This window comes from Heteronotia binoei, chromosome 13 (genome assembly GCF_032191835.1).
Source record: "Heteronotia binoei isolate CCM8104 ecotype False Entrance Well chromosome 13, APGP_CSIRO_Hbin_v1, whole genome shotgun sequence".
NCBI classification, from domain to species: Eukaryota; Metazoa; Chordata; class Lepidosauria; order Squamata; family Gekkonidae; genus Heteronotia; species Heteronotia binoei.
In genome coordinates, this window is record NC_083235.1 from 43766182 (window position 1) to 44342897 (window position 576716).

The 576716-nt window shown below is 42.5% G+C and overlaps 8 protein-coding genes across 23 annotated transcripts; 5 read left to right on the forward strand and 3 right to left on the reverse strand.

Annotated features, from left to right (window-relative positions):
• The first annotated feature begins 5112 nt into the window (after positions 1-5112).
• On the forward strand, positions 5113-14421 carry LOC132581234 (N6-adenosine-methyltransferase TMT1A-like). Its single transcript, XM_060252394.1, has 2 exons — positions 5113-5678; positions 14149-14421. The coding sequence occupies exons 1-2, from the start codon at positions 5175-5177 to the stop codon at positions 14383-14385; spliced, it is 741 nt and encodes a 246-aa protein (XP_060108377.1). The 5' UTR covers positions 5113-5174; the 3' UTR covers positions 14386-14421.
• A 5305-nt stretch (positions 14422-19726) lies between these two features.
• TMT1A (thiol methyltransferase 1A) lies at positions 19727-24513 on the forward strand. Its single transcript, XM_060252395.1, has 2 exons — positions 19727-20882; positions 23893-24513. The coding sequence occupies exons 1-2, from the start codon at positions 20379-20381 to the stop codon at positions 24127-24129; spliced, it is 741 nt and encodes a 246-aa protein (XP_060108378.1). The 5' UTR covers positions 19727-20378; the 3' UTR covers positions 24130-24513.
• Positions 24514-40184: 15671 nt separating this feature from the next.
• Positions 40185-56256, forward strand: TMPRSS12 (transmembrane serine protease 12). The gene is made up of 5 exons (XM_060252471.1): positions 40185-40311; positions 44807-45008; positions 46990-47255; positions 48633-48775; positions 55204-56256. Exons 1-5 carry the CDS (start codon positions 40209-40211, stop codon positions 55447-55449), a joined length of 960 nt encoding a protein of 319 aa, XP_060108454.1. The 5' UTR covers positions 40185-40208; the 3' UTR covers positions 55450-56256.
• A 3420-nt stretch (positions 56257-59676) lies between these two features.
• Positions 59677-105467, reverse strand: ATF1 (activating transcription factor 1). Of its 3 annotated transcripts, none has more exons than XM_060252474.1 (8): positions 105241-105467; positions 95690-95763; positions 86704-86826; positions 79570-79667; positions 79092-79225; positions 74507-74671; positions 72331-72490; positions 59677-59871 (listed from the first exon to the last, which is right to left on the reverse strand). In XM_060252474.1, the coding sequence occupies exons 3-8, from the start codon at positions 86824-86826 to the stop codon at positions 59727-59729; spliced, it is 825 nt and encodes a 274-aa protein (XP_060108457.1). In that variant the 5' UTR covers positions 95690-95763; positions 105241-105467; the 3' UTR covers positions 59677-59726. The 3 variants fall into 3 exon arrangements, with proteins under 3 accessions (XP_060108457.1, XP_060108455.1, XP_060108458.1); XM_060252472.1 differs by having other exon boundaries at positions 95646-95763; positions 105241-105439; XM_060252475.1 differs by lacking the exon at positions 105241-105467 and having other exon boundaries at positions 95602-95720.
• Positions 105468-110844: 5377 nt separating this feature from the next.
• DIP2B (disco interacting protein 2 homolog B) lies at positions 110845-315906 on the reverse strand. Of its 4 annotated transcripts, none has more exons than XM_060253187.1 (38): positions 315508-315906; positions 227890-227961; positions 188399-188527; positions 184916-185041; positions 169925-170137; positions 166613-166762; positions 164427-164546; positions 162279-162476; positions 160485-160576; positions 160113-160223; positions 156253-156376; positions 155324-155433; positions 153908-154010; positions 152545-152609; positions 151375-151468; positions 150099-150218; positions 147653-147767; positions 146634-146773; positions 145514-145650; positions 142944-143024; positions 141870-141997; positions 140742-140856; positions 139648-139849; positions 138636-138745; positions 137816-137896; positions 137332-137455; positions 130997-131118; positions 127801-127912; positions 124684-124793; positions 122945-123075; positions 121940-122108; positions 120299-120469; positions 119648-119709; positions 118119-118176; positions 117426-117500; positions 116803-116980; positions 116224-116347; positions 110845-114503 (listed from the first exon to the last, which is right to left on the reverse strand). In XM_060253187.1, exons 1-38 carry the CDS (start codon positions 315608-315610, stop codon positions 114251-114253), a joined length of 4728 nt encoding a protein of 1575 aa, XP_060109170.1. In that variant the 5' UTR covers positions 315611-315906; the 3' UTR covers positions 110845-114250. The 4 variants fall into 4 exon arrangements, with proteins under 4 accessions (XP_060109170.1, XP_060109173.1, XP_060109174.1 ...); XM_060253190.1 differs by lacking the exon at positions 315508-315906 and adding an exon at positions 295769-295867; XM_060253191.1 differs by lacking the exon at positions 169925-170137.
• A 6467-nt stretch (positions 315907-322373) lies between these two features.
• LARP4 (La ribonucleoprotein 4) lies at positions 322374-367216 on the reverse strand. Of its 8 annotated transcripts, none has more exons than XM_060253091.1 (17): positions 367022-367159; positions 362139-362244; positions 360056-360200; positions 348802-348954; positions 347070-347145; positions 346203-346339; positions 345437-345540; positions 344024-344134; positions 341759-341812; positions 340380-340589; positions 339432-339535; positions 333812-334036; positions 333436-333484; positions 332428-332595; positions 331378-331496; positions 327356-327524; positions 322374-327114 (listed from the first exon to the last, which is right to left on the reverse strand). In XM_060253091.1, the coding sequence occupies exons 2-17, from the start codon at positions 362217-362219 to the stop codon at positions 326773-326775; spliced, it is 2247 nt and encodes a 748-aa protein (XP_060109074.1). In that variant the 5' UTR covers positions 362220-362244; positions 367022-367159; the 3' UTR covers positions 322374-326772. The 8 variants fall into 8 exon arrangements, with proteins under 8 accessions (XP_060109074.1, XP_060109073.1, XP_060109075.1 ...); XM_060253090.1 differs by having other exon boundaries at positions 360056-360203; XM_060253092.1 differs by having other exon boundaries at positions 332437-332595; positions 360056-360203; positions 367022-367158.
• A 46057-nt stretch (positions 367217-413273) lies between these two features.
• FAM186A (family with sequence similarity 186 member A) lies at positions 413274-421384 on the forward strand. Its single transcript, XM_060253160.1, has 3 exons — positions 413274-413417; positions 416016-416204; positions 421260-421384. The coding sequence occupies exons 1-3, from the start codon at positions 413383-413385 to the stop codon at positions 421312-421314; spliced, it is 279 nt and encodes a 92-aa protein (XP_060109143.1). The 5' UTR covers positions 413274-413382; the 3' UTR covers positions 421315-421384.
• A 47382-nt stretch (positions 421385-468766) lies between these two features.
• LIMA1 (LIM domain and actin binding 1) lies at positions 468767-554477 on the forward strand. 4 transcript variants are annotated; one of them, XM_060251953.1, is made up of 11 exons: positions 468767-468859; positions 487634-487770; positions 500825-500870; positions 511440-511901; positions 525766-525874; positions 527660-527805; positions 537346-537453; positions 541919-541967; positions 545005-545117; positions 549601-549734; positions 552132-554477. In XM_060251953.1, exons 1-11 carry the CDS (start codon positions 468782-468784, stop codon positions 553153-553155), a joined length of 2406 nt encoding a protein of 801 aa, XP_060107936.1. In that variant the 5' UTR covers positions 468767-468781; the 3' UTR covers positions 553156-554477. The 4 variants fall into 4 exon arrangements, with proteins under 4 accessions (XP_060107936.1, XP_060107937.1, XP_060107939.1 ...); XM_060251954.1 differs by lacking the exon at positions 468767-468859 and adding an exon at positions 470682-470704; XM_060251956.1 differs by lacking the exon at positions 468767-468859 and adding an exon at positions 470768-470827.
• The last annotated feature ends 22239 nt before the right edge of the window (positions 554478-576716 follow it).

Here is a 576716-nt window from a genome sequence, read left to right on the forward strand (position 1 = left end):
AGACGTTAAAGAATTCTTTCAGTTCAATACGGACTGTGGTGTCTCCCAACACGTAGTTTGGGACTCTTTTAAGGCTGTCATTTGTGGCAGATTTTTTGGCTATTGCCTCTTCGTATAAAAAAGAAAAGGAACAGATTAGATCTAATTGGGTTGCCAACGTTACTAAACTGGAGGAAAAAATTAAGAAATTCGGTAGCAAAAAAGTTTATTCAAAATTTATTGAAAGGAAAAAATTAGACTCCATTGAAGTCTTCAATATTCAAAAACAAATGGCATTTGTCAAGTAAAAATACTGGTTTCGAACTCCTTAATCCCTTAAACTCCTCTCGTGGAAGGTAAAAAAAAGAATATTCTCAATCACTGTACCTTCTATTCGTTCCAAATCTGGTTTATTGAAGCACTCAACTAAAGACATAGTAAGAGTCTTTAAAAAGTATTACTTGACCCTTTATACTTCTCGGCACCCATCATCAGATCTTATATCGTCTTTTCTAGACTCCCATTCAAGACTTAAACCTATCTCTCCTGAGATTAAATCCTTTTTGGACCTTTTACTGCACTTGAAATGCAGGAGACTATTAAATCTTTGAAATCTAATAAATCTCCAGGCCGGGATGGCTTTATCTCAGAATTTTATAAATTTTTTAATGTCTTGCTAGCCCCATCTTGGCTGATGCCTGTAATCAGTTTGTACAGTCTGGCTCTTTTCCTGACACCTGGTCACAGGCAAAAATTATAGTCCCTCCAAAGAAAGGTAAGGACTTGTTGGATCCTGGTTCTTACAGACTGATATCGCTCCTTAATTGTGATTATAAGATTTTCACAGCAGCGTTGGTGTCTAGGCTTAATACTTTTATCATTCAATAGTGCAGGAAATTCAATATAGAATCTTCTTTTATCCATTGATTTTGAAAAAGCCTTTGACTCAGTTGAAGTTCCTTACCTTATCACTTTATTACAGAAAATGGATTTTGGGCTGAATTTCATCAAGATAATTTAATCCTTGTACGAGTCACCTTCAGCTATTCTGAATATTAATAACTTAGATTCAGAAGAATTTTATCTCTCCAGAGGGGCTAGGCAAGGTTGCCCCTTGTCTCCTCTGCTTTTTGCGATTGCAATTGAACTTCTTGCAAACACTATTCGTAATACTACTACTATTGCAGGCATCCCTATTAAAAAGAAGTTCATTAAGTTGTCTTTGTTTGCTGATGACTTAACGCTTTTTGTAACGAAACCACTTTCTCACTTCCTAGATATTTCTTGGTTTCAGCCCAGGTTTTTATATAAGTCTTTTCCAATTTGGAAACAATCCAATTTATGTCGGTTTGTAGACATTTTGTCCAATGGAAATATGCTTGATAAGAAATCCTTGGAGGACAAAATTGGTGGAAAAGCAATCCCATGGTTTGAATATATGCAAACTAATAATTTAGTGACATCACTTTCAAAGAAATATAATTTCAATCATCCTCTCACTTTTTTTGAACATTTGTTATTCTCACCTTCTTTAAAGCGAAGAAATTGATTTCATTTATTTATAAAGGACTGCTTGAAATTGATACCATTGATTCGCTTTCTTACCAGGCAATTTGGCAATGGGATGGCTTAATCAATTTTAAAGAGGAGGTTTGGCAACAAATCTGGTCTTCCCCCTTTGTACACTTCAAATTCATTGAATATTCAATTGCAAACACAAAATTTTTTGTTTAGGTGGTACCTAACACCCCAGAGATTGAGTCACATTGCGATAAATCAATCTTCCAAATGTTGGAAAGATTGTGGAGATGAGGGCATGTTCATTCATTGTTGGTGGTCGTGCCCGGTGGTGCATTCTTTTTGGGTAATGATTGTAGCAGAAATCAAAGATATCACGGGCTACAATTTACCCTTAAGATCGGAACTCATATTGTTAGACTGCTGGAAAGGTATTCCTATCACGTCAATCAACAAATCCCTGATATCTCTCTTACTAACTGCTGCTAAAATGGTGTTGGCTCAATTTTGGAAATCTCCCAATATTCCTTCAATTAAAATCTGGTATGCAAAAATCTGGGAGGTTTATGCAATGGACAAGATAGCTGATGGCTTACGTTGTACAAGTGACCCAGAAGACAACAATTCCCTGATGTACAAGTGGCTTCCGTTTCTTGAGTTCTGTTTTGGCCCAGTAGATCAAGTGCGTTCGCATATACCTTGTAGATACTATGATATTATCAATCTGATGTAATCTGGATATGATCAAAATAATTATCTATTAATTCAGCTGCCAATTATATATTTGTTTGTTTTGTTTTTATTTTGTGTATATTATCATTTTATTGTTTTTGCTTATTCGCAAAGATTGGTGATACAGTCATTGATATGCCTTGTATATGCTTTTATTAAGCTCAATAAAATGTTTTTGAAAATTAAAAAAAATAATAATTTAAAAGGCTAGTACGCAGGTCCCAATCTAGGCTGCAACCAGGGCTTTTTTTTTAAAGCAGGAATGCACAGGAACACAGTTCCAGCTGGCTTGGTGTCAGGAGGTGTGGCTTAATAAGTAAATGAATTCCTGCTAGACTTTTTCTACAAAAAGCCCTATGTGAAACAATGGTGACACCAGGGGATATGGCCTAATATGCAATTGAGTTCCTGCTGGGCTTTTTCTATCAAAAAGGCCCTGGCTGCAACCATGTCAGGGTTTGAGACACCCTCCCCATGATTTTCCTGGCCCTAAATTCTCCCACAGAAGTGCCGTTTGCCTTGGTGAGGTCAACATATAGGTCCCCTTATATATTTGCCCCAACACAGCAAAAATAGCATTTCAGCTGTACCGGTTGACTCACAGAGGAGAGAAGCTTAACCTGATTTGGATGCCACAGTCCCTATTCAAACCAAGGTCTTGTGCACCAGTTTTTGAAAGAGAGGGGCTTAGGAATTTGTTCATTTAAACCCTCAGTATCACATCTGGTTTAGTCCTAAGACTCATTATGGACATGATTCTTCTTCTCCATGAGGAGAAAATCAGTTTAGGTAGGTTATTTTGAACGGGAAAATGTCTGGTAGGAAAACAATTATGTACACCAAGCCATCCCTCCACCAAACTCACAGCCTTCTAAGCCTACTTCTTGGTTTTAAAAGTCAAGAGTTAAAATACACACGTATGACATTTGCAAGGGTCATTTTGTAGAAAAATAGGTGGTGGAGCTCATCTAGGGATTGTTATGCAGCTGCACATACTGTTCAATGGACAAGGAGATGGAACTCTCAGAAGGAGAAGGTGGAACTCTCAGAAAGGTTTAGGGTTGCCAATCCCCAGGTGGGGGCAGGGGATCCCCCGGTTTGGAGGCCCTCCCCCTGCTTCAGGGTTGTCAGAAAGCAAAGGGAGGGGAGGGAAATGTCTGCTGGGAACTCTATTATTCCCTATGGAGATTTATTCCCATAGAAAATCATGGAGAATTGAACCGCAGGTATCTGGGGCTCTGGGGGGGCTGTTTTTTGGGGTAGGGGCACCGAATTTTCAGTATAGCATCTAGTGCCTCTCCCCAAAATACCCCCCAAGTTTCAAAAAGATTGGACCAGGGGGTACAATTCTATGAGCCCCAAAAGAAGGTGCCCCTATCCTTCATTATTTCCTATGGAAGGAAGGAATTGAAAAGGTGTGCCATCCCTTTAAATGTGATGGCCAGAACTCCCTTTGGAGTTCAATTATGCTTGTCACAGCCTTGATCTTGGCTCCACCCCTAATGTCTCCTGGCTCCACCCCCAAAGTCCCTAGATATTTCTTGAATTGGACTTGGCAACCCTAGAAAGGTTCAGGAGCTGCACTCCTGTGAGCTCCCACTGAATCTGAGGCCTGGACATTTGGCTCTGAAACACTGAGTTTCTGGTTGGGAAAGCTGAGACAATTTGGAGAATGAACCTTTACCAAAATTCACATCAAGTACATTTGAGATCAGTGAAAACAGATCTGCGAAAACATATTTAAAGTTCCAACAATAGAGGTTTTCTCCCTCGATTTAAAAAGAAAGTTCTCTCTGAAAAAAAACAGCGCCACTAGTGTGAGTTGATCTTTCATATGCTGACATTTGTTGTCCTTACTGACCTTTTCCTCATGACAGTCTCCCTTTCCATTTTAACTTTATGGGAATCAGAGCCTCAAATTTAGCTCCATAGCTAGGAAGGAACAGCAGTTGTATCATTCATTCTTTTTCTTTCTTGTGTTTTTTTAGGGCGCTGTTTTCTTAGATGGGGAGTGTAGAGAAAGAAAAATAAATAAATACCACACCACTTCTACAGCAATTGTATTGGTCTGCCTTTTAGGTTTTTTGTTTTTGATCTGTTAACCATTTTAATCATAGATCACCCAAGTCATGTCCGGCATGACCCTATTCAAAAAGGGAAATAATAATCAATATAGTAGGGCTGCCAAGTCCAATTCAAGAAATATCTGGGGACTTTGGGGGTGGAGTCAGGAGACATTAGGGGTGGAGCCAAGATCAAGGCTGTGACAAGCATAATTGAACTCCAAGGGAGTTCTGGCCATCACATTTAAAGGGACAGCACACCTTTTCAATTCCTTCCTTCCACAGGAAATAATGAAGGATAGGGGCACCTTCTTTTGGGGCTCATAAAATTGTACCCCCTGGTCCAATCTTTTTGAAACTTGGGGGGTATTTTGGGGAGAGGCACTAGATGCTATACTGAAAACTTGGTGCCTCTACCCCAAAACACAGCCCCCCAGAGCCCCAGATACCCGTGGATCAATTCTCCATGATTTTCTATGGGAATAAATCTCCATAGAAAATAATAGAGTTCCCAGCAGACATTTCCCTTCCCTCCCCCCTCTTTCTGACGACCCTGAAGCGGGGGGAAGACCTCCAAACCGGGGGATCCCCTGCCCCCACCTGGGGATTGGCAACCTTACAATACAGTGATGTTTCCTGTAAGTCAAGATTGGATGATCTAACATGAGAGACTCCTGCAACACCGAGCTCAGAGTCAACTGCTTTAATGTAATAAGCAAGGCTATTCCTGTATCAAGCTATTCCAGTCATGTGCTTTCATTTTCCTTGGCTGCTAGTCAATGAGTAACAACAGTGGATAAAGCAAACTCCTCCCCCAAGCCTTGAAAAAGCATTTTCTTCTAACTCAGTCTTGCTTTTCTTGTTCTTCACTCTTCACTTAACATGGAAGCAAGCTGGTTGGTCATCCTGCTTAGGACAGGGGTCCAGATCTTGGCCTTCCCTATATACTTGCTGTGGTATCTGGGCTTGTGGGACCCCTTCTGCAAGAAGGCATTCCCACACCTCATGGCCCGGATAGCTGTTTTTTATAATAAGATGATGTTTGCCAAGAAAAAGGAACTTTTTAGCAACCTGAAGGACTTTGCAGGTCCCTCAGGGGTGCTCACGCTATTGGAGATCGGTGCAGGAAGTGGATCTAACTTTGAATTCTACCCAGCAAGGTGCCAACTCATCTGCAACGATAACAATGACAACTTCAGCAAATTTCTTGTCAAGACTCTGTCTCAGCATCCGCATCTGCAGCTGGAGCGTCACGTGATAGCACCAGCTGAAGACATGCCGCAAATACCAAATTCATCTGTTGATGTTGTGGTTTGCACCTTAGTGCTGTGCAGTGTTGAGAGCACAGAAAGAGTCTTAAAGGAAGCTCTACGAGTGCTACGACCAGTAAGTAATTCAGATTGCAGGGGGGAGGAACAGGGTCAGCCCTGTCACTAGGCAAACCAGGTAATTGTCTTAGGGTGCCAGCCTTCTGGGGGCGCCAAATTGGGTGCCCCATGTGACTCAGTGATGTTATCAGTGCAGGCGGTGGGGTTTGCCAGAGGTTAGCCTTGCCTAGGGTGCCTGACAGCAGAGAACATGGTAAGCCAGATCTGGACAAGACAGAATGGCACTGACAGGGAAGTCTGATGCCCTATACAGGCTCACCTACTTGCATGGTGTGAAGTTATCTTTGGCCAAATTATCCCCAGTAGAAATCTAGGGATCTTGTTTGACACCCCCTTGTTCTTACAAAAACAAGCTGCAGGGATGGCCAAGATGAACTTTTTCCATCTATGCCAGAGGCTGAACAGGAGTGATCTTGCAGTGCTGCTCTATGTTTCTGTAATGTCTAGGCTGCAACAGGCTTCACATGGGGCTATCCTTGAAGGCCAATGGGACACTTCAACTAGTTCAAAATGTGACCATTCAGCTGTTAACAAGAAAGAGCAGCTTCCATTATCTCACATTGCTATTAGAACAGTTCAACTAATTACCCATTTGTTTCTGGTTTCAACTCAGTGCTGGTTCTTACTTCTAAAGCCCTTGACAGCTCAGGGAACATATATCTGAAGAACCATCTTTTCTTGTATAAGCCCTCATACCATCTCTGCTCCTCAGATTACATGTTAGCTGTGCCTTCCTTGAAGGTAGCATACTTGGCCACTACCATCTTTCTGTTCAGCATCTTTCACACAATAACACACATCTGTGTATGTATTATTGTCATACTTTCCAACATAGAGTTGGGTTTCTTACAACTTATTAATTGACTGGACTTCTCCTGAGTACCAGATGGTCTTTGTCCTTTTTGTCCATGTTGTAGAACATGGACAATTTGCCTTACCATGAAAGAATCTGCCCATGCAATAGTAGGGAACCAAAGTCGATAGCTCATATTTTGCTTCAATGTGAATTTATGTCTTAAACACAGGATAAGTAGCCCTGTTTTGCATAACAGGCATAGCCTCCCAGAAGTGAGGCTTGTTTCCCTTATTTTATCGGATCAGTGTTCCTGTACCACCCTCTCAGTAGCAAGGTTTCTTCTGATTGCTATGAGACTCAGGGAATATAAGATTAAAGTTCTGGAGAGATGATTTGATTGTACTCGGTATATTTAAATACTGGCATTTAAAAAAAATAAATTTATGCCAATAAAGGTACTGACTGACTGAATTTAACTTATGGTCCACCTTTACCCCAAGATCTTGTTCACACACACTGCTACCCAGAAGTGTACCCCCATACAGTATGTGCATTTTTCATTTCTGTTACCGAGATGCAGAACTCGGCATTTATCCTTGTTATGTTGCACTTTGATTGCATCCACCCACTTTTCCAGCATGTTCAGATCGAATTGAATTCTATCTTCCAGTGTATTCACCGCTCCTCCCAATTCGGTGTCATATGCAAATTTAATTAGTAGCCCCTCCACACCCTCATCCAGATCATTGATAAAAAGTATTGAAAAGTACAGGACCCCAAACTGAGCCCTGTGGCACCCCACTGGATACCTCCCTCCATTCAGATGTAATGCCACTGACAACTACTCTTTGAGTGTGCACTTCTTTCCCATGCCACACATCACGCAGCAACTCCAGAGGCTGAGGCTGAAAACAACTACATAGTGCACTGTTTGTCTTCTGGTAGGATATCTGGGTTCAGTTGCTGCTGGTAGCTGAGTAGGCATGGGCATTAGTGACTGACACTGCATATTCCAGTCTTCTCCATCCCAAAAGCTTGCCTTACACAGAGCCTCCATCAACAGTTCCACTGTACACTCTAGCCTGTTCCCCCCCTTCAACCTTTTTCTTCCTCCTAGCAATCACTAGACAGCCATGGCTCAGATCAGAGGTGGCCAAACTTTGGCTCAGGAGCCACGTGGCCCTTTCACATATACTGTGTGGCTCTCAAAGCCCCCCCTGCCCTGTTGACCGGCTTGGAGAAGGCATTTCTCATGACTATTATCTGGGAGAACTGGGTTTGATTCCCCACTCCTCCACTTGCACCTGCTGGAATGGCCTTGGGTCAGCCATAGCTCTGGCAGAGGTTGTCCTTGAAAGGGCAGCTGCTGTGAGAGCCCTCTCCAGCCCCACCCACCTCACAGGGTGTCTGTTGTGGGGGGGGGGGAAGGTAAAGGAGATTGTGAGCTGCTCTGAGACTCTTCGGAGTGGAGGGCGGGATATAAATCCAATATCTTCTTCTTCTTCTTCTTCTTCTCTCTTCAAATCACTTATCCAAGCCACGCCAGCCAATGGCTTGGAGAATGCTTTTAAAGTTAAAGGTCCTTTCTTTCCACCTCTACCTCCCTCCTGCCCCCATCTATTTGCCTTCCTCCCTTCCTTTCTGCCTTGCATCTCTCAAACATCTGATATTTATTCTATGTTGACTCTTACGTTTAGCAAGTTTGGCCACCCCTGGCTCAGGTGATCTCTCCTTCTATGCCCTCTAAACCACCCCACTCCCACCAAAGCAAGGTGTTTAGGATTAATGTTTAATACCAGAAACCCTGCTACTGCACTTGCAGCTCTGGTCAGAACACACATTGGAATGTACAATTCTATCCTGTAATACACACCATGCAACAGTTGACTCCAGAGGCCCAGTGAAAAAGACACTCTGTACCAATTTCTTTGTGAAATTTGTTCTAGGTTAGGGGTTATATAAATGGTTGATCATTCACTGTGCTCTGGATTCTCTCCTATTCCAGAAGCTTGCATAACATGTTGCAAATCCATTTTGCTCCTATTCTTTATTAAATTACACATAAAAGATTAAGTTATTGCCAACATAATTCAAAGTGTTTATTTTGCCTTCCACTTGTTTGCTTATGGGTGATCAAATTATCCTGCAGATTGACCATGCCTGAAACAGGAATGACAAAACAAAAGTCTGGAGGCACCAGGCATTTTATTTATAGATTTATTATTTGGACTTTTTAGGCCACCCTTCCCTGCAAGCAGGGCTCAGGGTGGCTTACATCAGAATAAAACATGGTAAACTAGGTTAAATTAAGTTAAATTAGCATTGAAACACAGTTCAATATAAAAAACAGATCCAGGGTGGCGACTAATTTGAATTGAAATTGAAGCTCCCCAGAACCTCTAATGGGTAGGGGTAAAGGGGAGTCGGGGACAGGCCATGGAGGGGGCTGTGGAGGTCCTGTCCCCAACTTCTGGACTGGACCCCTAACTCGGGGGCCCTCACCATTTAGCGCTACTGCCACTGCTGCCACTTGAGTGCCATGGCCAGTGTTCCCTCAAAGCTGACTTAGTGTGAGCTAGCTATTTATTTATTTATTACTTCAGTCTTATATTCTGCCCTCTCCGCAAGCAGACTCAGGGCGGCTGACAGTCAATTCCAAAAACATTTACAATTGTAATGTAAAATGATAAAATAACGATTTAAAATACATTTTAAGGTGCTGTTCAACTTCAGTATAGGCGGGATTCTCTCTCTTCTGGCAGTGACCCTATGATGATCGTTGTTCCTCAGCAGTGTAAGGTGGCAGTGTAGGGTAGCCTCCAGCTCACACATTTTTGTCTTAGCTCAGGATGGATGACCCCAGAGAACACTAATTTATGCAGTAGCTCACAACTTTAGTGCCAGTGGCTCACAAAGTAAAAATTTTGCTCACAAGACCCTTCAGCTTAAAGGGAACATTGGCCATGGCAGTTCCCAGACCACAGCCTTCCCTTTCTGCTCTTTCAGCCACTACCTCCTTCCTCCCCTCTCTTCCCCATGATAAAGTGTCCAACGATCAGCTGATCAGCGGGGCCTTTAAATAGTTCAGGAGGCCAGCGGCTGCTCATCTGGGCAGAGGGAAGGGGTCCTCAGCAGCAGAGAGAGTGCTTCTGGGGACAGGCGGCAGAGTCACTGCAGGAACCAAGGCACAGAACGAAGCTGCCGCTGCAAAACCGAGGATGAGGATGAGGTAGTGAACCACTGGGCTCTGCTACCTGCTCCCCCTCTTTTCAATTTAGCTGATCTAACGGTCTCCTCTTTGGCTCAGCTCTCGACAGGGAGTCTGTCCATGGCTGTGCTTGAGAGCCACGGCCACAGCCACTGCCACTGCCACCGCCTCCTCCCTCCCCCTTATGTTTGTCTCCTTCTGGTGTTCGTCTCCTGCTGGCATCCCCCTCCTCCTTCAGAGCTGATGCTGCAGCCTGAATCTCGGCACACAGGCTTGGGGGGAGGGGAACAAGAGGTTTCCATTCTGGCAAGCATGGCAAGCCCACAACACAGCTGGGAGAGGGGCAGGAGAGGTCACTGCCCCCTCCAAAAAATTAGCCCCCCTCAACTTTTAAAATCCTGGCTATGGACCCAGTGGGGGGCCTGAGAGCGGTAGACTGCTTGCTGTCCTGTTGCTGTCCTCAGCCAAAGTCCTGGCGAAACATTTCTGCCTTGCAGGCCCTGCAAAAAGGTAATAAATCCTCCAGGGCCCAGATGCTACACCAGGCAGGGGCCAGGGCCAAGAAGGCCCCACCCCTGGACGAGAACAGCCAGATCTCTCTTGGGCTGAGGACTACCAGAAAATTGTGAAATTGTGAAGGATAAACTAACATGCTGAGAACCAACATGATATAGTGGTTAGGGTCAAGGATACTCAGAATTTTCATACAAACAGAATCACCAGACTGATCAAACTCCTTGTTTGCCCACAAGGTAAATGCCTGATCAGATTGCTTTGATGTTAGCTCTTAAGCATCATGATAAAGCAGCTTTGTACTGGTGCACTTGTATACAGGGTGAGAACCAGACTGTCCCTTGATAAATAAGTGACAAAGCAGCTTGTAGTCTCTTTTGTATTTGTACAATACTCCAATTAATCTTCTTAGTCACTGGAGACATGTATTCTCCTGAGTGATGGCCAGATAATTCTAGTGATCTAATATAAAGCAAAGTCAAAGTTTGTCCCTTCTTCACATATGTGCTGCTGGATGCCTCTTTAAATGATTTTGATCTCAATGTGCTGCCTACATAGTAGCAACAGATGTCATGAAATGAACACAAGAACTGATCAGAAGATTGATCACCTAGGTTCATGGACAGTCAGTTACAAGACAGAAGACGCCAAAGTAGTACCTCTCATCTCAATGTTCTCCGCCCCCTCAACTATACACCTTTCAACAAATGGAGGTGGTGGCAGCAAGCAGGTGGCAGGGCCAAGCAACAGCTGTGAGAAAGCTGTATACTGTTGTGCAAATAGATACCTCAGGATAGTTCAGATGCAGTCTGTCAATGACAGGTGAGCATGAACCTAATCATGACAGGTGAGCATGATGTCCGCTGAACCAGCAGGTGATCCACCATCCCTCATCAGAGTGGCTGATTCCACTCAGGGAGATTTCCAATGGCACAGGGTAATCTTTTTTTTTTTTAACCGTTGTTTTTAATTTATATATTTATTTAACAATTTATATCCTTTTTTCCATGTGGTTCAAGGCAGTTTACAATAATAGCTAATAATATCTGGCTTAGAAATTAAGATAGAGAGGGGAGAAAGTGGGGAGATATGTAAATGACAAGAATGTTTACCAGTCAGTAGTTAAGACACTAATCCTATACATGTAACCCCTCCACACACTGGCTGAATGCATGCAGCAGGAGGCAGAGTTATAACTATGTATTATGTATCTAGAGAAGGTGGGATAAATCATGTGTGCTCTGTTACCGTAAGCCAAGAAGATGATGTGCAATTTAATTTAATGTGGAAGGATATGATTTTACACTTTGAAAAATATCCATGGCACAAGGGACAGCCAGTTTATCTTATATTAGATATTTGAAATAGAATGTTATTCTAATTGGAAGAAGTTTACAACATATCTAATTTCAAACAAAGCACACTAAAGGTTATAGATTATTATGCAGTTTTCATACTTTACATCTGAGATAAGTTTTTAACTCACACCAGTCTCTGATTTGGTAACATGTTCAAAAGCTTACTCACAAGCGAACGCAAACGTCAATGTCAACAATGTTGAAAAAAATCTTATCTCTTGACTGATAAAAATTGCACAGAAAGTGGTGAAAGGTTATTGCAGATGGATGGAGTAACCTTCTACAGCACAGCCTGATTTGTAATTTCCTCTGCAGTTTTGTGAGGGGGTGTCACACAGCAGGGGACCAGGCTTTTTACTGGCTGCCACCACTCTGGGTCTGTATGGGAGGGCCCAGTGCACCCATCCACCCTTGTCTACCTTATAGGGTTGCCAATCCCCAGGTGGGGGCAGGGGATCCCCCGGTTTGGAGGCCCTCCCCCCCCCCCGCTTCAGGGTCGTCAGAAAGCGGAGTGAAGGGAAGGGAAATGTCTTCTGGGAACTCTATTATTCCCTATGGAGATTTAGTCCCATAGAAAATCATGGAGAATTGATCCGCAGGTATCTGGGGCTCTGGGGGGGCTGTTTTTTGGGGTAGAGGCACCGAATTTTCAGTATAGCATCTAGTGCCTCTCTCCAAAATATCCCCCAAGTTTCAAAATATTGGACCAGGGGGTCCAATTCTGTAGGCCCCAAAAGAAGGTGCCCATTATTTCGTATGGAAGAAAGGCATTGAAAAGGTGTGCCATCCCTTTAAATGTGATGGCCAGAACTCCCTTTGGAGTTCAATTATGCTTGTCACAGCCTTGATCTTGGCTCCATCCCTAATGTCTCCTGGCTCCGCCCCCAAAGTCCCCAGATATTTCTTGAATTGGACTTGGCAACCCTACTACCTTATCAGCAAACTCCTTCTATCTGTGACCGAAGAGACATGAGGACCCGGGCAGTTTAACAATAACATCAGGTTTATTATGTACTTAAAAAAAAAAAAAAAGTGGCTTGTAGAAACTTTTTAGTGCAACAGTGAATATAGAAAAACAGTAAAGGTTTGTACAAAGAAATAAAAGCCCTGATGCAACTAACTAGATGTTCCCTTCTTCCAACTTCAAACCAACTCACCCTGCTTTGATGAGGGATCCCTCTCCGACTGCAACCTGCCTCCAGCCTGCAGAGAAAACAACCCTGTCTACAGCTTGGTCTTTTTATGCTTTCCTCCCACTGGTGCTTGCACAGGGGACCTTTCCTTTCCTCCCATGTCTTACCTCCTCTGGGCAAATTTTCTCTCCAAAACTGCTTTCCCCCAATCAGAAGGGAACCTGGGAAAAGTAGGCCCACTAGCAAATCCTCCCTGCCCTCTAGGCCTCACTAGGCCTAAGGTCATGACGAGTGCAAGGGCCTCTCACAGGAAATTCTCAGCACCCTTCACCAAACTACATTTCCCAGATTTTTTTGGAGAATACTATAAGAATAGAACTGGTATATTTTGTCTGGAGCAGTCTGTGAGCAAGTTTTGTCACTTAATAGTATGACATTAGAACAGTACACAGAACCTTCAGCTAACCATGATACTCACCAACATATTACAATGTGATATGGGCCTTTTGGCACGGTGGTACCCTTTTAACACCCTGCTGCAGGGGTAGGAATAATATCTGTTTTAAACAGAAAAGGATCCTGCTTTGACAGATGCTGTACCAAGCAGTGACTTTGGGCTGAAATATAAACACATAGAGTTTTGAAACGTTTACCTAGGCAACTGAGTGCATTAAATGTGTCAGTTTCTTTTATGCCTTTGGGATTACTTTTGAGGTGCCCCTTAGGGTTCCCATCCCAGCCCCCAGGGGGGTTCCCCCACTTTTGAGGACTTGCCTGTGCCACTAACCAGCTGGCTGATGGGGGAAACCCCATATTCCAACAGGGCATCACCGTGTTTTTGAGCCAGCTCTATGGTTTTGGAAGCAAAAACCAGAGTTTTGCCCAGCTGCCTGGTAGGATCTGGCAACCCTAGTGCCCCTACGCTAGCAGGCTGTTTGCCTCTGTCTGTCTCCCAATTTCAACAAATTCTGAATATTACAGCAGTATGGACATTATAATATAGTGGGTTCCATGCATGGCAGAGTCTTGGCGTAATGATAACAAGCTCTTTATTAGGAATCACATAGTAAAGGGTTACAATACAAGACTGAGGATGGGGCCTGCAGGCCCAACTTATATACATCTCTAGGTTCCCACACTAGCACATCATTGGATCATTCAAACTGGTGGGGGCTTGTGGTTGGTCTAGGTGGTCTAGGATCCTGCAGCCCTTTGTTCCCACGTCCCCAAGCTCCGTCTGCCTGGCTCCAATGAGCCAGCTGGAATATCCAAGTCTTCTCTTGAGTCCACATACATAACAGACATCCTCAAAAGTATAATCAGTAAGAGAATCTAGTCAAACCACTTCAGATTCCATCATTTTGTAAACAGTGATTGTCATGGATGAGATACACTTCCACAGGGTACTCTTCCACAGAAAATGATGAGTAACAAATGCACTTGGTGTCTTGTTTCTCCAGGGTGGTGCTTTTTACTTCATGGAACACGTTGCTGCTGCTCCTTTCAGCTGGGATCTCTTCTGGCAGCAAATCTATGATCCTGTTTGGCAGATATTGTTTGATGGTTGCCACCTGGCTAGAGAGACCTGGAGAGACCTGGAAAAAGCTGGATTCTCAGAACTGAAGCTATGGCATACACGTGCACCTTTAAAATGGCATCCCACGCAGCCTCATATCATAGGCTATGCTGTAAAGTAACTAAATAATAAAGACAATTGTGCAGGATTTTATAAACACCTGTGTATGCAGATGACTGTTATCTGTAATAATGTCCCTAATACAAGAATATACAAATAGCATGTGGACCTGTATCATATGGCAGGTATTCTCCATCAATGCACTGGGTCTATAGGAAGGTTTGAATTTCAGCCAATACAGCCTCATAGGTGTCTGGGAATCCTACTTTGCTATATTTCCTGCAGCGCCTAGTACTGTGACCCATTTATCGGTCCTGAAGTATAAATGCCTTTGAATTCATCATTAGCATTATAATAATTATTTTTATTACCATCACAAAAGAACAGTGAAATAAATTACAGTTATTTCCTAAAAATGCAAAACTGATATAACATTCAATTAATATCCACTCATTTAAAAGCAGTTTTCTTTTCCCTTCTAGTTTCTGAATATATGTCCCCAAACCAGAAGCTGTTTGTAGGAAAGTTAAGAAAGGGTCAGCAACTATTCATGTTATCTTTTTTAGCTCAGCAGAAAAAAAATCTGCTATTGAGAAGAGAACCTCAAAATCCTATTTAAAAACCTGCATATGAAACAGTAAAATATGAACCCTGCAAATGGAACACTAGACAAATCAAAATTATATCTGCACCTGGGATGACCAGTACTACTACCTTTGAATGAACAAAGGATAGGGTTGCCAATCCCCAGGTGGGGACAGGGGATCCCCCGGTTTGGAGGCCCTCCCCCCTCTTCAGGGTCATCAGAAAGCGGGGGGAGGGGAGGGAAATGTCTTCTGGGAACTCTATTATTCCCTATGGAGATTTATTCGGCCACACTGTATTCAGGAAACCCACACACACTGACCGCTATCTAAATAAGAATTCCAATCATCATCCTCGCCAAAAACATACAGTTGTAAAAACCCTCATCCACCGTGCATCACACATCTGTGAACCAAGCCAACTCCAACAGGAACTACACCACCTCAAACAGTCACTGCAGGCCAATGGATACTCCCAACAAGAAATTAGAAGAGCCCTCCATCCCAGGAGACCATCCACACCAAATCCCGAGCCACACACAAATGTGGGTACAGCCTTCCTACCCTACATAAAATCTGTCACCAACCGCATTGGCAAAATTCTCAAACGTCACAATGTTGACATAATCTTCAAGCCCACACAACAGATCCGCCACATGCTGCGCTCGGCCAAAGATATGAGAGATCCACTTTCAACCCCTGGAGTCTACAAAATACCCTGCTCCTGTGGTGCAGTCTACATTGGCACTACCCAACGCAGTATCAACACCCGTCTCACCGAACACAAGAGACACTGTCGCTTGTTTCAGCCAGAAAAATCAGCTGTAGCTGAACATGCACTTCAAGAAGGAGACCACGTCATCCACTTTGAAAGAACTGAAGTCCTTTCTACGGTCTCACATTATCATACCCGCCTGAACAGAGAATCTATTGAGATTTACAAACACCAGCACAATTTTAACAGAAAGGAAGAAGGCATTTTCATCCACCAATCTTGGTACCCTGCTCTGCAAAACACCCTACAGACTATAAATTGCAGAAAGTCACAGAACAACCAGCACATTCCACAGAACAATCAGCACAGTCAACAACCATCTTCCTTATCTTCACACCCCTTCCAACCCTCCCAGCAATTAACACAGAACAATGGTCACATTCAACAGCCAGTTTCCTTATCACTACCCTTCCAGGAAGCCCCACCAAACAATGGGCACATCCACAAACCTATTGCCCTTTCATCACAGCCCCTCCAGCCTATAAATAGCAGCTCTCCAGCAGCCCTGGCTCCACTCAATGCACAGCAGCCAAGAAGGTCAGAGCGCCTGCTCCGGCTGCAATGCCACTGAGGATGTTCTCCGCAGCTGAGAACGAAACGTCTGGAAGGAAAACTTTCTCCAGTAGAACACGGCACTTGAGCTCGAAAGATTCTACAAACCCTAATGATGTTACCAGCCATGAAAACCTGAAATCTTTGAGATTTATTCCCATAGAAAATCATGGACAATTGATCTGCGGATATCTGGGGCTCTGGGGGGGCTGTTTTTTGGGGTAGAGGCACCAAATTTTCAGTAGAGCATCTAGTGCCTCTCCCCAAAATACCCCCCATGTTTCAAAAGGATTGGACCAGGGGATCCAATTCTATGAGCCCCAAAAGAAGGTGCCCCTATCCTTTACTATTTCCTATGGAAGGAAGGCATTGAAAAGGTGTGCCGTCCCTTTAAATGTGATGGCCAGAACTCCCTTTGGATTTCAATAATGCTTGTCACAGCCTTGATCTTGGCTCCACCCCTAATGTCTCCTGGCTCCACCCCCAAAGTCCCCAGATATTTCTTGAATTGGACTTAGCAGCCCTAACAAAAGATCAGATCATTTCAGTCACTGAACCCCTGTTCATGTGTGATTATAATCCGTTTGTATGTACTGGGATAAATTCAGGGTTTCAATCACATGTTGTGTGTGTGTTGAAAGTGACATGAGAATGTAACATGAGAAAAATCAAGTATACACTGGACACAGATTGTATGTACAGACCCAAAAATAATTTTAGCTGTACACACGCTGCAGGTAGGCAACCTTTTCAGTTTACATCTATTGCTACAGCAGGTAGAAATTCAATTTATTTGAGCAGGAATGCACAGGAACGCAGTTCCAGCTGGCTTGGTATCAGGGGGTGTGAACTAATATGCAAATGAGCTCCTGCTCTATGTGAAACAATGGTGATGTCAAGGGTGTGTGACCTAATATACAAATTAGTTCCTGCTGGGCTTTTTCTACAAAAAAAAGCCCTGACTAAAAAAAATTATCAATGAGAAACTGTTCTAGATATCTGCATCTTACCACTTTTTAAGATCACTTCAACAAACAGTGGGGTTAAAACGCCAGTATATTCTCCCCACAAATGCAAAATCACATATGAAATGGAAAATTACTAGAATAGCCTAGGCTTGCCAATCCCCAGGTCCCAGCAGGGGTTCTCCCGGTTTCCCAGGCTCCTTCCTGCTCCCAGTCAGCTGGCCGGTGGGGGGAAGCCCCGCCCCCAAAGCCGCCATGTGCCTTTCCACCTCCGGAGGCTTCAGACTTCACTTGGAAAGGCTTCCTCTTGGGATGGTGTGTCTGTGTCTTTAAGGCTGAATGGGGGTGGGGAGCAGAACAACATGGCTGCTCCCAGTGGCTGTGAAAGCAGCCCAAACCTTCCACTGGTTGCACAATCTTTTCAGAGGTCGTTTGCATAGGAAAGGTAAACTTGAACCTTTGATTACTCTGTGTTACTTTGAAGAAGTTGGAAGTTCAGCAACTCATGAGTAGAGATGCCAATCCCCCGCTTCAGAGTCGTCAGAAATGGGGGGAGGGAAATATCTGTTGGGCATGTCATTATTCCCTATGGAGATTGATTCCCACAGGAAATAATGGAGAATTGATCTGGGAGTATCTGGGGCTCTGGAGCAGCTGTTTTTGAGATGGGAGCACCAAATTTTCAGCATATCATCTGACGACTCTCCCCAAAATGCTCTCCAAGTTCCAAAAAGATTGGACAAGGGGGTCCAATTCGATGAGCCCCAAAAGAAGGTGCCCCTATCCTTCTTTATTTCTAATGTAGGGAGGGCATTTAAAAGGTGTGCAGTTCCTTTAAATGTGATGGCCAGAACTCCCTTTGGAGTTCAATTGTGCTTGTCACAACTTTGCTTATGACTCCACCCCCCAAGTCTCCTGGCTCCACCTCCAAAGTCCCCAGATATTTCTTGAATTGGACTTGGCAACCCTAGAATAGCCACAAAAGTATCACTGACAAGCTGTGTAACAGACGGCAGCATCAAAGGAGAGCTAGGAAACAGAACTGATTCATTGATTTATTGAAAACATTTATATGCCTGTCCTCTCAAGCAACTCAAAGACTCAAAATGGGTAAGCAATATTTTAAAAGCAAAACAATTAAAGGAACAAATATAAAATGCACTAAAACCACAATGAGAGTGCGATTCAATGAGCACTTTACTGGGAGTAAGCCCCACTGAATAAAATTAGACTTACCTCTAGTACAGGGGTGGCCAACGGTAGCTCTCCAGATGTTTTTTTGCCTACAACTCCCATCAGCCCCAGCAAGCATGGCCAATGGCTGGGGCGGATGGGAGTTGTAGACAAAAAAACTTCTGGAGAGCTACCATTGGCCACCCATGCTCTAGTAGATTTTCTTAGGATTGCGCCCCAAAGCATTAATCTAAAAATATATTTTGCTTCACTAGCAGGCTATTCTCTCTGTGCCCAGACTCACAACCACCTTAAATGCACGGTCTGTGATACAGTTCTGCTTTACAGCCTTGCCAGAAGGCCAAGATAGTTACAGCACACACACACACACACACACACACACATCAGCAAGGGACAGCCACTGAAAAGTACAAGAGCCATTATATAAAATGCCTGAGACAAGGGAGGAAATCGGAAATAAAACTTACTGAGAAGAACAAATTTGCTGCATGGGAACACATAGGGAGAGGCAATGCTTCAAGTTTGTGGATTTCTGGTCATGAAGAACTTGAAAAGTAATCACCAGAACCTAGGGTTGCCAGGTCTGACTCAAGAAATATCTGGGGACTTTGGGGGTGCAGCCCAGAGACTTTGGCGGTGGAGCCAGGAGCAAGGGTGTGACAAGCACAGTTAAACTCAGAAGGGAGTTCTGGCCATCACATATAAAGGAACCATGTTCCTTTTAAATGCCTTCCTTCCATTGGAAATACTGAGGCACTTTCTTTGGGGGCTCATAGAATTGGACCCGCTGGTCCAATCTTTTTGAAACTCAGGAGGTATTTTGAGGAGAAGCACCAGATGCTATGCTGAAACTTTGGCATCATTATCTCAAAAAAACAGCCCCCTAGAGCCCCAGATACCCACAGATCAATTCTCCATTATACTCTATGGGAATCCATCTCCATAGGGTATTATGGAGTGTCCAGCAGACATCCCCTTTCTGCTTTCTGCTAACCCTGAAGTGGGGGGAGGGCCTCCAAACCAGGAGATCCCCTACCCCCACCTGGGGATTGGCAACCCTACCAGAACCTTGAATTGAACCAGGAAACAAATGAACAGCCTCTAAAGTAGGAATGCTAATTGCTGGGGGGGGGGGGGGGGTTCTATGCCCTTAATAGGTACTTAATGTGGATGTTATGTACCAGATGATGTTGTTTCCTTCCATCTCATGAAAAGCTTCAGCAGCTCATTAAGCTTCTATTAAAAAGACAGGACACTTTTTTCCAGCCCTGCTGGCATCCCAGTCTAAAGGGCTGTCCGAATCCGAGTCCAAAGGGCTTTCATTAACATGGTAATTGCAGCTAGCTTCTGAGAAGAAACAGGCTGCCACATTTGGCACCATCTGAAGGTTTTGGCTGAAGTGAAAATGAAGGAGCTCAGAAGTACAACCTGAAAACCTTGGTGATGTTGTCCTGGAAGGAGGAGGGAAGCTCCATGTGATAAAAAATCAACTTGTATAGGGCAATTGTGAGCAGAAAGACAACCAGAAAGAGTTGAACAGCATAGCACACACTATCCTTCTCCCACTCAGATGCAGCCACCTTTTTGTTTTGTTTGTTAAAGGAAGGTATATGTGATAAATCAACTTGGGCAGGGCAATTTTTAGCTGGAAACAAATGGAAGGGAAATAGTTAAGCATTCTCTCCCACCCACCCCCATCCTTCTTCCACTCAGATGCAACCAGTTTAGCAGTCTCCGTTGTTTCCACAGAATCAGGAAGTCAGTGCAGTTTGAGACTGTGAAGCTGGTAAGTTGCGACATGATTAGTGTTTTATTGTTTGCCTGAGATCTTTATTGGAAGTGATTAATAAAACAAATTTGAATACTAAACTTTTTGCAGAATCCTAAATAAGAACTTCAAAGTTATTTCAGCAGCTTCTCTATTGTGACCTAAATTTCAAGGAAAACCTAAAATAAAGAGTGCTGATTCTGCATCTAAGTAAGAATGGCAGAGGTAGTGGTCTTGTTTCTCACTCTCTGCGTCCAGTTGCTAGCCCTGCCTCTATATATACTATCATTTTTGGGAATATGGCAGCCCTTCTGCAAAAAGATTTTCTTTCCCTTTTTTCTGGAGAAATTTACTGCTGACTACAATCAGAAAATGTTACAACGGAAACAGGACTTGTTCCATAACATGATGGACTTTTCAGATCCCTCAGGGAAACTGACAGTGCTGGAGATAGGCACTGGGACTGGCTCCAACTTCCAGTTCTTTCCGCCCAACTGCAGAGTCATATGTACGGATCCCAACCCCCACTTTCAGGAGCGTCTAGCTAAAAGCATGGCCCGAAACAAGCATCTTGAATATGGCCAGTTCATAACAACTTCAGGAGAGGACTTGAGCCAGGTACCTGATGCCTCTGTGGATGTCGTAGTTTCTACTTTGGTCTTGTGCTCTGTGAAGAACATGAAAGCCGTTTTGAGAGAAGTCTGCAGAGTGCTCAAGTCGGTACGTATTTGAAGAGAGATGGGTCAGGCAGCAAAAAAAGCCATGTGTAGCTTTTTTGACTAGTGATTTGATAGTTGTTTTTTAAAAAAACTCAGTTCACATCAAATCACAGCTGGAAGGGCTTAACTATGTTTTGGTGTGACATCTAAATCAATAAACCAGGGGTTGTGATTGGCCAGCAAACCAGAATCAGAAGCTATGGGCTGAAGTGAGTTTGTAAACTATGGTTTGGTGTGATGTCTGAATTGGCAAGCCATGGTTATCACTGGACATCTGCCTCCAGAAGGCCCTGCACTATAGAAGTTTGAATAATAAGTAGGTGGGGAAAATAAACAGCCACTGTAAATCCTGATTTACTAGTTTTTATGGAAGCTCAAAGCAAGATTTCGTTTCTAAATTGTGGTTAACATTATAGGAATGGAATCCTTATGCACACCTCTCTTTTGCCTCTTTATAGAACTGCTGAAGGAGTCAGGCTAGGGGAACAGTCCTAGTGGTGCAAGGAGCTGAACAAGATGCTCTGGTGTGTAGATGCAACTTAGAAGCCCCTTAGTGAGGGAAGGGGTTAAATTGGCTTCCTACAGTCATTCTCTCTTGGCTCAACCTACCTCACAGAATTATTATGTTGGTAAAAGTATATGGTTTTACATATAAAAGTATATGTTCTCCACTCCTCCATTTTTTCACAATAGCCCTGTAAGGTACACCAGACTGAGAGTTTATGATGGGTCCAAGGTCACCAAGTAAGCTTCCATTATAGAGTTGGGGATTCAAACCTGGGTCTCCCAGGATGCTAGTCTGACATTCCATCCACAATGCCATGCTGGCTCTCAAGATGTTGCCCTGGAAGGGTAGGATGTGAGGAATGAAATGGGGATGTATAGTGCACATGGAGACAACCAATTATTATCTCATTTCATGCAAAGAACAAATCACATGATTTGAATAATGACGACCCCACAGGGTTTTCAAGGCAAGAGACATTCAGAGCTAGCTTGCCATTACCTGCCTCCATGTCAGCCCTGCTTAGCTTCTGAGATCTGACAAGAACAAGCTAGGCTGGGGCTATCTAGGTCAGGGCCCCTCCACAATAAGACAGAATTATTTTCAATAATAATCATGGAATAAAACAAATAATAATAATAATGGCCAGAAAAGAAACGCAGACAATGAATTTTTTCTTTTGTTTAACTTTGTATATATAATAATGCTAGTTTAAAAAAAAATCAAATTCCAACATGCTGTTCCATCACAAAAGCCAGTGTGGTACGGTGGTTAAAGTGTCGAACTAGGATCTGATAAATCCAGGTTCAAATCCTCACTCATGCCAGGGAAGCTTACTGGGTGACCTTGGGCTAGTCCCAATACTCTCAGCCTAGTCCTGACCCAGATAGCCCCAGGACAGCCTGATCAGATCCAGAAGCTAATCAGGGTCAACATGGAAGTAGGCAAGAGCAAAACACCTCCAAATGTATCTTACCTTAAAAACCCTACAAGGTTGCCATAAGTCAGTTGAGACGTGCCAGCAAAAAACAAAACAAAAAATCCATCACACCATTTGTGTTCTGAGCAGGCCTTGAGAGGGCTTCTGTTCTCCATTTTGAAATCCAAGAGCTGACTATCTCAAACATTTGCAAAGGCATTTTTGAGAGCTAGGAGTCTGCCTTTGTGCTACTAATACTAGCCAAAGCATCACAAAATAGTGATCACAAGCTTCAACAGACTGGATGTTAAGAAACATACCATCTCCCAAAGGTGACCCATCTTCCATTGCTTCCAAAGGATTAATGTCAAACCAGAGAATCTCTGCAGTAGAAACTGAAGGGGAAGCATTTTGCTAGCCCAGCAGAACCAGTGCAATGTGCAGAGTATCTAGCAGTTTATCAGTGCAATCACAGGGTGCCCAGCAGAACCCATTGCCATTGTGCCAACAGTACTGATGTTAAACAAAGAATCATAATCCAAACAAGGGAGGACTGGAAGCCCAACAGAACCAGTGCAATGTACAGTGCCCAGCAAACTCAGTGCCTTCTGTTCATAATATTAACAAAGGTTTGCTACTATACTACTCTTAAATACATTCTATCACCAAGCAGGATAGGGATGAAAAGGTTTTGAGACCAAGAAGTGAAAATAAAGGTGTGGGAAAGACATGGAAAATTAGGTAAAAGGAGACAGAAATGAATGAGAAACGTGTGGAGAAGAGGGAGATAAATTAAGAGGGAAAAGTTGTTTTATCTTGCTGCAACACCCTAACTACTGCTTTGCAAGATCTGGGCACAAGGAAAGGGAGAGAGAAAGGCTAGTCTATTGGAGAAAATGAACCGCAGGCTGGCAATTACTGTAGCAGCTACCAGTGTGCTGGCTCAGTTGTTGTTAAGCAAGTTTCCTCAGTTCACATAATAGTCTTTGGTAATCTTGGAGCAAGGAAAGTTTAGCAAATCTAAGTGCTTTTTGTTATGTTCAGTCTCAGACTTCCCTGTGCCCCTGGTGGCTGCAGCCAGAACTGCCTTTTCAAAATAAAAAGCTTCCAGAGCCTTCCTCAAGCTTTGCCTGGGGTGGACCACCACCACCCCGTCCCACTCTCTGTACGCCACTAGTGCCACCCTTGTGGCTTTAATGCTCCTTATTTTCCACTTCATGTGCATAATCCCTCTTGACTCTAGGCTCTGTGTGAGGTATTTTCACCCTCAGACCAGCAGGCTTCCCATTTCTCTCAAAACTATCTTAACCGTCAACATGTTTCGTAACTGTCCTGCTCCTTCAGTTTGTGATCATTCCAGGCACTCAGCCAGTAATGGCCGGAAGGGTGTTTGCTAGTGAAAGGCAGCCAGATACATACTGGCAAACAGGAGCAGTTAATATTTATGGTATTTATTCAAGGGGGGAAGGCTTCTGAGGGAACAGAAATGTCTCATAAGCACAGTTTGTTAGCACACCTAGTAATGATTATATAATGCATAGAATACCCTGTGCTATTTTGGTTCAAAAATTCTGTTGATTTCCTCAGGGTGGAGCTTATTATTTCCTGGAGCATGTCACTGCAGATCATTCAAGCTGGACCTTCTTTTGGCAACAAGTGTACTCTCCAACATGGAGACTTCTGTTTGATGGCTGCAACCTAACAAGAGAGACCTGGGCTGACATTGAAAAGGCCAACTTCTCAGAAATAAAGTTACAACACATACAAGTCCCATTATGTTGGACAGTCATTCAACCACATATAATTGGTTATGCTGTGAAATAACTATCAGTGTATGTATTTACTAGAAGTAAGTCTCACTAGATCTGAAGAAGACTGCTGTCTTAAGCACTCTTACCTGGCAGTAAGTAACTCCATTTATTTTAGTGGGGGATTACTTTCAAATAAACATGAACATCATCGCTGTCTAGGCCACCAATCTTAAAAACATTTTGAGGTAGCAAGTTCCACTGAACTCTGTGAGATTTTACTTTTGAGTAAATGTGTTTATGGTTGCACTTTTTAGAGATGCCATTCTAAAGAAAGGTGGTTACTTCTCTGAAAATGAATCCAGCCAGTTACACTGAACCAAGTGTAAGCTAGTACAAACCATAGCTCATTTCAATTGTTTTATTGCAAATAAAAGCATGGATAAATATAATCATAAAATTCTGATTTATGAATTGCTTTAAGGATTCCTGCATTTTTCTAAAATGTGGATATATATCACTGAATAGGGTTGCCAACGCCAGGCAAAACACAGCCCAGCTTGGCCTGTCCTGCAATTAAACAGATTGGATATGAAAACAATCAGCTCATTCAGACCGATTTCACACTCATCTTATGCCGCTCTCACGTTTGTCTTCTCAGCATGGCTTCCTTCCAATTTCACACTATCTGCCCAGGGGCTGCAGCAAGCGTCGACGTTTTCACGCAGCAAACAGAAACTGTTGTTTATTGGTTTCTGTTTGCTGCATGAAAACACCAATGCTTGCTGCAGCCCTGGGGCAGATAGTGTGAAATTAAAAGAAAGACAAATGTGAGAGCAGCATAAGGTGCAAAATTGGTCTCAGTTTTTCAAGACATTAAGTTAAGCATCCTTCCCTGCTCCTGACCAAACTGCTATTAAAGGAACATCTACTCAATATGAAAGTTTGTAACACTATCCCTGAAGTACTTCAATACACCTGGATAAGGGGTCACACCTGGGGTCCCTGGAATGACAGCTCATCTCCAGACTGCAGAGATCAATTCCCCTGGAGAAAATGGCTGCTTTGGAGGGTAGGGACTGTGTCCCACTGAGTTCCATGTTCTCTCCAAATCTCCAGAAGTTTCCCAACCTGGACCTGGCAACCTTACCCCCACCCCTGCCAGTGGCCAGGGAGAACCTAGAAGCCCTATACTTGAAAGATAGGAGTGGTGCCAGCATATGTTGATGTGGGGCAAGTTGCTGGGCCCAGAATTTCTGGTAGGGCTGCCATCCCCTCTGTATCCGCTCACACATTTGCAAGCCTCTCCACAATCCATGCTCCTGGCCACTCATGCTATGCAGCTCTGCTGGGCGAAGGGCATGCATGTGGTATATCCAAGTGATCTTAGAAGCCCATTCTTATGGCCCTGATAAAATGGCTATAGTGTAAAATGGCTTCCAGCTGTGCTTGAATTACACACTGGGGAGGAGATTTAGGTTGTTACAGCAAGTAACAAAATTGGGTTGGCGGAGCAAGGAACAAAATGTGAAGCAGATGCAAAACCGTGCAATGTGGGATATCCTGTACCTTTAATACCTACATACAAAAGGATATTTCAGCAGATGTAGCATTTTTCATCCCTGCATAGCATCAAAATATCCCATGCTGTACATCTGTACATCTTTTTAAAGCCCCAGGAGCCTATATTCCATTCTGTCTGTTCACCCTAGCAGGGCAAATGATACGAATTGTAAGATACATGGGACGTATTTTATTTTTAAAATGTTTCTAACGGAAAAATTTTTATTTCAAGATTCTGTCTCTCAAGATTGATAAACTACCCTTTTTATCGCTGACATAAAAAAGGATTTTTTTTACTCTCATATGCCAATAAATAATCACTGCATGCTCTAAATTGTAGTTTTTCTGGGTTTTATCAAGATTAAGATATAATTTAGGACTAAAAGTAAAATGCACTTGTTTCATTTTGTTGTAAGTTTGTACCATAATTTACATGAAGCTGTATTCAGACTTTTTCTATTGATAATGTAAGATAGGAATCATATACAGAGGGTACATGATTATATGAAGAAGTTTAATCTTTTGCTTCTCAAAAAATGAACACTTTAATAATACAACTGCTCTTATGTTTTTCTTATAATAGTTTTCCTTTATTTAGCCATTTTTACCCCGCTTTTCTTGAGTATGGGCACTCAAAGCAGCTTACAAAATAAAAGCAAACATACAATTTAAGCAAACAAAAATAAATACAATGCAATACAGTGTTCCACCATCCGGAATGTGGTAAAACCAACCATGCAGACATCTTTTTTTTTGCACAAGTGTTGGGGAATTTGCTTAGCTGTCTCCAGTCTCAAGCTGGTAGCCCTAAAGGAGGATTTCACCTCTCCAACCTATTCCAGGAAAAGACAGGAAAGGTTCCCTGTGCAAGCACCAGTCATTTCCAACTCTGGGGTGATGTTGCTTTCACAACGTTTTCACGGCAGACTTTTTTACAGGGTGGTTTGCCATTGCCTTTCCCAGTCATCTACGCTTCCCCCCCAGCAAGCTGGATACTCATTTTACCGATCTTGGAATATTGGAAGACTGAGTCAACCTCGAGCCAGCTACCTGAAAACCCAGCTAGCGCCAGGAATCCAACTCAGGTCGTGAGAAGAGTTTAGGATTGCAGTACTGCAGCTTTAACAATCTGCGTCTTGGGGCTCCTGTGAACCTATTCCAATCCTTGCACAATCAGGATTTACTCACTGCTCCCACCACCAGACCAATATTAGAGATACATCAGTGTGAAAACTGGGATACCAGACTTCCTCTGTTCAAATCCCCTCCTTCTTTCAGCTGCCTTAGAAGTAGAGGGGAAATTTTAGAAATTATTCCCAAGAAGGCAGGCTCTCTTTATTTGTCTTAAGCATGAACAAAGTTTTAGATTTTGTCTTTAGTTGAACTAACTAAATAAAGCCAATTTTAGGTGGAAATTATCTCTAATATGAAGAGCAATCATTGGTTTATAAGGTAAAAGTAGTCCCTGTGCAAGCACCAGTTTGGGGTGACGTCGCATCATGACGTTTTCACAGCAGACTTTTTACAGGGTGGTTTGCCATTGCCTTCCCCAGTCATTTACACTCTCCCCTCAGCAAGCTGGGTACTCATTTTACTGACCTCGGAAGGATGGAAGGCTGAGTTAACCTTGAGCCCGCTATCTGAACCCAGCTTCCTCCGGGATTGAACTCAGGTCGATCATTGGTTATAAATAACAAAAACATACAATTGAACAGCAAAATACTGCAGCAATTGAGCATAGCAATTAGCAAAAATAACTGTAGATACAATATTATTTTTCTAGACCCAGATCCTGTTGCTATGATATTAAAGGGATAGACAGAAATATCTTGATGGGTCCAGATTTGTTGTTTGGGCTCAGATTGTTTAGATCTGTTTTACTCCATATTTCTCTGCCTCTCTCTTCAGTTCATGTGCCTATGTGCATCTCCTTCAGAGTTTCCAAGATGTCTCCCTGTGGCAGATACAAAAAAGTCTGCCCCCACCTTAAAAAGGAGAGCTTTCCAAATTCTACACACTCCCTCCCACTGGAAATTCACCAGGCAGAGAAGAGGAAAGAAACCTAGGCAGTTCTGGGTCAGCCCCTGGGGCTTAAGTGCTCTCTTGATCTACCTGCCCTGGGTCTTCTTTGTGTTTTTACCATATACTTGGGCCCATAGTAAAAACACGAAGTGGTGAGGTGTTGTGAGCTCCCCACTGCCCCTGAGCAACTGTGGAAGGGGACTGGGAAGACAAGTTGAACCCCTCACACCTGCAGAAGTGGGGGATCAATGGCCCAGACATGAGGCCACCTGCACAGCAGGACCCAGGCCAAGGAAAGCCCAAGATGCCTGCGTGGCAGCAGCTGCCTAGCCAAAGCTGCCAGGTGATCCATGATGGGACAATGCTGGGGGTTCAAGCAAAAGATCATTGGAATCTGTGCCACCCCAATGTGGCAGCAGCTGCCCAGGCCAAAGGCTACTCAATCATCTGGTGGGGAAGTGGACACCGCATGAACAAGGCCGTGCTTGCAGCAGAGGCCCCAGGTCACCCAGTGACCAGTATAGCTGGAGATTGCTGGCACCACCCTCCCACAAGGCAGCAGCACCTATAGCCAAAGGCTGCCAGGTGTTCCATCATGGGACAAGGAGACCCACCACCGAGTAACATGCTTGGTGGCCGGACTAGGCTCCCAATATGTGGAAGAAACTGAAAAAATGCCCCATGGACCAAAACACAGCTGCTGCATGGGAGTGTGAATATGTCAATGGTGATGGCCACCATCAGTCCCCAGGAGAGGATTGCTGCGGTGGTGCATGTAAGAAAGTGCTGGCGCCAGCCAGAAGTGGTGGGGCCAGCTAATTTCAACTGGGGTGAGGGTGGAGGGGCCCGTCCCTTCCCCTGGGCCCCAGTATAGTTACAGGACTGGAAGCCAATACCGGGGATGGAAGAGGTACCGTTAAAGTGTGGTGCTGGTTTCCTGAGAAATCTATTGTTATAAAATATACATTCCCTTTAAGCAGGGGAGAGTTATTTGCAATTTAGTCCCTGGGTTCACTTCCAGGTAGCTTCCCAGGTTGGTATTCAGCTTGGAATTCCCAGGCAGTGTGTTCTGGATTTAATATCTACCTGGAGTGATAGTAATATGAAGGATGCATGGGGCTTACTTTGTCTCTGGATGACAACTACCCAAATTTAGGAGAGAGCTGACTTCTAACAAAAGTGGCTCTGTCCACTACCCCCCAAACAGCCTTCTGTTCCCTCCATCACACCAGCTGCTCACAGGATGGTTAAGAACCCTGGATGGGCCGCTTCCATCTCCCAGGCCTAATATTTGACACCACTACCCTAGCAGATGACCTCTGGCCTCCCAATGAGTCTCTTGGTTCTGAACCAGTGGTTCAAGGCAGTGGTCATGTGGCTATGGTAGAACAAGCCAAAGTTTAATCCAAACAAGACAGGAAGGCTGACATTTTAGAGGAACTAGATCCACCTGCCCTGGATGGAGTGGAACTGTTTTTTGCAACATAGGATAAGAACTTCAGTGATGCTCAAGACCCAGCCTTGCTGTTTGAAAAGCAGGCTGGCTGGCACAGTGGCCAAGATCACTTTTCTAGCAGTTGCATCTGGTTCACCAACTGTCTACTTACTTAGAGCCAAACTACAAGATTTTTAAAAACATCAGGTCTGGGTTCTTCATTTTAAAAATGTGTTGTGTCATTTTGCCTTCAAACTCAGCAGATCTAGCCATGCTGACCCACAGTTTTGTAACTTCACAGCTGAATTACCAGCCTCTGTGTTTGACTGCCCTTGAAGACAACCCCAAAGTTGATTCAGAATGCAGCAGTTGATCCAGAATGCAGCAGTTTGGGAGGCTTCCGGTTTGAGCAGAAGACAGAGCTGCTGCCCTTTGAATAAGGGGGATTTTTTCCCCTTTGTTTAGGGCAGAAAAGACCCTTTTGGGGGTCCCTGCCCACTAATCTCAGTCAGAGATTAGACAAAGATGACATCAAATACCTTTAGTCGTTTATTTCGGCTGACATCAGGCAACTGAAGTTGCCTTTTTGAAGCCTTGAGATCCGACGCTTGAGAGGGTGCGTCTTCCATCATCTACAAAGGATTAAAAGCCACTAAATTGGCAAAAAACACGTTGTTACTAGGATTATATGCACCCAATGGAGCGAAAGACAAGTTTTTTAAAGACATTAATCGGCAGTTGGATGAAATGTCGTATGACCAGATTTTGATGATGGGAGATTTCAATGGGACAGTACAAAATAATATTGACAGATCAAGCCAAAAGAAGAAAGACAAGGAAGGAAAATTACCAAATTCTTTTTTTGAATTGGTTAAACAAGAAAATTTGGAGGACATTTGGAGAAAATTTAATCCTGAAGTAAGAGACTATACCTTCTTTTCAGCGAGACATAATTCTTTTTCCAGAATAGATATGTTATGGGGCTCCAAAAGTTTGGGCCTCATAACTAAAAAAGTAGAGATTCTACCAAAGGTTTGTGCAGATCATAATCCAATATGTTGGACTACTAAATTGCAAAGGAAAATAAGAAGATGGAGAATTAATGAGGACTTATTACAAGATAAAGACATTGTGACATTTTTAGAAAAGGAAACTGCAGCATTCTTCCAAACAAATGAAACTGATGACGTGGAATTTCAAACAGTTTGGGATACTTACAAAGCAGTAATGAGAGGATTATTAATCACATTAAACAATAAAGATAAGTGGCCAAAGAAGAACAGTTGCTAGTTCTACAAAATGAAATAAAGAAAAAAGAAGGGGAACTGAAAAAAAGGACAGGGAAGAAGAAGTTAATAAATGAAATTACAATATTACAATCCCAAGTAAGACATTTGCTGAATAAAGAATTATAATGGAATTTAAAAAGTTTGAAACAGAAATCATTTGAAGGTGCAAATAAACCTGGGAAGTATTTGGCCTGGCAATTGAAGAAAAAGAAAGAAAATAAAACCATTAATAAAATTATGGCAAATGGAAAAGAAATAGTAGATCAAGATGGAATTAAAAGAGAATTTTTTAAATACTATGCAAATTTATTTAAAGGTGTGAAAATTAGAAAAGAAAACATGGAAGAGTATCTACGAAATATTCAAATAGCACCCCTGACTGAATATATGAAAAAGATCTTAAATGACCCTATAGAAAAAATTGAAATTGAAGCAGCAATAAAAGCAACGAAGGAAGGTAAAGCTCCTGGGCCAGATGGATTTACATCTAAATTTTATAAAACCCTTAAAGACGAGATAACACCCAAACTGCAGAAACTGTTGAATACGATAAGGGAAAATTCCAAATACTTGGAAAGAAGCTGTAATTTCATTGATTCCTAAAGAAGATAAAGATGTCACAAACGTAAAGAACTATAGACCAATTTCATTATTAAATAATGACTATAAGATTTATACAAGAATTCTGGCAGAAAGATTGAAACCATATCTGATAAATTTTATAAAAGAAGATCAAGCTGGATTTCTTCCTAAAAGGCAAATATGAGATAATGTAAGAGCTGTTATTAATGTTGTGGAATACTATGAGAAGCATCCAGAAAAAGAAGCAAAATTGTGTGTAAATGCAGATCTCACAAAAGAATTGAAGGTAAGCAAAGGTACAAGACAAGGATGCCCGCTATCACCATTGTTGTTCATAATGACTCTTGAAATTTTATTACAACAAGTACAAAACGACAAAGAAATAGAAGGATTAAAAATCAGAGGATTCTCTTATAAATATAAAGCATTTGCAGACGATATTGTGTTCATAATAGAGAATCCGATTCAAGTAACACCATTGTTATTAGCCAAGATAAAAGAATATGGAGAGTTAGCAGGACTATATATAAACAAAGAGAAGTCGAAATTTTTGTGTAAAAATATGCAACCAAATAGACAGAAAGAACTGCAGGCTTTGACAGGATGTGAAGTTACCTCTAAAGTTAAGTATCTCGGCTTAGAAATAACTATGAAGAATATTGACTTGTTTAAAAATAATTATGAAAAGCTATGGTGTAAGATGGACAAAGATTTGATGAAATGGAACAGACTTAATTTGTCTTTGCTGGGCAGGATTGCAGCAATTAAGATGAATATTTGCCAAGAATAATGTATTTGTTCCAAACTATCCCGATTGTGAAAGATAGCAAACAATTCAATAAATGGCAAAGGAAGATCTCTGATTTTGTATGGGCCGGAAAGAAACCAAGGATCAAGATGAAGATTTTAACAGATGCTAAAGAGAAAGGAGGCTTTCAGCTCCCGGACTTAAGACTGTATCATGATGCAGTTTGCTTGACATGGATTAAAGATTGGATAATGCTGTTAGATAAAAAAACCTTTACGATTAGAAGCTCATGGGAATAAATTCGGCTGGCACGCGTATTTGTATTATGAGAAAAATAAGATGGATGGTCTTTTTTCTCACCACTATATTGGAAACAGTTTACTAAATACTTGGATAAAATATAAGAAATATGGTGATGAGAGGAAGCTGCTCTGGATAGTCCCAGCAGAATAAAAATAGCAGCTGAATCTGAGGAAGAAAGAGCGTTGTCATACAATCAATTGCTAAAGATTCAAGGTGAGAAAGTCGAATTAAAGTCTGCAGAAGAGCTAAGTAATAAATATGACTGGTTTCAAATGCAACAAATAAAAAGTCTGATGGAAAAAGATATTAAGTCTGATGGAATTAAACGTGAGCAAACAGAACTGGAAAGGGTTCTGCTTGGAGACAATGAAAAATTAATATCAAAAATATATAAATTATTATTGAAATGGTCTACAGAAGAGGAAGTAGTAAAATCTCAAATGGTCAAATGGGCAATCAATGTGAACAGAGAAATTCAAATGGATACTTGGGAGTACCTTTGGAAGAACTCGATGAAGATATCAACGTCAGAATATCAAGGAGAACTGTTTTAAAATGATGTATATGACTCCGAAGGTGGTATATGACTCCGAAGAAATTGGCAAAGATGAGTAAAAAGATGTCGGATAGATGTTGGAAATGTAAACATCATGAGGGTTCTTTTTTTCATATATGGTGGACTTGCGAAAAAGCGAAAAGGTTCTGGTGGATGATACAACAAGAAATCTCTAAAATTTTGGGCTATGACTTTAAGAAAGTTGCAGAGACTTTTCTGCTAGGATTACAAATAGAAAAATTTCCAAAGGAAGACAGGACTTTAATTTGGTATTTGCTCTCAGCTGCTAGGATATTGTATGCGCAGTTGTGGAAGCAAGAAAAAATACCAGAGAAATGGGACTGGATTGTGAAAGTTTTATCGTGGAGTGAGATGGATAAATTAACAAGAACTTTAAGAGACGTTGATTTGGATGTGTTTAAAAATGAGTGGAAGAAATTTAAAAGATATATAGAGCAAGAGTGGAACGTAAAAAGACATTGGACAATTTTTTAACAAGAATGAGAAGAAAAAGACACTGAACTTTGATTGGTTAGGGGTACCTTTATAATTGAATTTAAATATATAACTTCGGGGGAAGTCTAGTAATGGAGGGAGGGGGGATAGAAAATATCATATGGGTTAGAGATAGTAAGAATATAATTAAATATTGTAACCATATGTTATTAATAAATTGTTAAAACTCAGAATGCAGCAGTTTGATTATAGTCAGGGGCTGGCCAATGGGAACATAAATTGCCCATTTTGAAACAGCTACGTTTGCTGCCAGTTGTTTTTGAATTCCATTCAAGGTACTGTTTATGGCCTTTAAAGTTCTTCACAGCACGGTGCTCAAATACCTGAAGGACCATCTATTTCCATACATTCCCAAGTGCCAGGTCTTTAGGCTGCCATGTGCTCACTGTTCCCTCCCTTAGGATGTCTTGCCTGGCATCAATCCAGGGCTGGTGCGTGGGCATCGGCGAACTAGGCAACGACCTGGGGCGCTGGCTCCCACAGGGGCAAGGGCGGGCACCCCCTCCCCATCCCTGCTCACATCATCCCTGAGCCTTTCTCAGCTCTGAGGGGTTGGAGAAGCTCCCCCGATCCCTCAGAGCCAAGAAAGAATGTGGCTTCCCCTGCCTGTTAATTGTTCTTGCTACAAGTTTAGGTAAAACAAAAGGACATGTATTTCCTAGTGATGTTCTTGCCCACCTAATTTACTTTTTAACATATTCTTAAATTGTATTTTATTCTTTTTTGATGTTTTTAAATTCATTTTAGCTTTTATTTTAAACAGTTTTTAAAACACTTTCTGTTTGTATCTATATTCTGCTTACTTATTAAAGAAGCTTCTGGACTGGATGGAATCAGAAACCACACTGGGGCATGAACAGACAGGATTTAGGCGGGGTTCCTTGACATATGACCATTGTCTAGCTGTCTATCACTCAACTGAGAAATATTCATCTTTTAAGGGGGGAAGATTATATGCAGCTTTTATTCACCTCGAGGGGGCCTTTGACTCCACAATCGCCCTAGATTGTAGAACAAATTTAACCAAACTACCATGGACAAAAGTCTGCTAGGATTTATTCAATGCTTATACTCATATTTGACTGCCCAAGTACAATGTGGGTAAATGGGAATTTAACAAATCCACTTAATTTGGAATAGGGGGTTTTGTCAGGGATGCTTGTTGGCACCTTTCTTAATTTATACTTAAATGACATAGCATCAATTTTTGATGATTACTGCCAGCCACCAAAATAAGCTGAGATTAGTGAACCTATTTTGCTTTGCGCAGATAATGCCATGATTTTGTCCCAATCCAGGGTTGGACTAAAAAGGGCCTTGTAATCTTTCTCCAGTTATTGTTGTTGGGAAAGACTGGTGATTAACTACACAAAATCTAAGATCCTAGTCTTCGCCAAAACCCAAAAATGGAACCAATCTCAATGGTCTATCAATGACTCCAATATTAAGCAGGTCAAGACCTTCTTCTATTTGGGGATTCTGTTCTCATCAGACCTATCTTAGACCCCCAAATTTAGAATAGTGCTTAATAAAGCGAAACTTTGTGCAAATGCCATAAATAGAGTTTTCCATAATAAAGGGGGGAAGTATATTCCTGGAACAGTATAAGCCTTTAATTTGAAAGTGATTCCCATCATTGTTTATGGTTCAGCAATTTGGATTAAAGTTATTTCTGATATTATCGACCAACCACTAGCCCAGTTCTTAAGGAACATATTGAATATTCCCTGCTGTGTGTCAAACATAGCAGAATTTGGATAGATATCCTTGGAAGCAAGAGCATAGCTTTTTGTCTTCAAACTGAGGTTAAAACAGCTCTTTGCTGAAGATGGTTAGCTGTTTAAATCAGAATACCCCCAGATCAACCTAGATGAGAAACTGATGAAAGTTAGAATGCCAGTTGATGATATTTTTGATTTGGGCAAAACCAAAGCATTTTCTCTGATCAAAAAGTGAGTCCTCAAAACTTATCATGATAGTTTGAATCATGAGAGCCCACAGAGTATGCTCACCCCAATTTTTTGGTCTTTCTTACTCCATATCCTTACCCCTCTATATGTACTATTTTATCATTCCATGTTATTGCAAGACTGAGCGTTATACCTACAATGGGTTTGCAAGAGACCCTACACTGATAGAATCTGTCCTTGTGGCTTTAACAGGATTGATACATCCTTTTATGTTCTGCTAGAATGCAGATTTATTTATTTATTTTTATTATGAGGGATTACTATATTAAACCTTTATTCAACCAACTGTCTCCCCATACACCGGAAACCCTGGCTCTTTTGCTCAGTGATAACGATTCTAAGATCGCTCTAGCAATTGAGAAATTTGTCTAAATCCTTTTAGCCCTTGCATCAAAAAAATAAGGAGTAAGTGACTTCTGCTGCTCCAGATTTGTGAATCAATGACCTCTAAGGGTACAAAGGGAAGGAAGAAAAGGAGATCTTGAGGAGGCACTGCAACCCCTACTGTTACCTTTGGAGGACCTGCTTTGGGTGCCCTTTGACAGATGACAACTTGGAACAGGGCCTTCTCAGCTGTGGCACCAAAACTGCGGAACTCCCCAGGGAGATTTGCTTGTCCCCTTCTGTTGCTTTCACTAGATAATGAAAAGTTGTTTGTTTTGGCTAGTGTTCCCTCAATGATCCCTTCTCCCTGCCCTATGTTCAGGGTTGCCAGGTCTGTGTTGGAAAATACCTGGAGACTTTGGGGGTGGTCCAGAAGGGCGGGTTTAGGGAGAGGAGGGACCTCAGCATGGTATAATGCCATACAGTCCACCCTTCAAGCAGCCATTTTCTCCAGGAGAGCTGAGTTCTGTCAGCTGGAGATCAGTTGTAAAAGTGAGAGATCTCTAGGCCACACCTATGACAACCCTGTTATAATTTATGTATGTGTATTTTATTGTACCACTGGTGTCTTTTAGTTTGGTTTTTAAGTATTTTTCTTATGTTTTTGTTTTGCTTCAATTGCTTCATAAACTGCGTAAATAGGGGGGGGGGGGATAGGGTTGCCAAGTCCAATTCAAGAAATATCTGGGGACTTTGGGGGTGGAGCCAGGAGACTTTGGGGGTGGAGCCAGGAGACATTAGGGGTGGAGCCAAGATCAAGGCTGTGACGACCCTGAAGGGGGGGAGGGCCTCCAAACCAGGGGATCCCCTGCCCCCACCTGGGGATTGGCAACCCTACCGGCCAGCAGGGAAGGCGAGGAGGCAGCCAGGCCAATCTTTCCCAATCTCCTCGCCTCAAACAGCAGCCCCCAACACATTCGATTCCCTCCCTCGCAAGGGGCGTTGCCAAGCAACCCCCTGAGGAGGGCAGGTGAAGAGGGGAGGAGTTGAGGCGTACCAGGGCGGAGAGGAGGGGTCGCTGCTGCTCTCTCGGGTTTACCCTGGCTCTGAGGGCTGGTGACTGGGCAGCTTGGCTCTGGGGGTGGTGGGTGGCGGCGGCGCGACGTCTCCCCTTCTTCTTCCGGGCGGGGCCTCCCCGCGGGCTCACGCCTCGGTTTAGCGAAGGCGGCGGCGATTCCACTACTGCTGCGCGCGCACACCACGACGACAGCAGCCTCCTCCTTTTTCTTCCCCCTCCTTTTGCCTTTCTCAACACCGCCCCTCCCCTTCCTTCTGCCTCCTCCTCCTCCCGCCACGGCTCAGTTCAGCGCCGCCGCCTCCTCCGGCGGAGAAGCGAAGCGCGTCCCCCTTGCTCCTCAGGGTCCTAGAAGGACCCAGATTCGGGGCTTGCCACGCTTCTCCATAGCTGCTCCTCAGGCTGAGCCCATCTCGGAGGAGCAGCTACGGAGAAGAGGCGGCAGCAGCGCAGCGGCGTCGCCCACTCCTTGGCGCCGTTTCCCACCCTTCCCCCGCTTCCATTTGGGGGGGGGCGGGGGAAGAGGCTGGAAAAACTGGGGTCCCCCGCCAGAACGGGAGGGTTTGGACCCCTAGGGGGGGAGGTGAAAACACATAGGTTGAGTTATTGGGATAAGTTCCAGGGTGGAGGGCATTTCTCCAGAGAGGAAGTGTTATTTACTTCCTGTTTTGCTAGTGTAATCCAGCAGAACCCTAACTATATAAAACCCCTCTACAAAATGCTTCCCAAGGGAAAAATGGGAGTGTTTCAACTCCAGAAATGACTGTATCCCTTGTGGCTTGTCAGGCAACTATGAAGTAATTTTAAGAAAAAACATCACAAATTGATGGTTGTCGAGATAATTTCTATACAATATACTTGACGGATGACAACAACAGGCATGTAGGTTTCCCCATGACTACTGAGGCTGCCAATCCAACTCACCAGTTAAGATCCTTTCCTCAAGCCCTGCTCTGTGCCCTGGCAGGCAGCAACCATATAACACAGTGAAGCAGTAAGAAAGTTTTCATGTAGGAGGCTCCCCTACAGTTTCTCTCCCTGCCTCAGTCCCTTGGCAGCAGCTACCCTCCCACACGCATGCCACCCAGAGCTTTTCAGGTTTTTTTAAAGTCAGAAATAGAAATGGAATATCATAATTTATAACATTTGATGTATCAGGTTCTCTGAATTCTCAACTTTCATTTTTTTAACAAATCTCTAGCCCCTCTTATTGCAGATGTATGTTTTTCCTTTTATATCTCTGCAACGAAATGGGCTAAAAAAATTGTTTATAAAAGCTAGAAATTCAGAGAACTTGACTCAGATGGTTTTAACAATATTTATTGCCAATTTGTTTTAAAAGTCTCTGGTGACAAGAAGGAAATGGCATCCACCTGAACAGGGGCAGAGAAAATGGCTGACAGGTGGCTGAGATCCCTGAATCCAAACTGTCCCACTCAAGACTTCTTTTCTGGGGGAATGCAATGGAATGGAATTCCAGAACCTGTTTGTGGAACCAAAATTCTCACAAAATGTTTAAAAGTTCATGAGGAGCATCCGCATGTTTCTCCTTCATTTCCCTCTTGAGAGTTCCAGTACCCCTTTTTCCAGAAAAAAGCCCTGGTTCCACTCATACACCAGCCTCATCCAGGCCTTGCAGTGATGTTTCCCAAACCTTTCCAGCAAAGCATATTTGGGAAAGATTGCAGAAAAACTGGAGGAAACCTGGAACGTGCATGAATAAACCACAGTTCTGCAGACAAGCAGGGGAAAACCCACTATTCAGCAGAACTGAACCTGGGTAGGGTTGCCAAGTCCCCCGTGGCCTCCGGCCTATTGCACCATAGATTTTTTCCCCTCCCAAATTGCTAGAGTGTCCAGGAAAACCATAGAGTTTTCCCAGAAACACCTAGAGCGGCTGGCGCACGGCATCGCCGGTCCAATGCCACCATTTCCAGGTGATGTCATCACACTGGCGACATCAGGGGAGGTTCCCCCTGCCAGCCCAATGTGGGCCAGTGAGTTGGGAACCTCCAGGGTGGGGGAACCCCCGCCCAGCCTGGGGGCTTGGCAGCCCTAAACCTAGGGCAGTAAATAATCTATGAGGAGACAGCCCCATATATACTGAAAACTAAGTGCTGTGAAGATAGCACTCTTTGTAAATACACATTCTTCAGTCCACTTCAGAAAGAATACTGATGCCCAATAAAACAAAGGAAAGTCCAAAGTACTCACATGCAGGGCCTACTCTTTCCCTTGAACACTCTGCAGTTCCTCCTCCTGTTGCCACTAAGCTTACTGATATCTCTTTTGCTTGGGCCTGCCTTGGAAAGAAATTTGTATTATACTTTCCCCACATCTGTCTCCAGATCCTCTCACCTCTCTGCTGGCCAGACTGATTCTGGCTGAAGAGTTAAACACCAACGTCCAAGTACAGTCTAGAGATCTCATAGAACTATAACTGATCTCTGGACTACAGATATCAATTCCCCTAGAGAGAAAAAATGCCTTCTTTGGTGAGTGGACTCTATGGTACTATACAGTGATGAAGTCCCTCCCCTCCCCCAAATTATGTCTTCTGCAGCCTCCATCAACTCCCAGTCTCCAGGTATTTGTCAACCCAGAGTTAGCAACCCGAATTAACTACTAGACAGACAACAACCTTAAAGTCCTTTCTTTCCAATATATTCTAAAAGGGAAATTCTAATTTGCATGTCTGTCTTAGCCCAGCACTAAGGCTGCCAAACTCCAGGAGGTGGCTGGAGATCTCCTGGGATTACAACCGATCTCCATCATGCAACAAGATCAGTTCACCTGGAGAAAATGGCCACTTTGAAAGGTGGGCTATATAGGATTATACCCCATTGAAGTCCTGCCTGTTCCTAAGCCCCACCCTCCTATGGCTCCACCCTCAAATATCCAGCTAGTTCCTTACCTAGAGCTGGCAACCTTGTCCACCACATGCCCTTAAGAAAATTAGTAGTTCCTTTCCCTTAAATGAAACCCCAGGCCTTCTCTCTTCAGCCTGGCTGGACTTGGGGGGGGGGGGGGCTTGCAGTTGATAATATAGGAGCTACTGTTCACTCTCCTTGACAACGTGTGCCCTGGATACAGACTGAATTCTAAACTTAAACAAGTTGAATTAAAACAAGCCTTAAAGGGGAAAAATTGCAGGTTACATGAACTTTCTGTTTGCACAGGAAGTGAGGGGAGGCTGTCTGTTTCACATCCATTATCACTATTTTAGTGGCTTTTAAGCTATGTTTGCCTGCTTCTAGCATTATCTGTGGAGGCATAGCTAATAAATAACTGAAATAAAAAGATTCTATCCATTTTGTTCACTGACCAGTCCTGCCTCACTGACAGATGAATGACTCTTGCGGTTCTTAAAAATTAAAAATTGTATTCTAGCCATGCAGAAATAAAATTTTGTGAGTCTTTAAGAACCCACAAGACTCCCATTTATATTTGTTGCAAAGATTAACACAGCTGCCTTGCTGTCAAACTGTCTTGCTTATCTACATTTTGCACTGCTCCTGATCCAAGGTGAACAGAGCGAAGTCATAGCAACCTATGTCAATAAATAAAGGGTGGAAGAAAGTGGTCATACACAATGTTCCCGTGGTTAAGAATATCAAAAGAGCCCAGCTGGATCAGATTGGTTGTCCATCTAGTTCAGCATACTGTTTGGTTCTCCTCCTTCTCCCCATTCCCTTCATCACATGGTTCCCTCAACATTCCACTGGCTGAGGGAGGAAACCTGCTGGCTGCCATTTTGTTTCCTCTTAGGAATATGAGGCGGAGTTGTTGTCCTGTAGTTACTTCTTTCAAAGTGCTGCTTTTGCTGCTTTGTGAAGTCCCTCCCACAGACCTATCGGCTGTCATCCCTAAAGATGGTGAGGCTCATTTTCTCTTCCCCAGGGGACAAAACGTCAAACAAATACTCTGGGCTGTAAAAACAGACTGTGTGGCCAAAACAGTCCTGGGAAAAGGTCCCTCCCCCTCACCTAATGCAGGGCCAGCCTGATCATGCAAGACTATGGAAGTCAGCTTCCTTAAGTTTATCATGGCCCAACAGGTCCCATTCAGTGATTGACTGTACTGGGATAGTGCAGACCGGGTATTGCGGTCAGGCAGCCAAGGATGAGCTGGCAGCATCAGGCCTAGGCAGGAGGTACTAAGGTCGGGCACCGTAATACCTGCCTCTGCCAAGTGGCATCCTCACCAGCCTGACCATCTCCTTTCCAGCTTGACAGCAATGGGTTCAGGTAGGTTGCAGCAAGCAGGGAAAGCCTGGAGATTTGAGGGTGGAGCCTGGGAGAGTGGGGTTTAGGGAGGTGAGGGAACCTAGTAGGGTATGGAGTCCACCTTTCAAAGCAGCTGTTTTCTCAAGAAGTAGAATAAATGTTTAAATAAATAAATAAACAAGTAATTTATGTAGTCTGGAGTTCAATTGTAATTCTGGGAGATGTCTAGCACCTACCTGGAGGTTGGCACTGCTACTTTTGCCAAACCGATTGGCCTGCTCCGGTCCCTGGCTAGGCAAGAACTGCGGAGAGGCAGCTCACCTGGATTTTTTCTAGTGGCCATAATTTCCAATCTGCCCTTGCCCTAAAGGACCCTGACAGGCATGTGGGGAAAAGGGGTTGTTTGGAACTTTAAAGTATCCTCTACTTTGAAAGATCTCCCAGTCTCTGGAAACTTGGAAGCTGAGGGTTGCTTCATATATGACATTTTCCCTGGGTTTTTTTTTTTTGGGGGGGGGGGCAGGAAATAAAAACTGTACAGTATCTAACTTACTGTAATTAAGTGATTCCTTTATCTATTGCTCTAATGTCAGTTTGATTTGCTGCAATTACCAGATGAAGGACTGCTTCTAACACAGGCTTCACCATTGCCTTTAGGACAGTAGGCCAGACTAAGCCTGCACATACTGATTAAAGAAGCATGCCTCGCTTTCATATAACTGAAAATCAATAAAATATTAAAAATTAACCAAAGGAAAAGAAAATATGAGCTCTAGCTACTGGTGCAATTGGGCACTAATGAAGGGAGGACATTCCATAATCAAAAGAGCCAAAACTTAAAAAGACCTTTCTCTTGTTACTGCGTATCTCACCTCCAATAAGAGAGAGAGATGGAACAGAACTTTGGATTAAGATCTTAAGTGACACGCAAAGAGGGGTGCTAGGTTCCCGATGCTGGCAGGGAAACCCCCACTAGCACTCCCTGTCCTCCCACTAGTGCTCTGTGAAGCAGCAGGGGGGAAACAGTATCGTACAATGCCACAAATCACTTCAGGCTTGGAACCCAAAACACATTGTGCAATGCTCTAGGAATATTGATCTTTACTGTTTTTAGTGTAGCGTTTTGGAGAAACCCTATAATGTCTTGTGATGCAGTACTATGGTTGCCAAGTCCGACTCAAGAAATATCTGGGGATTTTGGGGGTGGAGTCATAAGCAAAGTTGTGACAAGCATAATTGAACTCCACAGGGGGCTCTGGCCATCACATTTAAAGGGACCACATTCCATTTAAATGCCTTCCCTCCATTTGGAATAATGAAGGACAGGGGCACTTTCTTTGGAGGCTCATAGAATTGGACCCTCCAGTCCAATATTTTTGAAACTTGGGGATTATTTTGAGGAGAGTCACTAGAACTATGCTGAAAATTTGGTGTATCTACCTTAAAAACAACTCTCCTTGAGTCCCAGATACCTTTGGATCAATTCTCCATTATACTCTATGGGAATCGATCTCCATAGGAATAAGGAGTGCCTAGCAGACATAAGAACATAAGAGAAGCCATGTTGCATCAGGCCAATGGCCCATCCAGTCCAACACTCTGTGTCACACAGTGGCCAAAAAAATCTATCTATCTATCTATCTATCTATCTATCTATCTATCTATCTATCTATCTATCTATCTATCTATCTATACACACACACTGTGGCTAATAGCTACTGATGGACCTCTGCTCCATATTTTTATCCAATCCCCTCTTGAAGCTGGCTATGCTTGTAGCCGCCGCCACCTCCTGTGGCAGTGAATTCCACATGTTAATCACCCTTGGGTGAAGAAGTACTTCCTTTTATCCATTCTAACCTGACTGCTCAGCAATTTAATCGAATGCCCACGAGTTCTTGTATTGTGAGAAAGGGAGAAAAGTACTTCTTTCTCTACTTTCTCCATCCCATGCATTATCTTGTAAACCTCTATCATGTCACCCCACAGGCGACGTTTCTCCAAGCTAAAGAGGCCCAAGCATTTCAGCCTTTCTTCATAGCGAAAGTGTTCCAACCCTTTAATAATTCTAGTTGCCCTTTTCTGGACTTTCTCCAATGCTATAATATCCTTTTTGAGGTGCGGTGACCATAACTGCACACAGTACTCCAAATGAGACTGCACCATCGATTTATACAGGGGCATTATGATACTGGCTGATTTGTTATCAATTCCCTTCCTAATAATTCCCAGCATGGCATTGGCCTTTTTTATTGCAATCACACACTGTCTTGACATTTTCAGTGAGTTATCTACCACGACACCACGATCTCTCTCTTGGTCAGTCTCTGCCAGTTCACACCCCGTCAACTTGTATTTGTAGCTGGGATTCTTGGCCCCAATGTGCATTACTTTGCACTTGGCCACACTGAACCTCATCTGCCACGTTGACGCCCACTCACCCAGCCTCAACAGATCCCTTTGGAGTGCCTCACAATCCTCTCTGGTTCTCACCACCCTGAACAATTTAGTGTCATCTGCAAACTTGGCCACTTCACTGCTCACTCCCAACTCCAAATCGTTTATGAACAAGTTAAAGAGCATGGGACCCAGTACTGAGCCCTGCGGCACCCCACTGCTTACCGTCCTCCACTGTGAAGACTGCCCATTTATACTCACTCTCTGCTTCCTATTAATCAGTCAGTTTTTGATCCACAAGAGGACCTGTTCTTTTACTCCATGACTCTCAAGCTTTCTAAGGAGCCTTTGATGAGGAACTTTATCAAAAGCTTTCTGGAAGTCAAAAGACATTTCCTCCCCATGCTTTCTGATGACCCTGAAGCAGGGGGAGGGCCTCTAAACTGGGGGATCCCCTGCCCCCACCTGGGGATTGGCAACCTTATGCAGTATTGTCCCTACTTGTTACACAGCCAGAAGTTACATCATGAAATCATGCAATACTATTTCACCAGGTTTCCACTCTGAGTTGAGAAATTCCTGGGGATTTGAGGGCAGAGCCTAGGGAGAATGGAGATTGGGGAAGGGAAAGAGCTCAGCTGGGATGTGATTCCATTAACCCTATCCTCCAGATTTTCACCAGGGGAAGTGGCATCTTCAGACTGGAGAACAGTTGTACTATCAGGAAAATTCCATGGTCCACCTGGAGGATGGCAACCTTATCTGACCCTCTAGTCTTCTGTCAGCTGATAGCACTGAGCTGGCCCTTGTGGTTAAAAGACCCTGCAGGTCCCTTTATTTACTTTGGGTCATGATGGATTTACTCAGCTGGCTCAGAACTCAAGCTGCTAGATAGCAAGGAGGAATTCACCTCTCCCATTTTATCTCACCCATTCTTTTTCAGAAGTAGTCATTATCCACTGCCAACAGTAGGCCATTAGATAAACTGCAGTCTGACCTTCTCTGGTTGGATTCTATGTTTCATATCCAAAATGTTTTCATTATTCCATGTCGCATCTGGAAACAAGAAAATCTTAGAAATCGCACACATGAGATATTGATCCACGGGTATCTGGGGCTCGGGGGGGGGATCCACGGGTATCTGGGGCTCGGCTGTTTTTTGAGATAGAGGCACCAAATTTGCAGCATAGCATCTGGTGCCTCTCCTCAAATTAAGCCGCCAAGTTTCAAAAAGATTGGACTAGGGGGCCCAATTCTATGAGCTCCAAAAGAAGGTTCTCCTATCTTTCATTATTTCCAATGCAGGGAAGGCATTTGAAAGGTGTGTGGTCACCCTTTGGAGTTAAATTACACTTGTCACAATTTTGTTCCTGGCTCCACCCCAATGTCTCCTGGCTCCACCGCCAAAGTCTCCTGGCTCTACCGCCAAAGTCCCCAGATATTTCTTGAATTGGACCTGGCAGACCTAGGTCTGTAAATTCCTCAGACTGAACAAGGATACAAAGAAATGTGATAACATACAATCTTCTAAATGTGTGCATCCTAAGTTAGGATACCCTACTTATTCTTAAGAGTTGCAAGCATTTAGAAATCATTCATTACCTTGACAGTGTTTGGGGCATCTCCCCTTTGTTTAGCAATAGGTGCTCAAGATGGAGTGAAACCTGCTTCAAAAGGCTTACAGTAAAATGGATAAAGAAATTAAAAATACCACATCTCACTGATATAACTGTATTTTTGTTTTTAGAATGTGGAACAAGGCCTTTGGTGGATGAGATAACAACAGGGACTCGGATTATAGGTGGACATGATGCTCAGATTGGAGCCTGGCCGTGGCAAGTTAGTCTTCAAGTTTACCGATTTGGTTTGGGATACAGCCATGTATGTGGTGGATCTTTAATAAATCACAACACAGTACTGACAGCAGCACACTGCATTCGAAAATGGGTGTATGTATTCTTCAGTTCTAATGTTTTTTCCTGCCTATTTTTGATGCAAATCAAGTGTATTGATAAAATACACTGGTGGATGTGGAAATTTATATGTGTAAAATATTCCATATATGTCATTTTTTCAGGGGTGGAGCCCGACAGAGGTTGGCCCTTACCCAAATGATGTTTTGTGATGCTGCAAAGCCAATTCTGACTACATAACCAGAAGTACCATTATCACATTGTGGGACACTCCAGAGTTCACTCATAATTCTTTGGAAAAACCATTGAGTTTTGGATGAATCCTAGAGTATCCTGCAATGTGGTGACATCTCTTCTGGTTACACAGCTGGAAGTGGCTTGCAGTGTTATAGGATGTCATTTCACCCTTCCAATCCCCCTCCCACTCTATCGAACAGCAGTGGTGAACAAAGACTGATGGCATTATGGCCAGCCTGCATTCTTTATGTGAATATATCTTCTCCTCCCTAACCATTTTGCCAGGCCATGTCAGACCAAGCCAGAGAGGTACTACTTGAAAGCCTACCAACCTTCAAAGTAACAGCTGCCTCCAGCATTCACTGGGAGAACAAGCCACAGAGAATGCTGTGATTTCAGAACTCAACCAAGTAATTTCATCCTTCAGTTCACACCCACATTAATCATTATGACTCTACAAAGAGGCTAAAAAAGGTAAAGGTTGTCCCCTGTGCAAGCACCAGTCGTTTCCGACTCTGGGGTGACGCCACATCATGACATTTTCACAGCAGACTTTTTATGGGGTGGGAATTGAACTCAGGTCATGAGCAGAGAGCTTGGACTGCAGCACTGCAGCTTTACTACTCTATGCCATATGTAGGTATCCTAGGAAATGAGATGTGAAGGAAACAGCAACAAAGGAAAGGAAAACAAGAGCAAGTGCTGGGAAGGTAGGGTCAAAGAACAGGAATGATGGCGTAAGCTGCCTATGGAATAAAGGAGGTTAGGCAGTGGACAGGACCAAGCAGGTAAAATAATAAGCAACTGACAGTACTGCCAACAAGTCAGGAGAAAAAAAATGTCCTGATCCTTTAATACATGGATAATGTGTGGAAATTGGTCGCTGCTGAATTTGTTCATGATATGGACTGGAGGACAGGAGGGTATGCATTTCCAAGCCTACCTGCCTGCATCCATGCCATTTACCCTCCATATCCTATCACACCTGCTATTCCCTCTCATGTACACCAGGATTCAGAATTTTGGGAATATTCTAGCCACAGAGACTTCCTTCCCCCAGGGCCACAATTTGGACAAGATAATTCAATATGCAGAAAACCACCACAATTTAACAGCGATAAGATCCTCTGGATTTTCATCCTTGCTTCAAGTTTTGTAACACTCTTTTCCTTGATTGGATTTGAATTTCATATAAAATTTGAATTATGTGTAGTTGTATTTCACTCCATACCACCTACATTTCATGACTGCTTGACCCTACTGTTTGTTTTTTCACACTTTCTGTGTGAAAAATCTGCTTGGTCAGGATTTGCTTATTTAATCTCATGAAGTGAACTATATTCCACAAAAGTTTTTGCTGGAATAAATGTATGTTAGTCTTTAGGGTGCATATGAAGGGTTAAATCAGTGAATAGTAATATTGGACACTGTCTCCAATCTTTCAAAAATAATTATTGTTCCTGATTCTAAATAGAATTTCTATCTAATTGCCATCAGAAAACTGATGAATGGCAAAGATAAGAATGCTGCTCATAATGCTGATTATTTGCTGACGAATGCGGCTTGCCAAGGTTCCAAGTGTGTTTGGGCAGAATTATTGGAATTAGCATGATCTGTTTATTTAGCTTGCTTTGCTAAATTTCTGGTTTATATTACATATATAATCTGGAGCAAACTACCATCCACTCACCATTTCTCTGGCCTATTGTCTATTGCTTTTACTTAAGTTGTCAAGTAGCTATTGTGACTATACAAAGATTTTATTCTAATTTATTTCTAGGGATCCAGAATTTTGGAGGGCTGTGATAGGTATGCACCATCTTTTTAGACATCATGCTCATACTATAAAGAGCCGGGTTAGGGCTATCATTGTCCATGCTGACTTCAACAAGGTGACCTTTGAAAGAGACATTGCCTTATTTAAACTAATGACCTCTATCAAATTTAATAAATTTATTCAGCCCATCTGCTTACCTGATCGTCCTCTTGTAATAACTACAGAGACTCCCTGTTACATAAGTGGATGGGGAAATACAAAAGAAAAAGGTAAATATTTACATTTTACTATTTAAGACAATCTGTTCTTTAAAATAAAATTACATCCAGCTATTTCAGAAAGCATCTTTATTAGAGATATATTCCAGTGGTAGAATCAGGAAAAAATAATTCAAAGGAGAATACACATTTGGCTTCTGACAGATAACAAAATGCACTAACATAATCACTCTAAGTATATTTATTTTCGCTGATGGATAAACTGAGAGAAAGCATATGTGCATAAGAACTGTAGAAGTTGTTTTGTGATTCTCGTCATTCTCATCTTGTGATTTTTGCCATTCTGCAAAACTATTAACAGTTGCAGTTTTGGATGTCAGAATTGTTTCCATATAAGACTCAAGTTTATATATATACTAAATTTATATAAGCATAATTATACTATCAAGCATTATATTAAAATGACCCTCCAGGAAATTAAACCAATTTTTCAAATTCTCAACATGGCCTCATTTGTGGATATTGAAATCTAGAAACTGGAGCCTTTTAAAAAGCCCCAAATTTGCATAAAAACTAAAATATTTAATCTTTGGGGATTAAACCTTTCCGAAATAACAGATGCAGTGCTTGTATCATTAAAAATGAATGTTCCCTGAGATCCCAGTGCCTACTGTGTCTCAACAATATTGCCAGCCTTCAAACCTTAATTTCTGTCAGTAAAAAGCTTACCCATCCCCCCCCGCTTCCCTCCTTCCTGCCGTAGAGGGAGGATTCATCAGATCTAGAAGCCCTGACCTGGATAGCCCAGGCTAGCCTGTTCTCATCAGATCTTGGAGGGGCCTCAGCATGGTAGAATGCCATAGATTCCACCCTTAAAAGCAGCCATTTTTTCCAGGGGAGCTGATCTCTGCCTAGGCCTTGATGTCAGGGCCTTGAAAGGCAGCCTGTTCGATTGTGCTACCTTCCAGAGAGACAGATTATAATTCACAAGCCACTCACTATCTGAAAAGTGCCTTTCATTCAAGAAAACTCAGAATGCAGCCACAGGAGTCAACTAAATATACATGCTACTTGCTTCTGGGGCACTTTCCTCCCATTCTATGGTATACTTGTGAAGGCCATTTTATATATTTTGCAGGGGGACACTCACAATGCTCAGCAGAGAGTTCCTGCCAGTCATAGTGCTCTGAGTTGTGTGGCACCATTCGTTGTGCAGCTGGACTTGGGCCAGGTTACAAACAGAATTTACTAAAGCTCTAAACTTTGAAATGACTCTTAGATCTTATATTGCAGTTTATTTGATTTCTCCAGCTTGGGATGGAATATGTACTGGCTAAAGAGCACCCAGAATTTTTGCATGTTGGCCTGGATATTTTGGAATGTTATAAACAAGCATCATTGTAACAATATTTTGTATTTTAATTACAGGTAGGCCAAGAGCTATATTACAAGAAGCTCAAGTAGACATTATTGAACAAACAAAATGTAATAGCCTGGACTGGTATGCAGGGGCAGTATATGGCGATATGGTTTGTGCTGGCTTCGAAACTGGTGGTGTTGACTCTTGCCAGGTAAAAAGGAGACAATTCCATTTTAAAACATATTGATAAAACATCCTGTCATGTGTATGCTATACCAGCACGTCTCTAACCTTAGCAGCCTAAGGACCCCTGCTTTAGTTAACATTTTTACAGCCTCTGAATCTTTCCCCTTCTCCCTCACTAGCACATACTACACACCAAACAAGCACTTTTCAAAGCAGACATGGCAAGCTGAATATGCCCCATTCAGTCTTCCATCCTCTCATGTCCTCCAAAGAGTACAGTGAAATCTTTGTCAGCTACACTTTGATAACAAGTTTAGGAAAAAATGTTTTGATTATCCGTACTTGGTCTACAAGGTCACATCTCAGTGCACAACTGTTTCTATAGGACCATAACCAAAATATACCTACCTAAGTTAATGTCACCTCTTGATTGAAGGAGAGGTAACAAACAAACCACAGGAGACAGAAAAAAATGGTACTGTTTAATAATTTGTAGATAGACGGCAGGTGAATAGGGCTGAGGGAAAGCCTGTTGCCTATAGAAACTAAAAAAGACCAGCATCACATAAAATTTGAACTATTGGTATTCAGCTGAAAACTCATTTGCTGTAATGTCTATAGATGCTGAGTGAAGTGACTACCAGTTCAGTTTTCTACTACAAGTAATTGTGATGACTGTGTTAGGACAATACCTCCTTGGTGTCACTCAGCCTATTCCTAGGGCTGATCTACTGGTTTTCTACCAGTCATACCAGCATATTTTCTGGCTAGTGCTCAGATAGCTAGGTGATTGGGAGTGATGGCAGCTCTATACGTGCTTGTCCTTCAAAAGAAGGGGAAGCTGATTCCATCCTCTTCCTCCAAGATAGAAATTCACTGCCCCCTATTTTTAAAAACCTTACAAATTTCTCATACAAGCATAGGGATCTCTGCGCCCATATTTGAGAACACTGCACTAGTGTTATCTGGTAACTTGTCACTATGCAAAACTGAGTTATCCCATAACGCATCACAAAATACCAAAACAACTGGTAACTAGAACACTGCTGCATCCTTCATCAAAATTATATTGTATTTCTAGTACAACTTTGTACACAACATGTATAATTCAGCCATTGCATGGAAATTAGTTAAGCACTTTACATGGTAAAAAGATTTCACAGTAGAATTCAATTGAAAATTAATATTTATAATGCAGATTTAATGGCATATATAAACAAATATACATTGTATGGCAACTTAAGTTGAAAACATAACAGTGCTTATTTCAATACCCTTTTTGCTGAAAGAAGACATCAGCTTTAATCTCAAGGAGCCTTACAAAAAAAGACAAGCGAAGTAAATGGTTACTTGCAATTGTTGTTCCTTGACTGGTCATCCACATATATACTGATGAATTTTGTGCCTGTGCAGAGCCACAGTTGATAGAGTTTACAGCTAGCTTTTAGGCCTGAAAACTTCCTCACATATAGCTAGGACTCTACATGCCCAGAGGGGAAGAGTTGTGCCTTCCTGCTCAGTTTCTTTCGGCTGAAACATACATTGTAGTAAGTTAAAGACACCTGTTACAGGAACAGTCAGCAGCTCAATTGCACAGAAATCGAAAAAGCAATACTTACAGGTGAACAAAAATGGTTTGCTTTTTTATGGTCTCTGTGCATCACTGTGATGGGTATAGGCTCGTAAGTTGATGTACCTGAATTAGAGTTGCCAGGTCTGTATCAGAAAATACCTGGAGACTTTGGGGGGTGGATCCAGAAGTGGGTGGGGTTTGGGGAGGGGAAGGGCCTCAGCATAGTACAATGCCATAGAGTCTACTCTTAAAAGCAGCCATTTTCTCCAGGGGAGATGAACTCTGACAGATGGAGATCAGTTGTAAAAGAGGGAGATCTCCAGGCCCCACCTGGAGGCTGGCAACCTTAACCTGAATGTGGGTAACAGGGAAACGAGGAGGTGAGGACTCATCTCCCATTGCTTCTGACTCAGGCATCTAGGGCACAGTGCCTCACTAAGGTAGAAGTCTGGGCTAAGGTAGCTACTCTGCATAATTCCAGAAAGATTTCAGTACTGAAGGCTGAAGAGTTAGCCACAGCCCTGATGGAATCAGATTTGAGTTTCTATGGAAGTGGCTTTTCAGCCTGTAAGGTGGGAGAGCAATATTTTAAATAAAAAAATCAGTACCTCACAGCTGAATGCTCTGAGAAATCCAGGGGCTAAATTGCAGAGAAGAGACACAGCGCCCCTTAGGTTGTCCCCGTCAGGACTACTCTCAGGATTCTCAGGCTACAACAGACTTCTAAACATCTGGACCACCTCTAGCATGAACCTAAGGTGTTTTTATATAGAACACCTAGCTGGAACAGCAGAATAATAACACTTAATATAAAACAGAATAGACAGCTATCCATTTTATCAGATAACCATCTAAAGATCAATAGCACTTGAAATGTTTTAATATTTTTACAATTTTATGTTTTTATGTCTTAATGTATTTTTATATTTCATGAATATACATTAACATGTAAGCCGCTCTGAGCCTGCTTTGATGGGGAGGGCAGGATATAAATAGAAACAAACAAACAAATGATAGAGGACACTATAGAGCCTGCTTGAAGGTCTATGAGGTGGTGATGACAATGGTAAAGAGTGCTTTTGTCTTTGGTGCCACCGCATTAGCTGAACTGCATCCAGGAAAAGTATTGAGAGTGGCTTGGTCTCTTATGCCTCCAAGGATGGTGTTTCAAACTGCTAATGCATTGTCTTTGAGTTGTAACAATTTTGCATGTTTCTTTGCTTAGAAACATTCTGTTCAGGGGTCCTATTTATAAGGTAGTAGAGGTGTCAAATATCAAACACCACGTATTTCATGGATTCCTTTTGCCAAGTCTCCTCAATCACCCAAGATTCTGGGTGTTGTAAAAAAAACCCATCACATGTGGGTGCCTCCTGGCTGATGGGAGAAAGTGGGGAGTTCACTGGGTAAGATTATGAATCTTTGACTTTGATGGAGTGTGATTTCCCAGTGCTCTGAAAGAGGCAATGATTCATCTAATAATTAAAAAGCCTTCATTGGACAAAGGAATCTATCCAATTAAGGTTCAGTTTCTAATCTGCCTTTGGTAGGGAAAATAATTGAACGTATGGTGGCAGAATAGCTTGAAGGGTTTTGAATGACTCCTCTGCCCTTAACCCTTTTTTTAGTTTGGCTTCAGGCCTGGCTATAGAACAGAGGCAGGTTTAGTTGCTCTGGTTGATGCTCTCCATCTTCAAGTAGACAAGGGCAATGCTTGTTAGTCCTGCTTGATTAATTAGATGTTTTTGATATAGCAGACCACACTATTCTCCTGAGATGCCTGGAATCTGGCTTTGGTATTAGAGGTGTAGCATTAAAATCCTTTTGGCTTTTACCTGAATGTATGCAGAAAATGGTTATTGATTATGTAACTTCTGCAGCATGAGAGCACACACAAGCTCTGCAGAGCTCAGTATTGTTACTAATGTTACTTGACATCTGTGTAAGACCACTCACTATCACTGACCAAAGTGGATTGGAGTGGGTTATCATCAGTATGTTGATGACCCTGCACTGTATAGCTCACTACGTTTCCGAAAGCAGATGTCTCTGTGTTAGGGCAATGTCTGTAGACAAGTGTCTGAGGAAGAACATGCTAAAGCATAGTCCTGATAAAATGAAGGTGATGCTGCTTAGAAAGACTGAGATTCTGGAGGGAGTTATGCTACCTTCTTTGTAGTATACCTTCTTTATCATTTAAGAGCTTTTTGCTGGAAAAAGCAGGTAACCTTGGTGGTAAAAGTGCCTGTTACCAACTTCTAAGGCGTGAAAATTACCCCCTTTCTTTGGACCTAACCATACCAATCCACATTACATAACCTCAACACTGTACATGAGGCTGCCCTTCAAGACAACACAGAAGCTAGACAGTGCAGAATGCTGCAGTTAGAATGTTGGATAGTGTTGAGTTTTTAATGTCACTTTAAAATGATTATACTGTTTGCCAATTTGCTCAAGCCCATCATGACACATTTACATCTTTGAAAATGCCTCCACCTATATGTACAGGTGGAAAATATCAGTGTGATCAATATAGAAACATAAGGCCTCTCTAATGTCCAGAAGAAAAGCCCGCTCTGCATTCAAAAAAAGGGCAGAAGAAAAAGGTAGGACAAGATCCTGTTTGAGCTGGAGTCTTGGCTTCACCTTGGGAGAACAGTTTGCCCTTTGGAACCTAAAAACAGGCCCCACTACAATCCAACACATACTAGGAAACCACCATAAACAGATACAGGTGATAGGTAGCTAGTGATTTGAAGGTTTTGTCAGTGGGGTTGGATAAGAACAGACTGCAGCTGGTGGTTTAATAGATGAACACAATCCCAGAAAAACTGTTTCTATAGAGGCTGGGTTAACAGTGAATGTTCTTATATCAATGGTCAAGATTTAGCTGCCAGATTGACTTTAAGACAACTAGGTACAAGCTGTCAGTGTGAATTCTGCTACAGTGCTGCAACAGAGGATCCAGTACCCTAAGCAAGGTGCTGAGATAACTACAGAACCTTTGTAATCCACAACTAAGGTGGCTATTAAGGTCTGACAAGATGTAGACCATGCCATCCTTCACTATCTTCCTTAGGACTTTGGTTACAAGGAGATTAGGGAAGAAGGCATAAAACAGGCACAGCCAAGTTTGGAGAAACTTGCCCTGAAGGAGAAGAGGAAACACTTGGTAGCAAAAGATAGTAGGCTATTAATGAGGCCCAGGAGCCAATAAATTTACATAATTATATGCCCTCTCAGTCGCTGAATCCAGGTGCCTTTGTGAATTTCAGGTTCCTGGAAGAACAGGGAGTGACTTATCTTAGTTTACTTGGAAGGCCCACTGAGACTAGGATGTGCACAGTAGTTCTCACATTACAAAGGAGGGGAAGATGAGAGGTTGCTGGCAGAAGCCTACTGTCAATGTAAAGATGGTGATTCTTTGATACCAAATATATATGCCACAACTACTGCCATGTACTTAGGGAAAACTCTCACAGGAGAGGCTGAAAAGCAACACCTCAGCTAGTGGCCATTTCTCACAGCAGAGAAAGTGGCAATGTTGTGACAGAATCAGGATGTGGAACTGGGTGCCCTTCAGGTTGATAGGTGCAAACCAGGTTCCTGATGTAAGGAAGAGCAGCATGGATGCTATACTGAAGCACCAATCAGGATTTCTTTCTCTCAGCGTAGTTATTACACCCTTGACAATGCAGATGGAATGAAGGTCTGTCTTTCTCTGGGATGATGAAGTACCTGGAGTGGATCCCTATGTCCCTTCAGGAATGTAATACTTTTTATACCACCTTTCTGTGGAGGGAATCAAGTTGAGAGAGATGGATGGGGAAAATGAAGAAAGCTCTATAGTATATACCAGCTTGATCGCCTAATGGTCTGATGATATGGACTTCTAGGCTGAAAGCTGTTAATGGAATTGGGAGGTGGAGAAAAGCCACACAAACCCACAAACAGCTTGTTTGAAACCAAAGGAATGTTGGACTGATTATCAGAAAACCAACATATAGAGCATCAGGAGGAAGACTTCTATGTGAAATGGCCTTCTAATGAAGAACATTCTGATGGAGCATGACAAGGAGGGCTGTCTTCTGGGAGTCATGTTCCAGAACCGCCATTTCTGTTGTTTAAGAGCAAAGGCAGATATGAACTTTTTTGCTAAAGAGGCCCTCCCTTTTAAAGAGCAAATCTTCCATCAGTGACCTAGGCTCTTGTTGCAGCAAAGTGGAACTGAGCCCAGGCTTGCAGGCGGACAGTAATAGCAGCAGCCATGGCCTTTACTCCACAATCAGTGACATGTTTCAAGGTCACTAACTGCTGTTGGGATAAATCATCCATTAAAAGTGCCTCCTTCCCTCTGGGTATGCACATTCCAAACTATATTTTAATGGCAGGAGGTTTTCATACTCAAGAGTTAGCTCTAGAAGTTTGTGATCTGTGATTTTGTGCAGGCTCTGAAAGAAACATCGGGGTGACACACACAGAATATAAAGCAGTAAGTGTATTTCTTTCCATTCAGAACAGCTGAACCATTTGGTTTCCATTCAAAACAAACAACTGGAAATAAAGGATGAGTTGAGAACTGATAGCTGACACAGTTCTTAACACCTATGTACATATTGCATGTTTATAATAGCTATTTATTAGACACTATAGCATGATTTTCAAAGTTGTTTTGGAATGCTTATTGGGACAGAGAAATTTCTAAAACATCCATGATATGGCAATACAAATCCAATCAAAGCAACCTTTATATATCCGTTTAGATACATGTGACATACCAATCAGTATTTTCTTTTGACAATTAATAAGAGGTGTAACTAATTGGATCATTAACCCATGTATCTTAGAACTTCAGAATATTTTTATTTTTCACATTCCAGGGAGACAGTGGTGGACCACTGATGTGCTATTTCCCAGACTACACCAGATATTATCTGGTAGGAATCACCAGCTTTGGCTTTGGCTGCGGTAAACCAAAATTCCCTGGAATCTATATACGTACAGTAACTTATAAAACATGGATAAGTACAAATGGGATTCTATATGACAAAACCACCACTGTGAGCATTCCATGTGTCCTGATCTTTTTGAGTGTGGGTTGGGCAACTTTGCATCTTGTTCTGTGAAGAGGCAAATGCTCCATTATACTCAAGTGACCATAGATGGATTTTCAAACTTATTACTTTTTCCTGTTAGCATAATTAAATATTTTGAATAATAATACTTTGCAATGACAAGGTGAGATCCTATAGTTGCACGAGTGGAAGGTTTTATAATAGCTTTTATTCCCTATCCTTCCCTTCCAACAATTCTCTGCAACTTCCACAAAGGCATAGAATCCTCCTTGCTTGTATGTGAACAGATCCCTTGCCTCCAGTGTAATTCCTCTGCCAACTTTTCTTTTGGCATGAGTAAGGCAATTTCGCTCAATTCACCTGCCTTAATTCAGCCACCTGTATACAGTGGATTTTTTTAAATACTTTTTTTTTTACACCATGACAGTTCATGACCCCAGCAATGCTTTTTCGAGTCTCACAGATTCCCTCCTACTGGTACAACAACAGGATTCAGCCTATCTACTCAAATTTATGTCTAGCAGACTCATATACATAATTGCCTATAACTTAAAAATGTAAATTCAAAGAGCACTTATTTAGTTACATATGTATGTTTAATAGGCTATACATTATATGATGACAACATTCTTTTGAACAGTGCAAAGGCTTGTCATGTTTTAAAATGTGCAATAAAACAGTTTTCTAGCATACTTTATTCCTTCATCATAATAGGATTGATAAATTTATGAAACCCAAACTGTACTATCAAAAATATCAAAGTCTGCATTCAAGGATATACTGAAGTAATGTGTATGTCAGGTGGAAAAGTTGCCATATTAACTACAGTATTTTAAGAATAAAACATATTTTGCAATTGAATAAGGATAGCATGATTCCTGTGTGACATTTCTTCATTCCAAACAGATTATGAAGATTTATAATTTAGTTTTTGAGTCATCTTATTAGAGCAGCAAACATTTCACACAAGTAGCTCCAGGGTCTGAAGAATTGGGATTATAAGTATTAGAAAGTTCTGCCTTCATTGCTCCCTCTGCTGGTCCTCTTACAGCAAAACAAAATCAATGTATTTTTCTTGTTTGTACAGGAGTTAATGTTTAAAAAATCCTGCTGAAAGTTAAAACAAAATGAAGTGTGTGGTCTCCTAGTATTTTTAAAACTGACCAAATAACACCAGCACCATAATGCCCTTGCAGTCTGAATGAATGAGTCAGTTTGAAATTATATTTTGGATTCTTTATTACTGAGGTCGAAAAGTGCAACCAACTGGTTATTTAAAAATATTTACAAATCTTTAAACTAAGCTGCTAACCTTGAAGACAAATTATGGTAACTAGGGCTACATTGTCTATGTTCCAGTTTTATAATTGTTAAAAATGACTGCAAAAGAAATCGACTTTATAATACTTCTGTGATGACATACCCATGCATATTACTTCTGTCAACAAGTATCAACCAATTCAATGCATTTTCTCTGAAAAATAAACAAACAAAAATTTAAGATTTCAGGTTTTCACGGCTGGTAACATCATTAGGGTTTGTAGAATCTTTCGGGCTCAAGTGCCGTGTTCCACTGGAGAAAGTTTTCCTTCCCGACGTTTCGTTCTCAGCTGCGGAGAACATCCTCAGTGGCGTTGCAGCCGGAGCAGGCGCTCTGACCTTCTTGGCTGCTGCCACTGAGGATGTTCTCTGCAGCTGAGAACGAAACGTCTGGAAGGAAAACTTTCTCCAGTGGAACACGGCACTTGAGCCCGAAAGATTCTACAAACCCTAATAAAAACAAAAATCTTCTGAATTCACCCAATTTTAACGCCCTTTCAACATCAATTATTTTGAATTCATTAATTTTCCTTGAAACAATGCCAGTTTTAAAATGTCAACAGATATATGGGTAAACAGAAACGAAATATGACACAGCTACAAGGTCAATTTAGAGTTTTACAGCATCTTAAAAAGTTCAGACTTGAAGTTGGGATTCTCAGTGGAAACTCATTCACAGAAAATTAATGATTTTACATTACAAGATTATACCACATATTCATTTTACGCAATAAAATCGATTTGTTGTGATGATGTAGAGGAAGATGCATATCCACCAAACAGCTCTTATCTGTGTTTTCTATAAAGCACTTCCACCCAACTTATATCACAAACCATTTTTGAAATACTTTCAAAGCCAGTTTATACATAAGGCTGTAGTAAGAAACATAACACAGAAAGCCAGCTGCACATTCACAAGCTTTCCCATGAGTATAAAGTGTTTTGCTGGACTGGACCTGTTGCTTGTTTCAGTTATGGCCCATTTCTTTACTGGGTTTATACCCTCTAATGCCTCACCAATTTACACAGTGCTGCTTTAGACACTGTAGTTAAAAACAGCAACAATGGGGAAGCAAAAAAAAGGAGGGTGACCTGGGGAGGCATAGAACCTTAAAGGGCTGCATTGGCAGCCCCTGCCTTGTAGCCCTCATTGGCCTTTCCAACAGGCCCAGTGGGGGCCAGGGCAGGCTACAGTTTCCTGTGCTCGAGGTGGTCCACCCCGAGCCAGATACAGCCACCACTACCATCTTTTCAGCCCTCCCTCCCACCCCCACAGGGTGACAAACAGGACCTGTAGTGAGTCCAGGCCCTGGCTTATACCCACCAATGCCTCACCAATTTACACAGTACTGCTTTAGACAATGCAGTTTTTTTTAAAAGTCCTTAACAGGATTTGGGTTTTTAATGATAACTACTATATAATTATAATAGTTCAATGGAATAGAATTTTCTGTAGAATGAGCTACCATGATAATCTCAAAACTGCCCAATATTTCTTAAATAGGCTTGCACTGCTAAAGTAAGTGTACATACCCTTGGCTTCATCATCTTGTCATAATTAACAGCAACACTTCAAGCAGCACTATTGGAATGCTTCAGACTTAACTAGGATAAGGCTCTGTTTGTTGATTTAATGTTTAATAAGTACACAAGAATTCAGTTCATATAAAAAAATCTTTTTCTTTGAAAAGAAAGCAGAATGATGCATATTATGATCCCTGACAGCATCTCTAATTAATTCAAAAACATGTGCAATTATTAAGAACAGTACTTTTTTTTTCAAAAATATTCTTGACATTTTTGTTAAATTAAATTTTGCCTAAAGAAATAGATAGAAAGAATAGCATCTGATTTAATCTCATAAAAATATAAACTTGATCATCTGAGGGAAAATTCTCTTTTTAGTGGAAGTGTATAAACATTTAAAATATCCATAGAAACTCAATCATAGAATTTGTAAAGGTAATAATTCAACTACAAAAATATACTAAGCATCTGTTTCAACAAGAGTACTTTCTTTTTAAAAAATTAGACAAATTACTGCTTAGTTTATAAACTGAATGTTGTCATTGTGCAATTTAATCTCTTTCTCATACAGAATTTTACTTTGGCATGAAACTTTTGCTTCACTTTGTTTTAAACTTGGGCAGTGCTAAGGGGAATTGAAAACTATTCAACCTAAGCAAATAAAACAGGATCTTCAAACAGAATGTGTGATGCCTGTTCATTTCAGTTTTATCTTGAGATAATTTTCTACTAAGCAAATAAGAAACAATGCTGGAAAAAGCCCTCTGGAAACTTTCTCTTATCACCTTTAGTTTTGATGTATAAAACATATAGTCACATTGGTATCATCAAGGACATGGCATCTCTTTGCAACTGTATCCACGTACCTAGCATATCTTTGTTTTCAAACAGCCCCCTTTACCAAAAGTGTTAAAACGCAGGATGCATTAGAAAAAAATAAATTGCCTGCCTGTTAAAAGCAAATATTACTTACACTTTCTAGCAAGTTAGTGGCTTCTCTATCTTCTAAAAATACAGATTAGAATTTACATTTGGAAGCAACGATATTTACATACAAATAACTGAAAGAAAGCTATTAGGTAAGAAATTAAACTCAATGCTGGTTATATAGACAGAACTTTTCAGCTAAGGCAAAGACTTAGTTCTTCCACATTTAACTACAATCAAATATTGCAAGCATTTCAAAATTCAACTGTAGCTCAGAAAATTACTGTATCTTGATTGACAGAGTATGCATGTCTCTCTTCTGATTTAATGAAGATTCCAGTTGTGCCAGTAGAACTCCTCATGAGATTTTTGTGTTTCCTTTTTGTACTCTTGTCACCAAATAAGTTCTAAAGAAAATCTTAACAGTCTTTGTGAAAGCTGGATTGAAAAGATTCATTCTTGACCTTTCATTTGAATTTTTAAAAAACTAACATTAAAAAATTCCCTCTGAAATTCTGATGTTCACAAAAAAGGCTTGCTTTCCTCCTTTTTTCCTACACATTTTTGTTGCAGTAAAGATCTTTCAAAGTTTTTAGCTCTTCAATTAGAGTTTTATTCTGGTTTTCAAGGACAGCAACTCTATTTTCAAGACATTTTACATATTCTTTCTTCTTTCTACGGCATTCTCGGGCTGCTTCTCTGAAATTCAAGACAAATTTTGTAATATGTCACTCTAGTTTGGAATCACTGCTTTACTTCACAGCTGATGCACGTCTAACCTTCCTTTACCTTTTTCTTTTAAACTCATGTGGCAATTACTGCCCAGTAACACAAACAAAACGAGAACTTAAGCTTTTGGGCATAAAAAATCTTTTTTAAAAAGACATGGATCAGCAGTTTCGGCTGAATCATGTAACTTTTAAAGGCTTTTTAAGCAATCAGAACTATCTACTTATTAGCGACAAGGAGCATTTTTAACATCCGTTTGGGAATTAGCAGGCAGATGATGATGATGATTAATAATAACTGTGTGTTCAGTTCAGTTTATTATTACGGTCACTGACCACAACATTTTAGTCAACTAGAATAACCTTAAAAGTACCTTATAAAAAGTCCCGCAAAGAATCTGCGTGTTAAAATTTGATGACTTGATGGTTATAACAGTAAAAAAGAATTTAAAAGCTTATTCTTTAACCCTTTAAACCATTTTAAACAGTCACTTTAAAATTTGTTAAAAGATTTACAGTTTGGCCTATTTGTCTCGGTTTTTGCTTTCTTTATAAACCTGGGAACGGAACCTAGCCACCTGTCTTGTTGTTTGGTGGTTCCTATCTGACAGAAGAAAATCTAATTTGAGTCTATTTGATTTGCCAGGGAACCTTTTCAACAGTAGGCTAATAATTTCCCTTTGGCTCGCCATATGAAAAGAACAATTAAAAATATATGCTCCAGAGAATCTATTTTAGGCTGGGAACAGGAACAGAGCCTAAATGCATAAGGAGTCCCTTTATACCTCTCCTCTACTACCGCAGATGGCAGGGACATATTCCTAGCTAAAGTAAAGGCCCTTCTAGTGTTGTGAGATTCAAGAACCTATAGGTAGGTGGTGGGAGCAACTATGTATCTACTGTTTGCAGAAGAGAAATAGTCTGGGGAACTTAATAATTATGTGTATAATGCACTTTTCTCATTGAGACTCAAGCAGATTTCTAAATATGATAACAAATTCAATCAAACAGCACTGATCTCTTAATATGCAAAACAATACAGAGGACTAGGATTGAAGAGCTGGGAAACAATGCTGGCAAATTAATTTTAAAAACTTGTCTACAAAGGCAACAAAACCATCAACAAAAGCAAAGAACTAAGACAAGAAAAGTTTCCAACGTTGGTAAAGACAGGTTGCTTACCTGTAACTGTAAATCTTCGAGTGGTCATCTGTGCATTCACACTCATGGGATAGAGCACCTGCGCCGATCCCCGAATCGGTACCTAAAAAGCCCGGGATTTTTTCGTGCTTGGCACCAATGGGCATGTGCAGGCGTCCCAGTGCGCCGGCACCAGCACGAGGATCCCACCAGTTCCTTCCTGACCACTGGAAGCCCCTACTGGAGGGAGACTGTCAGCAGTGGGGAAGGAGGGCGGGTAGTGTGAATGCACAGATGACCAGTCGAAGATCTACAGTTACAGGTAAGCAACCTGTCTATTTTCTTCGTGGTCTCTGTGCTTCACACTCATGGGAGATTAGCAAGCAAGACATACCTGGAGGCGGAAGGACGGTCAACCAGAAGAAATAGCTTGCAGCACCGCAGCTCCCAGAGGAGTCCTCTGCTGAGCATGCACATCCAGCGCATAGTGCTTCATAAAGGCATGTGGAGAGGATCAGGTGGCAGCCTTACAAACGTCCATCAGGGAAATGCCTTTCAGGAACGCCACCAATGTCGCCATCACTCTTGTAGAGTGTCTGCGAATAGGCCTAGGTAATGGCTTCTTTGCCAACAAATAACACAGCCATTTTGAAAGCCGCTGAGATGAGATTCTGGAACCTAACTTAGGAGCAGCATAAGAAACAAAAAGATGCTGGTCCTTACGAAAACTCTTGGAGCGACTCAAATAAAGCAGTAAGGCACGCTTAACATCTAAAGCATGCAGCCTACATTCTTCATCCAAGGAAGGTGTAGGATAAAACATGGGCAGCCAAACCTCTAAATTAAGGTGAAACTGAGAAACCACCTTGGGGAGAAAGGAAATATCAGGATATAACGACACTCCAGACTCCTGAAAAGCTAGATATGGGTAGTCACAACGCATAGCCATGAGCTCCCCTGCACGGCGTGCTGATATGATGGCTACCAAAAAAGCAGTCTTCCAAGATAGAAGCTGTAACAAGCATGTGGCCATCAGCTCAAAAGGACGGCGAGTCAGCCTGTCCAACCCAAGAGTCAAATCCCACAACTGTGGGGGTGATCTCGAAGGAGGATGAAGCCTAAACAAACCCTTCAAAAATCTCTTAAAATGAAGGTGTGCAAAAACTAAATGCCCCTCCACTGGTTCATGGAATGCAGATATTGCCGCCAGATAAACTTTAATGGAGGAAAAAACAAGGCTAGCATCCACCAGAGATAACAAAAACTCAAAAATAACCGGCAGTCCCACCCTCTGGGGTGAAACTGTAGGATCAACTAAAAACTGAAGAAACTTCCGCCACTTCCTATCATAGGAAGCGCGGGTAGACAGCTTCCTGCTTTTCAGGAAAACGTGTTGGACTCTGCTGGAGAACTCACAGGGTCAATGAACCAAGCTGTCAGCTTCAGGTGGGGCACGTTGTGATGGAATACATGACCGTCCTGAGCTGACAGAAGATCCGATTTCGCCAGAAAATGGCAGAAGACCCCCCTCGCCAGTTGGAGCAAGATCGGGAACCAGTTCTGCCGAGGCCACCACGGAGTCACCAGGATGCAGCATGGTCTCTCTCTTGCGATCTTGTTGACCACCCTTGTCAATAGTGGCAGAGGTGGGAACAGATATAGGAACCGACCTTCCCACGGGAACAGCAGACTCTGGATCCGAGCCCCCTCTGGAGCAAAACAGAGGATACTTCCGGTTTTCGGCTGTGGCAAAGACGTCCACCTGAAGATACCCCCAGAGCTGAAACACGGGTTGAAGGAAGCACCACTGAATCTCCCACTTGTGCGGGGAAGCCGCACACCTGCTGAGAGAGTCTGCTTGCAGGTTGAGCATATCTGGGAGATGCGCAGCCTTCACGAAGATGTCACGGTCCAGGCACTCTGACCACAGTTCCAGTGCCAGTGCACAGAGCCATCGAGAAACTGTCCCTCCTTGTCTGTAACACAGGGCAGTGGTATTGTCCGTTAGCAGAGCAACAACCTTCCCCGCCACCATGGGGCGGAAGGATCAAAGAGCAAAATGAACTGCCAGCAGTTCCAAGTAATTTATATGGCAATGTGTCAATTTCAAAGGCCAAGGGCCCCCCACACACAGAGCGTCCATGTGAGCCCCCCAACCCCATAAAGACACATCTGTTGTGATCGTTACTGTTGGTACAGGTAGGTGGAAGGGAGCTCCCAGACAAATGTTGTCCTTTGATTTCCACCACTGCAGTGTTTGAAGTGTCACAGGTGGAATTACAAACCTCTTTCGAGGTGAGTCCCTTAATGGTCGAAACTGACAAAGAAACCAAAGTTGTAGGCCTCTCATCCTCAGCTTCGCAAAGAGCAGCACGCTTGTAGTCGCCGCCATCAGCCCCAGCATCCGCTGCAGCTGCTGCGCCGTGCCCCACTTTCGACTCTGCAGAAGTTCGACAAGGTTGATAATGTCCATCGCTCTCTGCTGAGGCAGAAAAGCGCAATGAAGGTTCATATCCAGCAAAGCCCCTATGAACTGAACTGTCCGTGATGGAGTAAGGTGTGATTTCACCAAATTGACCTGCAGATCCAAGGTGTGAAGAAGACGAAGAGTGGTGGCAATATGGTTTGACAAACTCTCCTTCGACTCCGCCACAAGGAGCCAATTGTCGATGTACGGAAAGATGACTATCCCTTGAAGCCGGAGGTGGGCAGCCACAATGCTCATCATCTTCGTGAACACCCGAGGTGCAGTGGACAGACCGAACGGAAGGGCCTTGAACTGGAAGTGTTGAGAACCTACTGCAAACCGAAAGAAACGTCTGAACGCAGGATGGATGCTGATGTGGAAGTAGGCATCCTTGAGGTCCAGCGTTACCATTCAGTCGCCTTGGTCGATAAGGGGCAGAATTGTTTGCAGAGTGGATATTCTGAACTTCTGGTACAGAATAACTTGTTCAGATTCCAAAGGTCCATGACTGGCCTCAAAACCCCATCCCACTTGGGAACCAGGAAGTAACAAGAGTAGAAGCCTCCCGTCCTGGCCTCCACTGGAACCCGTTCTATGGCATGTTTCTGTAGGAGGTTGCTCACCTCCGCCAGCAGAGGTGGGGAAGGGGGTGTGGTGATTACCACAGATTGATTTGGAATCTGAGCAAAATCTATTTTGTAGCCTTCCGCGATGATGGAAAGCGCCCACCTGTCTGTAGAGATGGACTCCCAGGCTGACAGGAATGGGCGGAGGCAGATAGACGAAGAAGAAGTGGGGACGATGACACGTGCTACCAGAAAGTCAAAGGCCCTGCTTTTGAGGGCGAGTGCCCTTGGACTTGCCAGTGGTCTGTGCAGAAGCGTAGTGGTTTCTGTTGTTCCCCCTGTATTGGGACCTACTCTCAGGTTGGGCAGAGTGAGGTCTCCACTGCTGTTCCGGGGAGAACTTTTGATATGGCTTCTTTGACCAAGGTTTGTTCCACTGTTTTGGTTTTGCAGCTCTGGAAGACGCCAGGACACCCAGGTTCCTGGAAGTTTTTATGCTTTTATCCATTTCCTGGAGAGCACTGTCGGTGGTCGAGCTGAAGAGGCCTTCGCCCTCGAAGGGCAGATCTTCAACGAAGGCCCTGGTGTCTTGCTAGAGGGCCGTTGACCTGAGCCAGGAGTGGCAGTGGAGGCAGACAGCAGACGTGATGGTTCTGGCTGAGACGTCCACCATATGTTTTGCTGCAGCCAGTTGTTGTTTGGCTACAGCAAAGCCTTCCTTCTGCAACTTCTTTGCAGCAGACCTCTTTTCCTCACTCAGGGAAGACAAGAGGGGGGTAAGTTGTTCCCACACTGAGTATTGGTATCTAGCCATGCACGTAGCATAGTTAGATACCTTTACTCCTAGCACCCCAGCAAAGTAAAACTTCCTCCCAACGTTGTCCAGCTTCTTTCCCTCCTTGTCTGGTGGAGAGGAGTGCATCTTGTGGGCCTTTGACGAGGAGGATATGATCACCAAATTGGGCTTTGGATGTGTGAAGAGAAATTCAGCACCAGCCTCTTGGACGCGGTACATGTGGTCCAACCTTCTTGATGACACAGGTGTAGAAGCAGGCTTCGCCCAGGTCTCCTTCACCGCCTGTAAGATGACCTTCGTAACAGGCAGGGCAACCGCTGTAGACGTATCCCGCTGCATGATGTCGAATATGGTGTCGTCTACAATGGGTTGCGGTTGTGTCACCGGGAGAGAGAGGGAGAGTGCCATTCTCTTCACCAGGTCCCCATACGATTTTAGATCCTCCAATGGTGAAATGGGAAGATCCTCAGCTGTATGAGACACTGGCGAATGTTCCAAAGCCCTGACCGGATCATCGGTACCGACCTCGGAGTCCGACGATGAAGACTCTCTCCTCAAAGAATGTTCTGAGAGCACTGGCGTTGACTCTCTCTCTCTTTTTTTGGGGGGGGGGAGGGTGGTGGTGTTAACTTTTTATTACATTTAACCAAAAAAAAATATACAAAACATCAACTTAGGGATGTAGACCGCGGGATGCATTATATATTTATATCATTAGAATACAAAATCCTTTGTTCTAACCTAATCCAAATCATACATTCTACAGTTAACCCCTTTTTACACTATATTCTTATTATCTTTCCCCCATAACCATTCATACAATAAGTTCCATTTCCCTTCTATCTATTTGTCTATTTGTTAATTTCTTCTCTTAATACCTCCATCAGAGTATCTACCTCAGCTCAGTCTAGAACCACGGCGTTGACTCTCTGACGGGTGACCGGATCAACACCGACGACCTAAGCTGGACTTCCTCCACCACCACGCCGCGTCTTTCGGGCGGGACGGACATGGATGCCGAGGGACGCCATCTAGAGTGCTGGGAAAGCCTCGACATATGGGATGCCTTGGATTGCAGGTCCCAGTCTGCAAACTCACGAGGGGGGTACCATTGGTACGGCGGGTATGGATAGGCGTAGGGAGGCCACTGGCGCTGCTCCCACGGTGGAAGTGGCGAGCTACGGTAGTTGGTTCCAGCTCTCTCTGACCTCTTGCCTGATCCAGCGGTGCCAACGGCTCCATCGGTGCCGACACCTCCACCTCCGAGACAGAGTCGCTCTCACTGTGACGCCTCGACCCTGAAAAATGGAAGCGCTGAGTTAGGTCGATCTCTTGCTCCGATGCCAAAAGACGCAACTCCTGCAAAGGACTGCCTCTCGACACCAAAGGGCTACGAAGTTGGGACGCCAAGATCTTCCTCGGTGGAGCGGTCGACATCGATGTCGAAGTATCATGAGAAGGGGAAGGAGTGCGGGACGATCTCTTCTTCTGCTTCTCCTTAGATTTCACCTTCGGTGCAGATGATCGGGTCCCCGAGTCATCCCGACGCTTCTTAGCTGGGGAGTCCACTGACCCTTCAGAAGGTCGCTTTGTGGAACGCCCGCACTCGACTGGCATCTTTGTTTTATGAAATTGATTGTTTTTATGATATTGTAAGCCGCCCTGAGTCCGCTTGCGGAGAGGGCGGGATATAAATATAAAGTAATAAATAAATAAATAAATAAATAAATCTTGGTCCTGATCGGCGATGTATCGGACGATGTGACCGTCGGGGCCGCGGCCTCTCCCATCGGTACCGACGGGCACGATGCCATCTTTTGAGGACGAAGTGCCGACTCAACCAACGCAGCCGAAAGCCTTGCCATTTGATTCTTGCGAGTTTGTTTGGAAAAACTCAGGCAGTGCAAGCAAGAATCCACGCGATGTCCCTCACCCAAACAAAGGAGACAGAGGGAATGGCCGTCGGGGGGGGGGGGCAATCTTCTTCCCACAGGAGCGGCACCTCTTAAAAAAAACCCAACGTCTTTCCATAGACGCCAAGGAAAAAACCCACCCAGGAAAGTCTCTGAGGGGAAAAACTGGGCCCCGAAGGGCAAGTCCAACAATTTTTTTTACAACACTAACTATCTAACAACTAACTAACTACACTAAGAAAATAACAAACGGGCTATATATGACAAGAAAGACAATCCTAAGATTACTTTACCGACTGGGGACACGAAAGGAGATCCTCTCAGCGCAGTGGTCAGAAAGGAACTGGTGGGATCCTCGCGCTGGCACCGGCAAGCATGCACACTGGGACGCCTGCGCATGCTCGTTGGTGCTGAGTGCGAAAAAATCCCGGGCTTTTTAGGTACCGATTTGGGGATCGGCGCAAGTGCTCTATCCCATGAATGTGAAGCACAGAGACCATGAAGAAGATTAATTACTTTTCCAATCTGCCCAATGCACATTTTTCCAAAAGACAAAATTGAAATAGGGAAGTGAATGCACACTGTATTTCAGTAATGCAATGGCTGCTGGCTAAAGAGAAATTAACAGAAAGCTTATACGTTATACATTTGAGGAAATATGAACACAGGAGCAGCACTGCAAGGTACAATTGATTCATGATCTTAAAGAGCAGAATGTGTTTGTTGTTCCTCTCAGTAGACCCCCTACAATGAGTAATTTGAGCCACATCTTCTCTGCAGCTTGAATTACTGTCTCAATAGTTCCATGGTTTGCTAGAAACAACATTTACGGCTGTATAACCTATTGTTGTCAGGCTTGGATCCTGACAATTTCTGCTAACAGACAGAGAGGGAGTTCACTGATTCCCCTCTCCCACTGGAGACCTCAATGTACCCCATATGCTGCTCCTGGGGGTCTCCAGTCCCTGAACAGCAGCATTTCAGGGAGCTCAATGGGCAGTAGTGGGAGAGGGAAGTTCTATTCTGCTAACAGAAGTGTTTTCCATTTGTAGATGTTATCATAGGGATCCAACCCTAAATACTTTAAAGAGTCTACCGGTGTAGTCATCAGCAGAAACCAGTCATTAGTAGGCAGATGATGATTATAACAATAATTGTGTGTATAATGCACTTTTCTCACTGAGACTCAAACAGATTACTAAATATGATAACAAATTCAATCAAACAGCACTGATCTCTTAATAAGCAAAACAATGCAGAGGGCTAGGACTGAAGAGCTGGGAAACAATGCTGGCAAATTAATTTTAAAAATCTGTCTACATAGGCCACAAAACTGTCAATATAGGCAAAGAACTAAGGCAAGAAAAGTTTCTAACGTTGGTAATAACTAATTTTCCAATCTGCCCAACGCACATTTTTCTAAAAGACAAAATTGAAATAGGGAAGTGAACGCACACTGTATTTCAGTAATGCAATGACTCTTGGGAAAAGAGAAATTAACAGAAAGCTTATGCATTATGTATTTGAGGAAATGTGAACACAGGAGCAGCATTGCAAAGTACAACTGATTCATGATCTTAAAGAGCAGAATGTGTTTGCTGTTCCTCTCAGTAGACCTCCTACAATGAGTAATTTCATCCACATCTTCTCCGCAGCTTGAATTACTGTCCCAATAGTTCCATGGTTTGCTAGAAACAACATTTACAGCTGTATAACCTACTATTATCAGACTTGGATCCTGACAATTTCTGCTAAAAGAGAGGGGGTTCACTAATTTCCTCTCCCACTGGAAACCCCAACGTACCCCATATGCTGCTCCTGGGGGTCTCCCTTCCCTCAACAGCAGTATTTCAGGGAGGCCAGTGGTGGGAGAGGGAAGTTCTATTCTGCTAACAAAAGTGTCTTCCATTCGTAGATGTTATCACTGGGATCCAACCCTAAATACTTGAAGGAGTCTACCAGTGTAGTCATCATCAGAAACTATAAATATATTTCTGACAGATGTCCAGTGCAAAGCGATACCCACTCTCTCCCGCAAGTTTGCTGTACAATGCAGAGAAGTGGATGGAGGAGGGGGGCCATATTTGTTTGTTGCGACAAAATGGTGATAAGGAGAACAATGTAAACCACTTTGGTTCCCCAGTGCGAAGAATGGTGGGGTATAAATGAAATAAATAAACAAATATGTCCTGAGGATGTATGTAAGTCAAAGGCTGTCAGTGAGTAGTGGAGATGAAGAAGAGAATCTGGGAAGGACCAGCTATAGCTCTGATGAAGTGAGAAGTGGGTAATCCCAGGTGGGTAATTCCATTTTACTCCTAACTATTTGCATAGCTGGGATAGGATGGCTCTTTAATGAAAGAATATATTTTAATAGATGAAAACAAGGTGATCTAACCATTACTGAAGGAAAATAGTGTGGGTAGAATGGAGGACCTAACATAGTGGGAGCTGCCATGGCACACTTCTTCCTGTGCTGTAGAAGCCCTGATGTCAGAAAGCCCACACTGTGGCTCCTTCTCAGGCCAGATTTGCCTCAGTTTCCGAGAGGGAAAAAATGTATGGGGAGAAACCAACTGTTGCCTCCATATTGGTGGCTTGGGGAGCCTCCCATGTTATCTAAGCAATGTGTAAAGGAGCTCTGCAGCAGTATACTGAATTGCAGTAGTGTGGGCTGAAGAGAAATGGAGGAGGACAAAAGGGAGGAGAAGATAAGGTCATGAGTCAGCAGGTCAAGACTTTCAATAGGAAGAACCTATGTACACAAAACATATAAGAAAGGCATCACAAGGACAATGCAAGGGGTTACACCAACCTAGTGACTGAAGAGAAAGGTAAATTTAGCAGACACATTTTGACCAAACATGTAATAAGGGAAAGCCAGCAAATGGCTAGTTAAAAGAAGAAGTGACCAAATTATGAATAAACAGTCAATATAGAGAATGGAACTTAGGAGTTGCTGAAAGAAGGAACAGTGGAGATTTGATGACTGCTTGGATATGAGGAAAATAAAGCCAGGGAAGGTCTGGGTACGAATGTTAGATGTTAGGAGAGACCAGCACAAAAGGTATAGGATTAAAGAAGGTAAGAGGACAAAATGCAAGCAGAAAGCCCACACTGTGCCAGGCAGGAGTGGAAAGTAGCAAATACCATACAAAAGAGGTCCAGAGGGGTCCAGGGAATTACATGCCAGTTAAAGTAAGATCTGCTCTAAGCAAACCGGTAGAAACTGTTCTTAAAAGAGGAAATGTGAAGCACATCAAGGAACAAAGTCCACTGAGACAAAATGAGCATGGCTTCTGCAGAGGGAAGCCTTGCCTCACCAAACTTTTAGAGTTCTTTGAGAAAGTGAACAAACATGTAGATAAAGGTGATCTGTGGTGAAAGCCAAGGCAGATTGTGAAAAGTTACAGGATAACAGCAACAATGTAGCAAATGAAGTTCATTGTTGATAAGCATAAAGTGCTCCAGGTTAGAACAAAACCACCCAACTTTAAGTGTGTTGTTGGGTTTTGAACTGGCTGAGACCAAAATTGAAAGTTATATTGAGGTTACACTGGAAAGCTTAATAAAAATGTTAGCTCATTTTACAGAAGTGGTGAAAAAGACAAACTTCATGCTGGGGATTATTAAGAGACTGAGAATAAAATGGCAAATATTGTAATACCCTCATAGAGAGCCACGATATGGTCTTGTTTGGAATACTGTATACAGCTCCAGCTGCCCTATCTCAAGAAGGATATTGCAGAGCTGGGAAAAAGTACAGAAGAGGACAATTAAGATAATTTGAAAGGTTGGAGCAGAAATACTTGTTTACTCAATCAGTAATTAAATGTTTACTCAATGAATTAATTAAATTGTGGAATTGACTGCCAGTTGAGGCTGTGATGGCTCTGAGCACAGATGGCTTTAAAAAGGGTTTAAGCAGATTGATTGAAGAGAGGTCCATTAATGGCTGCTAGTTATGGTGACTGAAGGAAGCCACTAGTCAGAGGCAGCAATCCTCTGAATACCAGTGCAGGGAGACAACAACAGAGAAAAGCCTTGGTCTCCATGCTTAGCTTGCCCAGTAACTGCTTGGCTGCTGAGTGAAACAGGACGTTGAACACTGATCTGATCCTGCGAAGCTCTTCTTATGTTCTCACTCATGCACGCAGACAATGTTTGAGGGAGGAGGGATGCATCAATTTGGCTGTCTTCCAGAGACCACATGATTTAATTTTTTCTTTGATTTTACAAATATATTTGCCTTTGTAAGAGCTTCTCTTCTGTTCCTTGTTGTTCAAAAACTCCCTAAACCCTCCCAAAGAATCGGGAATATTTTTGATTCTAGAGTATGGGGAAAAATTGTTTTATCTATTGAAAGCTTTCTACAGGCACCAACCTCCTCTTATGCGTTCTCCTAAGTGAACTGCAGTGCCCTGAAATCCCACTCTCCCCTCCCCACCACCTTTCTTTTTTTAATTTTTAGTTTCATCAAAAAGGAAAAATGGGGTCAATCTGGCCTCCAATAGACTTGGCTTGAAAATGAAGCACTATGCATAATTGTAATCTGAGGTTCCATTGGTTCCAAAAATATTGAAACGAAATTAGCACTGTTCCCATGGAGAAATAGATGGACTAACACTTAATCTCCATTTTATTGAAAAGTGGAGCAAACAGTGAAAACTGTTTTTTCCTCAAAATTTATATCTATAGATTTTTTGGCTTTAAGGCTTTACAACACTTTTGGAATGGGGAGTTGCAATGATCCCAAGGGAAAGTAGTCTTTGCAACCTGAATTGTTGTGTATATAGCAGGAGCAGGTAAAAGCCCTGTGTTTGTGTCAAAGCTTCCCTCATGCCCACAGGCTCATGGAAAGGCTCAAATTGAACTGTACTGCGCTTTTGGCAATGGGGTCATTCCATACCCCATTGCAAGACAAGCCAGGAGATGTCTGCAGGGATCCTCTGAACCTCACATTTTCCAGACTCGAAGGAGCCATGAAGCCTGGAACACTAAGATGATCCCTGACCCCCTGTTTTTCTGAGCTAATTGCTTCCCTTTGTCCTTCAAATTTTGCAAACCTCAAGAGTTATCTTCTCTTTACAAATCTGGATCCTAGCCACGTGTCCACTGAGCTGATTGGTTCCCTTTATCCTTCAAATTTTCCAAACCTCTGATTTGATCATCTCAACTTTACAGGGAGAAGTTATTCTAGATGACCCACAGCCACCTGTGCACTGACTGTTCACCTTCAAATTTTCCAAATCTCTGAGTCACCTTCTCAACTTTACATATTTGGGGAGTGGGTATGTGTGAAAGGTTACAATTATTATTTTCCTTAAAAATAAACCACTGTATAGATTCCCAACTGCGTCTTCTGCTTTAAAAATGGTAGGTCAATGTGACTCCATTTATGTTTTGATGTTTTCAATAAGTGGTATTTTTGACCCCGATTCCAAATTTTACTCTCCTCTGAATATCCAAGTCACAAATATCTGTAACAGAGAATGATTTTCAAAGTGACATTAGGAAAATGCCTAATAGTAATTGGGAAACCTAATACCTGTTCTTCATTAGCCGTATTTCTCTTTTCAACTGTGGATCATCTGTCTTGGTTGACTGAGATGTCAAGGAGACCGGAGTTGTCATCACAACCGTCTGTGGGAGGGAAGCAGTGGTTGGTGTACTGCGTATCTGGTATGTTTGCATATCTCCTGAAGCAGCTGCCAAAAAACCAAAGTAAGGAATCATTATAAAGGAAAGAATTTAAATACCAGGTTTTGCTTTATTTTGTACATACTAGGAATAAAACCCATTGTGAGGGGAAATACAACAGGCTTTAGAAAGAGACTCTGGGTGAGTGCCCCCCTACCCTTGCTGTCTTTCCACCCACCCAAATGAAGGCATTCAACCCACCACCACCACCTCTGGGGAACTAATGTCTGTCATCTGGAGAGCACTTGTAATTCTGAGCGATCTCCAGCCCTCACCTGGAGATTAGCAACAATGGTTCCCTCAGATGAAATTGCTGGTTTGGAGGGTCGAGTCTATGGCACTGTACCTGTCTGAGGTCCCACCCCTCCTCAAACCCCACCCTCTCCAGGCTCCACTCCTTAAATCTCCTTGAACTGGCAACTGCTAAGTCACATTGGCTGTCATGGGGGGCTGCTGCTGAACAGAAGCACTGTAGAAAAAAAGGGGGCTCCCTGAGTTAAAGCAAAACTATAATGGAAAAAACTTCAGGGTGAAACTATAAACACTATTCTATCAAACATTTATTACAAGAAAATAATGGGGTGATAAGAAAAATCCTGTACCCTCTACTTCTAAGTAGCCTCTAATTCTAAGTCTATAATGAGAAATATAAGTGTGCACATAGGCACTTTAACATTTCAAAGCCTCTATCTTGAAACAGACTGCAATAAAATACACAATGCACGTAGGCACTTTAATATAACCTCTTTTTCCAAACAGTCTGCACTTAAAGGAATCCAAACAGTCTGCAGTGGAATAAATCAGAGTGCACACAGGCACTTTTTAAAAGTTAAGAGTTTGCATGTGACTCATAAACCAAAACATTAGAAAACAGTCTGTTGTTTGTTTGTTTATTTATTTATTATGTTAAGCTTATATCCCGCCCTCTCCGCAAGCGGACACAGGGCGGCTCACAACATCACATTACTTCCATTAAAAACCAATAAAACATATAAAACATAATTACATATTTAAATTATTTAAAATATTTCATGGTGCTGTATTAATACAGTACAGTATAGCGGTTCTGAAAGTTCGATGGTGACTATCGGTACTCTGCATGGAGCTCTATATGATGAATAGGCACTTTTTCAAAAACAAATATTCCACTTCACAATTATGCACACTCAGTCCACTATTGTTTCAATGAGGTGCTGGGATAAAGAATAGGTTTATCCACATAAAGCCAGTACACATTAGCCGGTGTCAAACATTTTGTTGCCTTTATCATGACTGATGGCTTTTAAGTGAAACCCAAAAATCCTATCACTTCCTCACAAGGCTCTAGCTCATTCTTGACTCAGACCTGGGCTGTGGCAACAACAACAGGTGTAGACCCATCCTATACCCCACTGCCATAGCCACAGCAGTACTGCCAGCACTGAAAGAGCCTCTTGGCTCAGCCTGTTCTTGGCTTTCCCGGGCCTCCTAGGTGTTATTCCCCATCCTTCCTAATCCACACTGGTGCATCCTTCAGTTTCCCATTTCAGCTGGGGAGTCCACTGATATCTGCCTGATCTGCTTATGGAACAGGGTCAGCTCTACTCCCAGCAGTTGATACATACTGTCAACTTGACAGGGCAAGAGCACAGCAATCCTGTACTGATCCTATGCCTGAAAAGATAAGAGTAGTCTTTGATAATATTTCATATAAGAATTATGTTTTAACTTTAAGATCTATATAGCTAATACTCATCTGAATCTCTGGATTTGTGCCAATGGAATAAAAATGTCTGAATTAAATGCATTGGTTCTGATAAATAAGCATGAGCATAAACATAGAACTGACTAGATACAATTATAAAATAAGCCTGAAATGGAAATTAGAATTTGATGTGAAACTTTTCCATTATGAAAAAAACTATATTTATACTAAATATAGTGGAGCACCCAGGTTTTACAAGTAAAGTTAGAATCAGTTCCTAGAACGATACTAAGCAGCAGGAAGAAGCCACCAATTCTGAATTTTCAAAGGCAGTACTTACTCTGTACTACTACTTGGTTGCTGGGCACAAGTATCTGTTGACCATCAGATGTCTGCACATACTGTAATAGTGGAGTTCCACCAGTATTTGTAAATGTCTGCAAACCCTGCACATTTTCTGCAACAGGATTGCTTAGCTGTAGTGGTCCATTTGGTGCAATGGCAACTTAAGCATTAAAACAAAAATGAAACAGAAAAGACAATGATTATGAAAATGAACCAGCGAATCAACTGATAATAGCCAAAAGTGTGCAACAGCTAATATATCCTCTTTGGTGCAGTTGCAACAGAAATCTTTCACTGAATACAATTGCTTGTCTGTGACCAATTAGCTCACAGATTTGCTAAAAACATTTTCACTGTTTTGCATACTAATTCACAGATTAAACCTGCTAAAAACATATCCACTATTTTGCATACTAATTCACTGTCCACTCTCTATACATGTAGGACTGATAATTCCATCCCATATTATTGTCTGATGAAATGAGCTTTTAGCACACAAAAACTTGGATTTTCAATAAAAATCTGTTGGTCTTAAAGGTGTTACTCTGTTCTATTGCTTCAAACTCTGTTCTATTACTCCAACTCTGTTCTATTGCTTCAGACCAACATGGCTGTCCATCTGGATCTAACCTTTAAGAGAACAATTTGTGGGTTTGGATTTGGTGTTATCAACATGACTCTTGAAAGCTTACACCCTGAAAATCTTGTTGGTCTCTAAGGTACTACTGAACTTGAATCGATATGTCAATGACAACCAGCTCTGTATTTCTTTGTCCAGCTGCCCAGCACTGCTGTAGAGGTCCTGAGCCCAGTGCCTAGCTGTTGTGGTTAAATGGCTAAAAGTGAAGTGAATCCTGACACGATAGAGGTTATGCTGGTTGGGAAGGCTAAGTTCCTGAAACAGGGCTTCCCAGATCTGATGGCATCTAGCTGGCTCGTGCTGACTTAATTAGGTTCATACTAGATCCAGCTTTATTGCTGGATAAGCAAGTTAATTCAACAGCTTTCTACTATCTTTATTTAGTCTGGAAGTTGGTTCCTTTCTCGATCACACTGATCTGGCCATGTTGATCCATGCCAGAGTCATCTCAAAGCTAGGGTATTATAAGGCCCTCTGCATGGATCTGCCTCAAAGACAAGCCCCAAAACTCCAGCTGGTACAGAACATCACAGCTCAATTTTTATCAGAATTAGGCAACATATGAATATTACATCTGTTCTGCAGCCACTTCACAGGTTACCAATTAATTCCTGGGTTCAATTCAAGCTACTGGCTTCCTAGTCCTTTATAGCCTCAGCCCCACATATCTGAAAGACCACCTCTTCCAATATGTCCCACTGCCACCACTGTGCTAAGACAAGCCAGATCTGCTGAAGTGCCACCCTGGAAATGAGTAAAATCAGCAACTGTCTGTGGAATGGCCTGCCTGACAAGGTCAGGAATGCTCCCACACTTCTGTCATTCTGATGAATGTGTAAAACAAGATTGTTCAGAAGGGCATTTTTCAAAGGGGACAGGAATGTAATTACATGGAATTGTTCAGGAAGACACTTTTACTAAAGGAAAGGAAAGGTCCCCTGTGCAAGCACCAGTCGTTCCGACTCTGGGGTGACATTGTTTTCACGGCAGACTTTTTCAAAGGTGGTTTGCCATTGCCTTCCCCAGTCATCTACACTTTCCCCCCAGCAAGCTGGGTACTCATTTTACCGACCTCAGAAGGATGGAAGGCTGAGTCAACCTGGAGTCGGCTACCTGAACCCAGCTTCCGCCAGAATCGAACTCAGGTCGTGAGCAGAGTTTAGGACTGCAGTACTGCACTTTAACACTCTGTGCCATGGGGCTCTTTTTACCAAAGGACAAGGGGGTTAATTTTAAAATTAATTTTATGACACTCTTTACTGTATCCATGTCTTGTCTTTATTCTATTATTTTCTCATCTCTGTATTCCAGTTTTTGCATTTCTTATGCCAAGTCTTATTTCCAACTTTGTATTCCATTCTTATGATCTTTATTATATTTCTTACACTGTTTCTATTGCATTGCTAAATTTTGAAATCTGCTTGGATCTCAATAAGAAAGATGGGATATAAGTAAAGTAAACAAGCAAACAAAATTTTATTATCAAGCCCTGTGTGGAGGGAGGACTGAAAGGAGCATGTGAGCCAGAGAATCTCTGAAGCATCTTCATGTAAAGATGTTGCTACATCTGAACCACGCCACTTGCAAATTCTGATTTACTAACAGATAAACATTTCCAGAAAAACAGCTATTTCAGAACGTATCTCTGGATATTGGTTCAGTTCAGATATAATCATGGCTTAATTAAACAAATCACAGTTAATTTATAGGTGGATACACCTAACTATGGTTCATTCAGCTTCCTCAAACTACAATCTAAAAACAGATTATGGAGCTGGATTAATCAAAGTTAGTTGTGATTATGCAAATACAGTAGTTAGCTTAATCCTGGTTTGTTTGCTGCTGATGGCTCATGCATACCCACCTGGCAAAAGTGGCTCAGTCACAAAACTTCTCTTGCCAGTGACCAGACTTCCCCAACCCCTGTTCTTGACACTGAGTCTATAGGGCAAGAAACAACTTTCTCCATCCCTGCTTCCACTCTCTTAAGAACACAGCACTGTGGTACACTCCTTCTATGCACCTCTAAGTGGTAATACCAGAGGAACCCTGGATGTTTTAACTGCCTATGCTCCCACAACAAAGTGGACTACACAAGCATCCTACTCACATTTATTTTACTGAGACTACTGAAAGACAGCAGCTCCCTACCTCTGAGTTTCTCATATCAGCATTTCCCCCTTTTATAGATATATATATATATAATTTTATTTTATAATAAACAAGGCTAACAGAAGTGATTGAAAATATTAAAAATTATATAACCTATTAATCTGATAGTAATATCTGTAGCATTGCATCCTATATTAGATCATGTAATGCAACATGTATTATGCTGACCTTTACAATATATCTGAATTATCACAATTGTAGCATATTAACTATATCTGGTACTTCCATCTGAACTTCTAAATATTCTAATATTGGTAACCATATGGACTGGCTATCATTATAATTTATTTGTTTTTCTCCCCCCACCCTTATATCTAATCTATGTTAGCATTTGCAGCTGATATTGTTGGGCACTTGCTTGCTCTCTGTTCAGTCATAAGAACATAAGAGAAGCCATGTTGCATCAGGCCAATGGCTCATCCAGTCCAATACTGTATCACACAGTGGCCAAAAAAAGGAGGTTCACAAGTGGGGCTAGAAGCCCTTCCACTTTGCCCCCCCACCCCCACCCCAAGCACCAAGAATACAGAGCATCACTGCCCCAGACAGTTCCAATAATATGCTGTGGCTAATAGCCATGGACCTCTGCTCCATATTTTTATCCAAACTCCTCTTGAAGCTGGCTATGCTTGTAGCCGCCACCATGTCCTGTGGCAGTGAATTCCACATGTTAATCACCTTTGGGTGAAGAAGTACTTCCTTTTATCCATTCTAACCCGACTGCTCAGCAATTTCATTGAATGCCCACAAGTTCTTGTATTGTGAGAAAGGGAGAAAAGTACTTTGTTCTCTACTTTCTCCATCCCAAGTGCATTTAACGTGATTCATGAATGCTGAGGGTAAAATGGAGGAGGGGAGAATGTTGTTAAGTCACTTTGGATTCCCACTGGGGAGAAAGATGGGATATAATGGAGTAAATAACTAAAAATAAAATACTGTATGAATGAAAACAGGTGCTCTTCAGGGTGCTTTTGACATTGGAGTAAGTCAGGTCTGTGTATGTGTGCAAATGAACAGTATTCACATCAAGCATCTTGTACACCCTGGAGGCGAGCCAGGATGCATGGGAGAGGGTGTGGTTGAGCTGTATGTGCAAATAGCACTGAAGATGCTAGCATCCTGGATGATATGAATGTTGAGGATAAAATGCTGAGGCTGTCTTCCGAGGGAGGTGGAGGTTTCTCCCAACAGCTGCTGTTTTTAGCTGAATATTACTGAGATAAGCTCCTTCACCCTCGTGCTGCTAGCAGCCAACAACAGACCCCACCAAAACAGAACAAAGCAACGGAGCTCAAACAAAAAAATTAAGCAACTTATTTATTTAATTAAAATATTTATATTGCACTTTTCACAATGACTGAGGAGTTAGTGGATGTGGTTTGTGTTTTCCATTTGTTGGATAGAGGGGCAGGCTGAGATACCAGGTGGGTGGATGGAGAGGTGGATGAAAAGTGACAGCACTGAAGCCAGGATTGGCTGAGACAAGTTGGGATTCAGCAATCATCTTGGAGTGAATTGTGGTCTCACAAATTAGCCAGATTTAAAATCACCCATGGCTTTGTGTTATATCTGAACTGACCCATAGGGTTGGATACAGAGTTGCAGCTTGGTTCACAGAGGCATCGTCCGTTCACAGAACAATTCCTTCCAGAAATGGAAGAGTCCTCCATGAATCAAAGAGCACCTCTGGATTCAAATTATTAACATGAATAGCAAATTAACTTTAAATTACATCCTTGTTAATCTAGTGCAGATTAATAATACATACTGTATTGTCCGGTGCTGGTTTGGTAAACAGGTGTAGGAACAGACATTGATGTGATAGTAGAGACACCAGGATGTACTTCATCTCCTTTCCTATCCCGTGTGTCTTCAGAAGAAGAAAGATCATTCAAGATTTTTCTGTTAAAAATAGTATTAGTACACAAAAGATTTCAGGCACATTTTTCAGAAAATCTTCACAAAAAAGTAGTACAATATCTACTTTGTGGTATATTTCTAAGCGCTATGAAGACAAAACCAAAATCCACTTAGAAAAGGTAAACAGCAATACTTTATGGCCTAATATATACCTTAAAATCAGTTATCAATAGGTCTTGTGAGGGTATAACTCAAGTACCTATGTTTCAGAGATCCCAAAGTGTGTTTCAAAATCAGGTTACTGGCTTGAAGCCTCAAACCTGGATTTCCCATAGAGTCTGTGCTGAAGTTAGTATCTGAATATTACTTTTATATAAAGCACTGACCTGTAAGATGGACGGCGTGCAAGGATACCTCTGGCTTTCTGTGAAGAGCCTATGCTATCTGAAGAATCTTGAGAATCCTCACTTTCCGACAAAGACACCTGAAGGACGTACACTATGTCATATTATACAATAGCAAATGAGCAAGTAAGATGCAACTTCTTGGTAAATGCAACCTGATTTTAAAAAAGCCAACAGGAGGTCTCTAAAAACTTGTAAACAGGTTTACTCCCAATTAGGTTTCTTTAAATGAAGAACATGCTAAATAACATGTTAGTTATTAATTTTAAACCTGATCCCATATACAAAGATCAGAGTTCTAAGCTATTACATTGTGAAGTGAAAAACAAATATTGAAAAATACATATGAACTACAAACACTATGCTCTGAACATGATAAAATGGTGGGCCAAAGTTTTTAGGCATAACAAGATGACATTTGTACCCACGGTGTCAGCATTAACAAAGCATGATTAGCAGTCTTCTACTTATAACTAGCTGGGAAGGAGTAAGAATTGCAGTGAATCAGTGAAAATAAGTACTGATTTACAAATCTCTAATTTTGTGCTCTCTCCCCCCCCCATAAAAAAGAAACACACACACCTTTAGATAAAGCAAAATATTATGCAGCAAGAGTATAAAGGAGAAAATCTTCAGCCTTCTCAAGGACTCAAGGTTTTTTACTGCATGTGCATCCTTTGCAATATGGCAAATGCACAAAACATTTCTGGTGTATTCCAAGAAATGCACTTTAACAAAGCTCTTTTATTTAAAGTGAACTGAGAAGTAGCTACATAAGATCTACATGGAGACATAGTTTGTGGGAAAGTATGCTATTCAAGTTTTTTAAAAAAGAGAGTGCTGCTGTTCCTATACAAAAATAGTACTAAGTTTCTAAGTTATCTCTCACCCAGAAGCTGCATCTTACAGAAATAACAGGAGTTGGGTTATCTACATCACAAACAAAACAACCATTTATAGATCTTATATATCCTTTTTCTATAATAAAAGCCCTGTGGTGAGTCCAAATCTGGCTCTCCCATTGGCTCAGGGGTGCGCTACATCAGTGATTGGCCCATTGCTTGGGCCATCAGTCAATTGCTCTCCATGGCATTGGCTGCCTTTCTCACCTCAGGCCATCTAACTCCCCAAGACAATGGCACTGGGCTGGTATGTGCTCTCTTCCCCTTCTGCTGCGATCCCGCTGGGCCTTGGACCACCAGGGATGCCATCCCTCCCTCCCCTCTATGGTTCCATGCCCATCTGGGTGAGAGTCTCCTCAACCTGCCTTCCACCATCCCTCACATGTCACTGTCCTCTGCCTCTGTCGCCTCAGGGTGGCCACCTGGAGGCCTCAGCCTGCCTTTAAGCTCCTCTGCCTCTCTCAGGGCAGCTTACTCAACTACAGCTTTCAGGACAGGCCAGACTGGAGGGCCCAGCTCGCCTATATCACCCTCACTATCTCCTCTGCCTGGCTTGCTCGATGAGAGGACAGTGCCGTCCTGAGACATCCCAGACAGCCTGGACTGCACTGCCAGCAGCACTCCTGGCACGCCTTGCCCACTGAGGACTGCAGCTTCCACAGTGACTTCCTCTCCACCCCTTCTGCACAAATCGCAACAGGACCTGGCTTGTCAGGTATGCCCTCCCTTACCCCTGCTCCCTCCCCCCCCCCACACCTCCTTTACAGGCCATTTTCTGTTGGCAACCTGCTTGGCCCAATGTTCTCCTCTCCCTCCCTCCCACTGCCCATTTCATATTGCCCTCCTCTGCCTCTCTTGCCTCAGGGAGGCACCAGCCCAGTGGCATCCCAAGGCTGGAGAAAGACCCAGGGAGCCACCGCTGCTCTCCTGTGCCATCCAAGGAGGCCTCACCAAGTGCTCTGATTGAGGCCACAGCACAGACCCAGCAGCAGCAGCGCCTATCAGGTAACCAAAGATGGGGTGAGAATTAATGGTACATGTGGGTGGGAGGAGAGTGAGGAAGGGGGGTTATGCCACATGTTCAGGGGAGTGGAAAGGCCTTGCCATTCTTCCCCTGCCCCCACAACTCACTACGGCACTCACACACGCCCTCTTTCTAGTTCCTGTGGTATTTTCGGGCACAACAGGCCTTCCTCATAGTACTATATATAAACAATACAATATTCAAGTAGCCAAACACTACCAATTAGATGTACGCTATCTCAAAACAGAAACAATGTATCTACTTGTTCAAACAAAACATGCTGGTACATTTCACTCAGATGTAAGGACAAAATGGAAGCTGAGGGGAATTTTTCTGTATGGTAATATATGGATATGTGAATATTTTTATTTGTATTATTATTTTTAACCCCAGGAAGTTTATGTGGAGTTCTTGAAGAGGGGGCATCATTATGATGTCGGGGGTGGGCGGTGGGGGGGAAATTTCTGTTTCATTCAAACTACCTACCCACCAACACGAACAGAGCAGCTACCAGATGAACACGACTGCAGATTTATACCCCGCCCTTCTCTCTGAATCAGAGGCTCAGAGCAGCTTACAATCTCCTATATCTTCTCCCCCCGCAACAGATACCCTGTGAGGTGGGTGGGGCTGAGAGGGCTCTCACAGCAGCTGCCCTTTCAAGGACAACTCCTGCGATAGCTATGGCTAACCCAAGGTCATTCCAGCAGCTGTAAGTGGTGGAGTGGGGAATCAAACCTGGTTCTCTCAGATAAGAGTCTGCACACCTAACCACTACACCAAACTGGCTCTCTTCCAAACTGGCTCTCTGACTATATGCACAAGCTGGGAATTCATTTTATGGAAATCCCTTCTGTGGCAGTGCTCTGGTCCTCTCACAGATCCTTAGAAAGGTAATCTTAAGCACAGCAGAATTAAAAACTAATCAGCTAACCACACTTCAAGGGCTCATCCAGTGCACCACATGCACTAGACAGATAGATTCACAACTGGCGATTATCAGTTAGCACTTAAGTCACCTTGACATGAATAATGGCAAAACACTTGGCTGGAGAGCTAGGAGCTTTCGACTCCCAAGCATTTGGACTCCCCTTAAGTGTTAACTTCTCTTCTGATGTACAGTCCACATTGTCAGGTTTCAATTAGCTATGTACAGTCCACATTGTCAGGTTTCAATTAGCTATCTCCAAGATTTATGACAACATCCACACTGCATATATACCTCTCTCTATATACAGGCATGCATAAATCTTTCTCATGCAGCTTTTCTAAGTTTCACACACATGGAGTACTTTCCTCCCACAAAAGTAATAGTACAATGGCAACTTTGGGATTGACTATTTTTCCCTCACACACATACCCAGTCTGCATCTAAAACAGGAAAAGCAGCTGCACCTAGCCAGTTTGGTGTAGTGGTTAAGTGCGCGGACTTTTATCTTGGAGAACCGAGTTTGATTTCCCACTCCTCCACTTGCACCTGCTGGAATGGCCTTGGGTCAGTCATAGCTCTCGTAGGAGTTGTCCTTGAAAAGGCAGCAGCTGCAATAGCTCTCTCAGCCCCACCCACCTCACAGGGTGTCTGGTGTGGGGGGGGGGGGAGGTAAAGGAGATTGTGACCGCTCTGAGATTCAGAGTATAGGGTGGAATATAAATCCAATATCATCATCACCTAAGTTCTTGAAAACAAGTTCCATGGAAATGACAGGAGCAGACATGAGCATACTTAGCCTGAGAATTGTAGTCTATCCAGCAATTTTAGAGTTATGGGGACTTGGGCTGCTTCTGATATGGTACAATAATAAAGAATATCTGCACATTTTTGAACTCTCCCATGTTTTGAACTTCCTAAGCCTACTCACAGTACAAAGCACTTGAGCCTGAAGTTCAATTTCTCACTCCTCAAGATGTCAGGTTCCCCAATGTATCTAAGCATATTTCACAGGTTGGGAGTTCTGGTTCTGAACATGCATTATAGATTCATTATCTGCTTTTATTAGCTTATAGTTGAGGCAGTGGGCATTCAAGTTCTTCCAACTCTTGGCCTCCCCTACCTGGCCTTGTGGTCAGCTGCCAACCACCATCAGCACCACTGAGAAGGGTACATCATAGCATCACTACCAAGGCAATGCCTCATGTTGGTTTTTCATTACCACTTCAATTTTAATTTTCTGATTTTATATGATAAATGTGGTACTGTTTTTTTGTTATGATTTATGTGACCTTGTAACCTGCCCAGAGCTTGCTGGCAGGGAGGGCAGGATATACATTGAGTAAGAAATTTTTAAAAACAAAAAGTTATACTGGAAGTGGCACCGGAAGTGATGCTTTGCCACAGGAAATACACTGGTGTGTCACAGGGCAATTATTGCAGGAAATTATTCACTTCATGGTGAATACTTCCAGTAGGAGAATAAATAGTCTTAAATAGGATGTTGCTAAATGCCCTTCAGTTACAGAAACTTCCTTATTATGCTTTTCCTCAGTTGCTATAATGGATGGATATAAAGCTGAAGTTTTACAACAATTACTAAATATAGATTTCAATGGAAAAGGTCATGCAGAGCCCAAGAAGCTGCTGCCACACTTGTACAAAAGATGCCACCAATTTAGGAGATATGACAGATGCAGCATTTGTCATCTGAGTTACCTTCTTTTACATAAACTGCTGACCAAAGCTGGGAGAGCCTCACTGGCCCATTGTTGCAGGAGTAGGAAAGCTGCCTCGGGGATTGTTTGCACTTGCACAAACCATGACCTCACTGAAGGCTGAGCACATTTTATGTTGCCTGCAGAGATCTGTTAGGCACACCCACTTCCTTAGAAGATGAACAAAAATAACAGCTAAATCCAGATGATTTTGCATCATTAGCTTGCCATGAACTAGCATTAGTCATCATGGGCCATGCTCCCATTTTGAAGTGTTAGACTGCTGCTTGGTATTTCACAGATTCAAACTATTCATTTATTACTGCACTTACCAAGTAACACATGAATAAATAATTCAGATTATCTTTTAATCTTATTACATAAAAATGTATTTGATTATATATAACTATTCCTTATCCTTTTGTGTCCTATTTTGTTAAACATGTAAACCACTGGTAGGGACTTGTTTTTGTTTTTAAACTAAACATCTAATATGATTCTCTGCCAAGATCTGCCAGCCACAGTTGATACAGCACAGGAACTGGAAGCCCATTGTTCATCTTCTGGCCCTATTTTGGGCCACTTCAGCTGACTTTCCTGGGAAGATGTTGGCAGGATTTTGGCCGCAGTAAAGCAGAAGACCACTTGTCCTCTGGACCCATGTCCATCATGGCTTGTAAAAGCATGTGGAGATGGTATTTGGGGCTCTTTGGCTGATATTATCAACTTATCCCTGACTTCAGGGATATTTCCAGCCAAGCTCAAAGAGGCAGTGGTCCTAGCCAATTACTGCCCAGTCTCAAGTCTTCTGTTTCTGGGCAAGGTAACTGAGAAAGCGATGGCGAAGCAGCTTCAAGTCTCCCTGGAGGACATATCTATTCTTGATCCCTTCCAGTCCAGCTTTCGCCCTGGTCATGGGACAGAGATTGTTTTGGTCATCCTCACAGATGACCTCAGAAGGCATCTGGATCAAGGCAGGTCAGTGCTGCTGCTACTTTTAAATCTATCAGCAGCGTTTGACATAGTTCATTATGACCTAATGACCACTGCCTTAGCAACACTGGAGTTCAGGGGGTTGCCTTACAGGGGTTTTCCTCCTTTCTCTGTGGTCAGGGACAAAGGGTGGCATTTGGCAAACAGAACTCCCTGTGGCAGCTTGAATGTAGTTTCCCCCAGGGAGCTATTATTTTGCCAATGATGTTTAACAGCTATATACGCCCCCTTGCCCAGGTTTTGAGCTGGGCTGTCACCAATACGCTGATGACACCTAGCTCTATCTGTTGATGGACGGCCTTCCAGACTCTGCCCTGGGTCATCTGATCTTGGCTTTAGAAGCTGTGGCTGGATGGTTACAACAAAGTCGCCTGAAGCTTAATCCAGCTAAGACGGAAGTCCTGTGTGTGGGCTGGGGGGGATTAGGGTCGGGCATCCAGTTCCCAACTCTGGACAGTGGATCTCTTGTGCTGGCCCAGAAGGTGAAGATCCTGGGAGTGACACTGGATGCCTCATTTTCAATGGTGGCACAGGTCACAGTGGTTGCTCAGTCTGCCTTTTATCATCTTCAGCAGGCCAGGCAGTTAGCCCCCTACTATCCCCCCAAGACCTGGCTACAGTGATCCATGCAACGGTCACTTCCAGATTGGATTACTGTAACTCACTCTACCCTTAAGGCTGATCTGGAAGCTCCAGTGGGTGCAGAATGCAGCGAATTGGCTGCTGATAACAGTACCTATCTGGGCACACTTCTGGCCAACACGGTGGCAACTGCACTGGCTGCCAAGTGAGCACTGGATCTGTTCAAGGCCTTATTCTGACATTTAAAGCCTTATGTGGCCTGGGACCAACATATTTATGGGACTGCCTTTTCCCACATGTGCCCCAATGATCATTAAGATCTAGTTCACAACACCTACTGACTGTACCTGGCCCAAAGGACTTGCCCCAACCACGGCCAGGGCCTTTTTGGCCTCGGCCCCGACCTGGTAGAATCAGCTCCCTATGGAGATCTGGGCCCTCACTGAATTACTACCTTTTCTAAGGGCCTGCAAAATGGAGCTATTCCACCAGGCCTTCGGTTGAGGCAAAAGGTGCTCTACTCCATCGACTGGCATCTATGCTATGGCATCATTTCTGCTATGCTACCATCATCTATTTCAACTATAGTTACAGACCAAAGCATGCTGCAAATGTATCCAACCATGCCACCATCTACATTGTGATTTATAAGCTATGTTTAGCTTACTATACTATATATATTTGTTTAACTGTACAACTCAAACTGTTAATATGATGTTATCCGCCCTGAGCCCATTTTTGGGAAAGGGCAGAATACAAATTAGCTAAATAAAAATAAATAAATATTTCAATCACAAAAACAGATCCCAAACAATTTACAGAGTTTGTGCTAGCCTGAGTTCTCATTTCTATCACCAGCCCTTGAAAATATATCACCATTTCACTTGCAGTGCCAAGCTAGCTAAAATGCACTTAGGCAGAATTCAGTCAGAGCTAAAAATAAGGTTTTCAAAGACAGTTAGTGGTTACCTGTGTTGATTGCGCTTGTGGTGAGTGAATTACAGAGGAGCTCTGGACTGTATGAATTACTCCCTGGACCTGATCCCCAGGAAGCTGTACCACTGTCACTGGAGCTGGACCTCTAAGAGACATCTAAAATAAATCAACAGCTTTTTAGCCAAATCATAAAACGTGCCATACAAACAATAAGAACAAGTGCCCACAGATAAGGTACTATGGAGCCTGGATTACAGAACTATACTGACCATGGGGTTAGACTGCTCAGACTGAGCATCACTTTTAAAAAGTGGTTCAGTTTCAACACAAATAATTTTGAGGCTTCTGGGAAGTTAACTGCTATATGCATTTTACAAGAGTCCACACAAGATGACTTCAAGGATCATCTCTGGCAGTTAAACCAACCATGACTTTTGGGACTGTTAAGCTTAATTTGCCAAATTTAAAAGGGTAGCTGAGTATCTCTCTTGGAAAACAAAACAAAAACCTATGCAAAAACGCACAGAAGCTTCTCAGGAAAAATACAGGAAAATCAGGATGCCGCTATACAGGGGTGGCCAACGGTAGCTCTCCAGATTTTTTTTGCCTACAACTCCCATCAGCCCCAGCCAGCATGGCCAATGGCTGGGGCTAATGGGAGTTGTAGGCAAAAACATCTGGAGAGCTACCGTTGGCCACCCCTGCACTATTAAGATCTGAAGTTTCTGAAATCTGCATCAGGATCTAAAGTAAATCCAGGTGGGCAGCTATGTTGGTCTGAAGCAGTACAACAAATTTTGAGTCCAGTGGCACCTTCAAGACCAACAAAAGTTTATTCAAGGTATGAGCTTTCGTGTGCAGGCACACTCAAAATTTGTTCTTCAGGATCTAAAGGTACACATTACAAATTACACATCTAACAATTACAGTCTCAACACAACTGACTGCATAGCATCAAAATAACTATTTTATTGGAGTTTCCGGTTCCTGGCGGAGCGAGGCGGCGGCGTTTCTGAGGAGCTCTCGGAGACAAAGCCGGACAAAGGCGAAAAGGGGGGCTAAAAAGCTCGCATATGCCCAGTAGAGGAGTATATGCACAAAAGGTGCCGAGAGGCGACCGACGGCGCGGCGCGGTTGCTTTCATTACCTTTGTCCCGAGCCAGCGACGTCTGAAGACGACTCAGCTCCAGCCTGCCGGACAGCGGGTGAATGTAGACGCTGGGGTAGGAGGGAAAGAGGCTTTGGTGGTTCTCCCGAGCTGGTAATCTCCCCTGCTGAACTGGTTAAGACTGTATGAATGCGTGGGGAGAGGCGCTGAGAGGATAGGAAAAATCTGAAATAAGATGCGAAGCGTTGAAGAGCGGGACGGTGGGGCGACGCCCCAAGAGTGGAGCGCCGACGCCTAAAAGGTTGCTCTCCGACGTCATTTTGATGAGACCGCTATTGAAGGCTTCTACCGTCGCTGTTTATTTGTTTTGGTATTCGTGACTGTTTATTTATTTTGGTCTCCGTGACTGTTCTACGGCTTAAGAGCCTGCTCCTATTAGCGCCTTAGTTCTGTTAAGACAGCGCTCATTTCGTGGGGGTGAAAGAAGAGGCTGAAGCTGGTGTTAGGAGAAGGCTGCAACCCTAGGGAAGGCAAAAGGAGATACAAGGAAGGAAAGCGACCCCTGCTGGCGGTTAGAAGGTGAACTTGATGCAGGACTTTAAGGAGATCAGACTTGGGGCGGAAGAAACTTTGTTGATTGACGATTATTGATGTTTATTACAAAGACCAAGGGAAGCTACACGGGATTATAGAAGAGCACTGAAGGGAATCTTTCAAGAGAAAAGGAGAAGGGAAGACAAGAGAAGAAGAAGGGAAGATAAGAAGAAGAGAAGAAAAGAAGAAGAGAGGAGAGAAAGGAGAGAAAGGAGGGAAAAGTAAAAGGGATTGACAATATATTCTTTATCTTGCTTGTTTCCATATTTGTTTTACTTTGGTATATTTGGTCTATTGTTTTGTTTTTGTTCTACTTTGAGCTAACACTTGTTACTAATGAATAGAATGGGGATGAATGGTGATGTGAACCAATTTATGTTAGAATAGATGTAAAGTGAATCAAGCGATCCCTGTGGCTGACTGTAAGCCTATTCTAATTTATATTGTTGTGATTTGACTTGGTCTAGTTCCTTTCGTATGTATTTTTATTTTTGTGAGGAAATAGTGTAGTTAACAGCAGTGCGGCTACTTCGCTCATTTATTACTTGTTACTAACCTATAATTGATAGAGACGAAGTGAATAGTTAATAAGATGTCACAACTCCCTAAAACTAAATTTTCACCTGGTCAGCCCAAAGCTGTGGGGAATATATTATCCCAAGATGCTCTGAAGGAGTTACAACAATCTTTTATGGAAGCACTGGGTCAAGTACAAAAAACTATAAGTGGTCAGATAGAGGGAATAGACGGTAAATTGACAGGATTAGAAAAACAATCTAAAGAAACTAAAAGTGAAATTATGGAGTTGCTTCAAGTTACGAAATCTATAGAAAATAACCAGAAAGTGATAGACTCCAGGGTTCAGGCGGTGGAGACGAAACAGACAGAGTTAGATAGGAAGTTGGCAATACTAGAGATGGAGAAAGCAGAATATATTTTGAGACTTATGAATATTCCGGAGGAAAGGAATGAGAGTCTTTTTGATAACGTGGCAGAAGCGTTAGCTGATATACTAGATATGGATAAGCAAGAAGTCGAATCGGAACTGGATCAAGTATATAGAGTTAATTCGCTTTATGCAAAAAAAAACGATTTACCTAGGGAAACGCATATTAAATTTGTGAGAAAAAGAATTAAAGAAAAGGTTTGGATGATTGCTCGCGATCACCCAATTATAATTAAAGATACTAAGATAAAGATTTTGCGAGAGGTTCCTTGGGTGATAAGGAATAAAAGAAGAGAATACAAAAAGCTAGTGACAACCCTTCAAGAAAAAGGCATAACATATAGATGGTTGAATCCAGAGGGACTACTCTTTAACATTATGAATACAAGATACAGGATAGATTCCATTATTAAAATGGAAGAATTTCTCAAAAATCAAATGAAGGGAACAGAAAGTAGAGAATTTAGGGATTCGGAAAACAAATCGATACAACCAGAACGTCTGGGAAGAGGTCTAAGCGCCCGAGAGGAAGGGGAACTTTATTCAGGAAGTGACCTAGGACCAAGAGAGACTAGACAACAAAGAAAAAAAAGAACACAATCAGCAGAAGCACAGGAATGGTGAATACAACTATGTTCTCTCAATTAAAAATAGTATCATTAAATGTCAACGGACTTAATTCTCCCCAGAAAAGGAAAAGAGTTTCGCTTCAATTGAAAAAAATGAAGGCGGATATTATCTGCCTTCAGGAAACGCACATAAAGAAAAAGGACGAAGCTCTGATTTGCAATATGAAGATCGGCAAGGCAATAATTTCTTCAGAAATAGATAAGAAAAAAAGAGGATTGGTAACATATGTGAAAGAGGATATTAAGGCAGAGTTGATTTTTGAAGCTGTGGACGCGAGATTTCAAGGAATACTAGTTTCTAAAGGACAAATGAAATTTTTACTGGTCAATATTTATGCTCCTAATAACAAACAGGAGAACTTTTATAAAGAACTACAGAGAATGGTAGATAATTATAAGCCAGATAACATGTGTATAATAGGAGACTTCAATGCGGTGACTTGCCCCAAATTAGATAAGAGATTTGAAAAAGAAAAGAAGGGAAAAAAACGTACAAAATGTAAAACTCTCCCTGATACATTTTTTCAAATAGCAAGTGAATATGTGTTAGTGGATACATGGAGAACTTTAAATCCAGACAAGAAGGACTTCACATTTTACTCGAATAGACACTCCTCATGGTCACGAATTGATATGTGCTGGGCGTCAGCTACATTAATGAAAGAGGTTGAAGGGGTGGAAATACAGCCCAGAACAGTGGCAGATCATAGCCCACTTATAATAAACATTAAGGGGGAAAGAAAAAGATGGAACTGGAGAATGAATCCTAGGTTAATGAATAATAAGAAATTTGTAAAACACATAGAGGAGGAAATGAGAGATTTTTTTTATTGGAACACACGAGAAGATATGTCAGCCAGAACGGTTTGGGAAACCAGTAAGGCCTTTTTCCGTGGTTTAGTTATAAAATTTAACGCACAGAAGAAAAGGGAAGATAATAAGAAATTAAATGGGCTGATGGAGACAATTAAAGACAGAGAAAAGCGAATGAAGGAAAATCCAGGGATACAAGGAGTAAAAAATGAAATAAAAATTCTTCAACACGAGATACATCTATATTTTTTGGATGAAATGGAAAAAAAGATACGTTTCGCCAGACAGAATTTCTTTGAAAACGCTAATAAACCAGGAAGATGGCTTGCGTACAAAATTAGGAAAGAACAAAATAGTAAAATAATTAGAACATTGAGAGATGGAACGGGGAATCATGTGCATACTCAATCAGGAATGCAGAAAATAGTTATGGACTTTTACACACAGCTCTATGAGGAAAAAAAACTGGATGAAACAAGACAAGAAGCTTATTTGGCAAACAAGTTAATGACAAAATTAACACAAGAACAGAAGGAAGGATTGAATAAGCCTATAGCAATGTACGAAATTGAGGAGGTGTGGAATAACCTGAAAAAAGGCAAAGCGGCGGGACCAGACGGAATTCCGCCGGAATACTATATTATATTTAAAGAGATATTAATTAATCACTTTAAAAATGTCTTGGAGGAGGTTTGGACCAAAGCAGAGATAATGGACTCATGGAGACAAGCGAATATAGTGCTTATTCCCAAAACAACACAAGGATCAGAGGAGATAAGGGATTATAGACCAATCTCGTTACTTAATACAGATTATAAGATTTATTCAGCGATTCTGGCTAACAGATTAAAGAAGGTGTTAAATAGAATAATTCATACAGATCAAACGGGATTTCTGCCTAAACGTCATATGAGCCATAATTTAAGAACTATATTTAATGTATTAGAATATTATGAGATTAGCGGAAAGAAACAGCTGGCGCTATTCTTTTTAGACGCAGAGAAGGCGTTCGATAATTTAAACTGGGATTTTTTATTTTGTCAACTAAAGATGATGGATTTTGGGGAAAATTTTATTGAGAATATCAAGGCTATTTACAAAGATCAAAGAGCCAAAATAATCGTGAATGGACAACTAACCGAAGAAATCAAGTTGAAGAAAGGCACCAGACAAGGCTGTCCACTCTCCCCACTCCTTTTCGTATTGTCACTAGAAGTTCTATTGGAATCCTTAAGAAATAATCCCAAAATAAAAGGTTTACGGATAAGGGATGAAATATATAAAGTGCTCGCGTACGCTGACGATATAGTATTAATTGTACAAGATCCTCTAGAGTCAATTGAAGAAATACAGGAGGAGTTAAAGCAATATGGGTTAGTGGCAGGACTAAAAGTAAATTACAATAAATCAAAGATAATAACCAAAAATATCTCAATCGCGGATAATCGTTTGATAGAGGAAAGAACAGGCTTTCAAAGGGAGACAAAAGTAAGATACTTAGGAATAATTTTGAGCAACAGATGTAGTAAGATATATGAGCTTAATTATGAACCGCTCTTAAAAGAATTAGAAATTAAGTTAAAGAAATGGCGTAGTCTGCAACTTTCATTTATGGGTAGAGTAGCGGTGGTTAAGATGTATGTTTTACCTAAGGTCCTATTCTTATTTCAGATGGTTAATTTTGCTTCTAAGAAAGCTTTCATTGTAAAACTAGAACAAATGGTTAGAGCTTATATTTGGCTAGACAAAAAACCGAGAATAAAATGGAAAATACTAACAGATGTTAAGGAAAACGGAGGGTTAGGTTTACCTGACTGGGGAAATTATCACCTGGCATGTGGAGTGAGCTGGTTACGAGACTGGATTAGACTGGAATCCAAGAGAATATTAACGTTAGAAGGGTTTGACCTTCAGAAGGGTTGGCATTTTAATCTATGGTATGCTGAAAAACCGCAAAAATATTTCACCAATCATCTGATTCGTAAAGGAATTAATAATGTTTGGATAAAACTTAAAAAGAAGATATATAATAGAGTACCAAGATGGTTGTCACCTATTGAAGCTTCAATTCAGCCACAACTATGGGATTACTCTAACGTAGTCAGATACCAAGATCTTTTAGACGAAAAAGATAAGATTCAGGGAAAAGTGATACTGGAGGGGAAAGGTCTAAAAATAGATTGGTGGATTATGACTATGACAGTGGCTAAATTTAACAAGGATAGACTAACTGGATTTAGCAGAGCTAACTTTGACTTTGATAAAATCTTAGTACACAACGTTGAGAAAACAATAAAAAAAACCTACAATTACATGTTGCAGATGAATTTGGAAGACGAGGTAGTTAAGGAAGTAATGCTGAAATGGTCAAAAAACTTCTCAAAGAATGTAGATTTAGAAACATGGTCATCATTCTGGAAAAAGAATTACAGTATTGTTAAGCCGATCAATTTCAGAGAAAATTTTTTTAAATTATATCATAGATGGCATATTACTCCAATACAATTAAATAAAATTAATTCAGACTCCTCCCCAAAGTGCTGGAAGTGTGGGATCAAAACAGGTTCATTTTTTCATATGTGGTGGACGTGTAAATGGGCAAAAAGATTTTGGGTGCAAATTCATGAGATGGTGAAGTTAATGCTTGATATAAATTGGCAGCTTAAACCGGAGATTATGTTACTCTCCATGGTGAGGAAGGAAATTCCACAAGAGGACGAATACCTGACAACTTATGTTCTAACGGCGGCGAGAATCGTATATGCTACTTATTGGAGGCAGAAAGAGTGCCCAAAATTAGGGGAAGTGATAGATAAAATTTTTCAAGCAGCGGAGATGGATATTCTATCTAAGATGTTAAAAGGATTGTCCAAAGAGGATGCAGTAGAAAAATGGAGAAAGTTTTATAACTGGTTACAGAAAAGTAAAGATGAAAGTTATATATCTAGTAATATAATGGTATAAGATAATTAAAAGTTAATTTGTCTAATAATAAGGACTATAGTTTGAGTCTACATTCACCTCATTTTAGAAAAATAAGGATAAGGATAAGATTTAGCCAGGTTACATACATACGTGTAGATATCAGGATATTTTTGTCTGTACGATTTCTCGTTTAATAGGAAGTTTATGTATTGGAGGTATATGTATGAGAATTATGTATGATGGTTGGATACATTTTGGATACATATCTTATCTTTGTTAAATGTGAAATAGAAATAAACTTTGGAAGTATAAAAAAAAAAAAAAAAAAAATAACTATTTTATTTATTTATTTCTGTTGATTTATACCCTGTCCCTCCTGCAAATAGCTTGGGGTGGCTTCCAACAATCAAGATGCTGCTTTTCCAGGGAGAGCTCCGATACCCTATCCGGGATATCGTAAACAGATCTCTCTTGGAAGGGCTTTTTCCAACGTCTCTTAAAGAGGCAGTGGTCCGCCCTCTCCTAAAAAAGTCCAGACCCGGCTGAATTGGCACACTATCGACCGGTCTCGAATTTATCCTTTTTGGGGAAAATTATTGAGAGGGCAGTAGCATTAGAGTTACGTAGTTTTCTGGAGGATGCATCCGTCCTAGACTCCCACCAGTCTGGCTTCCGGCCTGGTCATGGGAAAGAGACAGTTCTGGTCGCCCTAGTGGATGACCTCCAGCGGCATCTGGATCTAGGTGGCTCAGCAGTACTGATGTTGTTAAGATCTATCGGCTGCATTCGATACGGTCGACCATAAGTTGCTAGCCCACCGTCTCACCAATGCAGGGATTCAGGGGCTAGCCCTTCAGTGGCTTTCCTCTTTCCTATGTGGTCGGGAACAAAGGGTGTCAATTGGGGGAGAATTGTCCCAGAGACATCGCTTACTTGTGGTGTGCCTCAAGGGGCGGTTCTATCCCCAATGCTGTTTAACATTTACATGAGACCCTTTGCCCAGATTGCCCAGAGGTATGAGCTGGGATGCCATCAGTATGCTGATGACACCCAGCTCTATCTACTGTTGGACAACTGACCTAGTGCTGTCAAAGAAAACCTGGATCAGGCATTGAGAGCCGTGGCTGGTTGACTTAAGCTGAGCCGACTGAAGCTGAATCCGACAAAGACAGAGGTCCTTTGCCTGAGTCGCGGTGGCCTGGGCAGGGAAATCCCCCAACCAGCTTTTGACAGGGTGCCACTGTCAACGGTGCCCAAGGTCAGAAGCTTGGAGCTGCTGCTGGAAGCCACCCTGACGATGGAGGCCCAAATAGCAGCAACTGTGAAATCTGCCTTTTTTCATCTTTTAAAAGTTTTTAAAAAGTTTTAGCATAGCTGTTCTGCTTCTGTGATTATAAGACAACTGTTTAAAAGTACTCTGATTTGACAACTCTTATATTAAATACCACAGAGGGCCTCAGCAATATATAAAAAAAAAATCCTCCCACTTCATTATTGAGCAAATTTGCCTAGATTGTTGGAACAAAGTCTGAGTCCAGTGGCACCTTTAGACCCACAAATTTTTATTCGGGTATAAACTTTCATGGGCACACACACTTCCAAAGTGTGAATGCACACAATATCTGATACCCTGAATAAACTTTGTTGGTCTTAAAGATGCCACTGATTTCAAACTTTGCACTACTGCTTCAGACCAACACAGCTGCCCACCGGGATCTGCCTAAATTATTGCTGAAGATGATATAAAACCAAACAGAGAATATGTATTTGGATTTTATGGGGTATGCCAATAGCTAGTGTATCTGGATGCAACTCACAAAGACTAAATTTAAATAAAAATCCTCGTAATTACATAAACATTCTTAATGCATTGATTAAAAAAGCAACCTTGCACAGGAAAACTGCAATTAACCTACTTAAAAGATTCCTCAGAAGACCTGGCCTGTGTAGCTTTCTTTACCTGTTGAGAAACACGAGAAAGCTGAGCTGCTTGTAGAGCGGTACCTTGTAAAGATGGTGCTTGTGGGGATGTTGCTGAATTGCTACTGCTGGTTTTGTGCACTTCTTCCATAGTCAGCCTGCAGGAAGCCAAAAATAAAGCAAAATGCACAATGTCATAGAGAATCTCACATCTTAACCAAAATATACTGATATTTTCCAAGGAGAGTCAGAAGACATAATGTGTTAGAATTAGTGTCTTGCCAGCAAGTCCTGTTCCTTATTGTCTCCAATTAGGGCTCCTGTCTACCTGAAGGAAAAAAATGCTTTCCCTTTAATAAAAGCTAAGTGAAATATCATTTACTAGGTGATATTACTTCCCATGCCGTGAAAAGCATCAGCTGCCTACTCCCACATACTAAGCCTCTGTTAAAGGGACAGAATATGTTTCCAGGAGTGACTAGTAATGCCTGCTACCCAACTGTAACAAGGACACCTTCCTGGCAGCTGGATATGAATATGTGCACTTTAGCCCTGCTGAAACCAACAGAACTCATTTTAACTAATTTCTCTTCTACTTGTCTTTTGGATTTAACAGGATAGGATTCTTCTCTTGTCCCACCCAAGTAGATATTTTCCTCCAAAGTGGGAGGGTGGCAAAGAACTTTCTGAATCAATTTCATTGTGGTGCCTAGTATTAACCAGGATGTTACTGCAGCCTCTCAGCAATTCTCAGAGAAATTACAAAGCTGACTTATTATTTTGCATCAGAATATGTTTTACTGTCTGGCATAAATAACCTAACAGGATATGAGCCTTCTCTTCTACCCCTCCCAAACAGATCTTTTCCTATAGAGGGAAAATGAAGGGGGAAGAAGTTGAGGTCTTTGCTTTCCTTCAGAACCTGAAACAAAAATAACTGTAACTCACAAAAACAATTGTCATTGTTTATATGCAGACTTTCCTTTACATAATTCAAAGGGGGGGAGATTAATTCATTTCTTAATCAGCTGCTCACAATATTAGTTCCAATACTGAATTAAATTGAGTTCTTTAAAAATGATAATGAAGCTGGATTAGGGCTAATATTTAGCTTTTTATTGTGCTGATAACAACTACGATCACCTCCATATTTATTTATATGCTGCCATGTTTTGTCTTAGCATTGATAAAAGTATGAGACACTGAAGAGAAGTTAGGATTGTATTTTGTGGTAGCAATAGTTAGAAAATGTCATTAAAATACAAAATTCCTCAGGATGAAAAATATATCTGGCTCCTAGGTTTGGGCTGGCTCCCAGAGTCAAAGAAAATTTGTCAGGACCCATGGGACAGTAATGCATTTTATTGTACCTGCAGCACTATTACATACTTCCTTGTCAATAGCAGCATTGTCAGGGCTCCAAGAGTGCCAATAAAAATACCCCCAAGGCATTAAAAGATGATCAGCTAGTTCTGAACATGCTGTTACAAAACATCTGAAATAGTTGCAAGGGCTGTTGCTGAGAAACTGGAAGTTATATTTCTCTCAATGGAAATATGAGTCATTGATTTTTCCCTGCTGAGATCAACCACAGGAGCTCAGTTCTGAAACCTGAAATACGCTCACACTATAAAAGTCAAGATAATGGAAAAGACTAAAGTGCTGCTTCAGTCCTTTCATTCTTAATCAGAATAGCCATGCAAAATATGTCATACAGATTTTTTGTTGTTGTTCAGATGCAACACTAAACCATAGTTTGATGCTATATAAAGAGCATTGAAGAAACTGCAGGACTTGCTGAAGTAAGCTAACTGGATACTTCTGCAACCAGCCCAATATTTTCCTATTTTTCACAACTTCAAATCAAGGCTTTAAAAGACTGGCAAGGGTCATGGTCTAGAACAAGGGCGGGGAACATTCTTTCTGCCAAGCGCCATATGGATATTTATAACGTCATTTGTGGGCCATAAAAAATTATCAACTTAAAAAACAGTGCTCCACCAAGGAAGAATGATTCAGGCCAGCAAAATTAATGCAAATAATTGTTTTTCTATTTGAAGTGATATGGGGAGAGCCTAATCTGGCACGCACACACACCTGGCCCGCCGCCCTAGGCAAATGCATAGGTCCAGGGCTTTTTTGTAGAAAAAGCCCAGCAGGAACTTAGTATCATATTAGACCACATTCCCTAATATTAGCGTATTAGGTCACACACTCATTAGCATATTAGGCCACACCATCTGGGATAATCAAATGCAAATTGAACTGTGACAGTAACTTTTCGAGGTCCTGCAGCAATTCTGGTCGGCCAACCAGGCCCCAGGGAGGCTACTGCACAGTCGGTTCAGTCCAGCAATCCCCGAGGGCCACACCAAGTGACCTCGAGGGCCGTATACAGCCCTCGGGACAGAGGTTCCCCACCCCTGGTCTAGAAAGACCTCCTTCATCTGAGGCAGTCACAAACATGACTTTCCTCTAGAAATGAGACATAAAGGTCATCTTAAAAGTGTGGCAAGACAACATAACCATAGCTAAACATGTAAATTTTCTATTTTAAAATGAGTTTATGGTGACTGTATTTATGAATACTCATATTGTATTTGTTTTATATTAAAAAGCAGGGCTTCTTTTGAGCAGGAACGCAAAGGAAGACAGTTCCGGCTGGCTTGGCATCTGATACGCAAATGAGTTCCAGCTGGGCTTTTTCTACAAAAATCCTATGTGAAACAATTGTGATGTCAGGGAATGTAGCCTAATATGCAAATGAGTTCCTGATCGGCTTTTTCTACAAAAAAAAAGCCCTGTTAAAAAAGACCAAGTCAGAATAAGCTTTACAATAACATGCTACATTCACACTTCTGTTGGGGTTCACAAAAGGAAGTACAAGTGTTCACACCATATTCTTTCTCCTCAGCAGGTATTTTTCTAGTGGAAAGAAAATCCAGCCATCTTAAGATAAAAATAAAATTATAATGTTACAAAAAGCCTGTTGCTCGCACACACCTCTCAATTCTAGATGTTTTCCAATTCTAGATTTTTTTTTCATTGTTTTTTTTTTTCATTGGTTTACTCCCTTCCTTGAAGTAACTGGAACGAGACTCACAAAGGTTTTTGCCATAATCAGTTTAATCTTTCAGAGTGGCACCAGATATTCTTTGGAGAAAGCAAAGCAGATACACAAAAGGCAAATACCCTTCCTTAACTGATTAAAAAAACAACACTTTTATACAGAATGTCCAATTTTTATGTACCAGTCATCACACTGGTGACACACATCCGTTCTGACACACAGAAGTTGTTTTATATGTGCAAGGGATTCACAATTGAATTTATGAAAATTAATACCTTCAGTTAAGAGCTCTGTATGACTTAGGCTTCCCAATCCCCAGGTCCCAGAGGGGGATCCCCCGGTTTTACAGGCTTCCTCCCTCCCCCAGCTACCTGGCCAGAGGGGGAAGCCCCGCCCCCAGAGCCATCATGCACCTCGATGAACGATTCCCATAGGGAATGATGGGGAATTGATCCGCGGGTATTGGGGGCTCTGGGGGGGGCTGTTTTTTTAGATAGAGGCACCAAATTTTCAGTATAGCATCTAGTGCCTCTCCCCCAAATACCTCCCAAATTTCAAAAAGATTGGACCAGGGGGTCCAATGCTATGAGCCCCAAAAGAAGGTGCCCCTATCCTTCATTATTTCCTATGGAAGGAAGGCATTTAAAAATTTGTGCAGTCCCTTTAAATGTGATGGTCAGAACTCCCTTGAAGTTCAATTATGCTTGTCACACCCTTGCTCTTGGCTCCGCCCCAATGCCTCCTGTCTCCACCCCCAAAGTCTCCTGGCTCCACCCCCAAAGTCCCCAGATATTTCTTAAATTGGACTTGGCAACCCTAATATGACTAGAAAACATCATACTCTTTATCATAAAAACTGAGAATAAAATATATAATTCAGCTATTTTGTATATAGTATGCTTCCAAATTCTCTGGCAGTTCTTATTGTCCCACTATTATCTAGTAATTTTTTTGCTTATATTTTAAATATAATTGAAGTTTAACTAAATAAGAGGCACAACCAAAAACAGATTTGTCACAACCATCTATCTTCTGAATCAAAACTATTTAACCGATTACCAAAACTGATAGCATTTACTGTAAATTATCATACATCTTTGTTTTGTATTAAAATTGCTGAACAATGCAAAACAACAGATATTCATCCCGATAGTAAGCGAGTTTTATAAACTATCTAATCACCATTCTTTCAAAGGAAAAAAATGGTAACCAATCACTAATTGTTAAGCATTGGCTTAACTAGCAAGGTAAAAACTTAGTTGTTATAATCTACTAAACAAAGTTTTACAAACCAATAGTTGGTTACTGATCTTCTCCGCTGACATATAGTGCCTTCTCTGAATTATGTTGTTTGGGTATATAATATAAAAGATGAACCACTGACTCTTCATATGCCCAATTTTTCTAATTTTAAACGTTCTGTTTCAACGGTGTCCTCTGGAATATCAACATCTCAGCAGTATAAGTTTATTTAGACAATATGGTATTTTTCTACATTTTTGCTAATACCTATGAGCAGTCCCTTTTCTCCAAGTTAACCCTAGAAAGGCAATACAGAATTATCTTATATTTATCTTCAAGAATAAGAAAAACAGACAACACAACACATTTTAATTATTCTTATATGCCAAGAGAGCATTTCTATTATGATTTAATATGGTTGCCAGTCCTTTGGTATTTTGGAAGAGCTATATTGTAGGAAGAGAGTAACTAATCTGTCCTGGGGCCTGTTTTGTTCAACATCTTTATAAAAGATTTGGATGAAGGAACAGAGGGAATGTTTATTAAATTTGCAGATGATAATAAATTTGGAGGGGCTACAAATACAGTAGAAGACAGAAACAGTATACAGGATGATCCTGACAGGCTGGAAAACTGGGCTAAATTTAATTTTAATTTTAAAATTAATTTTAGCAGGGATAAATGTAAAGTTCTGTATTTAGGTAGAAAAATCAAACACATGGTTATAGGATGGGGGAAACTTGTTTTAGCAGAACTATGTGCAAAAAGAATCTAGAGGTCTTAGAGGACCATACACAGAACATGAGACATCAGTATGATGCAGTAACTAAAAAGGCAAATGCAATTTTCGGCTGTATTAACAAAAGTATAGTGTCCAGATCACGTGAAGTGATGGTATCGCTTTACTGTGCTCTGGTAAGACTTTACCTGGAGTATTGTGTTCAGTTCGGGGCCCCACATTTTAAGAAGGATATAGATAACCTGGAATGGGTCCAGAGGAGGGAAAGGAAGATGGGGAGGGGTCTGGAGACCAAGTCCTGTGGAAAAAGGTTGAGGGAGCTGGGTATGTTTAGCCTGGAGAAGAGGCGGCTGAGAGATTATATGATCACCATCTTCAAGTACTTGAAGAGCTGTCATATAGAGGATGGTGTGGAATTGTTTTCTGTGTCCCCAGAGGGTAGGACCAGAACCAATGGGTTAAAATTAAATCAGAAGAGTTTCCGGCTCAACATTAGGAAGAACTTCCTGACAGAGCGGTTCCTCAGTGGAACAGGCTTCCTCAGGAGGTGGTAGGCTCTCCTTCCTTGGAGGTTTTTAAACAGAGGCTAGATGGCCATCTGACAGCAATGCTGATCCTGTGAATTTAGGGAGAGATGTTTGAGAATTTCCTGCATTGTGCAGGGGGTTAGACAAGATGACCCTGGGGGTCCCTTCCAACTCTATTATTGTATTCCAGTTACTCACTTTAGTTGCTAAGAGAATTCTGAAGTCAACTGGAAAAAACACATGTCAACTTTAGCTTTTGACCCACAAATATTTAACTCAAGCCAAAGTTTTCATGGCATGAGAACTCAGGAAACAGACAATCATAGCTTCAACTAGCCAAAGAAGCTTGGGTTTCTACAAAAATAGACCTCTCTGTTTCTACAGTACTTGGATCATTTTAAAGAACAGTTAAACTTTTACCAACTGTTATCCAGACTCCAATCAAGGCTGAAAAAATCCCAAGCGCTTGGTCATGTAAAAATGTCATGTTGCCACATGGAAATCTGTAACGTTGTTTATATCCCTGGTTTAAGTGTAAAGGTAAATGAAAATGTTCTAATGATGAGCTACATAAAGAGCTAAAACCCAACTCCAAAAGTGGAATTGGGTATGTCCTAAAAGGTTACAAGCATACATTAAAAGAGATTAAACAAAATATACCTTTAATATTACACTGTACTCAAATAGTTTCTTAAAAACAAAATAGGCCTTCCGGCCATACAGATCACACACTGTGTAGTACACATTACATACAATGGAGTATACTCTTAGTAGCACACTTTGAAGTACATATTACATGTAAGGCAATATACTCTTAGTAGCACTGATTGGAACCATTAAACCAATGAAATCGGATCACACATCTGTTGGCCACAAAGACCTTCTTCGGTAGTCCCAATCAAATACCCCATACACTCTATATGAAGGAATCTGTATCATATTTAGCCATGATGTGAGGTACTGTGAGGGCATTTCAAAATATATGTTGTGGCACATAAGTACTCCATGGGAGTATTACATCCTGATCTTTATAACCACAACAAAAGGAATGAGAGATGTTATAATCATACTGAATATAGAGTTCCTTCACCCACAGAATTTACTGATGCAGCACATATATGCACACTGTGAGTGAAGGAACTGCTGTATTTAGTGTGATTCCCTTTATTTTATTTTGATAATTATGATGTTTTGCTTTCTGGTCATCTTTCTTCACCTGTTTCAGCGTTGAATCAAGTATTGTAATTTGCACTTCAACCAAGACAAGCAGCCAACTGGCAAACTGCCCCTGCCCCATACTGAGCCTTATCCTCCCCTCCACCCACTTCTGGAGAGGCTGAGCCACACATGTGCTCAAGGTAACAGGTAGAAGTTATTATGGCCACCATTTCCGAACCACAAAGGTCCAGCATCACCACTGGGCAACCACTTTGTTAACTGATTGTCTGCAATAACCTACCTAGTGGCAAGAAAATTTTATTACATATCTGCTAACGAACACAAGCCCACCTTACTATGTGAATATATGTCGACTACAGTATACTTCAAAAACAGCTATCAGCATTCAACCCTTTCTTGTAATTCAGAAGCCTATGCTTCCCCCCCCCCCTTGTGCTGCTCAAGACTTGTTTTGCTCCAGCTTCTCTCCAAGTTTGGAATGCTCTTTCTAAATATATTCATTGCTCCTATTCTTTTAGGAAGTATTCAAAATTATCCCAGCCCTTATATCTTTATTTCCCTTTACTCTTCACCTATCAATATCTTATGGATTATGTAAAAGCATCTAAATTTAAATAGCAATCAAATTTATCATCCTAGATTTGAGCTCATCATTATTTGCATATTCCACAGGGGCAGCTATATCACTGTTGCAGAAAACACAAAGGAGTCTTCTAACAACTTAAAAATTAAACTGACATATTATGGCATTAACCTTCATGGACCACAGCCAGCTTCCTCAGTACGTTCTTCAAGTGTCTTATAAAAGTGGGCTCCAGATCATGAACATTTATGCCATACTTCCATTACTCTCCAAGATGAAACAAAACTCCATTCCATTATTTGCATGTTCTTTTCCCCTACTTCTTTCCTTCCCCATGCTTAGTAATTCTAATAATATTATTTATTTAAACAGCACCATCCACGTAGATAGACGTAACTGTTTTGGAGGGCTTTCCCTGTTATTTTAGGTTATGAGGTTAGTGCTTCCTATTTGATTACGGCATTGTTTTGTCGCTATGAGCTGTTTTATTGTAATATGAACTACCTTATCCACATGTATGCATCAAGATGTTGCCCAGACATTCCACATAAATAAATTTTACAGAATAACGTAAGCAAAAGAGATGGTCCCTGCCCCAAGGAACTTACAACCAAATTTTCGACAGTGGAAGACAACAAATATAGGGAAAGAATGAGAAAGGTAAAGGTAGGAAGGGATGAAGGTGAGTAAATCCAGTTTCACATGCATAGGCTTCATTGCAGTCGTGGATAAGAACTAGTGGCAGGGCCAGATCTAGGTGGGACAGAGGGGGGTGCTTCCCCCGGGTGTCGATGGGGGGTGTGTGCTAAATTGTAGTATGGAGTCCATAAGATAGAATGGCCCATAAGGGGGCATCATTTTTTAATTTTGCCCTCCCTCAAAAAACATGTAGATCCAGTCCTGACTAGTTGATTTGTAGGAGGAACATGAAGGAAAAGTGGCATAATTGTGATAGATGAAAAACGAAATGAACAGAAATAAGCTTATATATTTGTAGTACCAGATATAAATATTTGAATAAATAGCAACTATGGTTAAACTGAAGCATCAAGCATGAATTTTGTCTTTTCCATGTATTTTACATGTATACCTTGTCTGAATTCAGATCACACAATCTCAACTATGTCTCCTTCAAAACAACAGTCATATTCAGAATTAGATTGGTCTAAAAAAATCTGTCTCCCAGTTCTGCACTTACAATCACACACTCCATGTAGAGAACCATGCCATACTTTACAATTTTAAAAAATATACCCGTAAAATGTTTCATAACCATGCATACAAATACACATTTGGCTGCATGCTGGTTTTATTCTGGCTCTTTTAGTATTTAGGTGAGATTCTAATTATTTATTTTATCTGGAATTCTTATGGTTGAGCTTTCATTATTTATTTAGAAGATCTGTATGTGCTGCCTTCTTCAGAAACCCGCTTCAAAGAGTTCATGCAATAAAATACTAAACATAATTCCAAATGGAAACCCACGCCAGTCCACTAGAGCAAAATAAAACAGCAGTCTAGAGTCTCATTAAAAGCAACATTTATTCCATCATTAGCTTTCTTAAGTCAACGCTTCCGATGGCAACATAAGAATTATCCATGTAAAAAAAACACAAGCCATAAAAAGCAAACTAGGGGCATAAAAACGCCTAAGGAAGACGTACAGAAGCATGCAGAAATTCAGATACATACAAAAAAACGGCTTAGGAAGTATACAAACACACAAAACCCCCTTCGAATTGGAAAAACATATAGGGCCATTAAGAAAAGCTACATTTTACTTAAAAGGGGGTGGGGGGTGGGAATGTGTTTCTGTGTGAAGCCTTCAGACCAAACGACAAGAGGAGGAACTTGAACGAGGGAGACCCCTGAGGAGCAAGCGCTGAAGGGAGCTTATGTGGGTTGCAAATCTCTAGCAGGCTGACCCAAGAAGGGAAGGAGGAGGCTGGAAGTGGACGACTCCAGCGCGGCCGGACGGAGGCCGGTGCTTGTGCAACAGGCTGGAGACTACGACAAAGTTCCGAGCGCCACTGAGGCAAGGAGCGCGCCAGAGCCTCGCCTCGCGCCAAGCCCCTTCCAGTTCGCCACTGGATCGCGCCCTTTCAACCCGCGCGTGCCCTCCTCCTCCTCCTCCAGCTGTTTCTCCGAAGCGCCGCGTCGTCTCCCTCCAGGAGCTCGCCCTACCCTGCCCCCCCCCTTCCCTCCCTTCCTCTCCCCACTCGCGCTCGTTGATTCGGTCGCGTCCGCTTCGCCTCGCGCCCTGATTGAGTCGCTGTCGGTCGCGCCCGCTTTTACCTCAGAGGCTTCGTCTCAGCTTCGCGTGGCACCCGAAGGCGATCGAAGGAGACGGCGCCACCCCTCAGCGCCTCAGGAAAGCGGAGCCGCCGAGGCCGTCAACATTCTCAACACCAGGCCCCGCCAGGGCCACACTCTCGCTCGTGGGGTGGGCGGGTTGCGACTATAGAGTTTGCCGGAGGCCAGGGCTAGAGCAAGAGGCCGCCTAGGACGATAGAGTTCGCCAGTGAGCCTAGAGTAGCCCCCCCCACCCTTGGGAAGCATAGAGTGGTACGGCCTAGAGCGAAAGGTTAGTGGCGGCCGTGCACGTGGTTCGTCGTTGGCCTCTGGAGACGGAGTGAGCGGGATCCGGCATGTCGCAGTTACCTCTGCAGCCGGATCCTGCGGCGGTTTAGTAGGAAGTAAGTCCGACTGAGCAGAATGGGACTCATGCAGTGAATAAACATGCCTGGGATTGCTGCCTGCTCCAAGCCATGCTTGCTCGGACGTCACCGTAAGCCCCAGATTGCTATTGAGGGCGCTGTGTATCAGCAGCTTGACAGGGGTGTTGCATTGTTATGCTTTAAAAACAATAAAGCGTAACAAAATGTTCATCGCTTTGAAGAAGATTGAAGCAGACCACAGCCCGTTCCGCGGGCTAAAAAGTGCAATATCAACACGTATTGAACGTGCCTTTCCTCCAGGCAACTCAAGGCAAACCCGTATAGTCCTTTCCCCCACTTATTATGGTCTGGCTACCCTAAGACATTAGGCAGTGGAAGCATATGAAAGTGGCCAGTTCAGATCTTTTATCACCCTGTGAGTTTCAAGGCTGAGCACTGGGTTCCTTGGCCTGGGTTGTACTCACTATACAAGCTCTGTTGTGTTCGTAATTAATTACACTAGCTGAGCTGTAGGAAACGTATCATCTAGTAGTAGAAGAGGAGTTGTGTTGGTCCTGCACAGATGCCACCGTTCTTGCGCATTAAGTTTATTATAAATACCTTTTAAGGCACCCTTTCAAAAGCCAGCTGCAGCACCTAGAATAAAATGTGCATTATGTACCATCAAGTTGCTTCTGATTTACAGTAGTCCTATGAATTAAAGAGCTCCAAAACACCCTATCATTAACAGCCTTGTTCAGGTCTTGCAATTGGATTGGTGCGGGGAGGAGGAAATCCCACCTTTATAACAATCATATTGTGTCTCCCTAATAGAAAACAATCACAATGATCCAACTCTAAATCCTAGTGCTGTTGGATTAGTACTAAAGATGCTGTTTTCAAGTCTTCTACAATCTTGTACCAATTAATATCACATCCTAAACTTGTTCACAAGGTTGTAGGAAGGGGTGGGGGTGACCCATATATTCTACCCAGACCTCATTGAATGAAGGGGGAGATAAAGATAATCAACCATTTAAAAGTCCGAATGCAAATTATATTTCATACATACTCTAGTCCAGGGGTGTCGAACTCATTTGTTATGAGGACTGGATCTGACATAAATGAGACCTTCTTGGGCCATGCCATGTGTGTACCTATTTAAGACTAGGTAGCAGAAACTGCCAGTTTCCTTATCACTATCCTTCCAGGAAGCCCCACCAGGGCATATCCACAAACCAATTGCCCTTTCATCACACCCCCTCCAGCCTAGAAATAGCAGCTCTCCAGCAGCCCTGGCCCCACTCAACGCACAGCAGCCAAGAAGGTCAGAGCGCCTGCTCCGGCTGCAACGCCACTGAGGATGTTCTCCGCAGCTGAGAACGAAACGTCTGGAAGGAAAACTTTCTCCAGTAGAACACGGCACTTGAGCCCGAAAGATTCTACAAACCCTAATGATTTTAGGAATGTTTGTAATCTACCTTGAATGGAAATTTTAATTAGCATGTGAAACCTTAGTCAGAGGAGACTATTTACTGTTGAACTCTGATTTTGCAAGTAAGCAAGAACTTGAGCCTCCCAACCCACAAAACAATCTGGATTTTCACTGCTGTACATAATGCACCATACAGACTGTAGACAGTAGCAACAGTGATACGAGTCAGAGGCTGTACATTCAAATCATCAGCCTAAGCATACACAGGGAGAAAAGTTAGGGCTCTTATAGTTGCAGATCTGATATTTGACATTTTTGTTGCTCAGCTGCTGATTCTACATGTCTTTATATCTTGACCACTGTAAAGGAGTATTCTGGTTGAAATTATTTCTATTTAGATGTTCTGTTTTGATATGAAATATTTACATCCTGCCTTTCAATTTACTAAGTATCCCGTGCATCTTACATGAGAGCTATTATAAAATAAACAAAAAACACCACATTACTAAAACCAACCAACCAAATTAGGAAGCAGTGCAGGAAACATATCACTCCATTCAATTTCATGGAACGAGTGTGTTTTGACAAGAGGGCCAAAATGGAGGCAAGCAAATACCTGGGGACTTCAACAGCAAAGACCCTGAATAACTTCACTTTTGATAAGGGAAGCAGATCACCACTGGGTGATCTCTGGTCCTTGGTAGGCTCATATGAGTACAGTGATCTTTCAGGTATCTTGGTGTCAACGTATTTAGGGCTTTAAGACCAAAAGCAGCACTTGGGAGTTGGGCAAGTTAGGAGGTGAGCACAACTAACAACTGACATAACACTGAATATGTTCAAGGCAAGGCATGACCCAGTTATAAGAAGAATTGCAGATTTATACCCCACCCTTCTCTCTGAATCAGAGACTCAGAACGGCTTACAATCTCCTATATCTTCTCCCCCCACAACAAACACCCTGTGAGATGGGTGGAGATGAAAGGGCTCTTACAGCAGCTGGCCTTTCAAGGACAACTCCTGCGAGAGCTATGGCTGACCCAAGGCCATTCCAGCAGGTGCAAGTGGAGGAGTGGGGAATCAAACCCGGTTCTCCCAGATAAGAGTCCACGCACTTAATTACTACACCAAACTGGCTCTCTAGGACCCTAGCTGCTGCACATTTAACTAAGCTTCCTGATATTTTTTGAAATGCATCCCCAAGTACATGGTCTAATTCTAGTGTTCACATATTTGTGTAGCTCGGCTGATCTGCTGCCTTTGAACAGTTACAGCTGATAAATTTTGCCTAAGCTGATGAAAGCATTCCTGCCTACTTCTGCAGTCTGCTTAAGTGGGATGCAAAGGAAAGGAAAGGTCCCGTGCAAGCACCAGTCATTTCTGACTCTGGGGTGACATTGCTTTTACAATGTTTTCACAGCAGACTTTTTACGGGGTGGTTTGCCATTGCCTTCCCCCAGTCATCTACACTTCCCCCTCAGCAAACTGGGTACTCATTTTACCAACCTCGGAAGGATGGAAGGCTGGGTCAACCTCAAGCCAGCTACCTAAAAACCCAGCTTCCACTGGGGATCGAACTCAGGTCGTGAGCAGAGCTTAGAACTGCAGTACTGCAGCATTAACTCACTGCACCACAGGGATGCAAAGGCCACCTCCAAATTGCATGCCTAGTTTTCAAACCCTTCCACAGCAAGTTACGCACCTTTATTTGTGATTCACAGCATGTCTATCTTGTTTGGATTAAGTTCAGTTGCCTCCAACCTTTAAATGACTTCACACACTAATTCAGGATATTCATTGTCCCCCTGAGGGGTTAAATGGAGCATTAGATATCATCAGCATATTGATAATACGGCACTCTAAATCTCTGGCTGAACTCACTGGTTCTATGTAGATCAGGGGTGGGGAACCTCTATCCTGAGGGCCGTATTATCCGAGGGGAATTGCGGAGCCGAACCGAGCCATGTGGCAGCCTCTCTGGGGCCTGGCTGGCCAGCGAGGATGTGAAGCAGCCTCCCCAGGCCCAGGCAGGGATCACAGGGCCCAGATGTACTGTGCAGCAGCCTCCCTGGGGCCTGGCTGGCCGGCCAGAATTGCTGTAGGGCCTGAAAAAGTTACTTTCACAGTTGTTTGCACTTGATTATCCAGATGGTGCGACCTAATATGCTACTGAGTTCCTGCTGGGCCTTTTCTACAAAAAAGTCCTGGACCTATGCATTTGCCTAGGGTGTGTGTGGGCCAGATGTGTGTGCAGGCCGTGTGTGTGTGTGCCAATTAGGCTCTCCCCACATGACTTCAAATAGAAAAACAATTGCTTGCATTAATTTTGCTGGCTTGAATCATTCTCCCTTGGTGGAGCACTGTTTTTTAAGTTCATAATTTCAAAGTATACCATGGTTTAGGACAGGGGTGGCCAAACTGTGGCTCAGGAGCCACATGCGGCTCTTTCACACGCATTATGTGGCTCTTGAAGTCCCCACTGCCGTTAGCAAGCTTGTCTCTGGAAATCACTTCTCCAATCCAAGCTAGCTGGCATCTTGGAGAATACATTTAAAGTTGTTTTCTTTCCACCTCTCCTATATCCCCCTCTCCCATCTATTTGCCTTCCTTGCTTCCAGCTTTCAAACATCTGACAATGTCTTGTAGCTCCCAAACATTTGCCATTCTATGTGGTTCTTACATTAAGCAAGTTGGCTACCCCTGGTTTACGAGAACCAGCATGAATTTATTTCTGTCATGTAACTGATGTAGATAATCCAGCAAAGTGACCAAGAAAGTTTCCATTCCATATCTAGACTAGAACCTAAGATTGAAATCTATCATCCAGAAACTCCTGGTGTTCAGGCACCCTCATTCGCGTTGCAAATCTTGAACAAGAAATGTCCTTGGATGCCCTACTGGAAGTTAACTTTCCCACAATTAGAAAAGATTATCTCACCTACTTCTATTTTGACATTTATTGCATGAAATGTTGTTTCCCCTTAATTAGATCCATACACTGTTGACCCTGTGCATTTTGCTCATTGTCCCTGCTTTGTTTCAAAATGTCTACATCATGTTATATGCTAATTCATTTTTTTCAACCCTGTATAGAAATTTGAATGCTTTTCTCCCATTTCGTTGTATCTGAAGAAGTGCGGGTGTAACACATGAAAGCATATACCTTGAAAAAAACTTTGGTCTTAAAGATGCTAGTGGACTCTTATTTTATTCTGGTAGTTTATCTAGTATGCAAATGGGATTTGTTCTGATAGCTTTAATTGTAGCTTTTTAGTCCATAATCATGAACACCCACACAGGCAGCTAACAAGGCACTAATGATCCATTCATCTCTTGAACCAGACCTCTAGCAGCTTTAACTAGAAGACGACTGCAGATTTATACCCTGCCCTTCTCTCCAATCAGAGACTTAGAGCGGCTTACAATCTCCTATATATTCTCCCCCCACAACAGACACCCTGTGAGGTGGGTGGGGCTGAGAGGGCTCTCACAGCAGCTGCCCTACAAGGACAACTCCTGTGATAGCTATAGCTAACCCAAGGCCACTCCAGCAGGTGGAAGTGGAGGAGTGGGGAATCAAACCCAGTTCTCCCAGATAAGAGTCCACATTCTTAACCACTACACCAAACTGGCTCTCTAGTGTGGATAGCCATGATTCAGTATCTAAAATAGATGCAAATGGACCTTTGGGAAGCATTAAAATAGCAGATCTGGAAAAAATGCACTTTCAAGACCCATATATTCTCCAAATCTAGGAGATTCTTACCTCTCCCCTTTGGGAGAAGGGATGAAGAATCAAGGAAACAGTCAGGCATCATTATTTATTAACACGAGACAAAGGAGACACAATCAATGCGTTAATGGAACACTGTCCAGCCAGATGTTAAATTTTTAAAAAAGTATATCTAAAACCTAATTTCAAATAAATAAAAAAAAACTTTATACATAATTACACTGCTGTAATTTGAATCTGACAATGGTAAACGTATTGACATTAATGAAAGGGAAGGAATGCCTTCAGGGCTAAATAAATTTATCTTTTTTTTTTTACAACCACATCTCCAGCATAGTTAAGCATGACTCATCATTCTTGACTATACAGTTGACTAAATCAGTAAATAACAGGACTGGTGTAATAGGTACAATAATAAACATACTGAACAAGAGCGGGAATTCTGTGAAAATAAGATGTGAAAGACATTTTTGTTGAACATTCATGGCAAATGGATTCACAGGCTAACAGATGCTCCCAACTGTTTCATAACAATACACACTCTTGAAAATCTAGTACACTTCGGTTCAGCATCACCTGAGCCAATACAGAAATCCCCAAAAAAACTGGGCTTGAGAACTGACTTTGCCCCTTTGGATTCATTAAAAGAACCACCAGTTTGCTTGGTTATATGGGAAATGGAAGGGCCAGCTATTTCCAGACAGGTCCCAGAGCAAAACCTACTCACTTTCCCTGAATTCATTTCAAAAGCTGCAATATCTCATATGCTGATGGAGAACATGAAACAACATATCCAAAACCACACAGAGCAAATCAGCATCATAGGTCAAGGAAAAAATGACACCGATTTCACAGTCATTCCTTTGGAATCTCAGCCATTTTGTATAAGCTACCTGAAGGCAAACAACTGCAGCACTGAGGAGGTCCCAAGCTGAAAGTGTACAATTAAAATCCCTAGAGTATTAATTACCAAGGAAAGATAACGCTCTGCATTCAAAGTCACACACTAACCTGGGAAGGCAAGTAATTCTTAACAACTGAATCAAGGGGGGAAGTTGCATGTAGTAGCATTCCCCCCTCCCCCCCAAACAGAACACAAGTCTTCCAGATTGAAATGTCACAAATGTCATTTGAGGAAGTCTCTCTGACTTGTACCCAAGAAGTTCTGTCAGACTACATCTAGAGAGATGTGTAAAGGGGTGTAAGGTCAGGAAGGGGTCACAGAGGTGGGGGCCTGTATCTTGGCAGAGGGGGATGCATTTATGTTCCATTCAGTAGAAAGATGCTAAAGTGGTTTATTATAAAAAGCTGATAATAGCTCAAACTGCAGTTAAAAATCAGGGCTGAGTGCTCAGGACATTTGTATGCTGAGGTCCTTGGTACTATGCTCTTCACATGCTGAATTCCAGCAACTGCTATATATTTTGTTCTCCTAACCAGTGCAGATGACACCTTAAAACTATCAGCATGGAAGGGTTTTCACCTAGGTAGCAGCACCGCACTATGGAAATACTGATAATACAAAATATTAAAAGTCTCCTCTAAAAGAACCAGTAGTTAATATTCCAACAGTTCAAAGCAAAGGGACGTCCTTACACCCCATTTTAGTTTTGCTGTAACTCTTCGTTCCATGATATATTTCATCACTGTTATGTATAACCAAAAAAGATTACCTTAAATATATTTGCTAACTTATTTAAATGTTTTCTGTCAAAGTATCAATATGTCAGGCCATTAAAAATAACTGTTTGGAATTTGTACAGAAAAGTTTTCAAGTATACATATGGGATTTGTTTAAGGGGAAGCTGTCAGCGCTGCACTTAATATAGCTGCTGTAGTTCAGGATTTAATCCAAGTTTATATTTATATCTCTTTTAAAAATGTCTAAAAACATTGACTTTGTTACAGAGTGGGTGCAAACAGATATTATTAAAATATCCTAACTATTTACACAATAGACCACAAATGGCCCAAGTAGAATTGTTACCATTTCTGGCATCCACTTTCAGTGTTTTCTTAAACAATGTAAAGGGAAAGGAGAGAGAGAATCTAAGGGTATAATAAGGGGGGGGGGGGGAGTGATCTAAACAAAAGAATGAAATCTTTCTACACCTGGGGACAAGAGGCTACAAAACATTTTCAGACAATGGTTGTTTCTGCATATTTTAAGGCATCTGCTTTTTTTCTCTCCCCATCAATACTTTGAAGACTGGAAACTGATCGGCTGCTTTTTAACCACATTTGGAGAGGTATTTCCCCATGCTTTCAACAGAATTGCCCTGCCTCTGTAACTGTTCTCACTTTGAAGTAACAAGTTCTATCCAGAAACCAGGGAAGGCATCAAGGAAAGAGCAGGGCTTTTTCCAGTTTAAATTGAAGTCTCTCTGTTCATTTGCATCTATTAGTGGGCATAAAGCATTGTGAAAGGAAAGATAAGCAGGGAATCCTGACTCAGACAATGAATTCAGTGGTTCTGGTTAAATGGTGTCCTGCCTACACACCATTTTATGACAAGGGTAAGCCGAGGCTGTACAGGTTACATTAAACATTCCAGAGCTGCAACTGTTTTTCCATTGTTATTTTGATAATGCTTTAAAAGCTAATGAATTTCAGCCTCTTTTAGAAACATGTGCATTGAAAATATAGGCTTCTACATGCTATGACATACTCTTGCCCGCAATAAGACATAACGGAGTGGACAACCTATTTTAAGTTCTGCATTTCTTACATTATAATTGCCTAACAAAAACCCCCAAAATTTGTTTAAGGGCTTTAATCAAGCTCCTAAATGGCATCTACTGCACGTCACCATCATCTGAGCCAATCTTCTAAATAAGTGAATTATGCATATTAATATTTACATATTTAAAATATAGGCAAAATCCTTTCTTTTAAAATTTAAGAAATATCTATATGAATAAGTAGTTCTTCCATTCAGTGGGTTATCAGATTTGGTCATGGCACAATTTTAAGTATGTGGTGTGATCCCATAGTAACGATACATTACAGAATGAAACTAACACACAGCTGCAAAGCACACTGTTTGCTGGGGAATGAGCAGGATTCATGTGACCGCTTTCTTAACAATTTGCTATCTTAACTAAATAATACCCCCCTTGTAGAATCCTAAAACAGTATTAGAAAAAATACAAATATATACAACAGATTGAAAAAAAAGTTTAACACTACAGTAAAGGCTTTAGTAATGCATTGTTTTCTCATGCAGGTCAAACTTTCCACCGGGTAAAGCTAATGTCCTGCAATACCAACAGAAACTTTCTTTGCCAGGCTGCCATATTTTCCTCTTCTATCAGTTTGCCTCACTTTCAATCCAGGAAGTGACAGTGGAAAGAAACGGGATAGCACAGTCCAGCTTCTCAACAATCTTTGCTAATTTTCCAACCAGTTTTCGTTTTGTTTCCAAAGCTGTCACCAGTCCCTTGAAGTCTGTAATCAGTGCTGTGACCTGGAGGCCCAAGATTACATGTTGTATGCTACATAGATGGGGTCCAGCTGGTCAGCCAAGAAGCTGTCACGGAGATGCATGCGTTGCTTCTCTCCTCTGGAATTGATGGGAATCACCCCAGGATCAACCACCACCACAACTCCCACGATCAGATAATGTTCTTCCAGAACCACATTGGTTACCAGAGGGACCAGATCAAGAGCCTCTTGCTCGCAGCCACATAGTTCCACAACCACCACAAGTAAGTTTGTCCACGTGAAGACAGCACTGGAAAAAGAATCATAGAGATTAAATGATACAACCAAACTCTCTTTTTTCATATATAGCCTATCTATGTTCTCTTCTGTGATATACGCCCAGTTTTTTGCTACTTCCCATGATCCTCTGATAATGTGTGGAACTAGATGCCCATAAGGGAAGGACCGATCATGTGGTTCCTTTCCATGCAAGCAGTACCTGTTTACTGACCTCCACAACGGCAATGATTCTACAGATTCAAATGTTAAGAGAGTATTATGCGACAGAGCCACAAAGGAAGTGGCAAGAATACCACACGTGGAAGAGAAGAACAGGCTAATAGTATCTTGTACAGCCCTGGGGAATTCATGCACATTTTTCTCTTACTGATCTATTTATCCTCCCTGCTACCCCACCAGCTCCATTGATTGGGCAGTGCTTAGAATGGAAGATGTGTGCTGTCACCTCCTTCCTAGGGAAGCATAAAGAATGATGGCTTCTTTGTTCAGTTTGCTGCTCCTGTTTCCTGAAGCTGATTAAACATAGAGAGCTGGAATAACCATGGTGAGATTTGCCTGCATTTGCTAGCTGCCTTATATACTTAAAATCAGGTATTGTCCACATTATCTTAGAAATACTCTTTGGAATATACCAGTCCAAAAAGGTAGAACCCAAAAGACAGGTGCTAGGGAAGAGGAAACAAAGGGGCCAAATGCAAAGTGAGGTAGGCCAGATTTTGCATAAAATTTCCCATCCTTGAATGGCTATGAAAGGTATTCCCATCTGTGTATGGAGTCAACACAATGTAGCTGCACGTAAACATTAGAATGTGTGACTTTTTAATGTTTAGAACTTCTTCCTAAGTCAAGCTCTTTAAGTCTCCAATACTCTCACTAGAATGATATTTATGTATCATGTAGCTTTAATGTGAATGGCTTCTAGTTTGTTAGTTTTGTTTGAATCTTGAGATCCAAACTTCCAAGCATTTACGAATCAGGAACAGAGGCTGTCTAGCCTCACTTGGTAGGATGAATTCCAAATCTCAGGGCCACCTCACATATAAAATAAACAAAATTCTTGCTAGCTGACAAATATCCCTCAATCACTGAGCAGGTGGCGGCTCTAGCAGTGAAAGAGATAGGAATCAAAAGTGGTAGGGGTATCAGATAAGGGACAACTTTGCTTTATCTTTCTGATTAAGACTTGGCTGTAACTATGTTCTTTAAGTTGTTTGTACTAGAAAATGCATGAGGACTGTTTACCTCTATCTTGGCCTGTATTTCTCTCTCTCCCCCCTCCCCTCCAGTTATGCCAATAAAGGTTGTCTTTAAAGTAAGTAATATAAACTATTCTAGATGTGTATCTACAAAGATAAAGCTTGAATGTATAAAACAGCTGTTTAAAACACACATGTTTTATTCATGCATGCTCATGATAGCTAGAAATGATTGCTGCTCTTTACTGACTATATACCTGGCTGTAAATATAGGATTGTCACCGTATAATATGTGAAATGGCCTTAACTACTTTCTAGATAGTTGCACATCAATAATGAATGTCTCTTAGGTTCTCTACAAACATTAGCCTTAGAACCAATACTTCCTCTTCATTCAGATGGAAAAACCCACAACTAGATTACTCTGCTCATATAACCAAGAGCTACAACCCTATTTTGAGTGCTAACACTTTAGCTTAGCACTACTGTAGTTTCATTGCAAGGGGAAACTAATACATTTAATTGTTTTCATACCATTCAGCAATGCTTCTGTGTGTCCGAGAAACTGACGTCTCAATGTCAATTGGATGGTAACGCAACCCTCTTAGTTCCAGAGTCTCATCCAGTGCTCCTACGATATATAATGCATCATGGCGTTCTGGAGAGGAAAATTGGAGGTTACATGTACCAGTTCTTCAAACTGAAGTGTCTAAATGGCAGTGAGGGAAGCAGAAATGCCCTTGTTCTGAAAGCTCAATAAATATAAATGAGACTCTCCTTTTTTGTTAGATAAATTAACAATAAATCAATCCATTATTGCTATTGTTATTGTAATCATTACTGTCCATTATTGCTTGGCTCTAAATGTTCCTGGATAGGAAAGATCTTTATCACATTATTTTGTTATACTTGAGAATCACTCCTTCAGTTCCCTCCACAATAAAATAAAAAAAGATCCTTGCTTACTGTCTTTTTAGTCCATAAAGCACACATCATTATTATGCACAGTTCAGAGCTTTTGTCCTGAAGTTACCTGCACATGTAACATGCTTATTAGATGTTACAAACCCTCCCTACTGAAAGGAAAAAGCATGTTTTATTGTTCTGACTTACCTCCACTGGCAGCTGTGAGTTCTGTTCGGCGTACAAAGCCGAGGTACCCTGTTCGTGCCCACAGAGTATGGGCAGCATCACCAAAACTCAGGCGGGTGTTGAAATGATCTGCTTGGAGGGTTTCATTGTCATAGATAGTGTAGTAACCACTGGCAGTGTGGGGACTATTCACCCAGACCTGTGAAGGTAATAAACACAGGCTTTATTAACAATGCAATAGTTGTTTCTCGTTTTTAAGTGAGACCAATCATGGGTGTCTTGCAATAAAAAAGTTCAGATGAAACCAAGAAAGCTTAATTATAGTATACATGTAAATCAGATACATTTTTTAGAATTCCAACTTGCTAATAAAAACAAAAAGGTGTAGTCTTTAAGAAGCATCTTCATTTAGGATGGATGCATTTTCCTGAAATGTATTCATTTGGTGCACTATGTGCCATCTCAACATGTGGAATGAGAGATGGACCATCAGAACTGCTGTGGAAATCAGTACATCTTTCCAGCATCCACACCGTGAAATAATTAGGCACAGGAACTGAGAAATCCCCCAGTGTAGAACTCTATGAAACAACAGAAACAAGCCAGATCTACCCATGTAAAACAGAAGCAACAGCAACATGTACCTCTCCCAGGTGAGAATCCCCAACCGGTCCTTTAGTCTCAGGATTAACAATGATCACTTTGACCCCAGGCAGTATCTAAAAGAGGAGGAAGTAGAGTTGAAAGACCATTCTTATGCTGGCAAACCCAATATAAACACTAGGGCATTTTAACAGCAAGATCACATTTATATCAGCCAAATCTGATTTCATGGGTTTCAATTTAGCTCAAGAAACTTCCACAATCAAAAATCACTTTATTTTGAGCTTTGTGTGCCTGCACATTAAATTTATAGTGACAACTAAGCCTTCATCTCTGATACTAGCTCACTAAAGTGCAAAATATGTACGCAAGATCTTTATTTATTTAGATTTATATCCTGCCCTTCCCACAAACGGGCTTAAACTTAGCAACACCACTTCACAGAGGATTGTGTTACTGTAATGGCAATCCCACACACACTGTAGCAGTCAACCTAGCTTTGCCACAAAGCATAGTGTCCATAATGAGTTGGGGGGGATTTTGATGAATTGTGGCTGCATAATTGGGGGGGGGGGGGGGAGCTAAGTCACCAGGCTACTGCCATGTGGCAGCAATACAAGGGCCCCAAGAAGATGACCAATGATTCTAGTCCCTATTACTGGCCTTGTTTCTTCTCAATGACAGAAAGTTGTTTGGTTGTACACCAGATGTTTCGTCAATAGATGTAACTTTACCTTGCCTGACTCAGAAAGCAGCAGGCTCTGGGGAGCACCTCTTTCAACTAGCCGGACTCTGGAGAAAGAGACGCATATGATGAAAAATAAAACAAAAGAAGTACTTGTACTTTCAGAATGATTATTAAAGTATAATTTTTTAAAAAAAGCCACATCCAATATTCTGAAACACCTAAACAACTAATCTTTATATTTCAGTACTTTTTTAAAAAGTTGTTTAAGCTGTTCCTTCAGTTCGTTAAATTCTGCTTCTTCCCTCCGAAACACAGAGAGAGAGAGAGACAGACAGACAGACAGACAGACAAAGAGTCCTCACAGCTGACTCTTCAAGACTTCAATCAGCAAGAGGTCTTTCTACACAGTTCCTTTAGCTAGTATATGAAAAATGACTAATTGGTAAAATAGCAACACTGGCTGTCTTGTTAGTAACAATCAGGACCCCTGGATTGTACAAAGGCAAAGAAATTTCATTGGTTCTTTTTGTCTGTTTGTATTATTAGACAATGGTTATAGTTCTTTGGCAGTCGAGGAGCATCTTCTTCTGATCTGTGATATTACAATATTAGGCCCATGTAACTTCCAGGAAGGAAGGATCTGGTGACTGCTTGGCTCAAGGAGGAGAATGCTAAAAATAGCATCAAAGTCAGTGAAGGAATTTTTCTTATTCTTCCAGCTTTGTGACATGTCCCACCAATGCCTTGTCAAACCCCTCACTTCCCAGGCACCACTTGGCATCACATTAGATATGACATAATTGTACAAGAAGCTACATATTTACTAGGTGGGATACACAGGCTCATTCATTCAGACAAATCAGATTAGATAATCTGATTTGGTGACCCAAATAGCTGCACCCCAATAAAGGCCAATATTATTTGGCTTTTATTCAGGTGCTGCTAGAAGGTATTTAAAGAGACCACAGTCTTTTAAAATGCTTTCTGAGTTCACTCACTGAGTTAGCAGCATGATTTGATGAGTGAACTTGGCGAGTGAACTCAGGCATTTAAACAGCTTCTGAATTCCATTATACCCTATGGGGACCATCCCCATAGGGTATAATGGGGCCAAATAAATTCTGGTTTCCCAAATATTTACCCAAATCCCAATACAATACTGATATTAGGATTTGATAATATTGATATTTTTCAAGTCCAATAGACCCAAATCAGATTTTTAAAAACCTCAATTCCTTTTTGCAAACCCCTAAATATTTACTTGACCAGCCCAGTTAGATTTTGGCAAATTATTGTGAACAAATTGATCACATCAGATTGAATTATCCTTGCAGGACTCTCCCTTTCCTCACCAGCCTGCAGAACCTCTGCCCAATTTATTCTTGGTGGACCTACATGGACCTCATGCAAGCAAAGTGAGGTATACACTGGGAGACGGCAATCGGTGGACATTGCCACTCTCTCTTCTGAGGACTTAAAATGTCATTTTTGGAGCTGCACAACTGGATGGATGCCAACATATTTTGTTCACAGACTTCAAATAGCAAAGATAAATAACAATAAAAACAGCTGTACCTGTCGTGTCTTAAGGACTTCAGATCCACATATACTGTGGTGGGATCAGGCCCTGAGGTTCCCTAAAAACATTAAACAGACATTTTAAAGTGTGTTTTTTTTGCTTCTACTGAGATAAGTGGCAGATAGTTGAAGGCCTTGAGGGAGGGAAATGCAAGCTAGATTATCAAGTGTCTAGTAACACAGAAAACAGCTCAATGAAAAGGCGCATATTAAGGGAATTATTTCTGTTCAATCACAAGAATGCTTATGTACATGCTCTCTTAGGAGTGTTTACACCATGCCTGGCTAGGAACATTTCTTTCTCAGCCCACAGGGGGACAAACAAAAGTGAGTCAGGGACCCTTCTCAGAATTGTATTTGTAGTGGTTTCTTGAAGAATTAAAAATGGAGGCTGGAAGGAGGAGGGGATTAAACAGCAGAGCTCTGCTGATGGAAGGAGAAGAGTGGACAATCCCAATGCAGCCCACTGTCTTTTGTGGTTATTATTTTTCATGGGTTCTGTGACCCACATCAACTAGTTCTCTCCGGAGCATCCTGGAGATCAGCATTCAAAAACCTTCAAGGTCATAAAACCAGCTAGATGTAGGTTCAAAATAGGTTAGAGACACACCTAGGTTAGGTTAGGGACCAATAAGGCCTTTATGTTACCTGTAAACAGATTGCTACATTGACTCTTGACCCAAAGGTGGTGCTGACTGCACGAGATGACAAGCCAATGTCCTTGAAGAGCTTGGAGAAGGAGTGAGTAAGAGCCACCCGTGGACGCTCCTCTGCCACCACTACGCAGGTCCGGACACCTGACAGATTAATGCCTCTTGCCTGCCAATGCACAGAAATCAATGATGTGGGGGGGGGGGGCGGGAGGAGAGAGAGAACTTGTGTTTTAACAGGCAGCAGACAAAGAGAACATTGGTAAATCCTCCATTCAGGCTCAAGGAGCACTATTTTGTCCTGCAAAGCCTTACTAGGTATTTTGTTATGCTAGCATTTCCCCAATTCACTTAGGGTATTACCGCATGGACACACCAGTTCAGCATCTGTCATTACACATGGCCAAGCAGAAAGAGAAAAGCATCAATCATCTTTCTGTATCATCTATAGTACTTGGGGTCCTTAATGAAAGACTGAAGTGTTATCAGCCCCTTTATGACGGAGGAAATATTGTGAAATGTTAAAAGGACAAAGACTGCATCCAAAAGTCAGATCAGTACGTACACCAGAGCTGTTGAGTAATCATTAAAACAATATATATATGTTTGTGCGAACAGCAAGATATTAATCTGGTCACACTGACCCAGCCAAAGAAAGAATTTTAACAATGGAACCCAGTGACTCATCCTTCCCATCTCTCACCTAACAAAACCTATGTTGACATCAAAGAGCCTCAGGCTGATTTTCATAACACAAAGTTATGCTAGCAACCTAATAATTTGTTGCTATGATTTTGTCACCCCCTACCCTGCATCTTAGTAGCTTTGCTTAGTGAACTGAATGGCCAGAATAGATATCAATCTCATACCAGGGTTAATGTGCTGGCAACATCCATTACTTTCAAACAGCAAGCCACTCTGTGGCACTGCTGTGAAATCTGTGGCACTGCTTGTACTTTCTGAGAAGCTGTGTTTAAAATTCTCCCCTTAACCTTCCTTAGTGGGTTAAAAAGAGCTTGTAAAATCAATGGACTGGATCCTACCAGTTTGTTCTGCTGGTGTTGGTGTGTTCCATTGACGCAAAAGGCTCCTCTGCTAGCAGAAGATCCTGTTGCATCAGAAGAAGCTTCCTCCCACTGTGAAGGAACACAGTGACACCAGCAGAACCGACTGGAAGGATCCAATCAAACCAGGGGGTGGGGGGAGAAGAGAGAGGGAGATCTGCTTATTGACTACAAAGTTCTTTAGCTTGAAAAACAAAAGCTCAGTTTCAGTTAATAGAATATACAGTGTCTTTTGAAGAGATTAATCATCCCTCATTAAAATAATTACGATGGGGAGAAAATTTCAAACATAGCTGAATATCTGTGAGTTCAAAAGTTTTTGCTATTTGTTTAACTCTAATTTAAACTAGACCTAAGAATAAGATACACATGAAGCACTTGTAGAGCCCCCAGCCCATCATTTCAAAGGGTGTATGCAGAAGTTTAAGGTAGTCAGCAAAAATATTTTAAAGGGGAAATTTCCATAGGAAAGGTAGGATAAAAAGCAAGGAAATGCAATTCCATCCTGAAAGCCTGAATATTAAAACGTATTTTCTAATCCCCCCTGCAGTACAAAATAAGCCTCAGCTTCTTACCTTTAATACATCAACTTGGTTCCCCAGCCCCTTTGTACACATGTCCATGACTGAATAGGAACAAAAAGTGTCCCGTATTTTGTACTGGCTAACAGTGGAGAGCCACAGGAAAAGGTTGGTTTCCAACTCCATAGGAGGAATTAAGATGGACTGGTGACCAGAATATACACTGTCAGAGAACATCAGACAGACAGACAAGGCATTAATTCTTGAAACTGGATGGTTTCACTAATTCTGCACAACCTAAAGATTATCTGAAATCCTTCTTTTGTCACAGTGACTCACCTCCCCACTCATCCCTGCATACTGAGACAAACTGAGCAAACGCTAGGTATTCCGGCAATCCAAATCATCATATAATCCAATAGCAGTTAAAATTGCCACCAACACTGCTCCATTCTCAGCATGAAGCTGGTGCAACTGCTCCAGCCAAGCAGCAGTTGCATGTTGTATTTCTGAGGGGCGTTTTATCCCATCAAATGGCTCCATGGTGCCCTGTGGGCCATATTTGCCCTCCATCTTGGTTATGCAGTGGGCCAGCAGTTGTATGCTGGTGCAGAAGAATAGCTGTTGCACCAATGCATCTGGTTTGTGAACTGTGAACAGTGCTCTTTGGGGGCACATCAGGCACAAAATGTAGGTCTCCAAGTAAGAAATCTATTTAAAATGAATACAGATGGATACAAAGCTTATAATACCTTTCCCCAAGGAGAAAGAATCAGATGCATACCACTTTTGACTGTGTGCAGATATGAAGTTTCTGATGTTCTTAACAAGTGAGAGCAAAAGGGAAACACAAGCTATCTGAACGATGAAACTGGCATTGTTCTTAGGTAGACCATGGGTCCTTAGGCCACATAAACTGGAATGACTTCACTTGTGTAGAAAGGCTCCAACACTAGCCACTGCAATTAGGCCTCCCCTTTGATGCTATCCTAATTTAAACCAGTCAGGGTCTATCTTTTAACGGCCCAGCACTTCTTCTAATAACATCCTGGCTCTTACCTGCAAAGGCACCAAAGTGCAAAGCCCAGACCACAATAGGGATCTAAACAGATGGCAATCTGCCGTGAGGAGTATAGTTCACACTGCAGCTTTATAGCTCTACAGAGGGCACTGACTGCTGCATGGGACATCTGCAGAGAGAGTGGGAGAGAGACAGAGCACTGATTCTCAGAAGCAAAAATGGCAGAGCAGATTTACACCCACTCTACAACCCCTCCAAGTAAGTCATGTTGCCATATAAATCATGTAATGTCTTTGCTGGATGTCAGGGCTACTCCAGAATGAATCCTGAAATAGACATCTGTTATCAAGTAGTTATCAAGACTCTCAAGGCTTTTTGCCATCTTCATCCTCACAATCTCTTGGTCATATAAGGATTGCTAATTTCTCTGTTACCTGCAGCTACACAGGAAAATGGAGCGCAGGGCAATCAAGGAAGATCATCCAGCCCCAAGTCCTCTGACGTTCCAGCCATGTGCCCAAACCACTGAACTACTGCTGCTTCTCTACACATGATCTAGAATCTTAAGCCCTTTTGCCTAGCTTAGTGGCAACATAGGTTATAGATGTGTGCCACCAGTGTAGTCCATTGTATGAGATACTGTCATTCTAGGGTGAACTACATAAAGTACAACACAAGAAATTCAAATTCAAGAACTTTTAAAATGGGATTCCTGTAATTTAAGAATTAAGCAAAGAATTTAGCAACTACACATGTAATCTTAGAATTTTTATCAGATAAAAACCAGTGAAGCCTACGGTGCACTGCAATTCATATGCAATCCCTTTAAAGCCCTATATGGCCGAGGACCTGCCTACCTTAGGGACCGCCTCTCTCCATATGTTCCCCAGAGAGCACTGAGATCCAGCTCCCAAAGTCTCCTAAAAATCCCTGGACCAAAGGAGGCCAAACTGAAAGTAACAAGGGAGCAGGCCTTCTCAATAATGGCTCCCCACTGGTGGAATCAGCTACCGGAGGAAGTGCGAGCCCTGCGGGACTTTAACCAGTTCCGCAGGGCTTGCAAAACTACCCTCTTTCAACAAGCCTGTAAGGTTGAACTCTGAAAGTGACATCTAGCCATCTGGATATATATCTCACTGAAATGTAGCACCCCTAATTTATTGTAGTTTTTAAAAATTTTATGTAACTATTTTAACTGTATTTATTAATTGTATTTTATCATATCAATTATATTATAATCATGGTACACACCATGTCTTGTTAGCCGCCCTGAGCCTGCCTCGGCGGGGAGGGCGGGATATAAATAAAACATTATTATTATTATTAATCCCTGCCCAAGGCACAGAATGAGAAGAGACAAACCTATGCAACAACTTATCACAGGTCCTCCTGCTACTGTGTACACACTCCTACAAGGATACCAGTATTGTAAGTAGCTTGACTATAGGCTGATTTCGGTTAAGATACTGGGAACACCTTGAAGATTACTCTAATCATTCCCTTGAGGAATGGTGTTGCATATTTTTGCCATTACAGCAGCAAAATGTGGAAATCTCTTCTGAATACAAAGCTCCATATACAGCAAGGTCATTTTGCTCTCTGAACAATATGCTCACAGGCATTACTGCCAGTATGCAGTATTAAGAAAGCCAGTGTTTATCTGTACAGGCTAAAAGCAATCTGGCACATTTTCATTTGGAAGCAAAAACCAAGACTTAATTCTGTCCTACAAAATGGAGGATCCTAAGCACACTGGCTCAGTGAGATGTTACCATACCTTTACTCCTGTAAGCATCCCTGTTGTGGAAACACTGAAATCCAGGTATGCCAACATTTCTGGGGTTGGTGGCTTGTAGACCTGAGGTAGCCGCTTCCTAGGCAAATCATCTGGAACAGGTAAGAGTGAGGTAATTTATTCTTTTAATGTGATGCTGAAAAAATGATTTTCTCTAAAAAATAAAGCTAACAGGTGAAGTTGGAATACAATGGAACTATAAGCTGGGTCCTATAACTCCCTTCCACTAAGTCTTCCTTCAACAGAGAAACGCTTCCTTTCCTCCAATGGTGGTAGATTCAGGTGGGCAGTCATGTTGGTCTGAAGCAGCAGAACAAAGTCTGAGCCTGGTGGCACCTTTAAGAGCAACAAAATTTTATTTGAGATATAAGCCTTTGTGTACAAGACCAACAAAATTTTAATAAAAATTTTTGAATAAAATTTTGTTGGTCTTAAAGGTGCCACTGGACTCAAACTTTATTCTAATGCAGGTATTTCACCGTTGAAAGAAAACTAGGAAGAAGAACATAAGAACATAAGAGAAGCCATGTTGGATCAGGCCAACGGCCCATCAAGTCCAACACTCTGTGTCACACAGTGGCAAAAAAATTTATATATACACACACACTGTGGCTAATAGCCACTGATGGACCTCTGCTCCATATTTTTATCTAAACCCCTCTTGAAGGGGTTGCCACCACCTCCTGTGGCAGTGAATTCCACATGTTAATCACCCTTTGGGTGAAGAAGTACTTTCTTTTATCCGTTTTAACCTGTCTGCTCAGCAATTTCATCGAATGCCCACGAGTTCTTGTATTGTGAGAAAGGGAGAAAAGTACTTCTTTCTCTACTTTCTCCATCCCATGCATTATCTTGTAAACCTCTATCATGTCACCCCGCAGTTCACGTTTCTCCAAGCTAAAGAGCCCCAAGCTTTTCAACCTTTCTTCATAGGGAAAGTGCTCCAGCCCTTTAATCATTCTAGTTGCCCTTTTGTGGACTTTCTCCAATGCTACAATATCTTTTTTGAGGTGCGGCGACCAGAACTGCACACAGTACTCCAGATGAGACCGCACCATCGATTTATACAGGGGCATTATGATACTGGCTGATTTGTTTTCATTTCCCTTCCTAATAATTCCCAGCATGGCGTTGGCCTTTTTTATTGCAAACGCACACTGTCTTGACATTTTCAGCGAGTTATCTACCACGACCCCAAGATCTCTCTCTTGGTCAGTCTCTGCCAGTTCACACCCCATCAACTTGTATTTGTAGCTGGGATTCTTGGCCCCAATGTGCATTACTTTGCACTTGGCCACATTGAACCACATCTGCCACGTTGACGCCCACTCACCCAGCCTCAACAGATCCCTTTGGAGTTCCTCACAAACCTCTCTGATTCTCACCACCCTGAACAATTTAGTGTCATCCGCAAACTTGGCCACTTCACTGCTCACTCCAAACTCTAAATCATTTATGATTTATTTATCATTTATGATTCATGAGAGTTATAGGGCCCCACTTTAGTAGAAGGGAGCTGTTGCACAGAAGCCCCCACCCCCTCAAATGATTCACCTTGGAGTCCTGTACCGTCCAGTGTAATGGACAAGGGAAAAGAATCACTAGCTCGGCCTCCCTTCTTGAAGTACGTTCTCTGCCACTTAAAGGGTTAAGATGAACTATACCATACAGCCCTGAAGAGCCTTGTTAGGGCCCCATCTTGGATGTCTGATAATTTCATAAGCTCCACCTGACCGCCATGCCTGTGAATGCTGCACTCCCCCTCCCAGATCAATTTCACCCCAAAGGAAAGCAGGTATCCTGACCTGGCCCTTACCTGGATAGCCCAGGCAAGCCTAATCCCATCTGATCTCAGAAGCTAAGGTTGGCCTTGGTGAGTACTTGGATGGGGAACCACTAACAAATACCAGGGTCATGACATAGAGGCAGGCAATGGCAAAACACCTCTGAACGTCTCTTGGCTTAAAACCCTTCAGGGTTGCCATAAGTCAGCTGCAATTTGACAGCACTTTCCACCCCCCACTTCCCTGGAAAGCAGGACTTTAATGATGTCAATCCAGTCACTGCCCAAGCTAGTCTTTTGTCCATTTAAGTCAACCAACACCCAGCCAGACTCTTTGCAGCCCTGGTACCTTTATGAAAAACTGTTTTTCCAGCCCAAATTCAAACCACAATGGCTCACAAGTCCAATAAGATAAAAATGGCTCTTTTGCTTAGCAATTCAGATTTGGGCACATCTGGGAACCAAGAGTGGACACAATGTCTTCCCTAAGGATGGCCTTTCCCCTACAAGCTTTAAGGGACCTCAGAACATATGACACCCCTCCCCTGTCAGACAGGCAAAAGTATGTTTTATATTTTCTCTTTGTCTCCTCTTCCAGTTTGGTGTAGTGGTTAAGTGCTTGGACTCTTATCTGGGAGAACCAGGTTTGATTCCCCACTCCTCCACTTCCACCTTCTGGAATGGCCTTGGGTCAGCCATAGCTCTGGCAGAGGTTGTCCTTGAAAGGGCAGCTGCTGTGAGAGCCCTCTCAGCCCCACCCACCTCACAGGGGTCTGTTGTGGGGGAGGAAGATAAAGAAGATTGTGAGCCACTATGAGACTCTGAGATTTGGAGTGGAGGGCAGGATATAAATCCAATATCATCTTCTTCTTAGACTGCAATAACTTTTCCTTCCTGAAAGTGTCTTTACACAGGACTAGATGGTGCAGCAGCCTCCTCTGGATGCACAAGATACCTTGCTGGGACAATTGCTTAGTTTTTTTGAGTTAGCTCTATCCCACTATTTTTATTCACACTGTCCAATTTGCTCTAAATGAAAGTGTATGATCTAAATGTCCTTTGCTGCTTTCCATTTCTGGAAAGAACGATGGCAAGCTTGACCCACGTGTACATAGCCTTCAAGTTCTTGAATGGACACGTCCATAAGTGCATGTCAGAAGGCTGTATCCATGCACTGAGAGCACATTGTGTCATACAATTCAAACCTATACATTGCCAGACAGTAATAATACTTTCCAGACAAAATGTCACCGCTGGTTCTCAGCTGCATCTTTTCCAAAACTAGTATGTCTTGAGAACAAGGTCAGTTCTGTTACCTGTGTCAATGATGGTTGGCCAGGTTTTCACATCGACAGCAGTTGCTGCTTCTCTGGATCTCAGTAGCCTCATCAAGGTCTGACTGGTGAGAATACAGGCAGCTTTGCTGACCTAAAACATGTTCAAAAAGTGACTGTTGTCAACAAATGAACAAGGAAGAACAACATAAACACAACAATGTCAAAGTAATATGAAGCTAAGAGCGCATGGACAAAGGAAGCTGGGCACATTTGTTCATGGTGCTTTCTAAGTGCTCTGAGTAATTCACATACATGAGAACATAAGAGAAGCCATGTTGGATCAGGCCAATGGCCCATCCAGTCCAACACTCTGTGTCACACAGTGGCCAAAAAAATTATTTTTATATATATACACACACACTGTGGCTAATAGCCACTGATGGACCTCTGCTCCATATTTTTATCTAACCCCCTCTTGAAGCTGTCTATGCTTGTAGCCTCCACCACCTCCTGTGGCAGTAAATTCCACATGTTAATCACCCTTTGGGTGAAGAAGTACCGCCTTTTATCCGTTCTAACACGACTGCTCAGCAATTTCATTAAATGCCCACGAGTTTTTGTATTGTGAGAAAGGGAGAAAAGTACTTCTTTCTCTACCTTCTCCATCCCATGCATAATCTTGTAAACCTCTCTCATGTCACCCCGCAGTTGACGTTTCTCCAAGCTAAAGAGCCCCAAGCGTTTTAACCTTTCTTCATAGAGAAAGTGCTCCAAACCTTTAATCATTCTAGTTGCCCTTTTCTGCACTTCTTCCAATGCTATAATATCTTTTTTGAGGTGCGGTGACCAGAATTGCACACAGTATTCCAAATGAGACCGCACCATCGATTTATACAGGGGCATTATGATACTGGCTGATTTGTTTTCAATTCCCTTCCTAATAATTCCCAGCATGGCATTGGCCTTTTTTATTGCAATCGCACACTGTCTTGACATTTTCAGCGAGTTATCTACCACGACCCCAAGATCTCTCTCTTGGTCAGTCTCTGCCAGTTCACACCCCATCAACTTGTATTTGTAGCTGGGATTCTTGGCCCCAATGTGCATTACTTTGCACTTGGCCACATTGAACTGCATCTGCCACGTTGATGCCCACTCACCCAGCCTCAACAGATCCCTTTGGAGTTCCTCACAATACTCTGGTTCTCACCACCCTGAACAATTTAGTGTCATTTGCAAACTTGGCCACTTTACTGCTTACTCTCAACTCCAAATCATTTATGAACGTTAAAGAGCATGGGACCCAGTACTGAGCCCTGCAGCACTCCACTGTGAAGACTGCCCATTTATATTCACTCTCTGCTTCCTATTAATTAGCCAGTTTTTGATCCACAAGAGGACCTGTCTTTTTATTCCATGACTCTCGAGCTTACTAAGGAGCCTTTGATGAGGAACTTATCAAAAGCTTTCTGGAAGTCAAGGTAAATAATATCTATTGGGTCTCCTTTGTCCACATGCTTGTTCACCCCCTCAAAGAAATGTAACAGGTTAGTGAGGCAAGATCTTCCCTTACAGAACCCATGCTGAGTCTTCCTCAATAACTCGTGTTCATCAATGTGCCTACTCATTCCGTCCTTGATAATGGTTTCTACCAACTTTCCTGGTATTGAAGTCAGACTGACTGGCCTGTAGTTTCCTGGATCTCCTCTGGAACCCTTTTTAATGATGGGGGTGACATTTGCTACCTTCCAGTCCTCAGGAATGGAGGCAGATTTCAATGAAAGATTACATATTTTTGTCAGAAGATCCACAAGTTCAACTTTGAGTTCTTTCAGAACTCTTGGATGTATGCCATCCAGACCTGGTGACTTATTAGTTTTTAATTCGTCTATCAGTTGTAGGACCTCCCCTCTTGTCACCTCCATCTGACTCAGGTCTTTCAACACCCCTTCCAATATAAGTGGTTCTGGAGCAGGCAAACACTTCTCATCTTCCACAGTGAAGACGGAGGCAAAAAATGCATTCAGCTTCTCAGCTGAATTATTTGTTTACATTATTTGTTTCAGAACAACATAACCCTTCAAATGAGTCCAGCACTACCATCTCTGTTTTACTGAGGGGGCCAGGGCCAAAAGACAGCAATCTGCCTAATGCCATCTTGTGAATTCATGGTCTAAGTGGAATACTCCAGACACAACTCATGCTCTTCATTGTCTATTTAGGGCCATGTTTATTGTGAGCTCCTTTTCTTGCACACCCAACTCTGTATAGTGAAGGTTTCAAAATTACATGTTCAGTTTACACTTTAACCTGCAACATATTTTAACCCACGTGCTGCTCTCATGAATGACAGTCTTCACACCTTCAGCCACAGAAGAGGCTGTGCTTCAGAGGGGAATGAAACCATTTTTCCTATTAATTGTTGAACTGAAGCACACAGCAGTCTCAGAACTAGCTGTGGCACTGCTACACAAAAGTAAGACAAACATGCAAGCCAGATCTTGAAGGCATCAAGGCAACTGGTTGGTATAAAGAAATCTGTTTTCATTTTCTTTAGTATTCTATGCATCATTAGAAAGCACTGGTATATTTTGACCATGTTTTATTACCGTATTGATCAGGACAATACTGCATAATGCAATGTTGATAATGTATGGGATAGAGAAGGTAGAGAAAGAAGTACTTTTCTCCCTTTCTCACAATACAAGAACTCGTGGACATTCAATGAAATTGTTGAGCAGTTGGGTTAGAACTGATAAAAGGAAGTACTTCCTCACCCAAAGGGTGATTAACACATGAAATTCACTGCCACAGGAGGTGATGGCGGCTGCAAACATAGACAGCTTCAAAAGGGGATTGGATAAACATATGGAGCAGAGGTCCATCAGAGGCTATTAGCCACAGTTTATCATTAGAACTCTCTGTCTGGGGCAGTGATGCTCTGTATTCTTGGTGCTTGGGTGGGGAGGCACAGTGGGAGGGCTTCTAGTGTCCTGGCCTCACTGATGGACCTCCTGATGGCACTTGTTTGGGGTTTTTTGCCACTGTGTGACACAGAGTGTTGGACTAGATGGGCCACTGGCTTGATCCAACATGGCATTCTTATGTTCTGCTTATTAACACACTCACATTGTATAAGCTGACACTTGAGAAAAAGCTATGCTGTTACACTGAAACAACAGGGCAAACACAAAACCATCCACTGACAGGTTGCCCTCAGTTCTCTACTACTCACATCTACAATCATCCGCACGGTGGGCAGAGTAGCAGTGAGGTTCTGAGCGTGTGGAGGCCGGACGGTAACTGGAATGCAGCCTGCATACAAGCAGCCATAGAATGCTGCAATGAGCTCAATGCCTGTAAAGACCAAAGATGATACAGATTTAAAGCAGCAGCTAAACATCCACATGACATTTGGGGTATTTTTGCATCAAACACCTTAGACATCTGAAGGGAAACAGCTGACCCACAACCCAAGCTGAAAATGCAAGTGAAGACAGATCTCCCATAGCAGGAGCAGTACAGAACAATTAATTTGTTGACCAGGGATGGTCATTGCCTCTTCTGTGGCTGAAGGCGTGAACCCTGTCAGTCCAGCCCAAGGACTTTGTTATGCAGTCAGAATGCTAGCACATCCAAGTCAAGGAGGGCTCCTACCAGCTGGATCGTTCCGGTGAAATAAGGCTGGGATTTTGACAATACTGACCCGAAGGTCCAGGCCTGCCGGCACCTGCATTGTGATGCAGAAATGCTGAAAAGGATCATCAAGAGTCTGCTACCACAAGCCAGTTGCCTACATATGGAAAAAATCAAAATGTCCAGATGACAGAGGTGGCAGCACCAACACTGCCATGCACCTGAAGACCCTTGTGTCTAATGAAAGGCTGAAAAGGACTTCACAGCTGTAGTAAGGGTACCCACAGGGCTTTTTTTCTAGAAAAAAACCAGCAGGAACTCATTTGCATATCAGGCCTGACATCACCATTGTTTCACAAAGAGCTTTTGTAGAACCAGCCCAACAGGAATTCATTTGCATATTAAGCCACACCCACTGCCACCAAGCCAGCTGGAACTGCGATTTTCCATGGAGCAAGCAACAGTTCTTTTCTTCCATAGGCTCATGACATCTGTTTTGGTGCCAAATAATCCTTACTGTCAAAGAGTTCTAAATTTGTCCTGGATGTTAAAAACAGCAGGCCAAAGCTAGGCGTCTTTATATAAGGAAATTCAGTCACAGTAAGCAATTATGTCTAGATGTGTGTATTTTTTGTTGTACAAGCCAAAGGACCTAGTTTTGGAAGATGACAGCAACGTTGTCTTGGGTTTTAATACCAATGTAACCATGAAGCTTGCCAGACGGTTTTATTTACTTATATACTTTACTTATAATCCACCTTTCTCCCCAATGAGATAATAACCCTATGAGGTAGTGTAGGCTGAGAGTTTGTAACTGGCCTAAGGTCACCCAAAATGGGTGCCAGCGTGAGGACTCAAATCTGGGTCTCTAAGATCCTAGCCCAACCTTTACACCACAGTGGCCACTCACATATGTTCAGCCTAAACTTCCTTATATGAGGATAATATGGAGAAGGGAGAAACCTGTGCACCACTCTGAACTCCATGGAAAAAAGATGGAATAAGAACTGAGGTGTGTGTAGAAGCATCCTCTGCCTTAAATGCCAAGTAAGTATGTAGCTTAACTCTAGCAGTTTTTAAATGGTAATCTGTGAAGGCACAGAACTCAGCCCACCTATGGAGACACCCTGAAGAAGAATCACTAAAGTGTTCATTGTTCAGATTGCAACTGATCTTTCCCTAGTGTACAGGAAAGAATCATTCTAGTGAGTATGCTGCAGGCAGCACTTGGAAGAGGAATGTTCTCCAGAGCTGCATTAATGCTTCATGACACATATTTAGCTTTAAGAAAAATTATGTTTTAAAGGTTTCACCCACAAACTGAGATACAAGAGAAAGGCTGGCACATTTCTGAGAGCTCTGAGAGAGAGCAGATAAGAAGTGCTATAAGGGTGAGGTTTGGCTTTCTAAACAGCTGGGGAAGTTGCTGAGAATTTCTGAGTTTGAGTGACTATGTGATTGCTGAAAATTTTGAGTTTGTGGTTGCTGGGGAACTGCTGTTTGTTTGGTTTGAGTGGGCTGAAGGTGATTATTGCTGATTGATTAGGAGTGGCTGTGTTATGGGCAGACTGAGGCTTCATCTTCTTTGCATTATTAAGCTGCACCTTTTGCCAGAGGCACGAGCCTAAGGGCTCTTGGCCTGGGGGCTGTGTAAGGACAAGGAACCCAGATCCCTATTTTCCTTGTGTTCCTAACAGGGTAAGTAGACCCTCCAGAAGGAGAGCCACATAAAAAAAAGGATTTAAAAGGGGACTATATTTTTTTTTTAAAGCTATCATGAAGATAGAATGCCAGCAGGGGGGTGGGGGCTTTCCAGTGTTTTGCACTGAGCTATCTGCCCACAGGACAGAAGTCTTGGGTGTGTGCTTGATGCAAGGTGCTCCTGGTCCTCAGGGAACAAGTTCGTACCCTTGAGGCTGAGGTGACTGACCTGGAGAAGCAGAGACAGTCAGTTTGGCACTCTCGGGGACATATTAGATGAGCCCCTCTCTGAATATGGCAGCCCCGTTGCTGCCAGGGAGCATGAGGGTCGAGAGGGAACAGGGCACCGTGCTGAGGATAAGGGGAATGCACCCTCAGTAGGGACCTCTTCTTCAGTTGGTAAGCGGATATCCTTTCACACCAAGGAACCATTCCTGGGCAGGGAGAGGGGGGTGGGTCTTGGTAGCTGGTGATTCAATCCTTAGGCAAGTAGACAGCTGGGTGGCAAAACCGCATACTGACCGTATGGTGACTTGCCTGCCTGGTGCGAAGGTAGCGAACGTTATGCGTGTTGTAGATAGGCTGAAAGACAGTGCTGGGGAGGAGCCAGTGGTCGTGGTGCATGTTGGCTCCAACGATGTGGGGAAATGCAGTCATGAAATCCTGGAGGAAAAATTTAGGCTGCTAGGCGAGAGACTTAAGGCCAGGACCTCCAAGGTAGCCTTCTCAGAAGTGCTACCTGTTCCACGTGCAGGGCTGGAGAGACAGGCACAAATTAGAAGTCTCAATGTGTGGATGAGACGATGGTGTAGGGAGGAACAGTTTAAGTTTGTTAGACACTGGGATGCTTTCTGGAACAAGTGGAAGCTGTACAAAAGAGATGGTCTCCACTTGTCCCCAGATGGAACCAGGCTGCTGGCGCTTAAAATCAAAAAGATGGCAGAGCAGTTTTTAAACTAAATCTTGGGGGAAAGCCAACAGGAGATGAAATATCTCTGGTTCGAGAGGACTCATCTCAAAGAGATAAAGGGTTAGCTGTTACTTTTTTACCGGGTAATGGATCAGAGTTGTCCACTGAGATGGTGACAAACAGTATGGACTGTCTGCCGAAGTCTAGAGGAAGCAGGAGGAAGGTTGCGGGCCTAACTTGCCTGGGAAATTATAAATGTTTATATACAAATGCTAGAAGTGTTAGAAGTAAAATTGGTAAGCTGGAATGTTTAGTGTTGGGGGAAAACATAGATATTGTGGGAATTTCAGAAACTTGGTGGAATGAAGAGAATCAGTGCGACACAATGATTCCTGGATATAAGTTATATCGGAAGGATAGGGAGGGAAGGGTTGGAGGTGGGGTGGCTCTGTATGTCAGAGAGGGTATACAGTCCAGAAAGACTTAGGTCAGGGAATCAGATTCCTTTCTAGAAATGCTTTGGGTTGAAATAGAGGGCCCAAAAGGAAATTTAACTATGAGAGTTTGTTATCGTCCACCAAATCAAAAGATAGAGGATGATTATAATATGATGGAAGGATTAAAGATAGTGGCTAAACATAAAAACTGTCATAATAGGTGATCTTAACTACCCGCAAATTGATTGGGTCAATATGTGTTCTGGTCGAGAGAAAGAGATTGAGTTTCTAGATGCTCTCAATGACTGTGCAGATGGTCACAGAACCTACCACGGGTGGGGCGATCCTGGATTTGGTCCTAAGTAATGCCCAAGACTTGGTGAGAGATGTAAAAGTGATTGCACCGCTTGGTAGCAGTGACCATAATGTTATTGATTTCACCATTTGTATAAATAGAGAGTTGCCGCAAAAGACCAGCACAACCATGTTTAACTTTAAAAGGGGTAAATTCTCTGAGATGAGGAGGCATGTGAAGAGGAAACTGAAAGGAAAGGTAAATACAGTCAAAACCCTTGGGGAAGCTTGGAGGCTATTTAAAACAACAATCCTAGAAGTTCAGATAAAATATATACCACAACTTAGGAAAGGCACAAACAGGTATAAGAAAAGGCCTGCATGGTTAACAAACAAAGTAATGGAAGCTGTAAAAGGTAAGAAGGATTCCTTTAAGCAGTGGAAAGCTAGTCCAAGTGAGATTAATAAAAGGGAACACAGGCTGTGGCAAATCAAATGCAAGACTGTGATCAGGCAGGCAAAAAGGAACTATGAGGAGTATATTGCAAAAAACGTAAAACCAACAATAAAATTTTCTTCAAATATATTAGAAGCAGGAAACCAGCCAGGAAGGCAGTGGGGCCCTTGGATGACCAAGGGGTAAAAGGATTACTGAAGGAAGATAGGGAAATGGCTGATGAATGTATCTTTTGCGTCTGTCTTCACTGTGGAAGATGAGAAGAGTTTGCCTGCTCCAGAACCACTAATTTTGGAAGGGGTGTTGAAAGACCTGAGTCAGATTGAGGTGACAAGAGAGGAGGTCCTACAACTGATAGACGAATTAAAAACTAATAAGTCTCCAGGTCTGGATGGCATACATCCAAGAGTTCTGAAAGAACTCGGTGACCTTCTGGATCTCCTGACAAAAATATGTAATCTTTCATTGAAATCTGTCTCCGTTCCTGAGGACTGGAAGGTAGCAAATGTCACCCCCATCTTTAAAAAGGGTTCCAGAGGAGATCTGGGAAACTACATGCCGGTCAGTCTGACCTCAATACTGGGAAAGTTGGTAGAAACCATTATCAAGAACAGAATGAGTAGGCACATTGATGAACACGAGTTATTGATGAAGACTCAGCATGGGTTCTGTATGGGAAGATCTTGCCTCACTAACCTGTTACAGTTCTTTGAGGGGGTGAACAAACATGTGGACAAAAGGGACCCAATAGACGTTGTTTTCCTTGACTTCCAGAAAGCTTTTGATAAAGTTCCTCATCAAAGGCTCCTTAGTAAGCTCGAGAGTCATGGAGTAAGAGGACAGGTACTCTTGTGGATCAAAAACTGGCTAATTAATAGGAAGCAGAGAGTGAGTATAAATGGGCAGCCTTCGCAGTGGAGAATGGTAAGCAGTGAGGTGCTGCAGGGCTCGGTACTGGGTCCCATGCTCTTTATTAATAAATTGGAGTTGAGAGTAAGCAATGAAGTGGCCAAGTTTGCAGATGACACTAAATTGTTCAGGGTGGTGAGAACCAGAGTATTGTGAGGAACTCTGTTGTGGCTGGGTGAGTGGGCGTCAACATGGCAGTTGAGGTTCAGTGTGGCCAAGTGCAAAGTAATGCACATTGGGGCCAAAAATCCCAGCTACAAATACAAGTTGATGGGGTGTGAACTGGTAGAGGCTGACCAAGAGAGAGATCCTGGAGTCATCGTAGATAACTCACTGAAAATGTCAAGACAGTGTGTGGTTGCAATAAAAAAGGCCAACACCATGCTGGGAATTATTAGGAAGGGAACTGAAAACAAATCAGCCAGTATCATAATGCCCCTGTATAAATCGATGGTGTGGTATTATAGCTCTGGAAACAGTCCAGGAAAGGGCAACTAGAATGATTAAAGGTTTGGAACACTTTCCCTATGAAGAAAGGTTAAAATGCTTGGGGCTCTTTAGCTTGGAGAAACGTCTACTGCGGGGTGACATGATAGAGGTTTACAAGATTATGCATGGGATGGAGAAGGTAGAGAAAGAAGTACTTTTCTCCCTTTCTCACAATACAAGAACTCATGGCCATTCAATGAAATTGCTGAGCAGTCGGGTTAGAATGGATAAAAGGAAGTACTTCTTCACCCAAAGGGTTATTAACATGTGGAATTCACTGACACAAGAGGTGGTGGCAGCTACAAGCATAGACAGCTTCAAGAGGAGACTGGATAAAACTATGGAGCAGAGATTCATCAGTGGCTATTAGCCACAGTATATTATTGGAACTGTCTGGGGCAGTGATGCTCTTTATTCTTGGTGCTTGGGGGGGCAAAGTGGAAGGTCTTCTAGACCCACTTGTGAACCTTCTGATGGCACTTGGAGGGGGGGGGGGGGTTGACCACTGTGTGACACAGAGTGTTGGACTGGATGGGCCATTGGCCTGATCCAACATGGCTTCTCTTATGTTCTTATGGTAAAAAAATTTTTTTAGTAAAGTGGCCATCAGCTACTCAGCTATCTCTTAAATATTTATTACAGTTCTGCTACGTGATTTGCCCTGACTATGCCCTTCCAGAGACCCCTTGGTTTCCAACAGATACAGTCTTCTACCTCGCACCACCTGCATTCCTTACCAGGAGGATAAAGCAGCACCACATTGTCACCGGCATTGAGGTGTCCCTTTTCAAACAGAATCGATGCGATTCGTTCGGCCCGCTTGTGCAGCTGCAGGCAGGTGGCTGTGCACACTGGGGCTCCCTGAGAGAGAAAGAAGCACATTTTAAACAAGTAAGCAGAGCATGAAGGAAACATGCTGGAAACTTTGCTACTGTATGCCTCTGGAGCACCACTTGCTCACCACCCCAGTTCATTCAAACTGACATAACAGATGTCTTTGGGGAACAATTATTCTCTCTGCATCTTGCCTGATATTGAAATAGCCTTCCATTAGCTTGACTTATCCTGTGTGCCAAGTAACATGGCACACAGCATTTAAGCTACTTCAAAACCTGGAAGAAACAAATTGCCAACTGGGACCTCCCCTCCCTGTTCTATAACACAATGTACAGAAACTTTTGCTAATCACTGCAGTAGAAGATTATGAATCCCTAGCAGTACCTTGGCATTGAGCAGAAGGAAAAGCATGTGCTCCGGTGTTGCTTGAGCTCTCCACTGGAGCACCTCCGACAGGAACTGATGCTGCAAGGAGAAGAAATTGCAAGTTGCAAGAATATCCTTAGGATTTCAAAGGCCACTGCAGGTAGATAGGAAATTGTCATAGGCTTTTTGTTTGTTTGTTTCTGAGGAATGACACCAATGATATGGAAAGGGGGAGGCACAGTAAAGCTACGGGGAGGCAGGATGAAATCCCAAACAGGCTGCATGAGCAAAAGCCTGGTAAGGTGGGGCTCATTTTTACTGGCTGCCCATTAAGTACCTGATGGGAACACAAAGGCAATGTGAACTCTGACATAAAAGCTAATGTGAGTTGTGAAAATTCTGGCCTGCCCTTAGAACAGGAGTTAGACGAAGTGCAGGAGCGACAGGGGCTCAATGCACAAGCATAGGCTGCACCAACCTTATTCCTGCACCTGTGACTCCAACCAGGTTTCCTGCAGTGATGTAAGCTTTACTCCCACATTACAGTGATAGCAGGTGATCAGCAAGAGGATATAATACTTGCTTTGATGTAGACAGTAGACATGCACACAGTTGGAACCTGGATGTGCAGTAGGGTGACACTTTGCTCTCCTAAGGCATAGGGGCTGGGGGAAGCGCACAGCCTGGCAAAGCATCACTGTAGCACTGCTTTCCAGCCTTGGACTCCGATGGTTCATTTTGGAAACTGTTTATTAGGCCTGGGATAATCAAGTAGGTACAGGGAGGCAATGTTTTAACCTATTCTTCCAAGGCTGAATGAAGTGCCGTAGGAACTCACCTTTCTCACTAAGTCATTCTCTTCTATCTGTCCAAGGTCCCTCCCAGAGGCCTGTGCGATGCGTTTCCCGGCAACCAGATTCCCCACCATCACAGAGGCAGGACCGACACCTGTTAGCAGATAGCAGCAGAAAAGAGTTGGTAAAGGAGAAAAATTATATATAGTGTGTGTAAACAGTTGCTAAAGGAAAGGAAATAGGTTCAAAACCACATTCGAGTCTTACAGCCTGCATTTTTGGGACCCCATGAGGCAAATCTGATAGAAGGACAAAGCTCAAGCATTAATGGGCAGAAGGGGAGAACCCATTCTAGGAGTATGCAGATCCTTCAAATGTCACCTCCAAGTTTCCGGGGATCCAGACATGCGGAAAAACGTAAAAGGGATGGGCCAGGATTGTGCAGGTGGCACAGTGAAACAAAAGAAATGAGGACGGGGCAGCTGTTTGAGAAAAGAGCCATGAGGTAAGAAAAAGAAGCCTCCTGTTTTTGAAAATTGTGAGCACATAAATGTATAGGACTTAGAAATGCTTTCTAATGAAGTCAGCTGAACAGCAGTGCTCAAGCAATGAGCTGCTCTTCATGGACAATGTTACTTCAGAGTAGTGTTCCCTCTAAGCTGAGATAGTGTGAGCTAGCTCATAGTTTTTTAGCCTCTGGCTCACACATTTTTGCCTCAGCTCAGGAAGGATGGCCCCAGAACAAACTAATTTATGCAGTAGCCAAATCACTTGCTCACAACTTTAATGCCAGCAGTTCACAAAGTAGAATTTTTGCTCACAAGACTCCACAAGCTTAGAGGGAGCATTGCTTCAGAGTGTTTTGATGATACAGAATGTTTTTCTGATTCCACCCCATCTCCAGTTTACAGTCTGGAATGAAATTCTGTAAGGAAATTCTGGGGGAAATTATAAGGATGTAGTATTTTCAAAAGTTTTAAGAACAACCTTTATAGCCACTGGGCAGGGTTATTCTTCAAGAGGCCTCCCCTTTGGCCCAGCATCAAGGTGCCTCACCTGGTTGTTTTTGCCGAGGTTTTGGAAGGTTGGTTACGCATGTGTGGGGGCACATGAGGATGTTGCATGGGTGGAGTGACCCCTCTAGGAAGTGTTGTTTGGTCTGAGATATATGGATCCCTCCTAGAGGAGTTTTTGGCAAAGTATTGGCTGGAACAAGAGCGAGGCAATATACTCCCACTTGGTGAATGCTGTCAATCGCCTAAGAAAAAGAAAACAGAGGATCATATTCCAAAACAAGAGTCTAGTAGTTAGATCCAGGTGGGTAGCCAGGTTGGTCTAAGTAACAGAACGAAGTTAGAGTCCAGCAGCACCTTTTAAGACCAACGAAGTTTTATTCAAGGTATGAGCTTTCATGTGCACACACCCTAGTTAGCACTTAATTTCTATTTCATCTCCATGAGAGTGCCAGCAGAGAAACAGGCCAATCACCCAAAAACTTTTTGCCATATTGTAAATATAATCACAAGCTGGATAGCCACTGCTATCTTGTGGATAATATACTGAGCTAAGAGACAGGCACGTAATCTACTACAAAGATATCAACATCCACATAAGAAACCTCTCATGCTGAAAGCACGTAGAGAAGCAATTGGGGGGCAAAGTGATGGGATGTGGCCAGGGGGTTGTGCCCTGCTGCTTCTTCCTCTGTACTGGAAGAATCAAGCCAGGGATTTAGTAGTCTGTGCACAGGCATTCAATGAACCGCAGGTCTTGCTTGCACAGGAAACAAGTTCCTCTTCCCTGATACAAGTTCTCAGAAGTCAATCTATTTTCCCAACAAGAAACACCACCCTCATTCTTCTCGCCCTTAGAGTTCTACTTCCTACACTGGTTGCTTTCAAACTATCCGGTTTTATTTTTGCCTACTGTACCTGTTTCCCCCCCAAGCGATACCGTTCCCTTTCTGATTGCAGAGTATCTAAAAACAGTTTGAAAACATTGCTCTTAATTGTCTATTTGTAAGCAGCCTCGAAATAATTTGGAGGTACAATGATCTTAAATTAATAAATGATAATACACTGGCTGCTTCCTAAAAGGGTGCCACCAACCCAACAAAAGACAAGAACCCCCCTGCCCCAGGCTGCTCTCACCTGCAGCACTCGGCTCATCCACTGAAAACTGTCCTCTTCAGAAGCATCAGGCCGCTGTTCGGCAACCACCACAATTCTCTCATCATAGAACACAGTCACAGAAAACACTGCAATCCTTAAGAGGGACAGACAAACATGATATAGCATATCACCTCCCTTAATGAAACCATGCCCATAGATCGAGAATGCAGCATCTGCAATGCCAGAAGAGGGCAGGTTGCAAGAACCCATGTAGGCTGTCAGCTGGGCAACTGAGATTCTTTTTAGGTAAAATAAAAGTCCAGTGGCTCCTTAAAGACTAACAACATACATTCCAGTATGGACTTTCATGAGTCACAGTTCATATCCTCAGATATGTGAGGTCAATCTGTTTAGATAACCACTCATCCAGCATGCATCCTCCACCAATACTGCAAAGTACACAAAAAGAAGCGAGCCAGCATAGTGCAGCATATTAGATAGGGCTGTTTGAGAGACATCAAGGCACAAGACTAAACCTCAGAAAAGAGAACTATTTTTTTTCAAGAACCCCGCCTCTGCACTTTTTTGCCAGCATTCTCCATCCTTCCAAAATGAAATCCATATTTCACCACGGCAAGAAGCTTCAGCATTTCCATAGCTCTTTAGTTTCACAAAATTGGATTGTACATTTTGAAACTTCCTGCAAAATTCAGTCTGCTCTTGCAACAGGAGTAATTTTGTGCAAAATTAATAAGATTTTCTCTGTCTGACGGGGAATCTTCAAAACTTGCAACCCCATAAAATAAATTAATAGCATTTGAGAGGATTCATCTCCCCCACTTTAAGCCATCAGTTCTGCTGCTGTCGACAGAGCACCCCAAGACATACACGTAGTCAAGTAAAAACCTCCACAGTTCCCTCCCACTGTTCAGCCAAGGTCAAGACACAGAGGTCCTTTGTTTACTTACTATTATCTCCAGATTGCTATACAGCAGCATTTTCATGGTGGCTTACGAGAGTTACAGCAATTAAAATAATCATAAATGTTCAAACACACACACAATTGCAAAAGAAAAAGATCTTACAAGCAAATAGCTCAGAGAGATACGAACAAACAGTTTGGCAGGATAATGCATCGTATAATTATCCAGGGAGACACTCACTAACCTTCCTCTGTAAACTGTCTTTATCGATTCAACTGCCAGTCCTGTGGCCACAATGTCATCGGCGTTATGTCTGCGTCCACTAACAACCAGCAGTCCATCTATTTTCCCAACAACAAACACCAGGCTACCCTGTAAGACAAAAGTCATCAGCAAACAAAATCATTCTCTCCTTACCACATGTATACAAATTGTCTTGTCTTATATGCATCACGCATAAGAACATAAGAGAAGCCATGTTGGATCAGGCCAATGGCCCATCCAGTCCAACACTCTGTGTCACACAGTGGCAAAAAATTTTTATATATACACACACACACTGTGGCTAATAGCCACTGATGGACCTCTGCTCCATATTTTTATCTAAACCCCTCTTGAAGGTGGCTATGCTTGTGGCCGCCACCACCTCCTGTGGCAGTGAATTCCACATGTTAATCACCCTTTGGGTGAAGAAGTACTTCCTTTTATCTCTTTTAAGAAGTACTTCCTTTTATCTCAGCAATTTCATCAAATGCCCACGAGTTCTTGTATTGTGAGAAAGGGAGAAAAGCACTTCTTTCTCTACTTTCTCCATACCACGCAAACTCTATTAAGGCTCTCTAACTTATATGCAATACTTATATAATACAATAGAGGCAGATCCTTTTAAAAAAAGGGACAGCTCTACAAGGCCTCAAGACCCACTTTAGGTTTCCAGACTACGGGGCTGAAGACCACTAGCCTAGAAAGCACAATCTCACCCCTGAATGGTTGAGCAGTATTGATTAGCCTGACTCGAAGGTCCAAGGAGGATGCCAACCCATCTATTTGGGAACTGCAAGAGGCGGCAAAAATAAGCGTGCAAAAATAAGTGTTTCTCTGATTTTAAACTGAGGGACAAAACCATACCTCACATATCAAAAGACTGTGAAATGCTGATCTAAGCAATTCAGCTACTGGATTCTTGCACATATTTGCATCCCAGAGGAATTATATCTGGCGTTTTAAAACCATATTTGTCAAGAGGAAACCTGTCTCAGACATTTGTGTTCCACCCATCCCCAGTGGCACAACATGAAATAAAGGCAGCACAACATACAGGTCCGACAAAGCCCAGCAAGCCAGAGCGCACGAATGGTACATCGCCCACAGGAGAGCCAGCTGAATTCACAGGGATGACCTGAAAGAAGAAAAGAAAGGCCATGGGTGACAGAAGGGCAATGCACAGGGAGAGGGATGATGCAGCATGTTCTCAGCATAGCCCTTTCCAGATGCAATTAGCTGGGGGGGAGGTGGCATGGGGGGAATCAATCTTTTCTCTAGGGCGTATTTTGCTTACGTAACCCCACTGCTGACATTAATTGGAACTGAGTGCAAGCACAGACAAAAACAATGACTCTCCATGACCGGCGCAAGAGATTTCTGCTAAACAAAAGCTAGTGAGCTGGGGAAAGCAGGGCATCACCTGCTGCTGTGGTTCTCCCAGGAAGCCAGTTACTTCTTTGCAGTGCAAACTCACTCCTGTTAGGACAGAATGTACATCACCCACCTCTGTCACCCCCCTCAAGTGGCTCGCTTTATTCTGAAAAAAAATTGTACTCAAAGTATCAGGCTTTTAAAAAAGAACAGAAATACGTAATTTTTGCCAAGGATTGGTTTTGCAAATGAGAATAAGAAGAAGGAAGGGCAGTAGGGCCAGAATAAGCAATAGGGAGGGACATTTTTCTCTGATTTGTCCCTGCTGCTCAAGAGCTCTGTTTTGGGGAAATCCCTCAGGAATAGAATTTCTGAGATCATTCTGAGCAGCAATGGTGGGAGATGGTGGTAGCTGGTAGGAAGTCATTTTGCTGTCAGAAATCCTACCTGTGGAGATTTGTCACAGGAACCCAGTGGCTGTGTAAAGAATGGGAAACTTCTCTGCTGTGTATAAAGAGTGAGCGAGTGTGCAAAGATGTGGAGCACGGAAATAAAGTCATACACACACACCATCAACAGAAACCCTGCATAGCTCCATGCTGGTTTCTGCTTCACGGTTACAATGCATTTTCACATTTATCATCTTGCTGTTTTTGAAAGTTACAGCTGAAATTTTTTGCATATTGAAAAATGTAACTCTATGCAGTACAACACACCCCAAAAATGCAAGGCATCAATGTGTCTCTGTTTTCATCCCTTTTGCATATATAGGAGGAATTCAGGGGAAATGTACATATCAAGATGCACAAATGCTTTTCCAGTCCCCCAGATGGAAAACTTTTTAAACTTCAAAAAGCAAGCCAATTCTAAGGTCTCTGACTTTAAAGTGATAACCTAAACAAGTGAGAAAAGTCTGCCTCAATTTGCAGAAAGTTTAAGATTCACAACTCTGACAGAAATCATTCTGCTCTTTTAAGTCTGGCATCTGTTATTTACAATTCCAATATTCATATGCTCCTTCTTGTGATGTTATAAAAATAGCTTTTTACTCTTAAGGAGGCAATCCATGGATGGGCCAAACTTTCAATAAGGATGCTACCAAATAGGGATGGGCATGAACTGGGAAAATGCATCTTGTTTCAATTTGAAGTTTATGGAGTGCCCGGTTCATGAGCCACTTTTAGGTGTCAAATGAACCAGTGAAGTTTGTGATGAGGTAAAATCTGCCCCCCCACCCCATGCTAGAGACATCAAACTTGCAGGGAATCTCTGGCTGACTCTCCTCTACCTGCCCTCCAGGTTTGGTGAGGATTGGCTATACGGGGACCAGGTTATGACCCCACCCCCAAAAGGTGCCCCCAGGAAAGTGCTTGCTGGGGAAGTGAGAAGCACAGGTTCAGGAGTGTATAGAATGGAACCTGCACAAGCCAGAGACATTAAACTCATAGGGGACCTCCCCCTGATGCTCCTGTAAATGCCCTCCAAGTTATGAGAAGATTGGACTTAGGGGGTCTGAGTTATGGCTTCCCAAAGAAGATGCTCCCCGGAAAATTTGGGAGGAAATGTCTGTTGCACATTCAAAAGTGCATAGAATAGATCTCCTGCAAGCTACACACACCAAACACAAAGGAGACCTCTATCTGCCTTTCAAGTCTGGCAAACATTTTGATTGTACGGAGACAATCTGTCTGGAAATGTATCCATTCACAAACCTCTGGAAAGTTCATGCCAATAGACCTACCACAAACTTTCGTTCATGAATCACGAAGTGACTAAAATTAATCATGAACTTTAGCTTATGAGCAAGTTCATGCCCATCCCTACTACCATCCATTGCTAAACTTTAGAGATGCAGGCCTGTTTGCAATTTGCAGACAATACTTAAAATTGAATTGCTATGATCTGTTACAAGAATAAACGATGCACCAAATATCCCCAGTTCAAACCACAGCTAAGCCACAGACTCACCAGTGGCCAGTCTTTCAGCCCAAGCTTCCCACCAAAGTTGCTACATGGGGTTCATTTTAGGGATGTAGCTCACAGGATTGTTGTAAGGATGACTAAGATAATGTACACAAAAGTGCTCTGAACACTTTATGAATACTAACGATTATAAAAGCCTAACAGAAAAAGGTTTCCTTCCCACCCACTTGTTCCACAAGGACGTGAAAGGCTTCAAGATGACCTGTCTTATAACTGGATCAAATGGCATAGCTCCCTCGAAACTAAAAACAGGATGTATAAATTACATACCTCAAATGTGTTTTTAGTTACTCCAGTCAGCCCATAATACATCATCCCTCCCGTTCTGGAGCTGACGCAAATTTCCCCAATTTCATCAGTCTTGCAGAGCTGGGGAGAACCATCAGGCTTCACTATGCACATCATTCCTACAACAAAGGAGAGAAAACTTCACAACCAGTCTTGGGACTTGACATTTTGTGTGTCTTGAAAATACAGGAAACATTTTGAAGATAAAAAATGGGATAAGACTAAGCCTGAGAACGGGATGCATTTGGAGGGCTTCAGCACACACTAGAACGTGTGCTTCAACTGCTTTGTTAAGAAGCAGCTGCTGTTTTCAACTTTGTATTTCAAGTGTTCAAGCTAAACATTAAACTCCATTGTTTTAACACCAGTCTAAGCACTTAAAAACAAACTTGAGACAAGCACATGTACATATGTGTGTGTATACATGCACACTGTTTTCTTTGAGCATCTGCTCCTAAAGACTTATCTGGATCCTGGTTATGGGACTGAAATAGCCTTGGTGGATGCTCTTGTGGATGACTAGTGCCAGAAGAAGCACAGAGTACAATGCTGTCGATTCCCCTGGATCTCTCAATGACTTTTGATATCATTGATCATGGTGTTCCTTTGGACCACCTTTCTGGGCTGAGACTCGGATCCACCAATCTTGCAGTGGTTCCAGTCCTACCCGGAAAGGAGATTTCAGAATGTGTTGCTGGGGAGTGCGGCTCAGACTTTGGCCTGTGGGGTCCTGCACGCCTCCTCTTTCTGCCCTGTGAAACTGCAGGTGAGGTGTCTTATTTTGATGCTATCCGCTGTGAGCCCCACGTTAGTGGAAGAGAGCAGGATATAAATCTAATAAATAAATAAAATGTTTTCTTTTGGGCACAAGATGGCTGAATAAACTAAGTAACTTACAGATAAAAAGGACTGATTGTAACACCCAGAAGGCATTTAGCCCAGTAACAATGAACTGAGGGGCAGCCAAGATGACTTCAGAAATCAAACAGCCTTGGCGCTAAACATCATGCCAGTTATAATCCCATTGCTTCTCATGACAATTTTTAAGTGCTGGAGCAAGACACCACAACCCTCCTGTATTCTCCCACTACTATGACTTCACCTCCTGGCATCACATGACCAACATCCTGCACAGTAAGGGCAGAATTCTTATCTTCAGTATTCACACGGATGACACCATAACTCAACCCGTTCATTGATAGGATGGCTCTTCCAGGCAAGGGTGCTCCAGGAACACCAGGCCTAAGAAGGAAAGGCAGATTTCAAGTACAAGAGAAAAAACATTAGACATTGCCAGCATTATTTTTTTGCACAGATGATATTTCCACCCACTCTCATAATTAGGAAATCTGGTAGAAGTGGGACTTCTGAAACTGCCACAAAACAATGGACATCAGTAGCTTCCAGGCTTTGGATAAATTTCTTGGACCACTTTACATTAAGTTACTCAGAAAAAAACAACTTCTAAGTACTCTGAACATTTATCCAAATCTTGGTTGATATGGAGCACACAGTATGTTGGGGCTCATACACCTCTTGAAGATTAAAGCAAAAGCTATACCAAGAAGAAAATGAGCTGCATGAATCTACCCATGAACACATGAAATTTGTGCTTCTTTCTCATGGATAACCTTATTATTCTAATGGGTGCCCTCCCCCAAAGCCCTGAAACTGACCTTACTATAAAAGACCTTGACAATATAAAATCACTCAGGAGCAAACTTGAAAGGGACTTCCATTTATGAACTAAAATATGGCACATGTCAGATTACAGCAATAAAAAGTTATCTTTTATTGTAACTGGAACAATTATAGCCATCTTTTCTAGTAAATGGAAATCAAAGTTCATTATTCATTAACCACTATAAATCTAGAATGGATGAAGAAAAAATTTTTGGCAGAAAGATCCCTGAAAATGTGTAAATGTCCCATTTATTCCAAGTGAGCAATAGTTCCACCCATGCTGCCACCAGTCTTTGCAGTTACTCTGCAAAACAATGAATATGCCTGCAGAAATTGCAGGGTTTTTTTAAAAAAAAGTCCTTAAACATACATCTCAACTAACAGTCTATCCTTTGAAAAACAAAGAAGTACAGGCGTACAAAGGAGACATGGCTGTACCTCCGAATGGCTACTGTCATGGCTTCAGGAGATGTTGCACAAGGGCATATTGCCTCTGGTTTAAGCCCATGGTTCTGGAACAAGCTCAAGAATGCATCACAAGAGGACACAGACCCTGGAAGGCAAACATTCTCATTTGAAACTGAGCATCAGGGGTTAACAGAACATGGAGACTACGCAGAAAACCACAGCAACTACAATTTATACGACCCCCTACATATAACAAGATCTCCAAAGGATTTAGTGCACTGCAGACAAGCATAAGTGCCCTAATAGAGTGCCTCTTTGTAAAATAAGGCTGCTTCATTTAATTAAGGCACTGTAATATAGTTCTGAAACCTTGAGCATCTTACATCATCATGCGCAGGCCTATCTGAAAAGCAGCTACTCAGGAAAGCTTAATAAAAATGTGATAATTAAACTGCAGCATCAATTTGTACATCACATTTCAGAACTATCCTTTAAAAGGACAGAACCCTTCACAGTCTTTGTGACTCTGAAACCGCTTTGTGGACAAAAGTCACAGATTTCAAAGGTTCCCAATGCACCCTGAAGACTAGTACACATATCCTGGTGCAACTGCCCTCCCTCCCAGTGTCTGATCCAGAAGCCCTAGTGGCAGTCATATCTTGCCTCTCACGGACACCATCTGGTCAGACACCCAATTAGGTCCCATAAGTGGCAGCTACCCCATGCAAATCTGTTGCTCATTTCTCTCAAACACCCTCCAAGTCATCCCTTGTGAGTAATTTAAACATGCATACGCCCCCATGTCTTCTTCACTATTGTGCCATTGGATGGTTTTCTCTTTTTTACTTCCACAGGCAAGTCCTTCTTTAATGAAACAATGCATCCCTCAGTTATTTCACTACAGTTTTGAATGTAAACTGACATCAAGAGACCATGTACTAAACTTTGCTCCCTGTCTTAAAACTTTGTCAATGCCATTAATGCTATCTGCTCTTGGGAAGAGGTAATGTACAAGTGATCTTTCTATGAGAAATCCATTTAGCTAATGACAGTATAAATTACTTTAAGTAGAAAGAGCTAGGAAAAATGCCCTCTGTATATAGACAACTGTTTCTCAATAATAATAATAATAATAAATATAATAAATAATATCTAATGTTCTGAAGCATTTGTGCATGTGAATGGTTAAAGCAGTCCATATAAATTGTCTTGCTGTAATCTTTACAGTAATGCTACAAGGTAAGTTAGAGTTGTCATCTTCAATACTATAGCTGACAAGGTTGAGTCAAAGACAGAAAGCTTACTGCCATGAAAATTACTTGACAGGAAGAGGGGGAACCAGAATTACAACCTCGTATGTACTGAGGCTGTGGACAGCAGACACATTCTGAGCACCAGGAGCATAGTAAAGAACAAGTCTCACGTGACAGACGTTGAGGTATCTTCTCAACTGCTGAGTGTCACTGCCTCACTGCCAACCTCTCTAAGCAAGCATGCAGAGAAATGGGAGGCACGGCACCCTTGTTCTCTCTCTACAAGTACATTAGTAAATCTTCCCAAAAGCAGGAGCAAAATGGGCTTGCAACTCAACAGTGGAGCTCTGCAAACAGCTGAGGGTTCCAAACCTTGGGTTTAAACATCATTGTTCTATAGAATAGAAATTATTTAAGCTGTATGAAAAATATGGCAAATGGCCTGCACATTAAATTGCAAATTGAATAATGCAAGCCAGTTTGTATTTCTTCTCCTCTAAAACACTGCAGTGATGGCAAATGCTTTATGAAAAATGACTGTCTTAAAATTTGCACAAGTCTTCCTCTCTCTATTTCCCCACTTTGAAATGAGATGAACAAAGAATGTAAACCAATTCCCAGCAGGAGCAACAAGCAACACCTCAGAATTGTTCCCTGCACTGCAAAGCTCCTAGCCTACATCTCTGAAAACATTCTGGATTCAAAGTCTCCAGCGCTGCTGGCTTTTGAAGGCAAGATGGAGACACTTAAAAGCAAAGGCATGAACAGCCACATACCACTGTTTCTCTCACTTCAGTCACCAGTGAAGCACAATCCCCTTCTTCAGCACTCAAAGGCATAGCAAGACTGACAGCCAAAACAGAAGAGCATGGTTCTAACAAGTCACTTTCCCTGTTGAGGCAAGGATATGCTCTGGTGCCTTGTCTCGCATGGAACTGTATTACACCTGGCCATGCCCTAAATAAAACTTCAGATTACGCTGCTATCAAGTACACACCATTTCAGAAACACGTGTTCAGCAGGACCACATTTCAAGGAGCATTCTGCATCGTTGTGCATGTCAATGAGCACATCCACAGGCACACATTCTCAAATGTACAAACATCTTCCAGTGGCTTATGCCTAGATGTGCATAGCAAACTCTAAATATGTACACTATTTGTAAAGATCATTAGGAGGAAAAAAACCCCACAGGAATGCTACAGAACAGAAAAGCTACTTACAAGGGTTAGCACCGTCAGTTACAATCAGCATCCGCAGGGAACTTAAGCTGACATCTCTTTGGTCCCGATGGGCCATCATGGCCCAGTGCAAATCTCGACATTTCACCAGAGCTACTCTAGCTGCAACCCAGAGGAATAAGAGAGAAGAAAAGTCAAAGGTCTGAATCCCAAGATCTGTCCATCTCAGATTTTTCTTGCATTCCCCTCCTCTTGCAGTTCCTTCTGACCCCAGGAAAGTTTATTTCTGTGGTTGAAGGGCTCACATGGAGTAATAAGTACATAGGTCAGGAAGGTGCAGAGGGAAGGGGAAAAATCACCCTGTCTCTTCCATGAGTGCAGCTCTGCTGATAGAAAAGGAAAGGTTGATTTCAGCTCCTTCCCCCATGTGACTATTAGAGCACACAGATCCAATGACTCTGAGGATAATCTTTATTGGATTCTGAAAGGATTGCGGGGTTGGGAAGAACATTTTTTCAATCCTCAAGAAGACAACTGCAAATTTATACCCCCCCTTCACTCTGAATCAGAGTCTCAAAGCAGCTTACAAGCTCCTTTCTCTCCTTCCCCCACAACAGACACCCTCTGAGGTGGGTAGGGCTAAGAGAGCTCTCACAGCAGTTGATCTTTCAAGGACAACTCCTATGAGAGCTATGGCTAACCCAGGCCATTCCAGCAGCTGCATGTGGAGGAGTGGGGAATCAAACCCAGTTCTCTCAGATAAGAGCCCATGTACTAACCACTACACCAAACTGGCTCACACACACAGGTTATGGGATCCTTCTCAAAGCATGGGAATGCAGACATGTTTGCTATTTCTTCTGGTGGTGGAAAGTGCCATTGTCATAGATAACTTATGGAGAACCTATAGGGTTTCCAAGGCAGAAGACATTCAGAGGTGGTTTGCTATTGCCTGCCTCTCTGTCACAATCCTGGTATTCCTTTGTGGTCTCCCATCCAAATATGAGCAAGAGACAACTCTGTTTAGCTTCCAATATCTGACAAGATTGGGCTAGCCAGGTCAGAACATTTCTTCTACTACAGTGGTATTAACGAAATGAATGAAAAGCAGACAAGTGAAAAAAGAAGAGGTGGAACAATTGGGAAGCCAGTTCTGCCAGGAATAAAATCTATGGGTTCCTTATCACCTTTCCTGGCATCTTGTCCAGTTCTGTGTGGCACTGGAAAGCCCTATCCACCTCACCCCAAGCAACCACTTTAATCTGAAGGGGGCAAATATGCTACAGAAGGATAGTGTGCTGTTCAATTCTTATGCTACCTTTGTGAGTGTGAACCCTCTGTACCCAAGAAAGAGGACAGGTTTTCATCACAGAATAGGGCACGCTGATAGTGTGCAGCTTGTTCATTACACTCTGAAAGGCAAAAAAGAGAGAGTCAAACTTAAAAAAAAAAAAGCACCCACATGCCAATAAACCACAACAGCAGGAATGGTGTATTTCGAAGTATACAATGAGCAATATTTTTTAAATAAAAACAGCTGAACTCCCTCAACCAGCATGGCAACTGATATTCAAAAACATCCTACATCTTCACAGAAGTGTATACTCAAATATCAGCATATAAAACAAATCTCAGCTCTAAAAGTAAAATATCAGACTCATTATTCCTCAAGGTGGGGTCAAATAACAAAATTTCAGAAAGAAACAAAATCAACAACATGGGTTTAAATGCGTTTCTTAAAAAACCCTCAACAATGTATGAATCTCAATATTAAAACAAAAGAGGTGTCAGAATGCTAAAACGTTTCCCTTTAATGTACACGTTTCATATACCGTAACTGGAACATCTGGAGAAGCCAGCTGCAGCTTAAGCAACCTCATACCACAATTAATTCTTGAGTCATCAGAGTGACACAAGGCTATTGGGTTTTTTTCTTTTAATCAAGGTACCGGGAAACCTATAACCAGAAATTCCTACATGCAACAATCAGAAAATGCAAACTCTAAAAATGGAATTAATTATCCAAATTGGCATTATTTGTATCAATCCTACTGTGAAAGTTGGAATCAGTGACTAAGAAAATAGAATGGTTCAAGGCGATGTATGCTAAGAATGGAAGGGGAAGGAGATACTAGTTTTATATATCAGACTATTAGTCATGGGTTCTGTAGTCTCCATCCACACCGTCTTGCCTGTACTGACTTATTATGCACCTTCATGAGACCCTATTGTCAGACTACTGGAATTTTCCAGATTATGTCCACATTTTATTGGCATACACTGCCACAAACATTTTTTCTTCATAATCATAAGGAATAGAAAACCATTATTCCAGAGGAAGCCACGGATTCTCAGTATGGTGACAGATTTCACATATTTTCCAACTCCACGTTGTCATGCAGCTCTTCTGAACTCCTCTACACAGTACACCTAGGCTGAGGGAAGCTTACCAAAAACAGGTTCCCATCCCCTCAAAATCGTGACTCACTGTTAGCATGCTGTGCCACAAGCCAGCATCCTTCTTGAAATCCAGGACATTCACTATGGTTTCACCTAAAACAAGAAATAGGAAAGGATCTGAAACATCATTCCCAAGCTCCAACTTCCTGTTCTACTGAAAGGCAAGGCCTATGGCTGCTCCAGGTTATGTTGCAAGCTTGGATGTTCCTCTTGTACTATCATACATGAAAAACCAAGGACTCTCCTCTCCCTGCATATACTTCCCATCTAAACAAGAAAGCAAAAGTGGCAATCTACACTACAAATGTTCCATATGCATATCTGAGCAGACTGATATAGGGAAGTGGGGAGGGTAGAAACGGCATCAGAGTGGTTTTGTTCTCTTTTAGTGTAATAATTGCTCTACACTGCTGAACAGCTTGACAGGACTGGGCAAGACAGTCATATTTTTAAGTAAGTTTTACAACTGAAGTATTTTGGCTCCTGTGTATCACTGCCCATTGTTATATTTTGTTTTAACAGAGTCATTTAGCACGTTGGAAAAGAGCAGCCAGGGCCATTGTTCAGGTACACTGACCACATATAGAGATGGAAGCTTAAAAAATGTTTTTCCTTTGTGTACAGAAGTCATGGTTAAGCAAGGTTATGCAAACTCACTGATAAATGAATTTTTTAATGTGAATACCTAATTATGTACAAAAAGGCCAGTGTTAAGCCAGGAGGTGGAATCCCCTCTTAATATCTATTTAAAACATTTTAAAGTCATCCTTTTATCCAATTTTATCCAACCCCAAGACAATGAACAATAAAATATTAAAACAAGATTAAACACACATATAAATATATAAAAACAATTAAAACTAAGCATGTAAACATGTGAATAGGACAAAAGGTCAATCAGAATCCATGAGGGAATGCCAGACAGAGTCTTCATCTGCTAGCGAAAGACAATGATAGAAGGAGACAGACGAGGGAATTCTATAATTTTGGTGCCATGGCCCAGAAGGCCCTTTCTTGGATCGCCACCAATCTAGTCTCAGGTGTCAAAGGCACATGAAGCAGGGCCTTTGAAGATGACTGTAGTGGTCAACTCGGTTCATATGAGAGTAGGTGGTCCATATGACGTGGCTAACAGCACGTTGCACGTGACACCTGGATCATCAGTACCACTCTCCATGAGGTCATGCACCCAAACTCATGATCATGCGGAAGCATTTGATAGTGTGAACTGGCTTGCTAATGATCATTTGGATTTATGGGGTGAAGTCCACAACACCCAAGAAGCACAGACCTTTGCATCATGGCTGAAACTTCTCAGGGGAAAGTGATCTGACAGAATACAATCTGCCCCCTCCCCCGCATGCCAAATGTTCAAGCGGCACAGTACTCACCTTCAGAATAGTTGCAGGCCTGAGACAGAGCCTGGCAATGAGACAACATGGCTATTCGGGACACCGTTACACCCATCACACTCCCTTCTTTGCTTGTCTTGTACTTGGGGAGAAATGTATCCAAGTCAGTGAATTTGTATTTGGCATGCATAACAGGAGTCTATGACGTTAAAGTTACATTAATCCTTCAGAGGCATAAGGATGAAGGCAATGGGTGAGCTGACAGACAGCATGCTAGCTACAATGAAGGAATTAAAAGCCTGAATCTGCTATCCTGCAGCATTCCCTGCTATCTCATAAGTGGGCTTTTTTACACAACCAAGCAAATGCTTTGGGGTTAGGCAGTCATTTTTCTCCACGCCAGTTTGGCCAGGGATCCCGGAGGGGTTTCTTGCCATCTTCTGGGTGTGGAGCAGGTGTCCCTGGAGGTGCTGGGGGGAGGTATTTGTGAATTTCCTGCATTGTGCAGGGAGTTGGACTAGATGGCCCTGAAGGTCTCTTCCAGCTCTATGATTCCATGAAGCCAGTGCAGGAATGGCACACAAACCCATCTCTTCAGGCAAAAAAAGAGAGAATCTTTTCAAAGAGTTCCAGAAAAAACTTCTGAAGTGCTTCCCTAACTAGAACTACAGAAAGGGATGCTGCCCTGAATAAGCAGAAAGATGTACTTCAGAAGAACAGACAACAGCAGCACAAAAGTAGAGTTTTCAGAATAAGTTAGTCCAAATTACCAACCCAGACAAAATAAATCTCATATCAACAGAGTGGTTACAGCACATAATACAAGTTGTCTAAACTGCACAAACCATAAGGAAAGAAGCCAGTGTACTGGAGTTATTGATCTTAAGCCCACTTGACAATTTAAGCATGCTGTGGTGAAATTATGGCAAGGGCTGATTGTTAACTCTCTCTGAGCATTCCAGGGGAAACTATACCTTCAGTTTTTAATTGAATAGATCCACAGCTCAGTGAAGCATGAATGGAGATTTTGAACAATCCTTAAGCGATACTTACAGTATAAAAAATAAAGTACAAGAAGAAGATAAACAGTTTTTTGTGGGATGGAAACTGGATGCTCAGAACAGCCTAGAGACATTACACGGACTCTTATCTGGGAGAACCAGGTTTGATTCCCCACTCCTCCACTTGCAGCTGCTGGAATGGCCTTGGGTCAGCTCTCGTAAAGCTGTCCTTGAAAGGGCAGCTTCTAGGAGAGCTCTCTCAGCCCCACCTACCTCACAGGGTGTCTTGTTCTTGGGGAGGAAGGTAAAGGAGATTTGTAAGCTGCTCTGAGACTCTGAGATTCAGAGTGAAGGATAGTGTATAAATCCAATATCACCATCATCATCTTCTTCTAAAATTTCAACAGCCACATCAGCTGACAACTTTTTTTGTCAACTCCCATTCCCTACATACCTCGATGTAAGCTGGTTCGGTCCCTGCATTTGAAATGTTGGGCTGCCAGTCCTTTGGCGATTTGGAGAGATACTTGGAATCCGTTACCACCCACTTGAGCCTAGGCCAACCTAGAACAAAAGAAAGTCTTATGTCTAATGGGTTATCACAGAATCTGTCTCCCTGAGATGTCAGCTGCAGTCCTTAGAATCCAGATTTTAACTTTTGTTTTAAAAAATGTCACGTTTCTAATCCTCATGAAAAAGAAAAAATCATCTGAAAAGAAAAAGAGGTATGCCCACTAACAGCTTAGGCTAAGGCAACTGGGAACTTCAACAGAGACACACCAAAAGGCTTGATTATTTCAGACAAGATAGTCTTCCTAAACAGAGATGATTTGCCATACTGGAAAAACAATTATGTGATGCTCTGTTTTTACATAACTGTGCAACTGCTGTAAAGATGGCAGAGATTTTGTACATGTGTAAGTTTTTACACTTATGGGTTTTGTACATGTGTAGATGTGAGAAGTGGCCATGTAAAAGCTCAAGAAACATAGGGCTGCACTGTTCAACAGCAGAAATTTGGCTTATGAGCCACTGTGAACCCTACCACTACCAAAATGTTTCCTTTCACACACACACACATATATATATATATATATGTGTGTGTGTGTGTGTATTCTTCTTACAGCGCTTACATGATTTTAACTGCTAATCAGCAACTTAACTTTGATAAAGAATCTTTGACAGCTTTCATCGATTTACAAAACAAGGCAGTTTGCTGCTGAACAACAAGGCAGCGTCCTTCCCATGTCTGTCTCCTTTCCTTCCCTCAGTTCACTGCCACTCTCTTTTTGGAAACTGAGACTGCAAACTCAATCTGTCATATCTTATGTGTTCTGTGGCACAGCATGCAAAGTGAAGGCATCCCGTAAAACAACAACAAACCTTTGAATTGCACAATCTCTCCATTCTGTGTTTTAGGGAGACCCTTCAGGCAAACCTCAGTGGTGAGGGCCAAAGCAATGCCACAACTGCCCAGCAGAAATCCAATCTGTTGGCCTCCAGCATCCTGTGGGAAAAGGAAAGATTCCTCAGTGATTTGCACATGGGTGGGTGACAACCTTTCCAGAAAGACCCCATGCATTAGTAAAGCTTTGGTAATTGGATGTTAACACTATGGTCAAAAAAGACATTCAGATTAACCCATCAATGATTTGAAGTTCAAGTAACTACTATCACAATAAGTATAGCAAAACAGAAAGTTCAGACAATAGAAAGGCAGAGAAGAGAGGGAACTGAGCATAGAATGATGAAAAGATGAGAGAAAATAAAGCATGTGGCAGGAGCTACCTGCCTAGTCTGCAATGAAACAATTTCAAGAATGAAAGCTGTTTAACAGATGGGCACAGCATTCTAGACATCCTAAGTTATACCCATAGTTGCTAAGAAACTTATATTTAACATAAATATATTTATGTTAAATATTTAACTTATATTTAACATAAATAAATGAAGAACTCAGCTTCTCAGGACACTGTATTCTTTCTCTGCACAGAAGTCACAAAGCCCTAAGTTGTCTTCAAACTGCCACATTCATTATCTTGCCTCAGTTGGTTCTCTATCTACTGAAGAGGTTCATGTTCTTTCCTATCTTGTGCACTGCTTGCAATTTGTGTAACTAAGTAACCATATGCCACAGATGAGATTAAGTGGAACACAGACAGTTCAACAGAAAACCAATGGCAGACTGGCTGGTCCATCATATGAGAAATGACATACAAGCAGATCTGCATTAGTGGGATGGGGACCACAGCTAACATTAGCAAGAGCTGAATAAATACCTTTCAGTAACAAAGTTTTTCTTTTGCAATATATTGAAAAATATTCTACTATCAGAATCTAAATATAGTTCATCAATACATTACACATTTTCCCACCCATCCCACCCTCCAAATTGTTACCTCCACCGGTATACAAAACAAATTAAAAACCTTTTAAAAGTAAAAAATTCCCATATATAGAATCTTAACTAAAAGTTATAATTCACTTAACTTTATCTTAACTCCAATATAACTACTATTCTTATTCCTTTACTTAATACTTTCTACTTAATCATCAATATTACACATTTAATCAGATAGCCGTAATCTATTCTCCTTTGCGCTTTAAAAATTCAATTATTACTTGTTAAACATTAAACATAGATTTCGTAGTCATTAAATCATCACTAAAAATTATTCAAATCTTAATCTTATCTTAACTCACATAGACTTACTATATGAACTCAGCTACTTATATTTCATTACTAAAACAATACTCAGTAATCACAGTCCTTTTTCACTTTTAAAAGTTCAGTTAATATTATCAAAAACCACTAGATGGCTCTTCACCTTCCATTGTATCTCTACATAGTTTGGGAATTTATTCCAATCTTCTTTAAATTTCTCCAGGTTACAGTCTTTTAAGATTCTAGTAAGTTTGTCCATTTCACTCCAATTAAGAACCACAACAGCACAGGTCAGCAAGTAAACTCAGAAGGCATTTAAACTTAATTTAAACAGATCAATTTTCATTATACTCTATGGAGACAGTCCCCATAGGGTGTAATGGAGCTGAATAAATTCAAATTTTCTGAGTATTTACCCGAATATCAATACAATACGAATAATGCTATTTGGGAATATCAGTATTTTTCGGGTCGAGCAGACCCAAATTGGGGGGGAGGGAACCCAATTTTTTTTTTTGCACACCCTTATTCAGTAGAGAAGGGGGGGTGGGAGACTTAGGGGAATATGGGCTGGCAACATACTTAAGCTCATTCTCATTCTGGACTTGAGCTGTGGCATTCAAAGGACAGGTCTAAGACACATAACATTACAAAAAAGCCAAGCAGGTAATCAAGCACTTTAGAAAGATTTTAAAACAACTGTCTTCTCTTTCCATAATCACATCAGCCCTGAGCTACACTAAGGAACTTACTAGGGTAAAAAGTAGGGATGGGCAAGAACAGCATTTTTGTGGCTAGGTTCATGGCTGACCCATGCACCACACTGATTGGATAATACAGTGCCCGAACTGAACCATTCATATAGTTCCACGACCTATTTAAAGATTAAAACCCCGCTGTTTTCTCCCTACAAAAGCAGAAAGCAGGGGTTTAAATGGCTCCAAGCCGCAGATAGGTTTAAATGGGTCTGAGCTATTTAAACCCTCCAATTCTGCTCCCCATTGCTTCAAAGTGAGGGTGGGGAGCAAAAACAGACGATTAAATATGGGGTAAAGTGCCAACTTTCAGTTCCCCATGGCTTTCTGCTCCCAGTTGCTCAACTGTTTCTCATATAGAACAGAAAGCCCCCCCCATGTCTGCTCTTCATGAACCATCACAAATTGAGCCAAAATTTGTGGTAGTTTGTCCCAGCTCCTCAGTTCATGGATTTCAGTTTGCAAATCCCAAACAGGCCAAAATTCATAATGAACTTTAGTTCATCAGCTGGTTCATGACCATATCTCATAAAAAGTACTGGAATAAGAAGGTGGTTGAAATTTCTCATCACAGGAGGAAGTTTGCTGTGGACACAAACACTGGAATGGGTAAGTTGCTTACTCAAGCAGGCAGGCAGAAGGTTGGTTGAGCAGTTAAATCTCCTAAAATGGTTGCCACAACAGTTCATGTTGAGGCCACCAATCAAATAGATACGTTACCAGACTAGTTTACCATTTATTTCACCATGTTACTTGGTGCTGTAGTATGACAACATTATACAAATGATGTGACTTGTATGAGACATTGTGAACAAATATAGCTTATTCTCAAAGGTACTCAGCACACGAGATAGTACATATCAGCACTGATTCTCAAGTTACCTTTGACAGACTGGTATATTCTCAGGACTAACATTTATATCAAAAAATTCTTAAACAACGTAAAAGCTGTAAAAAATATGGGAGAGATGTTTGTACTATGAAACTGCTTCTTAACCCAAACTCAATATCCTCTGAAACAGATGACATAAACAGATATAAACAGAGTGTGGTAATCTGAGTGTTAAATTAGGACTGGGGAGACTTGGGGTTCAAATCCCCACATACCCAGGAAACTCTGTGGGGTGATCTTGGGTCAATCATATTCTTTCAATCAAACCTTACCTCCACGGTTGTTTGCAAAGACAAAATAGGAGAGAGAAGGGCCATATATTGCTACTCTGAGGAAGTGTGGGATTAAAATGCATATGTATATTTTGTTTTAGCTAGATTTAAGAGGACTGTTTCATGTCCACTGAAGAAATTTCAGTCTCTTAACTTCTTGAAACAGTAACCTGGAAAAATCCCAACATTTAAGAGAGTCAAGGGAATTTTCAAAAACAAGGCAGTCCCATGAAAATCAACAAGACCACAAAAATAACTCACTCCTACTATTCTTTGTTTTTTTTAAAAAATTCTTTTGGGCAGTGTGAACCAACAAGCAAATACAGATTTCAGTATAGTTACCGAAAGGTATTGGTGCTTAGTCCCTGTAAGAATAAGACCTTGAATACAGAACTTTTTGGGGGAGGGGGCGAGGGAGATGGGGAACTTCCACGTTGCCCATTCTTGTCTACTTCGTGGAAGATACAAGTGGACACTTCATGATGTTTGTCTGCAATGTAATTACCATGAAAGGTAGGACCTTCAGAACTGCTCTTTGGCAAGTCTGGACACCCATCAAAATCTAATCACATCCAGGGCTGACACAGCTTGACTTGGTTTTCACGCCACATCCTCAGCCTCTCACAGCCTATCACCCTTCTAAGTTGCATCAACATTACCTTTCGGGTTAGAGGTACTTCAATTGGCACTGGGATGACTTCTGCCAGCAAACAGCCATAGAACGCCACCATGAACATAACAGGGTCATTGTTGGGGTAAACAAGGGCTACCTGTGGTTCACAGAAATATTCAGTTAGACAATGCAGAAGGAGCAGCATTAAAGCTTGGTCCATTGTGCACCCAAGCCAAGATCAGGTGTGCATCTCAACCAAGGACATATATCAGTTCACTGAGAGATGGCAAGACAGACAATTCAAAAGCTGCAACTTATATTATGACAATTGACACACATACAACCTGTACAAGCATAGACACACACTACAATGCTTTCTTTAAAAAACAGAGGGAGACCAAGTAATAAAGTTTCTTACTCTATCCCCAGGTTTCAGTACAGGTTCATTTTTGGTGCCCAGTTTATTTAGCAACGTGTAGGCCAGCTTCAGGCTTCTGCTCCACAGCTTGCCTGGAATAGAGAGAGATACGATTATGGCTTTGCCATTAGACGGCCACAGGACCATGTACGCAGAGTGACTGTCTGTTCTCCCAATATGCACCACAAAATTGGGACCCATGCTCTTATTAAGTAAGCAGGGATATACCTTGTTCAGGCACAACAGATAAATCAGAAAGGCTGAGGTGTAAGAATCAGATGGAAATCCTGGTTCTGAAGCCCTAATGATAGCTCCCAAGAACAATAGAGGCTTCTAGTGTTTCCCCTCTCTTTCAGAGCCAGGAAGGAAAACTAAAAGGTCATTGGGCTGGCAATAATTCCTCTTTGCTTTAATTCATTAAGGCCCACTCTAATACTTCTAAAACCAAATATTATGACTCTCAGGCCTAAATTCAAACTAGCATCATCATAATTTCCCATTGAGGCAAATCCCAGCAGCAGAAGAACTTCTTTTTAAATCTGAGCAATTAAAAAAAAGAGAGAGAGAGCTGCAACAATCCACATTTTGAGAAAACATCCACAAGTTATCTTCCTGGCACAGGACAACACAGCCTATATTCTTCAGTTCCATGCAACTAGAGAGTTCTGTATCAGGATGAGAATTCAGCCTTCTTAGATTATCTATCTCAAAGTCAGGGTCAGTGGGTGGGTTAAAAAGCAAGTGTCTAGCTCTTACCGCTGCAAAGATCATCTTTAAATGTGTACATACAGTGCCTAGTAAAACATCACAGCCATAGTGTGGGATGGAGGGCTGAATAGGATTTCCAGAGATTACAGGCAAGGTTTACATCACTGCCTACCTCACCAAGATTAGCTGAGGCAGACGGAGTTATTCAAAATATACGCTAACAGAAAAGCTTTTAGCTTCCCTTAGAAGGCAACTTGATTTTTCAAAAAAGCTCAGCATATATACACCTCTCAGAAGAGGCGTATATACGAATCATCTCCTTTTGTGGGTCCCTAGAGAAACACAACAGGGAAGTGACTCATATATGTAACCAATCAACTCAGGTTGAATCTAAAATGGCAACAGCTGCATTTCCCCACAGGGGTTAATGAGAAAAGGTTCAATTCACAGAAGCAATCCCATGCCTAGAAAACAATGACCTTAATGGCTACAGATTGATAAAGATTTCTCCAATTTACTTTGTTACATGTATAATTCACTATGCCCCTACAGGTTCAGGAGGCATACATTTATTTTTATAAAAGCCAGGAAGAGATATAATTAATATTCTAGCTTTGCACATGAAGCAGCGAGGCCAAGACAAACAGTAACTTGCCAAGGATACCCAAGTGAGCACCAAGGAGAGATCTGCAATTTGAAATTGGCTCCCCACAGAACCAAATCCAATATGCTGCACAGCGAACTACAAATTTCTTACTGAATAGGGGCACACATTGGAGAATCAGAATCTAATCAAGGTAGTTTTAGCCAGCTGCTCACATTGCTTGGATTCCCCATTTTCATGCATCTCACCTGCATTGTCTGCCATTCTTTTTAGCTCCTCATCTATTGACATCAACAGCCTATGCTGACTACAGTTACAACTGAAACCTGTTATCAGTGCAGAGGAGAAAACACACGGCAAAATGCTACTCTTCTAAGAAATCAGCTTGTGCACCCAGCTAAGTGAGACAGACGCAAAGCTACACACGACTAAAAATCCCACTGTGGTAAAGCAGATGTAGTTACAGGGAACACGCAACTCACCATACGTCAAGGTGTAGACAGGCTTTCCAGTGACATCCAGGGCTGTCAAACAAGGACATTTGGCCTGTGTGGTTCCCCAGCGTTGCAGAGCTGCTTCCAGGGCAGGAGGCCAATTACATACAACTCCCAGGGGCTCACCCTTCACTGGTGTCATCTGGCGTCCTTCTGGCTTGGGTTGATTTGGGTCCGGCTGTGGAACTGTGAAGAGCATTCCCACATCAAAAAACCCTTCACAAAAGAAACTGGTTCAACATACTGTACTGAACTGTGCAAAATGAAATACAGATCATTGATGCTAAGGAATTTCCCATCGCACTCAGAAATGATTTTAGAAATCAGGGTTAAAATCCATTTTTAAAAGGTCAAGGCAATTGGAACCTATCTACTGCTAAGAAGAGATGCTTCCCAGCAGGAGATGGGATAACTGTAGCCTTGTGAAGACAAAAACTGCAGATGTTAACTCGACTGCATTTGGCAAGAACCTACCATTACTACTACTGTACAATTATGTAGCATCAACTAGGTAAAACACCAAAGAAGTGTCAGTCCGTGACCAGAAAGGCTAAAATCTCAGCCAGCCAGAGAAGACAAAAAGGGTCAAGATACAGCCTGGTTTTAAAAGCATCAGACACAGCATACAGGAAGAGCCTGGGAGCAGGAAAGAGCATAGAAGGCAAGGCCACAGCAGTCCAGAAAAGGACTGGTAGCTTAAGGGGTTTTTGAGGAAGTGAGAGAAGTGGCTTCACAGACAAAAGAGATGCTCTTACATGCATCCAGAGTAGCAGGGCAGATGGTAGGAATAGATGGATGAAACACAGATGACAGAAAGCACAATTATCTTTGTGAGCAGAAGGTCTATTAATGTTTTTTTTAAGGATTTCTTTAAACTGGGGTGGAGAGAGTAGGACAGGACCCAGATGGTTGGAACAATAAGCCATAATACAGCTGGCTAGCATAATCAAAGATTTTGTCACAATCTGGAGATTTGGTGCTAGGTATGTCCAACTGCACAAATAGTCACTAGGGACCACAATGTTCCAACCTGAGGAGCACATTTCCCCCTTTGCTATTTTGCTAAGAAACTGGAACACAACGCTTGGATCATATGAGAGACCCAGTGGGATCATATCAGATACCTACTTGGCAAAAACATCTTGGACCAGCGTTGTGGGGGATGAATCAATTTTGCACACGTGGGAGCAACAAAGCATTTTTGCTTCCTCTCTATGCTCACCTCTATGGCTTGAGCAGGAACCCACCTCTCATATTGGTGGCCCAACTCTATCTCTTTATGTCTAGGACAAAATACCACATACTGCTGGGTGTTAAGGGAGGCAAAAATATTAACAAAGCCAAGTGATGGAAACATATGCTACATCTAAGCTTTGCTCCTCCATCCCTCTTCCAGGAAGTCTGCCACAACTCAGTATCCATTTTCTCAAAATCATGTCAAATTTTAAAGGGAGCAGGCTGGACTCATACTAAGTTGTTTGCTAATGGAGGGGGTGAGGTAATTTTCAGCAATGCTTCCTGTTGCAGATACCTCAGAATTTGCCTCTCATGCTATTCCTATGGGTCTCTAGTTCCCCAGGAACAGCAGTTCAGTCAGATCAGCGGGCTGCAGTGTAGGGTGGGGAGATAGGAATGTTTTGTGCCCCTGAATAGAACTGCCTTGAGTAAGCAGAAAATTTCAACTAGATTCAGCCCAGTGAATGCATTAAAGATGCACCCTATAATAAGAAACAGAAACTCTCATCTCCCTACCCCATCCCACTCCATCCCATCCCCATCTCTGGAACCACTTCATCAAAGAAAAGGCAACCAACCAAGAATAGCTGGGCAAAACTCTTAGGCTCTTCTAGACAAAAAGAAAAATGAGCAATGGAATTACACGTGTTTTGTCCCTATTCCCAGGCCACAATTCCTGGGGCAGGGAGCAGGGGAGAGGTACTGACTTCACAATCCACTTGCAGGCTACCTCAGGGTACTTGGTTGGCTGCTGTAGGAAAGAGGATGCCACACAAGAACAACCTTTGGTCTGATCAAGCAACGGAATTTTCTTATGTTATTTCAGTAATGTATCCTAATGTAATTCAGACCTACACACTAATCTCAGAAAATCTAGTGGCAATTTACACAACCAGATACCTTCAACAATTTCTTCAAAATCATCCACAAAGAATTCCTTCAGGGGTGGCCGCTTGGGTCGCTTTAGAGTATTGAGCAGCTGCTGAATTTTCGTGGAGACTCTGCTACTTACAGGGACACCTGCAGTGTGGGAAATGAGTTCAGTTCATCAAGGGGAAATGTTACCTACAAGGAACAGTGACTTTATATGAAGGACCACTGAAATGACATTGCCCAACACCCCCAATTACTATACAAAGCAGAATTCTTCCAATCAAGGACTATTATAGATGTTTGATTAGAATATTAGAAGACTAAATCAGGTGTGCCAAGAGCTGCTATTGCTAAGTAAACTCTATATCCTCTCATCCCCAAAGCATTTCAATACTGCACAATACAAATTTTGAAAACGCATCATCTCGTTTGATCACACCTGCACAATTAATGACTTTGAGGCAAGTGCAACCTGACATGGCAGCCCACCAACACCTATTTTTAAGCTTCCTGTTTGGGCTGCTTGCCTAGGACTTCAAACACAGGATACTGTCATACACCATACTGGCCATAATACCTGGCTGATGGGCTCCATTTGGCTTGATGCACTGCAAGCTGGCCAAGTTATCTTGCCAGCACTATCATAGGATCTGACCACCAGAGGGTGCTATGAGAACTCCAAGCCTTGGCTGTTTACAGTGAAGGTTATTCTAGCAGCAAAACCTCACAGTCACTACCAGTTGGGTGCTTTCCTGTCTATAGACAGCAAAACTCCAGCCCAGCAGGTATTTTAAAAGTGGCAAGTTCTACCCTTAGTACATTTATAAATCACAGCTTTTCTTTTTTTTACTTCTGAAAACAGTGTTACCAGCAAGTGAAAGAGAAGCCACTCCAATATTAGTGTTGGTGTTTATCAGCAATTCCACAGCCACTAACCATAGCAATTCCTTCTGCAATTCCACAGCCACTATCCATAGTAATGCTGAGGAGGTGGCTCCAAATCAATTCTCAAGCTGCGACTGCTTAAATGTTCCAGAGACCACACACTCACTTCAGAGAGGCCACCACTGGCTCTGGATTGAATAGATCTTTGTAGTCTACCCTGTTTTTCAAGGGAAAACATGCAGAAGCACACAACCTCTGCTGCAAGAAAGATGTGTCCAGAGAAAGCAGGCCACATTCCCACTAATCCACAGATCAGGTTGGTTTAACATGGATGGAACTGCAAGGAATGGTAGGCTCCCCTCCTACTCATACATTAAAAACCAAAGTCCTGCTCTGGGATGGAGACAATATGGCTGCTATGGAAAGGAGAGCAACTGCAGAATCCCAGAGTTGGGCTCAATTTGTTTGTTTGTTTTAAATTACTGAGGAATGGGTTATATGTTCTTTGCTGTACCTCAAATGCTTTTTCATACAATATTTAAAAAAATGTTTCAGACAGTCTTTTTTCTTGTGTGTAGCTAGTTTCCATGCTGGGGAAGATAAAACCACTTATGCCACAGCAGTATGGTGGGGGAAGTAAACACATGTGTCTTTTGTTATAAAATACTATATTTGGATGGCTTTTCAAGATATGTATCAAGAAAGAGACTGACAATTTTCACACATCTTGGGCAGAACACATTCCCTCCCCCTACACAGGGAAAATGGCACCTGTGAAACTTGTCCCAACAAGGCTCAGTTCTTTTGTGACCAACCCAGCGGTACAAAAAGAAACAAACCCACAGCTGAGCACAGAGTCAACGCCAGTGAATAGCAGGCCTGCTCCAAAGCTTAGGCAGGGATTTACGGCTCCAGTTCTAAAAGAGCACATTATTTCCATAAAAGTGGATCTTTGCCTTTTGCACATGAATTACATAGAAGGGGAAGCGAAGCCGAAGGGGCTCCTTTCCTCAAAAATAATCACTCTTTGAAGCAGCCAATCAATCACATATTAGTCATAAAGATTTCAAGTGCTAGTAAAAATACAACCAGGAGCAAGTCTCAGCCTGAATTCCTCCTCCCCCCCACCAACACACCCATCACAAGAAAGCAGAACAGTAACAGTTGTTTTCATGAAATGACTGTCCGCTAGCAGTGACAGTACAGACAGATGTTCAGAACAGATGACATGAGCTTTGTGGCTCAGCATTGCTGTGCTTTATAAGCTACTTTTATTGCTGGTCTATCAGGCTCTCTCTCTCTCCCAAGGTGTGGAAGGGTGGATGTACCATCAGCTGTGTCCATAAGGCTGGACCGGTTAGAGGCTTTGTGCATGCCCTTCACTATTCCTGATGGAGGCAGGTCAACAGCAGATGGGCGTACAGAGGAAGCTGGTGTGGAGGTAGTTGCTGTAACATCTGGGGGGACTGAGAAATTTTCTGGAAAGAGGACGAAGGAAAAAAAATTGAGATTCAGGTTACTTCCCACTACCAAATTGGCTTGAGATGCAGTATTACAGTTATCTATTTGCTTTTTCATCAGATACTATGGCACAGAAATCACTAACCCAGGGGAAAGGAGAAGGACTGTGATTGATAGTTGCATTAGAAAGCTAAGTACTAATCCGTTCTGTAACAACTAGATGGAACCACTGGCTGCTGAAGATTAACTAGATTAACTGTTCTTTATTTGGGATGCTCACCGCAAAACCCAAGAAAAGTAAACTACTGTTTCTTCCCACCGCCATACCAAGACATAATGAAAAAGGAAACACTGCTCTGAACTGCAGCATTCTTAAAGTCTGACTACTGCCTAATATAGTGGACACTGACCAAAAAGTTTGACCTCCGCAAACATTCTGATCTCAGGAAAACCTCCCTGATGATTCAGCAGTTCACTTGCCATTCTGCCAGCAGAAAAATTACCCAGCAAGCTAAAAATGTACTACAGCAATAACCTGAAATGTAACAACGACCTTCTTCCTCATTGGTTTTACAGAACTGCACTGGCCCTGATACTGTAGGCAGAAACTTGTCTATCCGTTCCAGTAAGGCTGTCTATGCCTTTATCAGATACTGGATGTATAACATTCTCCATCCTTTGCTGAACTACAGTGTAAAATAGCATTTCTGCATACATTTCTAGGCAATTCTAAATTCTACAAGCTCTGTTTTTCTGAGATGTAAAAACAATAATTGAATATTTACAACAAAAATTGTTTAGAGTTAATACTACTGGAAAGCATTTTGGAGACAGATGATTTGAGGGAGAATATAGTGATCACGATGGTTTTTCAAAGAGTTAGCAGTGCAATATTCAGTTTCTGCAGGCAGCACATTCTATTATCAGCACTGATGTGGAAAATATCAGCAAACAAGTTCACTTGCATCCACATCAGAAGACAAGACAAATTGGAAATTCACACATGTATTACATGTGTTCAATGATTTTTTTTTTCCTTGCACCAATGCCATTATTGAGTAAATGTGCAACCATTCAGAAGAATGGGGTATTTATGAACAATGAGCTGTTTCCTGGGCTTTCAGTACTTGGTGGTTCTGAATATAAAGATGCACTTTAACTTGGGAAAGGGATTGAAGGGCAGTGAGATCCTCTCCAATGCAACCATGGCAATGCACAGAACAGAAAGGAACCTTCAAACAGAAGGATAAGACCTCCATTACTGTCCATCTTCAAGATCTCTCCAAGTCCTACTCTGGGCGGCTCATCTAACCAACAATGACACAGGCCACAGTTTTGCTCAAGGGCCTGTTCCCTCTTGACAGGAAGCCAGTAGAAAGAGCTCAGGCAATGCCAAGTTATGATTGTGCCAGTTTATGCTGCCATCACCCAGTGAATTCAGCCAAATTGGTCTAGGCTGATGTTACTACATAGTGACTGCATGCACACAACATACAAATTCAACATGGGTGAAACACAACACAGACTGAGCTCCTTCTTGTGACCACCAGTTTTCCAAGCAGTCTCATGACCACCAGGCTTTCAGGTGGTCTCATGCAAAATTCAGATACCAGGACTGTCCCCCATTGGGATCCTGGGCTTAAATGCTGACAACATGGTTGCCTGGTTTAGTTGATTTCCACTCTCCTATTTACTAAAATGTCTTCTTGCCCTGTGTTCACAAACTTTAAACAATGAGGGCTACTGTGCCAAATCTATCCATGGCTATGTTTAAAAAATGTTAAATACTCTTAATATTTCCAGGCAGGCCTTATGATGTTTGTATATGGTGACCAGTGTATCCATCTGTCTCTGTGTTGGAAATGCAATGATACCAATGAAATCACTGCTCCTAATTTAACTGTGTTTATTATTCCCAATGTTTTACTTGTAAGAAAGAGCTACATTTTGTACTGGCAATTTGCCATTAACTGTTCCGCAATGGAAGAGCAGGCAGTTCCAATTTGAGAGCATATTTTCACCATGACTTTGATGAGAATCTCTTTGTTTGAAGAAAGCACGGTTTATGCTGATGGAATTTTAAATAGATAAATCTCCCAAGTTTTCCATTTTAGAAAATGAGTTGCATCCCAGAAAGAGAGACGAAGACACCAGCAACATACAGGTTAAAAGAAATAAAATGAAGCAATTAAAAGACACCAAACATCTACACATTGCTTGCCTGAAACCAATTAAGCCAAAGCAGAGAGCACAGAGACACACAGCTACCCCTCTGGGATGCAGCAATATTCTTCAGAACACATTAACAAGAAAACATGTACAATGGAACAAAACAAACCCTACAAAATTTCATACAGCAGCACCAGCAGCAGGGAGCACCTCAGAGCGTCAAAAAACTGAGCCTGGGGTATCCAGATCTTTAGATACCTCAACAAAGATGTACACTAAGCTGGAGAAATTATCCAGGCCTTAACAAAGTTGTGTAAAATCTACTCTGGGGCTGGAGTAGGATGGGACAATTCCTGATCCGTTAGTGAAATGTTTCTAAAAGCAAGAGGCCAGGTTTCTCAGCCACAACTTGCCAGGGCACCTATAAATACAATCACATTAAAGTGACTGAGTAGGAAAGCTTTGCAGAAGTTGGTTCTCCCTTCCTGTAGGCAGATGGGGGCAGTAAATACAGCTGTGGGCTAGTAGACTTCTGTCGATTTATTTGCATGGCTGCAAGTGGCCATTCAGGCCTTTGCTGGGTAAACAACTTTAAAGCAGCAAAGCCTCCCCTCTGGCTGGCTAAGGGATAAACATCTGCAATGCAACACAGAACAAATACTCTATGGCAACCTCTTTGCTCTTTCCTGCACAACAGCAGCTACAAGCATAAAGCAACACCAATGTGCAAAAATAAAAAGTGCTAGGCTGTGGAGCCCATCCTCCATTGGAACAGTGTCACTAGGATATTCTCCCTCTCTGTGTGGCAAAAGCGTTTTTAGCACCTGGGAGCATCTCTGAAGTGTTTGGGCCACACTTGCTATCTGTAGACTACCACTTAAAGCGATCAAAGATTGGAAATAATTTGGCCTGTCAATTCCCCTTCCACATTGGGAAATTTCAGAACTTTTACATAAAATGAAGACTTGAAGTACTTAGTTTTGCTGTCCACCCCACCCCCCAGCTCCTACCTATTCGAGTATTGGCAAATACATCAGCTAGTGACCCACTGGTCCCTTTGCCTTCTCCATGGGATAGTGTAGAAGATGCTGATGAAGATGTGGATGACCCCTGAATAGATCGGTTGATCCATGACTCAGCATTCTGTAAGCTCTGATGCAATGCAGCAGATAGAGCAGCCTGGCGCCTGAGCGACCCTTCATCTTCGGACGCAGAAGACGTGTCTGTGTGGGATCAGAAAAGGGAAGCACACCGCACTTAACATGCTCTCTTTGCAACCGAGGAAACACTGGCAAAGGCTCCGTAACAACCAATGCAGAGTGTGTTTGGATACAGGCCAACACAGAGGGAAAGCCAGTAGAAAGCCCCCAAACCTTGGACCAGTCTGTTCCTTTGCACAAAGGAAAAGCTGGCAAGAATATTCAATACCCCCAGTCACACAGTTAGCCAACCACTCCTTGGTGAGCAATGCCTTTGCAAGGTCAGTTCCCTGCTCTTTGCATGCTATGGAACCCGGGTGCAGTTTTTCCCCATCATCAGCAATTCTGAAATGGAAAACAAGGCATCAGAATCAAACCCCAAACAGAGTTTTGGGAATAGGTGTTCTGGGAAATTGCCTGTGTACTGCAATTACTGATTTGCAGCAGGAGGACACAGATGAAGGAAAACTTTTTTTTACAATGCCTGAGGCAGTGTGCATGTAAGAACTCCTTTGTCACTTTTTTTTCTTTTAGGAAAAATCAGCATCAGCAGAAAAGAATCCTGCCTATATAAGGGGACTCTAAATATTATGAACGAAGAATGACAGTAACACAGCTTTAGCTATTTACAGTGTCACTGATGTCAAGGGCTTTTCTATTTAAGTGTCTGTTCATATGAGTACGCATGCACGTGTGTGAATGTATATTATGTATCTGTGTGTCTGGACAACACTGCACCATCACTATTTCACAGCCCTGGTGTCAGGCTGCCTATAATGGTAGTTTGCATTAATTTCTCATAAGGCACCATTGGAGGGTAACATTTTCATCTCTCTTTTGTGACTGGATAATACTATGACATCTATTATTAAGGGACACAATGGGATCCCAGCATACCATGGACTTGTAGAAGAGTACACAACTGAAATAAGTGTTAAAACTCATATGGACAACAGGCTTCTGGCTCATCGGAAGGGTAACCATACATCCATGCAAGGCCTCCATGAGAAGTCAAAAAGAGCTTTAAAAAGGAATGTGCCTTGCAAGCTCTATCACTTTGCTCCTCTGATGCCCACCTGACACAAATGAGAAGCAACTGCCCAGACAACCTCAGTTGCCTTACAGTGACATTAAAGGCAATTTCTGAAAGAAAAAGGGTGGTGGTGGGGGGGAACCTGCATTATATTGCTCACTCATGAGATCATAATGCACATCATACTTAGCAGAGAAAGAGGCAATGCCATTTCTTTGCTCCTGCACCAAGAAGCAAAGGAATGTTTCTGATTAGATGCTCATTTAAGTATGAACTCATTCATTGTAAAATGAGAAAATTAGGAAAAGTAAAGCTGAACAGTAAGAAACCAAGGGCCCCAGAAGGCTGACTATAAGCTGCAATTATTTGAGCATGCAACACAGAACACTCTCTTCGGTCTACAGGCGTATTTGGGGGCAAGATATGAATTCAGGAGGAACCTTCACAGTCCACACAACAGAAGTACAATATATGTGCTACAGTGAATGTTCAGAATTTGTTGAATGCCAATATAGACCCATCAATACTGACAATCCAAACGTTGTGAAATATTCAAAAATGCAGAGTTCTGGCAGTAGTGGATGCCAGTTACCTGCTTCAGTAAGGAGCCAAAGGAAGGATTTTTTTAGTGTGTAAAATGAACTGTATCTCAAGGCAGGAGAGCAACATTCATATCTTCAACACATGGCTAAGGAGCACCAAAGCCGCCACCAAAGTCACACAGCCAGGTGGCAGCTGCATATTGCCGCTTCTCAGCAAGAACAGCCAGCCCAAAAGTCAGCTATCAAAAAGAATATACATCTTGAGTGGAACCAACACACAACACTTCACTGAACATAGAAGGGTTCTGCGCCTGCTGAAGTGACAGCAGCAGAGTATATGGCCATGCACTTGACATAGTGTCTCTGCTACGGCTATGATTAGATACAGGAACATGCTGAAATTTAATATAGAAATTATACGTTTTTATCCCACGCTTCCTCTACAAAGCTCAGGCAACATATATGGTGCTCTCTGCTCCTGTTTTATCCAGTGAGATTGAGGTTGTCAGTTTAAAAAACTCAATTAAGTTGCAACAGAACTAGTTTTTCTGCCAGTCACCACAGCCAATGATATCAAGGGGTTTTTTTTCCCTTTAGACTAATAACTATTTCTATTTACATTACTTTATGTTTTCAGCATAAAAGTTTCATAGTGATAATGTCTGGATCTTAGAAGGGTTACTACTGGTACCACATGGAAAGCCAGATTGAATTCCTAGCAGTCTGACTGGCACCTGCTGTCAGTATTGGCAGCAATGTGTCACCAGCACAGCTCTGAGGCTGCTTTGATACTATCCCCTCTTGTAGATTTGTCCCATTTGTAAACAGCCAGGGGACACATGGGAAGAAGGTCCAGCCTGCTGCTTTAACCCCTTTAGGAAGAACAGTTCTAAAAGTCTCTTCCTGTAAGTCCTTCAAAATGACGCACACTAGGTAGGATCAGGGCATAACATAATTTACGAAGTTTCCAGGATATCTTCCAAGATATCACCAAGCAGTAAATATGTATAACCATTAAAAGGAAAGGAACCCCTGGGGATTCCAGAAGAAACACTGTAGCCTTAAACTGAATATAAAACTTGGCAGTAACAACCGGGAAATTGGGGGATTCCTCCTCATCCAAAAACTCCTCATTTATTCACTTCAGGGTTCCTGGGAAACCAAGAGCTATAAGAATGTGGTCATGGCATCCTTAAAGCTCCATCTCTTTGTACTTGCAATGGATTAGACGGCAAAAAGCTTGCTCCCCCACCTCTCTGGTTCAGAGGACATTATGTGGCTTCAGAGGATAAGTGCTAAAAGATACATCAGTCTCTTGAGTCTAAGAATGATGGCTCTGGCCATGAATACACTGAAAGTGCACTGGACTCATATTTGAAGCCAGCTGGCCAAAGAGTGCACCTGTGCACTATTTCTTTGCCATAGATTTTCTTCAGCATTTGCAAGTATTACAAGACAGCAGGGAGCTGTTTGCATCCCCCCCACCACACACACTATTTATGAGCATATGTCAATAGTACATTCCTTATTATCCTAAAATTTCACATGGGCCACGAATAAATGATCAAACATGGTGAGACACTATTATAATATAGTTCTCTTACTTGGATGTGTATCTGGCACATATGTTGTTTAGAGGGAGACTACTGTACATACTGCAGAAGCAGTCTTCTCTTTACATCCTACACTGCATAGAAATACTATAGCAGTGGTTCTCAATCTGGGTGCTGGGGAGTCAAGGAGCCCTGGGAGGGCTGCAGAGTTATTGCAATGGATTTGCAAATCCATGTGTATAGTAAGTTTTGTCTTTTTGATCTTTTTGTCATTGTGTATTTTCTCAGTAAGTGGATATTAACCACTATAACCACTTTGTGTGGGGAGGGGTCTGTGAATTTTTTAAAAATGGGATCCTTATATTAAAAAAGATTGGGAACCACTGTACTATAGGGAAATTGCATGTTATATATGCTGTACCTGAGACCTGGGGTTCAAAAACCAATAAGAATATAAGAGAAGCCATGCTAGATCAGGCCAATGGCCATCCAATCCAACACTGTGTGTCACACAGTGGTCAAAAATCAGGTGCCATCAGGAGGTCCATCAGTGGAGCCAGGACACTAGAAGCCCTCCCACTGTCCCCCCTCCCACCCCAAGCACCAAGAATACAGAGCATCACTGCCCCGACAGAGAGTTCCAACAATACGCTGTGGCTAACAGCAGGTCCAGAAAGTAAATTTGATGACTGGAAAAATAATCACAGCACTGAGACATGGCATTCTACTATTTTTATTATGAATGTGACCGAGCCACCTATTGATACATGTCTCCACTGGGTCATACAGGATATCATTCCTATACATATCAGCAGAACAGCAACAGGAGCTCTCCAAAGAAGGCTTTAGTTGGAAGAGACTCAAGATCTAAAAAGACAGATATCAAAAGGAGAAAGCAGTTGCCTATCAAACTTCACTAAGTCTAACCAGGAGTTATTTGTCATGCTGCAATAGATCAAAGACTGGCTGTATTGCTTTATGAACACAGAAATCTTTTCATACTTGCAATATTATATGGCTAATGCTGAACATGGACCCTGGGATGTGAATCGAAAGTCAATATGCTGGGGCTAAGTGCAGACTGGGAGGAAGTTTGTACAAATATGAGTCAGCCACTAAGTGTACAAATATCAAAGAAAAGAAAAAAGTTGACATTAATTTTTAAAACTTTTTAAAACTTACCATATAGAGGGGGAGGGGTGAGATCCAGAGATGCTACGTTATGAAAGCTTGGCCACCATTTTGAAGATTGCTTAGCAACCCAACAAACAGTGGAAACAAGCTGAAGTGGCTTGAAAGCATCACTGCCAGGTGGTGAAGGAGACACAGACAAGCCACTGCTCCCACGTAAGCCAAGCTGGAAAAGGGATGCTCTGAGCAGGTGGGTGGGCTGGCAAGTGGGTAGGCCAGCAAGCAGATGGGCAGGTGAAGCAGTGTGGAGGGTAAGAGAGGCAACATAACCCAAGGAGGTGGCAACAGCTGGTGGAGGAGCAAAAAGAGAACAAAGAAGGTGAGAAAAGAGAAGCCAGGGGCTTTGGGGGCAGGCAGGAGAAGCAAGAGAAGGCAGCGCGGAGTATAAAAGAGAGAGCCACTAGGGAAACAGAAGAACCAAGACTAAAGGGTGGAATTCCTCTCCTCCTTGTAAGTCTCATAGATTCCCATTTATAATCTTTAACTTTTAAGTTCAAAAAGTCAACCATGGCAACTATGCAAAACACAGCTTGCTGTGCCATCATTACTCACCCAACAAGGCTGCTATTCTAGAATACATTGATCTTTGAAATTTTCCAATATCATTGTACATGCAACTGAATTGATACAAATAAACGTATTACTATCCTGCCAACCAAACTACCTTCAAGCTCTTTGGTGGCACACATACTGTTAAATAGGTTGGGACAAGCAAGCCGAATTGATCTGTTAATACCATCTTTGACGCCCCACCTAATGTGAGCTGTGGCTTAATTGTCTTAATTTTAAACTGTTTTAAATATTTTAAATTGATTTGATTGTTTTATTGTGTTGGAAGCTGCCTGAGCCCACTATGGGAAAGGGCGGCCTATAAATCTATGGAAATAAAATAAATAAATAATGAACAAAATGTATTACAAACAATTCTAAAAGCAAACTAGTTGACAAACGTCAAAACAATACCAATTAACCAGCCTGCCAGCACAGACACTTTTCTAATCAGGAGAGACTTCACCCTCCTCCAAGAAGTCACTAGTAAGGTCAGCCCATCCAAGACAGAGCCCTCTAGGTATTATACCAACACAGAAGGGACACTGCTCCTCAGGAGTAACAGCAGAGCCATCTCTGTCAACCTTACTTATTGAAGTCAGGAATATATCACCTTGGTCCAATATGAATCCTACCCCTTCCCTTCAAAGAGCTCAAGTCTGTGTTCATGAGGGTGTCATATTTTAACCTTAAAATACTGCCAAGGGATTAAGTTAAACTGAGAGACAGTGAGGGGCTCAATGTCATTAACTGAGGGTCATGGCCTCTCTGGTCTAAGTCAAACCACTCTAGCCCTGGGGTGTCAAACACATGGCCCACGGGCCAGATCAGGCCCACAGAGGGCTCCACAGCAACTGGCTGTCATCTGCTTCATTTTCCCTTGCCTGCTTTTTTTGGTCGCCATTTTGTGTTTCTCCCCAGATAAACCACAGCAGCAAAGCAGCCTTTCCCTCTCCCCTCTCCCTTTTCCCAAAGGGAGGAAGAGGGAGGAGCAGCCTGAGCTAATGAGGGAGCTTGGCTTTATAGCTCTGCTGGTTGATTAAGTTTGCCAGGCTCAATTAATCACTCTGCAGAGTTACTGAGATAAGCCTCTCTTCCTTCTAATGAATGGCTGAGGCTCCTCCCCCTCCTTCTGCCCTGGGGAAGGAAAGGAAGAGCCAGAGCTTCCTTTGCCCAGTCCCCATCATCAGCAGAGCTACAAAGCATGCTTTTAAGACTAGCAACATTTTAGTGGTATGAGCTTTTTGCCTTGCTACAGAGAGAGAGAGAGTTTTGTTGGGCTTGTAACTGGGTTTCCCTCCTCATTTTCACTGTACTCATGCCTTCCAGTCTTTCTCAATAGAAAAGCATGTGAACTATTTAGAAGAAAAATATCAGCATTCGGCTGAGAGTGTGTTCTGCCCCAGGTTTACCCAGCAAATTTTCCTTATTTTTTTCTTTCACATTTTCCTTTGATTGGGGGTCTTGAATTTAGACTTTCCAGATAGTAGGCTGACAATGACCACTGTACATGGCTGTCTCTCTGTTCTTGTAGTTGTTTTTTGGGGGGAAGTTGTATTTTTTTTTCAGTTGTAGTCATTTTTCTGGTGGAAATTATATTTTTGTAGACAAGCACATCACCCTCAGTCTGTGCCATGGTGCCTTCACATGTTCTTGACTAGTATGTGAAGCAACTTCTGTACAAAAGCTCACAATGCCCAGCTGCTTCATGTTCCTCTGGGTCTTAAGCTCAAAGCATTGACCATGAGATGTCTGTAATGAATGTCAATGAATCAAAAACAGGTTTGCAACTTACAGATGTGCACCCCTGAGCAGTACATATTCAAGACTGGTACCGCACAGACATTGTCTGCAGTTTTTGATGCAATAATTCATAGCTAGAGGTGACATTTATCAGAGACTGTAAAACAAAATCTTGCAAGCGGGCTAATATTTTAAGCATGTTTTATTTTAAGCAAAAAAAAAAAAATCTTTGTGTGTCTGTGCCCTTTATAAAGTTTATATGTCCACTACCTGACATTACATTTTATGATACACATGGTTCGGTCCAACAAGGTCTCATTTATGTCAAATCCGGCTCTCATAACAAAAGAGTTCGATATCCCTGCTCTAGCCACTAACTTTCACGGGCTAAGGTGATTTTCCAACATAAAGCAGGCTATACCAACAAAAATGTCTCGGGTGCAAGCCCTAGCACTCATCTAAGCCCTACTCAAATGAAATTCTGCCAAGTAGGAATTTGCTGTGGCAGAAAAACTGGCAGCCAACCTTCTTGCCGCTTGTCTACCATGCAGAAACTACATTCCAACAATACATCTTAATTCAACCTGATCCCGGGAAATGTATCTATCTTCTAGAGTGTGTGTGTTGGTATGTGTGTTTTAAAAAAACCCTTCACACATGAAATCCATTGGCTTTCATGACAAATACAGAAGCTTTATGTTCTCTACTGGATTCAGTGTTTAACATCTTGAATGGCAACCAAATAGATATTTTCAACTATTTGATTCAGTACGTTTGTCCAAAGCACCGTTGGCAGAGCAAGAGATTTCCAGTAATTTTACTGCGCAAAAGTGAAGTGATAGGCTTTAAGCTTCCAGGCTGGCAAAAGCCTTTGTAACATTAATTCCATATACAGCTTTCATAGGATTATATAACCTATCCAAGCTACTAAAAAAAGAGGCCACATAAATAATTAAAATGTGAAACAGGCAGTAGTGTAGAGGGAACACAGGGCTGGCAGAGATAATGTACTACTGTACATAAATGTTTACCTCCTTAAAAATGTTTGCCGCTGAGCTATGCAGGACCAAAATGACATAGTTTTAGGAAAATATTTGACTCACTAAAGCATCCGGTGTTGAAACTGGTGTTTAATAGACTCCAAAGCATTCAAATCTCTGGGTGGGGATCATTCCATATCTGCCCTGCATTCTCAGAAAATCTATGGAAAACATGGAAGGGAAAGTCCTAGAGCCTACTGCTGTAAAATAACTCAGTGGGGAAAACATCCACACCCAAACTTGATTTCCAAGACTTTCCGTAAATATCTACATCCCAGCCTCGCCTATTATTTACATGAGCATAAAGGTATCTGATTCAGTATCAGAGTTTTCTGTTTTTATTTTTTGTTTGTAACAAATATTGCTTCATGAAAACTTGCGGCCTGCTAAAAAAAAAAAGGTACCTTGTTTAAACAGGCTTGAAAAGTGGGATGGGTACAGCATACCACTTGGGGGCAACACCTCTGACAGTGCTTCTGCCTGGCAACTGCTTTACACCCCAGATTGGCAGACAAGAAATATCCCTGAGAAAAACAGCTGGTCCTTCTCCCCGGACATACATCCTGCACTGATGGAAGTCAGGCAGCCAGAGCACACAAGAGCCTGTGCCTGTTCCACATTCTTCCCTACAGGCATCACAGATGGAGAGGTGGAAATATGAAAAGTGACAGAGCTCACGGAGACTGGTTCACTTCATAGGACTACCTAATCCGCAAAATCAGCATCCTGTAAGGATGCCTTTAAATCCTGGGAATCCCACATGCATGGTTTAAATCAGAGGGCAGGCACCTCTTTCGCCTGAGGTGAATCACCATGACTGTGTGTGAAGATGTTGGTGTGCCAGGCACACAGAGGACCACACTGAGCTCCAGCACCACTGCCAGAATCTCAGAGGGTTCACCTTGGACACAGGAGCAGTCCTGTGAGCCTAGCAAACTGGTCTGGTGTGTAGTTGTTTGGCACATGTGCAGGGGGAGGGGGATTCCCTACTCTTGGGGTTAAAGATAACTCTTCAGCCCTCTGCAGGGCACCCTTTAAACATTATCATAATGGCATGGGAGCTGCTATAACATGCCCCATTCCTTGTAACACTTCAGTAACACCCAATGCTGCTAAGGTAATGTCAAGACACTCTTACAGTCACAAAGAAAAGAAAGGTAGGGGAGATAAGAATATAGATTTCTTACCTCAAATATGGTTCAAGGGCTGACTTGAACTTTTTCCTCTCCTTATGCAAATTTCTGCTGTATGCTCAATTCCTGTCTATATGTGTCAGGAGTTTGGGACGGGGTGCATGGGAGGCAACTAAATTATGCTACTTTTCATATATTATGATCCTGAGGCACAAGAACTACATTAAAAACACCTGGCCCAGTAAACATAAACCTGCCAGTAAACATAAACTTGTTGTGCCTGTGAATGACGTATTAGAGACAGACCTCTTGGGAGTCAACTGCACATTCTGCAGCAGAGAAATCACCATCCTTGAACTGTCCTATGGAAATCCCACAGTTGAGGATGAAAGAAAAATAGCTTTCCGGCTCTAAACTCAGTGGGAAGCACTCTGCTAAAAACTGCAGGACAGTTATGTTCTATGGCAACCATTTCAACCTACTTCACCAGGAAATCAGGACTTCTCTGGCTGACACAGAGAGCCACACCCTTTGGTTGGCCAAAAATGAGTATCACCTTCCTAGCTTTTAAATTCATGTGCTGCAAGCAATTTTATTCTGAAGTACAATATACATTTTTCAGCATATATACATACAAGCACAGAGGGAACATTTTAATTCTGGCTAGATATGTGGCTGTTTACTGATACACTGGTCCAAAGACCTATCTGAGAGCACAAAGGACCTCTAACAAATGAAGACATGAAGTAATATAACCTCATGACATTAGGGAATGAATTCAGACTCACACAGAGAAATCAGATGGTAGTAATTCAAGCTATCTAAAAGAATCTGAACGTCTACACAATTAGGTCACAGACGAGGAACTTGGGAATGCTCAAACTGGGCTAAATGATGTAAATACCCTCCCCCATCTGTGCAGTCTTCTGCATTTGATCCAAAGAAAGAGACACAACATTAAGGTTCATTAGCCACTCCCAGCAGGGCTTGCAGTGGTTTTTAAAGACATCAAATGTTTATAGGCATAACCATAACCAAAGGCATTTAAGAGATTTGACGGGGGAAATCTCTTCCTTAGGACCAAAATAGAACCACTTCAATAAATCTTTCTCTTCTCTGTGCATTCAGGTAATGTTACGAGGACAAAAGAAGAAATCCAGAGCAATGAGGAACCTCAAGGTGAACAAATATTACATCAACTTTGGGCAGATCCATAGTTTACACAGTGAGTATGCTTGCTCTGGGCCACATTCTACAGCACCCTGCAGCAATCCCAAGAACAGCAAACAATGCATGTGTATGAACATTAAGTGTAAACACCAGCATATACCTATAGGGAAGAATCTACCTAATACCAAGCTTCCCAGTTTTACCTAGGTGGGTATGGATTGTCCATTTTGGGGAAACACTGCTTTAACTCTGGTGTACGCAGAGTAAACTTGTTTGTTGTTTAAAATTCAGAGCTGCACTTAAAGACCAACTAGCTTACTGTGAAAGGAGCTTCCAACAGGTGCTTGTCCTGAGGTTTTAAGAATACAGATACATTTCCCAAACACCACCAAGGTACAAGTACACTGGAGAATAAATCATGGTAACAACACCCCGCCCCCCCAGGCAATCAGATCACCTGGTGGGCTCCTGCTTTAGATGTCATTATTGTCAGGTGTTCAATGAGTGGCAACATACAATAGGGCCTTTTTGGCAGTGGTACCACCAGGATTATGAAGTACCCTCCCACATGAAGCACAGCTGGCACCTTCTTTGGTAGACTTAAAGACAGCAATAAAACTTACCTCTTTCATGGAGTTTTCATTTTGCTTTGGTTGCTTGGTGAGAGATTTGAAATTTATGCCTGGTTGCTCTTTTGTAATTACTCTTGTGGAATTCTTTATCACAGGGGTGGCCAATGGTAACTCTCCAGATGTTTTTTGCCTACAACTCCCATCAGTCCCAGCCAGCCTGGCCAATGGCTGGGGCTGATGGGAGTTGTAGGCAAAAAACATCTGGAGAGCTACCGTTGGCCACCCCTGCTTTATTGCTAAGCCTTTGTTTACGGATTTTTAACTCCTGGTTTGGCTTGGGTGTTGTTGCTTTTTTAACTAAGCCATATATTGGCTTGGATGCTGCTGAAAATACCTACTGCCTGATGTCTGCAGAGAGCAATTATCTCATCTACCCCCTCAGACTGATGCTCATATTGCCCCCCATGCTGCTCCAGGGGACAGTGAATCCTCAGGAACAGCAGGAAGGGATTATCAGAAGTCCTCTGTGGGAAAGGGGTGAAAATCCCACCACCTTTCTGTTTACAGAAATACTTCACAAAATGTAACACATTGTAGTTTTATTGTTTGTATTATGAGTTGTATATTCTGCAAGCTACCTTGAAAAAACTAGATGCTAAACATGCTATAAAAGGATTTGAATAAGTAAATATACTAAAACCTATCACAGCACATGCTTCTAGCATCTGATGTGCTGAATCTGAACAGAAAACAACCAAAGCATAAAACCTGACCGCAACACACAGTCAAACAGGAAGCCATTAACTTTCATAGAGAGGAAACAATCTTAAAATCCAATTGATCAATCGTGTTGTTTTTCACCAGAGATGACTGAGGTTTTTTTTTAAAAGGATGTTTATAAATCAAATCTGTCCCAATTACCCCTTTTCAGGTACCCAACTAAATATGTACCAGCTCTTCATAGGGCTTTATTTTTATCCAGCAGAAACTTTACTACTCAAATTCTGCCTTCACAAGAAAGAACTACCTTAATTTGTCCCTGCTTCTTTTGATCCCTGTTCATCAGCTATTGTGCTCTGGCCAGCTGACTAGCACTGTCAAGGCTGAACAAAGCCATAGGGAGATTCTCCTCTCAGGGGCCTGCTGGCTATCAGCACTGACAACTAACAGCTGATAACATCAGGACCTCCAAATTCCTGTTAATCAGATGACTGACAAAAATGAATGTTCCAGAATCCATGCACATCAGAATTATACTGCATATGCTAGTTGCACTTGTGTTGCATATTACATCTGTAAAGAGGGAGGAAGCACATGGTATTGTGAATAGCTTCTTTTTCCCATTAAAATTTTTGTTTATTGTTTTCCACATAAGGTAAAATAGTAAGTATAACAACTAATTCCCTGGAATGTTACCACCCACCCTCTTCCCCAACATACCACATCAACAACAAAGTAAGAGCTGCAAACACACTCAGCTAGCTAAGATTACAGAATAAGAAAAGGTAAGAATGAGAATGGGGTAGGGGGTGATGAGAGGCAGCAATATGGATCCTGTCATAAGCCCTGACAAAGGAGGAGCTGGAAGAGTTAACAGACCTGGAAGAGTTGCCAGCCAGTTCCTCAGCTGAACAAACAGCAGCTGGCCCATTAATCACAATCAAGGCACCAGTGACGATCAATCTCTTCCAACCTCTCCCCCTCCCATCTCAAGAGTTCAAAGCAGGCTCTGGAAAGAACTTTCAGAGTGAAGACATGAGGCACGCCGATGCTTCAGATCACTCAGCCCTGAGTTCTAGCAGAGTCACTGCCACCCAGGGAGCAGGCTGATTGAGACTCCCATATAGCTCCCACCCAGGACCTGGTAACCTTGTGGAAGCAACAAGTCTATTCTCTGGCTTGCATCCATGCTCCTTCCTGATCCTGACCTGCTTGATTTCCTAGGCACCTGATCTCTTGGCTTTTGGACACTGACTTCTGATTCCGGTTTGTGATTCTGCATTGGTGACTTGGCTCCTGCTTGACTTCCTGGACTTTGACCTTGGACTGGCTTTGGACTCCTACCTGCCTGCTTCCTGAGAACATGACAGATCCAGCTGAAGGAGGAGTGGAGAAGGTGAAGTATAATGGTTCTAAGAGATTCAGGAAATCTTGCCAGATGGAAGTGAAGATCTCCAGAGTTTCTAATCTGTTATATGCAATTGTCTCCCTTGTACAGAGATCTAACATCTCATTGGTCCAATGAACCACAGAGGGAGGAATACAAGATTTCCAGGGCTGCAAGTTAATTTACTTGGCAACCAAGGCTGCCCTTTGAATCCATAGCACTTGATGTTTGGGGCATGCTCACAGAGTTGGCTATACAGCCTAGGATTAGATTATTATCTGTGAGGCATAGTTTGGTAATTAATGTGAGGTTGATTCATGCTATAACATCTTGCCAGAAATGTGTATTTTAAGGGCACCCTTAGCTTCTATTGACTTTTCAATACATGGTAATTTTAGATATATGTTGAGGGGGAGAGGTATAGGAATACAAATTTGTTACTTATTTCCAATGGAAAGTGGGAGTCTAAATGAACTCTTCTTTCAAAGGGTGATTTCCCACACAGCTTACCGAGGAGCGAAGTCCCTCCTCACCACGCAGCGTCTGCTCAGATTTCCCACCAACTGCTCCGCGGAATCAGGAAGTGCCGGACCTTTTGCGTCTCAAATGGAAATCGCTAAAACTCTAGTTTACGTTAGCGACGCAAAAGGTCCGGCACTTCCTGATTTCGCGGAGCAGTTGGTGGGAAATCCAAGCAGACGCTGCGCGGTGAGGAGGGACTTCGCTCCTCGGTAAGCTGTGTGGGAAATCTCTCAAAATCTACTCACACATTTGGCATAGCATGTAAAAAAGCAAATAAGTGATCTTTTCCTGGATCTCAGCAGCACTATAACTTGCAGCTGCCTAGAACTGGTGCCTAAGAATTGTTAGGCAGAGAGGGATGCTGCCTTGTCCACCACCAGCCATACTGGGGTAAAGGAAGCAACTGACAGAGACCAGCTAAGAAAGTAGGCCCCAACCTCTGTAGTGGCTTCCATCTTAGATCTTTCTGCTGCTCTGCACTCTCTCTGGCCAGTTACAGAAGACCCTCAGTTGATCCTCCACTGCCTTTGCCTTGTCCTAGGCATACTGAACAAGAGCTGGATCTGACAGATCTTTGCCATTTGAACATTTAACTTATATTCAGTATCTCAGTGTTCCAGACAGCAAGAGTCCTGCTAAAAGGCAGGACAGCTTGTTCATAATGCCACTGCAATGCAAAGTTTGTTTGATTTGCAAATCAAACCAGTTGGTTTTTTTCCTTTTCTTTTTTTCAGGTGTCAGCACTGAAATTCAACTGAGAAGAACAAAAAAGAATTCATGTAGAAATGTAACATCCAGTAATTAACATCAGCACAAGCTATCTCAGTCTGAGAAACTTCTTTTGTACAACCCATCACTTTACCCATGGTGCAGCCTGAGAAAATGAAAAGTGCATTAGTTAATATTTCATAGCTAACACACTGAGATCTTGTAACATAGCAATCTGATCAGTTTTGTTTACTGAAGATCTAAGCATACAGGGAACACTCTAGGAGATTCTACTTATGGATGAAAACTGCTATATAGCTATGTGATGCCAACCAAAGGAAGAAAGGCCTTAGTTAGATTTTAAGAGACAGGAGCCAAGACCCAAGTCTACCTAGTAGCAAAACCCTGTATATGAAAGCTCTGCAATATAACATGAGATATCTAAACTGACACAACTACATCCAGCTAGCTTTAAAATGTGAGTTGACGAAGGGACTGGACTAGACGGCCTGTAAGACCCCTTTTCTAACTCTAGGATTCTTTGCTTTGATAAGGGTGGGGGTAAGAGAAATCAACTCTGTGACCTAATACATTTAAGCTCTGATGCTGAAATGAACTGATAACTGTCAAATAAATTCTACATTCTCAGCATCCTGTATGCAAGCTTCTACTCCTTTGGAGTTAAATTAGAGATCAAGATGATAAAACAAAGCATAAGCAAACACACACACCCCAACTCACTGAAGCTGAATTGTTCTGTTAAATGTAAGAACCAGTATTAACCACATATTTATGGAGATAAAAGTTTTCAGAAGAGCTGTTATTTCAAAAAGAACCACTGAACATGAGACCTAGACATAATACAGGGAAAAGCTAAAACTTTATCCTAACTTTAACTTTCCAATCATGAAGCCAAACAGATGCTGGTAGAACTCTAACCTGGAGGTGTGCAGGTATCAGCAGGAGACTGCACAAAAGTGGACCGTCTTTTGGTTGGCATGGGCAGGGCCATCTTCTGTTCCTTATGCTTTGCCAATGCTGCTTGCACTGCCTCTGTGTGGATGTCTAACAAATGGAAATAAGGAAAGTATGTCAAAACTGCAGCTCTTAGGAGGATAAATAGCACAACAACAAAGCCCCAATTCAGTTACCCTTCTATAGCTATTATCATAAATGCTGGGCATAAAGCAACTGAGACATCGTGGTGCTAGGTATGTTTGCAAATGTCATAAACTGGCCACAGATGTATCACCCCAGACCCCAAGCTGCTCCTTTGTCATTTTTAAAAGGTACATCCTTCTCATAATGTCAGCCTTTGAAAGCCTTCTGAACACAGTTCTGGCTGGCTTCAGCTTTATGAGTTCAACAGCAGCATGTACAAGTTTGAACAGAGTGATCCAGAAGGCCAATTCCAGCAATCTGATGAGACTAGAGGAATGATCCTGCAAGAGGTCAGGCAAAAAACACACTTCACGCTCTAAGTGCCTCCTACTGAACATGACTCATCTGGATAGTGCAGTGCCACAAATGAAACAAATGCAACATGATTCATTCAATTCAAGAATCACTTCTTTTTCTGGAACATAATAAGAGGGAACATATGGTGGCAGGAGGTTATCTTACCATGGAAAATTAGGCAAATAATCGTATGGAGCATTTCATTCATTTGTGGATGGAAATTAATTCTCCTGAAGAGTCAAACCAACTGGTGACTTTCTATCCCCTACTTCATTTGAAAAAATGTAGGAAAAACTAATTAAAAATTAAAATGGAAAATCTAAATGATTGACTGTATGTAGAACTCTGTGCCAGGAAGAGACAGCCAGAACATCACAGAAAGCCACCTGAAAAGCAAAGATGAGTCACACAAATCACACAAGTCACAGAATAGTAGAAAATTATTTTCCAGTTTCCAGCATGCTCATCATTTAGACTGTGAGTTTAAGGAGAACCCACTTACCAAGCTTTCCCAAGGAAAAACATGGACATATCACTATAATATATAACACCCTATGCCTAACCACAGCAGCCCCTATTGCATGAGCTCTCCCTGAATCTAGAACTTTTTTTATATTTTTAGCATTGCTGAGCTGGATGCTTTGTATAAAGAGCTCAGAAACTTACAGCAAAAATGAAGCAGCTGTAGAAAGCATGAAGGCCCCCAATTACAACAAATCCCACAGAACTTTTAAAAAATAGTCAAGACGACAGCACAATTTGTGAGTGAAGAATGACCACCATATTCATAAACTCTTATTCTGAGCCCTTTGCTGGATTTTCTTCTACCAGCAGTGGGGTCTGACACAGATTCAAGTAGGTGGTTATTTAGAAGAACATATTTGACATAACACAAAAATGCCTCCTCAAATCTGGAAACTCAGTGTGGTTTCTTCCACTGCTAGGTCTCCTGTAAGGAAGGCAGATGGAACATTCTTCCCTGCCAAAATGTACTTTCTCTCTGCACAGAAGGAACACATATCTTGTCACTGAGAGTTTGAACCTATCTCCCTCTATTCTTATTTTACACAAGATCCAGAAATAACAATGGAAGAAGTGTGAGTCAGTTTTGGTGAATAGTCAAATCCATTCATAGGCCTACTGCTTATGTGGAGCACTGAGTCAGATCAAAACCTTATAAAAGCTGCACACAGAAATTTCCGGAATTGAATATTGCTGTTACCAAGAGAAAACTGCAAATAAATAAAGCCCTACAATTCTGCAAAAAGCAAAGGAGGCATACTTTTTATAATACAATGAAGCTTGAGGCGTAACTTGGGTTACCAACAGTCTGGGGGGAAAAAAGTCCTGTACCTTTAATAGAAGTATAATGGATCGTTTATTTCTGGGTGAAGTTTTTACCACTATGCCATGAAAAGCTTTGTCTGCTCCTTTGCACACAATTAAGAACACTAGGCATTGTTGGCAACCCTAAGTGTGACACCATTCCCAAAGTGGAAGACATGCAACAAAGCAAAATTGTATTTACATGCAGTAACATACATGGTTTGGTTTATCCTCACAATAACCCTTATAGTACAGTACAAGGAGTGGCACTAAGTTACCCAGTGGTCCTTTGGGGCTGCACAGGGATTTGAACATGAGTATCTTGCATCCAAACCAAGGTGTCCCCAACTTGTCTGAGCTTATAGGCACCTTTGGAATTTAGCAGCCACAGCCACAAAATGGCTGCCACAGAAGGCAAAGCCATGGCTGCAGCAGCTTATCTTTAGTCACACAGTGAAGTTCCTTGTGCTGTTGTGGCAGCTGCTGGCAAAACAAATTTTTAAAATCTTCACAGTCAATCAAATGTCCCACGGCCCATCAGAAGACCCAGCTGGCCTCACCCACTTTGGTGTAGTGGTTAAGTGTGCGGACTCTTACCTGGGAGAACCGGGTTTGATTCCCCACTCCTTCACTTGCACCTGCTGGAATGGCCTTGGGTCAGCCATAGCTATCGCAGGAGTTGTCCTTAAAAGGGCAGCTGCTGTGAGAGCTCTCTCAGCCCCACCCACCTCACAGGGTGTCTGTTGTGGGGGGAGAAGACACAGGAGATTATAAGCCGCTCTGAGTCTCTGATTCAGGGAGAAGGGCAGGGTATAAATCTGCAATTCTTCTTCTTCTTTCTAAAATCACTTGGATTGTCTGTGGGTGCCATGGCGCCCACTGCCATCACGTTGAGGACATCTGTGTTAGACTCTACACCACACAAACCTGTGATAGTAGCTCTTCTAGAAACTTTATGTACAAAAGCACCTACTTTTATTTTAAAAAGTGATATGTTTTTCATTAAAAAGAGAAAGGAAAAAGTGAGAGCCCTTGTAAAACTTCCTTCTCCCTTGGAACCTGCAACTCAAGAAGGGGCAGCATCAGAGATCTGACTCTATTGCAGTGCTTGGAATGTGGAGCACAGAACCTAGTTCAAATCCCAAATGTGAGTGAGATTACAGAACTGCTAAAAAGAAGAACTGGATAGCAAAAGGCTGAACAGAACTCTGATCATATGTTGAAAGCACTGAAGGCAGGACTGAAGGAGGTGAGCAGGCACATGTGCACACACATACCCCAGCCTCTTCTGCCTATGAAGATACCTTTGGCTTGAAGACTTTTAGAGCAGTATTTATTATTTGATTTGCCTGTTCACCAAAGTGCTCAGGAGCCTTTCTCCATTTAATGCTTACAACCACTACCAGAAGTAAGTTAGACCTGAAACAATGTTGCTGGCCCAAGGTCAGCTGGTAAACTTCAAAGAAAAAGTGAGGATCCAAAACTGGATTTCCCTAGTTCTAGGCAAACACAAACTCCTGTGTCACACTGGCTCTCATTTGTTCTAGATGTCTGAAACCAAATGTATACAGGCCTTTCCTACAACAGCAGCAGCAAAAACCCCACTGCGCTTGTCAAATTAATACGGAGCATCCTTACCAGACCGATAGCGCTCATCTCTGGCTCCCCCAGAGCGTGCCCGGTGATACTTGGAGGAGGATGGTGCTGGAGCTGCAGATGGAGCAGGTGTCTGATTTCGTGGTTCCTTATGCAAACCTGGATCAACCCCTGCAGGAAAATGTAAAAAGTATATATGTATAAACATATGATTTTTTTAAAAAAAAAGTCAAGAAAAATAAGGAGGACCTCTTTTGGTCAGTGACAAGGATTTCTACTGACCACTGCTAATTGCCCATGGCCCTGACCCGGATTGCCCAAGCTAGCCTGATCTCATCAGATCTTGGAAGCCCTGGGTATGGGATACCACCAAGAAAGACTGGGGTTGTTACATGGAGGCAGACAATGGCAAACCACCTCTGCACATCTTTTTGTTGTGGGTCAGTCAGGAGAGAAGGACTCCTCAGGAGGAGTCCTGCTGTAATCAACAGAAGCTGGCAAGCAAAAAAATGAAACTTCTGGTGGTGGTTGCAAGATTGTCAGAGTTCACAACTGACAGCTGATGCAGAGCCACCAACACCTTGCAGCCTCCCAACAGATTAAACCCAGTTAGTCATTACCAGCCCTCCAATTTCACCCATACCCTTTGAGCACAGGAGATGAAGGCTTAGAATGGAGCTCAAGGAGAGAAGCCAGCAGATTGCTGATGATGAGTAGCTACAGGGTTACTCCCAAGGAGTTGGGTACAAGAAATAAAAACCAGTCTGTGGAAGCAACAAGTCACTATCCAGTGAATTCTGCAACCACAGCTCCTGACTCTGCTCTAGTGACCTTCAACCAGATCTAGATGGATCTTGGACCTGCTTGCTCTGGTGTACAACTTTGGACTGAACAACGCTCCCTTGCCAGACTTCTGGAAGCCTGATTTCAGACAGACATTGACGCTGACTCTGGACTCTGATTGTGGCTGTACCTGGCTCTCTACACTCTTTCCTTGAACACCCCTCTGGGATTACCATTAATTGGTTGCAACTTGACAGAAATTTCCACCACCTATTACCCATGAAATAACAAGGATCCTCTGAATGTTACCTGCTGAATTTGGAAGCTGACCTAAATCCTTTAGGCCACACCTTGCATAAGTGGGTCTAGAATGTAGAATTTCCTTCTATAATGGCTTTTAAAACAGTTGAATACATGGACATCTACAGTATGTCTGTAACAGGAATATGAGAAAATGCCCTGGACGCCCACAACCCCAAATGAGTTATAGTATCACCCAGCAATATTATATATGTAATCAGCGTCATTTTGTAGAAAAATAGGTGGTAGAGCTCATTAGCATAACTAATTAGCATATGCCACCCGGCACCAGCCAAAAGCAACCCAAGGCAAGAAAGGAGAGCCCTGGGTGAGGCCTGCTTGGGCTGTCTAGAGATCCAGGCAGCCCAAGCAGGCCTTGCTCACCTGGGGCTCTCCTTGGCTTCCCCCCCGCAAGGTCAAAAGGCCAGCAAGCCACCTACTGCCCAAAATCACATAAGAAGTGAAGAAAGGGTGTCATGGGCTTCTCCAGGGGTTAATGAGGGCTGCTGGGGGTGTGGTACGGCTTTTGGTGGCTGGTTGGCTGTCTGCTCTCCTAATCCAGGGATTGTTATGCAGCTGTACATACTATTCAATGGACAAGGTAAGTGGGGAAGAGGAGGGGGACTCTCAAAAAGTTTCAGGAGCTGTGTGCCTGTGAGCTCCTGCTGAATTCAAGGCCTATACATAATGTTTAGTTCTGTGTCAAGATGACGCCTAAAAATTAGTTGCTGCCACACAGGAATGCACAATATTTTTGAGTGCACAGCAAGGACAGCTAGCTAACTGGCAGCAGTATCACAAAATGATACCTGTACTGATGCTGCAGAAAGTAAACATGCATAGAAGCCACAAGGCTCAATGTGGAGAAGGAGAAAAAGAGAGGGCTGAAAAAGAAGCTGAAGCTAGCTTCCGACCAGCTTTTAAAGGAAATGTCCAATACAAGGATCCACTTCCACAGAACAGACTTTGTGCATACGCAGGCACCATGAAGTCCACACATTCTCTCATGAGTTACACTTGTAATATCACCCCTAACAGCATAACAACATGAAACACAAAGAACACACAGTCATGCAAAGCCCCTACTGTTCTGATGGTGGAATCATACACAAACCAGCTCGGCAAACTAATGAAATGCAGTACAAGAACAGCAAAAGTATTTCAGCAGCACTCCTCCATCTTTAAAAATTGAAAGGGGCAACCTGGATAACCTTGCAATCCTTGTTTCTATGACAGAACTATAGGGGGTTGATGCTTCCTTTTTCCTATTTTCTTTTTCAAGAGCAGAGGGTATGGTGGTAGAGGTTAGAGAAAAGGTAAGTAGCAGAAAAGAAGGGTGATGACTGGAGGAGCAGGCAAAAGGAAGCAATTGGTGCTGAGAAAAAATATGCAGTATTTACAGAAATATTTGCAGCAAGGGTTTTAAGTTGATTCTTGTGTATAATTTACAGGATGTCTGTAGATTCATGTTCCAAGAATAATGGGTGTAGGAAAAGAATGGATAGGGGAAGACAATATACCCGGAGAAGCATTTACTTTTAGCGCCCTCTCTTCTATAAAGAACTTTCTGTCAAATAAGGGTTTTATCAAAGCATGTCAAATATTGACTTCCTGATATTCTTTGACGTTATTGCCTTTGTAAGACTGAAGGGCTAAAGTGTTCAACCATAACAAAATGCAAATTATACTTTTTTTTTTAAAATAGTGGTGTGGCCCTGACCAGATATTTATTACTTTAAAAATCACTAACGTTTTCAACAAACCGCTATATGCCATGCTACTTTAGTATTTAACGTCTGATAGATGGGCAGGGGAGGCTGGACACACAGATTTTGTGACAAACAAAATTGTTCTGATTGCACAAACCTTCTCAGATTGTCAAACAAGACACATAGCATACCTCTAAATCAAATTAAATTTTATAACAAGGAAAACAAACTAATAGTGTATACACTATTTCACACTACTTATGGGGGAAACTGTCACATTTAAATAACTGTATCTCTGAAAATATAGAATACACAGGAATAATTTTAAAATCTTCATACAACTATTTCGAGTGAGTAAAACCTTATCTCATGGCAAAAGGAAAGCATTTTATAGGAGTTTCCCTGCTCCACAGCATCCTTTATTTTTCCATTAGAAAAACTGGACAAAGCTCAGGGAGAGACACAGGTTTTTCAGATCTCTGTATCCCTAACCTTTTCTGCTATTATTGACCTTTACAGAAGGAATTTCTTAAAAAAAAAAAAAATTCAAAGGACTAATGAGAAACCCTCTCAAGAACAGTCAGTCACTGATTTAAGTGAACCAACTCACATTAGGCCCACCGTTCCCCAGTATAGATTCAGTTGGGTAGCCATGTTGGCTTGAAGCAGAAGAACAAAGTTTGAGTCCAGTGGACTCAAGTTTTCTTCCCTAGTGTTACACAGAAGGGGATCAAGAAGGGCCTTCTACTGGCTGCCACCACTCTGGTAAGGGTCTGTCTGGGGAGCCCCAGAGCACCCACCCAACCCCTGTATCTTCGCCATCAGCAAGTACTTTTTAACCATAACTGAAGAGATGTGAGGACTCAGGCAATGTAACAACAATGGGTTAATAATAAGTGCTCAAAAACAAGTGGTTTTATAAACTTTTAGTGTAACAGTGAATATGAAAACAGTAAAAGTTGGTACAAAGAAATAAAAGCACTGACACAACTAGCCAGATGTTCCCTCCCTCTAATGGCCAAAGACTCACCATCCCCTTTGGGTGAGGATCTGTTCCCAGCTGCAGCCTTCGCCAGCCCAGCCTTTTCAAAGCAGACACCTCCCCATCTCTAGCCAGACCTATTTATTCTTTCTTCCCAGGTCCCACTTCTTGGAGCAAGTTTGCCCACTAAAACTTCTGCCCACCCAATCAGAGGGACCAAAGGGATCTTGGGAAATGTAGGCCTTGTAGCTACTCTAACACAGGCTTTTCTGGAGCCTGTAGGCCTCACTAGGCCTAGCATCCTAACACCTAGTATGGCTGCCTTCTTTGGAAATGGCAAAAGAAACTACGATACCAAACCACACAGTTCTCTCAATATTCAATAATGACTTGTAAAAACAAGATTTTTAAAAAGATCCTGGCTGGATCATCACCAAAGATATATAAATGATCATATAATTACCACTAGCAGCTTCGCATGCTTGTAGGGTTGCCAAGTCCAATTAAAGAAAAATCTGGGGACTTTGGGGGCGGAGCCAGGAGACTTTGGGGGTGGAGCCAGGAGACATTGGGGTGGAACCAGGAACAAGGGTGTGACAAGCATAATTGAACTCCAAGGGAGTTCTGGCCACCACATTTAAAGGGACAGCACACCTTTTTAAATGCCTTTCTTCCATAGGAAATAATTAAGGATAGGGGCACCATCTTTTGGGGCTCATAGAATTGGACCCTCTGGTCCAATCGTTTTGAAACTTGGGGGGTATTTTGGGGAGAGGCACTAGATGCTATACTAAAAGTTTGGTGCCTCTACCTCAAAAAATAGCCCCCCCAGAGCCCCCAATACCCACAGATTAATTCCCTATGGGAATCGTTCTCCATAGGGAATAATAGAGTGCCCAGTAGACATTTCCCTCCCCCCCACGCTTTCTAAAGGGGGGGAGGGCCTGCATACCAGGGACTCCCCTGCCCCCTCCCTCTCTCACATGCACAAATACTTACTTGGTTTCCTTCCAGCAGAACTTTGCTCGCTGTGAAAACGAAAGCAGAAGAAAGGGAGGGGCCATTCTCCATGGAAACTGTTACTGACCCTTTCCCATGAAGCCCTTCCTGTTTCCTGTGCAGCCTTAAAGGGGCACACATTTTAAAAACTGTTTGCAGGTTTCTAAACCTGCAGGAGCTCTACAACGATGATGCCTACACGCATGTTCTCTCCCCCCCTTCCGGATTTTTGGAGAGCGGGGGAGGAGGCTGCAAATTTGGGGGTCCCCCGCCAGGGTGGGGGGGGGGTTGGGAAGCCAACATGCTTGGGAGTGATGTAGCTAACATTTAACAGAAGGTGCTGATGACTGTGGATCTTTTCTGTGGACCCTCCCTCAGGAAGTCATTTCTGATCCCAAGGAAGTTTATCCATGGGATTCTGGGACCTGTGTGGATTAACAGCCCCACATGTTTGGAGGCTAAAGTGGGAGAGGAGAGGTGAAATCACCTTGCCTCTTCTGTCAGTGCAGTTCCACTTATGGGAGAGGCAAAGAAGTGTGATTTTGTCCCTCCCAGCCCCATTGAAGTCTGCTGGTCTTAGTGGTAAGGATTGCTTGAAGGAGATGAATACAGGAACGATGACTCCTTGAACCTGCAGGTGGGTGGTTGGATCAAACCCATAAACTACAGGATTTGACTCACTAAACTACTCTTAACCAAAAGGAACCTACCTTACTTTATAACCCCTCTTCTCCCAGCTGGTAGAGGAATGTACCTAGGCGTTGTGCTTTTTTTTTTTAATACCCTTGAAATTCTCAGATACACCAAACCAGACAACTAAGAATTAAAATACAGCTTCTATTTCCACAGACCTGTTGGGGCCTGAATTTCAGTTTCATCCCTTCTCCCAGCAAAATCCTACTACATGCACGCTACATTTTTCAGAATCCCTTCCAACAGGATAAAAGCAAATTAGAATGAAGTCATGTAAAGATTGTTCAGTTTATATCTTTTGCTGAATTCACAGTGTTTTGAGAATCCACCTCTGAGGGCAAAAAAGCAAATCTTCACCTTTACTAATATAAATAATCAAGTATTTGCAGTATGTCAAAATGGCCCTTCAGGGAGAGGAGAACAAAAAGAAGGGCTAGTTGCATTCCATACTTTTTCATCAAGGTACAGAAGATTTATCTCATTTATCGTAAATCTTCCTTCTTGGTGGTCCAAGGGTGGGGCAGTCTCAACTTCTAGGAGAGAAGCTCCTCCCTACAGGCTGGTGGGGTCACCAATCTTCATGCAATTCCTGGAGGGGAGACTTAGTTCTCAGATCCCAATCTGGTCCCAAAGCAGTATAACTTCCTCTCCCAAATATTTATCTAAAAACCAAGAAAGAACCTCCAACTAAAAGTTGAGGAAAAATAACATAATAGTGTGGAAGCACAAACATATTGTAGAAACAACTCCCAGAGAACCTCACCAGGAAGAGGAAGGACAGACGGAGCGTGAAGAAGTCCTAGGTCCAGACAGCATACTCACTCTGTTCCAAGAGCTGGCTCAAGAATTCTAGCTTCTGATTGGAAGAGACTAACCCATCCCTGGACTACCAAGAAGGAAGATTCACGGTAAGTGAGACAAATCTTCTGTTTTCCAATAGTCTAGGATGGGGCAGTCTCAACTTCTGGGACACAGAAAAGCAATACGCTCTATGGAGGTAAGAGACTTGACTTGGAAGGCATACTGTAGGACCCTTCTTCTGAAGGCAGCCTCTGCAGAGACTAATTTATCAATGCTGTAGTGCCTGGTGAAGGAGAAGACAGACCTCCAAGTGTCAGCCTTACACATGACTGCTAAGGAAGGAAAGGATCTGCAGGCTGCAGAGGTTGCTGCCCCTTTGAGAGAGTGTGCTGTAATGCCTGGAAAAAGGTCTAGACCTGCAGACTCATAAGCAAGAAGAATATAGCCTCTAACCTGCTACTAAGCAAGAAGTAGAGACTATGTGCCCTAGGGAAGCGTTCCTGAAAGAAACAAACAAAGAGTCAGTCCTACAAAAGAATTTAGTCCTATCAAGGTAGAAGCTCAGGGCCATCTTAGCATCCTTCTCTGGAGGGTGCTTGGGACTAGGGCAGAAGGAGTGGAGAATCAGATCCGTCAACCTATGAAAGGCAGAATTTACCTTTGGGACAAAAGTCACTTTTGTCAGAGCACTACTCTATTGTTATGAAAGACATAGAGCTCTTTGTCCACAAAGAGAGCTCTATGTTCTGGGGAATGGCTGAGATGATACCAACTAGAAAGATGGTTTTAAAAGTGAGCTCTTCTAGAGGACAAGTGGCCATTGGCTCAAATGTCTGGGAGAGAGGCCTGAACACTACATTCAGGTTCCATGTAGGGAAACAATTTACCTGAGGAGGATTGATCAAGGAAGTGCCCCTTAGAAACCTCCTAACAAGGGAGTACTGGGATAAATTTCTCCATTTCTTAGTTCCCCTGATGGTGGAAACGGCTGCCACCTGCCTTTTCAGTGTAATGGTACTAAGACCTTTGTCCAACCCTTCTTGCAAGAAGGAGATAACATCTCCCACTATAGCTGTAAGGGGCTCTAGCCCATGATTGGAACACCATGACTGGAAGACCTGCCATGAGTTATTACAAACTCTGGAGCCCTTCCTGGAAGCTATCAGAGTGTTAATAACCCTATCTGGATACCCTATTTCTTTGAATTGCAGCCACTTGACCTCCAGGCTGTGAGGCTTAGCAACCTGGGCTGGGAGTCAATAAGACATCCCTGCCAAAGAAGGTCCTTCCTGAATGGGAGACACCAGGGCTCCATGATAGTTTCAGTAGGTCCTGGAACCAGGAACTCTGCGGCTAAAATGGAGCAACTAGTACTATTTCTGCCTTGATATCTGATTTTCTGGATTAACTACATGGGAAGAAAGGAGTACACAGTAGCTAATTTGGCCAGTTGCAGCTTAGGGCATCTGCCCCATGGCTTGCAGAGACCTTGTCCTTGAGAGGAACCACTGAACTTGATAATTTTGCTTTGTCGCAAAAGATCCACTTTTGCTTTTCCAAACTTATATCTACACTGTGCTAGATTTAGAGTCGTCCAACTGAGCTAATGTGTTGTCCTGTCCTGCCATGTAAACAGTCTTCACTGACCTCAGATGGGTTGCATATTCAGCTTTGCCTCCGCATGGAGTAACCTGGATCTGGTACTCCTCCCCCAGTGGCTGACAAAGGATTTGGCTGTCATACTACCCGTGTGAACTAGGATGTGAAGGATTTCCACCTTATTTTGTATTATTGCTATGGCTATTTTATTTGTGTATTTTGCTAATTCAATAAAGATTGACTGACTAGGAGACTTAGAGGAGTCCCTCAAGTTGGGAATAGCCTGAGCATTATCTCCTGAGAAGTCCAGAGTAGGGGTTCCTACCAGATAGGGCCCCTGTTGGGAACCATGTGCAGAGACCTCAGGGTGGGGGAGAGAAGAGCTCAAGATTAGGAGCCAAACTACCCTGAAGCATGAACTTGGAAAGGCCCAGCCAAGCTGCCATTTCCTGCTTTAAAAAAAGTGGGAGAAAGAACAAATAAAAAAACCCACACAAGGAGCTTCTAAGTTAGGACTCCTGCTTATCAGGATTTAAGTTGGTGGAGGGCTGGTTGTAAAGCTATGACTGAGGCTTGCTGTATCCAGCTTCCCCAGTAAGCGTCTGGAGGCTGCATGAAAGGCCTGGACACCCTGATGTGGCAGCTGCCTAGCAAACTTGGTGCTGTGGCGGCAGGGAGATGATGTCCTTACCACTCCCTGGTTGATCTCCCCGTAAAGGAAACAGAGGAGACAATGATACACTGAGAAAATAAACTAAAAAGGAGAACAAGTACTGAAACATACAAATGATGTAGTTTTGTATGTTTACAATGTTCTACTGGCTAGCAGTGAAAGGTGACAGACAGATAAGAATCCGTACTAAGCTTTACAAACTTGTTCCCGCTGGAAATATTCAACACTCCCGAATAAGGGAAGATTTCAGCAAGCATTGCCTCAATACATTCAAGTTTATTTTTGCTACCATAAGGGCTAGAAACCTGCTTGCTTGAATAAATGAAAGCTGAAATTCCCAGGAATGTAAGCTGTGGAGAAATGCCATTTTGCTTAACTGAGTTGGGATGGGGAGGAACTACCAAACTTCAAGTAGGCCTTGGCCTAGTCGTCTCCTCATTGCCCCCTCCCCTCCTGTGTGTAACCAGTGTTGGAGGCAATCTAGAGAGGACAGGAAGTCTGTAGTAAGTCTGTCCCAGAATGCTGCAGGAGGGTGGAGCCAATTCTTGAGTGGGAATTATAGTTTATATTAGTGTTTTTGGGTGGGAACAGTGCAGTTCAGTCATAAGTTGGTGCTTGGAAGGTACAGAGCTGTGCCACTAGGCAAAAGGTGGTGGCCATGTTAGAGAGTATGCGCAGTCATCTCATCCAGATTACCAAGTAAAGTGCCTTCCCTGCATACCATCCAGTTAGGGCATGAGTTTAAACAGAGAGAGAGAGAGATGGAGCATTTTTGCCAACTTTGATTTATGTTTTCTGTTCACTTATAGTTATGCCTGTAAATAGTTATACGTTTTAAATAATTTTTTTTAAATAATTAAAGGATTGAGTCCCTCTTACTACATAGTTTCCCCAACTACTTGGAAACACTAGAAATGGGGCAAGAAATCCCTAGGATGGAGAAAAGTGGCAAAATGGCCAGTTGCCAACTCTTCAGGGAAGCCCCCAAAATATCTGGGAAGCCCCAAGGTGTGTTCCTAGTGACAAAGGAGGGAAGTTAGGAGGCTGTCATGCCTAAACAGAGCCCAGGACAGAGACAGTGGTGGCAGCAATACCCTGAGACAGTGGAGTGGAATAGCCCCTTCAGGTCAGAATCCCAAGAAGGGGTAGGCAGAGCCAGGGCCCAGCAGCTACCACAGGCCCAGTCCGCCACCTAAGCCTATGCCCTGTACCACATTATGTGCTTTTGCAGTGCTTGTGTCGAACCAAATATATATACAGTCATTCCAACATATTCACTTTTCACCCGGGTTATGATCTTTGGTATGTAATTTTCATGTTAAACATGCACTGCTCTCTCTAGTATGCCCACATAATTACTTCAGACCTATCAGTCCATAACCCAACACTGTTAATTATAGTTTTTCTTCTACTGTCATTTTCAGTGCTAATTAGTAGTCACACTGGGTATCGGCTCAATGTTGCATGAAAAGAAGGGGAATTATAAGAAGAGAGCAAACTGTTTTTCGTAGGTAAATAACATGGTTCTAAAATTAGCTGGAAATCCCCCAGAGAATAAAAGACATTTATTTGCAGTATAGCAGTAGTATTTGCTGGGGGTGGAGATTGCCACTGAGCAAGAATGGGAAAATTATAGTAGAGACTACTGAACTCTAGAAGAATAGACAGATTCATAAAAAGCCTGACTTTTTCAATTTCTTTTTTGAAGCTGTGAACTCCTTACAACAGGACAAGTACAACTCGATTCAGAATACAGGGGTTTAATGGAATGTATTTAGAGATGTTGCAACAGACAGCAAGGGAAAATGCTAAACCTCCTTTGATGGCCAATCAAGTGAGATGCACAAGGTTCACTAGGAAATCAAATGCTAGGGCTCTCTTTGTCATCCGAAAAAATGTGACCAACCGTTCTTTTTTATATTTTCTGCTGGAGGCAACCAGTACTTCATCTTCCCAAAAGGCCAAAGGGGCAACTGATACTAACTTGACCCATCGCCAGTTTATCCTTTCAGATCTTTCTGATATTCTATACAGAGGTCTTGGAATCAGGGCCTGACTCCCCGCCCCGCCCCACCCCATTCCTTCCATAATATCTGGCACACGCAGTATTCTTCTGATCTGGCAGGGAGTTTTCTGCACCCTGTTCTGAAATCTACTATGCATCCTACATACAATGCAGAGAGGCCCTAACACAATTGCCCAAAATATGTGTTCCACCCCCCACATCTTTTGGTTTTAGACACCCAGTACAATGAAGAGTTCTGAAGAACCTGAAAGCTTGTACAATGTGGTGTTTTTATTGGTTAAATGGATTATGTTTTTGCTTCAAGAGCGGTTTTCTGAGCTGACTGCTGTTTCTTGCCCACGCCTTTGCAATCCATAAACAGTAAACATATTGCTTTCACAGAAACAGAGAAAGATTAACATTCTCACTCCCTCAAAAGGAAAACTGCCCTGAATTTCTCATAATCTGAAAGGGGAGGGGAGTTGGAATCAAAAATGTAGACACCAGAGATTCCTGTGAGTTTGTATATATGTTTTCATTAGTGCCTTCTGAAAATTTTCTGGTTCCTAATAATTTTACTTCCCTACAAAATCCAGCAGAGAACAGCTTGATTGCTCCATTGGGGCCATTGGCAAATATCTCAACAAACAAAGTGGCAATTTTACTCGGGGATACAGCAATATTCCTTCAAGAAGCAAAGAAAGGCACATTCTTCTGGTGACAGTCTCCAGTAAGACAACAGCCCAGCTAGGTTAGAAGAAACTTTCAGAACAGTGTCCTTCACTCAGAAATATACCTCACACTTATAAATCTCTGTTCTCACTCACAATGTCATGCCCAAACAAAAGACGCTGCTCAAAATCTGGAGTTAGCCTCAATAGCTTTCTACTTAATATGCAAGAAGTCTTTGGGGGGGGGGGGGAGTACATGAAAAAATCTTTCTTGCCGAAGACACTGATAATAGGTGTCACATGTAAACAGGCTATTAAGACTTTAACATGTAGACTTGAAAACTTCAGGAATCACTACTTATTCCACCCAGTGCTTCTCTTGGAGTAACTCCATTCAACAATGGTTTTAGTGTATTCTAGAGAAAATGTAAGCAAATGGATTTCTATTAGCAGTAGTAAACAAAAGGCATACAGGTAATTGTTTTTACTTCCTCAAAAGCAGAGTGCTTGCATACATAAATGGGCATGCACATGAGAGCAACTGCTTCTCTGGAAGCTTTTAAACCAAAGGACAGCAACTAAAACAGGGGTGAGGGTTTGTAGAATCTTTCGGGCTCAAGTGCCGTGTTCTACTGGAGAAAGTTTTTCTTCCAGACGTTTTGTTCTCGGCTGCGGAGAACATCCTCAGTGGCGTTGCAGCCGGAGCAGGCGCTCTGACCTTTCAGCCAAGAAGGTCAGAGCGCCTGCTCCGGCTGCAACGCCACTGAGGATGTTCTCCGCAGCCGAGAACGAAACGTCTGGAAGAAAAACTTTCTCCAGTAGAACACGGCACTTGAGCCCGAAAGATTCTACAAACCCTAATGATGTTACCAGCCGTGAAAACCTGAAATCTTTGATAAAACAGGGGTGTCAAACATATGTCCCGGATCAGGCCCCCGAAGGGCTCCTATCAGGCCCGTGAGCAACTCACTGTTGTTGCTTCCTTCTCCCTCTCTTACTTCCTTCTGCATTACAGCTTGCTTTGCCAGGCTTGCTCAACCAAGCTACAGAGCAAAGCTTCTATTTCAGGGGTATCAAATGTGTGGTCTAAGGGCCGAATCAGGCCCCCGGAGGGGTCCTATTAGACCTGCGAGCAACTCACTGTCATCTGCTTCCTTCTTTCTCTCTTGCTTCCTTCTGCATCACAGCTTGCTTTTCCAGGCTTGCTCAATCACACAGGAGCTACAGAGCCACGCCTCTATTTTCTCCATTGGCTGACCAGCACATGAAGCAACTTATATACAAAAACTCACAATGCCCAGCCATTTCATGTTTTCCCCTGGGTCTTAGGTTCAAAACATTGACCATGAGATTTCTGTAATGAATGTCAATAAATCAACCTTTGCAACTTACAGACACACACCTGAATAACACCTGAACAGCATACTCAAGATTGCTACAGCACATTGTCTCCAGATTTTGATGCAGTAATTCAAAGCAAGAGGCGTCAGTTATCAGAGACTGTTAACTAACCAAAATATTGCAAGAGTGCTAATCTTTTAAGCATGTTTTAAGTTTTTTTTTAAAAAAAATCTTTAATTGTGTTTGTCTGTGTCCTTTATAAAGTTTATATCTCTGCTACCTGGCATTACATTTTATGACACGCATGGCCCGGACCAACAAGGTCTCATTTACGTCAGATCCAACCCTCATAACAAATGAGTTTGACATCCCTGAGCTAAAATGTTGACCCTGATCAACTGTTAAGTGACCCAAGACAAGTCAGAGTAGGGAATGGTGAAGAAAATCAAAACTTAGAACCACTTATGGGTTCAGATTCAACAAGAATTAGCAGAACTCTAATTAAATAGTTTGGGTCTGGAATTCATCCCAAACTGCTTTGTCTGAAAAATAAGAAATCTTGACTCATTTTAATGAAAATTCTGACTTTGGTCTGACTTCTAAATACATCAACGTTGAATTGTATCTTTCAACTACAAACCAGAATATATTCAATCTCATTTTAAGATCTGGAATTGTTTTGGATTTGCAGTATCTAACTCCGGCAAGTTTCACTTCTACTGATAAAGGTAAAACAAATCACTTTCTTTGCCGCTATCATGCTTATCAAAACTGCTATAGGCCCCATTGCCAAGGTACTGCACCATGTTTCAAGAACCAGACATTTTAAAACCTAGAACAAAGATATAAAGCAACAAAATCAGCATTGCCTTCCTTATATTCCTCAAACTACATCCAGTTGGTCCTTGAAAACCTCCTGAATGTAACTGACACCAGCTACCATTGGCATATTATTTTGTGCCAGCTCTCTTTGAAACTAAGAAGCATTTCAAAATACTTTTCTATTTCTCTGGAGGAATTTCAAGCCCCAAATCTTTAGACCATTTGCTCTTATACTAGACTTTCAAATTTACGAACTCGTCAATATTCCATCTGCTAGGCAGACCAGCTTGCGGCAGCAAGTACTTACAGTGATTTAGAACAAGAAGGTCAACAGAGTTAAGGCAGAAATATAATCCTGAACGATTTTATGTATGGTCAGCTCAAGGGCACCTTATACACATCTTTGCCCACAAAACTACAGGGACAGCTTCAGCACTGTTAGAAATGTCAAATCAAATCAGTATTACCAGTTTCCCCAATCCATCCAATAATGACTACTTTCCAGAAGAGTCTACATGCTACATTTGAGGCTAAGGATCACAGGTATTGATTGAAAGAAACATGATAGCTGCAATGATCTTTGTGTAGATATGTTAAAAAGGGTAAGAGCTAGAAAAGGCCACCAGCCAGCACTTAAATTTTGTTTTCATTCAAGCCTGCCTAAGAACTTTTGGCACCTGAGGCAAACAATTCAAATGTGGGAGTGGGTTTGAGGAGATACACCAGATGCTATGTTAAAAATTTGGTGCCTCTACCTCAAAAAACAGCCCCGCAAGAGCCCCAGATACCCATGGATTGATTCTCCATTATAACCTATGAGGAACCAGTCTCTATAGGGTATAATGGAGTGCCCAGCAGACATTTCCTCCTCTTCACCCACTTTCTAATAATAATAATAATAATAATAATAATAATAATAATAATAATAATAATAATAATAATAATGGCAGCTTACATAATGTAAAATACGACATTATAATGGTACAATAATAAAACACCCCAATTATATAACAGTTATTCCTCAATTAAATATACAATTACATTAAAACCCTGAAGTGGGAGAGGGCCTCCAAACCAGGGGATCCCCAGACCCCAACTGGGAATTGGCAACCCCATGCCAACCAGCAGCTGGCAGGGAAACCCAAAGGAGGGCACATGGGGTGGCTCAGATAAAGGCCATAGCATTTCTAAGTATTCCTAGGCTGGGCTGCCATTATTACCTGATTTTCCACGGAAATGATGTCATGCTGTTGCCCAACAGAAATCTTTTCCCATTATTTTCCTCCCGCCAGCCATAGAAGCAGCTGCAGAAAATGGAAGCCAGGGAGTTCCTCACTCCCAGCAGGAAAATGGCAAGCCTGGACACCCCACATACCCGTAATAGTAATGATTGCAAGCTGAACATTAGTCAATTTGCTGAACTTTAAATATCAACAGAGTTAGTAGCCTCACACTATCCAATAGTAAATCCTAGCCATCTAAAACATGTGGGATAGCTCAGTGTTGCATCCTGATTCTAAACAGAAATTTCACAGAAGTCTAGTGTGATGATTATTCCTCCTGAAAGTTAATTTCCAGGCACATTTGTGACTAATTCAAATGTAAGATTATTGCATCCTGATAATCTCCCTCCTACCACACAAACACAATTTGCTATATATGTGAATGCTGACAAAAAGAGAGCTTAAGGCCTAAAACATTTCTAGTCAACAATAATGGTCCATACATTTGCCCATACCCTAGAGCAATGAAATGGCTAAATGCATTCACATTATCTTAGACCAGGGGTCCTCAAGCTTTTTGAGTCTGTGAGCACCTCTGGAATTTTGAAAGGAAGGGATGAGCCACATCTCAAAATAGATGCTGCAGGAAGCAAAGGCAAACTCAAAATGGATTCCATGGGAGATATAGCAAAAGAATAACAGCTGCTTTAGGAAGTAGAGCAAAGCATAATATCTCTTCTCCTTACTTTGCAAGACTAAGAGAAAAGGATTTTTAAAAATAAAACATGAATGAAAGCCTGACGGGAGGGAGAAAGAAGAAAAAATAAAATGAAGGAAATCCTGAAGGGGGGAAAACAACCACAAGCTCAGGTGCTTACTAGTCTTCCCAGTCCTCCAGTGGTGGCAGTTACTGCTATAGCTGTGAAAATCCTCAGTATGGGAGCATAGTAAAGACAGAAACTATAAAACACCTGTGACCGATGCAGGTAAAACTACAGAAGGATTTTCAGGGGTGGGGGGCTCCTCTGCAAGCACCATGGTGGCTTCAACATAAATACAATACAGAATAAGTATAGAATATGTAGTGGAACAGTTCCACTGCCCTGAAGGCCCTGCTCTGTCTTACCCTCTGAAGAGCTTTTCTCTACCTCATTCATTTCACACACTGCCACCACCTGGCCTTTGTTGGAATTATCCACTAAGAGGGCTGTGGCTCCAGCTTCCCCTCCTTTCATTGCTTTTCTAAGGCCCCTTGTTCCCATGTCTCCCGCAACCACAGGCACAGCTTGCTGCACTTGCTCCCACCACTGGGCATTAACAGCCTGCCAACTGACTGATACTCCCCTTCTCCTGGGGTCAACTTAATGTATTTCAACAGAAGAGGTCTAGGTGGTAGCAAGACAGTGTATTTCAACAGAAGAGGTCTAGGTGGTAGCAAGAACAACTATTAGTATTAAAAGTTACAAAACATTTATTAAAAAGAAAATGCTCCCCCACACATACTTCCAGCACAGAAAACAGATTAAGCGGAGGATCCAAAAGAAAAGTGTAATGTGCCATTCCTCATTCTGCACATGCCCCTAGCTGGTACTACTCCAAGACAAACTCCGTAACCTAGAAGTTATAGGTGTTCTAAAATTACCTTGGAGTCGAAGACTTCCAGGGAAGGAAAATGCCAAGCTGAGCTGCTTCTCATAACGGGAGCAGGCTGGAACTTCTGTTTGGGGTAGTGGAAGGCAAATTAATGCCTATTGCCTACTTTTCTCGGTTAGAGATTAGTCCAAGATATGCACAGAAAACTTTGAGGAGATTTACCTTGGCTAAAAGGGAGTTCCGGGGGGGGGGGGGGCTCCTTTGAGGGGTCTCCGGAGAAGTGTTGCATTTTCATCATCTGCAGAAGTTCTCAGAGTCATTTATTTGACATAAACTCAACAGAATCCTAACCTTCTTGGACATTGCTAAACATCCATCTAAAGCTACACAAGACCGGTGTGGATCTGGATAATTGGCAGAAAAGGTACAGATTACTATCTTTCATTCCGGGACTATTTACAGTTAAACAGAATAAATTCAGAAGGTGGGAAATAGAAATCTAGAAAGCTTGGAAGAAGAAGGGAGAAAGAGGTGAAATTTGGACTTTGTAAATTTAAAGGACAGTGCTAAAAAGTGGGAAGGAATTTACTGTTTGGTCTACTTGCGGTTTTGAAAAAAGAGCACCATCGTCACAGACCTGCAGCATATACAATCAACACAGAAAGTACGTCAAGTATTGTGAGATCTCTTTACCAGTGAAAACGAGATTTGGTGGCAAGTAAATCAGGAAGTAGCAGATTAAAAGCTTACTCTAGGACTATAATACCATAGAGAAACATCGGCGGCCATTGCAAGGAGGTTAAAATTAAAATAATATTTTTAAAGTGTTCGGGACATTAAAATTGTTGGAAATAATTGAGGTGATGATAAGAAGTTAAATACTATTGGACATGTTGTTTATAATGGACTTTAGAAGCCTTTAAAAGAAAAAAATTTTTTAGAGAGAAGCAAAAAGTCGCGACTGCCATTTTGAAGGATTTAAAAACTTTAAAAATTAATATCTGGGTCTGGGAAGCTCTGAGGATGGCGAAATTAGGCTTGTTGTAAAAAGCAAGCTCTAATCTTTTGAACTTGATAGTCAAATTTGAAATTGGTGAGATCAAAATTTTCAGTGTTTTTAAATGTCAGAACACAAGCAAACCCATGCAAGGGCTACCTCATTGGAGAAAATGCAGGATCAATTAGAGGCAATGGAGGCCAGAATGATGAGAGGCATGAAAGAGATGATAACTGCATCTAAAAAAGAAATTATAGAAGAGATTAAAAAGACATTGAAGATCTCAGAAATGAGACAGAGGAAACATCTAAGAAAGTTCAGGAGGTAGAAGGGAGAATGAAAGTATATGATTCCACCTTGTTGAAAATACAAGAAAAAGTGGCAATCCATGACTGCAAATTGATGGAGACTCAGATACGTCTGAGAGGAGTACTTGAAAAGGAAGATGGTGATTTGAAAGAATATATAATAAAAATAATTGCAGAATTTTTAGAGGAAGATCCTAAAGAGACTAAAAATATGTATAGAGCGAACTCACTCTATGCCAAAAAAAATAATTTACCAAGAGATGTTGTCATAAGATATATGACAAAAGAAATGATGGGAAAGATCATGAACAAAAACTTTGAAAAGACATTGATAGTGGGAGGCAGCAGAGTAAGAATTATGAAGGAGTTGCCAAGGCAAGTGATAAATGATAGAAGAACATATAAAAAACTGACAGAAAAATTACAGGACAATGAAATGAGGTATAGATGGATAATACCAGAAGGTCTGAGCTTTGAACTTCAAGGGAAAAGAACCACAATTACAAATGCACAGGAACTGCGTAGATTTTATGAAGAACATAAAGAATTTGCACCGTGATGGATTACAAATTATTATCTTGGAATGTAAATGGACTAAATTCACCACAAAATAGAACGGCAATGTTTCATTGAATTAAAAAGCAAAATTGTTATATAGTTTGTTTACAAGAAGTGCATATTAAACAAAAGTATTACAATTTTTTATGGAATAAACAATTGGGACTAGTATTTTATTCATTGGCTGAACAGAAGAAAAGGGGAGTGATTTTTTATATTAAACAAGAATTGGAGCTGAAATTAGTGTTTAAAGATAAAGATGGAAAATTTGTAGCAGTAGAAATAACATTAAATGCAAAAAAACCCGTTGTTATTGGGACTGTATGCACCAAATGGTGCAAAGGATGCTTTTTTTAAAAGACATTATACAACAATTTGACGAACTGACTTATGACCAAGTTTTGATAATGGGGGACTTTAATGGGACAATTAAGAATACACTGGATAAGTCTGGGGGGAAAAAATAATAAAGAAGGAAAATTGCCAAAGTCTTTTTCTGAATTGGTCAAACAAGAAAATTTGGAGGATATATGGAGGAAATTTAATCCTGAAGTGCGGGACTACACCTTTTTTTCAGCAAGACATAAAACTTTTTCCAGAATTGACATGTTGTGGGGCACTAAAGATTTAGGTCTTATAACAAGGAAAATAGAGATTTTACCTAAAATTGGGGCTGACCATAACCCAATAATGTGGATTACAAAATTGTCTAAGAAGCTGAGAAGATGGAGATTGAATGAAGATTTACTACAGAATAAAGAAATAGTGACATCCCTAGAAAATGAAACTAAAGCTTTCTTTCAAATGAATGACAAAGAGGATATAGAATTTCAGACGGTGTGGGATGCTTATAAAGCAGTAATGAGGGGAATATTGATTTCATTGAATAATAAAGACAAGAGGGCAAAAGAAAAACAGATGCTGGACATTCAAAATGAAATAAAGAAAAAAGAAGGGGAACTGAGAAAAAGGCCAGGGAAAAAGAAAATTATGAGGGAGATTACAATATTACAAACGCAAATGAGACATTTGTTAAATAAAGAATTGGAATGGAATCTGAAAAGATTGCAGCAGAAATCTTTTGAGGGTGCAAACAAACCTGGAAAATATTTGGCTTGGCAACTGAAGAAAAAGAGAGAAAATAAAATTATTAATAAAATTGTGGTAGATGGAAGAGAGGTGGTTAGCCAAGAGGGAATAAAAAGAGATTTTTTAAAGTATTATGCCAAGTTGTTTAAAGGTGTTAAAATAAAGAAAGAAAAGATGGATGAGTATTTACAAAAGATAAAAATAGAACCCTTAACAGAAAACTGAAAAAATAGAAATTGAAGCAGCAATTAACGCAATGAAAAATGGAAAGGCACCTGGGCCAGATAAATATACAGCTAAATACTTTAAAATCTTTAAAGAAGAGTTAATACTGAAATTGCATGAAGTTGATGAATATGATAAGAATAAAAGGGAAAATACCAAACACGTGGAAGGAAGCTGTTATTTCATTGATTCCAAAAGAAGATAGAGATGTCACGAATGTAAAAAATTACAGACCAATTTTGCTATTAAATAATGACTATAAAATTTATACAAGAATCTTGGCAGAACAGCTTAAACAACATTTGATAAACTTTATAAAGGAAGATCAAGCGGGGTTTCTTCCCAAAAGGCAAATAAGAGACAATGTTAGCACTGTTGTAAATATTGTAGAATATTATGAAAGACATCCAGAAAAAGAAGTAGCATTATTCTTTGTGAATGCAGAGAAAGCATTTGACAATTTAAACTGGGACTTTATGTTTGCAGTAATGGAGAAAATGGAGTTGGGAGAAAGCTTTATAAGAATGATAAAAGCAATATATACTGAACAACATGCAAGGCTATGTATAAATGCAGATCTTACAGAAGATATAATTAGCAAAGGTACAAGACAAGGCTGTCTGCTTTCCCCATTGTTGTTTATAATGACTCTTGAAATATTATTGATGCAGATTCAAGAAGATAAAGAAATAGAAGGATTTCTAGAAATAGAAGGATTAAAAATAAAAGGATTTACTTACAAATACAGAGCATTTGCAGATACAAATACAGAGCATATATGTTTATAAATGAAAATCCCATACAAGTTACACCTTTGTTGTTAGCTAAAATACAAGAATATGGGGAGTTAGTGGGACTTTGTATTAACAAAGAAAAATCAAAATTTTTATGTAAAAATATGCAAACAAACAAGCAACAGGCCTTGCAGAGACTGACGGGTTGTGAAGTTACCTCCATGGTAAAATATTTGGGTGTGGAGATAACAATGAAGAATATTGATTTGTTCAAAAATAACTATGAGAAGCTATGGCGTAAAATGGATGAAGATATGTTAAAATGGAATAAACTTAATTTGTCATTGCAGGGTAGAATAGCTGCAATTAAAATGAATATTCTACCAAGAATAATGTATTTGTTTCAAACTATTCCTATTGTGAAAGACAGTAAACAATTTGATAAATGGCGAAGAAAAATTTCAGAATTTGTGTGAGCTGGGAAGAAATGAAAATTTTGACAGATGCAAAAGAGAGAGGTGGATTTCAATTACCAAATTTAAAATTATATCAAGAAGCAGTTTGTTTAGTGTGGATAAAGGAATGGATAATGCTGTTAAATAAAAAACTCTTAGCGTTGGAAGGTCATGGAAATAAATTTGGCTGGCACCTGTATTTGTATTACGGAAAAAAGAAGATGGACGGTTTTTTCTCTCACCATTATAAGAAATAATTTGTTAAATACATGGATGAAATATAAGAAATATGGAGATGAGAGAAGACTGCTATGGACAGTGCCAGCTGAAGTAATAAAAATAACAGCTGAGATAGGTGAAGAAAAGTGGTTGTCATATAATCAATTATTAAAAATACAAAGTGGCAAAATAGAATTGAAAACTGCTGAAGAGCTGAATAATAAATATGATTGGTTTCAAATGCAGCAAATAAAGAGTTTGATGGATAATGATATCAAAATTGAAGGAATAAGAAAAGAACAAACAGAAATGGAAAAAGTTCTGCTTGGAGACAATGAAAAATGATTTTCAAAAATATATAAATTACTTTTAAAATGGTCTACGGAGGATGAAGTAGTGAAATCTCAAATGATTAAATGGGCAATTAATGTAAATAAAGAAATACAGATGGAAACTTGGGAATACTTGTGGAAGAATTCTATGAAGCTTTCGACGTGTCATAGTATTAAAGAGAATTGTTTTAAATGATGTATAGATGGTATATGACTCCTAAAAATTGGCAAAGATGAACAACAAGATGCCAGATAGATGTTGGAAATGTAAAAAACATGAAGGTTCTTTCTACCATATGTGGTGGACTTGTGAAAGAACAAAAAAGTATTGGCAGATGATTCAACAAGAAATTTCTAAGATCCTGGGATATGAATTTAAGAAAGTTGCAGAGATTTTTCTGTTGGGATTGCAAATGGAAAAATTTCCAAAAGAAGATAGAACTTTAATCTGGTACTTGCTTTCAGCTGCTAGGACATTATATGCGCAGTTGTGGAAGCAAGAAAAAATACCAGAGAAATGGGATTGGAGTCCACTTGTGGGGAGGGTGGGTTAAAATCAAAAATATAAATAAATATAAACTACTTTACAGCGGTTTAAATCTTCCAAAGCTTGGTTCCCTGCTATGTGTCCACTTTTTAGTCACAAGCTTGAGCCGACCACTACATTATCTCCACCCTGGCCTGCCATTAGCATTTCTAATGCTCCTACTTAATGCTTTCCTCATAATCAAACACCCAAGTTCAAAAAGTGACAGTCGGATATGTCTGTTGCATGGTTCTTGGACAAGACACAATTCTATATCTATTACCTATTCAATGTGCTGGAGTAAAACCAAAAATCAGGCTGCAGCAATTTTGTTTCCCCTGTAAATGGCACACTACCTGGCTGAGAATCATCAAAGCAAATTTGAAATTTAACTTCTAATGCATAGTAACATGCAATGTTTGGGAAAGGAAGACTGAATTTTATATACGAAATCAATGACATGATGCTTCATAAGAACATAAGAGAAGCCTTGTTAGATAAGGCCAATGGCCCATCCAGTCCAACACTCTGTGTCACACAGTGGCAAAAAATTTTTTATATATACACACACACTGTGGCTAATAGTCACTGATGGACCTCTGCTCCATATTTTTATCTAAACCCCTCTTGAAGCTGGCTATGCTTGTGGCCGCCACCACCTCCTGTGGCAGTGAATTCCACATGTTAATCACCCTTTGGGCGAAGAAGTTCTTCCTTTTATCCGTTTTAACCTGTCTGCTCAGCAATTTCATCGAATGCCCACAAGTTCTTGTATTGTGAGAAAGGGAGAAAAGTACTTCTTTCTCTACTTTCTCCATACCATGCATTATGGTATGGTTTACCTCTATCATGTCACCCCACAGTCAACGTTTCTCCAAGCTAAAGAGTCCCAAGCGTTTCAACCTTTCTTCATAGGGAAAGTGCTCCAGCCCTTTAATCATTCTAGTTGCTCTTTTCTGGACTTTCTCCAATGCTATAATATCCTTTTTGAGGTGCGGCGACCAGAACTGCACACAGTACTCCAAATGAGACCGCACAATCGATTTATACAGGGGCATTATGATACTGGCTGATTTGTTTTCAATTCTGCTGACTAAAACAAAAGTAGCCAACACCTCGCTGATGTTTTAGCAGCATTCTGAGATTGACTTCTCTGCCTCCTCCTCTCCTCTCCATCCTGAACCCCAAGATCATGATTGTGCCTGGGCTTGCTTAAGGTGACTCAGTAAACTTTTAAAAGGAATCTGTCATTCCCTATCAAAGCCTGACAGTTGCGTGCCAAGCATGTCAAGCAAGTTAGGTGGACAACCTTGCTGCTAGCACAGCCTCAACAGTGTCTCTCCACCATTAAGAGAAGGCAGAAAACACAAGTGTTTTGATTATATTACACTCTACTTCTGCACAATGCCTGCCTTGTCTTTGAAACATGATGATGTCGATGACTCCCCACCAGCCTAATTTGGTTGCTTCACCACAAGGCAACTGATGCACTTTCCCCTGGAAACCAACTTTTCAAGCATTCTCGAACAGTTCGGGGGGGGGGGGGCAGTGAAAGGCAAACTCCACCTACTTTAACTTTGGGAAGTTAGGTGGCAACAAGCACCTTTATGGATACAGTTACTCTGAAATTGTGGTAAGTGTCACAAAATACAATGTGTACAAACCACATGAGATTATTTACTAAAGCTACTGGGAAACAATATGCGATGAACCTGCAATTACAAAGTAAGATAAACAGCTGTGTCACACAATGACAAACGAAGCTTTGAATGAACCCCAAAAGCCTGCACACACCCCTCCTCCACACACATTAAAACGGAATGTTACTTTCACTTGCAAGCCCCCATTTACCATTACTTTTGAATCAGCAAACTAAGGTTTCCACCTACTGAAACTGCAAACTAGCTTCCAATCATAGTCTATAATCCTGGTTTGAAGGTATTAAGTAGATTTTGTTTTTAAAGGAAAACACAACCATAGTTTTGTGTATTCAGATTTAACAGCAAATTATCTGCTACCTATGATATATAAATAGGAGCCCGGGATAGCCCATGGTCTCAGACATTGGCAAGATCAGTGTAGGGGTGTCTAGATATATGGACTCCATTCTCAGGCCCTGAATCATCAGCATCCCAAGTTTCTTAAGAGACATTAGTTCCTCAGTAGACTACTATCCAATGACACTTTCCCAATAAATGTCTTCTACGTCTTCACAGATACTCAGTCTCTATATCAAGATTCTCCACACAGATGAACTGTAAATCATCTGGATCATTATCCTGATAATAGCACAGAAGTTCTGACTACCAGGCTTCATATACTTGAAATCTGATAGCAATCTATACTTCAGATTAACAGCACTACCATGGACACTTGCATGGCACCACAATATGGAAGTACCTTCATGACTGTTTGAGAGCACCATCTACTCAGCTCCTGCCATTAACCCTGCTCCTGTACCTGAGATTCACTGATGACACTTTAATAACCTGGACACATGGAAAGGAAAGCCACTGAGTGACTCCACCAGTCTTTCAAGAATTTGAACCTCATTATCAACCTGATGATGGATCAGTCCATAACATAAACACATTTTCTGGACACCGTTGTGAAATTATGTGATGAACACATAAGCACCACCTTAAATTTGAAACCCATCAACTACCAAAAACAACTACATGCTTTCACCTACCAGCTGAAGCATCAAAAATTCAGTCTATAACTGAGCACTAAGTCACAATCCTGTGATCCCTCAGATAAGGACTCTCTCCTGGAGGATTTACAAAAAGCATCCTTACATTTATGGTACCCACCTGATGAAGGAAAGAAATAGATCAACAAACTAGACAGTGACCCAGAAACAAACTGTTACAAGATGGACCCAAAGCAGCTAACAGCAGAGCACTACGTATAGCTTTCAGGTCTAACCCAGCCTCCCAACCTAAAATAGCTTCTCATCAACATCAGTGGATCACTCAGCCCAGATGCAAACCCTGCATCAGACCTAGATGCCAACTTTGTCCTCATATACACTCAGGCAGTACTATCATGGGATGCAGTTACACTGGCAATACCATCTCAGGTTCATCCACTTGCACATCATGTGCTAGCACTGCCCTTCCACTACCTACATCAGACAAATGTGTTAGTCCCTATGTGACATGCAAATCTGACATCAAAAATTGCAGTTTTCTGAAACCAGGAGGGGAACATTTTAACCTTCCGAGACATACAGTTGTAGTTCTTAAATTCACTGTTCTACCAACTCCCTCCCCCCACTCTTTAACGCAAGAATCCAATGCAAAACTGCTGCATTAGAATACATCAAAAGATTAAACACTACATCAGGGCTTAAACAGAGAGTTGGTTTTTGTATCACACTATAGCTGGTTACAGTTCAGAACAATCCACCCTTTCAAGATGGTAACAAGTTCTTATTATGTCACAGTCACAATAATACACTGTACACGGTATTCCCTGTCTTATGCTTCGCTGACCCTTCCAGGAAGGGAACTGTTTGTAGACTTTTGCTTTATCTCTCATCCTTGTTTATCTCTCAGTAACTGAACCCTATGAAAGACTGGAACTTCTTGTTGTCAAAGTTAAGCATATCAGTTATCATTCCTGTCCTTTATAGACTCACTCAGAACGATATACTATAAAACTTTATGTGCAACAACTCCTTCTTCCTCCCACCATGGATGTGGCTAGAAAAGTCAGTGTGAAATTTTCATTTCATATTATGCATATGAAGAAGTGAGCACTGTCTCACAAAAGATCAGGTTGAAGTAAACTTGGGTTAATCTTGAAGGTCCCGCTTGACTTCAGTTTTATTTTGATAAGGGAGGAGGGAGCATGGGAGCAAATCATGGCTTGATACTATGTGGGAACTGAGTCATCCTGTTAAGATTTCTGTTGTCAGGAGCCATCTCCTTGGATGTAGCCATATTCATAAAGAAAAAATGGCCCCAAGACTGAAGACATTTTTGTAGCATCAGTTACACTCTAGGGTAGTTAATAATCATCCCTACAGAGGAGGAGGAGGAGGAGGAGGAAGAGGAGAAGAGTTGGTTCTTATATCCTGCTTTTCTCTGCCCTAAGGCATCTCAAATCAGCTTACAATTGCCTTCCCTTCCTCTCCCCATAACAGACACCTTGTGAGGTAGGTGAATTCTGAGAGATCTGAGACTGGCCCAAGGTTACCCAGCAGGCTTCATGTGGAGAAGTGGGGAATCAAACCTGGTTTTTCAGAACACAATCTGTTTAGAGTAGAAACAAGTCACAGCTATTTATTACAATAATAGCTGCTGCCATCTAACAGGTCTGAGAAGTTTACCTGACTCAAGATGGTGCCATTACAACCTGAATTCAGATGTTTTAAATGCCATGTTGACCGAGTGCAAGATATTCCTCCTTGAGGACAGGCCCACACTTGCCAGGACAGACCTCTTCCCTGCTATTCTTACACAGTAAAAATCCGATGTAAAACACATTTAGTGTAGTGTGAACTCGCTATTGCTGTCCCACATTGCACACAACCAGGGCCACTGATGCAGCTAAAAGAACCTTTCCTTAACACATAAGAGCAGATACTAGCCAAGCAGCAGCAGCAGCATGCCTCTAATATAATACCATGTCACTGTTATTGTTTTTTTTAATTCTCTTTAAGATTCACCATATTTATTTACCCAGGGCAGAACTTGCTTAATGCAAGAGCCACACAGAATAAACATCAGATGTTTGAGAGACACAAGACATTAACAAATCTTTCTCACACACCCCTTTATTAAAACTCTTAACACTTTCTTTGCACAGAAATACAAAGTGCACGTGTATGCATTTCACAATACGACCATGCTAAGAGGGTTTTTTTAAAAACAAAAGCTGATAATAACAGTCCCTATAAAACCAGCATAAGGAAAGATTAAGGAATTATTTTTGGCACCAGTGGGAAAAGGAAACACACATGTACCATATAAATCACTGACCATTGTTCGCATCATTATGCATCTCTCTTTGCCTTGACACCAAGGTTAGTGAATACAGCTCCTACAAGAGATATGAAACTAAGGGGAACCCTGTGCCACCCTCTTTAATTCCATCCCTCCTTTCAGTGAGACAGCCTAACAGGAGAGGCACCTGAGAAAAGATGCAAAGTGTTATCACAGGTGAACCAAGGGACACCATGACTTCACTGCCCCTTCTGCAACTGCCCAGAACCTGATAGGAATCTAGTTAACCTGCTTACTTCTAAAGCCCAGCACAAGGGAGGGGCACAGCAGTTCCCCCTGGCTCAGCAGGCCTGCAAACGTGTCAGGGGACAATGGTGCTCAGCTGGCCACAGCCCCCTTGCTACTATGCCTGCAGTGGCCAGCTGAGGGAGAAGGGCAAGCCTCTTTTATTAGAGCTGCGGTTCACACAGCTAGGTCACAGGGCCTGCCATTGGCGATCTCAGTGCACCTTGCAGAAGAGGGGTGAGGACAGCTGTCATCCTCCCCCTAGTCCCACCCCCGTCACTGCTTGTCAAGCCAAGGGCTACCAATACCTCTCATATTCCCTCACTCACTTCTCTTGATCTCATTGTCCTTCTTGGTGGTGGCTGCACTCGGGTCACTTCATCCATCCAGCAAGGAAGGGCAGGAATCCTGAGTACGTGTCCAGCTGGACTGAGTGTGTGTCCAGCTGAACTCAGTGCCACAGCGGGCAGCTTCCCTTCCCTACATGCTTACTTTTCTCCCTCAGTTCTTGCACTCTCTTTCCCCGTTCTAGATCTCCAGGTAACCACTGTGGTAGGGGGCAAGAGCTTGCAAGCCTGCCTATTTCCCCCTCCTGCCCAGATTCACACATAGTGGTAATACTCACCTACCTATGGGTCAGCAGTAAGAGACTGATTGAGGTCCCAATGTTACGCACACTTACTTTAGAATAAGTTTGCATTAAGTTCCTCCTCAACCTCCAGGAGGCACAAAATATGTGTGAAAGAGCTGCATGTGGCTCCCAAACTGCAGTTTAGCCATCCCTTACCTGGTGTGTTTTTTCCTCAGCAACATACATCATTCTTTCTTCCTCATTATATGCACAAAAAAACCCTCTGAGGTAGGCTAAAGTGACAGGCAGAGGCAACCAGACAAAGGTTTCATAGCAGAGAGAGGATATGAATCTAGGTATCCCAACCTCCCTGTTGAACACTAACCACTGGCACTATTAATCTTTAAGTAAGAAAGTAACAATATACAATAAACTCAGATGTCTAATACCCCTTCCTCTATCTTATTCACTGTCCCATCTCCAAACATATTATCTGATGTCACAGTCATAAAACATAAACAAAACTTGCAATTACACTAGCAGTTCTCGCCTATGCTACTCCTTTATTGTGGATTAAAGGTTATGCGTTTATTACCAGCAGCTCCTGGAAAAAGATATGCAAACAATGATAACCACCTATGCCTATGATTGCAAATACATCAAAGTTCTCCATATCACAATCTACTTCCATTACATTCAAGCACTGAGTAAGATCCCGCTTTAGTCTCCAAAGAGTTAAGAGATTCAGATAATGCATTAAAATCTGACACTAAAATTCTCCCATTTGAGCTCCAATTTTAGGTTATTTGCTTGAGGTAGTCAGACCTACTGATGTATGGTGAATCACTGCTTACGACTAATGTTAGTAGTGTTGCCCAATCAGGTTCATCAGGAGAGGAGCTGATGTGTATGTGGGGGGAGGGGGTTTCCTAAATGGTAGCAGAAGTGGGAGGTGGGGGAGGAGAAAGTTGTGCTTGATCATGCTGTTCCTCCCAGCCCCAGGGTTCTGGAGGTCACTTCCCATGTGGGAATAAGTATGGGAGGCAGGAATAAACACCCTTGTCCACAGTCATCAGCAACAATCTCACTAGCATTTATTTTGCTATGGATATATATTTGAAAGCAGCTGGGCAGTTGCTCACCACCATCACCCAACAACAAAAATGTTATCCCTGTGTAAGAAGATTACTGTGTGAAGTGCACAGAAGTGAAAGCTGCAGAAAGCAGGTGTGTCAACAGCATAAAAAACCCCTGCAAGTTCAAGGGGGAGGGAAGAAAAGGGAAGAAAATGTTCACCTTTCCCCACAAACATACAGGTCTTTTTTTTCTTGTGCACTGGCTGCAAGCAGCATATTCAGATGATGTACACTTTTCTCCATAGATTAGTTGAGACATAGGTCTTGCTTCCAAAAGGCAAAATAGTCTCTTTCATTCAATGGCCTAGAAACAAGGGCAATCATTTTCACAGCCAGGCATTAACACACCTGAAAGGATTACAACCAACCAACGGCTTGGCTCGTTCTTTGTTTAAACACTGTTTGCAGATAACAATGCACAGGAGTACCATCCACAGCACAAAGCAACCAAGCACAATGCTAAGACAGAAAGGGGTGGGGGAGGCGGTTTCATATTTAGAGTAAATCACTGGCTGCTGCACTGCTCTTGGACAAAGTACGCTGGAGTCAGCTAAGCCTGGCAGATGTTAGGTGACTGTTCTCTATTCCCTTTAGAATAATCCTGCTTCCTCTGCATTTTCTGCTAGCAGGGCCTTCTACATACACACACACAAAAGCTACAGCAGCATTTTTGCACATGATTTTATGGGCTGCAGAGCTGAACTTTCAAGGGCCATGAAATATTTGCTGAATCATTTGCTCTCCCCTTAGCAGAAGGAAGGGCAACTTATAAATAAAATGGCTGAAGGGAGGACAGGAATAGAATAATGCTACCATAATACACAATGGCAAACTGTAAAGTCAGTGTTCGTATCAGTAATAAAATCAGAAAGATAAATTTGAAATAAGAGAAACATACAAACCTGCACATGGCCATGATACACGCATTCATGCTTAACTGGGACATTTCTGTTCAGCAGTAATCAGCAAAATCATGCAGATAAACAAACCTGCATATATAGTTAAAAATCTGCTTCAAATCCCTAAGACCCAGCATCATCACATATAGTTTCCAGGATCCAAGGTTTAGTCTTTATGCCATGGAAATTTAACAAAGAAAGTGGGGGGGGGGGGGAGGGAAGAGGTGGTTCAGGAACATACACCTTGCAACAATACAGTAGTACTGTACCTGGTTAGGCTTGTGAAAGCTCCTATAAACCAAGACAGATCAAATGGAACACGTCTTGTTTCCAACTGAATGATGAAAGCTTACTACACTTCATATAAGAGGTGGGATGTGTGAGAAATAGCCTTGGTCTCTGATATGAAGGGTGTGGGGAGGAGACAAATAGCTTTGTCTTTTTGTCCAATGCAAATTAGCTGCCTTTTGCCAGCATGCAGGACATTGCTGAACTGATACTGCTAAAGCAAGCCTGAAAGTACCCAATACCCACCCACCCACAAAAAGCTAGTAAAGAATTTGGGGACATAAGAACACTCGGGAACATCTGCTGGATCAAACAAGTTGTCCATCTAATCCAGCATCTGGTCTCACACAGTGGCCAACCACTTCCTCTGGAGGTCCAACAACAGGGCATAGAGGCCAAGGGCTTCCCCTGATGTTGCCTTCTGACACTGGCATTCAGAGGCTGACTGCCTCTGAATGTGGAGGTTCCCTTTAATCACCATGGCTGGTAGCCACTGACAGATCAATACCACAATACTGAACCACTACTGCAAACCAACACTACTTGTTAAGTATGTAGGGTCAGGGGTCTTTTCCCCCTGCGGGAACACAGCAGAATGGAGTTCCAGGACCTCCATGTGGAAACAAAATTCTCAAAAAATGTTTAAAAGTTCATAAAAGGCACCCACCATGTGTTTCTCCATCATTTCCCTCTTTAAAGTTCTGGCACCTCTTTTTTCAGGAAAAAAGCCCTTTGTAGGGTAATTATATTTCTGGAAATAGTCATGCAGAGGTTGAAACAACTGCCTTGGCCAGCAAACTGGTTTCTTTTTGGACTGCTGAAATGATGGTGAATACTAATCAATGACATTGATCCAGTTGCTTTTGAGAAAGGAGGAAATCAGGCTCAGCCTGGATTCTCCTTTTACGTAAAGGGGGTGGGGTGGAGGGGAAGAGCAGAAAAGGTAAATGAATAATGCTTGATTTAATTTATCCAGTATAAGCCACAACTACACTTGAAAAGGGCACGTGTGCACTGCACAGATGCTGTTCCTCATTATTACAGAAGAAAAACCAGTTATTTGACAGTATATTAGAAAACTAATCACTTCTCCAAATAGGGCCAACGCTTTGAATAGAAGCGACAGGAAGCAAATGAAATGCAGCTAAGAGAGCAGTATTGCAGACAAAGCATTGTCAATTTAACAGTAAAGAGCAAGCTGTTTATATCAAGCAAGTGAAACACATTTTCCTCCAGAGCAAACCTTTTTACATCAAGAGGTAGCCTCTTCTATGCATATAGTGAGTTTTGAACCCTCAGGATGGGGAATACTTTACTACAAGAAGTATACTGAAAAATAACCAACAAAAGGAGACTGGGAAGGACAGGCCAGGGCAAGGCACAGGGAAAGACAGAGAGGTACACAAAATAAAATAGCTTTACATCCTGACTGCAGGAGTTCTTGCAGATTCTTCTACTTCTGCTTTGAGGACCAAAATACAAATGTTCCATTTTCTTTAACAGTAAAAAACAATGCATTCAAATCAGGGCTATGCTGCTAGAAAGAAATAATATAAAAACCTCCACCTTGGTACAATTTTCCCAGGAAATTCCCTTCCCTAAGTTATTAGCCGCAATAAGAAAGAAAAACAGATACCATTCATTGTAACTGTCTTTTCCTACCAATCTACTAGGGCTAACAGCAGCCTGTAAGGGAAGAAGCTTTGTATTGGAAACATGGCATAGTGGAAGGGAGGGGGGGGGGTATCAGTACAGCCAGTCCAAGTGCACCTGCTTGTAGCTGGTTTTTACATGCTATCAGGCAACTTTGTAGCAGGAACTTCTTTGCATATTAGGCTACACCCCTATGATGTAGCCAATCCTCCAAGAGCTTACACGGCTTTTAGTACAGGGCCTATTGTAAGTTCTTAGAGGACTGGCTACATTAGGGGTATGTGGCCTAATATGCAAAGGAGTTCCTGCTATAAAAAAAGCCCTGAATGCGATGGAAATATTATGCACTCTAACTGCACAACCCACACATAATCTGTAGTTTGTCTTTGACGCTTAACCACACAACTGATCATACTTTATCACACACACGTACACACACTTCTGTACCACAAAGCTAGAAAATTATTTAAAATTAACCTGGGACTTTCAATTGCAGCATTAAGATGACTTGGAATATAAATTCAAACTCGCAAGTAAAAAAAAAAAAAAGGAACAATAAGGAAAAATCAAATGCCTCAAGTAATGGTTGAAATTCTTAGCAGTTAAGACCAGAATTGATCAGATAGTTGTAACACCATTACTGAGAGTGGTTTAACTATGCTGTCCTTCCAGGAAGCCTCATCTTTCACTACCAATAAATGCTAAGTAGTTCAGGGACTGCCAAATGTTTACTTGTATGTATATGCACTATGCACAATACACAAAGATATGCAATCACTCACATCTGAATGTGACTTTTCTGGAAAATTGGCTGGACATGGTCTTTGTATTCTAAACACACTGATAATAAAAAGATCGCTGCATAAAAACTGCAATTGCCATATTGAAGCTGGATCTATCTGATTTAATCCTAAATGGAGAAATGTCCAACACTGATAAAGAAAGGGCCTGATTCTGTAAATATGATACCGCCTACAGTTAAAGCTGTATTTTCAACCTAAGCATGATGCAGCCACTAGAGGGCACTGCTGCAAATGAAGCACCAGTAAGCCCAAAATGGGCAAAAAAAAAATTCTGAAGAAATAGAATCAGATCCATAGTTTATCATGCTGCAATTAGGAAGTGGATATTTGAAAATGCTCTAGGACAAGAGAAGGCATGAACTCAGCAGGGTTATGGGAGAGGAGGCAGAGAACATGGGTGACTAAGCCAGGGAACCTGAAGTAATTATGAATATTGCTCCACCATCTTGTGAATGGCAGAAAATATATACCTGATGAACATTCTGCAGGAAAGCTAACAGTGCCAGTCAGGCTGCCATCCCCACCCACTCTCAATATAGCTGCTGCTCTGCTGCCAGTGAATGACTTGTCAACCTGAGCTGCCACAGGAATTGAAGCCAAGATGGAATCCCACAATTCAAAGGCAGTTTTCACAGTTGCTATAGTTTGATTGCAGGCATACAAAAACGGAAGCAACAACGCAAAGAAGGCAATTCATATGATTTTTATTTATTATACAGCCTGAAGAGAATGACAATGCTAATCCTTTATACAGAACAGTCAAACATTGATCAAACCAGCTGCAAGGCTCAGTGAATGAAAGTTTGTTTTTGTTTGCAGAAAGTGTGCATAACCATGCACTTTCCCCTCTGCAACAAAAGAACTCTACTTTGTAACACTTCCTCATCTATTTAAGAGCATTCCTTCACACTAACACAACAAATGCAATTTTTTTTCTTGATCTGCCTGTAGTTTAAGCAGAAAAACACAAGCAATAAATATGAATAGGAGGATCAGGGCGTATTAAAGTGAATTCTTGCAGGAGTGACTCCTTAGTGTGTACCGATACCAAAGCTCTACCAATGCAACTCCTGTTTATTTTATGCAGAACCCTCCTGCCCCCCCCCAAAAAAACCCAAACCTCCAAGCAAACCATTGGAAATGGGTCCCAATGTAAAAAAAAATAAAAAAATAAAATAAAATAAAAATAAAATATTATTATTATTTTCAATGTTTATGTGATCATGAAAAACAGAACCAAGTGGTTTATATGCAAGATCTGTTAGTCCAGCAATGGTTATCCCATGGACCAGGACCCACCTGCTGGTTCGCAAGCCCTTATAAAGCCACCTATCGGGACTGTTTTTCATCAGAAGGACCTGCTGCTAGTGTGCATGCATAGAGAGCAAGGGCACTTAACTTTCTGCCTCTCTTTTGCAACCAAGCTCACAGCACTGGCAGGATGGAGAGGGAAGGTAATGCGACAATGGAGAGGATTCCTCATTGCTGTAAACCCTTGTTGTAAACCCTGTTCCTCACTTTAATAGGCCTCTTTGTGCTCAGCTTGTGTTTTCTGTCTACAGCTTTCTTGGTCTGCTGCCCACTGCCCTAGCCTTGGCACTGGTGAGGTCCTAACTCTGGCTTCCCCACTTCCTGTCAAGTGGTTGTGATGTCACATGCTTATTTACTGCCCTTGCTGCCACTGAGGAGTTAAAGGTCATGGAAAGGTCCAAGTTCACTGAACAAACCATCAAATATTTTCACTAATCTGCCTTCATATATCAGTGTCAATCATTTATTGCACATCAAAAGCCTGAAGCGGGTCAGCTTTCTCTATAGAAGCTTCACCATCTGGTCACGTGGAACCAATTCTAACGGCTTCTTACAACTCTGTGAGAAAAATGAAAATATTATATATGTAGGCCAGTCCTGTTCTTACCCCATATATCAGAGTTAGGTTGAAAGGCTATGGTGTGTCTAAGGTCAACATCAGACTGAAACTGGAACATCCAAACTCATACCTCATGCTGTGAACCAGAGAAAGGGGGGGGGGGGGGGAATCACTGCGTAGAACAGGGAGAGGAAATGGAGGCCCTGAAAACATTGCACTAAAGAAGAAGGCTTGTGAAAACGACTGAAAGTGAGGTGGAATAAGGAACACAGAAATGCTTCGAGGCACAAAGGAAGCTAGATGACGTGGTTAACATGGAGAAGAGGAAGTTCGGATGAGTGACAGAGGGAAGTTCTAGGAATGGTGGGCAAGAGGAAGCACAACAGAAAGCACAGACTAATTTATAGAAAAAGGAAAAGGGGGGGGGGTAGAAGGGGAAAGAGCAACTTACAGTCAGAGAGACATAAATCTATAAACAAGGAGCTTAAAGTGAGAAGATGCATTATTGGGCAGGTGTGACTGCCTCAGTGCTCAGTTAAATCTAATTAGCCCCACTGATTTCAACAGGGGGAGAATTCTCTCATATTTGCAAGTTGTTACTATACAAAGGCTTTTGCCAAATGCTCCAAAGACTGGGAAACAGAGAACTGTAACTGCAAAGCATCAGAGATGATACAGAACACTTATCCTTTGTCTGAGTGTGTTAACATGGAAAAAAACTTCCCTTTGTGCACATGCCCCCATAGGTTCTAACCCTTCTCAAGAAGTGTCTAAGTACTAGCCATTGCCAGAAGGCCAAAGATCCAAGTGCCAATCCATTTTGAACACTTCAAGTGTGAAAGAGGAGAGGAAAGGAAAAAAAACCTCCTCCCCTCCTGACCCAGTGCCATCGGCAAATCCACCCCCGCCGTGGCACCTGCCACCCACCTCTGTGGCACTCGCACTTTTCTGCCCCCCAGTGGGCTGCGGGCAAAGCCAGAGGAGGGCACCCAGCCAGCACCCAGTCTGTGGTGCTCAGAGTGCCGAAGAGGCTGCATGCCAGCCAGGCACCCCCCCCCAGCTTTGCAGGCAGCCCATGGGGAGGCAGAAGGCTGCAGGCAGCCAGGTGGGCACCATGGAGGAGGGCAGAGCAGGGCCTTGCCTAGGACACTGTGCGCCCTAGGGCCACTCCTGGATGGGAGAGCACTTTCCACCACCAGCTTAGGTTGGCAACCTTGTCTTCTAGTTTTGTAAGTTATTTTCTGCATTGTTTATGATATATCTTTTCTAATGCTTTTTTTTTGCATTTCCCCTAATTTTTGTGATCCTAGTCCTAATGCATGATCTGTTGGATGGCTCCTGCTATTTAACCGCATTTGTCTTACACTGTGTAATCTGCCCTCAGTCTCAATGAAAAAGGTGGGCTATAAATAAAGTAAGTAAATAAATAACCAGGTTGCTTAAATTCTGCAATAGGAAAGGAAAGAAGATGACGAGCAATACTGAAGATAAGAGGTCTGGGCAGGAAACCAAGACTTGGTGAAATCATTATGTAGTGGGCAGAGGATTCCACGGCTTTAATCTTAGGAATTGATTATATAATGCAATGTTTTGAAGAGTAAGGAAACACATTTAAGCCAAGTATGAGAAACAGCTGCTAAATTTGGCACCAAGGTTATCCTGCATTTATATTTTCAACCAAAGAGCATGAGCTACTTTAAAAGAGAGGATGAACACAAACCTAATGGCTCAAAAAAACCCTGAAAGAAATACCCATCAAGCAATGGGAAAACTGGTAACACGAGAAGTAGAATTTCTACATGTATCCGCACACAGTATCCACATGTTTCCACAGTATCTCTTGCTCAAAATATATTCTGTGTACACTTGGAAGGGCTCTACAATTAATAAGGACAATAACAGAGGAAAGATTCAAATCGAAAAAGACTTCATTGCACCCTTAAATCTGAGCCTCAGGCACATTCAAATCCTTTCCTGTATGTCCTGCCCTCCTTTATCTATAATTTAGATGGCATGCCTGTAGGTAGGGATTGTGGTCTATTCTAGTCCTGCACACCATATGGAAGATTTTAGGTGCTTTAGAAATAAATTAATGTGAAATCCAAAATTGCATGTTGCCACATTACAACAAAGACATCATTTCCTACACGTAAATCATGGGAAACCATAATGTAGGAAGCAGACCACAGTCACATATCTTCTAAGGAAACAAGCTCATTTGCTGTCAACTCTTGACAGAAAAAGTTCAGCAGTTTCCCTTAAGTGAGGCCCTAAAATAGACACAGACAGCCCTCTCTTTTATTGGACCATTCTCAAGGAATTTCTCTGGCACCATGTGGGCCTGGTAGTTTGGTACAGTCTGGAGTTTTAATCATCACAATGACACTCTCATTTCCTTATCTGCACAATGGAAGTACTTCCAATATCAGAAATGAACAGAAACCATTAGTTCATCATGGAAAATGCTTTGAATTATTTTTAAGCCTCAGAGATAAGCATAACTGTAAATCGCCTCTTTTATGTTCACTGGAGGGGAAAAAAAGAAATAACATGCCAACACTAAGCCCTTATTCCTTATGTGCTCTCTGCCCACACTGAAGTGAATTGGATATCTGTTATAAGGCATTACTGTATTCAGTATATTCAAGTATGGCAGCAGTAATTGGTATCTTACCTAGCACCATGGTTTCTGTCTCCATCTTCTACCAGTCAACTGGCTTCTCAGACAATAAAAATAGGAAAAATGTTTGTGGGTGGGTCCTCACTAACACTTTGTTCTTGCCAGTTAAGCAATATTTTGAAAAGCAAAACCAAAAGAGTGCAAGAGGGCAAACTGGCATGTTGACAGTTCAAGAGAGATCCTTGGTAATACTCCAAAATGACATAAAAATATGCATAGTTTGTAAACAAGAGGCATTGAAAAAAGAGATCTATCAGTGTTCATCTGCCATCCACTCATCCACATCACCATGGTGGATTGTGCCCCTAGAGCAAATTCTCAGAGCCACAGAAAAGAACAGATGCAGACTCACTGACTGTAAACCTGTGAACATACATGAAGTTGTCTTATAGGGTGTCAAAGCATTAATCAGCCCATCTCAGCAATACCTCTTCTGGCTGGCAGCAACTTTCCAGGGGCCAGGCAGAGAAACACCTGCTACCTGATATTCTCTAACAGCAGATGGCAGGGACTGAACATAACCACCCTCTATACAAAGGATGTGCTCTACCACTGGGCAACAAGCTAGAAAAGAGAATCCCTGGGGAAAACATTTTAATAATTTCCATTAGATCACTGTACAGCAGCTTTCATAAACCAGCAAGTTTGTCTGCCCTATAACTTTCAACTTGGCTACAAACTGCTAAATACAGTGTCTTCAAGCATAAACCAGAAGAAGAGAGACATGCCCAAGGCCCACTCTAATCAATAAGTCATTTCCAAAACTGGAAATCTTTTATTTAATACAGTCTTCCTTTTTTGCTTCAGGAATTCACTACTCCGGTGAATAAGTTTAACTGCAACATCATATACAATGGCAGTTCACCTTCTGCAGATTTCACAAGGAAGCAAAGTCCACAAAGCAGAGTAAGGAAAGACACATTGAACATCAATCCAAACTTGCTAAAAGGTTTTATTTTAGGATTACCAGGCACTACCTTGCAACCGATGGGAGGGATGGTGGGGGGCAACATCCCAGAAGAGAAATCAAAAATAAAAATGAGGCCTTGCTTAATTATAGGAAGTTCTCATCATAGATTTTTGGGTGATTTCTAGAGCTATCTGGCAAAAGCTAACTGTAGGAATCACTAGAAACTCTACGGTAGAACCAGCTGTTCTTACCATAAAATTTCTGGTGAGTCCCTTTGTCACTTCTGGGGCAGACTAGGAATCTCCATGAACTGGTAAGCAGACAAGGCCTTGTTCTCCTTTGTAATTTTTCTCCTGGTGCTGCTTCCAGGCAACAGGACGGGGGGAGGAGATTCCCTGCCCCCACCAAGGGGCTTAGCAGTCCCTAATCAGTTTCCACTTGTGCATAAAAACTGGAGGCCACAAGGAAATACAGGTGGGAAGAAAAACCTTTCCTCCATCCCAGTTCAGTAAGCTCTCAGGGGCTTGAGCAGGCCAATTTTCCATCTCTTTCTTTCTTTTTCTTTAACCATCATCTATTCACCACCCCATGTTCCTGGGTATACTCAGTCCCCATGCAGCTATTTTTTCTGTTTCTTATTTTGCAAAGTCTGGTTATACTAGAATCCCCAGAGTATAAAGAAACAGTTCCCTTGTCTGAAGGTGGCCCAGTCTTGCTATTAGTGTGATCATATCAAGGGTCAGCCATTTTACTATTAGAAGGAGTGATAAAACAGCTTACCCATGGCTCCTAAAAACCCAGCTGCACTGATCTGCCCAGATTTTCCATATCACTCAGCACACAAAACAAAACGCAGACTGAATTATGACTTGTAAGCCCTTTTCGAAAATGCAGCCCACAGGCATATTACTGTTACATGAAAATTACAAAGTTCTTCTCTTGACAAAACCATCTTGAAGGGACGATCATCATCATCAACCTCAATGCACATTGACAAAGCAGAAACAATTCTGAGGCACTGACATACAATATCCTTTTACTCTTATTCATCTCTGGTATAATTTCATCTGATTGGCAGCTAATTCCAGCAACCATGGAGACCTCTGCACATCCCTACCAATCTATTCCTAATGCACGAGGCCTCTGAAGCATCATTTGGTTAAGTATCAATACTGAAGTTATTGTGCACTAAAAATCCTTCTGTTAATTCTTTGTTCTACCTGGGAGTGAGCATGATAATTGTTATTCCCTAACTCTTGCTGCAAGAACACTCTAAATGGAAGTATCAATATTTGCAAAGTATTCGCAATGAAAACAGAAAATAAAGAACATTTAATATTAATAGGAAACAACCATATGAGAAGCATGGCCATAAAGACAAGCTATAACTCAGCCAGTAGGCTTTCTTTCCCACTTCCATGAGTCCTTCCCTAGCCCTTGTCTACAACCTCCTGTACCCGCCTGTCTCCCTCCTTTCCCAGTCCCTACAACTTTTTCTGACCTGGTATTCCTTCCCTTGGGACCTTTTTTCACCCATTTATTCCAAGGTAACCTGCTTTGCCATCCCTTCTACTTTGGTCACTTTTTTCTCTTTTGTAGATGCAAAAGTCCTTCACATATCCCATCCATCCATCTTACTGTATGATGCCAATACATAGAAGACAAATTGCCTTTCAATGTTTTCTAAAACCAGAAGAGATTCAAAGATTTTATACATACTTTCCACCACCCAGTCTATTTCCAGCAGCAGGAATAGATCAGCTTAAAATAAATTTTTAAAACTCTCAACTTTTCCCTATCACTCCACAGCAATAGTACTTCTTATCCCATATTGTAACACAGGACCTACCTTGAGTCTGTGGGATATATGGAGCCAACAGCTTTGCCCTTTTCTTCTCATATCCCTTCTGGGTAATGTCTCCTAAAAGAAACCAAGGAAGCAGAAGTGAGACTTGTGTTGGCATGAACTTGTGGGAGTGGGGGAGAACCCTGAAAGGTGTTTGCACTCATGTAAATTGGGAGGGGCTATCCGACCCAGGTTCCTGTCTCCCATGGTAACACTATTATACAGGTCATCAGGTGAAGATAGTCAAAAAAATTTCACAGTTAAACCGAAAACACGCAAAGAGTTTGTTGATTCTGACACTAACATCACTATTAACCCATTCATTCAAAGCAGGTGAGATAGCATTAGCTGCCTTTTCAGAATGCCATACAAAGGAAAATGGTAACAATGCTGTAATAAATTTTTCTCAAACAGATCTGCTTGATGTATGGCAAGAACCAGCTGGCTATCTTTCTGGCATTACATCTGCATGGCAAGAAAAAGGCTAGCATGTGAAAGGGTTAAAGGTAAGCAGGAAAAACAGGAAGCCTAAAAACACCTTAGCTCTCTCTGCAGCTCAGCCTAGCTCTCACTTTCACTGATTTGTTGGGGAAAAAGTCTGAGAGTCACCAGATGCAAAGAAGGGAGAAAAGTAGGTATGGGTACCACCCCAAGTGGAAGGGAAGATTATGACCTAGATCTCTTGAAAAGGGGTGGCTCTTTCACACATACTGTGTGGTTCTCGCCCTCACTGTCCTATTGGCTGGCTTGGAGAATGTATTTAAAGTTAAAGCTGCTTTCTTTCCCCCTCCCCCATCTATTTGCCTTCATTCCTTCCTTGCAGCTCTCAAACATGACATTTATTCCATGTGGCTCTTATGTAAAACAAGTTTGGCCACCCCTGGATTTGGTCATTGTAAGTAAGACATGGGAGGAGACCAAGATGCCCTCTATCAACTGAGTCAAGCCCCGAAGTCTCCCTTCCCTATAAAGGCCTGTGGCTCATCTAACTTTGATCTAATATTTTGTACCCTTCCCTCTCAAACTATTAGAAGAAAGGGTGGTTGCACCACTACCCCAGAGAGAAAAAAAGGGGCAAGCAGCTAACATTACAGATATGTCTGCTACTGTATCACCATGACACAGTCAATCCAGAAACTGATGGTAATTCATCATGTTATCGTGTTCAATTTTTGCTTTGTGATTTCTGCTTAGATTGGAAGTTATCCCCTATGCTTCAGCTTTCCACTGTGGGCAAAAGAGGAGGAGGTATGTATGTGGGGGGGGGGGGAGGTTGGTGGGAAGTTCTTATGATTCCTCAGCCCCTTTCAAGCTCTTTCACAATAGATTTCTTTTTAAAGGCTGGGTGGATCAGAACTATTATATTGATACTATAGAAAAGCCAGACATTAAACTTTGCTCAAACCAATCAATGTCCTCATATCAGCACTTTTTGTTCCCCTTCTTCCTCCCTCCACCATGCTTTAACATCCCCCTCTTTTGTAAACCTGTTATTCTTTAAAGGTGTTTCAGTCTTGTCACAGCAATCCTGAGCACTGCAGCCACACCAGCTTTATGCTTGGTCCTCCAGAGTCCATACATAAAGTATGACAGTCGGCCAGATATTCCTAAAATACTGGCAAACCAGCTCCTTGGCAAATGTTCCCAAGTATTTAGGAATGCACCTGCCCTTCATACTTTGCTTGTTTACCACAGGTAACACTGATGTAGCCAAAGCACACACAACTTAAAACATAAAAATGCCAAGAGTTCCAAATTGACTCAGAGTAGAGAAGTGAGCTTTACGATGCCTCAGGGTCTAAAACAAAGTAATCAAACTCAGATGCCGCCAAGCCTCTCCCCCTGTCAAGTTCTGGCAAGCTGAAACAAATCTAATTATGACAACAACAACAAAAATGCTTAAAGGATTACAAAGATTACAGGTAACTGCCTCCCCCCACCCCCCCGCAAAAAACCCCACAACTTCATACCTAAGAATGGCAATAACACATATGGGAACAGCATGTTGTCCATGTACCTATGGAAGCAGTAACAAGGAGATGGGCTGCCTTAAAGCCAAAGGATTCTATTGTGGTTAGAGCAGAACCAAAAGTATCAGCAATGAAAAAAACATGAGACTTCCATCAGATAAAGAACAGCCGTTCTTATGTCAGTTCTATCAATTCACTTGGGTGGTCAGAAAAGGAGGCAGCTGCTTTCCCAGACTTGGACCTGAAGTTCTTCCTAGGCTTATAAGAACATCCTCTGCCTCTGGCAGGGGTTGGGTCAAGGAACCAAGTTCCCAAATTCCAGAGGGGTAGCCATATTAGTCCGCTACCTCAAAATAATGATAATAATAAAAAAGACCTTGTGGAACCTCAAAGACTGAACAGTTTATTGCTACTTAAGCTTGAGCTCACAGACATGTGAATTGCCCAGCTTGTCAATGCTGTTTCAGGCCTTAGAAGAACACACATCAGTGGCCAGAACAGAAGCTAGATGTCATTACAACTGATTACTATAACAGGTTGTAAAATGAGTCTTATGTCTTGCACATCTCGCAGAATCCTGCCCCCACTCCAATAACTGCTTTGTGCAATTGTGATTTTGTTAGTTGCCTCAAACATGTCAGCAGACAGATGAGCTCCAGATCACAACAGCAGACAGGTTGATAAAGGGAAGCCACAAAGAGGATATTGCACCAGTGTGAGCAGCCAAATGTATTCTGGTGAATCTTCCTCCTGCCACCGGAACACATTCTATGTTTCAAAATACTTCAGTTGTCATTGCTAATGACAGAAGCCTTGCACTTCTATCTGTTGCTTCATCAAGCTTACTCCATCTGTGCTTGGCTAATATAGATCCAATTAAAAGGTCCAAAGGTGTAACGCAACCCTTGATCCTGTGCAAAAGCAGCTTTCGCAGCTACAGTGATATAATTTTTCTTTCACAGAAGGACCAGACTTTCCATACACCACATGTTCATAGGGTACAGATTTCTCCAAACCATTACTGTATCTTTAAGACTTGGCTTCCTGTTTTTCAGAGTCTGAAGAATGTGGACTCTATGCAGCCAGAAGAAAAATGTAGGCCTGTAAGTGGTATGCGTCCTCTTGCTCTTTTATCTTTAGTCTTTCTATAAATTAGTTGAGACCCTACAGTTTTCTTAGTGTGAAGACTATATTTAACAGAAAGCAACCCCACCCTCCCAAGCTGTTAGATGAAACATTAATATCAGAATATCTGAAAACCATCTAAAAGACATTCCTCAACAATAGCTGCATACAAGCATGCAAATTCACAAGTTCAAAATGATTAAAGCTTCTGCACCCATTAAGGAGACTATCTTCTGCACCGTGAAGTTGTGATGTTTTATAGGAAAGGGGAGATGGGTATGACTGAATGGGTCTTCTTTAGTTTAAAAAACCCAAAGTGATAGTGATTTTGCATGAAGATGTATAAAGGAAGACTCAGCAGGGGGTGGGACAAGAACTGGAAACATCAGACTGATCTGGCTACTTTCAAACCAGCACAGAAAATATTCTGGCAGGATAGTGCTGTCACTGAAAACTTTGTTGGGTTGCAGCAAAAGTAAAATGAGGTGTCAGCAAGAAGTTGTGGGGTATTAAAACTCCAGTCCAGTCCAGACCATCAGCATGGTCTCAATAGCATTTAAAATTCAACAGATTTCATTAAGAGCCTTCTAAAATAATCCTGTCATTTCCAACTGTTCAGTATATCTTAAGTTACCAATTCAACATTCTAAAAAAGATCAGAACATGCAGGCTAAACCGGCTACTCTTTAAAAAAAAAAAAAAAGCAAACCCTTTGACAACCCCTTTGTTAGACACAAATTTCTTCACAGATAACAGAGAAATTTCCACACTTTCACTGGGCCAAAAATGCCATTTTACTGGGCACAACTAACACATATACGCAGTGTTTTCCATTTTCCCCCAGACCATATGATCTATAATTTCAGAGGATGATACAAATTTAGGATAATTGCACAGGCACTACCAATTATTGTCTGGCATTTCCCAGGATCACTAAAATTACCATATATTTTATATAATTACATCGGACTGATATCCAAATATGCCATGGGTCTACAGCTCATTCTACCAATGAATCAGAAGTCAACAGAAGCACTGTCTTATCCTAAAATCGCTAGCTGCAGAGGTCCCATTCCCTCCAGAATTTACACTTACGAAGCACCCTGAAACAGGAAACAAAGCTGCTTACTCTAAGGTCCACATAAAGGAGGAAATAGTCAAGTTTACAGATTATCAATCTTAAATACTGAATCAATGTATCATACAATGCTTGTCCACAGGTTCAATAGGAAGGGAAAGAAAGGTGTTTAATATAGTGAAAAACAGATATATTTTGCAACACTTTAATACTAAATCAGAAAAGTACATAGGGTCACTAGAACAGCAACAGTTAGAGAGAATACATGTTGGATATATCTTGCCCAGGATTAGGATGACTACACACTTAACAAGTATGATGATAGGACAAGGCCTTGCTTAGTCAACAGCACAGAAGTAATACCTACTGATTGTACATGTCTTCTCTCTAGGGTTGCCAAGTCCAATTCAAGAAATATCTGGGGACTTCGGAGTGGAGCCAGGAGACACTGGGGGTGCAGCCAGGAGCAAGGGTGTGACAAGCATGACTGAACTCCAAGGGAGTTCTAGCCATCACATTTAAAGGGACAGCACACCTTTTAAAATGCCTTCTTTCCACAGGAAATAATGAAGGATAGGGGCACCTTCTTTTGGGGCTCACAGAATTGGACCCCCTGGTCAAATCTTTTGAAACTTGGGGGGTATTTTGGGGAGAGGTACTGGATGCTATACTGAAAATCTGGTGCCTCTACCTCAAAAAACAGGTCCTCCCAAGCCCCAGATACCCACGGATCAATTCTCCATTATTTGCTATGGGAATACTCCATACGGAATAATAGTGTTCCCAGCAGACATTTCCCTCTCCTCCCCCCCGCTTTCTGATGACCCTGAAGGGAGGGGGAGGGCCTCCAAACTGGGGGATCAGCAGCCCTAGCTGCACTGCTCTCTCTCTCTCTCTCTCTCTCTCTCTCACACACACACACACAAACTCATACCCACCATTTACTTGCTCTAAAACGAAAGCAAAACAAACGGAGGGGCTGTGCTTTGAAGAGCTTCGACTATTGACCCTTCCCCATGAAGTACTTCCTGCTTCCTGCTCAACTTTAAAGGCACACACAGAGAGACATTTTGAAAGGGGACCTATTTGCAGGATTCTAAACCTGCCGGAGATCTAGAGGTAATTGGTGGCTGTGGGGACGAGGCTTCCCCCTACCAGCCAGCTGGCTGGGGGCGGGGGAAGCCTGTATAACCGGGGGATCCCCCGCTGGGACATGGGGATTGGGAAGCCTACTTCTCTCTAGAGCTTCTGACATTTTCCTTCTGAATTGCAAACCGTTAAGCCACATTACAGAAACTCCACTCAGTTTCAAAATTCAAGAGAGAGCTGCTCATGAAACGTAACTCTGATTCCTGCTGTGGTGCACTGTTCTTTGGATACAGGTGATGTGTGGAATGTAAGCATAGTATAAGCAAAATAATGCTGCAGCGCATTAGAGAAAATGAGAAATTTTCAAAGAAAACAGATTTCTGCTAATTCAATGCATAGCCCAAGAAGTAGTGCACATATAAACACATGCAGGATAAAGCTTGAGGGCGAGTTATCTCTAGTTCTTAATTTGTTAACAGAAATACACAAGACACATCCTGGTGGTTAGTGGACTAAATGTAGATAAAAGTTATTTCTGTATATGCTTTAGGATCATGGAAACACAGGAAATAAATACTCACATCTTGTGAATTCAGTCACATTCCTTATTTAAACCTCAAGAAGCAATGTGCTAAGAAAATCCAATTCACCCATTTTTTCCTTCTTCATGTAATTTTTGTTTAACAATAGGATCCAAGACTTCTAGTCCACTTTTTCACACAGAAATACTTTCACATGGAAATGGTGGTCAAGTTAGCCAAAAATGGTAAACTATTAAAGGACACTACTGATAGTGACATCACAATACTAGGTGAATTACTGTGAGTGAACCCTTGATGTGGCCAACAACCTTAGACACCATCTTCAACGTTAACAACATTTACATGCATTTACAAGCATTTATTTACAATGCATACAAGTAAACCCCTCTAAAGTGATTCTGAGACTAAAAGCCTGACAAACTATAGCACTCTTAGGTGTCCAGAAAACTCCCATGTAAAATTGTGTTTGCTGTCATGCACATGAGCTGTGCAAATGTATAAATGTGTTATGAGTTTGGAAGATGCTGCACACTCAACAGTATCCAGACCCTCTACACCAGCAGTAGGAAATTAAGGTTACCCTGCTACCTTTGCTGCACTATGAGAAAAGGCAGAAGGATGGCATGCCTCTTATTTCATTTGAAGCACAAATGCAAAACTCTTTTGCACAGGGTCAAGCAGGAATTTGTGCCTCTCTGGTTGGAAACATGGCAGTACAGAGAAAGAGGAGGAGGGGAACACTCTGGTATAACTCTTGATCTGTCTTAGAAATTCTCTCCGAACAGTACTGCTTAGTGTTGAGGAACACTTGCATGCCTGATGAGCAACAAATGTTGCTGTTTACTAGCATATGCTATATTTATTTATATTCCTTGATAACCACAGCCAGGCCTCTCCTGCAATCTTTGTCACATGAGAAAATCTTTTTGTCCTTAAAGAAAGGAGAGCAGCCTGTAACAAAACTGTTACAAACATACATTTCCATTTGCATTCAAAAAATGGCTGCCTTCAGCCGTTCACTTTTGTAAACTGTACAGAAATACAAAAGAAGAAGAAAAAAACAAAGCAAGGACTGATTTACAGTAGCCCACAGCAAGACTCCTCATTCAATATTTTAAGGTTAAATCCACATCAGCTCGCTATTCTCAATAGCTTTACAACAAGTCTAGATATTACCTTTTAATGAAAGGTAGCTTTGCCTTTTACCAGATTCTAATGCTTCCCCCACCAATGACGCAATGTGTGCATACATGACCCTAAGGTTACCTGTCCTTTTACAGAGACACACAGGCACATGCCCCTCTTCCTTCCCCAGAATCTGGGAGGGCATCTTTTCTGGATCTTTCTTCAGTTCAGAACTTGAGGGCCAAGACATTCCCCATTTAACGTGGGCTCAGTTCTTTCAAAAAGAGATGTACACTGGGCCAATGAGACCAAAGTACTAGGATCTCACTGGAATGGAGGAACAGAATCAAGAATGAAGTCAGGTACTTCCATATGATTTACACAGTAATGCAAATTTAATCTAAAGCAGTGTGGATCCAAGCTGCTGACGTGTTACTTGACATAGTTGTTTGCATGGTACTGGGTTCGATGATCAATTCCTTCAGCATGGATTTGAGCGAATTTCCCTCTCTTCTTGTATGTTAATCATCTGAGCAATATGGGAGTAATCTGGACTCACAACAACAGAATATTATTGCATCATGCAAATTGTAACACAGCATTTGGAAGACAGAGGATACCACAGAGAAGACAATGATACTGATGGGATAACACCGTTTTGCAGTGAGAATCTCACTGCTGGCCAGACTAATCAACACGACACATACATGACCATGTGTACGTTTTTGTATACATGACCACCACTGTGTATCAAACAAAGCAAGAAGGGAGAGAACAGAGGGTTTAAAAAAATTCTGAGGATGTATGGTGATACTTAACGTTGTAGCATGAAAAGATATATATAGAATGAGATAGGCCCCCAAGAGCAGTGCTTATGCAGTTTCAAAAACATATCATGAGTACCAGGGCCTTGCAGAAAAAAATCTTTACATATTACATTGTCAGTGTTAAACTGACTTATAAGTCAGCAAAATGAACTTCATTTTCTTTCAGTCTTAAGGCTAATGACGTCCAAAGGGACTGAACAAGAAGTTTTTGGCACCAGGCCTAGAGGATGTAGACATACTACCAAAGCTACAGCCAAACTCTTGGTTTTCTCAGGCTGCAACAAAGATCTTTTGGGGGGGGGGCTGGGGGGGTCATTTCCTTTCATTCAAATATTTCTTGGTTGAGCTGCTCTCATATTAATTTATAAATACTGCCAGTTTAATTTGGGTCAGAAAGGACTGGTCTATGAACTATCTGTGCAAGGAGAAATGCTTGACTAGAAACCCATCCTGCCATTTTCCTGTGACAATTCTGTTTCACATTTTCCCCCAGGACACCCGACTTAACCACATTCCTTTGCATTCACTACAGTTAACCAAGAGCAGTCTCTTGGTGGTGCTCTCAATGCAGCAGAATCAAAATTCTCAGGAATGTACAGAGTATAATTTCAGATGAATGTGTAAAGCTGAAATTCCCTTTTGGGATCTAGCAAAACCCAACCCCAAGTAACAAAGGGCATTTTATAATTTGGATCAGTGATAAGCAAGATTTTCCTTGACTCCATCACCCTCCTAATAAATATCTGGTTTTTGGTTTTGTAATACACCACATGCTTTTGATTTAAGGGCAGATGAAAAAGACAAACCAAACAACTAAAATGTTGCATATGTTTTTTTTAAAAAAAAACTGATTTTGGAAAACATTCACAGATTAAGCCTGCTGGGGGCTGGGATGGGGGAGAATGTAGCAAAACAAGGTACTCCTGCATCACATTCTATCTGCACTAGCAAACTATGAGCCAGAAAGCCAGATGGACAAATGCTTCCCTTTGCCTGCACTTACCTCTCTTCTGAAGAAAACAATTTTGCCAGCTGGTGTTTAGATACTGCCAAGGCATTTCAAAGCAGAGCCTCCCATCATTCCCTTAAGAGGCTCTTTCCCAAAACCAAACAAATCACCATTGGTGATTTAGACAGCAATCATAAGCAGGTCTACTCAGAATCCTACTGCATTTCTATCCAGTGGGGCTTACTCCCAGGAAAGCATTCTTAAGATTTCACTGTAAGAGTTGCAAGACTGGTTCCTAACGCCTATTCTATACTATAGCAGCTTCTAGGACTTTGAAACTAAAGTTTGAGCAAACCCTCCCCCCAAAAAGCCACCTCAAGTAGACACAAACTAGGCTACAGACAGAAAAAGGTTGAGTCCAGATCAACAAAATTACATTCAATGTATACACTTTTGTGTGCAGGCTCACTTCTTCAGATACAATTAAATGGAAATAACCAGTCCATACACATAGGTAAAGAGTGAGCAGTAAAATGGCATAATAAAGATGTTTAACAGATTCAAGGATCAAACAGGAACAACAAGCTCAGTTTATTTATATGGTTGTCGTTTGTTTGGGTTTAATTCAGGGGGGACATAATGAAGGAAATAAATATGTCTAAATTAGAGATAGATCAGCAGATATAGCCTTAATTGTGGAATGCTAAGAATAATTAACTGAGACTCTGTTAAATTCCATCCATCTCATCTCAAGCAAGGAGGATTACGAATTATGAATAACCTCAAACTGACTCTCTGAAACAATGACTTCAAGGTTAAAAAAAAGCTCATTCCCCCCCTCCTCGGTTGTATGTGTAATATGCAGTATCATCTATCATTCCTTTTGCACAAACCAGAACTCCTCTCTAACCATCGCACCACCCTTAAAGGCAGAGAAATTCAGTATAATTCCGATTCTTTGAACAGGTACATCAGTCTGGTTCATTCTCACAAGGAAGTTTATGTGTGACAAAACAAATTACACTTGGCCTAGTCGGTTTATCTCTCACTCTAACCTGTTGTACAGTCTCCCTGAGAGGATGGATAACCCCCATGTATGCTGTCCTGAGCTCTGTGGAGAAAGAATACAATGTCATACATGTTATCCTTTATTTAAAACACTGTTCACTTTAACTGTACAATGATGATAAGAGCTGCATTTTCAACAGCATCCAAACATCTGAAGAGGAAGTTCTCTCTCTGTGATACTGTGGCAAGAGAAAATTATTCTCATCCAGATCCAGTGCATTTCAAATCAGACTTTTCCCTCCATTTACAAAAAAGCACCTCAACAGGTCTATCTATTTTGTTGTGGATCCCTTCAGGGTTTTTCCCTTTATTATGTTGTTGTGGAAGCAGCACTGGTAGTGAAGGGGTTGTTCATTTGTAGTGAAGACATTTGTATCTGTCTCCTACCACTGTGCTAATAACAATTTGGAAATAACATAGGGAGAAGGGTTAGAACACACACCTTCAACATTACTTCTCCAATCAAATGAGTAGTCAGTACCACATGGTAGTTTTGAAGCAAAAGACAAAACAAAACAAAAACACACCAGGTGATCCTTATGAATAACCAGGCATCTGGTCACATACAGAATTTTTCTAGATATAACTGCTCCACATCTAACCAAGCGCCAAACCCCACAAAAAGCTATCATCATATTAGCAAAGGTTAAAGCTTCAATAGATATATTAGTCTTTAAGGTGTCACAAGTCTCATTTTAGCTTTTTGCTGAAAATTCCTAATACAGCCATCTTGGTGAAACCTGTAAACATCTCAGCTTTTCAAGAAGACAAGGGCACCTATTGCCATCTATTAATTCTCATATAAAAGGCAAGTTATCCCAAGTTTTTAAAGTTCTTTTGTTAAAACATTTCAAGATGAAGATAGCCACAAGGGTTCTGAGAACAAAAGCTCCAATTAGGAATATGGAGGCTTGGTTTAACCTTAACACAAGCACCCACCTGCTTCTTCCAACTAACCTCCCAAGAGCTACTGAAAACACAATTTAAAACCACCTACTTCTTCCCTTTAGGTAGAGCTAAAAAGGTTCTTTATCCAGTAAGAGAAACAGAGGAAGTTCAGTCAACCACCACAGAATGGAAGCAGTAATGAAACCTGATGCATCTGACAGTAGTCTTGGAATCATGAACCAGGATTAAGAAAGTTAATTAAGAATGTCACAGGCCATGTCACAGCCCATATAGGTAGACTACATAAAACACAGAAGGGAAAGGATTTGAGACCACTAAAGGCAGAGGTAGTTCCCTGTGCAAGCACCAGTCATTTTTGACTCCGAGGTGATGTCACATCATGATGTTTCCACAGCTGACTTTTTATGCGGTGGTTTGCCATGGCCTTTCCCTGTCATCTACACAAGCTGGGTACTCATTTTACTGACCTCAGAAGGATGGAAGGATGAGTCAACCTTGTGCCGGCTACCTGAACCCAGCTTCTGCCGGGATTGAACTCAGGTCGTGAGGCTACTACTGTCAGGTAATAAAACAATCTTATATTTATATACTAGTTATATTTCTGTTAAGGGAGAGGACAAAGAGATTAATGAACCAAACATCTAAAATTCAGTAAACTAAAACTAGAGGTCATCACAGACCTCCTGCATTCTTTGGTCCTTAGTGCTTAAAAAAAAAAGATAAAATAACCCTATCAATTTAAGCAGGGGGAAAGACAATACATGTTTCAAGAGAACCCTTGTTTTGATCTCATCTTTGATCAATAATAAGAGTTTAAAGATTGGAGGCTTTGATCTATTACTAACCTGAATAAATAAGGATCAAATGGACTTCCAAAAGTAAACTCAGAAATACACCTGACTGCATAGCAATTCGTTGGTTGGCCAAGCAGATAGCAATACCACAAGTATTCAGCTCACATCCTTGAGGCTTATGGTGTATAAATAATGTGACTTCAGGCTCAAAGAAGAAATACAGGCATTTAAGTTGCATCATTGTAGGAAGAAAGGAAAGAAGGAAGGAGACAAGGCATGCTATACTTCTGGAACAGAATACATTTATACAAAGCAGGAGTCAAGTTGCACCTTTAAGACCAACCAGTTTTTAAGACCAATTTTTATTTAGAACGTAAGCTTTCGTGTGCTCTTAAGCACACTTCATCAGAAGAGGAATCCAGCACAGTGAGCAAAGCCATACATAGCTGGTAGGCAGTGGTCCAGAATGCAACATGGTACAGATTTATGAACCAAAGACAGTGAAGTAAAGTTATCTGGTAGGCAGTGGTTTAAAATGTAAAATGGTACAATGACAGAATAGTAAAATTAACAAATTGAGCAAACCTTTGATCTGAGCAGCATGAGCATGCGAAAGCAACAAAACAGCAGTATGCAGTAAAATTAGCAAATTGAGCAAACCTTTGATCTAGAATACATTTATGTTTCTGTCAAACACTCTCCTGTCCAGTGGCTCCAGATAGATCTTAAAGGAGACAAAACTTGTAGTACTCCATAGAATACACTCTTGAGTTAGAACAACAGTGACTGGTCAGGCAGGAAGAAACCACTGTCAAGCAAGCCGCGCCCCCCCCCACACACACTCCTATTCATCTCATGCAATCCAGGTGGATTGGTGGTCAATTGCATCAAATGTTGCTGAGAGGTCAGGAAGTGGAAACGGAGTGATAGTCCTCCTCTCCATCACTAAATACAGTCAGAGAAGACAATATGCTCTGAATTCTGTCTTGTATTCCAATTGGTAAGGGTCTAGAAAATTCACTTTATGCAAGAATTTCTGGAAATGTCTAACACTGCCTACTTTATCACCATCTCACAAAATAGGAGGAGGGACATGAAGCTAACTTGTAATGTTTAAGGTCAGCCAAATTCAAAAAAGGATTAATCAGAACTGGATGAATAACATCTTCCTTCAACCTCTCAGGAAGAAAGTTTTCACCCACAGAAGTTTTGTAACAGCTGTTAGGAATATATTTCACTTGAACTAGTCAGACCTCACTAGCCAAAACAGGTAATGGTTGAAAAAAACAAATGATGACCTCCAGATCCCTAAAAAATCTCATATACGTAAGGTAACAGCAGTTCTATACTGTGTTTCTCTCTTAACAACAGGAAATCAAGGAGGCTTACAGATCTATAGGCATCAAACACTTATCATGCCGAGAGGGAGGGAGGGAGGAGAAAAAGAGAGAGAAGAAAAAAACAACTATACAAATTTCCCTCAAAATAATACCCCTTCGGTATTCACAACTAAAAGAATGGCTTCACCATTCTTACAGAAGACAGACAGCACAGTAGTTTCTCTGTGCCTCTTCATATAGGATATTCCATAACACTGAGCAAGGCCTATGTTTTGGAAGCTTGAAGGAAGGTCTCAGCCATGAGGAGAAAAGACTTCTAGGCATAACTGTATTACCTGAACCAGTTATTTGTAATGCTGATCTATAAGATAAGGTGCATAAGCAAGAAGATCATTCAGACTGCATCCAGTAAATCAGTTCCAAAACAATCATATCTAGTCCTTACCCCAATACTGTCTGAATCTGTTCCTAGGATAATGGTATAGATGTGTTATTATAGGTTTTTTGTCTGGGGGGGGGATTTAAAGGGTTAAGTATTTTGTGAATATTTGACCGCACTTGTATATCATTTTTAAAAGTTTAATTTTAAAAAAGAGGGAATGAAAAAAAAAAGAATCCAGAATCCAGACAATGTCTTATCCACAGCTATAACGGGTATGGCCTCCTACAACTAACTGATCACCAGCAATTATACAATATCAACATATAACAATAAATATAGTTTATCACAACAAATTCAACAGTATTCCTACAGTCTAAAAAACCTCACAGACCTTTCCAAAAAACCAAATACTCCAACAAACAACACAGAAAACTTGGATTAGCAAGGCTGAAGCCCCATTTCTGCCTAGGCTTGTCAAGTTGGCAAAACATAGTTTGACCATTAAGGCCATACTTCGGATGCTCCCTCTTCTCACCCTTCCTGGTTCAGTTACATTCAAAAGGGGCTAAACCATAGTTTGCTTGCAAACTGCATTTCAAAAACCAGTTCTCATGTGTTTTCAAAGTCTGAAAAAACAAACAAACCATAATTGGCTTGATTTGCACATAATAATGTTAAAATATAGGTTGCTTCAAGCAGGATGGGAGGGAGAAAAACTCACAGTACTGAGAGAGGGCTGGGAAGTATGCAAGTCAAAGGCCAAAGGCATCACACCCAAACCAGGTCAGTCTGAGTCCCTAGGCATGCCACCATCTCAGACTGAGTCCCCATCTGTAAACTGAGAAGTCACTGCCCTAAGCAGCTGCATGGATGAAAACAAAGGCTACAAAGCACTCTGCCAATTAAGAATGTTACAAAAATGTTTTAAACTGTAGTAACCACCACTTGCTGCTACCTAAGTGCAAGGAAAATAAGCAAATTATCCTGTAAAAGACATACAGATTAAGCCTAGTTATTTTACCCCAAGTAACTTCTGGGGTAACCACTGACAAGACACAAGTGCTTAACTCTAAACAGTATATTAGAGTCATAATTTGGCAATCAGAGGAGCCTACAGGTCCAGGCCTAACATGTGTTTGCATGTGCATATACAAATGCCCTGCAAGAGTTTTCTTCCTGCCAAATGGAGCCAAAAATCCATTCCAAGCAGTAGTGTTCAATCCGTGTAAGGTGGTAACACCAGCTAATCCTGCTGTGCTTACACAATGGGACCCTTTCAACTTCTCCCCTCCTCCTTGTTCCCCTCCCCCCGTTAGAATTAGAACACTGAATCATTTACTCTCTAACAAAAGCATAATTGCTACAATACAGAAATTACAAAAAAAGATCACGTACAAGCTGAAGCAGTCCACAGACAAAAGGCTGCAAAAAACACACTTGTGTAGAGAACAAAATACCTGTGTTTCAAACAGGATCAGCTGTGTTTCAGGAGATCTGAAAATCCACATTTTAGAGTTCAGTGCAATATGTTCTGCTGCTACTTTATGTACTAAAGAGCTCAGTTGGCTCCAAAAGGTAGCTTAGCCACATTAACAATAAATACCAAGTAGAGCTAATAATTTTCCATGAATGCAAAAATCGCTCACAGAATGTCTTCTATACACATTTTCATAATACATATTTTGAGTAAAACTTTATCTTTCATTTGACTCATTCCAAAAAGGGGAGGGGAAGTTACAGGAGGGCTTTTTCCCCCCACAGTGGCAAAACTGAGGAAGTCCCAGGCTCCTTCATGCTGTTTATTTATAATGAATGATTTTTTTTTTTATAAAAAGAAAATATTTTTCTCACTAAGAGTAAACCTTTCATTGTTTCCAGTGAGCCTGCCCCCCCCCCCAATTTCTCATTCCCCCCCCCACACCCATCCAAAAACGTAAAAAAGGCCTTTGGGAGAAAAATCTCCTCCTATTTCCAGTGTTTTCTTGGGTCTTCACATCTCTTCTATCACTCAGACAAGCCTATTTCATACAATTATTGTGAGGATAACATGGAGGATGGGGAAACTGTAAGCTCCTCAATGGGAGGGTGGGATAAAAATGACAAATTGGCAGGCAGATGGAATGGAATAGCTTGTTTCCAATTTTATATATATATATATATATATATATATATATATATATATATATATATATATATATGTATATATGTATGTTGTTTTTGTTGTCACAATCAGCCATGCATTCTTGGTTGGAACTTAGTTCTGGCAGCCCCATTCCCCATATGATGAATAAGATGGAGGAAGTGGGTGGTTGGGCCCTTTTGGGGGGTTTCTTTTGCCACCCCTCCTGCAGCTTCTAGTGAGCCTGGCTCCATGGTGGTGGTGTTGTTATTTGTAGGTCAGTATGTATTGGCTTCACTCACAACTGCTTGCTGCTTATTTGATGCTCTGTCTCCAGCAGTTGATCCCCCCTCCTATTTTATGTTAGTTTTAAGTGCTATCATGTGTGTTACCCTTGGGGATTGCAGGGAGAACTACATTAGGCCCTTATCAAAATTAGTCATCTTCTGTCTGACCTGCGGCCACCTTCCTATCTGTCAGGAATTCCCATGTCCTAGCAGACTTCCTGTAGCTTGGTGTTTGTGAAACGTTGCTTCGTTATCATAGATTCTCTTTTGCCATTGATTTTGCTGACATCTGAAACTTTTGCTTTTTCTTCAGCATCAAACATCTTTACCAAATGTGGGCAGTGGCTTACACAAGTTTGGCGAAGAATGCTTTAGAAAAAGGAGATACAGGCTAAATAAAGATGCCTTCTTATAATAGCAGAAAAGATCTGAAGAAGTGAGCAGCAACTCTCAAAAACTCATACCCTGCCACAAATTTTGTTCGTCTTTGCTACTGAATCCTTGCTTTTTTTTCTACTGCTACAGACAAACATGGCTACCCATCTTGTTCTTATAGCAGTGTAACTTGCTGAGAAGTATAGCAAGACTACCTATCCTGTTTCCTCTTGCTGACTTCTTTAAAAACCCTCTGGTTAGAAGCAAGGTAGATGTTCCTATGTATCACTGTGAGAGAATAAAGTTGTAAGAATAAAGTAGTGGTGAATGGCGTTATTGGAAAACTCAGCAGAAATAAGAAGTCTGTATTTTTTCAAAAGAAGAGATCATTGCTTTAAAAGTGCTCAAGGAATGCAAACAGAACTGTAAACTGTGTATCCTGTTTGGTAGATCCAGATGGGTAGCCATGTTGGTCTGAAGCAACAGAACAGACTTGGAGTTCAGTGGCACCTTTAAGACCAACAAAGTTTTATTCAAGATATGAGCATTTGTGTGTATGCACACTTCCTCAGATACAGAGAAATGGAAGATAACTGTTCAACCTTACAGAGAGTGAACACGCTAATTTGCTGTTCAGCCTCTGTCTGTAAATTTGAACAGTCATCTTCCATTTCTATGTGAGGAAGCATGCATGCACAAAAAAACTCATAACTTGAATGAAAACTCTGTTGGTCATAAGTGTGTCACTGGATTTTAACATTTATCATATTTAGAAGAGATCATGAGAGGGGTTAAAGGGCTTATTTTTCTTTTGTTCTGAGGTTATAGTTCCTTGAAAAATCTTCAAACACTTTCTATAGCATGAAAGCTAGTACTTGCTAACACGCTTCAGGTTTGGTCTTCAAGATGCCCCTGAGATCACAGTGGTTTATAGTAATAGTAGTAGAACTATGTGGATGTAGTGGAGTTGACAGACGAGGCAGTTCATTCTTGGGTCTAAACACTGGAACTAGCTGCAAGCTCAGCACTGGGGGAAACTCCAGTTTTCTTCCAAGAAAAACACAGTTCTTTATTGAGGTAAACTGTGCAAACTTGCTTAAGTTGCACATACTTGCCTAGTGTGCATACTGAACCTGCTACTCAAGTTCTTAAATGATTGCACAAGGAGTGAGCTAGTCGTAGAAAAGCAAAATCCTGTTCATGCTCCCATGTGCCCTTTTTAAAGGCATCAGTAATAGTCTGCTAGGCTTTAAAAACCATAAGATCTGTGCCAGATGCTGGAATCCACAGTATTAAATAATGATAATTCCTTCATATACTGTAGGCCAGAGGTCCCACTTTTCCTGGCACCCACCAAGTGTTTTTTGAAAGCAGATTGGGGGAGCCTGTCCTATAAAGCATTTGATTGGCTGTAAAGATTAAAATCAAGGGCGTAAACTTTTCAATTTCCCAGGGGGCGGTCAAGCCAGAGGCATTTGATCCAGTGACATCATAGGGAGAAGCCAGTGACATCACAGGGAGGGGCCTCTGTTATCACTACCTATGAATTTATGGAGAAGCTCCCTCCCCATAAATTTAGGAAGCACCCCCCCCCCCCCGCCAACAATGCCCATGGATCGGGCCAAACCCAGGAAAAGGTGAGAGTCGGCCAGTGGTATCTCAGAGGTCTCTTGCTGTGTCCTGTTTTTTAAATTCACTATTAGAATAGGCACTTTAAGATCTGCAAATATACATATCATGTGCTCATAGAATTGGATCCCTTGGTCCAATGTTTTTGAAACTTGGATGGTGTTTTGAAGAGAGACACTGGATGCTATGCTGAAAATTTGGTGCCTCTACCTCAAAAACCAGCCCCTCCAGAGCTCCAGATACACCCACAGATCAATTCACCATTATACCCTATGGGGAATCAAACTATGGGGAATGGAGTGTCCAGCAGACATTTCCCTTACCTCCTGCTGCTTTCTGATAACCTTGAAGCAGGGGGAGGGCCTCCAAACTGAGGGATCTCCTGTTCCCAACTGGGGATTGGCAAACCTATGCCTAGGTAGTGAACAATTGTCAGTACACACCTACTTGACCAAGGCTTTAAGAGTGTAGTCATTTTGAGAAGAAAAAAAAAGGCTTGCTGGGGCCATTAATTTTCAAAAGGAACTGGTTCAGCATCCACTTAAATGAATGTAAACAATCACAGGCTTGAAGAAGACACAAAATATCTATCTGCCAAAAGAACCCCCAAATAATATAGCAATACGTATGCAACATAGCAATACAGTGTTATTCCTCCCCCCAATTTCTTCTCCAATCATTAACTAGTTGAACAAAGTTTGAGTCCAGTAACACCTTTAAGACAAACAAAGTTTTAGTCTGTTTTAGCTCAATTAGCATTTCTAAGAAGCTGAGGTTGTTAAGTCATTACACTACTAACTACTTTGCAGCCCGGAGGGAAAATCACACATAGACTCTACCACCCCATTCATGCCTTGGAAGACAATGATCTCTCCTCCTTGAAAATTTAAATTGGAGGCTCTGAAGTCCTGTGTTGGTTGCCCGGAGGGGGCTCAGCCCCTGCCGGGAAAATCCAGGAGGGGGGGAATCAAGCCCCTGAGCCCCCGCGTAGTTTACACCTGTGATTAAAATACCATTGTTTTAGTCACACCTGCCATTACAGTTATGGTTTTATTCTCTCTCTCACTCCTCTTTCCCAGTGTATTTTTTAATTACTCCTCTTGTCCCCCACATTAGTGTATCTCTCTCTTTCTACCTCCAGCAGTGGCCAGTCTGTGGTTGTGCCCACCACCCCGGTCTGAATTATTAAAGTGCCCACAGATTCAAAATCACTGCAAGCCCTTTGCTGAAGACATGTATAACATTTTAATAACATTTTTGTTCAAATGTAAATAATTCTGACAGCAATTAAGATGCTATACAGTGTGTTACAATGATAATACAGCAGTTCAGTGTTTTCAATGTTAGAAAATTTAACTTAATACTCAGACCTGCTAGTGGTCCTACCTAGTGTGAAGTACTTCTGTCAAAACTTTTTTACTACAAAACTTGTTTTCTATCTTCAACTTATTTTTTCCTACCTCTCAGATGGCAAAAATTGTGTTATGGTAACATAAGGTGCTATGTGCAATTTGCTCAAGTATAGGATGTATCTGTAGCTTTTCTTAGTTAAAATAAAGACACTTAAACTTTAAAATTCCACAAATATGCCACCAATAGTATAATTTTATATGCTATCTTTGCTATTAATTATGCATTTTATGTCGTTAAAGAAGTTAAAAAGTTTAGGTTTGACAGGGAAGTTAATATAGAACATATTACTATTTTCCTGAACATTTCTGGTTTAAAAATGAGAGAGCAGCTGATTTTCCCCCCATGCCTTCAGATTTTCCAGAAAATTTATATTTCTAAGGAGAAAAAGCCTTGCCCAACATTACCCAATGACCCTCCTTGCTGAGTGAAGATTTGAACTTGGACCAATACTCTACCATACTGGATCTCGAGACTATGCTACTCCTTCTAGAAAAGGTGGATCCAGAAAGCCTATAATTATAGACAAAACCTTCCATAAGTAGACCACAGAGAGGCTGAATGCTTAGGCGTTAAGAAAATGCCCAGCAAGATGATAACTGTCTGAATCCTAGCGTGGTCTTCAACCCTTCCTGCAACCCACTAGGCTGCAAACATGACTGGAAATCATGTGACAAAAGGAGTCAGAGTTATGACCATACCTAGTGTCAAGGCCAGGACCAAATGAACTTGGGATAGGAATGAAGGGGCACTGTAGTAAGGAATAGAGTTACAGCCATGGAGGAATCCTCTTGCCTCCAAGTCCTACTGCTACTTTCATAGCATGCATGCCAAAAAGGCAGAAGGCTTGATACTTCCACGCTCTATGCAACAGGTCTTTCCAAAGGGGTGTGTGCGTAAAGTGCCATCAAGTCACAGCCAACTTATGAAAATTCCACAGGGTTTTCAAGACAAAAGATTAACAGGGGTGGTTTGCCATTGCCTGCCTCTGCACAGCAGCCCTGGAATTCCTTGGTGGCCTAATACTAACTTGGTGGTCAAATACTAACCAGGGCTGACCCTGCTTCGCTTCCAAGATCTGATGAAATTGAACTAGCCTACACCATCCAGGTCAGGGTACCAGACACAAATCTGAGATGCAAAGGACACTGGGACCCAGCAAGGAGGGCTCTATAACCCACCTAAGAGTACCCAACTCATGGGTTGAGGACCACTGTTCTATAGGGAGACAAGAGCAACACAGAAAGCTTTCTTTTCCCAATTTCCTTTTTTGACGTTTCATCACTGTCATCAAGGGCTACAATGGAACAGGAACAAGTCTTTCCCTGGACTGATTCTTACAGTGTTGAAAACAGTACTAAATAAATGCATTTTCACACACATACACCCCATAAAAATCAAAGTTAACAGCTATGTGCCTTTAGGCTAGCCTTATGAAAGCACTTGTTTAACTGCCTACATAATCACAGAGTCCACTAATGATAGGGCAAATAAATAAATAAACTAATACAAACAAGTTTAAGCACTTCAAAGCCTGTCTTTTAAAAAAAAAAATTATTACCTGCAGACGTCAAAGCTACATTAGGCAACAAATTCAACTGATGCCAATGTAAATGACCTAATGCTATATATTTCGCTTCTCCTTAATAAATTATGCGAGTTTTAAGAGTTAAAACTCTGCTGAAAAATCACCAGCCATACTATCTTAATCCCACAAAAGCATTTCAAAGTTTCAGCAAATGTCCTTGTTTCACCCCACTATGCTCTTGTATTATGAAGCAAGTAATCTCAGGGGGCTGGAAGGCAGCCGCAGCATCTATGTGGGTAATACCAGGACAGTAGTCTCACCTCAGAACTCCTTACATGAGTTTCGCAGCAAGGGAGACATTAATTTGATTCCATTTGCTTTCTTACAGGACACATTCAGAAAGAGTTGCTATAAACATTTCCAGTTCTTTCACAACAGAATTAGAAGATTCTGGCGCAAATGCCCATGTTTAACACTATTAGATTAGACGCAATTAAATTGTTAAACTAGAGATAAGGGAAACAAATAGAAATGAGTCACTTACCAAAATGCACAGCATTTAGTCATACAGATTCTACAAAAAAAATTTTTTTTAATCCAAATCTAGATGTCTTATTCTGCAGGAAGCCTACCTTTTCATTCACATTAATGTTATGTAACTGTCCTTCAGATGCGACTTCTAAATAAGTTGCAAGCTTCATCTCTCTATTCCCTTCAGATGCCTTGTCTTTAACCACAGACTGTAAAACCTGCAACAGGTGCCCATTTGTCCACAACATGTGTATTCCTAGCATCTTATATTTTATCTGAGTTGGACTTTAGTTGTTCTATATGAGGCTTTTGGAGCAAACCATGGCTCAACATTCTGAAATGAAAAAGAATATGGGCATGTACAGGAATTAGAACAAGCACATTTCAAAGTAAAGACTGCACTTTCCTACTGCAAATTCTGCAGAGAACATCAAACCACTGCAGTGAATAAGTTCAGGGGTGACTTCTAAGAAGGTCTCAGCTCCGTAGCTGTGAAAGTCAGGAACATCTTATTGAAGGATCAAATATATAAATACACTTTTCACCTGATATAAGGTTATTGCCGCAACAAGCTAAGGAAACTGCAACACATACCCAACTGGAATTCAGAAGGCTAAGCAGCACACGAACATCCTACCCCCAAGACAGGAATACTGCTAAAATTAGACTGAACACATATGGAGAATTCTAGGTGAAAACTTATCAAAGATTTCAGGTTTTCATGGCTGGTAACAGTTACATAACAGTTACATAACAATGTGAATGAAAAGGTAGGCTTCCTGCAGAATAAGAAATCTAGGTGAAAACTGTTTGAATCTTTACTTAACAATGTTACTGCTGCACAACTGTCAACAAGTATGATGCATGCCCATCATATCATGCTCTCTTTCATGCAGTTTCTCCATCATATTGGCTCTATTTCAAAGAAGAAACTTGATCAAGTTCCTGAATTCTCCTGTTCCGCTGCTCATCTGACACTTGACCACCTGTGAATACCAATCCTTTACCATGAGTGTTGCAATCAGAATGTGGAAAGACTAACAAAGACCTGATTGTGTGTATCATAGTTTGTTCATTTTTATCACTCACCAGTTCAAGGCTCCAGAGCTTGCAGTATTAACAATAGAGTCCTAGATTTTTTAACGTCTCTAACAGAAGCCAGGCACCAAGAGGATTCTTCAAATCCAAAAATGAGCATGTTCATACCACACAGGATACAAAACTGCTTTAAAGGTAGTAGACACGTGGCCAAGTATAGCATCCAACTTCTAAATCTGTCTTTGGTGTTTCTGTGGGCTGATAAGTACCATCTCTGCATGACTCCACCAGACAGTTGACAGGACAGATAACAATAAATAGCAACACTAAATTTTGCTCTGTAAAAAGTACACACCACATTCTACAAATTAAAGTGCTATTCTAAATTAGTCCCGCTGAATTCTGTAAGACAAGATAAAAAGACATTCATTCAACGAAAAGGTGCTGCAATTCAGGACACCTTTACAATGGAGGAAAACTAGCTACAAACCTGACACCAGATAATCTACCCATGTCTTCACCAACATTCCAACATTATGAACCCACCAACGGGGTGCAACAGACATTGCCCCTCCTCACATACATTCTATTAGTTATTAGCATTTCTATCTTTCAAATTGTCAACTTGATTATGATTTGCAAATTCTGTTAAATAAGAACTGGAAAAGTACTATACTACAAAGCTTTAAGACAGTATTGATACATGGGGAAAAGAAACACACCTGAACTTTCAGAGGCAGGTAATAGCAGCTAGGAGGCATGAAGGTGGGTCAAAGCACAGAAGCTTCATGCTGTAGCAACATGAGAATTTTTAGACACTGCTACATGCTTTGAAGCATCTGTTAATACTACCTGCTGCAACAGCTGGCAACAAGCATCCGGAAGGATAAAGTGCAAGCTAGCCATCCTTGCTCCACATTGACTCTAAAACCCAGGAGTTTCAAACATAGCCCAAAACAATCAAAGAAAAGGAAACAATCACAAATCAACTCTAGCTTAACATATGAAGAGTGAAATAAGGTATCACATGCCAGTACTCCCAGCCATAGATTGTCATTTATGTGGTTTTCCTTCTTGAACCCACTATACCTGCAGAGGAGTTCATTTCTGTGGTGTTGCAGTACTGTCAGATAAGATTACCACTGCTTGCTTAGTTTCCTGTCCCACCTATAATCCTGCCTCTCCTCTCTCCCACTCCTCAAACAGGAAGGTCTCTTGTCTCTCCCTCTGCCCTGAGTTTGGGGGCGGAGGGGGGGAGAGAATGAATGTTTGGAACCGGCGAACTGACTTCAAAATCCACCCCTTCCTGGGAACTACAGAAAACATGGTAAAAGAAAAATACCAAGAAAAGAAAAATATCAAAAAATACACTTACAACACTGAATGTGCACTTATTTGAGTCCATCTGATTATGAGATCAATGACGCTTTACCTTTCAAGTGGGGGGGGACAAAGAATTAATGAGTTAAACAATGTTCTACTGAAGTGAAACCGTATTCAAAGTATGCCAAACAGTGAGATCAACCTCTGAAAATGATGGGACAGCCACTGATACCCTCTTCATTTAAAAACAACAACAACAACCAAAACTTAATTGGATTTCTCTTAAAGCAGTTTTGGTTGTTGTTGTTTTAAATGAAGAGGGGTATCAGTGGCTATCCCATCATTGCCAGAGGTTGCTCTCACTGTTTGGCATGCTTTGAATACGGTTTCACTGCCAGCATTTGTTAGAACTGAAAGCTGGCAAAGCACAACTGATTGCTAACATGATGGCAATTCACATGGCAAATGGCAAGGGAATCGTGCAGAGAAAGTACATAAACCTATTTTCAAAAGTCCTTGGCTCTTAGAATCAGCACATAAGCCACAAGCCACTGAAAAACTTTCTGAAGTTATATCTATTGAAACAGCATCAAGTGACTGTGGGAATTCTGTTCCCTAAAAATTTGATCCTAGTAGACATTTGGCAGGGCAATATCCTCTTTACCCTTCCTCTTTTTGTCCGGAACTCTGTGCACATTGTGTTTAACTACTGGCAATGCCTATTAAATCAAAATGATGTGTGTGTTAAACTCAGTGCTTTCCAAGCTGTCCTCTGAATTAAGCTTCTGCAAAGTTGCATTTTAAAGTGGCAGTGATGTGGTTGGAAGGATGAGGCAGGCACTACTTCAAATAGTCAAGGCAGCCAACACCACCGTGCCAATGTATTGTGAGGCAGTTTCAAGGCTGCATCTTGGACGACTGCCAGTATTTCAAAACAAAACTCTTCTTTCAATGGACTGTCCTCCTTGTTTTAAAAAGCCCTGAAAAACTAACTTGCTAATTATGACATAATCTACACGTGTTCATTGGTCCATTGGGGGATATAAATACACACACACAGAGTAGGTCCAATGTATGCCATAGGCAGTTTACATTATGCTGCTTACAAAAAGTACAAATCAAGATAATGCTAAGAAGTCACAGTATTAAAGAGGATTTGGGAAGATGGAAGGAGACCTAGTGGTTTATTAAACGATTAGGCCTATCCATAAAGAATTTGCAGCATTAGATTGCAAAAACAGATTCAAAATCTAAGCAAAGATAATACCTGACCAACATTTCCAGCTCCTGAGCTTTCCTTCATGCAAAACTCATGATTTTAACCACAGAAATCCCCTCAGAAATATATCTATTTGTATATATGAGATCAGAAAGATGCAAAAATACCATAATCATATGACATATGAACAGACCTTTAAAATAGCACAAATATATCTACTTTCAACTAATAACTGAACACTAAGGTTTAGCTCATCTGATTTTCCAGGGTAAAAATAAGCAGGATGGCATATTGTGAATAAACTATTACAGAATTTAAAATCTCACACCAACCAGCATAAATCTTGTGATCTCATAATCCAAGATCTGGCTCTGAATTGTACTCCTGTTTCACAGGCAACAAGAAAGCAGCAACATGTTTCAACCTGCACTGAAATTAATAGCACAAATGCCAAAGCACTGTCCTCAGTTTTTGCAATTCCGTTTCCTGCATTTTATTATATACATCTGATACCTTTTTTCTTTTTTGCATTTTTTCTAATTTTTGTAATCGCAGCCCTATTACATTGTTTACTGGATGTTTTATGTTTGCTGGAGGTTATGCTCACATTGTTTTATATCACATGATCTGCCTTAAGTCTCAATAAGAAATGTCGGGTATAAATAAATACATTTTAAAAATTGATTTGTCGCCTGTATGGAGAGCACACAACACCAATGCTTTCAACTATGTTTACATCAGCAACGATGGCTTGAGGAATTTCATTACTAAGGAAACCATACTGGCATGCAACCAACCTGACTATAATGCAAAAGCCATTATTCTCTCAACTGCAGTGTTCGCTACAAAGAGGACTGAGGCAGGCAGGGCTTTTCCTTTCTTTTTCTTTAAGCCAGATTCTCAAGCTTTCAGAAACATTCTATTAAAATGGAGCATGCCAGGTTATGGCAGGTGTAGTATTCCATCAAAGACTTTCAAGCAGCAATCTATGATCAAGAATTTTCTTTTGGGGGGGGGAGGATAATATTACTGCATGCACTCCAGTTTTTTTTTAAAAAGCAGTTCAGTCCTCCATAATTTCAGTGTGTGCTCTACATGATAAGAGCCACAAAATATAGGTCAGGTTTACTGAAAAATCCAATGAACTACTTTCAGTCACAAGGAAAGCTGAGAAAACCTACTTAGAGAAGGTTCCTTTGTGAGTAACTTTATTGCTACAGGCTCATAATACTAGGCAGACCGCTCTCTACCACACAGCTGGAAGAAAACTTGAAGTAATGCACTTCTACCATAAGCATTTACTTGATGTTTACCCACACACATAGCCACTGTTAAAATCTGGCAGATCATCTTCCTTTTTCTTCACTTTCTTTGCAGGAACACACAAAAATACATGTCGCATTCTTACTCTCCTGTGTCTTGTCAAGCCTCCTTTATCTTTTTTTCCTGAACACAGCTTGCAAGATCAAAAGAGAGACACAAGTGTAACCGTGTGCTCATTATTTTGTATTCAGATACCTGCTCCCATGAATTAACAGAGTTTAGTCTGACAGTTGGTAGTTCACGACCAGCAGCTACGCAGATGTGTGTTCTTGCACCTGCAAAGAGATCTTTGAACCAGCTCTATTTGCCTAGCCCTTACTGTGTGGGCAAGCCAACTGCTGGACTGGGGCAACCATTTCTCACTTGTAATTACTATAATGTGAAAGGTTTTTATGGGGTAATGTCTCTCATACAGAAGACAAATTCTAGAGTGAAGTTATTATATGAAATGAGTGCTTATTAAACAATAAGCAAAATTATGACATCATGAAGCAACTACAATCTGTAGGTCAGATCTTTAAAGCTTATGCCACATTGAGCCTGTTAGTCTTTAGGATGCCATAAGACACACTCTTTTACTGTAGTAATGCCAGCTCCAGCCAATCGGCAGCAAGCAAATTTGTCCATCAGTGCTACAGAGCAGGATGTATAATTGTGTAACAGTAAACAAGACAATTCTGCATCTGTTGCAGTGACAAGATTTTAACTGCTGCTTGAAACAAATTTCAATAAAACGCTTTAAATAAATTGTTGCTTCACAAAGAGAATCAATATGTCCTTTTAATATACCAAACAGAGGGCCATCTGGTTCCACTACAAGATGTGTGCTGAACATGGCTGTATTCTTCATCTACAACAGCTATCTACACTCCACTGCATACTTGTACACTTAAGATTGTATTTTCATTCTCTGACCATCAAGTTTGTATTATCAAAAACCTGTAGATATTATTATAATTGATTATAACAACTCTATACTACCATTAGGCCTAAACTGTACAACAATGAAGAAACAAACTGGTACAGAGAGAAACAGCATCTTTAATAATCGCACAACCTCTACGTGTTTCATGTGCAGCTTCATCAGGGGGAATCTTTCATATTCTTTTTGGTTCCATTCCCGTTAGTTGTTCAGTTGCACAGTTGAGTCCAACTCTTTGTGACCCCATGGACCAAGTCAAGCCAGGTCCTCCAGTCTTCCACCATCATCCGAAGTCCACTCAAATTCATGTTAGTTACATCAGTAATGCTGTCCAGTCATCTCATCTTTTGCCATCCCCTTCTTCTTTTACCTTCTGTCTTTCCCAGCATCAGGGTCTTCTCCCTTTTCAATTGGTGGCCAAAGTATCTGAGCTTCAGCTTCAGCATCTGATCTTCCAGGGAACAGTCAGGGTTGATTTCCCTTAGGACTGACTGATTTGATCTTATTGCAGTCCTAGGAACTCTCAAAAGTCTTCTCCAGCACCACAATTTGAAAGTATCTATTCTTCTGTGCTTGGCCTTCTTTATGGTCCAGCTGTCACAGCCATACATTACTACTGGGAATACCATCGCTTTGACCATACAGACTTTTGTTGGCAGGGTGATGTCTCTACTTTTTATTATACTGCGTAGGTTTGCCATAGCTGTTCTCCAAAGGAGCAAACATCTTTTAATTTCATGGCTACAGTCACCATCTGAGGTGATCTTGGATCCCAGGAATGTGAAGTCTGTCACTACTTCCCCTTCTATTTGCCAAGGTGTGATGGAGTCAGATGCCATGATCTTAGTTTCCCTGATGTTGAGTTTCAAGCCTACTTTTGTACTCTCCTCTTTCACCCTCAACAAGAGGTCTTTTAGGTCCTCTTCACTTTCTGCCACTAGGGTGGTGTTGTCTGCATATCTGAGGTTGTTGATGTTTTCCCCAGCAATCTTAATTCTGGCTTGTGATTCATCCAGGCCAGCATTCCACATGATGTACTCTGCATATAAATTAAATAAGCAGGGTGACAATATACATCCTTGTCGAACTCCTTTTCCTGTTCTAAACCAATCAGTTGTTCCATATCCTGTTCTGACAGTTGCTTCTTGACCCTTATACAGGATTCTCAGGAGACATTTGAGGTGGTCTGGTACTCCCATCTCTTTAAGGATTTGCCACAATTTGTTGTGATCTACACAATCAAATGCTTTAGCATAGTCAATGAAGCAGAAATAGATTTTTTTTTTCTGGTACTCCTGTGCTTTCTCTATAATCCAGCGAATGTTGGCAATTTGATCTCTAGTTCCTCTACCTTTCCGAAACCCAGCTTGTACTTCTGGTGGTTCCTGATCCACATACTGCTGAAGCCTAGCTTGTAGGATCTTTAACATGACCTTGCTGGCATGTGAAATGAGTACAACGGTGCGATAGTTTGAACATTCCTTGGCATTACCCTTCTTTGGGATTGGAATATAAACTGACCTTTTCCAATCCTGTGTGCATTTTCCAAATTTGCTGATATAATGAGTGCATTCCCATACATAAATCCTCACTGAAGTGTTCAAGCCACATGTCAACAACATCCTACCTATCTGGTATTAAACTGGCTGGCCCCTATGTGGATAAAAAAGGCCTCCACAACAAATCTTTGCATTCTTGATGTGGCATGGTGAGGACTGAATATGCTCTAGCAGAGACAGAGTAACTATGGATCAGTTAAAGGAAAGTGGGGAAATGAAGAAAAATCAAGTTGCTAAGAACCTGGAGACACCTGAATGGGGGATGTGAGGTAGGATTTCCCAAATGTTCTCTCTATCCCATGATCCTGCACAGTCCCTAGTTTGTCCTGTCTTAATGCAGTTCCCTCCCTCCTCCAATCTATTCTGGTTAAGTTAGCAAATAAAATGCAGCTAAAAGGAACATCGCTTCTTCTTTTAATCTTCCTGATTTTTTAGGTCATGCCTGCGATCCTAAGGAGAAATCCATGAAATAAATTTTAAGGCTTTACAGGGCAACACACTTCACAAGACCTCTGGATGTGCTTTGACTCCGTAGTTTTGACCCTCTGCAGCCTTGATGACATAACTGTTCTTGGGAATGGGTGGGGAATGGACCTATCAACAGCAGAGGATTGAGCCTGGTGGCTTTATAGCCTTTCCATTGCAACTACTGGCCGAGCAAAATAAGACCTTTAGCTAAATTTGCCTGTTTGACATTCTCTGATCATAACAAGGACATTTTTTTTAAACATGGCAACCTTAGAATGAAACTTTGTCTGCATATTCAGGATACAACACTACATTTAGCTATAATTCAACCTAGGCACCTATTTTTAAGGGAAGAACACAATCTTCCCTGAAGACAAAGATATCAGAATGAACACTGAGATGCCCATTCAAGAGACACTTCCATATTTCTACCCATTTTCATCACATTTACTGAGAAGGACTTTTGAACAGTATTCTTTATTAGTTTTATATCAAAACTTGTTTACAACAATAGGGTCACTGTAAGTGCTGATTTAGAGAGAAACTTCAATTTAGCTATGAAAGATGGTTAGGGAACTGGTAGAACTGAACCTTCACAGCCTACAAACCACCTGTGTCATCTTGGACAAAGTCATTCAAAAACTTGGGATAAGTATCTACCACAGGGCCATGTCAAAACAATTACCACATTGTTCTCCAGCCGTTACAGATTAGAATCAACCACTCATTAAAATAAGTGCAATAATGTGTTCAGAGAGCTGTGGCTGATCAGCTCCTTCAGTATTACCAAACCATTTGCCAAGACCCACTACAATCCAAGTGAGAGAGTTGAGTTCCCTTGGGCGAAAATCTGGATTAAAACTGAAAAAGAAGGGCACAGCACAGGATCAACAGACTGGACAAATTCCACCAAAAAAGTCTCATTAATTTAAGGGGGCAGTAAATTTCTAAAGGGCTTCTTCTGATTGGCTGGTGAGACTAGAAATATTGGGAAGAACAAATATATAGAGGCAAGTCTTAAAATCTGAGGAGCCCCATGGCGCAGAGTGGTAGACTGCAATCCAAGCTCTGCTCACAACCTGAGTTTGATCCAGGTGTAAGCTGGGTTCAGGTAGCTGGCTCATGGTTCCATCCTTCCGAGGTCGATAAAATGAGTGCAAATGACTGGGGAAGGCAATGGCAAACCACCCTGTAAAAAGTCTGCCATGAAAATGTTGTGAAAGCAACATCACCCCAGAGTTGGAAATGATTGATGCTTGCACAGGGGATTACCTTTACCTTAAAATCTGTCTATTTCTCTCAGCTCTTATACCACCCAAGTAAAAATTTAAATCTGAGTATTTTTAATTGCTTTATATTTTGGTCAACACATAGGCGTCTTACCACCAAGATACAGTGTACTAAGAACCAACTGTGAGACTTCACATACTTTAAAAAACAACAATAGTGGCTTATATTTTTAAAAATCTAGTCAAAGCATTTCTGAAAAGGGATAACCAACAGTGCTGTACTAGAAACAAGGAACACAAAATTTTAAAAATCATCACAATCAAGGCATTAATATTTGCAAAGTCCAAAAGAAACAGCAATGTGGATCTTTGTAATAAAAGCCATTATTGAGGGGTTTGAAGAGAAGATATTCCCAGTCTATTAATTCTGGCAAGCTTCAATGGTTATACTAACTGTAACTCTTAGTCATAGGTATTTTGTCAGTTTTCCATCTGCTCCTGTTTTTTCCCTTCCAGGAAGTGGGACATTAACTCATCATAAGAGCAAGAAGAGTTATAACAACTTAATAATAAAAGAACGCTAGGAGAATATAGCTGCAGAACAAAAGCCTATGTGGAAGAGCCATACACATCAGAAAGCAAATGGATGAAGGAAAAAAGACAAACTGTTAAGATGTATGCAAATAGGTTTTCAATGTTTAAGGTTATGTGCACTTCAAATAAATCTACAGTCACATACACCTACACAATGAGTCATCTAAAATCACCTTGCTTTAAAAGTACAAGGTCTAAGCTCTCACATAAATAAATGACATATTAGTCTCTCTCCAGAAGGTGCAGCATCAAGGAAGTGTCAAGGTAAGTAGACAGGATACAAAGTCCAGGAGAATTATTTGAAACTGAAATACAAGGCATCTACCTTGGCTATACAATTGCATTACCTGCTCCATTCCACCTGCCTCATTGATGTTTTTTTTTCAAAATCCTCAACAGACTCACAATCATAAACCTTTTTTTGCCCAGCCTGTCATAATGTGGACACAATTTTGCAATCTAATTGAGGGAGAAATTATATGGAAACGGATCTTAGTAACTATTCAGCTCACACTGGTTTTAAAGAGTGAGAGTTTGTCAAATGTCAGGTATAGTGGAAGTGACCCACTCTGGGATTATAAACCTTGTTGGATTTACCTACACAACATCATTTCAATCACTACTGTGGTCCAGGTGCCTTTACAATCCATTCCTCCAAATTTGAGGCAGTCATGCTAAATTGCCAGTTCTAGCAACACAGTCCAAGAACATGTCCTATTTCTGCCTACCTGGACAGTCCCACTATTATGCACAGTGCTGAATTATTACTACAGAAATTAGTATCTCAAGACTACCAACCCTTCATTCTGGGTCTTGTTGCAATTTTCCAACACTGGAAGCAGCTTCATCTATTTCTCAAACTAGCTGCCTTCAGGCATGCAAGAATTATCTTGTTGCTTCCCCAGTAAATGTCCATCTTGAGTACATTATCTTATATTTGGATTTTTGAAACAGGGATTACACTTTTTCCCCTTCAGTACAGAATCCAGTGCAATGATAAATGATTATTTGACACAGGAATCTGACATAATGGAACCAACACAGTCATTTTACAAAGAAATCAGAAGAAAAATCTGAATCAAGAAGTCTGCAATTTAACTGAAAAGTCAATCTTGGAAACTGAGATTAGGTCTGGTGAAATGCCATCACATTCATTCTGTTTTGCTGACGATTAATTCATATTAAATGTAGGACATAAGCAATTTCTGCACACATTTGATTATAATAGGAAATCAGGGAAAGGCAATTCTAAGAGTCAGCCCTAGAAGAGCATGCCCTACACTTGGGCATGAATGACAAAGCAACCTAACTTGAATAGATCAGAATTGCCCCTCACTCATTCAAACCCTTCAGACTTTCCAGAGCTGGAACTCATTTGTAACACCAACCTTCCAGTGTAATTAGTGTCAGAATAGGGCCAGAGACAGCCAAGAAGCTCACTGGGTGACCCTGGGCCAATCATTTTCTTAGCCTAACCCACCTCACTGATAAGATAGGAAGGACATAAATACCACTCTGAGCTCCTCTGAGGATAAAAAACATAACAGATCAATCTGCAACACAGGATCCACTTTACTTTAGGCATTCATCCTATTCCTCCTGGCAGACAAACCATCTCTCTCACTCTCTTGTATACCAGGGTGAAAGAGAGAAAAACAGCAGATGGCCAAGGCACACACAACACCTCGCTTTAAGCTCCAAGAAGCGTGTGTAAAGTCTGCAAGGGAAAAGGAAGAGGACAGAGAGATTAAATTTTCCCCTCACCTTTGCAACATATCCAGAAGTTGTGTGAAACTGACAAGGAGCTGTAGATTTCACCTCTACTTGATAAGAAATGAGTGGAAAAGAGGGTCATTCTCTCTCTCCCCTCTTACGGTATATTTTTTAATTGCTCAACTTCTCCCCTGCACTTGGGCTTCTTCTATATTTTTGGCTCTGCCTCTTGCAGCAGCCGGTTTACAGTAGTGCCCACCATGCGTCAGAATTCCAAAGGTGCTCACAAAAGGCTGGGAATCGCTGGATTAGGATGTCCAATAACCAGCTAAAGTGATTACAAACAGCATCAGTAAAGAAATTTCCCCTAACAATCTTGAAACATGATATGAGACAACAGATAATTTGTGATAGTCTGAATGCAGGGATCCCCAACATGGTCACCACAGCACCTGCCAACACCATTTCTGGAACCCATCAAGTGTAATAGAAGTCGGGAGGAGTCTGATGGGGATTTTTGCCCAGCAGGGCTTCTGACAGGTCACTTAAAATCTGATTGGCTTTGTAGATTCAAAAAACATTGCTTTGACAGTAGGCACCACCACAGCACAAAGATCGCCACTGTGTGACTGAAGGTAAACTGTGAAAGCAATATACTTTTCAACAATATGCTTATTTTCAAACACAGCTTATTTTCAAAAACCTTCTGTTAAGCAGAGTTTCTGCTTGAAATGTTGAAGCATTGCTAGTGAAATTAAGCATAACTTCACAACATTTTGTGGTTGGTTCTGCCACAGCTATTTTGTGGTTGGCTCCACATGGTGTAATGGAAAAGAGCTGTGGGTTCTAATCCAGACTAGATCTCATTCCCCACTCCTCCACATAAAGCCAGCTGGGTGATCTTAGGCCAGTCACAGTTCTCTCAGCCCGAACTACCTCACAAGATGCCCTGTTGTGGGGAGAGGAAAGGAAAGGCAATTGCAAGCCGCTTTGATAACTCCTGAAGGTAGAGGAAAAAGCAGGGTATAAAACCCAACTCTACTTCTGTGGAAGCCATTTTGTGATTGCACTCACCACATGTCAGAATTCTGTGTAAAGAGTTCCCATGTCCACAAACAATTGTGTGAGATTTCCCTTGATTTCATCAGTTAACAAAATAGCTCTTTAAAACTTAGAATCTAAAATATAAATTTATCATCTATGTGTAGTCATACAGTTAGGTGTTCTGATACTTGCTCAAGGCAGAGTCTGATTGTGGTCAATAAACAACTTTGCCAAGTCTTACCACACAAGCTGTATTATGACACAAAGGCACGTTAGAATACATAAAACTTTCTGTGAGCTGGTAGTTTTGAGGGTGTACTCACCAGCATTCCTCTTCTTGCTTTTTTAATGCATCTTCCCTTCCACACACCAAGCTTACTTACACTAAATATATGAAGTACCCTGAACATGCAAGGAGGTGGTGGTGGTGTTGTACATGATATAAGCTGTTATCTGCAACACTCACCATAACAGAGGGGTATGTAGGTTTTCTGCATATTACGCTATTAACCATGGTTTGTTTTTCTTAGTCATGACTAAATATTAGGCCTGAGTACCTAAACCATGGATAAATATTACTTCAAAACCAACCTATTATCCACCTTAGACAACAAGCTGATTTTATTGCTATCTCCTTATTCCTTTAGTAGGGCTTAACCATATGTTACAATTGCATTATGTACCAGAGATCTTAACAAGATAAAGGCAGTAATGGTTAGTGGTGCTAACCTTGGACAAGCATTACAGCTTGCACTAGGTCACTTCTGAAAGGCAGTTGAGTAGGGTGGCTCATTTCTCTAAAATACATACAGATTCATATCTCCTCTCTTATTTGGAATCAACAGCTGAGAGGAAACTATAGTTATTACAGTGCCCATTATGCTATTGAACGTCATATCTTACCATATTTATGCCCCTGTATACCTTTTAAATTATCATTCTGCTCTATCCTACAATTGGGGTATAGCTTAAAGCAAGTGTATACATTCAAAATGAAGAGGAGTCCCAAATGCCACTAATAATCCTGCCCACATCCCAACAGCATTGTGCTCATTTTCAAAGTTCAAACTCCCTAGGACAACTTCACATACAAACACAAACATGTTTCCAGTGCAGCAAATACTATTCTATACTTCTTCATCCACTAGATTTTCATATCAAGACCCAAGAAAAAGAGAGCTTAACAACCCAAAAAGACACTTACAACACAGCTAACACCTTAAATAAAACATTTCCCCTCTAGACAGGTCAAATTATAATTGCATGTGTAAAGTTTCATTTTTATTTTTCCTGGGATACTTTCTCTATTTGCAAATAATGTTGCATCCTAGTGCACACATCTTTTTGTGAGAACACTTTTGAAGATTTCTTCAAATGAACAATGGAGGAAAATGACACTTTCATTTAATTAGAGAAATATTTTTCCATATTTTGTTTCAAGTCCTAACATGCTCCAAGCAGAGATCACTGTAACATCCGGTACCTGTCTATCTGCTTTACTAGTGCTTATGACAAAACAGCTTGTTCACATTACATGAAACTTTCTTTTGTTAAAACTTTGATTAACAAAGTTATGAAAGATGCTAGAGGCACTCAGTTCTAGTACACATTGGGTTGTGTTTAAATGTGCCTGTGCATCAAAGTTAGCTTTAATTTAATTATTACCAAAACCTTCTAATAACATTCCAAACTCTGCCAAATACACATATTGTACAAAATGGTGGTGACTGAAAGTACTGCCAAGTCATAGCTGACTTATGGCAACCCTATAGGATTTTCAAGAGACACTCAGAAATGGTTTGCCATTATCTGCTTCTATGCAGCAACCATTTATTTTCTGTGTCTCCCGTCTAAGTACTAACCAGGACCAATGCTTAGCTTTCAATATCTGATGAGATCAGGTTAGCTTGGGCCATTTAGGTCAAAATAGTACTCGGCATTCTAAAAAAGAGTGATAAAAAATTTAAACACTCAAAGGAGAGGGCCTCTGATATGATTCAACAACTGATGGGCTTGGATCCAAAGACCATGCGGAACTCCATCTTGCAAGGGAGGCAGGATATACTGTAGCCCCCTCCAGATGAAGGGTGGACCAATTAGGCAGATGGAGAAGGAGGGAAGCTGGTGAAGCATCCCTGCTTTCTGGTTGTCTGACACGATCTTTTTTTAGAAGCCAGTAAATATTAGTACATTTTACGATGAAGTCTCAAAGATGACAGCTTGAAGACAGAAGCCTAGTTAATTCCATGGCCATCATCAGCACAATGAGAGGGAGTGCAATCAAACTGTACTTAAGTACTGCGGAAAGAAAAAAAGCAAAATTTGAAGATTAACCTTAAGGCTAAATACACTATAAAGACAAAGCTACAGCCAAACTAGGGTATAGTGCATTTATCTGGCAGCTCACTGATGCTGATAAAGTACTCATCCTGCTTTCTTTAAAATTATTCAATGCCCAGAATTGTTGTTTCCCAAATTGATAATCCAAGAACATGTACCACATCAACAGCCTAACAAATATCCACAACAAGCCCATTGTCTTGACTGAGCTCTCAGCGTGAGCTCTGAAGGCTTTTATAGGCGCTCATTTGGGTTGGGCCACAGGCCAGTGGTGGGCTCTGAAGACATTTAAATACCTTCAGAGCTCACTTCTGGTCAGACTACCAGACCTGGAAGTAAGCTCCAAAGGTATTTAAATGCCTTTGGAGTCTGCACCTCCCATGAAGCTCATGGGAGGTTCCGTAAGCAGTTCCTAAGAGCCAAACCTGCCTGGTTCATGCTTGAACCGGGGTTCATTTGTCCGTTTGTGCCCATCCATATTCTGAATACAACTATTTTACACTTTAATATAGGCCTGGAAATAGCTGGTTTGTCATACGAATTCTGTGCACCCACAGGCTGGATACACATGAGATCCTGCACATACTTTTAAAAAGGAAATGTTTATCTAATTTTATAACTTCTCAAATGAAGCTGAGGAGCTGAATGAGGAGCCATTAGCCTTTCTGAGTTAAACCACCCAAAAATTCTTAATCACCAGGTTAGGAGTAAAAGGCAAGCCACTATGCCAAAAGAGAGGAGGAATTGGGTGAGCTGGGAGAGAAGACTCCATTATTAGACTTATTATATTTGTTTTGGATGCAGCTCTTTGGATTGGTGGTACTTATGAGATATGGGTATGTACACTACACTACACCAGTTTGGTGTAGTGGTTAAGTGTGCAGACTCTTATCTGGGAGAACCGGGATAATTCCCCACTCCTCCACTTGCACCTGCTAGCATGGCCTTGGGTCAGCCATAGCTCTGGCAGAGGTTGTGCTTGAAAGGGCAGCTGCTGTGAGAGCCCTCTCCAGCCCCACCCACCTCACAGGGTGTCTGTTGTGGGGGAGGAAGGTAAAGGAGATTGTGAGCCGCTCTGAGACGCCAAGCAAAGTGACCTCCAGGGTGTATATGGGAGCCTGCAGGGCTGTAACTCTATTATTAATTTCACTGCTTAGTTTTAAATGAAGCCGGCAGTAATCTTTATGCCTACATACCCCACCCAGTAGGCTCAGCTTAAAAGTGTGTGATTGACTCAAGGTCACCCAGTGAACTTCACTGCTTTTTGGGGATCTGAACCTGTGTCCCTTTGGTCCTAGTACAAACTCCAACTACTATGAGACACAGGCTTGGAAGACAGCACAGGATCAAGAAGCAGAAACACTAAAGTAAGTGTGCATGGAATCATCTGATCCCAGCAAGCTGTCACCCATTCTGGATGGAGTTGCACTTCTATTTAAAGAACAGGTTCATCTTTTGGGGATGCTCTAGGATCCAGGATTACTACTGGGTAAGCTGAGGCCAGGAGTGCCTTTTACCACCTTTGACTGGTTTGCCTGCTTGGCTGAAAGATGCAGTCCTTTCCTTTGTTGAAAGATGCAGTCAATGTGTTGCAAGACCTGGTTACATCTAGATTAGATTACTGAAAACCCTATTGCTCCAGTTTTATCTCCCATTTACACTGGCTCCCAATCTGTTTCTGGGCACAATTCAAGGCACTGGTGTTGACATGATTTGGGACCAGCATACCTGAAGAACCACTAACTTCCTTATGAACCTGACCACTATAGACATTTTTTGAGGCCCTGCTTTGGGTGTCCCCAACTTCTGACATCAAGCAGGTGGCAATCTGAAGGAGAGCCTTCTCAGCTGTGGCAACAAAACTCTGGAATTCTCTTCCTAGAGAGACTCACCTGTCTGCTTCTGTTGCCATCTTCCACAAGTGAATGAAGACACTGTTTTGTCTGGTATTCCCTCAGTGATTTTTCCTTCGTGCCCTATGTTTTAATTGGTGTTTTTTATGTGTATTTTAGGTTGGTTTGGTGTAGTGGTTAAGTGAGCGAATTCTTATTTGAGAGAACTGGGTATGATTCCCCACTCCTCCACATGCACCTGCTGATATGACCTTAAGTCAGTCACAAGTTCTCTCAGACCTATTCTGCTCAAGAGCAGTTATGGGAGTGCTCTCTCAGCCCCACCTACCCCATAGGATGTCTGTCATGGGGAGGGGAAAGGAAAGGAGATTGCAAACTGCTCTGAGACTTCTTTGGGTAGTAAGGGGTGAGGTATAAATCCAATCCCTTCTTCTACTTTTTTTAATTGTTTTAATGATGTGCTTTTGTTTGGTTTTGTTTTTAAGATGTGTTTTATTTATATATGTTTTTTAATCTGTTAGCTGCCTTGGTTGCTCTGAGGAAGGCCGAAAGATGGGGCATAAGTTTTATAGATAAAATAATAAATATGTATCTTGGACAACACAAGAATAGAGGGGAAAGGACTGGATTTCACCAACAACACTCGCTCTGCTTTTCAGAGAAATCAGCAACTACATGAAGATCTTTTTCCTGTAGAGTAGATACTTTCTCAGTGCTGGCTGAAATGCCACAGTGAATTCCCCCGGATGAAGGGACTCTGAACACAGCACATAAGGGTGGTGCATTTAAATTTAGCAGCAGAAACCCTGGTGAATCTAATGTCTGCTGACATGCAGAAGTATGCAATTCTTTCCAGGTGGTTGATGACACTCTTTTTTTTTTGTAGCACTGCATGGCGAAGAGAGCATCCTGAACAGTGCTGGCATCCAACAGAGAAAATGTTGCCTTCTGACTCAGAAGAAATTGTGGATGAGGGTTATTAGAAATTGGGCCACTGATCAGGAACCATCTGTCTTGCTTCCATTCTCCTCCCTCCCCTACCCTGTGATTATCCAGCAGGGATTAGCAGGGACCTGTGAAGGCACCAGTAGCAACCCTTTTCATTTATTATTTAACCAGAACAAACACTTAAACAGAGGTGAAGGTTTCCAAAGTGCAGGTCAAATGCCAAATGCTTTTGGCAAGTCAGGAGGAGAAAGCCCTATCTTTTCACAGAAGAGGGATGGGGGAAGCCAAATGTAGCAAGACCTCATAATACAGACAATCTATCACCATGATCAAAACCTCCCTTGGGTATTTTATCAGAGGAGCGCTTCTGGATCATCCAAGTGCCCAAAGAAATAGCTTCTATGGAGTAGTTTGGTATGAGAACAGGAAGGAAATACACTGTCAGCCTGACAAGTGACTACAGCTGAAAATTAGGGACACTAATGTTGTCCCTGTACTTCTTATAACATTGAGGCACATTTATCCATTTTGTGGCATCATCATGTTGCAACCTTTCTCTGGGGAGTTAGAAAACAGGGGGGACAGCACATTATAGCAATAAAGCAGAGATGATAAAAAAAAAAGATTATTTTAGTGATTACGTTTTAGTGATGAAATTCTATGTTCTTTTTAAAAAGCCATTTTAAAAAATGTCAAGTAAGTGTCTTTAAGTAAACACATAATGGTTTATGCACAAACAAGTGTTTGTAACTGGTACACTAATTAGAGTCTACCACAGTTTATGATATCTACAAGCAACCACTGAGTTAAACTCAGCTTTTTATCTGATACCTTTAGATATCTGAATTGAACAGTGACTCACAAAAGCTCATACCCTAACACAAATTTTGGTAGTCTTTAAGGTGCCACTGGATTCTTGCTCTTTTCTAGTACTACAGACAGACAAACATGGCTATCCATCTTGATCTAATATATGGCCTATTTTGTTTAGAATTTCACTAGCTTTGTTTTTTTTTAACATAAAAAATTGAGTTTAACTCAGTGGTTGCTTGTAGCTGTCATGATAAACTGCAGCAGACTAATTAATGCACCACGTGCAAGTAACAAACACTTGTTTGTGCGTAAGCCATTATGTGTTTGCTTAAAGACACTTGACATTTTTTAAAATGGATTATGAATATTTATGATTACTAATCTAACAACATAACATGGTTTCCATGATCTAGTAGCGCCCTCGAAAGTTGTGTCTACTCACACAGAGGGAGTGCAACCCCTTCCAGGACAGGCTGACTCTTCAAAGAGTGGCTGGCTGTGATCACACACACTAAATAATGCACTTTCAATCCACTTTCAGTGCACTTTCCAACTGGATTTTGCCAGTTCACACAAGTAAAATCCAGTTGGAAAGTGCTTTGAAAGTGGATTGAAAGTGCATTATTTAGTGTGTGTGATCGCAGCAGCTCTGTCACTAACAAACAATACTTCACTCACAAACAGACCTGCTTTGTTGCAGCAATCAATTAACATCCAAGTTTTTTTGGGAAATACACAAATCAGACAATCATAAATTTGATTTTAATCGATCCACCCTGCAGTAATGTAAAGACACCATCAGTTCAAAGTCAAACACTCCTAAATCCTGCTAGTTTTAATTAAGCTTATGCGCTCCTAAAAAAGCACAGGAATGAGACTCCACTCTTCAAAGATCTCTGCTGATACATGAAGTTGATACCAACAATTTAAGAGGACATAGACATGTTCTTGCGTATCACTTGCCTACATTTCTCAGCAGGTCACAGCGAGGCTTTGCTAAGTACTTGCTTGGAGGCAGTTCTTGGCCCCAGCAAACTGCTAAACTGAAAAACCTCTCTATACTAAAGCATACTTCAGAAACTTTCTAGAACTGCAATGACTTGCTCAGGGAAAAGGCCCTGGGAACTTACTGGAAAAAAACAAACTCACAAAAGCCTGAGAACACATTATATAAAAACAGGCCACACCTCTTCCATTCTGCAGCCTTCTCCCACCTCATTATCCCCCAGCCACTCGTCCCCATACATAGCCTCCCCAAACACTTTTTATTCAATTTTATATATTTTATTTCACCTGCCTTTCTCCACACGGAGGACATAAACAAGCTTACAACATTGTCTTCTCCTGCATTCTTCCATTTTATTCTCACAATAACCATGTGACACAGGTTAGGCTAAGAGTCTGCAACTGGCCCAAGGTCATCCAGGCAAGCTTCCATGGCAAAGTAAGGATTCAAACCTGGGTCTCCCACCTAGTCCAACACTTTAACTCAGGGGTCCTCAACCTACGGCCCGCGGGCCAGATGCGGCCCGCTGAGGACGTTTATGCGGCCCGCCGGGTTATGGCAAAATCCGACCGGAAGTGACGTTCGACCTAAACTTGCGTTAGCAATGCACACTTCCGGCACTGGGCTGAGGCGGCGGAGACAGAGTGTGAGGTGATACCGAGGTGAGGTGAGTTCCCAGGCCAGGGTGTATGGTGTGGGGAAGGGAGAGAGATGCAGAAGACGGAGAACTGACAGCCCGCGGCCTTGTACAGTAACGGCAGTCCGGCCCTCCAACAGTCTGAGGGACAGTGAACTGGCCCCCTATTTAAAAAGGTTGAGGACCCCTGCTTTAACTACTAAACCACACTGCCTCTCTACTTTAACACATAACATGTAAGTGGCATGTGGGCTTAATTCCTAGAACTAATGCCAGCCATGAGCCCCTTTTCTTTGTATGTTGCATTTTATGTGCATCTAAGGTAAGACTAGTGTGTGGGGGGGAATGCAGTGTTGCTTGAATCAGCCTTTTATTAGCCCCTGAACATATTCCTTTTTATACCAAAATCAGGGTAGCTAGAAGAACAACAGAATGTATTTGTCCTGTTCTTTCTCTACACAATAATATTCTTTAAAAGTGATTTCTAAGAAACACCTGAAAGTCTATTTTTATACAACATAATGTATATTTCAGATGGATTTCACAGTGCTAGCCTGCTGCAGAGAAAACAAACGAAGAGCACTATCGCATCTAAAAGACTATTTTACTGTAGCATATACCTTTATGATGTTCAGCCCACTCCATCAGAAGCAGTGAACTGCTGCACACAAAACTTTCTTGGGAAATCCCAACCAATTTCTCGGGAAATCCTTTTCTATTCCAAAGCAGCAATTTGTGAATAGCACCATTAATGGGCAAACTACACCAAATGCAACAAAACCCCAACCTTTTTGAAAAATGGAAAGCATCCTTGGGTAGCTGCAGTTTTAACTGGAGTTATGAAAGAGGGGGGGAGACAAAGAAGCTGGGGCTTTTCTCCCCCTTACCAGCTGTTTTCGCCCAATCAACATCCCCCTTATGCACTTCTCCCCTGCATCTACCCTTATAAATATGCATCTGGAACACCATAGGGAGGACCAGCTAAGGGAATATTCTGAGTGAAAAGGCAGACAGCTTTAAATTGTAGCTGCCTGTGGCAGCATTTCATTTTTTTAAGGCAACTGAAGACATCATCATATATATTTCATTCCTCTGTATGCAATGTGTTTGCCATCCAAGACACAAGCCCCCCCACCCCAACCAAAGAAGCTATGCAGGTGGGCGGGGGGACTAGGGATGCTAGTGCTACTTGTATCTTCTGTGCCATATACTACATGTCAGGGTCAGAAAACATGAAAAGCAAATCCTTTCCTCTGGCTAGTTTAATGCCTCCATGTCTAACACAACTCTAAAGAGCTACTGTAGGCTGAGCACACACTACAAAAGTAAGCTTCCCAAGATGCTGGTGCACATATGGAAATGGGACTGCTCTGCCTAGGAGTTACTAAACAAAAACTCCAGGCAGCTACCAGCCCCATCACCATAGCAAATCAGCAACTGACTAAAGAGCCCTGCAAAGGAGCTAAAACCTCTACAGCAGAGGTGGCCAAACTGTGGCTCTTTCACACACATTGGGTGGCTCGCAAAGCCCCCACCGCTCCACTGGCCAGCTTGGAGAAGGCATTTCTCTCTTTAAATCACTTCTCCAAGCCAAGCCAGTCAGTGGCTTGGAAAATGCATTTAAAGTTGCTTACCTTCCGCCTCTACTTCCCCTCCATCTATTTGCTTTCTTTCCACTTTTCCTTCCTTCCTTCTCACCTCTTTATTCTTTCTTCCCACCTCTCTCTCTCTCTCTCTCTCTCTCTCTTTCTCAGTTGTTTCCAACTGAGGGAGCTAGATAATGCTTGCCAAAATATAATCTAGTAGCTCAGTTTATTATCATTGAAGATCAGCTTAAAAATAAAATAAATAAGATGTTGTGCCAGCAGCTCACTTTTATTCTTGCCTGATGCTCTCTCTCTCTCTGTGTGTGTATGTGTAATAATATATAATTTCACAGTGAATCACATGGGGGTATGGTTGGCGTATTGGGAACTGGTGGGCCAGAGTGAGTCCGGCCATGCCCATGTTTCATGGCTCTCAAACATCTGATGCTTATTCTATGTGGCTCTTATGTTAAGCCACCCCTGGACTACAGGTTTTACACCAGCTGAATGGACCATCATAGGTCATGCACAAAGTCCAGCACACCTCTGCCATCAAAAGGTGCACTGCACAAAAGAGCAAGAATCTGGATGAGTGGCAGGTTCTTTTCCTGAAGCTGAGAAAGCTTAGAATACTGTAATCAAAAACAAGGCAAAACAAAATAGCAAAAAAAGTGTTCTTTTGACTTCTCTGTTTCTGAATGCTAAACTGGGGGTTCTGCTGCAAATACTGAGAGAATGCAGCAGAAAAGAAAAAAGATATGAGAGTAAGGGAAGTGGGCATACAGGAGGACAAAGTAAGTGGGAATGCTATGCATGAGCAACAGTAAGATACAACCTACAGGTAAGACCTTTGTAGTTAAGTGCTTCTTATCGAGAAGTTTGGAGGTAGAAGTATGTGTCATGTTGTGCACAGATTGGTTTAAATCAGGAGTGTCGAACTCATTTGTTATGAGGTCCACATCTGACATAATGAGACCTTGTCAGGCCAGGCCATGTGTGTCACAAAATGTCAAATCCAAGTAGTGGAGATATAAAATTTACAAAGGACACAGACAAACACAAAAGATTTTTTTAAAACCCTTAAAATAAAACACGCTTAAAAGATAAGTACTCTTACGATATTTTGTTTATTTAGCTGTGTCTGATAACTGACACCTCTTGCTCTGAATTATTGTATCAAAATATGGCAACAATGTCTGTGCTGTAGCAATCTTGAGTATGCTGTTCAGTGTGTATCCATAAATTGTAAACCTGCTTTTGATTTATTGACATTCATTACAGAAGTCTCATGGTCAATGCTTTTGAGCCTAAGACCAAGGGGAATACATGAAATGGCTGGGCATTGTGAGCTTTGTACATAGGCTGCTTTATGTGCTGGTCAAGAACATGTGAAGCCACCATGACACAGACTGAGGGCTATGTTTGTCTACAAAAGTATAGTCTTCCTCAGATAAATAAGTACAACTCCTATGAGACAGTGCCTTCATGATCCAGCAGATAAGGAATAGCAAAAGCCAGTGAGGTGGATTAGGCTATGCTGATCCCTGTGTGTCCAGATCAAGTTCACCCAGCACATTTCCTTTGTAGACTGGGGATTTTTAATCTAGACTTCCCATGTAAGACAAGACACTGACTACTACACATTGTTGTTTCTGTATTCTTGCTTGTTTGACACCCCTAGTTGAAATCATTCTTTACAGACAGAACTCAAAGGGTTGCCATTGGAAAGTAGTTATCATGTATATGGGATCTGTCCTGTGGCTGTCCACAGTGTTATCCACCAAGCTATTAAATGTCTATATAAAGGCCCTAAGAGAAATCATTTGTAGTTTCAAATGCTGATGCCTACCAATATGCTGAAGACACTCAGCTCTCTATCTCTGTTTCCAAATCTCCTAGTGACAGATAGCAGAGGTTCTGAGCCACTACTCGACTGCTGTTGTTAAATCCTTACAAGGCGGACACAATGCTGTTTGGGAAAAGACACTGCTCTTCCCACTTGATGAAGTTCAGTTGACCCTTGCTGACTCAGTTATAGCAGCCCCAGTACTACTGAAAAAGCAAGTACAAACAGCTGCAAAAAAAAAAAAGTTTTCTTCCAGTTCTGTTTACCTAAGATGGCCCCCTACTTTGACTCAGCCAATCTGGACAACTGAATCCTGCCACAGTAACATCAAGTCTAGACTACTATAATGCACTCTACATAGGACTGCTCTCAAAGTCAGCTCAGAAACTCCAGTTGGTACAAAATGCTGCAGCTTGGCTACTACCAGAAGAAGTGTTCCCTCTAAGCTGAGCATGAGTTAGCTCACAATTTTTTAGCCTCCAGGTCACACATTTTTGTCTCACCTCAGGAAAAATGACCCTAAAGCAAACTAATCTATGCAGTAGCTTACAACTTTAATGCCAGTAGCTCACAGCTTTAATGCCAGTAGTTCACAAAGTAGAATTTTTGCTCACAGACTCCACAGCTTAGAGGGAACACTGGAGTTAGGTGGAGCATTTATATTACATCCACGCTGCAGTCACTCCATTGGTTTCCCATCAGTTGCTGGGCTCAATTCAAGGTACTAGCTATCACATACAAAGCTGTTCATGGCCTTGGACACTCATATCTGAATAACCACCTCTCCACCTATTCCTCACCATGGCAACTTCACTCATCAGAGCAAGGCGTCCCTGCGAACTCGCAATATCAACAACTACCCATACAGATGTGTTCTCTGTTGTGACCTCCACCTTGTGAATGGTCTATTTGAAAGGGTCAGGAAGCGTCACAAACATCTGGCATTCCACAAACTATGTTAAAAACTGAATTGTGCAGCAAGGCATTTTATAAAGACAATAGAGCTATATTATAATGGAATAGTTCAAGAAGGTTCTTTATTAAAGGAAACAGAATGTGGTCTATACTACTGCATATAGCCTTATATTATAGATTAGCCATATGTATTATCTTGCTCTCATCATATTGTTTTCTACCTCTGTAATTCCACTTTATGGCACTGTTCACATACCATGTCTAATACTCATATTTTTGTTTAGCATAAATTTGAGAAACACTAGTCCTAATACTTTGCACCGACTTAATTTATGCAATTTGCCTTTAGTCTCATTGAGAAAGACAAACTATAACATTAAAATATGTTCTGACTCAAGTGTTTTATTCAAGTTCGATATTAAGATATTCTGATTTACTTAAACACACCATGCTCTAAACTTTATGAAATTTCCACACACATCTCCAACCCAACCCAACGCTCTCAGAGAACTGAGATGAGTGGGCACGACAACTCTGTTAACATATCATTAAAAAGTCAGCTTCTATATCCACATACCTCCCAAGTCCTCTCCTGAACAGCTAAAAGGCAACAAAATGATCAAAGCACTGCCAAGCTGGATGCTGTCTGTTCTAAAGCTATTTATGTAAAACATTAGGTCCAGTCTTTCCCAGGCTTACGGCAAGACACAGCATAATATAAAAACCACAAAACACAACTAACATCTCCAAAATCTCAGCAGCATAGCCATAAAAAGAGCCCTCTCTTCAGACTGCTCCCAAAATGAACAGATCCCAGAACTGAGAAAGCGTCATGCTGCACAAATCCAGGCACTCCTTGTTAAATGCCACTGAATACCCTATACTCTGCACCAGCACACAGCTGATCAAAGGAAGCAAACCAAAAGTACTTCACAAACTCCATTTGGATAATGGGAAGGTAGATCCAAACAAGTAACCCAAACAACAAATCAGTCTCTACATCTTCTTGGATGTAATCATTTTGCTGGTTTTCAGGCAAGCAATCATGAAGAGAAAATATAAGCAAAATCCCTTGTGGCAATGGTTCCATGATAAGACTAAAAAATGTAAAACCAAATCTCTTCACAGGTTCTTGTGAGGACCTCCACACACTATCACACACACCAGGAAATGTACATTGCTATTGGAAACTCTCCATGTGCCCAGGGCACCCCTGTAGTGGTCATCAGCCTATGTATGGAACAAATCCTGGTACCTTCCAGGCACTAAGGTGAGAGCCACCTAGAATGCAAGTCAAAGCCAGGCCAAAACTCTCAAGAAACTCCCGCTACACAATCTGACCAATTTTGCACTAGGGCTTGTTCCGGGTGGACAGTCCTTTTGCCACCGGCACTTCTCTCCCATTTTCGCACAAGCTGCTGCGGAGCTGTGAGTTGACATGCAGCTTTACTGCAGAAAGCAGAAACCGCTTGTCAGAGGATCTTGCTTGCAGCAGAAAAGCGGCATACCAACTCACAGCTCCGTGGCAGCTTGTGCAAAAATGGAGAGAAGCACTGGTGGCAAAAGGGTTCTTCACCCGGAACAAGCCTAGTGCAAAATCAGTATCTGTAATTCCCAAGTACATACCTTCCCAGTTTTCTACTTCCTCCAAACACCAAAGGGGAACAGCAGTGAGACCTGAAATCATAGACTAGAGTAGACTGCAGGCTACATACTGGCAATAGTAGAGGGGGGGGGGGTCATATGTTTTAAATTTGCACTTTTAAGCTTCCTTGAGCCACAGAAAATGGTAGGACATACACATTTAAATACATAAATAAAAATCTAATCTGGTTAGAGCTAGTTCACTTTGCAAATTAACTAGGCACTGAATATTCAAGTGGGACTTTTAACTATAGAAGCTTGACAAACATTTCCCTCTGTTGTTCATAGTTTCTAGGTGTGTGTAGTCAAGATACCTAGTGACATCACTTGCATCTGACCCACATGCCTTGTCCTTATCCACATTTTCCATATGCTGTATAACTGCTAAGCAGCCTCATTCTAGTTCCTGGATACACCAATTCATGATTTTAAGCAGCCTCCACTACTTCTATCCCAAATATAACCTTGGTATCAACCACATCTGCAGTTTCCACTGTGCTACAAACCCAGCAAAATCTACATTTATTCATATTTAATACCTTCCTGCTTAGAAGCTAACTTTGGAAACACTGAAAATTTAAAGCAAATTAATATTGCATAGACTGAAATTTGTTAAGTGAGAACTTATATGTTGGACAGTAAGATAAACCATACAATGTAATCCTGTTTAAGGTAAGGACATGACTTCCTTGCATCCCTACTACAACCCAAAATGTCCCAAATGTTTTGCTCTGGGGACAAGGAACACCCAAGAATAACATTTCCTGGGGCATTTTTGGCCATAGGCAGAGGTGGGAAGCCAGATAAAAACATGATTCAGATTTCCATATTATGTTTACACTGTATCCTGGTCTTGAGACTGTAATAAACTATGATGATGACAGGATACAGAGGTAAATCCTTCAATCTATGGAAACACTCCATTCCACCCAACCCAATCAAAATGCTGTGATTTTATATTCCCAGTTCAACCAGAGAGCTTCAACCTAGAAGATTTCTTAAATTCATCTGTGCCCTTACTGTCTGCTTTCCACAGAAGTGAACTTACTGTTCTGTTTTTGTGTTAGATGAAACAACTGCTGACAAATGTTAAATGCAGTCAGTTACTTGTCTGCACTGCCATGAAACTTAACTATTTCAGTCAGCAAGACACCAATAGAGTTGGAGCAAAAGACGGCAAGCTCTTCCAGTTGTTGGAATAGGGAAGGAGAGGACCAGAGAGAAGCATCTGGACTCCAGATCTATGTGGAGGCCCACCCCTCCCGAGCTGACTAGCCATCTTGGGCAAGCCTGTAGTCAACAAGGATCTTCCCCCAACTCACTCCCAGATCCCGCTGCTGCAAATACAGCCTCAGGTAAGTCCAGGGCTGATACTTGGGGAAACAGAAGTGTGTTTTAAATAATACCACTATGGGAAACTCAGTCCAAGCCCGCTGCAACTACAATGTAGTAGCAGTTTCTGCTTTACCGCACATGTGCCTGGAGCAACTGTTTAGCTGCATTCTGAAAAGTTAAATTAACTGAAAGTTACTCCTCATATTGAGTAACCACACAATTACTATTCATGGATAGAACAGATATCCAAAAAGCACTTACTGTAAACTAAATTTAAACTGCAAGTCATGGCTTTTTAGAAGAGCTATGGAAACAAGAATCTTTAGTAGTGATTAGAAAGTCCTCAAAATTTTGCATGCAAATGACAACAATAAACTACCTTTGAAAGTACAAGTCCTTCAAGCTCAGAGGGGTTTAAAAAATAGTAAGTGCAGCAAGAAGAAAACCAAAATCAACCACTGGCCAGGCAAGAACCTATTCCATGTACTACTGCTTCAGGTTTGATCTGAACATAACCACAATGCAAAAGCTTTAAACAATTAGTCAGTATAAATAAATGGCATCAGCACACCTATTCCATGCTTCTCTTTCCATGTGCCAGCATCCATATTGAAGGTATATACATCTGCAAAAATAAACCCAGCCATTATTTCCTGTGGTTCATTTGTTTCTTTAATAATTTCAGCAATACACATAACAAGGTAAACTTACAACTACTTACAACTATTCCCAATTCCAATTCCAAATCCCCACAATTAGTTCAGACCAATGCTGTAGTCTATGGTTTCTTTCAGGAATGGACATGAAATTAGGTTTGAGCATGAACCAGGCAGGTTCGTGATTTGTTTTGAACTGGTTCATTTTGTCACACCAAACTGGAAAATGAACCGCCTTTTCCCTTGGTGGTTCATTTTTCCAGACTGCCTGGGCGAGGACCAGGCGAAGCTGGGACTGGACTTCTGGGAGCCCTAGAAACACCCATAGCAGTTGTTCATAGCTTGACTGGCAGCTCTGAGAGCCAATCAAAGAGCTCCCATTCTGCTCTATGTGAGCAGACACCCTGACTCTGCTGCTTTCACTTTGCAGCATGAAGAGAGAAGAGTTGATGTTGTTAAGAGTTGATGCTGAACTTTCCTGGGGGCACCTTCTTTGGGGGGCTATAACTCCAAAACCAATCTTCACCAAACTTGGAGGGCAGGTGAAGGAGAACCTGCTAAAGACTCCCAGTGAGTGTGGCATCTCTAACTCACGAGGGGGCTGTTCTACACCTCCTGAACCAAACAAACCAAAGAACTTATGAACCGGTATGGGAAGTCAAACGAACCACAAACCAACATGAACCATTGGTTCAGGCAATCAAACATACCACAAACCAACATGAACCACCATTTCCCCAGTTTGCGTTCATGCCTAGTTTCTTCTAATTCCAACATCAACACACATAGTAAAGTTTCTGTGTTAGTTGCAGCAGTCCTCAAACTTTTAAAATCCTTTCCTAGATAAACATATGTTGATTTTGTCATTAACTGCATTAAGCCATGTTATCTAAACCTGGACGCCAAGGAGCTATAATAGTGAACAATGCTCTCTCTTCACAGTCTTTTCACATGGCAGTTAGAGCATTTGATTGACAGGACACAGTTTGCAAGATCTCCATAGCCCTAAGCAAAATCAGAGGCCAGTGTATTAGACTTTCACATATACATGGGCCTTGTATGCATAAATTCTAATATTTGTGTTTGTACATGGAGCCAACAGCCCAATTACATGATCTATGCTTTCTATTTTACAGAGCACAGATTGCATGACTGAGGTCTATATACACTGGGCTCTACAAGCATGGGCCTGCATGCAAACAAGACAGTGCAGTCAAGAGCACAAGCATAATCCCTATCCTTCAAACACCACCTGTAACCTGAAACATCTGCTTAAAATGCGTGCATATTGACTACCCAAGCCATACCTCTGAAGCAATGAAACAATTGTACCACTGTTAGAAAATACAGTCTTCCTATATCACAGAAGCAGCTGCTTGCAAAAATTAAGTGTGAAGCATCCCTTACACAATTTGGGTTTTCTTGTATTAAGCAGCAGTTCATCTAGATTACTACAGGTAGAAAATACAGGCCTCAGAAAGCAAAACAGTACCAGAGACATGCTATCACCTCTCTCTGATTGGAATCTTGAGATGCAAGCAAGAAACCAGGGAGGTGGCCTAAGTACAAAGTGCTAAAAAAACAAAACCCTAATAAGGAATATTTCTTCAAGTGCATTAAGGTGAACAAGCCTAGCAGGCTGATTAGATTACAAAAGTACAAAAGAAAATTCCAAAGGAAGTCAGAGAATGGATCCTCTGCATCCAAACTTCATTGCAGCTGCTGCCAATTCCATATACCTTTGTCTCCTGAAACTGCATTTGGAGAATACACAAAGGATAAGATAAAAAAGACAATCTACCGTGGTGGTTATACCATCAGATTATGATATAGGAGACCCAGATTCAAATCCCAATTCTGCCATGGAAGCCTGCCAGATTACCTTGGGCCCACCGCATATGCTCAGCCTAAACTACCTCACAAGGCTGCTGTCATAAAAAACTGAGATGAAAACAAATAAGCTGGTTTGGGTCCTTACTGGGGTGGGGGGGGGAGAATATAAATGAATGAATAAATAAAAGAATGCATGAACATATGAAGCTGCCTTATACTGAATCAGACCTTTGATGCATTGCAGTCAGCATTGTCTACTCAGACAGGCAGTGGTTCTCCAGGGTCTCAGGTAGAGGCCTTTCACATCACCTACTGCCCAGTCCTTTTAACTGGAGATGCTGGGGAATGAACTCAGGACCCTTCTGCATGCCAAGCGGTCTCTCTTTCCACTGAGCCACACAGCCTCACCTCAAATAGCATACAAATTTCAAATTATTGATATTTAACCTTCTTATTACATTACTTAGAGTAACTAGTGCAATAATGGGTTTATTTTTTGAAGTATCTAATAGAGATTCAAGAATATTATAAACATTAACCTAAATGTCTTGGGTAACTGGAGGAAAGCACTACTGCTAGAAATGAACAAATCCCAGTAATAAAGAATTCATATGATTTCTGCAAGTCTGTCTCACTAACATTTAGGAATTTTTAAAAATAATCAATAAGCAAATAGCAAATAGCAAATAGCAAAGGATCTAATATTAACTACATACTTAGATTTTCCAAAATATTTCTGACAAAATCTTTCATGAAATTTCCAAAGGAAACAGGGGAACCATGGGATAAGAAGCTGACATTGTTACGATTGTAACTTTTTAGAACAGTCAATTTCACAAAGGAGGTAATTAAACATTAAAATCTCTGGAAATCCAAATTAAATTCTCCAAACTAGGTTAAGTGAGCAAGAAAATAACACACAGGATTTAATCAAAGCAGAAAGTGATAGACACTGGGACAAAGATAACCCCTAATCTCACACAAATGGTGATGGAATCTAACTGACTGTTACCTGCCCCCGAAAGAAAATAAAGGGCTTATTAAATATAGCAGTCCACTGTGATTTTTTTTTTGGGGGGGGGGAGTTTAGGACTCTATAAGAAGTTGAAAATAAAACTCTAAGTTACCATGGAGCCAGCATGCAAATCAACAATTCATCAACAAGTTTATGGTCTACACAATGACTAAGGTACACCTTTAGGACCACAACAGAGGAAACAAAGAAATGCCTTTTACTCAGCTTCTTCTAACAGAACAGTGTAGTTTGCAATACCAGATACTGGGGACAAAGAAGAGCTGGTCATCTCCACCTTACATATTCTACTAACAAATTTATTGGGGCTATAGACGGATAACTGCTGGAAAGAGAATGCCAGAACAGACAGATCTTTGGTCTAATTTATTACAGCAATTTTTTAAAATGTTTTTAGGTTAGCCTACTGCTTTTTGGCTTAAACTCAATCCCCCCCCAGTACAATCAGGGCATGAATTATTATGGTTATCTGACACAACCAGTAACTTCAGATTTTTTGTGGAGATTTGAACTTGACTGTATTGTTCAGTTTAGGTCTATATGTACATTTGTTCAGACAGAAAGCATTGAATCATATTACTGTGCTGACCCTAACCCTCCATCCCTGTGTCTGAGAATTCTGTCTCTTCATTCAGACTCTGACATCCGTGTATTCAGTTTCAGCAGTAGGGCGCCAGATGATTTCCCAACCCTGCCTACACAATCAACTCACAGTGGTGACAAAGCACATAATAAACAGGAATTTCAGGCACAAGCCCATGCTGGCAGGAACTCCTGCTCTCAGAACCTGTGCTGCTAAGGCTGAGTAGATACAACAATAATATTCTTTCTTTCTACCTTCAGCTTTGTAGGAAAAGCAGCTAAGGAGTATTTTTATAAAAATGTTCACCGTTATCCAAAATGGGAGCAGAAAAATAAGGTTTCTAAAACAGGGATTAATAGGGAAAGAATACTAACAGCAAAGACAACTGCTTAGTGAACCAACGTGGCTGATGTCAGCCCAAAGGTATTTTTATTTTTCTCCCAAGAGGCAGGATAATATTCATACCCTCAAACGCCTGAACATATGAACATATGAAGCTGCCTTATACTGAATCAGACCCTTGGTCCATCAAAGTCAGTATTGTCTTCTCAGACTGGCAGTGGCTCTCCAGGGTCTCAAGCTGAGGATTTTCACACCTATTTGCCTGGACCCTTTTTTGGAGATGCCAGGGATTGAACATGGGACCTTCTGCTTCCCAAGCAGATGCTCTACCACTGAGCCACCGTCCCTCCCCTATCTGATGTTTTCAAATGCTCACTAATGATGACATTTTTTGGTCCTACAATAGTTCTCGACCTTGCTAAAACAAATGACCAGATACAGAGATAATGACAGAGATAATAAGGCATTTCTCAGATCTTCAGCTGGAGCATCCTGAAACTTTGCTGGCAATCAGAAGCTACTTAACTGCCTTAATAATGTCCTAGGCCAGAGGTGTCAAACTAATGTCCCATGGACCAGAACTGACCTGCCAATGGCTTTAATCAGACCTGCAGCTCTCTTCCCCCCACTCCCTCCCCTGCCTGTTCTCACTCTTTCAAGATCAAGTTGCAGGAAGCAGAGGACAGGGCAGCCTTCATAAACACTGGCTTCTCCTCTGGACTCCACTGAAACACAGAAAAAATGTGGAGTGAATTTTCCATTCCCAGAGTAGTCTGTCTGTGCCCAGAGGCCTTAATGGAAAATCCACTCCACATTTTCTTTGCAACTTTTTGTATGCAATGGAACAGTCTGCTCCTCTCCTCTATCTGTACGATTTAGTTGGCCAATTGTTCCTGCTGAATGGACCTGAGAACAGATGCCTGAGTCTTCTAACCTGGGAACCCACAGTCAAAGGGGAACATTACACCTGGAGAGCCACAGGCACTCTGAGTAGACAGGGGGGGGGGGCAGGAAGAGAAGCTTTCAGTGTCCAGCCATTTCATGTCTTCCTAGGCTCAGAGTATTTATATTTTTTACTTTATACTTTTAGTTTCTGCTGTGATCATTGTGCTTTTTCTTGATGTTTTATTTTTAAAATTGCATTGCAGAGAAACATTATTTTTAACACACACTCCCTCCTAATATGAGGCTCCAATGCAGAACAAATGTTTGTAGAATTCTATACTTTAACTGTGGTTGGTCCCAATGCTGCACTTAAAAGATCGACCTATACACAGCTCAATTTCTTAATGTTGGTTGTTATTCTTAATATTAAAACTGTCTGTAAATTTAGAGGGCATAAACTTGTTTTATCTATATTTCGCAAGAATATAGATTGACAGATTCTAACACGCAAGCTTATGGTAATTTTAACAGGTGATGCTTTTTAAAAAGGCAGCTCGCCAAGGGCACAAGGGGAGGACTGCAAGTGAGAACAGCTGGCCCAACTATAAGACCACCTGGAAATGACTGTCCTCCCTTTTTAAACAGGTAGTGCTTTTAAACAAGCCAGTTTGCAAAGGGTTTCAAGCCTTTTGGCTTGGCCTGTGGCTTATGTTCTAGGATGCACTGGAATAGAAGGCATTCTAACTGGTATTGGAATTCAGTTGCCCCTGCTCTCTCCTAACTGGATAGCCAGTACACACAATCATAAAAAGAGTGGCTACAGACCAGAAGACTGTGAGCTGACCACAGAGCACCAGAGGTGAACATCTTCATCTGGTGGCTGACAGGCAACCAAGCCTTCAAACAGATTATTAGAACCCTCTGAGGTTTCTACTGGTTGTGCGTATTTTATCATATGTTGCACCTTGGAGGAGGGCTAAGAGGTGCCACTACTGAGATACTAGGGAAGGGTGATAGTCACAGTCTAATGTGCTTCTGTGGTTCTCAAAAGATGCATTTCTTTAAACAGAGCTCCAATTCGAAGTGCTATTGCCTGATGCCGAGGACTCAGGATAGCACAGGGATTCTGCCTGGCTGCTACAAAATCATGGGGCTGTCTCAGAACATTCTGGTACCTAAGCATGCAGTGAATCATACAGAGCTCCAATTCGAAGTGCTATTGCCTGATGCTGGGGACTCAGGATAGCACAGGGATTCTGCCTGGCTGCTACAAAATCATGGGACTGTCTCAGAACATTCTGGTACCTATGCATGCAGTGAATCATACATTTGATTTTGTTCTCTCTGGCAATAGTTTTGTAATGGGGGAATTTTCCACTCTGCCCTTCTCATGGACAGACCATTTATTAAGAGAGATACAGACTAACACACATTTAGAACTCTGGTAAGGGTTGTGGGGGACAATTAGATGGTCTGTCCTAGAAGGCTGATGGATTCAAACTATCTCCTGATGTCTCTTGTGTATTTTGCTCTCAGCAATGCTAGTGCTCCTGTTGCACTTCTGGTAGACCTGTGGAATACAGAGCTGACTCAGAATGTGGACACACTTTCCCCTGAACATCCTCTTTCCTTCCATAGAGTCCCTTGGTTTACAGAGGAGCTTCAAAGGATGAAATGCTTGGGCAGACAGAGCAAATCAAGGAAAACGTGAAGTGAATGCAACTGCCCACAGATGAAAGCCCATTGTTGTGTCAGTGAAGCAAACTCTGCCACCATTGCATTTGTACAATGCTATCCAATGGAGCTTTTCCAGGTTGTGAAAGGGCTCTTGAGCCCCAGAGGAGTTTGACCTGGAAAGCATACAAGTCCTCCGTGATTCCTTTGCAATGCATTTTGCAGAAAAAAATGGTCACATTTGCTATGACTTAGACATCACAGTTGGACTGTTTCAATTTCAATATGTCACCACAGCACAGTCTGGACCTAGCTGTATGGATGACTTTCAGTTGGTGAGACCTAATGAGGCAGACAAGGCACTTTGATGTATGCAGCATACCACATCAGGTCTTGACCCCTGCCTCCATGTATTTTGCTAGGCTTGGTTAGTTAACGGGGCCAAAGAGGTAGCAAATGCCTCTCTGTTGAAGTGTGCAGTTCCAACTGCTTTGAAATAGGTGGCTGAGACCACTCCAGAAGAAGACATCCTGGACCCAAATAATCTCCACAACTACCACTCAATGGCTAATAGTTTGTTCTTGGGTAAAGTGTCTGAGCAGGTGGTAGCTACAAAGTTTCAAGGGGTCTTGAAAAAAATCAATTCTTTAGACCCATTTCAATCTGGATTCAGGCCTGGCTTTGAGATGGAAACAGCTTTCATTACCAACTGATGATCTTCATCAGGAAAGTAATAGGGAAGTTTCTCCTGAACCTCTCAGTTGTTCTGGAACCACTAACCATGTTATCCTTCTGGAGAGGCTGACTAAGTTAGGAGTGGCAAGTACCATGCTCAGTTGGTTCTTCTCCACCTGGACCAGCTGATTCCAGAAGGTGGTCTGAAGGACTGCCACTCAGCCCTATGGCATTTAAGCTACTGGGCCTTACAAGGTTCCATCTTGCCCACTATGCTATTTAATATTACATGAAACTGCGGGGACAAGTCATCCAGGGATTCAGAATCTGGTGTCACCAATATGGAGACAACACCCTGTCCTACCTTCTTAAAAGCTAAACCAGGTAGATCTGTGGAAATCATGAATAGATGGCCTAAAGAAGGCCACAAAATAACAAGGAACGATCAACTGAAGTTCAGTTCAGACAAGACTGAGGTGCTGCTGGCCAATGAAAAAGCTGCCTGGGGAGTCATCTTGTCCTGGAGAAGATTGCACTCCCCCTAAAGGGCAAGTTCATAGCTTAGAAATGCTACTGAATCCTGGTCAATGGCTGGAGGCTCAGATCTCTTCCTTGGTATGTAGTGCTTTTTATCACCTCCAGCTAGTTTGCCAGCTGCATACGTGCTCCGATCACATCCAGGTTAGATCACTGCAGTATTATTTATGGAATACAACTGCATGGACTATTATATATACAGTTCACTACTAAAGTGATCCAACAGATCATATCAAAGTGACCTTGTTATAACTGAGGAAGTCTTTAATAGAAAATTGCGTGTAACTAGAAAGTTGCAAGGAGACTATAACAGTGGACTGAGAGCTCTGGGACTTCCATATGCACCTCACAAGTAAGCATGTTACTGCACAATTTCTCATGTGTTTACGGATACCGCAAGAACAGACCACTGACGTTCTAAAAGGAACCACACAGATACAGCTTAGCAAGTGGCCTATAGGAGCACACACTCCTTCCTGCGTACAGATTTCCCCATTCTCTTCGCCCATGAATCAACTTTATACTTCGCCACTGGTGTCCCTGATATAAGCATGTCCTAGTCTTGGGTAAGGTCACCCTTAAATTCCAATCTGGAATACTTTTTATATAATGCTGTCTAGAAGAACAATTCAATGTAGGTCTCAGGTGGCAGACTGAGAAACAAAGATGATAAATGGATCATTTATTTTTGCTGTGGGAAAGAGTCATTATTTGAATTTTCCACCTGAGACACCCAATTGTCTTTCGTCAGTGCTGATTAAAACTGGGCTCAAACGACACCCCAAGACACCAGCAAAATCAACTGCAAAATCAACTGCAAAGAAGAGATAAAACACACTAAAATATTTTTCTTCTGCACACATTTCTGGGGCTCCAGAAAAAGAGAGAAGGGGGCAGAGGCAGGCTTGAGCACAGGGAAAAACCTGTTTATATTTGCTTGAGTTGTTAGGATTGCAGGGGAATCTACACAGCTCAGTAAATTTAAACCAACTTGAATAACAAATTCCAAGAAGCCAGGAAAAAATGGTGGGTGGATGTGTCTGAGGGTGTGCCTTATCCATCCTTTTCTCACTAGTTAAGGGCTGCCTTTTTTAGAAAGCTAGATTAAAATTATACTCTTTATAAACAAAGAAGGGCTGTTTTATGGATTGGACAAAATCAATATGCAATGGCATCTCACTAGCGTGCAACTTCATCATGAAAACACCTACAATTTTCTCATCTAATGAGAAGCCAAGGGCCTCACTAACTCTCAGATGTTTACCATCCCTGCAAAAATTGCCCATTCCAAAAGCTCTTTGCTGCTACTCTTGGAAGGAAGTCCTTATTTTAAATATATGGCAAAGAGGTTTGTATTCCAGACTAGTGCCCAAATCCTAAATCTGATATAAAGACTGCTTTCAATTATAGCTGCTTAAAGTTCAGCAAACTATCCTGTCTTGAACAAAGCCAAAGAACCCACTCAAACTGAGATGTGAACTACCAACCAGAAGACATCCTTTGTCATGCTACAACCAGTTCAGCATTCAACTTCAGCCCCTGACCTCCCAACAGACATTACAGAAGAGCTTTTATTCTAAAAGTCACCCAGTTCCCACAACTATGACTGCCCTAAGCAGAAGGCATTATTTCTGCATTAAAGCATATGTTTTTCAAGGCAGCTAGGCATCCAGCTGTTAAACATCCAGTAGACAGGCTACTTATGTCAAGATGCAATACAATTCCATGTGTTGTTTCTATACCCTAAGGGAATGGACTAGGGAAAGCAGGTTGCTCAGTTGCTGGGGAAGTCACTGAGGCAGGAAATTTCCCTGTACATTCATCGTGCCAAACTGCTTATGGTGCCCTTGTGAAAGCTCGGAACCCCATCACTAGTACTACTACAATCTCAAAGGAGCAGAATAAAAAAATCTTAAAAGGAAGAGAACATTTCCTGTGACCCTTCCCTAGAAGCTTAAGTTTTTGCTACTCCCATTGCTTTTGGTGTACATACATCCAACCAGTTGATGCATTTGGGGGCAAAAAAGCCTGTGGCAGCACAGATATCCATACAAATGCACCCCGTATACGGAAAATGACAACATTCCAACAGACAGGTACGTAATCTGACATAACCCACATTACAGCTCAACAATACAACCAAACTGATTAAGCTGGACAGAAAGCACAGTTCCACCCTGAATTACTTAGGAAAGGGGAATAAGTGGGGATCTGGCAATCTGTCAGCAGAAGGCACTGACTGGTCTAGATCAGGGGTGTTGAACTCATTTGTTATGAGGGCTGGATCCATCATAAATGAGACTTTGTCAGGCAGGGCCATGTGTGTCATAAAATGTAATGCCAGGTAGCAGAGAAATAAACTTTAAAAAGGACACAAAAACAATTCAATATTTTTTCAAAACAAAATAAAATATGCTTAAAAGTTTAGCACTCTTGCAATATTTTGTTTATTTAATGGTTTCTGATAACTGACACCTCTTGCTCTGAATTATTGCATCAAAATCTGGAGACAGTGTCTGTGCTGTAGCAATCTTGAGTATGCTGTTCAGGTGTGTTGCAAACCTACTTTTGATTTCTTGACATTCATTACAGAAAACTCATCGTCAATATTTTGAACCTAAGACCCAGGTTGTGCACTGTGAGTTTTTGTACATAATTGGCTTCATGTGCTGGTCAGCAAATGGAGAAAATAGAGGCTTTGTTCTGTAGCTCCTGTGCGATTGAGTAAGCCTGGCAAAGCAAGCTGTGATACAGAAGGAAGCAAGAGAGAAGGAAGCAGATGACAGTGAGTTGCTCATAGGCCTGACATGAGCTCTCCAGGGGCCTGATTCAGCCCTTGGGCTGTATGTTTGACACCCTGGTCTGGATCTTCCCTGCTTTCTCCTCCCTCTAGCAGTACCTTCTGACCCCAGAAAAGTAGATTCCCTTGATCACAGGACCTAGGCAGAGCAACAGATATGAAGGTCAATGAGCTGGAGTAAGGACAGGGAAGGGAACAATACTGCTGTTCCTCCTTCTGTCAGCAGAGCTGTGCTGATGGAAGAGGCAAGAAGGATGCTCATATTTAATGCAGTGCGACCAGCCAGAGTAATCTCTTTGCAATGACAAACAAAAGAAGCCAACAACTGTGAACTTGGAATGAGAAGGCTGAGGCAAGAAACAGCAGGACATGAGCTCACGAAGAGAGAGGTTCTCTATACCAACCTAAGCTGGTATCCTCACAAACCCACAGAATCTATCATGTAAAAGTTGCCATATGGCTCCAGTGAAAGGTTTTAAAAATATTTTAACTGAAGATGTGCAGTAACAACAGAGCAGAAATATTTTCCCTTTACCAGAAAAAGAAATTTAAAAAATACAACCAGTGCTTTATAATGAATCAGCTCTGTTATCTAAAGCTGGGAATTCTTTAAAACACCCAAGTTCTGCTGATCATTTAAAACTGTACAAATTAAGCTTTTCCCTAAGTCACCTGAAAAGTGTTCTCCTGAACATGCAATTGTCAACATCCATAAAAGGCTACTATAAAAGAACACATATGTCCCATTCAAGGATTACCTTATCAATTTACTTATATAATTACAAAATATATATTTCACCTTTTTGTCCTCACAAGGGCCACCAAGGATGTGACGATTTAAAACATGCATGATAAAAACCATTAAAATCAATATACAACTAGACAATTTTTAAAAGCATTAAAATACATACTAACATAAATAAACAGTAATTAAAATACTGGTCAGGAAGGAGGGATCACTGAGGGAAAGCCAAACAAAATAAAGACGTCTTCAACCACTGGTGAAAGATGGCAACAGAAGATGACAGACCAATCTTTCTAGTTAGAGAATTTCAGAGCTTTTGTGCCAAAACTGAGAAGCCCTCTCCCAAGTTGGCACCCGCTTAAACTCAGAAGATGAGTGCACCCAAATCAGGACCTCCAAAGATTACTGTAGTGGTTGGGTAGGTACATAAGGATTTGGGCAGTCCTGAATTGTGCCTGGAAACAAATTGGGAGTCAGTTTAGATAAACCAAGCCTGGAGTGATATGATCCCTACAGGGCCGGTTCACCCACTAGGCAAACTAGGCAGTTGCCTAGGGCGCCGGGAGCCAGGGGGCATCGAATTGGGCTTCTCCCCCAAGACAACTGCCTAATTTGCCTCCCTCCCCCGCCAGCTCCCTCCCTCCCACCTGCCACGCTCCTGCCAGCCCCCTTCAGAAGCCTGCCCTGCCGCTGCCCGCCTGCCCCCAAATCTTGAGCTGCCCTACCACTGCCAGCTCCCTCCCTCCCCCCTCCCTTGCCCTGCAGCCGCAACCAGCTCCAACTGCCTGGAGAAGCTCACTGCGAGGACGCCAGGCTATACTGACTTCGAGGTCTATGCTTGTTTTGAACAGACCTCTGGAGGAAGTTTCTCCCCCTCCTTTCCAGAAAGGAGATGGAAGAAACTTGCTCCAGAGGTCTGTTCAAAACAAGCACAGACCTCGAAGCCGATATGGCTCAGTGTCCTCGCAGCGAGGGGTGGCAGCAGAGTGCGGGGGGTACCTGCCTCAGGGCCGGCAGGCGCGGGGCTACTCACAAGTAGCCCATGCTTGCTGTCTACTTGCGAGTAGGCATCAGGCGTGGGGACCCAGGGGTGGGCGCTGTGCTGCCTGCCTAGGGTGCCGGAAGAGCTCGGGTCGGGCTTGGATCCCTACAACTCACTCAACATTTTGGCTGCAGCATTCTATACCAATTGAAGTTTCCGAATATTTCTCAAGGGAAGCCCCATCATCTCAACCAAAAGCTTGGCAGAACAGATCTGTTTTACAGGCCCTGTAGAATTGCATCAGACTCCACGGGGCCCTGATCTCTATTAGGAGCTTGTTCCATCAAATAGGGGCCAGGACATAAAAGACCCTGGCCCTGGTTGAAGCTAAGCGGACCTCTTTGGAGCTAGGAATAACCAGTAAATGTTGATCACTGGAGTGCAAGGCTTTCTGGGGGGCATATGGTCAGAGGCGGTCCTGTAGATATGCTGGTTCCAGGTCACTCAAGCCTTTAAAGTTCAATACTAGAACCTTGAACAGGATCCAGTACTCAAATGGTGGCCAGTGGAACAGCGGCTGCATGAGCACCCGTACAGATGCTGCAGTCAGCAAACAAGCTGCTGCATTCTGCACCAACTGGAGTTTCCAGATCAGGTTCAAGAGTAAGCTTGTATAGAACAAATTGCAGCAGTCTAATCTGGAAGTGACCATTGCATGGGTAGCAAGGTCCTGAGCAGAGAGGTTCGGAGCCAGCTGCCTGACCTGCCAAAGATGATAAAAAGCAGATCTAGCCACTGCTGTGACCTGGGCCTCCACAGAAAGAGAGGCATCCAGAATCACCCCGAAGCTTCTAACCCTTACCACCCAGTTTCGAATCTTTTGTTTCTGGGTAAGGTAATTGAGAGAGTGGTTGCAGAACATCTCCAGAGTTTCCTGGATGAGCCATCGGTTTCTGCCTTGGCCATGGGATGGAGACAGCTCTGATTGCCCTCACAGATGAGCTTCTCAAACAGCTGGATCAAGGCGAGTTGGTGTTACTGGATCTCACAGTAGTGTTCAACATGGTCACTCATGACTTCTTGCAGTAGCTTACCTCATTTCCCCAAGGCACAGGTCATCCAAAGATTTGGGCAGGGTTGTCTGTGGATGACACTCACCTCTATCTTATACTTCCAGATGATCCCATAGAGGCTGTAGAAACCCCAAACCAGTGAATGGAGCCAGTTTTGGAATGCATCTAAGCTAATAAACTGAAGCTTAGTCCCAACAGGCTGGAAGAGCTATTGGTGGGCAGAAGGTCTGATTTGGGATTTAAAGCTTCATCCAGGAAAGCTTGCAGTTGTCTAGCCACCACCACTCAATCACCTTAGAACATCTGAGAATGGGTTGATATTTACTGGGATCTCCTATGTCAAGAGTAGGCTGTTTCAGTACTGGGATTACCACCCCCTCTCTTAAGAAAGCATTAACTCCCCCAAGATTTAAGTAACCAGGAAGGGCAAAAGGACATATAAACAGGTGATAAACCTTAAACTTCCAAAGTTCCTGTTGGCATCCTGGGACTGAATAAACTGAAAAGTATAGCCAACATTTGGATAAGTAGGCATCCTGGCACCTCTGTCTGACCTCGTCACTGCAATGTCAAGTCCAAGTCGGAAGGGATGCAAGAGATTTTATCTGAAAAGTGCTGAGGAAAACAGTCACAGCAGGTCACTGAGCAGTCAACTTCCTCCTGCAAGCCAGATCCCAACAGGCCTCTGACAACTTGGTACCGCTCTGCTGCTCCACAATGTGCAGACACTACACCTTGTTATTACTTAATTAAAACCCTATAATGAACCCTGGTTCATCAAGACTTAAATGTCTACTTCATGATCTGTGATCATTAGCTTTTCACCCAAAGTGAAAAATCCTCCACGATTTCAGTCAGTTCTTGTATTATAGTTAGCACAATAATCTAGACAAATACACAACACATAGGGGGCAGGGCACTCTGTGCAATCAGAACAAGAGAGTGGTCAGGACACATGGCTGGACTCTTGACTGGACTCGGTGGGGTCAGGACACATGGCTGGACTCGGTGGGGTAGGGCGGGATATAAATTGAATAAAATAAATAAATAAATAAATAAAATTGAAAAATCCTACTCAATTCCCATTTCTGTTGCAGAGCATGTGTGAAGCTGGCATTGGCACGGTAGCTCAAGCGATCTTTTCACAAGAGCTTTGTTTAAGGCCTTATCCTTTAGGCATCAGCTGTCCAGTTGTAAAAACAGGACAATGTAAAAACAATGGAGCCCTGGTAATAAAGACCTAATTGTATATGCACAAGGTAATCCCACATCAGAATATAGAGATCTGTGTGAAAAAGAATTGTGAGTCACACTGCTGTCACAGTGAGATCCCCAAATTTCAGCCAGCCAGAATTACCACTACAATGTTATGAAAGCTTCAGGCTTCAGGTTTATATAGGTCAGCAAACCTTGTCATTGGCTAGAGTTGCACTGGAACATCAAAGGGTAGCTAACCTATTGATGTCATACATTCAGGATCCAGTGGCTTGACACTTCAAGGCCAATATGTAAAGGATTATATCAAACAAGAACAGGCAATGCAATCAGTTATCCCCTACTCCCTTTTTGCAAGAGGAAACAGGCTCCAGCTGCAGTATAGTTCTGGAAAGTAAACACATTACTAAAATAGCCAAATTTCCAAATTAAATATAGCTTCCATACAGTATCTCCATCAGCATAAACAAGGAGGAAGGGCATGAAACTTAACTCTAAGCCTCAATCACAGCACTTCTTGTTTCCCATTACCAAAGGTTACAGTTTCAACCTTCGCTAGAACAGACATTTTCCTTTGATCTTGCCTTTAAAAACTTAAAGCTGTAGTTAGTTTCTCAAAATGAACTGCGTAGAAGAGACAGTCCACATACACATCAACGAAGTTATACATCGGCAGAGTATCACTACCATCACAAAATCCAAGACCATGTCATCCAAGGGCATGGTGTTAGAAACAAGCTCACCTTACACAGAAACTGGAATCTGAGAAATACCGGGGTCTGGATGTGCCTATGCTTCCTTACATCAGGAGACGGAGATGAATGGGGGAGGAAAGTGCTAGGATGGAGCCAACTAATTCGTTCCCATCCTCCTTCTGCAACAATGCAGAAGACAAGTGCTGAAGATATTCTGGAAGCATTTCTTCACTTGTGCAAAAGAGGAATGTCCACATGTCCTCTTATCCTAAAACCCACTACTCAACACACTCATCAGATGAGTGGGGTTTATGACACAAAGAAGGATCTGTACTGCAGTTCTCAATCTGACCCAGTGGCCTCTCCATTTACTCTCCATTAGTTAATCAACTACATAAACTATTCCAATCCAGATTAAAGAGTGCTGCTTACAGAAAAGACACTTTCATGAGTCCTAGCACCTTTGCTTTCAAGAGGTAACAAAATTATTGACAGAGTGTGCAGTGTCTTTGGTGCAATCCTGTGTGTGTTGGACTTCTATATTTAATTGGATCCAGTTCTCAAACAAGTGTGTATAGAACTGCCAACTGAAGCAGATTTGGTTTTCTTTAGGGCAAAGAAGATATTTTGAGGGTGGGGAGTTCCAGTCTTAAGTAGGTATTCTGTTCAACAACTGAGTTACTGAAGGAGTTGTCTTATCATCCTTCTTCAACTTTTCAGAACCAGGGTAAAGGCTGAAGGATATAGTATGTTTCCCCACATTCACAGGAATCTTCCTCTTCCCCTTTTACTAACAGAAAGGACCATTTCCTCTACTGTACAAAAGGGACAGAGGTAAAGATCTGGAGTGAATGGGTATGTATCTAGAATAGCATCCTGGATTAACTCTGCTGTACAGTCTTGATTCAGAAAGAGGGGAAGAATGAAGACTTTAAAGAGTCATTGCACTACTTCATTTAGGGCTTGGTAGTCATAAAAGTTTTCCACACGAAAGAGCCCCAGACTGGTAATCTTTAAAATCTCTATCCAGCTCTATGGCACACATCTTCCCTTTCCAATGGGACAGCAAATGGTAGTGTCATTAAACAGACAAAGGGATAAAACACTAGCCCTTCTCAGCTGTTAGGTGTACAGGGAGAGCAGTTCTGGCATGTGTGTCCTGAGGCTGAAAATATACCCACTGCCCCTTTTAGACAAAATAACAATTATGCATCTTAGGAACCTCACAAGCAAATGGCTTCCAGAACATGTGATTGCAATGACTGAAAAGGTCTACTGATGTGCATTTACATTTAGAGTGCTGTGAAGGTTCCTCCTACTCAATCCACAATAGTGAGGTAGTTTAAAGCCTTGAAGTTGCCCTATGAGCATTTCTCATCAGTGCAAGATTCATGCATAGTTGAAAATTCCTGAGTTGGTATTTGTGATAAGAAAAATGGAACAAAAAAACCCCAGCAGATGTCTCTGTATGACTCAGTGCTTTCCCCATTTTTGGAGCCTCAGTGATTAGGAAACAGCCACGAAAAGTCTAGATTCACAGCCTCTGTTCCTGACTCTGCTACTGACTCACAGAACAGCCTTTGGAAAATCACCTCATCTCTGACTCACAGCTCCCCATAGGCAGAACAGAAAGCACTCAACAGACTCACAAAAGGATGTTGAAAGAATAAATTACTATGTAAAGCAGTTGTATGTCCATGCACCCATGGAATTGTACATTTGTCATAAGATGCTAAACTGCCTTAGATAATCACTTTCCACTTAAAAATGGCACATTTAAAGATATCAAGATATATATATCAATCCAAAGGTGCATCCATGCATGTTGGCTAACACACATTTTCATCCTGATCCCTCTGGAGAATTTAAGATAGGATCATGGATGTGCTTAGGCTTCCATACATTCTCATTTATTTTTCTATGAGTAAGTGAATGACTGAACAAGAGATCTGGCTTTATTTGAATGGGATTTCTCCTCTGAGCTGAGAGATTGAACTCTTTAAAACTGAGAGAGGGTGTATTGATCGGAGTCAAAAGATCTGCTACAGCTCTCTCATCTTTCCACCTTGCCTTGTAATCTGGCAGGATATTAAACAGGTGGGAGCAGTTCCTTGAAGTGTCCATAAAACTGCCCCTAGTCTTCCCTCAACTTTCTTTTGCATTATTCTAAGTACAACATGAGCAAGTTAGAATTGGAGGTTTCTTGGATCATGACTTGCCCTCAGGCTAAACTATATACATAATATTTACTTAAGCATGTAACATCCTGCTGGATCAGACCACTGGTCCATCTAGTCTAGCTTACTATTTCATACAGTGGACAACGAGTTACTCTATTTCATTTATACCCCAGTTTCAAGGCTAGCCACATGTGTGCTGTATTCACACAAAAAGGGGGATGAAAGGATTTTGGGGGGATGGAAGTTGGTCCACGAAAAGGAGCATGTTGGGGAGGAAGTTGTTCCTCCTTCCCCAACTGCTTTAAATGCTTTTATTATCCATAGCTGAACTTTGATACTGAAAGCTGCAACACTGTAGAGAAGAGACATTTGTGCACTTTTTAAATACCAACAAAGGGTATGCCCATGCAGCTACCCTGTCACATCTGGTTTGGCCCTAAGTCAGTATGAGCTGGGACCAAGAACACTGGAATTCAAATCTATCACCAGAATAAATAATTAAAAACCCTTCCACTCAGATGCTGCTCTAGGTGAGTTTTCCCATAGAGATCCCAAGAGACATTTTGGCAAAACTACAAGGGCCTTCGGTAATTGTAATGTGTCCCTCAGAGAACTGTTTTCTCATGCAATCTTTGTCCCACAGATACAGGCACAATAAAACATTCAGAGTGAGAGGCAAGCATAGCAACAATGATAAACTGCTTCCAATTCAGTCCACACACAATTCAGCATATAGCAGTCATCCACTGCAGTGCTATCGACATGCATAGGACAAACCCAACCTCCCAGTGTTGGGATCTTGCTCGGTGTTCTGTGACACCCCCCTCACCACCACCCTTATTTCTCTAAGTCTCCCAACACAAGTAATTAATTTGGCAGCAAAAATCCAGACTCTTCAATGAGAGTCACAAGATATGCCAAGAGGCATGAAGTCATTTACTAGCATGCACTCAGCATTGCAAACTAGCTCATGTTTAGTCAGAAAAGTAAACAGGAACTTTAACTCTTACAACAGTATGATGAAGCAAGCAGAAAGAAACAGTGACCCGGAGCGTTAGCTCCTGGAAAGTCTATGAGCAGGAGACAACATTCGCACAAGGATAGTACATTGGTTTGGGGTCACTGTTTGGATGTTCAAAGCCATGCTGAAATCCCATCAGTGCAGGGAAACTCACAGAGAAGCTGTAGATTAAGCCCTCTCTTTCAGCCTAACCTCTTTCAAAGGATTGTTCTGAAAGGAAAATGCTGTTCAAAGTTCTTGTGGAAAGGAAGAGATACCAACACAGTACTGTAGGCTTACACAGACCATGGACCAAGGGAATATCTGCATGGTGCTAAGCAAATGAAGCTCCATACCTCTTCCTTATTCCCATGCTACTACAGAAGGAAGAGCTATAGACTCCACAGTTATATTGCATTCAAAGAGTTTTACAACATTCAAGTTAAACCATTCATCAGAACCACTGTATAAGCAAGCCTGGAATTAAACAATGCTGTTTCAAAAGACTCAGAAACTAGAAGGAAAAGAGATGAAGTCCTCACCTTGAAGCATCTGGGATACCCAAACTTGCCAGAACAGGAATTCACAGCACAAGCAGCAGCACTTCAAAAGAGAAGCAAATGTTTCATGTTCCTGCTGATCACTACAGCAGTCAGAGAGTGAATGAGTGCTACTTGCAACTTAGTTGTTTCCCTAAGAAAGCCACTCCCTGTGACAGCAATTCTGCTGCAGATTGAAGAGTTCACACTGAAGGGTGGAGCATGAAGGAAGTTATGACTTGTCTATGAATTTTGACTCACTCCTACACCCCCTCCTTCCGTAAGTAATTTTTCTGTCCTCTTCTATCGCTATAGACATGACGGCTTAACACCCATGGAGGGACGGTGGTTCAGTAGTAGAGCATCTGCTTGGTAAGCAGAAGGTCCCAGGTTCAGTCCCTGGCATCTCCAAAAAAGGGTCCAGGCACATAGGTGTGAAAAACCTCAGCTTGAGACCCTGGAGAGCCGCTGCCAGTCTGAGTAGACAATACTGACTTTGATGGACCAAGGGTCTGATTCAGTATAAGGCAGCTTCATATGTCCATATGTACCACACATACAGGATTTTGTGACAAATGGATACTTCATGAAGTTCTCTATCAAGCAAATACAACAGTATTTGCTCTTTGACCTAACAGACTCCCATCCGCCTTCCCAGGCTTCAAAATTCTCTGGCGCTGGATACCGAAGCACAAACAGAAAAGGGACCAGACTGCACAGCTAAAGAACAGACCAAAGGCAAAGCTAAGAGTCACAAGCTGATTTATTTAGTCTGTTCTCTGCAGGGTAGAGCTGCAGCAAGCAGCTTGTTTTTTAGCATTAATACAGCTAACCTATTACTGATACAATGCATTTTTCATTGAAAAAGAACATCATGTTAAAATGTATTTAAAAACTCACAGATAATCTGTTTTTTAAGCTTTAACTTTTCTCTGTTGAGAGGAACCCAAAACAGTGTTAACCCAAGCATTGCTTCATGAAAAAGCCCTAGTATTGAAACCAGTTAACCCAATAATTGGCCATCTCCTTATCAGCACCATGAACACTACTTGGTTCTCTGGACACTGTGTATCAAAACCATCCTTCTCCACCAACCATAATTTTATTTTATTTCATTTTGATATTCTCCTTCAACAAGTGATGTCCAGAGCAAAAGTTTAAGACATTTGAGAAACCTTCCAATGTTTTTCAAAAAGTTAACCGGGTTAGCAGTTCTTTTCCCTCATCCTTTGTGTTCCATACAGACGGGGCTGAGAATGTCTGTGGCAATCTCCATTCAAAGGCTGGTCCTGTAGATCAGTTTGCTCAATTACTGTTTAGAGATTGAGTTTATACCACCAAAAACACAAGTGGAATAATTTCCCTTTTTCTGTGTTCCTGCTGGGGCCTTTGAACATTTGAATTTAAAAGCCCCATTTTGGGACAGGGAAGATGGCAGGCCACCTACCACAATCTTCTAGTGGCTGGACTTCTCTAAGTTTCTTCACCACAGCTGCTACCTGTTACTGACCATGCGAATCCTTCCTTCCAAAGATCAAATACAGAGCAGTAGGGTAGTTCTTTTATGTCTTGACCAAACTGCAGATATGCAGAGGTCAGAGAAGAGAGATAAACTAATACGGGAGGAGATAAACCAAAATTTCATTGCATTCCTAAACTTGTCTGTACTGTAAAAACCGCGTTACCTTTTTAAAAAAGAAAGTCAGAAAATAGCAAATATGAAAGAGCAGAACTATCTTAGTAAAACACAGAAACAATGCCACTACTAGAAGCCTAGGCCAGACATTTACACTTTAGAGGGAGTCAGTAGTTTATTTACTTATTTAAAATATTTACATCCCACTCTCTCTACAAAAGGGCCCCAGGGCAAAACACTGATACCACAAAGAATAGGATATCAGAACTGGAGCTGGTAGATGGAGATCACAGATGTATCCATTTCTACACACCAGTATTGAAAAATTCCAGAGTGTTGCATAGGTACAACAAAGTGTCTGGGAAGGCAGCATGTTGGAACACGTCCTAAAATTTTGCTTATCACCATTTGGCCTCACCTAAGACAGAGGCAACTGCCTTATAGCTTCTATTATAGGTAAGTGCATTATAATTAAAGAGATAGCATCAGGTGTCATCCCTGGCCCTTAGTTACCCCAATAGATTGGCACAGAGGATGTTGCTTCCCATTGCTCTCCCTCACTTAAAGCCCTTTATGTATCAAGGCTTGTTTCTGTCTGAAGGAGTTGTCCTATATAAGGACATCAGTTAAAACAGGTGACAAACATAACAAGGGTTCTCTATAGCACTTTACAGGAGGACTAAACATACTGTCCAGGAAAATCTGCTTTTCAGAAAGATCTACAAATATTATTAAAAGCTGATCATCTTGGTAAATGTGGTCCTTTTCACTCTGATTTGAACCTGCAAATACTAGGGGTCATAATTAGGGGGTGATGCTGTGAAAAACAACTCTGTGTTCCGTCCTTCTCCCTGCAAAGTACAGCTGAGGAAACATGACATCTTTATTTCACTACTCTTTACAACATTGGCAGACAATAATGTGGAAATGTACAATATGATGACATCTTGTCACAAAACTACAGACACCAGGGAGAGAAATGACACAAGAATAGCTACTTTTGAAGGCAACCCTCTGATTGCCATCACATCTACTTCCAGTTTAAGATCTCAATAAACACTGGTTCAGCCATTTAAAATGTTTACATCCTCTGCTTTGAGTCAGATTTCAGTCACCATATCATCCCTGTAAGTAATCTCCTGAGTGAAAAATATCTGCATCTAAGAAACATGCAGGCATAGTTCACATAAAACGATAAACCGTAGTTTGTGAGTATAAGGACAAGGCTTGGGGATCCTTAGTTTCACAATCACAAACATCACTTCCTCCTTTTCTGCTGATATCACTCCCAGGAGTCTGGCTCAGAAATCAATAATCTCTACTTCTGCGGCAATCTGCAGTTTGCACCCAGGCCACAAAATTATCCCAGTTCCAAGACACAATAGAACCATGACTTATGATTCTGGTTATGATCTGATGTTATAAACTGAGGCTTGCTACAAAAGTCAGCACGCAAAGCGGAGGGGGAAGTGTGCAACTCCAAGAGTTTCCACAGTAATTCTCATACCAGCAAGAAGCCAGGAGACGTATACATAACAATTTCAGAAACAGACCCAAGTCTTCTTCAGTATGTGACTAGTAAGAAGGAAGACTCCAGCCACTTCAAGATAGAGTAGGAAGCAGCTCTAAAATATGAACTGATAACCTCCTTTGAGATGGAGCTCACTATGCAACTTCACCTGGAAACCAATAACATGCACATACAACGATTCCCAAGAAGAGCTTTCTATTGACTTTCAACAAGTATTTACAAGTTCCAAAAATACCAAAGTTTTACACCTCAACTGATCCACACCCCCACCCTTGGAATCATCAACCCCCTGTTCTTGTGCCCTAAACTTAAAGGTGAAGGTAAAGCTTCTATTCATTAGGCTTTCTTCTTGGTCCTACACCAACCATTTCATGTTGTTTGCCAACAATTATAACAGTCTGTGGTTACTCTTACAATGAGAAAGTTAAACAGATCACATTTTAACCTAGGGAGTATCTGACAGTTTGTGTGGATGTGTATTGATTTTGATGGAGTGCTGAATGAATGTGGAATTCCTAAGAAACTTAATTTTTAAAACCAAGTTTCTAACCCTTAACCTGGAAGTGTCCTCTGAAATCTCGTTAATATTTCCAGAGACTGAGGATCAAGCTTCAGTAGCCTTCTTTATTCATTTAATAAACTTAACATATCACCTTTCTGTGGATGCATATGACTGGTTTACAATTCAGGGTAGTTACCTACAATAAGACAGACAAAACACAAAGACAAGACTAACAAAAGGAAGACAGTATAGAACGAAAAGAGAAAACAAGCAATTTCATGCATCAAGTCTTAGATAACATGTAACTATTCCATAATGACCAGATGGAATGGCTGTTGCTGGAGACTGTTTTGGGAGGGAAGAAGACCAATGACAGTTGATCCTACACATCAATAAAGGGGTTCACACTGTCTCATCTCTCTCTCTCTCTGACACAGCCTGATGGAACAACTTCTTGCACCTTCGCGACATTCAGATTTTCTAGGCACAGTGATCTGGAATCCAGATTCCATCTCCCCGCCCACCAAACTCCATGAATTACTGCCCTTGGGCAAGAAGGAACCATCTGGAACAATAGGTGGAAATGTGGGGGGGGGGGTCTGCTGTGGGAAAGCGAAACCAACAATATCAGCTCTGCCCTTCTGTTGGGTAATAAGTGCCTTATACAGGCAGGAAATGACCTTAATATTCAAACCAGCTTTTGGGAGGCAAGAATTAATAATTTTAACTTCTTCTTTTTTTAGTGAAACACACACAATCGGAGTAACACAATGGTGAGGGGTCTGGAGACCAAGTCCTATGAAGAAAGGTTGAAGGAGCCGGGGATGTTTAGCATGGAGATGCTTTGTATTCTTGGTGCTTTGGGGGGGGGGGGGGCAAAGTGGAACCTCCTTTCTTTTTTGGCCACTGTGTGACACAGAGTGTTGGACTGGATGGGCCATTGGCCTGATCCAACATGGCTTCTCTTATGTTCTTATTATTCTATGATCCACTGACAGTGGTTCTTCGTACTGGATCTTGGCTAGACCCAAGGATCACAAACATAAGACGGCACTTTTTAAAATTATCGGCATCCACAGAAGCTATCACTAACACTCCATTTCATGTACTGGTTGCAAGGAAAACAAATTTCCCATGAGTAACAAATGTGAAACCCTCTTGTTTTAAAATTCTACTGGAAAGGAAAACAAAAAAGAGGGAAATCAATACTACTCACACCAGTTAAAAACATTAGCTTGTCATACACAGAAGTACAAAAAACGAGGCAGTATTTTTCACATTAGAATGCTAGAGTTATGGACAGGAAAAAAGAACCATGAAAAAAGGAATTTCTTCAAGTCAGGAACAATATTCCCTCTAAGCCATGGAGTTTTGTGAGCAAAGATTCTGCTTCATGAGCTACTGGCAATAAATAAGAACATAAGAACATAAGAGAAGCCATGTTGGATCAGGCCAATGGCCCATCCAGTCCAACACTCTGTGTCACACCGTGGACAAAAAAATTATACACACACACACACACACACTGTGGCTAATAGCCACTGATGGACCTCTGCTCCATATTTTTATCTAACCGACTCTTGAAGCTGGCTATGCTTGTGAGCTACTGCATAAATCAGTTTGCTCTGAAGCCATTTTTCCTGAGCTAAGACAAAAATGTGTGAGCTGGAGGCTAAAAAGCTGCGAGCTAGCTCACACTAACTAAGCTTAAAGGAAACAGTGGTCAGGGGGGAGGAGGAAAAGGGTGCAGCAGCAGCATCACAAAGAAAGTTCAACCAGCTTTACAATGAAAACATTCACTGTCATGCTCCTATAAACTCTTATAAGCCCTAAAACAAAAGGAGAATCTCATAGCCCCTTAAAAACTGATAAAAGCATCACAGCATAAGCTATTGTGGGCTTGAGCCCACTTCCTCAGATGCAGTGATGATTACTTCTGACAATGTAGGCACAAGCCCACAAAAGCTTATGTGCAATACATGTGTTAGTCTTCAAAAGTACTATGACACTCTCCTTTTTGTTTTTCTGAAATAGTCTACTCTCCTGAAATGGAAAGCCCTGAGTCACTTCAAGTCCCCTTCTGTTCTCAAAAAGAGTTGGAGAAGCAACCAAATATAGCAGGAGAGCATACTCTGGTTCCAAGGTGCCAAGAACTATTTGTTCATAAGCATGTTAACAAAACAATTCACACTACTCTTTTCTGAGACAATACTGATTTCCCTCAGAGGAAATAACCCTTAGCTCCCCAAGGACAGAATAAAGAGTCAGACACAAAGTATTGTTATAAAATTGGGCCACTTTATTCAATATTCTAATAAACAGCAAGAGTACCCCACCAGCGGCCTGGCCAGGGCTAGGGGTCACCGCAACTGCTCCCCTGCCATTAACGGGTGAGAGACCCAGCCCCCCAGGCAGGCCCAGCAGGGAGGCACGCACCAGAGGGCCCAAACCCAGACGCACGTCTTGCCAGAAAGGCACCCTCTAGCTGAGCCTCCTGGACAGTCTGCATTCTCCAAACCCGGGTCTTCAAACCCGAAGGCTGATCATGCCAGACCCCAAATTCCCCAAAAGGGGGATGCTTCACAGTCCTCTCTAGCCGCATAATGCCCTAAACCCCAAAAACCTGTCACTAAAGTGACCGCCTATTTAACAGTGCCTCCTGATAGCCAAATCCTCAATCCACTGCATTGCTATGTAGGATAGGCAAAAAACGCGCCACTGCCAATCAGCCACGGTGTAAAAAATTCCTACCCGGCTCCTCCAAGGAGGCAACCAGCAAATTGCCCACATAACATGCAGGGCGGGCGGGAGGGCCGATCGTCTGCTAAGACAAAGGAGCCGACGAGGAGCGTAGACTGTCAGATCCCGCCTTTTTCTCTGCGCGCCGAAACGGGCGCCCCCTGACTCTTCCCATCGAGGGAAGCAAATTCTGCTCATGCAACCTAGCAGCTACGCTGCAGTCTGCAAGCATAAGATTGCTCCCCAAGGACGGAAAAAAGAGTCAGACACAGAGTATTGGTATAAAATTGGGCCACTTTATTCAATATTGTAATAAACAGCAAGGGTACCCCACCAGCAGCCTGGCCAGGGGTCACCACGACCACTCCCCTGCCATTAACGGGTGAGAGACCCAGCCCCCCAGCCGGAGCTGAGTGTTACTCAGGCACCCTCTAGCCGAGCCTCCCGGACAATCTGCATTCTCCAAACCCGGGTCTTCAAACCCAAAGGCTGATCATGCCAGACCCCAAATTCCCCAAAAGGGGGATGCTTCACAGTCCTCCCCTAGCCGCATAGTGCCCTAAACCCCAAAACCCTGCCACTACTAAGGCCAAGTCTCTACTTAGGGCTTAGCGCCCACCGGGAGGCCCAAAGCCATCCGCAACCTTTGCTGCAAATCTCTCAGGAAAAGCATATTACCCTTTTCCGAGAGATGGACCCCATCCCCTCTGTAGAGGTCAGGAAATTTCAACAAAATGTCCGGATGGGGCAAATAGTGGCCCAACCCCTTTTCCAGCACCTTCCTGATCTCCTTATTAGCCTTATACCGGACCCTTTCTATAGCTGCAGGGTCCCAAGCACAATGCCACACCAGGTGGGGCAGCATGGCTGACCAAATTATGGTGGTCCCAGGCCATCGCTTCTGAATGTGCTGGAAATCATCCCGGGCCTGCCAAACTAAGGCCTTGCCCTTTAAGAGTCCCAGATCGTTACCTCCCAGGTGAACAATTAAAACCTGAGGAGGAGGACCCACACAATCTTTAAACAACAAAGGCAACAGGCCCGGCCACTGAAGGCCCCGGCGCCCCCGCCATTCGATACACACATGCTGGCTGAGTCCCAGTTGAGAGCCAACCACAGTTCTCCGAGCCTGATGAGCGGCCCAAAACACATGGCTGTGGCCGCATACAAGAACTCGGCTCCTCTGGCCAGAAACAACAGCATCTAAAGAGAAAAAACAGTTCAACAAGAACAGAACCAACAATAAACAGACACCAAGTCACTCACAGCCTAATAAAAGGTCGCACATAAGCCTTATAGGCCGAGGAACGCCACCTGCCCAATCTCTGAATGGAAGTGGAAGGATACCCGGATACCCCATGACAGCCGCGGTTGAGGCTGCCCCAATTCTAAAGGAGTGGGTCCCAAACCGCACCCCAGACAACCCCAACTCACCCAAAGCCTGTGACGTTACTGCACAAAACTGATGCTTCGTCAACGGGCTACCATTCGAATGTATAAACAAAAACCCCTCCATGGGCCCCCTAACTGCCAAATAAGCAGCCAACGCAGTAACTGGACACAGCTCAAGCTCTGAACAACTACCCAACTCGAGCACCGTACCCTTCTGCAACTGATCCGTCTTAGAGCGACGGACAGTGATGACTGCCTTACTCTCAAATAGCTGCAGATCCCTTAACAGAGCCTTACCAGAAACATCGTTCCTAGACTGTGCCACCAGCTCACTTACTCTACGAGCCCCCCCAAAAAGCTAACAAACATGCTTCAAATGACGAAGCACACACCACGTCCCAAACCCTCTTCAAACCCCGCAGAATCAAAGGACACACAGGATTCTGCGTATCAACCCTGGGACCGGCCTCTCTGGCCCACCCCTCCAGCATCTTTCGAATACGAAAGTCAGCTGTTTCTTCCCTATAACCCAGCGCCTTACTGACAAAAACCAATGCAGACAGGCGCCCCCTAATGGATCGCACGGCCAACCCCTTACCTTGCAGCGAAACACAGTAATGGAGCAAATGATCCACCGGGAGGGGCCAAACCCTGCAATACCCTACCTCAGCTCTAAAGTCTTCAAACTACCACACAGCCCATTCGTAAGACTTCCTGGTGCTGGGCGCAATGGCTAGACCTATCGCTCTGCAGGCCTCGGCTCTCCAATCAGCCATAGCTCCTGGGGCATTGGCACTGGCTCTCTGTTGGCATCTGGGGCCAGCTGACAAAACCTCTCCATCTGTTTACGAGCTAGAGCGTCAGCCACCCCGTTACTCACCCCAGGAACATGCTTGGCTAAAAACAAAATGTTAAGCCGCAAATAGCGCAGAGTGAAGGCCCTCACCAATCTCATAACCCAGCCAGATTTGGATGAAAGGGAATTAATGATGTGGACTACCGCCATATTATCACACCAAAAATGGACAGTGTGACTAGCCATATCCTTCCCCCACAGCCAAACCGCGACTAAAATAGGAAAGAACTCGAGAAACGTAAGATCCCAGTTCACACCAACCTTTACTCAGGAGTCAGGCCAATTATCCACGCACCAATGTCCACGGAAATAGACTCCAAAACCCAAGGAATCAGCAGCATCAGACATGACCTGAAGCTCAGCTTCAAGCCTCATGTCGTCCCTCCAAAAAGAGATTCCATTAAAGGACTCCAAAAATTCCTGCCAAACCCTCAAATCATCCCTCATGCTGCAGGTGACCCTAGTTCTAAACTGAGGCAAGCGTAACCCTGCCATAGCATCACACAGCCTTCTAATAAGAGCCCTCCCAGGAGCAACCACTTTGCAAGCAAAGTTGAGGTGCCCAACTAGCTGCTGCAACTCCAACAAAGTAACCTTCCTTTTAAGAAGAAAGGTAGAAATCCTAGCCCTCAGCTCCACTATTTTCTGAAGAGGCACCCTAGACAACTGCGCAATATTGTCAATCTCAATCCCCCAAAAGGTCAACCTCTGGGCCGGACCTTCAGTTTTCTCAGGCGCTAAAGGAACCCCAAGCTCCACCGCCAGCTCAACAAAGCCAGACAGCAACTGCCCACAACGCCCAGTCCTCTCGGCACCCACAAAAAGGTAGTCATCCAAATAACGAATGACATCCTGCAAACCCACTTTTTCCCGCACAGCCCATTCCAAAAATGTGCTGAAACGCTCGAAAGCCGAACATGACACAGAGCAGCCCATTGGCAATGCTCTATCCATGTAAAATTGAAAACCCTAGAAGTTCAAAATCATTGGGATGGACAGATAAAAGGCGAAACGCAGACTTAATGTCGCATTTTGCCAATTCTGGCCCCACCCTGCAACGCCTCACCTTGGCAATAGCCTGCTCAAAGCTGGTGTACCTAACAGAGCATAAGTGCTCTGGGATCCCATCATTCACGGACTTCCCCTTAGGAAAAGACAAATGGTGAATCAAACGAAATTCACCAGGAGCCTTTTTAAGCACCACACCCAAAGGTGAGACTCTAAGAGTATGGTACTCACTGGAGGATGTGAAAAAGGACCCAGTATCCTTCCCTCAGCCAGCTCTTTTGCAATCTTGTCCCTAACAACCTGCTCCAAGTCCTGAACTAACTTAAGGTTTCCTGACATAAATGGAACTCAAGGACCCTGAAAAGGGATCCTAAACCCAACTTTAAAGCCTTCTAACAAATGCAAACTATCAACCCTTCAACAGCCACTGCTCAAGAGGTCCCACCCTTATCGGGCTGGGCCCCTTTCTTAGCTGGAAAGGCACCTCCACTCCCGCCAGGCTTCTTCGTATTTTTATGCCCACGGGCTCTAGGGCAGTTGTCAAATGAGTGGGAACCACCACACATGGGGAACTCGTGCTTGAACTGGCACGCCTTCCTATTACATACCCCAAGGGATCCAAATTCCCAGCAGAGCATGCGGGGTTGAACCGCCTGCCCCACTGCACCGCGGGGAGAGCCTGATGAACCAGCAGCGGATGTGGATGACCTACTCACCAAGTGACCACTATCAGAGCGATCACCCAGATTAGGCCTAGCCGGGGACATAACCTGCAGCTAAAGCTGCTGATGGATCTGATCCCACTGAAGGGATGGATACAGGGCAGCCCTCATCCTAAATTCCTGGTCATATTGTAACCAGGCTGGTCCACTAAAGGCTGAATAGCCTTTATAAATTATGTCCAAATACTGGAACAGGGATGCTGCCTGCCACGGCTGCGCCCTCGCAATCACCCCGGCATAAATACAGAACCCAGGAAGCCAATTAGCCCAGGTCCTGTCCACCTTCCGTTTTTTCAATTTTTCCTTCTCTTTCTCATCCAATTCTTCCTTGTCTTTTTTCTCAACCTCCCGAAAGAGAAGAGAAAAAATATCCACGTACTCCTCTTTTAATATTTTTTCCCTAGTAGCGGGAAGCAAGTGGTCCCCCAGCAGCAAGGCAACCTCCCCAAACGGCAAAGCAGCAAAAGGCACCATCCCTTATGTTGAGGATGCCCCCATAAAGGAACCAACCATGCCAGGATGTCCTGCGCCTGGGTACTCACTAGGAATGCCTTGCCCACATGGCCAAGCCCAATTCCGAAATGCGCCCAATGCAGAGGAGGCAGGCACCCCCGCACTTGACATGGAAGCACCCTGCCCGACCGCCGAAGCAGGCCCCGTGCTCCCCATGGCCAAACCTGCCCAGGCCCCGCCCGTAAATTATCACCTGACGTACCTCCGAATCCAGCAGGAACCAATGGCAAACCGACCCCCGGTGTTCCAGCCACCATCAAACCCACATCCTGACCGCAAAGGCCAGCGTCCCTGCCAGGCACGACTCCACCAGACCTGTCCTCAAGAATAGACAGCCTGGTGAGAATACTCACGTGCTTACCCTTCTTAGATTGCCTCACACCATCCTCCCCACCTGGAGAAAGGATGCCCGCTGCCTGTTCCCATGTTCTCAATCTACAAGCAATATTGGAATCAACCACCACATCACCCTCCTCATCAGAAGAGGATAACGGCGGTGGTGGCCTTTTCGCAGGAGCCTTGGGTGCCTTAGGTGCTGGCTTTTTTCCTTTGGGCTTGCCCGACCCTTTTCCACCAGCCATCTAAATAGCAAGCACAAGACCACAAAATGGCCTCCTGCAGCTCCACTCTAAAATGGCTTCCCCCTGGAAGAAGAAAGGGAACTCAAAATGGCCACAAAAGCCTCTGCTGCACACCAATGTCTCCAGTAGGAGAAAAATGGGGGGGGAGGGGGAGGCTCTCCAAAATGGTCACCTGCCAACCTCAAGGGCAATAATAAAAAACCCAGGTTGCCCCACAGGCCCACACCCTCAAAAATTAAAAGGGGAAAGACCAACCCCTGGGCTCCACAACCCCAAACCCTAGGCAGACTCAACCAACAAGAAAGACAACGACACGTCCTCCACTGCCTCCGATGTTGCTGCCAGCCCGCAGCACTGCAGCCGACGCTCCAGCCAACGCTTCACCCGCCGCTGCCCAGTCAACTTCCCCAACAAACCCCGACGTCCAACCAAAAAAAAACAAAAGCCTCAGCCGATCATCTGCCAAGACGAAGGAGCTGACGAGGAGCGCCTTTTTCTCTGCGCGCCGAAACGGGCACCCCCTGACTCTTCCCATCCAGGGAAGCAAACTCTGCTCATGCAGCCTAGCAGCTACGCTGCAGTCTGCAAGCATAAGATTCCACAAAATAAAAAAACAATATTCCAGGGTTGTTGCTTTAACTTTCATCAAGCAAAGGAACTTTACATGGAATATCTTTGCATGACTTTTTATGATTGGGGAAGGGGGTCCCCAACAAGGGTTACAAGTTGCAGCTGCCAGATTATATATAAAAATAAATTCTGACCAAAGCCCATGCAGCAGCACACATGTAGATTGGTAGAGAGAAATAAAATAAAGTGATAGAGAGATGACAGCACTGCCTCCAAAGCTAGAACAGGGTGGTGGTGGATGGAAATGTGGGAGAGTATAGAGGCTTCACTCCTGTTGCCTTTGGATCAACAGTTCTAGCAGAGGCCTCTAGTGGGTGGAGGTCTCTCTGGTCCCCACAAAATCAAAAACAACAACTCACTCAAATAATGAACATCAATATGTCAAAAGAGAAGAGGGGAGGCTGTAGATCCAGAACTACCCACTCACTCCTTCTAATCCCAACTGTTTTCCAGATGAACAAGAAAAATGACTACTATGTTCCAGAAGGACTTGCTTAGAAGGTGGTTCCTTCTCTCTCCACCAACTGGATGTGGGAGAGAACAAGAGAGTTGCAATATATATATTGCTTGTTCATCGCAAAGGGCATTTCTTCCCTATTCAGGTCTTTCTCCAAACCTTCATTATTGGGCCAATTCCTGCTAGCTTCAGGAAGTGGGACACTGTCTACTGAAGATGATCTGCAAGGTCATTACTTACCAGGCAGGGCTACTTCTTGTAGCAGCTGTGAAACAATAAACTGGGAACAAGGCCTGGAGGCCTCAAAGAAACACAGGACAGAACTTTTGTACTGTCACAGTGGAGGCTACCACAGGAATTTTCTTAACAGAATGATTAGGGCACTGTTCTGTTTGTTTTCCCATTTTCAAAAGCATCGGAGAACAAGGCTATGCCTAAAATGTAATCCACTAACCAAATTGTGCTTCATGCTGCATCATCAATTTTCAAAGACAGTCTTGTTATTACAAGTAGTTGGGGTCTTTATTCAAGATAATCCTTCTGTTCTATTGTGCAGCACCCATACCACTAACATATAGCATCTCCCAGGCACAAACTGTGCCCAATAATATTTTTTACACTCTGTTTTCCTTGCCAAAATTATGAGTGGTCAAAAACAAAACAATTTTTTTAAAAACTAGGAAGGTGGTAGTAACCTATAGTGAAGTAAATACAGTACTGAGTTTGTAAGGACCAGGATACCCAGAAGAAATAGCATGCTGTTTGCAGGCAAAGGACAAGGCCAGAATTTAAGACAGTAGCAACTTTGGAGCTACATGACATTCACAAGCTGTAAGCCTTTAAGTGCTTAAAATTATCATACTGTCAATAGCTTTAATAAACTAAATAAAACAATAACAAACCCAGCTCACCTACCCCACAATTTAATGGCAAATGAAACTGCTAGTGTAATTCTTTTAAAAAATCATTCAAATTATGGCTGCATGGAATGCTTATTCATTGCGACTATGGCACAAAAATCAAATGTCCTAAATTCTTCACAGAAAAAAAGGATACACATTCAAATTCTGCCACTAGCAAAGTCAAATTATGGAACAGTAATACATGTAAATTACAGGTATTAGGAAAGAAAGACATGCTTATATAACTACATACAAACATTACAGGGAACTGAAATATTTTGGCAGAAGTACTGTACTAGAAGGGAAAGACGGTAGGAATGAATCAAATCCTGAGGAAACGAGGTGTGTGGGATTAGATGTTTTCAGAGTGGAAGATGCCACACCCTGACCAATGGAAGTCGCACATAAGTCGTTTTCTTAGTAAATGAACACTTCCAACTTTCTGCATACAGTAGTTATGAGAATCAGAAGTGTAACATACTACAAAACATGCCTCTGTAGCGTGAACCTGAGAACTTCCTAAGAAATTGTACTAAAACACCACAGGATGGCTGCTAAATCCACTGCTTGTGTGTCAATAATATTAAGACCCCCAAGAACTTCCCTGGAAGTAAGACCCATTGAATGGAACAGAATTAGATTCTAAGTAGAGCTGCTTAGGACTGCTTTCTTTGGGCCCATATAAAACTCCTTGGGAGAACCAGTAAGATACAGTGTATCTTGTATCTACAAATGCTGGTCCAATTCCTCTTTCAGAAAGTAAAAGGAGACACAAGACAGTGGAAACACTTACAAAGTAAACAATAGCCTCACTGTGAATAAAATATAAGGCTGATGAACCAATATAATGGAAAGAACCAGGTTCCTTTAAAATTGCAGAGGAAAAATTAAATACCATCTACAGCTCTTCTGTTAGCTGAGAGAACACATCCTCCCACCCCAGCACTACCAGAGTTAGCCAAACCCTAGGGGGTGGAGGCTTCAGTGGCTTTCTATCAGCACCAATCTATTACTGTCCAGGGTTTTTGAAACTGCTCCTCCCAATCACAGCAACATAGCCAGGAGGATCACGGGTAAAGAACTACCCAGAGTTAGCCAAACCCTAGGGGGTGGAGGCTTCAGTGGCTTTCTATCAGCACCAATCTATTACTGTCCAGGGTTTTTGAAACTGCTCCTCCCAATCACAGCAACATAGTCAGGAGGATCACGGGTAAAGAACTATCCAGAGCTTGTGAGACATCTTGTATTCTCACTATTATTGTACAATGACAGAACGAAGAGGGGGGGGGGAAGATCACAGGAACATAAGTAACTCTGTCCCCTTACAAGTGAATTGTACCCTACCAGTCTGTTCAACTACTGTCAGAATCTTCCTCCAGCTCCATGAATCTTCCTGTGATACAAAAGGCTCTTTAGCTGACAGAGATCCTCTTGCATCATAGGAAGCCCTGTTGCACAGGAGGAAGCTGCTACCATTAGCTGAATAGGGTGGCACTGTAGAACCCACTGTCACACTGATGAGATTTGGTTTGCATCAGTTTTTATGGTATGATAACTCTAAGCAAATCAATGGAACCACCTTCAAATCAGTACAATTCTACATATGTCATATCTATACTGATTCCAGAAGTGTTTGCCACACAGAACACTGCTAGGTATGTATTAAGGAAGCCACCAATAGGCAACATTAGCTTGTAAAATAATCAGTGCAGTAAAAGAATGCCCCTCTTGATAGTTATACCTATACTACAAACAGTCTTATGAGTTCAATCATCATGGTTTCTCTATAAAATTCTGGGGATTTTCTCTTGGTAAGGATGCCAAAAATTCTCTAGCAGAATCTCTAACACCCATTAACCCTCAAAAAGCTATCATTCTCAGAGTCCCTTGGCAAGAAGGAATGTTTGCTAAACTAATTTACATATAGTGGAGGTATCCCTATTGTGACTCAAGGTACACTCAAGCAAGTAAGAAAGATTTTGAAAGCACTGTAAGTCAAAAACAGTAACAGTCACAAGCAGCACACAAATAAGAGTGCAGTAACCAGAAATGTACCAACATGCAAGGCATGCACATTGCCTATCTGCACACACGATTTTTCCATAATAAATTAGTATTCACACTGGGAGATACTGAAAAGGTGCTGCAGTGCTTTGAATTACGATTTAAAGAGTACAGAGACCAAATGATGAACAAAGAAGACAGGATTTCCTACAAACATTGAATGAAACACATTTAAAAGATTAAGCAGTGCAATTTAAAAAATAAAGCTAAGTATATTGCTGGAAAAGTATGAATGTGTTTTCCAAGCACTAAAATTTGTCAATAAATTCAGCAGTGTAATAGTTCCTCACAAAGCACAATTTTTTTTCATTACTTCATATTGCTAACAATCAACAAAGGTTAACACCAGACAGGGTCAGCCTATCCGAGCTAAATGCTTAGATAAAGTCTCTATGAATGGAACTGGACAAAATAAATGCTGGTATTAGCAAGCTTCTGAATAATTATGTGTGCTGTAAAGTAACAAAACAAAGCAGTTAGAGTGACCTTTAAGATCCAGAAACCTCTAACAGAGTGAACATCATCAAGGAAGCCAGTATGATGGATACCCGGATGAACAGGAACCTCAACTACAGCTTATAAACACACTTTAATTCTTCTTACTAGAGAGGAACAGAGGAGGACAGTAAATGGGAATTATTCTTCTTTACAAAGTAGTGTACAGTCCTTCTCCTGAATTTCTTCATGTGACTGTTACTCAAGTAACTTCTTTCCAGGATGAAACTATACATCACAGAGAGGCTTTATTTTTTTTCAGCAAAGCAGCAGGATGGAATTGGGGCTATCCTCACATGATCCTACTTGTCAAGAATGTGCTCTTGCATGTAAAACTAAATGGAAATACGACATCATGAGCAAATAAGTTCTACAGCATTCGCAGATGTGCATGCAACCTACTTACAAAATCCTTCTTCCTTGCTCGCATTCGAAAAAAGCAAATAGCACCCTAAAGAACAACAGAAATTGTGGCAGGGCATGAGCTTTCGTTGAGTCACTGCTCACTTCTTCAGACACCGCTAGAATGGCATAGCATTATGAATACTACCAGGCCCTTCAAATGATTTTAATTTTGAACTAAATAAATTAATATTCCCACCTGTTTTCCAACACAAACCCTGAAAGCATACATGGGTTTCCCAAGAGGTCTCTGTTCTAGGCCCTAGCCATACCAAAACCCATTTAACCTTCAGTAAGGTGGCAAGATCAGGTGTCCTCAAACCAGTTCCTCAGCCTTTTCAGACACACTGAATGTGAGAATAAGTGAGCTACAAGCATAGAACAGGAACCCATGTGACAGGAAGAAGGGGAGGCCAAACTGCTGTCAACCCAGGAACATGTGGAGGAAACCAGAACAGCTAGGGACCAGAAACACAAGTCAAGCACGATGAGTTTTGCTATAGTAAAGAACAAGTCATCTGTCAGAACTATGGAGAAATTCTCTCCATCACTTAATAGTGCAACCCTACGAACACTTTCCTTAGAGTAAGTCCCACTGAATAGACCTGAGTAAGGTTCTGAGTAGAGGCAAGGAGCTTGGCATTCTTGGTCTGTATGAACAGCAGCATATCCTCCCAAATGAAGCACACAAAAAAAATACATTTACAGAATGCAATTACAGAAATATACTTAATTCTCGTAGCATATATTTAATTATCTTGGAATACTCATAAAATATTCACTGCTCCATTTTTTGTTAAGAATGTAATTTTACAGTACAATGTTACTTAAGGCTGTACTGCATCATGTATTAGGTGATTATTTAAAGCAGCTGTCCCTACATTTCCAGAGTCAGAATCTAAAGATTCATTCAATTTATTCTGTGTCCCCAGGTGTACCCTGGGCTTGTTTTCTTGAACAGTTACTGCCTCCCCAGCCATGCTGCATGGCAAACAACATTTGAAACTGAGGTATGTCACTGGAAGTAAAATATTTTAATAGGTTAGCACAAGCTCTTTTACTAACCCAAGAGAGTTCTTGAGATTCTGGGCTGCACACTGAAGCAACTTATCCCTTTAGTATGTCTGTTAAAGAATAACTAAAATTGTACTCAAGACAAAGAACCAAAGTATTTACTCAAGTGGGGCTGGTATTCAAGTTGAAAAAATTACCCCAGGTTAGAGAAACATTTCCATTCTCCTCACAGTTCCTTCTCATCTACAGAAAGAAGCACTGATTCTCAAAAGCTCACACTCTGAAAATCTTGTTGTCTCTAAGGTGCTATTGGATTCAAATCTAGCTCTTTTCTTGCAAACTAACAAAGCTATCCTCTGAAACTTCTGTTCTACAAAAGTCATTCATGAGCATCATTTTCAACAAAAACAAAGACAACAACCTAACAGAGCACAGAAGAGTCAATACTCCCACTCCCACTGGGGAGAGGGGATAGATATAAATGAAGATAGGGTGGTGAGGGAGACAACGAAAAAGGAGGAAACTGCCATTTATGGCTCAAATACAATTTAAGAGTTTTGGTATAAACAGGAACCTTGTGTTAGCTGATTACAGCAGCATGCAGCAGCTTGCACAGGTGACACGGAAAATGCCTTATGCCCCCAATTTCCATTGTTATCCAAAACTCCTGCAACATATACTCACTAATAGGCATTGATTTTGTTCTGAACATCCTTGAAGGAGGTACTAAAATCCATACAATGTCAGGAAAGAGGAAGGGGGAGTGAGAAAAACCATCAGGTCACTCTGTATCCTCAGGCGGGGTATGAGCGCTTTAGTGCTCATACATGGCAAAAACAAACCCTAAGGATATTTGAACAAAGTAAGATTTACCACCACCTTCAAGACATATCAAAAAAGAGAACAAGATAAGTCAGTCAGCTATTAATTCTTTCCTACTTCCAAACAGTTAAGCATGATGAAGGGGTCAGATCATACAAGAATGGGGTTAGAGGTCAGATTAAAGTGTTTTTAAATAAGAGAATTTAGATAACAAGAGCAAACCCAAAGAATGGCCTATCCAATTCCCAGCAACCATCCAGAGTAGTGTGGTGGTTAGTGTGCTGGACTAGGATCTGGGAGATTCATGTTCGAATCTCAATTCTGCTATGAAAATTTGCTGGGTGACCTTGGGCCAGTCACACATTCTCTAATTTGCAGGGCTGTGCTAATAAAACGGAAGAAGAACAAACAATGTAAACTGCTTTTGACTCCCACTGGGGAGAGGGGATAGATATACATGAAGATAATATATAATCCCATCACCAAATTCAGCGCTAACTTGGACACCAGAGAGTTAAAGAAAAAACATTTGCCCTTCACATGGAGGGAGTGGGCTTTATCAGGCCCCATCCTACCTCTAGAGTAGAGGGATTATGATAATGTTAGAAGATCAGTTGTATGACATAGCAGGCAATTTCACAGAGTAAACATAAGCACACACACACACACAAAAAGGACAACTGTAGTCTCATCTCTTGTGTGACAGGAAACCCTGCAGCTAGAAACATACATAAACTTACTTATACAGAATACCTGCACATTTCACCCAGTCTCATGGCAGGAGAGAGCTCCCCCAAACACCCAGCTATTAAAATAAAAAGTGGGATCGCAAAATAACAATGTTGCAGAGACCTAACCATTTTATTATACCTAAAATGGCAGGGGAAATATTACAGAAGTGAACTGAAAATATGCTACAGTAAAAGCATATGAAAATGAAGTGAACTGAAAATATGCCACTCACAATAAAATCAGAGGCGGGAGGGGAGGGGAGTTAAAAGAAAGCAAGCTAGAGGGCTTGTTAAGTAACGACGGTGGGAATAGTAACAAAAAATTAAGGCTGCAGTGGGGCAAAAAGTGACAGAAAAAAACAAGAGTGCTCAAGTACATACAATACATCCCGCAACCCCTTAGAAAGGAAAGGCACAGCTCACTCTCTTTCACACACAGCTCCATGCTGTACCTTAAAGAAATAATCGCCATATCTACAGAACTGGGAAATTGCGGGGGGATGGGGGGGGGGAGAGTAGCACCGCGCATGGTTGGGAATGGCAGGGAACGTGCCTATTCTCCTTTTCCGGCACGCACACGCAGCCCTCGACCAAGCTCAATTCCACCGCGAAACCTAAAGGAAAGGAACCCCGGTCCAGGGACCTGGAGAAATGCCAAAGAAGCGAGCTGGCCGCCGCCCTTGAAGGGACAGGCGGGGGGGCTCAGGAGGACCCACCGGAAGCCTGTGCTTCCAGCTCCGCTCACCTTCCGAAAGCTCCAACTCGAGCTCGGCCAGCTGCTCGCGCACCTCTCGAGGCAAACCAGCGGGAGGAGAGACAGCACCGTTACCGCCTGGCGGCTCAGCCATGATGAGAAAGGAAAGTGGCCGGCTCAGGCGGCAGTGGCAGCAGCGCCTCTTCCTCAACGCTGGGGGCTCAGAGTCCTGCTGCTGCTCCAAGCAGCAGGACCGACCACGGCTACCACCAGAGCCATAATCCTTCTGCCGCCTTCAGCCCCGTCCTCGCCGCCACCGACTTCCTTCCTTCTCACCACCGCGTTGAGCTACCCCCGACCGGGTCACATGAGAAAGGCGGGAGGGCGGACAGGCCCAACCCAGGCTCCCGCAGCTCCTCTACAACCGTGCAAAACGAGCAAGCGCCGCCTCAGGCAGGGCTGGGCACAACCCTCAGAGCTATCCAGACCGGCCATGGGGCGCCACCAACTGGCTGGTTTCGACTCCGCGGTCCTTTCCCCCTCCTTCAACGGGGGCAAGCCTGGGCACTTCTGAAGGAGAACTGTTGGCTTGGCGGGGGAAGCATCTTGGGATGGCGGCCCTGTACCTGAAGGGCACAACATCATTTCCGGAGAGGCACTGTGGGCTGGAGTAGCCAAATAAAACAGGGATCCAGTGGCACGTTGCAGATTAAATAACATTTAAAGGTAAAGGAAAGGTCCCCTGTGCAAGCACCAGTCGTTTCCGACTCTGGGGTGACGTTGCTTTCACAACGTTTTCACGGCACACTTTTTACGGGGTGGTTTGCCATTGCCTTCCCCAGTCATCTACACTTTCCCCCCAGCAAGCTGGGTACAAGGCTGGAGTCCAGTAGCACCTTTAAGACCAACAAAGTTTTAGTCAGAATGTACACTTTCGTGTGCATGCACGTGAAAGCGTACATTCTGATTAAAACTTTGTTGGTCTTGGGTGCTACTGGAATCCAACCTTGTTCTATTGCTTCAGACCAACACAGTTGCCCACCTGGATCTGTCATAAATTAGAGTTTACTCCATGTGGGTGATGAAAAAAAAACTTGCACTAGAATTCATTTTCTTAATGCCACTGGACCTGTTTTACCATGGTGATGGTACTTCAAAGTAAGTGGAAAGTTCCTGACCCTAAGGAGCTTACAACCAAGATTTCCACTCTGGGAGAAAACAGATGCACTTAGCTAGTTCATCGAGTGGCCGCCAGTCCAGTCACACATAGGGTGCACACATACAGTCCAGCTGAGGAGAGATTTCAAAGTTCTGGGCACTAGAGGGTGCCCCCCCCACACACACACACTGCTTTCCCTGCCTTTTCCAGTATCAAAGAAGGAGTTGGAACACCCTTCTCAGTTCATCACCACTGCTGGAGAGAGTTAGCCTTATTATAATTTTAGATCTTACTCTGGGCAGGAGGGAAGGCTGTATGACTGCACAGGTGACTACAAACAACACAGGCAACTGCAACCCTGTTTTCATTGAAATGCTATCTGTGCAGTCCCATATGGGAGAGTAGTGAACTGATGTAGCAAGTTTTGGAAGGCAGGTGTGAGTTCTTAGGTGAATATTGCCCAAACTACCGCTTTTCCAACTGTTGCATCTTTCTCGGAATTGATGTCCATGGATCAGTACTTGGCAAAAGTGCAAGTAGATGACCATGTTGTCTCCTTGCATACCTTCCTTACTGGAAGGTCTTGCTGGACTGCTGCCAAGGTCAATTATGCCCTGGTGGAATGGGTTGTCATCTTGCACAAGCTGGTAGCATAATTGGAAGCAAGTAACAATACATCTGGAAATGGATTGTGTGGAAAGCTTATGGCTCAATTTATTAATAGGTTTCTTTACTGAAACCTCTGGTTCTGCCCAGGTAAAGCAGCAAAGCCCTACACATACTTCCAAAGTGTGGAGGGCATGTTCAGTTTCATTCTGTGACTGCAAAAGAAATAATGGCAGGCTGATTTCTTGGTTTATGTGAAAATGTTAAACTATCTTAGGTGAGAATTTCATGCTTGAGTAAAAAAATGTTGAGGAAAGGAGGGTATAATGAGCCTAGACCTAGTGCAGCCCACAGGCTCCAGGGAAGCCTGTGTGAGTAGCAACCAGTCCAACATTTCCCAGGATCTCTTCTGTCCTTCTGATTGGGTGGGCAGAAGTTTTGGAGAGAAAACTTGCCCAGCGGAGAACAGAGGGGTGAGACCTATGAGGAAAGGATAAGAGGCCTAGCTAGAGGAAGAGGGCTGTTCTCTCTAGAAAGGCTGTGCTGGAGAGAGACTGCAGCAAGAGAGTTCCCTCATCCAAAGAGGAGTGAGTTGGAAGCAGAAGGAGGGAACATCAGGGCTTTTATTTTCTTTGTACCACCTTTACTGTTTTCCCTTTCACTATTGCACTAATAGTTTTACAATTCACTTGTTTATTCTTGAGCAATTACAATAAAATTATTGTTATACTGCCTGGGTCCTTATGTCTCTTTGGTCACAGATAGTGGTACTTCCTGAGAAGGAAGATAGAGGAGTTGGGTAGGTGCTCTGTACCAGAGTGGGGGCAGCCTGTAGAGGCCCTCCCTGTTCCCCTGCTTTTGACAGGGGGTCATGACAGGGGCCTTGGAGTTCACTGACTCTCCTTACTGACAGCAGTAAGTTGTTTTTATGACAGCAGTCTGAATGAACAAGCAGCCATAATTTCCAAAGGCTGGACCATCAGTTTGGCCAGTATCAGTGAGAGACTCAGTTTGGGAACAGGGAGTCAGAATGGTAGAAATCAGTCTAACAATCCTTTAAGAAACACTTTTAATTCCCTTTGGGCAAAGGCTGATTTTCCCCTGGTGTGTGTGTGTGTGGAAACATGGTATGGATGCTAGGTCTACCTTGACCGAGGATGAAGCTATGGCAATGTGTAGGAGGTAATCAAAAATTTGACCAAGGGAGCATGACATAGAATCTTGTTTCTGATTGGATTACAATGAGAAGTGCTTCCATTTTGCCAAGTATTAGTACCACGTTGAAGGTTTTTTAGTATTTAGAATACCTGTTTCACAGGTTCTGAAATACAACTGTTGGGAAATTAATAAGCCACACTCTCAAATGTAAACTGTGTATGTTCAGGTACAGAAATTGATCATGGAAGTCATGGTGGAATAGAGGGCGTGGTGGTCGTGGTGGAATAGAGGGACATGATATTCATCTTGGGACATTGAGAACAATGGGGGGAACTATACTTACCCAGGATGTAACAGAGCTATTACTACAGCCATTGTGTTCTCTGCTGTCATCCCGCACAGCATTCATGCAATGAACAGGAGCAACAGAAAAGCAATAGTACATATTCCATCTGCTGAATTTGAAAGGCACTCCCAGTGAGTGGGGATGGCTGACTGATTGGGAAGAGAGTAGGGTACACTACCTATTTGCATCTGTCACATACAGATCTATACTAGATGTGCCCCATTGTTGGAAAATCAGGAAGAGAAAGTGATGGTTTAGTTCCCATCTGGGAGGCACTAAAAGAATTCATTTGAGGAAATCTGCAATGTAGTTGCTGCTCCCTATTATGTGTACAGTCTGAACTGTAGATCCATGAAGGACTCATCATTCCCATATTTTGAATGTCAAGAGGCACAAGGTAGATGTGGCTGTGCTGCCCTGTATGCTTATACAGAACACAACAGTTAGGTTTGTCCATTGTGACCTGGATGTTCTTCCCTGTTAGATGGGGCTGAAGGGTAAACAGTGCTAGGTAGACTGCTTTGATCTCCAAGGTATTTCTGTGAAATTATTTCACATGATTAGACCAAATATCACAAACTGGAAATGAGTCTACATGAGCACCCCAGCGTGACAGTAAGGTGTCTGTAGAAAGGGTGGAGAGGTGGAATTGAACCCCTAATAAGAGATTTGGGGGAAGGGTCCACCAGGACATGGAACATATGGAATGTCTAAGGCATTATTATTATTATCATTAGGGTGATGGAGGACATTGAAGACCCTTAGGAACCACAATTGCAGGATGCGCATGTATAGTTTGGCATATGGGACTATGGCTGTGGTAGATGCCATTAACAGTGATCTTTGGAAGAATATGGTGGATTGGAGCCAGAGATGACTGCAACACAGTACTCCTAGACTTATAGCTAGGATTCTGTTTGAGGGTAAAAAGGCCTTCACCAGGGAAGAGTCTGCTGTTGTTCCTATGAAGGACACGCTTTGGATAGGTTTTAGCCTGGACTTATTTGACTTGTGTGACAGAATGCCTTCCCCCTCCTCCACTCTGAGTTTCAAATGTCATTTGTCTGTTCTCTCTGGAAGGGCAAGAAGCTAGGTCAATTATCAGCCATGGCTATGCAAATGACTCAGATTGCAAAGTATCTGAGGGGTTTGCTCATAGCAATCCCCAGATGGGTCCTGGAGGTTTCCCAGAATGCTTTCCAGGAGAGATCCCAGGATGCATTTGGGACCTGGGTGGAGCAGGTTAGGGGTGGTGATGTAAAATGGAGAGAGTCAGATTATTAATAAAAGTGCTTACTCCCAGGAGGGGAGCTCTCTTGATGCTGGGCCTTGGAAGAAGAGATTGGTTAGCTCTGGTCAGCAGGTAGTAGCCACAATTGGACATGCGGCTAGGCCTGGCTATCTGGCTGGCTGCGGGAAGCCTGAGCTAATGAGGTATCCTTAGAATATTTTGTAAGCTACTAAGCTTGTAATTGCCCGCTCTATTTCAACATCTATCAGAGTGTTTTTAGAAACTGGAAAAGGATGCAATTATGACCAACTTAGGCTTCCCAAGTTCCTGCCAGGGGTGGGTTTTTTTCAGGGCTTCCAACCCACCACCCCATAACGGGCTGTTGAGGGGAGCCCCACCCCCCAAAAGCTCCAGCCTGCCGCAATGTGCCTGGCGTGATGTCACCTAGAAGTGACATTGCACCAGTCACATCGTGTGTGACACTCTAGTAACTGGGCAAAAACTCTATGGAAACCCTAGACCAACTTTTATTTGTTCTTCTGGTAGCTGCTCTGCTGCTGTGCAAAAGTATGCTTGTAACCTTCTTTTTAGTAAGAAGATATTGGATTTATATCCCGCCCTCCACTCCGAAGAGTCTCAGAGCGGCTCTATCTGTGCCATATAGTTCCCCAGCAGCCTTAGACCATGCTACGTACTTTATAAAGATGATTTTGGATTTATATCCCGCACTATACTCTGAATCTCAGAGTAGTCACAATCTCCTCTACCCCCCGCCCCCCCCCACAAGCACCCTGTGAGGTAGGTGGGGCTGAGAGTGCTTTCACAGCAGCTGCCCTTTCAAGGACAGCTTCTATGGAAACTATGGCTGACCCAAGGCCATCTCAGCAGGTGGAAGTGGAGGAGTGGGTAATCAAAACCAGTTCTCCCAGATAAGAGTCCATGCACTTAACCACTACACCAAATTGGCTCTCAGGAGAGAGCCCCAGGAGGTGGGAAGGCAAGCAGTTAGCAGCTGGCTATTCCCCCAAGGATACCCAAAGCTGTGCCCTATGGAGACCCAGTACTGGGTGCAGACCAGAGGCAGGGCTTCAGTTTGAGAAGGGATGTCAGGTGTCTGTCCCTCCTGGCAGGAAGGCCCCAACAGGACAGTGGTGGCAGTATCCCTAGTGGAAGCAAGTGGGATAGCACCTTCCAAAAAGTGGCGCAAGCCAAAGAAGAGGGACAGCAGAACACGGTCTGTAAGTAAATGTGGGCCTGTTCCATCATAATTTGCAAGGTCCCCCTAGGACCTACAGTATTGCTTGGACATCTGATAGGCGCTTCACCTTGGATTCTGTAACAATCAGCTACTTATATAGAACGAATAAATGTACTTCTTCACCCAAACGGTGATTAACACATGCCACAGGAGGTGGTGGCTGCTGCAAGCATAGGCAGTTTTAAGAGGGGATTAGATCAACACATGGAGCAGCTATCCATCAGTGACTATTAGCCACAGCTTATTGTTGGAACTCTGTCTGGAGCAGTGATGCTCTGTATTCTTGTGCTGGGGGGGGGCAACAGTGGGAGGGCTTCTAGTGTCCTGGCCCCACTGATGGACCTCCTGATGGTACCTGGGTTTTTTAGCCACTGTGTGACACAGTGTTGGACTGGATGGGCCATTGGCCTGATCCAACATGGCTTCGCTTATGTTCTTATATAGGTAGGGGTAGATCTGACACCCTAACCTGCACAGATAAGCTACCACCACTTGGTGAGCAGTGTGGGTGCTATAGGTACTCAGAAAAACAGGACAAATATATTGCAGGAACAGAGTAATGCATTGGAGTTAGAGGTGTTTTTGAAAGTCTGGCCTGATCTTTACATGGAGATATATGTCTAATAAGTCTGGGGTTACAAACCAGACAGATGCAGTAAATAAAGGATTTCATCAATAGACAAAATTCTGAAATTTTTATTAACAAGAACTTGTGTTGGCTTCTCAGCTTGAGTATCAGTCTCATCCCCTTCTTTTTGACCAAGTACCACCTTGAGTAAAAGCCTGTACGTTGCTATTTCAGAGCCTCTACTTCTGCTAAAAGTTGAAAATTTTGAGGCACTCTATGGCATGACCTTTAACATTATAGTCAGGATCCATTAGTTTTGACAAACTTCCTCCCATGTTATGCTGGAAAGACTTTGTCCTGATCATGGTCCATAATTGTTAAAAGCTCCACTTGGGCGGATAAACAAAGTTGTACTCTAAGAAGCACCTTTAAGAACCAACATCTACTTACAGCACCTGTGCTGTCTAATGCATGCTTAAATGTACTGGACATGTATGTCCAGTATGTCCTTCTTTCACTCTCCCCATTTTAATCAATAGGTATTGTAAACAGGTCTATGACTGCCAACTGATTTAGCATCTGGACAAAGAGTTGTATCTTTTAAGGTGGATTTTATTATTTCCTTCTAACAGTTATTTCAATTTCCCATAGCACCTTGGCAATGTCAAAAAACAAATACAAATACATGTATAATTTTAACAATTAAGCATGAACCTACTTTACACAATTTTTGTTGTTTTAGACATCTTTGACAACAGGAATAAACCAAACTGACGATGAAGCCAGATATTTGTTATGTTTTCAAATGAGCCCCTTCACTTCAAAAAGTGACACTAAATGTCACAGGAAAGTCAAAACTTTTGTGGGAGAATAGCTTGACTTATAAAACAGAAGTCATTTGAGCACTAATCACATATGTTTCAGGGGGAAGTTTTATACATGACTGAATCTCCATAAAAATAAACATCTCTAGCTATTAAGTATAAAATTGTTAAAGTTGATACAGGTTAGTTTGAAGACTTTTTTTTTTTCAGAAGCAAGCCATATGATTAGCTCCCATTTCAAATCCTTCCAAGTATACATTAATACACTCATCTGATTTCTTCCCAAGTCTGTGCAGAAGACCTTTTAAAACCCAACCAACATCCAAAAAGAAAAAGAAAAATCAAATGTACCATCCTAAAGGAAGCCCACGCTATGTAATATTTATACACACACAAATAAGAGCATGGTAGACCATTAAAGATTAATGGCAACAATCATGTTTCAGAAGGAAATATCAACATTTAAAGAAAAAACCTATTGCATATTTGTTGTAATCAACAATTTACAAAAGTTTAAGCAACCCCCCCACCCTGAAGTGCATTTGTTGCATCTTGTCTGTATAGAATTTTGCATCTTACAAATTTAAAATCTGTACACATGTAGCAGATATTTTTAGCCCATGTGAATACTCACTTGGGTAACAGTAAAAAGAGTGGATATATTCAGACAGTTGATACTGACAAAGTAGTAAGGCCATAGCTATTTAAACTACAGTAAAGCATTAAGTCACTTAATTGCTACTGATCTACCCCAGTTTCAGATTTGTTTTCTTCTGGTCATTAAGACAGATCTATTTTAACCTGCTGCTTTACATTCTGCCATGCTAACTTTAGAGAAAGAAAAGCAGGAATGTAAAACTCATGCAAATCAACCATTTCCACTTAATCTCTTCCACACCAGACATACAGTAATGTGGCCCAGAGTTATTCACCAATACCAATAATGTGGAGAGGGGAGGGGGGAAACTCACATGTCTAGCTAACTAAGAAAATCTCTTAAAATCACTAACAAATGACAAAGGAAACAAAGCTATATGTGGTCTTCACCTTCTCGGCTATTTTCTAAACAAAATTAAATTTCCATTTGTAAAGGCAAGCATCTCAGGTGATGACCTTGTTAAGGAGAAAATAACCAGGGCCTGGTTGATTGACAGTTGTGTAATATGGATAAATACAATCAGCAGTTCCGTATCTACTGATCCAACATTTAGAATGAAAATGTCAGTTTTGGTTACATTTACCAGTACAAGCTATACTGGTATATATTTTTACATTCATCCAATGCTTTTTTTGTAGCAGATGACAACAATTTACAAATATTTAAGTACCTCTGTCCATCAACCCTAAAAATGACTTGCCAATTAACACGTATAATGCACACCTATGCAGAAAACAAGCACCATCACATTTCATGTTCTCGCAATTAGACAGTGGAATTGCTCCAGCACTGAATATATTTCCCAAAATTTTATTCTTCCTTGTTTTCAGAGTGAAGTGGAAGAGACATCAATGGAAACACAAGGCATTGTGCGAGAATGAATGAGAACAGCAAGCCCAGATATGTTTCTAATGGTGCAATGACTGCTGGGAGAGTTATGAGCAAACACATTTTTTTCCTTTACAACAATTGTATTTACTTGGTTATTCCCTCCAAACCAAGAAGTTTAGACATCCATGGTAACAGACCGAGGTGAGGGGAAAACAGGATGCTATGTTAAGCGGACAATTATCAAATACTTGAGTTATAGTGAGCCCCCTAGGCAAGTAATTTCACACTGGAAAAAGCGGTTTACACAATTATACACATACATTGCACAAGAGCCATTACCTGCTGTGGGAAATGCAGGCATGCACATACACACGCACACATGTCCAGGATGTATAATGCATCCCTTCCAAATGTAAAGTGTTTTGCCCCACAAGACTGTGAGCTCTATTTGTTTTAACACCCAATAAAGTAAAGTTACATTTTAAATTATTCTGCCTTTGAAGATTCCACGCAAACATGGACATGTACACAGGGTATACTGGCATTGCCAAGTCATATTTTCACTAATCACCCAAAACTACATTCTTTCTGAACCGCAACCAAATTTCTCTTTCAGAACTCCAGACATCTATTGTAATTCAAATACATCATTCATTTGCAATGGCACAGTGCATGTCTACCCTAAGTATATCTGCATCTGTTCAGTATGCTTTCCATCCCAAGTGCAATTAGGATTTATGATCTTTAAAACATTTTCAAATAGTCCTCTATACATTTTGCAGAGTTCTTAATACTTTAAATATTTTTACCTTTTGTGGGTTATGTCCATTATAAGTAAACCAAAAGTGTGTTTGTGTTAACAGACGTGATCAATGATTTATGTAAATTTAAAGATTACCAAACCCAGCACAGGTAGTTTAAAATGAATAATGATTAATAAGGTGTAGAAAAAGAATACTAACTGCTTAAGTACATATACACTTCTCAAATCAAAAAAGTGATTGCCAAGCTGAATAATAAGTTAGAGAAATGACAAATCTGACTTTATATATATATATTTCCTTAAAAAAATAGATATGAGTGTTCTCAAAGCCATTGATAGAGAATGCCTACTGAGTAAGAAATTGACAAGGATTATCTGGCTAAGAAATCAGAAGATGAACATTTTCACAGTTATTTATCTGCCACTGACATTTTAAAGTCATCACTAGCATATACAAATAAGATGTTTGGTGGTATCTCGCAATAGAGTTTTCCAGTGTTCACAACTAACTACTTTAGATTTGTATACTTGCTATTAACTGAGGAAATAGATATACTGTTGCAAGATACTTTCCCCATACACTTTAATACAGAACCTTGAACCCTAGCATGTGAATTTTGGCAGATTAACATGCTGACCCTTACCTATTTCTTCTCTTACAGACTACTATTACCAGCTTGTAACCCAGACTGCTTGTTAGTCAATAATGTTGTTAATCTCATTAACACAAAGCTACACTAAAGTTCTCTCCAATGTTCTCCAAAATAACCTAAACATTTTCATGGCTATCAACTCTAATAATTGGGGAAATCAACAAGTTACTAAAACTTGCTGTTAAAAAAAATCTCCCCACTAAAGAAAACCTGATCTCCAGTATAGTAAGAAGTGCCTTTCAGCAAAAAGAGCTTTTTCAGTACGCCAATGCAAGCCACTCTGTAGAAGTCAGCCTAGGTTTGATAAACTCAGACCTCAAGTGGATTTGCCACACTTCTATAGCGTATTCAACAGTTTAAAAGTCCAGGTTTATTAAATGTGATACCAAGAGAATATTTACTGTGCAGTCTTCAGTTTTCCTGTATCAGACCTGCATCAGTACTGGAACATTCATTCCAGCTAGTTGTGCATAATTCTGTAATAAAGTTGAGAGAAAACTACTAAAGCAGTGGGGTTGGGGGAGACAATTTAGCCCCTAATTAGAGAAAAAGCAAGAACAAATTGAAACCTTGCCTGCTATTTCTGTTTACTAATCTTGCTGGCTGTATACTCAAAACTAAAATCATATAGTTTTAAAAGTTGACAAAAATTAGTAAGATCAAAGACTACATTTCCAAACACAAAATACTACAGTAGTACATTCAGTTATCATCAGTGACTAAATCATGACATAACAAGTATGTGGCTACACTCATTCATACTGACCGAGCATGTCAGTTTTGGGGCTGATTTGTAATGCAAGGCCATTATGGCATACACATCATCCTACAAGCCATACATTAAATAGATTTTAAAAAGTAATTTATAACTTTTACAGAAACACTTCCCTCCCAAAAAAATATTCTTTTGCCCCTCTCTTCTACATTTGAGGAACATGCTAATGTGTGTATTAGTTCCTCATTTTCAACAAGCTCTAATTCATACCCCAGAATTTATTTCAGGCAGGAATCCCGCTGCAAATTAAACACAAAAAATTACAAAAATTATAATCTTTATCACATATTTATATTGATTCAATTCATCCAGCATTTTATATCAGTTAGAGATGAATATTGGGACCCTTTCAAGCTCCCTCTCACACTGCAAACCCTGTGCTCTTGAATCTAGTGTCCACTTTTCCCATTTTTATGTTTCTCACAGCTGGCCAGTTTCTCCTCCATTGCTCTTTAGTCCATAGTTTTGATTAAATAAAAAGTTTGATCAATTTTCCTTTGGTGATCGTGGTGGCACATATTGTTCCTTGCCGACACGCCGAGGTGCTCCCTGAGGAGAAGACCTACGTCCACACTGGCGTCTCTGTTCCCTGATTTTTCCTGCAGCTCCCTTTGGAGGCCCAGTGCCTCTGAAGACAGCAAAGTCCTTTGCCCTCCCTTCAGGTTTTTCATGGGCCTTTTCTCCTGCCTTTTCATGGGTGCCATTTTCTTCTGCTTTGGCAGGGGAAGCAACATTGGTACGCAGCTCCCTAAGTGGCTGAACAGGAACAGGAGCTGGCTCTTTTGGGGGCTTCTGGCAGACTTCTGCATAACTGAGCTTGCGGGGTTCCTTTGGGTGCCAAAAGAGAATAATTTTAGTGCATAAACACAGAAAATCAGAACACTATTCTAAGGATATCCTTACTTCTATAAAATAGCTCTGTTCTCTTGCTACCCACCAAGGAGACCTATTTACTCCAAGTAAACAATTTACCTCAAGTTAAATCCCTATGCTTCTGAGTCCTCACAAAGCGCTACTTCAAAACTAGTATATTTAAAACATCACATAATCTTTGAAAGGAGAAACCTACCTGTGCCGTCACAGTAGGCATTGTGTTTGCATTGGTTGCGGATGAAGTGGCATTTGTCCTGGGTGGCTTTACCGCACTAAGGGGGGATACAGAAGAAGGTGGAGAAGTCTGGCTTGCAGCCTCTTTCTGCAAATGGATCTCTTCTAGCTTGTTATCTGGATGTGTGGCACTAGTAAACACAATGAAAATCTGGTATTATATTCTACTAGGAAAGTAAATGAACTCCTTCACAAGTTCCAAAACTAATGATTTATGAGTGAGGTGAGTATTTAAGGGAACCAGAAACAGGCTAAATCAGTGGTGGCGAACCTACGGCATGGGTGCCAGAGGCGGCGCTCGGAGCCCTCTCTGTGGGCACTCGCATTCCATTCCCCCCACCCCCCGTGCACAAAGCTCCGGAATCATATCTCATTGAAGCTCCTCCTCTCCCCAAACTCAGGCTCCTTCCCCCAAATCTCCAGATATTTCCCAATCCAAACCTGGCAACCCTAACTGGGCCTCCTTCAGAGAGACAACAGGGCACTCCAACCTTTTTCAGCTCGTGGGCACCTTTGGAATTCTGATGGGAGGGGTGCAACCACAATGTAGCCCCCAAGAGGTGTTCCTGCAGTTTTAAGGAAGGGGTTAGATGGGACCCACTAGGGCAGGGGTGGCCAAACTTGCTTAACATAAGAGCCACACAGAATAAATGTCAGATGTGTGAGAGCCATCAGACACGAACGTCAGATGTCTGAGAGAAGGAAGGAGAGAAAATAGGTGGGGAGGGAGAGAGAGAGGTGGAAAGAAAGCAACTTGAATTTTAAAAGGGTTCTCCAAGCCACTGGCTGGCTTGGCTTGAAGAAGTGTTTTAAAGAGACAAATGCCTTCTCTAGTGGGGCTTCAAGAGCCACATGTGTGTGACAGAACCACATGTGGCTCCTAAGCCACAGTTTGTCCACCCCTGCACTAGAGAGATAGGTATAAGGCAGCTTCACATTATCATGTGGCCAAGGCCTGGTTGCATTTTGTATTTCAAAACTGTTGTTGCACGGTCCAAGCTGAAGGGAAGAAGAGAGCATGGATGTGTGGGGATGAGGGGGGGGGGGGAGGAGAGATCAGGACCTTGAATAAAGCATGCTTTTTGGAAAGGAAGTGGGCTTGTTACAGGAAATGTTGGATTCCACTAATCTGGCAGAAACAGTGGCTGGGATCACCTCTGGTTTAGGAGTGGAAAGGGAGGAACTGCAGGCTTCCTTGCTTTCAAATAAGATACTTCTGACAGCAGTAACTGAGCAGAGGTTTTTCAAGCTACAGGGACCATAAGGCAAATTGTTGATAAGCTGTTTTTGAACTGTCGCACTACTGCTCTGGTTTTCCAGAGTATCCCTGACAAGTGTTTGTCCAGCCACTGCTTAAAGACTGCCAGTGAGGGGGTTGACTGCACTGTTGAACAACTCTTACTGCTAAAAAGTTCTTCCTATGCCAGTCCTCTCCTCTACTGCCAGCAGGAACAGCTCCCTGCCCTTCTCTAAGTGGCAGCCCTTCTAATACTTCAAAAGAGCAATCATGTATCCCACCCCTCAACCTCCTCCAGACTGAATATCCCCAAGTTCCTTAGCCTTTCCTCTTTGGGCTTGCTCTCCATGGTTACTCGGAAGTAATCTACAGTGAGCACTGTGGCACCTACTCTCTACACATGCACAGGATTGCAGTTTTAGTTTAAAGATAATGGATTTATATCCCGCTCTTCACTCTGAATCTCAGGGTCTCAGAGCAGCTCACAACCTCCTTTATCTTCCTCCCCCACAACAGACACCCTGTCAGGTAGGTGGAGCTGAGAGAAGCTCTCCCAGAAGCTACCCTTTCAAGGACAGCTCTGTGATAGCTATGGCTGATCCAAGTCCATTCCAGCAGCTGAAAGTGGAGGAGTGGGGAATCAAACCCGGTTCTCCCAGACATGAGTCAACGCACTTAACCTCTACACCAAACTGGCCCTCCTTTCTCACATCAGACTTTCTAGTTAATACAATTCAGACTATCCCTGAAGTTTCCAAGGGTAGCCGTGCTGGTCCATAGCAGAACAACTAGATTCGAGCCCAGGAGCACCTTAGAGACCAACAAAATTTGGGGGAGGAGGCACAAGCTTTCCAGCATTAGAGCTCCCTCGATTAGATAAAAGGAGCTTTGACTCTCAAAAATCTTGTTCTCTAAGGTGCTGGACTCAGATTTAGCCATGTAAATCAGGGAACTCCTTTCATCAACTTAACTTATTAACATCATGTGTCCCCTGCCTTCCTCCCCCAAAAGGACACTGAAGTGGTTTGACACACTCTCCCCTTCTCTTTTATCCTCACAACGAACCTATGAGGCGGGTTAATTCAGAGTATATTACTGGTCCAAGGGTTCCCAGCAAGCTGCCAGGGCAGAGTGGGCATATGAATCAGGACCTCCCAGATCTGATTTGGACACCCTAACCACCAGCTCCTACTAAATGCATTATATTTTAATGGAACAAAATAGGAGTCAAGATGCACCTTTAAGACCAACTTAGCTTTATTCAGAACGTAAGCTTTCGTGTGCTCTCTAAGCACACTTCATCAGACAAGGAATCCGGTACAGTGAGCAAAGCCACACATAGCTGGTAGTCAGTGGCTCAGAATGCAAACTGAATCTTAAATTTGCATTCTAAACCACTCCCTACCAGATAATTTTACTATACTGTGATTGGATCTTAAAACTGTGCCAATGACAAATCTTAAATTTGTACCAGTTTGCATTCTGAGCCACTGACTACCAGCTATGTGTGGCTTTGCTCACTGTACCAGATTCCCCATCTGATGAAGTGTGCTTAGAGAGCACACGAAAGCTTATGTTCTGAATAAAACGAAGTTGGTCTTAAAGGTGCAACTTGACTCCTATTTTGTTCTACTTCAGACCAACATGGCTGACTACTTGGATCTAACTATATTTTAATGTATTCTTTTTTCCTAATGGCAAACTAGAATGATGTTTATAATGTACGTTACATGTTCAAAAGTAAATTAGGTGGACAGGAACACCTCTGGGAAAGGCATGTTCTCAGTTTAACCCAGACCTGCAAGTAACAGAGCAATGAACAGCCTCCATTTATTGCCTTTATTCTCCCATCACCATCATTCTCCCATTCTGACATGTTACTATTTTGTTGGTTTCCTAAGCAAATGCTATCCAGACCAAATGTTCTTTCAGTTTGTTAATTTCACTATGAGTTGTTTTTTCTAAACTAAAACCTCAGTATTCAGGTTAAACTGCCGTGTTGGCATTTTGTGATAAATAAGTGGGTTTTGGGTTGCAGTTTGGGCAGTCTCTAAAATGTTCGCCATCACTGGGCTAAATCTTTCCTATTTTTGTGTGCAAGCTGAAGGCATCACAAAGGAGAAGCTACCCAATCCCACATAACATAGAATCGGTGTAATACTGCAAACTTTTATTGTCATGCCTTAGTTATTATCCATAATGTTCCCGCAATATTTATCTCAATGGGACTGAGATCTTACAGATAGCAATCTGTGTATACAGCCCAGTTCCTTCCATATAACCTGCCAGCTCTTGGGTTCAGGGGCACATGAGGTATACCAGGAAATACAATAAGAGGTCTCATCAAATCTGAGGATTTTGATTACTGTACTACAGTTGTTTTATCCTAAAGTAAACAAACCGTTCTGTTTCCATACAAAGACAACGGACAGCATTTGCAAGTACTGCTTACAAGAACAACTCCCTTCAGCCAAGTGACGTAAGGTAAGGCTCTCGAAGGAGTCTGAGCTCACTCTGCAACTCCCTGCTTAGCCTTATGTTTTCAGCCTTCACTACAGAAGAAATTTATCTCATTCAAGAAACCTTTTGAAATCTATTACTGATGCTAGTAGGTGTGCTGTCTTTTAACTGGTTATTATACTTTCTATGTCTTAAGTTTACTGTTTCACTGACTTTCTGCTTCTACTGTCTTCTTTTGTGATGCAACTGAACTGTTCCAAGAGGTACTTGAAACCTCCCTCAATTACCTTAATCCAGGAACATCAATCCTACAAGGAGAACTGGCGCTCATGGCAGGCTGAACAGGGTTCTGGCCCTGCTCTTCCTGAGTAGATGCTGGACAACTAACAGTCAACTCTTTGTTTTCCTATAGGGAAAAAAAACACAAAACCCAAACTTACAGAACAAGACAGACTTTAAACAATAGCTTGCATCAATCACTGAAGACATAGGAGGGGCATTTTAGTAGAGAAGTTCTAATCAACAGGATTACATGAAAATGGATTACATTGATTCACCACAAACTTATAAAAACAGCCATAACACAACTGCTCTGACTCAGTGCAGAAGCGTAACTGTTGCCGTTGTCCCATTCCGACCACAGAGAACTTCCCGCATCCTGGGCATCCAGCAGCAATGCTTCCTCTAAGCTGTGGAGTGGAGTCTTGTGAGCAAGCGATTTGGCTACTGAATAAATTAGTTTGCTCTGTTGAGGCCAACCCTCCTGAGCCAAGACAAAAATGTGTAAGCCAGAGGCTAAAAAACTGAGTTATCTCACACTAACTCAGTTTAGAGGCAACACTGTCCAGCAGTCCAGGTTTTCTATGAGAATGAAATCCACCTTGAGTCCAAGTGAGAAAGATGGATTACACAGGCAGACAATGATGTAAATTAAAAAATAAAATAAAATATAAGGGAGCATCATGTGTCTCACTGCTAGTCCCTAGAACATTGCTGTTGGCCAATTCCTGCTTCACTAGCAGCTCCTGAACAGACTGGTATGTTCAATCTCTCATCCCCTACCTCAGATTGTATCTTCCTCACTGGTTCACTCTATGACAAAAAGACGGTTCTTTTAACCATCTCATTCTGATCATCTAAATGCCCAAGAATAGGAGTGAAATACATATATAGCTGCTCATGTTTGAAACTAAGCGCCTCATGATTTTTAATGGAACAGTTCTAGAATGTCTAAGCTTCTTCATTAAGACTTACAAATTTCTATGCTGCACAGTACTATTTCTTAAAGATGCAATTCTTAATTTTGCAACAGTCTGGAAAGCGAAAGAAACACTCACAGTATGTACCTTTTCTTTGCTTATTCCTTTAACAATGTCTGACATCCTACTCTCCAAGACTGGGTCCTCTTGAGTTTTTACCATGCTACCAGGCAAGGGAGGGAAATTTGAGGCTAGCAAGTCAAACTTTGGCGTCAAAGTCTTGGTTTCAATTGAAGGCTGGGGTCGCTAAAAGAGAAGAGAGCACACTAGCATACTTTACAGGGATAACAGACTTCAAACTCCTACATATCCATAAGTTCCCTTGAGACACAGACTTGTCTATTTCCTTCTCTTTCATGCAGCAACCTACACAAACACAGCATAATTATAAAATAACTAAATGCTATCAAAATTATTACAATTCTAATCCAGGAGACTTTAACTGGATCAACAGTAATGTGAACACAGCTCCACTCACATCTTCCTGCTACAGCTGCCCCCTCAGATCAGAGGACCCCTAGGAACAATACTACATGCAGTTGGGCAGTGGCCCCCAAACTTTTTGGCACCAGGGACCGGTTTTGTGGAAGACAATTTTGCCACGGACCGGTGAGGGTGCTGGGTTTTTTGCTGCCCTAGGCTGCCTCCAAGCCCACAACCCATCCCTGCCCCACCATGGGAGTCTTTAAATAAAGAGTAGCCGAAGGTTTCTGCCTCACTCTGCGGCCCAGTTGCCAACAGGCCACAGACCGGGACCAGTCTGCGGCCCGGGGGTTGGGAACCCCTGCAGTGGCGGGGGGGAGGGGGGGAGACAGAAATCAGCAAAAATATTACTATCAGCCTTTCAACAGTAAAACCCCCTACAATCTTTGAATTCTACTCTATTAGTGTCACCCACAACACAAAACAACATCAGTAGAAGCTTCACATGCAACACAGAAGGAAACAAAAAAATATTCAGTAACCCAACATGATGAAAAGTTTATGACCCAAAACACTGTTTTGAGAAACAGATAATTTTTTACCCAAGTAACACAGTAAGTATACGTCCAATTATTCCTTGCAGTAAAACCATGAGATACTCACTGAAAGTCTGTCATCGTCCCGTCTCCTCCGACCTCTGAAAACAGTCCTCCTGCAAAACAACGAAGTGGAGCTTCAGTGAGCTTTCTAGCTGTTGCTTTGATCTCTGATTTTACTGCTATGATTAAATTCCTACTCCTCTATTCTTCCAGATATTTAATCAGGCTTTGCCATGATTTAGGGAAGAGTTGGAAGTTCAGTGCTAGAGCTCATGATTTTCATGCAAAGTCCCTTAATTGAATCCCTGGCATCTCCAGTCAAAAGGACTGGGGGCAGCAAGGCTGGGAGGGACCTCTGCCTAACAACCAGTCAAAGTAGATAATACCAGGCAAGGAGGACCTGACCTAAGGTAAAGGCCCTGAGAACCTAAATCCCTTACCTGCCTCTGCCATAGTCACCATTTTGCTCTATCTGAGAGATGGGAGAATCCTTCGGTATATAGCTTTGTTCTTGAAGTCCTGATAGTGTATTTGCTTGCCGTTCTGTTTGAAAGTTCCTTGAGGTGGTTCTGTGCAGCTGTCCATCTCCTGACACCACACTGACAGCAGATGTTGCTTCTGTAGGGTGCTCAGAGCTACCTGACAACCGAAAAGGAGGCTTCATGCTGGAAATATAAAAAAAGACATGATTCCTCTAAAGTACATGCATATTTCTATTATCAACATTTTTTTAAAAGGAGGAAAAGTATTAACTGGTGATACTGCAGGATGGTTTGAGTAGGATGCAACTTGCAGGAAGCGGGTGGGGATGATGTGGTGGTGATTGTGTATAATGGTTATGGTAGTTTTTGGCAATACTATGTTTTGAAATATTCAGTCGTTTTTTGGCAGAATGTACTGGCAGAAGATCATGCCCTCCTTGGTGAACTTAGACCAAGTATTTATAGGCAAAAATTAGTTTGTTGTATGTCAACTTTGTCAAATCAGCTCAAAATAGTTTGAAACCAACCTGTTGTGATTAACTTCTTCTGTATCAACAAGAAAAATCACAGCTCTCTCTATTTATTCCATATGATATAGATTAACAAAAGCCCTTATGTCTTTTGTATACCAGTGGTTTCCCAACCTGGGCTGGGGACCCTGAAGAGCCATGGAGTTACAGCAAAGGGTCCTTGAGCCCATACGTGCACTAAGCTTGCATTTTGTCATTATGTATTTTCTTAAATCATCAGATACTGGTGTTACAACTACTATCATGAGGGAAGAGGTCCACAAAATTTTTTGATGCTAAAAAGGAGTTCTTTTAATCAAAAACGCTTAGAATTATCTCAGGGTGGAAGCAGAATTGGTCCCCATGATTTTCTTGAACCCGTACATGGGTTGTTCATTGCTAGTAATTATTTTTAGTGTGTTATAAACAAGGGATATTTTTGTCAAAAGGGGATGAAATTCAGTATTCTGTGTGGTTTGTCTAGGATGGTGATTCTTCATATAGCTCTCACTGCTGCTGTGAATGCACAGTCATTTGCAGTGGCAATGGACTACCTACATTGCCAATTTTCTTGCATTTTCCTTTCCTCAGCCCCCTTCCACCCCACCCCCCGCTACTATGCCACTGCTCCCATGCTAGCAGAGGATTTTCTCCCCCAACACACAGAAAAAGTAATAGTTACATTGTTATAAGTCTATAGCAATCTATTACAACAATGTATGTCCCTGAATTCTGCAGATGCACACTTTCCTTTTACCTCTACAACAGGGGTGGGGAACCTCTATCCCAAGGGCCGTATGCAGCCCTCGAGGTCACTTGGTGTGGCCCTCGAGGATTGCTGGGCCGAACCGAGCCGTTTGGCAGCTTCCCTGGGGCCTGGCTGGCCAAGGAGGATCGTGGGGCCCAGCCACACTGTGCAGCAGCCTCCCCAGGGCCAGGCAGGAATCACAGGGCCCAGATGCACTGTGCAGCAGCCTCCCTGGGGCCTGGCTGGCCGGCCAGAATTGCTGCAGGGCGTGGAAAAGTTACTGTCACAGTTTGGTTTGCACTTGATTATCCCAGATGGTGTGGCCTAATATGTTAATGAGTGTGTGACCTAATATGCTAATATTAGGGGATGTGGTCTATTATGCTACTGAGTTCCTGCTGGGCTTTTTTTAAAAAAAAAGCCCTGGACCTATGCATTTGCCTAGGGCGGCAGGCCGTGTGTGGGTGCGCGTGCCAGATTAGGCACTCCCCGCACGACTTCAAATAGAAAAGCAATTATTTGCATTAATTTTGCTGGCCTGAATCATTCTTCCTTGGTGGAGCACTGTTTTTTAAGTTGATAATTTTTATGGCCCGCGAATGATGTTATAAATATCCATATGGCCCTTGGCAGAAAAAAGGTTCTCCACCACTGCTCTACAACAAAAAACAGTTATAGACCTTTCTTAAACCTCAAAGCTAGGAATTCGGAGGAACAGCTATACCGAAGCAGTAAACTGTTTAATGTTATAAAGGTATACCAATCCAGCTATTACTGATTTTTTTTAGAGTATGAAAAAATTCATCCTTCAGTATGACTGGCAAAACAGCAGTGGCAAGGAATGGGGAAGGCAAATGGTGCTGATGTGGACCTTAGGAAATGCACATTTTCCAGTCCAATTTGCCTGATAATGTATTAAGGACTGCATTCTTTCCAAAAAGGTTGGAGAAAAGTAGATTTGGGAGGGAGTGTACAGAAGATGGGAACAGAGCAAATGAAGCATAATAAGATCACTGTGTCACAAGGATGCCTTCTAAAGTCCTTAGGTTAGGTAGCCAAAGCAGAGAATAGTTCCCATGTGGAAGTAAACCAAGACACAGTACAATGAAATATAACTAAGAAGCTCCACAACTAGGTTTTAAGGTCTTAGGGGCAAGATCTCATAATCTTAGCCATCGCTGAGAAGGCCACACATTCTCAGCCTAAGCATAAGGGACAAGAGGAAAAATAGGCCAAAAGAAAAAGTACCCAGAAAGAAAAATCTGAGAGCATTAAAGTATATTCTGACTTCAAATGTCAGACCTCTTTTCGCTAACACACAATACTGGTAATTGCTGGCCTGAAACTCAAACTCCATACTTTCCAGCAATAGCAAGTGAAGGCATAAGCACCTGAGAAATATTGCCCAAAGAGTCAGTCCTATTCAAAGAGCTGCTCTAAACTGGTTAACATTACAGAACTCTGAAAAGTTTAATTACTACTATTCTTTTTTAGCAAAATTAAGAAAAGGTTTTATCTCCCTAAAACAGACATTTGTGGACACTGGTGGATATGAATTTTTGAGCTACCATCACTGCTTTGTTTGGTGAGGCACTGAAACCAAGTTTAAAATGGCTACTATATAATTATTAAATAATGTTATACAAGCAGACTGTTCAAGATCTGACTCCAGATCTGCACAGTTCTGAACCAGTGAATCATGACTTAGCTTGAAGTGTATGAGGATTCTAACATCATTTATTCAAATACACACAAAAAACCCAACTACAACAAAAGAATAAAAGCAAACAAATTCTTGGTTTAAATTATTAAGACCCAGCAGAATCACAGGACTCAGCATTTTAGACATCACTGTAAGCAACAAACATAAATGGCTCGTTTTGTAATTCCAATTCAGTTAAAATTAAAGCTATTTTACCAGGTACCTCTGTTGCTAAAGCTACAGCTTCAAAGTTCAACCTCTGTTAATCACACTGACTTGTGGCCATGAACTTTAGCCTCATCAAATATGTACAGAGGCAGTTGCCACAGAATCTCCCAAAAGCAATTACTGTGCTAAACTAGTCTACTATAGTTTTCAGTAAATAGTTACTCGCATATACAGGAAGGTTTTAAAAATAAATATCTAGTTGTTATTTTTATAGCTGTACTAGGATAGAACCCATTCTGGTGACTGAATTATAAAAACAGATATCATGTGCTTATTAACTACTTCTTGGGAATGAACTATTAATTTCTTTTTATGCTATACAGCACAGATCACGCTAGTGCTTCCCACTGCTATTTTTGGGAAGCATTCCTTTTAAGTGTAGCATGTACCAAGATGCAACATCTTCGTTTCAAGTGCCTATCCAGACCCAACACAAGTGGAAAGTGTTTCAATAAAATTGAGCTGTATTGCCCTTATCTGGAACTTTCCCAGTGAACTGTTTTGGGATTCTAAATGGCAACAGTTCCACTTATTTTTGAAAATACTAACCACTCAGAGCAGTACATTTGGCACTGATAGCAGACAAAAAAAGCTCTCTGTAAAGGCCAATCCATATTTATTTATTTAAAACATTTCTACAACACCTTTCCACCTAATTCAGGGTCCATGTTAGGTATTAGCTTCCTCACTATGACTTTCACCTGCACAGCAGCTGCCATATACCAGAATGGATATCCTTCTAGTTCTTAGATATTAACTTTGGACTACAAGAGAACATTTCAATTGCTACCAGGACTGATTTGGGGATAGTTTCTTTATACAGGAGTTTTTCATTAAAAAAACAAAGCAGGAGGTGGTATGCAACTTTGAAATGGACCTCTACTGCCTGAGAAGTCTGGGTCACCAACAACTAAAGTGACATACAAGACAAGGAAGTAGACCTGTCTAGTTCTGCCCCTAAACAACGCCTCAGGGTACTGGGTTGACATGGTAGTACTAGATTTTAATTCAGCATTGGAACAGCAGCATCATAATGGCTGCAAAAACCTTAGTATTGTGGCTGAAGGTTCGCTTCTAGCTCAGAAGTACGGATATAATGCCCATATGCCTGTAATATAATAAGATTATTAGCCAACAAGTGGTGACCTGCTTTACTGCTTGGAGGAATTCTTCTAACCTCACCACAGACACCACAAAGGCCCTTGAGGCCTGCATGGCTTTCGGGCCCTGGGCCCACTGCAGCTCTTGGTCTCAGTATGATTCCCTACTTCCCCCATAGTTGTTACTACCAAGCATAACATAGCTCCTTGGCTGGCCTACCATCGCTGCACCCAGCACAGCTCCTAGCCTCTGCCATGACTCCCCCCCTCCCCAACTGCTACTGCCAGGCCTGGCATGGCTCCCAGCCTCAGCCACCAGGACCACTGCAGCTCCCCTGCCCCACTGCCAGTTCTGGCCTTGTGTAGCTTCATGGCCCCCCACCCCCCATCACCACCACAGTTTCCAAGGCTCTACTGGCTACAGAGGAGAGGGCAGGTATGTTGTGTGAGTGTACGCAAACACATTTTGCTGCAAACCTGGGGTGTCCCCCAAGTTTATAGAAGTTTCTGTTTTATATCAGTGTGGCCCCAATCCATGGATTTAAGTATTTCCAGATGAGGCCACACTTGACTATTAGAAGATACAGGCTACTGATGCCACTGCACAAAATACACAAAATCAGGTACTGATGCTGTCAGTTATTATACACTTGTTTATATTACCACAAGTTTGGACTCCATGGAGCTGTAAATTAAGTTATGCCTGAAAGGTACTAGTGAAGGAGGACAATTATAAAGCTGTTTCCTAGGGAACGTGGATGCTCCTCCCTAAGAATTAGCCTCAGGGGTTGCGGACTGTAGAAGCTATTGCAAATTGTATCCCAAATCTCTCTGGACAGTCAGGTTTTTAGGAGGAGGGGAACACTCCACTGGTCACATTTTGTGAAAATGTTGATAATCTTTAAGAGTCCAGTAGCACTCTGGAGACCAACAAGAGTTTTAGGGTATGAGCTTTCGAGAGTGAAAGCATCCTAATTCCTTTGCAACTCTGCCCCCACAATCTTCAGGCTGAGATATAAGGACTCATGGGTCTCCCATTCCTACTTCATATCTGACAAAGGGAGCTTTGACTCTTGAAAGCTCTATCCTAAGACTTTTGTTGATCTCTAAGGTGCCCCTGTATCCAAATCCACGTGTTCTACTGCAGATCAATACAGCCACCCTCTGAAATGATAACCTTTAAGGCACTGCAGAACATCATGTTAGTAACTAGAGAGATGGACGCAATTGTGGTGGCCTAAGTCTTCAAAATGTGAACAGAAATTCACAAAAACTGTGTCAAATTTCTTACCGGTTTCTATGGAATGGACGTCCTATACTCAAAGCAGCAGCATTTGCCTTGTATGATCCTGGTGAACTGAAGCCATTCACAAATGCACCATTTGGAAAGGGAGCCTGCAGTGGATACCAAGCATATAAGGAAATAAAAGGAACCCCCCCTACTCAAGTAACATATATACAAGATCAACATAATTGCTCTTATATTTTTATTTTATTCATTTATTTTATTCCACTTATATCCCACCCTCCCCGCCGAGGCAGGTTCAGGCGGCTCACACATATATGTATGTGCATGATTTGACATAGTAATATGGCATTAAAACCATAAAACGTAGAGTAAAAATAAACATAAAATACATAAAAAATATTCTGGTGCCATGATCTTACATTTTCCAATTTTATAGTTCTCTGTATAGCAGATCTTAAGTTCTCCTCTCTGCAGCTGCTATACAGCAGATTGTTGGTGGTGGGTCACATGTTGCTTTAAACTGTAGTGGCCAACAGCCTAGTTCACAACTGCCTGGTGGAAGAGTGCCATCTTACATGCCCTGCAGAACTGTATGAGCTCTCGCATATTTGTATTGCTGTTTTATTTTGCCTAGTCATGTCAATCTGATTGCTTGACCCCTAATCTGTGAGCCGCCCTGAGTCTGCCTTCGGTGGGGAGGGTGAGATACAAATTAAATAAATAAACACCAAGAAAGTATACAATACGTGGATGAAAAAAATCATAAATTCTCCTGCTGTCAGCATATTCATGTATGGGGCAACACTATGCAGCTTGAGGTGTCTTTCTTTAGGAGGTTGAGACAGGAACTTAATGCTCCAGGTAAGAAATTAAAACCCTTCCTCATCTGGACTCCTTCAAAGGAGCTTCCAAAACCTTTCTTCCACAAACAAGAAAACAAACCCAAGAGAATACCAAGAGAATATATTTGAGACAGAAGCTGCAACTCACCAAAGGTGTTTCAAAGTAAGGTGCAGGGTTTGGAGACCACGTCTGAGGCACAATGCTGTAGATGGAGTACTGCTGAGGACTATATACAGGCTGCACAAACACTGGTGAGGCAAACTGTGCTTGTGTTTGGACAGGCTGAGCATAAACACTGGAATCCAGTACCCGGTAACCATTCTTTGCAAAAAATGTGTTGATGGCTTTTATCCTGGCCTGCAAGGAAAAAAAACAATTTCAAACTATGCTATATCACTATACAAGCTTATCTTGGGAACTATGTATGGGGGGAGGAGGGGGTTGGGGTTCTGTTTTCCACTAGAAGCTATTATTACTAAAAAGGAAAATGGGAAAGTTCTGCTAACTATTCTTAATACAACCCCTCCCCATCAGGTTAGCCTGCAGAATATGGTTTGCTTTCGTACAAATCATTGAGCTTTGGGTAAATGAGAATTCTATTTAAAAGATAGCTTCATTCAAATTTATAATTATTTTGCTTCCGTGACAGAGTTTAACACTCAAGTCTACCTACAGACATATCCAAAGCAATACTCTTGCACTGCAGGCAAATAAAAATCCCAGTGCTTTCTTCCAGTATACGCTGTATTTAACAATTAAAATTAAAATTCAATTTGTGACTACTGGACTACACTCCACAATGTAATTTGGAAGATTTAAGATTACTCCCTTTTACTCAACCCCAGCCCACTGAGGCCTCCTGAGATTTTGTTTTGAGGGTCAACAAATCCTCAGGAACAGCAAATGGGATAAAGTAGGAGCCTGCAATGAGGAGGGAAACACAGGAGAAAACATCACCCCTCCACTGGAGATATGTGAGCCATAGGGTCTTCAGAATGTATGGCTGGCCACCAAGTCTGCATCCTTCAATATTTCTGCAACCAAGGCTGGAATCTTCACCAGCTCATTTGACAACACATCACAGATGAAGTTATATCTGAACTAGCAACCCAAAGGGGAAATTCTCAGTCCCACCATTATTTGGAACAACTAGGACACAAATCCAGACATTTCTGATGCATAAAATGCTGCTTGAGATTTGGAATATGCCATAGGTTCCCCCTTGTTTCCTCCCATCCTTCTTCCATTGTGACACTGCAACTGCATCAGTGGTTACTGTGGTTAAGACTGACCAGGAAAGTCTCAAAGCTATAGTTTGTCATCTGCACCACTGAAGGAAATGGCAGAGAACTCATGAGAAAAAGAAAAGGCAAGCAGAACACGGAACTTCTAACATGTTTCCAGTTTCCAAGCCACAGTTCAGGCATGAGGAAGTTTTGAATCTGCACTTATGTTAAGATTACAGTTGAACCTCATTATTTAATGATAGTACATCCTTTAAAGTCTGTGAATTCTTGGAGACTTACCATTATTGGCTTGCCCTGAAAGGTTTTAACTTCTTCCCGTAAGTATTTGAATGCCTGTACATATATTTGGGAGGGGAAACATTAATTGAGATTCATTTAGGCAAAACTGCACTTCAAAGATATTAACAAAGCAGAGAGAACAATTAATCTAAATTCAAGTTGCATCACAGCATTTTTAAGAAGAAATCTGGGCTCTTACCTATTTTACTTTAAGAAAGAGCCTTGACATGTAAAATGCTGCTGTAAGACAGACCCATTCTTTCACAAAAAGGTAAACGACTGCAAGCACCAGTCATTTTCGACTCTGGGGTGGCGTTGTATCATGTTTTCATGGCAGACTTCTTACGGGGTGGTTTGCCATTGTCTTTCCCAGTCATCTACACTTTCCCCTCAGCAAGCTGGGTACTCATTTTACTGACCTCGGAAGGATGGAAGGCTGAGTCAACCTTGAGCCGGCTACCTGACCCTAGCTTCTGCCGGAATTGAACTCAGGTCATGAGCAGAGAGCTTGGACTGCAGTACTGCAGCTTTACCACTCTGTGCCACAGGACAACCTCATTTTTTCAAACACCATGACAAAAGCAACTTGTGTTAATTTTTAAAGAGGGATGCACCTTCCTTTTTTTCAACATTCTGAATGTCAGTTCAACTCCAGCTGCTACCTGTTATGACAGCTGCAAAGAAAAACTGAGGCATTATCTGTACCAGCAACAGTCACATGCTGCAGGTTCATAATATTTTGTCACCACCATCCAGCTACAACACTGAATGGTAGGCAGTGTTTTCAGTCTAAAACAGGTAGTTTCTAACAAAATAGTCCTTGTAAAATTAAAATCTGAAACATTTCAGTTTCAGGACTGCACACACAGCAGCAGTTAGAAAGATCTTCCTTCCTAGATGGGGAAAAGGTTTATTTTGCAGTGGTAACATTTATGGATCTTTTGCACAACAACTGAATTTGTAGTAAATTTTAACTTACGGTAAGTGTATCATTAAAAAAAAACCCCAGAATTCTATTAAGGACAATCAGATTAAACCAATGCACTTTCATTTATTAGAATTTATTAACAACAGTACGTACTACAACAAAAGGATTAAGTGTGTCCTGACCTGGATACCCAGGTAAGGCCAATCTCAACAGATCTCAGAAGCTAAGTAGGGCTGGCAAGTACTTGGATGGGAGACCTCCTTGGAATACCAGCAGTTGGGAGACAGGGGCAGGATTTAATTAGCCACCTCTCTGAATATACCCCAGGCCCCCAGTAAGGGTCAGTCACCAGAGGTCAACATGACTTCTAGGTACACACACACAAAAAACAAAAACCAAAGGGATAACTGCCAAGTTTTTAACAAAACAAAACTCAAGAGCTAACAACTTCTCTTCACTCTGGGAAGCTGGACTGAACAGTCCCAACACCACAGAGATCAAGTAGGTGGGTCACCACCACTTAGTGAGAACATACCTGGAAAAGGAAACAGCAAGAGTACCTTCTACACACCTGCTCTTGATTCATATGGCTGTTTGCCTCTCTTGCTATGCAACCTCTCTCCCTCCAGAAGAGCTACCATTCTCCATGTGTAAGATTTGATTCCAGTAGCACCTTAGAGACTGGTAAGATTTTCAGGGTATAATGTTTCAAAAGTCAAAGTCCTTTCATCAGAATTTTGACTCTTAAAAGCTTATCCCCAGAAACTCGTTGGTCTCTTAAGGTGCTACTGGACTCAAATCTAGTTTTTCTACTGCAGACCAACATGGGTACCCTCAGACTATTCTCCATATGTGTGTTTGACCACACCCAGCTTTCTGGATGTGTTTATAAATTCTACTATTATCATGTTTCCTGTAAGTCACAGGTACTCAAGGCCACTATTAGCACCCTCAGCACTTGGGGATATGACAAGTGTTTTTAAACTACTATGAATACAGGTCTGTTTGTAAAAATTTAGGCTGTCATACAATTGCTGTTATACAAATGTACTGGTTTCAAAAGTGACCATCCGCCCCCTCCCCTTCCCTTTGGGGACACTGATTTCCTTGGATTCCCTTTCACAATGTAGCCCTTCATATCGCATTCCCAAGGGTCCTTTAGTACCCAGGAGCAGTTTTGAGGTGGTGTGAAGGGCTGCAGAACATGGGTACAGAGAACCATGCTGCTCATAGAGTTCCACCTACAGTTATTTTGGATCCTATCCTATGAGGACATGCAAATAAACAGCATAGAATGAAAGCGTTGTAGAACATAGAACACCATGTGATACTCTTACCTGCTGTGCATCAGTATCTGACTGGAATGTAATATACCAGCTGTTGTTGTGAGCAAACTCACAACTTATCACTTTGGGGCAGCTTTCATTTTTAAACAGTGCCTTCACCTCCTGGAGCAAACAATGAAGAATATGCTGTAAATAAACCAAGAATCCAAACTCTACATTTCTAATAACACCTGACATTTTCTATCACCCATTTTAGCATTTGGGTCCAACAACAAGAAAGAATGAGTGCATGAGTTTATGTATGCACTGCTGTGAGTACATTTGTCATTATTTTTACATTTTCTCTTGCTTTTTAATATTTTACAAATCCTACAGGAAAAAAGAACACTCAAGTTGAATTAGACACTTATCCATATGGAAGACCAGTTTATTATGTTTGTGACTACAGATCATATATCTCCCATCTCAGTAGACAACAACTGAGTTCATTACTTCCAAACACGATAATACATTTTATCTCAAGTTAGCGCCACTATGTGATCAACTAAACAGAACCATCTTGCTGCAAAGCACTGTTCTAAAATGTAATTCCACATCCATGGCTAAGAAAGCATTATTAAGATGCCATCTTAACAACTAACAAATTAGCTTAACAATTCTTTGTAAAACGCCACTGTACGAGTAACTCTTCTAATATAGGATGGGGATAGATTTTTTAAAAGCATGTAAAATATAATTGCGAAATATATTTATATTGTCTTGTCTTGATGAAGCTGGTGATTATGAGAAATAAAAGATGTACAAGCAACTTTAATACAAGTAACTGCTTATAACGCATAATAAAAATAATATATTTTCTACTGGCAAGGTGCATTTCAGTAGTGGAAAACGGAAATAAAATTCTCACCAATTCCCCTTTCCAATTTATTTTTCCACTGCCCTTTTCTCATCATGCTGGGGGTCTGACACAGTGTTCCCTCTAAAGCTGAGTTCTTGTGAGCTAGCTCACAGTTTAAGCCTCTGGCTCACACATTTTTGTCTTACCTTAGGAAAAATGGCCACAGAACAAACTAATTTCTGCAGCAGCTCACAACTTTAATGCCAGTAGCTCACAAAGTAGAATTTTTGCTCATAAGACTCCACAGTTTAGAGGGAACATTGACCCCATGGTTTACAAGAAGTAGAAAGACTATGTGTTCCTCTGTCACTCTGCTCACACTACTATGTCACATAGGACATGTATAAATATATATGTCTGGAATGAATTAAAAACTGGTGCAGCCAGCTCTTCAAAAGCCTGTATTTACATTAATGCTTAACACAATTTAACCAAGGGTTACCAATGCAATTTAACATAGCTTCAATCCTGATATGTGATCAATCATTTCATATCTAGATGATTTTCTTGCAACATAAGCATTTAAGTGACCAGATTTATGGCAACCTTCAGGATGCATCATTTACCTCTATAGGTGTCGTTTCAGGAATCTCACGGAGAATAATAATGCATCGTTTGTGGTTTGGCCTAACTTTTTCTCCTCGCTCATCTACTTGGACCATAGGAGAAGCTATTTTTTTTTTTAAAAAAAAGAATATTTTTTCAGTTGCTGGGAATAGATACAACACTAAGAACAACAACACAAATTACACATCATATCACATATCTTCTGACCAATTTATTTTAATTTCTACTCGTTCTCATGCAAAACCTCTTAAGTCCTGGTAAGATAGTTTAAATGGGCGGCAACTGTAACCAACATAGGTATTGCTGCTCCTGACACACCTGCAGGTGCATTCCAGTTCTAAAAGAAATCTACTGCAGAGGTGGACAGCTGAAAGTGTACAAGTCTTTGCTTAAGAGGTGGAATAAATCAAGATGAAACCTGACAAAGCAGCTAATTTCATTTCAAGGGCACAGAGAACTTTTTCGGAAAAAAATTCTAGAACATTTTACTAAGTTACTCAGATATCGACATGTATTTATTGTTTCAAGACGAGAAATAGCAAAATAACTTAAAAGTCTGATAGTCAGAAAGGGAGGCTTTTCAATATCCTAGTCAGAGGGAAATAAATTAAGACACTAATGAAGATTTCATGTAAGGTTATATGGTTCATTTGACTAAACTAGAGGCTAATTTATGTAAGAAGGCTCGATTCACACAAAACAGAGACGGTGACTACACACTAAAATAATTACATCTGTATAGCTAATGAAAAGATTTAGACGCACATCTCAGTACTTCCACAATAAGATCCATATTGGTTGTCAGTTTCTTAATTCCTTCCATGTTGGCGATTGTCCATATTGGAATAAATTGATCACTGTCCATTTGAGACATCAAGTAAAGATCCTTGGATAGATTCTCACTAGGAGTAAACAAACAAAGCAGCTCAGGGAACTTTCAGATAACAGTCTAGCAATTATACACTTGAAGAAACTCTATGTATGGAGACACTGCCCAATAGTACTACGTAAAGCAGCAAATTCACACACTTCCAGGGCTGTTCCCTAAATATTAAGGGCAATGTGTTTTAGCTATGTTGGATACAGCACAAGGACATTACGAGAAACATGCATCAATTGCTGATCTTCCAGACTTTCCCCTCCTTCCAGAATATATTTCTGACCCTAGAGAAATTTATACTCAGGGCTGCAAGATGAGACCCACATGGGCTGGAGGCAAAATCACATCCTTCTTTCATCATTGGAGATCTACTTATACAAAAGGCAGAAAGGAGCCATTTTTCTTGCCTTCCCCCTCCCCACTTGCACTCCATGAAGGTCCCACAACCCCAGGAATAAGCTTGCTGGCAGTCAGAAATGGCTCCTGGGGCCTGAAATAGAAGCCATCAGAATCTCCAATTGCCAGAGCACAGGATACATCCCTGAGATACCAGTTTTCTTCTGGAGTCTTGATAAAGCCATGAAAGAGTGTGACAATCCACTTCTATCACCATTTGTTGGCATCAGAGATTAGTGGAATTAATTTTCTGCTAGATTTTTTGGTTGACCGTGATCCCTTATGAAAAGCTAAGTGGCTAGATATAACCAAAACGGAAGTTGCTCAAGGTGCCAAATAAATTTGAAGTACAATACCGTGAGAAACAGAATTCTAGTTGTTTCTTCAAACATTCTTTCAGGTCTTCTGGAGAAATTATAGGGCTGCCTTCACCTGAGGAAGATATTCATGTAACTATTACTAACACATTCAAAATATGACTAAGTCAACTACATCCTCCCCATTTGACATAGCAATATACAAGTTTGATAAGATTATGGAGCATGTTGAATGGACTTTATCATTGATTAACTTGTTATCAACTTAGAACTCCTGCCAATCTGACAAGTGCTCCGAAGATGCAGATTTCCTCCAGGCTTGCAAATAATTTTTATAATTAATAGTCCATCTGCTGTCACCTACCAATGTAAATCATTTGAGGCATGTCAAAAACTTGAAAAGACAAAATAATCAACTCTCTCTGATTTATAGCACTACCTGGTTATTGGGAGGGGGAAGGATAATCATCCTTGACTTTCACAAGCCTGACATGTGACAGTTTATTTCATATCAAATATTACACCTAAAAGGCATGTCTCAATCTCTGCAAGAAAGGCTAACTGCAAATTAAAACAAACGTTATGAGAGCCATATAACAGGACCAACACACACAAACTGGAGCGGGTGAGCTAGTTCCACCAGTACAGGCAGGCAAGCTATATACAGTCAGGCCCAATGACCATGATGGGGACACAATTACTCCACATCACAGAAAAAGCCTATGTATAACTTCAGCAAACATACATAGGTGTGGAAGCTGCTTTCTTGACCACAAATGTGCTGTGTGTTTAGGATTCACTCTTACCACTACATTGCAGACAAGAGGGAACAGAAAGTTGTCGTTTCTCTAACATTAACAGTAAATCTAACACAACCCACTCATAGCTCAGGCTATGAACCAGAAAAGTAAAAAAATCAGTAACACTACATCCAACAAGGAGGGGATCCAGTGATCCTGGAAAACCTCTGCTAAAGTAGTGGGTTTTAAGAATGCTGTAGGATACCATCAGAACATTAACCACATCTGATGTCCATTCAGAAATCTTCTCTGAAACGTAAGATACCCTTTTCCTTTCCTTTCAGGTTTCCCTAAAACAGTTTCACTGCCAACTGTTTCAAAATATATGCTGCAAGCTATTCTTTCATTGTTCTATTGAAATTACTTATAAAAGTTACTTGCAAATATGCAAAAAACAGGCTTAATGCTGGACCCTACAAGCATATAGGTGGAAGTAAACAATTAGGAAAGGAAAATGAAATGTCCCCTGTGCAAGCACCAGTCGTTTCTGACTCTGGGGTGATGTTGCTTTCACATCGTTTTCACGGCAGACTTTAACGGGGTGGTTTGCCATAGCCTTCCCCAGCAAGCTGGGTTCTCATTTTACCGACCTTGGAACAATGGAAGGCTGAGTGAACCTTGGGCCAGCTACCTGAATCCAGCTTCCGCCAGAATCGAACTGAGGTCATGAACAGAGAGTTCAGACCACAGTACTGCTGCTTTACCACTCTGCGCCACGGGGCAGACAGAGCCACTATTCTGGCTTTTAGTACTTTTCCTGATAATTCCCAAAACAATTGACTTGATATATTTAAAAAAGATTTGAACAAACAAAATTGGAATAGAGGGAGGGAGAGAATGAAATGTAAAAGCAACATTTAAAATGCAGGACTTAATAATATAGATCTAAAGAACAAAGCAACATCCAGCACAGTACAGTACCTATGGAATTTTTAGTACTGAAGCTGTCACTGTGTAGGATAGATGCTTACCAGGAACTTCATAAAGTTGGTATCCAAGATCCTCTGGTGCCAAGACCATTCCATTAGCTGCTGATTCCTCAACACTGGAACTGTTTGATGGTTCGCAAGATGAATACATTGCTTCATACTGCTTAGCACCATCATCTGCAAGTTCAGTATTACCTAGCACAAGTGTAATCAATGAAAAACAAGTTGCAAATACTGAAAATGTATTTTTCATATTTACAAGCAGCGTCATATTATACTGATTTGTAATGAAGTGCAACAAGGCTGTGCTCCCCCACCCACTCAGTTCAGCCAAGTTATGTTTGGATTTATAACAGAGGCTATAACCAAAAGTATTGATTTTCATATACCTCCCTCCCCATGAACTCAAAGCATGGTACTCAATATGCATTACATGGGTTTGTTTTTAATATACAGACAGCTTCGTACTACTATCCAGATTACAAAACACATTGCAATTAATGGCAGCACTCTTGACCTAATAAGAGTTCTGATCTTTAAGTGATGGTCATTTGTGCCAGTTACAAACGCGGCAAACAAATCCAGTTTTAATACTTTGTTTTCTCTTCTACAAGACTCTTATGATGGGCAAAACTTACAGGTTTCTGTTCTAGCATTTCCATACCTCCTTTACAGAGGTATGTTTTGATTTCCATACCTAATCCAACGGAGTTTATAAAACAATTTCATTCTTTGCACAAGGTTACAAATAAACCCAACTAGATGATATATCCTCAATTTACAGAAAACATTAACTATTTCTATCAAGGCTGCAAAAGAAAGGTTTTTGTTAGGCCACCATACTAGGAAGCCTCTGACTTGCATTTCAGTCTCCGTTTATCTGGTTATCCTTTCTTGTGAGACTAATATTGAATTTCTTTATATTTTCATTAAGTGCTACCAATGCATCAAACCAAAATTTATCAGAATACAAGAAGAAAACTAGTGGAACTGTGTAGTATCCTTACTGCTGCAAACTGCAGAACAGCTTTGCAATTCAACCAAGAACTTGATTGCTGGGTTGGTTTTTTTGTTTGAGTGCAGTATGTATGGTAAATAATATTTTGATTGCAAAACACAAAAGGGGGGGGGAGCTCACCAACTACTGAGCTAATGTTTGTTCACATTTTAGTGACTTTTAAGCTTAGTATGAACCTGATAAAATAAACTCTCTTAATCTGTCACAACAAAGATTCTAGAGCACCCTGACATATACAGCAAAAGGTATTTTAATGAGTTTGATCTGCCCTAGCATTTCACCACAACAAAGATAAAACGCTCCGTGTTAAAACACAATTCTAACTATGTAAAGAATATATAGTATCAAAATACAAAAAGAGTATCAACAATTCACATCAATCATGCCAAAAGTTAAAACCTCGCAAGTTCCTCAATGCTCCTTATGTGGCACAAAGTCACTATATTATATTCCAGTGCAATATTTGAGTAAAAGGTCCAAGGTGGTCCCGGCTATACTGTGACATCCTCAAATGGTGACGATGGCAGATGCTAGCATTTCACCAACAGGAGGATTTTGATCTGCAAAGAGCAACTGTCTCTCCCTCCTCCCTCCTCCTTGCAGATCCTGGGGGGTCCTCTGTTCCCCAGGAACACAATTTTGGGCTGCAGTGAGAGGGAAAAGGCAAGAAAGTCAATGAAAAAAATGTATGAAAGTCATATTCTTATAATTCAGAACAGGCCGTTGGTTACTTACCATGAAGGGTCCTTCCTTTGACAAAAGGAGGACATCTTGATGGGTGATTCCCACTATCCTTTCAGGGAGGCAGGAACTACTTTTTCTCCTTTTTGTCTGTGACACAGGAGTCACCCACCTTCAGGTCTGGTAACCAGAAAAAATTAAACATATAAAGAGTAACATACATAACTGCAGAAGAAACAGCTTACACAGACAATGACTTTGGGAGGGACAAGATGTCCTCCTTTCCTCAGACGAAAAGGACTCTCTATAGTAAGTAGCCAATGGCCCATTCTCTCTCTGAGGTGGAGGACATCTCAGTGGGACCTTCCCAAGCAGTATCCGTGTGTTCTGGGTGGGTCATCATCTTCATGGGTTAGTACCCTTCTGCCAAAGGCAGCATCAGCTGAGTCATATGTTTTCAACTTATACTATTTAATGAGGGTAAAGATGGATGACCATGTTGCTGTCTTACACACTTCTTCCACTGATGTGTGTTTGGCAAACACTGCATATGTGGAGGCGCTTCTCACTGAGTGCAGTAACCCTACTTTGTGTGACTTGTAGGCTTCAATTATGCAAGTTTTGAGGGTAGCACTAATGGCAGATTTTGACATTTTTCATCCTGTGTTTGGGGAATGCTTTTAGAAACCTTTTTCCTTATATTTTCAGTTTTACATATGAAGACTTTAAGTGCTCTTATCACATCTAAGGTGTGCCACAACTTTTCTTTTAAATGCTTAGGATCCAGGCAAAAAGATGGAAGGCAAATCTGTTGGCCATTGAAAGATCAGGGCATCTGTCACTTTGACCTTGAAATGGAAGAATCTCAAGAAGTATCAAGGAAGTTGGTGGCTGGATGATGATCCAAACAGATCCACCAGTGGAAGGCCAAAGCAATACATGATTAACTGGAACAGGTCTTTCTTGAGAGACCATTCTCCTTGAATGGTCCCCCTGCTGAACCAATCTGCCTGGACATTTATGGAGCCTCTGATGTGTTCTGTTTTTTATCAATGCCAAGTTCTTTTTTAACCATGCCAAAATCTTGGTTGTTTCCCAGTGGAGTGAAGACTTTCTGGAACCTCCTTGTTTGTTGATATAGGCTTTGGCCGAGATATTGTCCATCCTTATCAACATATATTGACCCATTTGCATGTTGAAATGTAGTAGGGCAAGACAGATCAGAGTTCCAATAAATTGATAGGTAGCCGCATCTTGGACCTGGATCATTGGCCTTGGATTGGTATTTTATGTAATGTCGCTCCCCATCTGATTTGCTCCTGATGAGAGTCTGCAATCTCTTTTGTCTTTGTTTTCTCTGCAGTGAAAAAAGCACAGTTTTGATATCTATTGTGACACCCAGGTGTTCTAGCCCTTGTACCAGCTGTAGGGAACTTCTTTTGGAAACTTATGATAAAGCCATAGGCTTGTAGTCAAGAGATTGTCATTTCTTGCCCTTGTACCAGCTGTAGGGAACTTCTTTTGGAAACTTATGATAAAGCCATGGGCTTGTAGTCAAGAGATTGTCATTTCTGTGTCCTGAAAAGCCTTAGATCTGGAGCCTGACCTGATCAACAGGTTGTCTAAATAAGTATGGATGTGAATGCCTTGTTCCCTTAGATGAATTATTGGATTGATCAAGATCTTGGAAAAGACTCTTGGGGCCATGAAGAGACCGAGTGGAAGGGCCCTGATTTGTACATGTAATCTGCCTACGCAGAATTGAAGGAATCTTCTGTGTGATGGGAAGACTAGAATAATGAGCTACACTGCTGTCAGATCTATCAATGTGAGGTATTCCTCCAGCTGTAGTGCTTCTGCTGTTGATCTGAGTCTCCATTCTGAAATGTCTCCATTTGATGAATCTGTTGAGAAATTTAAGATCTGATATTGCTATCCAGTCTGGTTTTTTGTGGGAGGAACTGTGAAAATGGAATATACCCCATACACCTTCTCCATCTGGGGTACGAACTCTACCGCTTGGTTATTGCATAAGTGTTGAATGGCTTTTATTGTTATGTGTTGTTTTGTACCTGTAAACTTGAGACTTAATGAAATGTTCCAGTGGAATTCTCATGGACTTCATAGCGTAATACTGGAAGACACTTCTATTGCCCAAGAGTCTGCCTGGGATGTGATCCAAGTGTCTCATAAATGCATGAGTCATTCCCCCACTGGAAGATGCGGACAGTCATGCCTTTGGGGATTTGCCATCCCGGTCACTCCAGTCATTCCTGTTGGACAATTGTTTGCTGAACCTGGCATTGAGTAGTCCTCTTTTGAATGTTTGTCTTGAGGGCCCCCAGTTTGGTCTTTTGGCCTCTTGTTTATATGTGGATAACGTATGTTGTGAACGAAAGATCTGATTGCCAAAGGATCTTCTGTTGGTGCACCTGAATGTCCTGGGCATCACCTCTCTCTTATCTCAAATCTCCGAACAGCTCATCACCTTGGAATGGGTAAGCTGGTATTATATTTTTAGAATGAAGGTCCGCCTTATGCCATGGCTCTGGAAGAATAGGTTAGAGCATCTAATATGGCATCTGCTGTAAAAGAATTGGCCTTTAGGATCCTGTTAGTTTTTTCTAAGTCAGTGACTGTTTTCTGGAAGAAGTTGCATCATCTTCCTGGCCCATACTATGGCAGCCCTGGAGAAAATGGATGCTGTGGCTGCTGCAGCAATGGCCTAGTGTGTCTTCTTTAGGGCAAATTCAGCTTTCTTGTCCTGGTTGTCTTGGACAGAACCCTGACTCTCCTCAGTTAAAAGGTGCATCAACCAAGGGAACCTATAAAAGTTCATTGGTAAAAGTCAGTAAGGCGCACAATTTCTTAACAAATCCGGTAAACTGATGGTTTGACATGACGTTAGCCCATTCTGCTTTAACTGGTCTTTCAAAAAAATGAGAAAAGGAAATACTCTCTCTGAAGCATTAAATCTGGGAAAGAACTCCTTATTCCCTTTAGGTCTGGTCCTTAATAATGAGCCAGAATGTGGATTCCTCCCCTACCCTAGTCCCGGGTTCAGGCATATTACCCATCTAGAGATGGCAAAGTCTGGTGCATGGCAACAAAAGTGAGAATCACGGAAAAGTGGGTAAGAGCCTCCATGTACAAACATCCAAACTGTATCTTATATAGATTACACTTAAAGCACTAACAATATAACATTCATAGGCTATGCAGAAACCTAACAAATAGGCATGGAACAAATACAGCACAGAACAGGCAGTCCAACCCAAAAGTCCAACTGGTAAAGTTCAAAGTAGTGAACTGCTAACTGAAAGCCACTAAGGACCAAAGTCCAACAAGTTGCAAGAAGCTGAACGAGCATCTTTGAATATTAGAACCTTGTTTTCGCATAGAAAAACATCTCTTGGATCCAACACTTTTCTGTGCTCCTTCCAGTAAGGTTCAAGGCTTGGTGCATATCAGACAAGTTTGGCTCCATCTCCCAGTGGGAGAAGCTGGCATCGGGTTCTCTGGCATCAAAACAAAAGCCAGTAGCCCACATGTTGCCTTCAGAGTCTAAACAAGCATGCTCCCAAGTGGCCCCTGCTACATACTGCAGGGTAAGAGCAGGCAGTGTGAACTGCAGTGGGCTTCAAAAGATGGGCATTTTTGAGCCTTAGGTGGAGCAGCTTCAGTAGAGACAGACCATGTAAGCTGATATTGAGACATGCCAGCTCCTACAGTGTCCTACTCCACAGCGATAGCCATCAGCAGAGCTTCCATCTTTCCTTCAGAGAGGACTCAGTTGAATTGCTATTTTGAAGTCATGAGGCGACTTACAACTTGCATCAAGCCTTCACTATAGAAGCTACCAAAAGAGCCACTGTAAATTTTGTGTCTCTAAGAGTCATTCAGATTGAGGCAAGGAAAAATAAGAAACAGAAAAAGAGCTCCAGAAGATAGTATAAGAACATGGGTAGCCAAACTGTGGCTCTCTCACACATATTGTGTGGCTCTTGAAGCCCCCACCACCCTGTTGGATAAACATTTAAAGTGGTTTTCTTTCCACTTCTCCCTCCCCACCTATTTCTTTCCTTCATTCCTCTTTCTCTCTCTTATTCTCCCCTCCCTCCCCCTCTAAAGTTAAATGTGTTCTCCAAGTCCCGACTCATTGCTGTACAAGCCAGCTGGCTTAGCTCAGAAAAGTCATTTGTCTCTTTCAATCCCTTCACCAAGCTGGCTGACATGAGAGCAGAGCGGGGCTTGGAGAACACATTTAAAGTTAAAGCTGCTTTCTTTCTACCTTTACCTCCCCCACCTATTCACCTTCTTTCCATCTTTTTTCTCTTTCATTCTCCCTTCCTTCCCTCTTCTCTCTCCCTCCCACCCCAATTTGTTTGCTTTGTTTCTTTCTCTTTCGTCCCCCCATCTATCTGCTTTCTTTCCACCTCTTTCTTTCTTTTCACCTTTCTTTTGCTCTCTTTCACTCTTTCCCTCCCTCATTTGATTCCAATTGAGGGAACTAGAGACTGCTTGCGAAAATATATTACTTTCAAGACAAAAATCAGGAAACTAATAGTTCTAGCTACCTAGGAGTTGTTTATTTTAATTAAAGATCAGTTAAAAATTGAAATAAGATGATGTGCCAACAGCTCAAGGCTGCTTTTATTCTTGTCTGATGCACTCTCTCTCTCTTATCTGTATGTGTAATAATATATAACTGCACACAGACAGGGGCATGGTCAGCATCTCAGCAGCTGGCAGGTCAGAACAAGTCCAACTGCATTAATGTTTTGCGGGTCTCAAACATCTGATGTTTATCCTATGTGGCTCTTACATTAAGCAAGTTTGGTCATCCCTGTGTAACAGGGGTGGGGAACCTCTGGTCCTTGGGCCGTTTATGGCCCCCAAGGCCACTTGGACCAGCCCGCAGAGCAATCCAGGCTGGACACGTGGACACGCACACTCCATATGCCCGTGCAGGTCGGAGGCTTCCTTGCCCAGCCCCATGCTAATCTTGCACGCACCAAGGAGCTCTGCACAGGTCTGGGGAACACTTCCTGGCCTGGCCCTACCCCTTTCCTTTCTCGTGAGCCAAGGAGATCAGAGCAGGCAGCGAAGGAGGAGAAGCATGTGCATGCCACCTGCCTGCTATCACCTAGGCCTCTGCTCTGCCCTTTAGCACTGGCAGCTTTCCTCCTCTTTTCTCAGGCTGAAGGTGCCTGCACTGCTGCCCCCAACCATATTGACTTTGAACCAGCTGAGGCACACTGGTAAGCAGCAACATGAGTCAAGGATGGCAGAATGCTCCCCCTGCCCACCCGCACGGCAGGGCCAGGGCAAGATGAGCCAAGGCTTACAGAGCCGGGAGAACTGGGTGGGGAATGGGAAGCAGTGGGGGCTGGAGCACACAGCCAGAGAAATGAGGAAGGGGAGGGGAGGCAGCCAGGCCCATAGTTTTTTGGGGGGACCCATCTAATCAACCCCCCCCACTTGATCCCTAGGGTCCCTCAAATGGGTGCCGCTCTCCGCATCCTTTTCTTGAGGCCCCCACTCTCCCGGCTAATTTTTAAGTTGATAATTTTGTGCAGCCCTCAAATGATGCTATAAATATCCAAATGGCCCTTGGCAGAAAAAAGGTTCCCCACCCCTGATGTATAAGAATAAGAGGTATATAAGGAAAAAGAGGGTGGGAAAAAAGGAATAAAAGAAAAGGCTACGCCTATGAATGAACTGCTCTTTCTGTTAAGGCAGGAACAGAACTGAAGGCGGGTGACTCCCATGTCATTGAAAGGAAGGAGAAAAAGTAGTTCCTGCCTCCATGAAAGGACCATGGGAATCACCTACCAAGATGTCCTCCACCTCAGAAGGAGAAAGGCTGGCTCATAATTTCCTAGTCCTGCCCTCATGGTTGATAATACAAGCTAACTTCTTCATTCAACTAACCTGAGTCAGTCAAATCTGTAGTTTTAAGTTCCACAATGGCATTTTGTAAATTTATAAAACTAAATCCATCACACCCCCTTAAACTTTTCTAGAATGCAAGTTCCCTCTCCAGACTTAACTAAAGTTAAGGCTAATTAGACTTACATTTAACTAAGATTTGAAAGCTGCTTGAAACCTTGACTTCAAAATCTAGCTAAGTGGGAACCCAGATTAGCCTTATCTACAGTTATCACTGCTGCCAATATAATGCTTAACCACAGTTACAGAGGGTGACAGGAATTCCAGCTCTAAAAGGGATGGGGAGAAAGTATATAATCTTACATCCTACATTCAATTGTTTATTCTCAGTTAAGCATAAATCTGGGGATAATACAGATTTAATACTTTAGATGCTTAAGGGTCCCCAGATATATTAACAAAATAAAGGGAAGTAGGTTATATTTGTAATATACCTTGGGGTCCTCACCAGTGTTCCCTCTAAGCTGAGTTAGAGTGAGCTAGCTCACAGATTTTTAGCCTTCAGCTCACACATTTTTGCCTTAGTTCAGGAAGGATGACCCCAGAGCACACTAATTTATGCAGTAGCTCACAACTTTAATGCCAGTAGCTCACAAAATAGAATTTTTGCTGACAAGACTCTGCAGTTTAGAAGGAACGTTGGCCCTCACATCTCTTAGCAGAGATGTGGGGCAGAACATTTTCCAATGCTTTATTTTTTCACAGAAAAACTGCTAATAAAACACAAGGCAAGCTTGTCAGCTAGAATTGTGATATGAAGGCCAACAATGAAACTGAGGCATCCCAGCTACTTTGATGGAAGAGAGTTAAACTCTGTTGAAAAGTATGAGGGAACAACCATGCTAAAATTAATTTGTGAAGAATTTTCAGCGCATTTGGCTTTTTTCTTAGATCTCAGCAAAACACATCTTCATTGTCTTTGAATTTTTATAAGTGGTATTTCAATAAAAATAATTTTCACAAAAACCACTGAATTTGTTTGAACTTTAAAATGACACATTTTATTTTCTTCCTTATAAAATATTCCAGGTCAACAACTTGTTGCTATTATGACAAAATTAACATGGTGCAGTCTTGGGGTGCTCTAATTTTTCTTAAAAAATCAAGTCTCAATAAGAATGATAAATCAGATTATCCTTTTAAGGGCATCAGAACATTTTTCGGTTCCAATGTTTCTGTCACTTGCTGTTATAAAGTTCTGATCACCCCCTGGATTTCTAAAAAATCATGCAAGCAACTATTTGGCCACCACCATCTAATCCTTTTTTGAAAAACAAAATTTTCTGTCTAGATAGTCTTTTGTCCAAAGCACTTTTTACAATCTAAACTTTCCCCTACAAATTGATTCTAAACTTGGCAATAAGAATATTTTTAAACCAATTGTTTAACCTTCCAATAATTTTAAACTACCAGGCAATGTAACTCTAAAAATGAAGACACATTGGAACTACTGATGAGGCCTTAACACTATTCTGAGCAAAAGACTCAAAGAACAGCAGCATCTGGATTGACAGATTTTTTAAAAAAAACCCTGTGCCCCATACATGGTGATGAACAACAGATAACACAACTAGCTGCAGCAACCTGGGAATGCAAGCCTCAGCCAAGGCAAAGGCTGCCTGTTTTGTAATGTCTGAAAAAGACATTGGAAATGATGGTCATGTTGCTGTTTTACATGTCGTCAGATGCATTTATGATGAAAGCCACACATAACCTATCTGTTGAATGTGTTGTGATTTAGGGGTGTACACAAAAAAAATGAGTATTTTTTGGGTTCGTGTATACTGAATCCAAAAGATTTCAGTATTTCCCAACATTCCTGAATTCCAATATCAGTAAACTATTGGGATTTAAGAAATAATTGGGATTGTCAAATTTTTCAGCTCCTTGGACACTTTCCCCAGCTGGCAAGTTTGCAAGTTTTGTTTAAAGGGACAAATTCCTTTGGATGCCTTCTCCAGACAGCAAGTGAACAAAAGGTTCCTCCTTACACAGAAGAGTAACCATTACCTACAAAATGAATCCTGCAGACAAACCAGAAACACTTAAGTCAGCTGACTTCAAAAGGACCACTTATCTCACCAATTTCTTTTTTTGGACTTAGAGAAGAAACTTCACACACTTTGCCTATTCCATACACATGTAAGCATACACAACTTGAAAGCTGTTAAGCACTGAGTAAGAAAGCATGGAGCTTTTGTGCTTGTTGATCAGTTTCCATAACTTCTCAAAAACTGGGTCACCACCACTGCCTTTCATCATGTAACCCGTGGAAAGGGATCTCAGTAGCAGGTCATAAAGGTAAAAGACTGGAGATAAGGCAGCACATCCATCATGATCCTACTGAAGACATTTGATATGAAGGTAAGGCAAACAGTAAGCTCAATTAATTGACACATGTTCTTCTGTTGTGATACTCCACTATCTGATGCTTAGAAAGTTCAGATCCAATATTGCTCTCCCACTGTTCATGGGGACTGCAAATAATATGAAAGACTTCAAATACTCCTTTGTGTTATATCACCAATGCTATTACACTCATTGAGAGACTGCAAGATGTAAATTTTTAACCCAAGAAACATGGGCTTAAGAATTATTAACCTATGCAAGATTTAAGTGCTCACTGTCTCGGTCCTCTTCACTTTCATAGAAAAGTATCCATTACCTACAATATGACATCTATTTTAAAATAGAATATTTTTTTTCTAAAATATAATCAGAAATAGCCTGTTGAGTTTAATATAATCTGCAGTTAGATGTAGCTTTTAGAATGCATGACATTTTCTCCAAAGGCAGCTAATAAAGTTTATTTGTACCCTGTAAATCTACTGGTAACATCAGTAGCAGAAAGTTTTGTTTCTCTTAAGAGTTTTCAGCAAACATATTTGTGCCAATATCTTTTAACCAGTGCATTATCTAAAAAGTATCATTATCCCAAGAACAACTCAACAGCCTACTGAATTCCATCTTTAAATTGTATTGAAATTAGCACCTGAATTGTTTTTATTTAATTGTTTATTTAATGTTTAACTCAATGTTTTATTGCTGTTTCATTGTGAACTTGTGAGCCGCCCTGAGCCTGCTTTGGTGGGGAGGGCGGGATATAAATCAAATAAACCTAACCTACTTTGATTGCAAATGGCCCTCAGATCTCATAATCTTTTTTGGTCACAGGGTCAAGTGTTCACTAAAGTGCAGAAATGGGGAGAAAAAGCTCAAGACAAAAGGTGAGAAAAAAAGCAAGAACAGAAAAATGGGAGAAACTGAGACAGAATTCATTTCTGCAAATTTAGCAACTCGATTCCCTCTTAGCGCGATACTTGGTCATCACTGGGCCTTTGTAACTTTAATAAGCAGCAACATAAAACACCTCCATTCACGATCACCTCCACCCTGCCTGTACGTCTACAGGAACTCAGAAAAAGTTCTGCTTTTCTACCTTCTGAAGCTACCTATTGCCATATGTCATTATTTGTCCGTTGCTACTTACTATCAGCATCCAGTTGCTGGAACTTCACTTTCAAAGACAAGAGCACTGGTTTCTTCTTATTGAAAGACTTAAAACCATGTACTATATCCACAGTCTTAACTAAACAAGGGATTAAGCTACTGTTAGCATTTCAAAGTACAGTCTTGACGTCTTACCCTCTGTACAACTTCCTGGCACAGTTGCTGTCTCTTGCCATGAATGTTCAGTGCTATTAGTTCCTGGGGCAGCCTCTGAATTTCCCTGCATGCCTTCCTGCCATACTTTTGCATTAGGGTTTAAGCTGGCCCCTTTCGATGTTACCTGCTGAGAAAACACAAGGTGTATTAGCAACCTAACATTTTAGAACATTTTTAAATATTTGCACTATAATGTACTATATATCTTCTCTCTAAAATTCATCTTAGCAGCGAGATCTTGTCTACAAGTTACAATAAATGTTCAGTCACCTGGCTTTCATGGGAACTTTTTTTCCTGGTTAATCAAACATGCCAGATACTTAAGCTAACCCCCTCCTTTGGGACACCATGGCAACACCACCCACACATGGCAGGAACTCCTCCTCCCCAGCCATGGAGTGGTCCAATACAGTATGGCTGGCTGGCGTTGGGGGACAGAGGGATGGAGCGTACACATGCACACTTGAAGGTACAGGGATATAGGAATAGTTTGTCCTCCCGGTGATTCCAGTTAACTGAATGTCCCAGAGATTCAGGTGCTGAATAAGAACACTTCTACTGAGTTTGTTTTATTGTGAGAAAAAATATTCTCAGTGTTGTCTCCTCCTCCTTCTGAAATATATCTACTTGATGCACTGCTCCTCATGTCATTCCAAAATAAATCTCATAAAAGCAATCGAATCATGCAACAGAGCAATGATGCTCTTTAAGTAAGGAAAGCAGCTCTACAAGGTGTACTAGCAGACTTAACACCTATTAAGTTAGGAAAGATTCTACTACTAGCCATATTTTGAAGGAAGTCTTTTTGGAACTCAGGTGACCACAAGCACCTTCTACAAACTGTGATGAACTAGCATTAGGATACCATGTGCACCAAAAACAGATTTTGCTTTTCTCCCCCCACCCCACTGCCACAGCTTCCTTAGTAACTGATGCAGCCTCATTTCTCAATACTACCACTCCCAATCCCAACATTATCAATTTCCACATTAGTCATCATTGCAGTTTGTAGTAAGGCCTCTTGAAGTGTCTAAGGTTTGTGAAACATTATTTCGAGATAGAAGAAAACAGACAGACAAATCCTGAATGATGTTATTTAGAATGTTTTCTGATTTTGACTCTGATTGTACTTATTTTTCTGCAGTCACCCTGTTTTAGAATCCACCCCAATGAATTTAGGTAAGCTCTTAGCATATTGTGGATGCTAAAGCTTTCCAAAGATTTAACTAGGGTCTCAGCTTTTCAGGAGAAACTTGAAGCTCACAGAAGCTAACAAATTCTGCAGCATCTCTAATACTGCTTTTTGTTTCAGTAATAGTACCTCCCAGTCAGCATTTGCAGTAAGCCCACAGATATGCAAAGATATCTTGACACTTGAGGGCATGTATCACAATATTACCAGATCTAAACGCTGTAAAATGGAGAAAACTATGTCTAAATAGTATGTCTTCCTGCTCAGGGAACAACAGTGGATGTTTGGGGGGAATACTAAAAGTGTATTTTTGCACAGCTACCACCTGTCAAGGAGGCTGAGCAAACATATTTCAGACTAAACACATAAATGCCATCCCTGTTCAGTGAAATAATTTCAAGTTGCGTACAAGTAAGCTTTCTCTTTTAACAATATCCCATTGTAAACACCAATTAAAGTAAAAAAAATTAAACACAGATTACACTTCACAGGTATTACACTCCATGGAGCAACATCAATGAAAAACACAAACAGCTTGAGGAACACTGTATGTATGGAAATGTAAATATTTCATTTGCAGTTTTCCAACTTCTGTGACTTTACCAATAAACTATTGCACTACTCAGGTTATGAGTCTGAAAATATTATTAAAGGCTCCCAGGAACCCAATTGCTTGCATATCTAAAGGTTTGCTATTGGCATACAAGAACAGAACCTTGGCTCTTAAGACATTTTCACAGTCCAGTACCCAACTGAAAAATCCAAAGAAGTGTTCTCTCAAATAAACATTTCACTGAACAACAAAAGTACACTCACAACAATAAATACGCCTTTATTAGGACAGTATAATAATACTGAACAAGCACTGACCATCTTGCCACAGAGAAGCACAGGCCAGAGAATAATGAAGCTGAATTTCCAGAGTTTAGCCTTCTGGAGTCTCTCTAGCATCAAGGAGTGGTTTTAGCACCATACCCTGTCCACAGAACAGAAAAAAAAACAGGACATAAGGAAGCAATCTAGCCACATACACTTCTGCCCCCACCAAGATCTAAACATCAGTATATTCATATGTTCAACTACCACCTACAGCATTTCTTCTACAGCATATAATTTCAGTTATAGTAACAAACCAGTTTCTTCCCTTAAGCTTAGGCATTATAAAACTGCACAGCATCTTCAGAATCAAGGCAAGATTGTCCCACGGCAGCAGTGCAGAGGAACACGCGAAATAACATCACAGATTTCCCTTACAGAATGTTCTGCCACAAGAAATGGGGAGAAGCAATCAACTAGAAGAAATATTAACAGGATAACCAACCTGTCAAAAAGCTCAAAGTAACGCCTTCTTCATCCGTATCCTCAAGTAGCTTTGCAATTTTATATGGAATACTACTTTATCAGTGTTGACTATTCTCAAGCTGTCCCTCTACTCTATATCTTTTTAAGGTTTTTCCCTTCTCACATGGCTACATTGGTCAGGCATCGCTAATGATAATCTGGTTATATTCAGACATCCCAAGCAGCCTGTTTGTTCATAAAAAGCACAAGGTTGTCATTCAATAAAACCCTTTTTAAAATATGCTCTTATAGAAGAGCCTCTGATATTACAGATCATGACAACTTGCAATAGTTTACTTTAGCACTGCTACAGAAACAAAGCAATGCTAATACAAACATTAACCTCAGATCATTCAGCCATGCCCATGCTTCTGTAAGAACACACTGATAAGAGTAAGGAATTTTAAGCAGAACATTAATGGAATTAGTCTTGGTTTATAGTGACCAGATCTTGCCTTATGAGAGAATATTTATCAAGAACACGTTCCAGAACAGATGATTCACATAATGAATATCCAAGAGAATGGTCTGAATGTCATTCTAAGTACAGATTATTTTTAAAAAATCCTTTTTTGATAAGCAGCCTATTGAAAATTATGACTAAAACATAATTAGAAACACTAATATGACCTGCATAAAATTTAATGTGTTTACTAACCACTTGTCTTCTTCAGCTCACCCATGACTATGGTTTGCTTGCCATCTGGCCAGTGGAACAATTATGGACTGCACTTAAGAATACTTCTGGAGGAAGTGTCTGGACTCACATATACTGAACTGCCACACCAAACACCACAATCCACAAGGGAGTTTTGCCAAGCTGTTTGCTACTTGGCCAAACAAACTAGCAGAACCAACAGGTATGGCAAAAAACAGCACCACAAAACCTCTGCGCAAGGTAACAACACCTAACTGAAGAGCTATAATATGATTAAAAATGCATGTTTTAATTTGTTAGCTGCCTCGGTGGCCCTTGTGAGGGTAGAAAAGTGAGATATAAACTTTGTAAAATAAAATAACTTTCCAGACACTTCCATCTGGAGCTACCACTCTTACTGAATCTGAAGTTGTGTAGGCACAAAGTAGCATGATGGATAAGATGTTAAAAACTGTTGGGAAAGTCTCAGATCCAATTAACATAAAGTTCATTGTGTAGCTGCGGGTAAGTCATTCTCTCACCCTAATGTGACTCACAGAAAGAAATTCTAACCATCGGTATTTATTATCTACTATCAAGTTTTTCAGATTGCAATTTTCAAGGAAGCTATTGAGAGTGAAAAAAAAACAGTGGGTTCAACATGAACAGACCTATTTGGACCCCTTCATTAAGAGGGATGGTTAAATCATATTATTGTTTTAATAATTCTATTCAGTATCAAGTTAATTATGGCTCACAATAAAAATAACTACAGAAAATAAGAGGATCTGGTCCTGAGTGGCAGACCACTTAGGAACCATCTGAAAAATGACGTGAACTCCATGGAGTAAGAAGACAGCATAAATAAAATGAATATGCAGGTTTTGCTGTCTGTGCACATAAATTTAACAACACTACCCTCCTCTTTAAAAATACCCTACTCGTTATTAGCCAGTTTGAAGGCATTAAATAACTATATGGAAACTGCTAAATTTAACAAAATGGTTGCTTTGCTACCAGCATATGATTAAGTTTTAATTTTGCAAAATGTTCTAAGGGGAACCCTATAAAGAGTGTGTGTGTTATGTGCTATCAAGTCACTTCCAACCTATAGTGACCTATGAGTTAATGACCTCCAAAATGTCCTATCAATGACAGCCTTGCTTAGCTCTTGCAAACTGAAAGCCATTGCTTCCTTTATTAAGTCAATCTAGCTGTGTGGACTTCTTTTTACAATATTCTACTCTAATATTCTACACCAGCAGATCAAAGTCTGAGTCCAGTGGCACCTTTATCTGAAGAAGTGTGCATGCACACAAAAACCTTGAAAAAACTTTGTTGGTCTTAAAGATGCCACTGGATTCAAACTTTTTCTTATTTTGTGAAACATTTATTCATCAAAAATCTAACAAGGAAATAATATAATAGCCATGTTGCTGTAATTCATGTTGAGCTACTTCACTCCAAATTAACAAGTCCAAATCACCACTTCCATACATTTACACTGACTGAATCAAGCTTCTTCTAAAGAGATGTGATAATAAATTACTTAATTTACAGAGGTATAACCCAGTGATCTCTACTGAATAACGTGTCAATTGCACATATTTGGAATTGACCTGCCTTCCCAGTGGCTCTTTTCCAAATAAGTGCCAATCAGAAAAGGCTTTAAACCCTTTTTAATATATTAATCCTTTTGTAACATATTAACAGTGTTCTCCCCTGCAGTATTACTTCAGTAAGCCAACCAAAATCAATGGGTTCTGACTTCAGTAATTCTGTACAGGACTGCACTGTAATTTTGCAACTGGTATACTTGCAAAAGGATTTTATAGTATTAATAAATGATGACTCATGACAGACATACCATTTTTCCAGCAGAAGATGTTAGACAAGAATGAATTCCCTCCTCTTAAGACTCCTCATTTCCTTTCCTTATAGTTTACTCTTCCAGCCTTAATGTCATCAAATATAACAGTACTTTATTGTTAAGAATACTACTTCACTTTTCAGATTCACCTCAGATCACAGTAATTTTAATTAGTCCCTAGCCTTCAGCTAATGTATATGTACTGGCACACAACTAAACCAAATAACAAAAACACAAAGTGAAATTCCATACACTTCCTATGCTTTGCAAAATATCAAATAAAGTAAAATTGACAGTGAAACAATTAAAGCCTGCAGAAAGGCACAGGCTGGACATGTTAACTGCCCTGCTACTAAATAATCTTCATAAAAGCCCTAATGTTATAATGCAAAAGAGAAGTTGTTACACAGCACATAAGTAGGTCCCAACTACACACCTGTCAATTTAGCCAGGCCATCAACTTTTAAAGAAACATTTGTTCCTTCCCCATATACTATTTTAATTGTTTTATGAGGGTACAATGTTAATAGATTAGGAGCCTATGTAAGTGTGGAAGGTATTTCTAAAGGACATGCAGAAGACTGAATTGCAACTCAAACTCGGCAGAAATAAAATGCAATTTATGTTCTTCCAATTTAAGTACCCTATTGTAAAAAAAAAAACCCATGGATATCACAAACAATGTTCATCTTAAAAATTATTCCAAACTTTGACTTTGCAGAGCTTAAAAACTCTGGCCATATGTTACTTTACAGATTTAACTAGGCAACATGTTTCCTTCCAAGTATTTTATATACTATTAAAACATTCAGAAATGTTTTGTTCTGTTCAAGCAAATAACACTAGGTGCACTATCCTCCCTCAGTAAGACACCCGAATAAGACAAAAAAGCATCCAGTTTCACAAGTCACTTAGAATGCAGAAACTATACCCATCTGGGTTGAAAGTGTGCTCTCTTTATGAGCACAGTTAAGCCAGCGCCAAGTTACTAAACTGCAGCTTGCTAGTCTGACATTTCCACAATAAGAATACAATCTGGAATCCACTCAAAGCATTAGCTAGGAGAGAGAAAGAAAGCTAGGCAGCTGATTACCTTGCATTTATTTCATGTGTCTGCGGTTTAAAAAGCAAGAGGGAAAAGAATTCTGATTTTTTTTTTTTGGTGGGGAGAGAATTAGGCGATATAAAAATGGTTGGAGTGATTTCCTTCCTCCCCAGCGCGGGCCTCAATCGGTGTGTAACCTTCACACGTGCCCGGCCATGCAGCAGCCGCCAGAGCAACTTTTGCAAAAGGTCATTGCAGTGTCTTTCAAGGCCTCCCCTCACCCAGACTCCCTTTCCCCGCCGCTTCGCCGGCAAAGCAAAGAGGCACACAGAGAGAAACTTACAAATCACTCCTGTTCTCATCAAACGCCCATTTAACGCAGTCCCTCCATCATGTCCCCTAGGCCCGCCTCGCTTTCACAATCCAAGACACGCTTCCATGGCCCGGAGCCTCCCGTCCCCCACACGCGCAACGACACCCAAGCCTGACGGAAGAGGGCTCTACGGGGACTTTGCTGCCCTTGGCGGACACCCACCCCCCATCCACGCGGAGCCAACCACCTCCCTCCAGTGGGGCTGCTTTCTCGCCACTTCCCTCCCTCTCTCCCTCCGGCACCACATTACCCGCCCAGCCGGCCGCGTGATCGCGTCGCCCTCAATCAGCGCCAACCGGCAAGCACCGTCCCTCCCTGCGCCCCGCCATGAAAGTTTCCTTTTAAAGGGGGGGAGGGGGAGAGAAGAAAAATAATTTTGTCTGGATTTGCTGTGTCAGTCCCGTCCCATCCCCCCCCCCAAAAAAAACCAGGCGAGCGCGCGCCGCCAGAGAAGTCACGTGGCTCAACCCTCCCCCCGCTCCCTTACCTCCACGAAGAGCAGCATCTTCTCTCTCCAGCCTCCCACCCGCGTCTGTGACCCTCCCGACCCAATCCCGGCAGGCCCCCCCTGGGGACCTCCTTCTCCTCCCCCAGCCAGCAGCGAACGCCCGACTTCACTCCAGCCGCGCGAAGACACTGAGGCTCCGCCTCCCTCTTCTTCCTCGCCGCCGCCTCCTCCCTCCGGCCTCTCTCCTGCCGCCGCTACTATTGCTCCGTCCGCCACCAGGGACAAGCCCCCTTCGTCCAGCACTCCTCCTTTTCCGGGGCAAGCTGTAGAAGCACTTCCGGACCACAAGCACGCTGACTAGCCTCAGAAAGTGTATGACAGAGAAAAGCCGGCCCCAACCGGCCGGGGCTAATGGCGGCCGCGTTAGCAGTTGTGCGCGAGGGACGTACCACTCCTTGAAGGAGGGGGCGTAGTCCATTCATTACTCTTGGAAAGGACCATTCCGTGAACGGGGGGGGGAGGAGGATGTTGGTGACTGCCACTTCAACAACCAAGCAGAAATCCAGCGACACTTTAAAAGACTTAATAACGTTTATTCTAGCGTAAGCTTTTGCGAATGAGAGCTCATTTCTTCTGGAAAATGGAGAAAGAACGGGAAAGAGAAAGTAAAACAGCTTGTTTTGAACTGGACACGAGTGTATCCTGCTTTGGCCACTTTTTGATAGTTACTGAGAATAGCCGTGTTGGTCAGATACAAGGCATCTGACGAAGGGAGCTTTCGTTTATGAAAGCTTATACCGCCATAATCTTTTTGGTGTGGTGGTCTCTAAGATGATGTTACTGGACTTGCATCTAGCTATCCTGTCAGCGTTTACCTTTTGCATTTTTACTCTCCCCTAAAATCTTATGTGGGGTTTTCTGCCAAGTAAGTCTGGATCGCATCACTGCCTGTGTTTGAAAGAGGGTGGGGAATAATCTTCGTGCATCTGATGCTCTGACTCACGAAGGTCGTGTTCGTTTTTAAATTAGTGACCCACGACTCTTGTTTAATGTTGTCACAACTGTCTTGACAGGGCTACCCCTCTGGAATTATTTTTGTGCATGTGATTGTACAGGAGGCAAATAGAAATGCTAGAACAGTACCATTGCCATGCCGTAAGTCAGGCACTAGGAACAGATTTGCCGACGTTTTGCTGCATACAGACGGGCATGATCTCTGTAATATTTAGTATGATCTCTGTAATATTGATCTCTGTAATATTTAGTATGACGGCAATGGTAGTATAATTCCACTCAGAACCCGTGAAATGTTTGCCCAGTTTCAGAAGCTATGGGCAGTGATTAAGAATGTGGAAGTTCAGGGAAAACAGATTTCTCTTATCCTGCCATATAGAAGAAGGCACAATCTTTGGATCTGTAGATGTTGTCTTTCCACATGGTATAGAGGGCAATTTATCTTCCCTTATAATAGAAAGATAGATGTTCTCGGGACTACACAAAGAGGAATAAAACTGATAAAACTACATATTTTTGTTTTAACTTGGGCAGTATTCGTAAGAACATAAGAGAAGCCATGTTGCATCAGGCCAATGGACCATCCAGCGTTCTGTCATACAGTGGCCAAAAAACCAGATGCCATCAGGAGGTCCACCAGTGGGGCCAGGACACTAGAAACCCTCCCACTGTCCCATCCCCCCCCCCCCCCAAAGCACCAAGAATACAGAGAATCACTGCTGCAGACAACAGAGTTCCATCAAATACCCTGTGGCTAATAGCCACTAATTGGCCTCTGCATATGTTTATCCAATCCCCTGTCTATGCTTGTAGCTGCCACCACATCCTGTCGCAGTGAATTCCATGTGTTAATCACTCTTTGGGTGAAGAAGTACTTCCTTTTATCCATTCTAACCCAACTGCTTAGCAATGTCATTGAGTGCCTGTGAGTTCTTATATTGTGAGAAAGGGATAAAAGTACATCTTTCTCTACCTTCTCTAGCCCATGTATAGTCTTGTAACCCTCTATCTTGTCACCCCTCATTCGACACTTCTCCAAGCTGCACTTTAACCTTCCTTCATAGGGAAAGTGTTCCAACCCTTTTATCATTCTAGTTGCTGCTTTCTGCACTCTTTCCAGTGCTATAATATCTTTTTTAATGTTGTGACTAGAATTCCAACTACCACATCTTTATATCATGTGCAAAAACAAGTTGCTTTGAGCTATTCTAAGCTTTGTTGTTTTAAAAAATAATATTCTGATAGCACTTAATTGAAATTTTTACATCCATATTTCCTTTTAGAAAAAGAGAAAACACATGATTCAATATTATCTTGAAAATTATTGTTCCGCAATGATATAAATACAATTTATTTTTTATAATCTTTTCCTACGGTATAATCTTTGCCTACTACGGTGTATCTTTTAACAAAGCCATAGTTTAAACCTGGCTATGAGCATGGGCGGTTTTACTAACATTATGAGACAGATGCATGGAGAAGACCATCAGTGTCTATCAGCCATTGTAACTAAAGGGGAACCTCCATATTTAGAGGCACCAAATCTCCGATGGCTAGAAGACAACATCAAAGTGAGGCCATAGCCTTTCTGCTATGGGAGGAACGGTGGCTCAGTGGTAGAGCATTTGCTTGGGAAGCAGAAGGTCCCAGGTTCAATCCCTGGCATCTCCAAAACAAGGGTCCAGGCAAATAGGTGTGAAAATCCTCAGCTTGACCCTGGAGAGCCGCTGCCAGTCTGAGAAGACAATACTGACTTTGATGGACCAGGGGTCTGATTCAGTATAAGGCAGCTTCATATGTTCATATATATGTTCAATTGGGGCAATTGGTTGGTTGCTGTGTGAAACAGGTTGTTGACTAGATGGAACACTGATCTAATTCAGCAGAATTGTTCTTAAATTGTTGTGTATACAAGTCTTCTAAGAAATATTGGTAACAGGAGATAAAACAGAGAGACATTGAAATGTTCTTCCATAAATCTCTGCCCCATCCAAAGTCATGTGAGTTTTCTGATTCCCCATTTTGACCCTATTTATTTACATTACTGATAGTTAGCCTGTCTCACTGAGACTCAAGGTGGATTACACAATATAAATCAATGCAATCAATAGAATGACACATCAAGTAATGTAACAGGTCTAGGAAGTGCAGACATTTGAAATGGAGCTATTATTTGAACAGTGTTAAACATGGCATGTTAAGCCAAACAGAACGTAGTTACATCAGTGGAAACAGTGCATTTTCCTGGGCTAATCTATTAAGATGTAACCCCATTTACATTATAAAAATGCCCTTCTGAATAATTCTGTTTTACATACTTTATTAAATGTCAGGACCTTGTCTGTTAAAAATAAGATCCATGACGAGCATGATATACCTGGTATATGTGACAGAAAACTGGTTGCATAACATTGCAACCTCTATCTCACTTATCTCCAGTTGAGTTTGCAGTTCTTTGTTAACCCTGAACTGAGGCAGAGAGGGGGAGCATCAATTATTCTTTTTCTTCTTTCTAGATACCAAGTGCAAGTTGAGATACTATATACTTTGTGTTGTGTTCCAGGGACAGGTTAGATCTGCTAGTTCACCATCAGCCTAGCACTAGGGGCAATGGCTTAGTGGTAGAGCATCTGCTTGACATGCAGAAGGTCCCAGGTCTCTGGTATCTTCAGTAAAGAGTCACATTGTCAGTGACGTGAAGAACCTCAGCCTGAGACCCTGGAGAGCCGCTGCCAGCCTGAGTAGACAATACTGACTTTGATGGACCAGTGGTCTGATTCAGTATAAGGCAGGTTCTGGTGTTGAGCACCCTAGATTGTTCTGGGGGAACTTCAAAATCCACACTGAGATCATCTTATTGAGCCAGGGCCAGGAAATCATTGCCACCAACCTCAGTTTAAAGTATACTTTAAATATACAAAGCCCCTTATGGCCTTGGCCTTTCTCTCCCTGTGAGATATCGTAAATAGATCTCTCTTGAAAGGGCTTTTTTCAACGTCTTAAAGAGACAGTGGTCTGCCCTCTCCTAAAAAAGTCCACCCTAGACCCAGCCGAATTTGCACACTACCGACCGGTCTCGAATTTACCCTTTTTGGGGAAAATTATTGAGAGGGCAGTAGCGCTACAGTTACAAAGTTTTCTGGAGGACGCTTCCATCCTAGACTCGCAGTCCGGCTTCTGCCCAGGCCATGGGATGGAGACAGTTCTGGTCACCCTAGTGGATGACCTCCAGCGGCATCTGGATCGAGGCAGCTCGGCGGTACTTATGTTGTTAGACCTATCGGCTGCGTTTGATATGGTCGACCATCAGCTGCTCGCCCACCGCCTCATCGACACAGGGATTCAGGGGCTAGCCTTACAGCGGCTTTCCTCTTTCCTATGCGGTCGGGGACAAAGGTTGTCAATTGGGGGAGAGTCGTCTCAGAGACACCTGCTTAACTGGTGTGCCTCAGGGGGCGGTTCTATCCCCAATGTTGTTTAACATCTACATGCGACTCCTTGCCCAGATTGTCTGGGGGTATGGGCTGAGTTGCCATCAGTATGCTGATGACACCCAGCTCTATCTACTGATGGACAGCCGACCTGATGATGTCCCAGAAAGCCTGGATCAGGTGCTGAAAGCCGTGGCTGGTTGACTTAAGCTGAGCCGACTGAAGCTGAACCCAATGAAGACAGAGGTCCTTTGCCTGAGTTGTGGCGGCCCAGGCAGGGAAATCCTCCTACCAACTTTTGATGGGGCGCCACTGACAATGGCGCCCAAGGTCAGAAACTTGGGGGTGCTATTGGAGGCCTCCCTGACAATGGAGGCCCAGATAGCAGCAACTGCGAAATCCGCCTTCTTTCATCTTAGATGGGCGAAACAGTTGGTTTCTTTCCTTGGCCATGGCAACCTGGCAACTGTGATTCATGTAACGGTCACCTCAAGATTGGACTACTGCAATGCCCTCTACTTGGGGCTGCCTTTGTTGCAAACCTGGAAACTTCAGCTAGTGCAGAACACAGCTCCTAGGCTGCTATTGGGGTGGCCCAAGTGGGAGCACATACAGCCAGCGGTGCAGGAACTGCACTGGCTACCAGTAGTGTACTGAATTCGTTACAAGGTGCTGGTTATTACCTTTAAAGCCCTATATGGCCGAGGACGCATTTACCTGATGCATTGTCTGTCCCCACACGTTCCCCAGAGAGTACTAAGATCTGGATCTCAACATCTCCTAGTGATCCCCGGGCTGAAAGAGGCGAGACTGTCGACCACCAGGGATCAGGCTTTTTCAGTGGCAGCCCCCTCCTGGTGGAATCAATTGCCGAAAGAGGTTAGAGCCTTGCGGGACCTTGCTCAGTTCTGCAAGGCCTGTAAGACTGCTCTCTTCCAGCAAGCCTTCAGTCGACTGTAGAATTCTGGAACAGCTGTCGTCCTAAGAATATGAGTAACATCTGATTTGTTAGCACCAACTGTAGATTGTTTTAACTTGTACTGTTTAATGGTTTTATTGATTTTATGATTGCAATCATAGTAAACTATGATTTGATGTAAGCTGCCCTGAGCCCGCCTGGGCGGGGTATAAATCAAATTAAACATAAACATATGTTCACCATGACAATTTTGCTCAAGTCAGCAGTGACTTCTGCAGGTGCCAACCTGCAAATGGACAAAATCAACAGTTGCTCATACATATATTTTCTCCACTGCAGCCCTCACCTTGTGGAGTGACCTGCTCAAGAAAGTAAGGAAAGCTCCCAATCCCACTCATAATTCTCTTTGAGCTGTTCTCTCAAGAGCAGTTTCTGTCAGAGCTGTGGCTAATAGCCACTGATGGACCTCTGCTGCATATGTTTATCCAATCCTTTCTTGAAGCTGTCTAGGCTTGTAGCAGTGAATCCCATGTGTTAATCACCCTTTGGGTGAAGAAGTACTTCCTTTATCTGTTCTAATCTGACTGCTCAGCAATTTCATTGAGTGTCCATGAGTGAGAAAAGGAGAAAAGTACTTCTTTCTCTACCCTTTCTATCCCATGCATAGTCTTGTAAACCTCTATCATGTCATCCCTCAGTAAACGTTTCTCCAAGCTAAAGAGCCCCAAGCGTTTTAACCTTTCCTCGTAGGGAAAGTGTTCCAACCCTTTAATCATTCTAATTGCCCTTTTCTGCTCTTTCCCCGATGCTATAACATCTTATTTGAGGTGTGGTGACCAGAATTGTACACAGTACTCCAAATGAGGTCGCACCATAGATTTAAACAGGGGCATTATGGTACTGGCTAGTTTGTTTTCAATTCCCTTCCTAAAAATTCCCAGCATAGCATTGGCCTTTTTTTATTGAAGTCGCATACTGTTTTTACATTTTCAGTGAGTTATCTACCACAACCCCAAGATCTCTCTCCTGATTAGTCTCTGCCAGTTCACACCCCATCAACTTGTATTTATAGTTAAGATTTTTGGCCCTAATGTGCATTACTTTGCAATTGGCCACACTGAACCTCATTTGCCACGTTGATGCCCACTCGCTCAGCCTTGACAGATCCCTTTAGAGTGCCTCACAATCCTCTCTGGTTCTCACCACCCTGCAAACTTAGCCACTTCACTGCTCACTCTTTAAGATAGGGGTGACATTTGCTACCTTCCATTCCTCAGGAACGGAAGCAGATTTTAATGAAAAATTACATATTTTTGTCAGAAGATCCACAAGTTCACCTTTGAGTTCTTTCAGAAATTCCAATCAGCAACAATCACCTGATGCAATCATATGTAAATACACATGCTGCACTTGAGTTCTTTCTGCAGTTTCTAGACTTCTAAAATCCATTAGTTACTGAATGTTCCATTTTTGTTATTCTGCTGGCTTACTGCCCTGATCTGGATAGCTGATCTTGAAAGTTAAGCAGGGTCAGCCCTGGCTATTATTTGGAGGGAAGACTACCAAGGAATATCAGGGTCATAACACAAAGGCAGACAATGGACAATGACTTCTAAACATATCTTGCCTTGAAAACTCTACAAGGTTAAGTTAGCTGTGACTTGATGGCACTTTCCACCACCAGCTCAGTAGGTGTCATTCACCTTGAATTCCTGTAAGAAAGGTTGACTATAAATAATATAAATCCAGATGGGTAGCTGTGTTGGTCTGAAGCAACATAATAAAGTTTGAGTTAGGGCCGTCAAGTCCCTTCATCTTGCTGGTGAGGGCTTCTGGGGGTATTCCAGGTGTAGGCAGGGACATCCTCAAGGCACTGACATCGCCCAAAAGTGACATCACATCGAGGTGATGCTCTGGTTTTGGGGCAAAACTCTGGTAAAATTGCCCTCAAATCATAGTTTTGCCCCAAAATCAGAGCATCGCAATGCAACGTCCCCAATTCAGTGACATCACTTCCAAGTGATCTTAGCGCACCAGAGATGTTGCTCAGCAATGTTGCTGTTTGGGGGCAGGGTTTCTTCAGCTGGCCAGAGGTGAGTAGAAACCCCCAAAACTGTGGAATTCCCCACCTGGACCTGGGGAATGGCAACCCTAGTTTGAGTTCAGTAACTTCTAGATCTTCTAGACTAGATTACTGTAACATGCTGTAGATGGAGCTGAATTTGAAGTTACAATTGCTATAAAATTCTGATTAAGGCCAGCTGCTATGCTCATATGCCAATATTATTATTATTATTAATTTTATTTATATCCCGCCCTCCCCGCCCAGGCAGGCTCAGGGCGGCTTTATGTATTAAAGTTGCATTATGTTTCTGGGCACAATTTAAGCTGCTAGAGTTTAAGATCTTTCATGGCCTGGGACCCACATAACTGAACTTTGTTCACCTTACAGCACCTGCTTCTAGCACCCTCATTGTAGGTAAAACATACTACTCTTGTTTGCTTGAAAGTATATTCTGTTGCTGCTCCCACCCTTCCTTTAACCACCACCTCAAGTTTACAGTTCTTCATCTGTGCACACACATATCACCATCTTTCATCCTGATATGGCCCTAATCATACAATATAAAAGCTAGAATTACTTCCTCTGCTCCCCGCACCCTAACTTCAGACAAGTGCTGCAGATGAAATTAAGAACATAAGAGAAGCCATGCTGGATCAGGCCAATAGCCCATCCAGTCCAGCATTCTGTGTCACACAGTGGCGCATATATATATATATATATATATATCCATTTTAACCTGACTGCTCAGCAATTTCATTGAATGCCCATGAGTTCTTGTATTGTGAGAAAGGGAGAAAAGTACTTCTTTCTCTACTTTCTCCATTCCATGCATAATCTTGTAAACCTCTATCATGTCACCCCGCAGTCAATGTTTCTCCAAGCTAAAGAGTCCCAAGCGTTTTAACCTTTCTTCATAGGGAAAGTGTTCCAAACCTTTAATCATTCTAGTTGCCCTTTTCTGCACTTTTCCCAATGCTATAATATCCTTTTTGAGGTGCGGTGACCAGAATTGTACATAGTATTCCAAATGAGACAGCACCATCGATTTATACAGGGGCATTATGATACTGGCTGATTTGTTTTCAATTCCCTTCCTAATCAGGCATGGCATTGGCCTTTTTTATTGCAATGGCACACTGTCTTGACATTTTCAGTGAGTTATCTACAACGACCCCAAGATCTCTCTCTTGGTCAGTCTCTGCCAGTTCACACCCCATCAACTTGTATTTGTAGCTGGGATTCTTGGCCCCAGTGCGCATTACTTTGCACTTGACCATATTGAACCTTATCTGCCACGTTGACGCCCACTCACCCAGCTTCAACAGATCCCTTTGGAGTGCCTCACAATCCTCTCTGGTTCTCACCAACCTGAACTATTTAGTATAATCTGCAAACTTGGCCACTTCACTGCTTACTCCCAACTCCAAATCATTAATGAACAAGTTAAAGAGCATGGGGCCCAATACTGAGCCCTGCAGCACCCCACTGCTTACTGTCCTCCACTGTGAAGACTGCCCATTTGTACTCACTCTCTGCTTCCTATTAATCAGCCAGTTTTTGATCCACAAGAGGACCTGTCCTTTTACTCCATGACTCTCGAGCTTACTAAGGAGCCTTTGATGAGGAACTTTATGAAAAGCTTTCTGGAAGTCAATTCATCTTGTCCTCAATGGTTCCCCAAACGTTCCCCAAACAACTAGGTGTCTTCAGGATCCTCCAGAGGTGGATGCGCACAAGGCACATGATAGAATAGGTTGGCTAGGTAAGTAGGCAGAATCACAGCAGCTGTGGATAGCTGCACATGGGTGGTCGATTTCCTCTCATCATCATGTCTTATCAATTAAGAGAGAGTTCTGATGCCTGAATTGAGAAAGTGATTTGGATACACAGCAGCAGGGGTCGTTTGCAGAAAAATAGGTGTTGGAGCTCATTAGCATAACTCATTAACATATGCCATCCCCCACCAGTCAAAAGCAACCTGACACAAGAAAGGAGAGCACAAGGCAAGCGAGGCCTGCTTGGGCTGGCTAGATATCCAGCTAGCCCAAGCAGGCCTCGCTCACCTGGGGCTCTCCTTGGCCACCTCCACCAGTCAAAAGGCCAGCAAGCCACCCGCCACACAAAATCACATAAGAAGTGGAGAAAGGGTGGTGCAGGCTTCTCCAGGGGTTAATGAGGGCTGCTGGGGGTGTGGCAAAACCCCTGGTGGCTGGCTGGCTGCCCTCTCTCCTAATCCAGGGATTGTTATGCAGCTACACCTACTATTCAATGGACTAGGTAGGTGGGGAGAAGGAGGGGGGAACCCTCAGAAAGGTTCAGAAGCTGTGCTCCTGTGAGCTCCTGCTGAATTCAAGGTCTGCACAACAGTCTCATCAGAACTTAATACTGAAAGTTACACAGAGTTAATACTTAAATGGAGGTAGCTGTGTTGCAGTATAAGTAAAAAGGATTCTTACGTCACCTTAAATAATAATAGTTTTAGCAAAACATAAGCTTTCATGGGCAAGAGCCCACTTCAGGAAATGATTGCTTCAATTGACAAAGTGGGCTCTAGTCCACAAAGCTTATGCTTCAATAAATCCTTAATAAGTCTTTAAGGTACCACAAAACTCCTTTTTGCTACTACATTAATTATTATCATCATTTTAAATGTACAGTTGTATCTATGACAAATTGGATATTGATGCAGTGGTTCCTAATCTAATGCACTACTGCCTCCAAGTGCACAATGTTAGAAATGAATTTATTTAAATATTCATAAGCTACTTTTCCAATTGACCACAACAGTTTAAGGTAACAACAACCCACAACCCTACCCTGCTTGTAGAAATGCAGTTATACAACTTCCCTTCAAAATGACAGGGAAAATGGGGGGGGGGGAGGGTAAATGGCAAGCATGAGGGGATGAAGAGAAATTGTGCTGGACGTTAGCAGGAAGGTTCAGAAATCTGCACTGTTCCATGCACATATGTGTTATACCACTTTGACTTCAATGTTTCTGGGGAATCAAAGGAGGTTCCAGAAAAATCAGAGCAAAGGAAAGAAAACCACAGAAGGCAAGTCTGTGAGAAAGAGCCAACATGCTCATTTTACTTTACAAATAAAACCAGGGACCAGTACCAGAGTAAAAGTGTATTTTCTATCACACCTTCAGCTGCACATATACTGAATATATGTTGAGAATTTCTGGACACAGGCATAAAGAAAAATTTAGGTGTACAAAGAACACTGATTGTACGTACACTGATTGTAGGGGGAGGGATGGTGGCTCAGTGGTAGAGCATCTGCTTAGTAAGGGCCTTCTCTGTTATGGCCCCTACATGGTGGAATCAGCTACCGGAAGAGGTGAGGGCCCTGCGGGACCTTGTTCAGTTCCGCAGGGCCTGTAAAACAACCCTCTTCCGGTTAGCCTACACCCAGCTTGAGAATTTTAATGCAACCTGCCAGATCTCTGTATATATTGGAATATTTATTAATTTTATGGTTTTATCTGTTTTATCTGTTTTAAAGTTATTCCCTTACATGTTTAAATATTGTTTAATTTATGTTGGATCTAATGCTGGAAGCCGCCCTGAGCCACTTGTGGGAAGGGCGGGATATAAATTCTAAATAAATAAATAAGCAGAAGGTCCCAGGTTCAATTCCCAGCATCTCCAACTAAAAAGGGTCCAGGCAAGTAGGTGTGAAAAGCCTCAGCTGGTGACCCTGGAGAGCCGCTGCCAGTCTAAGTAGACAATACTGACTTTGATGGACCAAGGGTCTGATTCAGTATAAGGCAGCTTCATATGTTCATATGTACATATATTCACTGTGACTCAGCTAAGGTGAAATGGCTTTCTAATCTTTGAGAAATACTGAACATGCTGAAAAAGGAAAGCAGGGCATTCCAGGAACACAAGCTGTGGCAGTGGAAGCAATGGAAGTCAATTCCATGACAGGGAAGGTAACTCTGCTGTTAAACCTGCTGTGATGGGCATAGAAGTGGGAAGATCTGCATGGCCTTCTCTTGGCCTGGGCTTAATGGGAGCAGATACTTAGGAAGTAATGGCTGCCGACTGGAGACCAGATCTGCCTCGTCAGCCCCCAGGACAGCCTGCCTGCTGGCTTCAGCACAATCTTATGGAGTATTTTGGCAGGTGAGAGGCCATGTTTTGCCTGGGAGGAATCAGGCAGCTTTGTTTGGGATGTCTTCCCATCTCCTTTGCAGTGCTGTCCACAAAAGTTTCCTTGCTTCATCACGCTGGGCTTCATCACCTTGAAGCCTTGTGTTTCCCAGCATGCGGGCAGGAGGGTGGTGTTACAGAGTCCTTTGGGTTTTCAGGCTAGGAAATCTCAGAGGAATTAACACTGTTTCATGCTAGCAGCCAGAACATGGTAGCCCATCACAATGGCACACCTCAGGCAGCTTGGTAGGTAATGTGCTCTCACTGGAGGGGGTTAAGATGACCCAGATCAGCATCAGTCACTAAATCCCAGCTAAACCCATTTGCTTATATGTGTGGTCTTTATTTAGGGCGTGAGCAGAAAAATTATGTCAAACAAGTATAGGATTTTGATGATGAATTTATTGACAGCTGTTAGAATACTGATTGCTTAACTGGGGAAGATCAAAACTAACCATAGGGATTGGTTGAGAACAGTTTTGTTATGTCATGTTAATGAATCTATCTATTGGGAGGGGGAAGTGCACACAAAAAAGGTTTTTATTCCAAATAACTATTTTAAAAATTATTGAGAATTTTTAAATTGAAAGATAAAAACTAACAACACATATTAAAAAAGAAAATAGATATACGAAATTGAAGTGGGGGAAGGATAAAAAAGAAAAAATAAGGAAAAATGAAATATTTATATTCCTTATAAAGAAAGTGGCTTCCAAATTTCTCTATGACAAATACAAGTAAAATTATAAACTTAACACCTAGTCTATGGTTACAAAAAATCTCTCTTTTTCTGTTATCTTATTGTTTTCCCTCTTAATCATCAGATCTGGAAATCCATTTCATTTCCCCCCCAAAAAAAAGTCTGTAAAGGGTTTCCAGCTAACAATAAATGTAGATACGGTCTTTTCTAATAAAAAAAGTTAGCCATCTCTGCAAGTTTCATTATCTTTACCAACCATTTCTCTGTTGTAGGTAATGTCAAACTTTTCAATTTTTGTGCATGTAATAGTCTCGCGGTAGTTGTCATATATAAAAATAAAGTGCCATGACTTTTATCTGGCTGTCAGTCCGTTAGTCCCAGAAGAAAAAAAAAACCCTCTGATTTCAATTGTATATTAGTCTTTAGAATCTTCTAAATTGGTCTATGTTATCCTGATGCTGATGTTACAATGCCAGCGTAATCATACACCAGGGAGACAGAGATGTATACATACGCTTGAGCCTTGGCAGTTAGATTCACTGAGATGTTCAAACTGAATCTCTCTTCACAGATGTTCAAACTAAATCTCTCTTGAAAAAGGCCTGCTGTTGGGCTAATAGTAAGTCGTCAATAAGGCCAATGGCAAATTTTAAAGTGGAAGTTGGGGAGAAGGAAAGTTGGTAGGAGCTAGGAGGCAGCGAAGCAGGAGGAGGGTAGGAGGCAGTCAATAAGACTGCATTTGATTGGTTTAGTTTTGAATGACTGACAGTCCAAATTGAAGTTTTCCATTGTGAATTTTAATGCGTTTTTAATCATTTTTTTTCTGTATTGTTTCAAAGCTTCAGAAACAGCAAGATTGGTGAAAGGTGTACCAAAAACACAGTGATCTGGAGTTTCCCACTCTGTACCCTCCCTAGCTCACCAGAACCGCCTCCTCCACTAACTCTATCTCTGTTTCCTCTCTTTTGACCGTCCCCACTGTGTCTTCTAACCTGTTACCTCCACCATATCTTCTAACCCACCTCCACCACCCCTACTGTTGTTTCCACTCTCCTGCGACTCTTACTACTCTTCTTTCCCTTTCCTCCTCTACCTCCACTCTCCTCTCTTCCCTTCCCTTCCCCATCCCCACCATCCCTGCTTTCCTTCCCTTCTCCACCCCCACTAACCCAACTCCACTAACCCACTGACTTACCCACCCCTGTCCCCATTGTACCTGTTCCCCCCAGCAAGGGGGAAATAGAATAATGTATGATGGGGCTAGTGGAAGGAATGTAACAGAGAGTGATAGGGGTGGTGAAGAAAAGCAAAACAGGGATATGCCAGATACAGACCTCCCATAATCCCATTCCATTGTTCGAATGGATTAGAAGACACAGTGGGTGTGATCAAAAGAGAGGAAGTGGAAGTGGTGGTGAAGGAAAGGGAAACAGGTACATGCCAACTACAGACCTCCTATTCCATTCCTTCTCAAGAGGAGCCAATAGAATGGGAAGCCTGTGGCTGACCCCATCCTCTTCCCACTCCCTTCTCTCCCTGGGGAACTCCATAGTAGCTGTGCCATGCAGCCCTTTGCTAGAGATGTCTTCCTCTGGAGCCAGTGAGGTAAGCACTTTGCTTTGTACTGTGTTCAGCTCAGCCTCATAAGCAAATCTGCATGATCCATTTTATTGCCATGGCACAATACCTGGCAGTTCATTACCTGATATTGTGAAAACTCTTGTTGAATTTATTTGTACTGAAGCTATATAAAGGCTCCTCCCCCTTCTCATCCCCTGGGGAGGGAGGGAAAGAGCCAGTTTCCTTTGCCCAGTTCCCTTGATCACATTGGAGAGATACAGGTCTCAGATTCAGTGGGAGCTCACAGGAGTGCATCTCCTGCCCCTTTCTGAGAGTTCCACCTCCTCCTGAGAGTTCCACCTCCTTGTCCATTGAATAGTATGTGCAGCTGCATAACAATCCCTGGATGAGCGCCACCACCTATTTTTCTACAAAACAATCCCTGGAGAGATACAAAGCACCTTTAAGGCCAACTAAAGTTTTATTCACGCTATGAGCTTTTTGTTTTGCTACAGAGAGAGACACAGAGTTTTGTTGGCTTGTTATGCCATGGCTCTCCTGGGTTCCTCCCCCTTCTCACTTCATGATCCAGTCCTTCTCGGTAGGAAAGCAATGTGAACTATTTAGATGAGGAATAACAACAAACCAGTGTGGTGGATTGGGCTGTGTGTTCAGGCCAAGTGCACCCAGCACATTTCCTTTGTACTGGCAATTTTTAACCTAGGCTTCCCATAAAAGTAGGCTGATATTGACTACTATACATTGCTGTCTCTGTATTGCACTGCCTCATAGGAGTTGCAGTTATTTATCTGGGGAAGACTATAGTTTTGTAGTCAAACACATAGCCCACACTCTGTGTCATGGTGCCTTCGCATGTTCTTGACCAGCACATGAAGCAGCTTACATACAAAAGCTTTCAATGCCCAACCATTTCATATTTTCCTCTGGGTCTTAGGCTCAAAGCATTAACCATGAGATTTCTGTAATGAATGTCTATACATCGAAAGTAGGTGTGCGACTTAATAGATACTCACCTGAACAACACTTGAACAGCATACTCAAGATTGCTACAACACAAATATTGTCAGATTTTGATGCAATAATTCAGAGCAAGAAGTGTCAGTTATCAGAGACTGTTAAATAAAATATAGCAAGAGTGCTAGTCTTTTAAGCATATTTTATTTTAATTTTTTAAAATTGTGTTTGTCTGTGTCCTTTATAAAGTTTATATCTCCACAACCTGGCATTACATTTCATGACACACATGGCCTGACCCGACAAGGTCTCATTTATGTCAGATTCGGCTCTCATAACAAATGTTTGACACTCCTGATTTATATGAAGGTCTTCTACTACTTGGTCCCTCCTACCTTGCCCTGGATATAAAAACTGATGGATCTGCCCTGGGTATAAAAACTGATTGACCTCTGGGATGCGTCATCTTGGCTTCAGAGTTGCCTGCAGATTGTCTCCCTGCAGCAACTCTGAGTCTGGCTGGTGGAGGGGTGTCACAGAAGTGATGCCCCCATAGGAAAAGCCTGGAGGGCTTTTTCTTTGGCATGGGACTTTTACGGGGGGGAGGGGGCCAGCAGCAACGGCCCTCTGTGCGCTCCGTGCATCCTGAAGCTCCACGGCCATGAAAGCTGGTATATCAGCAGAAAAAGAACTCCTGATTGCTTTTATGCTTTCACTTTCCCCAGTACATCTTTAAAGCAACATTTTTCCACTTCTAAAGCGATGATTCTACTTAACAAGTAGGTGTTTTTTCTAATTCTACTCCCTGATGGGTCACTCTGCATAACAACAAATACTAGCTCAAAAGTTCAGCTCAAAAGGCCTTGAAACATTACGAGCAGTCTTAACTATTTAAACTGGATTGAATATAATCATCAAAATTGACCCGGACTATAATTGGATATATATCAAAGAGATCACTAAGAATTTGCAATACGATCTGAACACAAAGGAGATATACAGTAAAGAGTTCTGTCTCTATTGCCTGAATGTAGTTGAAAGAATGGTTTCTAAAATTTTAGTTGAAGCTGTTGTAGAACGGGGGCTAACAGGAGCTTGAAGCGAATGCTTAACCATTTGGTCTGGATAGCATTTGCGTGGTAAACTAATAAAAGATAATAAAAGTTACCTGTTAATTGCTCTTGCTACAAGTCTAGGTAAAACAAAAGGACATCTATTTCCTAGTGATGTTCTTGTCCACCTAATTTACTTTTAACATGTAACATACATTATAAACATCATTCTATACATTATAAACATCATTTTAGTTTGCCATTAGAAAAAAAAAGAATACATTAAAATATAGTGAAAATGGGTTAAGTATATGTAATGAGATCAACAACCAATATTTGAGTATGTCAATACAAAAAATATTCTGATACACTATTCTAAAAGAGAAATACAGCTATACCCAGTGAGAGTGGGTTTAGCATGAGTAATGAGATAAAAAAAACAATATCCAATAGATTTTGGGAGGAGAGGGTTTTTAAGTTAATTGGCCAGGAATAAACTATTAGTTGTAGGAATTAGTTTTAGCTAGGTCATAGAGGGGGGGAGGGGTGGGCTCCCTCTTGGGTATCCTGCCCCCCCCAGGGAAAGTGTATGCGCAATACATAGCCTCTCCTTCCCGGTGTAGTGAACGCCGCGTGGTCACTGTCCGGCTATGCCTGGCAGATGGTCACTGCAATGGCCTCTCCTGCATTACTGCATCCGTGGCAACACCTTCTCGCTGGTCCCCCCCCGTTTCTCACAGAGTTTGCCACGTCATGGTGTGACCGAATGTCCGGCGGTATAACCGGATGGGCAGGCTGGGCTCACCAACCTCGTCAGCCAAGAGAAGGAAAACTCTAACATCAAACCCGGGCAGATAGAGCTCGTTAATGTAACACCTACCACCTGGAGGACTCGCTGCCGGCGTCCCGGCTTACTGGGCCATGGCAGATGACCCCAAGGTGAAAGGGTGGAGCCAGTACTGCGCACACTGTGCCTCACCTAAAAATTCCTCTGCGCAGGCCTGAACAGCATATCCACATCCACAACCCACAACACACCAAGTCCTGCAGCGATGGGCAAGGGGCGAAACGGCAGGTGGAAGATGCCACTGGAAGCCGCAGTCCCGAACCTGCATGTAGGTGGTTCAGGGTATTGGTTGCCTGATGCTGACCCGGAGACGAAAGCATCTTTCGGCAGCACCCTGAATGACCAAGCAGCCTTATCTAGGGACAGCACTGCTTGCTCCACACGGAGAGGGGCCTAGAAAAGGTGGCCTAAACAAAGCTCGTCTCCCCCACCCCAGTTGGCTAGCTGCGGTCAACGGGCATCCTTACTTGCGGTCAAAAAATAACAACAAAGAAAAGGCATGCACCTGCCTCACAAAGTGTGCAAAGACTTAAGCTTGTGTGTTGGAACATCAGAACCATGCTTGACGCAGTAGACAGTGGTCGCCCTGAACGACGCTCTGCTCTAGTTGCCCACAAACTGCTCAGGTTGAATATTGACATAGCAGCTCTCAGTGAGGTCCGTTTCCCTGAGGAAGGTAGTCTTCAAGAACATGGTGCTGGCTATACCCTCTACTGGTTGGGTAAGTCAAAGGCTGAGAGCCGCCTTTCTGGCGTTGGCTTCATGGTCAGGAACTCCATTGCCTCCAAACTCAAAAACCTGCCAACAGGTCACTCAGATCGCATCATGTCCATGCGCCTCCCACTTCAAAACAAGAAGCATGCAACACTCTTCAGTGTGTATGCCCCAACCCTTCAGGCAGATCCTGCAGAAAAGAACAAGTTCTATGCTGATCTACGCAACCTCGTACGGAAGACCCCTACAGAGGATAAGGTGATCATCCTTGGCGACTTCAATGGTAAAGTAGTAGGTAAAGACTCAGAGTAGGTAAAGACTCAGAAGCCTGGAAAGGAGTACTTGGCAAACACGGCATTGGCAACTGCAATGATAACGGGCGCCTCCTGCTAGAATTCTGCACGGAGCACCAGCTTACCATCACCAACACTATCTTTTAGCAGAAGAACAGCCTGAAGACAACCTGGATGCCCCCATGGTCCAAGCACTGGCACCTTATTGTCTACATTCTGGTGCGCCAGAGAGACCTTCGAGATGTCTTACACACCCGAGTAATGCCCAGTGCGGAATGTCATATGGATCATCGTCTTGTACGCTGCAATCTCCGTCTTCACTTTAAACCCACACCCAGGAGAGGAGGTATCCCTCGGAGGAAGCTTCAGGTTGGCAGCCTTCAGTCAGCTGAAGTTAAAGCTGCCTTCCAGGCAAAACTCCAGTCAAGAATTGAGGACCCCAGTTGCCCCACAGACCCTTCTCCAGAAGCACTCTGGGAACACCTAAAAACTACCATCCTGTTGACCTCTGAAGAAGTCCTCGGGTTCTCCACAAGGAAAAACAAGGACTGGTTTGACAAGAACAATCAAGAGATCCAAGAATTACTAGCGAAAAAGAGATCTGCCTACCAAGCACATCTTGCTCAGCCCTCCTGCCCCGGGAAAAAAGCAATCTTTCGCGCTGCATGTAGCAACCTCCAGCGCAAGCTTCGAGACATTCAGAACGAGTGGTGGACCAAGCTTGCAGAGAGAACCCAGCTGTGTGCAGACACTGGTGATTTAAGAGGGTTCTACGAAGCCCTGAAGGCAGTATATGGCCCATCATATCAGGCTCAGAGTCCCTTGCGTAGTGCAGACGGCCAAGTGCTCCTCACAGACAAGGCATCCATACTGAACCGGTGGTCAGAGTATTTTCAGGCTCTCTTCAGTGCCAACCACGTAGTTCAAGATTCAGCAATCCACCTCACCCCACTTCAACCAGTGAAAACAGAGTTGGATGAGATCCCCACCCTAGAAGAGACTGTTAAAGCCATCAAACAACTGAAAAGTGGCAAGGCAGCGGGCATTGATGGAATCCCACCAGAGATCTGGAAGCATGGGGGCACAGTACTACATAGCACACTTCACAAAGTACTTGTCACCTGCTGGGAACAAGGCAAACTACCACAGGACTTTCGCGATGCAATCATCATCACTCTATACAAGAACAAAGGAGAAAAGTCAGACTGCTCCAACTACCGGGGGATAACCCTGCTCTCCATCGCAGGCAAAATCCTTGCCAGAATACTCCTGAACAGACTGGTGCCCACCATTGCAGAAGAACTCCTCCCAGAGAGTCAGTGCGGCTTCAGAGCTAACAGGAGCACCACCGACATGGTATTTGTTCTCAGGCAGCTCCAAGAGAAATGAAGGGAACAGAACAAGGGTCTATATGCGACTTTTGTCGACCTTACCAAAGCTTTCGATACCATTAGCAGGAAAGGCCTGTGGCAAATCTTGGAACGTTTAGGATGTCCCCCGAGATTCCTCAGCATGATCATCCAGCTACATGAAGACCAGCGAGGCCAAGTCAGACACTGCAACGACCTCTTGGAGCCCTTCCCAATAGGCACAGGTGTAAAGCAAGGCTGCGTTCTCGCGCCAACTCTCTTTACGATCTTCTTTAGCATGATGCTTCAAAGAGCCGCAGTAGATCTAGATGATGATGATGGTGTCTACATCCGCTATCGCACCGATGCCAGCCTGTTCAACCTGAGGCGACTAAAGGCTCACTCCAAGACAATGGAAAAACTCATCCGAGAGCTACTATTTGCTGATGATGCTGCACTCGTCTCCCACTCGGTATCAGCTCTGCAGCATATGACGTCCTGCTTTGTAGAGGCTGCCAAGCTATTCGGCCTAGAAGTTAGTCTGAAGAAGACAGAAGTTCTCCACCAGCCTGCACCCCAGGAAGATTTTCACCCTCCCTGCATCACTGTGGGTGAATCAGTACTGAAGACAGTCCAGCAGTTCAGCTACCTGGGGTGCATCATCTCCTCAGATGCCAAGATTGACAAGGAGATCGACAACAGGCTGGCAAAGGCAAACCGTGCATTTGGCCGACTGCACAAAAGAGTATGGAGCAACAAGCATCTGAAAAAAGGCACAAAGATCAATGTTTACAAAGCGGTTGTGTTGACAACCCTCATCTACGGCTCCGAATCGTGGGTTTTATACCGTCATCACCTGCGACTCCTTGAGCGCTTTCATCAGCGCTGCCTTCGCACCATCCTCAACATCCACTGGAGTGACTTTGTGACCAACACTGAAGTCCTCAAGAGGGCGGAGGTTACAAGCATCGAAGCACTGCTTTTGAAGACGCAGCTGCGCTGGGCAGGGCATATTTCTAGGATGGAAAATCACCACCTTCCCAAGATTGCTCTGTATGGTGAACTTTCCACCGGCCATCGAAATAGAGGGGCACCAAAGAAGAGGTACAAGGACTCCTTGAAGAAATCCCTTGGCACCTGTTGCATCAACCATCACCAGTGGTCTGACCTAGCCTCAGATCGCAAAGCATGGAGGCACACCATCCACCAGGCTGTCTCTTCCTTTGAGAACGCACGCATAGCTGGTCTTGAGGACAAAAGGAGATTGAGGAAGAATCGCACTGCTACAGCACCAACCCCAAATCAGACTTTTCCCTGCAGCCACTGTGGCCGGATCTGCCTGTCCCGCATTGGTCTTGTCAGCCACCAGCGAGCCTGCAGCAGACGTGGACTACTGCACCCTTCTTAAATCTTCGTTCGCGAAGTCAAGCCGAGAGAGGTCATAGAAGATATTAATTAATTAAATGATAGAGTGTGGGGGGCGGAGAGTTGCTGGTACATGGTGGATGCATTTTGATCGGGCTCTTGATTATTCTTCCTATAATGTCAAAATTGTAGTCATCAGGCTTCAGTAAGAATCCTACCTTTGATGGGACAGCAAAAAAGAAATAAAAAGAAGAACATTCAGAAGGAAAAACAGTCAGTTGCAGCTTTCTTCAAAATAGACGCCTTGGAAAAGGTTAGTTGGCCCGCAACCCGATCAGTATTAAACATGGCAGCCAATAATACTCCCACTCCTAGCTCTACCATGGATGATAAGACTTTAATCTCTTAAGATCAGACATTCATCGCTACTTTAATGAGAGAATTGACACCTTCCTTAAGCCCATCCAGTCCAAAGTTCAAGAACTGTCGGAAGAGCTCTCTGTAACTGCAAAAATGGCAGAGGAATCGGCTGAAGCAGCCTTAGTGTTGCAAGATGATGTTAAATCTCTCAAGAGAACGGAAGCCCTACTAAACAATAAAATTGCATATATAGGAGCTATGCTCCACAAGGGCTAGGGCCTTCTCAGTGGCAGCACCAGAAATGTGGAGGCCATAAGGGCCCCGTGAGATCTCTCTACCTTCTGCAGGGCCTGCAAAACAGAACTGTTCTGACAGGCCTTTACCATCTGAGTCAGGAGAGGACTGCCACCCCACATCTCTAAAGAGCTATGATTACTATACGATCACCATCAAGAAAAAGAACCCGCCTATATCGAAGACAGCACCATAGAATGTTTTAGAATGTTTTAATGGTAATTATATTTTATTGGTTTTTAAACTGAAAGTGTAAACGTCTGAACTGACTGTTAGCTGCCCTGAGTCCGCTTGCAGAGAGGGTGGAATAGAAATTTAAGGTAAATAAATAAATAAAAATAAATTAATATCCCTGTTTGGTCGTGAAACAAGCACTTGACCTTCTCATCATTTCCCATCTGTTCCTGGCCTCATATTGGCTTCTGCACAAAACCTCTATGGCAGGGGTGGCCAACGGTAGCTCTCCAGATGTTTTTTGCCTACAACTCCCATCAGCCCCAGCCATTGGCCATGCTGCTCTATGGCATCCTCTCCATTGTTATGTGCTCCTTCTTTATCCTAACCAATACAAAACAGAAATTTATTTTTTAAAATCAACGTTATTGCTTCACCTCTTCAATTGAACATAATTGAAATTATTGTTTTCATATTTGTTTTAAGGTGCACAGATATGTAGATTTGTAGGAGCATATTCTATAGGTGGCATATATTATTTGCTCCATATGTAATTAAAGGGGAAGGGTTTTTGATGCTACCCATATGTGACATCAGATACTGCCCAGCCACACTGTACTACCATACTTCTGTGGACAGGAATTTCAGGGCATTAATGGGATGAGGTGTAACATAGAGTATCAGCCATGAACTAATCCTGCTTTCATATGAAAGTAGAAGAAGAAACCCCACAGCAGTGTGAAAAAGTCCTTGTACTGATGGTCCCCTAGTTGGAGACATGGTCAGCTGGACTACTGTATTTGTCTTTTGTGAAATATCACAAAATATCAGCTGCCATTTTCTAAGTAGGCTTCATTTCATTTTAACGAGTTTTTACATTACACAAATGAGTTCTTATATTCAGATTTTGGACAAGAAAGGAAAACTTTGATATTAACAGTACTATACATTTCCAGATGACTATTGCGCTGTTCTGGCTAATACTTCTGTGAAGGCTTACGCCTGAGAAAAAAAAATTATAATATAGAGCATGGCAACCCATTTCAACTGGTCGCCAGCTGAGGTCTACAATGGAATAATCCACTGCTAAATTGTTGAAGTACTAACGTGCCCTACCTATTTGGGGCAATCATGCATTCTAGGGACCTCTTATATGCAAATTCCCAGTGAGTTTGTAGAACTACCAGTTTCTGTTCCTTAGAGCTTCTTTTTATGCAAATGTCTGTTGTCCATTCAATGATGTCATGATGATTAGAAGCTATGGAATGGCAGCTATGACGTCAGTAAAGAAACAGAATCTGCTTATCTCCTAGTGATGAGATTCTGTTTAACAGCAGGGAAAAACTTACATTTTTGAAAAAAAACAAGTCTTCCCTTTCCCCTCAACAATCTGACAAAGAACTAGTAAGCTTATCAGGCTCATCCTAAGCTGCAGACATGAATGTCCAAAAATTTGTTGCATGGGACAAGCTGCCAACCTTGTACACTGTATCAGATACCCAGGAATATTCATCTTCTTCATCAAAAACAGAAAGCATAGAGGAAAAAGAATCTGAAATCTTCCAAAAAGCCGAGGACACGGAGTCTTCGGATGACATGACTGTTTCCCCGTTCATCGAAATCCCTCATACTGTGAGGAATGTACTGAATAAAATTGATACAGCACAGCTGGAAAGAGCAAAGAAGGTATATAGTGAAAAGGAGCACATGCCTGGGAGTATTTATATAGTGGGGAGGCTATGTATGCATAAGAACATAAGAAGAGCCCTGCTGGAGCAGACCAATAGTCCATCTAGTCCAGCATCCTGTCTCACACAGTGGCCAGCCAGTTCCTCAAGACAGCCAACAACAAGGCAAAGAGGTTGAGATGTTTCCCTAATGTTGTTTCTTGGCTCTGGAATTCAAAGGTTTAGTGCCTCTACATGTGGAGGTTTGCCTCAGTCACCATGGCTAAGAGCCACTGAGAAACTTCAGGAATCTATCTAACCCCCTTTTAAAGCTATTTATTCCTGTGGCCATCACTACATCCTTTGGCAGCAAATTCCACATTTTAATCACTCACTGAGTAAAGTAATATTTCCTTCTGTCTGTCCTGAACCTACTGCCCACCAGCTTCATTAGATGCCCTTGAATTCTAGTATTTTGGGAGAGGGAGAAAAATTTCTCTATCAACTCTTTCCATCACATGCATTATTTTATAAACCTCCATCATGTCTCCCCTTAGTTGTCTCTTTTCTAAACTGAAAAGTCCCAGACTCTTCAGCCTTTCTTCATAGGGAAGGTACTCCAACCCCCTAATTGTTTTTGTTGCCCTCTTTACTTTTTCCAGCTCTACAGTGCCCTTTTTGAGATACAGTGACCAGAACTGTACACAGTATTCTAAATAGGTTGCACCATAGATCTGTACAGAGGCATTACAATATTGACCATTAATGCAGAGCTTCCACCATGAACCTGTGTTGAATGACTTGCACATAAAGCACAGTTCTTCTCACATACAGAATATGCACAAACATATATTGATGTCTGAGGAAAAGAAATGGGCAGGATGGGAAGGGAGAGGCTTATGCAGGCAAATGATCAAAAGTCCAAGTTAGATTCTTCTAGTGGTTTGTTATTTACATTTTTAGCCCCTGCTCTCCCTAAGACGCAGGTTAGCAACAGGCAAAAATCCCTAGCCTAGTAAGATAGAACTAAAATATTTCCAAGTATATCATATCCTTACGGGTTAACTAGCTCTTTGCCATCAAAACTGAGACCAAGTAAGACTTTCCGGTAGCAACACTTCCAGCAAGCATTTCTGCTCAGGCTTTAGTGATCCTTAAAGGGGACAGAGTTGTACAACTGTGGAGTGGTCTGAAATCTAGAACAATTCTGTATCAGTTTTTCCTTTTGCAGCTCTCTGAATTCTATCCTTCCAGGACATTTCCAAGAAGCTTCATCACATTCAAGAGAAAGTGAACCGGGCATATGAACATTACAAAAAAGATGACGGGTTTGATTCTGCCCTAGAAAAGGAATACTTACGCACACCTACATGGGAAGAGAAGAGCCGGCGGTCTAATTTATTAGATGAAATCACTGATTCACTGGATCAGACTGCTTTCAAAGAAAAGGAATTAGAGATGGTGCTGGAATCATTAAAAGCCTGGAGTATGTTCCATTGGATGATTGGGGGGGAGGTATGATTAGTAATATGCAGCTGAAAATATGCTATTCAAAATGTTACCATAACCACATCCTTTTGTAGATATAGTAATAGGATTGCCAGCTCTGGGTTGGGAAAAAGCTAGAGATTTTGGGGGTAGAGCCTAGGGAGCAAGGTTTGGAGAGGAGAGGAAGTAGGGTATATTTGTCATAGAGTCTACCTTCCAAAACAGCCATTTTCTCCAGGGGAATTGATCTTGGTTGTATGGAGATCAACTGTAATAGCAGGAGATCTCCAAGTATCACCTGAAGGTTGGCAACCCTAGTAAATGCTCTGTTATCAAAACAAAATTCTAACTTTTGATTTGACAGTGGTTACTTCCACCCAGTTCTCTGCTGCTGCTCAGTCATTCCTTTTTAACAATCAGTTGTAAGGGGAATTGATACTGGGTGCTCTACAGGGTGCTATATGTCCATCTTAACAGGCAAGATTCTATTTATAGTCCAGAACAGTCCAGTACAACAAAGACCGTTTTCTTTTGTTTAGTGTTGCCAAACCCAATTCAAGAAATATCTGGGGACTTTTGGGGTGGAGCCAGGGGCAAGGTTGTGACAAGCATAATTGAACTCCAAAGGGAGTTCTGGCCATCACATTTAAAGGGACCACACACCTTTTAAATGCCTCCTCCCCATTTGGAAATAATGAAGGATAGGGGCACCTTCTTTGGGGGCTCATAGAATTGGACCCCCTGGTCCAATCTTTTTGAAACTTGGAGGGTATTTTGAAGAGAGTCACTGGATGCTATGCTACAAATTTGGTGCCCCTAACTCAAAACACAGCCCCCCAGATACCCACAGATCAATTCACCATTATACCATATGGGAATTGGTCTCCATAGGGAATGAAGAAGATGAAGATGAAGATATTGGATTTATATCCTGCCCTCCACTCCGAAGAGTCTCAGAGCGGCTCACAATCTCCTTGTCATGGGTGCTGGGGACCCTGCAGAAGAAACCGAGCCTGCAGAGCCTGCAGAAGGAACTGTGCCCCTGCCACCTGCACCAGTGCCCCTGCCTCCTGCTGAAGAAGATCCAAGCCCCCCTGCCTCGCCCTCTCGGGTGGCTCGTGTGCGTGACCGCCTTCGTCAGGACCTCAGGGATCGGAGGAGGGCGGCACGCTCACAAGCAAGACGCTCCCTGAGCCCTGAGTGGTGAAAGGATTCTGGCCCTTCTAAGTGTGAGGATGCTTACGTTTCGGCAGGATCCTGGCTGCTGCTCTGAGACAGCAATTAGCCCAAATGAGCAACAGGCAGCAGAGGGCTATATAGCTGTGGGCTTTGGGAGGAGGCTTTGTGGAAGCAACTAGTCACATACCTGACATCCTAGCATCCACTCCGGCTCTTGACTTTGGCTTTTGGATTCCTGACTTTGGCTTGGACCTCTGGAAACCCTGACTTCGGCTTCTGAACCTCTGACCTGTGATACCTGGATTACGATTCTGTTTTGGCGCCTTGGACCCTCCTTGCTCATGAGTTGCTGACCTTGGACTGCCCCTGGACTTTGCCTGACTCAGCCCCAGCTCGTGACAGATTGCTTCCACCCACAACCAACACCCATTCCACAGGATGGATGCTGAAGCAAGTGGAACCACAGGACTACTGGCTGCGCTCCAAGCCCAGGTACAGCAGCTGACACAGGCAGTAGTACACTTGCAGCAACAACCTGTGGCCAGTGCTCCAGCCAAGTGCCCAGTTCCCCCACCTGACAGATTTGGGGGTGCCGTGGAAGAATTTCCTGCTTTCCTAGCGCAGTGCTGGCTGTACTTCGAACTAAGAGCTCGGGACTTCCCCAACGACAAAACAAAGGTGTGTTTCATCATCAGCCTGTTAAAGGGGCAGGCGGCCAAATGGGCCACACCCTTGCTGGTTGCATCCTCTCCCCTGCTGACTGATTACCAGGGGTTTGAGGCCCACCTGTCTGCTGCCTTCTCAAACCCAGTCCAAGCAGCCACAGCCAACCGGAAGATCAGGGCGCTGAAACAAGGCAAATCCTCAGTGGCTCAGTATGCCACCGAATTCAAGCTCCTGGCCCAAGACTTGGCGTGGAATGAGGCTGCCCAGATGGACCAGTTTACCGAGGGGCTGGCAGAGGAAGTCCTGGATGAACTGGCCAGGGTGGAGTCGCCACCCACGCTCCAAGGACTTATCACCCTCTGCCTCCGCATTGATGGCCGCCTGGAAAGTCGCCGCCAAGCCAAGACCAGAGGGCGCCAGCTCCCTGCGCCGTGCCACTTGGCTCCTCGCCCATCCCCAGTTAGTACCAGAGCCGAGGAGGAGCCTATGCAGCTTGGAGCTGCTCGACCCCACCTGACTCCAGAAGAAAAGGCCAGACGCCGCACGCAGAATCTGTGCCTTTACTGCGGTACGGCAGGCCACTATGCCTCTGGCTGCCCTGCTAAGCGTCGGATACCCGGACCCTCGTTGCCACCGCCGCCAAAAGAGCAGCCCCAGGCGTAAGTGGGCCCTCCAGCCTGGGGCGACTAGCTGGGTCCTCCGAACAGCAGACTGATACCCCGGGCCCATTCCTGCTACCAGTCAAACTCCGTCTGCCTGATGAACGCTGGCTGTTTGTATATGCCATGCTGGACTCGGGAGCGGCCCACTGTTTTGTAGATGCTGCCTTTGTAAAGCAGCACCAGATACCAGTGCAGACAAAAGAGACTCCAACGCTGGTGGAGGCTATCGACGGGCGCCTCCTCCGTTCTGGCCCCGTCACCCAGGAGACCTGCCCCATCACCTTCCACGTCCAGCAGCACCAAGAACAGCTGCAGTTTAATGTCACCCGCATGCCTCGCTTCCCGCTGATTCTGGGCCTTTCCTGGCTGAAGCTGCACAACCCCATCGTGGACTGGGCCCAGCAGGAACTACGTTTCCGAGACCCATGCCCCCATCTGACTCCTCCCACCACTCTAGCAGCCGGCATCCCGAGTGGTGGTCCTCAGCTCCCTCAGAAGTATGCGGACTTCGCCGTTGTCTTCGAAGAGACAGGAGCAGATCAGCTTCCCCCTCACCGGCCCTATGACTGTGCCATTGACCTAGTACCTGGGGCACCACTCCCGGTGGGGCGTCTGTACCCGATGTCGGAGCCTGAGTTGGCAGCTCTGCGAGACTACCTGGACAAGAACCTGAAACGCGGATTCATCCGACCGTCAACCTCTCCCCTGTCTGCTCCAGTCCTCTTCGTGAAGAAGAAAAGTGGGGAGCTGCGGCTGTGCAATGACTACCGGGCCCTGAACAAGATCACCATCCGCGACCGGTACCCTCTACCACTGATCCCTGAACTCTTGGATCGCTTAAAGGGGGCCCAGATTTACACCAAGCTGGACCTCCGTGGAGCGTACAATTTGGTGCGCATACGGCCCGGAGACGAGTGGAAGACCGCGTTTGGGACCCGATACGGGCAGTACGAGCACCTGGTGATGCCCTTCGGATTGACCAATGCCCCCGCTGTCTTCCAGAGGTTCATGAACGACATATTCCGGGACCTGCTCGACCGCTTCGCGATCATATACCTGGATGACATCCTAATTTACTCCCGCAATCCTGCCCAGCACGCCGAGCACGTCCGCCAGGTCCTGCAGCGCCTACGAGCCCATGGCCTCTACGCCAAGCTGGAGAAGTGCGACTTCGACCTGCGCTCCGTCGAGTTCCTTGGGCACATTGTGTCACCGCAGGGGATCCTCATGGACCCGAAAAAAGTAGAAGCGGTCCTGACCTGGCAGGCTCCTCAGAATCGCAAAGACCTGCAGCGGTTCCTTGGTTTTGCCAACTACTATCGGCAATTCATCCCGGCCTACGCATCCCTGACCACACCCCTGACTCAACTACTCCGCCCCAAAGAACCCTTCCGCTGGTCCCCAGAGGCCGATAACGCCTTCTCCACCCTGAAGACTCGCTTTGCCACCGGGCCACTCCTGAGATACCCTGACTCCCAGCTTCCCTTTACGGTGGAAGCTGATGCCTCCAACGTGGCCCTGGGAGCAGTGCTGTCCCAGCGCGAGGAGCCGTCCCAGCCACTCCAGCCCTGCGCCTATTACTCGCGCCAGCTCACTGCTGCAGAGAGGAACTATACCATCTGGGAGAGGGAGTTGCTCGCGATCAAGGCGGCGTTTGAGGTTTGGCGACATTACCTCGAAGGGGCTCGCCACCCTGTTCAAGTGCTCACAGATCACCGGAACTTGGAACACCTCCAGACCACCCGCCGTCTCAACCAGCGCCAGATCCGGTGGTCCCTATTCTTCTCTCGCTTCGACTTCCGGATCTCCTACATCCCCCATACCCAGAACCGGAAAGCAGACGCGCTCTCCCGGAAACCGGAATACGCCCCTGCCTCAACTGAGACCGTGCCCGCTGCTCCAATCCTGCCACCCTCAGTATTTGCAGCCACCTCCACTTCACCAGCACTCGTGGAGGACATTCGGGCTAGCCAGGCCAATGATCCCTGGGTCCAGCAACACCTCCAGGCTCTCCAAGATGACCCAACAGGCGAGTTCACGACTCGAGGCGGCCTCTTGCTACACCGCGAACGCCTCTATGTGCCGCCCGGGCCCTTGCGAGCAGAAGTGCTACGCCTGACCCACGACTCGTTACCCGCCGGGCACTTTGGACAGCATAAGACCACCCACTTGCTGACAAGGGAATTCTGGTGGCCACGAGTTCGCGCTGATGTTGCCCGTTATGTCAGCTCCTGTGACGTCTGCCGACGGGCCAAAGACATCCCAGCCAAACCCTCAGGGTTGCTACAGCCCTTGCCCACATCTTCAGGACCCTGGGAGACCATCTCGATGGACTTCATCACGGAACTTCCGCGCTCCAAGGGTCAGACTTGTATCTGGGTGGTCGTCGACCTATTTACCAAGATGGCCCACTTTGTTCCGTGCCCGAAACTTCCCACAGCTCAGGAGACGGCCCAGCTTTACCTGCAACACATCTTTCGTCTGCACGGACTCCCAGCCCATCTGATCTCCGATCGGGGCCCTCAGTTCTCCTCTCGGTTCTGGCAAGCCCTCCATTCCAGCCTGGGTACTCGTGCACCTGTCCTCAGCCTACCACCCACAGACAGATGGCCAGACAGAGCGCACCAATGCCACGCTAGAGCAATATCTCCGCTGTTACACCTGTTACCAGCAGGATGACTGGACCACTCTATTGCCCCTAGCGGAGTTTGCATACAACAATGCGGTCCATTCATCCACCCAAATGACCCCGTTTGCTGCAACCTACGGGTACCACCCTCGGTTCTTCCCGGCAATCCTACCACCCACGAATGTCCCCGCCGTCGATGCCTACCTGCAAGAACTCCGCGCCAGCCAAGACTTGCTCCGAGAACAGCTACAGCAGGCCAAGGAGGCATATAAACGGGCTGCGGACCGAAAGAGGCAAGAAGGCCCTCCAGTGCAGCCGGGGGATCAGGTGTGGCTCTCAACTCGCTACCTGCGCCGGCCTGGTCGGTCTCACAAGCTGGATGCACGGTTCATTGGACCCTACCCCGTCGTAGAACAAATAAACCCCGTCGCCTTCAGGCTCCAGTTGCCACCCCACCTCCGCATTCACCCTGTGTTCCATCGCTCCCTCCTTGTTCCAGCTGCACCCCCTGACCCAGCTCGGCCTCCTTCCCCACCGCCGCCACCACCGGTGTTGGTGGATGACGAGGAAGAATATGAGGTGTGCCAGATTCTGGACTCCCGGTACCATCGTGGAGGCCTCCAGTACCTTGTGGACTGGGAGGGATACGGCCCAGAAGACCGGTCCTGGGAACCTGTGGACAATCTTCATGCCCCGGACTTGGTGCAACGATTCCACAGCGACCACCCCGACCTCCCAGGCCCCTCGACGGAGGGGGGCCCTGGGGGGGGGGATAGTGTCATGGGTGCTGGGGACCCTGCAGAAGAAACCGAGCCTGCAGAGCCTGCAGAAGGAACTGTGCCCCTGCCACCTGCACCAGTGCCCCTGCCTCCTGCTGAAGAAGATCCAAGCCCCCCTGCCTCGCCCTCTCGGGTGGCTCGTGTGCGTGACCGCCTTCGTCAGGACCTCAGGGATCGGAGGAGGGCGGCACGCTCACAAGCAAGACGCTCCCTGAGCCCTGAGTGGTGAAAGGATTCTGGCCCTTCTAAGTGTGAGGATGCTTACGTTTCGGCAGGATCCTGGCTGCTGCTCTGAGACAGCAATTAGCCCAAATGAGCAACAGGCAGCAGAGGGCTATATAGCTGTGGGCTTTGGGAGGAGGCTTTGTGGAAGCAACTAGTCACATACCTGACATCCTAGCATCCACTCCGGCTCTTGACTTTGGCTTTTGGATTCCTGACTTTGGCTTGGACCTCTGGAAACCCTGACTTCGGCTTCTGAACCTCTGACCTGTGATACCTGGATTACGATTCTGTTTTGGCGCCTTGGACCCTCCTTGCTCACGAGTTGCTGACCTTGGACTGCCCCTGGACTTTGCTTGACTCAGCCCCAGCTCGTGACACTCCTTTATCTTCCTCCCCCACAACAGACACCCTGTGAGGTGGGTGGGGCTGGAGAGGGCTCTCACAGCAGCTGCCCTTTCAAGGACAACCTCTGCCAGAGCTATGGCTGACCCAAGGCCATTCCAGCAGGTGCAAGTGGAGGAGTGGGGAATCAAACCCGGTTCTCCCAGATAAGAGTCCGCACACTTAACCACTACACCAAACTGGCACACCATAATGGCGTGCCTAGCAGACATTTCCCTCCCCTCACCCCTGCATTCTGATGACCCTGAAGCAGCAGTCAGTCTAAGTTTAACGTTTGTGTTGTGACTGGTTCCTTGTTTCAAAGAACATTGTTTCTTAATTCTTCCAGAGATACTAATGGAATAGAAGAGATGCCCATGAGATGCCCATGCCCTAGGACTGCAAATACATTGCAAGGATGGCATACCCTAATGATGAACCAGTAATAGTCTGATTAACATAAATTGTTGTCTTCTTGCTGTCTCACAAGGTGTTCTTTATTTTGGAGCTCTTCAGAGACAACCTTAACTTTCGGTGTAACCTTGCTGGGTGACCTTGGTCCAGTCACATATGCTCAGCCTAACCTAGCTCCTAGGTTTACTGTGAGAATACAGTAGGGAAGAGAAAATGATATATGCCACCCTGAACCTCTTGGAGGAATCAGCAACAAACATTTGCTAGAGAGACAGATCCTTTGAAGTGAAACACATACATGGGAAGAAAGTCTTGAACCACAGTGGCATGGGTTTCCCAGAAATATAATAGGCTGGGGAAACCAGAGAAGAGGTCTCCCCACCTCCAAGCATAACATTTAGGTGAAAGGCATGCAGACACCCATCTGTACTTATATGTGTGGGAATGGGAGTTTAAGAATTCCCTTTTCCATTTTCTTATCCTGAAAAGTCCCTGGGAATTCTTGTTTGCTCCACTGGAGTAAATACATGGGTTCTGATAACTGTACTCATATGTTTCCCTAATAGGACAAACAGCAATCCCTCTAGGGTCAGTGTAGGCTGGGGAAATGGCACACAAGGCAGAATATTTGACACCTGCCTTCTGCAGTGCGTCAGGTAACTGGATTTCAAAATTTGCTAGGAGCGTCCGACATGGACCTCCTAGTGCTTCATTTGCTTTGGTTGAAATGGATGTTCTGGAAACTATCTAATCACTTCAGCCTCTGTTACACCAGTCCAACCATATTTGTGATTGTTCAACAAACACTAATTTTGGTTTTAAAATCCCAGGTGAAATGATGAGAACAATTGAACTTCAAGAAAAAGTCATTCCCACTGAAGACTGGATTGAAGAGGCAGAGAAGAGACTCCTGAAGCACTTTCATGCCATCCAACAAAATATTCTCCATCTGATCAAGAAGTGTTACCCCCTCATACAAGAAAGGGAGAAGCTGAGACGAAGGTCAGGTATGGAATCATGAAAGAGGCTGCAGGCAAAATAGTTTGTGCCACCAGCAAACAGTGGCCTGATGTTGGCTTCCTGGCAGAAAAAATCCAGTTGCGGACAAGCTGATATGCATTTGAAAAGCCAGACACAAGGAACGGCCAGTGTCAGACTAAGGAGGCCTTTTTCCTGAGCAATTAGTGCAGTATCAGAAAATTCATGAAACTAACAGGCAGGCCTTGGAAAGGAAATATGGTCAATTGTTAGGAAAGGAACAAGGCTTATTTTGTTTCTGTGTATTCTGCTCATATTTTAAAGGAGCACTCATGTTACTATCAGCACAATACTGCCAGCTCTGTGCCCTTCCTAATAGCTTATGATTTGGGGGACCAATTTTTTTTTTTTTGCTGTCATTAATTATCTGTTTCAGAGTTCTTGAAGTATACTAGGAACTTTGTTTTCTCACAGTGTTCTAGTCTCATCCAGTAGTACTCAGGGACAAGAGAGGCATCATTGCTACAAAACTGGGGAGGATCTTTTAGAGTTTTCTTAGTTTATAAGGAGACTCACATCTGACAATCCCTGGTCCAGTGGCTCTTAACATTTGAACTAAGGCTGCATCTGCACAGCAATCCTTCCATTTTCACCTGTGACTCCAGAAGCATTTGCAGCAGCAATGGAACCTCCACAGGCTATTTCCCCCCTCCCCACACACACACACTTTCTGGAGCCACCAGAGGGCTTTTTTTGTTCTTAGCAAATCAGTAACCAAGGTATCAATATAGTTTTAAACTACAGAAATATGTCAGTTAACAATATCAAACCATAGTGAAAAAATTGGGAAATTAGGAAGAGCATGGAAAAAAAGCCATGAAATATTTCCTTTTGAGTGAAAAAGAAAAACCTTTTCACTCATTTCAAGTATATGGAATAAAAAGTATAAGCACTTTCTGTTTTTCTATCTACAACATTTTCAAGAATTTCTTAAAAGGTAAATAGTTTTGTCAACATGCTATACTAATTATAATACATTACTATAATAGAATCATAGAGTTGGAAGGAACCTCCAGGGTCATCAAATCCAACCCGCTGTGCAATGCAGGAAACTCACAAACAGCTCCCCCTAAGTTCACAGGATCTTCATTGCTGTCAGATGGCCATCTAGCCTCTGTTTAAAAACCTCCAAGGAAGGAGAGCCCACCACCTCCTGAGGAAGCCTGTTCCACTGAGGAATCGCTCTAATGGTCAGGAAGTTCTTCCTAATGTTGAGCCAGAAACTCTTTTGATTTAATTTCAACCCCCAGGTTGAAATTACCTACCTTCTGGGGCCACAGAAAACAATTCCACACCATCCTCTATATGACAGCCCTTCAAGTACTTGAAGATGGTGATCATATCACCTCTCAGCCACCTCCTCTCCAGGATAAACATCCCCAGCTCCTTCAACCTTTCTTCATAGGACTTGGTCTCCAGACCCCTCACCATCTTCGTCGCCCTCCTCTGGACCCGTTCCAGCTTGTCTATATCCTTCTTAAAATGTGGTGCCCAAAACTGAACACAATACTCCAGGTGAGGTTTTACCAGAGCAGAGTAAAGCAATACCATCACATCACATGATCTGGACACTATACTTCTGTTGATACAGCCCAAAAATGCATTTGCCTTTTTAGCCACCGTATCACACTGTTGACTCATGTTCAGCGTATGATCCACTAAGACCCCTAGATCCTTTTCACACATGCTACTGCTAAGACAAGTCTCCCCCATCCTATAACCATGCATTGGACTCTTCCTACCTTTACATTTCTCCCTGTTAAAATTCATTTTATTGGTTTTAGCCCAGTTTTCCAGCCTGTCAAGGTCATCCTGTATCCTGCTTCTGTCCTCTACTGTATTTGCAACCTCTCCCAAGTATCATCCTCAAATTTAATAAACATTCCCTCTATTCCTTCATCCAAATCATTTATAAAGATGTTGAACAAAACAGGTCCCAGGACAGATCCTTGAGGCACTCCACTTGTCACTCCTCTCCAAAAGGATGAAGAACCACTCACAAGCACTCTTTGGGTGTGATCTGCCAACCAGCTACAGATCCACCTAACAGTAACAGGACCCAAACCACATTTTACCAACTTGTCAACAAGGATAGTTTGTGGAGCTTTTTTCCTCAGGGAACATGGTAGAATGGAATGGAATGGAATTTTGTGGAAACAAAATTCTAAAAAAAATGTTTACAAGTTCATGAGGGGCACCCATGTATTTCTCCTTCATTTCTCTCTTGAAAGTTCCAACACCTCCTTTGCCAGTAAAAAAGCTCTGACTATTATTATAGTACATTATTAAATAAAGTCCAATGTTTTTGATGTTATAAGTTTAGTGCTGCTAGTCCTACCTGTTGTGACTAAAAGTTTCTGTCCACTTCCTTTTGTTTAATACAGAATGTACTACATTTTTATTCCACCCCCCCAACTTAAAATTTTCTATCTTAAAAATTAAAGACAGATTTGCAATGGTAGCATGGGGTGCAGCAGTTTGCAACGCTTTCCCAAGTGCTGGGCATGTATCTACAGGACCGTCTCCTCTGTTATGTCCCTGGTTGAGCGTCACACCCTTCTGGTAACAATCTGCTGATGAACCCCAGATCTAAAAAGGCCTGTCTGTCTTCGACGAGGGCCAGGACTTTTCCAGTCCTGGCCCCAAACTGGTGGAACTCTCTGCCAGATGACATCTGGGCCCTGCAATTCTGCAGGGTCTACAAGGCAGAGATGTTCTGCCAGACCTTTGACTGAGGAAAGCAATGGCCAGCACCTTTCCTTCCTTTTTGTCCACCCCCTTCAGAAGTTTTTTCCTCCCTCCCTCTCCCCCAGCCCATGCTCTGGTAGTCCAGAATGTGAACTTAATTAGTGGGATGCCATCACTTTGTTTCTTTGTTTTTTAATGTTATCGTTTTAACTTGAATTGTTGAAATGTTTTAACTTGAATTTTATTTTTTGTATTGTCTTATCTGATGTACATTGCCCAGAGCCTGGCCTAGACCAGATAGGGTGATTAAGCAAATCAAATAAATAATAATTTAAACACGATATTTGACTTTTTTCTCATAGAAAATGAAGATATAGTTTTAAATGCCATAAATATACTATATAGTACAATTTTGCATGCTGAGTAAGTTGTAAATAATGCAGATTATATCATTTAATCAGTAAAAGAAGTTTAAATTTGATAGGAAAACTATTACTGCATATATTTCAATTTCTGTCAAAAGCTCTTTCCTCAAACCCCCCCCCCCCCAAAAAAAAACAACAACAACAAACAAAACGAAAAGAAAAAAGCATTTTCTCCATGGCTTCAGAATTTTAGGAAATTTTATATCTGTGGAGCTGAGGCAAGGAAAATGGCACTGATGTGCTTGGGACTTGCAAAACTTTGCAGTTTCCTATTAATACAGCATGCCAAGCTGCTCTGACTGCAGTCTTTCCCAAAAGACTGTACCATAACTGGTTTGGGAAAGTTGGGGAATTGGTTGGGAGAAATGGGAAGTGGAGCAGACAAGGTTGCGTGGAGGCTTAAAACCCCCCCAAACCAACCCCCAATCCACTGTTCTAGTTTAGACATAAAAGTGCAGCAAAACCTCCATATGGAAGAGGTCAAAATTTCTCTTCACCTATATTCTAATTTTCTTTTTCTCTTAATTGTCACAGCTGTCAGAGCTGGTTTATTTAAAGCATGGAGAGACAAAGTGGCTGAGAAGCCCCACTTAGCAGAGCCCTTGACAGCAGAGCAGATGGTGGAAGATGAAGTCCGTACTTACACCCTTACTCATGAGGTTCGTGGGATGATACTGGAACTTGCTGATCTTTCATTCTTCAACAAAGGAGAGGCTACTGCTATCAAATATATTGCAGACACGGTGGCAAACCTGGCAAAGGCCTTTGGCATTGTATGTAGGCAGTGCCGTAGTCTAAAATTCAGGTTGGAAGTGGGAGCAGCAGAAAGCAGAAGGCAGGACCCTCAGATTTCAAGCCTGCAGAGGGAATTGCGAATGATCATAGAGAAGAAGGCAGCATTAGAACTGCAATGCCAAAAAGCTGAAGAAAGATGCAAGGTTCTCCTCACCACCAATGAAGCCATGCAAAGGGAGTTGCGTAGTGCACATGAGAGAGCACAGTTGAGTAAAACTGAGACCCTCAGCAAGTCTCCTTTAAGCATGGTTCCTCAAGACCAGACAAAGTCTCAGGCGGATATTGAAAAAGATATGACTAGCACAGTACCTCTAAGACAACCTCCAAAACTTCTGCCAACAATTAGCAAGTTGCCTAGTATTGAAACTAAAGACTCTTCAAGATTGGAGATGTTAAAATACGAGTCAAAAGATGATGACACTGAAAAGCTGATATGGGTTGATTCCATGACACAATCTCAGACTCCCCTTGTTCAGGATACTCAAATTAAGAGGATCATGAAGGTTCAAGAGAAGGAGACAGCACCACAGATAGTACCACAAAAATCACCAGAAGAAACAGCTCCTCTTGAAAAAAAAACAGGTTCTGAGTTTCCCATAGGGAAAGCTGTTGAATCCATCCCAAAATTGAAAGAAGACCTTTCCTTTCCTACTGTCCTACAGGACTCAAAGTCATATGAGAAAACAAAATCACAACAATCCCCATTAGTAGTAGCCAGAAGTGTCACTGAAAGTCCTTTATCCCAGCCATCTGGAGTAGGTTCTCAATTCAGCATTCAAGAAACAACTTCAGAAGGGGAACCATCACTATGGTCTTCAGCAGAAAGTGATCACATCCCCAGCATCAAAGAGGATGTCAATTTGTTTGCAAAGAAACAATTACCAGAACCTTTAACAGAACAAGCTCAACCTCCAACAGAACCAGCTCAATCTCCAAGCATCCAGTTGGATGGGCAACCTACTGAACACAAGCCTTCACTAAAACGCACAGTGGAGAAAGTCGTACATGCCATCAGATTCCAAAAGCATGTCCAATTTCAAAGCAGCGTATCAGCTCAGGAGTCCCCGACAGCTTCAGATAGCAGTGAGATGTTGGATGCACAACTGCCAGAGAGAAGTCCATTGCAAAAACCCTTAATAGCGATAGATGAGGATGCAAAATATGAGAGTCAGGATGCTGGCAAGATGGAGGCACAGAATCAGCAAACTGGCAGTCCCGAAGAAAAGAAAGAAATGAAAGGCCCTAGAAGTATACTGGTGGAGAGCTCAACAGATGTCAGTGAAAAAGGAGCTAGGAAAAGCAAGCAAGCAACGATTATAAGAGATGTCATCCATGACTTAGGTATACAGTTGCAAGAGATTGCTAGGGGGAAAGGTGGTGTGATAAAAGAAGAGACTATCAAAGAACTTTTTGAGGAATTAGACATGACCTCTGAAGATGATATATCAGGCCAGATGTCTGAAAGCTTTCCTGCAGACAAGCTTGCCAAAGCACTCATACTAAAAAGACCTGAAGCACTCATACTAAAAACGCCTGAAGAACTGCATGCGCCTGTAAGTGAACAACAATCTAAGCCTAGGGAAAGCATTGATGAAACATCCTCTGGCCAGGACATGAAGCCTGCAATGCAAGAGATTCAGGAATCCATCCTTTATTGCATAGAGGCCAAGCTGGAAAAACTGAAGATGTTGCCCTCAGAAAGCTTGAAGCAACCTAAGGAATTTAAGTCTACTGGCCCAGAAGTCCAACATCTCTGTCAGGCAATAGATAAAAAACTGGATGAATGCTTCTTGGCAATGAAGCACAAATACAAAAGTGCTATGATGAGACGGAGGTTCTCAAGCCTAGGGAGTGAGGAAGAGGAAATCAAATTTCTGTCTCCCGTTGGCACGCCATCTATGTTATCGCAGGACTCCTCAATTAGTTCTCTGAGTCCATCTGAAGAAGGAGGAGAACAACAAATGGCCCCCAAAGATCGCAAGCTTTCAAAGCAGAGACTCAAGGACTTGAGAAAAGTCCAAGCGGCGTTTCAGGATCAACAAAAGCAGCAAGAGAAGAGAGAGGACTCATCCAAGTATCCACATCCCAAGGAAGAAAAGCCATTTCACCTGCCTGACGTGGTTCTGCGGGTCCAGGAAAGGAAAAGGCAAGCAAAAGAGCCACAACTTACCGAGAAGCACAGTTTGCTGGAGTCAAGGTTGGAACAGGGGTCTTGGTTCCTGCACCTACAAGAGCGGCTGGAGTGGGAAAAAGAGAGGCTTCATGAGGAACAATCACGGTTGGAGGACGAACGCCTAAGACTGGATGATGAAGAGCAGTATCTGGCACACTGGCAGCAATTATTTGAGTCGCAGCAGGATCAGTGGATCCAGCGCCAGCAGCAGCAGCAAGAGCAAGAGCTGCTTTGGAGCACGCAGCTTGAGTACTGGCAGCAGCTGAAGGAGGAACATGAAGAGGAGCAGCAGTACTGGTGGCAGCAGCAGCAGCAACACCAGGAGCAACTGCAGCAGCTGCAGGAGGAGCTGCAGAAGCTACAGCAACAGTACGAGCAGCAACTCTTGCTGCAGAAGGAGCAAACAGAAGAGCAGGGGCGCTGGGACCAGTTGCGGGCCTTGCATGAGGAGCAGCTGCGTGCCTGGCAGGAGGAGGTGGAGGAGAGAGAGAAGCAGCAAAGCCAGTGGCAACAGCAGCTGGCAGACCACGAGAAGCAGCTCCAAGCCTGGCAGCAGGAAAAGGAAGAGCAGGAGCTGCAGTACAAGAGGTGGCAGGAGGAGCAGCTGCAGCGACTGAAAGAAGAGGAGCGCCTCTGGCAGCAGCGCTCTCTACAGCAGCAGCAGCACTGGCTGCGACAGATGCAACGGCATCAGACCCAGCAGCGCAGACAGCAGAGCCAGCTGCAGAAGGTGCAGGAGAGGCAGAAAGAGCTACGCAGTGAAGAGAAGATCCTGGCTCCCCAGCTCAAAAAGCTGAGAACCAGAGTTCAGGGGGAGTCAGCCAAGGAGTTCCAATGGCAGGAACCCAGGGAACCTTCACCCATCAAACTGGAACCTGCAGCCCACAAACTTCAACTACCACCTACTGCCCGCACGGATCATCTCCTTCCTGCCAGCCGCAAAAGTGGTCTGCTTTCTACAACCCCCCAAATCAGCCCTGAATCTAGTCAGGAATATTTAGATTCCATTGACCTAGATAGCGCTTTGTTTTCTAAGTCGTTTTCCAGAGATGATGGTTTCCCTGCACTTGGTGTCACAGAGAAGCATTACTCATTAAGTGTTGGAGCTCAGAGGAAAAACTTGGAGCTGCTGGAAGAAGCCAACCAGAAGGCCGGGCTTGCCTCAGACCTGTATGCCAAAGCCAAAGAGACAATCACTCAGGTGTTACAGAGCAATGCGGAAAGGCTTGCCCTGCTCTCCCGGAAATACATTGCTTACTGCCGCCTACGAGAAATCAGGTAAGAAAAAAGTAACATATTAAGCTATTGTGAACTGGAGTGTCATAGGAGCAGACTGTCAAGCTACTCTGTAGTCTTAATGCACTGCAGCCACACTAACTTGATGGACTATGATGGAAGGAATTTGACAGATTTTGCCAGATTAACTGCAGTTATCATCTGTAAAGGAATGCATTCTGAACTCTGTGTTAACCAGGGTTGCCAGCCTCCACACAGAGCCCAGAAATCTCCCAGTATTACAGCTGTTCTCCAGAGATCAGTTCCCCTGCAGAAAGTGGCCGCTTTGACAAATGGACTCTATGACATTACACGCTGTGGAGGTCTTTTTCCTCCCAAAATCTTTCAAATCTCCATGAATTTCCAATTCCAGAGATGGCTACCCTTGATCAGTTTGAATGTTTCCCCCCTATGAAATATAAGCACTACTACTTGGCTTTTCTGCAGCTTAATTTTCCTCACTTGTGTGTTCCTGATGCTTGAAGGTTTTTTAAAAAAATGTTTCCCTCTAGAGGTCAATAAGATATTAAATCACTTTATGATCGGCATAAAAAACCTGCAGTTTAAATCTGCAGGGAGATATGCTGGACATAATGCAATATAATATTCAATCGACCACTAGAGGGAGCAAACACATAAGGGGGAAGCAACAGGAACATGTAAGAGGAAAACGTGAATGTGGAAAAGCCCTGTAAGCCCTAAGTAGACAAATATTCCTTTTATGAAAGGAAAGTGGTTCACTAGGCTTCCCCACAAAGTGGAAAGTTCTAGAATTGGTCTTTTATTATTATTTTTGGACAGCACTGGAATATAATGATGGAAGAGATAATATCATAAATAATGGGCCACACCCCTGATCTAGACCATAACCAATAATTTACAATCATCTACAACTACAGTCAGTTCTACCAGTGGAAATGGTAGCATACTCTATGGCAGGGGTGTCAAACATGTAGTTCAGGGGCCGAATCAGGCCCCCAGAGGGCTCCTATCAGGCCACTGAGCAACTGGCTGTCATCTGCTTCCTTCTCCCTATATCTTGCTTCCTCTGCATAACAGCTTGCTTTGCAAGGCTTGTTCAATTGCACAGGAGCTACAGAGCAAAACCTCTGTTTTCTCCATTGGTTGAGGCTCCTCCCTTGGGGAGGGAGGGGGGGAGGAATAGTTTGCTTTGCTAGGCTCTCTTAATTGCAAAGCAGAGCTACTGAGCCCAGCCCATCTTCCTTCTATTGGCTGAGGCTCCCCTCCAGTCCCCTGGGGAAGGAAGGAAAGAGCCAGAGCTTCCTTTGCCCAGTTCCCTGGTTCCCCTAGGAGAAATACAAAGAAAGAATCTTTAAGACCAATGAGTGCTAACGTTTTAAGCTTGTTTATTAAGTTTTTTTAAAAAAAATTTGTTTGTCTGTGTTCTTTATAAAATTTATATCTCTGATACATAATCTTAAATAGGTATATACATAGCCCAGCCCAACATGACTCAGCCCAACCCGACATGGCCCAGCCTGACAAGGTCTCATTTATGTCAGATCCTGCCCTCATAACAAATGAGTTCAATACCCCTGCTCTATGGCATCCCTGCTGAGCACTCCCCTAGTCATGTGCAACTACACTAGTTTAGATCAGGAATGCCAAACATAAGGCCTGGAGGCTGGTACCGGCCCGTCCAGGGTTTGTATCTGTCTTATGAGCAACTGGTGTGACTGGGAGGGTAGTGTGCAGAGCCACTCCCATTGTGGCTTTTCTGCAGCAGTCAAGCTTAGACTCAGGCAGAAGAGACCAAGACACTCAAGGCACAGCACTATCCAGAGTCATGTAACTGTGAGTTCAGTCCAAATGTTATGCACTGATTAAGTCAAGCAAGGGTCTAGAGAATAAGCAAAGCAAGAGCAGGTCCACGAGGTGTGGTTGAGCAGGTCCAGGGGTCAGAGCTAGTAGTTCAAGAGTTGCAAGGGGTAGCAGGGTCTGGTGCAGTGGTCATGGCATCTACAGTTTCAAGACGAGTTGCTCCCACAGCCATCCGCAGTTCCTTTCTTTATGCTCAGCTCACAGCTGGGTCTTGTTGACCTCATAAGTGAGCCATCCACTTGGCTTGTTAGACTCCTGACTTAGCAATTGTCAGGTGGTGAGGTGCATGCTTTGCCTCCTCTCGAGTTCCAGGCGTGCCCTCCACCTCCTGCATCCCAACAGCTCTGGGAAAGGAAGAGGCAACGCAGCCTGTGGAGTCTCTTCTGGATCTCAACCCCAGGTTGCCGGGGTGCTGCCTTGCAGGGTTGCCTCCTCGGTGGTCCCAGAGCATCATCGGTTGTTTGTGTACTGGGACCTGCTGCTGCCACTTCAGAGTCGCTGACAGGAGTGTTAGCAGCATCAGCTGGTTGAACATCAGCTAATTCAGGCTGCCCCATGACAAGCAGAACCCTTTCACTTCAGTTGCAGGCTCACTGGTAAGCTGGCAGCAGCTGTAGCCGCATTCATGCCGGCTCAGGGTTCCAAGGTGAGCCCGCATGTCTCTCTGCTCAGCCTGCAGCTCTGGAGATGTTGTCCTAGGTCAGTGATGGTGAACCTTTTAGAGACCTAGTGCCCAAACTGCAACCCAAAACCCACTTACTGAGCTGTAGCCAATGTGAAATTGCTGCTGGAGACGCTCTGCGTCCCTCTTTTTTGAAAATTGTGTAAATAATCTATATAATTGAATCAATATTGGTCCCAGGTCTGATGAAGACTGGAAAGAAACAAGTACTTAATCGATTGGCTTGTCACCACACTACTTTGGGACTTGAATATACATGTTTTGGATATTTGAACTGATTTCTATATACTTCTTAGTAAATTGGTCACTAGCTTGTATTTTTTGTTGTGTTATCCATTATAGTGACCTCTCTTGGATTGTATTCCAACCACTGGCTGGCAGGGAGTCCCTTTTAGGCCAGGCTCCTGTGCTCCAAGACCCCTTGCGAACCACAGGAGTCCAGCCTGGGTCAGTAGGTCTGCCACCACCAATGTTCCTTCTAAGCTGTGGAGTTTTGTGAACAAAAATTCTACTTTGTGAGCTACTGGCATTAAAGTTGTGAGCTACTGCATAAATTAGTTTGTTCTGAGGCCACTTTTCCTGAGCTGAAACAAAAATGTGTGAGCTGGAGGCTAAAAAATTGTGAGCTAGCTCACACTAACTCAGTTTAGAGGGAACACTGGCCACCACCCCACAGAAACCCTAGACGAGATTGGGGAAGTCTCCAGCCCTTACCGGGAGATTAACAAGGCAAACAGACGTTAACACTTTAGTAGGTAGCCACGGTCCAGACACTAGTTTAGACTTTGAGACTTTATAGAAAAGACTCCACAACATTTAAATAAATAAAACTGGAAGCATTTATTCAGCATTATCCCTGTTACTCTTCCTTCCCCACTTCACCCATTCCAATTTGCAGACGGCTCTTAACTACACGGCTAAATGCTGCCAAAGATGCCAATGATGGTGCTTCAATGAAAAAAATTTACAAATGTGTGGAGAGGTTGGATGCTTACCAGAAAAAGGTTCTGGGGAACTGGACATCTGGCCAAAAGATTGTGGAGAAGAAGCGTCAACACAATATTGAAAATATGATTGCTCTGTTTGATCAGGTAAGCTTGTGGAGTGAATTCATATCTCCAACCAGGTCTATGTGTTATTTCACTCAAGTCAAACTGCGGGGTGGGCTTTCCATTCCTGAATCATATTAGGAAACAAAAGTCACTGTGTAAGCTGGCATTTGAGACATTTGATCAACAACTGGTTGTTACGGTTTCATTTATTTCACACACACACACACATGAACACAAAGGAAGCTGCCTTATACTGAATCAGACCAGATGTCCATCAAGGTCAGTATTATAAACTCAGACTGGCAATGGGCTTTCCAGCAAGCCCATAGCCAGGATCTTTTTTGTTGGGGGCAGGCCTCCGATTCAGTGGGAGCTCACAGGAGTGCAGTCCCTGAACCTTTCTGAGAGTTCCTCCTCCTTGTCCATTGAATAGTAGGTGCAGCTGCATAACAATCCCTGGATGAGCTCCACCACCTATTTTTCTACAAAACAACCCCTGGTCAGGGGCATTAAAAATATTAGGGGGCAGCTAACCTAATTAAAGTTGATCATCAATCTAATTAGGTTTAATTTAATTAATGAACGGGGATAGAGAGATCAGTGCTGCTGCTGCCACAGGCTCTCCCTACTCCCCCCAGCCCCACGTTCTCCTTGCAAGCGCACTGGAGGAATTAACAGCCCAGCCTGGCCTCCTGCCTTGCCTCGGATTCCAGGAAGGCTGCACTCCATCTCCCCTTCCCAGGGTGTTGCCAGTCAGATGAATCTTCCCTGCTCCATGGAGAAGACAGTGACCATGGCAGGGAGAGCTGGCTACTTGCCCACCCGCCCACTGGCGCATGATTCTCTCTATTTCTGATTATTCTCACCACAACTCTGTGGGGTAAAAAAAAAAGAAAAAGCCCCCTACTTTTCATACACATGGACATCGTGATCACCAGTATGGTTGCCAGGGTGCCTGGAGTTTTGACTCGCACACATCTGCTCTAAGAAGTAGACTTTGCCCACGGTTTCTAAGGCTTATGTGGATACTATAAGCCTCAGCTTTGCAGCAGCATTCTACATATCTAGATGGGTGTTAGCCAGAACTACAGACGAGCCTCCAGCCGCTCCTTGCGTGCACAATCTCGGCCATTGCAGTGGAAGAAGCCACGCCGCCATGAACTGTACAGGCAAACAGTTTCCAGCCTGTTTCCATGAACCAAAGGCTAACACCACCAGAATCCATCTTGTTTTCCTGACTCCATTACAGCAAAGCAAGAGACTCACGTATCCAACAGCTGCTTCAACTTCTGCATAAGGCAATCAAGCTTATCTTAGGCGTGGATCCTGTCAGACTGCCTAAGCTTTTGTCCAACGGAACCCAAGACAAAGGATGGTGCCAGCAGAGAAGTAAAGAAGAGAAAGAACAGCTTCACTCAGAGTTATTGTATAAATACATAGTTATTGTATAAATCGGGTGTCACCTTAGGTATCAATTTGACCCTCTATTGTCACTTATAGATAAGTTTGGATAGCTTGTTTAATCACCTCCACCCTTGCCTTGCCCTAACTGTCACACTGGAGCCGCCCCCTGCCCATTTTTACCTGGAAACCCAATCAGGTAACCAGGGCCAGGTCCGCTCATTGGCTGGATATGGGCATCCAATCAAGTACCCAGAATAGACTGGCCACTGCCCACCACTTAAGTCCAGCCCCTATGGTCACTTCGGAGCCTCCCCTTTTCTTAGATAATGTACCATGTGGGTCAGCACCATATACCATCTGACCACTTGTCATCCGCCCCTGAACCTCCTACCCCCTTAGGGGTCAAGGTAGACTTTATAACCTCTGACCCAACATTCTGCATGTGTGCATCTTACAGTACCCCAATCCTGATACGCCCCCGATACCTGATCAGTTGACGGTCCCTTCCCCCATCTCCCTCATTTGTCACCACAGGAGCCTTCCTCGAAGACTACGATCGGTAATTATCACTCTGTTTGTCCATCCTTATGTTACCTCTATATATTTCTCTCTATTTTTATTAGGTCTATATGTGTGCTGTATGTATCCATTATCTTGTATGTGTGTTCTATAGTTTTCTGGAATAAAAGCATAATTGTTTTACTTAATTAGTGTCCTCTGTAAATTTAGCAAGAATTTCTGGAAGTCGAATCCTGTATACATAGATTCTAGATCCTTTTGAGCCAAAGTTGCCCACCTATCAATTCCCCAACCTCTTTGGAGGGCGTTTTGGCTTACAAAACTTGGCTAGTTACAAACTCTTAGTTTAAGGTAATCCCATAAATTTGGTTGTTGAGCTGGGATTTGAAACTTGCTGTCCCTAGTCATACCCTGACATTCTGCTACACTGTACTGATTTTTATACTGCCCCCCCCCACCTGATGATTTTTCTCTAGGCCTGGACAATTATTATCATTACCATTGTTATTATTCCCCTGGAGGGCTCAGGGTGGTGTACAACATAATTAGACATAACAATTAACATCAATAGATAGAAAAATACTAATTTGTTAAAACAGGTAAAACCAGTATAATTCCTTCAGAAACCAATGGTGTACATATAACTTTGCTCCCTCCATAGCATGGATCGCATACTGGGATTGGTAGGAGGAAGCCACAGTAAGGAACCATTGCTGCTTTCAAATGTAGGCCGGGCGGAACATTTCTGTTTTACATGCCCTGCGGAACTGTGCAACATTCTGCAGGGCATGGATGTTACTAGTTAGAGAGTTCCACCAGGCTGGGACTAGCGCCAAAAAAGCCCTGGCCCTAGTTGAGGACAGCAGGACGTCTTTTGGGCCAAAGGTAGCCAGTAGGTTTTGCTCTCCCGAGTGTAAAGCTCTTCAGGGGCATACCAGGAGAGGCAGTCTTGCAGGTATGCTAGGCAAGTAACGACTCTTTCTCTCTCATTTTTCCAGATTCACTTGAGCCACAGACTCCAGCTCAACCCCCCATGCCCTCTGACAATCAAAGCAGCAAGCACCTCACAGGAGACCCAGCTCACTTCTCACATTGGACCTGTCTACCTGAAACCCAAAGTATACCCTAGCCCACTGTTTGCTATGAAGAAACCTATTGCATTCTCAGCCATTGTCAGGTACAGTATAACTGGAAACAGGGGCATTCAATAGGACATTAACTAATCAAAAGCCAAAACACAACACATTCTTTATTTAATTATTATAATTAATTCAAGGGCAAAACTTTACATTTGTTAATATTCAGGAATATTTGTATCTGGCCAGTATCCTGGTACCTGGTGTGTGGCTTAGAGTTCAAGTACAAAATGACAAAGCAGTGACAAGGATGTTCTCCAGTCAACAGAGTTACATGCAGATCTTTCTGCTAATGAGGAGAGCTCTGTTTTCCAAAGTACATCAGTCACATTGCTGACTCACTGACTTGGAGGAAGGCTTTCATTTGTTTCTGTAGAAAAAAATGCAGTTCCTGTGTGTTCACTATTAAGCTATTTCTTAGGCTCTACAAAAGTAAACATTTGGTTTGCATATGCTGGCAGACAGGCAAACAGTGCTGCAGACAGAGGGGGATGGAGACGAATGATAGGCAGCATCTGCCATTAGACAGAGGAAGTCAAACATCTGGTTGCATAAACTGGCATAAAGATAGCCAGCCCAGCAGACTGAGGACAATGTAGCCAAATTCCACACTGCCAGAGGGAAGGGTAAAAACATAAGGGAAGCCATGTTGGATCAGGCCAATGGCCCATCCAGTCCAACACTATGCCACACAGTGGCCAAAAAAAACCCCAGGTGCCATCAGAGTGGTGTATGCCAGGCCTTTTTCATGTGTTTGTGCTGCAATCCATTCAATAGACAGAAAGATTAACTAGACAAGGTGCAAGAGATCAAAGAGAAAAACTCAGCCGATATCTTTAAATGTTTATTATGTTTTTTATAATACATCAATTTTGTTCAGGACAGCTTTAATAATTAGTTAATATGAATTAAAACACATACATATATAAACAAACAGCATCAAAACATTAAATATCAGGAGCCAGAACAGCTATTAATATTAGCATTATAGTAGCTTCAGTGGATAAAAAATCATCAAAATAAAAGCAAAGCACATCTTAAAGTCAACAGAAAGAGTCACGGGGGAGCTAGAGAATACATTCCTTCTGACATATATCCCAACTCTTGTTTTGCCACCAGTTTCAACCCTACACACACACTGTAAATTGCTAGGGGCTCTGTTTCACACTTAAAAGAGGATTAATTAGGATAGGACAAAACACTTTTTCTCCAACTCTAATTAATCCCACCGCCAGGACTAATTGTTTCAGATGGCATAGCATATTAGAGTATTGGACTAGGACCTGGAGCAACCAGATTCAAATCCTCACTGCCATGCCAGCCACCAGCTGACTGTGGACCATCACAATCCTTCAAGCCTAATCTGTTTCATAGCGCTGTTGTTATGAAGACAGGGAGAGGACAAGAGAACAGATGTGATAAAATGCTTTGGGGTGTGCCAAAGAATAAAATATTTTTTTAAAAAAAAATTGAGCAAAACCCGTCAAAAAGAACAGTACCCTGAACTAAGTGAAGGTGGAAGTGGAATTAGGGCTATCTCTTGACCCTATACTTTCCCTCCAAGATAAGTGTTTTGGAGGATTCTTTAAGCCAGATTCACCCCACACACCCCCTTTTTCCCTTTTCTTGACTGACTTTCAGCTGCTCTCAACATTGCATGGCTCACAGAGCACAATGAGCATGCTCAGTGCTCACTAGGCTGTTGGGGAGAGTTTTTTAAAGAATGTACTAGTTATTGTTTTTCTGCATATCTAGAAAGTCCCTCAGGAATGCAGAAACCCATTCCTTGTCTATGGGGGCTCAATTCCCTGTTGATAGGCATGGGGTCATAAAGTCTGGCCTTGGAAAGAATAATTTCTGAAATTTATATGCTGCTGTCTTGCCAAATATGCCTCAACGGTAGCTCACAACAATAAATTCAACACAATATATTAAAACCAACCCAACAGATAATTAATTTAATTTGCTACATTTATAGATTGCTTTTCAGCTGTAATGACTCCCCATGTAGTTTACATTAAGAACAAATTAAAGCAAATTAAAAACAATAATGATGATAAAATACATCAGCTGCAGATGGAGGCTCAGGGGGAGACAAAGCCTTCCGCCACCCAACCCAGTATATGCTCCAGTACTGATGCTTTCTTACTTCAGTAAGTGTACAGCAGCCCTTTTCAACTGTTAGAGTTCTGTTGCTTTGGCCGCAGCACACCAAAAGAATGCACTGCATGAAAACTTCTCAATACACGCCTTTACTTGTTTGTGTGAAAAGGGCAACATGCTGTTTTCCAGCTTTGATATACACAAGTGGAAATCCAGATTTTTTTTTTTTTGGGATATGCATTCACATGTATTGAAGCTGAAAAATACATGCATTGACCTATTCATGAAAAACAGAAAACACATACATATCAGGGCAATCGGAGCGTTCTTCCAGTATGTGAGTAGCAGTGCCAAAATCCTAACTGAAAGTGGCTAGCAAGATGGGGGAAACTATCCTCTGTCCCCCAAAATGGACCTCAAGGCAGACCACTGCATCATCCAGTATGTAGGAGGCCTCTTTGCAAGCTGCCAGTGACAACTGTGAAGCATTTTTTTCCCTTCCCTTGGAGTATAACAGCATTTTCTTTGCTCAACAGAGAGGATAGCAGAGAACAGATAGAATCACTGTGGCAGTCAGGTATCACAGAACTGAGTATCCCACTTGGACCTAAAACACCAGTGTCCCTGCTGTGGTCCCAGCCTTGCAACTTCCCAGACATCCCTAGATTATTGGAACTTGATATCACCTCCCTTAGGAACAAGCCCCTACAAGAAATAAAGACAAGGTAAGTGGCTTTATGTTATTTGACTCAAGATGACGCTATCCAGCCCAATGATCAAATAAGACAATCTTCTGAAATCAGTGGTTTTTCTGGTATGAATGAAAGAAGTATGGCAGGAGTGGCCAACGGTAGCTCTCCAGATGTTTTTTGCCTACAACTTCTATCAGCCCCAGCCATTGGCCATGCTGGCTGGGGCTGATGGGAGTTGTAGGCAAAAAACACCTGGAGAGCTACTGTTGGACACCCCTGAAGTATGGTACAAGGTGGAGGAGCTGTCCTCCTCCTTTGGTTTTTCTGCCTCTGTGAGGACTTGTAATTTGGCCTATAGAAGCCGTGTTTGTGTATGCACGAGAGTAGGTTTAGGATTGCAAGTCCCCAGTTGGGGGCAGGGAATCCCCTGTTTTGGAGGCCCTCCTCCCACTTCAGGGTTAGCAGAAGGGGGGTGAATGTCCGCTGGGCACTCCATTATACCCTATGGGGACTGGGAAGGGAAGACATTTAAAAGGAGCACAGTTCCTTTAAATGTGGTAGCCATTACTCCCTTTGGAGTTCCATCATGGTCTTTACAACCGTGCTCTTGGCTCCACCCACAAAGTCCCCAGATACTTCCTGAGAAAGACCTAGCAACCCTAGTAGGGTTTCCAACTGCCCAGAGTTGTAGCTTTAGAGGCTTTATGAGCTGTCATTTACAAGGTGATATTATTTACCTCCATTCCATGAAAAGCTTCAGCTGCTTATTTCCACACAAGCATAACTGAACTCCAAAGGGAGTTCTGCCCATGAAATCTAAAGGGACCACATGCCTTTTAAATACCTTCCATCCATTTGGAAATAATAAAGGATAGGAACACCTTCTTTTGAGGCTCATAGAAGCAGACCCCCTGGTTCAATCTTCTTGAAACTTGGGGGGTGTTTTGAGGAGAGGCACCAGATACTATGCTGAAAATTTGGTGCCTCTACCTCAAAAAACAGCCCGCCTCAGAGCCCCAGATACCCACAAATCAGTTCTCTATTATACCCAATGGGAGTTGAGATCCATACGGTATAATGGAGTGCCCAACAGACATTTCCCTCCCCCCACACTTTCTGATGACCCTGAAGCAGGGGGGAGCACTCCAAACTGGGAGATCCCCTGCCCTCAACTGTGGATTGGCAACCCTAAGCCCTTATTTTCACTTTACAATCTTTTGTCTAAAAGTTTTCAGTTTTCCAAGGAATAATAAATACACCATTTTCTACAATGGGGACAGCTAGAGCTGTTACTTTTTCTGGCCAGGCTGTTGTTTGTTTATCATTTGTCATTATTGGAATAGGCTCCAGCATTCCCTCCTCTTCCTCATGAGTAGCTTGAAAACTGCCACTTCTGTGACTGACTAACTTGATCTTGTTAGATCTTGAGTGCGAAGCATGGTCATCCCTCATTAATATTTGGATGGGAAACCATCAAGGAAACCCAGGGTTGCTATTTATTTATTTCAATTAGCTTATATCTTGCCCTCTCTGCCAGAGCAGGCTCTGGGTGGCTTACAAGGCCAACTGGCATAAATTAAAACGATAAAACCATTAAATATCTATTACATGCAGAGGCAGGCAATGGCAAACCACCTCTGAGTATCTCATGCCTTGGGGTCCCCATAAGCTGGATGCAACTTGATGACACTTTCTACTACCAAACCTCTGTTAAAGGGACAGGGCAGGGGTCCCCCCCTCCCCGGGCAAGTGGCAAGTGGGGAGACTAAAGCAGCATCCGGGAAAGGGGTAGAAGCGGGTAGCAACGCATTTGGCTGTGTTGTCTAACACGACTATAGTAAAAAATCTGGATGGGGAAAGGAAAATTCAAGGAAGGTGGAATATATATGCCTTTCTTAGCTGTGCTTCTTTGTTGAATTAGCAGTAGATGTCACTGTTGAGCAACATAAGAGATAATAAAATCAGTCCTAGGGCTGAATAACACACCACAAATCACTGAGAAAGTTTTTTAAGTTCTCCAAAACTGGTAATCAGGCTGGATCGTCAGTACAAAAGTGAAAATGAAGGGGTGGAGGAGAAAAAGATATTTCAGGCAAGACAGAGGAACCTTTAGTCTGCAGTTTGTACGGTTGTAAAATTCAGTACAAGTAGGGTTGCCAGGTCCAACGCAAGAAATATCTGGGGACTTTGGGAGTTGAGCCAGGAGCAAAAGTGTGACAAGCACAACTGAACTCCAAAAGGAGTTCTTGCAATCACATTTAAAGGGTCTGCACACCTTTTAAATGCCTTCCATCCATTTGGAAATAATGAAGGATAGGGGCACCTTCTTTTGAGGCTCACAGAATCAGACCCCACGGTTCAATCTTCTTGAAACTTGGAGGTTTTTCAGGAGAGGCACCGGATGCTATGCTGAAAATTTGGTGCATCTATCTCAAAAAGCAGCCCCCTCAGAGCCCCAGATACCCACAGATTCATTCTCCATCATACCCTATGGGAATTGGTCTCCACAGGGTGTAATGGTGTGCCCAGCAAACATTTCCCTCCCCCCACTTTCTGATAACCCAGAAGTGGGGATCCCCTGCCCCCATCTGGGGATTAGCAACCCTAAATAAAATTTACTTTGCATGCCTAATTAGATTAGGTGGTACTAGGTGCAAAACAGAGGACAGAGAAGGAAAATAGTGTCTACTCTCCCTCTGAGAATGTAAAAGCCAGTCAGTCAATAATCAGGTGTCTCCCCAGCTTTAATGGAAACACAAAAAAAAGAGAAAGAGCAGAAGAAAAATGCAGTAGTCTATGGATCAGTTTTAGGTGATGCACTAAGTATTGGGCCTGACCTGGGTAGCTAGGGTTGCCAAGTCCAATTTAAGAAATATCTGGGGACTTTGGGGGTGGAGCCAGGAGACTTTGGGGTGGGGCCAGGAGACATTGGGGGTGGAGTCATGAGCAAGGTTGGAACAAGTACAATTGAACTCCAAAGGGAGTTCTGGCCATCACATTGAAAGGGACTGCACACCTTTTCAATGCCTTCCCTCCATTTGAAATAATGAAGGATAGGGGCACCTTCTTTGGGGGCTCAAATTGGCCCTCCTTGTCCAATCCTTTTGAAACTTGGAAGGTGTTTTAAGGAAAGGCTTCAGATGCTATGCTGCAAATTTGATGCTTCTACCTCAAAGAACATCCCCCCCAGAGTTCCAGATACCCGCGGATCAATTCCCCATGATTCCCTATGGGAATCATTCTCCATAGAGAATAATAGAGTGCCCAGTAGACATTTCCCTCCCTCCCCCCCCCCCGCTTTCTAAAGCAGGGGGAGGGCCTCCAAACCAGGGAATCCCCTGCCCCCTCCCTCTCTTTCACACACACACACACACTTACTGGGTCTGGTTCCTCCACAACTTTACTTGCTCTGAAAATGAACGCAAAACAAATGGAGGGTCTGTGCTCTGACAAAACTGCTGCTGACCCTTCCCCATGAAGCACTTCTTGTTTCCTGTTCAACTTTGAAGGCACACATTTTAAAAATGGACCTGTTTGCAGGTTTCTAAACCTGCTGGAGCTCTGGAGATACATGGTGACTGTGGGGGCGGTGCTTCCCCCCGCTGGCCAGCTGGCTGGGGGCAGGGGGAAGCCTGTAAAACCAGGGGATCCCCCTGGGACCTGGGGATTGGTAAGCCTATGGGTAACCCAGGCTAGTCCAATCTTGTCAGAAGCTAAGCAGGGTCGCCCCTGGCCAGCATTTCGAAGAATACCAGGGTCATGACACAGACTGAGGCAGGCAATGGCAAACCACCTCTGAGCATTTCTTGCCTTGAAAACCCTATGGAGTTGCCATAAATCAGCTGTGATTTGACAGTACTTTCGATCACACTAAGTATAAATTCAATAGAAGAGAAATTAGGTCATATTGCCCAATGGTTGATGAGCAACCCCCCAGAAGCAGGGCTTTCATTTGATCATCATCATCTTCATTATTTTGGAAAACTAAATTCAGTATCTCCACAAATAGACAATTTTGAGCAGAAGTACCAAACTGCAGCCCAGTCCCCCTTTCCTTCCATTTGCTACTAAACCAGGAGAGTCACATATTTCCAACATGTTCTTCCTGGTATCTGCAATAGTGAATGGAACACCAGGTATACTTAGAATCATAGAGTTGGAAGGGACCTCCAGAGTCATCTAGTCCAACCCTCCGCACAATGCAGGAAATTCACAAATACCTCTCCCTACACAACCCAGTGACATGCCCAGAAGATGGCAAGAAAAAAACCCAACAACCAACCACCAGGATCCCTGGCAAAACTGGCCAGGAGAAAAATTGCTGCCTGATCTTCAAAGTGGCAACCAGAATTTCCCTGGGTGTGTAAGAAAGGGCCATGAGAACTAAACACTGATGCAACCCTTCTTGCCCTCCTACTCATGATCTGCCTCAGTTCACAGAACCAGCATTGCTGTCAAAGGGCCATCTAGCCTTGTACAGAGCATGGCTACTTGCTCTTCGGATTCAACCTCAGAATTAAATGTGAAGGGGAGATTTCCAAGTAGCAGAGTAGCAATCCTGTCCTTAAGATCTTGTGTTTTCTGTTAGGAACATGAATTGTGTTTCATGTTTCTAATCCTAACTGTTAAACTTCTCACAGCTGGTCCTTACATATGAACCCCCTTAAGTGTTTCAGATAAAAAACACTTCTGCATGGTAGCATTCTTTGTGTAACATTGGAACACTTTTCCTATGTATGTTGGCTTGGTTATATATAGCATGTCTGCACCAGCAGACATGTGGAGTGTGGAGTCATAATGTCCAATTTAATTAATGCACATTGTAAGAGGCTTTCAAATATTAATGTCCACAGCATGGGACATTGTCACATGAATGCATTCTGGGGGATTGTAATGTGTCAATCAATCCTGCACTGCTCCCTTCATCTCCCCAGTATATACCATTTTGCTCACTCTGCCTTCTTTAACCACATCTTCAATTTCAGACCTTATTGTGAACACAATCAGATTTTTATTTTAAATAAACTTGCATAGATCTGAGCTGCAAGATATATCTATTGACAAAAAGCTGTTGTTTTTTTCTTGCAGGGTACAGAGTATTCCCCGATGGAAAATATCCGAATATAAATTTATGCATTTGTAAATTAGACAGAAATCCATACATAATTTTAATATGTAATTTAATCTAATAGGTAAAAAAAGTAAAATATATTTTTATGTAGGTTGTTGGAAGGCAGTCTTATTTTTTTCTCAAGCCTGAAGATTTTTCAGAAGCATGTGTTCATATCTGGCTACTGTCAAGCATTCTGAAGTATGTGTTTATTTAGATATTTATTTAAATATTTCCTATAATTCTCTTTCAAGTGGGGACCTACAGTTGCTTATACATATCATTTCCCACTCCTCCATTTTATCCTCATAACAACAACCCTGTGAGGTAGGTTAGGCTAAGAGAGAATGACTGGCTGAAGATCACTCAGCAACCTTCCAGGACTGTGGGGATTCGAATCTGAGAGTGCTATCACACTGGGAAACTGACCCGATATTATCTCGTCCTGGAAAAACCCGCTTCAGTTATGTCAGTTTCAAAGGGATCAGACAGGCCCCCCCCCCAGCTTAAGTGCTAGCCCAGCTTAAGTACCCACCCCTTCAGAAAGGGAGGTTTTTCTACAATAAGTCCCCTGTGTGTGCACTCACCCAGGGAAGTGCACAAACGCACCTCAGAGAGAGCTTCCTGGGGGGAAAAAAACCCCTGGAGGTGCTGCAAATGGCCTGGTGCAATCACACAGCTCTTCAGCTCATGAGTTGTGCCAGGGCCTTCAGACAGCAAGGGATTATGCGACCTACAATCGATTCAGGGGGATGCTACCAGGAGAATCCAGGTAGCTTTTAAATGCGAATAGGAGGCATCTGGGGACAGGCTGGGCTCGGAAGGCACATGTGCTTATGTGAACGTGCGCCTTTGAATCAAACGGGAGGCATTCCTAGGTTGGGTCAAATCTCTAATGTGAAACCACCTTAACAGTGCAATCCTAAGGACACTTTCCTGGGAGTAAACCCCCTTGAATAAACTGTAGTAGAATTCAGAGTATACCTGTTTAGGATTGCTCTCTGAGTCTCCCAAATTCTAGCCCAGCACTTCAACCACATCACTATACTTGCTCTCTTTGTATAGGATTTAAACTGGGAATCCTGAGGGTCTGGCACTGATACCTTGCTCCCTATACTACGAAATGCAAAAAGAAGAAATTGAAGCAAATGTGATCCAGGAGTCTAACTGAATTTTATGGGTATGCATATCACAAAACCACAAAGATAGTTCTCAGTACAAAAAGTGCTTCAGACAGAGAGTAATTGTAAGCCAAGGATATGAATTACAAAGAACCCCTACTTGGAACTATTTCAAATTAGTAGAGCTTACAAGCAGGAGTCACCACAATGATTACTTAGAAGAGTAAAGACAGTAGAACATCTTTCACTGATTGGTAGCTGAAGTCTATTTTATGTGTATCTGGCCAACTAGAATCTTCTTAGAGTGTGCTCCTGTGCATACGTATTTATTAATTGTGCCGGTAAATTCAAACAGACATTTCACAGCAGGAGTGCTTAGGGTTGTAGTCTTAAGCTTTTAAGTAGATAAAGTCACATAATACCAGCTGAACATTACATATACATATATGTCACTGAATAAGTGAGGAATAAAGGGAAAATGCAATCCCATACCAGCAACTGCACAGACTTTAAATGAGAATGTCAACAGGGGATTTCATATACCTCCTGCTCATGGTGCAGAATGTGCACAGTGTCAAGTTGATATTGTAGACTTTAGCTTGTCATCTGTTCAACAAGCATACATATTGCAAGACTGTGCTGAGTTTGCATGGAAACTATGCATATTAACTAGCTGATGTACACAAATTCATGTTGGTGGGCAGGCACTACTTGGCAATTACATATATTGCCAAGACAATGAGCAATAAAGTTGATACTATGCATCAGTGTGAATAAGAACGTGTATTATCAGTGGTCCACTCTCATTAATCCCCAACAGATGCAGCATGATCACAGTTTTCACAGTTCATCTATCCATGCTACTAACCATGGTCAGCTAAGAGGCAAACAACCTGTTTATCCGCATACATATGTACATTTGTATTGCCCACTGAGTAGCTCAGGGGAACATAGCCCAGCTTTCTCCTATTTCTACACAGTAAAATCCATCTAGTTCTCCATGACCAAATACTGTATCCATGGCATTAGATTGGCTCTCTGTTGACCACCAGGGTAGCAGTCAAACAATGTTTTAACTGAGAATATATCAATTTAATATTCCAGAAATATTAAGAAAAGTTCTAAGTCACCATCATCATCACAAGGTTACTAAAATTTCCACTGTACTTGCAGTAATGAGACTGAGCAATAATGACTTACCGGTACCTAAAGAATTTATGATTAATAGCCCAATCTTACTGAGCAATTTTAGTTGCAGGCGAGTGACTTGGTAGCTTCTACCACAAATTCTCAGTCATCACACACATTCCCCCATCTCCACCAAATGTGTTGAAAAACACTAGGTTATTTGAGAAGGAGTTACAGGACCAAGCTGCCATAAAATAATCCTCCCAAATCCTATTGGGATAGCTACTAGTTCCCTCATATTTTTCTTGGCTTTAAAGTGGGGCATTGGTAAACTGGTAGAGTCAAATCACTGGTTTGCCCCTGGCGTTTCCAGTTACTGATCCCTATTTATTGTGTTTTGTTCCCAGAACTGATAAAAATATATGCATTCCTCCTGTTTTTGGAAATCACATCTTAGAGGGACAAAAAAAATTGTCTACGATTCTATGCACAAATATCCTGCTCAACTCAATTCTGAGTAAACATGCGTACAGTCAACTTTGAATAGTTCAAAGTTCAATGTTAAAATATGTTTCAGTTTCTGCAGTTTCTTCAAAGCAGTTCTCAGCCAGTTCTTCACAGACCTTCTGAATGCCAGTATGACTTCACCTACGTGTCAAGGCCCATTGCCTCAGGCATGCCATACCTCACCCCAGCTGTTTCATAATAGCCTTGTTTCTCACTGTACCAGAAACCCCACCTCACAGGCAATGCAGGAATTTGCCTCCTAAAAAGGCCAAAAGTTAAAGGTTCTGTCTGTCGAGGCAGGTTGCAGACTGAGCATGCAAGACAGTCAGACTTCAGCAGAAAGAAGGAACCACATGCCAATCATTTTCAGTACAAAACAGGAAATGCCCAACTTTCCCAGGCAAAATCCTCTCCCACCAGACTATCTCAATGATTACTCAGGAGCTAACTGAACGCTTTTTGCTGCCTCAGGCAATAAAATGTTTTCCTCTCCCTCCCAGCTTGGTGATTTATCATATGCTGAGCAGTCTATCAAGAAGACATTAAATAATCACCAGCATATTATTTTCTCATTTTTGCACCAGTGCCACAGATAGGATTTTTTGTGGCCTGAGGAAAAGTACATTATGTGGGTCACCTCCCATACCCATTCCTGTACCTACAAATGAAATATATTATTCCAAAATCATATACATATTTAACTCCACACCCATCTTCCTTTTCTTCCCTTTCCTGCCTTATCATTCTTCAGATGCCATGGCAGATCCCTACATCTTCAGATCCTGGCAGAAAATGGACAATTCATAAATGTAATAAATCAATAATCAAAACCAGTATGGTGTAGGGGTTAAGAGTGGTGGACTCGAGAACTGGGTTTGATTCCTCACTTCTCAGCCTCAAGCTGGCTGGGTGACATTGGGCTAGTCACAATTATCTCAGAACTCTCTCAGCCCCACCTACCCCACCAAGTGCCTCTTGTGGGGAGAGGAAGAGAAGGTGACTGTAGGCCACTTTGAGCCTCCTCAGGGTAGAGAAAAGTGGAGTATAAAAAACAACTCTTCTTTTGTAGTATGCACTTTTTAATCATGAAATACTAGACCATTGTGTAAAAGTACAAAAAAAGTTATAAAAAATTCAATGTGCGTAACAAAATTTAGGGTTTTATACAATAAAGAACAAGTTGCCATTTCAACATATCTTAGACTCAATACTTCCACAATACATTTAATGTCATTCACATTATGGAACATTAACTTCACCCTTTTTGGAAAGCAGCTCTGTTCTTGACAGTGCCCAGTTGCCTGAATCGCTTCACCAGGCTTAATTGCTGCCACTCTTACTTCTGCTCTCTGTGGCAGTTTGAGTTAGACCACAGCACTCTGAGTGGTGAGGAAGAATCACTGCACAGCAGTGATGCCGACTCCTACCAGTCTGCTGTTGTTGCTCCCAATAGGAAGGCAGTTATATGAATAACCCTAGTATAGTGGCAGTAGATAACAAAAGGCATTGGGACAGGCCTCAAGGACCCACACCCAGCCTTGCTGTATGGATGCTATGCCGTTGTTGCCACTGAGATGATAAAGTCTTCACCCACAGCTGATGTTCGTGAGTTCATATCGAGGCATTCTTTTGAACATGATAGGCACGGCTGTATCCCTGTCCTATATAGCTTACATGACAGGATAATAGATACAGACTTCTAGGTCACAAGGACTGCTGCCAGCAGAGAAAATGTTTGCTGTTGTAACTAACTGGAAACAATTCACCATGCTGTGTTTACTGCTTAATAGAGACCGAGCAGTGCCTGCTTCCTCATCTTCAACATTTGAAATAGTAGGATTTTCAAGTTATCTCAAAGTTCATGTGTGGGACAGGACCAAAATGTACTTATTACATCTTTATTTTGCCACTCATCCACAGAATTCAGGGTAGTGATGACAGGCCATCTCAGTTAGAATTCAGGTTTGACTTAGAAAGTGCCTAGATTACTCTGATGGACGACCTGTTCTGGAAGACAGATGGGTGAATGCTGCTCTGCTGAGTTGCCGAGATTTGTAAGTGGCTTTTGATGCTATTGACCGTGGTGGCTATCTGGGACACCTTTCCAGGTTGTGAGTAAGGGTGCTCTGCTCTCCTTTGGATGATCCGGCTCCTACTTTGTGGTATGGTTGCCCATTTCCAGGTGGGACGTAGAGTTCTCCCAGAATTACAACTGATTTCCAGACCACAGGCATTGGTTGCCTTGGAGAAAATGGCATCTTTGGAGGGTGGACTCTATGGCATCACTTCCCTGCTGAGCTCCCTCCCTTTACTGACTCCACCCTCCCCACATTCCATTCCCAAACCTCCAAGAATCTCCCCATCTGGAGCTGGCAACTCTACCTGGTGTGTAGATTCCAGAAGATGGAATCAGGGAAGTACAGCTCCACCTCATGGAGGTTTTGTTCTGGAGTACTCAAGGGCTCTGTCTTATCGCTTGGTCTTTTTAATATCTACATGAAACCAGGGGTGATGGTGTCATCACCATGCTATTTCTCCTGTCTGTCTGTATCAGATAAGCAAGCAGAGTTGCGGAACAGTTGTCCAGATGAAGTAATGGGTCAAATAACAATTATCATAAACTGAAGCAGAAACCATAAAATGGAGATGCTTCTGGTCGAGGCAAAAATAACAGTTGTCTTCTGGCACCTTTAAGACTAATGTTTTTTCCTGTGTGCACAGCCCAGTTTTTCTGATGCAATGTGTGAATATTCACTATCCTGTCCTTTTATTGAGGGGCGGGGAAGTGTGAGGCGTGCCAAAGGGCCACAAAATAGAGATGTACAGGATGAAATATGATGAAGGCGGTTACTGTATGGGGATAGGCTTGTGTGGTTTCCCGGTTAATGCTGTGGGTGCTGATACGGCACAGCAGCAACAGTGTTCCTATACGGCAAGTTGCACCACAGTCTCCATGTGCCTGCAGCAGCTGTTTCCCCTTCCTCTAGGTTATTGGGACTTTCCCAGTATTTTTTAAAAAAGCAATTAGATGACATTATAACAAGCTGATTATAGATTATAACATTATATTAATATGTCAAATTGCTAATGTAAATAAATAAATAAATACCTTCCATAGCAGTGGGGGAAGGAAATGGCCACTGCAAGGACAGGGAAAATGGCTGCCACAGGGGTGGGGAAATCCTAATGTTCCCACCTACATGGCAGCTATTCCAGTTTTACTGTAATCTTTTGCCAAACCTTCAAAGCAATGATTGGATGAAATATGATGAAATTCTGGGCAGTGCAGGGAAATTCTGGGCAGTGCACATATGCACCACAATGCTATGGGAAAGTGGGAAGGAAATATTTCCTAACAGCATTGAATAGGGTTGCCAAGTCCAATTTAAGAAATATCTGGGGACTTTGGGGGTGGAGCCAGGAGACATTGGGGCGGAGCCAAGAGCAAGGGTGTGACAAGCATAATTGAACTTCAAGGGAGTTCTGGCCATCACATTTAAGGGGACTGCACAAATTTTTAAATGCCTTCCTTCCATAGGAAATAACGAAGGATAGGGGCACCTTCTTTTGGGGCTCATAGAATCAATCTTTTTGAAACTTGGGAGGTATTTTGGGGAGAGGCACTAGATGCTATACTGAAAATTTGGTGCCTCTACCTCAAAAACCAGTCCCCCCCCCCAGAGCCCCCGATGCCTGAGGATCAATTCCACATCATTCCCCATGGGAATCGTTCATGAAGGCGCATGATGGCTCTGAGGGCGGGGCTTCCCCCCACCGGCCAGCTGGCTGGGGGAGGGGGGAAGCCTGTAAAACCGGGGGATCCCCCTATGGGACCTGGGGTTTGGGAAGCCTAGCATTGAACCTAGAGCTAATAACTAATATGGAAATGGCCTCAGTCAAATTAAATTCTCATTGTGAAAAATCGAGAGACCACTCACCAGTTAATACCTGTAACCAGGGCTTTTTTTTTAGCAGGAATGTACAGGAATGCAGTTCCGGCTGGCTTGGTATCAGGGGGTGTGCCCTAATATGTAAGTGAATACCTGCTGGGCTTTTTCTACAAAAAAGCCCTATGTGAAACAACGTGGCCCTAGAATCAGGGCCAGGTCAGGGGGTGTTAGGGGATGTGGCCTAATATGCAAATGAGTTCCTGCTGGGCTTTTTCTACCAAAAAAGCCTGTAATGGATGAGGAGGCCCAAGTTTTGTTAATATAGTTTAAAGTTATAGTTTGACAAAGATTCCCAAACCCTGTTCAACTGAGGGAAGAGACTAGGGTTGCCAACAGACTTGGACAAAAATGCCCTGTTCCTTTAATAGTGACTTAGTGAGATGTTATTTACTTCCATGCTAACAAAAGTTTCAGCTGCCCATTTCCACACTCTAAGGACAGGATAGTTTTCTCCAATTAGCTTGCCAGCTCTGGACTGGGAAATTCCTGGGCATTTGGGGGATGGAGCCTGGGGAGGGCAGGGTTTGGGAAGAGGCTTCAGCAGGGCATAATGCTAGAAAGTCCACCTTCCAAACCAGCCATTTCTTCCAGCAGAACTGATCCTTGTTGCCTGGAGTTCAGTAGAAATCCCAGGAGCTCACCAGCCACCATCTGGAGGCTAGCAACCAAAGGGAGATGGTGTGAACTCTGTTAATTCATCCCAAATCAAGCAGTTTCATGCTGGAGTCTCCTTTTCAGAATCAAGTAATGTATTCCTCACACACTCAGTGGCAGTCTTAACCATAGGTCATCCAAGGCAGTTATCCTGGGCTCTGAGCAGAAGATGGGAAAGATCAGACTTCCCCTGGCTCCATGCACACCCACCCTTTCTAGGGCTCAGGCAGGTGGCCCAAGTGCTGCCCCTTGCTTGGGCTTGGGTTGGCCTTGGTTAGGAGAGGGCAGGATACAATGATTCTAGGGTCCCATGATGGACTCAGAATCACTAAGACCACCCTTGTACATGCTCTACTGTTCTGCCTACATGTCTGGGTTCAAAAGCAAGCCTTATGAGCCAAACTCACAGTAACAAGCAGGACACCAGAATGCATGGCGAAATCTTATTGTCAGATAAACAGCTTTGTATGGATTTGGGGCCATCTTAGTTGCATGAACACTGCAAGCTGTCACTTGGAACACTAATACTTTTCAGTGTGTTAGTGAAGCACCATGCAGCATACTCCATAGTCTCCTGCAAGGTCACACCCTATGCTGCAAAATGCTTAAAGGATCATGCACAGAGAATGGCACAGCCAAGCATCCTCTGCAACACTGTAATGGATCCTGGGGAGCACAGATTCTATGTTGTAGCCAGGTAGAGAAGCATAAATTTTTTGGGTCAGTCCTGGGTAGGAAAACAGTTAAGCGAATTGTGATAATCCTATAGAAACCACTGTGAAGCAGTCAACATTCCCCCTCCCCCACCAGCAGTCATTGTCTGGGCTCATTGTGGGATTCCTTCAACATGTATCACTACAGTTGTTCAATATAATCAGGGCCTTTTTTGTAGAAAAAGCCCAATGGGGACTCATTTGCATATTAGGCCACACCCCCTGATGTCATCATTGTTTCACATAGGGTTTTGGGAAGGAAAAGCCCGGCAGGAACTCATTTGCACCTTCTGATGCCAAACCAGCTGGAACTGCATTCCTTTGTGTTCCTGCTCAAAAAAAGCCCTGGATATAATACTTGATAAATGTATGTGGCACCTTAAAGACCAGCAAGCCCTAAGTTCTCAAGACTAGAATCAGATGCATAAAGTGGGTCCTCATTGGCAGACATATAAAGAAAAATGTTGTTAACAGCAGGGTCAAAAGACCATGAAATGCAAGGAGCACATGGTGAGTTGTAGTTATGTAAAACTCAGATAGTCAATTCGCAATAGCAGCAATTAGTGATAATGTAACATCTCTGCTTTTGCTAAGCTGGTTAACTTGCTGTGGCTGAGGAATCCCAGGACCGTATTAAATCCTTGGGAGATAGAATCAGGTTTCTTGATGAACTCTGATTCAGCAGTTTCATTCTGGAGTCTCCTGTTGAACATCTTTTGCTAGAGAATGGTAAAAAAAACACAGAATACTTTGGTTTCTGTGTGAGGGAGTGTCATGCAACTGGAATATCTCAAAAGCAGAGAAGGTTCATTAACAGTGCAATCCTAAACAGTGCTATGCCCTCCTAAACCCATTGACCTCAGTAGATTTAGACAGGTGTATCTCTGCATAGGATTACAGTCAGTGATCAATGTAACTAACATATCTTTGGAACGAGGCAATTTTTGTTTTAAATGTGGAAATCTTTCAGTTCAGTGCCAGGCTAAACTGTACGTACTTACCTGACAGTCAGCTCTGAATCATGCTGCAAATCTGTCAAACCTTTGCACATTACTCACCCTAGGTTCCAGGAAGGATAAGCGCTTTATAAGCTGAGCTGTTCATCTTTTGTTTAGTACCATCATTCACTTAATCTGCCAGGTCTCCTGAAGCCTGAGAGACTGGATGACATTTCTGTGAGGATATTATGCACAATGGGTGGTAGTTCCAGAGCACTGAATCGCTGGCTGAGAAGACTCTGCCTGTGAGTCACCTAGAAACATCTGGTCTTAACTCAGTTCTCAGTGGAAGACACAAACATTACTTGGAAGCAAAAGGCCTTTGCCTTCATCTCTCTGAAAACTCAGCAGCTGGCAAATGGTACATGGGAAGGACTGATCTTCATCAGAAGGAAAGAGGTCACTGCAGAGTCAGAAGAACACTTCGCAACATAACCACAAGAGGACTAACCTCTAGGTCTGGGCAGAACTAAACAGGACTTCATTGGAACTAGCCCTCAGCCCCAGAATCTACTTTCCACTTTTCCAAATGACCACTAATTGATCCTGGATTCTGATACCAGTGACTTTTAAACTGCTGTTCTGTGTTTCCCACTTGCTCCCCAAAAGCAGCAGGACTTCTTGAATGTATTAATCTACTCATAGGCTCCAGACAAGGTTATACTCAATAAACACTTTCATATTGTCAAGTTACAACACTAGTGCCACCTAGCTGCCCTGGAGCAACAAGTGACTTTGCAGATCTGGAAGAGTTGTTGCTGTTGTTAGATTTACTAGGCCATCCTTCCCTGCAAGCAGGGCTCAGCGCAGCTACAACTGAACAAATAAATAATACAAAGCAAAATTCAACATTAAAATTACCTATACCATCAACAATTAAAAGCACTACATTTTCCCAAGATGGTGTAATAAAATATAGATTTATATTTCCATGGCTTCTTGGAGGGTTACAGAAGGTAGGGGATGAGGGATGAGAGAATGGAAGATTTTATATTGTCTCCATAGCTGTGATCAACTGAATGTCTGGTGGAACAAACATCTCTGCCTTACATGCTCTGAGGAAAGGTAACAAGTCCCACAGGGCATGGATATTCTCAGGCAGAGAGTTCCAACAGTGGGGACCTGAGCCAAAAAAGCCCTGGCCCCAAAGTCATTTTTTGAGTTAGTAAAACTTGGGGAGGGATGGTGGCTCAGTGGTAGAGCATCTGCTTGGTAAGCAGAAGGTCCCAGGTTCAATCCCCAGCATCTCCACTAAAAAAGGGTCCAGGCAAATAGGTGTGAAAAACCTCAGCTTGAGACGCTGGAGAGCCACTGCCAGTCTGAGTAGACAATACTGACTTTGATGGACCGAGGGTCTGATTCAGTGTAAGTCAGCTTCATATGTTCATATATGTTCAAGAAAGTCTGGAAGATATATGGAGGGAATTTAACCCTAAAGAACGTGATTATACTTTCTTTTCAGCAAGGCATAATTCTTTCTCAAGAATTGATATGTTATGGTATACAAAATATCTTGGACTTATAACAAAAAAAATAGAGATTCTTCCTAAAGTAGGAGCAGACCACAATCCATTAATGTGGTCTACATAACCCATGAAAAAGACTCTAAGATGGCGGATAAATGAAGATTTGCTACAGAAAAAAGAAGTAGTGGTGTCTGGAAAAGGAGACCAAGTCTTTCTTTCAAATAAATGAAAAAGAGACCATTCAATTTCAAACTGTGTGGGATGCATATAAAGCGGTAATGAGGGGTATTTTAATTACATTGAACAATAAAGATATAAGAGCCAAAAACAAGCTAATGGTGGATATTCAGAAAGAGATTGTAAAAAAGGAAAGGGAGCTTAAAAAGAGACCTGGGAAAAATAAAATTATAAGGAAGATGACACTATTACAAAGTCAATTGAGACATTTGTTAAACAAAGAAGTGGAATGGAACTTAAAAAGACTTCAACAGAAATCTTTTGAAGGAGCGAATAAACCTGGAAAATATTTGGCCTGGCAAATGAAGAAAAAAAGGGAGAATAGTATCGGGAGGTAAGGATATTGTTGACCAGGAAGGAATTAAAAGAGAATTTTACAAATATTACGCCAAGTTGTTTAAAGGTCAAAAGGTGGACAAAGGAAAAATTGAAGTATATTTACAGAAAATCAAAGTAAACCCCTTAACAGAAAAATATGGAGAAGGTATTAAATCAACCAATTGAAAGAGGAGAAGTAGAGGTGGCAATTAATTCAATGAAATTAGGGAAAGCACCCGGTCCAGATGGTTTTATGGCAAAATTTTATAAAGTGCTTGTGGAGGCGCTATCACCAAAACTTCAGAAATGGATGAATATTATAAGAACAAATGGGAAAATACCTAATACATGGAAAGAAGCAGTAATTTTGTTGATACCGAAAGAAGACAGAGATGCCACGAACATAATAAACTATAGACCAATTTCACTACTTAATAATAACTATAAAATATATGCTAGAATTTTAGCAGAATGTTTTAAACAGCATTTGAACAATGTTATTAAAGAAGAGCAAGCAGGATTTCTTCCCAGGAGGCAAATTAGAGATAATATCAGAACAGTGGTAGATATTATTGAATATTATGAGAAACACCCGGAAAAAGAAGTAGCATTATTTTTTGCAGATGCAGAGAAAGCATTTGATAATGTGCAATGGGATTTTATGTTTGCAGTGATGGAAAAATGAGACTGGGAGAAGATTTTATAAGAATGGTGAAGGCAATATATACTGAACAACAAGCAAGACTCTGTATAAATGCAGACTTGATGGAAAAGATGACAAATAGTAAAGGAACAAGACAAGGTTGCCCTCTATCTCCATTGATATTTATAATGACTTTAGAGGTTTTGCTTATGCAAATGCAAGACAATAAGGAGATAGAAGGTTTGAAACTGAGAGGGTTTTTTTTATAAATACATAGTATTTGCAGATGATGTAATGTTTATAAATGAAAATCCCACTCATGTAACACCATTGCTGCTTCGTAAGATACATGGAGAAATGGCAGGTTTTTACATAAACAAAGAAAAATTGAAAATATTGTGTAAAAATATGTCAAAGAGTAAACAGAAAGAATTACAAAATTTAACAGAATGTGAAGTTACTTCTAAAGTAAAATATTTAGGCATGGAAATCACAACAAAAATATTGATTTGTACAAAAATAATTATGAGAAGCTTTGGTGTAAGATTGATGGAGATTTGATAAAATGGAACAAATTTATCTTTACTGGGCAGAATTTCCGCAATTAAAATGAATGTCTTACCAAGAATTATGTTCCTGTTTGAAACAATTCCAATAGTGAAAGATAATAAACAATTTAGCAGATGGCAAAGGAAAATCTCAGAATTTGTATGGACCGGGAAAAAACCAAGAATTAAAATGAAAATTTTGATTGATGCAAAAGAAAGGGGAGGTTTCCAACTACCTGATTTAAAACTGTATCATGATGCAGTATGCCTGGTGTGGATTAAGGAATGGATGATGTTATTAAATAGAAAACTACTAGTACTAGAAGGTCATGGAAATGTTTTTGGTTGGCATGCATATATGTGTTATGTGAAAAGTAAGATGGATGGGTTTTTCACACATCACTATATAAGAAGCAATTTGTTAAATACATGGCTAAAAAGATATGGAGATGAAAGGAAACAGCTTTGGATTGTGCCAACAGAAGTAATAAAATTATATTTTGTCATCGATAAAGAGAAATGGCTATCATACAAACAATTGTTAAAAATACATGGTAGGAAGGTGGAATTAAAATCGGCTGAAGAATTACAATATAAATATAACTGGTTTCAATTGCAACAGATTAGGAGTTTGCTTGAACAGAACATTAAAAATGATGGAATAAGACAAGAACAAACAGAACTGGAGAGAATGATAATGAAAAATTGATTTCAAGAATTTATAAACTATTGTTGAAATGGTCTACAAAAGATGAAGTAGTCAAATCTCAAATGATAAAATGGGAAGGATTCTAAGTAAACAGTATGAAGGCAAGCTGATTGTGGAAGGCAGTGATGTTAGAATTATGAAAGAATTACCAAGGAAAGTCTTAAGTGACAGAAGATTATATAAAAAACTGACTGAGCAACTGAGAGAGAGTCAAATGAGATACAGATGGATTCTCCCAGAAGGATTGGTTTTTGAATACAAGGGGAAGAGGATTACCATTATAAGCACTCAGATTTATTGCAGAAAGATGGGGTAGTAGAATCTCTGCAAAGAGAGACTAAAGCCTTTTTCCAAGTCAATGAAAATGAGGACGTTCAATATCAAACGGTGTGGGATGCTTATAAAGCGGTGATGAGAGGTATTTTAATCACATTGAATAATAAAGACAGAAAAGCTAAAGAGAAACAAATGACAGACATACAGAAGGAGATTAAGAAGAAGGAGAGAGAGCTTATAAAGAGACCGGGAAAAAAGAAGATTTTAAAAAAAATTGGAATTCTACAGGACCAACTAAGACACTTGTTAAATAAAGAAGTAGAATGGAACTTAAAAAGGCTTCAACAAAAATCTTCTGAGAGTGCAAATAAAGCTGGAAAATACTTGGCCTGGCAAATGGAAAGAAAAAGGGCAAATAAAATTGTTAATAAAATTAGTTCAGGCAACAAAGAAATTGTTGACCAGGAAGGAATCAAAAGAGAGTTTTATAAGTATTATGCAAATTTGTATAAAAGTCATGTGGGGGGGAAAGGGAAAATAGATGCCTATTTACAGGAAATTAATGTTAAACCCCTAACGGACAATATGAAAAAGATCTTAAATGACCCAATTGGTAAGGAAGAAATTGAAGTGGCAATTAACTCAATGAAGCCAGGGAAGGCTCCGGGTCCTGACAGTTTTACAGCAAGACATTATAAAGTTCTTAAAGAAACTCTAATTCCAAAACTTCAGAAATTGATGAACATTATAAGAATAGATGGGAAGATATCTAATACTTGGAAGGAAGCAGTAATCTCGTTGATACCAAAAGAAGACAGAGATGTGACTAATGTAAAAAAACTATAGACCAATTTCATTGCAAAATAATGGCTACAAAATATATGCTAGAATTTTAGTGGAATGCCTGAAGCAGCATTTGAATAATTTTGTTAAAGAGGAACAAGCAGGGTTTCTCCCCAAAAGGCAATTAAGAGAAAATATCAGAACTGTAATAGATATAATAGAATATTATGAAAAACATCCTGAAAAAGAAGTAGCTTTGCTTTTCGCTGAGAAAGCTTTTGACAATGTTCATTGGGACTTTATGTTTGCAGTAATGGAGAAATTGGGATCGGGTGAAGACTTCGTTAGAATGGTAAAGGCAATATATACTGACCAACAAGCAAGACTTTGTATAAATGCAGATTTGACAGAGAAAATAGCAATTTGTAAAGGAACAAGACAAGGGTGCCTTCCAAGTACCGGATTTAAGACAAGGGTGCTATATCATGATGCAGTTTGTTTGGTATGGATTAAGGATTGGATAGTGTTATTAATATCCCCTTTGATATTTATAATGACGCTGGAAATACTGCTTATGCAAGTTCAAGAAGATAAGGAGATAGAGGGTTTAAAATTAAAAGGCTTCTCTTGCAATTACAGAGCGTTTGCAGATGATGTAATGTTTATAAATGAAAACCCAACTCAAGTTACACCGTTGCTGCTCGAAAAAATAAAAGAATATGGTGAACTGGCAGGCTTTTATGTAAATAAAGAGAAAACAAAAATTCTGTGTAAAAATATGTCAAAATCTAAGCAGATGAAATTACAAAATTTAACAAAGTGTGAAGTGGCCTCTAAAGTAAAGTATTTAGGAGTAGAAATTACAACAAAGAATATTGACTTATTTAAAAACAACTATGAAAAACTTTGGCAGAAAATTGAGGTGGACTTACAAAAATGGAATAAGTTGAATTTGTCTATCCTGGGTAGAATATCGGCAATAAAAATGAATGTATTACCAAGAATAATGCTCTTGTTTCAAAGTATACCAATAGTGAAAGAAGATAAACAATTTCATAAATGGCAGAGGAAACTTTCGGAATTTATATGGGCTGGCAAGAAACCAAGAATTAAGATGAAGATCCTGACAGACGCTAAAGAAAGGGGAGGCTTCCAAGTACCTGATTTAAGACTATATCATGATGCAGTTTGTTTGGTATGGATTAAGGATTGGATAGTGTTATTAAACAGAAAATTATTAACATTAGAAGGCCATGGAAAGGTGTTTGGTTGGCATGCATATTTGTGCTATGGGAAAAGTAAAATGGATGGTTTTTTCTCACATCATTATGTAAGAAGTAGTTTGCTTAAAACTTGGTTGAAATACCAAAAATATGGAGATGAGAGGAAACCGCTGTGGATTGTGCCAACGGAAGTAATAAAGTTATACTCGGATACTGAGGAAGAGAAATGGTTACCATATAAACAATTGTTAAAAATACAAGGAAGCAAAGCAGAATTAAAATCAGTGGAAGAATTGGATTATAAATTTAATTGGTTTCAATGGTTACAAATTAAAAGTCTGCTGAAGCAGGATATTAGGAATGAAAGAATAAGACAAGAACAAACAGAAATAGAGAAAATGCTGTTTGGTGAGGACGTAAAATTGATCTCAAGAGTATATAAACTGTTACTGAAATGGTCTACAGAGGAAGAAGTGGTAAAATCTCAAATGATAAAGTGGGCAATTAATATAAACAAGGAAATTCAGATGGAACAATGGGAATATTTATGGAAGAACTCTATGAAAATATCCACATATAATAACATAAAAGAAAATTGTTACAAAATGTTGTATAGATGGTATATGATGCCAAAAAAACTGTCAAAACAAAATAATCAGATGTCTGATCGATGTTGGAAATGTAAAAAAACATGAAGGGTCCTTCTACCATATGTGGTGGACTTGTGAAAGGGCTATACAATATTGGCAAATGATCCAACAAGAAATGTCAAAGATTTTGGGATACAAAGTGAAGAAGGCACCAGAAATCTTTTTGTTGGGATTACAAATAGAAAATTTTCTGATGCAAGACAGAACATTACTTTGGTACATGCTTTCAGCTGCACGGACATTGTATGCGCAGTTGTGGAAGCAAAATAAAATTCCAGAAAAATGGGACTGGGTTATGAAAACTATACACTGGAGTGAAATGGACAAATTAACAAGAACACTAAAGGAACTTGATATGGAAAAATTTAATAATGAATGGCGAAAGTTTCAGAACTATGTGGAAGAACATTGGCGAGTGAAAGGATACTTGGTGATATTTGATAATGGATAACTTGTTTATTCGCTATTTTTAATTTACTGGGGAAAGAATGATAGTTAAAATGAGAGTATGAGAAAATATTTTGTTCTTTCTTAAAAGATTATAAGATAGATAATATGATTTAATTTAGTAATATATTGGATCATTAATCGAATGAGGTAATAACCATAAAGAAGTATAAGTTCCTTTTTTCTTTTTAAATATTTTTTTTTAAAAAAATGTTAAATTACCTTTATTGCTTTTATATTGTAAGTAACACTGGGGAAGTCTTGAAAGGGAGGAGGGGAGGTGGAAAATGTGATGCAACATATTGACTTTTATTTGAGAGAAGTAAATGAAATAGTAATATAATATGTTGTAGAATAATAAAAATTGTTTTTACAAAAAAAATGATAAAATGGGCGATAAATATAAATAAGGAAATACAGATGGAGACATAGGAGTACTTATGGAAGAACTCTATGAAGATATCGACATGTTATAACGTTAAAGAAAACGGTTTCAAAATGTTATATAGGTGGTATATGACACCTAAGAAACTGGCAAAAATGAATAATCAGGTGTCGGACAGATGTTGGAAATGTAAAAAACATGAAGGATCTTTCTACCAAATGTGGTGGACTTGTGAAAAGGCAAAACAATTTTGGCAAATGATTCAGCAAGAGATCTCAAAAATTTTGGGTTATAATATTAAGAAGGCACCAGACATCTTTTTGTTGGGATTACAAGTGGAAAAATTTCCAAAACAAGATAGAACGATAATTTGGTACATGCTTTCAGCTGCAAGGACACTATATGCGCAGATGTGGAAGCAGGATAAAATACCAGAAAAGTGGGACTGGACTTTGAAAGTTATGCATTGGAGTGAAATGGACAAGCTTACAAGAATCTTAAAAGAAAATGATCTAGAGAAGTTAAAAAATGAATGGGGAAAATTTCAAATATATGTTGAAAAACAATGGAAGGTTAAAGGATACTTGGCGATTTTTGACAATAGTTGAACTTTGGAGGAAGTATACATGGACTATAGTCAAAAAGCGGGAATATGGGAATATACTTTCTTTTTAATTTTCTTTTGATAAGGACTAAAGGATTATAATGAAGATGGATTATAATTATATGTTTTTTCTTTCCTTTTTATCTTCTTCTTGTAAGATTTTTTATGAAGATTCTTTATTTGAAAAAATTACCTTTTAGTTTTAGCAATTTACTTAAAATACACTGTTGGAGGTCATGAAAAGGGCGGGAGGGAGGAGAAAAATGTAATGCTTTTATATGAACTTTTAATAATAGATGATGAGTATTATTGCAATATATTACAGAATAATAAAATTGTTTTAAACAAGAACTTTTGAAATATCAGGACTTTCTTTTCTCTAGGGAGTTGGCAACCCTAACTGTCACAAATAGGACTGGGATCTTATTCTTCAGTTTTGGGTTCCTGTGTGACATTAGAGCTGTAATCGGATATTGCCTGTTTGACATGGAATTATATTTTGTTCTCTGTAGCTACAAGAACATTTGCTCCTGGAAATGGATCTTGCGTTGTAGTAATTATTTATATTGTATTCCATGTGCCTGGTTTACCAATGTAGAGGGAGCTAAAGGAAATAGACAATATACATTCTTTCCTCTTCAGACTAAATTTCTGTCCTCTCTTGTAAAAAAAAATGTGCTTCTTGTTTAATGGTAGAAATCACTACTCTGCTGCTATTAGGTGGCCAGTCACCTGGAGAAAAAAATGTCTCTTTAATAGTGTGGAACAGGACACCTGAAGCTTTCCATGGCAAGGAGGTGAATATAGTCACCCAATAAAGATAGATTAAAGGAAGCTATATTGACCTGAAGCTGCAGAACAATTTTGTTAGCCTTAAAGGTGCCACTAGACTCAAACTTTGTTCTGTCTCCCAGTAAAATTAGCTCTCTGAAATAAACAGGACATTGGAAACCCTAGGTAAAAGGAGGGTAGTTACTTTGCTAAAGTTGTGTTATAGACTTTGTAGGAATATAGTGAGAAGTGTTTTTGCCTTTGTAGGCATACAGAGATCGAATAGTGTATTTTTGCAGTGTTAAATAAATTGCCAACCTGCTTGTCGCTTCTCCTACTCAGAGGCAGTTTTGTTTTGGAAAGAGAAACTATTTTACATGAGATTTCAAGATGCCTCATATTTTGATCTCTGTGTTAAAACATATATGATGAATCACATTATTATTTTCCAGTCACCAGATAAAAAGCAACCCAAATTCAAAGTTGCATAATATGGATAAATGACTCCTGAACAGAATGAACTGATAAAGGATTGGGTTTTGCTTCATTTTCTTTTCTGTTTCACAGTGCTATCCAAAGCAGGTCTCCTATTCCTATTAAAGAGTATCAAATGGAGCTTAATCTCAGGAAAGGGTTTTGGGGATTGCACTGTCAGTGTCAAAAATGTTGATTTCCATTTCTGTCAGTGGTGTGAACTTGTAGTTATGCCAAACCAATTAAATAATAATTAATGGGTGTGATTTTATGTCTATGTTCTTAATGCTCTCCCCCCCTCCTTTCTTCTGGAAGTAATGATGAATTCTCCAGGCAAAATCAAGTTCTCTTAAATCAGGTACAAGTAACCCCATGGCCTCTGAGAAAACTCACATAAAACCCAAGATATTAATCAAGCAGTGAGTAATCATCCACACATCTATGCAAGGCACACCCATATCCTTGGCAAGGGACGGCCTGGAAAGTGCAGCATTCAGCGATAGCTGTATTCTACAGGGCTGCTTGTCTCATCTGTGGCTGCACCTCTCCCTCAAGACCTGGCACCTCCACAGATTGGAGAAAGCCATTGTGTACATCATCATTTCTTACAATGAGGAACTATCACAAAACTCCTAGTCATTTTCCCCATCTCTCTCTCTCTCTCTTCTGGTAACATTCATATCAAAGATTATGACTTCTTGATTTGTGGGGAGAAAAGGGTTGGGAAACAAGAACTTTTTTTAAAAATGCAGAAGGGAATTGTAGATTATGTGAGATATTGTTTATTTATTTAGAAAATTTATATGTTGCCTCTACAAAGCCCTGTTCAAGATATCAGACAAGCACAACTTTATTTGTTGGCTCTACTCTCCGGCACCTTGTTCAGGAGGCTCCCAAGTTGGGGTGGGGGGGCAGAATTAGTAGAAAGCAGCAGAACCTTATACACAGGGGTTGTTTGTAGAAAAATAGGTGGTGAAGCTCATCCAGGGATTGTTATGCAGCTTGGAGGTGGAACTCTCAGAAGGAGGAGGAGGAACTCTCAGAAAGATTCAGGAGCTGTGCTCCTGTGAGCTCCCACTGAATCTGAGGCCTGCTTATACATGAGTGCTTTTGTTGTTGTTCAGTTGCACAGTCGAGTCCAACTCTTTGCGATCCCATGGACAAAGTCATGCCAGGCCCTCCTGTCTTCCACCATCCTCCGAAGCTTGCTCAAATTCATGTTTGTTACATCAGTAATGCTGTCCAGCCATCTCATCTTTTGCCGTCCCCTTCTTCTTTTGCCTTCTGTCTTTCCCAGCATCAGGATTTTCTCCAGTGAGTGCTCCCTTCTCATTTGGTGGCCAAAGTATTTAAGCTTCAGCTTCAGCATCTGACTTTCAAGGGAACAGGCTGGGTTGATTTCCCTTATGACTGACTGATTTGATCTTCTTGCAGTCCAAGAGACTCTCAAGATTCTTCTCCAGCAAGTTGAGAGACTAGAACCAGGGCCTTTTGCCTGGAGAATTCATCATTACTTCAGACTAGAACCAGGGCCTTTTCTGCGGCTGCACTTAGCTGGTGAAATGAGTTGCCGGAGGATGTTAGGGCCCTGTGAGAGCTCCCACAGTTCCACAGGGCCTGTAAAACGGCCCTTTTCCACCTTGCTTTTCCATAAGGATAGCTTACAGCAACGGACTAGGACCATAAATCGGAATTTAACATCATTCTGGACTTCCCACCACGCTCTGGCGATTTGGGGTCCTATGGAATATCTAACACTGACTACTGAAACTAAATGGCATGACGAATTATAGTAGTAGCATCCATTGTTATATTGTTTTAAACTGATATTTTAATATTGTCTTATGCTTTGTTTTATGCTTTATGTATTATCAATGTTTTTATCTTGTTGGTCATTTTTGACTCTAAACTGTGAGCCACCCTGAGCCTGCCTTCGGTGGGGAGGGTGGGATATAAATAAATAAAATAAATAAATTTTAATTACATGGCTACAGTCAACATCTGCAGTGATCTTGGACCCCAGAAATGTGAAGTCTGTCACTACTTCCATATCTTCCCCTTCTATTTTATCGCACTTTAATAACTTCTACCTCCACTTACCCGTAATCCCCTAGTTTAAAAAAGAACTTTTGCTACTAATTGACTCTTTTGATCATTTTACTTTACTGTATATTTGGATTGGATATATAAAAATTTTTAGCCACTTAATTTGAGGTTAATAAGGGGGGACTAAAATTGATTGCTATTCGGATTAACTTTACCAAATATATGCAAAGGAATTTGGGTGGGGTTTTTGGGTTGATTGGAAGACTAGGATCTAGTGGGACGGAGTAGTGTGAGAGTATTTTTGATAGCAGCCCTGACAGTGGTTAACATAGCAGCCGCTGCCAACGAGAAATAGCCGGCTCAGGGATTCCAGTGCTCCTGGGGAGGGGGAGGTATGGCGGTGGGAGCAGATGTTATAAGGGAGGAGGACAGAGACATGACAGTGCTCGGTCCTCCTCCAATCTGCGTCCCATCCCAAGGGTGACAGGTAGCAGGGCCAGGCTGAATAACCCGCCTCCGTCATTGGTGTTATGCAACGCCAGGTCCATTAATAATAAGACCTCAATCCTTCGAGAGTTCCTGCTCGAACAGAACATGGACCTGGCTTGCGTGACTGAGACCTGGATTCGGGAGGGTGATACAGTAGCCCTCTCGCAAACAGCTCCCCCGGGTTACTCAGTCTTTCACCAATCGTGGACTAGCGGGCGGGGGGAGGAGTGGCGTTATTTATACGGGAGGCTTACTCCTTTAGGGCGCTCCCGGCCCCAAAGATTGAGGGTATTGAATGTGCCGGTCTGGCGTGGGAGGCTGGAGAGGGGTTGGCGATATGGCTGGTGTACTGTACGCCTAACACACCAGCCAGCGCCTTACCGTCCCTGCTCGAGGCGGCGACAGGCTGGGCGCTGGAGCACCCAAGGTTGATAATCCTGGGTGACTTCAACGTCCATGCTGATGACCCGTCCTCCAGTCAGGTGACGGACCTAGTGTCTTCCATGGCGACACTGGGACTCTCTCAACTTGTTGCAACCCCCACTCACCAGGCTGGACACATGTTGGACTTGATCTTTGTGGCCGGGATTGCAGTGAGCAATATAACCGCAGAGGCGGTGCCATGGTCGGATCACTTCGCCCTCAAGGCCCGTGTAGATATGCCTCCCCAAACCTGTTTAGGCGTGGAGCCTATTATGGCTCGCCCGCGGAGCCAAATGGACCCGGAACGGTTCCAAATGGCCCTGCGGTATCCCTGGCCCTCTGGCGATTCCTCAATGGCCTGGTTGAGACCTGGAATAGCCGGCTCTCTAGGGCCATTGAGGAGATCGCACCTCGACGCCCTCTGCGACCTTGGACTAGGCTGGCCCCATGGTATACCACGGAATTACGCCAGCTGAAACAAGGTCTTAGACGGCTAGAGAGGCAATGGCGGCGTACCCGCGACGAAGCGACTAGAACATCTTATAGGAAGTTTATGAAGTCCTATGAGATGGCAATCAAGACCGCAAAGAAAATATACTTTGCGGCTAAGATTGCATCTGCAAATTCGCGCCCGGCTCAATTATTTAGAATAATTCGGAATCTTACTACATTGCCACAGGGCAATTCAAATGCTAAGGAATTGGAGATAGGCTGTGAGGCTTTTGCGAAATTTTTTGCAGATAAGGTCCAATCGCTCTGCCGCGACTGCCCTGCCAACTTAGATGCAGTAAGTGAACTCAAGGCCCAATGCGTGTCTTCTGATTTAACCCTGGATTGCTTTGACCCACTCAGCTTGGAGGAAGTCGACAGAATTCTTGGCACTGCACGATCCACAACTTGCGATCTGGACCCATGTCCCTCCTGGCTAATTAAGGCTTGCCAGGAGGAACTAAGATGTCCTATACGGGACATCATAAATCGATCTCTTTCAGAGGGTGCTTTTCCAACACCCCTGAAAGAGGCAGTGGTTCGCCCTCTCCTGAAAAAAGCTACATCAGACCCGGCCGAATTGGCACATTACCAACCGGTCTCAAACTTGCCCCTTTTGGGCAAGATTATTAAGAGGGCTGTGGCGTTGCAGTTACAGGACTTTTTGGAGGATGCTTCCATCCTGGACCCATGCCAGTCCAGCTTCCGCCCGGGCCATGGGACAGAAACAGTCTTGGTCGCCCTCATGGATGACCTCCGGCGGCAACTGGACCGAGGCAGCTCGGCAGTATTGCTGCTGCTAGACCTATCGGCTGCGTTCGATATGGTCGATCATCGGCTGCTGACCCGCTGCCTGGCCGACATAGGAATTCGGGGGCTAGCCTTGCAGTGGCTCTCCTCCTTCCTTGAAGGTTGGGGACAAAGGGTGGCAATTGGGGGGGAGCTGTCCCAGAGACACCCACTTCATTGTGGGGTGCCTCAAGGGGCAGTTCTCTCCCCGATGTTGTTTAACATCTACATGCGCCCCCTTGCCCAGATTGCACAGAGGTATGGGCTTGGCTGTCATCAGAACGCTGATGATACCCAACTCTATCTATTGATGGACGGCCGGACTGGCGATGTTCCTATAAATCTGGACCAGGCGCTACAAGCTGTGGCTGGCTGGCTCAGGCTGAGTGGGCTGAAGCTGAATCCGGCGAAGACTGAGGTCCTTTGCGTGGGCCGCGGCGGACCAGGAGGGGAGATTACCCTACTGGCTTTTGACGGTGCGCCATTGATACCAGTGCGCAGGGTCAAGAGCTTGGGAGTGCTACTGGAATCCTCTTTATCAATGGAGGCCCAGATAGCTGCCACTGCTAGATCCGCCTTCTTCCACCTTAAGAGGGCGAGGCAGTTGGCCCCCTTCCTGGAACGCAGCGACCTAGCAACTGTGATCCACGCAACGGCCACCTCGAGACTAGACTACTGCAATGCCCTCTACAGGGGGCTGCCCTTATACCGAACACGGAAACTTCAGGTAGTGCAGAACGCGGCGGCCAGGCTGTTAGTGGGACTACCACGGTGGGAACATGTGCAGCCTGGGCTGCGGGACCTGCACTGGCTGCCGGTTGTGTACCGTGTCCGCTATAAGGTGCTGGTTATTACCTTTAAAGCCCTATATGGCCGAGGACCTGCCTACCTTAGGGACCGCCTCTCCCCATATGTTCCCCAGAGAGCACTGAGATCTAGCTCTCAAAACCTTTTAAAAAATCTGGGCCAAGAGAGGCTAGACTGAAGACAACCAGGGAGCAAGCCTTTTCAGCAATGGCCCCTCGATGGTGGAATCAACTTCCAGAGATGGTATGAGCCCTGCGGGACCTGAATCAATTCTGCAGGGCTTGCAAAACCACTCTCTTTCAGCTTGCTTTTAAGACAGAACCTGACTGAACTGACTTGTAGCTACCTAGCCATCTTATGTACGATTGTGATCGATAGCACTTTAACTAATTTAATTCTATAATAGCTGTTTTATTTATTTTAACCAACCTATGTAACTGAATTGTATTTTAAATTTGCCTGTTTAGATTGTATTTTATTTAAATCATGGTATTCCATGTCTGTGAGCCGCCCTGAGCCCGCCTTTGGCGGGGGAGGGCGGGATATAAAAATAAATTTACTTTACTTTACTTACTTATTTGCCAAGGTGTGATGGGGCCGGATGCCATGATCTTAGTTTTTTTGATGTTGAGTTTCAAGCCTGCTTTTGTGCTCTCCTCTTTCACACTCAACAAGAGGTTCTTTATGTCCTCCTCACTTTCTGCCATTAGAGTGGTGTCATCTGCATATCTGAGGTTGTTGATGTTTTTCCCGGCAATCTTAATTCTTGTGCTTCATCCAGGCCAGCATTCCACATGATGTACTCTGCATATAAATTAAATAAGCAGGGTGACAATATACATCCTTGTCGAACTCCTTTTCCTATTCTAAACCAATCAGTTGTTCCATATCCCGTTCTGACAGTTGCTTCTTGACCCTTATACAGGTTTCTCAGGAGACATGTGAGGTGGTCTGGTAATCCCATCTCTTTAAGGACTTGCCACAGTTTATTGTGATCCACACAATCAAAGGCTTTAGCGTAGTCAATTAAACAGAAATAGACGTTTTTCTGCTACTCTCATGCTTTCTCCATAATCCAGTGAATGTTGGCAATTTGATCTCCAGTTCCTCTACCTCTCCGAAACCCAGCTTGAGAGAGACATGAGTGCTAGCACTTTTTAAAAAACAAAATAAGCACTGCTTACCATGAAGCCTTAACATATTATCAGTATTAAAAGAAAACAATTAAAGGGTCATTTAAAAGCCATTGCCATAAAACAGCACAAAACAGACTTCTATAAGAATCATTAATATAAAACATATTAATTTCTTTTTTTTCTTGACAATTAGTTGCACTATGAGAAAAAATGTAACTGTTGTATATGACAACAGAGTACGAGAAGTGAGCACAAGCATCCGATGGGGAAGGTGACAGCCAGTTGGTTGCCAGGTATGATATAGGATTGCCAGGTCTGTGTTGGAAAATACCTGGAGACTTTGGGAGTGGATCCAGGAGAGGGTGGGGTTTGGGGAGGGGAGGGGAAGGGCCTCAGCATGGTACAATGCCATAGAGTCTACTCTTCAAAGCAGCCATTTTCTCCAGGGGAGCTGATCTCTGCCAGCTAGAGATCAATTGTAAAAGTGGGAGATCTCCAAGCCTCACCTGGAGGCTAAGCAAAACTGGACAAATCGACTGTGTACTATATAACACTAATTAGTGTATAAAGTTGCTTTAACTCAGGTATACATATTCATTCACAATACAAACAACAAGCATACATGTATCTAACAACACATTAAAGAGTCACAATCTCAGTCTCTGCTGCACCATAGAGCTTGATTTTCACCAGAAAGGTCTCAGAGGTTTCTGGTATGCAAGAGGTAGATGGATCAAGGTTCAGCATGAAAATTCCTCAACGGCTCATATGCAAACATCTCTGGTGTGAAAACATGCATCCTAGGTTAAAAATTCCGCATGTCTCAAGAGAATCCCTTTTTCCATCCACTCTTCATTTCAAACTGGAACTGCTCAGCAATTTCATCAGTGCGAGTCAAACCAAAATGTGTAGGCGGTATAGTTCTAGAGTAGCTACAAGGGCTACGTTTCCCAGGATCCTTTTTATCCCTCTGATTGGGTGGCAGAGATTTAGGAGGGAAAACTTGCCCAGTGAAGATAAGAGGGGTGGGAAAGTATAAATTGCCCAGCTAGAGATGAAGAGTTGTTCTCTCTGGAGAGGCTGCAGTCAAGAGGCTTCTCTTTGGAAAGGCTGCAGTAGGAGGTTCCCTTACCCAAGAAGTGGTGAATCTGTTGGCATTAGCAGAAGGGAACATACATCAGGGCCTTTACTTTAACTTTATATCACCTTTACTGTTTTTATATTAACTGTTGCACCAAAAGTTTTTACAACCCACTTGTTTCTTCCTGAGCACTTATAATAAACCTGTTGTTGTTATACTGCCTGGGTCCTCACATCTCTTTGGTCATGGATAGAAGGTGTTTTGTTAAGAAGGAAGACGGGTGGGTGCTCTGAGCCCTCCCAGACAGACCTGGACCAGAGTGGTGGCAGTCAGTAGAGGCCCTCCCTGGTCACCTGTGTCATGGGTGACAATGACCAGGCAGGACCCTCCTCCCCGCCTGAATTGGCAACCAAGCCTATAGCTGGCCCCTCCAGCACTCTGGAGGTTGACAGCTTGCCGTCTGAGTCAACATCCCCCATACCTGACCCAGCAACAGAGGAGGAGGCACAGCTGCAAGCCGGGAGCCTGCCCAACTCACCCCCACGGGTAATGCCGTTGAGGGAGCGACTCCACGAAGACTTAGCAGCCCAGAGGAGGGACGCATGCCTATGAGGAAGGCGGATGCTGAGTCCTGAGTTTTAGCAGGAGCTACTCCACCTGCTAAATGGAGCATCACCAGAGGCCCATTTAGCCCCTTGTTCAAGGCTGGGCTCTCTGTAGAAGCAACAAGTCACTTTCGTGACGACTCGCGTCCACCCTGACTCTTGTGCTCTTGCTTGCTCTCTTCAGGTTTCTGACTCCCGGCTCCAGATGACCTTGCTCTCCACCCCCTGACTCGGCTACCTGACCCAGCTTCAGTTTGAACTCTTTGACTTGACCCTGGACTGGACTTGGACTTTGCTCTCTCGCTTGCACCTAGCCTGTGACACCCTGCTTGTGACACATGTATTAGATGCTTATTATGTGGAAATGGGCAGTTAAAGCTATGCATTACACAGAAGTAAAACAACAGCCTACAGAATATTTTTCTGCAGGGCTGTTGTGAGCCCTAGGTCCTGTATAACAAGACCCCCTCCCCAGGTCTATTCACATAATTCCCTACATTGCTGTGTGCTGACCCTGAAAGCAAACCTAAGTTGGTCTATTCAGAAATGTCCCATCTTATTCAGTGGTGCCTACTCACAGGAAAGTGTTTTTAGGACTGCAGTCCATAGTTCTTATTACAGATTATGCCCAAGATGGATAAGAACTCATAGAGCTGAGACTCACTTCTGTGGTCTGCTGCACAGGTGATCTATGTATCCGGGAAATGGCCCAATTATATTGGTTTCATGACTTGTACATACTTAATTGAAAAGATGCCACAGTGTGCATTTTTTTCCAGTTCATCTAGCATCAAACTTAATTACATATCACTCTTCAAAAGAGGTGAAGTAACCCTCAGTGATTGTACCTTAGTATCGGACCTTTTATCCAATTGTTCCTCAAGCCCTGAATGATTGTTATGCTTTTGGGTGGGGAAGCCATGAGTTTGAAGTCTGAACTGGTTAATCATTATCAGATGTTAACAGAGAAAACGTCCAATTTGGCACTGTAGACCTGTAGAGTTTCGTGGTGGAGAATCAGGACAATGTCAAGCAGTTCAAAAGCTGACATCTGGCAGGTTTAAATATCAGCCAGATGCTGACTCAGTGTCACTGTCTTGGGCGTTTTAGAAGAAACAGTTGGGAGGAATAGCCCTGTTACATTAAACATTTGTGCCGAATGGAAGAGAAGCCCTAGAGAGCTGGGGTGTCTGCTGCCGGATAAAAATAAGGAGAAATTGAGTAGCTGGACAATTAGACTCAGGAAAATAACATAAACAGGACATTTCTCATGCTTCTTGGTGGCCAGCTATACCTGGCTGATGGGCTGTGTTCAGCTGGATGAATCACAAGTTCTACAGGCCTGCTTCATAGCAAATTTACAGTGCAAATCTAAACAGAGTCACACCCTTCTAAGTCCATTGAAGAGCATAACTCTGCTTTGAAGCAGATTGTTACCCACAGAAGTATAAGATTACCCCCCCACACACACACACACCCCCGCAAAAAAAAGTATGCACTCTATTTATGGTTAAACTTTAAAATTGGTTAAATGGTTAAAATTGACTTGAAGAAAGAATATTTCAAAATACTCATAGAGAATGGGAAGGGACTGAAGGCATGTGTAGCTGGATTCTACTTTAAAGCCAGATATTCTGCTCGTTTTTTTCACGTTTCCAAGATCCTGTCATAGGCCAGCATCATACAGAGAAAGAGAATCCACTGTAAGGAAACAAAGAGGAAGAGGTGGAGCTATGCAGATGTAGGCTAACCCATCTGTCAATAGTGCCCATTGTATTATGTGGAACAATGTAAAAAGACTGGAATCTGGGGCAAGTCAACAGAGAGTCAAATGTGTCCTTCACTCCCAGCACTGGATTCACCAGGTGTGTGGCTTCATTTGTTTCCAAGGCTCCAACCTGGAACCTATTTTCAAGGAGCGAGGTACTAAACAGAGATGGAAAAAGCTCCTGAATCATGTGCAAACTGTAATTCTCTCCACTTTGAGAAATCACAGAGAGGGGTATAGAACTAAAATGAAGAACTTTCAAATCACTGAGTGATGTTTCTAACAATCTCTGGCATCTTTCCCCATAGAAATTAGACATTGGGCAGGAGGTAAGCTTAGCTTCACCCAGACTATGTTCCTAAGTACACCCTTTTACTCTCTCTCAGAGAAGTGAACAGGGGGTAACCTTCCAAATATTGTGATGTCTGAGCATGTGCAGACATCATACACACAGAAACTCCATTTAGCCCCAAAACAGAGTTCCAGCATACTGGGTTGCAACAGTTATCCCCAAATGTTGTATGATGAAAGAAGGGAGCTAGCAGGGAGAAGAAGTAGCAGAAGTGGACCACTGGGGGAGAATGGAGCTGGGCCCAAGAGGAGGGGGAAGGTTGGTGAAGGAATGAGATGTTTCCCTTCTCCTTGCAGATCCCCCTCTTATGAATTCCTACTGGAAAAAATGAAGTGCTGAGCACAGGAACAGTTTTGCATTAGGAACAAAGTGTGTCCACACACTCAACTGACAGTGAGTGGCTTGACCAACAGTGGTATAGCCCCCCCCCCTTTGGAACAATGTACATCTGCATGTATGCATGGAAATGCTGCACAGCAAAAATAAACATGATGGAAATCTTTGAAATATGTACACATCTCCTTTTAACACATACCTTACCCATCTTAATGGAGGAGAAGCATTTGGCTCATAAATATTTAAATAAATGAGGGCCAGTGACTGAAGAGACAAAAGTCTACTTGGGGAGAATAAAGTCCAGTAACTGCCAAGTTATCTGATAGTCTCTCAGCCTCAGTCCCACCAGTGTTGCAGTTGGACACTTATGTCCAAAAGTATTCTAAAGAGAGACTGACTGGTGAATGAAAGCTTTTAGGTCCAGTTACCTGGAGACAAAGGAGGACAGCTGCAATCTGGGAGGTCACTGGAGTCATCTGTTCATTCTGAAAAGTTTTCTCTGTGTCATTGCAAGTTTCAGGGTAGGCTTTGTTGTTTTCTCTCCATGAAGTATCTCTCTGTCAGGTCAGGCCAAGATGGTGTTTGCCCCAGTGCAGAGTGTTCTCCTTTTAGGTAACTATGTTCAAATGATCACTTTTATTCAATCAAAACGCACACACAACCTGTTCCTCTTTCAGGTTTATAAGCTGCTGTGGTGTTGTGATTAAAGTGAGGGACTAGGAGCTCTAGGTTTGACATCCTGTTTAGCTACTAAAGCTTGCTGAGTGACCTTGGGCCAGTTACACACCCTAGGCCTAACCTACCTAACAGGACCGCTGTGAGGATAAAACAGAGGGGAGGACCTAAGCTGAATATAAACAAAAGAAATAAATCATAAATATTCAGCCTGTGAAATAGGTTGACAATTCCTTTTGGGAAATTCCTGGAGATTTGAGGGTGCATTCTAGGGAGACCAGGATTTGGGGAGAGAGAGAATGGACCTCAGTAGCATATAATGCCTTGGGATCCACTCTCCAAATCATCTATTTTCTCCAGGGGGAACTGATCTCTGTAGCCTGAAGATCACTTGTAATTCTAGAAGACCCCCAGGCCCCACCTGGAGGCTGGCAAGCCAAACTCATGATGTGAAGGTGTTTGCCATAACTTAAGGATACAATTCTCCATACAGTGGAAAGTAAAATTAAGTGGGATATCTGTCTATCTAATCTTTCTTTCTTTCTTTCTTTCTTTCTTTCTTTCTTTCTTTCTTTCTTTCTTTCTTTCTTTCTTTCTTTCTTTCTTTCTTTCTTTCTTTCTTTCTTTCTTTCTTTCTTTCTTTCTTTCTTTCTTTCTTTCTTTCTTTCTTTATCATGATGTAATGATTAAGAATGGTGGACTCTAATCTGGAGAAGAGAGTTTGATTCCCCACTCTTCCACATGAAACCTGCTAGGTGACCTTGGGCCAGCCCCAGTTCTCTCAGCTCTCTCAGCCCAATCTACCTGTTGTAGGGAATGGAAGGGAATGGCGATTGCAAGCTGCTATAAGTCTCCTTGAGGTAGAGCAAATCAGGGTATAAAAACCAACTCTTCTTCTCTTGTCACAGCCTGCGCATAAAACTGTTAACAGGCTGGGATGAAAATCTCTTGTTCCTTCAACAAAGGCTTAATGTGTAGAAATGTGTAGCTGAAACTTGTCATAGCATGCCAATATCACCTGCTAAATAACATTGTACAACTCCTCTACTAAAGGGGAAGGCTTTTTTTTTTAACCAGCAACTGGCAACCCTAGCTGCACATGTCTTCAGTAGGCTTCACCTATTGTTACTGTTAAAACCCTGTTTTAAGTAAAGGAAGAAGGAGCTGGGAGCACACATACTACAGCTACCATGATGCAGTGGCTAGAATGGTGGGTTTGGATATGGGAAACTGGAATCAAATCCTTGCTAAACTATGTGTTTCACAGAGGGTTAAACTAGATATTACATGCACATACGCTTCACATTTGTCCAATAGTCCTTTTCCAATGATAAAAGCTGCTTTCTGCTCCCACAAACAGTAAGTAAGTAAGTAAAATTTTATTTATATCCCGCCCTCCCCCGCTGAAGCAGGCTCAGGGCAGCTAACAACACAATGACCAATGGTACATTAATAAATAAAACAGTAATAAACAACACAATGACCAATGGTACATTAATAAAACAATTACATTAAAACATTAAAATTGAGCATTAATTTAACCTTAAAAACCAGTTGGAGCATTAATTAAAACAAACCATAACATTATCATTGACGCTATTCTAGTTAATACTGATGGCGGATTTTCCTTCGTTGTAGAATTATAATTCAGCTGTTCATAAAGGCTAATTTGAAGAGGGTGGTCTTGCAGGCCCTGCGGAACTGATCAAGGTTCCGCAGGGCCCGCACCTCCTCTGGGAGTTGGTTCCAAAGATATGGGGCCGCAGCCGAAAAGGCCCGTGTGCGAGTGCTCTGTAGTTTAATTTCTCTTGGCCCAGGGGTAGTCAGTCTGTTTTTTCCTACTGACCTCAGTGCTCTCTGGGGCTCATACGGGGAGAGACGGTCCTTCAGGTAGGCCGGTCCTCGGCCATATAGGGCTTTAAAGGTAATAACCAGCACTTTGTACTGGACCCGGTATACAATCGGTAACCAGTGCAGCTCGCGTAGCCCCGGCCGTATATGTTCCCATCTTGGAAGACCAAGCAACAGCCTGGCCGCCGCGTTCTGCACTAGTTGTAACTTCCGGGTCCGGCACAGAGGCAGCCCCATGTAGAGGCCGTTACAGTAGTCCAATCGTGAGGTGACCGTCGCATGGATCACCGTTGCTAGGTCCCGACGCTCCAGGAAAGGGGCCAACTGCCTCGCCCGCCTCAGATGGAAGAATGCTGACTTGGCAGTGGCTGTTATCTGGGCCTCCATTGATAGCTCTTCTCTCCAACTCAAGTTTCAAGTACAAGCACACCACAATTGAAATTCTGTAAGTGAAAAACTGCTGTGAAGGGAGGTTTGGAGCAGGTACATCTCCAGTTCCAATAACTCCTCCAGAAGTGGCATTTCTTGTTCAAAAAGGGCTAACTGGGGTGATGTCGCATACATCTGCATATAATGTCTAGCTTGATCCTGAGTGGTAGTGTGCAAATTCCTGCTTTTCCACTTAACCTACCTCTTAGGGTAGTTTTGCAGCTTGGCACTGCAATTCCTTAGAGGAAGGGCAGAATACATATGTACAAAATAAGAGACTCTCCTCACCCTGAAGCTTGTTCTGCTCATGAAGGCTACTGATTCTGGTTTTCCATATCCCACCCTAACCCTAAGGCTCAGGATGACTAAAAATTACAACTTACACATTTATTTATTTTTTTTAAAACAGGAGGGAAAACTATGAAATAGAACTTTCCCTTAAGACTTTTATAAAGCAGCTCCCAAGCAGCCCCCATAGCATCCCACAGAACAAAGGGCAGGTGGGAGGTATGAGCTTTCCAGAGCTGTCAGTTCAGTTATTAGATTCAGGTGGGTTGGTCAGAAGCAAAAGAACAGAGTTTGATTCCAGAAGTTTAATTCTGGGTATAAGCTTTTGTGTGCATGCACTTCATCAGCCATGTGGCTTTTATCTTCCCCTTCCTGGTGGACATTCACAATTCTGTTGCTCCTGACTGTTTATATGAGGGTCAAGCACAGGGCCAGCATGTAGGAGTACACCAGGTAGGTAGACACCTAGGGTACCACCTGATCTACAGTGGTGCCCACCCACCCCGCTGCTCTTGCCTTCCTGGGGTTGCACAGACCCAGGAAGGCAAGAGTGGCATGGCGGCGTGTGCTCTCCTCTGAACCCACTTTGAGGACAGCATGCACCACCCTGCCTGTGCAGACCCGGGAAGGTGAGGATGATTCTGGGATGTTATGTATGTTTGGGCTGGATCAACAGAAGTATAATGTCCAGACCGCGCAAAGTGATGGTATCAATTTACTCTGCTCTAGTTAGACCTCACCTAGAGTACAGTTTTGGTGACCACGATTTAAGGATATAGACAAGCTGGAATGCAACCAGAGAAGGGCAATGAAGATGGTGAGGGGTCTGGACACCAAGTCCTACAAGGAAAGGTTGAAGGAGCTGGGTATGTTTAGCCTGGAGAAGAGACAACTGAGAGTTGATATAATCACCATCTTCAAGTGCTTGAAGGGCTGCCATACAGAGGATGGTGCAAAGCTTGTTTTCTATGGTCCCAGATGGTTGGACCAGAACCAATGTGTTGAAATTAAATCTGAAGAGTTTTTGACTAAACTTTAGGAAGAACTTCCTGACAGTTAGAGAGGTTTCTCAGTGGAACAGGCTTCCTTGGGAGGTGGAGGGCTCTCCTTCTTTGGAGGTTGTTGAACAAAGGCTAGATGGCCATCTGACAGCAATGCCAATTCTGTGAATTTAGGCAGATCGTGAGAAGGGGGCAAGAAGGGTTGAATCAGTGCTTAGTTCTCATGGCCTTTTCTTACATGCCCAGGGAAGTGCTGTTCACCACTTTGGGGTCAGGCAACAATTTTTCTCCAGGCCAGTTTTGCCAGGGATCCTGGAGGGTTGTTCCCCCCCACCCCATCTTCTGGGTGTGGAACAGGTGTCACTGGGTGTGGGTGGGGGGGGAGGTATTTGTGAATTTCCGCATTGTGCAGGGGGTTGGACTAGATCAGGGGCTGGGGCTGATGGGAGCTGTAGGCAAAAAACATCTGGAGAGCCACTGTTCCCTGTACTAGATGGTCCTGGAGGTCCCTTCCAACTCTATGCTTCTATATTTGCAGTAGCTCCTTCCTATGAACAGCAGCCCTAGTAGCTAAAGAAGGCAGAGGATCAATGCTTGGTCTTGAGGGTTCCTCAGTTTTTTTCTGATATTGTGGATCCAGCTACTTGAAATATATTTTAATAAAAAAATGTGTAAGAAAACTTAGGTGTGGGGACAAGTCACTGCTGAAGCAAGAGTACAGAACATGTCCCCTCTATCTTCCTTTTTTTTAGAACGGAGGAAACAGCTGACTTAACATACCATGCTTTAGGTATAATTATAAAATTGCCTTTAGCAGCAATCTACAAATCAGGTCAAATTGGAGTGCTGGTAGTTAAGCCAACCTAGAATCCTTACTTCAGTGCAGGCTGGCACAGTTCAAAAGAAAAGGCAGATAATGACATGGCGTGATTACATATAATATTGACCTGGCCCTTATATATCTAGGCTTGTCATTTATGGTTTGCTTTGAAGTCACAGGGCTCCAAGTAGGACAAGTCACTTAAGTGAAATCATTATGGATAACTCAACTCCGCTGTCTAGTTTGCTTAGCCCCTTCCTTGGAGCGTGCCAATCATCTGTCTATGTATGTGTGCATTTGAGAGCAAGAGAAAGCAATTGAAATACCGGTTTCTGTTGCATGAGCTTTGCAAGAAACTTGTCCCCATCCCTCCTCTGATGTAATTTCTTGGATCTTGAATCTACAGTCACTGGTTTGATACAGCTCCTGCATGAACAGTTCAAATCCCAACCTTGCCACAGAGACTGTGCCTGTTTTCCCTGTTTTCTAGTACTTCTGTGAAATGGAAACTGTATCCTTGAAAGTTAAGTAAATTCCTCTACAATCACTGATCAAACCAGAAGAAGAAGAAGATATTGGATTTATATCCCGCCCTCCACTCCGAAAAGTCTCAGAGCAGCTCACAATCTCCTTTACCTTCCTCCCCCACAACAGACACCCTGTGAGGTGGGTGGGGCTGAAGAGGGCTCTCACAGCAGCTGCCCTTTCAAGGACAACCTCTGCCAGAGCTATGGCTGACCCAAGGCCATGCTAGCAGGTGCAAGTGGAGGAATGGGGAATCAAACCCGGTTCTCCCAGGTAAAAGTCCACACACTTAACCACTACACCAAACTGGCTCTCCACACCAAACCAGGGCTTTCCGGAGGGAATATTCTATTGAATTACTTATGAAGTGGAAAAACAGACAGCAGCTGGGCCTCAAACACTAGTCATGATTGTTGAAATGGACCAGAACCTCTAAATCATTGCTCAGCTCCAGGATAAATCTTCAGTCTCGGGACATGGAGTTTAGGCACTGACATGGATTAGCTCTTCACTCCAGATTTCCATATATTAAACTGGTATTCAAGGGCCTAACTAAATGTTACACTGAGGAACCATATATAAAAGCAGCTTGGGGGTGGGGGTGATCAGGGCCACAGTATCAGGACAGATTTTTTATAAAATTATTTCAGTTTCCTGATTAAAATCCTGCTCTCTATAACTTAATATGAATTCTGGTAGGGAGATAGGGTTGCCACTGCCAGGTTTGTGTTGGAAAACACCTGAAGACTTTGGTGGTGGGGTTTGGGGAGGGAAGGAGCCTCAGCATGGTACAATACCATAGAGTCTACCCTTTCAAGCAGCCATTTTCTCCAGGAGAGCTGATCTCTGCCAGCTGGTAATCAGCTGTAAAGGCAGGAGATCTCCAGGCACCATCTGAAGGCTGGCATCCCTAGTGGAAAAATAAAAAGTACAAATGTGGCCTGTTTTTCCATACTTGGTCTAATAAAAGGCGATTTCAGGAAAGCTGGCATGAAGGCAACAGCTTTGACCCTCCTCCCCTTTCCAGGGCCATGCATCAGTTCAGATATTCTGCCCACACCTGTTATTTTAAATTTGAACATGATGGAAGATCTGATCACAGCTCCCCAGTGTAATGTGTAGTTGGGCTGTAAGTTCAGTGATAAATGTCACTGAACTGATTTGCCCATATCCCATAGCTGTCCGTCCCTGTTTGCTCCTACCAGTAAATTCATGGTACAACATTACATTACTTTCCAAGCCTACATTGCCACAACCTTCTGATACAGTCACTGATTGATTTAAAGGCATTTATATCCCACCTCTCAACCAGAAGACAATGCCCAGGGCAGCTAACATAATAAAAACAGCTTAGTATAAAATCCAATTTAAAACCACCAGATACAAAGCCAAAGAAAAGAGCAATTAAAGCAGGCATACAGCAGCAGATCAAAAAAAAAATTTTTTTTTTTTAAACAGCAGCTGATTATTTATTATGCCAGCAAGAAGCAGAGACAAAAAGCAACTCCTCACCCCCTCAAAAAAAACCTTAGAATGTCTGGGTGAATACATTGGTCATCATGCATTTCATTTCCCATTGAATAACTTACCTCTTTACACTCTAATCATATATTTACTGTACTATCCATAGTGTTTCTCCAACATCCTGACTTCTTATCAGGCATTGCTCTCTTTCTCTCTCAGCAAATTTCCCCACCCTACCCCATTTTCTTCTGACTTCAAGCTATTAAACTAGTGTGTCCGTTCGGGTTAGGGAAATTCCTAGAGAGCTAAAGCCTGGTGGAGTTTGGCAAGAAGACAGACCTTTGGTAGTGGTGTGATGCCAAAGAGTCTACTTTCCAAAACTGTCATTTTCTCCAGGGAAACTGATCTCAATAACCTGGCAATCAGTTGTAATACTAGGAGAGCTCCAGGTACAATCTGCAGGCTGGTGATTCTATATTAATCCTGGATCCACAACAGAAGACAGAGTGCATTCAATATCCATGATTCAATCTTAGAGGCTACTAAGAGGAACACAAATATCGTACATACATAGGACCATCCAGAGCATCAAATCCATTCATGGACAGATGAGATTTCTACATTGGCAGTCACCAGGGCTTTTTTGTGGGAAAAGCTCAGCAGGAACTCATTTGCATATCAGACCACACCCCCTGATGCCAAGCCAGCCAGAACTGCGTTCCTGCTCAAAAAAAGTCCTGGCAGTCACAGTTATAATGCCAGGGAGGGAGTTCACAAATTGAATCCATGTCTGGTGTCAATCATCATCTGTTGAAAACCCACTGAAGGGCCAGGTCTCTACACTTTCATCCTTGTTTACCTCTTGGTATGCGCAATTCACAGGAAAGGGCTGTTACTATAGTAAAATGGTGGATGTAGATTAGCTGCTGCTAGAACCAGGAAGCCACGCAACAGGGGCCTTGGTCTTATTTAGCAGGGATCTTCTTCATGATCTAACTGTTCACCTCTGTCAGACTTTCTTACTTCTGCTTTTTCCAGACAGAATTGGCAATAGGGTTGCCAGGTCCGTGTTGGAAAGTACCTGGAGACACCTGACCTGGATAGCCCAGGCAAGCCTGATCTCATCAGATCTCCTAAGCTAAGCAGTGTCAACTGTGGTTAGTACTTTGATAAGAGACTGTCCTTGAAATACCCAATACTCTGAATATCCTCCAGGCCTCCAGTAGGGGTCAGTCACCAGAGGTTGACATGACTTCCAGCCCCCCCCAACCCCCCCCCCCACAAAAAATACAAAAAGAAAAAAGAAAATACCTGGAAACTTTGGGAGTGGAGCCAGGAGATGTCAGGGTTTGGGAAGGGGTACAATGGCACAATGCCATAGAGCCCACCCACCCTTCAGAGCAGCCATTTTCTCCAGGGGAACTGATCTCTGCCAGCTGGAGATCAGTTGTAAAAGGGGGAGGCCTTCAGGCCTCATCTGGAGGCTGGCAACTCTTGTTGGCAATAGATTTTATTTGTTTTGAAACCTCTCTCATACCCTCTGAACCCACTACTCCTCTGTTGCCTGAACCAGTTTCTTTATCAGATGGATACTCTCAATCAAAGTTAGACATGTGAAAGGAATACAGGGAAATTCTAGCCTATGATAAAACCAAAACAAAAGGCCACATTTGCCTACATCATCCACTAGGTTATTGCCAGGAAACAGTTAATTCAATTATATAATCATACTATTAACCTTGCAGCCAAGTTCCCTAGTCTCAACCAGGAACTTTCACTTGTACTTTCAGGCTTGGGAAATGAGGTGGTCATGGCTTCTCTTGCAGTTTCCCTTAATCAATTTTTAAAAAACCCTTTATTTGTTTTTTTACAAAACATCCCATTCTGCCTCCCTTAATTTCCACCTTGGCATAGAATAGAAAACAAGGGAAATGGAACAAGAAACAAAGTTTATTGAAAGTCTGTAAAATTGGGTTTGTTGGGGGGTTTTTTGTGAAAAAAGAACACAGCAAATGAATAATAGTTTTACAGTAATATAAAGGTTAACAACATTAAATCCAAAGGATACTAATACTTTCATTAATGTGGTGGACCTCTTACATTAATATAGAACTCATATCTTGCCAATCTCTTCAGAAAGTTTTGGCATACTCTGGGTGTTTTTACACTGACAGTTTGTGACTATCACCGCATTGGAAACTCACCTTTTACATTACCTAACATTCTCACAACTGTTTTGCATCGTTGCTGCCTGAAGCATCTACATTTGTTTTGGTGAGATGAGTTTTGGAGCTGCTGCTGCAATGTTTTCTCGACACTAGTTTTGATCTGGTCTTTTCTCTACAGGTGTTTCAAACTTGTATTGTAGAAGTTTTCATGCGTTTTAAAAGACTCCTCCAAAAGCCACAAGGTTCAGTAATTTGCATGAGAACTGACAGCACTTGAAAATTTTACATGTCATTGCTTGCCTCATCTAGTAATTTAAATTTGTATTGTTTTTGCAGTATTGACACGATTTCCAAGCAATCGTATACTAAGTATACTAATCGTATTCCGGCTGCCCTCTGATCAGAGAACCGCCCCCCCAAACTGAAACGCTTAAATGTAAAAGAAAAATAATTTAAGCAGAACAGTGGAAGGCGATTTGAAGACTCTAAAACTCTGGATCAAACTGAATGTAAAAACACCCTCTATTAAGAAAGGAAAACACTTTCCTAAGAATTTATTTGAGTGCAAAGGACTTGATGCAGCTTTGAGCTGGGACATTTTTTATCTTTTGCTTTCTCAAGACTCAGTTATGCAATCCCATGATTGAGAGTGTCTTTAATAGCCATTTGAAATTTGTCAGCAAAAACCAAAAATAAAAAGTAAGTGCAGTCCAGAAAATCTACAACAACTAAAAGGTAAGTGCCAATTTGAAGGATACTTTCAATATCAGTATGTCCCAACAACACTGCAGTTGGCTTTTGTTTTGTTACTAATACTGTCTATGCAGAGGTACTGGATGCCACATTCCACAGATGGAGTTATCTTGGAATTAAAACTGATCTCCAGACTAGAGAGATCAGTTCCCCGAGAGAAAATGGAAGCTTCAGAGAGTACCGTAGTTTCTAGGTATTATACCCCACTGAGGCTCCTCCTCTTCCCAGACTCTGCCCTGCCCTCAAATATCCTGGAATTTTCCAATCTGGAGTTGGCAACCCTGCCAAGCATTATGGATTTTAGAACAGGCCCACTATGAATGAAAATATTGCCACTTTCTCCCAACACAGCACTATTTGTCCTTGGTATTTTTGCCCATTGCCTTCCTATTCCTGCTGAAGCAGGTAGGAATCCAGATGTTCCTTACAGCAAGCATGAGGTAGGTGAAGAAACTGGAGAGGTGGACATGAAAAAGGGCAGGAGAAGTCATGGCTGCTTTGAATCCTGATTCTGTAGTAAACAGAATGACCTTTTCCTTCCAAAGTTTCCTCTCTTGCCACACTCATTTCCTTCATCTATAAACTTGCTCCTGTGCAGGTCTTTATGTGGGAGCAGGACTGTTATTCATGGGAAGAAAGGCAGCATGGAAGCCTGAGTCTGTCAGATATCAGAAGCCAAGCAGGGTCAGTACTTGGATGGAAGACTTCTGGGATCGGAAAATGGTGAGCTGAGCTGCTTTCCCTAACGGGGGCAGGCTGGCACTTCTGTTTGGGGTAGTAAAAGGCAAATTAATGCCTACTGCCTACTTTTCTCAGCTAGAGAATTGTCCAAGATATGCACACATACTTTGAGGAGACTTACCTTGGCTGAAAGGGAGTCCCGGGGGGGGGGGGTGCTCCTTTGAGGCTTTGAGGGATCTCCAGAGAGAAGTTGCATATTCATCATCTGCAGAAGTTTCCAGAGTCATTTATTTGACATAAGCTCGACAGGATCCGAATCTTCTTTTACAACTTTAAACATCTAATTTACAAAAGACTGGTGTTGATCTGGATAAACTACAAAAAGAAAGGTACTGATTGCTATCTTTTCACTCCGGGACTAATTAAAGCTAAACAAAACAAAATTAAAAGATGGGAGTTGGAAATAATGGAAGCCTGAAAGAAGGGGAAGAAAAGGGGCTAAATTTGAACTTTGTAAATTTAAAAGACAGTGCTAAAAGGAGAAAGGAATGTATTGTTTAGTCTATCTACGGTTGAGGAGGTAGCCCCATCGTCAAAGACCTGCAGCACTCATAGTCAACACAGGAAGTATGTCAGATATCGTGAGATTTCTCTACCAGCAAAATGAGACTTGGTGGCAGGAAAAGCAGGAAGTACCAGAGAAAGAAGTTAGAGAAGTAAACAGCCTACTCTAGGATTATAATATCAGAGAGAAACATCGGCGGCCATTGCTGGGAGGACAAAGTTTTAACAACGTTTTTAAAGTGATTAGAACAATAAAAATTGGTGGAGTTAACTGAGTTGGCAATTATAAAATAAGGACTATTGGATAGTGGTGAAGAAGATTTGAATTGGTTAAAGGGAAAAGAAGAAGATTTTTTTTAAGTAAAGCAAAAGTCGCGGCCGCCATTTTGGGAAAAATAAAAACTTTAAACATTAATATCTGAGCCTGGGAGGTTCAGAGGACGGCGAAATTGGGTTCATTGGGAAGGGCAAGCTTCACTCTATTAAACCTGATGGTCCAAATTTAAGTAGGTGAGATAAAAATTTTCAATCTTTTTTACATGTCACACCTGAAGCAAACTCGTGCTAGGTCTGCTTCAGTGGAGAAAATGCAAGCCCAATTTGATGCAATGGAAGCCAGGATATAAAGGGGGTGAAAGAAATGATAACTGCCTCTAAAAATAAATAAGAAAGGATATTGAGGACTCAAAAAAATAATTTAAAAAAGAAACAGAGAATCTCAGAAATGAGACTGTAGTAATAACAAAAAAAGTACAAGAGGTGGAAGAGAGAGTGAAAACACATGATTCCACCTTGTTAAAATTACAAGAAAAGGTAATAATACATGACTGCAAGTTGATGGAGACACAGATTCGTCCGAGAGGGGTACCAGAAGATGAAGAATCTGATCTGAAAGAATACATAATAAAAATAATTGCAGAATTTTTGGAGGAAGATCCTGAAGGGAAAAGAAATATGTATGACTATATGTATAGAGTGAATTCACTCAATGCAAAAAAGAACAATCTTCCAAGAGATGTGGTCATAAGATTTATGACAAAAGCAATGGTGGGAAAAATCATAAACAAAAATTTTGAAAAGACATTGATAGTGGGAGGTAGTGGAATAAGAATTATGAAAGAGTTGCCAAGACAAGTGTTAACTGACAGGAATATAAATAAAAAACTGACAAAAATTACGCAACAATGGAATGAGATACAGATGGATAATACCGGAAGGTTTTGACCTTCAAGGGAAAAGGATTACAATTACAAACACACAGGAATTGCGTAGATTCTATGGAGAAAATAAAGAATTTGCACCATGATGGATTACAAATTGATATCTTGGAATGTAAATGGACTAAACTCACCACAAAAAAGAAGGGCAATATTTCATTGGCTAAAAAAACAAAATTGTAACATAGTTTGTTTACAAACTAGTACAAAAGTACTTGGCCTGGCAACTGAAGAAAAAGAGAGAAAGTAAAATTATTAATAAAATTGTGGCTGATGGAAAAGGGACGGTAGATCAAGAAGGAATAAAGAGAGAATTTTTTAAGTATTATTCTAAATTATTTAAGGGTGTTAAAGTAAAGAAAGGATAGAAGCGTATTTGCAAAAGATCAAAATAGCACCCTTAACTGAATATATGAAAAAAATTTTGAATGATCCAATTGAAAAAATAGAAATTGAAGTAGCGATTAATGTAATGAAAATTGGAAAGGCACCTGGACCAGATGGATATATGGCAATTTTTTTTTAAAAGCTTAAAGAAGAATTAGTACCGAAACTTCAAAAATTGATGAATGCGATAAGATTAAATGGGAAAATACCAAATACATGGAAAGAAGCTGTAATTTCGTTGATTCCAAAGGAAGAAAGAGATGTCATGGATGTAAAGAATTAGAGACCAATTTCATTATTAAATAATGATTATAAGATATTTATTTATTTATTATTTATTACTTTAAATTTCTATCCCGCCCTCTCCGCAAGCGGACTCAGGGTGGCTAACAACATACATTTTTACAATTTAACCAATAAAACTACAATTTAAAATTATTTAAAACACTTAAACATTAAAACATTCCATTGCATTTTTGGTGCTGTATCACTATGATATAATTTAACATAAATATAAATGTAAATGGTGATCATGGTACTCTTTAATGGTGTAGAGTGGCAGCTCTCTCCCAAATTAGGTTAGATCTCAAAGGCCTGTCGAAACAGTTCAGTCTTACAGGCCGTGCGGAAAGTGGAAAGATCCCGCAGGGCCCTTATGGCCTCTGGGAGAGTATTCCACAATTCTGGCGCTGCCACCGAGAAGGCCCTAGCTCATGTCTGCTGCAATCTAGCCTCCCTTGGTCCAGGAATGGACAACAAATTTTTTGTCCCTGAACGCAGTGCTCTCCGGGGATATACACAAGAATCTTGGCAGAACGGCTTAAACAATATTTAATAAACTTTATAAAGGAAGATCAAGTGGGTTTTCTTCCTAAAAGGCAAATAAGAGACAATATTAGAACTATTGTAAATATTGTAGAATATTATGAAAGACATCCAGAGAAGGAAGTTGCATTATTTTTTGCGGATGAAGAGAAAGCTTTTGACAATTTTAACTGGGACTTTATGTTTGCAGTAATGGAAAAAATAAAGTTGGGAGAAAACTTTATAAGAATGATAAAGGCAATATATACTGAACAATGTGCAGGGCTATGTATAAATGCAGATCTTACAGATGAAATGATAATCAGCAAAGGTACAAGACAAGTTTGTCTGCTGTCACCATTGTTGTTTATAATGACTCTTGAAATCTTATTGATGCAAATACAAGACGATGAAGAATAGAAGGAATGAGAATTAAAGGATTTATCTCTAAATATAGAGCATTTGCAGATGATATAATGTTTATAAATGAAAATCCTACACAAGTTACACCTTTGTTGTTAGCCAAAATACAAGATTTTGGAGAATTGGCGGGACTTTATGTTAACAAAGAAAAATCAAAACTTTTATGTAAAATATGCAAGTAAATAAACAAAAGGAATTGCAGAGGTTAATGGATGCAAAGTGACCTCTAAAGTAAAATATTTGGGTGTGGAAATTACAATGAAGAACATTGATCTGTTTAAAAATAATTATGAAAAGTTATGGCATAAAATGGATGAAGATATAATAAAGTGGAACAAGCTTAATTTGTCATTGCTTGGTAGAATAGCTGCAATTAAGATGAATATTTTGCCAAGAATAATGTATTTATTCCAAACTATTCCGATTGTGAAAGACAGTAAACAATTTAATAAATGGCAAAGAAAGATTTCAGAATTTATATGGGCTGGAAAGAAACCAAGGATTAAAATTAAAGTTTTAATAGACGCTAAAGAAAGAGGAGGATTCCAATTACCAGATTTAAGATTATATCATGAAGCAGTTTGTTTAGTGTGGATAAAAGATTGGGTGACGCTATTGAATAAAAAACTTTTAACGTTGGAAGGTCATGGAAATAAATTCGGCTGGCACGCTTATATGTACTATGGGAAGAAAAAGATGGATGGTTTTTTCTCTCACCATTACATAAGAAATAATCTGCTAAATATTTGGATGAAGTATAAGAAATATGGCAATGAGTGAAAACCACTATGGATAGTGCCAGCAGAAGTAATAAAAATAACAGCTGAGTCAGGAGAAGGAAAATGGATGTCATACAATCAACTATTAAAAATACAAAGCGGTAAAATAGTATTGAAAACTGCTGAGGAGCTGAATTATAAATATGATTGTTTCAAATGCAACAAATAAAGAGTTTGGTGGAAAGTGATTTTAAAACTGAAGGGATAAGACGAGAACAAACAGAAATGGAAAAAGTTCTGCTTGGAGATAATGAAAAATTAATTTTGAAAAGCTATAAGTTACTTTTAAAATGGTCTATGCAAGATGAAGTAATGAAATCTGAAATGATTAAGTGGGCAATTAATGTAAATAAAGAAATACAGATGGACACATGGGAATATTTGTGGAAGAACTCTATGAAACTCTCAACATGTCAGAGCATCAAAGAAAATTGTTTTAAGATTATGTACAGATGGTATATGACTCCTAAAAAGTTGGCAAAGATGAACAATAAGATGCCAGACAGATTTTGGAAATGTAAAAAACATGAAGGTTCTTTCTACCATATGTGGTGGACTTGTGAAAGAGCGAAAAAGTATTGGCAGATGATTCAACCAGAGATTTCTAAGATCTTGGGATAAAGAGACTTTTCCGTTGAGATTACAAATGGAAAAATTTTCCAAAAGAAGATAGAACTTTAATCCGGTACTTGCTCTCAGCTGCTAGGACATTGTAAGCGCAGTTGTGGAAGCAAGAAAAACTACCAGAGAAATGGGATTGGATTGTAAAAGTTATGACATGGAGTGAAATGGACAAGTTAACAAGAACCTTAAGAGACTATGATTTAGAAGTATTTAAGATGGAGTGGAAAAAGTTCAGAAGATACGTAGAAAAAGAGTGGAAAATAAGAGGACATTGGACAATTTTTGATAATGACTAAGTACAAGAGGGAGGAGGATATTAATTTTGGTTCTTATTAATTAAGGGTACCTTTAATATTAATATTTTAAGTATATAACACCGGCGGGGGTCAAGTAACGGGGGGAGGGGTGGGTAGAAAGTAATATAGAGGATAGATAAAAAGTAGTTATTAATGATGTAAGAAATTGAAATTTATTACCATATGTTACTAATAAAATTGTTTGAAACAGTACTTGGATGGAAGACTGCCAAGGGAAGGCTCTGCAGAGGAAGGTAATGGCAAACCACATCTGTTTCTCACTGGCCTTGAAAGCTACTTGATTGTAACTTGACAGCATATTCATAGGCTATTATTCATGAGAATAAGGTGACCTTACTTTGGGCCAAAGTAATAATTTTTGCAGTTCGAGCAGCAGGTGCTACACACAGGCTCTCTCTCTACTCCATTCCTGGGCTGCCTGGGAGGTAGAGGCAGGGACCAGTTCCAGTTCTGTGCCACTATCATGATAAGGAGTCTCCTTTCCTCTGGATTCTCTTCTGGCTGGGCTGGGCCCACTGCTTTTGCTCCTCTTCTCTGTCATGAGGCTACCGTTGGAGATGCCCCTGCACCCTGTCAGCTCTCCAGCTGCAGCACAAATGAATGAACATCTGTATGTTTTGTGTGTAGGAAAAAGATCCAGCAGGTTTAAAATGCTGTTCAATCATGACACTTCCTAGACAGGCTAGCCTTTCTGAGCTTGGAAAAATAAGTGCCTCCCAAAGCCTAACCTGTCCAAAAGGGTCATCTGATGAAGAGCACCTCAGGAAAGCAGAGGCATTCACAGAGGCAATGGAACTTACACAGCAGCACTTTCCCCATGCTTTCCCTTTGCCCCTGCCACCCACACACCACCTCCAGTGCACATTTTGATTTTTTTAACCCATTGGTAATAGAAATGTTGCCATAGAATTAGGACACTATACTAATGTATCTACTGATAACAAGGGCAGAATTTGCCTTTAATTTTTTTTAAATTTTCAATGGAATGTTGGGTGTGAGGGGAAGTCAGGCTGGACAGACAAAGAGATGCGCATATCCATACCTTCCTGCCTAAATTCTCCTAAAATCTGCTTTTGGGATAATCCAGAGCAGAACCATGGAAAAGCCAGAAGATGGACAATCACATAACAATATTGTGTGGAAAACCAATATAGGGTTGCCAGGTCTTTGTTGGAAAATATCTGGAGATGTTGGGGGTGGATCCAGAAGAGGGCGGGTTTTGGGGAGGGGAGGGACTTCAGCGTGGTTCAATATCCTAGAGTTCACCCTTTAAAGCAGCCATTTTCTCCAGGGGAGCTGATCTCTGCCAGCTGGAGATCAGTTGTAAAAGCCGGAGATCTCCAGGCTGCACCCAGAGGCTGGCAACCCTAAAAGCTGCTGCAATGGGGGTGGAGATCAAGAGCTCCATGTGGAAACAGACCACCCATGCAGTAAATGAGATGGGAATTATTCCACAGAGTCCTGATGCGACAGAATAGATTGCACCACCTCAAAACAAAGCTAGGGAATTACATTTCTAATGCTACTCTGCTTTTAAAAAATCCTAGCTATGGAAAACTAGAATAGTGGGGAATGGGATGGCCTAGGGCCCTAGACCCTTTCTCTGTGCTGATATTTTTATTTACAGGACTTTTTTTACATAGGAAATCATCCAAAAATGAAATTTGAAGGGGTATTGTCCATTGTATCAATTCTGGTTATCTTTTTATTCTGGGGTATGTACAGACTAGGACACAGGCACTGATAAGCAGTAAGTAATAACAGTTGTAATGTTGTAGCAGTAAAATCATAAGAAAGTAGTACTTTTCTACGGATAAATAGTAAAATCATCAGGAAAAGTCCTCTGAAAATCCTCATGCCAAAATGGCACATGAACTGTCCCAGAAAGCAGATGTAGGTCAAATCAGGAAATAATTACTGGTGTAGCCTGAAGCCCACTTACCCTTAAATAACCCCATTTATGTGTTATTTAAATCAGTGGCAGTGCTGTACTAGTGTTCCTTTACCCCTCCCTATCTAAGAGCTTTGATTCTATTCTGCTGCGAAAGATGTATATTCATAGCACAAGTCTGATATTTCTAGTGCTCACATCCAATGCAATCCTAAGCAGAGTTACTGTTAACAGAGTTGGCCAGTAGACTCATAACAAGAACATCTCTGGCTAAGTATCACATTGATTATCTGAGCAATGCGTTTGGCTGGCTGGTGCCTTCAGTCCCTGGAACTGTGTCAAATGTTCTAAGCGTACTGAAAGTTTGCATGGGGGTAGGGGGTGGGAGGAGAGAAAATACACACTCATTTCAAGAAAAAGTTAGTGGACAGATAAACAAGGGGGGCTGGTATCACTGAATTGGGGAAAACAGCTGTCTTGTCATACCACAATAGTGAAAGTGGTCAAAACCTCAAACAATATCATTACCACACTTTAAAGAATGCAGAACTTCTGGTTCCACTACTAAAGAGCTGTCTTTCTACAGATGCCGCAGCACCATGTTTTCCTTTTATAGATATAAGTGTAAAAGTTTGGCTGCCCTCTCTGGTGCAGCACTATAATACATCCTGCTCCATGTACCTAATAAATGAAATGTAGCGATGAGTGATTTACTGCTATTCCCTATTCGAAGGCCCAAGGCAGTTTACAAAAATATGCTTAAACATACACAAAATAATAACAGCCATCAACAGAACCCTGTAATTCACACCACTATCACAACAGCAATCCACGCCCGTCTTCAGTTCTAGACAGCTGCAAAGTTTTCTCCTGCTACAAGACTCAAAGTGTGGATAAGCTAGTACGGGCCGGTATGGAGTATCCAGTAGGAAGGTGGCCAAGACGGTACGTTCCATCTCCTGCGTTGATCCCCCTGAGAGTGACAGTACCGGTAAGAAATTCATTTTCACCCTTATAGGAGAACAATTTGTTTACCATTCTATCTTGGGCACATGAAGCTTTTTTCTACTTAGTCAGACAATTGGTCTATCAAGCTTGGTATTGTCCACTTTGACTGGTTGCCGCTTTCCAGGGTCTCTGTGAGCACGATTTCACACTGCTTACTACTGAACCTGGGAGGAAAGATGGCATGTTGTAGCCCACAGATCTCAAAAGCTAAGCTGCATTGGTTTTTGGATGGGAGATCACCAAGGAAGCTCTGCAGAGAAAAGCAATGGCAAGCCACCTCTGCTTTTTGCTTGCTTTGAAAGCCCCTTGTTGGAGTCAGCATAAGCAACTTGAGTGCACTTATGTATCTATTACTGAATCTGGGATTTTCTGCATCCAAGACAATTGCTTTACTATTGAGCCACAACTTCTCTCCTAGACCACTAGCATTGTACATAAGCTGTGTCCTCCAGGGTCCAATTATAAACTCTTTCTTACCAAGCAGTTTTTAGTCACTTGGACTTGATTTAAAGCAGGACACATAGTGCAACCCTATGAAATTTCTTTTCAGAAGTAAGCCCAACTGTGCTTAGTGGGGTTTGCTCCCATATAGGGTGGTAGCCACAGTCTTATGAAATCAAAAGAATTATTTACTAAATAGTGAAATTCTTTAGATTTTCATATTTTTCACATATTGATTTCTTTTTGCTTTACCGAATTTCTTTTTTCCACAAAAGGTTTGGTGAAACCTTGCAAATAACATCATTTAAATAAATCCAGAGGGGTTGCTGTGTTACGTTTATCGTTGCAAAAATAATATTGTTCTAGTCCTTAAAGTATCACTAGACTCCTGTTTATTTTAGATACATCCAGAGTTCCTGTCTCTGGTTAACTAATGGTATCAGAAATTAGCCCTGACCTGGATAGCCCAGGGTATCCTGATCTTGTGAGATCTGGGAAGCTAAGTAGGGTTGGCCCCGACCTCTGCAGAATAGCAAGGTCATAAGATGGGCCAGTGGCCACCTCTGAACATCTTGTGTTGAAAACTCCATGGGTTTGCCATAAATCAGTTGTGATATGATGCAAATAAATCATGAATTCTGGGATTTAGAGTACCCTTGTGCCCTGAGCTGGATAACCCAGACAATCTTGGAAACTAAGGGGAGTAAGTTCTGGTTAGTATTTGGATGGGAGACCACCAAGGAAGTCCATGGCCATAGCAAAACCACCTGCAAACATCTTTTGCCTTGAAAACCTTGCTGGGTCACCATAAGTCAGCTGTAACTTGATGACACAACCCCTTCAAATTGCAGTATGCTAAAATGTGATTTTTGAGCAGGGCGTGTTGCCAATAAAATTTATTTACACCGCTGCAGCCTTTGCTAAGCTTCTACCCATTGACCTCTTAAATAACACAGCCATAAATTCAGAGAAGTCTGAGTACTTTTCATGCCTTAAAAAAAAAAAAAAACACCAGGATCTTAATTAACCAGTGTATGTTTCTTCTAACTAACACTGGCCGGCATTACTCTGGTTACCAATTTGTATCACAGGGGCAGCGTTTTCTCCAAGCTGAAGGATCAAGCCAGACAAGCTACTTTCTCTTGCAGAACAACGCACATGCGCCCTCCTAAATCTTTCTTGCGCTCGTGGCAAGCGGAGGCGGGGGGGGGGGCGGGCGAACTGTCGGGCAAGAGCATGCGCAAAGAAACTTGAAGAGTCCTAGGTTGGAAGGTGAGGGGGCGTGGCCGAGAGGATGGGCGGCTCAGATTCCAGAAGGAGGCGTGGCCAGCCCGTGTCTTTTTTGCTCGGCGTTCCAGGCGCGCTGAAGTGATAGCAAAAGCAACAGGTGCGTATACTGGGGTGGAGGGGAGCAGCGGAAAGGTAGGCGGAAAGGAAGCCTGGGTTTTGCAGAGCCTTTGCATTTGGGTGCAGAGATTCTCTAATAGTGTCTTGTGAAACAATATTTCAGGTGTGTTAGAGGTAACTTTAAAAAGGGGGCAGGGGGGTATATCGTTTCCCGTCTGTCTCTGGTCCCGAAGAGGGGATGCTCTTTCGCGTGTAGCGAAGGCAACAGGTGTAATGGAGAAGCGTCATGCCTTGCATAGGGGTTGCTAATAAAGTCTGGTATGCACCGACAGCGGGGGAGGGGGAAGGATAGCCAAGTTATTGGTTAAAGTGGGGTGGATAAGGGAATCTTAAGGCCTGAGAAGATGTGCGGGCCTCTGGTAGTATTTGAGGGGGTGATTCCTGAGGTGCTGTGAATAATAGGCTGTGGGTAGATTGTAGCAGGACCGTGTGGTGAACTGTTGGAAACCTTAACTTGGAAGCAGCAGATGTATAATTATGGTATGTGTAATGGTAATTCTCTTTTGTCCTGTTGCGTGAGACTTTCCATAAGTGTGAGATCCAATGTGGTGTAAATAATTAAGAGACTGCTTGAGTAGGGAGGCTTGCAGATGGCGATGTGCCCCATGATTGTGCTGTGAACCTTGCAAAGTAATCTTGGGCACTCTGCCATCAGTTTGACCAACTTCATAGGATGCGACGATGTGAAAGGGGGGACCTATATGGATGAGAGATGGCATTAAGTATAATAAAGTTATTGGGCCTTAAGGTAGCTTTTTGGAAGTGGGATGATCACATATGTCAGGATGGTGATTGGGGATAGCTTGTGTGAATGATCTTTTGTGTTAGATTGTAAATCTCCTGCAAGGAAACATTTGGGTGTTAAGCCTTGTTTTAGCCTTCCAAGATGTGAAAATGTTGTTTATCAGAGGTTCTGGCAATGTCCTGAGACTAACAGCCTTACCAAATACTCAGGCCCTTTTCTTTTAAAAGTTATTTTGGGATTTTTAAATGCAAATGTTTTTGGTTGTGTTAAATTACCTGTCTGAAGATGGCTACTACTTTTTTCTTAAACCTAATACTACTTGACTGACTTCTTAATGTTAAAGGAATCCTTTGAACTCCTTGGGTGGCAGCTAGTTATACGGGAGGATCACCTTAACAAGCAGATGAAGGGCCCTCTCTGTTCTTCAGGTCAGGTTGTTGTAACTACCACTCCCTCTTTGCATCTCTCCTATCTCTTGGTCAACAACCTGAGGCCAGGCGAGAGTACCCAGGAGACTGGATTTGATCCATGGCCCCCAGTTGCTGATCACTGTTTTCATAGCACTAAACAAAAAATGATCCCGAATGACTTGGAAGTGTTTGGTGTGAAGTGATTAGTTCTTTCTTTCTTGTGACTCTTGTAGCATTTTGAATTTTTTGAATGAGCAGGTAGGAATGGGTGGATTTCATTGATTAATGTTGGTTCTAGGAAGTGATATTGCCCGCATTTAATTATTTTGTTGAACTTGATCTTGGATGCCCATGTTGTATTTGGTGCAGCCTGAAATCAGGGCCAGAATCAACATACCCTAAGGTAGGGCAGCTGACAGGGTCCAGAACAACTGATGAGGCCCACTGCTGCTTACCCATGCACCTCTCCTGCCCCTTCTGTACCCATCCTCCCAACTGCCCAGAGTCATTAAGAAAGGAAATGTGAGTGGTTCACAGTAGTGATGGCACTCCTGGTGGCAATGCCAGTGGTGCTAAAAAATGGATGTGCAGATGGTAAAGGCAACTGAGCATAGGCTCAAAAGGACTTGCAAATGGGAGAAGGACACATAGGTCAGTGGGGGGCATGCAGGTGTAGGGCTGGAAAGGAATTAATCAGAGGGGGCCTGATGGTGGGCACATGGGGGCCTCTGAGCACATGCGGGCAATATATACTGAATAATGTGCAGGGCTATGTATAAATGCAGATCTTACGGATGAAATGATAATCAGCTAGAATCTGGCTAGAATCCATCAAAACCTGTATATATTGCCTTTATCATTTTTATGATAATCTGGCTAGAATCCTAACCTAGAACTGGATTATTTTAAGGGAGGAGTACTGATCCTGGGGAAGAAGGTGTGGGCAGACAACTCACTCTTAACTGTACTGACAGACCTTTGCAGAGCACCTAAATAGTTGTTTATCTTTTGACTTGTTAAAGCTTTGGGTGTGTCTGAAAAGATTATTCAAGTTTACCCAAAATCTCCTCCCAATTTATGACCTTGACTCACCTTCCTACCTGCATCCTAGTAATCTACCGTATATTAAATGTATAGTCAAATGAGGAAGTGGCTACTAATACTCAGAGTAGAAAGCTTCTTTTGAAGCAAAGCTGGATATTCTCAACTCTAACCCACAAAAGGAAAAATATTCAGAAGAAGGCTGTTTGGTTTCAATTCAGGAATCTTTACAGTGAACAGCCATTTTGTTACATAAATCACGACTGGCTTTCACCTCCACCCCTGTTGTATGGGTAGGGTGAGAGAGGTCTTCCATGTGAAAATGAGAAGTGAGCTTTGTATGGAATACTGATTCACACTTGAGTTTGTCTACTGTTTGTCTATAAGAAAAGCTCTGCTGTGAGCGTGCATACAATAAACCTGTGTTTGTGACATCCTGTGTTATGTTGAAGAGATATTCTTCAGGTAGTTATGGGGAAAATATAGCAATCCCATTGTTTTGCATGTATTTAAAATGTGGGGAGGGAGAAGGATGCTCTGAATGAATTACTTCAATGAGCCTTCGCTCCTTTACAAAAAAAAAGGGAGTGGGTAACTGAAGGAGTGACTGAAATTTGTGGTCTTTATTTTCCCTTCTGTGATTTTGATAAATATTTGAAGGAGAGTTAATTGATTCTAGAGAGCCAGTGGAGTCTTGTGAGCAAAAATTCTACTTCGTGAGCTACTGGGTGGCATTAAAGTTGTGAGCTACTGGATAAATTAGTTTGCTCTGGGGCCATTTTTCCTGAGCTAAGACAAAAACATGTGAGCCAAAGGCTAAAAAACTGTGAGCTAGCTCACACTTAACTCAGCTTAGAGGGAACAACTCTCAGAAACGTGCATTCTTTCTCTACTGGGCATCTGTTCTTCCTATATGATTTGGCACCATTTCTTCTCTGTCGTTGACATTTTTAATACCAAATCTGCATTTGATCTAACTCTTGGCAACTATATATAATTTTGATTCTATCGATGATGATTCATATAGACACTGATGTCAAGAATTCTCTTTGTGATTCCTATATATATGTTTAAATGGCGCTAACTACCTTGCTGTTACTTTCCTAAAGTGATGGTTTAGGAATAGCTGTTGGTTAGAATAGCTGGCCTTGAACTTCGAAGATACTCATTTCTGTGCAGGAGGGAGATTGATCTTGTAAGCCACTTCAAGTCCTTGTTGGGGAGATCTATGGGGTATGAACATCTAAATATTCCTAACTTGGCAAAGGTTTTCAAGTATTGGTTGATGCACTGCAAGATCTGGATAATTATATTATTGTTTGTGAGATAGTATAGACTAGACTAAGAGCTTGTGGCTTGCCCAAGGACAGCCAGTGAAGGGTTTTTGTTGCATGCTTCATATTTTTTAGTATGGGTAAGCATAAAAGTAATGTATACATGTGATACATGCACATTTATTATTCTGTGTATTATAAAAGTACATTTGCTGAGGAGCTCTGATATAGCCCCCTACCAATCATAGTACCTTGCCAGGCAGAAATCCAGACCTAGATTTTCCCCATTCAAATACAAAATGCTCTTACTAACTTATCAGCGTTGCCATCCATATAGTTCTTTGTAAACTGCAGACTTAAAACTTGGCTGTCCATAATCATCCCCAGAACTGCATAATTCAAGGCAATTTTTTCAGGAAATGTTAAGCTTGACCACTGTGCTCAATGAGGGGACTCATTTGTCATGTGTACCCTGGCACAGAATGGAGTTGCTAGCCAGTACAGACTCTGTGCTGGCTAAGCTGGCAGCAAAAACAGGTAATTGTACTATTGCAGATGCCCATCTCTTGTGCCATAAATGTTACTCTTGGAAACAAGAAACCCTTTATATAGGGTGTTAAATGACCTCCTTGCATTTGAATATGAGCTTCCTGATTCAGTAGGGATCTCTTATCAGCTGTTCGGCCAAGTCTAGTAGCAAATGTTTCCTACTGTCTTTTGATAAACTCTGAAATTTCCCCCCACCGCCTAAATACTTTGTCTGGGTCATTGAATGTTAGAGAGCTTTCTTTTGATGGCTGTTAGGAATTCTCTTTGGAAGAAGGCTCTATTTAATTATTTCATTTCTAGTCTACCTTTCTCAGAGACAGGTGAAGGCAGATTACAAGATATAAAAAACAATTTAGTCACACAACATAAGACATCAGGTAACTAGTACAATAGGACTAAGACTACAGAATTATAAAACAATGCAGATAAAACCAATTTACCTGAGCAAAACTCTTGTAGATAATGACTTGCCGTCAGTTGCATGAAGTAGGTTGAAAAGGCTTTTTAAACTTTTGTTAGGCATTGTCCATTGCCAGTCACACTAAGAATGTGTTTTCCAAGATCTGTTTCTGGTGCTTTTTTTTACTTCTTCTCTTGGAAACTGGATTTATACATACAAAGCAAAGAGGTGGTAGCCTGAATTGTACCATTTGTTCACAATATAGGTGGAAATTCCCACTTTGGGATGCTTTGTTAGAGTTGGGGGGGGAGTTCCCTACAAAGAGAAAACTTACATGTTGGGAGGGGGAGGATTCTTTCCCAGAAATTTGAATGTGATACAGGTTTTCTGTTTCTTCTGGGTGCCTGTAAGACCTGGTTCCCACGAGCAGGGATATGAAGTGTGAGAATGGGCAGCTCCATCTCAACCTGAAGATAGGCAATAGCAGAATATAAGTGGAGAATGGACAAAGAAGCAAGTCTGTAACACCAGTCTGATGGCAACCAGCTGACTAGTAAAGAATCTGTGTGCCTTGGATCTGAACATTTTTGCATCAAAAAGATTCATATTTTACCTTGCTTTTCTCTTTACTTCTTTACAAGCATATTAGACGTGAGCAGAGAATAGCAGCTATCTTTGAGCTACTAGAGTTGAGATTTTTGTTTTAAAGTGTTAGCAGAATTGCTAGCATGCCTCGTTGATCTTGTTTGCTTAACTTATACCCTGTCTTCCCCCTCCATCCCCCCCCAAAGGCTTACATCATTCTTTTCTCCATTTTATCCTTGCAAAACTCCTGTGAGGTTGGTTAGGTTGAATGCGTGTGAATGTCCCCAGGTCACCCAGCAAGCTTCAGTAGCAGAGAAGAGGTTTGAATGTTGGTGTCCATGTGCCTGGTCAGACATTTTAAAGCTAAGGAAGTGTTGCAGACCTTAGAACATAAGAAGAGCAATACTGGATCTGACCAGTGGTCCATCTAATCCAGCACCCTGCCTCACAAAGTGGCCAACCAGTTCCTCTGGGGAGTCAGCAAAAGGACATAGAGTCTATCCAGTCCCTTCTTAAAGTCATCTATGCTGGTGGCTATCACTTCACCCACTGGCAATGAGTTCTGCGTTCCAATTTTAGAGGCAGATATCTCAGGAAAGCAGAAGTTGCCAATTAGTAGCTCCTTATCCTCCATTCTTCTTGGTCGTATGGCCTTCATGCAGATGTGCTTCATTGAAACAAGTATGGTACCTGGAATAGAAAAGTTAGAAATTCCTGGAAATGGTATTTACATCATAGCCATCTCATAAGAGGCAAGGAATTAAAGAAGTTGAGAAAAAAATCTACTTCAAAGATGAGAGGACTAATGTCACAGAGGTTTTAATGATTCAGCAATGGGGAAAGGGTATCCCTGTCCTTCTTGTTAAAACAGAAACTTTGTATTTCCCTCAAAATCAAACATAATTGTCTGTGAGAATCCATTATCTGTGTAAAGGAGTGGCATCCGAATCAAGGAGGTTCTGTCATACACTGGAAGTATGACCGATCAAAGATTAAAGAACAGTGATAAACCTATCTTTTATAGAATGTAAAGCATGTGGCTTATTCTGGAATCCATCCAATAACAGTAGCTTTTTCTTTTTATAAGTTGTAGATTTAACTGGGTTTTCTAAAATTGGAGCTGACACAAAATGAAACCTTGGAAGAATGTGTTTTATAGTCTTACGCAATACGAATCTAGAGTGTTCAAACCACTTATTTGGCCATGTTTTCACTTTTGTCCTTGCTGCAAAGATTTTAGTCTTAACATGCTTTCACCTTGAACTGCAGGATTGTTCTTTTAAAGCCATTTTTCTAAAACTGATACTGGATTTAGATCCTTGCACAACTAAAAAGAGCCATAGCTCCTTTTACCCTGTTCCCTGGATCCCATGGGTGAACTACAAAGAAAGTACCTTTAAGACCAATGAGTCTAATGTTTTAAGCATGTTTTAAGGTTGGTTTTTTTTTTTAAAAAAACCCTTTAATTGTGTTTGCCCTTGTCTTTTATAAAGTTCATGTCTCTGCTGCCTAATCTTAAATAGGTACACACGTGGCCCAGTCCAACTTGGCCTGGCCCAACAAGGTCTCATTTATGTCAGATCTGACCCTCATAACAAAATGAGTTTGACACCCCTGATAGACTGCCAGTCTAGACAATAGTCTAGAGGTCTCCAGAGTCTTTCACATGAGGGATCATGGCCCTGTGGTAGAGCATCTGTTTGGCATGCAAAAGGTTCCAGGTTCAGTCCCCAGCATGTCCAGTTAAAATGCCCACGTGATCTGAAAGATCTTTCTGAGAACCTGGACAGCTCCTCCATCCTGAGTAGATAATACTGACCTTGATGGACCAAGGGTGTGATTCAGTATAAGATAGCTGCATGGGTTCATATGACCTGTTACCTGATCCTTCTAACTGGAGATGCTGGGGACTTCCTGCATGCCAAGCAGAGGCTCCCCCACTGAACTATGTTCCCAGCGGACCAGGAGGGAGAGGAGCCTCAGCCAATAGAAGGAAGAGAGGCTTGGCTCAGTAGCTCTGCGATTGAGAGAGCCTGGCAAAGCAAGCTGTGCATTGACATTCTACTAATGATGGTAGAAGCAGCACCTGTACCTTTAAGAAAGGAAATCTCAGTGGCCATTGTGGGGGTTGCTGGGCAGCCACAACAATATTGCCAGCCTGCAAATATTGGTTTCTGTCATTAAAAGTCAGGGGCTTTCCAGGGGTATTTTGGACTTCCAGTCTACCTTTGCTGCTTTTTCTCCTATCCTGGAGGGATGACACAGCAGGGCCAAGCACAGCAGGAACCACTGGGCAACTTGCTACCATGCAGTTTGCACAATTTACCCAGGTGCCGTGGTGGCAATAACTTGATGCCACGTGGCCTGCCACGTAGCCTGCCTGGGCCCTATGGCAGCCTTCACACAATTTGCATGATTTGGCTAGGCCCTGCATTGGCCACCACTCAACTCACCTGAATTACTTACTACTGAATGGTTTTTGCAACTTGGCCAGACTTTTCCCAGGGAGAGAGAAGGAGGAAATGCACATAGCCAGTTTGACATAGTAAGTACTAAGTCCTATGACTAGGATCTGGAAGACATAGGTTCAGATATCCTCTTTACCATGGAAGCTTGCTGGGTGACCATGGCCAGTTACTCTCAACTTAATCTGCTTCACAGGGTTGCTGTGAGGATAAAGTGGAGGAGAGGATAATCATGTGAGCTGCTTGTGTCCCCACTGGGGATAAGGGTTAAGTTAGAAAACTAAAGCTGAAGATTAGTGGCAGATAATAGATGGTTGGTGGTAGGAAGCAGCCAGAGAAATTGGAAAGGATATAGGGCAGGGGTAGCCAAACTTGCTTAATGTAAGAGCCACCTAGGATAAACGTCAGATGTTTGAGAGCCACAGAGGCATGAATGTCAGAAGTTTGAGAACTGCAAGACAGGAAGGCAGGCAGACAAATAGCTGTGGGAGAGAGAGGTGGAAAAAAAAGCATCTTTAAATGCATTCTCCAACATGTTGGCTGCCTTGGCTTGGAGAAGTGATTTGAAGACCCAAGTGACTTCTCCAAGCTGGCTGATGGAGTGGTGGAGGCTTTGAGAGCTGCACAATATGTGTGAAAGAGCCACATGAGACTCTCGAGCCATGGTTTGACCACCTCTGATATAGGGGCTGGCCAGGAGGAAAGAAATAGGAAAAAGTATGGGGGGGGGGGATATGGGGAAGATGAAGTGATCCCTGCAACTTCTTGTGGGTTCTCTGCTTGAATACTATATTTTATAGAAGCTCAGTCCTGGAGTTTTGAAAAGAATAATTCTTAAAAACAAACAGCATGTTCCAAATATCTGTTGTAATTTCTTTCGAAATGCTTAGTGACTTTGCCCGGATGCAAGATAACAATCTTGGCAAAAGTACAAGCGTGTGCTGGTGCCCACATTGCATGTCTCTACAGATATTCTAAAAAGGAAAAACACTTCCAGGTCGCCATTCCAGATCTGTATGTAGGTGTTGTGGAGGTAAGTAGCATGTAGTTTTCACTATTTGCAGTTTATTGGAAAATGGATCTGGTGGAGAGAAAGCTAAAGCTTGTTCAACTTGCCAGTGCTCATACAAACTTCTTTCCTAACTGGGAAAATGGGGGCGGGGGGACACCAGGTTAATTGGCCAGACTGGATTTTGCAGCTGAAGTTAGTTGAGAGAGCTGAGCTTTTGCAAAGTGGTAAAAATCTGCAACGTCTCTGGGGCTGCTTTTGAGTTTGCCATGTTTTGCTTCTGAATTGCTATTTGGAGGTTTGGATAAAATCAGCTTGTATGTGCTTTTAAGCTGTTTTTTATTGCTGCTTGTGACTGAAAGGCAAAAACTTCAGTTTTTAGGCAAACTGATGATTTCCTCAGCTATGAGTAAGTTTCTGCAGTGGTCAAAACTACTCTGGGATCCTGAAGCTCATATATGTCCCTTTCTGGAATGCCTGTTTAGAGGGGAGGAGCACAAGGACTTACCTAGGTAATGCTTGCTTTACACTTGAGTGTTCATGTGTAAACATTAACTAGCAAGAACCCCTGTGCTGCTGCTGCCCTGAACCAGAACTGGGTGTGCCAAGATTAAAAGAGAGAGACAGCTGGAGTTTGCAGCAGTCAGGTGGGTCAGTTTTGATTCCTTTTTAGTGGTGACTTTCCAAGTAATCTTGGGGATCCTGGTTCTAGATCAAAAGAGAAAGAATAAGTGTCTTTGTGTGAACTGTCTGCCTGCTCAGGCTTCCTCATCCACCTGCAGATGCAGGAAAGAGAGTATATCAGAGCATGCCTGGGTATCTCTGAACTGGGCAGAGGGTGTCCTGACATGCAGACCGACATGGAAAGTGGGAAGAAGTCAGCTACTCCTGTCCTGAAGACTATTAGTGGGAGTGAGTTCCAATAAAATCATAGTAGCTCAGCACATTAGGTTATTGACCTTAATGTGTGTATAATCAAGTAAGGCCAGTGGTGTTTAGTGCAACCCGTGATGTCTGATACATCTGTGAGCATTTTAGTAAAGCAGAGTACTTTCCTGGTTTCTTCCCCAATATATTTTTACAGGTTGCGCTTGATAGTGCTTCTCTGGCTGCTTTCTTGACCTCTGTTCCTGACACTGTCCTGAATTGGTTACTAGATTGAAAACAGATATTTTTATTTTCCTTCTTAAGAAGAACTTCTTGGTCTAAGTGTATTTGTCTTCTGTGATCCTGAGACAAACAATAATGTGTATAATGCTTGTTCTCCTGCCCCCCCTTCCAGCTGGCACCTGGGGCACTGTTATAAGGAACAAAACAGAGTATGCACAAAAGAGTTCAATAAAGTTAACAATAGAAGGGAAAGAGACACTCTGAACAGGATTGTGCAAAGGTGCTTTTATCAGTGTTAGGCATAGCATTCCTTCTCCACAGTCTAGTATTGTGCTGTCCCAAACTTGCTTCTCTTCCTTACTGTAGACCAGTAGTGGGGAACCTTTCTTCTGTCAAGGGCCATAAGAATATTTATAACATAATTCGCGGGCCATAAAAAATTTTCAACTTAAACAGTGCTCCGCCAAGGGAGAATGATTCAGGCCAGCAAAATTAACGCAAATAATTGTTTTTCTATTTGAAGTCATGTGGGGAGAGCCTAACCTGGTGCGCACGCACACACACCCCGGCCTGCCACCCTAGGCAAATGCATAGGTCCAGGGCTTTTTTGTAGAAAAAGCCCAGCAGGAACTCAGTAGCATATTAGACCGCATCCCCGAATATTAGCATATTAGGTTACACACCTTTTAGCATATTAGGCCACACCATCTGGGATAATCAAGTGCAAACTGAACTGTGACAGTAACTTTTCCAGGCCCTGCAGCAATTCTGGCTGACCAGTCAGGCCCCAGGAAGGCTATCGCACAGTGCATCGGGGCCCTGTGATCCCTGCCTGGCCCTGAGGAGGCCGCTACACAGCGTGGCTGGGCCCCACGATCCTCACTGGCCAGCTAGGCCCCAGGGAGGCTGCCACATGGCTCAATTCGGTCCAGCAATCCCCGAGGGCCACACCAAGTGACCTCAAGGGCGTTATAAGGCCCTCGGGATGGAGGTTCCCCACCCCAGCTGTAGACAGAGCAAGAGTCTTTGGTTCTAGTCTGTTGTGGTGGCTGGGAGAGTTGAGGATGCAAGACCTCTGACCTTTCTTCTGGAATATAGGCTTGGGTACTGGGCGGGGAAGGCAATGGCAAACCACCCCGTAAAAAGTCAGCCGCGAAAACATTGTGAAAGCAGTGTCACCCCAGAGTCGAAAATGACTGGTGCTTGCACAGGGGACTACCTTTACCTTTTTAATGGAGTCAGATAGGTGGGAGTTTCAGAGTCCTGTAAGGGTCTCATTGAATGTACACCTGTGGATCATATGCCATATATCTTACACATTCCCAGGCCTCAGATTCAGCGGGTGCTCACAGGAGCACAGCTCCTGAACCTTTCTGGTAGTTCTGCCTCCTCCTTCTGAGAGTTCCACCTCCTTGTCCATTGAATAGTATGTGCAGCTGCATAACAATCCCTGGATGAGCTCCACTACCTATTTTTCTACAAAACGACCCTTGCACATTCCTATACAGTTTCCCTGTTTGAGGTATAGTTTTTATTACACAATTTTTTACCTGTGACCTGCTTGCCACCAAGAGTCCTCCTAAAATTGTCTCTTGATTAAGCTCTTCCTTTGAGCTGCCTTTATGCCCCCAGAATGACCTGGTTTTTTTCCTTAGAGTCAGCTTAGTGTGATAGTTAAGAATGGCAGAGTTTAATCTTGAGAACTGGGTTTGTTTCCCCACTCCTCCATATAAAAGCCAGCTGGAGACCTTAGGTCAGTGACAGCTCTCTCAGAGCTCTCTGTCCCACTTATCTCACGGGGTGTCTGTTGTGGGGAGAGGAAGGGAAGATGATTGTAAGCCACTCCAAGACTCCTTTGGGTAGTGAAAAGAAGGGTATCCTCCTCCTCTATAATAAAGTGTCCTCTCCAAGGAGGTATAGGAGCTCCTATGTTATCTGCCTTCAGTAACAAGTGTAAGGTGGGTGTTGTGTGCAGTGCACAGTTCATTTTATAAAGAGGGTATTCTGAGGGAAAATTGTATTAAGAGTTTCTTTTAACTATCTGAAACTGCAGGCCAGTTTTTTTAAAAGTCGCTTTGTGTTGCCATGGTTGATGGGAAAGATGGGATATAAAAGCTATGTTATCTGGCACTTCCTTGTCCAGAATGATCAGTTTGCAGGCATCACCCAGAGGGCTTGCTCCTCCCACTCAGCCACCATACCCCTGTGTCTTTAGGCATGAGCCCGCTTTTGCCTCTCCGTCTGTCCAGCTTGATGCCATCAGCTCATGCTGGACTCCTGACAGCTCATAATGTCAACCTTGGGTGTCTCTTTCCCTTTCAGCCTCCCTTGAGCTGCTTCTCTGTATCCCAGTAACTGTACCTCTGCATTTTCAGGCACCCCCCACCCCCCGCCAACAAGTCTTTTGATGGCTCCAGATTTTTCTGCGCTTCTGGCAGCCAGTGCTGCTTGTGGACACCATTCGGAGGTGTTGCTTTCCCCTTTAGTCTGCTTAAAGCTGTGTGGAACTAGTTATACCAAAGTGTTCCTGGGCAGTTCTCCACTCGTATGACAGCTGTGTAGGGTGGCTCAGTGGCTTGGGCAGAAGGAGAAAGGTCCCACCAGGTTTTGGGGCTGTTCCTATGGCAGGGTTTTCCAAACTTTTTTTCCCTGGGGGGGGGGAGTCGGGAGACCAGTGCGCAAGTTCAGCTGGGTCCACTGACCTCCGCTGGCCAGGGGGGAAGCTGGGAGGCCACTGCACAAGTGTGGCTGGGTCCCCTGACCTCCACCGGCCAGTGGGACATGGGTGGGAGGCCCCGCAACCCAGCATTGAGACCTACGTGGCTGGGTCGCAACCCTGCCAATGGGAAACACCATCCTATGGCATTCTCAGTGGGGTGGGGTTTGGTTGCTGTGGGTTCTTCTGGATAAGAGTAGACAAGGGTTTGTTTGTTTTTTGGTATCTGGGTAGCAGGAAATCCTTTGCATATTAGGCCACACACCCCTGATGTAGCCAATCCTCCCAAGAGCTTACAGGGCCTACTGTAAGCTCCAGGAGGATTGGCTACATGAGGGGGGTGACCTAATATGCAAAGAAGTTCCTGCTACAAAAAAAGCCCTGAGAGTAGAGCAATAAGCATCATTGTCTGGCCCCCTTGATTACCCAGAAAATCCCATTCCCCCACCATGAGTGTCAGATTGCAAAAGGTTTTCCTGTACTTTACTTTTTTTTTTTTTTGAGGAGTAATTTGATGACAATGTTGAATTCTTGGGAAAGAGCAATTAGTGCATTACAGGTTGGAAATCAGTGTTCTGCAGCCTTCCTGCATCTGGGCCTGTGATCCTATCTCTGAATGGGCGACTATGTGGTTGACTTTCAAAGGACCAGTTCTTGGTGAGCAGCAAGTTAGTCTGTAAGAAGTGTAAAATTAATTTTACAATGCATGTGCAGTTGTGAGTAATGAATGATTCAGACCCTTTCTTCAAGGCTTTAATTGGAGCCGGAGTTCATTGGGGACTGACTTTTGATGCAAGGGATGATAATGTGAAGTGAAATGCTTAACATGGTGTGATTTTATGGTATTCAGAATGCTTGTAATCCTTGAAACTACCTTCTAAGGTAAACAGGTATTAATTCCATTCTCTAGAACTGAAACTGACAGGAAATGGTTTGCCTGTGATCAAACTTCCTGACACAGCAATAGCCATGTTTGCCTCCTTATTACATCTGTAGGGGATTTAATATTAGAAGTTCAGGTAGGAATGTCAGGGGATGACCATCTCATTGCATTTTCCTTCCTGCTATATTTTGTCCCAGCTCCTGTTTTCTACTGTGTGTCTCCCATAGTGGCACATGAGGAGAAGGGGCTTCAGCTTCTCCCTTACCTTGGTGCTCTTCTCCTACCTCAAAATGACTCTGGGGGTTATTTGCCCTTTGAGGAAAAACTGGGTGTATCCCTTCAGTACCTGTTGTGCCCCTGACAGGACAAGTAGTGCCCTCCTGAAGCAGGTTGGGAAGACAGTACTGGGGGAGAAATTGATGCCCCTTATCCATGGTCATGATCCAGACTGGACCTGCATGTCCAGGGGAACTGAGTTCCCAGCACATACCTGATGGCTAGAACCTGGGGTAAGTCATAGCTTGTTGTTAGTTCTTTAGTCAGATCTTTCTGATTTGCCACCAGGTCTTTTTTTTTAATTTAACAGTACAATTAGATAATTACAGTTACAAGAAAAATATATAATTACCAAATCTAGTAGAAAAAGTCACATTGAAAATTTAAAATACAGATACAGAAAAAACACCTCAAATACACATTTAAACTTTATACCTGTCTAATTTACCACATAGTCTGCCATTTATTACAGTCAATTAATCAGGTATATCTCCACGTTATTTCTTTCACTTGCTCTTTTACCACTGGGTCTTGATAACTGTATCAGCCCCATGGCACACAGTGGTAAAGTAGCAGTACTGCGGTCTGAACTCTCTGCTCACGACCTGAGTTTGATTCCGGCAGAAGCTGGATTCAGGTAGTTGGCCCAAGGTTGACTCAGCCTTCCATCCTTCCGAGGTCGGTAAAATGAGTACCCAGCTTGCTGGGGGGAAAGTGTAAAAGACTGGGGAAGGCAATGGCAAACCACCCCGTAAAATGTCTGCTGTGAAAACGTTGTGAAAGCAGTGTCACCCCAGAGTCAGAAATGACTGGTGCTTGCACAGGGGACCTTTCCTTTCTCTTGATAACTGCTACGTCAGCTTGCATATGCTTGCCAATACTTTGGTTCAATTGAAATCTTCAAGTGCTATCAGTGGTTTTTTGTTTTATTAAAGATGCTCCTTTTGTGCCAGGGTGCCGGGGAAGAGCTTCTCTCTGTGTGTCAGGTTATTCCCCCGCCCAGGGAAGTTTCCATGGCCAGGTCACTTTCCCAGCAAACAAAGCAGAAAAACCAGTTTTAGTGTTTCGTTTGAGCTGGGGCTTGCAGCAGCTGGGCTTCAGAATCTGCCTCAGAAGGCAAATAGTCTTTCCTATGCTGTTTGGGATAGTTTTTGTTCACACATGCAGACAGAGATTGGTGAAGCGGTCTCCTGAGCAGTGTTTTCTTTAAGATACTTTTGAATAATGTGAAGCAAAAAGTCACAATAAATCTTGCTCCTCCCCCCTCCCCCTTTAGAGTGGAACCTTTTATGAAAGGTGTTGAGAAGGAAGTATAGTGTTCCCTCAGGGTGCCTGGAAATTTTCTCCATTAAGGCTGGCCCTGCCCTGACCCTGGTGGCTCTGGCTAGCCCATATTTTAGACCACCAAGGAAGTCTATGGTCTCAACCACCTCTGTTCATTTCTTGCTTCGAAAAACCTGTGAGGGGCCTCCATAAGTCATCTCCAACTTGACATCACTTTATCTGAAAGGAAAACTCAAGGTTTTGGGGTTTTTTTCAATATATGTTGTAAAGAAAATAGATATGTGTCTTTGCTTACAAATTATAATTATGTAATTAGTAAAGATTATACACAAAAGGTTTATTACTATACATAATTATACTTTGTATGCAGATGTAAACACCCCTCTCTGTTTTCTTCACTGCACATGTTGAAAAAACTGTCTTTCAGATGAAGGGGTTATTAGGCCCCGAGGGCGGGGAGGGGAAAGTAGTTGTCTTACATTCAAGGTTGCCTTCCTTTGGGATAAATATAGTATTTGCAGAATGCCCCTCCATTGCCCTCAGATCTCATTTTAATCTTTTAATCTCCGGTCTCATTTTAATCTTCGTGCATAGCACCTCATATGGGAAATTGTGTCAGTTTCGCCTCACTTTATGTGGAGCATGGCTTGCCTCTGGCTGCCTTGACATGGAAGAAATCAGGTAGGGAAAAGATCTGGAAGATCAAATGTTGCTTCATGCAGTGAGTGGTTTTTGCACTGTTCTTTGCTACAGAGAATCCAGAGGAGCAACTACACTGCTGAATTTGGTGCACTTTATAGTAATTGATGGGGAACTGTTCACTAACCTGCTTGAAGAAGGGTGCTACGGGTCAGTTTATAAAATCACTTTTCATGTAATAAAGACTATCCCTTTCTACTCCCTTTGTTATCATTGCTCTTCACTTGCAGGGTATGATGAAGCATTAGTGTGGTGCAGGGCTTTTTTTGTAGAGAAAGCCTGTCAGGAACTTATTTGCATATTGGGCCACACCCCTTGATGCCAAACCAGCTGGAATTGCGTTCCTGTGTGTTCCTGCTAAAAAAAAAAAAGCCCTGGTGTGATGCAGTTATCATTGTTGGTCCTGTATCTGGGAAACCCACATTTAAATCTCTAAGCAGGCCTGAAACTTATACTAACTTCACAAGGTAGCTGTCAGACTACACAGAGCAGCTCCTGAAGAAGGGAAAGATATAAACATAATTTTTTAAAAAACACCTTAGAATATGGCAGTGCATATATGGAACTACCATGCAGGATTAAAACAGATGTTCATATGAAGTTTGTTTTCTCATATTCCAAAACCAGAAAACTTGCATTCAAACAACTGCAAGAATAAACCTCTTGACACTTGTGTACTGTAATAGAGCAGAGTTGGGTAGCTCAGTTTACTCACCAGTTGTTTCATTGTCTTCAGTATATGACAACTTAATCCAGTTGTGGTTTCAATAATCTGAAGTGTATGGTAGGACTTTTTGGGACCCTGCTTTGCTAATTGGCAAATATTATAATGGAAAGTTTGTGGTGTCCTTCACAAGCAGTGACTTTGGTACTGACTTAAGACTGTAAAGGTGTCTGCGTGGGAATAGCATTTGTTTTGACTTCTTAACTATATTTTTCTTGCATATTCTTCAAGTTAGCTTGAGAATGTTGTGCAGGAAATGGCATTCAGAACAGGAGTCTGGCTGGCTGTCAGCTGATGCAAAAGGCTTAGGGAGGACAGTGGAGATAGGAAAGAATAGTGGGGGGAAAGGGTGTGTATACACCTTATCAGTTATTTTAGGTCAAGTTGTACTGGGTCATGTATTATCCTGTTTGGTCTTTGCTGTGCACAGTGTCTCATAATAATAATTTTTAAAATCCTGTATTATATGCAAAACTGGTAGGTCTATGTCCAGGGCACCTAAGCACTTTCTCTTTTTAAATAATAATTTCAGCAGGTCACTATACAGAAAGTGCACCTAAGCACTTTCTCTTTTTAAATAATAATTTCAGCAGGTCACTATACAGATGTCTGTGCTGCAAGGAGGTAGTTAACGGTTGTAAATGTTTTTCTACAACTGGTGAATAGGCAGCTTTAGAAGGCTACTGTTCTAGTATGAATGCCCTATGTAAAGAATTGTATTCTCTCCCACACTCCCCAGGTACTGCTGCATTTCAGGATGGAGCCATCCCCTTTTAATAGAAGGCAGTGGACTTCACATTCTCTGAGGATCACCGCCAAAGAGTTGTCTCTGGTCAACAAGAACAAGTCATTGGCTCTTGCAGAGAGGTTCTCAAGGTAAGTACTGTGATGGTCTTCTCTGTAAGGTCTTATCAAGGAAGCTACTCACACCTGGTCATTCTTCAACAATATCCAGATACTGTTTTTTAAAGCTTAAGTAATCTGCTGATGCCAAATAATAGCATTATTGCTTCTTGCATATGTTGTTTAAGAAGTCCACCATCCTTAAAGCCTAACTGTTTTGTTGTGAGGAAGGAGTGTATTTGGGGAGGTGGAAATTCCCTCTGTGCCAAAATTTTTATTTATTTAGATTTCTATTCCATTCTCCCCCACTATTGTGGGGCTCAGAGCAGATTGCAACATATAATAAACTGTTTAAAATGCAGTTAAAACATACAAAATTCAGGTGTGTACAATTAGATGGAATATAGCAACATTATCACAGTCCCAGGAAGAGAGAAAAAAGGGAGAAGAAAAGGCAGGAAAAGTTATATTAAATAAGAACTTCCTGGACTCACCCATATGCTTGGCAGTACATCTCCATTTTACAGGCCTGCGGAATTGAACTAAGTCCCGCAGGGCATGAATCTCACTCAAGAGTGCATTCTACTGATCTGGGGCTACTGCTGGAAAGGCTCTAGCTCTACTTGACTCCAGAATGATTATTCCTTGGCCCTGGGGCCATTGGTGTGTTGTTATTTGAAGAGTATAGTGCTCTGGGGGGGGGGGGTATGATTTAGAAGACCCAGGCTTTTATGCCCTGACCTGGATAGCCCAGTCTTGCCTCATCTTGTCAAGGTTGGCCCCAGTTAGTACTTGGATGGAAGACCACCAAGAACGTCAAGGGTTCCTATCCTGAGGCAAGCAATTGCAAACTAACCAAGAGGGTTACTGTAAGTTGGATGCAACTTGACAGCACTTGACACATGCAGGCCCAATGCTTATCAGTGATTACATCCTGATTAAACAGTGCTGGAGCTTCCTAGTAGCAGTTCACAATGGTTTTCATTTCAATTTAAGGAAGCTTGAGAGAAGCTCTGTGCGCACTTTCATACATAATAATGCAATTTCAATCCATTTCAGTCAGTGGATTTTGCCATTTCACACAATAAAATCCAGTTGCAAAGTGGATTGAAAGTGTGTTATTTAGTGTGTGTGTGTGTGAAAGCACACTCTGTGAGGCCCTCTAATGTATAACTAAGTCAGTGCGCAGTGCCCTACCCTGCTGAAAGCACATGGCTTCTAGTGTCCTGGCCCCACTGTTGGACCTCCTGATGGCACATGTTTTTTTGGCCACCATGTGACACAGTGTTGGACTGGATGGACCATTGGCCTGATCCAATGTTGCTTCTCTTATGTTCTTATGGAGTTTTCCCACATTCACGTCCATCAGTGCAGCAGCTCCCTCTGGCAGCTGGATCCTTGCATAGGAATAGCTATGAGGGGGAAAAGGATGGGCAAGAAGATGAGATAGTACCCTCCCCTTAGCAGCAACAGAAAGGAGCAATTTCAAGTCATCCATCTCACTTCAACTCCCCCCCCCCCCCCAATGGATATGCTTCCAATCCACATGGGCCCTGCTGTCATGATCCCTGCTGACCAGCTCAGTGACTCCGGCTTGGAGTCCTCTGAGGAAAAGCCCAAGACCACTATCTGAAGAAGACTAGCAGGACCAGGGAGAGACTACAATGGCCAAGGCACCTGATGATGATGGTCCAGCAGCACCAGAGGGAATCATACCTGAGCTCACAAGGGTGGTCTCACCAATGGCCCTGAAATAGTCACCAGGCCTCTGCTGGGCAGGACATGGAGCCAGACCCATAGCCTCCAGGGGACACTCTCATTATGCAGGAATGGCAATGGCAGGAGGCTCAGGGTGAGACGGTCCAAAGGAGGGGAAGTGCTCCAGTGGCTGCACACAACCCCACCCCAGAGCCAGGGTGTGGGAACCATTGTTCTTTGTAAGATTCTGGCCAAAGCACAATGCAGCCATAGGACCTGAACACCTGCCAGTAGGGCAGCTGAGCCTGATTACTTCCCAGTCTATTTAGGCTGAGGCTTGGGAAAGCTGCTTTGCTGGAGCAACCGGTCCACAGGACACAAGCTGGTATGCCAGCTCTAGTTCCTTGTCTCCAGTTCCTGCTCCTTGCTTTCAGTTCCTGCTGCTGCCTGCCAGTACTTAATGATGCTCCCAAGTCTCACTCTCTAGACCTGAGTGCTCTGCTTCAGAGGAGACCTGATTGGGCTGGCCTGTGCAGCACAGAACACCTACAGCTCCAGGACTGATCCCTCCAGGGTTCCAGCTTTGACTGGGTTCCTGTGTGAGAGAGAGATAAGCAATGCAGAGAAAAGCAGAAAAATGATACTTTCCACAAATAGAGTTGTAGGATTCTGCCAAATATAGTAGAAATCCTGTCACCTGTGTTTTGCCACTGCATTGGCAAGGGCCACAATATATTTGAGGTAGAGGCCCCAGGGAAACAGAGCTCCTGAAACAGACTACCCAACACTGCAGTTTGGTATATGGCAGAAGCGCAACACAGGTTGTGTGCTGATAGCAGGTTGAAGGTTCTACCTCTTGGACCTAGCATTGTGCACAAACAGGGTTGTGAAATGAATTTAATTAATAGTGTGTGCCCCCCCCCCCCTTCCTGTGATGCATCACAACCTGAGAATTGCACTTTAAGTAAGAGCATTGTTATGTTCCTTTGCAACTGAGAGGGCAAAGAACTTGGGGAACTTTGCCATGTTTTTGTTGAACTAGGAAAACAAACGAAATGGTAACCAAGGGAAAAAAGAGCCATCACTTGCCAAAAGTCTACCTTTTTAACTGTGCTTTCAGGAAATGCTTTGGCGGTATTCCTGTGAGAGATATATAAGCTAAGGGGAAAAATAGATCTAAAGTGAACTGTCTGTAACCCAGGCTTTCAGCAGTCTTAGCTGGTACCAACATGGCAGCGGTTTATTTGCCTCAACTGCCCTATGTGAATGCCTTGTGTGAAAATGTTCAGTGTGGGCAAGGGAGGCTGTTTCTCTGAATAATGAAACACCTTATGACTTCAGGGACACACAGCCAATTCAAAGGCCTAGTGTGGAGGTGCTCTTGCAAGTGGTGCTTTTTGTGTGAAACTTAGTATCTGAGAAATAAAATGTTGTAGTTTGGTATGCTCTAGGGAGATGTACAGAGGACTTCCCCCTTACCAATAATGTGCAGATTATGTGGGTTTCTTGTTTAAAGCATACCAGAAAAGCTGGCTGGTAATCTGTTGGCCTCATTCTAGGAGGCACTTCCTAAAAAGAGGCTGAAAGACCTCTAGTCAAGTTTTCATCGTGAGTTCTTGGGGAAACAGCCTAGAACTTGACAACTTCTTTTCTGCATTTGGAACAGAAGATGAGTGTGTTCATTAGCATTGATTTAAAAGTTATGGGAAAGTGAATGCATACTCTGTACAACTGTTGTTGATCTGGGTGTTTATGGTACTGTAAAAGTCTAGGTTATTTTTACCACAATTTAGTTTAGGATTTTGGATGTGTCGACCTTTCATTAAGGAACTCTGTATTGCAAATGCTCCCTTGAATTTCTGCAAATCCCTAAAATGCTTACCTGAAGGTATTGTAGTCTGAATTCTACACAGAGCTGCTTCTAGGGTTGCCAACTTTGGTTTGAGGAATTCCTGGAGATTTAGCTTAGGGAGGGAGTTCAATGGGGATGGGATTCCATACAGTCTACCCTCTGAAGCAGCCTTTTCCCCCATGGGAACTGGTCTCTGTAGTACAGAAGAATATAGTCATTTGACTATTTTCTTTATTATTGGACTGTAATATTCTATACCATAACAAAGTTGTCTGCTGAGACCAGGGATGTCAAAGGTGTGGCCCATGGAACGGATCAGGCCCCCAGAGGGATCCTATCAGGCCTTTGAGCAACTCACTGTCATTTGCTTCCTTTTCTTCTCCTTTTCTTGCTTCCAGCTTATCCGTTTCTTGCTTTCTTCTTGCTTTGTCAGGCTTGCTCAATCACACAGAAGCTACAGAGCAAAGCCTCTGTTTTCTGCATTGGCTGACCAGCACATGACGCAACTTATGTACAAAAGCTTGCAATGCCCAGCCATTTCATGTTTTCCTCTAGGTCTTAGACTCAAAACTAGGGTGGCCAGAACGTCCCGCCCTCCCGGGAAAGTCCCGCCCCCGCCTCCTGAATCCCGCGTCCCGATTGGCCAAGCTCGGGACCATTCAGAGTCCCGGATTGGCCAGTGCCCCTGTCCGTCATTTTTTTCCCATTATTTTTTTAATGATGAAGCCAATTACAAGGCAGCCTGCCTCCCCCAGCCAATCACAGGGGCACCTGAAAGGCGAGGGGGGCATGCCAGGCACCAGGGCTCTCACCAGATTGGGCCCTGCTGCCTGCCCTGGAGGCTCCGCCTCCAGGCTTCCCGCCCAACTGCAGTTAACCAGAGAAGGAAGAGCGGAGAGAGAAGAAGGTACGATGGGGAGGGGAGGGAAAACTGGGGTGTTTGGGGGAGGAGGGAAGCTCCAGGACCATGTGCTTTTGCACCTCCTGTAGCAGCAACTCGTGAGTAGAGAGGCTAATCCCCCCTTCAGAGGCAACTAGCCAGGAACGGAGAGGAGGGAAGCTCCAGGACCATGTGCTTTTGCACCTCCTGTAGCAGCAACTCGTGAGTAGAGAGGCTAATCCCCCCTTCAGAGGCAACTAGCCAGGAACGGAGAGGAGGGAAGCTCCAGGACCATGTGCTTTTGCACCTCCTGTAGCAGCAACTCGTGAGTAGAGAGGCTAATCCCCCCTTCAGAGGCAACTAGCCAGGAACGGAGAGGAGGGAAGCTCCAGGACCATGTGCTTTTGCACCTCCTGTAGCAGCAACTCGTGAGTAGAGAGGCTAATCCCCCCTTCAGAGGCAACTAGCCAGGAACGGAGAGGAGGGAAGCCCCAGGACCATGTGCTTTTGCCCCTCCTGTAGCAGCAACTCGTGAGTAGAGAAGCTAATCCCCCCTTCAGAGGCAACTAGCCAGGAACGGAGAGGAGGGAAGCTCCAGGACCATGTGCTTTTGCACCTCCTGTAGCAGCAACTCGTGAGTAGAGAGGCTAATCCCCCCCTTCAGAGGCAACTAGCCAGGAACGGAGAGGAGGGAAACTCCAGGACCATGTGCTTTTGCACCTCCTGTAGCAGCAACTCGTGAGTACAGAGGCTAATCCCCCCTTCAGAGGCAACTAGCCAGGAACGGAGAGGAGGGAAACTCCAGGACCATGTGCTTTTGCACCTCCTGTAGCAGCAACTCGTGAGTAGAGAAGCTAATCCCCCCTTCAGAGGCAACTAGCCAGGAACGGAGAGGAGGGAAGCTCCAGGACCATGTGCTTTTGCCCCTCCTGTAGCAGCAACTTGTGAGTAGAGAGGCTAATCCCCCCTTCAGAGGCAACTAGCCAGGAACGGAGAGGAGGGAAGCTCCAGGACCATGTGCTTTTGCACCTCCTGTAGCAGCAACTCGTGAGTAGAGAGGCTAATCCCCCCTTCAGAGGCAACTAGCCAGGAACGGAGAGGAGGGAAGCTCCAGGACCATGTGCTTTTGCACCTCCTGTAGCAGCAACTCGTGAGTAGAGAGGCTAATCCCCCCTTCAGAGGCAACTAGCCAGGAACGGAGAGGAGGGAAGCTCCAGGACCATGTGCTTTTGCACCTCCTGTAGCAGCAACTCGTGAGTAGAGAGGCTAATTCCCCCTTCAGAGGCAACTAGCCAGGAACGGAGAGGAGGGAAGCTCCAGGACCATGTGCTTTTGCACCTCCTGTAGCAGCAACTCGTGAGTAGACAGGCCAATCCCCCCTTCAGAGGCAACTAGCCAGGAACTGAGAGGAGGGAAGCCCCAGGACCATGTGCTTTTGCACCTCCTGTAGCAGCAACTCGTGAGTAGAGAGGCTAATCCCCCCTTCAGAGGCAACTAGCCAGGAACGGAGAGGAGGGAAGCCCCAGGACCATGTGCTTTTGCACCTCCTGTAGCAGCAACTCGTGAGTAGGGAGGCCAATCCCCTCTTCAGAGCCGACTAGCCAGAAAGGGTGGGGGCGGAGAGAGGGAAACATCTTCATTTCCTATGAAAGGAAGACATTTTAAAAAGGTGTGCTGTCCCTTTAAATGTGATGGCCAGAACTCTCTTGGAGTTCAATTATGCTTGTCACACCCTTGTTCCTGGCTCCGCCCCAATGTCTCCTGACTTCACCCCCAAAGTCTCCTGGCTCCACCCCCAAAGTCCCCAGATATTTCTTGAATTGGACTTGGCAACCCTATCCTTAGGCCAGCTTGCTTTTTAAAATTGGGGTTTCCTCTCCCACTTTGCCGTGTAAAATTGTCTATCACAGGGTGCTTAGGCTGCTTGGTGTAAAGATTGCTTGTTTGCTCTCTGGATGTTGTTGTGGTGGTGTATTTTTTTTTTTAAAGAGAAATAATATCTGTCTCCGACAAGAGGCTTGTTGTGGAAAAGACCAACCCCCTGTTGTCTTTCCCCCCCCTCCTTCTCTCTCTTTTTTCTCTCTTTCTCTCTTTCTTTCTTTTGTAGGGATCCCTGGAGGTCCCTTCCAACTCTGTGATTCTTTGATGCTAAGCAGGTGCTCTGCCACTGAGCCACAGACCCTTCCAGTCTGCTGTAGACTGACCTTTTGTCTAGTGAGATGGGTATTGTCTGCTCAAGCTAGCATTGGCTCTCCATGGTTTCAAGTGGAGGTCTTCACATGACATGATCCTTTTAACTAGAGATGCCAGGGTTGAACCTGGGACCTTCTGCATGCCAAGCCAAAGCCGCTTTCTAGCTGCTTATACTGCTTTCTAGCTGTCTTATACTGACCTTTGGTCTATCAAGATGGGTATTATTCAGAGATGGAATTCTAGTCGGAGCTCCTTTGCATATTAGGCCTCACCCCCTGATGTAGCCAATCCTCCAAGAGCTTACAAAAAAGAGGGTCTAGTTCCATAGAACTTACAGCAAAACCCAAAAAAGAGTTATAGTGTTTTAAAGGCAATCTTTGTGTGTGTGTGTGTGTGTGTGTGTGAAATCCTTTTCTGTTTGCCATTGGAAGTTGTGGAAAGTACTTCTGAGCATCTTTTAATAGAGGCATGTGAGAGTCCTCAGATCTGGGGTGACAGAGTGGCATCAGGAAATACTTCTTAGTTTTAGGAAAGGAGAATCTAGGTTGTTTTTGTAATAGTTATTTGAGGGTGGAAGATAAAGTGAGTAAAAGTTTTACACTGCCCACAAATAACGTTCCTGAAATGACCAATAATATTAGTACTGGGATCAATGACTAGGAGTTGTTGCATTCATAGGATGTAATAGAATGCGGGCAGAATGAATTACTACAGAAACTCTGAATGTGCCAGTATTCTCTTAATGGATTGCAAAGCATGTCTCTCTGCTGAGAGCGAGGGCTGCTTTTGCTCTTTCCTCAGGATCGGAGGAGTGCCTGTGGGGGGAGCGCGGCAGGGAGGAAAGCCGGACGAGAGTCGAGATTGGCCAGCCGCTGGCCGTGAAAGCAGCCTGAGGGGATAGGGTTGCCAATCCCCAGGTTGGGGGCAAGGGATCCCCCAGTTTGGAGGCCCTCTCCCCACTTCAGGGTCATCAGAAAGCAGAGGGGAAGAGGGAAATGTCTGCTGGGCTCTCCATGATTCCCTATGGAGACTGATTCCCATAGGGTGTAATGGAGAATTGATATAGGGTATAATGGAGAATTGTCGGGTGTCTGGGGCTCTGGGGGGGCTGTTTTTTGAGATAGAGGCACCACATTTTCAGCATACCATCTAGTGTCTCTCCTCAAAACACCCTTCAAGTTTCAAAAAGATTGGACCAGGGGGTCTTATTCTATGAGCCTCCAATGAAGGTGCTCCTAGCCGTTATTACCAATGGAAAGAAAAGGTCCCCTGTGCAAGCACCAGTCGTTTTTGACCCTGGGGTGACGCTGCTTTCACGTTTTCACGGCAGACCTTTTTAGGTGGTGGTTTGTCATTGCCTTCCCCGGTCATCTACACTTTCCCCCCAGCAAGCTGGGTACTCATTTTACTTCCTGTTTCCGGCAGTGGCATTTGGGGGAAATGATGTCACAGGAAGTGATGTCACTTCCTGCTTCCGGCAGGTGGCACAGGGAAAACGATGTCACGGGAAGTGATGTCACTTCCTGTTTCCGGCAGTGGCATGACGTCACCGGAAGTGACGTCACTTCCGGTTTCCAGCGGGCGCGCACTTCGCGCGCGCACACACACATTCATCCCCCCCCTCAAGGTGTCCCTGGCTGGCCTGCAGATATTATGGCCACCCTACTCAAAACATTGACCATGAGATTTCTGTAATGAATGTCAGTAAATCAAAAGTAAGTTTGCAATTTACAGATACACACTTGAACAGCATTCTCAAGATTGCTACAGCACAGACATTGTCTCCAGAGTCTGATGTAGGAATTCAGAGAAAGAGGTGTCATTCATCAGAGACTGTTAAATGAATAAAATATTGCAATAGTTCTAATCTTTTAAGCATGTTTTAAGTTTTTTTTTAAAAAAATCTTTAATTACATTTGCTTGTGTCCACTATAAAGTTTGTCTTCCCTACCTGGCATTACATTTTATGACACATGTGGTCCAGCCTGACGAGGTCTCATTTATGTGAGATTTGGCCTTCATAACAAATGAGTTGACACCCCATGCTAAGACTGTACTATTCTGTACTATGACAAATTTGTTTGCTTATGACCTGTTGGTCTGTGAGCATGAAGTATAGAATAAAGGAAATAAAGGTCTCTGTAATCTGGAGATTGTTATAATTCTTGGAGAACTCGAGGCCCCACCTGGAAGATGGCAACTATAGCTGTAGTGCTAGCATAATTCAAATTGCACCAGTCAATACTTTGGTGTTAATGGACCAATTCCTGTCAATCTGACATTGAGTATGGCATTTCTGTGAATACACATTTAAAATACAGATCAAATATGACCACTAGAACTAGTGTGTGTAGAGAGAAGGCTACTGTGATACATTACTGGGATTGGTTAGAAAATGGCATGAATTGCTGTTTTGAACTAAAGTTGCTTGGTGGGTAAGACTTGAGTTGTGGACTGTTTCTTCATTGGTACCATATTTAACATGAGCTCAATGGGTTGGCTTAAGCAAGTCCTTGTTGCAGCCTTGGCCCATTCCATCTTAATATAGGGATAACAGTGACCTGGTCTGAAGGATTGTTTGTAAAGATTTCTAGGAAATGAGCCAATTGGGTAAAATGTGCTATAAACACAACAGGCAAATATTGTCTATACCATGTCAGTTCTAAGGATGTTAATTAAGAAATCCTCGAATTACTATCATAAGCTGCCCTGAGCCCTGTTTGTGGGAAGGGCAGCCTAATAAATCTAATGTAATAGTAAAAATAATAGTGATACATATTGCTCTGCAGTAGAAAGATTGCTCAACACCTCTTTCACAATACTGTAAAAATTATCTTCTTTCATCATTTGATGATGTCTAGTCTTCTCCGTCCGAGTCAGTTTGGCGGAAACCCAGACGCTACATGTTACAGTTTGTAACATGTAATTTGGCCCTCCTCCATGACGTGTGCAACTGGAATAGGTATATTATCTTCTTCTGTCCCAAATTCATTCCTTATGTTCAACTGTACATTGCAAGCTCCTCAGGACAGGGAATTTTTGCCTTTATTCTGTAAAGTAATGGCATCTGATGAAGTGAGCAGTGATTCATGAAAGCTCATACCCTACTGCAAATGTTGTTAGTCTTTAAGGTGGACTCTTACTCTTTTCTACCCTTTGAATCTGAGAAAAAAATGCGATGGTTAAGAAAAAAGATAATCTCATCAAAGAGGAATCTCAGTACTCAACTCTGGGCTTAAATATTCAGTGTAACAACTAGAATGGTGATATGACTGCTGTTCTGTTGTGCTTGTAGTATCCTAGCTGCTGCTGCTGCTTACCATGTATATCCTTGCAAACAACCCTATGAGCAGGGGTCATTTTGTAGGAAAAGATTTGCCAGAGCTCATTAGTATATGCCACGCCCTCTGACATCACTGGAAGTGTGTCAAAAGGAGTGAAAGAGAAAAAAAATGGATGGAAGGCGGAATGAAAGAAAAAGACAGACGGAAAAAGAATGAGAGAAAGGAAGGAAGGGAGAGGTAGAAAAGATGGAGAGAAAGGAGTGAGAAAGACAAATGAAAAGGAAGATGGAATGAAAGGAAAAGACAGAGAAAGAATTAAAGAAAGGAAGGGAGAGATGGGGAAAAGGTGGGGAGAGCAGAGTCAAAGAAAAATGAAAGGAAAGATGGACAAAAAACCACCCACTGCCCCTTTGGAGAGGTTCCGCCATGCCTGGGCCTCCCCAGGCTACCCAGGGGGAGATCTCCCCAGGGACTGTCAGGAAGGCCCATGCATGGCCCATGTGCTCTCCAGCTGCCCACCCCTTGCCCCACCAGGGCAAAGAGCCACCCACTGCCCTTCTTGTCTTGGCCAGGCTGAGGGCTGCTGGGAGTGGGGTGGGGATAAGTTGCTTCTGGCTGACTGGCTACCCTCCCCAACCAATCTTCAATGCGTAGAGGGAAACTGGGGTAGGTGGGGAAGTCATGGGGGGCAGGCGGCTGCTGGAGCTTCTTGAGCAACCCTCTAGCGCAAACTGAGGCCTGCTTATGAGCCAGGAAATTGGCTTTAGTGATGTTCTGAGCATTTGCTGTCTATTGCTTGCCGAATCAGGATCAAGGTGTTTGTGCTTACCTTTAAAGTACTAAATAGCCAGGGGCCAGCCTGTCTCCAGGACTGCCTCTGTCCATATGAACCCCGTAGGATCTTATGATTAGGGGCATCTTCTGGTGGTCCCCGGCTACAGGGATGTCCAACTTGCTTCTACTAGGGCTAGGGTCTTTTTGGTCCTGCCCCCCGCCTCCATGGAATGAGCTTCCATTAGAAATCAGGGTCCTATTACAGTTCTGCAGGGCCTTAAAAATGGAGCTCTTCCACCAGGCCTTCAGTTGAGGCAGTGGACATCTCCTTGTTCTTAGGCCTCCCTCTAGGCTCCAGGGCTCCAGTTAATCGACTGTAATATCTGTTGAGGCATAAACTACAGTTACTGAAGTTTTGGACGTTTTAATGTGGGATTTCAATGTTGTATTTTTATTGTGGTATATGTATGAACCCACCCTGAGCCTGCTTGTGGAAAGGGCGGCATATAAATTCAATAAAATAAAAATAGAATAAATTTCTGGCCCTGTGAAGAGCACTTTAATATTAATGTCTTGGAGGTGGGAAATGTGGGCTGAGAAACTGAGACGTATAGGATATATTAAACAAACAAAAGTAACAGAATAAGAAACATGAACATTTACTTCAAGCTTCTTGAATTCTGATGTGTTTGTGTGTTTTGAAGATGAGACCCAGTGTCCAAACTCATGTCTTAGTGATTAGTGTTATCCATGTGCAGTAAACCTAATTCTGATTCTCAGGCAGCTGAATTACAAATTTCCTGCTGATTTTCTCCAGTTGCAAAGTGTATCCTAGGTTTACAGATGCCACCTGGAGGCTGGAAGAATTGAACTAGTGGAAAGGAATTTAATTGATTGATTTGAGTGGTAATGTGTGGGTGGAGCTTGGTTAGCAACAAAACGCATGCTTTGTGTGTCAGGGGGCGGGGGTTGATTTTAAATCCATGGCAGCTCCTTCTGGTATGGACTTTCCCTAACACCCTGAAAATTCTTACAGTTGCCATTGTTGAGCTGCATGGAATGACGGGCTGATATCGTCTAAGGCAGATTCATGGATGTTCTTTACGTGTGTACTATGTAAAATTTAAAGTGGGTGTGTTAAAGCACGGGACAAAGGAAAAGATGAGCTAACAGGAGCTTCATATTTTGTTATGGTGTTCTTCAATGTAGGTTAATTCTCCATAGGTGTGTTTGAGTCCCTTAATAGGGAAGATGAGCCATTCCAGAAAGGACAGGATCCTGAAGCAGATGGAACCTACCTTTGCATTAGTCAAGCACTGGGTAGGTTGAATGCCCCCTCAGAGAGAACCCTTGTAGTTCTACATTGAAGTGACTACATCCTCAGTGCTGCTGCATTTTATTTTAAATTTGGTTTGTGATGAAGTGAAGAGTTCTTGAGTTCTAATGTCTCCCTCTTTGTGATTTTAGAAGAGGTCAATTTTTTGCATTGTGTGTATCTGCACCTGGAAGTTATAGCGACTTCTGGTGACTGACCCCTACTGGGAGCCTGGAAGATAATCAAAGAGGTGGCTGAATAAAGCCTGGCCCTACCTCCTGTCTCTGGTATTCCAAGGAGGTCTCCCATCCAAGTACTTGCCAGTGTCAACCCTTCTTAGCTTCTGAGATTTGACGGGATCAGGCTTGCCTAGACTATCCAGTCATGGCAAAGATTTTTTAAATTATTCTATTCCTTTTTCTAATGCTACTGTTGGATTAGTATCTCAGTCTACAAAACTTGTGGACAGCATCAGATAACATTCATGTAATGGTGACATACAAGGATCACTGGAGTGATGGGTGCCATATGGTGGAATAAATTTAGGAGGAGGGTATGAGTTCATAAAGTTCAACAGAACTTGTCCAGTCTCTTGCCTTAAAAGGCTACATAATGTTCTACATAATGAAAGAACAATTAGTAGAATACATAGGAGGAGGCTGCCAAAGATATTAAGTGTGTAATGCAATCTGATAAATATTAGTCCATGAGTGTGACAGCTAGACCTATTCAAGAGCTGGTGACTTTGATGTTTTCTCAGGTCTGTTAATATTTCACTGACTGGTTTAAATTTACAAGTACGGTAGTGAAATAATAGAGGATGTCCTAACAATTCAGTTGAATTTCACAAGGGACTTGGTGTTCTGTTCTAAGCTACCGTAGTTGCTCTCTCACTTAACGGATTGTAAACAACTTTTTAAAATACCTTGGTGGGTGACTCTTGTGTTTGCCTCTCCTCTCTGTTCATCTCCCAAACAGCCATGTCAGTCATTCTGAACTTCCAGTTTCTTGAAAGATTTGCAAACTTTGTGTGTGCCTCAATCTAAAATTCAGAAATGATGTTTGTTTGGTTTTTTTTGCTCCTCCCAAAGGTACCAAAAGGCAGCTGAGGAAGCAACTGCAGAGAAAAAAAGAAGTGTAAGTATTTAAATTTTTAAAAAATGGACAAAGTTCTCAATTTCTGTATTTCCAGCAGTGGCAGCTCTTAAGGACAGCTGATCAGTTTGCTTACTCTCTGTTTGTCCCTTCATCTAGTGTCGACTGGGAAATTTTCCTTACATTCTGTTTTTTGCCTTCTTATCCAGATCTAGCTCTGACCCACTTTCTAGTCCCTTCAGGGGTTGACTGAAGCACAAGAAAGTCAAGTGACTTTCCTGAGGTCATGCATTGACTTACTGTACTGGCTTCTCAGAAACTAAAATGCTCCCAGCTCCCAATTCCTCTGTCCTAACCTGAAAACATGAATAGCTCTTTCTGTGCTCTAAAGTAAAGGTAGCTGTTCAGATTCTGGGCCTCTCCTTCATTCATTCCTAAGCTTTGAAGGTTAAATGGATGCTGTTGACAAATCTTACTTGCTGTCTGCACTGTTCAATATAGAGTACCTTTCTGTTTTTGTTTTTTGTTTAAATACAGGCCCTATTGCTTTGGGCAATAAGGCTAAAATTGATTCCTTTTCTCACCACCATGTTTCTGAAATGGCCTCTGTGCATATCTGAAGTGTGTATTTCACTGCTTTCTAAAAGAATCTTTAAGCCATACCAAATATCATGCACTGCCCATTGCCACAGAGGCATCTTTACAAAGTGATGTAGCATCTTGTCTAGGCCAAGCCTTTATCTTCATGCAAGGCACTTGTGATCTTTGATCTCCCACCTAAATATTTTACAATATATCCACAAATAAGAATTAATGTACCAGTTTGCTGTCCCTAGGATCTGTACTCTTAATAAACAGAATCCTGTTCAAGGAGCTCAGGAGCTTTGCCTTGTCGAAAACAGATGACAGGTTCACAACTTCATTTATTTTGCAAACCTGAAATAACCTCTAATTTTTTTTGTAAGTTTGTTAAATAATATTTAAAATGATAGTTTACATTCTAAAATTTTGAAACTGAAAACACAATAAACTCCTGCTCCACTGCAGTATTTAGCACATGTCCTGAGGCTTAAAAGATGGTTTTGCCTTTAGGGGGGGGGGGTTGATTGCATTATGGTTGACAGCACACTTGAGCTTAAAGAATTCTTACAGCACCTACCCTGGTGCACCAATGTTACCACATTCTGGCTGTAGTGGTCTTAATATATGGCTGAAAGCCTTTGATGCTGTTGGGCATTTGAAATTCCACATTTGAGCACTTTGTGTGGAAAGTTAAGCTCTGGGTTAGTCACAATGCTTAGAAACTTGTTTTAAAACAATTTTATTGGTAACATATGGTAATAAATCTATATCTTACATCTTTTAAAAAAGCTTCTTTTATCTACCCCATATATTACTTTCTACCCACCCCTCCCCCCGCTACTTGACCCCCGCCGGTGTTGTTTACTTAAAATGCAAATATTTAAAGGTACCCTTAACTATTAAAACAAAAAATTATATTCTTCTTTTTAAAACTTAATCATTATCAAAGATTGTCCAATATCCTTTTATTTTCCACTCTTTTTCTACATATCTTCTAAACTTTTTCCATTCTGTCATAAAAACTTCTAAATCATAGTCTCTTAATATTCTTGTTAATTTGTCCATTTCACTCCATGTCATAATTTTTATAATCCAATCCCATTTCTCTGGTATTTTTTCTTGCTTCCACAACTGCGCATACAATGTCCTAGCGGCTGAGAGCAAGTACCAGATTAAAGTTCTATCTTCTTTTGGAAATTTTTCCATTTGTAGTCCCAACAGAAAAGTCTCTGCAACTTAAACTCATATCCCAAGATCTTAGAAATCTCTTGCTGAATCATCTGCCAAAACATTTTAGCTCTTTCACAAGTCCACCACATATGGTAGAAAGAACCTTCATGCTTTTTGCATTTCCAACATCTGTCTGGCATCTTGTTATTCATCTTTGCCATTTTTTTAGGAGTCATATACCATCTATACATCATCTTAAAACAGTTTTCTTTAATACTTTGACATGTTGAAAGTTTCATAGAGTTCTTCCACAAATATTCCCAAATTTCCATCTGTATTTCTTTATTTACATTAATTGCCCATTTAATCATTTGCGATTTCACTACTTTATCTTCTGTAGACCATTGTAGAAGTAATTTATATACTTTTGAAATTAATTTATCATTGTCTCCAAGCAGAACTTTTTCCAATTCTGTTTACTCTTTCCTTATTCCTTCAGTTTTAATATCATTCTCCACCAAGCTTTTTATTTGTTGCATTTGAAACCAATCATATTTATAATTCAACTCTTCAGCAGTTTTCAGTTCTATTTTGCCACTTCGTATTTTTAATAGTTGATTATATGACAACCACTTTTCTTCGCCTATCCCGGCCGTTATTTTTATTACTTCAGCTGGCACTATCCATAATGGTCTTCTCTCATCTCCATATTTCTTGTATTTAATCCATGTATTTAGCAAATTATTTCTTATATAATGGTGAGAGAAAAAACCATCCATTTTCTTTTTTCCATAATACAAATACGCGTGCCAGCCAAATTTATTTCCGTGGCCTTCCAACACTAAAAGTTTTTTGTTTAACAACGTTATCCATTCTTTCATCCACACTAAACAAACTGCTTCCTGATATAATTTTAAATTCGGCAGTTGAAACCTACCTCTTTCTTTTGCATCTGTCAAAATTTTCATTTTAATCCTTGATTTCTTCCCAGCCCACACAAATTCTGAGATTGTCCTTCGCCATTTATCAAATTGTTTGCCATCCTTCACAATCAGAATAGTTTGAAACAAATACATTATTATTGGTAAGATATTCATTTTGATTGCAGCTATTCTACCCAACAATGACAAATTAAGCTTATTCCATTTTAACATGTCTTCATCCATTTTACGCCATAACTTCTCATAATTATTTTTAAACAGATCAATATTCTTCATTGTTATCTCCACCCCTAGGTATTTTACCTTAGAGGTGACTTCACAACCCGTTAGTCTCTGTAATTCTTGTTGCTTGTTCATCCACATATTTTTACACAGAATTTTTGATTTTTCTCTATTAATATAAAGTCCTGCCAACTCCCCATACTCTTGTATTTTAGCTAGCGGCAAAGATGTAACTTGTATGGGGTTTTCATTTAGAAACATATCATCAGCAAAAGCTCCATATTTGTAAGTAAATCCTTTTATTTTTCTTCTATTTCTTTTTCTTCTTGGATCTGCATCAATAATATTTCAAGAGTCATTATAAACAACAATGGTGAAAGCGGACAGCCTTGTGTAGTACCTTTGCTAATTTTCATATATTCTGTAAGATCTGTGTTTATACACAACCTTGCACTTTGTTCAGAATATATTGATTTTATCATAAAGTTTTCACCCAGCTCCATTTTTTTCCATTACTGCAAACATAAAGTCCCAATTTAAATTATCAAATGCTTTCTCTGCATCTGCAAAGAATAATGCTACTTCTTTTTCTGGATGTCTTTCATAATATTCTACAATATTTACTACAGTTCTAATATTGTCTCTTTGTCTTTTGGGAAGAAACCCTGCTTGATCTTCCTTTATAAAGTTTATCAAATGTTGTTTAAGCCGTTCTGCCAAGATTCTTGTAAATATTTTATAGTCATTATTTAATAGCAAAATTGGTCTATATTTTTTTACGTTCGTGACATCTCTATCTTCCTTAGGTATCAACGAAATAACAGCTTCTTTCCATGTGTTTGGTATTTTCCCTTTTATTCTTATCGTATTCATCAACTTCTGCAATTTTGGTATTAACTCATCTTTAAAAGTTTTAAAATATTTAGCTGTATATCCATTAGGCCCAGGTGCTTTTCCATTCTTCATTGCGTTAATTGCTGCTTCAATTTCTATTTTTTCAATTGGATCATTCAAAACTTTTCGCATATTTTCAGTTAAGGGCTCTATTTTTATCTTTTGTAAATACTCATCCATCTTCTCTTTCTTTATTTTAACACCTTTAAACAATTTGGCATAGTACTTAAAAATTCTCTTTTTATTCCCTTACCACTTATCTTCCATCTACCACAATTCTGTTAATAATTCTATTTTCTCTTTTTCTTCAATTGCCAAGCCAAATACTTTCCCAGTTTATTTGCTCCCTCAAAGGATTTCTGCTGAAGTCTTTTCAAACTCCATTCCACTTCTTTATTTAACAAATGTCTCAATTGAGTTTGTAATATTGTAATTTCCCTTAAAATTTTCTTTTCCCCTGGCCTTTTTCTCAACTTTCTTCCTTTTTCTTTATTTCATTTTGAATGTCCAACAACTGTTTTTCTTTTACTCTCTTATCTTTATTATTCAAAGTAATCAACATTCCTCTCATTACTGCTTTATAGGCATCCCAGACCGTCTAAAAGTCAATATCCTCTTTGTCATTCACTTGGAAAAAAGTTTTAGTTTCATTTTCTAGGTATGTCACTGTTTCTTTATTCTGTAGCAAATCTTTATTCAATCTCCATCTTCTCACCTTCTTGGACAATTTTGTAATCCACATTATTGGGTTATGATCAGCACCAATTTTAGGTAAAATCTCTATTTTCCTTGTTATAAGACCTAAATCTTTAGTTCCCCACAACATGTCAATTCTAGAAAAAGTTTTGTGTCTTGCAGAAAAGAAAGTATAGTCCTGAACTTCAGGGTTAAATTTCCTTCATATATCTTCCAAATTTTCTTGTTTAACCATGTCAAAAAAAGACTTTGGCAATTTTCCTTCTTTACTATTGTTTTTTCCCCCCTCCTGACCTGTCCAATGAGTTCTTAACTGTTCCATTAAAATCTCCCATTATCAAAACTTGGTCATAGGTCAATTCATCAAGCTGTTGTATAATGTCTTTTAAAAAAGCATCCTTTGCACCATTAGGCGCATACAATCCCAATAACAATGTTTTTTTTTCCATTTAATATTGTCTCTACTGCTACAAATCTTCCATCTTTACCTTTAAACACTAATTTTGGCTCCAATTCTTGTTTAATATAAAAAAACCACTCCCCTTTTCTTCTGTTCAGCCAGTGAAAAAAAATCCACTCCCAGTTGTTCCATAAAAATTTATAATCCTTTTGTTTGATATGCACTTCTTGCAAACAAATTATATTACAGTTTTGTTTCTTATTCCAATGAAATGTTGCCCTTCTTTTTTGTGGAGAATTTAGTCCATTTACATTCCAAGACAATAATTTGTAATCCATCATGGTGCAAATTCTTTATTTTCTTCAAAAAATCTACGCATATCCTGTGCATTTGTAATTGTGATTCTTTTCCCCTGGAGTTCAAAGCTCAAACCTTCAGGTATTATCTATCTAAACCTCATTCCATTGTCTCAATTTTTCTGTCAAGTTTTTATATGTTCTTCTATCATTTATTACATGAATCCTTCATGATTCTCACTCTACTGCCTCCCACTATCAGTGTCTTTTCAAAGTTTTTACTCATGATCCTTCCCACCATTTCCTTTGTCATATATTTTATGACAACATCTCTTGGTAAGTTATTTTTCTTGGCATAAACTGAGTTCACTCTATACATATAGTCATACATGTTTTTAGACTCTTCAGGGTCTTCCTCTGAAAATTCTGCAATTTTTATTATATATTCTTTTAAATCACCATTCTTTTAAATCACCATCCTCCTTTTCAGGTACTCCTCTCAGACGTATCTGAGTCTCCATCAATTTGCAGTCATGGATTGTCACTTTTTCTTGCATTTTCAACAAGGTAGACTCATATACTTTTATTCTGCCTTCTACCTCCTGCACTTTCTTAAATGTTTCCTCAGTTTCCTTTCTGAGATCTTCCATATCTTTTTAAATCTCTGCAATAATTTCTTTTTTCAATTCATTTATCATCTCTCTCACCCCTTTCATCATTCTGGCCTCCATTGCCTCCAGTTGGTCCTGCATTTTTTCCAATGAAGTAGCCCTTGTATGGGGCTGCTTGTGTTCAGACATTTAAAAAACAGCGAAAATTTGGACCTCACCAATTTCCAATTCGACTATCAGATTCAAAAGAGTCGGCCTTGCCCTTTATAACGAGCCCAATTTTGCCATCCTCAGAGCTCCCAAAGTCAAGATATTTATTTTTAAAGTTTTTAAATTTTCCAAAATGGCAGTCGCAACTTTTAATGCTCCTTACAATTTTTTTCCCCTTTTAAAAACATACAAGGTCCACACAAATAATATGACCAATAGTATTTATCTTCTTACCCTCTTCTCAGTTAACTCCAATAATTTTTAATGTCCCGAATTCTTTAAAAACATTGTTTTTATTTTGACCTCCCAGCAATGGCCACTGATGTTTCTCAATGGGAGTAAATTCCTAGAGTAGGTTTTCCTTCCGCTACTTCCTGCTTTTGTTGCCACGAAGTCTCATTCACACCGGTAAGAAGATCTCACGATACTTGACGTGCTTCCTGTCTTGCTTGAATGTGCTGCAGGCCTGTGACAAGGTTTTCAAAACCGCAAGTAGACTAAACAATAAATTCCTTTCCACTTTTTAACACTGTCTTTTAAATTTATAAAGTCCAAATTTCATCTCTTCCTCCCCTCTTCTTCCAGACTTTCTAGATTATCCTTTCCCACCTTTTAAATTTATTCCATTAAGCTGTAAATAGTTCCGGAATGAAAGATAGTAATTTGTACCTTCTCTTCCAATTATCTAAGTTCCCACCGGTCTTGCAAAGCTTTAGATGTTTAGCAATGTCCAAGAAGGCTAGGATCCTGTCGAGCTTATGTCAAATAAATGACTCTGAAAATGCAACTCTTCCTGGAGACCCCTCAAAGCCTCAAAGGAGCCCCCCCCGGAATTCCCTTTTAGCCAAGGTAAATCTCCTCAAAGTTTCCTGTGCATATCTTGGACTAATCTCTGACTGAGAAAAGTAGGCAGTAGGCATTAAATTGCCTTCCACTACCCCAAACAGAAGTTCCAGCCTGCTCCCGTTATGAGAAGCAGCTCAGCTCGACGTTTTCCTTCCCCGGAATGCTTGGAAACTTGTGAAGGGGATAGTCTACAAGTAGACTGGGTGATTCGCAGCCATCCAAGGCTTGTTCAAGCAAGCACACCCCAATTCCTTTTCATAGGATGCCCTCAGGACAACAAACATGAAGATACCTTAACCTAAGAGAAAAACTCTGGGTTGGACCCTATGCTACAGTATCTCTTTGGGGATGGTTTCCAGTCAGTCAAAGTGATTCTTTGTGGAGTGGAGGCCAGCAAAGGTCTCTTCCATATTCTGATTGTTTCTGTACCTCTGTAGAATAAAGAATCAATTTCCTACTCATTTCACAGAAAGGGAACCATTTTTGTTCGATTACTGCATTTGGCCCAAACAAATTGCCAATTTTGACCAGATTTGATTGAATGGGCTTGGAATAAGTTGCTTCACTGGAGTAATAGGACTCCCCCCCCCCCCCTTTGGTTTTATTTTATTTAGAAAATTTATATGCTGCTTCTCAGAAGACCCTGTACAAAGCAGCTCACAGAGAAACAAAACAATAACTATCACCTACATTGTGATGTTTGTCTTGAGAGCCAGTGTGATGTAGTGGCTAAAAGCAGTGGATTCTGATCTGGAGAACTGGATTTGATTCCCCATTCCTCCACATGAAGCCAGCTAGGTGACCTTGGATCAGTCAAAATTCTTTCAGAGCTCTCTCTTAGCCCCATCTACCTCAGGGTGTCCATTGTGAGGAGAGGAAGGGAAGGTGATTGTATGCTGCTTTGAGACTCCTTCAGGTAGAGAAAAGTGGGGTATAAAAGCCAACTCTTCCTGAATTGTTTAAAATATTCCTTTAAATTGCAATGCTTAATCAACCTTGGAATGCCCCTTTATTTGTGTTTTGTGTAGTGGCAGCTGGACAAAGGATAAATACCTGCCAGGAATACTTTAGGCTGATCCTGCATAGAGCAGAGGGTTGGACTGGATGACCCTTCCAACTTTTTGATTCCCTTGAATATTCATTCCATTTTGGGCCTAACCTAGGACATTTTGCTCTTTTCTCTCTGTATAAGTAGATGATAGGTCCTTGGTGCCTCCAATGATGCAGTGACTGCTCTTTCTTTCTGAGAGCCAGTTTGGTGTAGTGGTTAAGTGTGCAGACTCTTATCTGGGAGAACCAGGTTTGATTCCCCACTCCTCCACTTGCACCTGCTGGAATGGCCTTGGGTCAGCCATAGCTCTGGCAGAGGTTGTCCTTGAAAGGGCAGCTGCTGTGAGAGCCCTCTCCAGCCCCACCCACCTCACAGGGTGTCTGTTGTGAGGGGAGAAGACATAGGAGATTGTAAGCCGCTCTGAGTCTCTGATTCAGGGAGAAGGGTGGGATATAAATCTGCAATTCTTCTTCTTCTTTTATGGAATAAAAAGTAGTAAATGTGGGAACATGAATAAACTGGCTCTGAGGAAGGCTACAGTCCCAGTAGTAGATGTTTCTCCCTGTTATAGTGGTTCTAACCTCTGACATTTCAGTCACAGAAGGGACTTCAGGGAGAGAGCACTGGATTTAAGAAACCCTGCCTTAAATGTATTATTGGTGCCATGGTAAATATTCTATTGTTGTCTTGATTCGATCGCTTTAATTCTTATTCTGATATTCCCTGGTATTTCAAAGGTGGCTGGGAGGGCACAGCTCTCTTGATTTTTTAATCAGTGCTTCTGCTTTTTTAATGCTTGCTTAAGATAAACTTTCTGTCTAGCTATGAGGAATACTTGATTACTGGCCATGGTTACCCTTTGGGGGAAATGATGTTCTCTTTTTCATTTTGTCCAGACAAGTTTGGGATGGGATCAGTCTTGCTTTTTTGGTTGCTATCAGACTTGCTTCTTTTAAGAAGCATTGCTTGTTTCTCAATCACTGGTTGCATAAATAGAGAACATGGAGGTAGGAGCCTGGTATGTAAGACAGTAGCAAAAGTGTCCTTATGTGATGAGTTTGCACCTTGGTCATTCTTTTGGATATTGAAATTTGAATGGTAAATGTGAGTATGGAGTGGATAATCTCTTTCAACAGATGCAACAGGAAAGGGTTGCCAGCTGGACGCTTAGTCATTGCACTGATAGGATAGCTGAAACACAGGATGTGACTTGTGTACTGGTATGCCAGGCCTCCCTGTATGCAGCAAGGCCGTTGATGTCTGAGACTCCTTTAGCTACAGAAGCTTTCATATGCAATCTTATTGTGGAGCTCTCTCCTGTGTACTTTTCTAATGCCTGTAATCTTATAGCATCATTTCCCCCTGTGAATTTTGAGCCTGGCTCAAAACCAGGCAGACAAATTGATATCTGTGTATTTTTGAAGTGTAGTTGGGATTCTTGTTCATTTTGCAAAGCAGTGTTGAAAATGTGACCAGAAGAGTAATAGGGTGAGAGACTTAAATCCCAATATAGCTGCTAATCCTGTTTAATACTCTAAAGCCTCACAGACCTGTTCCACTTTGCAGTTAGTCTTGTGCTTGATAGAATACATAAGGAGTGGGCTACAGAGATGCAGCAGCGTTGGCAGGTACTGACTGTATTTTAACTTCTTGAGTCTGAACTAGCTTGTGGAGGGCGGGGGAGGATATTGGCTGTTAAGAGACTTGAACCTTGTCTACAGGCAGCTGCCAGAATTGTGTGGCTGTCCTGAAGTTTAACATGCTAATAGGCACTTCTAACAGCTTTCCAATGATAAGAGTAAAAATTGTTTGTAACAAGAAGATAGATTCCAGTGGGTAGCTGAGTTGGTCTGGAGCAACGGAACAAAGTTTGAGTCCATGAGCACCTTTAAGACCAACAAAGTTTAATTCTGGGTATAAGCGAGAACTGAGTGGCTTAGCATATGTAGTGTGATAAGAACCCATCACAATACACATAAATTACTCAGTTCTCGCTTATACCCAGAGTTAAACATTGTTGTTTTTAAAGATGCCACTGAACTCAAATTTTGTTCTGTCTGTAACAAGGTGTGTGATCAGTTTTATTCACTGGATGCACAGAAATCATCTTTCCAGTTGGAGTAACAAAGAAGGTTGTTTGCTTGAAAAGCCACTGACCAGGACTCTGAAAGATGCATGTCAGATGCAGCGGCAAGTTGTTCTCTGAAAGATAATCCTTAGTTTCTTAAGCAGCCTGTTAATTGGTCCCCCTTCCTCGTCTTGTGGAACAGATGGAAAACGCTGCAGCATTTGGCAAAAGCCATCTCATATGGCTTTCTAGCCTTTCCTGACACTGCTTGCTAGTAGGTGTGTTTTGTTCCACTTTGTGCAGAACTGAGCCTTTTTGTCTCAAATTCTAACTCTCTCAGTAGACTGGCTCCCTTTCTTCCATATAAGGCCATCCTGTTGTATCACTTCCTGCTCCAGCTCCTTTTTCGTTTCCCTCCCCTTTCCTTTCCTTACCGGGGATTCAAGCTTTCTCCATGTGGCACACTTGTAACTATTCACAGCTGTCTGAAACAGCAGAGGGCTTAGGGTCCCTGCCTGCTAAAGTATTTTACTTACTTTCTTTGGGAAAGGAAGTGCTTCACAGCTCTTTCAGGCCACTTAAATAACCGGCATTAACTTCTTGTTCACTTTTTTTTTTTTTTAGAATGCAGAAAATCTTCCCCCTCATTTTAAAAGAGGGACCCTCAGCGTCTTGAAGAAGAAGTGGGAAAATCCGGTTTCAGGGACGGAAGCTCGGAAGGAAACACTACGAAGCAGCTGTGCTGAGGTTAGGCAGAAGTCTGTCAGCCCCACTGGTGGAACTGAAGGCAGCTCTGTCTCCTTAGCAGAAATTGACAAAACCTCAGGGATTGGTCCCACATCTCGACTCCATTCCTCTTCCGGAGTGACTAGCCAGTTCAGATATCCCAGTGTTGACAGCAAAGAAGCAAAAGCCCATTCACCCGAGAGTGGGAACATGGAAAATTGTCTCAGAGAGACCCAGCAAGAAGTAAGCAAACCTGAGGCCAATGAAAACCCAGATTCTTCAGGGAAGATAGAGAAATGTAGTGTTCCTCTGAGCAGGCTAAAGATGATGTTTGAGAGGGGAGATGCAAACCAGACAAAGGTAAGGCATGGATTGTTTTGGCTCTTCTTGGCTTTGGAGAAAAAAGATTTTCTGCAGAGTGGTCATTTTCTGCAAAGTGGTGATTTTTAGGACTGCCAACTGTGCAAAGCGGTTTACTGACTTTATCTGCTGTAAAATAGTATTGTCTACAAACTTACACCCAAAGGAATGGGTGTTGTCAAATGCTACTTTTCTGGATGCCGCTGGCTTTGCTGGAGTTCTGGTGGAGCAGGAAATGAGTTAACAACAGTTAATTGAGGTATTTTTTTGGAGTCAGCCAAGCCCAAGCTAACTGTGACCTACACATGCCATTAAAAAGAAACAACAACTAAATAATCTCTGAATAAAAAGTGTGCTATTGCAATAAAATATTTGTTTTTTTGTTACTATGTGGTTGCAAGATTGGGTCTCTGGTGATAAGCTCTCCTCTTACCGTGTTTCATATGTGCATCTTAGCAAATGTTTCCTGTAGCTTATAAAGAGAAAAAATCTTCTCACAGGAAAACTGTGTGAAGCTAGTCAGCCTAGTTCTTGCCTTCACTAGTTTTGACTTGCAAATTCATAGGCCCTGCATTTTCCTTACAATTGCTCATGAAATCTGATCCTTCATGTGGACTGCAGACTGTGTCCCCAGGGGAAATTGCGTAACTAGAAAAATGAGTTGCATATGCTGGTAGTTTAAAACACTCTGGCAGACTTTATTCCTCCCAAAGTTTTCTCAGTGTTTGATTTTTGTTGCTTGTCATACTTTGTGCTGGAATATAAAGTTCAAGCAACTTAGACTCTAAATTGCATGGGTCTTAGGGAGGAAAAGCTGGTGGGTTAAGCTAAGCTTAATAAATTTATGAGGGAGGATGTGTCTGACAAAATTCTTACTTCATCAAAGTTGTATGAATTCTGAATTACTGACTGAGCTGTTTAGTCCTGAAGGTGCTAGAGGAAGGGCAGGGTGTAACTTTCTCCAAAGTTGTGGACACCTGGTTTGTAGATGAGTCACCTGGAACATATAAAAAGATATTGTGTCTATGCTGATTAGACCTTATACTCCAGTTAATGCCATGGTTGGTTTTTGAGGAAATAATAAACAACAAGTAGATAAAACAGTTTGCACCTATTTCAATTGAAATAAAGACGTTTTCGTGCCTTCTTTAAAGCTGGTCCAATGAGAGAAAAATTCACCCTTCCTGTGATCAACTGGGTCATAATGTAAAGAGGTTCAGCTGTTTATACAGCTTGTAGCAAGACTATTCCTGGTGTAGACTGTCACAATGCATGTTTTATCCCCACCTCCATCTTTCATTGCCCTTTTCTCATCCCAGTTTGTCAAATGAAGGAGGAAAATGATGTGTGTTATTGTAACCAAAAAGCACTACTATCCATTTATTTTAAAAGATCTCAAGCAGGCTAGAGAGTGATGCAGTACTAATAATCATGCAGTGCTGGGGAGGGGTGGGATTCCATGCAGTCCTGTTGGAATAGGAAATGCCTTAGAGTGCCAGAAGCACATGACTAGATCACTGGACACATTCTTTTTTGTTGGTTTGTCAACGCAAACTATGTGGTTTCAGGGCATTCCCCTGTTTTATATTAAAGCTTGTAACACCCTCTATTCCATTGAATGCTGTCATGTAAAGGCTTGCTTTATTGAAAGTCTAGAATAAGGTGGTTATAGATGAGCTGCTTTCATCAATTTAGTGCTGGTGTCATTACTAGTTTGCCAGAAATGTGCTGTATTAGTGGTGATTGGTATTCTGCGAGTCTAGTCCATACAAACCGTAGCTTATACAGCTGCTACTTGGAATAGCCATACATTTTTCTGCTCAGTTTTTCAGGCACATAGAAAGGTATGTCCCAGAATTAAGAGATTTCTAATGATGCTTCTTGCAGGTAATTGCAGGAGTACGTGTAAAATTTGGTACGTAATTCCCAAGCCACCTAAAATACTAGTGTCCCAACTTATCAAATACTGCTCCTCTTAAAAACAAACAAACCAGTGCAGAACTTTCATCTTCTATATAGATGATTGCATGAGTGGATTTGTTCGGGGCATAATGTACAGTCTTTGCTCAGAAATCATTAAAGAACAATACAATAGATATAGTTCACCCTGGTAAAATCCCTAGCATCTACGTTTGGAAGGACCAGGTACTAGGTGATGTGAAAGATCTCTGCCTAACACATTGGAGAGCCATTGCTAGTCTGAGAAGACAAAGGTACACTACTGGTACTAATACACAAAAAAGCCAAGAAGCAATGGCAAAATTCAGAGGCCTTCCATTTGAAACTTTACTTGTATAGAATTGGTTAATGTGTGCGGGAATACACTTTCACCCAAATGTCATAAAACAGTACCACTGTGCAGAGGTGGTGTGCACAAGTATTATTCTGTAATGATGATGCCTTCTTACTCTGTTTGGAAGTCTCCAGAAATCCACTTTGCGTTATTGCAGCACAAAGTAAGCCAGTCATTGGGGGCGATGAAGTAAGAGATGTTGAAGACTGCCAACAGTAATTATTCTTTCCAGGGTTTGACTCGTATAGGGGTTTCAGCCAGTAAGCTAAGGGTGGATAATTGTCAAGAGTACAGAAATGAAGTGCTGGGGATCTTGAGCAGTGACAAGGGCCTGCATATGGACTCTGTAAACTGGAACAGGTTTGTGTTGATGATTAAGGAAATGTCTCAGATTTTTCCTAGTCCTGATTTGAAACACTGATTTAGCTAGGGAAAGAGCTGTTTCTCTTGTTGAAGAGAATGTGGTCATTGGGCTAAATTAACGCCGAACAGGGGTTTGCTCTCATGGCTGAGACTGACTCTGGTTTCAGTCACATGAACCAGCATTGGGAAGCCCTGGCTCTCTGCCTGAGGGATATTGCTAACTTACCAAACCATGGGGAATATTATGTCCAAACATGCAAAATGTTCTGTGTGCACCTTTTTGATCAAGATGACACCTGGAAGAGAATATATTGCACTTTCAGTTTCCGAGGCTCTACCTGAAGACTAGGTGCCAGCATATCATACAAAGTGTGTGTGTGTAAAAAAGCCCAGGCATATTGGTGCTTTCCATCTCTCCCATTGGCTTGTGATGCTCATTTCCTCTTGCTATGGAAGCTGACTGGGTGATTTGAATAAGTCACAGACTTTCAGCCTAACTTACCTCACAGGGTTGTTGTGCAGATCAAAAGCGGGAGAAGAGAATGATGTAAGTTGCTTTGGTCTCCACAGTGACTGACCGTCATCATGCCTCCTCGCACCCCCCATAATTATTCTTCCATATCTCAATTCTGGGCCTATTTCAGGATTTTGAGCCAACACAGAAATGGGGACGGACACACGCACATATGCAGGAGAAGGGAAAGCCAGCATCTTTCAGCTGCAGGGTGGGTGGAAAGACAGCAAGGTGGGGTGAGTGAATGCAAAGGGTTAGGGGTGAGTGGGAAGATGGCAAGGGGGTGTGTGAATGAAGGTCAAGGGTTGGGGTGGGGGGGTGGGAAGACAGTGAGGGTGGGTATGAATGAATGTCACAGGTGAGGGAGTAGTGGAGTGCCAAGGGTGTAGGGGTAGTTGAGAGGAAGGGCTGGAGAAGGAGTGGGAAGTTGGGGGGATGGGAAGAGAGAAGGGTGGAGGGCACTCTCCAGGAGCCTCTTTCTAGAGCCATTGTATTTTTCTTCACAATGGGCCTTATTTCTAGTTTAAAATAAGACTTTGCTTCCTCATTGCGGCAAACCCAGAGTTCACGATTTCAGTTCCTGGTCTATCCACCAAATATTATGATTGGAAGAACTTGAGCTAGAAGGCTGTAGCCAATGAATGGAGGTGCTTCCCCCACCACCACAAAAAAAAAATTGACTTCTGTATTTAGAGTTTGGCTTGTTTATGGTGTGGAACATGTCTTATTTGAAAACCCTGAAATTTTGATGAACATATGAAGCTGCCTTCTACTGAATCAGACCCTCGGTCCATCAAAGTCAGTATTGTCTACTCAGATTGGCAGCGGCTCTGCAGGGTCTCAAGCTGAGGTTTTTCACACCTATCTGCCTGGACTCTTTTTAGTTGGAGATGCCAGGGATTGAACCTGGGACCTTCTGCTTACCAAGCAGATGCTCTACCACCACTGTCCCTCCCCAATTCTTCTTGTTTCCCATTGTCAATAAAATTTGATACTTGGAGGTACATGGAAATTGATTTGACATACAATTTAAGATGTACAGTACTTTCCATCCAATGAGTGCTCCTTGATTTTAGTGTTCTATCCTGCCAAGCAATGTTCTTAATCAACAGTGTAGTTGAAACTCAGCTGTAGACCAGTGTTTCATTATCCTGATTTTTACTTGCGAGGTGCTTATGGGGATTTTATATGGAAAAATGAGAATAATAATTTAAAAAAAAACGAATGATGTGGTGTTAAGTGAGTCTCCCCGTCCCCAGCTCCTTTTGTTTTTCTTAAGTAGCCTTTGTAGGCTATGATGGGGAGTGGAAGAATGGCAGAGGTGAGGAAGTGCTGCTGGTTGCCATTTATTTGCTACAGACCATGTTCCTTTGTTTCCTCTGGGTTAAGAAAAAGATACTGGGATGCCATTCCCTCCTCTTGGTTTGAGGAGCCTGGGGAATGGGTGGAACATACTGTCAACTTTGCTGCTATCCATTGCAGCCCATGAAGCCCAACCGTTTGGGGAGTCTGGGGAGTGGATGGGACCTACTGTCATCCTTGCTGTAATCCAGGGCAGCCTATAAAGGCTGCTTTTCTTTAACCCAACAATGAAAAAACAGGGACGGGGAGAAAGACCAAACAACCAGAAAACACCAAATATCTCCCTTGTATAATGAAAACAATGTACTAAATATCTCCAACACATAAATAACAAAGTGCTAAGTATCTCTAACACATAAATAATACATAAAACACTAAATATTAGTTATGAGAAAAATTCAAAATACACACACTGTTGCCAATAAATACAATAACGTAAACCAAACCACCAAGTTCCATTACAGTTCCATGCTTCTGAGGAATATGTAAAAGACTTATACAACACTCAAAGGTGATCAAAATATTTTTCCAACTGTGCATAAAGTATGTTCTCGATGGAATTTCGATCATTATGTTTCCCTTTTCAATTAATTCCTTTGTCAAGAGATGCACATATGAATAACTGAAAGCCTTTACTCTGAGGCTCTCTAAACCATATGTCAGCTTCAAAAATATTTATTTTAATATTGCTTCTCTGGAGCCTTTACAGCCTTTGTAATATTCACAACTCAGTGGTACATCATGCTGGGCTCAGTAGTACATACTTTATGCTTGGAGAGCTACTGGCCCAACATAAAGTATGTACCACTGAGTCGTGAGTATTACAGAGGCTGTAAGGCTCCAGAGATGAGCAATATTAAAATAAATATTTTTGAAGCTGACATATGGTTTAGAGAGCCTCAGAGTAAAGGCTTTTAGTTATTCATATGTGCATCTCTTGACAAAGGTATTAATCGAAAAGGGAAACATAATGATCGAAATTCCGTCGAGAACATACTTTATGCACAGTTGGAGAATGTATTTTGATCACCTTTGAGTGTTGTATAAGTCTTTTACATATTCCTTGGAAGCCTGGAACTGTAATGGAACTTGGTGGTTTGGTTTATGTTATTCTGAATTGTATTTATCGGCAACAGTGTGCGTATTTTGAATTTTTCTCATAACTAATACTAGTGTTTTATGTATTATGTGATGGAGATATTTAGCACATTGTTTTTATTATACAAGGGAGATATTTGGTGTTTTCTGGTTACTTTAACCCAAGCCATTGTTGAGGATGAGTGAAGGAGGGCAGAGAGAGGACTCCTGGATATCAGCAAGGAAACACTGAATTATCACAAGTTCTCGCTATTTATATCTTTTCCATTCTTTGTGGCAATGATGGCTTTAATACTTACTATTCATACCCTTTCTGTTCTTTGTGGCAGTGATAGCTTTAATGCTTACATCACAATTTTTCAGCCGCTGTAGTTATTCAGGGGATCTTAAGCTGCAAATGATGTATTTCCCCCCCCCCCTCCTCTGGGTTCTAATCTTCTAATAAAACTGATTTCTCTTTAAAATGTATCAAAGAATCTCTACATTCTAATTAGTCTCTTGCAGGGTGAATAATGTGAGTTTTCTTTCAGAGACTGAGACCCAATGCTGCTGCTTTTTTTTAATTGTTGAAGTGGCACGCCTCACTAAAAGTCATGACTTCTGCTTCCTTACAATGCTGAGATTTCCTGGAACTTAAGCAGTGACCTATGATTCTGTTGACACAGTCGTCTTATGTTAAGGGTTTGGGAAGATCCTTGCCAACTGAATTCCTATCTGCTGACTGCAAATATCAGATGGGGAGAGAAGAGGATAAAGCTATTCCTAAGAACCTTGAGCAACTTCTAGCTATTGTTTTATGAGCCTTTTATTTTTAATAAAGCGTGTTTAATCTGCCTTTTTATTTAAATTTTGCATATTATCATGAAGTGTGATCATGAAGTGTTTAATACCCAAGAGTTAGCTCTCAATGCATGGAATATATGTGCTTAAATATAGGCTGTTGTTAGAGGAAGTCCCTGGTTTAATACTATAATGGAGAATAAAAGCAAATCAAACTGTAGTCACTTCCAGAAAAAGTAAGCCCCTAACTTAACAGTTCGCACTGTTGACTCAGATGAACTTTTTTGTTGATTTTATATACTGATTTTTTTAAGATTGCATCTTGACTTTAGATACTAAAAGATGGCAAAGTAACTTTGAATCAGTGGCATAAGACAGCTGATAATGGCATGAGCATTTTCATAACAAAAACTTTGCTTTCTAGGTGCATCCCAAGGAAAAGATGGCAGTGAGAAATATGTGTATCTATGTTACCATAACCAACCTCATAACCAACCTCCCAATGTGTGATAGGGAGGTTGGTTATGACAGTACCTTTGTCATTACTGAGCAACTCTGGTCAGTGCCTGGATGGGAAGACCTACTGGAAACCATATCTATGTCACCTTGAGTTCATGATGGAAGAAGTGCAGGATGTTGGAGGAGAAACATTAACCTGATGAACCTCAGGGATAGTGATCTAAAAGCCACATTTGAGACCTTGTAATAAGTTGGAGAAGGGTGTGGCTTAGTGGTAAAGCATCTGCTTGGCATGTAGAAGGTTCCAAGTTCAATCTTCGGCATCTCTAGTCAAAAGAATCAGGTTGTAGGTAGGGCCGGTGCCAGGATTTTTGGCTCCCTAGTCGAGGCCTTCCTGCCACCTGTGCCCTTTCTTCCCCCAACTGCAGGTGGGCTTACTTGTCTCCATGTGTGCACTCGTGGCTGACGCCTCCAATCAGCCCCTTCCCTGCCACCATTGCACTGCCCTGCCCTGCGCTGGAGAGGTGGGTGGTGGTGAGGGCAAGGCCACTTTGCAAGCCTGCAAACAGATATGCAGCAAGCCAAGTAAGAACAAAGCCCCTCTGCTCTCCACGCACACCCCAGCATGCCTTGCAAGAGGGGAATATAAAAATGGGCTGACCTGCCAATGTGGCTTGAAGAGACCCTGTCAGGCCCCCGGGAAAGGAGGAGGGATGAGCCAGAGACAGAGACAATGAGGAGGTTGCTGTTGGGAGCAGCCAGCCAGCCAGCCCACCTGGCTGGGAGTGGAGCTGAGTGCCAGAGGGTGAGGTAAGGGTGGTGGAGGTGGAGGAGGGCCTGTTGGCAGATGGGCCACTGAATGCTTGGTTAGGGTCTTGCCTGCCTGTCCACCCGTACAACCCCCGAACACATGTGGTATGCCTCTCACCACTGGGGAGGGCAGCCATTCTATGACCCTGTCGCAACTTCCCCCATGTCCAGTGCACTCAGCCCCTCAGCACCCACAGCAATTGTGACGAGTAGTTTGTCTCTGGCTGTGCCACCGCCTCCCCATGCCAACCTGCTGGGAAGGGAAATGGAGTCCGAGGTAGGCCTGTTGCCTGCAGGAGCCAACCCTGCCACGAAATGGCACTCTAGATGGCCATCTACCTCACTAGCGCTGGCCGTGGTTATAGTTGATGAAGACCTCTACCTAAGACCGCAGAGGACTGCTACCAGGCCAGACCAAATAGACAATACTGACCTTGATGGACCAGTGGTCTGATTCAGTATAAGGCAGATTTGCGTGTGTGTGTATGTGTACTCTGCCTTTCCTAAGCAATACAAAAGGCAGTGACCTTTTTTTGTACCTTGGGGAGACCAAAACGTTCTCCAGAGACTGGTCTATGGCTAGAAATGTATTTTGTTGAAAAAACAGATTCTTTTTAAGCTAGTCAAGTTCTTTAATGAGGTTGGTATGGCTCAGAAGTAAAGGCTTCACAGTAACAAAGCATATGAATTCTGGCTGAGTTAGGATTTTGTGTAAACATGGAATCCATTTTCTTGAGCAGTGAAACAGTAGGCAAATTTTTTCTGTTACTTTGAGAAATAAAAATTTCATTAGGGTTGCTAAGGTGAATGCGGTGTAACACTAGAGCATCAAAGTTGGGGAGAAATTACTGTAATATCAGTGAGGAGAAGCTGTCTTCTGAAGGGAGAACAATCTAATCCTTAAATCACATGGTAACATTTTTTGACTGACTTCAGCTTTTCATTGAGAGAATGCCTAAGAATAGTTTCCTCATTGGTGTCTCTTTGCTTCTTGAATGCCACCCTGGATTATACCCCCCCCCACACCTTTTTTCTTGTTTTGGTCTTTGAGCAGTATTCCCTTAGTGATGTTGGTACTTACGGTAAATGGGGCTGGAAAAAATCTCAAGCTTTGTGATCTCTACTTTTAGTTAAAATAGTTGAGAAGTTAAATATTTTACTTTCATCACAGGTCAGGGCAATTCAACATCAGAGGTTTAAATGCAGACCAAAAACCCAACCACCCTCAAGATACACAGTCCCCACACACAGTACAAACCATTTGTAAGAATACAAACATGAAAAATGCAACCAAGTCCCCTGGCTAGATTGTGTTACCAACCATGAAGATAGGACTAGGTAATTATGAACCAGCCTTTCTACTTCCAAGGCAGAGTACATCTCGGTAGGTGGTTCCCACAGTCCTTTCAGGGAGGCAGGAACTATTTTTTTGCCTTCCTGTCTGTGACATGGGATCATTAGCCTTCAGTTCTGTTGTATATGTGATCTAAAGTATGTATATTAAAGGGTGTTCCTGGCTCGCTCATTGGTGTCTGTAGGACTAAGCTAGGGACTCGGCAACAATGGGCAGTAGGATCCAAATCCCTGCTGCCCTGCCTCAATCATGGGCCCCCTGCTGGTTTGAATGGTCCAATAAGGTGCTCGCGTGGGAACTCCAGGTGGTGGCCCAGTTCGCCAGTCTTTGCCGTGCTTTACTTAATAAAAGAGCTCTGCTTGAATCACTGCTTCCTCGCCGCCTCCATGCTTTGAACCCACTATATTATAAGTTCTTGCTTCAACAAGGGACAGCAGTTCATTCATAGGCATAGCCTTTTCTTTTTATTCTAAAAGGCGTTCCCTCCCTCTCTGTTCGGTAGATTGGGTGAGGTTCTGCCTGTTGCCATCTCGAGTTTCATGGGAGTGAGGATTTGACCCTGAGTCTCCCAGATCCTTGTGCAGTATTCTTAACCCAATATCCAGTGCAGCCTGCCAGCTTTCCAGCATTTCTTACTTGGTGCCTACAATGCCTTGAAATATACAATGGACTCTAGTATAGGATTCATCATATAATGTTGTTCTTTCCCTATGTTCCCTCAGTCATAAGATCTTCAGTGAAGAGTGTGGGCTACAGTTCATAGCTAAGTTTTATTGCTGGAGTCAGAGCTCTGTATGTATACTCTGTAATAAAACTCAAAATTATTTTTGGCTTTAGAAGAAAAGGTAGTGACAGTGTCATACAACCCTCTTCTACTAAGTGAAGAGTCCTTTCCTTCAGAGCAGGGAATCAAAGGGTCAGATGCAATGATCATCAGAAAAAGGCACCAATAGCTGTCGAACTTCCCGGTTTTCCTTCCACCGGTGCTCCCTTACAGCCCCAGGGAAGTTGATTTGCAGGAGCTGCTTGAAGTAACAGCCCCTCAGGTTAGTGGGCTGCAACCATGAGGGGAAAGGTGACAAAACAGTTCTTTCGCCTAATTTTGCCCATGGAGCTGCACTGACAGAAGAGGCAGGAAGGAGCAGTTTTGCCTCATTACCCTCTTTTGGGCTTCTTTGCTAGGTCTTGGCTTCTTAACTGCATCAGTTTTTTCCCTCCTTTACACACAGTATTGTTTACCCAGATGGTTGTTGCTCTCCTGGTTTTTCAGTTTTTCTCATGCATTTTCAGACCATTTTATAGTGATTGGAAAAAGCTCTTTCTCAAGAACCAATAAAAACTTCGGACTAATTCAGTCAAGCAGCCAATCTGGAACAATTACTTGGTGCAGAAAAGACCTTTCTTATACTTCATCAACCTGTTGTGAATACCCAACATGTTTGCTGTGATTCCCCAGAACTTGCACTTGGATAGAAAAGGATTGCTGTGGGAAGGAGAAGGTGGTGGTGGGGAGATCCGTGCCCCTTGCATGAACAGGTCACTGGCTCCAACCCATGTCTTCTGGCAGGGGCGGAAAATGTAAATGGCTACTACCTTATCTTCCTGGTCATGTGAGCAATATAGATGTTTGTGTAACGTGACATTTTGTACTCATGTCTGACTTGGGCTCTAGTCCATGCAGCTGTACTTTCTTCTTGTTCTGTTAAGATTTTTTTTCCCCAAATTGACCTTGTCATTACATTCACTCTCTCAGATGGACATTCCATGTCTCTAATTTCAGTGTACAACCAAATTCTTAATAAACACAGGACTGACTCAACATTCATTGTTGTGTTTCTGACATGTGGAGAAAGTGAAGAAAATAGGGAACATTTAGCTCTGTGGAGTCCACATTAATATAGTGTGAAAGTTAAGGTAGCAGATTTAACATGCAGTTTTGTGTGTCAAAAGAGCCCCGTGGCACAGAGTGTTAAAGCTGCAGTACTGCAGTCCTAAGCTCTGCTCACGACCTGAGTTCGATTCCCAGTGGAAGCTGGGTTTTCAGGTAACCGGCTCGAGGTTGACTCAGCCTTCCATCCTTCCTAGGTCAGTAAAATGAGTACCCCGCTTGCTAGGGGAAAAGTGTAGATGACTGGGGAAGGCAATGGCAAACCACCCCGTAAAAAGTCTGCCGTAAAAATGTTGTGAAAGCAATGTCACCCCAGAGTCGGAAACGACTGGTGCTTGCACAGGGGACCTTTCCTTTCCTTTGTGTGTCAAACACATTATGAGTAGAATTGTAGCAATCAAGACTTCTTACCATTCCCTTCCTGTTTGAAAGGGAAAGTCTTGGAACTACACAAGCCCTTGATTGGGTAAAAGTAGCTAAATATTCCATGCCTTTCCACAGAGTAGGAGCTGCTGTATAATAGCTATTTTATACATAAAGTTTTAAAGTAGCTTAAAATTTAAATCTAGACTCCAACAGCAGTTGTTAAAATTCTAAAGAATGGTAGGGTTGGCTCCATTGTAGCAAGAGTCTCGATGGAAATATGCACACAGTACACTGGGTGGGGAGTGGCCATGACTCAGTAGCAGAGCATCTGCTTTTTTTCCAGAAGTCCCAGGTTCAGACCTTGGCATCTCCAGTTAAAATGTTCAGGTGATGAAAAAGACCTGAACCCACATTGCTGGAGAATTGCTTCCACGCAGAAGGGATATAGCTGATCTTTGATAGACCAACAGTCTGACTTAGTATAAGGCAGCTTCATATGATAATATATGCAATTTCTTAAGTATTTGGGGGGCTCTGTATATTTAATGGAAGAATTGGCCTCATATATCTGTTCCTCCAGTAAGCGACTTTAGATATATACAACTTATTCTTTTAGGGTTTTTTTGTATGATGTTTTTCAGTGACTTCTAAGATGTCCCTAGCTTGGTTGTCATGCCATAGTTCCTTTTTGACTTTCTCTTTTAATATCTACCTGCGCTTTCTGGGAATGGGTATTGATTTATTTAGGTTTTTAGAGCTGAGGAGGTATCCTGCTTTACTGCACAAGCAAAACATACTACTCTGGTTTCTTCTGAAACTACACTCAAAATCCTCAGGGAAGTTGCCAACTGAAGACTGCTTCAGTAGCTACACCTGAGGCATTGGGTTGTCTGTCTTACGATGTGTGTGGGGGTTTGAATAATGAAACGGATGTCAGTTTTGTCAGCTGCGCAATGGATGTTGTGAGAAAAATATGGAGACTCATTGATAGCACATTTCTGTAGTGAAATACATGAGTATTAAAATGACACTGATATGCTCTCTGTAAAACTACACTAAACATCACAGCATATACGTACCTATAGCGTGTTGGGTTGTATGTCTGGAACAGAGCTAAGTATCTGCATCTGAATTATGTTTAGTGGAAATGTCAAATGTAATTTTGGCATTGGGTGCAAGCTGGAGCTCTTGGCCTGTAGCTCACAGTGAGTGCTCTTGAAGGAACAAACTATCAAATCCCACCCAGCTCAAGACTTCTTACCGTTTATATTGGGTTGTTTTTTGTTTTGGGGCATTGAGTTCCTACAGGGGAGAAAAGTAAGCTATAAATACTTAAATACATGAAAAGTGTTTGAGTCACAGCTGTGGAGCCTAACTTGGAGGTGGGGTGAGCTGATGTCTTATTAGGTCATCTTCTTAGATTAAGCTTCATTAGTGGCTTAAGTTAGGCGGAATGATGATAGTTGTAGAGTGTCATCAATCCACATGATACTTATAGAGTAAGATACACCTGTAAATTTAACAGAGGGAAGGGAGAAAAGAATGATGGGATATGCATGTGTTTGCATGCATACACACAGAACGCACAGTTATTAGCATGCATATGTTTGTGTCAGTTGGGATAAATGCTTAAAAGTTTATTCCAAAGACTTGATAGAAGACATTAGAGGGGAGAAGTTAATGAAAATGTATGGGGGAGGGCCTATATAGCTTTTACTTAGAGTTCTAGACACAAAAAGCAACAAGGAGGACAAATTGTTTAAGAACTAGGTCATAGAGGTAAACTTAAGGAGAAGGCAGATGTTTAAAGACAAAGTTTGTGCTAAAAGTGAAAGAGGGTGGAAAAGCCATTAGAGGTTTGAGGGGGTGGGGTGGGGGTGGTAGGATCTCATGATCTGAGCAGCAAGGGAGTTGAATGATATTTCCAGAGATCTGGGTAGGTATTTTTGTAATGTATGTGGCATCTACATTCAGGGCCGGTGAGTGGGATTAGGCAGGGTAGGTGGCTGCTTAGGGTGCTACCCCGCCTGGGGGCACCACCAGGACCCCTCTTACTCCCCTTGCCACTTCCCCAGCTGGGAGATGCTGCTTGGCCGCTGCACTCTTTGAAGGCTTCTGAATAGTGTGGTGTTTTAGCGGCGCCCAGCCGCTTTCAGGTTGAAAGCGGCCAGGCGTCGCTAAAACACTGTGCTATTCAGAGGCTTCCAAGGAAGCCTCCAAAGATCTCGGCGGCTGCTTTCAGCTTGAAAGTGGCCAGGCAGTGCAGGGGGAAAGTGGCAGTGCACCGCCCGTTGCTCTCCCCCCCCCCCATGTGGCCCTGCATGATAACATCACTAGTGACATCATTGTGTGGGAAAAAAATTGAGAGGAAGCTGGCGGGGGGGGGGGCACAGCGCAGGGGTCTGCCGGGAGCAGCAGAACCCCTAGCGCCAGGCCTGTCTACATTTTAAAAGTGTGTCTCCTTTAATTTGATATGCCATTGTCTGCTCAAAAGTTACTGTGTTAAGGAAGAGGAAGGGAAACCACTATATTTGAGTCCAAGTAGTAAATAGATGTGCTTCTACCTTTCTAAAACAGGTGCTTCGTGACCAGGGCAGGGCTGCTGTTAGTAGGAGAATCTCAGAGAACAGCTTTTCATCGGAGGACCTTGACTTCAGTTCTGGAGAAAGAAACCACAACGCCTCAGGTAGGCAAGATTTGATACTATTTAAGTTGGAATGTTCTGCAGGCCAATTTGGTTGTAGAAGCCATTTATTTATTTTAGGCAGTGTGTGAGTGGGACACCTCCTCCCCTCATGCACACAGACTCAGACTTGGGGTGTTTGAGGACTGTAATGTGGCTTGCCGCTCATACCTCAGAACAGAATAATTAGCAGCTGATGCTGATGTACTCGAGTACTTGTGGTCTTCACTCCTGCATGCAGCAATGTATCTGTTGTCTTTTTGGTGATGTGTACTGTTGGAAAGTGACAGTAGTTCCTGAAGTCCTAAAATGTGTAAGGAATATGTACATTACAAGGAGTGCTGTGAGTTCACACCATTCACAAGCTTGGGTTGTCTCCGTCCCATGTGAAATATTGCACGGATGGCATTATGTGTGCACATGTGCACGAGAAGAAGCAAATTATATTTGTGTGGAATTTTGTTGAGGGAAATCCATCTCTCATTTAAAAATGTTCAGCTTTTCCCCATGTTGGCAGGTAAACCAAGAACTCTGAAATGCACCAAGTGCTACTTGACAGTTCTCTGCTTGCTGTACAAATTTTGGAGTAATATAAAAGCCTCAGACACTGTTTGTGTTTTCTTGCAGCTTGTGGGTGATGATGTGTTGCCAACGGTTTCACTATCCAAAATGAATTGATGCAAGAAAAAAGAAGGGGGAGGGAAACAGAAACCTACTATCATTTTTAGGGTGAACACAAGACAATTTTCTGAGTAGAAGATAATGTAAAATAAGGGCATGTCCAGTTGCAACCGTGGCATGACTCCATTTGGGTTACAGTCAGTCCTGTTGAATAGTGCCAGGAAAATTTAAAGCCCAGTCTGACTAGCCCAATCTAGTCAGAGCTTGGAAGACAGGCAGGGTCAGCCACAGTTAATACTTAGATGGGAGACTCCCAAGAAGAAGAAAGAAGAGTTGGTTTTTAATACCCTGCTTTACTCTACCCAAAGGAGTCTCAGAGTGGCTTCTAATCACCTTTCCTTTCTCCCCCCACAACAGACACCCTGTGAAGGTAGGTGGGGCTGAGAGAGTTCTGAGAGAACTGTGACTGACCCAAGGTCACCCAGCTGGCTGTGTATGGAGGAGCTGGAAATCAATCCCGGTTCTCTAGATTAGAGCCTGCCACTCTTAACCACTACATCACAGCTGTCTCTCAAGGAAGACTGGGGCTGCTGTGTAGAGGAAGGCAATGGCAAACCACCTCTGCACATCTCTTTCCCTGCAAACTCCATGGTCCCAAGGTTGCTGTGAATCTGTTGCAACTTGATGCCACTCTATTCTTTTATGGGCATTGGTAAGGCAGGGGGCATGAAGAGAAGCTAACTCATGCTGCTGCCTGTGCTTCTTCCTTTCCTCCCAATGGTTCTTTTAAAAGCTGTTTTCTGCAAGCTGGGCTCTCAGACAGGAACAGAAACGAAGTGGTTTTGGAGGCAAAAGCTTGGGTAACAGAAGGGTTCGTCCCCAGCAATTTGGTTAGAAGGGATTAGGCAGTGTCCTAACCCTGGCAAAGAAGTCTGCTGCTATCACATCCACTTTGATCGATGGTTAGCAAAGGATGCTATGGAACCTTGGAAACTGATCTCCTCTAATCCCTTTAGGTGTGATAATCCTATCTTGTCTAGGAGGAAGGATTTTTTTTAGCCCTTCTGGTGGCTCTCTGCAGCCTCGATTGTTTTAAAATAAACAGTCCTTCCAAAATGTTTGATTCAGTCTTTCATGAAGCATATGCCGCTGTCTGCCTTGCTCTAGGTCATCTTCCATGCAGCTCTCCGACATCCAGCCCAGAGAGCAGGAAAAACCAGGAGACATCTCGTTTGCCAGAAACGTCAGTCAAGGATAGACTTGCTAAATACCAGGCAGCTGTATCCAAGCAGGGCAGCGCCAGCAATCAGTTGGTAAGTTCCTCTCCCCCCCCTCCCCTTCCTATGTCTCTAGCTGTTGCTTTTCCAGCGCACTTTGCCTAGGAGACGTTTTTAATGAAAACTGGCTTGTTAAAAGATCTATTGTGGGTTGAAGAAAAATGAGAGAATTCATGTTCTTTTTGTGCATGTGGTGAGGGCAGTGGGAGGGTCTCCTGTTCATCCTTGGAGAAGATGGGCATTCTGTGCAGTAAAGCTACTGAACAAACTCTTCCATTTGCTTCTGGAATGCCACTGTCTGCTTGCATGCGTACAGCACCTTGCCTCTCAGGGCCTCTGCATACAGTAGGCGCTCAGCCTTGCTAACCAGCTGGGAGCTAAGGGAAGCTGGGACTAAAAAGTGATGTGACTTGCCCCAAAGGTGATGTGACTTGCCTGGCCAACCCCCTTTTTCTTCCCACCCCCACTTTTCTGGTTCATTGGCATGTCCTTTAAATAATTGTCTCTTTTTCCTTCTGTGTATGTTACCTTGGTCTGTTAATGCTGTTTCTGTTGTACTTGATCTGTATTTGCTAAATACACGTTTGAATAGGAGTCATGAACATGGTAAATATAGAGCAAATATTTAAAAGGTTATGTCAGCCATGTTTTGGTTCTCCCTAACCAAGTGTTTCCATAATCCTCTTGATAGTGGAGGCATATTTTCTTATTGACTACGGTGCTGGTTGGCAACCAAAAGTTTAGGGAATTGGACATCAGCTGTGAGGCCTTTGCAACTCACTTCACAGATAAAATCTCGACTCTCCGCCATAATCTCCCAGCAACAATTGACACAGTACGGGAACTAGAAGCCTGTTGTCCGTCTTCGGGTCCCACATTGGACCACTTCAGCCGCCTCTCTCAGGAGGATGTGGACAAGATCCTGGCTGCAGTGAAGCCCACCACTTGTCCTCTGGACCCATGTCCATCCTGGCTGGTTAAAACAGGCGGGGAGGACATTCAGGGGCCCTTAGCTGAGATTGTTAATCTCTATGCCAATAAAGGGATTTGGATTTGGAGATTGTTAATCTATCCCGGTCATCAGGTGTTTTTCCAGCTAAGCTTAATGAGGCAGTGGTTTGCCCACTTTTGAAGAAGCCATCTCTGGACCCATTGGTCCTAGCCAATTATCGCCCAGTCTCAAATTTACCATTTCTGGGCAAGATAATTGAGAAAGTGGTGGAGGAGCAGTTTAAAGCTTTCTTGGATGATACATCTGTTGATCCCTTCCCGTCTGGCTTCCATCCTGGTTATGGGGTGGAGACTGCTCTGGTCGCCCTCACAGATCACCTTAGAAGGCACCTGGACCAAGGTGGGTCGGCGCTGCTACTACTTTTAGATCTCTCTGCAGCATTTGACATGGTCGACTGTGATCTAATGATCCACCGCCTTGCCAACATTGGAGTCCAGGGGGTTATCTTACAATGGTTTTCCTCCTTCCTCTGTGGTCGACAAAGGGCGGCGATCGGCGAGAAGACCTTCCTGCATCACTCACTAGAGTGTAGTGTGCCGCAGGGAGCTATTCTCTCGCCGATGATGTTTCACATCTATATTCACCCCCTTGCCCGGATTGCCAGAGGTTTTAGGCTGGGTTGTCACCAGTATGCAGATGACACCCAGCTCTATCTGCTGATGGATGGCCACCCAGACTCTGCCCCAGATCATCTAACCAGGGTGCTGGAAGCAGTGGCCGGTTGGCTGCAATTGTGCCGACTGAAGCTTAATATGACTAAGATGGAGGTCCTGTACCTGGATAGGGGGGGACCAAGATCGGGGATCCAGCTTCCCACCCTGGATGGCGCATCTGTTGTGCCAACCCAGAAGGTGAGGAGCTTGGGTGTGATACTGGATGCCACCTTCTCTGTGGAGGTCACAGCTGTTGCACAGTGTGTCTTTTTTCACCTCCGGCAGGCCAAACAACTAGCACCCTATCTGGTCCCTCGGAACGTGATTCATGCAACAGTCACTTCCAGGTTAGACTACTGTAACTCGCTTTACGCAGGCTTACCCTTGAGGCTGATCTGGAAGCTACAGCTGTTGCAGAATGTGGCAGCATGATTGCTGTCTGAATCGCCAGTACGGGCGAGCAGTCGGTCGATGCTGCAGTCTGCACTGGCTACCAATTGAGTACCGGATTCGCTTTAAGGTATTGACATTCAAAGCCTTGCACGGCCTGGGACCGGCATACCTGCGGGATCATCCCTCCCCATATGAGCCCTGGAGGTTGCTACGATCGGCCAGTCAACACCTTCTCACCATCCCTGGCCCAAAGGACGTCCGGCCTGCCTCGACCAGACCTGACCTGGTGGAATCAGCTCCCGGTGGAGGTTCGGGCCCTCCAGGATTTGTTACCATTTCAAAGGGCCTGTAAAATGGAGCTGTTCCATCGGGCTTATGGCTGAGGCAGACGGGCGTTCTCTCATTTAAACAGGCCCCCCTGCACCGACTGCATTGTGCTGATTTTTTGAAACCAAGATAGCCGGAATTTGAACATCTAGGTTGGAACAAGCAAGCCGAATTGATCTGTTAATACCATCTTTGTCGCCCTACCTAATTGTGTTATGACATAATTGTTTTAATTTTAAACTGTTATACCTGTTTTAATTGTTTTAAATTGATTTGATTGTTTCAACGTGTTGGAAGCCGCCCTGAGCCTGCTATGGGAAAGGGCGGCCTATACATCTATGAAAATAAATATAAATAAATAAATAATCCCGGGTTTAAAATGGCAAGGACTGTTTAACAGTAGAGTACCTAAGAACAGGGACAGCCCTGCCACTGGGCAAATTAGACAATTGCTTAGAGCACTGACCTTCAGGGGCACCAAATTGGGCACTCCTCAAGTGACTCACCCTGCTGCCACTTGGTCTGCTGGGGGAGATCGGGGGCACTGGGAGACAGAGTGCACCTTCTCATGTCTGGTGCCTGGCCCGGCCACCTAGGGCTTGGCAGCAGCAGCATGAGCGCCGAAGCAGCGGCAGCAGCTGGCGGGGCTGCTCAGATCTCCCACAGGAGGAGGAAGAGGAAACCAGCCACTCTCCCAGCCCCTTAATCCTCCAGCGCTCCAGCCCAGCCATCCCCAACAGTGGTGCTCAGAGTGGGGAGCTTGACTGGGGCAGTTGGGATCCACAGGCACCTCCAGCTAAAGCAAAGTGCCTGCCTGCCTCTTTGCAAAGCCCGAGTCAGCGATGAGGAGGCACAGAAGGTGGTTGAGAACGGCCAGAGCACAGCGAGGGAAGTGTCTGAAAGCAGCTGCTCTCCCAGTCCCAGCTGGTGAAGGAGGCAGCAGAAAGAACTGGAGGCTCAGCCCCAGCTTTAGAGGAACCACATGTTTAGCTGTAGGTGAGCATCACTGAGTGTCCCAGGAGCCAGGTGAGGGGGTGTTACAGAGGCAGGAGGGGTGGGGGATGCCACATGGATGGTCAGGGGAGATCAGCTCACGCCCACCTCTTGGGAAATCGATCCTGACAACGGCCTCGAAATGGACAGAGTAAGAAAAAAGAGAAGCCCCTCTGAGCATGTGCAAGGGGTGTTTGCTTCCTCACAGCAGAAGGCACACTTGGTCTCCAAAGGGTTTAGAAAGGCTGCTTTACAGGAGGCTTGAGCCTAAGGAGGCTGAAATTCTATGCACACTAAGGCTCAAGCTATATGAGAGACATACTAGAGCAGGGGTGGGGAATGTCTGGCCCAAGGGCCATTTACGGCCCTTGAGATCACTTGGTCTAGCCCTCAGAGATTGCGGGGCCAAGCCGAGCCATGTGGCAGCATCTCTGGGGCCTGGCTGACTGATGAGGATCGTGGGGCCCAGCTAATATGCTAGAGGATGTGGTCTAATATGCTAATGAGTTCCTGCTGGGCTTTTTCTACAAAAAAACCCCCTGGACCTAGGCATTTGCCTAGGGCGGAGGTCTGGGGGAGGGGGTGTGTGCCAAATTAGGCTCTCTCCACATGACTTCAAATAGAAAAATGATTATATGCATTGATTCTGCCAGCCTGAATTGTTCTTCCTCTGCGGAGCACTGTTTTTTAGTTGATAATTTTGTATGGCCCGCAAATGATGTTATAAATATCCAAATGGCCCTTGATAGAAAAAAGGTTCCCCACCCCTGTACTAGAGGATCAAGCTATATGCGAGGCATCTTCATCCCTTCCTAATGGCTCTAGAGGTGTTTATCAACTTTCTGGGGGGGGGGGTTGTATTTGGGGCTAATTTGTTCTTCGGGGGATCAAGCTCAGCAGAAATTTAGGAGGAGGAGGAGCAGGTTTCTTATGGAATGCAGGTTACCGCTGGTAACCCTTGCCTCCTCCAATTTAGGCAGAAATTATTTAGCAACTCTGGATGAATTTCCACAACATTGTCCATTGGTTGAACTACATTTGTAACTGGATTTCTCTGTGTGGGACAAGCCAGGTGTGTTTGCAGGCTTTTCAAGAAGACAATGGACAGTGCCTCCCCCCCTTTTCTAGGGTTGACAGGAAGCATCCATTGGGAATACATAAAGCCCTTCCTGCTCTTCTCAGCCAGTTAAAAACAGTAGACATCATAAAACCAAATGTTAAAATAGGAACAAAACAAAAAAGTGCAGCAGACCTCCTATAGAAACAGCACTAAGGATCAATAAACCTTTAAGAATCAAATTAAAACAAGCAAAACAATAATGTGACGCAATAAAACAGTTTCAGGTGTTGGTCTGAGGCAGCAGAGCAGAGTTTGAGTCCAGTGGCACCTTTAAGACCAACAGAGTTTATTCTGGGTATAAGCTTTCGTGTGCATGCACACTTCTTCAGATACATTGAAACAGAAGTTTCCACCCATTACATTACATAGAAGTGGCTGAATAAAGGCTGCCCTCCCAACTTTGTTATTTCAAGGAAGTCTCCCAAACAAATACTTGCCAGAGTTGGCTCTGCTCAGCTTTTGAGATCTGACAAGATCGGCTTGCCTGGGCTATCCAAGTCAGGGAACAATTTCAAGCTTTGTGCTTTTCATTTTTACCACAATGCATCTGTGTTTGAAAATTGGTTATCGGGGGGAGGGGGTGCCAGAAGTTAGCCTTGCCTAGGGTGCCAGATACTCTTAGGCAGGACCAGCCCTAGCCTAAGAATCATCATGTGCTTTCTGCAGAGACACAAATGCAGAGCTTGCGTAGAGTAATTGTGCTGTATCTCTGCATCAGGTGACTGGGTAATGCAGTTGTCTTTGCAGTAAAAATGAGGCAGCATTAGATCATTGAAAACAAAAAGGCCCAAACAGTAAATCTTGCATTCCTATAAGCCAGGGGTGGCCAACGGTAACTCTCCAGATGTTCTTTGCCTACAACTCCCATCAGCCCCAGCCATTGGCCATGCTGGCTGGGGCTGATGGGAGTTGTAGGCAAAAAAAACATCTGGAGAGCTATCGATGGCCACCCCTGCTATAAGCCTTTAATAGTGCTTTTTTGGAGCAGCCCAGTAGTGTGCCTTGCCGTAGCCAAATTGACATAAAGTCAATTAAATTGTAAATTGGGAAGTTAGTCTTAATTTCTGCCTTTCTCTATTGAAAAAAATCTCTGAAAATTCTTAGGCTTCTCAGATCTGTCATGAATGAAGCTGTCTGCACCTTGCTGTTGGAACACTCAATGCTATAGCACAAGGACCTCTCTGTGCCATCTGCAGTTCTTATGCTCCATTTCAGTAATAGAAAGGAATTTAATGAGTAATTGCACCTTGTGTAACAAATCTGCTTAAGTGCTAAGAACCAGCTCTAAAGCTCGCCTTTCTTCTGTTCTGTATTCCAGTTTTCTAGCTTCGCCTACTCAAATGACAGGTGTCAGCAGTTTTACTGGCTTCTAAAGAGCAAGAGAGCCAGTGGACAGCTGCTTATTGCATGAGCATGCCTAATACTGTGGCTGACTGGTCTGAAGTTAAATGTCCTGTTCCTTTAAGAAAGGCTTAATATGTGGAAATGAGCAGCTAAAGCTTTTGATGGCGTGGCGGTAAATATCATTACCTGGTAAATAACAATCCATTAAGCCTTTGTTAAAGAGACGTGATTTTTTTTCTCTGGGCTAGTTGGCGATCTTAAATTGTCTAGGCATTAATATTGGCAAGTACCATGCGCCTGGACTTAGAAGGTGTTACATGGTAACCTAGGTGGATGCTTGTTCTAAAGGGAAAGCAGCTTTAGGAAACAGACTATTTTGCTTGCAGTGACCAGGGGTCTGGATTGCTTTCTCTGTCCACCATTTGTTTCACTGTAGGTGACCCTTCTCTCAACTCTGCCTGAATCAGGCCCCCAGAGGGCTCCTGTCAGGCCCTTGAGCAACTGGCTGTCATCTGCTTCCTTTTCCCTCTCTCTTGCTCCCTTCTGCATTACAGCTTGCTTTGCCAGGCTTGCTCAATCGCACAGGAGCTACAGAGCAAAACCTCTATTTTCTTTATTGACTGAGGCTGCTCCCTTGGGGAGGAAGGGGCGGGGGGGGGGGAGGAAGAGCTTGCTTTGACAGGCTATCACAGTTGCACAGCAGAGCTGCTGAGCCAAGCATTTCTTGCTTCTGTTGGCTGAGGCTTCTCCCCCTCCTCATCCCCTAGGGAAGGAAGGAAAGGGCCAGAGCTTCCTTTGTCCAGTTCCCTGGATCCCATAGGAGAAATACAAAGAGCACCTTTAAGATCAACAAGTGCTAATGTTTTAAAGCATGTTTTATTTTAAGGGTTTTGTTTTGTTTTTAAAAAATCTTTAATTGTGTTTGTGTCCTTTATAAATTTTATATCTCTGCCGCCTAATCTTAAATAGGTACACACATAGCCTGGCCCGACATGGCCCGGCTTGACATGGTCTCATTTATGTCAGATCCAGTCTTCATAACAAGTTTGACACCCCTGCCTTAAAGGCTAACAATTTGCCACACCATAAGCTTTTGTGAGTCAGAGCTTACTTAATAAAATGCATGGGATGAAGTGAGTTCCGATTCACAAACAGCTTATGCTGGAATAATTTGTTTTCATGGTTATAACATTTCTGTTTAGTTTTGCTGCAGTGTGTTGACTCCTCCTTTGGGAGCAAATGACATGGGTTGGTTTTTTCTGTTTGCTTCTTTTTTTAAAGCACACTGTGTGTGGTCCCCCCCTCCCACCTGTCAAAGGAGAGTGAACTAAAAAAAAAATCCAGTGAGACTAAAATGAAACATGCCACGGTCCTTAATTTTTTTTCTACTTTGAGTCTGTTCTCTGCAAGATGATATTGCTTAAGTAATCCCCTCACTTGACAGAAGATTATCTTATAAAAGGCACACACACACACACACACATCCTGCTGTTTTGCTGTGAGAAGGGATGCATGTTTCTTTGATGACCTGAATGCTAATTTGTGCAAAAACTGAACAGCTGGTTTGGGTCAGAGTGCAGTAGATATTTCTTTTGTTGTGTTCCTAATGAGTAATGTCTGGCAGTTTTAAAAGATTATAGAGGTAAGTAGTAAGTGTTTTAATGTAGTGGAGTTTAGGAGCCAAACCGGACATGAGCAGAGAGCTCAGTGTCTGGACAGAGCACCCAGCAACTTCCCTTCGTTCAGTGTGAGGCTCTGAGTACTGTGGGGAGGGCAGGGCTGCATTCCCTCTCTTTGCCATTGGTCTTTTCCAGAGTCAATGATGCTGATTCCATAAACCGATTTTACCGTAGAGTTTTGCTCCAAAACTAGAGTGTTAGTGATGTGATGTCCCTTCCAGGTGATAGCATGTCACCTTTTTGGACAGCTGGGGGCGAAATTTCCCCACCACCAGCCAGCTGGTGGCAGCCCTTCAGTAGAAGGGATCATGTAGCTCTTCCAGAGATGTAGGAGGGGAAAGCTTGCCACCAGCCCTCAAAGCAAGGCGTCACTGAAATAATTTTTTGTTAGATGTTTGTGGCTTTATCACACATGAGGTGACTACAGGCTGCTTCTGACAATGGATTCTCAGTAATGAAGGTATCATTGCAATTTGGGGTCAGTTAGCAGTTTTTCTACATGCCAGTTTGGCAAGGGTTTTTGCCATCTTGACATGGAGCAGGGGTCCCTAGGGGTGTATGGGTGTGTGGGAGGTATTTGTATAGTTCCTGCATTGTTCAGGGGGTAGGACTAGATGGCTCTGGAGGTCCCTTCCAACCCTATGATTCTGCAATTCTCCTCCAGCAGTGGAGTGTGTGGTGGCCCCCTTTAAAAAGTGGGAGAACAGGCAGGTCCTCACTGTGGCAAGGCTTCCTGCGTTCACATTTGTACTGTTAATGTTCCTGTTACTTCATCTTGGCTAGTGTAGCACTAAAAGGCAAGTGACTTCCATTGCTGGAAAGTCAGCATGATCTTTATTACTCTTAAAAGCAAACACAGTAAAAGTTTCTTTATCGTGCACTCATGGAGAATAGTGGTTGTTGTTGGTTAATCAGATGTGCTGGATACTCAAACTTATTGCTGTACTCCATTCAATACCACACCCAATTGCAGTAGCCAAGCCTCAAGTCATTGGGAGTGCCATGGCAACATCTCCCATGCCTGGCAGGATTCTTCTCCCCCCCAGCCATGGACCCATCCTACAGAGCAGACAGACAAGTGAGGCAGCTACCTGGGAACCCTCCAGCAGAGCTGGCACCCAGTAGCTTGAGGCACCCTTGAGGGTGAAGGAGAAGGAACTGCTTAAGGTTAGTGTCAGTCTCAGTCCATAATCAAAACAATGCTTGGAGGCATCAAGCAGAGCAGCTGGAGAGATGGAAATGGGCTCTACCAATCCCTGATGAAGCAGGGATATGGTTGCTGTGGGGGAGGAGCTTGTTCTCTGGCTGATGCCTGCTAACTGTGCATTCTGGGAAATCAAGCATCAGATAAAACTTTTGCTGTATATCAGAATTAGGGTTCCCAGCCTCCCACCAAGAGTGGAGTTTCCCCCAATTTCAGGGCCTCCAACCTGCCACCACAGAACTAGCTCACGGGTGGAGTCCTGCCCCCCCAAAACACCAGCACACCACATTGTCATTGCATTAGGCATGTCACCTGGAAGTGACATCGCACTGGGCACATTGCGGGGGGACACTCTAGCATTTGGGGGGAAACTCTATGATCATAATCATCGAGTTTTTCCCAGAGTGCTAGAGCATTCCCCCATTGCTTTTGGGTGATGCCTTTGTGCCCTGCCTGCCCCCTCCAGAGGCAGGTAAGACCTGACAACCCTAATCAGAATATTGTTTGAGTCCAGTGGCACCTTTAAGACCAACAAAGTTAGAATAATCTGGGTATAAACTTTCATGTTGGTCTTAAAGGTGCTACTGGACTCAAACTTTGTTCTGCTGCTTCCGACCAACATGGCTACCCACGTGGATGTATCAGAAGATTGTTACGGTTTTGGATATTGTAAGAGTTCTCTCTCTCTCTCACTCACTTTGAGGGGGGGGGGGGACTTGCTTAATGCTGAATCTCATTTGCTCCTTAACTGCTGTGTTCTTTTTTACTCTGTGTACTATATGTACACACCATTCTCAAACTTTCCATAAGGACTAAAGTATGCAACATTCAAGTGCTTTGTCATTCTGTAGAATGAGATTCGAACCAATGAAAATGAAGTCAAGAATTACAGTTGTGAGCTGAAAGAAAATTGGCCTCCAAGCGCTGAAGATTTCTTTCCACAGCAGGATGGGGAGAAGGTAAGCAGTGGTTGTGTTGGCTGAAGATCAAAACAACTTCATTTGGAATGAAACTGCTTGAAGAAGCACACCCAGAACATAGTAAAACCACAGCATCTGGAAACTGAATTTTATCTACTGATGCAGATTATTTGTAGGCTGTTTCTAAGGTTCTTTTTTAAGGTTCATGGAAAACAGAACTGAATTTTAGACTTAGTTTTATCTATGAAGTGTGCTTACCAGGATTCATGCAAAGTCCGCTAGGAGGTTTTCCTGTACAGACTCCACTGAAAACAATTGGGGTATCTTCTTGCACAGAGTTCACTTGCTTCTTGTAATGAGACTTCTTGAACAGGAGAATTTTCTAACAGACTTTGTCTATTCATCAGCTTTGAGCAAGTCACGGAAACCAATGCTTCCTGATCATATTTTTAAAAACCCTTGTCCCTTTTGTTGTTAAATGGTTGTTTCCAAAGTGGATTTTGTTGAAAATGGAGTATCTTCAGATGGAAAAATACTGTACAAATGCAAGAGACCCACAGAATGGTATAGTGCGTGTGTTTAGAGTAGCTAAAGGTTGGAAAAACTGAGTAATACCCTGTTCTTCTTGTCCTCCATAATTTAAACTTTGAAGGGGTGGACACTTTGGCTGCAGTCCACTGTGCATGTAAGCTGCTTAAACTTCATGAAAACGAATGGGATCCAAACAGGTTAACCATGTGTAGGATTGCAATCTTTGGTTCCAAATATCTTTATTCATTGTAAAATGTGATTTTTCTCCCATTTAATGGCATGTTCAATATTCATGCTTTCTTTAGTTTAACCAGTAGTGGTATAAGAATTGTGCTATTGATTTTAAAAATTCTTTTCTATAAAAAGCAGCAGTACTTGCTCCATTGAGCTTCCTGGTTTTTCTATGCAGTCTTTCACTTCCCTGTTATCCACCCACCCTCCATTTTCAGCATGATTTACAAAATGAAACAGACCATCAGCATTGCCTAAATTGAGTAAGAAAGCAGAGTTGCCCTACATTTTTAAAATTGGGGAACTGTTGAAAAAGGTTTCCAAGTTTCAAATGCCACTACTTTTGAGTAATGCACATGTGATGGCCTCACTCCTGGACAGCTGTCGGCAGCTTCCTAATTCTTCCTTGGGCAAACCACTGCTCTCCCAGGCAGCTCTTGTGAATCCTCAACTGGTAACCTTTTTAACTTTCAGGAAGTGACTTCCCCAATCAAGGTGAGCTTATCATTTCCCTCTTTGTTCCCTTTTCTGCAGCTGAATGGATGGTTTGAATAAAAGATCCTCTTCCTGATTACTTTTTTTTTGAGAGAGTGAATAACTTTCTCAGTTTATGGACATTCCTGTGGCTTTCTTCCCTATGGTGACTAAGTGCTTGTTTGATGTGCATGGAACTATGGTATACATGTGAAAAGTCAGACTAGAATGGCAGAGCACTGTGTCAGCACATGGGAGTCAAGACACTGATGTAAAAGAATGCATGGGTTAGCTTATCCTAACTGGATGTAGGGTGGGTAGAAATGCTTAACAGACCTAACAAGGTCTAGTTCATTTGCACATTTTTAGGTTTGCATGCAGAAAGCACTGCTCCTTGTCACTCTTCACTTGATGGCGGATCTTGGTACATGAGCACCTTCAGCATGAGCAGCTACAAAATGCTTACAATTTTGTGTTCCCAAAACAAAGCAAATTCACACAGGGTGTTATCTCAGCTAAAGTTCTTCCTTACTAATTCACATTTTTCATTTGATCAGAATGGGGCTTCCAATTGCTAGAGTGAATTAGTGAGATGCTACTGTTAATCTTATTATGGTGTATTAGTTCCTTAGCGTGAACATACTTAAGCACTATTTTATTTAATAGAGCCGACATCCCTGAGAGAAAAAACAACCCTCTGTGTTCTGAATCTGGCAGTGTTCCCTTGTAATTGCCCTGTATGTGAACCTATACTCAAAACCGTTCTATAACAAAGGCCTGCCAGACTGCCAAGGTGATAGATGGCAAATAACTAGAAGTGCAGCTTTAAGCAGTGTTAACACCCTTCTATGTCCATTGATGTTAATTGACCTGGAAGGGTGTAAGCCTAGTTAAGAGGGCTCTGTATGTTCCATGGAGACACAGACTCCACACAGATCTTCACTGCCCCCTCTCAGTGGAATAGCCACTGCTCTCTATGGGAATGACTTGTAGACAAGCCCTGTAGCTGGCACTTCCTCTTGACTTGGAAGTTTCCCAGTGGGGAAAACAAGGGATCAAAGTACAAAGAGCAATTTTGAAAAGAAGCTTTCTGATAGCCAATGCAGATCAAGAGTAAGTAGCGTTAAGGGAAACTGTAGACTGTATAGAGAAACAACTCTTGTACTGCCTCCAGGTGCATAGTACATACATCTGTACCACGTCACCAGCTTCTCTGGATTTGTAGAGGCAGTCAGCTCCCCTCCCATCCCCAATTAGAGTAGCCACACAGTGTGCTCTTAACTTACATAGCTGGTCTGGGGGTACTTTTAAGGTCACAGATGAACAGAGTAACAAATATTGTTCTAAAATTCCTTGTTAAGGAATGTAAGTGAACTCTTGCATGTTCCCAAATGCAGGTGTACAGTTGTTTCACTGCAATGAAAGTGGGGCGGGGTGGGGGGAGGGCAGGGAGATGTGCACATTAGATCGTTCATAAACTGAGAACAGCTCTAGCTTTGTTTAATACCCCCCAGAACTTTGCATACTGTTCAGGTCTTCTGGTGGGGTAGCCATTTTCAGCATGGTCTACATGTCAGCAGAATGACATGGTAGAATCAGCTATGTCACCAGGTAGGAGTCATATTTGAAATGCTTCCTGTGTTAAAAGCACCCTGCAAATAAAACATAAGCACATTAGGGGAGGGTGGTTCTAGCTTAGCTTTTTGTGTGCTTTTCTTATTTTCCACTTACAGGGAATTAAATTCATGGATTTTTGAAAAATGTGATCCCTCTCCTGCAATGTTACAGTCCACTCTACCATCTCAACTCTCTACTGCCTCATTACCACCTTCTTCTGCAACATGTTTAGTCAAAGACTTACAGTGTAATCCTATGCAGAGTTAACTTCAGTCTGAGCCCATTTAAATCCATTGATTTAGATTGCAGCATCTCTGGACAGGATTGTACTGTTAATCTGTTGCCACAGAAATGAAAGTTTTGTGGCACCTTAAATAACGGATTTAGTGTAGTATAATTTTTTTGTGGGCTTGAGTGCAGTTCTCAGTAAGCAAGATTTGTGTCTAGACTTTTTAGCCCATTGTTTATAATTACCCCACCCTCCCACACACATTTCCTCTCTATCAGAATTCTAGGTCCACAAGATTTTGTATAAAAAGTGGGCTTGAGCACATGAAAGCTTGTGCTTCAATTAATGTGTTAGTCTAGAGATAAGGCAAAAGTCCTGTAGCACTTTAAAAACTAACACACTGACAAGTGTTGATATTTAATGTTTTTCATGGCCAGCCCCTTTCAATTTTAACAAATTTGCAGTGGCTGTAAAGGATGGCAGCTGTCGGTCTCTATGGTTATAGAAAATAATCCTGGAAAATAAGTGAAACCTATTTCCTGAAGGTTTGGTAGCTAAAAAAACCCACTCAGAGTATGCTGCTCTAGAAGGTTTCTTGCTCGTTTGTGTAAGGGGACAGGACATCTGTGATATCCTGTATTCAAGTGGTGACTGTGCCTTGGGTCCTGAGCAGAGTTGCACAAGAGGAAGGCAATTTCCCTGTCTCTCTGCCACTAAAACCATGCATCTTTAGGCTAGTGGATCCAAAGGAGCAGGGTGGGGAGCAAACTGGGGGTCTGTAGCAGGCAAAAGTCTACCTCCCTTTCTCCTCAAGACAGTAAAGCTGTTCTGTCAGGAGAGGTGGGCCACACCCATGGAACTACATTTTTCTGCAATGTAATAAAATCTTTTAATCCTACCTGATTTTCTACCTAGTAAAGATTATGTCTTCAGAGGCATGTTACTGATGGGCCTCAGTACTAACATGGACAGACAGCTGGCACTGCTGACATCAAAACACTCCTGTTACCTGCTGTAGGGAGGGGCTGGAGAGAATTTTGAACAGCTGATGAATTGCCCCAGCACTGATAGCTCTTACATAAAATGACAGTGGCAAAATAATTAGGCCCGATAACCCTGCAAGCTTCTCTCCAGTGGATGCGAGAAGCTTGAATGGAAGAAGATGCCTGTGATTTTTGAGATAAATCTCTGAAAAGATGTAACTTGTATCTGGTAAGGCTGCTGTGGTGCTGGTATCTGAACACTGGGGTTTTTTTACTTTATGCACCATCACTTGCTCCTTGTCTAATTTGTTTTTTTTAAAAACCCCACTACCTTCACTTTGCTGCCTGTGTGTTTTTGATTAAGCATCTGAGCCCAGTTCACTAGATCGTATGTGTGACAAAAGGGTTGACAGTGTAATTTTTCTCCCCCAACCCACAGGTTGCCATAGGTGATGGTCTGAATTTCAGCCTCTGTGAAGATAGCACCAGTAAGTTTTTACTCTCTTCCCCCCTCCTCATTGCCCAGAATGGATGTACATAGATCACTGAGTATTTGTGTCTGGTTAAGGTCAGTAGTTACTCATCTTGAAACAGAAGTTTTTTTAGAGACAGTGTTGGTCTATTTGATCAGAAGTATACTGTCCAGTATGTAGACATTTGTAGACATTTTAAAAAGCCCTTGTACTGCGAAATGTATAGGAATCATTCAAGTTGTCTGGGGAAAGTGGGTAGTGGTTTTTGTTTTATTCTAAATGAGGTTCAAGTGGTCACCAGTGTTCCCTCTAAGCTGAGTTAGCTCACAGATTTTTAGCCTCCAGTTCACCCATTTTTGTCTTAGCTCAGGAAGGATGAGCTCAGAGCACACTAATTTATGCAGTAGCTTACATCTTTAATGCCAGTAGCTCACAACTTTAATGATAGTAGCTCACAAGGCTCTGCAACTTAGAGGGAACATTGGTGGTCACTTAGAATAATATGAGTAAAGCAATGCAGAGTGATTGTGAGAGTATCACAATAATAGGAGAGTGTATAGTAGAGAGATTTAAGAAACACGTATGAATGTAAACATTTGCGAGACAGAGGGAACCAATCCTAAGTGCGTCTCAGAAGTGAGTCCTATGTTGTTCAGTGGGGCTTTACTCCCAGGATAGTGTCTTTAGGGTTACAGCCTAAATGCCTATCTTCATTTGAATGGCTGGATCAAAAATATGTATATACTTGTATGTTCAGATAACATTATGCAACAGAATACTCTAAGCTGATGAGCAAGTTTGTACTGTGGCTGATATTTCAGGTTCCGTACAAAGAAGTAGAATGTTAGTGAAACTTGTAGTTATGAAGTCAGATGCTAATCTAGCATTTTAACTAAGGAATTGGTGCTCTTAAATAAAATATTCTGACTTTAATTTTTTACATGGGTATGCTTGGTCGGTTAGTAAGGGATTTGGAATAGGAATTTGAATAAAGCTGCAGTGACTAGTCAGTGAACTGATTAATCAGTGGCAACAGTATCCCCATTCACTGGACAGCCAATGCGTAAGTTAAAAATACGTTTATAATACAAGTACTTATAAAACTCAGGAATGCAAGTTAGGGGGCAGAAGCAGCGTTTCTCCTTCTCCCTCACCTGGAAGAATGCTTCTTCTATTTACATACATTATTTATAGCCTGCCTTTATCACGGGGACTCAAGGTGGATTACATACAGCGAGTCAGCACAATCAACAATATGGGACATTCAATAACCAATGCAGAAACCAGCCAAAAAACCCTGAAGCATAGCATAAGTATTAACATGATTCATGAAGCAGTGCAAAAATTACGTAAATGGGTCCTGTGCACAGCAGTATAGACCACAGTCCCAATCATTTATCCATGTTAGTTTGTGAACTGTTTTGTACAGTGCAACCCTATTACGTATGCAGAAAAGCCCTCTTGAATAATTAATTTTGCTTGGTTTGTGGAAAGCTAGGTGAGTGGGAACTTTCTGGACCTCCTCAGAAAGCCAGTTCTGTAAAATGGAAACCACACTGTGCCTCTGCACATATATAGATAATCTTTATTATTAAAAAGTTGCTTCAGTCTTCCATGCAAACATGCAAATTTAATTGATTGAATCATATGCAATTAGTCTGACATGGAATAAATTTAAGAAAATGAATAATGTTCCTTTAAAATCTTTTTGCTTCTTAAATATTTAAATGATGTACTTTGTAATCTCTTGAGGGCAAACATTCCATTTTAGGAATGCATCTCCATTCGGAATTTGCTCCTCATCGGTATAGCAGGACTGCTTCCACACAATGTAGCCTTCATTCTCTATGCAGTTTTCATTGACATTGTGGACGCTGAGGCATTTGCAATGCAGTGGAGCATCCATATTAATGTTTTCCTTCAGCTTTGTGGCTGCCCTTCTTCACTAGATGGTTTTTAAAAAATTGATTACCTGCTAGGTCACTATAGCATTTGAACAGTACTACAGTTTACTACAACAGTGTACCAGTTCTCGGCTTTCATAAAGCATAGGCAGGAGACCATTTACTCGTGTGTTGTTTTGAATTGGTGGTTGTTTTAAAATTATAAATGTTCTGAACAAACAGGACAACACAGAAGTGATCTGATGAAGATTCACTCAAAATAGAGTTTGGCTGGCAGTCCATCTCTTCATCATGTGTTAATTCCTTTTTTGAAATATCACACATTTTTACATTTATATTGGCCATTTCTGTGTGTTGCTCTTAATACACACACAGTTGCTCTTAATATATTGTTTATAATTTTATTAATTTAAAACCCACCCTTGTTCTTGATATACTGCCTTGTACTTTGTGCTGCCATTTTCCTCATCATTTGCTTTATATACTGAACTCTTATGGTAAGAGGCAAAGCATCCTTTCCACTTGCAGGGATTTTGCATTATTGCTGCCCTGACTGAAAATGATTGGAACATTGAATACAGTTCCTGGGGCAGATCTAGAGCTCTTCGCCCACTTTTTTTAAAAAAAATTCTACTCTCTGTATTTATGAAGATGTCCTCCACCGGAAATGCAGTGCTTATTTCCCCTGTTCTTTTCCAGCATCTGCTTGTATGTGCTTTAGATGGTTGTGTCCACCACTACCATGCATCTTGAAAATAGAAATTTACAGGTTGATGTTCTTATGAGGTCCCTTGGCTAGCATTTTCCCTAGCTAGGTCATCCTTTAACCTTTTAGTATATCTAGTTCAGCACTGGTTGTGTGTTTCATGGAAACAGCTTTCTTTGTGCCCAACTGTTGACTGATTGTTTGAAGTCTATAATAATCCTGGTTATTGGAAGGAAGATATGTTTTATTCTGAGCAATGTATCTGAAGTTACTGGGATTACTTTATTTGTAATAATTGCATTTTGTTGCCCACTTGGTTTATAGAGATGTAGTTGCTATTTTGGGGGGCATCTGTTACCAGTTGTGCCTTTCTTGACCCAAGATGTGAACTGAACAGTTCAGTTTTTAAAAAGAGATGCTAATAAGACTCCTTCCTTTCTAGATGGATTTAACTCCCAGAAAGAAATTGAAGCCCTGAGGTCAGTCTATGCCAAACAGAGTCCAGATTCTAAAACATCCAGCCAGCCAGATACTTCTCTGCCCAAATCAGTGAAGGTACAGTGGATTTTATTTACTAGGGGGTTTTCCACATGGAGACAGGCTTGTGTGATCTCCCTGTTCCTGCTGTTATACTGCAGTAACTATGAGGTTTTTTTCCATTGCAGGTTTCCCTTCTTTTTTTCCCCACCCCAGAAGTGCCCTCCAAGTGCCACAAAGGTTTTTAAAACCACAATTGGATATCTTTATAGTATTATACCATTATAGCAATCTGTCCATCAGATTCTTTGAATTCCAAACTTTCATTTAAAAAAAAAAAGTCTGCCGAGCCCCTTTCATTGCAAAGGTGGATTATAGTGGTTCAGGGGGAAGGGCAGAGGAAAAATTATAGATGGAGAGTCCTGTTTCTCCAGCTTCCTTGAAGCTCTTTGCTTAATTTGAAGCTATTGCTTACCTTGACACAGCAGCTGCATGCTGTCAAATAGTAACTGCTACTGTGCTCGTTATTTTAAGAATTTGACAGGCCTCCTTCTGCCCCTCTCCATCATGTGCACATAGTAGCCTGGCTCAACTAAAAGCTGGAATACTCAGAACCCAGTCCTTCTACACCTAAGCGATTCAGGGACTATACAGGTTCTCTTAAATGATAAGACTAACTTTATTTGGAAAACAGAGGAAAGATTATAACTGTTTGCATGGGAAAAAGGGAGCAGGGAATGATTTCAGGATGTAAATCAGTTAAGTAAGTCTAATGCAACCTGACTAAACTGGTTCCATAGCTTAATGGCTTAACAGTTCTTCATAGATTCTGAACTCTGTTGGCCTGACATAAGCCTATCCTGTGATAGATTACTTCCTTGCTGATGGAAGAGGAAAAGAGGGTTTTATCTGTTTTGTTATAATCATACCTTTTCACATGGATAGGTGCTCTGTCCCTGTTTCGGCTGGTGCTAAGCCAATTGGTTGATTCCTTTTAGAAGCAAACTCATATCCCTCTCTGTGGGGCTCTGTGATTTACTGTCTTGTTCCTGCATTGACTAGAGATGCAGTCTGCAGACCAAGCCTGGTCTTGGAAGCTGAAACAAGACAATCATGAGGACCAGATTCTCTGAATTCCTAGCTTCCATTTAAAAAAAAAACCCTAAAACACTGTTGCGGAAACATAAAGGAAAAGGCATTTCCATATAAGTAAAGGAACTGATTTTTTAAAATGAAAGAACCTGATTGACAGATTGTTATATCATTACAATGTTGTATTGATACTCATTTGCTGGTTTTTTAAAAAGCCCACCAATGGCAGAGAACAAAATGGACACCATGGGGGACTGGGTCAGGGGAAATGGTGCCTTTGCAATGGGACTGGGAAACTCTATACTTTCCCATCCACACTGGTGCATTCTGGCTTCACTGTGATCTTTTCCTCAAAACATCACAGTAAAGCAGTTTTGCAAATGATTGCAGGAAAGACAAGGAGAACCCAGGAGGTGGGATAGATTGAAGGGGGGGGGTGGAATTCTCACCTCAGTAGCATCGAAACCACAAAAGGGAGAGACTCTTAGAAGCAATATGTCATACAACAGAAATGCATTCACCACCCTCCTCCTACTCCCTAAATCAAAATGTTCAAAACTACACAACAGCCAAACTTTTAAACTTTTCCATGCTTAATTTTGCTAATTTAAAGCATGCAGGAACTTCAGAGAAGGAAAACAAAACCTTCTGTGTAACTTCATTTATTTATGCTTTAAAAATAGTTTCTAGGCCAAAGATCCTCTGGTAGAAACTGTTCTTGACAAATGTTGGTATAGTGACAGTGTAAGATCTTTTGGGTTATAGGAAGCTTTTAAGTGCATAATTGAAGGGAGAGAGATTATGGCTCCCACCAATGTTGAAATTTTGTTCTCAGCTGTACGATGAACTTACTTTGAAAATTTGGAGCACTTTAAGTCACCTCTGCCTGTTCTTTAATTGAAGAGGGCAACCAGCAAATCCAGTTTATGGTTATTCAGGGTTCTGTGACAAATGTTGCAAAATATGTAGGATTATAAATTTGAGGAAGATTTGCCTGTTATGCCTAGTACACCCCTGTTATCAGTTGGAAGTTTTCAATAGATAGTGTGAATATGGATATGGTTTTCATTTGCAAGTTTTCTCTGAACACTCTTCATACCAGCCCAGAGATATGTTTATAAAGTAGCCAATTGTCTTTTCCAGCTTCTGTTTCCTGCTCCTGGTTCCTAATCTCTACCTCCTGCCTTCTGCCTCCTTCCTTAATGTGAGCTCAACTGTCAGCTTTCTTACCTGTTTTCTCTTTTTATGAAATAGCCTTCAGCCTTCTGCAGTAGTTAGTGTTCATAGCATGCATTTCTATGCCTACATTTGTTTGTTTAAGGCACTTTTAACCAAAAGGACCCATTGCTAAAGTTTTCTTAAAATACGTATAGAACAAAACCTAAAGCCCCCGTTAAGATTGGTGACTTGGATCCTACTAGCTTCCCTGCTCCATTTTGCCTGATTTCCCCTCTTTTGTCCACTTGGGCCTCGCAAGAAATAGAAACAATTGAACATGTGCAAGAAATAGAAACAATTGAACCTTTTTTCTAAGATATCCTTAGTATAGTTTAGCCTGTCCTTTTGTCAGTAGAAGAAGAGCCCCGTGGCACAGAGTGGTGAAGCTGCAGTACTGAAGTCCTAAGCTCTGCTCATGACCTTAGTTTGATCCCGGCGGAAGCTGGGTTCAGGTAGCCGGCTCAAGGTTGACTCAGCCTTCCATCCTTCCAAGGTCGGTAAAATGAGTACCCAGTTTGCTGTGGGGAAAGTGTAGATGACTTGGAAGGCAATGGCAAACCACCTCATAAAAAATCTGCTGTGAAAACGTTGTGATGTGATGTCACCCCATCTTGTCGGTAGAAAAGATGGTAGGATGTACTTCAACAATGGCAACTCTGAACTGATTGAAACAATTGGAATCCACATACTACACCATACTTTGCCATCAGAACTACTTCTTGTTTGCAAAGGTTCTTCTAGGGCACATACATTTGCTGTAAATGTGCCAGTACAGTAGTGTCATGTTTGTAAATGTTAGGTTCCTAAACAGGACTGGGGAAATCAGTTTCTAAACATCAATCAGGTTGAGTGCTCAGGTTCCTGTAGCTGGAAAAATATTTTCCCCATGCTGCTCAAATATTCCCTGTGATTATTGGGGAAAGACCTGTTTGCTCTCATTTTCTCTCCTTTCCCCTTTCAAAAGCAGTTTCTCTCTGTTATGTATAAAAAGCCTTGTGTTACTTAAACTGGCAGGTTTACATCAGCAATTCTTGACCCATGAAGGTGATCAGAGCATCACAATATATTGGCTGTTGAGCTATCATCTGTAGATATTTTTGGGCTAGGTCACACATCCTATTTGCCAGGCATAATGGTTCAAGGTTTAGTTCAGGGGATTAGATTGCTGGTTGCTTTGGAACACTGACAGTAGCTTCTGAAACTGTTTCCCCACAAGTCACTTTTAGGAAAATGAGCCTGTAACTGTTAACTCCTGGTCTGAATGTAAAACATGTCATGAATGCTGCTTTAAGTATGCCCACTTGCTTGAGGGGCCAAATTCATTTATTCAGTCTTCCTCCTTCCTTTTCCTTGTTCACTATGTTTATGTGTGTATGCATGTCCTCTCTTTCTCTCTCTTGTGTTGTATGTGCTGGTAAAGACGTGATCAGCCTGATCTGGAAGCACCCTCACTGTGTTAATCCAAACATACCTTTCCTCTCTGGTGTCAAGCTTGGGTGCGGGGGGAGAGACCAAACAGTTCTGTACATTTACATGTAAGCCTAATTAGTGTGGGCTGATTGGCTGCCTGCCCATGACCAAGATCCCTCCTTCCTTTTGAATCCTTGTAGCAATTCTACATTTAAAAAGAAAATTTCTTCTTTTAATCAGGTGATGAATGCTCTAACACCTGTGCACCCATGTGGCATGTTTTTAAAAAATTGCTGACCAGCATTTGATTTGTTGCTAAGCATACATACCCCTTTTCATTTGTGGAAAAGCCAGTCTGGCACAACAGCAGAAGAATCTGGTGTGAGCTCTGTTTGTTGCATCTTTTTACCCGTAGACAGCTGTGCGCTTTCTGCTGATCTTGCATTCTCTTTCCCCATCTGCTGGCTTTCTTCAGAGGGACTGAAGATAAGTGCAGATGGTTGCAGTAGACTGGGGACATGATTTAGGTATCTGTTGCTCACTGCTCCATGTTTCTTTCTTATTGGTTTAATTTGGGACCACTTCCATAGAGGCTGTACAGCTGTTGGGTATGTGGAGTTTTGTTACTGGTCTTCTGGATGTTTTTGCCTGGCTGCAATATGGGGTTTGGCATGGGAAGGTGGCGCTGCTGCTGCTGCCGCCTCAAAGCTAAATGATCTTTATTTAGCTTTAGGGGAAATTTGACTGGAATTAACTTTCAGGGTTACCTAAAGAAAAGTACTAAGGTAGGAAAATGCATCAGTCTCATACATTCACTTTAATTCCCTTTTTCTTTCACCAGAAGTTCCAGCTGCCAGCAAAGGAAACATGCTTTGCGTGCAAGAAGACAGTTTATCCGATGGAGCGCCTCTTTGCCAACCAGCAAGTTTACCATATCAGCTGCTTCCGCTGTTCTTACTGTAACAGCAGACTCACGTAAGTCTCAATCATCTAGGAACCAATGGAATTACTCTGAAACAAATGTGTGGCTATCAAAGATTTCAGGTTTTCACGGCTGGTAACATCATTATGGTTTGTAGAATCTTTCGGGCTCAAGTGCCGTGTTCTACTGGAGAAAGTTTTCCTTCCAGACGTTTCGTTCTCAGCTGCGGAGAACATCCTCAGTGGCGTTGCAGCCAGAGCAGGCGCTCCACAAATGTGTGGCTGTCGTAAACCTGCTATGGGTTAGAGAAGGGAGAGTCTTTTCTGGGCTGAGAAACATGGAACTGGGAATTCTTCCAGTTTTGCCTGTAAATCAATAGCCATTGAGAAACTCCTTTAAGTATAGTTGCACATGCCCCAAATGAAACTGCGCTTAGAACTTTGAACCACTGTTAAAGATCTAGAAATGGTAGCTAAAGGAACACTCTGTACACTGTTTGTTAACTGATGGAATTCACTGCCACAAGACAAGGCCATGATTGCAATGGACCTCTGAACACCAGATGTTGGAGCCCACTAAGGAGCTTGCTGCCTTCATTCTGCTTCCCAGAACCATCTGTCAGGTCACTGTGATGAATACAATGCTGGACTAGATGAATCATCAGTTTGATGCAGCAGGGAAGTTCTAAAGGAGTGAGTGCATCTGTCCCTGCAAACAGAAGCCAAGAGGCTATCCCGACTGGTCTCTTCATCAGAAAACATGCATGTTTCTAGCAGATCATTGCTGTATGTCAGCTTGGCAGGCAGACTTCTCCTGGCATTCTGGGTGAGGATTTATCTTGGTTGCTGCCCCTTTTCTCTCCTTGAGAAGAGTGGGAGAAGGACTTTTTAAAAATCATAATCTTGAATTCTCAGGAAGATAAAGTAGAGATTGTCATGCAAATTGCAGTCTGGACAGCAGCAGCCTACCCTGCTGCAAGTTGCAAGTGTTCATGCTGTGATGGTATCAGAACCACCTGGTAGTGGTGGTTTCCTACTGGGCAGGAGAGAGCCAGTTTGGTGTAGTAATTAAGTGTGTGGACTCTTATCTGGGAGAACCGGGTTTGATTCCCCACTCCTCCACTTGCACCTGCTGAAATGGCCCTGGGTTGGCCATAGCTATCGCAAGAGTTGTCCTTGAAAGGGCAGCTGCTGTGAGAGCCCTCTCAGCCCCACGTACCTCACAGGGTGTCTGTTGTGGGGGGAGAAGATATAGGACAGGGTGGCCAACGGTAGCTCTCCAGATGTTTTTTTGGCCACAACTCCCATCAGCCCCAGCCATTGGCCATGCTGGCTGGGGCTGATGGGAGTTGTAGGCAAAAAACATCTGGAGAGCTACCGTTGGCCACCCCTGATATAGGAGATTGTAAACCGCTCTGAGTCTCTGATTCAGAGAGGAGGGCGGGGTATAAATCTGCAGTCGTCATCGTCGTCTTCTCTGGAATCCAAGGACTAATTTCCATTCCTTGTGCTGGTTGTGCAGCTGAAGGGTAAAATAAACTGGAGACACTCATCTAGTTTGAGAGTTGAAAGTGGTTCAGGAGAGGCTTTGCATCCCATGGGAAGTGCATATATTGTTCACCTCTAGCTTATTTTTGAAATTAAAAAACACCCGCAAATATTGCTTAGCAGAAGGTGGATTCAATCTCTGCACCAAGATAAAAAATCCCTCTTTCAGCCTGGCTTTGGACACAGAAAAACCTATTGTCTATCTTTCATCCTGACTGTTTTGAACATATGAAGCTGCCTTATACTGAATCAGACCCTCGATCCATCAAAGCCAGTAATGTCTACTCAGATTGGCAGCGGCTCTCCAGGGTCTCAAGCAGAATACGAGTGCAGATGCTCTGCCCTGTTTTCCCTATTGTGAAGCAGTAGTCAACTTGCATAATGTTAGAATACTACTGGTGTTATTTATTTATATGCCACACAAACACACCCTGCCGGTTGTAAGGACTCAAAGCACCTGACAATACAAACACAATACAACGTAAACAAAAGGAGAAAACAGGCTTCTGAGTGCAGGGCCGGTTTTTCTCTTTACTTGCAGATTTTTTTTCTAGTTCCAAGCTGCAGTCCTTTTGGGTAAGAGCAGAAGGCAAGATGCACTTTGGCTCTTCAGTTTGGCTCACTCCTTTAGGCCAACTCAGGCCATGAAAGGGGCAGGACAGAGACTTGACTATAAAGGCTTGCAGCAGCTGGATGGTGCTCCAGTTTCCTCCCCTTTCCATGCCTCTGGGCCAGCTCAGGCTTAGAAGGGTTAACTAAAAAATACAGATGGGGCAGATGTAATTTGAGGGGCAGATATCTCACTTCAATACTACATGCAAGTGAGAATATAAGCTTTGCTGTATATTGTTTTAGGGACACTAACTGAGTTTCCCCCCCCTCTGTGTGTTTCCCTTTGCACAGGCTTGGAACATATGCATCTCTTCATGGCAGCATTTACTGCAAGCCTCATTTTAACCAGCTCTTTAAATCCAAAGGCAACTATGATGAAGGCTTTGGGCATAAGCCACACAAGGAACTATGGGTAAGCAAAACAGAGAATGAAGAATCCCCAGAGAAACCTGCTTCTGTTGGGAGTGCAACAGATGGTCCCCAAAGTCCTGGGGTAGAGGATGCACCAATTGCAAAAGTTGGAGTTCTGGCGGCCAGCATGGAAGCGAAAGCTGCCGGCATGCCAGAAAAGGAAGAGAGACCAACTGAAACAAAGAAACTGAAGATTGCCTGGCCACCACCTGCTGAGCAAGGTAGTCAAGGCAGTGTCTTGGAAGAAGGCATCAAAGTGTTGAAGCCCAAATGGCCCCCAGAGGATGAGGTTTCTAAGCCTGATAATGAGGAAGATGTAGACCAAGACCTTAAAAAATTACGAAGGTCCTCTTCACTGAAAGAAAGGAGCCGGCCATTTACAGTGGCAGCCTCTTTTAGAACAATGTCTGTTAAGAGCCATAGAACTGATAGTGGATCTCATTCAAAAACTGAAAGGAGTGCTGTCAGGCGACGGGAGGAACTGGCCAAGGAAATGCTGGTGGAAGACAAGCTGAATGAGGAAAGCAAGACAGCGAATCCTGAAAACACCTCCAGTGTAGAAGAGATGGAAGAGGAGACTAAAGAATTGGAGAAAGAGAAGGGAGAGGCAGGAGGAGGGGGAGGAGAGAGTCTGGTTGCAAATGGCCAGGGGGGTGCAGAGATGGATGAGGAAGAAGAAAATGTGGAAAAGCAGTCTGAGTCTTTGGGAAAAGCTGCATCTATTCTTACATCTCCTACGCATGTAGTCCTCAGTTCTGCAACCACAAGAGATTTATCCTTTAGTCCAAATCGTAAATCTCAAGATGTTGGCTTTTTTGAAGGCGAAGACCTGGAAGATTTGACAGTGGAAGAACAGATCAAGAGGAACAGATACTATGAGGACGAGGAGGAGGAAGGAGAATAAATTTGCTTTACTAGAGAACTTACTGCAAGGTGCTGGGCCTTAAATTAATGTGTGCGTTTAATTGGGGTGGGGGGGGTGTTCTTTTTTCCTAAAAGTGGCTGCCCTCTGCAGAAATAACAGTGCCACAAGTTGACACATAAGGGAAACCATGAAGACTTGCTCAGATTTGTATTGCATAGGAAAGTTCATTGGAAACCTGCAAGAATGTAATTAATTTTGTGGAAATTAATTAGTTTGCATTAAAACTATCGGTGTGGGGATAGCTGCTACCACTTCAATTGAGCAAAACTACACTTTTTTTGAGAACCCATTCAATATCCTAATAACTTCTTTAATAAGTTTATCCGCTTCTGCTTTCAGTAGCTTGAAATTTTTACAGAATTTTGCTATAATCCATGAAGCTGAAGTGGAGGAAACAGGCTTCTTCTTTTGAAGTACACTACCACTAACAATCAGATTTCAGTGCTTAGGGACCAATTCTGAAGGGAGGGAGGGGGGGGGGACAGAGTTTGCTTTAAATGGTGACTGCACTTTAATATATGTGTAAAGGCACAATGGATAACTGGGATACGTTTTAATAGTGAAAACACTGTTTTCTAGATGTCCAGCAACTATGTATCTTAAATATGCAGTCAGAGTGATTTTATGCTTGGCAGCAATCAGGAGAGAAACTTTCTTTGCACTTTGCTCTTTTGCATGCAACTTTTGTTGTTGCAAATCAGGACCTAGGTGAATCTGAGCCTCCTGGCTGGCCAGTGTGACAAAGTACTGTCCTCATATTTAGATTAGAACCATGACCTTTTAATTTCCAAGAAGAATACTAAATTGAGGAACTGTCTGTGTAGAGGGCAAATCTTCTGTCCAGTGTATTACTACTTGCATTCCACATTTTTGTCTTCCTGATTCATATTTTCTACTTGAAGCTTCCACTCTCCTTTATGACTCTTGGATGCAAATCCTAAATTAAGAAATTCTACATGCACCAAACTGCCAGATATTAAGAATCAGCATAAAAATTACACATGCAGAACAAATAAAAGCTGCATGATTAAAAAAGACACCATAGTGAGATTTTTCTTGGGACTGATTCTCCTAGCATTGTGTGTGTTAGTGTTTTTCAACATGACTGCATGTATTTTATAAATCATAGTATTTTTGAGCTGGGTGGAGGGGTTTTTCTCCAGTAGTTTTTAATCTTTTGTAATTTGTTTACTTAAATTAGCTCTAACTATATTTTAGACTTGTAAAATATTCTGCTTTCTTACAATCTTGCCGAGTATGAAACATTTTTATTCAATAAAGGCTCTGTCATTTTTACTGTTGTTGCTTCTAGTAATAGGCTTTTTGTTGCAATGGCACAAAGGTGAGAATGTACTGAAAATATGTGGGTGTGTAGCTGCAACCAGCAGGCAGCACTCTTGTGTTTGGTATGCCTGGAGTGTCTATTCCATCTAACTCCAGGGTACATCTCAGGGCCAAAGCACAAATGCAGGTGTGTGTTTTTGTTGTTGTTTTTTAAGGTGCTGGATCTGGGTTCCCAGGACGCAACTTAGGTTCCCCACAGCCACACAGCAGTTGTGGGGAGTGGCTTCTGGGAGAAAGAGAGAGAGCCCCAACAGACTCGGAATGCTTTCTGCATTGGACCTCTGAACACCAGAGAAATGCTTCTCCCCCACCAAGCTGTTTTCCTGTGTGAAAATAGCACTGGGGGGGGGGGGGGGGCGGTGCTGTCCTGTTTTTGCTGCTGTACAGGCTCAGCAGCACAAACAGGGAAATAACTCCCCTCCCCTCAGTACTGTTTCAGTGCTGGAAAACAGCTGGGGAGGGGAGGCAGGTGCCCTTTTTCCTGCAGTGGTACTCTGAGGGGTTTTTTTTGGGGGGGGGTCAACTTTTATTTTCTTTAAAGCCTTTTCCTGCAGCTGCAAGGAGCCCTCTTTTTAAAAAAACTGAATGTATAGTTTGGCTCTCAGTTTATGGGCACAAGAAAGTGAGCACTCTCATAATCAGAATGATGCAACTCTGATTTACCTTGCAATCCTAAGCAAATACCGCCATGTCCACTGAGATCAGGGTGTGGATTGCTCAGGACAGGTCAGTTTTTCTGAACCACAAGCTACTTGCTTATTACAGTGAGTTGGCCAATAAAATGCACTAGTTGGGTGGTGCTGGTCCCTTTATAGGAATGCAATTAATTTAAGTGAGACATAAATATCCTAAACTGATACCCTTGGCTTCTATTGGTTTTATTTATTTTTGTGGATTTATATCTCACCCTTCCCCACAAGCAAACTCAGGGTGGATTACATCAAATAAAATTCATAATGGATTTAAAACCGTTATAATTAAAACAGACAGGCATTGGCTAGGAATACACTGAAGCATGGCTGGAGCTGCTGGGCAACAAGGACTTCTGAAGATTGGGCAAATTTAAAAAAAAAAGGCAGCAGCAAGGGAGGCCGACTTGACTGGATACCCATCACCTCAACTGAAGGCCTGCTCTATTTTCCAGGTCCTGTGAAACAGTAAGAAGTCTAAAAGGGGAGCACGTTCCACAGACCAGGGTGGAAAATGCCCCGGTCAAGGCTAATCAGATGTCCTTTTGGCCGGGAACAGCCAGTGGATGCTGACTGGCTAAATGTCAAGCTCTTTTGGCACATATGGGGAAAGGTGGTCTCTCTGATATGTTGGTCCCAGACCATGCAGGGTTTTTGCTGGATCTTTTAAATTACAGGTTTGCTTTCTGCCCTATTAATTTTTAATTCTATCTAACTTCAAGGTTTTCTGATGGAACTTGGTTGAAGTTCAAAATGGATATATAATACCAGCCATATGGTGTCAAGCACACAGCATCATGCATGCTGCCCCCCACCGTGTTAACTGCAGTCATTTCAAATTAATTAGGGAGAGACTTTTCTGTGGGAGACTAAGCACATCATCAGGGAGCTGAACATGCATTGTCAGAATTGATTTGGTAATGAACTGGAGAAATGTCCTCCATCATTATAGAAGAGAGGCACTATCTCCACATATTGTAAAAAGGAATTAATTTGGAAATGTGATTTGAAATGCCAAGTATTCTACATACTGTACTTCACTTACTCTGGACTCTCCATCTAAATAGTTCAGTCAATATATAGGGAGACTAGCTAGTTCTGGAGATTTATTTATATGTAAAAATGTTTGGCTTCTCTCTTTTTTATCTACTATGCCAGAGAGTAAAAGAGAGGTGAGGAATGTCCATCCCAAGGGCCGTTTACGGCCCTCGAGACCACTTGGTCTGGCCCTCGGGGATTGCTGGGCCAAGCTGAGCCATGTGGCGGCCTCCCTGGGGTCTGCCTGGCTGGTTAGGATTGTGAGATATAGCCACACTGTGCAGCAGTCTCCTCAGGGGCTGGCCGGCCGGCAGGGATCATGGGGCCCAGCCGCACAGTGGCCTCCCTGGGGCATGGCTGGCTGGTCAGGATTGCTGTGGGGCCTGGAAAAGTCACTGTCACAGTTCAGGTATGTTTCCCCCTCATTTCTTTATTTCCTTTTTCTATTTCTTCTCCCCATTTCTTTGCTTTCCTTAATTCCCCTTTCTTTCTTCCCCCTCCATTTCTTTATTTTTATTTCCCTTTCTCCCCTTTATTTTCTTTTCTTCCCCACCTTTATTTCCCTTTATTCCCATTTTATTCCCCCAATTTCTTTATTTCCCTTTCTTCTCCCCTTTATTTCAATTTCTTCCCCCAGTTGTTTATTTCCCTTTATTACCCCATTTATTTCCCTTTCTTTCCTCCATTCCTTTCCCTTTATTCTCCTCTCTTCCCCCCTTTATTTTATTTTATTACCCAGCTACCACCAGTTCAATTTGCACTTGATTATCCCAGATGGTGTGGCCTAATATGCTAATGAGTGTGTGACCTCATATGCTAATATCAGGGGATGTGGTCTAATATGCTAATGAGTTCCTGCTGGGCTTTTTCTACCCCAAAAAAGCCCCGGACCTAGGCATTTGCCTAGGGTGGTGGGTCGGGGTGTGTGCGCCAAATTAGGCTCTCCCCACATGACTTCAAATAGAAAAACAATTATTTGCATTAATTTTGCTGGCCTGAATCATTCTCCCTCGACGGAGCACTGTTTTTTAAGCTGAGTGCTTTGTATGGCCCACAAATGATGTTATAAATATCCAAATGGCCCTTGGCAGAAAAAAGGTTCCCCACCCCTGGAGTAGAAAATGGTGAAAGAGTGGGTTGGACCCTTTGTTGGCTCTTTGCCCTCCATTTCCTTCCCACAGCAGCCGTCTGACCCCTGGAAAGGCATTACTGGAGGTTATGTGAACACATATGATGCTGCCTTATAATGAATCAGACCATCAAAATATTGTCTGAGCAGCAGTGACAGCGATTCTCCAGGGTCTCAAGCAGGGGTCTTTCACATCACCTACTACCTGGTCCTTTCAATTGGCGATTCTGGGGATTGAACCTGCAGCCTTCTATATGTCAAGGAGATACTCTAGCACAGTACTGATGCGGGATTACTTATGTACACCTCACTGTACCTTCAGTAACCCAAACCCAAAGAATTTTCAGAAGGCTAATACACTAATAAGTTTCAAGACTTTACAGATAGATTTTATTAGACTCTCAAGTTTTTTCTTTCAGACAGAGGGCTTAAAATATAAGTAGAAAAGCAAAGCAATCAGATAACATTAGTACATTTGTTCATACAGTTATATAGTTAAAATTCAGTCCTATTATCAAGCATAGTTCCATAGTTAAGCACAATTCTATAGTCAACATTTTCTCATTTAAAGTCTAAGTCCCAAGTCCCATTTGTTTGGCATGACCAGCATAGAGATTGTCTCCTGTCTCTTGTCAGATCAGGCTGAAATCAACAAAGGCTTGTTAATTTCAGGGCTTGACCAGCATAGAGGTCCCCTGCTTCTCATGCAGTCAACAATTCCTGCTCAAATCCCAGGGTTTATAAAGGCTTGAACTTATCTCACCATCTCTAATCAGATATTATCTGTTGTTATGCATTCCAGAATCTTCAGCTGCATCTTACAGATGACCAGTTATCTTGACTCTACCAGTTCCTGCTCATACCATATAAGGTTTTTCCTGTCCTGAGATAGCCCTAAACTTTCACTTAGTTTTTCTACTCTACTGACCTAGATTCTCAGCCTAAGCTGTTAGCTGCTAGCAATATGAATGCTAAACAGTGCTGAATAGCTTGGATACCTTGTTGCCAATTTCAGAAGAGACCCAACCCTAAAAGAAATTCTGCCACAAGTACCACAGCCCCTCAGGACTCAGTTAAAGGGAAAGCCTTTGCCCGGGGGCTGCTATGAGGAAGGTAAAGTCCTACACTTCCTCTATCAAGCTATATGTTGGCACAAATTTTGTCCCAAGCAAGATCTAGGTGATGGGTTTTGACCACTTTCCCCTTTTTAAAGCAGCCTCCTCTGCTTGGGAGTTTTTCCTATCAACATAAATCCAGTGTCTCCTAGTAATTTTTTTTTTTTTGGCAGGGGGGAAGCCACATAGAGTTGTTTTGAGAAGGGGAGAAGATCCATCGCTAGAAATGCTCATGTAATTGTAAAATCCAATCCACTGAATGGAGAGTTAAATATTTGTGCTGGTATGCTGAGCCAACTGATTACATAAAAATTGCAATTCTCCAGAGTTCAACAGGTGAATGCCTCTAAGGAATAACTGTGACAGTTCTTCTGTCTTCCCTATGTATTTCAAATCCTATCCCAGTTACTAAAGGCTGCTAGAAAATCCTAAAAGATGATTAGCATTAAATCTTGGATTATAGTGCTAGTAACAGGTTGACAATGCTTACTATATTGCTACCCACACAAATAAACATGACCAGAGTTAATTCCTTAACAGCAACACTGATGCAAAATTAGGCATTTTGCTTAAATGGTGTTTTACCCCAAATATCGCATACTCTCTGTTGCTTACAAAATGTGGGAGTCAAGTACTTCCTCATGATTATGTTAAATGAAAACAAATGATGGTGCACATAGCATTTTCCTGGTATTGCTAAAAGCTGTTACTTCTATAGATCAATGTTTCCCATTTGCAGGGCCGCAACCCAGTACTGGGCCACGGAAGCCTCAATACCAGGTCACCAGAAAAGCCAAAGTTAGCCCTGCCCCCAGCAAAGCATGAGCTCTGTTCTGCTTCCTTCCTTTCCCATCTCTCTGTTGTGCAGAGAAAAGCTAGGCTTGAAGACTGACACAAGCTGCAAACCCTGAACTCCGTTTTCCTTCCTGCCATTTCTCCAACGTCTCTGTGTTGTGCAGATAAAAGTTAGGTTTGAAGACTGACACAGGCTGCAAAGCCTGAGCCCATTTTACTTCCTTCCATCCCCCAATGTCTCTGTGTTGTGCAGTGAGGAGCTGGGCAGCCTCTCCTTCCTTCTCCCCCCCACCCCCTGTTTGAGAGAAAAGCTGGAGTCCATTGGCACTTTAGACCCATGAAGTGTTCTTCAAGGTATGAGTTTTCATGTGCCTTGCAGTGTGTTCTTTTGTAGAGATTTCCCCGGGAGGCCTGGACAGTGTCACGACTCGGGCCTTAGGTAGAGACTGCCGGCTGCTGTCGTCCTGGCAGTTGGCCAGAATGCTTGCAGCCAGCTGGTGTTTTTTCGAGGAGCAGCACAAGCGTTATCTAAACAGTCCAATTAGTCAACACCATAAATCAGTCCTGCCGAGGGATGAAACAGAGCGCGTCGTCACAGGAATGCAGGGGGTCAGAAGCCAGAGAAAGCAAAGCCGAATACAGTCAAAGTACCTAAGCCAGTCCACAGAGCAAAGTCAGAGTTCAGTTCCAAGTCCAAGGTTCAAGCCGGGTCAGGAGTACACGGGTTCTCTCAGTAGGCAAGAGGGTGCAGAGCGTGGTCACGTCCCAGTAGGATCGTTCGTTGCCAGCACAGTTTGCCCTAGGGCCAAGATTACAGATATACTGTGCTGGCTTGTTAACTCATTAGTATGCCGGGCTTAGATCTCTTCTCCCCCGCATGCGTGCCTCACTTCTTCTGCTTTGCATCTCCTGTCGTCTCCTTTCACGGAGCCGGCTAACAGGTGGCGGTGATTCCGGAGGGGATGAGCTGGGGCCTGGCGTGGCCTGATCAGTTCCAGGTGGCTCCTGCTGCCGGCTTGCTTCTTCGGGACTTACGTCCAGGGCTGTTAAAGGTGCCTGCTCTGAGCTAGCAGGGGCTGGGTCAGGGGCAGGCATGACAGACGGCAAAGAAGGGGGGGATGTTTTATTCAGCCGGCAGGGGCAGGGAGTGGGCATTCCAGTAGCTATTTTTTTAACCAAATGACCCCTGGGCAGAATTGTTGCTGGCTGGGGTCATTTGATGGTAGGTAAGGTTTTATTCTTTCTTTGTCCCCCCCTTCTTTCTTTCCCTGCAAGTGATGCTCTGTCCATATTCTTCGTGCTGGGGAGGGGGAAGCAACAGTGGGAGGGCTTCTAATGCCCTGGCCCCACTGGTGGACATTCTGGTGCTTTTTGGGCACTGTGGGCACTGTGTGAGAGGAAGTGGACTGGATGGTCCACTTCCTTCCTGCATGAAACTTTTCTGTTCATCATACTGTTGTTGCAGACATAGGAGCTCTGCCAATGAAAAGTTGGCACCCCTGGTTGTAGCCAGCTGGCCTTTCTAAGAGATTATTGGAGATTACTGCTGTATCTCTCAACAGCACTGGAAGTGATGGTGCTATGAACTTGACACCATTTTACTGCTGCTTTTAACAGGTGCCTGACAACAAAATATCTGCACAACAGGTTGCTTTTAAAGGCATGGGAAACACAGCCAGTAAAAAACTGCAAGCCCCTCATAAATATCCTTTTTGGGATAACTGCAGAAAAGCTTATATGAATTTCATATAACTTGAAATTAATGAATTAATTGCAGTACAATTCTCTGCTACCTTTCACAGCAATTTCCCAGTGTTTCAGCCAAGGAAAAGTATGAAAAAGAGCTGTCAAAAGATTTTCTTGAAACCAAGCAAGCTTGGTTGTAGCTTGAGGCAGGGTTTCAGTAGTAGCAGCTGAAGGAAGGGCCTACTAAATGTATCTGCATATTTTAAGGTAGAGCAGCTGACATGGCTCAGTGTGGGTGATACACAGTGCTGGCATTCCTGATGGGAATGGCAACAGCACTCCCAATTGCATACACTGGCCAGTGCTGTTGAGGAAGGGGTATGTTGGTGGTGCAGGCAACTGAACATGGACATTAGGAGTCCTTGCAAGCTGGAGAAGAATGTGCAAACAGATAGGTGCATGCAGGTGTGGGGGTGAAAAGAGAGGACCCTGGGAATGTATGAAAAAGTTGCAGACCGTCCACTTTCCACCCCCATTTTGGCTTTGCTTCAGCAAGATTTTTCTGAAAACGAAGTTACGGTACTTCAGAAGAAGAGGCAGATTTGGGGGAGTGCCCTGGAAGTGACATCACAGGAAGAGGTGGAGTTTGGTTCAGTGTGCCCTGGAAGTGAAATCACTTGGCCCTTGACCTGGAAGTGACATCATGGGAAATGACATAATTCCTGTCTCCCGGCTCCATCCCTGAAGTCTCCTGGCTCCATCCCTGTATTTTAGTGGGCCACAAAGGAGAAGTGTAAAAATAACTGGGCCACTGGGGGGGAAGGTTTGGGAAACCCTGCTGATTCTTCTTTCAGAGTCTTGAAATGATGTATTTTTAAGCTTCTGATAATCAATTTGATCCTAGTATGCCATTCTGTTAAGGAGTCCTCTTAATAACACAGGACTGCTTGCATGGAATTGAATTGTAGGCGCCAGCTCAATATTGCTTGCCATTTTATGTAGTACTTTGAAGCTTCAGGTGCAATCTCATAAATTTCTGGCAACAGATCTAACAGGTAGGTGGGTAAAATTTTGCCTAAGGCTGACTTGAGCTGCTGTCTCACAGCACAGTCACTATAGTGCTTAGTCATGAACAAATTACTCAAACTGGGCCTATAACTGTTACTTCTGTAGACAAGAAGCAGACTCATGGGAGTGGGGGAATACTCTAACACACATCAACTCCTTCTTTCTCCCCTCTTGACTTGAGTGTCAACAATACTTTCAGGTTGCCAACATCAGCCAAAATTAGCAGCTGAAACAAGGCACTCATGAAATCTGACATTCCTATTTTTTTCTACTAGATAGGATTCTGCTGGCTAGCTGAGGTTTTATCCAAGTTTCTTGAATAAAAATAATCTGGAACTCTAGGAGATAAGATTTAACTCCAGGGACCTACAGCCTATTATTCCAATCTGTAGTATTCCAAGATAAATTTTGTACTTCAGAAGTTGGCAACAGTCATTTAAATGGAACTATGGACTTGGAAATATTCAATGGCTGAGCATGAGCACTAGGGTTGGAATTTCCTGAATTTATTAAAACCACTCGTTCCAAAGGAATGTGCTTTTAATTTTGGCCCAGAAGGTTCTCATACATAGGGACGTTCTCATTTACTCCACAAAAGGACACAGTGGCCAGGGGGCATTCCACATCTGGAAGATAGCTCTTTCTAATATTTTCTAGAGATAACTGAAAAACTTAGAGGTGGTTAATCAAATCTTCTTGTTCCACTGGAGGAAGAGCTCCAAGAGGATAACAAACCAGCCTCTACCACATCTTCCTTTCCAATAATATTTGAACCCGTAAGAACCCCTAGGGATTCAAGACCAATAGGAGGAAGCTTATCAGTAAAGAGGCCTGTGATTGCTTAAACTTAACAGGGAGGGGTGCATGAGGAGAAAGATCAATTAACATGAGAGTTTGAACTTCAACGTGACCAGTGGACTCTCTTTGCTACATTTAACTGAAATTTTATTGAGAGGTATGTATATAAAAGAAATTGGATTTATTTCAGATCAGATTTTGAGAGAAGGATGTGCTTTTTAAATATACACCTGTATCTGTGGGACTCCCCTTACTGTTTTGGGATCTTTTCAGGGATGGGGGGGGGGCAGTCCTGAAAACTGGAGACCATTTTAGCAATTTCCCTTACCCCCAGGGACAGCAGAGGGAGGGATGCAGAGAAAGAGAAAGATGGTCTTTCCATTCCAAGACAGAGGGCAAGTCTCCTTTAAAGGAACCATAGCCTCCACCAATCTGTTGATCAGTAGGCTTAGCCTGGAAGGCCAGATCAACCAGTTCAATTATTTGGTGGTATCTCCAGCTCCTTGAAATTTTAAAGAGCAATCATTTCTATGAAAGTAGAGTCCAGGTTTTCTCATAGAAAACAGTACTTTTAAAATTTAAGGGTGGAGCAGACGCCATCCAACACCTGCTTCACTGGACATCTTTCCCTCTTGGCTCCCTGTGCCTGAAAGAACTCAAAATTCCTGGCAATAAATTTTTGTTAGTCATGAAATTTAGGATTGTTTTAGGTTATTCTGGATACGTCCCTATGTATGAGAACCTTCTGTGCCAAAATCCAGAATAACCCAAATCACTCCTGAATTCCATAACTGACAAAAATTTATTGCCTGGAATTTTGAGTCTTTCAGACACTCCAGTTTATTTTTGACTGGGATATATCCAAGTGTGCACCCCTATTTTTATCTGTAATGAGTAGTGTTAAGTGTGCTAGACAAAAGTCTTAAAACTTCAAAAGGGAAACATTCCTTCCATCACTTCAACAGTTGATGTGCCCAAATGTCAGCAAAGAAAGCGACAGAGGCGGCAAATGACTCTAGAGGAGGCAGTGGCATTTGCCCGCCCCTCATTTCCTTGAAAGAGCCCCGTGGCGCAGAGTGTTAAAGCTGCAGTACTGCAGTCCTAAGCTCTGCTCGCGACCTGAGTTCGATCCCTGGCGGAAGCTGGGTTTTCAGGTAGCCGGCTTGAAGTTGACTCAGCCTTCCATCCTTCCAAGGTTGGTAAAATGAGGACCCAGCTTGCTGGGGAGAAAGTGTAGATGACTGCGAAAGGCAATCGCAAACCACCCCGTAAAAAAGACTGATGTCACCCCAGAGTCGGAAACGACTGGTGCTTGCACAGGGAACCTTTCCTTTCCCATTTCCTTGAAGGAAGCACAAGGGTCAAGGGAGTTGTTTGGGACTTAGCACGGGAGTGCTGGCCAATCAAGGGGTTTGCTTGCCGGCCAGGTCTGGGGCCAACTGCCCTTCAGCATCTGTTTCACCCAGCATGAGCTCCCCACCTGTCCACCCTCTTTTTAGACCATGTAGAATCAGCTAGTCACCATTTTGGGGGGCTGAGCAGGAATTTTGGGGGCCTCAGATTGGTGGAGAGGAAGGCCTTTTTTGCCTGCTCCACATGGTCAGAGGGGGTGAGTGATAAATAAGCCTGGGAAAGCTGGTTAGGCACTAACTGGGAAGGTGGAGAAAGCATGGGTTGAAGAGATTTTGAATTGGCAAGGACCCCGAGATATCAGTGATGGGGGGAGGGTTGTCCTCAAACTGGGTACCTATGGACTTTTCTGTCAGGGTGTCTTGGTTGGGGGCCTCTTTGGGGTTGGGGGAGCATATTATGAGCCTTAAGGCTTGGCAGCTGGAATGTGCACTCCTTCCCCTCTATGCACTGGTGTGCAGGCTGTGACTAGTAAGGTCAGGAGGGATCCCAGACCTGACTCTGAGCCAGGGTGGATTTGCCCTGCTGGGACACTTTCTTTGCAAGCATAATACAACCCATGCTTTAATGTGTTAATGAGATGTAGCAAATCAGCTTATGTTTAAATAAAATTTCTAGTTCAACCCATAACTTGCATTGTGTATCATTTGATGGGTGGGTGAGCAAACAGCAGGGAGGGCAGCTTATCTGTATCTGGATGCAGATGAAGAGTTCACCCAGCTGGCAAGACTGGAGGCTTCTTTGCTGTGTGTGTTCCAAAATGCCATAATACCTATGACAAAAGTTGGCTTTACAATATTATGTGGTTGCTCAATCCACAGACTCCCTTTTGTGGCTTTGGGTGTTCTGGCCAATCTCTTCAAGCCCTGCTACAATGTTTTGTCACTCCTTGTTAAATCTTGATTTACAGATATCGATGGCTGCATAACTGGTTCCAGGTTTCAGAGGGCCCTGAGCAGAGAGTGCCAAGCGCGGGTTGGCCTTCCTATCCTCTGCTTGTACCTTCCTGCCCATCTGCCTACATCCTCTCCTCTCCCATTGCCTAGGCATCCATTCTTCCCTCACCGACTTGCCCATTTTCTGCTTTTTCTAGTGTTCACTTTCCCGATTGCTGAGCAGTTTGTGCAGCTGGGATTGTGAGTAGTGGGAGGGCTGACAACAAGCAGGGGAGGTGAGTGGGTGGGGTTGCAGCAGCAGTGGGCCCATAGGAAAACCCTGGGCTTTGGCAACTTGCCCCACCTTAGGGTATGCTGGCACCAGCCCCTAGTTGTATGGGAAATTGTGCCCCTGCTGTGCTTGTTCACCACTCCCTTTCTTACTTAAGTGAATTCACTGCTCCTTTTCTTACACAAGTTAATTCTGATACTTAAAAAAAATAATGGTGCTAGCATTAGTATCAAAAGTAGGGGACCAGGGAGCAGGGCCAGTGCGTAGGGGTAGGCCAGGTAGGTGGCTGCCTAGGGTGCCATCTGGCTGCAGGGTTGGGGGAAGATGCCCCTTCCCTGTCCCCACTTGTGCTGTCCCTGCTTGTTTCAGAGGTGCTCGGAGCAGTTCTGAACACATCCAAGGCGAGCAAATGCACTGTGTGCCCCACTCAGCCTCTTCTAGGTTGAAGGGGTGGGGCTAGGGTTGCCAAGTCCAATTCAAGAAATATCTGGGGACTTTGGGGGTGGAGCCAAGATCAAGGCTATGACAAGCATAATTGAACTCCAAAGGGAGTTCTGGCCATCACATTAAAAGGGACGGCACACCTTTTCAATTCCTTCCTCCCATAGGAAATAATGATGGATAGGGGGCACCTTCTTTTGGGGCTCATAGAATTGGACCCCCTGGTCCAATCGTTTTGAAACTTGGGGGGTATTTTGGGGAGAGGCACTAGATGCTATACTGAAAATTTGGTGCCTCTACTCCAAAAGACAGCCCCCCCCAAAGCCCCAGATACCCGCGGATCAATTCTCCATGATTTTCTATGGGAATAAATCTCCATAGGGAATAATAGAGTTCCCAGCAGACATTTCCCTCCCCTCCTGTGAGAAAGCTTTCGCGGACATTGGAATTTGTGGCACCTTTAAATTTTATGAATTGTGTGAATTGTTGAATGAGATTTGGTGTGAGCTTTAAAAATAGTATACAGAAATGTATTATATATTTTTGAATGGGTGGCATTTTTGCTTAATCATGCTATTGTTTGTTGATTTTCCCACCTGGGGCTGGCAATTCTATTCTCCCCCCCCCCCCCCAAAAAATGTTTTGCTATAGATAAACATTTAAGCCCTCACTGTTCAAGGAAACTTTCAGAGACATTTATCATCTGTCTATCTGTCTGTTTTATCTATCTATTATTACTTTATTCTTATATCCTGCCCTCTCCGCAGGCGGACTCAGGGCGGCTGACAGTCAATTCAAAAACATTTACAATTCCAATTTAAAATGATAAAATAACAATTTAAAATACAGTTTAAGGTGCTGTTCATTGTGCTACAGCTTCTCTGTAAGTTCTACTTCACAGAAATGACTATATAAATCTTTTCAAATACTTGGTATTGTGAAATCAGAAAATGGAGGAAGGGGGAAGCAAGGGAGATAAACCATTTCTTAAGGAAGACTATAGTCACAGCATTTTTCAGCTTGAAGGAGTATTTTCCCACTCATTGTCCTTGTCCACAGATTACTAATGCAATTGACTAATCCATGCAACTGTCTGAGGAATCTTTACCACTTGATAAGGGCTCCAATCTCTACCACACGGCGTATTAGAAAAAGACATGTTTTATAATGCAGCCTTAAAGGCAATCCTCACCATTACCAATATTGCCATTAATATTGAAGATACTAATGATGTTAAAACCATCAGTAAAAGGCCCTGGAAAATAGAGGAGCTTTGATCCCCTGGCAGAAAGCCAGCAATAAAGGAGCCCTCTCTATTTCCTCCATTAAGCCCTTTCATAAAGTTGATACAAGCAACTCAGGAGGCCTGGGCTCTAGCAGTTATATAGAAGTGAGTTGCAACAATGGCCCAACAAGAGGAAGATACTTTGAAGCTGTAACATGAAATTAGTTTAAATTAGGGTTGCCAATCCCCAGGTGGGGGCAGGGGATCCCCTGGTTTGGAGACCCTCCCCCCGCTTCAGGGTCGTCAGAAAGCGGGGGGAGGGAAATGTCTGCTGGGAACTCTATTATTCCCTATGGAGATTTATTCCCAGAGAAAATCATGGAGAATTGATCCACAGGTCTCTGGGGGGCTGTTTTTTGGGGTAGAGGCACCAAATTTTCAGTATAGCATCTAGTGCCTCTCCCCAAAATACCCCCCAAGTTTCAAAAAGATTGGACCAGGGCGTCCAATTCTATGAGCCCCAAAAGAAGGTGCCCCTATCCTTCATTATTTCCTATGGAAGGAAGGAATTGAAAAGGTGTGCCGTCCCTTTAAATGTGTTTTAACAATTTATTGATAACATATGGTTACAAGACTTAATAATAACATTTTTATACTAACCCATATGGTATCCAATCCCCCCTCCCTCCAATGTTGACTTCCCCGAAGTTATAGATTTAAGTTCAATACTAAAGGTACTACTAACCGATCAAAGTTCAAAGTCCACTCCTTTTTGAATATGTCTAAATCATAGTCTCTTAGAGTTCTAGTTAATTTGTCCATCTCACTCCACGATAAAACTTTCATAATCCAGTCCCATTTCTTTGGTATTTTTTCTTGTTTCCACAGCTGCACATACAATGTCCTAGCAGCTGAGAGCAAGTACCAAATTAAAGTCCTGTCTTCCTTTGGAACTTTTTCTAATTGTAATCCAAGCAAAAAAGTCTCTGCAGTTTTCTTGAAGTCGTAACCCAAAATTTTGGAGATTTCTTGTTGTATCATCTTCCAGTACTCTTTCGCTTTTTCACAAGTCCACCACATATGAAAGAAAGAACCTTCATGTTTTTTGCATTTCCAACATCTATCCGACATCTTTTTACTCATCTTAGCCAGCTTTTTCGGAGTCATATACCACCTATACATCATCTTATAACAGTTCTCTTTGATACTCTGACAAGTTGAGATCTTCATCGAGTTCTTCCAAAGGTGCTCCCATGTATCCATTTGTATTTCTCTATTCACATTGATTGCCCATTTGACCATTTGAGACTTTACTACTTCTTCTTCTGTAGACCATTTCAATAATAATTTGTATACTTTCGATATCAATTTTTCACTGTCTCCAAGCAGGACCCTTTCCAGTTCTGTTTGCTCTCGTCTAATTCCCTCCAGTTTAATATCGTTTTCCATCAAACTTTTGATTTGTTGCATTTGTAACCAATCGTACTTATTATTTAACTCTTCTGAGGATTTTAATTCAATTTTATCTCCTTGAATCTTGAGCAGTTGATTATATGACATCTCTCTTTCTTCATCGGATTCAGCTGTTATTTTTATTACTTCTGCTGGCACTATCCACAGCGGTTTTCTCTCGTCTCCATATTTCTTATATTTTATCCAAGTGTTTAGTAAACTATTTCTGATATAATGGTGAGAGAAAAAACCGTCCATTTTATTCTTCCCATAACACATATTTTATTCTTCCCATAACACATATACGCGTGCCAGCCAAATTTATTCCCAGGAGCTTCTAACCATAAAGGTTTTTTATCTAACAGCATTATCCAATCTTTGATCCATGTCAAACAAACCGCATCATGATACAATCTTAAATCCGTCCCTTTAAATGTGATGGCCAGAACTCCCTTTGGAGTTCAATTATGCTTGTCACAGCCTTGATCTTGGCTCCACCCCTAATGCCTCCTGGCTCCACCCCCAAAGTCCCCAGATATTTCTTGAATTGGACTTGGCAACCCTAGTTTAAATGGAGAGCACTGTGCCAACTTCTGAACAGAAGGTTTGGTACCTGCTAAAGAAAAATGATTGGCTTGCTCCTTATATAAAAGTGAATTGCAACAACGGGTGGTTTGTTCATGCAGTCTCAGTGCTTGTACCTTTGGAGAGTGTTTAGCCAGCAATGAAACAGAAGGTTTTGTACTTGCTTATTAAGCAATATTGGCTTGATCCTTGCCAAAGCCAAACAAGAGGAAGATATTACAACTTCTGATGGAATTGTAACACAAAATGTTTTTTATTTAGTATGATATTCACACTGTGACCCCTTTTACTGGTTTTCAGCCTCCAATTGGTCATCTGATGGTGAGGAAGGCTTTTCTTTTCTTTGACCGCCCCCTTCTTTCTTTCTTTCCCTGCAAGTGATGCTCTGTCTGTATTCTTGGTGCGGGGAGGGGGAGCAACAGTGCAAGGGCTTCTAGTGCTCTGTCCCCACTGGTGGACATTCTGGTGCTTTTTGGGCATTGTATGAGGGAATTTTGGACTGGATAGTCCACTGGCCTGATCCAACATGGTTCCTCTTATGTTTATTTTCTTTCTTTCCATGTCGTTCTTTTCCTTTCCTTCCATGACTTTCTTTCCCTTTCTTTCCTTCCTTCCATTTTTGCTGGATGAAACTTTTCTGTTCATCATACTGTTGTTGCAAACATAGGAGCTCTGCCAATGAAAAGTTGGCACCCCCAGTTGTAGCCAGGTGGCCTTCTACGAGATTTCTGTGTGAGTGAGTGAGAGTAAGAGGTGTGGGGCAGAAAGAGATTATTGGAGATTACTGCGGTATATCTCAATAGCACTGGAAGAGATGGTACTATGAACTTGGCACCATTTTACTGGTCCTGCTTTTAACAGCTGTCTGACACCAAAATCAAACTCCTCCTGTAGATATTAAAAAGGATGAAAGTAGTTCACTGGCTAAGTATCTGCACAACAGGTTGCTTTTAAAGGCATGAGAAACACAGCCAGTAAAAAGCTGCAAGCCCCTCATAAATATCCTTTTTGGGATAATTGCAGAAAAGCTTGTATGAGCTTCATATAACTTGAAATTAATTCATTAATTGTAGTACAATTCTCTGCTTCCTTTCACAGCAATTTCCCAGTGTTTCAACCAAAGCAAAGTATGAAAAATAGCTGTCAAAAGATTTTCTTGAAACCAAGCAAGCTTGGTTGTAGCTAGAGACATGGTTCCAGTAGCAGCAGCTGAAGGAAGGGCCTACTAAATTTGTCAGCATATTTTGAGGTAGAGCAGCTGCCAGGGCCCAATGTGGGTGGTACACAGTGTTGGCATTCCTGATGGCAATGGCAACAGCACTCCCAACTGCATACACTGTAGGCTTCCCAATCCCCAGGTCCCAGAGAGGGATTCCCCGGTTTTACAGGCTTCCCTCCTCCCCCAGCCAGCTGGCCGGCGGGGGAAGCCCCACCCCCACAGCTATTATGCACCTCCATGAACAATTCCCATAGGGAATGATGGGGAATTGATCTGCGGGTATCAGGGGCTCTGGGGGAGCTGTTTTTGGAGGTAGAGGCACCAAATTTTCAGTATAGCATCTAGTGCCTCTCCCCAAAATAACCCCCAAGTTTCAAAAGGATTGGACCAGGGGGTCCAATTCTACGAGCCCCAAAAGAAGGTGCCCCTATCTTTCATTATTTTCTATGGAAGGCATTTCAAAAGGTGTGCTGTCCCTTTAAATGTGATGGCCAGAACTCCATTGGAGTTCAATTTTGCTTATCACACCCTTGTTCCTGGCTCCGCCCCCAACATCTCCTGGCTTCACCCCCAAAGTCTCCTGGCTCCACCCCCAAAGTCCCCAGATATTTCTTGAATTGGACTTGGCAACCCTAATACACTGGCCAGTGCTGTTGAAGAAAGGATGTGTAGATGGTGCAGGCAATTGAACATGAGCATTAGGAGTGTTTGCAAGCTGGAGAAGAATACACAAACAGATAGGTGCATGCAGGTGTGGGGGTGAAAAGAGAGGACCGCCCACTTTCCACCCCCATTTTGGCTCAGTATGAATTTCAGAGAGATTTTTCTGAAAATGAATTTACTTCTGAAGAAGAGGCAGGTTTGGGGAAGTGCCCTGGAAGTGACATCACAGGAAAAGGTGGAGTTTTGGTTCAGTGTGCCCCGGAAGTGACATCACTTGGTCTTTGACACCACAGGAAATGACATAATTCCTGTCTCCCAGCTCCACCTCCCAAGTCTCCTGGCTCCACCCCCAAATTTTAGCGGACCATGAAGGAGAAGTGTAAAAATAACCGGGCCATGGGAAAGAAAAGTTTGGGAAACCCTGCTCTGGAGGATGGACTCTACAGTAGGGTTACCAACCTCCCACTGGGGGTGGGGTTTCCCTTGATCTTGGGGCCTCCAATCCACTGGTACAGGATTGGTTAGTGGGGAAGCCTCGCCCCCAAAGAGCTCTGACAGCACCTGATGTGCCCGGTGCAATGATGTTACCCAGAAGTGCCATAATTGCACTGGGATGTCATGCAGGGCGCTCTAGCATTTTGGTGTAAAGCTCTATGGCTAATGCAGAATGCCGCGGCCCGGCTGCTGTTAGGGCTCCCAAGAAGGGAGCACATCCGGCCGGGGCTCCGGGACCTGCACTGGCTGCCGATAGCTTACCGAGTCCGGTACAAGGTGCTGGTTATTACCTTTAAAGCCCTATATGGCCTAGGACCTGCCTACCTGAAGGACCGTCTCTCCCCGCATGTTCCCCAGAGAGTACTGAGATCAGGAACACAAAATCTCCTAGTTATCCCCGGGCCAAAGGAAGCCCGCTTAAAATCGACAAGGGACCGGGCCTTTTCTATTATGGCCCCCTCCTGGTGGAACCAGCTGCCGGAAGAGGTGAGGGCCCTGCGGGACTTAGCCCAGTTCCGCAGGGCCTGTAAGACAACCCTCTTCCGGCTGGCCTATGACTAGCTGGTACAAGAAACTGAGTGTAGCTATACTGGATGTCCGCTGCCCCAATGTTTTAAATGCCAAATGTTTTAAATGTTCTAATGTCTTCAATGGTTTAATACTTAAATTTAAATGTTTTATCTTTAACTTCTATTTATGTTATATTCTTGTGTTGTAAGCCGCCCTGAGCCACTTGTTGGGAAGGGCGGGATAGAAGTCATAAAATAAATAAATAAAATAAAATAAATAAAATGCCTGGTGTAATTATGTCACTTCCGGGTGATGTCATCGCGCCGTGTGCATGAGGGAAGTCCCCACCCCACCAGCTAGGTAAGACCTGGCAACCCTACTCTACAGCATTATACCCTGCTGGGTTCTCTCTCCTCCACAAATCTTGCCCTTCCCAGGCTCTACCTCTAAATCTCCATAAATTTTGCAACCCGGATTTGCAACTCTACTCAGTGAGCAGGCACAGTGCTTGTAGGTGAGCTTCATGAGTCAGTCATGCTGACAACCACTTAGGAGTCAGATATGGCTGTCTGCTGCACAGGTTGTTGTTCAGGAAAGGGAGCACCTACTGCACAGGCATAGCTGCAAGGATGGCTGGCTTCACAGACAGCAGATGGGAACAGATGTTAAGAAATTGAGAGGCAACAAAATACAAGGACTGTCACTGTGGCATTGGGTCTTTCACCATCTTTGCCTCCCTGCTTGCTTTGCCGCAGTGCCACTATTCCAAACTCCATTGCTCTCCCAGCCTCTTAAGGTGCCACTGGGATTTTAACTCCCTCCAGCCTCCATTGCTTCTCTGAACACGGTCTGATAATGCCACAGCCACAACTCTATGCAGCGCTCTTGGCTACCCTGGGCTGGGGCATAAGACCACCCTAAGAAGCACCCAGAAGTTTTCATGTCCTCTGCAAATAACTTTCCTGCCTCATCTGAGATAAGCTGTTCATTCACCTCCAAACCATCAGTCTTACCGACGAACATCCTTTCCATCTGGTATGGGTCAAATTTCAGGTTGTTCTGTCTTAGCCACTTGACCGCAGACTCAAGACCAAAACAGCAGCTTCTTGGGGGATTTAGTTGCAGAAGTATAGACCTGTCACCTGGGTGTCATCAGTATATTGGTGACACCAAACACCTAAACGCTGGATGATCTCATTCAGGAGCGTCACATAATATTAAAGAGCACTGGTGTAAATACTGTACCCTGAGACAACAAATGGATAACTCGGCACCAATGGAAATGGGACAAAAATCATCACAGCCATCTCTCTCTCTCTTTCTCCCTCTCTTTCCCCCCTCCCTTTTTCTAAACCACACAAGGCACCCCTATTTTGTGTTTCTTCAACTAATTCAATTGTCAGCTTCCTGGCAAGGCATTGTGTGTAATTTTTAGTTTTGTTTGACAATTTCTGTTATTACAGAAACATAATAAGCCCACAGTAAATGACAACAAAATACGTTGTCACTAGCCTCCTGGTAGCACAGAAATTCTGTGGCAGCCAGACCAAGATTTCATGTTTTGAAGGCATTTATGAGAGAGCTAGAGTACTATCCTATAATGAATGTTAATGCTTTCTCTTTCACACACACACGCACACACACAAAACAGCCAAAATAAACGCAGCATGCACAAACTTTTGTGACCTCATTGGGGCAATTTATTCACAGGAGTTGCTGAATGTAACCATCTGCTGTATTTCAACCAACTTCTTCAGACTAACAGGAAAATGAAAGCAGAGCAGCCTAGAGGGTGGAGTTTTCCTCCAAACAAACAGAGGGAGTCTACTGGCTTCTCTTCCTTTCTCATATGCTTCACACATTCACAGGGAAGACTCATGTGATTCTGCCTATTCACCCCGCCCATTCAGCTTTCCTTTGGCTCAAATTTAAAGGCACACACACAGTCCAAAACACAGGCAGTCTGCAGGCTTCTTTTAAGCCTGCACAGATTTAAAGACACATGGTGGCTGTTGTGTCAGAGCTCCCGCTGCCGGCCAGCTAACTGGTGAAGGGGAGGTGCCTGCAAAACCAGGGGATCCAGTGCTGTAACCTGGGGGCTGGGAAGCCTATTTGCTCATCTGAGCAAGGCCTTCTGCTGGTGCCAACTGGCAAATGACAACTGCCTGTACCCATTCCTTCTGTGTTGCGGACCCCACCTTGTGGAATGGTATGCCTGAGGACGTCAGAAAGGCTCCTACTCTTCTGGCTTTCTCAAACTGTGCAAAACTGAATTATTCAGGAGAGCATTTCTGCACGTGCAATAGAGTTGCATTGTGCTAAATGATTCACAAAGTTACTCAGTGAAGTTATTACGGACTGTGGCTATATTACTGTGTTTAGCTTACTTAAACTAGGATCTTACTGTGTAATTTGTGTAATTTAATTTAATTGTTTTTAGATTTCTGATTAGTTCTACAACCCTAATCCTACTGCATTGTTTACTGAATGCCCTACCCAGTTGTACTGACACTGTGTAATCCACCTTGAGTCCAAGTGAAATAGGCAGACTATAAAATATATAAATAAAACCAAATAAATAAATCAAGTCCTTCAGTAAAAGCTTCAAGGTTGAGATGTAGAAAATTGTTTAGAGTATGTCTCTTACCTCATCCCTGTTCATGTTACCCTTCACCAAAATGCCCTGTAGAACAAGTCTTATATGCCTTCATATGGGCAGCAAGTGAAGAGTTTTATTTTTTTGATTTATGAATTGCAGGGCTCTGGGTGATGTACAACAGAGATAAAACATCAAGCATAAATAAAAAAATTACAATAACAATTATTTACCATCTAAAAACAGATGGTGAGATTCTAGTATTACAATTGCAGACTGTCAGCTGCTTTGTGGGCAAGGGGGGAGAAGGCAGTACAAATGTGGAGAGCAGAAGAGGGTGCCAGCCAAGATGGTAACCGTTGCTGTCCTCAACCAAAAGCTTGTCAGAACATCTCTGCCTTATAGGCCCTGTGGAACTGTAGAAGATCCCTCAGGGCCCTGATGGTATTCAGCAGAGAGTTCCACCAAGTTGAAGCCAGGACCAAAATGGTCCTGGTCAAGGACAGCTGGATGTCTTTGGAGCTAGGGACCACCAGCAGATTGCTGTCTGAGGAACATAACCCTCTTCCGGGGACATAACAGAACGGAGGAGAAGGTCCCATAGATACATCTGTCCCTGACCCCTCAAGTAGGGTTGCCAAGTTCAATTCAAGAAATATCTGGGGACTTTGGGGGAGGAGCCAGGAACAAGGGTGTGGCAAGTGTAATTGAACTCCAAGGCAGTTCTGGCCATCACATTTAAAGGGACAGCACATCTTTTTAAATGGCTTCCTTCCATAGGAAATAATGAAGGATAGGGGCACCTTCTTTTGGGGCTCATAGAATTGGACCTCCTGGTCCAATTGTTCTGAAACTTGGGGGTTATTTTGGGGAGAGGCATAGATGCTATACTGAAAATTTGGTGCTGCTACCTCAAAAAACAGCCCCCCCCGGAGCCCCTGATACCTCCAGATCAATTCCCCATTATACCCTATGAGAATCGATCTGCACATAGGGAATAATGAAGTGCCCAGCAGACATTTCCTTCCCTCCCCCCCCCCCAGTTTCTGGTGACTCTGAAGTGAGGGACTGGCATCTCTACTCATGAGTTGCAGCCAACTTCTTCAAAGTAACACAGACGCACCATCCCAAGAGGAAGCCTTTCCAATCGGAGATTGAAGCCTCCGGAGGTGGAAAGTCACACAGTGGCTTTGGGGGAGGGGTTTCCCCTTGCTGGCCAGCTGACTGGGGGCAGGAAGGAGCCTGAGAAAGCAGAAGAACCCATGCTGGGACCTGGGGATTGACAAGCCTACCCTCAAGGCCTTGAAGGTCAATACCAAAAATAGGCTTCCCAACCCTCCCGCTCTGGCGGGAGTCCCCTGGGTTTGCAGCCTCATCTCCCGGTCTTCAAGAAGTGGGAAGCGGGGGGTGGGGGGTGGAGGGGGGAGAGAACATACCTGTAGGCTTCATTATAGAGCTCCTGAGCCGTTTGTAAAATGTCTGCCGCTTTAAGGCTGGGCAGGGAGCAGGAAGGGCTTGGGAGAACAGCCCCGCCCTTTCTTTTGCTTTCACTTTCACAGCAAGAGTTCTCCGGAAGAAGATCTGGTAAGTGTGTGTGTGTGTGTGTGAGGGAGGGGGCAGGGGATTCCCTGGTTTGGAGGCCCTCCCCCCTTTTAGAAAGCGTGGGGGGGGGAGGGAAATGTCTACTGGGCATTCTATTATTCCCTATGGAGAACGATTCCCATAGGGAATAATAGGGAATTCATCCGTTGGTATTGGGGGCTCTGGGGGGGCTATTTTTTGAGGTAGAGGCACCAAATTTTTAGTAGAACATCTAGTGCCTCTCCCCAAAATACCCCCCAAGTTTCAAAACGATTGGACCAGAGGGTCCAATTCTATGAGCCCCAAAAGATGGTGCCCCTATACTTCATTATTTCCTATGGAAGAAAGGAATTTTAAAAGGTGTGCTGTGATGTGATGTGATGGCCAGAACTCCCTTGGAGTTCAATTATGCTTGTCACATCCTTGTTCTTGGCTCCACCCCCAATGTCTCCTGGCTCCACCCCCAAAGTCTCCTGGCTCCACCCCCAAAGTCCCCAGATTTTTCTTTAATTGGACTTGGCAACCCTAACCAAA

Coding starts and splice junctions, on each gene's coding strand:
- LOC132581234 (XM_060252394.1), top strand. CDS start 5,175: ATGGAAGCAAGCTGGTTGGTCATCCTGCTTAGGACAGGGGTCCAGATC. Junction 5,679..14,148: donor CTCTACGAGTGCTACGACCA/GTAAGTAATTCA, acceptor TTGTTTCTCCAG/GGTGGTGCTTTTTACTTCAT.
- TMT1A (XM_060252395.1), top strand. CDS start 20,379: ATGGCAGAGGTAGTGGTCTTGTTTCTCACTCTCTGCGTCCAGTTGCTA. Junction 20,883..23,892: donor TCTGCAGAGTGCTCAAGTCG/GTACGTATTTGA, acceptor TGATTTCCTCAG/GGTGGAGCTTATTATTTCCT.
- TMPRSS12 (XM_060252471.1), top strand. CDS start 40,209: ATGAGGCGGAGTTGTTGTCCTGTAGTTACTTCTTTCAAAGTGCTGCTT. Junction 40,312..44,806: donor GGCTGTCATCCCTAAAGATG/GTGAGGCTCATT, acceptor TTTTGTTTTTAG/AATGTGGAACAAGGCCTTTG. Junction 48,776..55,203: donor GTGGTGTTGACTCTTGCCAG/GTAAAAAGGAGA, acceptor TTCACATTCCAG/GGAGACAGTGGTGGACCACT.
- ATF1 (XM_060252472.1), bottom strand. CDS start 95,756: ATGGAAGAAGTGCACAAAACCAGCAGTAGCAATTCAGCAACATCCCCA. Junction 79,668..86,703: donor CACAAGCGCAATCAACACAG/GTAACCACTAAC, acceptor TACGTCCTTCAG/GTGTCTTTGTCGGAAAGTGA. Junction 79,226..79,569: donor GCACGCCGTCCATCTTACAG/GTCAGTGCTTTA, acceptor TATTTTTAACAG/AAAAATCTTGAATGATCTTT.
- DIP2B (XM_060253187.1), bottom strand. CDS start 315,610: ATGGCTGAGCCGCCAGGCGGTAACGGTGCTGTCTCTCCTCCCGCTGGT. Junction 131,119..137,331: donor GGTGCTGCTTTATCCTCCTG/GTAAGGAATGCA, acceptor TGGTCTTTACAG/GCATTGAGCTCATTGCAGCA. Junction 116,348..116,802: donor ACTCACAGCTGCCAGTGGAG/GTAAGTCAGAAC, acceptor TTTCCTCTCCAG/AACGCCATGATGCATTATAT.
- LARP4 (XM_060253090.1), bottom strand. CDS start 362,219: ATGCTAGAGAGACTCCAGAAGGCTAAACTCTGGAAATTCAGCTTCATT. Junction 348,955..360,055: donor GCCAGGAAGTTGTACAGAGG/GTAAGACGTCAA, acceptor CACTTGTGCTAG/GTAATACTGAACTTGCAGAT. Junction 332,596..333,435: donor GGGACGATGACAGACTTTCA/GTGAGTATCTCA, acceptor CTTCTCTTTTAG/CGACCCCAGCCTTCAATTGA.
- FAM186A (XM_060253160.1), top strand. CDS start 413,383: ATGAAGAAACCTATTGCATTCTCAGCCATTGTCAG. Junction 413,418..416,015: donor GCATTCTCAGCCATTGTCAG/GTACAGTATAAC, acceptor TTTGCTCAACAG/AGAGGATAGCAGAGAACAGA. Junction 416,205..421,259: donor CTACAAGAAATAAAGACAAG/GTAAGTGGCTTT, acceptor TTTTTCTTGCAG/GGTACAGAGTATTCCCCGAT.
- LIMA1 (XM_060251953.1), top strand. CDS start 468,782: ATGGAGTATCCAGTAGGAAGGTGGCCAAGACGGTACGTTCCATCTCCT. Junction 525,875..527,659: donor AAGAAACCACAACGCCTCAG/GTAGGCAAGATT, acceptor GCCTTGCTCTAG/GTCATCTTCCATGCAGCTCT. Junction 545,118..549,600: donor CTCTGCCCAAATCAGTGAAG/GTACAGTGGATT, acceptor TTCTTTCACCAG/AAGTTCCAGCTGCCAGCAAA.